Genomic DNA, 530,639 nt, shown 5'->3' with positions numbered 1-530,639 from the left:
CCTATGGACAGGCCAAAATTGCAGTACAGGCAGGGTGGCAAAACCCCATAGAAAGTATCTTTCTGGCCTGAAGAACCAGGGAAGCTAGAAAGTGAAGTATGAATTCCAAAAAGAGCCAGAAAAAGGGAACTCTAAACTCTGTTTATAAACTCTACCTTAATCTCTGGCTAAATTGTACTTTGATTTGGATAGCGTAGAGACGGTGTATCTTAATGGGTAGCTTTAAAGAACAGAAATTTGTTTTCTCACAGTTCTGAAGCCTAAAAGTCCAAATCAGGGCCTCAGCCATGTCAATTCCTTCCTTGTCAGTAGCCCTAGGCATTCCTTGGTTTCTTGGCATTCTGTGGCTTGCAGACTATCATCAGATGCCATCTGCCTTTCCCTGTGTGTGTCTGTTCTGGATATAAATTTATAACACAAGTGATTAGGTTTACGATCCACCCTACACTGGTATGACGTCATTAATGTAACAACAACAACAAGCTATTTCCAAACAGGATCACATACACCAGTACAAGGCCCAGGAATTCAATACATATTTGGGGTGGGGGGGGGAGGGGAGAGGGGAGAGGGGCACAATTCAGGCCATAACAGAGACGCAATGCAAGCAGCTCAGATAAAAGAACTGAAGCAAGATTTGAGCGATTACCCACTGTAAGCAAGACAGAATTTTCGTTTTGTACATAATCAAGTTAATTTCCTGCTAAGAAGCATCAGTACTCTTCAGAGGAATATAACACAAACCAGGGACTCTAACAACGTTCATAATGTCCAGGACACGATCCAAAATTACTTGATATGCAAAGTACCAAGAAAATAGAATCCATTCTCAAAGGAGAAGATAATCAACAGGCACTAAACTCAGGATGACTCAAATGTTGAAATTATTAGATGATGACTTTAAAGTAGCTAGTATTACTATATTCAATGAGGTAAAAGCACGGTAATCAATAAAAAGATATAAGAGCCAACAGAGAAATTGAATATACAAAGAAGATTCCAGGGGAAATTTTAGGAAAATTACAACACCTGAGAAAAGAAATTCACTGGCTGAGCCTAATAGCAGAAAGAATGTGACAGAAAAATGTCAGTAATTTGAAGATAAATCAATAGATACTATCCAATCTGGAAAGAAAAAAAAGATTTTAAAAATTCTAACAGCTTTAGGCACATGTGGGGCAATATCAAATGGTCTACTGTGCAGGTGATTAGAGTCTGAAGAGAAGCGGGGAGAGAGAAAATAAGGCAGGAAAAAAAAGTGACCAAAAACTTACCAAATTTGGAAAATTACAAATTTTACAGATTCAAGATGTTCAGTGAATTCAAAATGATAAATACACAGGAAACCATGCCTTGGCACATCATAATCTAGCTACTGAAACAAAAGACATAGAAAATCTTGAAAATAGCTAGAGAAGAATGACATGTTACATACAGGGGAACTACAGATTTCCAAGCAGAAATTATGAACCATAGAAAACAGTCCAACAACATCATAAAATGCTGAAAGAAAAAAAGTCAAAACAAAATTCTGGAATTTTGTTTCAGGAATGAAGGTGAAATAAAGACTCTTAGATAAAGGAAAATTAAATTTGTTGCCAGCAGACACTCACTATAAGAAATGCTGCAGAAACTTTTCAGCCTAGAGAGAAATGATACCAAAGTAAACTTAGACATTCAGAATTAAAATTGGAAATAAGAAATATCTGGGCAAATATAAAAGATTAATTTTTCTCTTAGTTTCTTTGAAATACATAAGACATAAAAGCAAAAGTTATATTTTACAGATTTACAATGTGTATGTAAGTAATATCTGCAAAGATTATAACAAAGCTTCTCAAGGGTTGGCAGTAAATGGGCCTTTAAAATTGCTATGTTTCTATTTTATGTGAAGGGGTACAATATGAACTCTAAGCAATCTTATCGTTAGAGTGTTATTATCATGCCTATACTTACACTATTATTGTTATTATGCTTTGTTAGTCTAAATATACCAAAGTAACATGAAGCAAAATAGGGATTAGAGCATATGTCTGCTTAACTCTGAAGCCTATCCTCTTAATCACCATGCTGTGTTTCCTCATAAATAATTCATGTAATTCTTACAACAATGAGTTAAATGTTCTAGAAGATGGATAACAAAATTTTCTTTGCTATAGTATACTTCTACCCCACATGTCTGTCAGTTTGTCGTACTGTGGGGGCTTGTGTGTTGCTGTGATGCTGGAAGCTTTGCTACCAGTATTCAGATACCAGCAGGGTCACCCATGGAGGACAGGTTTCAGCTGAGCTTCCAGACTAAGACTAGGAAGAAGGACCTGGCAGTCTACTTCTGAAAAGCATTAGCCAGTGAAAACCTTATGAATAGCAGCAGAACATTGTCTGATACAGTGCTGGAAGATGAGCCCCCCAGGTTAGGAGGCACTCAAAAGATGACTGGGGAAGAGCTGCCTCCTCAAAGTGAGTCGACCTTAATGATGTGGATGGAGTAAAGCTTTTGGGACCTTCATTTGCTGATGTGGCACAACTCAAAATGAGAAGAAACAGCTGCAAATATCCATTAATAGTCAGAACCTGGAATGTACGAAGTATGAATCTAGGAAAACTGGAAATCTTCACAAATGAAATGGAACTCATAAGCATCAATATCTTATGCATTAGTGAGCTGAAATGGACTTGTATTGGCCATTTTGAAGCAGACAATCACATAGTCTACTATGCTGGGAATGAAACCTAGAAGAGGAATGGTGTTGCGTTCATCATCAAAAAGAACGTTTCAAGATCTGTCCTGAAGTACAATGCTCTAAGGATAATATCCGTACGCCTACAAGGAACACCAGTTAATAAGACTATTATTCAAATTTACGCACCACCCACTAGGGCCAAAGATGAAGAAATAGAAGATTTTTATCAGCTGCTGCAGTCTGAAATTGATCGAACATGCAATCAAGATGCATTGATAATTACTGACAATTGGAATGCAAAAGTTGGAAACAAAGAAGAAGGATCAGAAGTTGGAAAATATGGCCTTGGTGATAGAAACAATGCTGGAGATCGGATGATAGAATTTTGCAAGACCAACAACTTCTTCATTGCAGATACCTTCTTTCACCAGCATAAATGGTGACTATACACATGGACCTCACCAGATGGAACACACAGAAATCAAATTGACTACATCTGTGGAAAGAGACGATGGAAAAGCTCAATATCATCAGTCAGAACAAGGCCAGGGGCTGACTGTGAAACAGACCATCAACTGCTCCTATGCAAGTTCAAGCTGAAACTGAAGAAAATCACAGCAAGTCCACGAGAGCCAAAATATGACCTTGAGTATATCCCACCTGACTGCCAAAAGAGTGAACAAATCTGTCTTGGAAGAAGTGTGGCCCGAATGCTCCTTGGAGGTAAGGATGGCGAGACCTCGTCTTACATACTTTGGACATGTTGTCAGGAGGGATCAGTCATTGGAGAAGGACATCATGCTTGGCAGAGTACAGGGTCAGCGGAAAAGAGGAAGACCCTCCACGAGGTGGATTGACACAGTGGCTGCAACAATGAGCTCAAGCATAACAATGATTTTAATGATGGCGCAGGACCGGGCAGTGTTTTGTTCTGTTGTGCACAGGGTCGCTATGAGTCGGAACTGACTTGACTGCTCCTAACAACAACAACATAGTATACTTCTAAAAGATGCTTGGCCAAATTCCTCATCATATAAGATGCTTGGCCAAATTGCTCATATAATTAATGCCTTCGCCTGCTCCTTTCAGGGAAACAAATGGGATTGGCAAGTTATGTTAGTATACTTAAGTAAATCATTCTGCAATCTGTATTCATCTTTCCAAGAAAGACACGTTTTACAAATTTATAGCTGCAAAAAGAATAAAATGTGCATGCAAAATTCATATGAGAAATCTATCTATAGGCATTCTTACTACTTAGTATTGCTTGTAAAGAACAAAGGAGGTATTGTGTTGACCCCTCCATGGAATTGTGATTAGATTTTATAAGATCCAATCTCACCAGCACGGGGAAAGTAATAAAAAGAATCAGACTTCCAATTCCTGATGAGACAGTGGACTAATATAGACTCTATCTTCTTCCCCCAACTTAACCCTTGCAATTATGCAGATAGGAGCAAGGGAGGGATTGGATTTGAGGAAAAAAAAAAAAAAAAACAAACGAACCTGAAAGCAGTTTTTTGAGAGACAAAAGGTGACTAAATCCCAGGTTATTTTCTGCAGAGCAGAAAATAAGTGTCAGCCCAACATCGAGGAAAAGCAAGGTAATCACAGGGTGGTGCTACAGCCAACTGGATTGGGAGAACTAATGAAAAATAGGTATAGATATAGCCACATCTTGAGTGTTTCCATCTCTTCAGCTTTACCTCTGCTAGGTGACCGGTCTTAGAATAGGGCTTCTTAGAGGGGCATAGTTGCCCAGTTGGTAGTACAGTTGCAAATAGGGAGGTTTGTAGTGCCAGTAAGGGCACAGCCTCCCAGCTGTCCCTGAACTCACTAGGATAGACATAAACTAGGGCATAGGCTTTCCCTAGGATACACATTATCTGTCAAGGTAGTTGGAACTGCAAGGAAAATATGAGATTGCAGGGAAAAAACAAAAAAATCTGAGAAGCATAATGACTACAAAAGACAGAGAAAGAATACCATATATATACATAAAAACCCATTGCCGTCAATACATAGCTTATACAAAATGAAGCTAAACAAATAGGTGACATAATAAATATTTCAAATAACCATAAAAACATGTTTTAAAAATATGTAGACTACATGAAGCAAGAAAAACAAGTTATAAAGAAGGACAAACAGAGCCCTGGTGATGCAACGGTTAAGTGCTCGGCTGCTAACCTAAGGGCTGGCAGTTTGAACCCACCAGCTGCTCTGGGGGAGAAAAGACCTGGCGATCTGCTTCCTAAAGATTAAAAAAAAAACAAATCCGTTGCTGTCTAGTTGATTTCACCAGATACTCCTTGGAAATTCTGTGGGGCAGTTCTACTCTGTCCTATAGGGTCGCTATGAGTCCTATAGATCACAGCCTAGAAAACCCTAAGGCCTAGTTCTACTCTGGGGTTGCTATGAGTCAAAATTGACTCCAAGGTACCTAACAACAACAACAAAGAAGATATATAGTAGTTGAAATAAAGAATTCAATAGATGGGTTAAATGAAAGAATGGATTCAGTCAAAGAAGACTTAGTGAGCTTGAAGCTAAAGCAAAGCAACACTGCAGGAAGACACCATAAAAAGAAAATATAAAAGAAGATGGAAGATGGAAAGAGTGTCAACATCAATATAATTGGAGACTCAAAGGAGAAAAAATTTGAAGGTGGGTGAAATATTTGAAGGCACAATTATCAAACATTTCCTAACAGAAAGATGAAAGACTACAGATTAAAAGTACTTTCAAGACCTTTGTGGAGGTGGAGAATAGATGGCGGAATAGACAGACACTTCCGGTGAGCCCTCTTTGCAACAAAGACCCAAAGAACAAGTGAAATGAGTATATTTATGACAAGCTAGGAGTCCTGAGCATCACAGGCAAGCTTAGAAAATGAACACAGGGGCAGGGGGAGGAAGAGACGGTTCAGAAACAGAGAGAAGTTAACGGACCTGAATTGCGGGGAGCCCTCAGGCACCAATCCTGGAGCGGCTGGTACTAGCGTTTGGCCACAGTTTCCTCAGGAAGAAGCAGACAGCCACACAGCCTACTCACACCTCCTAAAACAGAGAATAACGGTGCTCTCCACAAAAGCTAAGTACTTGTGTATATTTTACCGCACCCCCCATCCCCAAATCAGCCTCAGTGCCTGAATTCCCTGGGCCTGAGATAGGCACTGTTGAACACCTAGAGCAATCCTCCCGGCCTTGGAGAAGAGAAAAAATTTGCAATTGGGGGAAATATAATTTGCCAGCTCCACTAACTAGGAGGGCTCAGGACAGAAGCCGCTCCTATCCAGGCATAAACGGTCCGTGGACTTTGAGCACCTTTCCCCTCTGCAAGGACCTGTGTGGGCCTATTTCAGGAGGATAGGCCCTTGTTGGCAGATTCCATCCATTTCAGCTGTGCAGTGGAGAGGTGGGTATTTGATGTTTGACATTGCCTATTAAACAAGGTCCTCACCCACCCACATCAGGGGCCTAAGGACTGGTAGCTCCACTCGGGTCACCCAGCAATCTGTGCCAGGGGTCCAAGGATAACTGGTACCTCCCAGTCCTTACAACCAAAAACACTGTGTGCCCATGATCCGTCTGCAGAACCCACCCACCTGCACGCTCTTGGGAACAGAGACACAATTTCCTCAGAGACACTCAGGGATTGGTTCTCAGCCCCCTGCCTTGTTCAGAGCGTGATCCCCTGCTGCAATCTGATACCGGTACATACACCAATCACCCCTGCCCCTCTAAGACTGTAGGACAGAGCCTATACCACACACTTGATGATCAGCTACCTGGACACCTGAGCTGAATTCACACAAGAAAACTGAATGGACTCCTAGGCTGATACACAGAAAACAGCTCTAACCATCTGGGGACAGGATGTCAGAGCTCCAAAGGCAAAAATAATCAAGCTAGCTCGCTCAAGGAACCCATTTAGGCATATTGAAACAAAACAAAGCCAGAAGACGACACAGTAAGCGAGCGTAAACTTACACAATAACTTATAGATGGCTCAGAGACAACAGTCAATATCAAGTCATATAAAGAAACAGACCATGATCACTTCAACAAGCTCCCAAAACAAAGAATCCAGGGATCTTATTACCAGAGGCAGAGTTCTAAAGATTAATATACAGAACCCTTCAAGACATCGGGAAGAAAATGAGGCAATACGCAGAACAAGCCAAGGAACACACAGATAAAGCAAATGAAGAAATTAGAAAGATTATTCAGGAACATAATGAAAAATTTAACAAGGTGGAAAAATCCATAGACAGCAATCAGAAATTCAGAAGATTAACAATAAAATTATAGAAGTAGACAACTGAATAGAAAGTCAGAGGAGCAGAATTGAGCAAGTAGAAGCCAGAATTTCTGAACATGAAGATAAATCACTTGGCACTAATGTATTTGAAGAAAAATCAGAAAAAAGAATTTTAAAAAATGAAGAAACCTTGAGAATCATGTGGAATTCTATCAAGAGAAATAACCTATGAGTGATTTGAGTACCAGAACAGGAAGGGATAACAGAAAATACAGAGAGAATTGTTGAAGATTTGTTGGCAGAAAACTTCCCTGACATCATGAAAGATGAGAAGATATCTATCCAAGATGCTCATCAAACTCCACATGAGGTAGATGTTAAGAGAAAGTCACCAAGACATTCTAATCACACTTGCCAAAACCAAAGAAAGAGAGAATTTTAATAGCAGCTAGGGATAAAAGAAAAGTCACCTACAAAGGAGAGTCAATAAGAGTAAGTTCAGACTACTCGGCAGAAGCCATGCAGTCAAGAAGGCAATGGGGATGACATATTTAAAAAATTGAAGGAGAGGCGGGGCCAAGATGGCGGACTAGGTGGACGCTACCGTGGATCCCTCTTGCAACAAAGACTCGGAAAAACAAGTGAATCGATCACATACATAACAATCTATGAACTCTGAGCAACAAACACAGACTTAGAGACGGAGAATGAACAAATATGGGCAGACAGCAATCGTTTTCAGAACTAGGAGCCAGCGTACCAGGCAGCTGACCTTCGGAGCCCGATCTGGGGCAGAGCCCAGGGGGGCAGAAGGCACAGACAAGGGGCCCAGCCCTACCCCCCGAACTCATCCCGGGAGGGAGCCTAGCCGGTTGGCGTGGGCGGTGCAGCGGCGCAGCCGGTGGGAGAAGCACCCGGGAGGCAGTGACTGATCTTGGAGCGGGGAGAGCAGCATCCCAGCCTGGGAGCCGTCCCGCTGGGATTTTGGCGGGCGCAGGCAGGGCGTGAGCGCGGGGACCAGTTATATTCCCCTGAATAGACCCCGGGGGCGGGCCCAGCCGTTCGTGTGGGTGATGCCCACCCATTTCGCGCGAGCGGAGTGGCGCGCCAGAGGGAGAAGTCCCCGGGAGGAAGTGACTGGTCTTGGAGCGGGGAGAGCAGCGTCCCAGCCGGGGAGCCGTCCCGCCGGGATTTTCGCGGACGCGGGTGGAGCGTGAACGCGGGGATCAGCTCTATATTCTGAGGTGCTACACTCCTAGCTCTCTGATCCCTCCCCCACCCTCCCCAGGCGGCTCCATTAACATCCGAATACCCTGAGCCAGAGGGAGAATTCAGATACGGATCTGACTGCATTTTTTTTTTTGGTGGATTTTCTGGAAAAACTAGTTTCCCAGTGATGGCTCGGAGACAGCAGTCCATATCAAACCACATAAAGAAACAGACCATGACAGCTTCTCCAACCCCCCAAACAAAAGAATTAAAATCTTTCCCAAATGAAGATACAATCCTGGAATTATCAGATACAGAATATAAAAAACTAATTTACAGAATGCTTAAAGACATCACAAATGAAATTAGGCTAACTGCAGAAAAAGCCAAGGAACACACTGATAAAACTGTTGAAGATCTCAAAAAGATTATTCAAGAACATAGTGGAAAAATTAATAAGTTGCAAGAATCCATAGAGAGACAGCATGTGGAAATCCAAAAGATTAACAATAAAATTACAGAATTAGACAATGCAATAGGAAGTCAGAGGAGCAGACTCGAGCAATTAGAATGCAGACTGGGACTTCTGGAGGACCAGGGAATCAACACCAACATAGCTGAAAAAAAATCAGATAAAAGAATTAAAAAAAATGAAGAAACCCTAAGAATCATGTGGGACTCTATCAAGAAGGATAACTTGCGAGTGATTGGAGTCCCAGGACAGGGAGGGGGTCAGAAAACACAGAGAAAATAGTTGAAGATCTCCTGACACAAAACTTCCCTGACATCATGAAAGACGAAAGGATATCTATCCAAGATGCTCATCGAACCCCATTTAAGATTCATCCAAAAAGAAAAACACCAAGACACATTATCATCAAACTTGCCAAAACCAAAGACAAACAGAAAATTTTAAAAGCAGCCAGGGAGAAAGGAAAGGTTTCCTTCAAGGGAGAATCAATAAGAATAAGTTCAGACTACTGAGCAGAAACCATGCAGGCAAGAAGGGAATGGGACGACGTATACAGAGCACTGAAGGAGAAAAACTGCCAACCAAGGATCATATATCCAGCAAAACTCTCTCTGAAATATGAAGGCGAAATTAAGATATTTACAGATAAACACAAGTTTAGAGAATTTGCAAAAACTAAACCAAGACTGCAAGAAATGCTAAAGGAGATTGTTTGGCCTGATGACCAATATCAGGTACCAGCACAATACAAGGTCACAAAACAGAACGTCCTGATATCAACGCAACTCAAATAGGGAAAGCACAAAAACAAACAAATTAAGATTAATTCTAAAAAATAAATAAATAAAATCATACACATAACAGGGAATCATGGAAATCAATAGATAAACGATCACAATAATCAAAAAGAGGGACTAAATATAGGAGGCATTGAACTGCCAGATGGAGAGTGATACAAGGTGATATAGAACAATACAAGTTAGGTTTTTACTTAGAAAAATAGGGGTAAATAATAAGGTAACCACAAAAAGGAATATCAATTCCATAACTCAAGAAAAAAGCCAAGAAAAATGTAACGTAAAGTTAAACATTATGAAAATGAGGATCTCACAATCTACTAAGAAAAACGTCTCAGCACAAAAAAGTATGTGGAAAAATGAAATGGCCAACAACTCACATGAAAAGGCATCAAAATGACAGCACTAAAAACTTATTTATCTATAATTACGCTGAATGTAAATGGACTAAATGCACCAATAAAGAGACAGAGAGTCACGGACTGGATAAAGAAACACGATCCATCTATATGCTGCCTATAAGAGACACACCTTAGACTTAGAGACACAAACAAACTAAAACTCAAAGGATGGAAAAAAATATATCAAGCAAATAATAAGCAAAAAAGAAGAGGAGTAGCAATATTAATTTCTGACAAAATAGACTTCAGACTTAAATCCGCCACAAAGGATAAAGAAGGACACTATATAATGATAAAAGGGACAATTGATCAGGAAGACATAACCATATTAAATATTTATGCACCCAATGACAGGGCTGCAAGAAAAATAAATCAAATTTTAACAGAACTGAAAAGTGAGATAGACACCTCCACATTAATAGTAGGAGACTTCAACACACCACTTTCGGAGGACAGGACATCCAGTAAGAAGCTCAATAGAGACACGGAAGACCTACTTACACCAATCAACCAACTTGACCTCATTGACTTATACAGAACTCTCCACCCAACTGCTGCAAAGTATACTTTTTTTTTTCTAGCGCACATGGAACATTCTCTAGAATAGACCACATATTAGGTCATAAAACAAATCTTTGCAGAATCCAAAACATCAAAATATTACAAAGCATCTTCTCAGACCACAAGGCAATGAAGCTAGAAATCAATAACAGAAAAACTAGGGAAAAGAAATCAAATACTTGGAAAACGAACAATACCCTCCTGAAAAAAAGACTGGGTTATAGAAGACATCAAGGAGGGAATAAGGAAATTCTTAGAAAGCAACGAGAATGAAAATACTTCCTATCAAAACCTCTGGGACACAGCAAAAGCAGTGCTCAGAGGCCAATTTATATCGATAAATGCACACATACAAAATGAAGAAAGAGCCAAAATCAGAGAACTGTCCCGACAACTTGAACAAATAGAAAGTGAGCAACAAAAGAACCCATCAGGCACCAGAAGAAAACAAATAATAAAAATTAGAGCTGAACTAAATGAATTAGAGAACAGAAAAACAATTGAAAAAATTAACAAAGCCAAAAGCTGGTTCTTTGAAAAAATTAACAAAATTGATAAACCATTGGCTAGACTGACTAAAGAAAAACAGGAAAGGAAACAAATAATCCGAATAAGAAATGAGAAGGACCACATCACAACAGAGCCAAATGAAATTAAAAGAATCATTTCAGATTATTACGAAAAATTGTACTCTAACAAATTTGAAAACCTAGAAGAAATGGATAAATTCTTGGAAAAATACTACCTACCTAAACTAACACATTCAGAAGTAGAACAACTAAATAGACCCATAACAAAAAAAGAGATTGAAACGGTAATCAAAAAACTTCCAACAAAAAAAAGTCCTGGCCCGGACGGCTTCACTGCAGAGTTCTACCAAACCTTCAGAGAAGACTTAACACCACTACTACTGAAGGTATTTCAAAGCATAGAAAAAGACGGAATACTACCCAACTCATTCTATGAAGCTACCATCTCCCTGATACCAAAACCAGGTAAAGACATTACAAAAAAAGAAAATTATAGACCTATATCCCTCATGAACATAGATGCAAAAATCCTCAACAAAATTCTAGCCAATAGAATTCAACAACACATCAAAAAAATAATTCACCCTGATCAAGTGGGATTTATACCAGGTATGCAAGGCTGGTTTAGTATCAGAAAAACCACTAATGTAATCCACCACATAAATAAAACAAAAGATAAAAACCACATGATCTTATCAATTGATGCAGAAAAGGCATTTGACAAAGTTCAACACCCATTTATGATAAAAACTCTTACCAAAATAGGAACTGAAGGAAAATTCCTCAACATAATAAAGGGCATCTATGCAAAACCAACGGCCAATATCACTCTAAATGGAGAGAACCTGAAAGCATTTCCCTTGAGAACGGGAACCAGACAAGGATGCCCTTTATCACTGCTCTTATTCAACATCGTACTTGAAGTCCTAGCCAGGGCAATTAGGCTAGACAAAGAAATAAAGGGTATCCAGATTGGCAAGGAGGAAGTAAAGCTATCACTATTTGCAGATGACATGATCGTATACATGGAAAACCCTAAGGAATCCTCCAGAAAACTACTGAAACTAATAGAAGAGTTTGGCAGAGTCTCAGGTTATAAAATAAACATACAAAAATCACTTGGATTCCTCTACATCAATAAAAAGAACACCGAAGAGGAAATAACCAAATCAATACCATTCACAGTAGCCCCCAAGAAGATAAAATACTTAGGAATAAATCTCACCAAGGATGTAAAAGACCTATACAAAGAAAACTATAAAACTCTGCTACAAGAAATTCAAAAGGATATACTTAAGTGGAAAAACATACCCTGCTCATGGATAGGAAGACTTAACATAGTAAAAATGTCTGTTCTACCAAAAGCCATCTATACATATAACGCACTTCCAATCCAAATACCAATGTCATATTTTAAGGGGATAGAGAAACAAATCACTAATTTCATATGGAAGGGAAAGAACCCCCGGATAAGCAAAGCATTACTGAAAAAGAAGAAAGTGGGAGGCCTCACTCTACCTGATTTCAGAACCTATTATACAGCCACAGTAGTCAAAACAGCCTGGTACTGGTACAATGACAGGCACATAGACCAATGGAACAGAATTGAGAACCCAGATATAAATCCATCCACGTATGAGCAGCTGATATTTGACAAAGGACCAGTGTCAGTCAAGTGGGGAAATGATAGTCTTTTTAACAAATGGTGCTGGCATAACTGGATATCCATTTGCAAAAGAATGAAACAGGACCCATACCTCACACCATGCACAAAAACTAACTCCAAGTGGATCAAAGACCTAAACATAAAGACTAAAACGATAAAGATCATGGAAGAAAAAATAGGGACAACCCTAGGAGCCCTGATACAGGGCATAAACAGAATACAAAAATTACCAAAAATGACGAAGAGAAACCAGATAACTGGGAGCTCCTAAAAATCAAACACCTATGCTCATCTAAAGACTTCACCAAAAGAGTAAAAAGACCACCTACAGACTGGGAAAGAATATTCAGCTATGACATCTCAGACCAGCGCCTGATCTCTAAAATCTACATGATTCTGTCAAAACTCAACCACAAAAAGACAAACAACCCAATCAAGAAGTGGGCAAAGGATATGAACACACATTTCACTAAAGAAGATATTCAGGCAGCCAACAGACACATGAGAAAATGCTCCCAATCATTAGCCATTAGAGAAATGCAAATTAAAACTACAATGAGATTCCATCTCACACCAACTAGACTGGCATTAATCCAAAAAACACAAAATAATAAATGTTGGAGAGGCTGCGGAGAGATTGGAACTCTCATACACTGCTGGTGGGATTGTAAAATGGTACAACCACTTTGGAAATCCATCTGGCGTTATCTTAAACAGTTAGAAATAGAACTACCATACAACCCAGAAATCCCACTCCTCGGAATATACCCTAGAGACACAAGAGCCTTCACACAAACAGATATATGCACACCCATGTTTATTGCAGCTCTGTTTACAATAGCAAAAAGCTGGAAGCAACCAAGATGTCCATCAACGGATGAATGGGTAAATAAATTGTGGTATATTCACACAATGGAATACTACGCATCGATAAAGAACAGTGACGAATCTCTGAAACATTTCATAACATGGAGGAATCTGGAAGGCATTATGCTGAGCGAAATGAGTCAGAGGCAAAAGGACAAATATTGTATAAGAGTACTATTATAAGATCTTGAGAAATAGAAAAAACAGAGAAGAACACATACTTTTGTGGTTACAAAGAGGGGAGGGAGGGAGGGAGGGAGAGGGTTTTTTATTGATCAATCAGTAGATACGAACTGCTTTGGGTGAAGGGAAAGACAACACTCAATACAAGGAAGGTCAGCCTAATTGGACTGGACTAAAAGCAAAGAGGTTTCCCGGATAAAATGAAAGCTTCAAAGGTCAGCGGAGCAGGGGCTGGGGTCTGGGGAACATGGTTTGAGGGGACTTCTAAGTCAATGGGCAAAATAATTCTATTATGAAAACATTCTGTATCCCACTTTGAAATGTGGCATCTGGGGTCCTAAATGCCAACAAGCGGCCATCTAAGATACATTAATTGGTCTCAACCCACCTGGAGCAAAGGCAAAGGAAGAACACCAAGGTCACACGACAACTAAGAACCCAAGAGACAGAAAGGGCCACATGAACCAGAGACCTACATTATCCTGAGACCAGAAGAACTAGTTGGTGCCCGGCCACAATCGATGTCTGCCCTGTCAGGGAGCACAACAGACAACTCCTGAGGGAGCAGGAGACCAATGGGATACAGACCCCAAATTCTCATAAAAAGACCATACCTAATGGTATGACTGCGACTAGAGGAATCCCGGAGGCAATTCTCCCCAGACCTTCTGATGGCACAGGACAGGAACCATCCCCGAAGACAACTCATCAGGCATGAAAAGGACTGGTCAGCGGGGGGGAGAGAGATGCTGATGAAGAGTGAGCTAATTAAATCAGGTGGACACTGGAGAGTGTGTTGGCAACTCTTGACTGGAGGGGGGATGAGAAGATAGAGAGAGAGGGAAGACGGCAAAATTGGCACGAAACGAGAGACTGAAAGGGCTGACTCAATAGGGGGAGAGCAAGTGGGAGAAGGGAGTAAGATGTATGTAAACTTACATGTGACAGACTGGTTGGAATGGTAAATGTTCACTTGAAGCTTAATAAAAATTAATTAAAAAAAAAATTGAAGGAAAAAAATTGCCAGCCAAGAATCATATATCCAGCAAAACTATCTCTTAGATATGGTGGTGAAATTAGGACATTTCCAGATAAACAGAAGTTTAGGGAATTCATAAAAATCAAACCAAAACTACAAGAATTACTAAAGGGAGTTCCTCGTTTAGAAAATCAATAATATTAGGTGTCAACCCAAGACTGGAACACTGGGCAGAGCAATCAGAAGTCAACCCAGACTGGGAAATCAGAATAACAAAGCAAGATAAAAAAAAAAAAAAGCTCAAAACAGGTTAACAGCGATGTTATTATATAAAAGAATACAACATTAAAACAATAAAGATGGACCAAGAAATGTAATCATAGATCTCCCATATGGAGAGGAAGATACAGCTATGCAAAGAAATAAAAGTTAGGTTTAAATTTAGAAAAATAGGGGTAAATAATAAGGTAACCACAAAGGAGACAAATTATCCTACTCATCAAAATAAAATACAAGGGAAAAATACAGACTCAGCAGAAACAAAATCAACAACAATGAATATGAGGAAAGGACAATATATGAAGATAATCTACTCAACGCATAAAGTTAAGTGGGAAAAAGACACTGTCAACAATACACAAAAAAAGACATCAAAATAATAACACTAAATTCATAAAAAAATACCTGTCCATAATTACCCTAAATGTAAATGGACTAAATGCACCAATAAAGAGACAGAGAGTGGCAGAATGGATTAAAAAACATGATCTGTCTATATGCTGCCTACAAGAGACACACCTTAGACTCAGAGACACAAACAAACTAAAACTCAAAGATGAAAAAAAATACATCAAACAACAATCAAAAAAGAGCAGGAATGGCAATATTAATTTCTGACAAAATAAACTTTAAAGTTCAATCCATCCATGAAAGGGGCTGGACAGTGGAGAGGAGAGAGGTGCTGATGAAGAGTGAGCTAATTATATCAGGTGGACACTTGAGACTGTGTTGGCATCTCCTGTCTGGAGGGGGGATGGGAGGATAGAGAGAGTTGGAAGCTGGCAAAATTGTCACGAAAGGAGAGACTGGAAGGGCTGACTCATTAGGGGGAGAGCAAGTGGGAGTACGGAGTAAGGTGTATATAAACTTATATGTGACAGTCTGACTTGATTTGTAAACGTTCACTTGAAGCTCAATAAAAGTTAATTAAAAGAAAAGTTCAATCCATCAGAAAGGATAAGGAAGGACACTATATAATGATTAAAGGGACAATACACCAAGAAGATATAATCATATTACATATTTATGCACCCAGTGACAGGGCTGCAAGATACATGGAACAAACTCAGCATTGAAAAGTGAGACAGACAGCTCCACAATAATAGTAGGAGACTTCAACACGCCACTTTCAGAGAAGGACAGGACATCCAGAAAGAAGCTCAATAAAGACATGGAAGATCTAAATGCCACAGTCAACCAACTTGACCTCATAGACGTACACAGAACACTCCACCCAACAGCAACCAAGTATACTTTCTTTTCTAGAGCACATGGAACATTCTCTAGAATAGACCACATATTAGGTCATAAAGCAAGCCTTAGCAGAATCCAAAACATTGAAATATTACAAAGCATCTTCTCTGACTATAAGGCCATAAAAGTGGAAATCAGTAACAGAAAAAGCAGGGAAAAAAAATCAAACACGTGGAAACTTAACAATACCCTGCTTAAAAATGACTGGATTATAGAAGACTTTAAGGATGGAATAAAGAAATTCATAGAATCCAATGAGAATGAAAACACTCCCTTTCAGAACCTTTGGGACACAGAGAAAGCAGTGCTCAGAGGTCAATTTATATCAATAAAAGAATTATCCGTACAACTTGAACAAACAGAAAGAGAGCAAGAAAAGAAACCCTCATGCACCAGAAGAAAACAAATAATAAAAATTGGAGCAGAATTAAACGAAATAGAAAACAGAAAAACAAATGAAAGAAGTAACAAGACCAAAAGCTGGTTCTTTGAAAAAATCAACAAAATTGATAAAACATGGGCCAACCTGACAAAAGAAACAGAAGAGGAAGCAAGTAACTCGAATAAGAAATGAGATGGGCGATATTACAACAGACCCAACTGAAATTAAAATAATCATATCAGATCACTATGAAAAATTATACTCTAACAAATTTGAAAACCTAGATGAAATGGATGAATTCCTAGAAACATACTACCTACCTAAACTAACACAAATAGAAGTAGAATACCTAAATAGACCCATAACAAAAGAAGAGGTTGAAAAGGTAATCAAGAAACTCCAACAAGAAAAAGCCCTGGCCCAGACAGCTTCACTGCAAAGTTCTACCAAATTTTCAGAGAAGAGTTAACACCACTACTACTAAGGTGTTTCAGAGCGTAGAAAAGGACAGAATAGTCCCAAACTCATTCTATGAAGCTACCATATCCCTGATACCAAAACCAGGTAAAGACACCACACAAAAAGAAAATTACAGACCTATATCCCTCATGTACTTAGAAGCAAAAATCTTCGACAAAATTCTAGCCAATAGAATTGAACAACATAGCAAAAAAATAATTCCCTATGACAAAGTGGGATTCATATCAGGTATGCAGGGATGGTTCAACACTAGAAAAAGAATTAATGTAATCCAACACATAAATGAAACAAAAGACAAGAATCACAGGATTTTATCAATTGATGCAGAAAAGGTATTTGACAAAGTTCAACACCCATGATAAAAACTCTCAGCAAAATAGGAATAGAAAGAAAATTCCTTAACATAATGAAGGGCGTTTATACAAAGTCAACAGCCAACATCATCCTAAATGGAGAGGGCCTGAGAAGATTCCCCCTGAGTTCGGGAAGCAGACAAGGATGCCCTTTATCACCACTATTATTCAACATTGTGCTGGAGGTCCTAGCCAGAGCAATTAGGCTAGATTAAGAAATAAAGGACATCCAGATTGGTAAGGAAGAAGTAAAATTAGCTCTATTTGCAGATGACATGACTTTATACACAGAAAACCCTAAGAAATCCTCAAGAAAACTACTAAACTAATAGAAGAGTTCAGCAGGGTATTGGGATACAAGATAAACACACAAAAATCAGTTGAATTCCTCTACACCAACAAAATGAACGTTGAAGAGGAAATTGCCAAATCAATGCCATTTACAGTAGCCCCCAAGAAGATAAAATACTTAGGAATAAATCTTACCAGAGATGTAAAAGCCTTACACAAAGAAAAGTGCAAAACACTTCTGCAAGAAACCAAAAGAGACCTACATAAGTGGAAAAACATACCTTGCTCATGGATAGGAAGACTTAACATTATAAAAATGTCTATTCTACCAAAAGTGATCTATACATTTAATGCAATTCTGATCCAGATTCCAATGACATTCTTTAATAAGATGGAGAAACAAATCACCAACTTCATACTGAAGGGAAAGAGGCCCCGGATAAGTAAAGCATTACTGAAAAAGAAGAACAAAGTGGGAGGGGTTTCTCTACCTGATTTTAGAACCTATTATGCCGTCGCAGTAGTCCAAACAGCTTGGTACTGGTACAACAACAGATATATAGACCAATGGAACAGAATTGAGAATCCAGACATAAATCCATCCACATATGAGCAGCTGATATTTGACAAAGGCCCCAAAACAGTTAAATGGGGAAAAGATAGTCTTTTTAACAAATGGTGCTGGCATAACTGGATATCCATCTGCAAAAAAATGAAAGAAGACCCATACCTCACTCCATGCACAAAAACGAGCTCAAAATAGATCAAAGACCTAAATATAAAATCTAAAACAATAAATATCATGGAAGAAAAAATATGGACAACATTAGGAGCCCTAATATATGGTATATACAATGTACAAAACATTACTAACAATGTAGAAGAAAAACTAGATAACTGGGAGCTCCTAAAAATCAAACACCTTTGCTCATCCAAAGACTTCACCAAATGAGTAAAAAGATTACCTACAGACTGGGAAAAAGGTTTTACCTATGACATTTCCGATCAGCACCTGACCTCTAAAATCTACATGGTACAGCAAAAACTCAACTGCAAAAAGACAAATAACCCAACTAAAAAGTGGGCAAAAGATAGGAACAGACACTTCACTAAAGAAGATATTCAGGTAGCTAACAGATACATGAGGAGATGTTCACGGTCATTAGCCATTAGAGAAATGCAAATCCAAACTATAATGAGATTTCATCTCACTCCAACAAGGCTGGCATTAATCAAAAAACAAAACAATAAATGTTGGTGAGGTTGTGGAGAGACTGGAACACTTATACACTGCTGGTGGGAATGTAAAATGGTACAACCACTTTGGAAATCGATTTGGCGCTTCCTTAAAAAGCTAGAAATAGAACTACCACACGATTCACCAATCCCACTCCTTTGAATATATCCTTAAGAAATAAGAGCCTTTACACAAACAGATATATGTTTGTGTATCACTTGAGACTATGTTGGCATCTCCTCACTGGAGGGGAGATGAGAGGGTAGAGGGGGTTAGAAGCTGGTGAAATGGACACAAAAAGAGAGAGTAGAGGGAGAGAGCGGGCTGCCTCATTAGGGGGAGAGTAACTGGGAGTCTGTAGCAAGGCGTATATATGTTTTTGTGTGAGAGACTGACTTGATTTGTAAACTTTCACTTAAAGCACAATAAAAATTAAAAAACAAAAAAGCTTTCAGAACCAACATCAGACCTCCCAATAGTAACACCACTTGCAAGAAGTTAATAAAGGAAGATTTTCAAAGTGACAGACAAAAAGAAGATCTAAGCTATAATTTTATATTAAGTTAGACTATCACTGAAGTGTGATGAAAAAATAAATATATTTTCAGGTATATAAGTCTTCAGAAGGCTTCTCCTCAAAGCCTTCTTTGAAAGCAGTCTGAAAGAAATACTCAAGAGAATTAAGTCTAGAGGGAGATGAGAGTGTGCTAGGGAACTGGTCTTGTTCAGGGGAGATACAGATGTCAATTAACTTAGGAAATTAAGGGAAAAACTAATCTATCAGTGAGCTTTTACTAGGTCATGCTGTGATAACAAATAACCCCCAATTTCAATGGTTATACCAACAAAATTTTCTCTCTCTCATTACTTGTCATATGCAAGTTGGTTGTGATCAGGGGCAGGTTATCCAATACGAAAGGTAAGCAAGGTGCTCACCTTTCTTACTAGATCATCTGTAGTGAACAATTTCACGTTTTTTCACCACATCAAAAACTCTGCTTCTAGGTATGGCTGGCATCTGTCTCTCTCCCAACCCCACAGCACCTTTCTACAGAATCAAAGCTCTTTTCAAATTACAGTCCCTGACAGAGGCAGATGACCCAGTAAATAAGGGCTTACTTAAAAAAAAAAAAAAAAAAAGTGTTTTTTTTTTTTGTGTTTACTTACTAATCTGTAGTGGACAGTTTCACTACGGATGATCTGGTAAGCACGGTAAGCATCACGCTTACCTTGCCTATTGGATAAAAAAAAAAAAAAAAAAATTGGATAACCCAGCCCTAATTGTAATTCTGTTCCATTTATCCAAGAGGACAGAACAGTCTTTCTGGGACATGTAGATTTTACTTTTCTCATAGCAAAGTGAAAATAATAGCTCAAACACACAATGACTCAAACCTTCTGCTTGGGTGGGGCCCACATCACTTTTACATTCTATTGGCCAAACTAAGTTAGTGAAGTGAGAAGTATGCTTTTCCAACAGGAGGGACCTTATAGGAATGGGCTTAGTAAAGGGGGGCAGCAAATATTTTGAACAAATAATTCTTTCTAACAGAATAGTCTCATTAAAGAACAATAAAAATAGCATATAAATGTTTAAAAAAGCAAAAGAAAAATTTGCTTTATCCAATAGGAAAAAACAAAAGAGGAAAAGTAAAAACATGATAAATGGAGAAAAAAGATAGCAGTAATAAATTCCAATAAAACTGTAATAGCAACAACTAACAGTCTTTGATACACCTAGTCCCTTTGACCACCCATAAACCTCCATGGTCTCTTCTAATAACACACAGAACATGTTTATTCCTTCCCTGAGGACAAAAACTATAAATCTCACCTAGTGTCTCTGTACAGCTCCATCTCCGGTATCTCTGGCTGATATACAATCCTCTTCATTGTTCTAGGTATGGCTTCCTGTGGTCTGAAAAAAAACTATATGTATGTGCAACATATGGTGGATCAGGAACAGGATAACTACAATAAAAACTCATTCAGAAAAGAAAATTTCACTGATCTAATTTTTTTTTTTTTAAATATGATAAATATTTAGATATCATAAAATCTTGCTGGGCAGGAATTGTGAAGGCTTCCAGCTTTAGCAATGGAATAAATTTCTTGCTTAGCTCATCTGGCATTCCATGGTTCTCTTTTCTGGGTGGAACACCTTTGTCCATGGTCCTCCGTGGCCCTGGGAAGTTTTTCTTTGCCCATTATTCTCTGTGATACATTGGAGTAGGGCATTGGGGAAATTTCATTTTGGGTGGTGTCATGGATTGAATTGTGTCCCTCGGGGGAAGGCTTTCTCCCTCTATCAGCTCTGGGGGAAGGTCCTTGTCATTAGTCTTCCCCGGCACAGGAGCTTCTCTGCACAGGGACCCTGGGTCCATGGGGTATGCTATTCTCCTGGCTCTTGTTTCTTGGTGGTATGAGGTTGTCCTGTCTCTCTGCTTTCTTCTCTCTTTTATATCTCAAAAGAGATTGATTTAAGACACAACCTAATTTTGTAGATTGTGTCCTGCCTCATTAACATAACTGCTGATAATCCTGCCTCATTAACATCATAGAGGTAGGATTTACGGCACATAGGAAAATCACATCAGAGCACAAAATGGTAGACAATCATGGAAATCATGCCCTAGCCAAGTTGGCACATATTTTGGGAGGACACAATTCAACTAACCAAAAGTATGTGTGTGATTACGGAGGTAAATATGTATGCTATATGTGTATAGAAAGTCATTTGGGAGTACATGTGTGTGCATGTGTAGGTATATTTGTAGGCATAAGTATATACATTTTTGAATGTGCTACATATTTATTTGTCTATATAATCAAGCACATAGGGGGCACAGTTACGAAGACCTCCTAGACATATCCAAACACCTCAAGGGGTTAAAGAGCTTGGGATCATAGTTTTGTGGAAAGGTTCAGTCAATTGGCATAGCATAGTTCATAAAGATAATGTTCCACATCCTAGTTTGGTGAGTAGCGTCTGGGTCTTGAAAGCTGGCAAACACAGCCATTTAAGCTCCAACTATTGGTCTCTTCCAATCCGGAGCAAAAGGTAATGAAGGAAACCACAGACTTGAGAAACCAGTCCACAGAAATGATAGCCTATATGAACCACGGCCTCCCCTTCTAGCCTGAGGCCAGAAGAACTAGATGGTGCCTGGCTACCACTACTGACTGTTCTGAACAGGGACACAACAGAAGGTCCAGGATAGAATGGGAGAAGAATGTAGAATAAAACTCAAACTCCTAAAAAAAGACCAGATTTACAGGACTGATAGAGACTAGCAGAACCCCTTATGCCCTAAGACCATTTTAACTTGGAGCCGAAGCCACTCCTGGAGGTCTCCTTTCAGCCAAATAATAGATTGGCTTATAAATTAAATAATATTACCCAAGAGGAATGTACTCCCTTAAACAATCAACTGTATGATATCAAAAGGTCAACATTTACCCAAAAGCAAAGACGAGAAGGTTGGGGGCGGGGAAGCTAGACGAAAGGAACCAGAAAACAGAACAAACAATGGAAATAATGAGGATGCTAGCACATTGTGAAAATTGTAACCAATGCCATGGAACAATTTGTATAAAAATTGTTAAATGGGAACCTAATTAGCTGTGTAAGTTTTCACCTGAAACACAGTAGAATATTAAAAATAAAAAAGAAAAAGGCTGGTGTAAATTCTGGGTGGCAATTCACAGTATCCACTACAATTCATCCCTTTGGCTATTCCCCTTTCATAAGCACCCTTCTATTGACGCTTTAGCTTCCAATAACAATTGCAACAAAACCATGCCTCCACCCACAATGAAACTAGCCTTTATGCAGATTAAAACACACTTACTCCCAAAAGCAAAGACCCAAAGTTTTATCAGTCACTGTCTATCTCTGAATGATGTTTATTCCTTTTCTGCCTATATCGTAATCCCATCATAATATTCTGTAATATCATTAAGGCTTTAATAATAATATCCAAGGATTTAATAATAAAATTAACCAGTCATACTAAATAAAATAGTAGGGGAAAGAGAGTTGCATAAGTAAAGAAAATACATAACAAAATAAGAAAAAAATATGGGAAACTGTTATAATACATACTTCCACAATTTTTTTTTAATGAAGTAGTAGCTTTATTTCATCCATGTGACATTAAGATGACTTAAGATGACAGAGAAGGGCTCATATTGCATTATTAGCTGGCCAAGGAAGATTCTTTGAGCCATTCTAACATCTTTTTTTCTCTAGACTGCCAACAAAGGGAAACTCGGCTTCTATCTTAATGGTAGAGAGAAAGCAGTCAAATAATAGCTCTTGAAAACCTACTATGCGCCACGCACTGTTATAGATATTTTACCTACTTAATTTCACAGCAACCTGGTGACTGGAATTTTTTTTTTCTCCCTTTTTTAAAATTTTATTTTATTGTGTTTTAGGTGAAAGTTTACAGGGCAAATTAGCTTTTCATTCAAAAATTCTATACACAAATCGTTTCGTGACCTTGGATGCAATCCCTGCAATGTGTCAACATTCCCCCCGAATCCCGTCCCACCCTGGGTTCTCAGAGTACATTTGTCCTGTTTTCCTGTCCCTTACTGCCTTCTTGTCTTTGCTTTCGGGCAGGTGTTGCCCATTTGGTCTCATATACTTAATTGAACCAAGAAGCATGTTCCTCATGTGTGTCGTTGTTTGTTTTATAGATCGGTCTAATCTTTGGTGGGAAGGTGGACTTTGGGAGTGGCTTCAGTTCTGAGTTAGCCGGGTGTCCAGGGGCCATAGTCTTGGGAGTTTCCCTAGTCTCTGTCAGACCAGTAAATCTGGTCTTTTTTGTGAATTTGAATTTTGTTCTACACATTCTTCTGCTCTGTCCGGGACCTTCTATTGTGATCCTTGTCAGAGCAGTTGGTGTCGGTAGCTGGGCACCACGTAGTTTTTCTGGGCTCAGGCTGGTGGAGGCTGTGGTTCATGAGGTCCATTAGTCCTTTAGACTGATGTTTTCCTTGTGTCTTTGGTTTTCTTCATTCTCCTTTGTTCCAGGCACGATGGGTTCAAAAGATGTATGTTAGATGGCTGCTCCCAAGCTTTCGAGACCCCAGATGCTACTCACCAAAGCAGGATGTAGAACAACCTAAATATAAGAGCTAAAACCATAAAACTCTCAGGAGAAAACATAGGGATGAAGCTTATGGATCCTAATACTCTTTTTACACTGCCTTGAACCAAGGTGAATCAAACGGGCATTTGGAAGCAGATGGATAAAATGATTTTTAAAGTCTAGCTTTGAACCTATCATTGTGCCTTCTTAGTTTAAAGACATTTGCTGAAGGTTTAAAACCATCTGGTTAACCTGTTACCATCGAGTTCATTCCTACTTATAGTGACCCTATAGGACAGAGTAGTTCTGCCCCATAGGATCTCCAAGGCTGTAACGTTTACAGAAGCAGACTGCCACATCTTTCTCTCGCACAACAGCTAATGGTTCCAACTGCCAATCTTTCGGTTAGCAGCCAAGCACTTAATCACTGCGCCACCAGGGTTCCTTCACCATCTGGTTACTTTATGAAATTAACCCTGATGGGCTAACCATATAAACCCATCGCTGTTGAGTTGATTTCGACTCATAGCGACCCTATAGGACAGAGTAACCCAAACCAGAGTAGAACCCCTGAAAACAGCAAACTAGCAATAGGACTTAGAAAAGAGGAGCAACCTACTTAACAATTCTTTGCTTCAATTTCTACTTCACTACAAAGGAGTTACTAATATTCATCCTGTGGAGCTTTGGAGGGGTTTTCTGGAGGATTTAATGAGCTAAGATATGTTAAATGCTTCTAATAGTGTCCAGCACATAGAAAGAACCTAATGTTCACTGCTGTTGAAATTGTGATTGCTAATATGTAGAGAGACCTTTTAAAAATAAGACTTCTCAGTGGTTAAGTGCTTGGCTGCTAACCTAAAGATCAGTGGTTCGAACCCACCAGACTTTCTGTGGGAGAAAAGTGTGACAGTCTGTTCCTGTAAAAATTTACAGCCTTGGAAACCCTATGGAGCTGTTCTACTCTGTCCTATAGCATTGTTGAGTGGAATGAGTTTATACCGTCAAACATCAACCATTCAAAAACTTCAGCCTACCAAATTTGCAGTGTCAGATCATTTTCGCTCCTCTTTTCTAAGTTCTATTGCTATTTGCTGTTTTCATCCATATAAACCCATTGGTGTTGAGTCTATTCCAACTCATAGCGACCCTATAGGACAGAGTAGAACTGCCCCACAGAGTTTCCAAGGAGCTCCTGGTGGATTCGAACTCTTGACCCTTTGGTTAGCAGCTGTAGCACTTAACCACTACACCACCAGGTTTTGCATATAGTAGATAAGATAACCATTAAGTATCAAAAGTAAACAATATTAGCATTATTTAAGTTTCTTAAAAGTATGTTTTATTTCAAATACTGCAAATGATTGAGGTGAACTATGAAAACCTCCATTTATTTTATAAACTTTCATCTGTATTAATTTTAATATAAAACCAGACATGGCTGCAATTTATGAATCTTTATTTTTTTTTATGTTCTGTTTCCACGAAGATATTTTTAAAGAGTAGAAATTCAGCCAAGCCATGTCCTTCAGTGTTGAAAGTGGTCTTAATATTTATGTCTATATATGAGCAAATAAGATAATGCATTTGAAATACTTTTGAGTAAGTTGTCAGATGCTATTAAAATATTGATTATTATTAAGTAATTATTGTTTAATATATTGTCCAGCACCTTGAACAGATAATGCTATGTAATAAATATTCAATAAACACTTCTGGATAGCTTCATACACACAAAGATATATATGCATTCACACTCTAATATATACATATATTATATAATATACGTTAGTATATAGAACAGTATTCAAAGATAAAAATTATTTGAACACTTTAATATTGTTGATGTTGTTGTTGTTAGGTGCCATCGAGTCGGTTCTGACTCATAGCGACCCCATGTAAAACTGAACAAAAGGCTGCCTGGTCCTGTGCCATCCTCACAATTGTTGCTATGCTTGAGCCTATTGTTGCAGCCACCGTGTCAATCCATCTTGTTGAGGGTCTTCCTCTTTTTCACTGGCCCTCTACTTTAAAAAGCATGATGTCCTTCTCCAGGGACTGATCCCTCCTGAAAACATGTTCAAGGTATGTGAGACATAGCCTCGCCATCCGCCATCCTTGCTCCTAAGGAGCATGCTGGTTGTACTTCTTCCAAGACAGATTTGCTTGTTCTTTTGGCAGTCCGTGGTATATTCAATATTCTTCTTCAACACCGCAGTTCAAAGGCAACAATTCTTCTTCAGTCTTCCTTATTAATTGTTCAGCTTTCGCAAGCATATGAGGCAATTGAAAATACCATGCTTGGGTCAGGCACACCTCAGCCCTCAAAGTGACATCTTTGCTTTTCAGCACTTTAAAGAGGTCTTTTGCAGCAGATTTGCCTAATGCAATGGGTCTTTTGATTTCTGGTCTGCTGCTTCCATGGGTGTTGATTGTGGATCCAAGTAAAATGAACTCTTTGACAACCTCAATCTTTTCTCCATTTATCATGATGTTGCTTATTCATCCAGTTGTGAGGATTTTTGTTTTCTTTATGTTGAGGTGTAATCCATACTGAAGGCTGTGGTCTTTGATCTTCATGAGTAAGTGCTTCAAGTCCTCTTCACTTTCAGCAAGCAAGATTGTGTCATCTGCATAATGCAGGTTGTTAATGAAGCTTCCTCCAATCCTGATGCCTTGTTCTTCTTCATGTAGTCCAGCTTCTTGGATTATTTGCTCAGCATACAGACTCAATAGATGTGGTGAAAGGATACAACCCTGACACACACCTTTCCTGACTTTAAACCAAGCGGTATCCATTTGTTCTGTTTGAACTACTGCCTCTTGATCCATGTAGATTCCTCATGGGCACAATTAAGTGTTCCAGAATTCCCATTCTCTGCAATGTTATCCATGATTAGGTATGATCCACACAGTTCAATGCCTTAGCATAGTCAATAATACACAGGTAAATATCTTTCTGGTATTCTCTGCTTTCAGCCAGGATCCATCTGACATCAGCAATGTTATCCCTGGTTCCACGTCCTCTTCTAAACCCAGCTTGAATTTCTGGCAGTTCCCTGTGGATAGACTGCTGCAGCTGCTTTTGAAGGATCTTCAGCAAAATTTTGTTTGCATGTGATATTGATGACATTGTTAGATAATTTCTGCATTCAATTGAATCACCTTTCTTGGGAATAGCCATAAATATGGATCTCTTCTAGTCGGTTGGCCAGGCAGCTCTCTTCCATATTTCTTGGCATAGACGAGTGAGCACTTCCACTGCCGCATCGGCTTGCTGAAACATCTCAGTTGGTATTCCATCAAGTCCCAGAGCCTTGTTTTTTGCCAATGCCTTCAGTGCAGCTTAGACTTCTTCCTTCAATACCATCGGTTCCTGATCATATGTTACCTCCTGAAATGGTTGAACGTCAACCAACTCCTTTTGGTACAGTGACTCCATGTGTGTATTCCCTCCATCTTCTTTTGATACTTTCTCTGTTGTATAATATTTTCCCTGTAGAATCCTTCAGTATTGCAACACGAGGCTTGAATGTTTAATTCAATTCTTTTAGCTTGAGAAATGCTGACCATGTTCTTCCCTTTTGGTTTTCTGTCTCCAGGTCTTTGCATATGTCATCATAATACTTTACTTTGTCTTTTCGAGCTGCCGTTCGGAATCTTCTATTCAGCTCTTTTACTTCATCATTTTTTCCTTTTGCTTTAGCTACTAAATGTTCAAGAGCAAGTTTCAGAATCTCTTCTGATATCCATGCAATGCCATTCCTCTTCAAATTGTCTTTCCTGGCATAGTAGACCATATGATTGTCTGATTCAAAATGGCCAATATCAATCCATTTCAGCTTACTAATGCCTAGGATATGTTTCTTCAAGTGTTCTATTTTATTTTTGGCAACTTCCATTTTTCCTAGATTCATACTTCGTACATTCCATGTTCTGATGGTTAATAGATGTTTGTTGCTATTCCTTCTCATTTTGAGTTGTGCCTCATCAGCAAAGGTCTCAAATTTTATTTCATCTATGCCATTAAGGTTAGCTCTACTTTGAGGGGGCAGCTCTTCCCCAGTCATATTTTGAGAGCCTTCCAACCTGAGGGGTTCATCTTCTGGCAGTATATCAGACAAAGTTCCACTGCTATTCATAAGATTTTCACTGCCCAATTTTTTTAGAAGTAGATCACCAGGTCCTTCTTCCTAGTCTGTCTTAGTCTACAAGCTCCACTGAAACTTGTCCACCATGGGTGACCCTGCTGGTATTTGAGACACCAGTGGCATAACTTCCAGCATCACAGCAATATGAAAGCCACCACAGTATGAAAAACTGACAGATGAGTGGCAGTGCATAAAGATTACAGCTTTGGAAACCCTATGGGGCATTTCTGCTCTGTCCTACAGGATCACTATGAGTTGAAATCCACTTGGCAGCAATGGGTTTATCATCACTATTTCTTCCCTTAGGTTAGTTGCTTGGCATTTAATAAGTTTTGAAACCAGGAAGAACTAAGAAATAAAATATAAAAATATAAGGCACTAATTAATAAAAGAAGGTAAAATAATATTTTAAAATACTTATTAAACAATTTGTTTTTGTTGTTGTTAGGTGCCATTGAGTTGATTTGGACCCATGGTGACCCCATGTAACACAGTAGAACTGCCTCAAAAGGTTTTCTATACAGTAATCTTTATGGGAGCAGATCATCAGGTCGTTTTGCCCACAAAGTTGCTGGTGGGCTTGAACCACCAACCTTTCAGTTAGCAGCCAAACACATAACCATTGCTCCACCAGGGTTCCTTATTGAATTGAAAAATATAAACAGAAAATGTGTAAGTAGAGACTAGGAACAGTAAAACTAGTTAATAAAATAGGATATAAGAAATAAAATGGAACAAGCAAAGAAGTAAGAATTGTTGATATACAACAAAATAATTACAACCAGAGGACTAAAAGACGAAAGAGTTAAAATAATAAAAACAAGCTGAAATGGTATGTATGAATTTAGGTAGAGCTGGTGCCTTTTTTTTTTTTTTTTTTTCAGTCATCTAATGCTGTTATAACAGAAATACCACAAGTGGGTGGCTTTAACAAAGAGAAATATATTTTCTCACGGTCTAGCAGGCTAGAAGTCCCAATTCAGGCATCAGCTCCAGGGGAAGTCTTTTTCTTTCTGTCGGCTCTGGAGGAAGGTCCTTCTCATCAATCTTCCCCTGGACTAGGAGCTTCTCTGCACAGGAACCCCAGGTCTAAAGGACGTGCTGTGCTCCAGGTGCAGCTTTCTTGGTGGTATGAGGTCCCCTCCTCTCTGCTTGTTTCCCTTTCCTTTTATCTCTTGTAAGGTGAAAGGTGGTACAGGCCACATCCCAGGGAAACTCCCTTTACATTGGATCAGGGATGTGACCTTAGTAAGGGTGTTACAATCCTACCCTAATCTTCTTTAACATAAAATTACAATCACAAAATGGAGGACAACCACGCACAGTACTGGGAATCATGGCCTAACCAAGTTGACACACATTTCTGGGGGACACAATTCAATCCATGATAGCTGGTAAAGAAATAAAAGCCACCTAATTTTAAAAAGGGAAAATAAACCAGCAATGACCATCAAAAAGGCAAGCAGAGGATTAGAACAAAAGCAGACTTAGTGTTCAGAAGATCTCACCAACATTTGTAACCCTAAATTTTCCTCAGAGATTCCTCAGGCTTAAAACCCTCAGAACCATGTCCTGTTTTATGCCTCAAGCCACAAATGCAGCGTTTTACACTGCAGCTATCAGTGCATGCTGCCCCAAATCATTACTTCCAAAACAGCAAAACGTTAGGTAGTTTCTCCCACACTAGCTTCTCATTTTAAAACTTTATTTTTTTTGCCATCATTGTTATCTGAAAAGGATCCCATACTGTGTGAGACAGTGCTCATCAAGCTTCTTAATCTCTTTGCCACTTCATTCGGGCAAAACGAGCAAACGAACCAACAAAAATAATCACTGGAAAGCAGGGGTGGATAAACCAGTAAGCAAAGTATGCACTGGCTTACTTGTGTTTACTTACTAATCTGTAGTGAACAATTTCACGTGAAAAAAACTAGTAAAATTGTTCACTATAGATTAGTAAATACACACAAGTAAACCCATGCGTACCTTGCTTATTGGGTAATCCGTCCCTGCTGGAAAGGGAAATCGGTACAATATTAGGCTTTTATTAACTATCATGTCATTCATTGCAGAAATAAATGTATCAATGTTTTCATTTTAAGAAGTGAATTTTTTTAAAGGCCAACATTTCCAGAATACACTGCTGGCTTAAATTATATAAGACAACACTTGCCTAAGTACACCATAGGGTATCAGTCGAGGCTATGTGGAAAAGGCCAAACAATTTAGGAAATTTCAGTTTTAAGAAAGTTAAACAGAAATGTTTAATACACAAATTTACAACTTAACTTGGCTGTGAAACCCCTTTGTTTGTGTGTATGTTGTAAAAACCAAACCCATTATCTTTGAGTCGATTCCGACTCACAGAGACCCTGTAGGACAAAGTAGAACTGCCCCGTAGGGTTTCCAAGGAGTGCCTTGTGCATTCGAACTGCCGACCTTTTGATTAGCAGCCAAGCTCTTAACCACTGTACCACCAGGGCTGGAACTAATGTTACATGGAATATGCTTTGGGAAGCACAGATCCAAGAGAAAGATCTGTACAGAGAGGTGGAAAATCTACCTCTCTAACAAAGTCTCCACAATGCTTGAATCTAATTGAGTTACTAAAGGACTAATAGGAAATATCCATAAAGTGATCTCTGACTTCAGCTTGCAATGGGAGCAGAAGCATTATAACTTTGCAAAAATAATAGACGTAAATGAATTTTCTTTTTAAAACCTAGAGTTTCTGAACAGGGCACCACATGTTTTAACTTCAAAGCTTAAAATAGTTTGAGCGCACTTCACTAAAGTGTAATAATATGCCTTAATGTGTTTTGAATCTTTAAAATAAAAGCAAATACACATGTGCAGTATTTTATTTGTTCAATAACTCATATCTAGGGTTAGTTAAATCTAGAGATCCAAATCTTTATCCACTTTTTTGAGATTATCAGTTTTTTCTCTAATGCCACGTACAGAGCTCATGTCGCTGCACAAATAACTTCTTAAGGAAAGAAAGACTACTATGAAATATGCCAATATTTCATGCCCCAACTGAGACATCTGTGCACACAATTGACATTCAAAACTCCCTGGCATACATTATTTTAGAAGCCTTTTCATATTTAGCTTGTAAACCCCATTATTATTGTATCTGAAAGAAATGAAACACTTCTTTCAAATATTATCTCCTGCCTTTGAAATGTTAAAGTAAGAGCCTTTGAAATGAGTTTTGGAAAAAGTCTTGGATAATCCACATCATCATAGACATGTAACACTCAAACGAATTCACTCAGTCACTGCCCTTTAACAGCTGTGTTTTTTCTTATAACCTTTCATTTTAATATTTGCCATTGTATTATAGTGTAACTATAGTGCATTCTCTATGAATATACTTTTTGGATCAGATAAGGGATGCAGAATATTTTTCCATAATAAAGTAGTCATCTGGATTGAATTGTCAAAATCTAATCCTCACAACACCACTCTTATCTGGCTTTGTGAAACGAACAAAGACATCTACTTTGACATACTCAGAGCAGGATTAAGACATCATACCAACCTTCTGATCATCCAAAGATGAACAAAAACGATCTGCTAACTTTGACCGAAAGATCAGATGTAGAGTAATCTTCTGTTTTTCCAGCAAGTGTTGAAAGGCAGAATTATACACATGGCAACACTTATTACATATAAATAAAAGGGATGATAAATCTGTGTATACATATACATATGTGTACATGTATATATATGTATATATACATAAACTTCTGTGCTTTGAAAAGTGACATGTTGCTTTTAAGATAGTATATGAATGAGTAATGAATAAAAACTACTTTGAAGATTATTCAATGTTTAATATTCGTGTTGTAATTATCTTTCTTAATATTTGTTTTATATTTTCTCAATAATAAATGTTAAGGATCAAGCTTAATTTTTGAACATATGTAACCACAGTGCCATTCTATCCTCACCCCCTCTTAGTCCCAAAGCAAAGCCTTACACCAATTAAAATCTTTACTTCATTTTCCTAATGTTTCAATAGAATAGATGTCCTATTATGTGATGTGAATAGAACTGGTAGTTGGTCAATTAATTTTAAAAGGAAAACAAACTTGAATAAAATAGAGAATCATATTCATATTTACATTATATACATGAATACATTATACACATACATTAAGTGTTTTAACTTAAAACATAACATTTACACATTTCTTTTTAATATAAAGCTTATAAAGTGCCTTTATTCACAAAGCTTTTGATGTTAGGGCCAAGGCTTTTCTTTTGGGTATGGTTTTGCTGATGGGAGGTCTTCGAAGTCTTTCCTGCATAAATTACATACATAATGCATCTTCTATGATTTCAAGTCCTGGTTTCACTAAAATGGGCTGAAAACTTAAAGACACTTGCAAAGCAATATGAGTGAAAAATCTTACTCAATGATCGATTTGGTGAATGATTGTAACCCCTCTCTCATGTTTCACATTCCTAATTTGACAACATTCAAAAATTGTTTTTTGTGAATATATCATATCAAATATAGAGTATGAATAAAACATCCATTGTAATTAAAAATAAAATAATTTAACAAACACCTGTGTACACACAACCAGTTTAAGAAATGGAATGTTACCAGTACCTTAAACCAAAAACCAAACCCATTGCTGTCAATTCTGACTCACAGAGACCCTATAGGACAGAGTAGAACTGCCCCATAGGGTTTCCAGGGAGCGCCTGGTGGATTTGAACTGCCAACCTTTTGGTTAGCAGCTGTAGCTCTTAACCACTACTCCACCAGGGTTCTTCACCAGTACCGTAGAAGCACTTTATATCCTGCTCCCCAGAGATAACCATTAGGCTGATATTTATGATAATCATTCTCTTGCTTTTCTTTATAGAGCCACGCACCACATAATGTCCACTCCAGCAACAGCCAACTGCATGTGCATTCCTGGTCCCATAAGGTTATAGTACAATTCAGAAATCCCCGTCAGAGAACAGGACTTAGTGGACTTAGCCAGACATAGCGAATGCAACAGCTTCAGATGTGCAACGTGTGTACCTCATGTCTCTTGTATACAAAGATATTGTGCTGCCAGGCATGTAACAGTACCGTATGCAAAACTCCTGCTCCTGTTGAAGTGATTCCGACTCATAGCACCCCAATATGACAAATTAAAATTGCCCCGTAGGGCTTTCAAGGCTGTAAATCTTTACAGAAGCAGAATGCCACATCTTTCTACAGCAGAGTGGCTGGTGGGTTCCAATGGCAGACCTTTCAGTTAGCTGCTGAGTGCTCAACCACTTTGCCACCAAGGCTCTGTACAGTACATATAACCTATAATACATATGTATTGATGGTCATAATGCCTATATTTCTGGCTTATGTATGTACTGTACTGTACTTTCTATCATTATTTTAATGTGAACTTTCCCTACTTGCAAATTAGAATTTCCCATATAACAATGTATACTTTGACTCGTAGGCAGCAATATCCAATCTTGTGTGTCGTGAGTCTCTTAAGTATTACAGCATTATCTCTGTAATCAATTTTCTTCGAAAATATTACTGTGAAGTGCATCATGGCACCCAAACACAGCAAAACCAGTGCTAGTGATAGCAGCAGCAAGAGGCAAAGGAGAAGAATCAATTGGGAGAGGAAACAAAAGGTTATTGAACAACACAAAGGTGGAAAATCAGTGAATTATATTTTTTGAGATTTAACAATGCCCCATTCAACAATCACGATTCTCAAAAACAAAGAAAAAATTCTCCAAACTGTTAAAGGATGGGCGCCACTGAAAGCTACAGGGTTAACGAAATGCTAGCAGAACCTAAATCAGATACGGGGAAATTGCTGATGACATGGATTGAAGACAAAACACAAAAGCCAATCCCTCTCAGCACTTTGACTGTCACTGCTAAGGCATGAAGCTTGTTCGAGATGCTTAAAGAAAAAGCAGGATCAGACTATGTCATCAAGTTTAGTGCTATAATATCTTGGCTATTTAATTGATACAAATATACTACAGTAGCCCACATAGCTTTGCTAAGTATATAATACAGTGTTCACACGAGGTCCAAATCACGTAATGTCCTATTTCACAGAACGTATCGTGGACATTAAGCAATGCATGACTGTAGTTTTATCACCCTGAATGTAACCCTAAACAATATTTTTTACCTTTTGTATATTTTAAATAAATAGAATCAAGCTGGAGGTGTTTTTTTTCTGTGACTTGTCTCTACTACTCCATCGTTATCTTGTTTTTCAGTCCTACCTTGCTGCAATTGCCTATGTACTATTATCATTGGGCATGGAAACACCAAGAAGCAGGCTAGTGAATTTCTTTGAGTTGGAAAAAGTTGAATGACTTTATAATATAGAGTCTTCCTAAGAATATGGTATGTCTTTTTATTTATTTGGTCTTCTTTAATGCTTTTTATTATAATTTTATTTATGTAAGGCTTAACACACACACCTATAGTATAAAAGCTCCTGGATTTTTGATGTTTTTAATGTTACCGGGAATGACATGCTTTTCAAGTTACACTTTTTAATAGTTGTGGTATATACAAATGGCCTTTGTGTGTCAATTTAGTATCCAGGAAACTTGCTAGATTCATTGACATTTTCTAAATAGATAATCATCTGCAAATAATGGTGGTTTTGTTTCTTCCTGTGCTATTCTCATGTTTTTTTTTTTTTTTCTTGTTTTACTCATTGACCAGGACTTTCAATAGAAATGAGTAGGAATAATGATAATGAGTATTCTTGTTTAGTTCCTAACAGTTTTTAAAAATACTAAATTAACTTCGTATTCCTGGAAGAAACTCAACTTTGTCACAATGTATTATGTATTTTATATACTACTGGATTTTGTTACTTAAAATTTTGTTTAGGATTTTTGAAACCAGGTTCATGAGTACAGTTGTTTTGTAATTTTTCTATCATGTGAGATCTATTCCAGTTATAATACTTATCAGGCTCTCTAGGTTGTTTACTTTTTTCTTTAATCAGCTATGGTGAATTGTATTTTTTAGTAACTCATTCATTACCTTTAAGATTTATTGTCATTAATTTGTTCACAATACTATGCTATTATCTGTTTAATTCCTGTGGTTTCAATAGCTATGCTCTTTTTTTAAATTCCTAGTAGTGTTTTTTTTTTCTCTCTCTCTCTTTTTCTTCCTGTGATCAGTCTCTTCAGTACTTTGTCAATTTTACTAATGTCTTTAAAGAATCAACATTTGGCTTTGTTAATTTTCTCCATTTTGTTTGTTTTTGCTCTCTTTATGAATTGCATTTTTTTCTATTTTTATTCTTTTTGTCTACTTCCTTTAGATCTATCCTACATTCTTTTACTAACTGCTTAAAGTTGAATGTTTTTCATTCATTTTCAGCCTTTCTTTTCCTATGTTAAAATAAAAAAAACCAAACTCGTTGCCATCGAGTTGATTCCAACTCATAATGACCCTGTAGGAGAGAGTAGAATTGCCCCACAGAATTTCCAAGGAGTGGCAGTAGATTTGAATTGCCAACGTCTTGGTTAGTAGCTGAGCGCTTAACCACTGTATCACCAGAGCTCCTTTCTAATGTTAGAAGAATAAAAGTTAGGAGAATAAATTTCTCTCTAAGAACTCCTTGAGCAGCATACATATTCTATTATTGTTTAATTACAAACATTTTCTATATTTTATTAGTTTTTTCATTGACCCATTGTCTTAGACTAGGTTCTCTAGAGAAACAAAACCAGTAAAGCATATAAATATACACATAGAGAGAGATTTATATCAAAGAAATGACTCCCGAGGTTGTAACGTCCCAAGTCCACGGGTCAGAATAGAGGCTTCTCGTGATTCATGTAGCCACAGGGGCTGGTGAACCCAAGAATGGCAGGTCAGAGAGTAGGGGTCTTGCTCACAGACTAAGAAGATTGACAAGTCCCAATATAAGTAGGCAAGACCGCAGGTAAACTGCTGGCTCAAGTTCCAAGAACCAGAGGTCAGACAAACAGGAGCCAGCTGCAGGATCCAGAACGAGCAAAAGCCCACACGAGTCTTTCCAGAAGATTCACTTATAACTGATACAAGCCGCATGCCCAAGGAAACTACCTTTCAACTGATTGGCTACTTACAGCAGATCTCATCATGGAGGTGATCATGTTATATCAAGTCTCATCACGGAAGTGATCACAGCATCATACGACTATCAACCACTGGGAGTCATGACTCAGTCAAGTTGACACACAGCCTTAACCATCACACCCATGACTTGCTTAGGTGAGTTTTTTTTTTTTTTTAATTTCCAAATGAATGGGGTTTTCCAAGTTAGCTTTTTAAATTCATTTATAACTTAAATGAATTGTGGTAGAAGAATGTGATCTGTATAATACTGATCACTTAAAATTTTAATGAGGCCATTTTATGGCCTATAGCATTATTGATTTTCATGAATATTCAATGTGTACTTTAAAAAAATATTATTCTCCAGTCACTAGATATAATATTAAATGTATGCTAGTAATTTCAGGCTTCTCTTTTTACTTTATTTCTTTAAATATATTAAGGATAGGTGTTTTATATGTTTGTTATGTCCAGGATCTGAAGCTTTTGTGGCTCTTCTTCTGCTGTCTTTTTTTTTTTTTTTTAGGAAAGATTTATTTACTTATTGTGCTTTAAGTAAAAGTTTACAGCTCAAGTCAATTTCTCATACAAAAATTTATACGCGTATTGTTATGTGACCCTAGTTATGTAACAGCACAGTTCCACTTTCCCCCCACCCCGAGTTTCCCATGTCCATTCAACCAGCTCCTATCCCTTTCTGATTTCTCATCCTGCCTCTGGTCTGGAGCTGCCCATTTAGTCTCCTGTATCTACTTGAACTAAGAAGCACGCTCTTCATGAGTATTATTTTATGTTTTATAGTCCAGTCTAATCTTTGTCTGAAGAGTTAGCTTCGGGAATGTTTTTAGCTCTGGGTTAACAGAGAATCGGGGGGCCATGTCTTTGGGGGTTCTTCTAGTCTCAGTCAGACCATTAAGTCTTGTCTTTTTGCATGAATTTGAGTTCTGCACCCCACTTTTCTCCTGCTCCTTCAGGGACTCTATTGTGTTTCTTGTCAGGGCGGTCATTGGTGGTAACTGGGCACCATCTACTTCTTCTGGTCTCAGGTTTATGTGGCCCTTTTGTCTCTTGGGCTGATATTTTCCTTGTGTCTTTGGTGTTCTTCATTCTCCTTTGCTCCAGGTCAGTTGGGATCAATTGATGCATCTTAGATGGCCTCTCACAAGCTTTTAAGACCCCTGATGCTACTCACCAAAGTGGGATGCAGAACATTTTCTTAATAAACTTTGTCACACCTATTGACCCAGATATCCCCCAAAACCATGGTCCCCAGACCCCCGCCCCTGCTACTCTGTCCCTGGGAGTGTTTGGTTGTGTTCAGGAAACTGCTTAGCTTTTGGTTTAGTCCAGCGGTGCTGACTTCCCCTGTGTATTGTTTTTCCCTTCACCTAAGATAATTCTTGTCTACTATCTAGTTAGCGAATTCCCCTCTCCCTCCCTCCTCACCCTTGTAACCATCAAAGAATGTTTTCTCCTGTGTTAAAACCTTCTCTTGAGTTCCTATAGTAGAGGTCTTATATAATATTTGTCCTTTTGCTACTGTCGATTTTTTATGTTTATTCTCATTCATGGTGCTTTGCTTGCTTACATATTTTGTGATTTTTGATAACAGATCTGATTTTCTTTGAAACTTTGTGGAAAAGTTTTGAAGCCTGACAAGAGGATTTATATTTGTTTCTGCTTATTTCCTGAGGAGGCACTCAACTGGGGGACATTTTAATTAACTTTCTATACTCATGGTTTTCCTGGACACACAGATTTGGTTAATACAGACCAAAACTCATATGAATGCTTTGTTGAGGTGAGACTTGATATAACAAGATCACCTCCAGTGTGCAGTGTGAGGTTTTTAGACAAACACAGCAGGATTTATTTCATCTTCATCCTTACTCTGTGATTGTAACCCTCTGGCTTATGAGTTTTTGCAGAGGAACTTTTTATTATAACCTTCATCAAGAGCCAGCCCTAGCCTGTATATCCTTTCCCCTACAACCTGTGTAGTTGCCAAAGTACAAGTTCAAGGTCTCTGGAGTTCAGAAGAAACAGTCAGAGTGAAAACTAGCGTTGACACTTGCTTATGTTCTAGGACTCCTGATTTTACTTGTTACCTTGGTGGTAACTCACTGATCTATTTTTCAAATGCTTCCCATTATCTTTTTTCCTTTATTAAAACAGTTTTATTGGGATAAAAATCACATACATAAAAGTTACCTCTTTAAAGTGTACAATTCAGTGTTTTTTAATATTTTCACAGAGTTGTGCAACCATCACCACTATCTATTTTTAAAACATTTCCTCTCCCAAAAGAAATCCCATACCCATTATCAGTCACTCTTCATTCCTCCCAACACCCTCAGCACTAGGCAATCACTAATTTATTTTCCATCTCTATGGATTTGCTTATTTTGGGCATGTCATATAAACGAAATCGTATTTTGTGTCTGGCTTCTTTCATTAAGCATATTATTTTCAAGGCTCATCCATGCTATAGCATGTAACAATATGTTTTTAATTGCCAAATAATATTCCATTTTAAGAATATAACACATTTTATTTGTTCATCAGTTAATGGGATATGGATTGTTTCTATTTTTGTTTGCTACGAATAATGCTAGCACCAACATTCATGTACCTTTTTTTTTTCATTTGTGCTTTAAGTGAAAGTTTACAGTTCAAGTTACTTTCCCCCATGTATATGTTTTTGTATGGGTATAGGCTTTCATTTTTCTTGGCAATATACCTAAGAGTAGAATTGTTAGGTTCTATAGTAACTCTATATTTAACTTTTTGAGGGACTGCCAAACTGTTGTCCAAAGTTGCTGCACCACTTTACATTTCCACAAGTAATATATGAGGATTCCAATTTCTCCATATTCTCATCAATACTAGTTATTGCCTGCTTTTAAATTTTTAGTTATCCTAGTGGGTGTGAAGTGGTACCTCCTTGTGATTTTTGATTTACATTTCCCTAATGACTAATGAAAGGAGCTCTGGTGGCACAGTGGTTAAGCGCTTGGCTCTTAACTGAAAGGTCAGCTGTTTGAAACCACCAGCTGTTCCATAGGAGAAAGAAATGGAAGTCTGCTTCTGTAAAGATTTACAGCCTTGGAAACTCTGTAGGGCAGTTCTACCCTATTCTACAGAGCTGCTATGAGTTGGAATTGACTCAATGCTAGAGGGTTTTTGGTTAATGACTAATGATGTTGAGCGTCTTTCCATGTGCTTATTGACCATTTGTATATCTTGGAGAAATGTCTATTCAAGACTTTTACCCTTTTTAAAATTGGTTTACCTGTCCTTTAATTTTTGAGTTGTAAGTGTTCTTTATATATTCTGGATCCAAGGCCCTTATCGCGATATGATATGCAAATATGTTTTTCCATTCTGTGGGCTATCTTTTAAGTTTCTTGTGTGTGTGTGTGTGTGCTTTAGGTGAAGGTTTACAGAGCAAATTAGTTTCTCATTAAAAAATTAACACACATATTGTTTTATGACATTGGTTGCCAACCCTGCTACACGTCAACACTCTCCCCTTCTCAACGTTGGGTTCCCTACTTCCATTTGTCCAGCTTTCCTGTCCCTTCCTGCCTTCTCATCCTAGCCCCTGGGCTGGTGTGCCCATTTAGCCTCGTATGCATGGTTGGACTACGTGTATTATTGTTTGTTTTATAGGTCTGTCTAATCTTTGGCTGAACGGTGAACCTTAGGAATGACTTCAGTATTGAATTAAAAGAGTGTCAGGGGCCATACTCTCAGCCTTTCTCCAGTCTCTGTTGGACCAATAAGTTTAGTCTTTTTATATGATTTTATTTTTGTTCTACAATTTTCTCAAGCTCTGTCCGGGACCTTCTATTGTGATCTCTGTCAGAGCAGTAGGTGGAGGTAGCCAGGCACTATCTGGTTGTGCTGGACTCAGTCTGGTGGAGGCTGTGGTAGTTGTGGTCCATTAGTCCTTTAGACCAATCTTTCCCTGTGTCTTTGGTTTTCTTCATTCTCTCTTGCTCCATATGGAGTGGTTACTCATGGATACCTTGTTGTCAAAGGTGGGATAACAAAAGCGGAATCTTTATAATGATTGGTTTCAAAGAGTTTTTGTTGACTAATTACCACTTGTTGATATGTGCTTTATTGATTAGTTACTGCTTAGTGCCTATAGGGGGTTCCCAGGAGGGGGGTTTTAAAAGACAGTTGCCAGACTTCACTTCTGAATATGTAGAGGTTAAATAAATGTTCTTTGGGAACAAACCAGCAACATTCATTCTTGTCTTGGTTACAAACATTTCTTTAGATATGAAATAACGGGCAGCACTGCTCTTTCCCTTTATAAGTATCAACCAGCTCAGTTTTCTGGTTCCACAGGTTTTTTACACAAAATGGATTCCAGGCCTAGACCCTATCTTAGCCTCCCTTAGTCTGGCCACACATCTCATATGTTTTACAGTCTCCATGTCATTCCCTTCTTTTATCAAGGATTTCAATCGAACATTCTTTGATCACTTTACCGTCATTCTTCTGTACGGACTTATGTCATCTTCAGCATGGATTCTGTTTCCTAGGTGATGGCCTATTTGTTTTGGGGCCTTTAAACTCACAGCTTTGATATTTATTATTATTTTCTTCTTTCAGCCAGATACCATTTGGTTCTTCACTATGCACCATCAAATTTATTTTCACCACACTATATATATATATATATATTTTTTATGTTATTCAACAGTTGAGGTATTTCTTCTGATACTTAGACCAAATTGGAGGAATAACTTGGCCCTTTCATTAGAAACTAATGCTGGGGGCAGGACCTATCCACTGCATTATAGAAATGAGTGGAATCAATTACATGAGCTGCTTCGAAGGTGGAGAGTTTCCTAAATTGGACGCACTTTTCATAATATATTTGACAATTTCAATTCCAATTAGTATCAGAATAACTAGTTCAGTTTGCAGTAAAGTTTTCAGCCATGACCCTTTTCTTTGTGGTAACAACTGAATAAATCAGAAAAGGAAGGTACTGCCATAGGAGGAATGGAGTAAAACCAAGCCACTTGTTGATGTATTTTATGAGTGACTTCCTCCACTTCTCCAGTTGCATTAATCCAAGAGCAACAGGAGGTGTTTACTATAGCACATATGTCTCCTTGTTGAGATAACAAGAAGTCTGGGGTTATTCTGTTATCCAAAATTCCTTGGCTAGAGAAGCTAGAGACTTTTGTTGGCCCATCATTCCAGCAGCAACATCATCAGCAATCTGTGCCATATTGTTGTGTTGTTGTTAGGCACCGTTGAGTTGGTTCCAACTCATAGTGACCCTATGTGTCACAGAACAAAACACTGCCCAGTCCTGTGCCATGCTCACAATCATCATTATGCTTGAGCGCATTGTTACAACCACTATGTCAATCCATCTCGTTGAACGTCTTCCTCTTCTCCACTGACCAAGCTTGATGTCCTTCTCTAGGGACTGATCCCTCCCGACAACATGTCCGAAGTATGTAAGACACAGTCTTGTCATCCTTGCTTCTAAGGAGCATTCTGGTTGTACTTCTTCCAAGACAGATTTGTTTGTTCTTCTGGCAGTCCGTGGTATATTCAATAGTCTTCACCAACACAGCAATTCAAAGGTGTCAATTCTTCTTTGGTCTCCCTTATTCATTGTCCAGCTTTCGCATGCATATGACGTGATTGAAAACACCATGGTTTCGGTCAGGTACACCTTAGTCTTAAAGGTGACATCTTTGCTTTTCAGCGTTTTAAAGAGGTCTTTTGCAGCAGATTTGCCCAATGCAACGCGTCTTTTGATTTCTTGACTTCTGCTTCCATGAGTGTTGATTGTGGATCCAAGTAAAATGAAATTCTTGACAACTTCAATCTTTTCTCCGTTTATCATGATGTTGCTCATTGGTCCAGTTGTGAGGATTTTTGTTTTCTTTAAGTTGAGGTGTAATCCATATTGAAGGCTGTGGTATTTCCTCTTCATCAGTAAGTGCTTCAAGTCCTCTTCACTTTCAGCAAGCAAGGTTGTGTCATCTGTATAATGTGGGCTGTTAATGAGTCTTCCTCCAATCCTGATGCCCCATTCTTCTTCATATAGTCTAGGTTTTCGGATTATTTGCTCAACTTACAGACTGGGTAAACCAAAAAACCAAACCCGTTGCTGTCAAGTCGATGCTGACTCATAACAACCCTATAAGACAGAGTAGAACTGCCTGACAGAGTTTCCAAGGAGCGCCTGGTAGATTCGAACTGCCTAACTTTTGGTTAGCAGCTGCATCACTTAACCACTACGCCACCAAGGTTTCCAGTAGGTATGGTGAAAGGACGCAACCCTGATGCATGCTTTTCCTGACTTTAAACCACACGGTGTCCCCTTGTTCTGGCCAAGTGACCTCCTCTTGGTTTATGTACAGGTTTCCCATGAGCACAATTAAGTGCTCTGGAATTCCCATTCTTTGCAAACCTGTGCCACAGTGGCAGATAAATTTCTAAGAGACATTTCTAGTTCTACTATACCATGGTTTGGAATAAGTGCCCTTACAAAGGACCATCCCCATCCTGGTTGTTCATCAATAGGATTCTCCTCCACATAAGTACATCTCTTTGACATAGTTAATATTTTAATACCACCTTATGGTGTCATTATGAGTATAAATATCAAGTAGAACTCCCAGATATCCTGGAGTGCACTGCCCCTTCATTATCCAACTAGCTACACAAGGAATAGCCCAGGCATAAGGACTATCATGTGAGAGTGGACCAGAGAGAGGACTGTAATTTGATCCTCCACAGAGAAATACATACCTGTAGGATGCACAGATTACCTTTTTGGTCTGCAGTTAAGGAATAGAAAAGTTTACATGTGCGAGCCAGGTCTCGACAATACCATTGTTGCAAATAGGTAATCTCCTAAAACTTAATCCCAATTTAGGGTAATTCTGTAGACAGGGATTGTTATATGTGGGAACACCAAAATCATCATATCTAGGGTAAGCAGTTTCCAGTCCTCTTAAACATGCCTTATATCATGAAGTGTAATCTCAGGGAGTCTTCATATATTGTCCCAAAGGCCTTCTCCCTTACATGGGACTTCTGGATTGATCTTTTTGCTCCCTTACAATCATATGATATGGTTCTAAATTCAGTCAGATTAAAGCATGGTATACGAGGATGCACAGATAGTTCAGGGGGCTGCCAAAGTTTAACTTAAATGGCTCTTCTGAGTACTGAACTTGAGTTTAATAACTGGCAGAGGGATAACATAATAAGCTCAATACAGGAATAGCCTGTGTGGGCCAGAATTTTCTGGCATTGTTAGATGTGTCCTTCAGGAGGTTGGAATGTTCTTTTGCATAATGAATTAACGTTTTGTAGTATTTTAACAAGTTAATTTGGATTAGATTGGAGTCAGTTATGGCCAACCAATAGGAAAAGTTCATTGGATGGCCTGTTATGATTTCATAAGGAGTTAGTTTGTGTGGTCCAAAAGGAATCGCTCTTAAATTCGTTAATACCAGTGGGAGAGCTTAAGGTCATGCCAGTTCTAAAGAGGCAAATTGATTTTTGATGATGCCATTTGTGTGTCCCACAAGTCCAGAGGATTGAGGCTGATACAAACAATGTAGTCTTTGAAATATAGGAAAAATTCTGCAAAAAGCAGTGATTACGTGTCCCATAAAATGAGCACCGCATCACTACCTAGAATGGCAGAAGCTCCTCAAGTATGTATAATATTCTTTATCAATTTCTTAGCTACAAAAGCAGCTGTGGCTTGAAGGCAAGGGAAAGCTTCTAACCAGTGGGAGTACCTGCAAATTGTAACTAATAAAAATTTATAACCATAGGAAGGTGTTAGTTGTATAAAATCCATCTGCCATTCTGATAGGCCCCATGGAAAAAGGGTATTTTCCTGGTGAAAGCTGTTAAGTTCTACCTGGATTGTACTCTGAGAAAGTGGGGCATTGCTGCACCACTTGATTTACTGCTTTCCAAAAATGACCCCAGTAATATTTTTGTAAAACATCTACTGTTCTATCTGTTCCTAAGTGATCCTTTCTATGAAAGGTAGTTACTAGGGCGATGTGTAAGTCCTTAGGCATCACTGGCTTACTGTTTGGTCCTTCCCAAAAGAAAATTTCACCATTATGTTTATAGCCTTACCTAACCAATTATCTTGTTCAGATGGTGGAGCTGCATTTTGATGGATCCTCAGGCTATGCCATTTGGCAATGTTGATGGTGGGATCCTCAATTAATAATTCAGGGGAACTGTTTGTAGAATTTTCCCCACAAAGATTAAATCTCCTTGTGTTTAGCAAATTCTCAGGTTTTTATGAGTAGGAAGGGCTGTAATGATATAAACCTGAAGCACTCATCATCATATAAGATCTATCTCTATCTCTAAGATGGCAATTTTGGAGATTATGAGTAAAAAGCTGACCAGCAGCAGCAAGGAATCTTCCCCAAAAGTGTTCTAGAAACTAAATCAAGCCTTCACCAAATTCATCAATAATTCCCTTAAACAAGACTGGAGTAAAGGAACGTGTAGCCCTAGAGGTAAGAAAGTTTCATCTGTCAGTCCTACCCAAAGGTGAGTAATAGGGTCCTGATAACATTCACAATATACAATCATTTAATCCTTCTTTAGTAGCTAGACTTTGATATCTCCTCAAAATAGAGTACATATCAGAAAAATGAGAGAAGTTCAGTAAGTTAGGACTGGGGCAGGCTAGGCCCGACCTTATGTGCTGTAAACTTTTGGGTACTTCAGTAGCAGGTTTGGCCTTACCTTTCCTTCCTCTGGCCACTCCTTTTCATAATTTCTTTCATAGTGACATCCATCTGCTGAATGGGGCTGCCAGGCAGTGGCATGTTTTGTTGCACCATTGGTTAAGGCATTTTCTTTTATTTCCTCAGTGAGGTGTCCCTTCTTTGGCTGATGGGCCTGTATCTTAAATACAGCAATCGCTGAGGGAAGCAAGAGAGTCTCCAGGAGGTCAGCAATTAATAATCCATTCTTAATCTGAGTTCCAGAAGAAGCAAGGAACCCCCTCTGCTTCCATAAAAAAAAAAAAACCTGAAATCATGTGCAACCCAAAAACCATACCTCAAATCCAAATATATTGTTACAGAATCTCCAGAAGCCAGCTTGCAAGTCCTGGTGAGTGCAATCAACTCAGCCTCCTGGGCTGAGGTAACCTCTGAAAGGATGCCACTTACCAGTACCTTGGTGGATGTGGTTACAGTGTATCCCGCCTGGAATTGAGAATTAGATCTGGTTTCAAATAAGAACCATAAACAAAAAGAACCATTGACAGGCTGGAGAGAAGGGTTTCCTATAGGTCTTATCTGTTGTTGTTATGCTGTTGGTAGGTGCCGACGAGTCAGTTCCGACTCATAGCGACCCTATGCACAACAGAACGAAACTCTGCCCGGTCCTGCGCCATCCTTACAATCGTTGTTATGCTTGAGCTCATTGTTGCAGCCACTGTGTCAATCCACCTCATCGAAGGTCTTCCTCTTTTCTGCGGACCCTGTACTCTGCCAAGCATGATGTCTTTCTCCGGGGACTGATCCCTCCTGACAACATGTCCAAAGTACGTAAGACGCAGTCTCTCCACCTTGCCTCCAAGGAGCATTTTGGCCGCACATCTTCCAAGACAGATTTGTTCGTTTTTTTGGCAGTCCATGGTATATTCAATATTCTTTGCCAACTCCACAATTCAAAGGTGTCAACTCTTCTTCGATCTCCCTTATTCATTGTCTAGCTTTCCCATGCATATGAAGTGACTGAAAATACCATGATTTGGGTCAGGGACACCTTAGTCTTCAAGGTGACATCTTTGCTCTTCAACGCTTTGAAGAGGTCCTTTGCAGCAGATTTACCCAATGCAATGCGTCTTTTGATTTCTTGACTGCTGCTTCCATGGCTGTTGATTGTGGATCCAAGTAAAATGAAATCCTTGACAACTTCAGTCTTTTCTCCGTTTATCATGGTGTTGCTCTTTGGTCCAGTTGTGAGGATTTTTGTTTTCTTTATGTTGAGGTGCAATCCATACTGAAGGCTGTGGTCTTTGATCTTCATTAGTAAGTGCTTCAAGTCCTCTTCACTTTCAGCAAGCAAGGTTGTCTCATCTGCATAATGCAGGCTGTTAATGAGTCTTCCTCCAATCCTGATGCCCTGTTTTTCTTCAAATAGTCCAACTTCTTTGATTATTTGTTCAGCATACAGATTAAATAGGTGTGGTGAAAGAATACAACCCCGACGCACACCTTTCCTGACTTTAAACCAATCAGTATCCCCTTGTTCTGTCTGAACAACTGCCTCTTGATCTATGTAAAGGTTCCTCATGAGCACAAGTAAGTGTTCTGGAATTCCCATTCTCCGCAGTGTTATCCATAGTTTGTTATGATGCGCACAGTCGAATGCCTTTGCATGTTCAATAAAACACAGGTAAACATCCTTCTGGTATTCTCTGCTTTCAGCCAGGATCCATCTGACATCAGCAATGATATCCCTGGTTCCACGTCCTCTTCTGAATCCAGCCTGAATTTCTGGCAGTTCCCTGTCGATATACTGCTGCAGCCGTTTTTGAATGATCTTCAGCAAAATTTTGCTTGCGTGTGATATTAATGATATTGTTCTATAATTTCCACATTCGGTCTGGGAATAGGCATAAATATGGATCTCTTCCAGTCAGTTGGCTAGGAAGCTGTCTTCCATATTTCTTGGCATAGACAAGTGAGCACATCCAGCGCTGCGTGTGTTTGTTGAAACATCTCAATCGATATTCCATCAATTCCTGGAGCTTGTTTTTCGCCAATGCCTTCAGAGCAGCTTGGTCTTCTTCCTTCAGCACCATCGGTTCATGATCATATGCCACCTCTTGAAATGGTTGAATATCGACTAATTCTTTTTGGTATAATGACTCTGTGTAGTCCTTCCATCTTCTTTTGATGCTTCCTGCATCGTTTAATATTTTCCCTGTGGAATCCTTCACTCTTGCAACTCGAGGCTTGAATTTTTTCTTCAGTTCTTTCAGCTTGAGAAACGCCGAGCATATTCTTCCTTTTTGATTTTCCGTCTCCAGCTCTTTGCACATGTCATTATAATACTTTACTTTGTCTTCTCGAGATGCCCTTTGAAATCTTCTGTCCAGTTCTTTTCCTTCATCAATTCTTCCTTTAGCTTTAGCTGTTCGACACTCAAGAGCAAGTTTCAGAGTCTTTTCTGACATCCATCTTGGTCTTTTCTTTCTTTCCTGTCTTTTCAGTGACCTCTTGCTTTCTTCACGGATGATGTCCTTGATCTCATTCCACAACTCGTCTGGTCTTCGGTCATTAGTGTTCGATGCGTCAAATCTATTCTTGAGATGGTCTCTAAATTCAGGTGGGATATACTCAAGGTCATATTTTGGCTCTCGTGGAATTGCTCTGATTTTCTTCAGTTTCAACTTGAACTTGCATAGGAGCAATTGATGGTCTGTTCCACATTTGGCCCCTGGCCTTGTTCTGACTGATGATATTGAGCTTTTCCATTGTCTCTTTCCACAGATGTAGCCAATTTGATTTCTGTGTGTTCCATCTGGTGAGGTCCATGTGTATAGTTGCCGTTTATGCTGGTGAAAGAAGGTATTTGCAATGAAGAAGTTGTTGGTCTTGCAAAATTCTATCATTTGATCTCTGGCATTGTTTCTATCACCAAGGCCATATTTTCCAAATACTGGTCCTTCTTCTTTGTTTCCAACTTTTGCATTCCAATAGTCAGTAATTGTCAATGCATCTTGATTGCATGTTTGATCAATTTCAGACTGCAGCAGCTGATAAAAATCTTCTATTTCTTCATCTTTGGCCCTAGTGGTTGGTGCATAAATTTGAATAATAGTCACTTTTATTGGTCTTCCTTGTAGGCGTATGGATATTATCCTATCACTGACAGCGTTGTACTTCAGGATAGATCTTGAAACGTTCTTTTTGATGATGAATGCAACACCATTCCTCTTCAAGTTGTCATTCCTAGCATAGTAGACTATACGATTATCTGATTCAAAATGGCCAATACCAGTCTATTTCAGCTCACTAATGCCTAGGATATTGATGTTTATCCGTTCCATTTCATTTTTGGTGATTTCCAATTTTCCTAGATTCATACTTCGCGTATTCCAGGTTCTGACTATTAATGGATGTTTGCAGCTGTTTCTTCTCATTTTGAGTCATGTCACATCAGCAAACGAAGGTCCCAAAAGCTTTACTCCAACCATGTCATTAAGGTCAGCTCTACTTTGAGGAGGCAGCTCTTCTCCAGTCATCTTTTGAGTGCCTTCCAACCTGGGGGGCTCATCTTCCAGCACTATATCAGACAATGTTCCGCTGCTATTCATAAGGTTTTCACTGGCTAATGATTTTCAGAAATAGACTGCCAGGCCCTTCTTCCTAGTCTGTCTTAGTCTGGAAGCTCAGCTGAAACCTGTCCTCCATGGGTAACCCTGCTGTTATCTGAATACCGGTGGCATAGCTTCCAGCATCACAGCAACACACAAGCCCCCACAGTATGACAAACTGACAGACACGTAGGGGAGGTCTTATCTAGGAGTCAATGATTGGTCAGTCAAGTTAAGACAGCCCTGATGAACTCTTCCATCTTTCTGAGGAAGTGGCAATAGGGTAAAAAAAAGCAGGGTTCAAATAATTCCCCGTGTGTAATCCAGTATTTGTGGTTGCCAGTAAAAGCATTTCATAGGAGGTTATTTGACTGGCAGAAATGTTGAGTTAAAGCAGAATGCAATATTCCAGGAACTGAATTAAAATCAAGAAAATTTCCCAAGACTACATCTGAAGCAGAAACCCTGGTGGTGTAGTGGTTAAGAGCTATGGCTGCTAACCAAAAGTTTGGCAGTTTGAATTCACCAGGCACTCCTTGGAAACTCAATGGGACAGTTCTACTCTGTCCTATAGGGCTGTTACGAGTCAGAATCAACTCGACAGCAATGGGTTTATATCTGAAATGGCTTCTACAAATCTAGCAGTGGCTGCCATGGCCTGAAGGCAGGGTGGATATCCATGGACTACGGGATGCATCTGGAGGCTATAATACCCAGCAGGGCACTGTTGCCCTCCATGGCTTTGGGTAAGGACTTCCAATGCATTACCAGCTGTCTCAGTAAGGTACAGGGAAAACTCCAACTTATAATTAAGAAAACCCAAGGCAGGCATAGTCAATAAAACTTTTAATTTTTTTTTAGCTTATAACCCTTCTTCATACCGCTGGAAAGGATCAGGGGTTGAGCCCTTTAAATAACAATAAAGAGTCTGTGCCATTAAGGAAAAGTTTGAGATCCAAGTCTGACAATAACCACAGAGACCTAACAATCTTCTAAGCTGGTTTTTTGTAGCTGGGGCGAGAAAGCTAAAATAGCTTCTTTTAGAGTCTATTGAGATTCCTTTATCTGAAATTACATGACCCAGATATTTTACTGAAGGTAAAGCAAATTGCAGCTTTCCCTTTGAGGCTTTGTGGTAGATGGTGTAAGAGTAAAATGCTACCTTGAAGACAAACCTCCCAAGAGTTGCAGCACCCCAGCAAATCATCTACATATTGTAGAACAACAAAATCATGATGAAACTTTAAAGGCATTAAATCAGAATATAACATTTGGGAGATATACGTGGGACTTCTGGTAAAACCCTGAAGCATCACAGTCCACATCAATTGTTGCTCTTCTCATTTAAAAGCAAATAAATATTGACTATCACAATGCACAAGAATACTAAGAAATGCGCTACGCAAATCTACTACTATAAAGTGGGTAGCCTCGGAAGCTATCTTCGATAGAAGCAGGTGGGGATTTGGAGTTTGTGGGCAGTGCAAATGGTTAAGCACTTGACTATTAACTGGAAGGTTGGCAGTTTGAACCTACCTAGAGGCACCTTGGAAGAAAAGCCTAGTGATTTGCCTCCAAAAGTCACAGCCTTGCAAACTCTATGGAGTGCAGTTCTACTGCAACACATGGGATTGCTATGAGTCAGAATCGACTTGACAGCAACTAGTTTGGTGTTTTGGTTCTCTGTTTAAGCCACCATTAGCTGGGTTTGCAAATTCTTGCAACTGAATAGTTTCCTAACTGACATTGTTCTATGATAAAGAGAAATTTAGATTAAAGTTAGTGTACCTGAAAGCAGAGAAGGAAGGAAATCAAGCTTTGCTAAGAAACATGCTTTTTAGTCTAGGTCAGCAATCCAATTTGCTGAGAATCCAGTAATCTAAAGGCATGCAAGGAAGGTTGTAGTGGGTTGAATCATGTCCCCCCAAAATTCATGTCCACCTGGAACCTAAGAATGTGCCCTTACTGGAAATAGAGTCTTTACAGATGTAATTAAGGTAAGGATTGAGATGAAATAATAATTTTGATGGTTAAGGTTGTGTGTCAGCTTGGCTGGGCCATGATTCTCAGTGGTCTGGCAGTTGCATGATGTTGTGATCAGTACCATGATGAGATTTGAAGTAATGTGATTACCTCCATGATTGGATCTACTGTGAGTAGCCAGTCAGTTGAAACAGAGTTTCCTTGGGCATGTGGCCTGCATGGAATATAAGTGGATATTCTGGAAAGACTCATGGGCTTTTGCTCATTCTGGATCCTGCAGCTGGATCCTGTTTGTCTGACCTCTGGTTCTGGGACTTGAGCTAGCAGCTTACCTGTGGTCTTTCCTGCCAATCTTGGGATTTGTCCATCTCTGTAGCCTGTGAGCAAGAGTTCTGCTCTCTAACCTGCTCATCTTGGGTTCACCAGCACCTGTAGCTATGTGTATTAGGAGAAGCCTCTATTCTGACACACGGACTTGGGGAGTTCTGGCCTGTACAACCCTGTGAACCATTTCCTTGATATAAATCTTTCCATATATATACTTATATGCTTTATTGATTTTACTTCTTTGGGGAACCCAAGCTAAGACAATACTAGATTAGGGTGGGCCCTAAATTAAATGAAAGTGTTCTTACAAGAGACAGAAAAGGACACACAGAGACGATGTGAAGATGGAGGCAGAGATTGGAGTGATGTGTCCAAAAGGAACAGCAAGAATTGCTGGCAACCACCAAAAGCTGAGAGAGGCATGGCATAGTTTTTCCCTTTAGAACCTCTAGAAGGAACCAACCCTGCTGACATCTCGATTTTGGATGTCAGACCTCCTGTACTGTGAGAGAATTAATTGCTGTTGTTTTAAGCTACCCAGTTTGTGGTAATTTGTTATGGCAGCCCTAGAAAATGAACACAGACAGTGTGTGTGATGGTTAATGTTATCTGTCAACTTGGCTAGGCCATGACTCTCAGTGGTTTGGCAGACATTGGACTGAATCCTTTTCCATAATGTAATATAATGTAATCACCTCCATGATGAGATCTGCTATGAGCAGCCAATCAGTTGAAAAGGGAGTTTCCTTGGGGTGTGGCCTACGTCCAGTATATAAATGGATGCTCCAGCTAGGCTCTCTGTTTCTCACTTGCTCTAGATCCTGCATCAAACTTATCATCATCTCACCTCCAGTTCTTGAGACATGAGCCAGCAGCCTGCTGCCTGACCTGCAGATTTTGGGATTCGCCAGCTCCTGCAGCCCCATGAGTTTGCAGTCTGCCATCTGACCTGCTGATTTTGGGTTCTTCAGCCCCTGTAACACGTGAGTCAGGAGAAGCCTCCAGCCTGATGTCCAACTCACAGATTTTTGGGACTTGCTAGCCTCCACAACTGCATGATCCATTTCCTTGAATTAAATCTTTTTTTATATATGTTTGACTGGTTTTGCTCCTTTTGAGAACCCAACTTTAGACAATGTGTTAGAACTGGACCTGTTTATCGGAAGATCCATCCCTTGTGCTTTTCTGCTCTGATCTGTAATGCACAGGTTCTAACTCCTCTAGCCTGTGTTCTACAGGTTTCTGGGTGAGCTAACTCCAGCTGAGTTCAGTCAATGAGAGGCATTGCTTGGAGAGTGAAAGAAGACAGGAGGAAAGACATGTATTCTTTCTCTGCCCTCTCTGCTTTGAGTGGCACTTCCATCAGCAGGTGACTCTCCTCACTGGGTCTGGTTTTTACCAGACAGGCCAGCCAAATGTTGCAGCATCTGCTTAGTGATCCTGTCCCCTTGTTTTTTTGTCCTTCCATCCTAGGAGTGGTAGTGACTTTCTTGCCACTTGCTCATCTCTGCAAGGCCTCATCATCCCCTATTTGGCTTCCCAGCCTGTCCATCACCTATTTAAACAATTCCTTGCATTGAAGTCTGTCTGATACTTAGAATACTTAAAGTGGCTTTTCTTTCCCTGATTAGAAATCAGCTGATGTTTGATGTTTTTAGAAAAGTTTAATTCTCAGCCCCAACCTAAAGATAGTGCACACTGAGAGAGATATAAATTACAGCAGGAGATATGATTGGTACTTGAGAGAAGTTTGATCCCCTGGGCTCAGACCTAAAATAATATGCTCCTTTTAGTTTTTGAGGAAGGGGAAACTTATTCTCCTCATAAAATACAGCTGGTATGTATTATGGAGAAAAAAAAAACTGAAACCAAACCCACTGCCATCAAGTCGATTCTGCCTCATAGCAACCCTGTAAGGACAGAGTAGAACTGCCCCCACAGGGTTTCCAAGGAGTGTCTTGTGGTTGGAACTCATGACCTTTTGGTTGGCAGCCAAGCTCTTAACCATTACACCACCAGGGTTCCATTATGGGGAAAGAGGGGATGTTTTAATGTCTCCCTTCTCCCAATTCGAATTGCTTGGAGGCAAACTAGTCTTCACTATTGTTTTGAAGGATAATCTATACATGTCAAATTCTTTTCCAAATGGAGCTGTTCATTACCATTAGCCTGTTCTCTCTCCACAATTTTAATACATATTGGGTACTTGGGGGTAGACAAACATCTTTTGGGCTTAGGTTGCTGGTCCACCTTGATCTGGCAGAAAAGAGCTTACTTCACGCAGGTGTGCTAGACTATGAGGTGGATGCAGTAAGTAGGTGAGATTTGGATTGCCTCAACATGGAGAGGAGATGAGTGTGCTTTGAGTTATTAGTGAGATTTTGAAGTTGAAGATAATGGGAAAAATAATGTTTGTGAAAACAAGCAGCTTCCCCCCTCCCAAGAGGGGGGTACTGGAATAGACATTTGTGGTTTTATTTTACATCTATTTCCTTTTTTTTTTTTTCTTTTTACAATAACAACCTGATTTTCTTTTGGAAAATCACCTGTTTTCTGCTCTCATTCCATATGGTTTGGGTGGTATTAACACCACCTCTTCCTCCAGATATAGGTATTTGACTTAGGCCTGGTCAATCAGAAGACTGCACCTTCCTACTAAAGTGATGGTTCAGAGATGGGCACATGCCCTAATTAAAACCTATGAGAAGCAAAGTTAGATTTTTTAAAGGGAGACATTCACTATTGTTTTACGTTGCATTTGAAGTTGTGTGGATGTAAGTTTGGAGCTTTGAGCAACCCCCTAAGCACCATGAGAGAAAGGGATGCCTGAGGATGAAGTCAGGACAAAAGGAAGCCAAGGCGATAAACAGAAAACTGGTAATATTGTTGAGCTGGTGGATTCTGCTGTGCCGAAACACAGAACTATGTCCTAGAATTTTTAGTTATGTTAACCAGTTAACTCCTTCCTTTAAGCATATTAGATGTGTTTTCTTTCCTGCCTTCTTCCCCTCTTACTCCTTCCCTCCCTTTGGCTAACAGAACCCTGTAAGAGGCTTCTACATATTTATGTAGATCCTTCTCTATATTATTCTGTCTTTCTTTCTCCTAACTTCCCTCCCTCCTTTTTTCTGAAAGAACCCTAAGTATAAGAAGCATCTATGTTGATGTTAGCTGTTGTTGAACTGTCCCTGACTTGTGGTGACTCCATGCACAATGGAACAAAATACTGCCCGCTCCTGCACCATCCCCACAATCAGCTGCAGATTGGACCATTGTGATTGATAGGGTTTTCATCGGCTGATTTCTGGATATAGATTGCCAGCCCTTTCTTTCTAGTCTTAGTCTGGAAGTTCTACCAGAACCTGTTCAGCATCATAGTAACAAGCAAGCCTCCACTGGCAAATGGGTGGTGGCTGTGATGAAGTATATTGGCCAAGAATTGAACCCTTGCCTCCCACATGAAAGGCAATAATTCTACCACTGAATGTATTTATGCAAATCTTGGAGGTAAAGATGACTTAAATTTAGAAAAAAAAGGAAACTTCAAATCCTATTTATTTTAAAAAAAAACTAAGAACATTGTTATAATATTGCTGCATGCAGGCCAGGGCACAACAGCATTGAATTTTAAAGATACCAACCAAAAACCAAACCAAACCCCTTGTCATCGAGTCAATTCCAACTCCTAGCAACCATGCAGGACAAAGTAGAACTGCCCCATAGGGATTCCAAGGAGCACTTGGTGGTTCTGAACTGCTGACCTTTTATCATCAGCAGTAGCTCTTAACCACTATGGCACTAGGGTTTCCTTTAAAGATACAGTACTTTAGTAATGTAATTGTTGTCAATAAAGTTGATGCTAGGGCACTATCGTACCTTGTCTATTATAGGAACTTGGGAAGTATATTTGCAACACAGAAAACATCATTAAAATATACCCAACTTTGTGCACTACTTGAAGTATTGGTTTTCTTCAATCTAGTCAAAGAATATTTGCTTTATGAAATTCTGTAATTTCACAGGAAAAAGACAATTTAATATCACATTCCAGCTTTTCATCATTAGACCTTGATTTGTATTTAGTCAGCAGGCTCCTACCTGTATACTGTCTTTTTGTCTACAGACTTTATGATGAAATATTGTTTTCTTATGAATTAATTTTAAAAGAGGTGGCTGCTTTGTTAAATAAAATGAACTGAAAATCTGGACGCTTTCAAAAGGGTGAGTGACCTGTGATTTCTTTGTTTTAAAAATGATGCTATTGAGTGTTTTTAGGAAACTTTTCACTTAATTTTGGGAAAAAAGCAATCATAGACTTGTAGAGCTGGAAAAGAATATAGAGATAATCAAGCCCTAAACTCTTATTTTTGGGTGTGGAAACACAGGTACAGAGACAGAAAATGGAAATAATGGGTAAAAAGTTTAAGCACTTGAACTGTCTTTGGCAACCAGAGAGCAAAAAGAAGCTGTTTTCTCTCTTTTGCATTCACTTGTACTCTCTCATTTTCTCTCTCAGACCTCCTTTTGTGGGTACATACTGGGGTTCATAGGCTATGTGAGAATTACACGTCTCTTTCTTAATTTATATGTAATTTATTCTTTATTGATGTTGGTTTTGTTCATTATCTAACCCTGCAGACTCATTGGACAAGGGCTATATAAAATGTCAGTTTTATTACTGCTCTACTAGTAACAGTAATAAAAAAGATAATGTCACACAGTTTTTTGGCAGAGGAGAAGGGTACAGTGGAACACCAGCAAGCAACATATTTAGATATTGGTGCTGGAGAATTTGGTTAGAATGGATCCCCTTGCCCCTTGCAAAGGCCCATCTTTCTCTCAACCTCCTGGATTCCCAAGAACCGTGTAACTATGTTGAGTCAGGCTGTGTTTACGTGGCCCTGTGTTCACTCAGCCTGGTCTCAGCCAGGCAAATGCCCACAGTACCTCCTAATTAGGTAGAGTTTCCCCAGTGTTTAGTAGGTGCTGTGCATATAGGATCTTAATACAAACTTTTTAACTGAACTGAAGAAAGCTAAAACGAAAAAAGTCAGCATTTCACTGACGTTAGAAGTTTCCCAGAGAGGAAATTCGCTGTGAAGTACCCATTAATGTTAGTAGTTCTCAGAACATTCTGTGATGTAGCAATAATATTGTTGGTAACTGAAAGTGTGATTTCACATAGAGAACCACTCCTGAGTTTTTTTAAAACTATTTTTTTTAACACATGGAATTACACACAATACAAAATACGTTTTACAAGTTGAAATCTTTATAGTCATGGGTACAGTTACAGTAACGCAAGTAATATTAGTGCATTCACTTAAAGCAGCTATTTATCTTCACTGGGCTTAAAATGACGCCAAGGACGAATTATTTGCTTTAATTGCTTTCTAGTCTTTGAATTTAAAAAAAAAGAAAAAGAAAAATTACTTCTGTCTCCTGCGTAATATGTCAGGATGATAAACAATGCCAACAATTAAGTAGTCTGGTATTTCTATAAGTGGGAGATTGTATTCCAATAGCTCTTAAGTTGTAAATCCTAAGGCTTTGGCTAAATATGTCTATCAAATTGTCATTATCTCAGCTTTCAGGAAAATTACATCATCTTTGGTGATAGGCTGCCAACAAAGAGAAACTATAGACTACACCATTTTTCCAAAGAATCCTGTATTTTAATGAATAGCTGAATAAATAGACATTAATTATGAAATTCACATTAAGATAGAAGAAATTCCAAACATTCTGATTGCTTTATCTCTCTTAAATTTGATAGCTACTACAAAACATACTATTTATGTTAGGATAAAAAATAAGCTGGATCACAAGAGTGTAACTGGGAAGTGCTGGCAGATATATACAGTAACATGGGGGAGCCATAAAATAAAGGTGCTCATATATACATCACTTTTTCTTTCTTTTTGCATGGGGAAACACTGTTTTATAAAATGGGAAAACACACAGTAGACCACATGCAACAGGGACCAATATAATGTGCACAGCAGAATAATCAAACAAGACACAAGAACTATATGGGTTTAAAAAAGAATTTGAGAGCAAAAAAAAAAAGAAAGGATTGAAACCTGGAATGCTTTCTTACTGAGGTTTCAGAATATAAATTTGTTTAATAAGCCTCTTGATAGTTTTCAAAAGTTCCCACTCGGCCACCTGTGGTTTAAGTGTAGAGCTAAAAATAAACCATCATATTATACAAAATTTGTATATTAGCATACAAAAGGTAACAATTTACTTTTTGTATAAAATATAACCTTCTGATAGTATATTTATTTCACATATGTATAAATATAACCCAAAGAATATGTTTTAAGTATTTCTACCAAAATATTCTTTACAAAAGTTTACAAAACAAGTAATTTATTTATATTTACAACTTAGCACAGAAAAGATTCTGGGCCAGCGATGTTGATGTTGTGTAAAAGAAGGAGAGTACTTCTAGACCTTTTAAAGAGTGGAAGAGGGCTTTGCAGAACTTTCAAAATGTGTTCTTATTTGAACAGATATTTAAAAACTTGTTTATTAAACAGCTTCAGTTAAATTACATTTGATGTTTGACTATGTGAGCATATAACTCAAAAGGCTGAAGATAACCTTTGCTCTCTGTAATTGGGAAAATGATGATGATATTCTGCATCCACCCCAAATCAGGACATGTGTTACCCATTTTACAGCTGCTCTGTATGTGGGCACTGAGGTTAAATGACTCAACAAACTCTCTACTTTCATTGATCCCGCCCTCACCCCTTAGGAAGAAAACCTGGAGGCGAAGGGTCCATCTTGCATCGGGCAATGATTCATCGCATCAGGGACAGAAGACTGAATAGACTGTTACTTACAGACCACGTTCTATTTAGCTATTTACCCAAATAATATGTCCAAAGAGGGACAGTTTATTTTCCCTCTCAATTATGCTTTCCTCCAAACCCTATGAAATAGATTTGTTCTCACACCCACCACTGGTCCTGGCCTTTTGCTTCTTATCTCCAGTGTCAATTTTGGTCTCTAAACCTCCTTTCTTCAAAATCAGGCTCTGCTTATCAAAATAAGTAGGATGGAAAAAAAGGCCCAATTGTAATCTCCAGCAGGCATCATAACAACAAGCAACATCCCAGGTTATTTGTATAAGCTGAATAAATCTCCTTTATAGCAATGCCCAGTGGAGTTATTTTCTCAAAAACAATAGTGAAATCTGATGCATACAGGTGTCCACCAACATTTTAGTATGATTAGGACAGGTCTTGGCTGTATCTAAAACTTTGGAACGGACTCAGAAATTGGTTGTAGAAGCCCAAATAATGTTGCACAGCTCTATATTCTTGTTTTTATCACCAGTCATAGATTCCCTCTGAAGTATGGGAGGTATGGGAAAACTGAAAGAGTAAGGGATAGATCTAAGGTAGAAATTCTATAATCTACTTATGCTTTCTAGTCTCTCCATCACTCCCTTACTTAGGATACTGTTTGGTTATTACCAACAAACCTATAACATGTCAATCTACCTTGGAAGCTTTAGGAAAATTAAATTTTAAAAAAGTGTGGCAAGATTAAACTGCACTCGTATCTATTAGAGCAAGTTAAGGAATTTGTTGCTTGTTGGTTGGAACTAGTATCTCCACATGGCAGGAGGTTTAAACAAGTTGTAAGTTCTATTACTTTTTCTTTCAGGGAGAAAAGGAGCTTGGGAAGTCTATTTTACAAAATTAATTACAGATCAACACACAGTTCTGTTTGGATAAATTGGATACTGTACCCTGGAGTTTAGACAGGGGAAAGTGATCCCAATGTTTTACTTTCAGGTTTGAGATATAAAACAAGCATGTGGACCAAAACATTCACCACCACAATTACTTTTTGTTTTCTATTTTGAGCCATTGCATCTTCACATAGTCCAACTAAAAGTCAGCAGTTCAGCCTTTACAGAGTCCTCGTAAAATACTGCCTTTTAGTGCTTGGAGTTTGTGAATTGTCTCCCTTTCTCCTTCAGGAGTTGTTTCCCAAGATTTCATCAAGATTGATGTCTTTCATCCAGTCATCATTACCAGGCTCTGTCTTCAATAAAGAATCAATGAAATCAGCATCACTGTTGAGGGCAGGGCCCATGTTATCAGTCTGTTGGCTGAGGAAGTCAAAAGCTAAGTCACTGCTATGGTCAGTTCCTTGAAAGGCCCTGGAGCTTGGGTTGGATGGAGGAAAATTGCTGGGTGTCAGGGATGGTGGCTGGCTTAAGCCTGTTCTCGACTGATTCAACCCTGTTCCCGACTGGTTCATATTAGGCAAAATCTGTGTGTTTAGTTGATTGGGTCTGAGATTCAGACCTCTGAGCGGACCCATGGTCTGTCCATTTAACGTTTGGCTCATTTGGTTCATGGGTCTCATTTGCACTGCTGGTGTTAACTGGCTAGGAGCCACTGCCCTCTGGGAAAATTGCTGGCTACCTACGGCCTGTTGCAATGACTGGTTTGGAGTAAAGGCTGCAGGTGTACCTGTTGGGAAGCGGACTCCTGTGGACTTCAGGGCTTCCTGCTGTTTGGTTGTTGCTTCTTGAGAGGCCCAGTTTGGTGCTGTTGTGTTGGGTGTGATCATTACATTTGATGTTCTCTGTGCTGACATGCTTGTTATGCCGTGGGTTAAGCTTGGTCTTAATTGTTGAGAATTGCCAACAGATGCAGCTCCAAAAGTGGCCACATTGTTATTATTACTTGGCCCTAAGGTAGGTGGCCGTGGCATCAGAGGGTTGTTCTGATTTGCTATCAGTTGGTTGGGGTTTCTCTGTTGGGTCAACTGATTCATTCCTGAAGTGACATTGTATGTGCCAGGCTGGTTACAAGGAAGGTTTCCATACATTCCTATATTCTGAATTGATGTGGATAACAATGGCATTCTTGTCGCATGGGAAGTAGACAGGAGGCTGGGATTTGGAGTTAAAATGCTATGTGTTGAAACTGGGTTTGCCAAAGCCTGATTAGAGTTTAAACTCCCTGTTGCTGAGCCACCTGAAAGAAAGGAGGAGAATTAGTTTATAACAGTAGGTTATGTCCTCTTTTAAAGCAATTTGCAATAACTTTTCAACTCTGAAACCACTTTCAGGTGTAAAAACAAACAAGGAGAAATAATCTTTACAACATATTATATAAAAGGAATAAGATAAGTTGCTACTGCTTTTGGAGGAAGTATCACCCTAGGTCACCCACTGGTCAAGAGTTTACACATTAAGAAGATAGAATGCTTATATTTAATGAGTTTTATTTTCTTCTGCTCTAGAGTCACCAAGGGGAGGTGATAGTCAATCTTTCATTTTGAATTAATTTTATTTTGTCCCAAGACCAAAGGCTATTCCTTTGATCAGCTAGCTGTCATATAATCCTTGTGATTGATTACACCAGGGTCCAAATAAGAAAGTGTGGATGAATAATACATGGCTACTAGAGTAATATTCCTAACCCATGGCCTTGAAAATCATGCCCATTCTTCCTCTGCATCATCCCCATGTAAGACATTTCCATGAGTGTCCAAAGAATAAATTCCATATCTATAGTCTGAAATTCAATGTAATCCTTGTTCTAGTGACTTTTGCCATAAAGAAAATTCTCTGCTACAGGAGGTGTAGTCATTGTTGCATTGTTACCCAACACACTACAGTGACATTTGCTCATGCATTGCTCTATGATGCCCTTCTTACCTTACTGACTCTGATATGTCTTCAAGGCTCACTAAGGCCCAAGCTCCTCCATTAAACTTCCCATTATATTCCAATCTCCGCTCTTCAGCAGCATTTGCTCTTTTGAAGCTTTCAGTTACCACTTAGCTTTTGTACTGGGCAATCCATGTAGCCTCCAAATGTCTCCCAATTACTCTGATGCCTGTCAACTGATTGAATGTGGGACTACTGCCTGAGCCACAGGCTGCTGAATAGGGAGACTCTACATACCAGATAATTATTAATTAACCCACTGAAATCTTTCTGACTTCAGGAGGTTAAAGTTACTGAGGAAAAACATCTTGAAAGGCAAAAATGGAGTGCCAGAAAGAAAGAGAGAAAATGCCTGCTAGGTGAGGCAGGAATCTGTGCCTGTTTTGTTCACTGTCATCTCCCCGGAGTCTAGAAAGCGCATGGCACAAAGTAGCTATTCAATTGATATTTATTGAATGAATGAGAGATTGAAGCAAACATAAAACTGGGAGAAAGATACTCCTTTAAAATACTCTCCCTTCAGAGCGGCAGGGAGGCCCAGAGAATAAGAGATACTGAAAGACAGGGAACAACACACACACATGAATACCCCAATAGCAGTGTGGGGAGGAAATATGACTGCGATCAAAACCTTAGGCTATTGCTTGTTGCTTGAGGATACTGAGCATGGTATTCAACCTGAAAGACTGAAGGCCAAATGAATGTGTTAGCTTTGCTATTTATAGATATCCAACTAGACTACTTGCCCCTTGAAGGCAGGAACACTCTCTTGTATCACCGTGTATTTCCAGGCTTAGCACAGTGCCTTCCACCATGTAGTGGTCAGTAAGTGATGAAGAGGGATCAAAGCAAGGTAGGAGATAATTGAACATTAACTGAGAGTGTACACACTACGAATGAGGTTAAGCAACATCACCTTTGTATCTGAAGGTTTTATGAGATGGGAATTTGTATTACAAAATGTTTTAAAAATCATCCCCTCTAGGTGCCCTATATTTCAGCAATATGCCTTAAGAAGGCTTAAGAGGGGAAATTTTAAGCAACCAGAATAGAAAGAATTTCCATAGAGATCACAAAATAATAATCATACTTACCATTTAGAAGCTCCTAACCCTTTGAATGAAACCCCGGTGGCGTAGTGGTTAAGTGCTACGGCTGCTAACCAAAGGGACGGCAGTTGGAATCCACCAGGCGCTCCTTGGAAACTCTATGGGGCAGTTCTACTCTGTCCTATCAGCTCGCTATGAGTCAGAATCGACTTGATGGCACTGGGTTTGGTTTTTTATTTTTTTTTTAACCCTTTGAACTTAAAACTGAAGCCACTTCCAGAGTCACCTTCCAGCCAAATAATAAGATTAGCTTGGGAGTGGGGGCCAAGATGGCGGAGTAGGTAGACGCTACCTAGGATCCCTCTTGCAACAAAGACTCGGAAAAACAAGTGAATCGATCACATACATAACAATCTACAAACCCTGAACAATAAACACAGATTTAGAGACTGAAAATGAACAAATACGGGGAAGCAGTGATTGTTTTCAGAGTCTGGAGCCAGTGTCCCAGTCAGGTAACCTTTGGCGCCCAATTTAGGGCAGGGCCCAGGGGAGCTGACGGTGCAAACAAGGGGTGCAGCCCTACCCCCCTGAACTCACCCCGGGAGGGGGCCCAGCTGGTCCACGCGGGTGGCGTGGCTACGCAGCCGGTGGGAGAAGTCCCTGGGAGGCAGTGACTGGTCTTGGAGCTGGGAGAGCAGCGTCCCAGCTGGGGAATCTTGCCGCCGGGCTTTTGACTGGGCGCTGTCATGGCACAAGCACGGGGAGCTGCTCCACTCCCCTGAACTAACCCCGGGAGGGGGCCCAGCCGGTCTGCGGGAGGGGCGCAATGACGCGGCGGGTGGGACGAGAAGTCCCCGGGAGGCAGCGACCGATTTTGGAGCTGGGAGAGCAGAGTCCCAGCCGGGGAATCTTGCTGCCGGGCATTTGACTGGGTGCTCTCATGGCACAAGCAGGGGGAGCTGCTCCATTCCCCTGAACTAACCCCAGGAGGGGGCCCAGCCGGTTCTCGGGGACGGCGCTGCGGTGCGGCTGGCAGGACGAGAAGTCCCCAGGAGGCAGCGACTGATTTTGGAGTCGGGAGTGTACCGTCCCAGCAGGGGAGCCTTGACGCTGGACGTTGGACTGGCAGCGGAGGATCCGACCGCGGCTTCAGTGGGCCAGATCCCCGGGGGCAATCTCCACACAGCCAGCACACACAGGCGACACGCCCCTCGGGAATCTCAGATAAAATAGTCATTCCGAGCAAGACAAGCAACTCTGGCTATATTCTGAGGTGCTACTCTCCTATCTCTCTGATCCCTCCCCCACCCTCCCCAGGCGGCTTCATTAACATTGGAATTTCCTGAGCCAGAGGGCGAACGGCTCTGGCTCCGCAGCGGCTTTGCTTCCCCCCCCCCCTTTTTTTCTTTTGGTCTTTTCCTAACCCACTCTTCCAGCCTGAGAGACGGAAACACAAAAAACCCAGGGACCAAAAATCCACCCCTAATTGGACTAAAAACACAGAACCAGCTACAGCCAAGCATATATGATCCAAATCTCAGACTTTCATCCTTACAGGGAACAAGGTGGTGGTAATAATCCAAAGGCAGTTCTGAAAGGGATCTGACTGCATTTTTTTTTAGCGGATTTTCTGGAAAAACTAGTTTCCCAGTGATGGCTCAGAGACAGCAGTCCATATCAAACCACATAAAGAAGCAGACCATGACAGCTTCTACAACCCCCCAAACGAAAGAATTAAAATCTTTCCCAAATAAAGATACAATTCTGGAATTATCAGACACAGAATATAAAAAACTAATTTACAGAATGCTTCAAGACATCAGAAACAAAATAAGGCAAACTGCAGAAAAAGCCAAGGAACACACTGATAAAACAGTTGAAGAACTCAAAAAGATTATTCAAGAACATAGTGGAAAAATTAATTAGTTGCAAGAATCCATAGAGAGACTAAAAAAACAGCATGTAGAAATCCAAAAGATTAACAGTAAAATTAAAGAATTAGACAACGCAATAGGAAGTCAGAGGAGCAGACTCGAGCAATTAGAATGCAGACTGGGACATCTGGAGGACCAGGGAATTAATACCAACACAGCTGAAAAAAAATCGGATGAAAGAATTAAAAAAAATGAAGAAACCCTAAGAATCATGTGGGACTCTATCAAGAAGGATAACTTGCATGTGATTGGAGTCCCAGAACAGGGAGGGAGGACAGAAAACACAGAGAAAATAGTTGAAGAACTCCGGACACAAAACTTCCCTGACATCATGAAAGACGAAAGGATATCTATCCAAGATGCTCATCGAACCCCATTTAAGATTGATCCAAAAAGAAAAACACCAAGACATATTATCATCAAACTCACCAAAACCAAAGATAAAGAGAAAATTTTAAAAGCAGCCAGGGAGAAAAGAAAGGTTTCCTTCAAGGGAGAATCAATAAGTTCAGACTACTCAGCAGAAACCATGCAGGCAAGAAGGGAATGGGACGACATATACAGAGCACTGAAGGAGAAAAACTTCCAGCCAAGGATCATATATCCAGCAAAACTCTCTCTGAAATATGAAGGCGAAATTAAGATATTTACAGATAAACACAAGTTTAGAGAATTTGCAAAAACCAAACCAAAGCTACAAGAAATACTGAAGGATATTGTTTGGTCAGAAAACCAATAACATCAGATACCAGCACAACACAAGGTCACAAAACAGAACATCCTGATATCAACTCAAATAGGGAAATCACAAAAACAAATTAAGATTAATTAAAAAAAAAATGCTCATAACAGGGAATCACTGAAGTCAATATGTAAAAGATCACAATAATCAAAAAGAGGGACTAAATACAGGAGGCATAGAACTGCCATATGGAGAGTGATACAAGGCGATATAGAACAATACAAGTTAGGTTTTTACTTAAAAAAATAGGGGTAAATAATAAGGTAACCACAAAGAGGTATAACAACTCCATAACTCAAGATAAAAGCCAAGAAAAACGTAATGACTCAACAAACATAAAGTCAAATACTACGAAAATGAGGCTCTCACAATTTACTAAGAAAAATGTCTCAGCACAAAAAAGTATGTGGAAAAATGAAATTGTCAACAACACACATAAAAAGGTATCAAAATGACAACACTAAACACTTATTTATCTATAATTACGCTGAATGTAAATGGACGAAATGCACCAATAAAGAGACAGAGAGTCTCGGACTGGATAAAGAAACACGATCCGTCTATATGCTGCCTACAAGAGACACACCTTAGACTTAGAGACACAAACAAACTAAAACTCAAAGGATGGAAAAAAATATATCAAGCAAACAATAAGCAAAAAAGAAGAGCAGTAGCAATATTAATTTCTGACAAAATAGACTTCAGACTTAAATCCACCACAAAGGATAAAGAAGGACACTATATAATGATAAAAGGGACAATCGATCAGGAAGACATAACCATATTAAATATTTATGCACCCAATGACAGGGCTGCAAGAAAAATAAATCAAATTTTAACAGAACTGAAAAGTGAGATAGACACCTCCACAATTATAGTAGGAGACTTCAACATACCACTTTTGGAGAAGGACAGGACATCCAGTAAAAAGCTCAATAGAGACACGGAAGACCTACTCACAACAATCAACCAACTTGACCTCATTGACTTATACAGAACTCTCCACCCAACTGCTGCAAAGTATACTTTTTTTTTTTCTAGCGCACATGGAACATTCTCTAGGATAGACCACATATTAGGTCATAAAACAAACTTTTGCAGAATCCAAAACATGAAAATATTACAAAGCATCTTCTCAGACCACAAGGCAATAAAACTAGAAATCAATAACAGAAAAACTAGGGAAAAGAAATCAAATACTTGGAAACTGAACAATACCCTCCTGAAAAAAGACTGGGTTATAGAAGACATCAAGGAGGGAATAAGGAAATTCATCGAATGCAACAAGAATGAAAATACTTCCTATCAAAACCTCTGGGACACAGCAAAAGCAGTGCTCAGAGGCCAATTTATATCGATAAATGCACACATACAAAAAGAAGAAAGAGCCAAAATCGGAGAACTGTCCCTACAACTTGAACAAATAGAAAGTGAGCAACAAAAGAATCCATCAGGCACCAGAAGAAAACAAATAATGAATATTAGAGCTGAACTAAATGAATTAGAGAACAGAAAAACAATTAAAAGAATTAACAAAGCCAAAAGCTGGTTCTTTGAAAAAATTAACAAAATTGATAAACCATTGGCTAGACTGACTAAAGAAATACAGGAAAGGAAACAAATAACCCGAATAAGAAATGAGAAGGGCCACATCACAACAGACCCAAATGAAATTAAAAGAATCATATCAGATTATTATGAAAAATTGTACTCTAACAAATTTGCAAACCTAGAAGAAATGGATGAATTCCTGGAAAAACAATACCTACCTAAACTAACACATTCAGAAGTAGAACAACTAAATAGACCCATAACAAAAAAAGAGATTGAAACGGTAATCAAAAAACTCCCAACAAAAAAAAAGCCCTGGTCCGGATGGCTTCACTGCAGAGTTCTACCAAACTCTCAGAGAAGAGTTAACACCACTACTAAAGGTATTTCAAAACATAGAAAATGACGGAATACTACCCAACTCATTCTATGAAGCTACCATCTCACTGATACCAAAACCAGGTAAAGACATTACAAAAAAAGAAAATTATAGACCTATATCCCTCATGAACATAGATGCAAAAATCCTCAACAAAATTCTAGCCAATAGAATTCAACAACATATCAAAAAAATAATTCGCCACGATCAAGTGGGATTTATACCAGGTATGCAAGGCTGGTTTAATATGAGAAAAACCATTAATGTAATCCACCACATAAATAAAACAAAAGACAAAAACCACATGATCTTATCAATTGATGCAGAAAAGGCATTTGACAAAGTCCAACACCCATTTACGATAAAAACTCTCACCAAAGTAGGAATTGAAGGAAAATTCCTCAACATAATAAAGGGCATCTATGCAAAGCCAACAGCCAACATCACTCTAAATGGAGAGAACCTGAAAGCATTTCCCTTGAGAACAGGAACCAGACAAGGATGCCCTTTATCACCGCTCTTATTCAGCATCGTGCTAGAAGTCCTAGCCGGGGCAATTAGGCTAGACAAAGAAATAAAAGGCATCCGGATTGGAAAGGAGGAAGTAAAATTATCTCTACTTGCAGATGACATGATCTTATACACAGAAAACCCTAAGGAATCCTCCAGAAAACTACTGAAACTAATAGAAGAGTTTGGCAGAGTCTCAGGTTATAAAATAAACATACAAAAATCACTTGGATTCCTCTACATCAACAAAAAGAACACCGAAGAGGAAATAACCAAATCAATACCATTCACAGTAGCCCCCAAGAAGATAAAATACTTAGGAATAAATCTTACCAAGGATATAAAAGACCCATACAAAAAAAAACTACAAAGCTCTACTACAAGAAATTAAAAAGGACATACTTAAGTGGAAAAACATACCTTGCTCACGGATAGGAAGACTTAACATAGTAAAAATGTCTATTCTACCAAAAGCCATCTATACATACAGTGCACTTCCGATCCAAATTCCAATGTCATTTTTTAAGGTGATAGAGAAACAAATCACCAATTTCATATGGAAGGGAAAGAAGCCTCGGATAAGTAAAGCATTACTGAAAAAGAAGAAGAAAGTGGGAGGCCTCACCCTACCTGATTTCAGAAGCTATTATACAGCCACAGTAGTCAAAACAGCCTGGTACTGGTACAACAACAGGCACATAGACCAATGGAACAGAATTGAGAACCCAGATATAAATCCATCCACGTATGAGCAGTCGATATTTGACAAAGGCCCAGTGTCAGTTAATTGGGGAAAAGATAGTCTTTTTAACAAATGGTGCTGGCATAACTGGATATCCATTTGCAAAAAAATGAAACAGGACCCATACCTCACACCATGCACAAAAACTAACTCCAAGTGGATCAAAGACCTAAACATAAAGACTAAAACGATAAAAATCATGGAAGAAAAAATAGGGACAACCCTAGGAGCCCTAATACAAGGCATAAACAGAATACAAAACATTACCAAAAATGATCAAGAGAAACCCGATAACTGGGAGCTCCTAAAAATCAAACACCTATGCTCATCTAAAGACTTCACCAAAAGAGTAAAAAGACCACCTACAGACTGGGAAAGAATTTTCAGCTATGACATCTCCGACCAGCGCCTGATCTCTAAAATCTATATGATTCTGTCAAAACACAACCACAAAAAGACAAACAACCCAATCAAGAAGTGGGCAAAGGAGATGAACACATACTTCACTAAAGAAGATATTCAGGCAGCTAAAAGATACATGAGAAAATGCTCTCGATCATTAGCCATTAGAGAAATGCAGATTAAAACTACGATGAGATTCCATCTCACTCCAACAAGGCTGGCATTAATCCAAAAAACACAAAATAATAAATGTTGGAGAGGCTGCGGAGAGATTGGAACTCTTATACACTGCTGGTGGGAATGTCAAATGGTACAACCACTTTGGAAATCTATCTGGCATTTTCTTAAACAGTTAGAAATAGAACTACCATACAACCCAGAAATCCCACTCCTCGGAATATACCCTAGAGAAACAAGGGCCTTCACACAAACAGATATATGCACACCCATGTTTATTGCAGCTCTGTTTACAATAGCAAAAAGCTGGAAGCAACCAAGGTGTCCGTCAACGGATGAATGGGTAAATAAATTGTGGTATATTCACACAATGGAATACTACGCATCGATAAAGAACAGTGACAAATCTCTGAAACATTTCATAACATGGAGGAACCTGGAAGGCATCATGCTGAGCGAAATCAGTCAGAAGCAAAAGGACAAATATTGTATAAGACCACTACTATAAGATCTTGAGAAATAGTATAAACTGAGAAGAACACATACTTTTGTGGTTACGAGGTGGGGAGGGAGGGAGGGAGGGAGAGGTTTTTTTTACTGATTAATTAGCTGAAAAGAACTGCTTTAGGTGAAGGGAAGGACAACACTCAATACATGGAAGGTCAGCTCAACTGGACTGGACTGGACCAAAAGCAAAGAAGCTTCTGGGATAAACTGAATACTTCAAAGGTCAGCGGAGCAAGGGCGGGGGTTTGGGAACCATGGTTTAAGGGGACTTCTAAGTCAATTGGCAAAATAATTCTATTATGAAAACATTCTGCATCCCACTTTGAAATGTGGCGTCTGGGGTCTTAAAAGCTAACAAGCGGCCATCTAAGATGCATCAACTAGTCTCAACCCACCTGGAGCAAAGGAGAATGAAGAACACCAAGGTCACACGACAACTAAGAGCCCAAGAGACAGAGAGGGCCACATGAACCAGAGACCTACATTATCCTGAGAACAGAAGAACTAGTTGGTGCCCAGCCACAATCGATGACTGCCCTCACAGGGAGCACAATAGAGAACTCCTGAGGGAGCAGGAGATAAGTGGGATGCAGATCCCAAATTCTCATAAAAAGACCATACTTAATGGTCTGGATGTGACTAGAGGAATCCCGGCGGTCATGTTCCCCAAACCTTCTGTTGGCACAGGACGGGAACCATCCCCGAAGACAATTCATCAGATATGAAAGGGACTGGACAGTGGGTGGGAGAGAGATGCTGATGAAGAGTGAGCTAATTATATCAGGTGGACACTTGAGACTGTGTTGACATCTCCTGTCTGGAGGGGGGATGGGAAGATAGAGAGAGTTGGAGGCTGCCAAAGTTTTCACGAAAGGAGAGACTGGAAGGGCTGACTCATTAGAGGGAGAGCAAGTGGGAGTAAGGAGTAAGATGTATATTAACTTATATGTGACAGACTGACCTGATTTGTAAACGTTCCCTTGAAGCTCAATAAAAGTTAATTAAAAAAAAAAAAGATTAGCTTGTAAGATAAGCAATATCACCCATGAGTACTGTGCTCCCTTAAGTAATCAACTATAGGAGACCAAATAGTCAACATTTACCCTAAAGCAAAGATGAGAAGGTACGGAGGGGCAGAGAAGCGAGACTAATGGAAACAACAAACAGAATGGAAATAACAAGAATGGTGACACATTGTGAAAATGTAAACAATGTCACAGAACAATTTGTACAAAAGTTGTTAAATGGAAATCTAATTTGTTGTATAAACTTTCACCTAAAACACAATAAAGCATTATTTAAAACAAACCAAAAAAAAAAAAAGCTCCTAATATGTGGTAGAAACTATTCCAGATGCTTTTCACACATTATTTCAAATATTAACATCTGGGCAAGGTGATTATCATTATGCCAAGATTAAAATAAATAAAAAAAAAAAGATAAGACTGTGTTAACTTTTTTTTCTTCTCAAAAGATACGGGAAATAAAACGCTCTAGAGCAGTGATTCTTACCCATCTGCGGGTCAGCAGTTGGATGCTACCAACCCCTCCCTTAGGATAATGCCCTTTATGCACTATGGGAGAGACTGCTCACTGCCTACCCAATAACCATCCTCCCTGACTTCTTTAGAAACAGAAACTTAATTTTGTAGCAATGTGCCTAGCTGGAAAGAAAAAAAAAAATTTTTTTTCCCAAACTTCCTTGCTGGTGGGAAGCTGTCTTAGTTATCTACTGCTGCTATAACAGAAATACCCAAGTGGAGGGCTCTAACAAACAGAAATTTATTCCTCACAGTGTAGTGGATTGAATTGTGTCCCCCCTAAAATATGTGTCAAGCTGGTTAGGCCATGATCCCCAGTATTGTGTGGTTGTCCTCCATTTTGTGATTTTCCTTTGTGTTATAAATCATATCTCTGCCTGTGGTTAAAGAGGATTAGGGTGGGACTTAACACATTTGCTCTGGTCACATCCCTGATCCAACATACAGGGAGTTTCCCTGGAGTGTGGCCTGCACCGCCTTTCATCTTACAAGAGATAAAAGGAAAGGGAAGCAAGCAGAGAGTTGGGGGACCTCATACCACCAAGAAAACAGTGCCAGGAGCAGAGCTCGTCCTTTGCACCTGGGGTCCCTGTGTGGAGAAGCTCCTAGTCCGGGCGAAGATGGATACGAAGGTCCACAGAAGGAGAAAGCCTTGCCCTGGAGCTGATGCCCTGAATTTGGGCTTTTAGCCTACTTCACTGTGAAGAAATAAATTTCTCTTTGTTAAAGCCATCCACTTGTGGTATTTCTGTTATAGTAGCACTAGATGACTGAGACACACAGTTTAGGAGATAGAAGTCCAAATCCAGAGCACCAGCTCTAGGGGAAGGCTTTCTTTGTTGGCTCTGGGGGAAGGTCCTTGTCGTCAATCTTTCCCTAGTCTAGTAGCTTCTCAATGCTGGGACCCCACGTCCAAAGGATGAGCTTTGCTCCCGGCATTTCTGTCGTGGTGGTAAGAGGTCCCTCTCCTCTCTGATAGATTTTCTGTTTTATATCTCAAAAGAGATTGACTCAAGATACAATCTAATCTTGTAGATTGAATCCTGCTTCATTAACATAACTCCCTCTAATCCTGCCTCATTAACATCGTAGACGTAGGATCTACAACACATTGGGAAATCACATCGGATGACAAAATGGGAAATCACATCGGATGACAAAATGGTGGACAGTCACACAATACTAGGAATCATGGTCTAGCCAAATTGATACACATTTTTGGGGGACACAATTCAATCCATAACAGAAGCCATATAAATAAATTCTGGCTAAAGGTATATGGTTGTAGTCTTTGATTTCATCAGTAATTGCTTCAAGTCCTCTTCACTTAAATGAGAACTACAACCTTCAGTATGGATTATACCTCAATGTAAAGACAACGAAACTCCTCACAACTGGGCCAATAAGCAACATCATGATAAAGAGAGAAAATATTGAAGTTGTTGAGGATTTTGTTTTACTTGGATCCACAATCAACACACATGGAAGCAGAAGTCAAGAAATCAAGTTGTTAGGTGGAAAATCCAAGAAAACTGCTTTATAAAGGAAGTCTGATTCATCTGTGAGACTCTTTCACCTTTTACCTTCTTTCTTCATCCTACCTGGAATATGGATGTGAAGGCTGACAATGTAGTGGCCATAAGCCAACCCTTAGGATGGAAGCCACATGCTAAGGATGGTGCAGCAGAAAAGCAGAGGAAGCCTGTATCTTTGATAGCATTGTACAGCCGCCAAACCAGCCCTAGACTCCTATCTCTGGGATTCTTTTATGTGAGTGGAAAAAGAAAACTCCAAATATCCACCTTGAATTTTGTATAATATTTTAGAGGGCACCCAGCTTGCTCAAAGACCACTCATAGGCCATAGTATAAGAAGCCATGTTCAAAACAAACCCTATCTTGTCTTTCAACCTCTTTGAGGACAGAATCAAACAGATAATCCCATTGTTGCCCTTATCTTGGGGCAGAGTTAATTTTAGGGAGTGGAATACATATGTCACATTTCTAATTTTCATGGAAAGAGACCATCTGGTGCATTTGAAGGGGTGCAATAAATTAGAACAATATGTTGAAGCTATGCTTAATAGGACCAGAGCATATTAGTAAGCAGAATATTCACATCCTCTCCTCTAAAGAGAATCTTTGTGGCTTCCTGGTCAGAAAAAGATAAGTAAAATGCAGAATTTGGGAAACTCAAAAGAATAAGCTATATTTACATGGAAAATGCCTAGGCAGCTCGGAACAGAAAAGAGTTGTATAGATCCTGAATAGGAGAAGACAGGAGTAGCAGACGTTAGGTTTGGGAGAGGTTCCTTTGGAGTTCAGAAGGGATAAGGAGAGAGATTTGGGGGCAGGAGGGGGGAGAGCTATTTTATATAGAGAGAGTTATTAAGAAGTTTTGCTATCTATTTTAAATGGAATCCACACTGGGTGCTTTTGACAGGCTTCATAAAGACTTAATTTGATTTTCAATTTCTTCTTGGTGACTGGACTATTTTGTTTGAAGGGGACACCTTGGGGAGATGTACCAAAAGATGGAAACAAATAAAACTGGACTTTCTATAAGTTAAAAATGTGACTCTGTCTAAGAGGGGCCAATGTTTGCTTATCTTATATTACTGGAGCCAAAATATGTTGTTGGGAGAAGAATGGCTGGACCTATACCCGTGGCTGTCGAGTTGATTCTGACTCATGGTGACCCTACGGCTGGACCTAGCAGTTACAAGTGATTTAGCTTTTTTGAATTCTCATAGGTGAGTCAGAGAGGAGTGAAACATATGAATATAGGGCAAGAATAAGTAAGGTGAACTAATAGAAGGACTAGAAAGTATTCAAGCCTGGTCTTTATCTGCAAGTAAAACGGCAGTTAGTGAAGGATTCTGAGAAAGATGTTAAAATCAATATGAGACAGGGAAAGGAGGAAATATTAAAATTGAACAGTTTTCTTATTTTCACAGTTATGATTTTAATTTTTAAGAACACTTACCAGAATACTGAGCAGTTGGCTGCATATTGCCCACATTTCTTCTTTGGTCTTTATAATCCGGAGGTGGCCTTGTCAAATGTCTGTTTATCTGATCTTGTGGAGCAATCTTCTCCTTGAAAACAGAAATGAAAATATAATAAATTGTAGATTGTTACATTCGCACTTGTAAAAATTTATGGACTGTTACTCAAAAAAAGTAAGAATATAAGAACAATCATGGTTTGCAAATCATGGACCTTATTTAGCAGTCTTAATTGAGAGACAAATTTTTTCAATTTCAATAAACTTCCTACGTGGAAGTGTAATTTCTACTTCTCCTTAACATTCAACATGTCTTTTGGTTCTAGTAACTAGTCTCATTTCCTTTTTTTTTTGCAATTACAGTTTTAACGAGAACTAGATTTCTGTGATTTTTTGGGAATATTTTATTGTGTTTTGGGTGAAAGTTAACACAGCAAATTAGTTTCCTATTTAATAACTCATACACAAATTTTTCCATGACATTGGTTGCAATCCCTGCAATATGTCAGCAGTCTCCCCATTTCCACCCTGGGTTCCCTGTTTCCATTTGTCCCATTTTCCTTCTGCTCCTTGGCCTTCTCATCTTTGCTTTCGGGCAAATGTTGCCCTTGTGTCTCATATAGTTGACAGTTCTCAGGTGTTATTGTAAATTTTATAGGCCAGTCTGTTATTTGACTGAAAGATGACCTCTGGGAGTGGCTTTAGTTCCAAGCTGGAAGGGTGTCTTACTACAATAGTCTTGGGGGTTCCTCCAGTTTCTATCAGACCGGCGAGACTCATCTTTTTTATGAATTTGATATTTGTTCTATATTTTTCTCCCTTTTCTTTTTTTTTTAACCAGGACCTTCTATTGTGTTCCTCCTGGTCAGAGAGGTCGATAGTAGTAGCTGGGTACCATCTAGTTCTTTTGGTCTCAGGCTAGAGGATGCTGTGGTTCATGTGGGCCATTAGTCCTATGGACTAATTGCTTCCTTGAATCTTTGATTTTCTTCACTCTCCTTTGCTCTACAAGGGAAGAGACCAATAATTGTACCTTAGATGGCCACTCACAAGCTTTTAAGACCCCAAACACTACTCACCAGTCTAAGATGTAGAACATTATCTTATGAACTATGTTATGCCAATTGACCTATATGTCCCCTGACACTATGGTCCTTAGCCCTCAAGCCCAGTAACTCAGTCCTGCTAGGTGTTTGGTTATGTCTAAGAAGTTTCCATAACTGTGTCGCCTATGTGCTCTGTTATGTAGATGAATATAAATGCAGCCCACACAAAATGTATGTATGTAGAAATATCCATAAGTATACATATGTAGAGAGCCCTGGTGGTGCAGTGGTTAAAAGCTCAGCTGCTAACCAAAAGGTCCGCGGCTCAAATCCACCAGCTGCACCTTGGAAACCCTGTGAGACAGTTCTACTCTGTCCTACAGGGTTGCTGTGAGTCAGAATCCACTCAACGGCAACACGTTTGATTTTATACATATATATGCACACAGGTATACTCCCATACTACCCCCTGTGTCTATTTAGCATACATTTTGATCTATGTTCCTACTCACAAATTATTGTTTTTTATTACTGTTGTTGCAGGATTGTATATGTTATAGTATTTATCATAGTAGTCCTTTATTCTTTCGTACTTCTCAGTGTCTTCCTTTGCCTTGGTCACTTTGTGCTGACTTCCCCCATGTTGTGTATTACTTTTTCCTACACCAGAATTAACACATGTCTTTACTATTTAGTTAGTGATTCTCCCTCCCTCCATCCCCCTCTATCCCTGGTAACCATCAAAGAATGTTTCTTTTTGTGTGTAAATGTGTTCTTAACTTTTCATAACAGTGGCCTCATACAGTATTTGTCCTTTTGTGATTGACTTATTTCACTCAGCATAATGTCCTCCAGATTCATTCATGTTGTGAGATGTTTCGCGGACTCATCATTATTCTTTATCATTGCATAGTATTCCATTGTATTTATGTACTATAATTTGTTTATCCATTCATTTGTTGATGGACACTTAGGTAGTTTCCATCTCTTTGCTACTGTGAATAATGCCACAGTGAACATAGGTGTGTATACGTCTATTCATGTCACAGCTCTTATTTCTCTAGGATATATTCCTAGGAGTGGGATTGCTGGATCATATGACATTTCTATTTCTAGCTTTTTAATGAAGCCCCATACCATTTTCACCACGGTTGTACCATTTTACAATCCCGCCAGCAGTGTATAAGAGTTCCCATCTCCCCATAACCTCTCCAGCATTTATTGTTCTCTGTTTTTTTGATGAGTGTCATGATTACCTGGGTGAGATGGTATCTCACCATAGTTTTGATTTGCACCTATCTAATTCGATGGCAGCGGGTTTTTTTTTAATGGCTTAATGATCACAAGCATCTCTTCATGTGTTTGTTATCCTTCTGAATGTCTTCTTTGGTCAAGTGTCTGTTCATGTCCTTTCCCATTTTCTTAATTGGGTTGTTTGTCTTATTGTTGTTGAGGTGATGAAGTCTTTTACAAATTTCAGAGATTAGACCTGTGTCAGATAATGTCATTGCCAATTTTTTTTTTCCAAGTCTGTAGGTTCTTTTTCACTCTTTCCTTGAAGTCTTCTGATGAGCGTAAATATTTAATTTTTAGGAGGTCCCAGTTATCTAGTTTATCTTCTGCTGTCCATTAATTATTAGTTATGTTTGATAGCCTCTTTATACCATAAATTAGGGTCTCTAGCTTTGTCCCTATTTGTTTTTTTTCCATGAACCTTATAGTTTTAGGTTTAACATTTAGGTCTTTGATCCATTTTGAGTTAGTTTTTATGTACGATGTGATGTATGGATCCTGCTTCATTTTTCTGCAAATAGATATCCAGTTTTGCCAGCACCATTTGTTAAAAAGACTATCTCTTCCCTGTTTAATAGATTTTCACCCTTTGTCAAAGATCAGCTGTCCATAGCTGGTTGGATTTACTTCTGGGTTCTCAATTCTGTTCCATTGTTCTATGTGTCTGTCGTTGTACTGGTACCAGGCTGTTTCGACTACTATGGCTATATAGTAGATTCTGAGATGGGAAAGTGTAAGGCCTTCTTTGTTCCTCTTCAATAATGCTTTAGCTATCTGGGGCCTTTTTCCTTTCCATACAAAGTTGAAGATTAGTTTTTCTCATTTCATTAAACAATGTTATTGGAATTTAGATCAAGATTGCATTGTATCTATAGATCGGTTTGGGTAGTATTGACATTTTCACAATGTTAAGTTGTCCTATTCATGAGCATGCTATGATTTTCCATTTATGTAAGTCTCTTTTGGTTTCTTGCAGTAGTGTTTTGTAGTTTTCTTTGTATAAATCTTTTATTTGGGGGCTATTATAAATGGTATTGTTTTCCTGAATTCCTTATTTGGAGCTCTCTTTGTTACTCGTTAGTGTAGAGTAATCCAGCTAAATTTTGTATGTTGATCTTGTACCCTGCCATATTGCCGAAACCTTCTATGAGTTGCAGTAACTTTTTTGTGGAGTCTCTGGGATTTTCTATGTATAGGATCATGTCATATGCAAACAGAGAGAGTTTTAGTTCTTCCTCAACAATTTGGATGCCCTTTCTTTCTTTCTTTCTTGCCTTGTTGCTGATTTTTGAGACAGTGTTTCTAGTTTTACATTATAGTTCACCTTATGTGCTTTGGTAAAAACCAGTTGCCACAGTGTCGACTCTGACTCATGGCAACCCCATGTGTATCAGAGCAGAACTGTGCTCCACAGGGTTTTCAATGAGTGGTTTTCAGAAGTAGATCACCAGGTCTGTCTTTTAGGGTGCCTGTGTTTAGACTCCAACCACAGCCTAGGATAGCAGCCAAGTGCTTAACTATTCCCACCACCCAGGACTTTGGTACTTATATGTAATTGTGGTTTCAAGGAGCGTGGAAGGCATAGGATTAGGATTATCAGGTAAAATACAGGACACTTGGGAATCCGGTATTTTTATTTGCTAAATCTGGCAATCCTACATGGGTGGAGGTATTAGGAGATAACCCATGAGGCATTGACCTGGAAACTATACGCATACTACCTCATTTTTTTTCCTTCATAACTAACCCTCAAAGGTAGATATTATTATTCCTACTTAGAAGATGAGGAAATGGAAGCTGAGTTGGGTTAAGTAACTTGCCCAGGATCACACAGTGGTAGAAAAGAGACCAAATCTCCCAGCTGTCAAAGTCACAAACTCAGGCTCTGTCCTGCCACACAATCCAAGTGTCCCTTGCTACTCAACTTCTCAGTGCCCCATTCTTAAAACATAAAGATTTCCCAGGCTCCCTTTTTTTCTTCCTTTTTGAGGAAGCCGCCTTTAGATCTTCAGAAAGGGTAAGTTTGGGAACTAAGAGAGGAAGTAAGGGATGTTTTTAAAAAATATTGTCAATGCTCTCAGCTAAGGACCACCAAGAACACCCTTGCTGAAGTCATTACTCATTGCAGTGAAGGAGAACACACATCATGGGAGACCATGGGTGTCTCATTAGGACGGTGTTAGAAAGAACCTATTACAGCATTTGGACTTTGGATGGGTGATTTGGGGAGGCTCTAAGTGGGGGTTTGTTCTAGTTTGGAAACTGTCAGAAAGTGAAGTCAACTCTGGACTGAGTAATGAAGTAGCAGTTGCTCATTTAGAGAGGTGGAATGTTTGGTACTTTTTTGTAGCTTGTACAGGGACCTTGTTTGTATCTGTTCTTAGACAAAATTATGAAGTGGCCTTATTTTATTTTATTTCATTTTATCCTAGTCTCAGAGTAGCCCTGCTTGAGACTGGTATTCTATAAGGGGTGTGTGTGTGTGTGTGTGTATGTGTGTGTGTGTGTGTGTGTGTGTGTGTCCAACACAAAACAAAATGGCCTGGCTGTGAGTATCTGATCAGTTCTGGACATCAGAAGCTGCTTTTACTTCCTTTCTCAGTATGGATCAGGCAGTTTTTAGAATTGCTTCGCTGCAATGTTGTATGTACCCCAAAGTAATTTCCATTTTCAAAGATTAAAATAATTGGCACAGGTGGACAGAGAACAATATAACTATAAGAAGATCAATAAATAGAAAACAAAACTTTGCAATGTGTAAATGAGTAAACTAGATGGAAGCCACATGTGGGCTGCCTAACTTAGAACCCATTTAAACCACATATTTCTCATTTTCCCACCAAATTCCAAACATTCTGAGTGGAATTAGTCTACTAGAAAGGGGAAAAAAGACCTTAAAACAACAACAAACTAAATTCAAATACTTGTTTCTAAGGGGAAAAAAAAAAAAAAACCCTTGAAAGACTCACAGAGTATTTTGGACATCAAATAATTCATATAAAACACAATTTTGATGAGCTAAGTGAATCAGAAACATATGGATTACATTTCTTTTAAACATGGGTTCACAAATTAAGGGAAAAAGTGGTTGGCAAAACTCTTTTTTTGGTTCTACCCAAACCCTAAATGTTTAAGAAACAGCTTGAGATGTTCCACTAAGCCAAATGCGGTGATGGTCAACCGTTCCTGTTATAAACTGTTGTGCAGGCCTGACAGTTCTGATTTTCATGCCAAGTATAGGACTTTCTGAAATCCTCTTGTCCAAAAGCATCTATCTATTATTCTTTCTTATGTAATTAGGTATTTCTGTTGTTTATATTGAAGAAAACAGGATTCGTGTGTGTGTGTGTATGAGATAATTAAGTCCTTGGTTTCCTATCTTAGACAAGATTTCAAACCTGCACTTATTTTTGTGTATAGTCAATCTAATTGTTTATATGATTTTCTTCTCTCGAGGGCTAAGTTAGATTGTTCAAAGAGTTAACATATACATTTCTGGAAACTTGAGTTTCTTAGACTACTTGTTCACAGTTACTAAATTTAATGACCTTGCATATGGACATAACATAGAACTGCCATGTTGTCACTTGGTCCTGAAGAGTCCATCCAATACTGAATAGAGATAGCTACATTTTGCAAGAGAATAATATTCCCATTCTACCCAAGTGTAAACTCACAGACCATTTCTGCGATTACTTCTCTGCAACATGAAATTTAATTTATCAATTAATGTCTCATGATAACCCAATCTTTTGGACCTGGAAACCTAATGGAGAAATACTCTACTATGCTACACATCTGCCCTGTTTTATGTGGATAGTTTAGGACCTCCCTTATAGTCCTATTATAAAGATTAATACTTTTTTCCCGTAAAAACTCAGCATGGTGCCTGGCACATAGTAGGTGCACAATGCATGTTGGTAATTATGATGCCTATTATAATTAAGTACTACTCATCTTTCCCCTGTGCCTTTTATTGGTGGGAGAATAACAGAAAGCAAGGACAACACATTTTCATGAGAAAATGTCTCAACTTAGCCTCTATCTGGCCTTGCCAACTGACTGCAAATGACTACAAAGCATATGCTAATTTAAAGTGGTATCAAAGACTGTTTCTTCCCAGATATGCTAAAAAGTACAGGTACCCTCAATGGTGTTCAAACGAAGAGAAATATGAAAGGTTTATAAAAGTCACTAAAACGGCAGCCTCATCCTTATTCATCTCTACAGCCTATGCCACTGCCCTTTGGACCTGTCCCAGTGGTGACTCAGCTGGAGCTCAGTAGAAGTGAGGCCAATGCCAGGCCAGGACACTCATGGGATGTGTCTGCTACCATCTCTTGCCTTTTAATTTCATAGCTGAAAGTACAGAAACTCAACCTCTGCATGTTATCAAAGTAGTAATATTGATGGGAGTAATGAAAGTGTATCCAGCAAGTCATTCTTAGATTGTGTGTTTTTTTCTTCTGCTATCCTTCTTTCTAAGCCATTTGATTTATAAGGCTCAAAAAATGGTGGAGGGTAAAGGACTGGAATTTTTAAAATGATGATTTGTAGGAAAAAACCCATTGTGTCACTTGGCATCCCAGTCAGTGGCTCCCCTACATCTTATACTTCAAGGTGTACTTAAGGTCATCTGTAAATTTGCTTCTCACCATTCCTTATTCAAGATCAAATAAACTTATATCTCACTATTCCTTCTCACATGCTCTGGATTCCAAACTTATTTCAATCATCATTCCTTAAAAAACATACATAATTGCTATATTATTATTTATACTTGATGCATTAAATATTTCATAATACTGTCTTAAACTAACCAACACATACATCCAGACTGTACCTTTTTGCTTCTGGTCCACTCTCCACTTGGAATGGTAGACTCACCTACTCTACCCATCAGAATCCTACAGCCCTTCGAAGTCAAAGTCAAATTTTACTTCTTCTGGGAGACTATCCTCAATCTCTCTAGGCTGCATTTAATCTTCCCCTCCATTGCTCTGTTTATACCTTCATTATAATGCAAACCTGAACCTAGTATTCCTTGTTTAAAATCCTTAACATTCTCCCCATTGTTTTTCAGACAACGTAAATAGGGTCGCTATGAGTCAGAATCGACTCGATGGCAACAGCTTTGGTTTTGGTTTTTTAACGCTAGTTTATCAAGCCCTATCTTCTGGCCTCTCATTCCTGGCCTTCTTGCCCATCAATTCCTCATTCCTCGGCACATTCTATGCCTTGACAAATGTAATATCCTTTATAGGCTTTGAGTCTTTAAATATGTTGGGTTTTCTGGCTGGAACAATCCCCCACCTTTTCCCTCACCTCCCACTTCACCTTGAGATCTTCGATAGACATAACTTCCGTCTGAAACCATTTCTCACAACCTCCCTCTGCTCCCACTGTTTCTCCCACTCCCCAGACTGGGTAAGTTGCTTTTCTTAAGTGCTCTATGTATACATAGTAGTTCCAGCACCATAGTATTCAACTGCAGGCACTACAATTGTCTATTTAACAGGAGTCCCTGGGTGGTACAAACAGTTACGAGCTCAACTACTAGCTGAAAGGGTGGCAGTTTGAACCCACCCAGAGATGCCTTGGAAGACAGGTTTGCCAGTCTGTTTCTGCACACATGGGGTTGCCATGAGTTGGAATTGACTTGATGGCAACCAACAAACAACAGCAACATTCGTTTGATATCCTCAGTGGCCTCTAAGCTCCTCAGGAGTAAAGTCTTTCTTTACTTTCGTTCTTGTTCATGGCTGCATCCCCATTGTAAATTAATATATATTTATTAAGTGAATTATAGCACTTATCACCACTGTATGTCTGATTCTTTGACTATAAAGCTCCTTGAATATAATGTTATCTGATTACGTTTTCCTCTCTTCTGTGCACCTTGACCTTATTAAACTGAGACGGTTAACTTTGTCCCTTTCTTTTTTCCTTTGGCCAGATAACAAAAAGGGAAAGAATAAAGTTATTGGAGATGAGGCTGTGGATTTGGATCAGTTCTTTACTGTATGAGTGTGTCTGAGAATGACAGAGGGTAAGCAGATAAATACTGAAGCAGGGCTCATGCTTGGGTAGTGTGTGGGGACTATCACCTTGTTTTTCTTCAAGGCTGCTTAAATGTGAAAATGGGGAATATATTTTCAAATTGCTTTAAAAAAAAAAAAAATCCTCCATTCTAAGATGCTTTACTTTGGAAGCCAAATCTTAGTTTGAAATTCTACGTTGGCTGTCAAAACTGTCTTTAAAGCTCTTTTATCTCTAAAGTCAATTTGGATTTGAGTTGATTAACCTTCTGTCCACTGTTTCTGCCCTTCAGGGCTGATGAACAATACTGGTCTCTTTTGCCTGATTCATATTCCCATGGTGTTGGTGGTTCTAGGCATTCTTGGGCTGGGCAGGGCTAGTTAGCTGAGGTGCTGCACATTCCAACCATTCATCAGCCGGTAAATCAAGTTTTTTTTTCTGCAGCTCTTTACATGTATGGCATTAGCTTCTCTTACAACTGGGACACCCTTATTGCTGCCACATAAGTAGGCACAGGGAAAGGGCAGTAAATATAAATCGAAAAGAATGAAGTCCCTGTGTTAGGCCAACAGGTATGTGCAGTGGATGTCAGGAGAAAGTTTTACCGCATCAACCAGCATCTGCTGCTGGAGAAGAAGTTGCTGTTTCTGCTCCATGATCTGTCTCTGGAGAGTCTGTTTCTTTCCCATCAATTGCTGATTCAACAGTGATTGCTGGGAGTTCATGTAACCACTTCCAGTGTTTGGATTTGAGCAGGAGTTGGGACCTGGACTGGGGCCTGTGTTCTGGCCTACCACAGAGTGCTGATCCTAAAGAAGAGAACGGGGGAGAAAAGCTACTGTGAATTAAAAGAAGAAAAATGCAGCAAAAAGATCATAAGACTGGATTCCAAACATTTTTCATCTTATTAAAGATCAAACATGGTTAACAAGGTGGAGCTCAGGGAACTGCTTTTTAAATGTAGAAGAAATAACTGCAAATTACAGCATCCAAAGCAGCCATGTTAATGACATTAAAAACCCGATTTCAACTCCTAGCAACCCTACAGGACAGAATAGTCCCATAGGGTTTCCAAGGAGTGCCTGGTGGATTTGAACTGCTGACCTTTTGGTTAGCAGTCTTAGCTCTTAACCACTACCCACCAGAGTTTCCGTTAATGACATTAGGGCATTGGAAAAGCTCCCATAAGATGCTGATGATGGAAACTCCCAGGGCAGATTATCCAATAGGCAAGGTAAGAATGGTGCTTACCTTGCTTACCAGATCATCTGTGGTGAACAACTTCACACTTTTCACCACATCAAAGAATCTGCTTCTAGGTATGGCTGGCATCTGTCTCTCTCCCAACCCCATAGTACCTTCCTACAAAATCACAACCTCTTTCAAATTTACAGTCCCGACAGGGATGGATTATACAGTGAGCAAGGTAAGCACGGGCTGACCTGTGCTTACTTCCTAATCTGTAGTGAGCATTTTCACAAACCCATGGGAAATTGTTCACTACAGATTAGGAAGTAAGTGCAAGTCAGCCCATGCTTACCTTGCTTATTGAATAATCCACCTAAGGTAACCTCCATATTTCAGGAAGCGATTATGTGACCTCAGGAAAAAACAAACAAACAAAAAACTACCATAAAAACATACAGCAAACCTCTCACTGCTCGGGAAGAAACACATTATGGAATAATGAATCTGTCCTTTTCCCTAAAATTAGCACGTATCATTGCTGAGCTTAACATAAAAATCCTGTTTCATTTCATGTACTTAAAAGTTGAATTTTGGACAGAAGGGGTCTTGTCCAACTTTCTGTGACATGAAGGCTGGAATTTCTGTTTTACAAACACTCTGAAACTTGGAAGGAACTCCACTTTTTAGGGACTTGTTAATTTGGTCCCCAGTCAGTAAGACAGGGATCTCAGTTCATTAACCAGTAAAGCAGCAATCAATCAACTGACAATGAGGAACTGCTGATTAAAACTCACATTGTACATTGAATAATTATCGGGTATTGATGAATTCTCATTCTAATCCCAAGCCTTTACCAATCTTTAGGCATTGACAGATCAGGATTCTGCAGGGCAGAAAGCTAAACCCAGTCAATAAATCTCCTTATTTCCATGATGTGCCTAGGATTGAACTAGACACTATTGAGGTTATAAGAAGACTAGAAAATATGTTTCTCACTCTGAAGAATTTATCATCTAGTTAAGGGAGAAAGTGTTTATATGTAAAGATAGAAGAAAATATTGAATCGAATTTTAGACTATGTGATATAAGCACTAAGTCAAAGATCGTCACACTTTGATGACAATTATCTGGGGAGCAGGGTATGATGCAGATGCTCTGGTCCTGCCCCAGAGATTCTGAGGCTGTGGGTGGGGGTACCTGCCCAAGGGATTCTGCTGCTCATTGATCAAGGGAATGCACCTTAAGAAACACTGGATATATGGGAGCAATAAAATCCAGCTGTCATTCCCCACTGGGCTGTGTGAGATTACAAGAAATAAAAAGGCAAACCTCCTCCTATGATGCCTAAGCAGTAGTATCCACTGCTGTTGAGGGGATTCCGACTCATAGTGACCCTAAAGTATAGAGCAGAACTGCTCCACACAGTTTCCAAGGATGTAATCTTCACAGAAGCAGACTGCCACATTTCTCCTGTGGAGCAGCTGGTGGGGTTCAAACCACCGACCTTTTAGTTAGCATCTCAGCACTTAACTACTGCACTTAACCACTGCACCACCAGGGCTCCTTTGAGGAATAATAGGCATTCCATTACTTGTCTTACATTTTATCCCCTTCCTTTTCTTTAGTTATCTGCAGAGCTGTGAAAAGCAAAACAAAACAAATGAATAGGCAGCCCAAGCCCGAGGTGGTAGGATCTTGGCCTTTCTTTAGTAATCCCTTAGGCTGCAGAATTTACAAGCTGGAAAGCAGAGGGATATAAAATAATCCTAAAAATTATCATCCACTGAGAGTGTATTTCAGTCCAGTCACTGTGCTTAGTGCTTTACATGATTTATCTCATTTAATATGCCCAAAAAATAATGAGCAAGAACTGGTATGATCATCCCAAATTCGCAGATGAGAAATATGAGCTCAGAGAGGTCACTTAGCTATAAGTAGTGGATGCAGAACTTGAATCCAGGTCTGTTTGACCTCAGAACCCTAGTTCTCAATCACTACATTTTACTGCTTCTCAGCTGTAGCAGGAAGACTTGAGGAGACAGGTTTTCTTTAAAACCTGTGCCAATCCATCTGTTCATGCAGGAGATGTTTATTGAGCACACCCCTCAGGTCAGGCAGGTGGAAGAGAGTGTGTTGGGGGCAAGGTTAGGGGAGTACGGACAGGGCAGGAAGTCTTCCTCACCAGTTAATTAAAAAGAGTAATCTCTGAAGTACATGCTCTGAGCAGGTTAAAGGAACCACCCCCTAACACATCTGTACCCCTATGCCCAGTCTATTTTCTCAACTTAAATCAACCATGCTCCTTGAAGAAATTTCATCTGACATGTCCGATAAGCCACTAGGAGTATGGACCTGGAGACAAGTACTTGACAATCAGTAGCAGAATAGTAATGGAGGAAGATTTGTGAGCTGAGCACTCTTGGATGGTAAATGGAGAAGGAAATACATGGAAGATTGAAGGTTGAGCCTTTGGGTCCACCAGGGCTATGGATGGGAAGCAGAATCTGTGACTGGGAGACAGGGGAGTCAGAGAAGTGTCAAGACAATCAGAAGTGATGTTGGAGAAGTTCAAGGTGAGAGGCAGTGGTTGGCCCTCCACTCTCCACTCGAACTAGAATGGAAACATGCCTGTTCTTTCCTATGACATACGTTTTAGAGTTTTGTACAAGACTTTTTTTTGAAAAAAGGATTTTGTATTTTTAAAAAAGTCTGACAAACAGGTTAAAAAATGTACTGTACTTTTCTTTTCAGTCTTCTTTGCATGGCCATGCAGTGGACAAGAGCATGAGCTCTGGAGACAGGCCTACCTTAGTTCATATCCCAGTTCTGGCACTTACTAGCTGTGTGACCTGGGAGAAATTAATTCACTTCCATAAACCTCAACTTCCTTATCTGTAAAATGGAGTAATATTGGTATCGACTTCTTAGGGTCCCTGGGAGAATTACAGGAGATAATCCAATGACAAGGACATTGTAAGCACTTAATGCTTTATCACCAAAAAAAACCAAACCCATTGCCATCAAGTCAATTCCAACTCATAGGTTTCCAAGAAGCAGCTGGTAGATTCAAACCACTGACCTTTCAGTTAGCAGTCGAATGCTTCAACCACTGTACCACCAGGGCTCCTAATATGTTATAGCTGCTCATAATTGTTAAAGGTATTTCAACATGTTAATTTGTTGTTTGTTGTGAAGCAAAGGAGGCAGGCCTTGCAGATTGCAGAAAGCTGTTCTGTGTCAACACTATCAGAGTGTAATAGTCTCAGTTTGCTGCCTATGCACTCAGGGAATTATCCTTGTTCTCCTACCTGGAGGGGCCAGAAGATGGGTAGGGTGTCATTCTCAAATGAATTGACTTTTGGAATGTGAGTCTTTGACGGTGCTAGTGGCTTAGCTCAGGGCTCTGATACTTGGTTCATTCATGTGCTGTTTTTATTTTTAAACATCCAATTATTTATGAGTAATTCTTTGCCACTGAGTTGATTCCAACTCATGGAGACCCCATGTGTTACAGAATAGTACTCCATGGGGTTTTCTTGGCTATAATCTTTACAGAAGCAGCTCTCCAGGCCTTTCTTCCACAGTGCCATTGGGCGGGTTCTAACTACCAACCTATAGGTTAGTAGATAAGCAAAACCATTTGTACCACCAGGGACCTTCTTTATGAACAGAGCAACCAATAGACATTTACTAAGCCCTGCACCTTAGTTTCCTCATTTTTAAAATGAAGGGAAATTTATTAACAACATAAACTAGATAGGATGCAATTTAGAACAGTGCCAGGCACTTAATGTAATGGGTGCTAGATAAATTTTAGTTATTAATATTTTTCTTTTTTAATTTATTTATTGTATGATTATGTATATTACAGAGATGTTTTAGATATGATTATCTTTATGAAGGAACTTATGCTGTAAGTATAAGTGGCCTGCAGATGTGGTATGTTTAGCCCCATGGTGTTTTAAAGATGGCTTGGACCTAATTGGCTGCAGTCATGCCCTATCATCCACGCATTTCCCTCATTTCATTATGGGCTTGGCCCATGTAGGCAGATCACTGGCTTACCGTTTATCTTGGAAGATAAGATACACCTATACGACATACACACTCACCTAAAATTAAGACAGTAAAAAGAAATGTCTGATGATTTCCATAAGATGGTAAGATACCTACGAGTGTTTTAGAATTAAAACCCGTACCTCCTGATGCCTATTCTAGTCACCCAAGCATCCACTCATTCATTAATGCATCTGACAAATTTTACTGCCTACTATGTGCTAGGCACATTTGTATTTTCTGGGGACTAAGAAAAGTATTCAGAAAGGGAAAAAAAGAGAAAAAAGAGTTGGAAAGAATGCTCAGTGTTGGCAGAATTGGTGAACTTCACCAAAATAATTGCCAGAGAATTCTGGAAAACCACCCTCCTCCGAGTTTCATAAAAGATCTGCCTGCCAAGAAAATGTCACTATGCCTCCCTTTTGGAATTTTTTTAGAAGATGTTTAAACCTCATAGCTTCTACCCCACGAGCCTTACCATATACACCACTATATATATTCTTTCAATTCACAATTAAGTAATATTTGGCTGCTGCCACCTTTTTTTTGCCCTTATGTTAGCTGTGAAACACAAAACACCTCCTTGCACAGACTTGCTGTCATTGCCAAGACATTGTGCAAAACATTGGTACATAAAATATTTTGAAAGAAAAACATGCTCCGATGCATTGGCTTTGATTTCCATATTCAGCCACACTCTTTGCCTTAAACTTAGCCCATGTAGGACTTGTCTTAATAGAAAGCATCTGTTTCTCCCTCAACACTCACTTTCTCCTCAAGAACATGTGAAGGCCGTGGTAAAAATGGCACGTCCTCAGACAGTACAAGAAAGTGTGTGTGTGTGTGTGAGAGAGAGAGAGAGAGAGAGGCAGAAAAAATTAGGCTATTTCCACTGATATAGTCTTTTATATATCTGAAAACCCAGTTTCCTATAGAAACTGGAGTAAAAGATTGATTTAGCAGTAAATAATAGCTACATGACTGTTTCAAATCATGAACTTAAATGATAATTCACTTTGTGTGTGTGTGTTTTTTTTTTGGCCCAGCTTTTATCAATAAAACTATGGTACTTGATGCTAACTTACAAAAATAGGTTTCTGATCCTATCTCCTGGGATTTAATATCAATTTATGTTTAATATGTATTCACTTATAGTACTTCACATGTATGGAGTATATGTGTGTGTGCATTTGAGATTTTAAAGTTCCTTTACAATATTAGCTAAGCCACTGAGATAGAGTAGGAAACCAGTGCTTAAGTATGGCACTTGTTGCAATGAAGCACAGGACTACTAGACAAATGAATGCATGTCTATATTCTTTTTATTAAAGTTCTACCAATAATCAATCTAAATCTTTAGTTATCATCTACACTCTTATTCTTTCATTCAGCAATTATTTGTTGAGCATCAACTATTCATCATGCATTCTTCTAGGCCTTAAGGATATAGAAAACAAAAGGACCTCTCATGAACCTAAAAACGCTACATTTTTAATTAGTTCCAGAATTAGCATATCTAAGCGAGATAAACCCTTTCTCCAAAATTTCATCCCAATCAAAAACAGTTTGAGATCTTACAGTCAACATTTCTCAGGGCTATACAGAAGTGGTCCTGCGCTTGTGCTAAGGCCCACTTGGAGCATCCTTTTACCCTAAAGCTTTTGGCCCTCTCAGCAATCTTTCATTGCTCTGTTTAACTAATCCTAGGATTTAGTCATCCCATTTCTGGTCTTTCTCCCTGAGAACGTTTAAAGATTACCTGAAATCAGTAGTAGAGATCTCTGAATAAATTCATATGTATATATCTTTTAAAAGTCTCCATCCTAGTCTGTCATTTAAGAGAAGGCTAGATCACCATTTGTCAAGGATATTCTTTATAGAACTTCTATATGTTAAAGAATTTTGGACTCAACTCTACCGACAATAGACTCTTTAGCTTAAACATATTGCTAAGTTTCTATCTATCTATTTGTCTATCATCTACCTATCCAATCTCTTTCCATAGTCTAGTCCAAAACCAAATTGCTAATCTTTTCTATCACATCCCTGAAAAACGATCATTCAGTTTCAGCTTAAATAACAGAAATATTCTTGATATATTACTCTAAATGCTCTTCGGAATATCAAGCTGTTGTTTGTAACAACAGCTGAATGAAGAAAATGCCGAATACAGATCTTTGCATGTGATAGGTTCCCTTCATCCACTCATTAAAAAGAAACAAAAACCCAGATATTGACTAAGCAAAACCTATATGCCAGGCATTTTGCCAGGCATTCAGGATATCAGGATGCTTTGGACCCAGTTCCTGCTAACAAGGCTTTCACCTCCAAAGGGAAGAGTCAGTCACACACTGGCATGTGGGTAGTGCTATACCAGGGCTATGATCAAAGTCCATGCAGCCTGCTGGAAATCCTGCCCCTTACCTATACTTTTAACTTTTCCAACTGGACTAACTAATGGGCAGTTTATCTCCCAGAATGGTCTCAAGGATGTTAGGAGACTGTTTAGTAAATCAAATATATGATGACCAAATCTTTGAGCTGGAGGCAATCAAAACATGCTCACAAGTAAGTGGCAGGTATAAGGTTGATTTACGTTTATAGGAAGATGGGTGCTTGTCTAAAAGTATGGAAAACTGGGAAAAGAATGCATTCCATAGAACTGTGTATCTGTTACTTCACTGCTTCACTAGTTTAATGGCTTGTGCATGGATCACCATGGGAAGTACTAACACAACAAGGTTGCAAACTGTGTCTACAAAACCAGCCAGAAAATTCAGGGAACACTCAAACCCATTTAAATGGACAGTTCTTTTCCTTATAGGACAAATTATCTGTCCTCTCTGTTACTGACTGACTGCATTTCTCTCAAAGGCAGTTTGAAGTCCTTTAGAAAAAGTGTCCAAATTTGAAAACTGGAAACAAACCCCAGTCCTAAAAGCCAATTCACCAATATCCTCTTCCTTAAAATTTCAGGGATAAATATTTAAAGAAGCAGCACGTATGAAGAAAATTTTGCAAATCTCAGTATAAGCCTGGCCATTGGGTCTTATTTTGATATCATAGTTAAAATGTGAAAGATCTTTTAAAAAGATGTTAGCTAATAAAAATATTGAGATAATCACTTTCTTTTATTTTAATGGAAAGTAAGGGCTCTGTCAAACAGGACTGATTTTAGCAAAGGCAGGATGGGGTCCAATTAAAGATGCCTTAAACCTTTTTTTTTAAACCAGCAAATAAATATATCCTTGGTTTTACTGAAGTATGCCAAAATATTAAGGCTCATTAAATCCTGTCTGTTTTACTGTTAAAGCAGTATTGTGGGCTGAACGGTGACACAGTAGCTTTCACAAAGCAGGAAGTTATCAGGAGGTATTGTTCTCTTTAAGAAAAAAAAAAAAGTCTAACAAATATTTGTCTTGTTCTGGGCATCTGGGTAAAATGGCTCTCTGTTTCTCTTAACTTATTTTGGAAGGGGGATATATAATGATTTTTTTCCCCACAAAAATGAAGTAATGTAAGTTACTTGAGATCCATGAGAGTATTTTGGCATGGGATGACTGCCCTTTCTTTTTCTTGGCTTCCAGAGCTAGGCATCTGCAATTTGCAAAACAAATTCAAGATAAAGTACCCAGCTGGGTAAGTCCGTACAGTAGATCTCACAAACTGGTTTGCTATTCAATCAATCTTTCTTTTCTCCCCTTCTCTCTTTCCTTCTTTTCCTCTTCTCTGCCTGTCTCAAAGAACTAACTGCCCAACTGTTCCCCCAGGCTATTCATCTCCTAAAAAATCTGCTGATAAAGCCATTTATTTATCTTTATGCCTGAGAATCAAGTTGCCTTAACTGTTTCAGATTCCCTGCAAGCTGGCAGGTCCAGTTACTTCAAGATTTCTAGTTACTTATTTGGGGCATGGATAGTAAGGTGGCTGTGGGTGGCTAAAACAATCGAACAGTTCTTGTTTGATACCAAAAAAAACAATGACCACAACAGCTGTGATGACGACAACAACAAAATAATGATCAGGAAATCATCCAGCAGCTTTGAAAGAGAAAGACTGAAGGGAAAAAACATTCCTATCCTCTGGTTTCCAGATCTTCCAGTCCTCTATTTCAAGGGTCAGCAAACTATGGCCCACGGGCTAAACTCAGCCCCTCACCAGTTTTTGTAAAAAAAGTTCTACTGGAATACAGCCATGTACATTTGTTTACGTACTGTCTATGGCCGTGTTCATACCATAACAGAGGTAAATAGCTATGGTCTACAAAACCTAAAATATTCACTATCCACTCCTTTACAGAAAACTTCTTTATTTGGCTGTGTTGGGCCACTAATGTTGGTACTTCGCTCTTTTACCTTAAATTGAAAAAATGGCTTAGAAATGTTGTTGGTGTTGTTAATGCCGTTGAGTTGGTTTTGACTTACAGCAACCCTACGTACAACAGAACAAAACAGTGCTCAGTCCTGGGGCATTCTCACAGTTATTGCTATGTTTGAGCCCATTGCTACAGCCACTGTGTCAATCCACGTAATTGAAGGTCTTCCACTTTTCTACTTTACAAAGCATGAGGTCTTTCTCCAGGGACTGGTCTCTCCTGATAACATGTCCTAAGTATGTGAGATGAAATCTCACCATTCTCACTTCTAAGGAGCATTCTGGATGTACTTCTTCCAAGACAGATTGGTTCGTTCTTCTGGCAGTCCATGGTATATTCAATATTCTTTGCCAACATCATAATTCAAAGGTATCGATTCTTCGGTCTTCCTTATTCATTGCCCAGCTTTTGAATGCATATGAGGGGACTAAAAACACCATGGCTTGAGTCAATCGTACCTTAGTCCTTAAGGTGACGTCTTTGCTTTTTAACACTTTAAAGATGTCTTTTGCAGCATATTTGCCCAAGGCAAATATTTGATTTCTTGACTGCTGCTTCCATGGGTGTTGATTGTGGGTCCAAGTAAAATGAAACACTTCACAACTTCAATATTTTCTCCATTTATCATGATGTTGCTTACTCTTCCAGTTGTTTTCTTTATGTTAACGTGTAATCCATACTGAAGGTTGTAGCCTTTGATCTATATCAGTAAGTGCTTCAAGTCCTCTTCACTTGCAGCAAGCAAGGTTGTATTATCTGCATATCGCTGGTTGTTAATAAGTCTTCCTTCAATCCTGATCCCGTGTTCTTCTTCATATAGTCCAGCTTCTGGTATTATTTGCTCAGTTTTTTTTTTTTTTTTAATAGAGGCTGAATAAGCATGGTGAAAGGATATAAGCCTGACACATACCTTTCCTGATTTTAATCCATGTAATGTCCCCTTGTTCTGTTTGTACAACTGCCTTTTGTTCTATGTACAGGTTCCACAGGAGCACAATTAAGTGTTCTGTAATTCCCATTCTTTGCAATGGTATCCATAATTTGTTATGACCCACACAGTCAAACACCTTTGCATAGTCAATAAAACACACGTAGACATCTTTCTGGCAATCTCTGCTTTCAGTCGAGATCCATCTGACATCAGCAGTGATATCCCTCATTCTATGTCCTCTTCTGAATCCAGCTTAAATTTCTGGCAGTTCCCTGTTGATGTATAGCTGCAACCAGTTTTGAATTATCTCCCACAATATTTTACTTGCATGTGATATTAATCAAATTGTTTGATAATTTCCACATTCTGTTGGATCACGTTTCTCTGGAACGGGCACAAATATGGATCTCTTCCAGTCGGCTGGCCAGGTAGCTGTCTTCCAAATTTCTTGGCATAGACAAGCAAGCACTTCCAGTGTTACATCTGTTTGTTGCATCCATTTGTGGAAAGAAAGGTTTAGAGAGTACCCAGCAATCCTTGGAAAGGACTGGAATAATAAATATTTATCATGAGAATATCTGTTTCACCAGCCACCATTAAAAATGGTGGGAAACAGATACCTGAGGAAATGTTCACAATCATTAGCCATTAGAGAAATGCAGATCAAAACTACAATGAGATTTCATCTCACTCCAACAAGGCTGGCATTAATACAAAAAACACAAAATAATAAATGTTGGCAAGGCAGTGGAGAGATTAGAACACTTCTACACTGCTGGTGGGAATGTCACCACTTTGGAAATCGATTTGGTGCTTCCTCAAAAATTTAGAAATAATAAGCTTACATGTGACAGACTGACTTGATTTGTAAACGTTCACTTAAAGCTCAATAAAAATTATTATAAAAAAATAAATAAAATAATAAAATAAAATTTCAACATAAAAAAAAAGTTAGAAATAGAACTACCATATGATCCAGCAATTCCACTCCTTGGAATATATCCTAGAGAAATAAGAGCCTTTACATGAACAGATACATGCACACACATGTTTATTGCAGCACTGTTTACAATAGCAAAAAGATGGAAGCAACCAAGGTACCCATCAACGGATGAATGGATAAAATATGGTATATTCACACAATGGAATACTATGCATCGATAAACAACAGTGAGGAATCTGTGAAACATTTCATAACATGGAGGAACCTGGAAGGCATTAATTATGCTGAGTAAAATCAGTCAGTTGCAAAAGGGCAAATATTGTATAAGACCACTATTATAAGAACTTGAGAAATAGTTTAAACTGAGAAGAAAACATTCTTTTGTGGTTACAAGAGGGGGGAGGGAGGAAAGGTGGGAGAGGAGTATTCTCTAATTGGATAGTAGGTAAGAACTACTTCAGGTGAAGGGAAAGACAACACACAATAGAGGCGAGGTCAGCACAACTGGACTAAACCAAAAGCAAAGAAGTTTCCTGAATAAACTGAATGCTTTGAAGGCCAGCATAGCAGGGGCAGGGGTCTGGGGACCATGGTTTCAGGGGATATCTAAGTCAATTGGCATAATAAAATCTATTAACAAAACATTCTGCATCCCACTTTGAAGTGTGGCATCTGGGGTCTTAAATGCTAACAAGCGGCCATCTAAGATGCATCAATTGGTCTCAACCCACCTGGACCAAAGGAGAATGAAGAACACCAAGGACACAAGGTGATTACGAGCCCAAGAGACAGAAAGGGCCACATGAACCAGCAACTATATCATCCTGAGACCAGAAGAACTAGATGGTGCACAGCTACAACCGATGACTGCCCTGACAGGGAACACAGCAGAGAACCCCTGAGGGAGCAGGAGAGCAGTGGGATGCAGACCCCAAATTCTCATAAGACCAGACTTAATGGTCTGACTGAGACTGGAAGGACCCTGGTGGTCATGGCCTCCAGACCTTCTGTTGCCCCGGACAGGAACCACTCCTGAAACCAACTCTTCAGACAGGGATTGGACTGGACAATGGGTTGGAGAGGAATGCTGGTGAGGAGTGAGCTTCTTGGATCAGATGGACACTTGAGACTATGTTGGCATCTCCCGCCTGGAGGGGAGATGAGAGGGTGGAGGGGGTTAGAAGCTGGTGAAAAGGACACGAAAAGAGAGAGTGGAGGGAGAGAGCAGGCTGTCTCATTAGGGGGAGAGTAATTGGGAGTGTGTAGCAAGGTGTATACGGGTTTTTGTGTGAGAGACTGACTTGATTTGTAAACTTGCGCTTAAAGCACAATCAAAATTATTTTTAAAAAATTTATTTAAAAAATGGCAGGAACTGAAAAGCAACTAACAGACTCTTCCTTCAACTTCATTTTACAGATGAAGAAACTGCCCGGAAAGGTTAAAAAATTGACTTGCACAAGATCACACATTGAACTGAAGGAACACATATACAAATCCAGGAAACCATAGTAGGGAGAAATAAATAGAAAAAATCTATTTGCTCGAGAGAATTGTAGCTTGTCCAAAAGAACTGAAAGGTGGAGTATGCAAACACAGAAGAATTTATTTAGTTTAGTGTTTTTCTTTGTTCTTTGGAATTTTGAGCAGTTGCCATTCCTTCTATTCCATAGAAGCAACTTCTCTTCCATCCTACTGGGAAACCCTGACTGTATACTTACAATCTGTTTGGCTCAAATGATTAGAATGAGTTTTGTGGTCACTGCAGAGTTCATCCTTCAGATGTTACCTAATTTTCAAGTCACCAGGACACTGCGTCTATTCTTAGCCCCTGGAGTGGACACTTATTATGGGTTGGCACCAAGGACTGTACCATGAGTGAGCAAGCAGCATTTGGGTGGGAGAGTGTCCAGGAACAAAACGTCAGTGGGTCAGGGTGGAGTGGAGAGAGTTTGGTAATTCAGGGGAAGGAGTGAGAAATCTTTCTTAAAAGATACTCTCCAGCTTTAGAAGGACTCTTTGTGGCAGATCTAAAACTTCTGCTCTGTAAGTTTCTGCCCCAGAACAGTGGTTTTGAACTTTTCTTTGAATCATAGTGGCTTTTAAGGATTTCACAGAGCTATGGATTCTACCTCTTCTCCCATCCTTCTGAATATATATACAACTGTCAATTTTTCCTACAGTTTCAGGGACTACAAACTCTCTAAAGATTCACAGACCATCCATAGACCTGAGGTTGAGAACTCTACCCACCCCCACCACCAAACCACAAAAGTTAGTGTTTATGAAAGGAATGAAATGATTTTCCCCTTGGATACATGCTCTATACTGCAGTTCTCAGCTTAAATCGTCAATGGCTCCTCATTGCCCTTGGGATTAAGTCCTAATTCCCATGGATGTTAATATAAGGCCCCCCATGATCTGGCCTCTGCATCTTTCTCCAGTCTCATCTCTCAGTCTTTCCTCACTCTATACTATAGTAATACAAAACTATCTGCACTTCTCCAAACTCACGGAGCTCATTCTCCTCTACAAATTTTTGCATATGCTCATGTTTTCTCTGCCCGGAACACTCTTTTCCATTCTTTCTAGGCTCGGCTCATATGTCATTCCCTTGAGGAATTCTTTCCTGATCTCCCAAGGCTGATTTAGGTGCTCCTCTTCTGTGCTTGCATAACACCTCGTGTTGACCCATTAGGTGGCATTTATCATTCTGTATCATGGTTGCTTGTTCGCTTATCTCCATCTCCAAACATAATGCTTGGAAGGCTGTGGCATCTTGCTTACCACAATATCCCCAAGATGAAGCACTCTGCATCAGTGTTTGTCGTATAAGCAACTACATGAATGAATGAAGAGCAAAGTAGAAAATGGGGACTGAATTTCCTTACATGGAGCACATGAAGTAAAAAATGCTAGCTCTTTTCAAAGGCCACTGGAAAGCCAAAGTAGGAGAAAAAGGCAATGTTGTTAAATCCAGTGTTGTTTTTATGGGTGTGCCAACCTAGAGTGGCTCATGGTAAAAAGGCAGGTTTAAAAAGGAACAGAGTTAATGGTGTGTGATGATGAAGATTGTGATGACATTGATGATGATGACGATATGATGATAAGGAGTGTATGTGTTGGAAGGGAAGAAGAAGGCACACTGACAGAGTCAAATCTCTACTGATAGTTATTGTTTATTGAAAGCTATGTGCCAGGTCTTGTTTTGAGGGCTTTACGATTATTATCTCATTTAATCCTCATGACAATTCTTGTTTAATTATTATTCCCATTTTAATGATGAAGAGATAGAGGTTAAGAAAATTGCCCCTCCTTTTTTTTCTTTACACATATGCTTTTAAAATGTGATGGATCTTAAAGGCTACTGACTTTAATAAAGCAAGGCAAAATGTTAAAAAACTATCCACCTGTTAGAAAAACAACTTGAGTTCCATGCAGTGATAATAAAAAGTGGGTTCTGGAATCAGACAGACCAGGGTTCAAATCCCAACTCTGCTTTTTTGTATGGTAATAATACCTCAAAAAGTGATTGTTAAGAACAAAGGTCAGAAAATAAGTAAAGTGCTTAGTATAGTATCTGGTATATAATAGACTCGAAATAAATATTAACATTTCCCCTTAAGTCAATGTGCTATTTACCGAATATCTAAGGTAAAAAAAAAAAAAATTTTTTTTTTTAAGGTATTAATTAAATAACGTAGAATTTCTGGTCATCTTATTAAAAAAAAAAACAAAAAACAACTTTTTTTTTTTATATTGAGGGCAAAATCAAAAAATACCTAAACTCATTGCTATCAATTCCAACTCACAGCAACCCTGTTGGACGGAGTAGAATTGCCCCATAGGGTTTCCAAGGAGCGTCTGGTGGATTCAAACTGCTGATCTTTTGGTTAGCGGCCAAAAGTCTTAACGACTAGGCCACCAGGGTTTCCATAGTGAGGGTAGCATGGTGTTTATGATAACACCAGCAGTAAACTAACAAGCAATAATTAAAAAAAACTATCTAATAATAATTACCTAATAATTAGTTAAGCAATAATTATGTAATAATAAATAAATAAATAATAATTAGATCATTATTATTATAATTATTACTTACAAATAACAAGTCATAGTTATCACTCGAACATATCAGTAGCTAAGCATTATCATCACTGCCCCCACCTACTAAAGCAAAATTAGGAAATTGTGTTTAAGGGTAATTTTATCCTTTGTTGAATTTATTCGATAAATTTTATTATAGATAAAAAAATATTAATCCATAAATTATTTTCTCTTTGGTATACTGTGTGAGTGTATTAGGCTTATAACTCCTCTTTACTGAAGCATTCATTTCAAAGAGACATGCATTAGGTACCAGTTTTACTCCCTAAACTGTATTCTTTGGAAGGTATTATAGTTTTGGATGGAATAAGTTATCAACATTTTCTGTCCTCATTAAAAGTGAAAGCAGCCCAGTAAACAAGTAGTGATGGAGAATGAAGAAGGGATAAATGATACCCCAGTCCAAAAGGAACAAAATCCCTTTTCAAGGGCTGGTTCTTCAATCAAAATGATGGCCAGATTATACAAGAAAAAAAATACGTAATTAAAAAAAAATTGACTTTCAAAGGTGGCTTCTTATACCTTTGAAAAAATACAAGATTTTTCCTTGGTGGTGGGGGAGGGGGGGACCAGTATGCAGTTTTGACTCTGAAATTTTTCTTTATTGAAAATATTATAGACTACTTTTAGCTTTTTATTAAACTCTTTAAGATAGAAAAGTACGACATCTAAGAAAATTCTCATACACCTTGTATGCTATCTCATGGCAATTTATCATAATGATGAAAAAAATGTAGCCTCTGTAGTTAGAATTCCTAGATTCAGATCTTTCCTCCGTAACTTATTGTTTGTTCTTAGGTAAATACGTAAAGTACATCACAGTCTATGGCTCATAGATGATGTCCCTGAAAAATTAGCATTTATGTTTATTATTTGCTCTGGTGATTTTTACTAACTCTCCTTAACTCACACTCTATGACATTTCATTGATTCTTCTGGGAATCTGTTTTATGTGACCTGTGAACCGTGTTAATTTTGTGGTCTTCTCTTATAATCTCTCTAGACCTTATTTTCTCCAATTTTAAAACATGGGCTTTAGGTTGTAACGTCCAAATTCTATTCTAAAGCTAGAATAGTTGCAATTCCAACTATTACTATTAATCTAAGTAAAACACAATAAACACCACTGTGATGAAATGATTTGATTTCTTTTTTTTTTTTTTTTTTTCCATTTGAGAGTATAACACAACCTAACAACATGACATGCAAAAGTTTTGCCTCTACGGTGAAACAATAATAGGCTGATCCAGTTGGAGGTGGGGAGTTGGGGAATCAAACTGGTTGTCCTTAAGTAATTGAGGTAAAGGAACTAAGGCTTGAAAACGGAAATGTTAAGGAATTATATTAGACTGAGTTCTGGTCCTGTTCACATGTACAGGGGTGGAAGGCCAAAAATGCAGAACCATTTGGTAATGACTTTTAACTTTTCTCAGCTCATTCTGTTAAAAGGTTTGCATTTTTCGGTAAAAGCTCTACAAAATCTTTTTCTAGAAATAATTTTTATGCTTTGAATTTCAGTTCTGCACCAAAATATACAAAATTAACTAACCTTCAAAGTAACCTACAAATTCTGATGTATTTCCTCTTAGAGGAAGTGAGAGAATACCTTGGTTATAGCAGGTTATTGAACAGACATGGAAATCCAGACACATTGATACTGTGGTCGATATCTTCAAATGTGTCCATCTACTGTGATGTGACATGATCAGCTATTTTTGGATGTATTATTATAATGACCACAAAGGACATAAAAAAGGAGCCATCTGTTCTCTGTTAAATGTAGTCCTGAAGTCTCCCTTGAATTAGCAAAGCAAGCCACTAAATACTTCAGTGGAACTTCAAAAAAAGCTGAGTTCTCCTTAAGAATCACTAAGAGATGAACTTCAAAAGAGTAGAGGTTTCACTTGGACCAATTCCCAGAAAATCAGGTTATTTACCAAATCTTATTTATGCAAACTACACAAACACATTTTGATCTTCAGAGTACCAAAATAATGTTTTAGAAAAATGATAACCTTAAATGAAAATTCTACCGCGGAGAAGGACGAGGAGGGTCTATTTTTTTTGGTCTGATTATCTTGTCTGTCTACACTGATCAAGTTAGCTGTACAATTACAGCCAGATCTGCTGTTACTCTATAGCTATACATCTAGATAGAGCATGTAAAATTTTTATTACTTCTGTTGAGTAATACAATTAAGAGTATCTAAAAAACACACACACAATAATTTTAGCTTCTCTGTTTTTGTTTGTTTGGAATTATTTTTTTATATTAACCATTTTTTTAAATAAAATTTTCCATCTACAAGAATTTCTAGCATATCTTTGAGTTCAAAAGTTGATTACGTACTATAATCTATCCAAATAAACAGTTCAGAATTAGGTAGGTATATTTTGGCACTTGTCCAACACAGATGACTGGTATTGCTTGGATCCCAATCATACGGGTATTTATCTGGGACATAGACTATATCAATTATTTATTTACATTTATGTTTTCTCTTACTATATACTATGATTACTTTAAGAATATGGATTTGTTCTATTTATCTTTGCAGTAACACTAGTACACATAAGCCTGGCATAAAATAGATATTCAGTGTATTTTTTGTTGTTGTTAAATAATAAATAATCACTTGAAAATCAGATCAACTTAATTTATAACCTTATTCATAATTATTATTAAATTTCCCAGTGAAATGACAAATATCAATATAAAATATTAAGTATAGAAAGTGCCTTATTAGGGAATATTCATTATTATTTATCAATTCAAGATACTATATAAATCTTTTCACTTATGATTAAGACTGTGAACTTACATTCAGCATGGACAGGCTTATGTGGACTTTTAGCCTTTTTTCTCAGCAAATTGGGTAGGTTGGTTGTATTGGATTCTGTTACTTGTAACTGGAAACAGACCCTTGATTTGAACATTGCTGTCCAGTGATTTTTCAATTTGGTAAACATTTGTGGCTCATGTTCCTAACTGCTGATCAGGGGAGAATGCATGAAGGGAGACTGATATATTGTGTAGTTAGCAGTGTTTACATTGTTTTGTAGTTTCCAGGTCCATGTGGTACTTTTTACAAAGATACACATCTGGGACTGAAACAGCTCTGCAGCTGCTGGCTGGATACACATAACAGTTCATTTAGTCTATATCTGAGTACTTCCAAATATTTAAATCGAAACTGTGACTAAATTTGAGCCAATTGGATCCCCTTTAGAATTTGAAAATATTGTTAGCCAGCCATCTCTGTAAACTTAATAGAATTGGATCCAAGTATATGAAATGCCACAACATTGAATGTTGTGGAAACTTAAAATCAGGCAACTATTTGCTTTGCCTATGTATTAACCAAATAATTGGCTTTTTAAAGATTACTTAACTAAAATAACTGAATCAATCACTTGTTTTTGTTGTTAGGAAGGCACAACTTGACCTCCCCATCCTGGGGACCGATTTATCTGATAGATTTTTGGTTGAAGTTCATCACATTTATCTAATCTTTGCTAGATCTTCACTTCGGTTTTCTCCTTGTAGACACAACTGTATTGGCACCACTGAGAGTCTAGTATCATTTTTTAAAGCTGTTTTTTCTTTTTTCCATGGTATTGGGTAAAAAATTGTATTCCATTTAAAAATGATAGTAAGTTAATAAATATCTCGAGGGCTAATTAAGCTAAAGAATTTTGCGCTCTTTGGAGACAAGACAGCATTGTTATATACAAGGTTAATATACAATTCACTAGCCATATATTTACATGGAAGAAAGGACAGTTAAGTTCCCTTTAGAATAAATACATACAGCTTACTACTTAAGAAGGCCATTCCAATTAACAATAGTCCTTCCGTACCACGCCTTTCTCTTAATCTGTCAATTAACCCCACCTAACAAGAACAATTCAGAACATTTTTCTCACATATTTTCTTTATTCTACCTTAATCATTATTCTGGCAGCTGGGTTCATGGTTTTCTCCCAGATAAAATACATCATTCATTCATACACCTTGCTATAGGTTTCCATACTAAGAAGGGATATTAATGTGGGCTTTACCTGGTTTTAGACAGAAAAGGAGATGGTTGCTGTTTTTACAGGAAAAGCAATATTGATATAGATAAGTTAGTTTATGTTGGTGATTTAACTATATTCATTATTTACAGAAGAGAGGCTGTAGGTATGTAGTGGATAATTTTCAGTTAAATTTGAGATCAGCAGAATTCACTGATATACGACCATCTTGGCCTCCAGAGCGTGTAGAAGCAAACAACACGGGCATTGATACATGGTACCTTCACTTCTTACAGGAGCCATGCAAAGCATGGTAATTTAACTGTAAGCATCTGTTACAGGAAAGGAAGGCTGTAGTGTTTCTATTTAAATGCAAATAATAATTCGCAATGTTGTATAGAGAGTGATTTATTTTGGTAAGCCTCTCCCCCAGGATTTTAGGCTAGTCGCTGGGTTTTTTTTTCACTAGAAATATTATTCAAGGACATCTGTTCAAGTACCTACCTTACAAAAGTGGTCAAGTATTCCTTAATGTTTATATCTATGGTCAAGGATAAAAAAAAAATCAGGCCTACCAAGATTGAAAAAGCATGGCTTACTGAAAGATGTTCCTCAGAGGGTTGCAGCTCTATGAACTGAATCAGAAACAATTTGTAGTTTTGAGGATGATCCACTCACTGTGAACTGTAATATGTCTTAAATGATCAAGCCAGATATAGTTATCATTTTCATTGTATCTCTCCTGGATATCTGTCTTAATTTAAGATAACTTGTTACCTGTTGCCGTCAAGTCAATTCCAACTCATTGTGACCCTATAGGACAGAGTAGAACTGTCCCATAGGGTTTCCAAGGAGCAGCTGGTGGATTTGAACTGCCAACCTTTTGGTAAGCAGCCAAACGCTTAACCACTTTGCCAACAGAGTTCCTAATTTAAGACATTACCCCATTATAACTTCAACAAGTAAAAACTGCGGTGAGAGAAAGTTTACATGCTATATCTTTAATTTCATGTGGACACATATAAGAACATAGAAACTAGAGTATAAAAATTGAAGTGTTTATAGATTTTATATTGTGAATATTTTCCCGAGAAAACTAGATTTCTACTTAGAATTTAAATCAAAAACCAATTTTCCACTTGAGGATTTAGAGCAGAACTACTGGGCAGATCAACTGGCCTTCCCAGGCCCCTTCCTACTTTTACGTGTAGAGAAAACTCTGGAAGAGGCAGGTCTCTGGGTCATACAGGATGATCTCTGATATCAAATGAAACATTCATGGTTATCCAAAGACCCAGCAGGGAAAACAGGATGCAGACTGAGGCCACTTTTTAGACTGCTTGAGGCCCAAACAGTCCCTTCTTAACTTTCCAGATTACCCTGTATGTGACTTAAGAGACATAGGGTGTGAGAAAGAGAGAAGAATAGGGACACATAATATTTTGAACCAAAGAGTTGTATAAACCAAAACCAAACCTGTTGCCAATGAGTTGATTCTGACTCACAGCAACCCTATAGAACAGAGTAGAGCTGCTCCATAGGGTTTCCAAGGGAAGGCTGGTGGATTCAAACTGCCGGCCTTTTGGTTAGCAGCTGTAGCTCTCCATAGCTCTCAACCACTATGCCTCCAAAGAGTTATATACATACGTAAAACAGAAGAAAAGTTGCTTTATGCAGACCTATCAACAAAACATAGCAAACTTGATTTGTTAGGGAGTGTGTGTGTGTGTGTGTGTGTGATCTTTTCGGAGAGGGAGTAGTAGGTAAAATCTGAAAACCTCACAGCAGTTTTATCTTTTGATACTTTAAAATAAATGTGTATTTTAAAAGTCACTTCATGATCATAATGCAGAGATGTTTACAAGAATTTCACAGTTTTATAAGGTCACTTCAACCCAGGATAGTAATATTTTAAAATTTAAAAAGTGTGTTTTTTCTCTCTTTAAAGGTCCCATTGATATCTTACAGCCATAAGATAAAGTTTCAAAAATGGTTACTGCAAAAGTCCATAAGCCAACTAATCAGTAACAGAATAAGTAGGATTTGTTTGTCAGTTTGTTTATTTAGCCTTTAGGAAAGTGCCAAGACACATTCTAACCTCTCCACAATTTGGTGGTTAAGTATTTGATTTGCGAAACACAATTCAATATTTTATTTATATAAGGCAAGAGAAATGATGACCCAGCTTTAAGTTTTGACTTCTGAATATCTGTGTTTGCCAAAGTGTGCATGTGTCTGTGTGTCCGAGGGAGGTATTTATACCATTACTACCATGACCGGGGTGCCTTACCCAATAAGTCAGGTAAACACAGGCTTACTTGTGCTTACTTCCTAATCTGTAGTGAACAAGATGTGGTGAAACCCACATGAAATTGTTCACTACAGATTAGGAAATAAGCCCAAGTAAACTCGTGCTTACCTTGCTCACTGGGTAGTCCATCCCTGTCAGGAATTGTAAATTTGAAAAGAGGCTTTGATTCTGCACGAAGGTGCTGTGGGGTTGGGAGAGAGACAGATACCAGCCATACCTAGAAGCAGGTTCTTTGATGTGGTGAAAAAATGTGAAAATGTTCATTACAGATGATTTGGTAAGCAAGGTAGGCACCATGCTTACCTTGCCTGTTGGGTAATCTGCCCCTGCTATCATCAAATCTACCTCTTTTATTATCAAACTTATAAAAATATTTTGCGGAAATCTCATATGACAGTTCTCAGCTTGGCCAAATTCTTGGATATCTGGTCTCTAACTTTGGGCTGTAACGTTTGGTAAACAGAGTGTCTGTACCTCTCCTTAAAGCACCACTAGCAGGCACTGTTAGAGCATTTTCATTCAAGTTCATTAGACTTGGGCAAAAAGGGAACAGCGGCTTACATCAACTGAGGATCAGTGAACACAATCTCATAGCAACAGACACCAAAACAGTCCCTCATTACAAGCCTTGTCCAACAATCAAGTCTTTAACGAGAACAAAGGTTGACAGTGATTAATCATTAAGCAGTTCCTTGTTCCTTGCTGCACGTGTTCTCAGCAGCCTCCTGCGGAGGCAGTCTGGCATATTTCCTGTTTCTGTGCTCCACTGTGCCATGTCTGAAGGGACGCCCAGGCGGCCTTCTCACTGTTTTAATTTCAAATGCTGCAAACAACGACAGAGTTTCTATGGGCACATGTCTTGACTTTTATTCTGAGTCTGGCAGACTCTGAATGGATATAGGGAGTGTGAACATAATAAGCCGTTAACTCTACATCTGCTTACTAGATTATGTTCAAAGATGGTCTAAGAAATTGATTAAACACTATTTTCTGGAATAAATTTTTGAAATCTGCTTCTTTAAGCAACATGATGATAACTTGATATAGTTTAGTTGTGGAGTCAGCATGAGATACTTTCGCCACTGTTTGTACGTAAAGATAGCTTCCATGTTGACAAAGCATAGAAACTTTTATTGCTTTGAAAAGCAATAGAAAGTGTTTCCAGAAATCCTGTTTCCAATAATTCTGTTTCACAAGACAACGAAGTTGTAATGTTAATAAATGTCATCATTTTATTCTATGCTTCCTTTTCTTGTGTGTTTTTAATTACCTGACTAGGTACTATTTATCAATCTTAGCTGGCCATGCAGTGGAATATGTACTCTTCTTAATGAGCAGACTTGGTGTTTCTTTCTCTTTTTCTCTCTTTCATCAGGTAAATATCACTGATAATAACCATGCTGTCTGTGAACTAGGAGGTCAGTTGAAGAGGGAAGAGTAGCTACATGACATGGGTTTCTGAGAGGCCAATGGCAAGGGTTAATGGAAATAACATCAACAACAATAAAATGACCAACTCAGTTATGCAACAACAAACATATTGTTTTTTCCAATAGTAAATAGCACATCTAACACATCAACACAATGATATAACTTTAATGATTCTTTGCATCCGTTAACTCAACTTTTTAAACTAGACAGAATTAACTAATGTCAGGTCTCCAGTGATTCAAGTATCAGATATTGTAACTAGTATTTCTACAGTATAAAAGCTAAAAAAAATATAAATTCCAATCACAGAGTATGACATGTACAATTTCTTTAAACTGAGTTATATTCACTGAGGAAAGGGAAATGACAGTGACATTCTACAAACAAAAAGACTACCTTGTTATTCGTATCTAAGCTCGTCACACAAATGTATGTGACAGGGATGACATAATGGTGGTTGACTCATGTTAAGATCAAAGCAGCCTGTTAGGAAGCTCCATTCAGAAAATTAACATTTTTTTAACTGGAGCCTCCTGGGATCAACGTTTAAAACTAACAATAGTGAACTCTGAACTGTGAAGGAAAACAACGATGAACTGTAGGAGGAAACTTAGAGTTTGAGATGGTCTCAGACTATGTTCTTACAAACCAACCAATCTGATTATTTTGACTCAACGCAACATGTAATGTATTCTAACTGGTTCTATTGTATTTATATTGTTCTATAGGGTGAATTGCTTTCACTCTATGCAAATACACTTTTAAAACAATATTTGGCATGAACTGGTTTGCTTCTCCTCAATCTTCTTCCAATTAGAAGTTAAGAGTGTACCATTTGGGGCTTATCTCAGTCTTAGGGTAAAGACCTAAGTTTAGGGACTCTAAAACTATGAGTAAGTGGCATGGAACTTTAGAGCAGTTTCCAAATCATGGGGTATGAAAATCTCCAAAAAAAAAAAAAAAATTCTAATACATGTTTATTTGAGGCATTACTTCAGAAATAACAATAATAATTGGGAACTTATTTTGCATAAGGCACTACACCAAACCAAACCAAACCTGTTATTGTCAAGTTGATTCTGACTCATGGTGACCTTATAGGACAGAGTAGAACAGCCCTATACAGTTTCTAAGGAGCACCTGGTGGATTCAAACTGCTGACCTTTTGGTTAGCAGCCATAGCTCTTAACCACTACACCATCAGGGTTTCTACCAGGCACTATGCTGGGCACTTTATGCACATATCACATTTCACATGCACAAGAACCCTTTTTGATAGGTCCTATTGATACTCCCATTTTACAGATGACAGAACTGGAATTAAAGAAGTTAAATAATAATTCATCGAGCTAGTAAGTAATGGAGCTAAAACGCTAATCCAGGCAGCTGACTCCAGAGCCCTGCTATAAGGTCAGTATAAGAAATAATTTAAAATTAACCCAAAGAGCCCTAGTGGTACAGTGGTTAAAGCACTCTACTGTTTAATCTAAAGGTCTGTGATTCGAAACTACCAGCAGCTCCTCAGGAGAAAGATGTGGCAGACTGCTCCTGTAAAGACTTACAGCTTTGGAAACCCTATAGGGTCGTTATGAGTTGGAATCAACTCTACAGCAGTAGGTTTAGTTTGGTTTGCTTTAGGGTCCTTGTTATAAAGCAGGAGTAAACCTATGCTATTGTTATTGTGTGCTGTCATGTCGATTTTGACTCATAGCGACCTCATGTGACAGAGTAGAACTGCCCCATAGGCAGTTTTCTAGGCTGTAACCTTTAAGAGCAGATCCCCTCTGGGTGGGGTCGAACTGCCAACCTTTCGGTTAGTAGCTGAACATTTAACTGATGTACCATCAGGGCTCCTAAAACTATCGATATGTAAATGAAATTTTAAAAACCAAACCACACTATAAAGTTTAAGTGTAGATCAGCCTGCCTGCCTTCTCTTAAAAAATGTATCTTGACTGCTTATGGTGCCATGGAGTTATAGCAGTAAATCAAGTCCTGCCCCCCATGAAATCAACATTTTAGTGTAGGAAGATATATAATAATCATATCATCAAATAATATATCAGATGATGGTAACTGCTATGGAGAAAAAGAAAGCAGGATTGAGGGATACTGCGTATTGTTGGTATGGGGTAAAAGGGCTAGGGTGATTGGGGAAAGCCTCTGTGATAAGACGACATTTGAGCAGGTACCTACAAGAAGTGAGTTGAGAGTCATATGGCTAGCTGTAGAAATTACAAGTGCAAAGATCCTGAGGTGGGAGCACGCTTGATATGGCTGAAGTATGGCAAGGAGGCCAATGTGGCTCGTATAGGAGAGGGAAGAGTGGTACATAAGATCATATGAGGATTGGGGAATTAAAGTACTATAGGGCTTTACAGGCAATTGTCAGATGTTTAGCTTTTACTCTGAGTCATATGGAAAAACATTAGAGGATCTTGAGCAGAGGAGTAACATGATCTAATTTATGCTTTAAAGATCACTCTGGCAGCTATGTGGGGAATATTTTGAAAGGAGACAAACTGTGGAAAACCAGGAAGGAGGCTACAGAAACAATGCTGGGGAGAGATGATAGCAGTGTGGACCAGAGTGGTAGCAATGCAGGTAAGTGGTTGGATTTTGGATAGATTCCGAAGGCAGAGGCACTTGAGTTAACCAACGGACTGGATGTGGAGTGAGAGAAGAAAAGAGAAGCATCAAGCTGGCTAGAAGATTTTGGCCTGAGCAACTGAAGTATAGAGTTATCATTTTCTGAGATGAAGAAGGTTGTGAAATGAACAGTTTTGTTTTTGAGGGGGACAGGGATTGGATATAAAGGATTTAACTTTGGATATGTCAAAGTTGAGATGATCATTACACATGTAAGTGTAGATGTCAAGTAGGCAATTTGATGTGTGATTCTGAACTTCAGGAGAGAAAGATCTACGCTAAAGATATAAATTTGGGGGTTGTGAGCATTATAACATATTTAAAGCCATGAATTTGGATGAGATCACCTAGGGAGTGAGTACAAATCATGAAAAGAAGAGGTCCAAGGATTGACCTTTGGGTACCCCATCATTTAGAAGTCTGCTGGATGAAGAAGAAACCATCAAAGGCATCTGAGTACTACGAAAATGTGGTGCTCAGAAAACCAAGTGGCAGACCTCAAATTCTAGTAAAAAGACCAGGCTTAATGGTCTGACTGAGACCGGAGGCACCCCAGAGGTCACGGCCCCCAGACTCTCTGTTAGCCCAAAACTGAAACCATTCTCGAAGCCAACTTTTCAGACAAAGATTAGACTGGACTCTAAGACATAAAACGATACTGGTGAGGACTGTGCTTCTTAGCTCAAGTAGACACATGAGACTAAGTGGGCAGCTCCCGTCTGGAGGCTATATGAGAAGGCAGAGGGGGACAGGAACTGGTTGAATGGACGTGAGAAATACAGGGTGGAGAGAAGGAGTGTGCTGTCACGTTGTAGGGAGAGCAACTAGGGTCACATAACAATGTGTGCAAGTTTTTGTATGAGAAACTGACTTGAATTGTAAACCTTCACTTAAAGCACAATTAAAAAAAGAAAACCAAGCAATGAAAAAGTGTCAAGGAGAGAATGATCAATGATATTCAATGTTGCTGATAGGTCAAGTTAGATGAGAGCTGAGAACTGACAATTGGAGTTGACAACGTGAATATCACTGAGGGTTTTGACAAAAGAGATTTTCTTGGAATGTTACAGACAAAAACCTGGTTGGAATAGATTCAAGACAGAACAGAGAAAGCGGGGGTCAGGGTTTCTGGAGAACTTTTTCAAGGGGCATTGATGAAAAGCTGAGCAGAAAAATGGAGTTGTAGCAGAAGGGAATAGGGAGATTTTTTTTTTTTTAAATTACCAGAGATAAGTTTGTACGGTTATGAGAATAATTTAAAGGAAATATGGCAAATGTTTTATAATGTAAATTATTACCCTTATTTTATCTGCTTCATAATATATACAGTATAATATATTGGTTTTACTTATATATATTTATATAGCAAATAATACCACTAATAGGTATTATTAATGAAGCTATAATAGTGGCAATGGAGTCTTTAGCTATCATCCTGATCATAGCAATCATTTTGAATATAATATCTATAGGCCTTGGTCTTTAATACCTTTGCAATACGAAGCTATTAGCTTCAACTTCAGGTCTTCTGGGTGGAAATGCTTGCTGGATATGCTCCAAAAATTACAGACAGGTTTTGAGTAAAGTACAGTTAGAGCCACATTATGGAAAAATATTATGGAAAATTTAGCCATTCACCCAATTTAGATATAATTCCTGGCATATCAAATTTTATATGGGCTAAGGTAGCCCAAATTTCTGAGTTCTATAAAAATAAACTTAAATTGCCCACTAGAGCTACTTCAGCAGTGGAAGGCTAATAGTGATAATAATACAGATGTAGAACCAGACATCTGACAGTGAACAGTGGATTGACAAGCTACTAGAAACTGCACACCTTGGGAAATAAGGTCAAATTTAGAAGACCTCATATTGAAACGATATGATTGTACATGGTAGCCCATTTTAAGTAAAACTTTTGTTCAATAAAAAAACCCACCTGCTACTTTATCAATTTCCTCCTTATTCACGACTCAAAAGTTCAGAAGTAGTTGTCCCTCTGAGTCTCCCAGTTCTGGGGTTTATGCTATCTAGCTGTTGAGTGACATTTAATGAGGCTGCAAAGAACCTCCAGTTAGTGGATCCACATTCTCTTTATGGCCAGTGTTGGAGGTGCGAGTCAGTGAAGTGGAGTGCATGTAGAAGGAACAGCTTTGCACACACAGATTTAGAAAGAAGAAAAGAAACGGCAACTGGGAAGGGGCCTCCAGGACCTTTGTTGCTGTTGCTATTAGTTGCCATTGACTCAGCTCCAACCCATGGCAGTCTTATGCATAACAGAATAAAACGTTGCCTGGTCCTGTGCATCTTCATGACCATCACTTCCAAATTCCAATCAAGGCCAACATAAACTCCCAAAACTACCCCTAGGCAAAAGTGTATAAAAGGCAAAGTTTGCCTTCAAGATTTCTTTTTTCCTGCTATGTATGTCTTTGCTTTTCCTTCAGCAGATTTTCCTTTTTCTTATTAAATTCTCTTCTGTACAGGACTCTGTACCCACGGCTTGCTTTAAAGTCAAACTCCCATACTTGTCTCCTCCACTGACCACATGCCTCAGATTTATAAAGGTCTCCTTTTTGACATTAAACAAAAAAGTCTATCTTATGTACAATTCCTCTTCTCAGCTAGATCAGTACTTCTCAAGCTTTAATGTGAATATGAATCGCCCTGGAATCTTGTTAAAATGCCGAGTTTGATTCAGTAGGTCTTGGGGTAGGGGTGAGTGGGGAGGGGGCTGATTCTTCATTTCTAACAAGCTCCTGTGTGATGCCAATGCTGCTGGTCTAGAGACCATGAGTGGCTAGATGCTAGGTGACCAAAGCTAAATGGATGAACTGAGGTGGTAGGGGTTTACTGTACGACTGCTTTCAGATATTGTTTGGAGTTTAAGGGAGAAATTTTTTGTTAGAGAGAAAGAGGCTGTTACTTCTTCTGAAATTGAATTACCTTAAAGTCACCAGATCTTTAAAACTAGGCTTTAGTGGATAAAAGCAGAAGCTCCCCTCTTTGAAGTTTGGTCTCAATAGGATAGGGACAGCTGTGCTACACTGGATAGACTCTGGGCTAGGTATTATTGATTTAGGGTCATTTTGAGACTAAGTTCCATGAACAATTTTGTGATTTTACTTCCATTTTCTTTTCTCTCTGTGTGTGTGTGTTTAATGAGCAGTGTTATGTATAAATGAGGGTGCCTTCCTTAAAGTCACTTCCCCACCCCTCAACCTAGATCTGTCACCTCTCACTCATATGTGCTTCCATAGAAACCTGGGATTTTCTTTACTGAAGCTCTTGTCACACTATGTGGGGTTGTCCTCTTCCCCTGAGACTGGGCGCTCTTTGAGGGAAAAACTGTATCTGCTAACCATTGTGTCCACAGTCATCAACATAATGCCTCACACATAGCAGTGCTCAATAAATATATGTTAAGTGAGTGGAAAAGTGTATGTTTTCTAGCTTTCTGCAACTGATGTCTTCAGTTTTGCAGCCGAGGTTGAAGATAACAATCTATCATGAGCCCAATATAAGCCTCATAGTGGGCCTCTTGCCATCTGTTTGCTACTCTCCTCTTCCTGGGCCTCTGACAGGATTGCACTTCCTGGCCTCTTTGTGGGTGATTGGGTCCATGCGATCAGCCCTGGCCAAGGTGTTGTGAACTGAAGTGATGTGTGTCACTCTCTGGCTAGAATTTATTCACTAATGCAAAAACTCTTGAGAACTCTGTCTTTTCTGTTTGCTTCAGCAACTGACAATGCTCAGAGGGGTGGCTACTCCACTATCCTTGGTCTCTGAATGACTATGATGAGGAGAGCTCCCCTGTCCCCACAGTGGGCACACATGTAGGCTAAGAAATGAAACTGTGTTTTGGCCATTGAGATTTTGAGGTTATTTGTTACTGCGGCATAACCTAGCCTATTCTGATCAATACAGGTTATGAGGATCATGCCAAAAACTGAGGGATGCCAGGTTCTTCCTGGTTCCCAGGCCCAGCATCTCTCCCTCCTTTGAAGCTAGGCTTCTTATGTGGCTCTGAACCAAGTCTCAGGCTCTGAAAACAAAACTTTGCCTTTGTTCCTGAGACCAATTGCACCTTGAATCTGCTTTTGGCCAGAGGACTCCTGTCATGTGTCTTTGACTAAGTTCTGGCTCTACAAGATGGAAACCATTGCCTTTCTCTTACTGTTTCAGGTATGGTGATTGTGCTTCTGAGCCCTAATCATCTGCTATTTGACTCATTTAGGGCCAACACGCTGTTTGTCTACCTGGATGTGTCACTGCTTCTATTTTTCCATCCATCTGATCTATCCACAGGTCAAGGGCACCCCGAAAACACTGTGCTGAAATTCATTTTGCTGATCACATAGCCGTATGCCCATCAGTTATTTCTTGGTGTATTCTGCCTGCCACCACGATCTCTGTCGTTAGCCCTGGCCCTAAATCTGTCCTGAAACCCCAATGCCTGTTCCATTATAATCAGGGAATTTTGTCCCAGATTCCTGCCTTCTCACTCTGCCCTGAGTCACTGCAGTTAAATGGGCCATGTGTATCTGTGTTCAGAGACATAACAGATGGGATCTTGGGGATTAAGGTACCAAAACAGAGAGCAGAGGGCTTTTAGAGGGATTAGTCTTTCGCCTGGTGGGGAGGGTAGAGGATGCTGGGGAGGTGCTCTGAAAAGGGCCACTTGGCCCACAAGTGTATGTGACAGTCATTGGATTTAGTCCACCTTCATTGTCCCTGTCTATTCCTGTGAATATCTGAAGAGGAAAGAGCACTACACTTAGAGTCATAAAACATGGGCTTTAGGGGCAGCTACACCTCTCACTAGCTGTGTGACCTCAGACAGATCAGTTAACCTCTCCGAGCCTGTTTTCTCAGGTATAAAGATGAACCTAATGACATCTGCCTTATATGGCCCACAGTGAGGCTGACTGGAGTCTTGTGAGGATCAGATGTAATAATATTTGAGGAAGCACTCAGCTGCTGTAGAGAGCTTTATTAATATAAGGTGGTGCTATGTTTGGAACAGACAGGCAGGTCTGGACCAGTAAACATTAGACTTAACCTTAGAAATAAGAGAATGATGGTATCTTTGTGTTTAAGTAGAACCAGGCAGTTGTTGGGAAACCCTAGTGGTATAGTGGTTAAGAGCTACAGCTGCTAACCAAAAGGTCGGCATTTCAAATCCACCAGGGCTCCTTGAAAACCCTTTGGGGCAGTTCTACCTCCATCCTACAGGGTCGCTATGCATCAGAATAGACTCGACAGCAATGGGTTCTAGGTAGGCAACTGCAGCATTATAGAAAAGTGTTGCTAAAGACACCGTGTTTGAGGAAGGCAAGGAATGCAGGGCTCCCTGGAGCAGGGAGTAGATAGAGCTGAAGCAAGATTTAGTGAGAGAGTTTAGGAGCATGAAGTCCTGGGGAACCAGTTAGAATAGGATAGAGCACTTCTGGAGAAGGCGGCTAGAGTGGGTCATCCTCTACCTGGATATTCAGATAATTATGGTACTGACTCAAAGCTCTGCCTTCATCAATCGGGGAGTTTCTTTCCCTCATGATTTCCAGTCAAGATGGGCAGATGTACAAGAGGATAAGCTACAGATGGCACTGCTGCAGTATGATGGAGCCACTGTTTGCATATTTTGTTGCTGGGCAGCCTTTAGGCCTTTAGAGAACCTCCTTTCTCTTCCATTAATTCCCAGTGTACCCATTTGCGAGCCCAATCTTGCCTCTTCACCTTTCTAGCACAGTTACCACACATGCTGAAGCTTCTCAGCTGCCCAGTAGCCATAGCCAGGCATTAGCAGTTGGCAAGCCTCCCTAGAATGGAGCCTGGACCACCCAGCTAGTTAGAAGACTGGTGGGGAATATGTGATCATGTTATGGAACACAGCAGGACCACACTGGTACATGGGATGTCCAATCTGTGGGAGCAGGATCTTTGGGGCCATTGGGGAAATGCAGACAGGTTCCATAAGTCCTCACAAGAGGCCCTGGAAACACTAGGGATGGCCATTCATCGCTAGGTGTTTCTACCTGGTGGTCGTTCACAGCTGAAACATTTTCAGGCTTAGAAGAAACAGAATATGGTACAGAAACTCTGAGCAAGACAGAGGATAAGGAACTCACACAAACCACAGGGAGAAAGTAAAGAAGGTAAGAATAAAAAAATTCAAGTTATTAAGATGAGATACTTCTACCAAGAGGTAGTGATCAAGAGGACAGTTTTGCTGAATAAGGCAGAATAACCTCTAAAATTGATAAGTCTCCTGAAGTAAAGTGACAGATTAATTAAACTGCAATGTTCTCTAAGTTGTCTAGGGTTGGAGAAAGTCAAGATATGAAAAAATGAAAAGTGAAAATAACAAAGACACAAAATAGCTGAGACAAAGACTGGGGAAAAGTTGGTGAAAGGAGATTTTGTCAGTATTTTAGAGAACCAAAACAATGAGGGGAAGATAAATTTTGTAATAGATTATTAAGAACTCTAACTCAGAGAGAAATTGTTAGATTGACAATGAAAGGGTTAAAATAGGAGAGATTATTTCTTCAAAGTTAGAAGATGGGTTTATAGCCCCAATTCCACCTCTTCCTAGTTGTGTGATCTTGAAAAAGTTGTCTGACCTCTCTGACCATCAGTTTTCCTTTATATGAAATGGAGAGCTCAGTAATGTGAAACCACAAGGATATCATGAGGCTTAAAACAGATCACGTGTATGAAAGTTCTTTGTAATCCGTAAAGTTCCAAACAAATGTTAGCTATTATTTTCACTTATTTTCCACACTGCATTTTCTTTACCTTCTAGGTATGCAGATTTGCATACATATTGCTAAAACTTTTATCTGTCTGTTGAGTAGGTTAGAGATAAGTAGACTTAAAATAAATAATTAGAAGACCTACTCTGGCTTCCTATTGATTACAGAGTAAATTCCCAACCATTTTGTACGGCAGTTATGTCTCCCTGGCCTGTGTCTAAGGGCAATATTAGGCCAGTCACGCTCACTTACCTTGCAAAATTTCTCTGAATAGTTCTGTATTTTCATGAGCCTGGGACTTTGTACATGTCATTCCTGAGGCCTGGAATGTCCTTCCTCAGATTCTCCCTCTGCTCACCTCTTACTCAGCCCACAATACCCATCTCTGATGCCACCTTGGAAAGCCTCTGCTGTTGTTGCTGTTAGCTGCCATTGAATCAACCCCCACTTACGGCAACCCCATGCACAATGGGATCAGACCGTTGTGGTCCATAGGGTTTTCACTGGCTAATTTTCAGAAGTAGACCACCAGGTCTTTCTTCTCAGTCTGTCTTAGTTTGCAAGTTCTGCTAAAATCTGTTCAGCATCATAGCAACATGCAAGCCTCCACTGGCAGATGGATGGTGGCTGCGCTTTAGGTGCACTGGCTGGGAATTGAACCAGGTTTCTGATATGGAGGGTGAGAATTCTACCATTGGACAACCACTGCTCTCATTGGGAAGCCTTTGCCTACGTCAAATTGGTCACATCCTTCTCTCAGTGTCCCTACAGTGTTCAAGACTCTGTTCTAGCCTCTGATAACAATCACGAAAAAGCATAGAACAAACAAACCCGAGCTAAAATTTATTGGGACTTTCAATGTACCAGATACTATGGGGAGCATTTTATGTAGATGATCTCATTAAATACTTAACAACATCTTTTCTAAGGTAATGCTATCGTTACCTCCATTTTATAGATGAGGAAACTGAGGCTCAGAGAGGTTGAGTAACTAGCTTCAGTCATACTGCAAGCAAGTAATTAACTGATTTCAAATGCAGTGCTAACTCCAAGGCTCAAGCTCTTAGCTACCATCTGGTACGAGAATGTTATGATATGTTCATTTAACAGTTTCCTTTTTTCCCATTAGACTAAGAGCTTCTAGAGAAGAGGAATCATACTTTAGTCAGCAGTGTACACGCACTCCTCAATAAATGTTTGACAACTGAAAAGATAAGTAGGTTCTTATTTGGAATAAAAGCATAGGGTAGGCCATGAAATAACCCCCAAAAGTCAATAGCCTCTGTAATTGAAGTCAGATGCACCACCCAAGAGATACAACACCTACGTATGACTTGGATCCTTAGAGGTGATTTTATCTGGATCTCATCTTCTTAGCGGTCATTTTATCTGGATCTCACCTTCTTAGCAATACCACTCAGAACATCAGCTTCTAATATGGTGAGATGCATATGCATGTGATAGATATTCCCAACCCTCCTTTTTTGCAGGGGTGGTTCGCACAGTCAACAGCATATAAACATGGAAGGGGGCTATGAGCCTTTCTCTATTATTTATGAAACTGTGTCTACAGAGTTTCATTTTGATAGTGATCAAAAGTATTCTTTTTGCTTCTGCATGCTCAGCACACATGACTAAAATTGAACATAATATATAAGGATACCTTTTAATTTTTTTTTTTATTTTTAGAAGGAGAGAGAGAGGAGGGATGATATAGGAGAATGCTAGGTATGACATGAGGTAGGGTGGAGATGGCAATAGAAGAAAAAAAGGTATCTTATATATATAATGTTATTTATTTATTTAGCACCCTAGCTTCATCCCATCAAATCTCTACTACATCTCTAACACCTATGACAGGCCCTGGCACATAGTAAACCAGCTGCTTTTGAGTCAACTCTGATTCATGGCAACTGTATGTGCATCAGAGTACAACTGCACTCTATAGGGGTTTCAATGGCTGATTTTTTGGAAGTAGACCAATAAACTCAACAAACCTTTAGCTAGGCTGACAAAGAAAAAATGAAAACAACGAAAATAAAAAATGAAAAAAGAGACATTACAACTGACCCAACAGAAATAAAGAGAATTATGACAGAATATTATGAACAACTATATGGCAACAAACTGGAGTAACTAGATGAAATGGACAAATTCTTAGAAGCACACAATCTACCAACTGACTCAAGAGAAAATAGAAAGTCCCAACAGACCCATAACAAGTGAAGAGATCAAATTAGTGATCAAAAATCTCCCGACAAAAAAAAAGGCCCTGGACCAGATGGCTTCACTAGGAAATTCTATCAAACATATAGAGAAAAATTGACTGCGATACTGTTTAAACTCTTCCAAAAGATAAAGGAGGAAGAAATACTCCCTAATTCAATCTATGAAGCAAATATAACCCTGATACCAAAATCAAAGACACCATATGAAAAGAAAATTACTTAGCCAATATAGCTTATGAATATAGATGTAAAAATCTTCAACAAAATACTAGCGAACAGAATCCAACATCATATTAAAAGAGTCATACACCATGGCCAAGTGGGATTTATTCCAGGAATGCAGAGATGTTTTAACATTAGAAAATCAATCAACGTAATACACCACATCAACAGAACAAAGAAAAAGAACATCATGATCATCTCCATGGTTACAGAAAAATCACTTGATAAGATCCAACACCCTTTCTTGATGAAAACCCTAAAGAAGATTGGGATAAGAGGGAAATTCTTCAATAGATTCAGAGCATATATAAAAAGCCAACAGCCAACATTATACTTAATAGGAAAAGACTGAGAGCATTCCCCTTGAAACTGGGAATAAGACAAGGGTGCCCACTCTCTTACTTCTGCTCAATATTGTTTTGGAAGTACTAGCCAGAGCAATAAGACAAGAAAAAAAAAAATTTAAGATATTCAGATTGGAAAAAAGTAAAATTTTTCTCTACTCCCAGATGATATGATCCGAAATATGGAAAACCCCAAAGAATCTACAAGAAAACTTCTACAGCTAATAGAGGAATTTAGCAAAGTTGTAGGGTACAAGATCAACAAACAGAAATCAGCTGAGTTTCTATACACCAGCAATGAGAAATATGAAAGGGAAATTAGGGGAACAATTCCATTTACAATAGCATCTGAGAGAATAAAACACCTAGGAATAAATCTAACTAGGAACGCCAAGGATTTCTAAAATGAAAACTATAAAACACTGCTGAAAGAGATTAAAGAAGACTTAAATAAATGGAAAAATCTTCCATTTCATGGATTGGAAGACTTAATATTGTTAAGATGTCAATACTACCCAAAGTGATTTATAGAGTCAATGCAATCCCAATCAAAATTCCAACAGCCTTCTTTATAGAAGCAGAAAAACCAATCCTCAACTTTATATGGAATGGCAAGAGGCCCTGAGTAGCTAAAACAATGTTGAAAGAGAAGAACAAATAGGAGGGCTCACAATTCCTGAGTTTAAAACATACTATGCAGCTACAGTAATCAAAACAGCCTGGTACTGGTATAACAATAGACACATAGACCCATGGAATAGAATTGAGAGTCCAGAAATAAAATCACACATCTATGGTCAACCGATTTTTGACAAGGGTGCTAAGGCCATTTGACAAGAAAATAAGAGTCTCTTCAATAAATGGTGCTGGGAAAATTGGATTTCCACATGCAGAAAAATGAAATAGGCTCCATGCCTCACACCGTACACAAAAACAAATTCAAAATGGATTAAGGACCTAGCTGTGCAAACTAAAACCACAAAATTCTTAGAAGAACAAGCAAGGGGCAATCCTATCAGGCCTAGCTTTCAACAATGGATTATGTAATATAATAACAAAAGCACAAAAAGCAAAAGAAAAAATAAATTAATGGGACCTTATAAAAATTAAAAATTTTTGTTCATCAAAAGTCTTTACCAAAAAAGTGAAAAGACAAGCTACCAACTGAGAGAATATCTTCAGAAGCCATATATCTGACAAGAATCTAATAACTAAGATGTATGTAAAACTTCAACAACTTAACAACAAAAAGGTAAATAACCCAATCATAAAATGGGCAAAGGACTTGAATAGATATTTAACCTAAACAAGACATTCAAATGGCCATCAAACACATGAAAAGATGCCAGTATCATTAGTCATCAGAAAGATGCAAATCAAAAGCACATTGAGATACCGTTTCACTACCACTAGGATGGCTAAGATAATAATAATAATAATAAAAACAGTAAATGTTGGAGAGGATGTGTGGAAACTGAAACCCTTATCCATTGCTGGTGAAAGTGCAAAACGGTACAGCCATTGTGGAAAACAGTTTGGTGGTTCTTCAAAAAACTAAAAATAGAACTACATAGGACCCATCAATTCCACTCCTAGGTATACACCCAAAAGACTTGAAAGCAGAGACTCAAAAAGAGACACGTCCACCAGTGTTTACTGCAGCACTGTTCAAAATAGCCAAAAGGTGGAAGTAACCTAAATGCCCATCAACAGATGAGTAGATAAACAAAATGTGGTACATACATACAACGGAATACTACTCAGCCAGTAGGAGAAATGAAGTCTTGATACATGCTATAGTATGGATGGATCTTGAAGGTGTTATGCTGAGCAAAATAAGCCAATCACAGAAGAACATATATTGTATGACCTCACTTATATAAAAAGACAAGAATAGGCAAATGTATAGTAAAGTTTATTAGTGGTTACTAGGGGCAGGAGTGAGGGGGGAAAGGGGGGTAACGGTGATGGAAAAATTGTGTTGATTATGGGTAGGATTGTACAGCTGATTATTGTAATTGCCGTCAATAAGTTGTACATCTGTGAAAAGCTGAATTGGCAAAAGTTCTGTGATAGATACATTTACAACAGCAACAACAGCAAAAAAGAGTAGTTGTTGAGGCTGCTTATATACAATCAAACACCTAATGGGATTTGGCTCCTTGGTTTGGAGGTTTAGGGTGATGGTTTCATGGGACATCCCCGTTAATTGGCCTAATAACATGTTTAGTGCTTCTGTTCTACCTTCTAGTTCATTTCATAGGGCCTGGGCTCTTAAAAGCTTGCAAGCAGCCATCCAAGGCACAACAATTGGTCTATATTCATCTGGAGCAACAGAGGAAGAAGGAGAGTCAGGAATAGGAGGAGGATATGGTATCTGTGGCTAATTGTCTCCATGAACAACTGCCTCCTTTGCCATGAGACTGAAAGAATTGTATGGTGCCTGGCTACCATTACTAAACATTTTCAGCAAAGATTCCATAGATGAATTCTGATCTAAAGGGGGAGAATGTAGAACATAATTTCAAATTCTGATGGACTCTAGACTTTCTATCAAGGTTTTATATATGTCATCCCATTGCTTTCTTGTCTGCATAGCTTTTGCCAAGAAATCAGAGTTTAGTCTTGTTTCCCCTTTGTAAGTGACTTTTTGTTTTTCTCAAGCTGCTCTCAGAGGTCTGTCTTTGTCTTTGGTTTTGGCAAGTGTGATTACAATGTCTTGGTGACTTTCTTTTGGGGTCCATTGTTTATGGGGTTTGTTGACCTTCTCAGATGTAGACTCTAGACTTTCTCGAGCCATGGAGGGTGGATGAACTCCTGAAACTATTGCCCTGAGATAATCTTTAAATCTTAAACCAAAAATATCTCCTGAAGTCATCTTAAAGCCAAACAATAGTTTAGCTTAACTAGTAAAAAAGGTCTACCTTGAGCATTATGCTCTTTTAAGAACCACCTATAAGGAATCAAACTGACAACAGCAATTCAAAATATTAGGTAAGAACCTTACGAGGCAGCGAGTTTATGTTAGTGAGGGAAGAACAATTCAGAAAAGGAGGGTAGGAATAATTCAAGAATGTAACCAATGTCACTAAATTTAACATGTAAAAACTTGTTGAACTGGTGTGTGTTTTGCTGTGTATACTCTAAAAAAAAAAAAGCTAGGGATAATATCCCACAGATTAAGAGGCAGTTGTGGTTCTATGGCAGAATTTTTGTCTTTCACGTGGAAGACCCGGGTTCAGTTCCCAGCCAATGTACCTTGTGTGCAGCCACCACCCCTCTGTCAGTGGAGGCTTGCGTATTGTGTTGCTGAATAGGTTTCATGGAGCTTCTAGTAAGACAGATTAGGAAGAAAGCCCTGGCAATCTACTTTTGAAAGTCAGCCAATGAAAACCCTTTGGGATCACAATGATCTGATCCTGTTGTGCATGGGTTCACCATGAGTTGGGGGTCATCATGAATCTGGGGCCAACTCGATGGCAGCTAATGAAAACATCACACAAATTGAGTAAAAATGTTGTGATAGCTAGTAGATACTTTGCTCTGGACCTTGAAAAATTAAAAAAATAGTATTTTTAGTCTTATACCTGCTCTGTCAAATCACTTGTGCTCCCATCTGTCACAGTGCTTCTGCACATGTCTTCTCTCTGCCTGACTCTGCTTTCTCTCTTATAAGCATTTTACCATATTTCCTCTTTTCTAAAACACCTGGCTAATTCCTACTCATTATTCAAAGTTCAATGTAAACATCACTTCCTCTGGGAGGCCTTCCTGACCCCAAGGATTGGTTAGGTCCCCTGCTAAATGTTCCCTAAATTCCTCCGATTATGACACTCATCATGCCTTTTTTTTTTCCATTTTCCTAATTGTCTATCATTCCCTCTAAGCTTAAACTCCAAAAGAGCCTATGATTGTTTTGTTTATTCCTATATCCTCAGTGTTCAGAAAAGTACTCAAATATTTGTAAAATGAATAAATGGATGAGAATCTACTTGATAAATGTTTTCATATTTAAAAGAAAAAATTGAAACCACAGCAAAGTCTGATATCTGGGCAATGGAGACAGCAAGGAGAAAGGAGAAACAAAGGAGAAAGGATTATGTGTTCTGAAGAAAAGCTGAGTATAATGGGACACACATATAGAATTGCTGCGTCCTTTATTATACCTCCAGAACTTCGATAAACACAAAGTAATTTGCCAGATCTTAACAATAATTAATAAGTATCTTATTAGCTCATATTCCCAACTCATGGACCATTTTGTTTAAAAAAAAAAAAAAAGTTTACAAAAATGTTATTCATTACATTCAAGTCAGCACGATGCTTTGCCAGAATCTGAATAACATGGGAAGAAAATCCTCAAAGTCAGAGGTATATACTCTTTCCGGGCCCCACTTATTATATTCTAAACATTTTGAACTGAATTTTATATTTTTAAATGGATCAATTTTCCATTTCAGTCCAAAGGTCCCTGTCTGTTTCTGAAATTTGCAACATCCGCTAGGGAAGTGAAGAGAGAGACAATTAAAAAAAAATCAAGTAATGGAAAAAAAAAAAAACTTTGTTGAAGGATTATGGATTTTCAATTTGTTCCACATGATACCATTTCAGGAAATTACCTTTTAACTGGTGCTCATGTTGTTTGTGAACTAATATTCCCCTGATAGAGGATGGACTGTGATCTAAAAGGTTTTCACAGTGTAAAAATTCTACTAGTTTGTCTTCCAAGGACAATATCCAGGTTTCTAGTTTTTTGCCATCTTGGAGGGATTCTGTACCTATGTGAGAAACCAAAATTTGTCCAGATTCTAAATAAGTCACATTTAAGGCAAAACTACCCTTCCTTGTATGTAAACTTTATAGAGGATTACCTAGATAATGTAGTTTTCCAATTGTTGGACACAGGTCAAGGATGGTATTAGAAGGAAAACTTTCAATGGTCTGGGTTAACAGGTATCACCCACTGCTGTCCACTCATCTTCTCCTCTGACCCTGTCCTCTTTGTGGGTTGGTAATATCCATCATTAGTTATTCACTGGTTTAAAGCTCTAACTTTCTGACCATGTTCACTGGAGCCTTAGAAATTTAGTGGTGAGAATCTGGGGGACGAAAGGAGGTTTCAGGGGCTGAAAGATGCCTAATGTGTCACATCCAGAGACTCCAGCCAATACTAAGCAGAGCATGTATGTTTTATTCATTTTTTTTATATATTGGGAGACCAAAAAAATACCATGTTTTGAAAAGATATTCTATTTTTCTTTTTTTAAACTAACTGTAAAATTCATACGAGAGCTACAGGTTCAAAAATAGCTAACATATTTCTGAAATAAAGAAAGATAAGATAGAGAGAATTACCCTATGAAGAATGTGATGATTTAAAAGCCACTGTAATTTATACAACGTGAATTGGCTTCGGGACAGACAAATAGATAAATAGAATGGACTAGAATAGAATAGAACAGAATGGAATGGAATGGAATGGAATGGAATGGAATGGAATGGAATGGAATGGAATGGAATGGAATGGAATGGAATGGAATGGAATGGAATGGAATGGAATGGAATGGAATGGAATGGAATGGAATGGAATGGAATGGAATAGAATAGAATAGAATAGAATAGAATAGAATAGAATAGAATAGAATAGAATAGAATAGAATAGAATAGAATAGAATAGAATAGAATAGAATAGAATAGAATAGAATAGAATAGACTGGAATGGAACGGAACGGAACGGAACGGAACGGAACGGAACGGAACGGAACGGAACGGAACAGAACAGAACAGAATAGAATAGAATAGAATAGAATAGAATAGAATAGAATAGAATAGAATAGAATAGAATAGAATAGAATAGAATAGAGAGTTCAGAAATAGACTCACAAATATAGGGAAATTTGCTATCTGATAATAAGGACATTACAAATCAGTGGGGAAACAATGGGATATTTGATAAATGGTGCTGTGACAACTGTTTATCCAAGTTGGGAAAAAAATTTAGTTCACTACATCATGGCCTAACCCCACACAGAATTACACCTGAATTTCCATCAACACTCCTGGCAAAACAGATCAAAATGCAAGCTCTATAGATGGTAGAGATCATTCAGGCCTTACTGAAAGCTCCATAGTGACCCAGTTCTACAGGAAGGTGAGAATGGCTACCCTGACAGAACTAACAGGACTCCACCTAGAGTCAGCCAAGGAAGAAAAGCTTCAAGGGACAACTGCAGAGCTTGAAAGTATACTAATACAAAGCTAGAAGCCCGAGGGAACCTGAGGAAAACTCAACACCTCAAAGGCAATGATGCCAATGATGCTATAGATTTCAGTATAAGTTACACTGAGCTCTCATCACTGTCATTGTAAGGGTGAATGAAGACTCACTCATCACCTCCTTACTTCTTATAAACCCCTAGAGCACTCCTAATCTTGAGAAAAGCACAAAACATAGTGGTGAGGAGTTGCTTAGGAGATGCCCAGATCTGGGTTTGAATTCTGGATCTGATCCTTACTTCTTATATGACTTGAAGACAGCATTAGCACCTACATTACCTAGGGTTGCTGTGAGGCTTACACAAGGTAATACATGTAGGGTAATACATGTAAAAAGCATAGCACAGTAACTGGTATGTAAATCCAAACCACCACCTGTCCTAGGAACAGTTGTATTTACTACCACTCCCTGTGCTACCTCATATTGTCGTTCTTTTTCCATGTCCTATCTTCTCTGGATTGTAAGCTCCAGGCAATAAAGAACCATGACCTATTTGAATCTACCAGGATGTCTGTTAAAATGCCTGACAGGAGCTCTATAAAAAATATCTAACAAATAAATTAATCTATACTTAGACAAGGAAACCCTGGTGGTATAGTGGTTATAAGTTTGGCTGCTAACCAAAAGGTTGGCAGTTCGAATCCACCAGGCACTCCTTGGAAACCCTATGGGGCAGTTCAACTCTGTCCTATAGGGTTGCTATGAGTCAGAATCAACTCGACAGCAACGGGTTTGATTTTTGTTTTTTTATACTATATAATGGCTTCCAGTCTAGAGTCCTTCAAAGATTGAACTCCTTGAAGGCAGGGATTATGCATGTGTAGTCTTGCACCTCCTGAAATGGCTGAATGTCAACCAATTCTTATTGGTACAGTGACTCTGTGTATTCCTTCCATTTTCTTTGATGCTTCCTCAATTGTTCAATATTTTGTCCACAGAATCCTTCAACATTGCAACTTGAGTTTTGAATTTTTTCTTCAGTTATTTCAGCTTCAGAAATGCTGAGCATGTTCTTCCCTTTTGGTTTTCCAACTACAGCTTTGCACATTCCATTATAATACTTTACTTTGTCTTCTTGAGCTGCCCTTTGAAATCTTCAGCTCTTTTATTTCCTCATTTCTTCTTTTAACCTTAGCTACTTGACATTCAAGAGCAAGTCTCAGAGTCTCTTCTGACATTCATTTTCGTCTTTTCTTTCTTTCCTATCTTTTTAATGACCTCTTGCTTTCTTCACGTTTGATATCCTTGATGTCATCCCACAACTTGTCTGGTCTTCAGTTATTAGTATTTAATATGTCAAATCTATTCTTCAGATGGCCTCTAAATTCAGGTGGGATATACTCCGGGTCATACTTTGGCTTTCGTGGACTTGTTTGAATTTTCTTCAGCTTCAACTTCAACTTGCATATGAGTAACTGATGGCCTGTTCTGCAGTTGGCCCTTGGCTTTGTCTTGGCTGATGATATTGAGCTTCTCCATCATCCCTTTCCACAATGCCATTGGTTTGATTCCTGTGTATTTCATCTGGTAAAGTCCACATGTAATAAGCAACATTATGATAAATGAAGAAAAGATTGAAGTTGTTAAGGATTTCATTTTGCTTGGATCCCCAGTGAATGCCCACAGAAGCAGCAGTCATGAAATCATTGAGCAAATCTGCTGCAAAAGACCTCTTTAAAGTGATAAAAAGCAAAAACACCACTTTGAGGGCTAAGGTGCTCCCGACTCAAGCCATGGTATTTTCAATTGCCTCATATGCAACGAAAAAGGAAGACTGAAGAAGAATTGATGCATTTGAATTATGGTGTTGGTGAAGAATATTGAATGTACCATGGGCTGTCAGAAGAACATACACATCTGTCTTGGAAGAAGTACAGCCAGAATACTCCTTAGAAGTGAGGATGGCGAGACTTTGTCTCACATACTTTGGACATGTTATCAGGAGGGACCAATCCCTGGAGAAGGACATCATGCTTGGTAAAGTGGAGGGTCAATGAAAAGGAGAAAGACCCTTAATGAGATGGATTGACAGGGTAGCTGCAACAGTGGGTTCAAACATAGCAACAATTGTGAGTATGGCATAGGACTGGGCAGCGTTTCATTCTGATGTTCATAGGATCGCTATGAATTGGAACTGACTCGATGGCACCTAACAACAACAACAAGGCTTGCACTGGGCTTGACACACTGTAAATGCTCAAGAAATGTCTTTTAGATAGATAGTGAATGAATAAATTACAGGGTATTATTATTATTATTTTGGATGGTACATGGGAGGAGAAAGTATTGGGTGTAGAGCTATAGCCTGGTGAGAGAACTTGCCATGTACCCTGGGCCATGTGAATAAAAGGCCACTTCTTGGAAAACCTGGTGGCAGAGAGTAAGTGTGCAGTCCTCCAGGTTGCCTGGGCTAAGTTCCACTTCTTATCATGAGCTTTTTTTCCAAGAGCTCTTGGAAGGGAGACACTCGATTTGGATCCAGTTGGAATGACTAACAGGGGATGGGCTGCAATGTGGCAGGCTTCCAATTGTGTTTCTCAGGTTTGAAGCTGTTCCCAGAGGCGAAGATGATGAAGGCTTCATTTGTTAGGCATGAAAATAAAAACATTTTACAAAGGGTTTTAAGGCAAATCTTTTCTTCTCTATTATTCTTATCCCCCCTACTATTGGCCAATCCTTGAATTTTAATCTCTTTTGGGAAAGAGGGATACTGCTTCCGACTTTTTTTTTTTTAAACCACACTAAGTGGAAACATTGAATCTATTTTATTTGATGCATTTTATAAGGTATTTGTTGTTATAATTACAGTTAAATAGTTCAGCATCCCAAATATACTAGTACTTTAGGTGGCCTAAGGGGAATGGATCTCATAAGGCTGTATAATAATATAATGATCACTTGTAAATCAGGGTTTTATACTCTTTGTATCTGATGACTAAACACACTGCATCCAGGAAGCACAGATTCTGACCCCCATCTCCCTGTCCTTTCATTGCTTCTAAAACTGCACCAGACAGTCAGCTCAGGAAGTTGGTCAAATACTTTGACGTATGTGTGATACCTCTCTGTGTGTAATTTCTTCCTTTTTAAAATTTTGAAAAAAATATTTATTATTTATTAAACCACTTAATTAAAAGTGACTCCATCAGCTTGCTATAAACCTCGTCTTTATTTAATGCAACAAGGCTTTGTGGAGGTAGAAAAGTAATAAGAAAAACCCTGAAACTTTTCTACCTTTTCAAGTTCTGCCTGGAATTCCTTATGTCAAAATTAGTTTTGATATTTTATCAAACATTCACAATATTTTATGCATATTGAAAAATTTAAAGACATATTCTAAGGGAAAAATAGATGAATATTGGAATTCATTAATGAGGTAGTCTTTAGCACTGATTCAGACCCTCCATTGTAAATTTGAGGCAATATGTTTAGGTAATATGACTAGTTAGCATGTCAGGCGATCAAAGTCATTGGTTTGTCCACATAGGGCCAGTGAGTTTTTCCAGGTCTCCAGTCATACTAACCACATGGCTTTCAATGTATGCCCTAGGTTATAAGGGTACCATATAGCATTACCTGGGAAGTTTCATTAAAAAGATTAGCAGGGTCTTTCTGCTTTTATGAACAAAGGGTATTTCTGCTTTTTTGGACCAATGTTCATAATCAAAGGGACTAGAATTAAGGACAAAATAATATCCTCACTGATTAATATGGAAAGCTACCTAGAAGATGTGGGATTGAAATTTACCTTCCAAAGAAGGAAAAGAATTCGCATAGCCACCATAAGGAGAAAAGGCTAGAATCTTAGAATTTGGTGCCTGTAAAAGACAAGCAAGAATGAGATAGGTCAAGAAAAGGTTGGCTTACCATTATCAGTGGTAGAGGTGTGAAAATGTGGAAGAAGTCTATTTGAAACCAAGCATAAGTAATTTGGATTTTCAATTTTGAAAAAAAAAAAAAAACAACAACCAGTTGCTGTTGAGTCTATCGAATTCATGGCAACCCCATGTGTTTCAGAGTATAACTGTGCTCCACAGGGTTTTCAATGGGTGATTTTTCAGAAGTAGATTCCCAGGCATTTCTTCCAAGGTACCTCTGGGTGGACTCAAACCTTCAATCTTTGGTTAGCAGCTGAGCGTATTAAACATTTGTACCACCCAGGGACTCTAAGAAAGTTGTGTATGTTCTAGGCACACACGTTATTTTCTCCCAACAACTTCTGGAACAATTTGATTGTTCTAGGTCAATCCAATGCAGTTTCTTGAGGATGTGAATTCTGTGGAAGACAGAGAGACTGAGTCTGTCAGGTGTTGGCCCCTGGAGTTGTGAAGTCGTGTAGACTAAGAACTGGCATTATGGTAACCCAAAGCTCTGTGCAAGAAACTAAGAGCCTTGCTGAGGAAGCTTCAAAGAGAAGAATAAAGTGAGTGTGAGAAAAGAAATAAGAGACCATGTGATATCAGAAAGAAGGAAATACAGAGACAGAGAAGATGACTGCTGCAACTTTTCTGTGTTTTTGAATGTCAGTATCCTTCCAACACTGTGTTCTCTAACACTTCACTGTATCCATCCAGAAAATCTCTATTTCTTCAGCAAGGTTGAGAAGATTTCTGTTCCCTGAAATCAAATATTGTCTCATGCACATAGAAGTAAGAGGAATAGAGGAGTCAGAAGATCTGAATTCTAGTCCTGGATCCATCCCTGTGACCTGGGAGAAGTTATGTAACCCCTCTGGGCCGTGGGCTTAACATCTGTGATCTAAAGATTATAATATATAGGTTTCAGTGTGACCAAAGGGATTAAATGAGAAAAAGTTCAAAAAGTGTGCCTGCACAGAATGGACCCTTGACAAATGGAATACATGATAAAATAATGAGTGAATATTATAACTTTGTTACTTTTCCACAATATTATATCTCCCTAACAAAACGGAACTTAGAGGAAAATATAGCTACTTCTTTGAGATGTTGCACATGGAGTTCCTCAGCAAAGTAGACAGGTGACAAACAGAAAATCCCTCCAGTCTAATGAAAGACTTAAGCCAACCAGAGTGACATATACTATTAGACAAATGTAAAAAGCTGGGTAAAGATAACCCTGTCTAAAGATAACCTTTTCTCTGTGGTCACAGGGAAAAGATGGCATGCCTGAGATTTGAAGTGGGGGTAGAACAGCATTTTAAATTCATTCTGGAGGGCTTCATTTCCTCTCACAACTTGGAGTGATTGATCATCCATTCATTCCTTCATCTGAAAATTTTTTAGCACTACTCTGTGCCGGGAATATACATGATAACCTCCCCTGACTCACACCCCTCTGGAGCTGGTCCAGTCACTACCACAGTCACAGTTGAAGTAGGGGTTAAGAAATCACTAGGTGTGGAAGACAAAATTTTGGATGCCTAGGACAAAAAAAGGAAACCCTGGCGGCGTAGTGGTTAAGTGCTACAGCTGCTAGCCAAAGGGTCGGCAGTTTGAATACCCCAGGCACTCCTTGGAAACTCTCCGGGGCAGCTCTACCCTGTCATATAGGGTCAGTATGAGTCAGAATCCACTCGACAGCAACGGTTTTGGTTTTTAGGACAAGAAATTATTGAATAATATCATTAATATCACATGCAAGTAAAATTTTGCTGAAGAGAATTAAAAAACAGTCAGCAGTACATTGACGGGGAACTCCAAAAATTTAAGCCAGATTCAGAAGAGGATAAGAAACAAGGGATATCATTGCTGATGTCAGATGGATCTTGGCTGAAAGCAGAGAATACCAGAAAGACGTCTACCTGTGTTTTATTGACTACCCAATGGCATTTGACTGTGTGAATCGTAACAAATTATGGACAACATTGTGAATAATGGGAACTCCAGAACACTTAATTGTGCTCATGTGGAATGTGTACACAGACCAAGAGGCAGTCATTTGAATGGAACAAGGGGATACTACATGGTTTAAAATCAGAAAAGGTGTGCGTCAGGGTTGTATCTTTTCACCATACCTATTCAATCTGTATGCTGAGCAAATAATCCAAGACCCTGGACTATATGAAGAACATGGCATCAGGATTGAAGGAAGACTCATTAACAACCTGCGATATGCAGATAACACAACTTTGCTTGCTGAAAGTGAAGAGGACTTGAGACACTTACTGATGAAGGTCAAAGACCACAGCCTTCAGTGTGGGTTACACCTCAACAAAAAGAAAACAAAAATCCTTACAACTGAACCAATAAACAACATTATGACAAATGGAGAAAATACTGAAGTCGTGAAGGATTTCATTTACTTGGATCCACAATCAACACCCACGGAAGTAGCAGTCAAGAAATCAAACAATGTATTGCATTGGGCAAATCTGCCACAAAAGAGCTCTTTAGAGGATTAAAAAGCAAAAGTGTCACCTTGAGGACTAAGGTGCGCCTGACCCATGCCATGGTATTTTCAATTGCCTCATACGAATGCAAAAGCTGGACAATGAATAAGGAAGACCAAAGAAGAATTATGATGTTGGTGAAGAATATCGACTGTACCATGGACTGCCAGAAGAACAAACATACCTGTCTTGGAAGAAGTACAACCAGGATGCTCCTTAGAAGTGAGGATAGTGAGACTTTGTCTCAGGTACTTTGGACATGTTATTAGGAGGGGCCATTGCCTGGAGAAGGACATGATACTTGGTAAAGTGGAGGGTCAGTGAAAAAGAGGAAGATCCTCAATGAGATGGATTGCCACAGTGGCTGCAACAGTGAGCTCAAGCATAACAACAATTGTGAAGATGCACAGGATTGGGTAGTGTTTTGTTCTGTTGTACAAAGGGTCACTATGTCGGAACTGACTCGACATGACACCTAACAACAACAGGATAGGATGAAGGTGCTCTGGTGGCATAGTGAAGTGCTCAGCTGCTAATCAAGAGGTCTGGAGTACAAACCCATCAGCTGCTCCAAGGGAGAAAGATGTGGGAACCTGCTGCCATAAAGCTTACAGCCTCGGAAACCTTATGGGGCAGTTCCACTGTGTCCTATAGGGTCACTATGAGTTGGAATTGACTTGACAGCACACAACAACAATAGGACAGGATGTTAAATTCAGGTTGGAAGATTCTTGGGTTTAGCTTTACCTATTTCCTATTTAGCCTATGATTAGGAAAACTAGGTCTCAAAACACAGTATGTTGAATCGCATAACCATTTAAAATTAGACATTGAACCAAAGAGTTCCATCATAAATGTAACTCTGGGGTCAAGATGCTATGAAACAAATCCCTGAAAATTGTTAACAGGTCCCAAATAACTTTTACTGCCCTGAATTCCAGGAATAACAGTGTATTTCAAATGTCCAGAGGGTGCTGCTTCCAATTTAAATAAGGTAAAACACCTTTTGTGGTATTTACAAACGCCAGAGGGTTTTCTCCCAATAGCTTCCATTCCCTGTTCAGAGCACTGTAATCCTAAACCTGTTGCACCATCTTAGATAAGTGAAAGCCGAGCAGATTATTTTGAACCTGATCCATCCTGGAAATTTGATCCAACTCTGAGAACACCGCCTAGGTTGTTCTTGTGCCGTAGATGGGAGCCAGCGTGCCTGGGTTCTTGCCAGTGCTCACTTTCTGCCCAATCATCAGATGCATTCTGGGATGTTTCTGCCCACAAGCAAAACTTTGCCTTGTTTTTCTTCACAGCAACCAATGCTTCTGAAAAAAGCTCTAGATTTGCAGTTTCCCTGCTGCCTTTAAAGCTGTACAGTTAAATGACACACCCACCATAAAACAGGGCTAAATCCTTTTCTCTCCTTTTGAAGACTTCCAGTGGCTACAAGGTCTTTGGCTAAACTTGGCTGAAAGTCCAGGTGTTCTTTCTTGCTCTCCCTCTTGTACACACTCATGCATTTTGAGACACACTCACACACAGTTGTAAGACAGCTACAACTTTAGTTTAGCCTTGCTACTGAAGCATGCATCTGCAGCTGGCTGGTGACCATGGAAAACCAATAAATATTTAAGGAGCTCTCCAATCAAGGAGCAAAAAAAGAGCATAGATTGATAGCAGAACTTCTGAGTTAGAAGGTTATCACTAGTAATCCAGCGCAGGCTGAATCACAGAGGACAGGTAAAGGGGGAAAAAAAAAAGAGACCAAAAATACACAGGTCAGAGCCAACAATGCTGTGGATGTTTTCTCCCAGACAGAGCTACCTTTAAAGGCAGTTCATCCAGAAAGCCTGGGTGTATTTTACCATCCAGGGCACCTTATGGGGTATTCTGAGTGCTGTTTCTATGTTTTCTTGACCATTATTTATTTATTTCAAGACTTACAAACTTGCTCTTTGAGATTCTTGTTCGCAATCATGACAGTGACAAAACTTTACAAGAGACAGCTTGGTTAACAGTATGAAGAACATTAGTAGATGTGGGTTAAAATTAGGCAGGATGAGGCTGAGCACATTTGTATTATATTAACTTAGTAAAGAGAATGCTGAAAAATCAATGCTCTTAGAGTAACATATTCTGGCATCTTTTATATTTTATCTACAAAGTTATGAAACAGAGCCAAGTAAGTATTAGGAGTTTAATAAATATGTAATTAATGTACAAATGAAGGAACCTGAGGCAACATATTCCAGACTGAATTCTATAGAAGTCTAGTGTTTTGTGCATTATTAATATGTGTTCCGTGGGAAAAACGAGAGGTAGCTAGAAAATACCGAATTGAATAGAATTTTTAGTGCTGAACATAGCAACACCTACGCTGTGTTAGTATTATGTCATGGATCTTCATTGATTCTTATACTTATTTGACCACGGAACCATGCTTTTGTTTATGATGTAACCTGATCTTGTATAATTCAGTTTGAGATATGTTCTACATGTTCTATTGAACACATCTGGGGAAATGCAGATGTAAAGAAAAATGCAAAATGGAAAACAAAAATATGACTAAATCTTGGATAAATTCAATGTTCTAATTCAGTTATCCAATCACTCAGAATATTTTCCACCCAAACCAATATACCAGGAAATATTCCCCATCCCAAGAGATTCACATACAGAACTCATATTCTAAGCCTGCTCCTACCACAGGGCATTTGCATTTGCTGTTTCATCTGCCTGGAATGCTCATCCTCTTGGTCCACTTCCTTCTTTCATCCAGGTCTCTCCTCCAGTGTCACCAATAGAGAGAAATCTTCCCTCATAATTTATCTAAAATAGCACCCTGCTTACTCTCTAATCCTTTACTTACCTTAATGTTTTTTTAAACACTCAAAATAATCTGATACATATATTTATGTATCAGCATATTGTCTGTCTACCCTACTGGAACATAAACTCCATTAAAGATATGTCTGTTTTGTTCAGTTTGTGTCTCCAGCACAGTACCTGGCATTTGGTAGGTGCTCTATAAATATTTGTTAAATAAATCAATGAATGAATAAAAAAAAAAAAATTATAAGAGTGCCATAGAAAGAGTAAAAATCAGGAACCGGAGAATTTAGGTTGAGGTTGCTAAGAAAAGCTTTATGGAGAGGATGGCATTTGGCTTGGCATTGACGACGGGAAGGTTTCTAACAGGGTGCAAATGGGATAAATAGCCTAAGATAAAGGAAAGGCTTGAACAAAGGCCCAGAAGTACAAAAACGTGAAAAGCACATGGAAGAGAGATTGTCACAACCCCCGGGATAGCAGCCTACCCACCACAGCTAGGAAGGAGAAAATGCCAAAGGAATACTGGTCCTCAAACCAGGGTCTCACTTAGATCTCTAAGTCTGATATGTTCCACTCATGTTTTTTGAATTCATTCATCCATTCTATTTTCTATGGTGTGCCAGGTATACTTCAAGGTGATAGAGACTGCAGCAGAGAACAAAACATAAAAATCCCTGCATTCATGGAGCTTACATTCTAAGGGGGAAAGTATGTAATAAACATAATAATTAAATTATAGGATATAAATGGAAGGTTGTTAATACTGCGAAAGAATAGGTAAAGGACAAAAGCAGTGTCAGGGGATGGGTTGATTGCTTTTTAACATACCACTCTTTACATTTTTATGCAGTGAACACACCCCATATAACCAGCACCAAGATAAAATACAGAACATTATCTGTACCCTAAAATCCCCCTTGTGCTCTTCAAGTCACTACCAGCCCCCATAGGCAACCAGTATCCTGACTTCAAACAGCAGAGCTTGATTTTGACTCTTTCTGTACTTTTATATAAATGGAATTGTACATTATGTATTTTTTTTATAAGGCTGCTTTTTCTTCAACATTATGTGTATGACATTCATCCACATCGTGGGATGTAGTTGTAGATCAGTCATTCATTCAGATTGTTGTATAGTATATTCCAGTATCTGAATATACCACAATTTATTTATCCTTTCAGTTGTTGGTGGGCATTTGAGTATTTTTCTACTTGTTGGTTATTGTAAATACCACTGCTATGAACACTCTGATACATGACTTGCACTAAGGGTATGCATTTTTAAATTGGCTGGTCAAGGAAGGGCTCACTGGGAAGGTGACATTTGAACAAAGACTTGAACGATCTGAGGAAGTGAGCCATGGTTATTTGGGGGAAAAGCATTTTAGGCAATGGGAACATTCATGAGGCAAGAGTGTGCCGGATGGGTGAGAAATAGCAAGAAAGTCAAAACAGCTGGATTGTGTGATGAGGGGTAAGGGGCAGGAGATCCAAATGTTCTTCTGAAATGTCTATCAAATATACCCTCTCTTTCTGTTTCCTTTGCCTGCCTTGATCTGGGCCCCCCTCTTTTCTCATAGGGACTACTGCATTACCCTCCTACTTGACTCTGGGATTCCCTGGTCTTCCACACAGGTCAGAATGACCTTTCTCAACTCATATCTGATCATGTCACTCTCTACTTAAAATCTGATGTTCCCTGCTGTATAAAGTTCCCAAACCTTTAGCCTAAAAATCAAGGTCCTTTACCATTTGCTCCCATTCTTCCATTCTAACTCTAAGGTGGTTGTCTATGAAGCCTTCTCCATTTCTTGTTTCCCAATGCAGAGCCCTTGCTAATATGAAGCTGATTACAAGCCAATTCTTAATATTCTGTAGTCCAGGTGCAGCTTTTGACTTAGGACTGGGTCTTCTGGGCAAACACATGAAGGACACCATGATTTTATTTCTTAGCTCAGCTAATGCTACTTTGCTTCCACATCAACCTAGGGAGGGAAGGAGCAACACTGATATCATTTTACAAGCAGGCCCACAAAAGATCAGAGACATTAACAAATGGATTTGGGTTCTAACTAGCAAAACATGCTTCCTCTCATGAAATCAGCACAATGACTAGACAGTACGGCCAGGGAGGTCCAAGGAGAAGGTCCAACCCCTCTGTCAAGGAACAGAAAAGTACTTGAAAAGAAGGAGCAACGTAAAGAACCCTTATAAAAATCCTCAAGTGGAAGCAAGAAGAAAACTTTGCCATCTGGCCTATGGAGAAAAAGCTGCAAGGACTGCCAAAGGTACTTTAATGGTCATTGGTGGGAAACCTGGTTTCCCCATATAAAGGGAAAGGATTCCAGAACTTATGGTTCACACAGATGGCAAAGTAATTTGCATTTAATATAAAAATGTTCCCATCAGAAGAAGACCAGAATCAGTGAGAAATCCCTGTTAATTTCTTCTGGTTAAAAACAACAACTAAAACTAAAGGGCCAATAATAGATTTTATTAAACAGTTGAACTAAGAAAAAATATTTAATGGGCAATTATTGTGTACAAAGGACTGTGCTAGGCAGTAACAGTGCTATGGGGGCAACTGAGGCTGACTGTTTTCTTTCTAGGAAATCCCAGTCTAAAGGAGTAGAAAGACACATAGTAAAAATATCCCTAATAGGAAGAAAACTGAGAGAAGACCTCCAGCAGAGGCATTCAAGGACAGTATTCTCTAAGTGATTTTTTGCAACTATAAAAAAACCGTTTGCCATCTAGTAGATTCCAACTCATGACGACCACATGTATGTCAGGGTAAAACAGTGCTCCATAGGGTTTTCGATGGCTGATGTTTCAGAATTAGATTGCCAGGCCTTTCTTCTGAGATGACTCTGTGTGGATTCTAACTTATAACCTTTTGGTTAGTAGCTGAGTGCATAACTGTTTACAGCATCTATGGACTTAAAAATAAGTAGATAGAAATTAGCTGCTATATCTGTTAGGTGAGTGAGGGGCCAGGTCCTGTGGACCTGGGGGCAAAAGCAGGAGTGGATTATGGAGGCAGAGGGAAATCCTGAAATCATGCCTTGCAGGAATACAAAGGTTAAAGGTAAGGTAGAAATTCTAAGACTGTGTCCTTAATCAAGAAGTGAGATAAACAACAGAAGCCAAGAGTGGGACCAAAAAACAGTCCAGAAAATCTGAAGGGCTCATAAGTGATATCTAGATGGGCAAGAGGGAGGCATGTCCGGAAGAATTTAGAAAGTAGAATATAGATGGCTGCAGCAGGTTTTCATGTGGTTGAGCTGATGCCCTAAGTATTTTGGTGAAGCTGGAACAGGACAGACACAGTCTATTTGCCATGACATGAAGGATGCTTATAAAGGTTCCTTGACTCCAATTTCCCCTCCCCTTCCCACTGCCTGGTGTCGCTTCTGAATTCTACCAGGTAAAAATGCCTCTCAGCCTCTCCCTTCCTTCTCTTTAGTATGTTTTGAGTGTATATTATGTACCAGATATTGTGCTAGTGAAGGGTGAAATTTTAATCTTGGCACATAACGAATTCTCAATAAATATTTTTGGATGAATGCATGAGACCATTATCAGCTAACATCTTGGAAAGGATTGTGACTGCAAGCCAGGAGGGAGTGACAGGGCAGGTAGCTGGGAGGATAGACAAGTGTCTGGCTGCTGAAAAGATGCAAGTCAAGAGGGAAAGAGGTTCCTCAGCAAACTTGTCTGACTGCACAATTCTGTTCAGAGCTCTTTGGCTATAAGATTTGCCAATAAGATTTGTTGATAAAACAAAAGCCATTCAAGTTCTTGAAGATGAGGTTTTTTCTTCATCTCCTATAATGCAGGGACTCCTATTCCAGATGACAGCATCAGGGGGACTTACTGTGAATCTGGGGTGCACCTGCCCTTGGTGTGGTTCTCTTGTTCCATGAACATGCTCTGGACAAGACCACGGTGCATACGGTCATTCAGATTGTGCACAAGAGTGCCTGGTCAAGGGAGCACGTGGGGGCTGAAATATACCCAGCCTGTGCTTCATCAAGCTTTGTGCCTAGGAGAAGAGCTGCATCTTCACTGAGGAAGACAAGCTTTTTCTAACTTGCTCAAGGGTTCCTATAAGTCATATGGATGTCACGGGTCACCAATATTGAGCCAAGTCTTTTTCGTTCATTAGATCGTATATTTCCTGCTGATCTAGAACAAAAAGTTATACTAGATTTGCAGATTGCAGAACTCTGTCTCTAATGTTGGCACAAAAGGACTTGTGAGAGAGAGTGTGGTGCTTGCATACTGTGGAAAGAGAATAGGATTGGGACTGAGGGCTCCTGGGTAAACCAGTCTCCTTCCACGACCTTACTGTCTGGCAGATGGGAAGTCACCGCTCAGCCTCAACTTCCTCGTCTGTGAAATGAAGGTTGTGGATTAGCTCATCTCTGAGGCCCTTTCCAACCTCAGATTTCTAGAATTCTTCTATTGCTGTAAAAAATTAAGGTCATTGCTCCTTCAACATTCCTTTCTTACCATTAATGATCAGTTTTCTAAAAAGGTGCCCACCAACCTGCACCCCAAGTCCCCTGTATGAATAAGTTTGGGTAATCATTACCCAATTATACGGTGAAGACATATTGAAAGTACTTCACCTTTCTCAGTTACTTGGGAAAGCAATACAAGGACTGAAGTTACTAATCAAAAGCTACCGCACAGAAGAGAAAACAAGAAAAAATATTTCCATGCATGGACCATCTCTTTTGGGCTGAACCAAAATTCTTTCATATAGTCTAATTCTTAATCCCTGCACCAGGTCACAGAAAGAACCAGAATTCACCAAATAGAAGGAATATTTTGTCACTCAAATAACTAAGTTAAACAGAAAACACCTTCCAAATGGGCAAAACTTCCTTCCAGAGCCTAGAAAATAAATCAAGACAGAAACTGGTGACCTAAAGAAGCATTTGGCTGCCAAAGTGATGTAATGATGGGAATTTTTTCCTTTTAACCTTTTGCTGCCCCCCTCTCTATTTTTCTCCCAGTCAGCAAACTTTTGGGTTTTTTTCATTTCTATTATTGTTTTTGGTTTTTCCCTTGGCTTTTTGTTTTCCTAAGTCTTATTTCTGAACGAAAGGCTGTTAAACCACAGAATTTACTTTCAAAAGAACTGAACTATTTCCTTCTCCTTCTCCTTAGCTTGCCTCTTGCCATGCCAGCAGGCAGCACTGCTAGGTAAGGGAAACTGGCAGGAGTAAGATCTGCCCTTGGGGGAAGAGGAGGATGAAGGAGAGAAGGGGGCAAGCAGGGGCCAGGAGAGAGGAGTCTGATCAGCCAGGTGAGGCAGAGGCAGAGCTAATGAGAAGCATATGCCTCCAACCATTTTAAAGGCGGGCTCAAGCCAAGGGAAGTGATGAATTGCAAGAATGTGTTGTGTTCAGAGCCGGGGAGCTGGCAGAAACAGCCTAGCTAGAGGACTAGAATGGAAGAGGTTTTGTTTTTTTATTTTGAGAACTCAGGCTTAAAAATACATTTCTCTTTGTCAGCAAAATGTTCTAGTTTCAAAACTATGAATGGTAGACTACCTCCGTCAGACTAACGCATCCCATTTTTGGCTCATACTCTCTATGATACAATTTACCTTAAATTAGACGACTGACACTTCTAAAAAACGGACTTCGGTGATAAGAGCTCTGTGCTACTGAGAACATTTTTAATACACAGGACGATCTCAGCTCCTGGGTTTGCAAACCCCATTTACACCAGAGGGTCCCTGGGAAGACAGGTGAAGTCTGAGCACAGATTCAAGAAGACTTCTTCCTTCCTTTCTTCCCTGCCCCCGCCTCCAACAATTATTTATACCGCTAAGAGCCAGAGTCCGTTTAGGGGGCGATATGGTAAAGAAATGGCGCCTAGAGCATTACCTCCCACACCTATGCCCTCAGAGGAGCCAGGACGTTTACAGAGGCTCTACTTGAGAGGCCTAGACTAACCAGAGGATTCCCTAGATTATTAGTATAAAGAATATGTAAAACACCTAGCCCACCTCTTGGCACATAGTAAGTATCTATATGAAAGATATTGATTACTTCTTTTTCTGGTTACCCCTGTTGATCTCTATCAAGTACTAGAAAAAAAATTGGTTAAAAAAGTCATGCTAAGACAGGAAAGAAAATATGGAAATGGAAGGAAGGATAGTTTTGAGAAGCTGGGACCTTCCAGAATTTCTTACTTGGTCTGTGCTACCTCCTGCCTCCATATTCTATTCGAACAGTCAGGACCCACTCTCATTACCCCAGCACTCCAGACCAGGTGTCATGGCAAGGCGCTCTGTTTTAGAAAGGTTGCTAGTCCTCACATATGCTGCAGTTAACATTATTTTAACTTTATTTAATGGGTGAGAGGAAGTTAAAGCAATGAAATCTGGATTGAGAGAAAAGACGTTGTAAGAAAACAATGTACTTTAGGATTACATGATCAAAGAAAACAAAGTGAACAGGTAACTGTTCATTCCCTGTTTTCTTTTGATGTTCTCCACAATAAAGTTTAGGAGGAGGAGACCCTTCTAAAGCAATCCATTTTGTATTTCCTGTAAGCCTTTAATTCAGGCAGGAGGAAAATTATTTTAAATAAAAAGTAATCTTGATTTTGCACATATAAAATATAGGTTGTTTTATTTATGTGGTTATTTTCTAAGAGAATGCCCTAAAAGGAGTTGAAGGAAATAAAGCTGAATTATAAATTTTATTACACTCATTGAAATATTATATGATTGAATGGATTTCTTCAAGTTTCCTAAAGAAAACAGTTCTTTTATCTGACAGAATCGACCTCTTAATTATTATTATTATTTTTTCCTGCTCTTAGATTGGCATGACCTGCTAGGAAGTGCCCATGTATGGGTTCGAAATGCCCAGATGCCTACATTTCTCCCCACTATTTATTTATTTATTTAGGCAAGTTTTTAAGTTTATTTGGTGATGAAACTGCCCAATTAAAATTTTTGCGTGCCAAGTGCAAATTCTTTGGTCTTACAGATCCATGAATTAATCACAACTAAGTAAGGAATGTGCTAGCCATAGTGGATGAATTTAGTTTAGCTAATTTTTTTTTTTTTTTTGGCAGAAATACATGTTCATTATAAGTAGACAAAACATGTAGTTAAAATTTTTTGGAAAAGCTATTAAACTTTACAGCATAATGAACCAGCGATGCTTCCTGATATCCCAAATAGGATTCTATTGATTTGGAACCTGTTCTTATGTTATTTAGTACGTCTTCAAGGTAGATAATGAGTTGTAATTACCATTTCCTTTTAAAGGATTCTGACAGGACTAGCTGCAGAGCAGGACAGGACGGCAAAAGCTACACATTCTGCTCTATTTTTCTTTACTCCTCTCTGTACTTAGGCCTTTTTTTTCCCTTGATCATTTGTATTATAAGCTCCATTTTAGAATAAGTAACTATATAAAGTAGAAGAAAGAAAAGAAATTCAAATGAAGATTCCCCTTTGTCTTGCATATACTTTCATCTAAACTTAACTTTCTTTACCATTTCAATAAAGTCCCTTCTTTCTTTTTTTTTTTGCCAAAAGGAGGCAAAAGTCATTTTTAAAACAAGGTGAAATATGTTCCTACTGTATTTACAGATTGACATACTGAAAAAACGCATAGTTTATATAAGCCATCTTCATAAAGACGTCCTAGAACACAGAGCATGGGATTTGGACTAACACTAAACCTGATCTGCCTCCTGGCCCTACCACATACAGCTGAGTGACCTTGTGCAAGTCATGTCATCCCGCTGAGCTTTGGTTTCTGCTGAGAAACAAAGTTAATGAAACTTGATGATTAAACCAGAGAGTGTAAGTAAGGCACTTGACGCAGTTCCTGGCACACAGTAAAAAATTAATAAATAAAAACTATTACTTTTCATTATTGTCATCCAGGCAGAGAAATAAATGGGGTGCTTAATTCTTTTACTAATGCAAGTTGTTAATATACAAAATCTCTACCATCTTTTGGCAGGTTAGTACGTAAAATGAACTGGGAGTTTACTGGCTCCCACTGGTCAAAAATCTCCCTCAAGTACTTAGAGTAAAAAAATAAATAAAGGTGGTTATTATTACTACTAAATCAAATCAGGGAAAGTAAAGACTGATCTATTTCTCCCTTACGTAGATCTGACCCCATCCAACCACCTTTGGAATTCACTCATACTCCTTCTGAACAGTGAAGCTACCTTAGATTTTTACTGTGACACTTCCAACTCTTTAAAGCACCCTTACCTCTTTGATCTCATTTTATCTTCACAACAGCCCTGTAAGCAAGGGCAAAATTCTAAAGATCTTTGGTGTTCTGGCTCCTGGGCTGGGTGAATCTGTTAAGATCACACAGCTACAGGGAAACTGAAGCCCCTCGTGTATTTATAAAAGTCAGTGTGTGTGTTAGAGAGCCACCAACTCTTTGAAGAATGGGACTGTTGGACGGGGTGGTTGGTGTAAAGGGCAGGCACGGTGTCAAGGATCACTGAGCTTTGAATCTTGGTGTGCGGGGGGTGGGGGGAGGAGACACTAGTCAGAGTGGCAATCATGGCCATGCCCATCTTATTCCACTTTGAGAAATATTTGGGGCAGACATGAGAAGTGAGAAAGAGATTTTTACCCTCTGGAGACAAGGACACTAGGTAGTTTTCTCAGGGTATATTGTAAATAACTATTTAGATGGTGTGGGGAAAGAGTTCAAGAGTTAACAAAAACTCTTCCCCTTTTTGCATGAGAATATGACCTTTGGTTAACTTCTTAGCTTGGTTTCCCTGGAAACAGATAAAGATGGTATGTGTCAACTATGTAACTAGGCAACATTGCATATGGTAAAAATGACCCCTCATTGGTAGGCTACATCTGGACTGGGATAACTACAAATGAACTATAAATACCTAATGGGGATGCCATGTTTTGGACTCCCCTGAGTATATCAGTTCTCATAACTGGCAATGTCCCTTATGGATGCTATGTCTTTGAAGTTGTTAGGACATAAGGACAGTTGTCCAATGTGGATAGCATTTTCTTGAATCCGAGCTGCCACGGCCCACATTATAGAAGAATGTCTGATGCTGCCCTGCTCATGTCCATATCCTTCTGGGTAGGCTGATGCCAGATGTGAACTGTGGTAATTTCCTAAGCCTAAATGTCCAGTTGGACCCAAGAAGACCCCTGCTGGACATTGCAGGTTGCTTTGGTGTCATGGTGATTTCCTTTGGTTAACATGTGAGGCATGACTTTCTGGGAGGGATCTGGCAATACTGAGGTCTTTTGAAGTGTCTTCATCAATGTAAACTCAAATACACCTATCCATTCATCAACCCATCCATCCATCCATCCAATGTTTATTCAGAATCTACAGCGTGCCAAGCATTGTGCTAAATACAAAATATATTCGAGCTCCTTGCTCTGAATCAGTCCTCATATCTCGTGGAGGCAAAAAAAAAAAAAAGTATAGATTGTTATTAATAATAATAGTAATATTAATAGCCAATATTTATTGAAAGCCAGGCTCTGTGTTATCTCATGCATTATCTTATTTAATCCTTAACAATAATTGCATGAAGCAGGTATTATTCTACACGTTTTTTTAGATAAAGAGAAGTTAAGGCACAGAGAAATTGTTTCAAAGTTACATCTCTAGTGTGGCATTTGAACTTAAACAGTCTGACTCCTTATTTCACGTTCGTAACCAGTATGCTATTTAATGCAATATGCACCGTAGTAGAGGTTCACACCAAGGACTTCCCTTAACAATTTTCTATGAAGGCCCTCCTGCCTCTACTATGCCATGTCATACAATTCCTGAAAGCCCACCAATTAAAATTCAGTAGAGTTAACAAGCCTCCTAACTACTTAGGAGGCATCAGGAGAGCCAGGGAGACAGATTAGGAGCACAGAGAGGGCAGAGTTTACCTAGATCTAATTGTGTCACTTTTAAGGACTAAGGTGCGTGCACCTGATCCAAGCCATGGTGTTTCCAATAGACTTACATCAATGTGAAAGCTGAACAATGAATAAAGAAGACCAAAAAAAATTGATGCCTTTGAATTATGGCGTTGGCGAAGAATACTGAATATACCACGTACTGCCAGAAGGAGGAACAAATTTGTCTTGGAAGAAATACAGCCAGCATGCTCATTAGAAGCAAGGATGGCGAGACTTCATCTCACATACTTTGGACATGTTATCAGGAGGGGCCAGTCCTTGGAGAAGGACATCATGCTTGGTAAAGTAGAGGGTCAGTGAAAAAGATGAAGACCCTTAATGTGATGGATTGACACAGTGGCAGCAACAATGGGCTCAAGCATAACAACGATTGTAAGGATGATGCAGGACTGGGCAGTGTTTCATTCTGTTGTACATAGGGTCGCTATGAGTTGGAATCAACTCGACAGCACCTAACAACAACAATTGTGTCTCAGACCTGTGCCTTCCCTCCTCCAGAGTAGGCTTGAGATACTCTCTGACCCAACCTGACCAGCTTCTGAAGGGTTTGGCTCGTAAGTGTGGCTAGGGGAAACAAAAGTGAGCACTGGGGCATTTTATCTCTCCAGAGATTCCTATTAGAAACAACCTTATTATGAGATGAAATGAAAGAATATACGTAAAGTGACCAGCACTGTGCCTATCACATACTAAGTATGCTATAAACCATAAAAAAAAAAAAACCGTAGCTATTATTATTTCTTCCCATGTTGCTTACAAAATGCTCAAAATTATGGGAAGGCAGACATCTCAGTGACTTTAGCACCTGGTATTTTATTTAATTATATGTATCCTTCGTGCATCTGTCAGGAATGTTTGTTAAGTGCTCATTGGGTAGCTATGGAAGTATCAGAGAAAACACACAGAGCCAGGTTCTTCAAGACGTTTATGACACATTTGGGAGCACATACTAGAAAAGTTGAAAATGCTGTAAGAACCCTTACAAAGAAAAAAAAAAAAGCACCTACAAAATAGAAATTGTCAGCTCTCCAATTCTTACTTCGCCAGGAAGCAGACCATTTTTACTATGGCAGAAAATAGCCATTGGTAGCCAAGTTCATATGTTAATATGTACCAGAGTAAGAAATCAGTTGCCTCTGAGACAAACTCCAAAGCCTCGGACTTAACCACTCCACTCTGCTCCTATCCAACCTTCACTAATCATGGTCTTGACCAGCAGCCAACCTGTCTCAGTTCCAAACACTCGTCAGGAAAATAAACTTTAACACTGGACTGTGATTCCTTCTAAGAAGGCCTGGTTGCACAGTGGTTAAGTGCTCAGCTGTTAAACGAAAGGTCAGCAGTTTGAACCCACCAGCCTCTCCACAGGAGAAAGATGTAGCAGTCTGCTTCCATAAAGATTTCCAGCCTTGGAAACCCTGCGAGGCAGTTCTACTCTATCCTATAGGGTCGCTGTGAGTCAGAATTGACTCAAGGGCAGCGGGTTTGGTTTGGTGATTCCTTCTTATCTACCGGAGACTGTCTTGTCTGATGTCACATTGCTACCTAGAGTCAAAGTCATCTGCATCTTCTCTGGGTCTGGGGTCTCAGGCCAATTTCCTGCTTTGCAAGTTTCCTTCAACTCCTATAACAACAGAGAAATGCTCTCCACTTTCTCCTGGTGCTGCTCGGGCTCTCTGAAGGTCAGCACCTATCTGAGATTTCTTTTGCTGGGGATTAGATTGTGAAATGTTAGGTTCCACTCTCTTCTCTGCCTAGAATGAAGCCTGGAACCAGAAATAACCAAAAAAAGATCTCAGAAAAAGGTCTTACCAGAGGTGATGGGGCTTGCCTGGCCAGGAAATCTGGAGTGAGACTTAAGTGAGGGTCTGTCAGTACAGCCGAACCCTGCCCAAGCACGAATCAGAACCCCATTCAGTGCTCTACTCGGTTCATTCACCAACCTTCACTGAGCAGGTACTGTGCTAAGTTTTTTTTTTTTTTTATTGTGCTTTAAGTGAAAGTTTACAAATCAAGTCAGTCTCTCATATAAAAATTTATACACACCTTGCTATATACTCCTAGTTGCTCTGCCCCTAATGAGACAGCACACTCCTTCTCTCCACCCTGTACTTCTGTGTCCATTCAGTCAGCTTCTGTACCCCCCTGCCTTTTCATGCTCCCTCCAGACAGGAGCTGCCCACACAGTCTCATGTGTCTACTTGAGCCAAGAAGCTCACTCCTTACCAGTATCATTTTCTATCTTATAGTCTAGTTCTATCCCTGTCTGAAGAGTTAGCTTTGGGAATAGTTCCAGTCTTGTGTGCTAAGTTTCGAGAACAGAAAGTTGACTAAAACAAGGTGTCTTCCCTTGAGAAGTTCAAAGTCATTTATTGTTCATGTAACACAGAACACATTCATCAGTTTATAAGTATGTGTGGGGGGGAAGAACATTGATTCCCAAGCTCTCATAGAAGAAACGCTCACCACTTCCTTTAGCCTGGAGTTCTAAAATGTCTGACTCAATTAAAAAACAACAACAACAACAAACACCGTCGACTGCCACTAGAGCCTCTGCAAATGAGAATTCTGTAGCAGAATGATCTTGATTATCTCAGAAATCGCAGTCAGAAATGGAAGCAATATAAATAAACATAAAAGAAAATAGAGGTGCTGTAACACGACTATAAATTGCTCTTCTCCTCGACTTTTTTCTAATCATCCAGGGCAAAAGAAGGAAGTTGGTCTTTGTGGCAGAGAATAGACCAGCAGCTGTTCTATATCTTGCCAAGAGGAGAGAGACTTATTATAAATAATAGCCAACAATATGTCCTCTGGGACTAGAGGGCCAGCCAGTTGGGGGGGAGGGGGCTGAAGGGGAGAAGAAGGGCTGATGGGAGTGGGGGGTTGCCACCCCAGCAGAGGATGAATTAGGAGAAAACCCTATCAAATTTTCCTGTGCACTTATGTTTCTATTACCTCATTAGAGTGATTACATAATGTGACTCCATTTATAAACTAAAAGGAAAATAAGGGGCAACATTCTCATTAGCAGTGGCTGATGTGAGACATTAACATACTAGTAAGTCATATGGGCAAACTGTTGATAGGTTTGGGAACATCTTTCTTTTCTCTCTTCATCTGTTTGGTATTTTGTCTGCTCCTTCCCTCGTTTTAACCATATATGTGTATCTGTGACTCAGAAATGAAGACGGGGCTGTCAACTTGGGTGCCCTTGCTTTGAGAGTTCTTTATGTAAGAAACTTATAGAGTTCATTTTACTGATTTATATCATATTGGAAGAAAAACAACAACCACCACCACCTTACAGAGCCTGTGGGTCTCCCACTGCTTTCTGTCTGCAAACTTCACACAGGGTTTCCTAGCCAGATGCAAATTGGGACTCTGAAATTTCTCACTCCTTAAGATATTTTTCTACTTGTGGGGAAACTTTCCATTCTTTCTACAGACTCTCACTTGTCAGTGTCCTAATTCTAAGTTGTAACTCTAGATGGGGATATTTTTGGGGGCTGCTGTTTATGGATATAGTACGAATTTGTGCTTTTACTTTTTAAAAATAGCCCATCACGACAGTAGAATCCATCAAGTAATATTTAACAAAAAAGGAAACCCAATCCCCAAAGTGGGAAACAACCTACTCAGGTAGTAAGAGGGAGAGCCAAGGCTGAGATCCAGCAGAAACAGAAGAGAGGCAGAATCTACCTGGAATATGTAATTTCTAACGAGGCCAGGTAATTTAAGGAGTGTCTACTTTATCCAGGGGCTCTCCTAATGAGGGAGCAGTGTGAGGAGTGTGGGGGTGTTAAGTAGAGATCCATCCTGTTAAAAGGGTCCCTCAGAGAGTGAATGAGTGATTTAGCCTGTATTTATGTCTTACATATGGCTTTAATTTGATATACTGACTCTGTATTCCTACATAACCCTATTTCATCTCCCTCTCTCTACTATTTTCTCTATTACCTCTGGTTTTAATTTTTGCACTCCCAAATGCATTTTTGCAAATCTGTCTTTTCTCTGAGGATGAGCACTTATTTTGCGCTTGTTCTCATGACTGCAACCTAGACGAAGAGTTTGAGGCATCTAGCACTGCACGTGAATAGGAAGGAATATCTTTATTCAAATTAGAAAAAAAAATAAACATTTATACTGTAGACAGCAAGTTAGGGAGATTGTACTCTCCTTGGGGCCTGGGAAGTTGTTATTTATTTAAATTAGCAATTAGTCCATTCATTAAGATATACTGTTCCATGTTTTCTGTTCACATTCTTTTTTGTTACAGTATCCTAACTATCCAGCAGATGGCACCTGCTTCAAAACTCTCATAAATTCTATTTACATTTGAGGACAAATACAATACTGATACACTGAAACCTCCCTTAATTGACTTCTATATTTAATACCTAGGAAAGGGTGCTGCTGCAGATAAACTTAAGGGCAGACAATTGATTTTCTCTCTCTCTCTCTTTTTTGTAATGGTGAGGATGAGTCTTTTTTTCTTGCTATGCCCATGGCAGCATCACGAATGCCTAGAAAAACCTAGGTCATTTGAAAGAAAACAGAATTAAACCCAGAAGCTCTCTTTAAAATCTGTTACTTACTTTCAACACTGAACAAGAGCCGAGTATTAATGGCAGATTCAGAAAAACAAAGCTAATCTCAAGCCACATACCCTCTAAGGCAGAAAGAGCCAGAAAAAGGTGCTAGCTCTTCCAAGAAGTAAGGGGGAGATGAATATACAAAGCTTTATGGACAGTTACCATACAGAGCCTTTTTCCTCTTCACTTTGTATGAAGAGATGGATGTAACTGAATGACTTCTAGCATTTAATGACACCTTTGCTCCAGTGCTTTGTACAGCTCACACATGAATACGCTGATCCATTTCCAGATGACCCTACGGGCCCCATCCTTTTGTGTCAAGCACAAAGAAAAAGGAGAGAGAGGGAGAAACAGAGAAAAAGGAGCAGCCCATGTAACCAAGCCCTGAACATGATTTAAACAACCAACTTAGTAAACATCAATCTTAGGATGTGTTATGTGAAATGGAGTCACACTCCAAAAGAAATGTTGGCTTCATTTAAAAGATCACTTTGTCTAAAGAAAATGCCAAGTTGAATTTCCAAGCAGTAAGTCATCTTTCCACAAGAAGCTGACAAGACAAAGCAACAGTGTGAAAAGGTGAAAGATGGCTCATCTGAAAAATTTAAAAAAGAAAAAAAAGTCTTAGTGTTATAACCCTGTTTTGTTTTGTTTTTTAAGGATCTGGTTTCCTTGTTTTATGTTACTCGTCCGGGATCAATGGGGCTATGAAAAGTGCAATGGGTTAGAAATCAAGAGACTGTGTGACTTGCTCTGTTACTTTGTGTGAATCACTTCACCTCCCTGAACCTCATTTTCTGACTGCGTAATGTAAGAGGATTGGACCAAATGACGTTTGGGGTCACTTTCAGCTGATGTTTGTTCTGATGGGGTATCCTTGCAGCCACAGAGCAGCCTTTTAATGCTCATGTGTGAGTGTGAGTCATAAAGAAGGACACTGGGAGCTTGGATAGTGGTAGGCTCTGGAGCTAGTTTGCCAAAACTGAGACATTGGAAAGGTATGCAGTAAGGAAGCATTTCAGAATCCTTTGAGTTGCATTTTCCCCCTTTTATTTCCATGGTTATTTTCTGAGGGGGAAAAAAAAAAAAACATATATAGAAGCCAAAGGTTTAGAAATGAATCTACTTTTTTTCTAACTTTCAGCTCAGAAATAAAGTACATTTGACCCTTCAGTTCTTTATGTATAGAAAGCATCATGCACATCCTTGAATCTCTAGGTTTGGAATTTTAAAATGCCTGCCATCTCCTCGTGTCTCAGCCACAGTTAACATACACAATGGATTCTTCAGAAATGCAGACTTAGGACATTTGAAGCAGCTGAATACCGATTTACACGAAAGCTGAAAGTGTACAGTACCAATAAAATGTATCTTTGACATCTTGGCTTCCAGAGAAACACATTTCCTTTGTTCATTCACAAGTCTACTCTATTTCCACCTCAGATTTAATTATCTTCCCAGTTCTCATTTGCTTTGCGTATGTGTAGGCTACCATTCACAATACGCCAAGCCCTACATGTGGGAGGCACAAATCTTTTCATTCAAAAAAAGAAAATGTGGACAAGCCATTTTGACGGCATAGTATGTGCTTTAGACAAAGCCAAAAAGATGCAAACTGTATTCCAAGAATACCAATGTCCTTGAAATTAAATTTGCTGTTTGGTGTATTGATCTACACCACTTAGTTTAGACCTTCAATTACATCTCAGATGCGTAAAAGACACTGATTTTTTTTTTTCTTTTCTCCTCTATAAACTCGTAGCTGTTGGAATGGGGAAGGACTTTATAAAAATGATCCAGTCCAGCCTCTTCACTTTACAGACGAAAAAAAAATGAAGCCCAGAGATGTAAATTTTTTGCCCCATATCACTCAGATGGACAGTGCAGAAGTGGGGCTAAAGCTGCTTTTTTTTTTTTTTTAACTCCTACCCCAGAATCAGTTACACATCCACAATCGCCATGCTCCTCAGCATCTCCCTCCATCCTCTTTGCTTCTCTGTCTCTCAGATTTGTTCTTCCCCTTTGAAGCCAGCTCTATAGGAGCAGTTTCATTTCTGATTTGCAACTGATATCCCTAGGCTGTTTAATTTACATCCTTTAAATTCCTCCTAAATGCAGTTTAAACTAAAATAATCTCCTCTATCCATCCATCTGTTCAACATCCATCCATCCATTCACTGATCTATTCAGGCCTCCATTCACCCTCCATCCAAAGGCAAAAAAACCACTGAGTGCCAGACATTGTCTTAGACCTGATTAAAAAAAAAAAAATTTTTTTTTAAAGTCACTGTTCCTCAAGAAGCTCATAGTGTAGTTGAACTTGTTCCTGAATAATCTTAAAAAAAAAAAAAAAAAGGATACCAGCTTTATATCTGTTCTTAACAAGCATCAAAATAAAGATTCACATTATTACAACAAATTTTCCACTTTCCTTATTCTCTAAATACAGCAACACTTCATTTATTTGGCATTGCCAGAGAACGAGGTGTTCCACCTAAGTAAACTCGGCAGACCACTGAAACCAAAACTTTTGAACAGAAATCTTTCTCAAAGCAGATTTCATATTCCCCTGCCTTTGGGAACAAAGGATACTGAACATAACTGAAGCATTTCTTTAGATGACTAAGGATGATCTCTTAGGAGCATCCATTATTATACCGGACAGTGATACGGTTTTGTGTCTAATTTTCCAATTCTCCCTCTAAATATTGCCAGTTAACACTTTTAATCACCAATTATAATTACTTCCAGCCGTTGTCCCATAATCCCTCTTTTAATTTGCCAAGGACTAGGAATCAGATCAGGAAATTCATTAAAAATTATATTTTAAATCTGTGTCAGAATCATTAAGTCTTCAAGTAAGGATCTGAGGTACAGTATATATGCTTTAATGTGTGGATATGAGGATCAAAACTGTATACCTGTTTTCTGATTACTTCCAAGCTTCGGGCTGTGTTCTGGAGGGCTGGGGATGCTACACCTGCTGAGCAAGCTGGCCAGCATTGCAGTCAGCATCAGACTGGAGCCTTTCATCTTATCTCCAGAACAGAAAGCAATGATGGGGCCATCTAAGTTCAAGTAATTTTCAACCAGGGTGAGATTGCCTCTTTGAAGTACCTTGTTTAAATGGAACCCAGTTCTCTCTATTTCTGTTGCAGGGGACATCAGAACTCTGCTCACCTGGGTTATAGCTCCTACCCACTGGGTTAGAGTCCAACAGTCCCAGCTCCAGTTACAATGTGCTTGCCACAAAGTTCTGTGCCAAACCCTTTACAGAACAGGATTTCTTGTATCCCCTAAAACAACTCTATGAAGTCAGTGCTACTACTTTCATTTCACAGGAGGAACCTGAGGAACGGAGATGTTAGGCAATTTACCTATGGTCACAAAGCCAGCAAATGGGGAACTGAGATTCTTAACTTGATTCTATGTCATAACATTCACCTCCCCAAGATGGTGACCTGGCAAAAATACATGATGGGATTTCTTAAATCTCTTTAAATTAATATCTGATAATAGCACTAGGTTGTAAGACGAGGCCCATAGGGCAGTGGGTGAGTGAACAAAAGGCAACTTTAAGAAAAATACCACTCTATGTATTTCTTAGCTCAAGTAGATACAAGAGACAAAATGGGCAGCTCCTGTCCAGAGGCGACATGAGAAGGCAGAAAGGGACAGGAGCTGGTTGAATGGACACGGGAAATCTGAAGTAGAAAGGAGGAGTGTAAGGTCATATTATAGGGAGAGCAACTAGGGTCACATAATAATATGTGTATAAATTTTTGTATGAGAAACTAACTTGAGCTGTTAAACTTTTACTTAAAACACAATAAAAAAGAAAGAAAGAAAAATACCACTCTAGGTTTTAGTTTATTGTTTGTCTATTTGCAGATCTTGCTTCAGATTTTTTAATCCCCCACTTCCGTGCTCCGTGCATATGCTTTACAGTGAACTGTAAGGTCAAGGAAAGCAGAAAGAAGCCTACAGTATATAAAAAACAAAGAAGTGAAAAAATGTTTATTGAGAGATGACCATGAGATAGCATTCTGCTAGTCACTAAGGGTTTAAAGATGGATAGAAAGTGGTTCTTGCCCTTGAGCATCTGATGATCCCATGGAAAGGGGAAGATTATAAGCAAATAACTAGATCAGTGTGCTAAGTGCTCAAATATAAAAGGTGCTTTTGTTTTTGGGAGCCCAGTGCTTAACACCACTGAAGGCAAGGATGATCAATGTGCTGGGCCTAGCAGGTTGAATACAGCCAGAAGAGGCAGGGAAGAGTATTTCAGGCAGAAGGAACAGCAAGAACAAAGGCGTGGAAGAATGAAAGAGCTTCATGTGGGGCAGTGAGGCAGGATGTTCATGTGTTAAAATTTAAAGTAGTTCTGCAAAATGATTCCATCATAATAATGACCATTTTTATGAGCACAACAAATAATAAATGTGTGTCTAATTTTCTGGCACAATTTTAAACAGACAAAACACATGGTTGAAATTTTTGGAAAAAGCTAGTGAACTTTACAAGGAACCAGTAATGTTTTCTGATTTCCCCAATAGGATTCAGTAGACTCTGAATCTGTTCTTATGTTATTCAGCCTCTCTGCCTCCAATTACAAATTTTCTTGTCCCTGTGTCTTTGTAAGTAGATCTGGGTTTCTCTGTAAATAGATCTGGATTAGTCCATGTCCTGATTTTTAAAATTTTATTTAGAAAATATCATCTCCATTATTATCTAACACAAAGTCTCCCAAATAACCATTTTATGCCATTTCAATTGGAAACATTAATGCATACTCGGAGGCCCCAGATCTAAATGAAAAGACCTAATGAGAAGAAAATAGGAATTTAAATGGAAATTACATGGTATTGCACTTCTTTAGTAAGTAAAAATGTGCTGCAATTCGTTAAAGCTGAGACCCTCTCTTTCAAAAAGACCAAAGCACCATATTAAACATTACTACTCCCTGGGAGAAAATCAGGGTCCTCTGGCAATAAAATCACCTCTTTTTAAAAATACTGCTAAGTTCTAGTTTACTGGATGATAGTCTTGTGCCTGGAGTCTGCAAGAGTCCTTCCTTTCCAAAACCATGACAAAGCAGTAGTTCAGAGAGTTGATAATCAAGTTCTGTTTATTGAAGAACATCATTTTGTTTCATGAGTCTAGCCTAAAGTAGCATTCTGCAGTGTCATGGAAGGGGAAACCAAGAACCCAAGAGGACACGTGATTTCTGGGTCCTATGAGAAGCTGGAGTCAGAGCTCAAGATTCCCAATTTGTTGTGGGTCTGAAATGTATCTACATGCATAGATGAAAAAAACTAAAATGAAGAGACAACTGTGCCCCACTTTTCTGGTGCTTTTGGAACAATAAATTATTTGCTATATAATTTTCTTCTTAAGGAATATATCTGCAAGGTTGTCCAATTCCCAAGAAAATGCTCACATAAGGGTTGCATTTAGAAATCCTTGGAATTTGTTTTAAGCAGTGCAACAGTTACTCTTCCAATTACAAGAAGTTGTCTGCTTGGGTTGTTCTTTCCCTCTGGTGTTTCTGGATGAAGAGATGGTGCAATTTCAATAGTTGGGTAAAGGACAAAAATTCATATGACAGAGCGTGCATCCGAAGGGTGGCTAAACGCTGTTTTAAATGAGCTGGAGGCAGGAAGCCTCTTTCTGAACAATGTCATCAGGAGAGGAGAATATAAAGGTGGAAAACAAGTCTGAGAAGATTAGTACAATTCTTTGCACAGTGCACCCGATGTTCAAGTACATATAGAGAAAAAACTAAAGGCAAATTTGTTCCCTTGGAGTGCAAATATATACCACCAGCCTAGCTTTGACACCAGGATGCCATGGTATGAATAAAGAATGAGGGATGCACAAATCCTACAAGACAAGCCACTCCTTTCCCAGATGAACAAGAGTTTTTTTTCAGGCAAGAAATTTCCATTTCAAACAAAACTTTCCTTACTTCTTTCCTTTCTTCCTTCTTCTTTTTTCCCTCTTTCCTATCTGCTCTTACTTTTTTTTCCTTTTTCAGTTTTGCTCTGTAGTACTTAATATAACTATAACCCATACATACAAATGTAATAAAATGAGGAAAACACCATTTCCCTCTCACTTTTCTAGTAATTCTCCATGAGCTAAAGCCTTTGCTTTCGGTTTATGGGCTGCTCCTGTTGCTCAGAGCAATATAAGCCTCATAAGTGCATGAAGGGAACATTTGCTGACCGACTGACTAACTGATTGTCCATGGCGACAATAACTCTAACTGAAAACAAAAAAAGCCAAAGTGTGACCTGACCAGTTACTTTACATCTGGGAACAGAGGACTCTTCAAGGAGGTGTGAGACTCAGTTACTGAAAACCTGCTGTGTTCCAAATAAGGCGAATCAGATGTTTAATTTGAAAGCTGTATTCAGCACAGGCACTGCACTGAATATAAGCCTCCTAACAAAATATGAAGCCATCACACTATGAGATAAAAGTTCCACTTTCTGCATGATTTTGAGGAAAAAGTTTATTTAAAAGAAGAAAAATACCTATTTTAATTATCATATTTAAAAAAAAACTGCTGCTTTGATATTCTTTCTTTTCATAAAATTAATCAATTCAGATAAAGTAAATAAAAAATTAGGGAGGAGCTGGAGTAGGGTACTTTTTTGACTTGGTTTATGTTACATAGAATGACTCAAAGGAAAACAGAAAGTTGCTTTGACTATGATGTGGCATTTATAATAAATGGCTCAGCCTCATACTGCCCAGACACTAGGTGATTTAACTGGTAATGCCAGCAGGATGATGTAGTATTTCCTGTACTGCTTTAACTTCTCAGTAAGCATGTAGACGCTGCAGTGAGGCACAGGTAAAAAGTTCACAGCTGGAGGGGGTATATAGGAAGTGCTCTGCAAAGCTATAAGCTTACACAGGCATCCAGCTGGAAATAACCTTGGAAGAATGGAGGAGGGTATAACACATGGTAATAATTTGAAAATTACAGAAGTCGGGTCTTAGAGGCTACAATAAGGGTGGCAGAGTTTTCTCTCAAAAGGATTCGGAAATGTAAAATGGTGGAAGGAAGGGAAATGTAGAATCCAGTGAACATAAGCAGGAAATGCTTCAAGAGTATGGCTTCTAACTTTACTTCTGGGACAGGGTATCCAGGAGAGCAAGCATCCTCACCACTACCAGCTCTCCTCATCCAAAAGTTGCCCGTTTTTAAGAACTCTTTCAAATGCCACAACAAGTAGATATGTCGCTCCCCTTTTTAAAAACACCACCTAGAACTTTGTATCCAAGAGCATTTTTCTTTCTAGGCCTTCTTTAATTGTGTGCTTATCTTAGTAATGTCTTTCCTCCATTTCAACTTCTCTCTACTCCCATGAGATTATAACTGTCTTGATGGCAACTCATCTCTATTACACTGAAGCCAGATATGATTATGTTGCCAAACCCCCATCCCAAGCAAACCTTTTCCATGGCTTCCCATTGACTTTGGAATAAAATACAAACTATTTAACTTGTTTTACACAAGCTCGTTCACAATTTGACCCTGGTCTCAGTGCACTCGTCTGTCAATCTGTCTGGCACTTCGCTGATCCTTCCTTTCCCTGCACATTCCTGCTCTCTCCTTGGCCTGTGTGTGTGCTGTTCCATTCTCTGGGTCATGCTATCCACCCATCTCCATCCCCCATCTATCTGCTGCTAATTCTTCCTTTGGGGCTCATAATCTTTTTCAGGGACCACTTCCCTAACCCCCAGATTAGGTTCTGCATCCCCATACTTACCTATGTTCCCATTTCATAACTCATTTATCTTTATTACTTGTTTAGTATTTGTTTTCCTAGCTAGACTGCAAGTTCTGGGAAGTCAGGGGCTGTCTCTATCTTTTACTACTGTATCTACAGTGCCTATGGCATGAAGTGTAACTATACTTCAATGAGAACTCTGTAAATTTGGCTTGAGTAAGTTAATGAATAGCTACTGTAATAATAATCACCATGGGCTGAGTGCTAAATATGTGCCAAGGAGTATGCTAAATACTTTATACACATTATGACACTACATCATCACAGCAGTCCCATTATTACCTATAATATGTATCATTACGCCTATTTATAGGTGAGAAAACCAAGTCGTAGAGAGGTTGTTAATTGCCCAAGTTATTCAGCTAGAAAATGACAACTCTGGGATTCTAGCCGAAGGCTGTCGTATTCCAAAGCATATGGCTTTCTATGGAGCTACACTATCTCTCAAATTGCTACCCAATACCAAAACCAAACCAAATGCTTTGCTGTTGGGTTTATTCCAACTCATAGCGACCCAATAGCATGGTTATTAAATAAAAAAACAAACTTGTAAATATATTAATTTCTTCCCGTTTGAGAATATCTCTGTAATTGTATTTTATTGGAGTTCATGTGATTAGAATTATTTCTAAGTCCAATGTTGTTGTTGTTAGGTGACATTGAGTTGGTTCCGTCTCATAGCGACCCTGTGTACAACAGAAGGAAACACTGACCAGTCCTGTGCCATCCTCACAATTGTTGCTATGCTGGAGCCCACTGTTGCAGCCACTGTGTCAATCCATCTGATTGAAGGTCTTCTTCTTTTTTTTTTTTTTATTGTACTTAAGATGAGGGTTTATGGAACAGTTTCTCATTAAACAGTTACTACATATATTGTTTTATGACATTGGTTAACAACCCCATGAAATGTCAACACTCCCCCTTCTCAAACTTGGGTTCCCTATTACCAGCTTTCCTGTCCCCTCTGGCCTTCTAGTCCCTGCCCCTGGGCTGTTGTGCCCCTTTAGTCTTGTTTTGTTTTATGGGCCTCTCTAATCCTTGGCTGAACGGTGAACCTCAGGAGTGACTTCATTGCTGAGCTAAAAGGGTGTCTGGGGGTCACACTCTCGGGGTTTCTCCAGTCTCTGTTAAGGTCAGTAAGTCTGGTCTTTTTTTTTGTGAGTTAGAATTTTGTTCTACATTTTTCTCCAGCTCGGTCCGGGACCCTCTATTGTGATTCTTGACAGAGCAGTCAGTGGTGATAGCCGGGCACCATGTAGCTGTACTGGACTCAGTCTGGTGGAGGTCGTGGTAGATGTGGTCCACTAGTCCTTTGGACTAATCTTCCCCTAGAATGTTTAGTTTTCTTCATTGTTTCTTGTTCCTGAAGGGGTGAGACCCATGGAATATCTTAGATGGCCACTCACAGGCTTTTAGGGTCTTGCTTTTTCTCACTGACCATCTACTTTACCAAGCATGATGTCCTTCTCCAGGGACTAATCCCTCCTGACAACATGTCCAAAATATGTGAGACCCAGTCTCGCCAGCCTTGCTTCCAAGAAGCATTCTGGTTGTACTTCTTCCAAGATAGATTTGTTCGTTCTTTTGGCAGTCCCTGGTATATTTAATACTCTTTGCCAACACCACAATTCCAAAGCATCCAGTAAATCTCTCTAAATTCCACACCCAAAATCAATCCTGACTTTCTTAGTTTTTGCCCACTGATACAATATCTGCTGGACTAGAGGTCAGATGGTCCTGCTCAGATGCTTGCTGTGTGCTTAGAAGTGAGGTAAGTTTAAGTCTGTATACTAAGTCATTTTAAGCTAAGGGCTCCAAGATTGATGATTGACTAGCTGCGGGACACCTTTGTATGGCATCTTCTTACTCCATTTTCCTTAAGATACATGATTCTTACCAGTTTAGTGTCAAATTTCCTAAGAATGGCAATATTTACTCCCCAAATGAGGAAAAAAAAAAAAAACTAGGTCAGAGCACAGCAGCTCAATATAAGAAAACTCCCAACCAGCAGTGTGACTCAGTAATGGGACATCCCTGTTCCTGGACAACGGATGAATCTGAACAGAAACTGGGTGACCATTGGTCAAATCTACTCTAGAAAACGATGTGTGCACTGAGTGGGTGGTTAGACAATGTCCCTTCCAACTCTCTGGGAAGGGACGTTTGGTGAAATGTTTATGTGAATTATTCTGATAGTTTGTAGGTTGAAAATAGTTGTATAGTGTATATATAAAGAGCCCAAACATTGGATTCAGATAAATTCTAAGTTCAAGTTCCTTCTCCGCCCTCCAAGCTATTGACTTAGGGCAAATCTCTTGGCTTCTCTAAACCTCAGTTTCTTTCTCCATAAATAAAAAATTCACCATTATATTTGTAGAAGGCAATATATTTAGTCTGTGGAATACACTCATTAACTGCATGATCTTGGGCAAGTTAATTAACCTGTCTGCACCTTAAGTGTGTCATCTGTAAAATGTGGATATAACAGTACCTCCCTCAAAAAGTTATTGTGTTTAATAAATTAACAATGTAAAGTTCTTGGAACAGTGTCTGGCAGAGAATAAATTTTTAGTTATTGTTAGAATTTTGGAAAAAAACTAATTTTTTTTTTCATTTGCCATCCAAGGGTATTATATTTTACAAACTCAATCACTGTTTGCTATTTTACTGGAATTCTAAATGTAGAATAAAAGTTGAAAGTTTAGAAATGATTAGAATTCATGCCCTAACCCAGGAAGCCAACATCTCAACAAGGGACTGTATTCTTAAAAAACTAGAAGGAATGTTTTTGTGTCAAAGTGGACAGGAAATAGCTTATTTCCAGGACCTAAAGTATCCAAAGAGAACCGTTCTTTTTTTTTTTTCTCTCATGATTTGGAAACTATTCTGAATACAAGTCTGGTAGGTTTTAAAATGCTTATACACATTTAAAAAAAAAAAAAAAAAAGCTCCAAGAAAAGTTACTAAGAAAATTGTCCTAGTTTTACCAAATATTTATTCCAAAGCCAAGATAAAGAAATAGAGAGAGGTGCTTGTACTTCACTCAAGATAACAATTGATATAAGTTCTCATGGCACGGCAAGGCAAAGCGTGCATTTTTATCTCCTGTGTCATGCCTGCTACACAACTCTGTTTCTTACTTTCTTTCTCTCCTCTCCTTAAATGAAAGAAGATAAGGCAAAAAAAATCTTAGCTGTTAGCTTCCCAAAGTTCTGTGGGGTGACAATACATAAACTCTAGCAAGAAGAATCATGATTCACTCCATAAATCTCTCCAACATGCATAAAGAATGATCCAGGTCTTGTCTAGCTCTAGGGAGTGGAGTCCTAACTGAGCAGGCATAAGGCATTTTCACTGTGCTCCACAGATAACCAGGAAGATCTAGCTTATGTCATTCAGGGAATTCCAAAAATATTTTTTATTTTGAGGCCAGGGCAGGTCCATATACAACTATTTGATGTGAAACTTTTGCAGTTTAAAAAATAACAAAAGTTACCATTTATTGTGAGCTTTTTATGTGCCGGCAGTTCGAATCCATAAGGCACTCCTGGGAAACTCTACAGGGCAGTTCTACCCTGTCCTATAGGGTCACTCTGAGTCAGAATTGACTTGATGGCAGTGGGTTTTTTTTTTTTTTTTGGTTTTCTATGTGCCAGAAGGAAACCCTGGTGGCGTAGTGGTTAAGAGCTACGGCTGCTGACCAAAACGTTGACAGTTTGAATTCACCAGGCACTCCTTGGTAACCCTACAGAGCAGTTCTACTCTGTCCTTAGGGTTGCTATGAGTCGGAATCGACTCAATGGCAACGGGTTTGGTTTTTTTTTTTTTTTTTTTGGTATGTGCCAGAAATTGTTAACTGTGTTAAACATTTAACATAAATGGTTATAATACTCCTCATAATAATCGTGTGTGGTAGGTATTACTTTCATTTTCCAGATGATGTAACACAGAGAGTTCAGGTACTTTGCTGATGGTCACACAGCTAGGGATTGGCAAAGCCAGAATTTGAACCATAGTCTGTCTGACTGCCCTGTGCTGCCTTATATTGGGAGACGCTGAGGGTGGGGCTGTTGCTGTTGGAATATAGCAACCTCCCAGTATTCTCCCAACTTTCATTCTTGGCCAAGGTACAATAAGGAAGATGGTTAGCCTGGCCTTTGACCCATCCGGCTTCCCAGGCCTGATCCTCTGTTCCTCCCCAACCTATTGCAGGAGGTTGAAAGCTCACTCAAAGGGAAGTCTGAATGGCTAGTGATCACTTAGCTACCCCTCCCAGAGAGCTATGCAATTCAATCAGCAGCAAAGCCAGTGGTTCTTCTCATGGCTCCATAAATCATATCAGGAAGAAAATGGGGTATCCTACCCTGCTTATGCCTAAGACTGGCCCTTCTTAGCAGTGCCTGGACTTTGCTGAGAAGGCATCAGGTCTGCAGGATCCTGTCATCAGCAGTGACAAGTGTGTGAACAGCATCACTGTGTGCTGAATGACTCACTGGGGCCCCCATATCCTGTCATCCTGAGGGCACAAGGTAGATCCTCATCCTGAAGGGGGAGAGGATCAAGGTCTTCATTCACAAAGATACCCCCGGCCCACTGCTTCTGAGTAACCTCAGCTAGACAGGGTGTGTAGGAGAAGGGATAACAGGAGAGGATACAATTTTAGAGACGGACTGGGCACTATCAGTCACAGCACCTATCATTAGACACTTACTCAAAACAAAAACACACCAGTTGCTGTGGAGCTGATTCTGACTCCTGGCCACCCCTATAGGTGTCAGAGTAGATGTCTGCCCCGTGGGGCTTTCAGTGGCTGCAGTTTTCAGAAGCCGATCACCAGGCCTTTCTTCTGAGGTGCCTCTGGGTGGATTCAAACTGCTCTTTAATGATGGTGGATGTATTGTCATTTCCTTGGATAAGAGGAGATTAGATTCTATTGAATCACTGGGATCAGACCTCTATAAATGGATTATATTAGATAAAGAGTAGGATGAAAGTCTTTTATTCATTCAATAAATATTTATTGAGCATCTACTATATGCCAGACACTGAGGCACTGGAGAGAAAACAGTGAACAAAACCGAAAGATTCCTTGCCTTCATGCTACTTAAATTCTAGTGAGGATAGACAGACATAAACAAATAAACAAGAAAATCGAAACTTGTGCCTAATGATGAGAAGGGCTATGGAGAAAAACAGAGCCAGGTAAGGGAGATAGACCGGTGCAGAGGGAATCGAAAGTACAGAAGGAATCCAAAGTACAAAGACTCTGAGGTGGACATATATTAGGTGAGTTCTGGGAAGACAGGTGTGGCCAGAGGATAGAGAAACAGGGAGAGTGGTAGGAACTTCTGTGTGCCTGTGGGGCAGTGGTGCAGTGTGCATGTCTATGTGTGTGTGTGTGTGTGTGTGTATGACCTTCTAGGCTTATATTATAGAGGCTCATAAGGACTTCTGCATTTATCCCGAGTGAGGTGGGAAACCAGTGAAAGGCTCTGAGCAGGGGAGAGACATGACATTACACGTGCCCAGACTTCCCCAGAGGTCTTTGCAGCATCCCGGGAACATCTAACTTGCCTTCCTAAACAGGCACATTTGCCTTGCCCTTCAGAACCCCTTCTTGAGCTGGTAGCTTCCATTTGTATACATTTTTCTCAGGCCATAGCATCTCCAGAATCAATGCTCATCTGTCCAGTATAGCCTGACACTATTTTAAAAATAAGGCTTCAAAACACGGACTGCTTTTCAAAATGCCTTCTTCCACACAACAGAGCATGTATTTAAGAAAGTAACAAGGGGCCGTTTCTATCGAAGTAAATGTGTTTCTTGCAGCCAGCAGCACAGCCATTTAACAGTAATGTTTCTATTTCAGAGAGTGAGGCTATTATGTCAGCAACAGCCCTTCAAAACCCAAAAGTTGTCACATGATCCGCTTACTCTATGCAGGATAAGTAAGGATCCAACAAATGAAACCTGTCTCCTGGAAATTATATCCCATTTGAGGTTTTTTTAATCATCTTTTTAAAATCTGTCATTGGTAAACAGGATTTAAAATCTCAAAATTGCCTCAAAGATTTGTTTTGAGAATCCAAGGAAGGAGAGGAAGCAATTATTTATTAAGGCCTCCTAAGTTCTGATCACATCAATATGAATGTTGCAACAGAGATGCAAAAATGCACATCCACAACTGCCTCTCTCGTAGTTTTCATTTCAAGCCCATATTACTTATACATTCCCAAACAAAAACTTCAGATGCCATATTTTGCAAGCTTGCGGTTTCAAGTTGCAGATTTAAAGGTCTTTTTGACCTCTGTACAGAATTTTAACATTTTTTCCTGCTTTGTTGGCCTGAGGGTGATGACGGAAGCAAACATGCTTATAACCCTAACATGCTTATAAATAGGGCCAAATAAATTGAAAATCCTCTTCTAGGAAACAGACAATTTTATTTAAAAAAAAAAAAAAAAAAACTGCTAAAGATGGTTTTTTAAACCTCTCAAGAAATAATCACTCACTGACATTTCTGGTTCAACAAGGTTTCTTCTTAATGTAGTTAAATGTCAACAAAAGTGTTGTTTCTTAATTATCTGAGTATCCTGAGTCATAACAATAATATATATATTATTTCACTTAGGAAAGGTCTTGTTCTCAATTATATTAGCTGTTTTTACAAGAATTCTTACCCAGCCATTGGAAAGATGATAATTTCCCCCTTGATGACTTTGCCTACCACAATAATTGACTTGGGTTGATTCTCTTTGATATCACATAAGAAAGCCCAACTTTTCAAAGATGAAGGTGAAGCAAGGCCGTGAACTTCCTCTCTCTTTGTTCTTCCTCTAGAACAGTAGTTCTCAACTTTGCTGAGTAGCAGAATTTCCAGGGGAGATTAAAAAAAGAAAATATATATATATAGTATGGAGAGAAAGAGAGATGCTCAGGCCTAGCCTACAGAGATTCTGACTTAATTGGTCCAGAGTGGGGCCTAGGCATTAAAAAAAATATGGTTCTAATGCACCATATATATATTTTTTTTTATGCACAGTTTAGCTTGAGAAGCATCAATCAAAAAGGAGGAAAATTGCTTCTTTTTTTCTTTGTCGCCCTTTTATTTTTACCTAAAGCAATGATCTATTTGAAATATTTCTATTTTAATGAAAACAAAAACCAAAAACCAAACCCGTTGCTGCTGAATCGATTCCGACTTATAGCAACCCAGTAAGTCAGAGTAGAACTGCCCCATAGGGTTTCCAAAGAGTGGATGGTGGATTCGAACTGCCAACATTTTGGCTAGCAGAGGTAGCTCACCATAGCTCTTAACCACTGCACCACAAATGAAAAAAAAAATCCAGATTAATAACACTGTAACTTTCTAAGAAATAAGACCCATTGTCATTGAGTTGATTCCAACTCACAGTGACCCTATAGGACAGAGTAGAATTGCCCCACAGGGTTTCCAAGGAGCGGCTGGTAGATTCAAATTGCTGACCTTTTTTGGTTAGCAGCCATAGCACTTAACCACTGTGCCACCAGGGCTGCTTCTTAGAAATAAGTACACTATAAAGGAGAGAAAAATCACACTGTTTAGATTAGTGGTTCTTGATTAATTCAGAGGTTCAAATTGATTCTGTAAGCACAGGATATGGCATTGCTATTTGTTCAGTGCCCAACGCCCACAACAGATAAATCCTTTTTTAGTGTGCAGGGGCACTGATTGACTACAATTTTTTTTTTCTCTATTGTTCCCCTTCATCTTCAATGATCAATTTTTTGTTACTTCAGCATCTCTTGTGTAGCTGAGACTTGAATCCACCTGGCAGGTAGAAATACGTGAACCCTCTCTCTAGGTACTTAAATGAAGGCCAAAGAGCCTCATGGGTGGGGGTGGGAGGTTAGAAGCTTGAATTGTATCCCTAAGTGATGCTTCGAGTTATTCAGACATATCTTCAGAATGGTAGAAGAGTCGGATGGAAAACAGGTTGTTGGAAAGGACTGGAGATACCTGAGGAAAAATTCTTTTGAGGAATTTTAGAATCTAGTATAAATAGGGTAATTCAGCAACAGGACCTGAGGGTCAGAGCGGAGTGGTCTGGCCTGTATGGCAACTGGTACTTAGAAGTGACCTGAATCTGCTACCCTGGCTGTGTGTGACCCGGGGAAGGAAAAGGCTGTGAGTGAAGGAAAACAGCTATCACACTAAACTTGGAATTACTTTGGGGTCCAAGGCCAGCGGAGATGTAAAGCTCCAGGCAGTAGAGACTAGCAGAGTCTGCAGTGTAGCTCTGAGTGGCAACAACTAGTGTTGAGCAGTTGCTTCTACTCATTCAGGATAGCATGCCATCATTTATTTAGGACTCTTTTTTTTAGATGAGGGTAAGGCGTAACTGCACAGGACTGGAATTCTCAAGTGAGAAAGGTGGGGTTGAGGAGGTTGGTTTTGATGTTAGGTGACCTCATTTGCCCTGATGGGCTGAAAGGATTTATGGATATTGGGATGCATTGGATTTTATCCCATCTTTTTAATTTTCTAGTCACCAAACTTCATCTCCTCCATCTGTATTATTCCAAAGGCCTTCAAAGAAAAGAAAACAAGGCCCTATTTTCTTTGTCCCCCCCAGTCGCTCTTGTGTATGCCTAATATAGAGAGATATATTAAAGAGGTCAACATGATACAACACCATTGGCTATTTTGAGAGATTGGCTGTCTTCCTGGCAGTCAATCAGACTAGTCACAACCATAGAAGAATCATCCCTCGGGGCAGCTTTCTTTAATCTTTTTGGCCAACGCTTAGGGAGGAGTCCTCTTGTCATTTATCTTGTCTATTGAACGAAACACACCTAGAATCCTCAAAATCTATATTGCATCAAAAAATAAAGGAGACCAAGTGAGGTGGGATGCAAGGTTTTGAGGGACACAGAGATATGTTTGATTAGTTCATCTTGAAATACATTATTTTAAAAAGTCAGAATTTCAAGTAGCTAGAGAATTCCTCACTGGCTTTCACCAATTCCAAATTGCAGTGTGTTTGTCTAGCCCACTTACTGAATAAGGCTCTTTTTATAATGTTAGGCCTTTACTGTGTAGTTAAAACTTTGTTTCAGGATATGTTTTGACTACATATAGGTCAATGGAGTGTTGGATGCTTCTTTGATCTATCTGTGGACTTGCTAATATTCAAATTCTAGAGATTCACTGGGAGAGCCCAAATGGGTATAGCATTGACCCAGAAAATCAGGAGATGGAAGTTTTAATGGGGTTCTGACAAGTGCATGAACTTAGAAAAGCCACCAAGTTTCTCTTAAAACAAAACAAAACAAAAAACGCCAAACCCGATTCTGATTCATATCGACCCTGTAGGGCATGGTAGAGCCATGATGATGGATTTGAACAGTGAACTTCAACCACTTAACTACTCCACCACCAAGACTCTGAATTTCTCTTACATATATAAAAAAGGGAATAAGAATTTTATTAGAAGCATCTCTAAGATTCATACCACTTCTGAAATTCTGAACCTAAATTTGAATATTTACATAGTATAACCCACTGCCACCGAGTCAATTCTGACTCATAGCGACCTTATAGGACAAAGTAGAGCTGCCCCATAGGGTTTCCAAGGCTGTCATTTTTTCGGAAGCAGACTGCCATATCTTTCTCCCTCGGAGGGCTGGTGTGTTCAAACCACCACCCTTTCAGTTAGCAGACAAGTGCTTAACCACTTCACCACCAAGGCTCCTTTTACATAATATAAATAAATTGAATGATTTTTGCCTCCTCGGCCAGGGTGGTACGTGGCAAGGAATATGCTGAATCTCCTCAACTTGAAAGAGATCTTCCTCAAGGAAGGAGTCATTTTCTAGAAGTCTTACTTCATTCTAAAAACAAATTTACTACAAAATGAACCCTGAACAGGACCAGGGATCCGACCTTAAACCAACGAATGCTAAAGCCAGTTTCTTACCCTATGCTGCCAAAGGAAACAGGAAGGCAAGTCTACAAGCATCCCAAAGTGATGAACTCCATTTGTCACCCTCACATGTGCCTGCAAGGCTAAACTTGTCTCTCAGTGGCTCCATTTCAGTGAAACGCTTTCAAACCTCAGTCCAAGCCCTTCTCTTAGGATTTGGCTCAAGATATTGATAACCATAAATTTCCATATTTATATTTCCAATCTGTGAGGATTTAAAAAAAAAAAAAACTATTATGGAAACCGAGTACAATCTTAGGGAACAGACTGTGTATTTAATTTACACAACGAAACTTGGGCTGCGGCATTAATACTGTAACAATAGTGAACAACCTAACTGAATTGTATTACATTCTTTGTGCTGCAAATCCTTTCTTCTGTTTTATGTTTGGGGCAAAATCATCAATTTGGCCTTGTAATAAGGCTCGTTTTGCTTTTATATTCTCCTGTGCCTTTGACATCTCCTCTATTTCTTTTTATTTGATTTCCTTGTTGCTAGATTCACTCCACATAGAGGAGTCGCTGCAGCTGAGAACAATGACAATGCAGCAGCGTGAAACAGATCTACTGTCTATAGAGGGAAGTGGACGATGTGGCTGGCAGTGCCTTCCACATTTTAGTTAGCTGGGGGCAGGAACACGTTACAACCTCACTATAACAAACTAGGTGATACATCTCTGGTTGGCTTTTTATTTATTTACTTTCTCGTTTGGTTACTGTTATTGTTAGGTGCTATTGTGTTAATTCCAACTCACGGAGACCCCATGTGACAGAGTAGAACTGCCCCATAGGGTTTTCTAGGCTGTAATCTTTACAGAAGCAGATCACCGGGACTTTCTCCCGTGGAACCCCAGTTCAAACTGCTAATCTTTCTGTTAGCAGCTGAGCACTTAAGCATTGCAGTACAAGGGCTCCTTTTGGTAGGTTTCAGTATTGTGCTTAGAATCATAGAATGGTGTAGTTAGGAGTCATGCAGACCATCTAGTCTAATGGTGTTCTACAGACTTGTATCCATATCTGAGGGAGTTTTCATTTGCTAATGAGACAAAGAAAAATAAGGCTTAGGCAGTGAGTTGATCAAATGGTTAAATGTATTCACTTTAAAGGACCATCATTTATTCTGTAGTTATGTTCTTCTCACTTTTTTAATGCCAAAATGTATTTTCTTTCATGAAATGATGTTAATGGTAGGTAGTAGTTGTTTTAAGTTTTAGCATCTTTACGCAGAAAAAAAAACTAAAACACAGCAAACTTTGTCAGTTCCCCTATTAAAACAAATATCATCCTGAAATATAAAAGCCTGGGGACTGCTCATCAGGTCTGATCATCTATTTCACCGTATATTTGGAGAAACTAAAGCAGACTAATTACCTGGCTTGCATGCAGTCATTGGCACAGAAGCCAGGTGACCTTGGACAAGCTCATATTCTCAAAGTATAGCAGTTTGTATGAAGGAAAGTACCCTCTCTACCTACTAAATTCAAAGTTACTCAGGAGCTACTGTAATAAACTGTTTTCTGTTTATAAAGCTCTATTTTGCAGCCTTTTTGTCACATGACAGTTCTAACATCTGCAAAATGTAATTTCTCTCTCTCAAAAAAAAAAAAAAAAAAACACTAAGGCAAACGGTACTGAAAGATTCACCGCTTCAATAAACCCTAACCCTGGACAGCTCAGTGTGGAGGAAAGAACCAGACTCAGTCCACTTGTTGTGCAGATCAGAATGGTGGCTTGAAGGCCACCTGAAGTAATTCACCTTTGCCACTGCCTTCAGTTTCTATCATTCTGTCTGTATGAAGCACGGCGAGACCCACTGGTTGCTGTGAGAGGAACGAAAGGAGTGCTGACAAACGTCCCAATACAAAAAAGACTTCCAATCATTTTTGACATTTGAATGAAAGTTGGATTCCAGTGTCTGAGATTTGAAGTTATCTTTCTAAATGGCTCTCTCTAATCGAATCAGCAAACCCTTAGGGAAGAGCCTCCACTTCCTTTCTGTTGTCTGTTATGCCAAGCACACCAAGAGTGCTCAATAAATAATGCTGTAAGGAGGAAAAGATGCCAAGGGAAGTGGGCGTAACATATTTTGCTTTTGATTGTTCCTCTCCGGGGGGTGGGGGGAATGAATTAAACGAGAAAGTGACAAAAGGAGTAGGCAACAAAGAAATATAAATGGGAACTTGAGCACGACTCTTTTTCACTCTTGAAGCTTTACCTCAAAGCCATTTGTTTATTAGCTTTTAGTTCTGAAGTTTAGAAATTCAATGTTAGACACCACAAGACTGATACAAAGCTATGATTTCACTGAGACACTATTTTCAGAGATGATACTGATAATATTTCATGTTTTTTTCCCAATGTAACATTTTTCTAAATGAAATCCATTGCCTGCTATTATGGATATTGTGCTATCTTGATAGCAAACTTGGAACGTAAGGAATAGAATTCTGATTACTACTTTCTATTAGTAAAATGAATAAATCAGATAAGTAGCTAAGGTAGCTGTTTTATTACTAGGGCACTCAAAAGTTCAACCTTCCCTTAGTCCTCCTTTAAGAAACTGTTCTTACAGGTATTACAGAGTTTGGGCAAGGGTTTGTATGACTTCTTGTTATTTGTCTGTCTCCCTGGCAGGCAAGGGATTCCACCTTCTTCATTTTTGTATCCTTCAGTACCTAACACAGGACCTCAGTACTCAATTCAACCAGCGAGCACATATTTAAGTGCTTACAACATGTAAAGGAGCGTGCTGGGTGCTGGGGATTGAGTGGTAAAGACTGTCTAGTGAGGAAGACATATAATTCTGGAAGCCATAACCTAAAGCCTGAGAAGAGCTCAGACAGGGGAACTCTGGTGAGGGCAGAGCTGTCTGAACTACTTGCTGAAGGAAGTGATGTTTAAGGGGAAACCTGAACCATGGGTAGGAGTTTCCCCAAGTTCTTTTTTGTCTTCTTCAGGTTACTGGAAAGCTGATGGGGTTTGTGGCTGAGAATGTACTGTTTTAATGTGTACCTTCTACAATGATCAATGTAAAAAACGTTTCTATTCTTATAATTGGTGTTCAGATAATATCTTTCATGTGGATCATATGCTAATACTTCTAAGCTATTTGGCCTTTCTATGCTATATTCTCGTGCTTCCATAAACTTGAATACTGCAGTGAACCTTGGCTAGTGAACTTTGCTTTGTGAGTCCCATGTCTCTCAGAATCAACTTGTTAATAAATTCTCCTCTTTCCTACCTCAGTACATGGCTAGGTGGAACAAACTATTACTTAAAAAAAAATTACATCTGAAAGTCATTCTGACTCTATTTTGTGGAGAGGTGTGATACTCATAGTCATTTGAAATACCACCCAAGCCAGCTCTCAGAGACATTCCGGGCGTGAGAGACAAATGTGTAAAACTTGCAGGTGTGTGAATGGTGCACATCTTGTAATGTATGCACGAGCAGAAATGCCAGCCTTGGAGAGAGAAACCAGCTCTCTTCTCGTTCTATTTACTGTTTTCTTTCTGAGAAATCTGAAATTGATTCCATAATGCTAGCAATGGTGGAGGGCTGCTCTGTTTTTACGCACACACACACACACACACAAGAACACAGCTCTTTGGAGCTGCCTATTCAACTTCTCACAGCAACTTCCTCCATTTGGGATGGCCTGTGGTCCCCAAGGGAAGCCTCGGCATCTGAATTTGGCAAGGAATCCCATTCCCATGAAAGTCAGGGCTGCCCTCGCACCCCCAAGGAACAGCCTGGCGAGGTTCTCACATATTTGCCTCTGGCTTCCCCGGGTGAATGCGTGGACTCACAGTGGACCCCGTAGGGGTCTCCAACATTCCCCATCTCATGCAGACCCATGGGCTGTTAGAAACTTCTTGCCTCTGCATGTGAGAAAGTGAAATCTATGTGATTCTTCACCTGCTCACAGATTAGCCCTCTTGCCTCTCAGTGTAAATGAACATTGGCAGTGCTTTACATATCAAAACTATCCCAGTGGAGCCTGACCTTGGGGCCTTGTGATCCAGGCAGGGTTCATAGCCACTGAGAGTTGACCCCATTTCAAGTGTTCAGAAAAATGCAAAAGAATTTTACATTAGCAAATTTGGAGCCCTTTCCTCTACAAACTCAAAAAATAATTGAAAGAAACACGAGGAGAGAATGGCTGGCTTCATCTGCTTTTGCAACCAGAAATAGGCAAGCTATCAGAGTTTAAATTGCCTTATAAAGTATCTTTACACAGCGGAAGAGATGATCAGAAATGCATTTTTTGGCCCAAATTTCCTTTCATTACTCCCTTGGGATATCTCTTTCCTACTTTTTGCCCCATCTTTCTGACCCTCTGGCTTTCTCTCTGGCTTTGACTATGTGGGCAATTTCATCACACTGTGGGCCAAAATCTTATACTAGTAATTATCTGGGTCGTAAGACTACGGCTGCTTTTTCAGAATCAGTTTTGTGGACTGTGTTCACATGCACAAAACACAGCTTAGTCTGCTGGGTCCTGCCTCCAGGGCCGGTATAGAGCCCATGGCAGAGCCCCGTGAGGATACTGGGCCCAGCTGGCTCAGAGGTGGGTCCTTTACCACTGGCATCCTCTTTACAAACTTTGGAAATAGAAATGATGGTTCAAAACTTCTTTACCTGGATTCATGAAATAAAATTCAGTCCACCACAATGGTGTAAATAAGAATTGAAGGCTGAGTCCAGATAGTATTCAAGCTATAAATGTTCCTGTTATAAGAAAATAAGAGACCACCAGAAATGAAGAGCTCTGTGCCTTCCTTTTGGCTAATCTCATTTTCCTTCTTCCCTTGGTACAAAGGTCTGCTTTCTTGTGCCAGCAGAAAGGATTCCTAGTCTCCCCATTCATAACCTCAGGCCCGGTTCAGGTGTACACCTCTCTTCTATGGTTTCCATAGTAAAGCATTCTGTGCACACCTGGGACTCACACTTCTCCTTTGTACTATAATTCACTGTCTCACTATTTAGGTTGCTATATTCCTGATTCCACCACTGTGCCTGACTTAGCATACGCTGAGAAAAATATTTTTTTAAATAATCTAATGTTATAGAAATCATGATGAGACAGACACTTTAATAGCTCAAGGTCCATATGAGTCAAACAAAATAGATTTTGTATAGGATAGCCAGAGGACTTTATAAACTTTCCTTAAATTTTTCCTATGGAAAACGCCGGTAGTGCTAAGCAACCAAATTACAAATGAACTTTTGGAGCCCAAGACTTTAAAAGCTAAGACTGTTTAAAGAGCAAGTATTTGCTTCTAATTTCTACCTGTTTGAAGGGGTTCATGTTTCTGCTTCTGAGAGCAACGATACTGGGAAAGCAACCAGGACACTGCCAGCTTACTGTATGCTATTCACCTTCATTTAGTGAAAGCTGTGTTTAAAGTGTCAGGACCTCTACGGAAGAAAAGCCGTCAGAGGGTTTCAGCTTTGCAGCCTGAATGAAATATATCGGTGGTCTTTTCTTTGCTTGCATATTAGCCCTGTGAGTAACTTATCTGTGAAAAAACACAATGGTTCTACCTCCTTTGATTCTCTTTTAAATCCATTCCTCTCTCTGTTTCTAACATTTGTACTTACTGTTTTGTTTTGTTACGAGAGGGTTGTCAATTCAGTTTTCACGGGAATGAGAGCTTAGAGTAATCTGCTGCTACAGTACACAAACCAGAAGTATGTATCATTCCTTCCCTCTACTCAGTTAATTCCCCACCAATAATTCTGGAAGTCCCTCAGGCGAGAGCTGAATGTGATAGATGTCAGCAAATAAACCGACAGTCATGAAACCAAAATTCACCAGAGAGAAGGGCAAAACCACTAACATATTTTCATTTGTAACCAGATCAGACTGTAACTGCCTAATCCCCAATAAATAGAGGGGATAAAGAATTGAAATCTCCTTTGGAAATAACTCTATTCCAGAATTTCATGGAGAAATATTATAATAAAACTTGATGTACCTAGAACTATAAAAATAGATGTTGCATTAACCAGAGTTAAATATATATATATATATATATATATATATATATACCAAATTCATTGCCATCAAGTCAATTCTGACTCATAGTGACCCTATAGGACAGAGTAGAACTGTCCCATAGAGTTTCCAAGGAGCACCTGGTAGATTCGAACTGCCAACCTTTTGGTTAGCAGCCATAGCACTTAACTACTACGCCAAACACATTCCTGTCAAGTAGATTCCAATTCATAGCGGCCCTATAGGACAGAGTAGAATTGCCCCACGGAGTGTGTATATATATATATATATATAAAACCAAACCTGTTGCTGTTGAGTCAATTCTGACTCATATGACGCTACAAGGCAGAGTAGAACTGCCCCATTGGGTTTCCAAGGCTGTAAATCTTTACAAAAGCAGACTGCTGCATCTTTCTCCCATGGAGCAGCTGGTGGATTCGAAATGCCAAACTTGGGGTTAGCAGCCAAGCACTTAATGCAACATCTATTTTTATAGTCCCAGGTACATAAAGTTTTACTATAATAGGATAGGATACATATATCAATCAAAGTAAAAAGCGCAGTCAATTTGGGAGAAAAGGTAGCCATTACCTGATACTGCGTTAAAAACATACGACTGAGCAAACTCCTTGAGGACAAGGATTGCGCTTTTATGCTTTCTGGCTAAGAGATAAAGTATACGAAACATAGCTAAATGCGAACATGGATCTCGATTCAAAATCTGGCACCTGCTGGCTGTGTGACCTTAGGCAAATTACTAAGCCACTCTACTCTTAATTTCTTCATTTCTCATGTATAAAGCAGAGAAAATTTTTCCTGTTTCTTAGGATTATGCTGGAGAAACAGTTAGCACATAGTAGGTACTGAAATAATATACGTTCCATTATTTTCTCTTCTTTGCATACTCCAAAGCACTAGACATAATTGCTGGGGCAGTAGTTATGTTTGATCATTTTCTTTCTTGATGTTTTGATTGATTTTTATTTCCTCAAATGGGTAATGATTCCTTTGAAGATTTCAACATTTTTACCTTTCATATACCTTTCTCAGAAAGCTACCAGCAGATATAGTCCCCCCAAATGAAGGAATAAACAAATAGAGAAACACAAGAGATTCAGAGGATCAAATAAAAGAAAGAAGTGAAAGGGATTCCCAGGAAGGGGAAGGAAGTCCAAGGATGAGAGCTTTATCAGCAGACCTAGAGAACACCTGTCAAGATTGCCCCTGGGGACAGAGGACTCCTGGGGAGATGTATCCAGGAAGAGAAACAGAGCAGACAGATTATCTGACAGGAGTGCTTTACAGAACTGTTGGATGGTGTGAGAAGACAGCCAGAGGTTCAAAGAAATTTCCCTCTCCCCCCAAAAAATTAGGTACTTAATTCCTGGAGAAGAATAGTAACTAGAGAATACTACTTGTCTCTGCAGTAAACATTGTTTACCTCATAAAATCCTCAGAACACTGATATGGACTTAACCCTTTCATGCTCATGGATACCTCTAGGGACCAAGTACTTTTTCTGTCTCTGAAGGTTTATTGGGAACCTGCTGTACCACTGACAGTGCATGCTGCTATAGGGCAGGAGGGCCTTTACGGCTGTTTGAAACCAAAGAAGTGGTGTGTGCTGCAAATTACTGTTTTTACTGGGTATTGTATGAGGTGTCTCAGTGTTTGGAAAACTAGGAATTTTGAAAATTTTTATTTGTTACACATATGTACCAATAGACCCTAGTGGAGGCAATGGGGTATAATTAGTAGTACCTCATATGTACCACTAAACACTTAGGGTAGGCTTGTAGGAAGGGACAAGAAAAAAAAAATCCATACTACCTACCAAAAATTCAGACATACTCAATGATTCAGCATGCTTCCATAATGAAAACACATGGTATCAACAAAAAATACAAAGCAGAAAATAATTGGATAGCTAAAGGGTTAACCTAATATTTTGATATAACCATATTATAGCAAAAGGGGAGAGGAAGAAAGGGATTGGAAACAGGACTAAAATCTTCAACTGCTTACAATAAGATATAATAGATATTGCCAAAATTAATAAATTGAGAGATATTGGGTATACATGTATACAGAGATCTGGTAGTAAATATCGGAAGGAACAACTAAAAAGTGGTTTCTTCTAGAGCTAAGATGGACAAGAGAAGAAGGACCAGGGGATAGCTTTTGCATTTTGGCATTATTTGTCTTCATAAGCTATATGCATTGTTACTTCGATAAAAGTAAAAATTAAATAAGAAAATTTACAAAAGCTGCTTGAGGACAGCAAGGAGCGCCTGGTGGATTCGAACTGCTGATCTTTTGGTTAGCAGCTGTAGCTCAACCACTATGCCACCATGCATCTTAGAATCATAAAATTCAACAAAATTAAATAAAATTATAACAGAGGAAACAAACAAGGTCTTGATCACTGGAAATAAAATACTCAGCAACACTTTAGAGTCCAGGATCCATATGTTGTGTCTTCCATTCCTATAGTGCTTCTGCCATACAGAATATTCTACTTGGTGACATTTCTTATAGCAGCTAACATGGTTTTCTGCCTACAGGAGGTTCTTAAATATATGTCTAATGCATAAAGAACTCTACGAATTGCTGAATTTTTCCATGGTGATTTGGAGCTTGGTGTGGAGAACAAAGGGGTCACACCTGACATTTATAGTTTTATTCTATGTGGAGGGATAAGATTATAATGTAAAAGGATTTTGAAAGGCTTTCTCTGAAACCTGACTCTGAGGTAGACATTCCACAGGTCTAATCCACTTCACACAATGCATGGGTTTACCAGAGGCTCGTTTGAGACAAGTGCTATTTGAGTGAGGCAGTCAAATGGGCATTTTAATTATGTATTCCTATTCTAGGTCTAGTTTCTATTCTTGGATGACCCTAGAACCCTGGTTTGCAAATTGTGTCTTCTAGGAACCCTAGGGCTCCAGGGTGGTGCCTCAGGGAAACACTGAAGGGTAGATGGAGGAGATTAAAGAAGAAGTACTCTTGCAAAAACCATCAAAGAGATCTTCAAAAAACATATCTGTGCCACATTATCTCAGCTTCCCAAGGAAAATCTTCACTGAATTAAAATCTAATATTTTGCCCTTAGATTTTAGAGTCCAGGTTAAGAAAAGAAGCATCAAAATGAACAGTGGTATGGTGTCCTTGCAAAATTTCCAGTGGAAGATGTCCACAATGTTAACTAATTGCCCTAATGATAAATGTCCCTTTGAATTCGTTTCCAGGATAAAGTTTATCTCCATTGAAGAACTGTATGCTTTCTGTAAAGACATAAGCCAATCAACTCGATGGCAATGCCCTTCTTTTCTGGTATATATATATATTTTGACTCATAGCAACCCTATGACCCTATAAGACGGAGTATACATAACTACCCTATAGAGTTTCTAAGGAGTGCCTGGTGGATTTGAACTGCTGACCTTTTGTTTTATGTATATATATATCTCCCTTTATCTTCATATAATTCTCTTCTTTTTTTTTTTTTTTTGCCTTAGTTCTGGGGTTCCGGGGCAGTTGCAGAAGCCGGTGGACAGGATACAGCAGCTGGTGAGAATCTAAGCAGTGGTTAGGTAAAAGACATTCATAAAGAGGAAACCTGATCCAGTAAAGTAGAACCCAAGGGAGTAATTGGCTCTTGGGTTAAAGCTCCAGTTCCACCGAGAAAGTAGTGCTAGGAGCAGAGCGCATCCTATGGACCCAGGGTTGAACATGATCAGCTCGACGGCAGTGGGCTTGGTTTGGGTTAAGAAGATAATTGACATGATCAAATTCTTTTTGAGAATGCTCACTTTGGTTGCAGGTTGGCAAGACTAGAAGCAGGCAGGCTAGTCAGAAAGCACTTGAAGAGAGAAGGGACAGAAGCTATTCTGGATGTTTTGCCCACGGGTATGCCCATTTAGAATTCATTTGTGCCAGAGATTTGTGGACATAGAGATGGGCCTGCCAGCTTATTGGCCTCATGTCTCTCCCCAGCATGGATCTTCTTCCTGGAAAAGTCTCCTCACCCTTGTGGCCAATAACAACTCCAGTGGTTACATTTTCCCACCTCCCACTCCCCTTTCAAGGCCTGCGATGGAACAGGTCTCACGGAATTCAGGAAAAAGAGGCCAGTTCAAAGTGGGCCTGTAGGGAAAGGGTGAAAGAGCAGAGGGTACAGCCAAGGACAGAGGAACTGGACAAAGACCCAGAGACAGTACAGACATAAGCCAAAGACCAGAATGTGAGGTATACGCACTCATGTGATCACACACACAGACCCGTGGACTACAAGAAGTAGGGCCAAAAAAGTTCCCTGTTTATGAGGTATGAGGTTCATGTTTCCTAAAGGTGGAGTTGAACTTAAGCTCCTGTGAAAAACAAACTGTGGAAAATGCCAGTGATTCAGGATGGAGGGAATTAGCAGTAGAAAGAAAGGGAAACATGTCAACCACCCCCGTTCTTTCGTCTTTGGGGGCCTTGAAAACTTGATTTTGCAGGATGCACAGGAAAGCAGTCATTGGCTTCTCTCTATTATGCTCTACTCAATTTATTGCTTGGAGAATAAGGCGCCACTTTATTATTCAGATTCATTGCATCAAATGCAAATATTGAGCCAGAGTTCTCTAATTAGTATCCAGAGAGCTGCCTCGCTTTGTGTGTGTGTGTAAGTTTTGTCTTCCCTGCTTAAAATACAATGTAAAAGAGGAAGATGATTTTCTCACATTACATCTCTCTGATTGTAGTAGTCTAAACATTTGTACAGTCTTTTGTTTCAAACCTTATAGTAAACACTTGCAGAATCTCAAGTCTTTCTGCCTGACTTTAATTAACCATTAACGTGCAAGTTTACTGAGTAGTGCACTGGCTAAATGGGTTTTTGCTTCCTTTGGACTTCACGAAAAGAACCCCCCTACCACCACCAAACTGATATCTGATTAGAAAAGGCAAAACTAATTAGAAAAGGGTGCAAAGGGACTGTTTGAATTACCTACATTAATGTACATTACAGTTAAATATCTTTCATATTTTCCATTAACCCTCCTACACTTACATCTCCAGGATCAAATCCATTTCTTAACCCATACCTCTTCTTTCCCTAGTTAGAAACTTGGTATTCAACAGGCTAAATTACCCACTAATGCTTTAAATGCACAGCTCTTCTTGATGGGTGCAACACATAGACAAAGACCTTGGAATGAGAATAATAGAAACCATTCCCCTAACGGTGGATTTGAACCCTATGTATTGTGATTCCAAGGCTAACACGTTCTTCTTGATGCTGTGTTTGTTTCTTTATTGAGGGATACAGGAGTTGACTGTTGCTTTATGCCAATTCACTCTACCGTGCTGTGAGTTATTACACACTGGAATAACAAAACAAAATTGAAAAGAAAGTGGAATATCCAGCAAATAGAGTTCTATTCCGTAAAAGATTAAAATAACATTTTCAAAGTTGACTTACTGACATAGGGGAAAGGATTGTGTGGTTTGGGCTCAGTTACTACATAGTAAATTGCTAAGGACCAGGACAATATAGTGTATACACTCATGGGAATCCAGTAAGTAGTAGGGACAGATGCCTTCTTCAGATCAAGGGCTCTTCAAGAAGAAGGACCATGCCTTCCTGATCTTTTAGATTAAATTGATGCAAAGGTAATTCTTTGAGTCACTTAATCTTTTAATCTCCAGTGCCTAGCACATTGTAGGTGCTCAACGAATTTTCATCATATGAATGAATGAATGCAAGAATTATGGCTTTATTGCAAAACTCAAGCAGTGTACCCGAAAAGGTTCCTAAATCCTAATGGATGATACTGATAGAGAGTGAGAAAGAGAATGAATTTTCCTTAAGAACTGCTGACCTCTTGGTTAGCAGCTGTAGCACTTAACCACCACACCACCAGGGTTTCCTGAATTTTCCTTATCACTTAAAAAAATCTAACAAAACCCAAGAATTATTTTGTTTTAAAAGTTAAATTGAGTACCCACTTCCTTCGATGTTTTTCATTTTTATCTGGGATCAGAGGTACCAAGAAGCCCAGGAGCAAATCAGCCTAGCAGCAGAAGCAAGAATAAGTGTGAAATATAATGAAAATAGCTCAATTTGAAAGCACTCTCTGATTATTTAATTAAAAAAAATTTTTTTTTAATGTTTCCCTTTGCTGCCTCCTGATTTCATCATTGTTTTCAGCTGTAACAGCCGTATCCAGGACAGGATCTGGCACATAGCAGGCACTCAACAAATACATTTGAATGAATAAATAGAAGCAATTGCCGAGTTAAGACCGGAGTAGTGCTCAATTTAGTCTAGCATCTTTAGTCCATGGCTGTTTTTTGGGCAGATCAGCTAGGTAACTTAGAGATCTGTGGATTCAGATGGGGCAACTTCCAGTGAATTTGACTGAATGTTCCTTCCTGCATCAGAATTGGATTAAATTTTGTCTGAGCCAGTAATAAACTACATATGGAAAGAATGGTGAATTTCAGACAGATATCACAAAGATGGCCCTGATGACACAACCCAAACCACCTCTACCTATTCCTTAACTTGGGCAGCCTAGAAGTTATGAGCCCTGGACTTGAAATCAGACCAATTACTAGCTGTAACTCTGAGCAAGTTATTTAACTTTTCTGAGCCTCAGTGTCCTCACCTGAAAAAGGAGTTAGTAATGTCTACCACTGAAGTTATTTACATATGGCACAGAATTGGTGCTAACATTAAAACAAACAAACCAACTAACAAAAGAACCAAAAAAAACCCAAAGCAAAACCCATGCAACATCCCTCCTGCTAATTTTTCCAACCAAGATTTCATTAGTACCAATTCTCTCGGGAAATTCCCTCTGAATCCTTGCCTCAGCACTAGTTTCATGGATTATTAAAACACAAATATTTGTTTTCTTTGAAAAGTTAAAAGATAAATAGGAAATAACAAAGATAAAATGCAAACATCATCATCATCCTGACCTACCATGGACAATCCTCAGTATGTCTGTACCAACCCTTTTCCTTTTTGCCAGGAAGATCCAGCCAAAGTGACTCATCATGGAAATCACCACATGGTCAAGGGTCATTTGCAGTGATCTCGTAGGAACTCTTGGATTTCTATCCCAACTTCACTCTAGATTTCATGTCTTTTATGCTTTGCCTTGACAATAGGTTTAGCACCAATTTTTGGCCTCAGTCTTGGATTCTGAAAACACTGATTAATTTTGTTTCCCGGCTTCTTTAGGACTTTGGCTTGGTTTTGTCTCTGGCCTTTCATGCTCCTGACTTCTCCTGATCTAGTTCTAGCTTCTAAACCCAAACCCTGGGACTAGCCTAAATGGCTAACCCTCTAACCAACCTCTTCCAAACTCCAGCAAAAGGGGGCTTGGACGTTAATATTGTTACAGCACACTGAAGTCATTGTTATGTTCCCGTTAGAAAAAGCACTCTCAGCTGATAAAAGGTTTCTATCTCCTCTCTGGCATTACCGAAGGATGATTATAAGGATTTAGAAATATTGGCAGTATGTAAGAGTTACAATGATTCTCCTACCCCGACCCAGGCCAATTTGGAAGGAGTTTTCTGAGAGTTCATCTTTAAGATCAGGGATATACAAAATGACCTTAAAGAAGCAAGATGGTTCTGAGTCCAGAGACTTGGCTAAAGTCTGCTTAAAGAAACATTGTGGCCTCCTAAGTATATACCCTCAATAATTGAAAGCAGGGCCTCACAGAGGTAATTGTATATTAGTGCTCATTGCAGCATTATTCACAATAGCCAAAAGATGGAAACAACCCAAATGCCCATCATCAGGTGAACAGATAAACAAAATGTGGTGTATACATACAATGGAATATTATACAGCCCTATGGAGAAATGAAGTTCTGATTCAGGGTATGACATGGATGACCCTTGAAAACATTTTGCTAAGTGAAATAAGACAGACACAAAGGGACAAAAACGGTCTGATCCCACAATATGTACTATCTAGAATAGGCAAGTTTGTAGACACAGTTTCCAGAGCTGAAGTGGGAGGAGAGGGAAATGGGGAGTGATTGCTTAATGAATACTGAGCTTGTGCTTGGGACGATTAAAAATAAATAGTGGTGCTCATTGTACAACACTGTGAATATGATTAATGCCACTGAATTTTATACTTAAATTTGGTTAAAATGGCAAATTTTATATTTATATTTTACCACAATTAAAAAAAAAGAAAAGAAACATTGTGACAAGTTGAAGAAAGGGTTAATCTATCATGGAAGTATATAAAGAAGGCAGAAGCAGAGACAAGAATTGGCAATGCACATCCAAGGCTGGGACAGGGAAACGAAGCCTTGGTAAATGGCTTTGCTCTTCAGCAAAGCAAGCTATCTTGACTCAGCCTGATCCTCATAAACAACAAAATGAGATCTTATTAGCCCCTTTCTGCAGAGGAGAAAACCGAGGTATAGGGAGGTTACATAACTTACTAGCGAGTCACACAAGGACATTAGGCCTAGATACAAATCCAGGTCTGACTGATGCCAAGTTGCATGGTCACAAACATTATGCTATCAAGGGTAGTGAGACAGGGAAAGCTGTGGTAGATTGTGGGAAAAAAGTGCATCAAACTATCTTACCTTGATGCCATTAAACATTTGATCACTTAACCTGTGGTTCTCAAATTAGTTTCACACTAGAATCATCTGTGAGGTTTTTTAAAAATGCCAATGCCCTGCCCCCAAACTTAGAAATTCTGTTTTAGTTGGCGTGTGGCGGGGGGGGGGGGGGGGGGCGGGGGGAGCTGTTAGATCAGAACATTTTTGGAATTAAAAAAGAAAAGACTTCTTAGGTGATTTTAATGTGCAGTCAGGGTTTAAAATAACTGACCTAATCGTAATCCCTAACTCCTAGCCCTTTGATTCCTTATTTATTAAGAAGCCTTCTGGTTATAAGTTGGCTTCCTATGTATAGGGTCGTTATGAGTCAGAATCAACTCGACAGCAAAGGGTTCAGGTTTTTGGTTTTTCTTTTAATGTATCTTTGCCTATAGAAAGATTTACGCTGACACAAGTGTTCTAGTCTACATGCCGCAATATTTTCCATTTTAAATGAATAAATTGGCATTATGGCTTTAAATACCAATTTCATGACCTTGGTTAATGTGGATCTACTCTGAGAGACAGAGCTATTATCCTCATACTGGCAAAATGGGTTGCTGAGCTTTCAAGGCCAAGGGGAGACCACGAATGATGATTAACCAGGAGAATGCCTCCTGTGGGGCCTTTAGGTACACTCAGGGGACATGCTTTATCTTCACAGAACATGCTCTTTGCAAGGAAATCATTATTTCTACTACATTAAAGAAAAAAAAGATATAATGAAAGGATGGTCTGTAGTTCCTCAATTATTTAATCAGTCAATGGCATTTTTACATCCACTTCTCTGTATTTGGGAGTATAAAATCTCTTGTTGAACAATACAACAAGTTAACTGAGGCAAGTATACTGAAGAGAAAAGAAGAGAAGAGAAGAGAGGAGAAGAAAGAAACAAACAGCATTCAACATGACTCCTGGTACTAAGTACTGTATTTATCAATCATGGTTCAGTCAGGAAAACAGAACCCAACTGGGTATTTAAACCAGGAAGGTATTAATCCACAAAGTGGGAATAGCATGACCAAAACCTTGCAAATATGAACCAACATGGGAAGTGAGAGGCTGGAGGGAGAAGGATGTTAGGAGACTTGCCTGAATTAAGCCAAGGGTTGATGGGAAGTAGGGCAGGACAATATTGGCTAGGTAGAGAGAGTGGGGTAAGGTTATGGAAGGCTCTCAATACATGGTTGAGGAGCTTGGCTTTGAACTGAGGGGGAAATGTAACAAATTTATGTTTCAGTCATAACAAATCATCCACTCACTGGCTGCCTTCCCTCTCAGAATTTTTAGAGATGGGAGAATTCTAAACCAAATATAGAATCCACTTCAGTTTCATGGATCTGATGTTAGAAAGAAATTCACATGTTTAAGTGTCTGACTGTAGATCTCCAAGAAGATCACTTCTTTGTTCACAGAAGTAAGAAGCACTTTTGGATTGAACTCTTGTGAGTCGTGGACAACCAATAACTCTTTCACACCTTAAACAAGAGTTCAGTGACCTGAAAATAAATCAGAAACAAATGTTTTACATCCTTCTCCTGCCCTCTTTCTTGACCCTCAAATCAGGAATGGAAGAAAATTACAGCCAGGAGGCATCCCCATTTGCCAAGCCCCAAACATTAGCAAAAGAGTCACTGAAGACATTTTGTGAAACACCAAATATCATTTGTTCTCCCGGTCTCTGGACAAGGGGTTACTTCAAATCACCTCAGGCATGGAACAAAAAGGATGTCTCCAACGATTCAAATATACTGCACCCATCTCTCAGGACCCATTCACATCTGGGAGAACAGAGGTGGGTACAGAGCAAAGGGAAACAGGAATAGGAATCCCCCAAATTCAGTCTCTGCCTGAGCACGTGGATCTGTCTGAGTTCCGTGTTCTGAAAGGTGAAAAGAAGGCCACCTTTGTACACTGTACTGGTCAATTTTAAGCAAATGATCAACAAATTCAATTTGCCATTTTGCAGCAGGAGACAACAAGATTTCCACTATTTCCAAGGCTAAAGGTTTCCAATTAGCAAACTCCATAGCAAATCCTTTGACACAAAGTGTGTATGACAAGCAGAAAAGAGAAAATACCTGACTAGTGTTTTCATTTAGTATGTTTTAGATGATGAACTGAGCTGTTGTTTAATTCCCAACGCCTTCTGCCTCCCCTCCCCCCATGACTTAAGTTATGAGTAAGACAGATTTAGCTATTCTGGCATCAGAACATGAATTTGTACTGTCTACTACGGATGGTGGAGTTAAAGCCATTCTCTCTGAGTTGAGACTATTTGGCAATATATTGGATGAGACCATAAAACTTAGAAAAGCCTTAGAAATATGTACATCCAAATGAAAGTTGTTTCTTAAAATTATCATCTTGGGAAACAACTTGTTTATTTTTCTTTATTGCTTTCAGAGAAAGGTTCACAAGCCACACTTGAAATTCAGTCTCATCACATTATAGTTATTCCTTGTTTTCGACTCAAAGCAACATTACCCAGCTTGACTGTTTTCAAAAACCACCTAAATGGATGAATATTAAATGCACTGGTAATAATCCATCAGCTATGCTATGGGCTCTGAAGGCAATTCCCAATTCTGAAATTCTGAAACTGTATTGAACAATAGCATCATTATTAAAATATGAGTCCACCCCCTACCTCAAGGTGAATGGTTGCAAGAGGCCAATACTTATTTGACTGGAGGGATCTGATCGATTTGCTTAACAACACAGACACAGGACTTCAGAGAATTGTTGAGCTGGATGGACCCAAAGAAGTAATCTGTTCAACCTATACGGTGGGATAAAGCCTTAAATGGGTAGCCGTTGCCTGCCTATATAAAGGAGGTTTCTAGCTTGAAATGCGCCACCATTTCTAACCACTTTTTAAGGATCTTCTTGAAGAGATGAAAACTATTGTATGTACTGGGAAAAGTAAAAGAAAATTATCAACAAAGATGTTGTTGATTTGGCTATTAGCACCCACCTGTGTGCTTGGTCCCTGGAAGTTCAGGTGGTAACTAAGAGATCAGGAGTATGGCGTACGCTTGCTGCTATCAGTGATAATGCAGGGAATAGGACAGAGAATCTCAGAAATGGCAGGGAGGCTCCCAAAGAAGGGCTGATGGGGCACCGAAAATATATATGTCTTGATGGAAATTGTTTACTTTGGTTAGCCACATAATGCTTACCCTCAGGAAGGTCAACAACCATACAGATTTTTTTTTTCTTTTCTTTAGTAGCTCTGAAGATCAGAGGTTTAAAACTTTCTCTAATCCCAAAGGACTTAATATACTATTATTATGTAAATGTGGCTCACTATTAGAAGAAATATTTCTCTTGAGACTCGACAGTGCTCTAAAGGTGGTCATTTATTTGCCAACAAATCCTCCCAGTGAGTACATAGCCTAATGGCTGAGCACAGGTTTCTAAGTAGACTAGCAGGCTTTGAATCCTGGCTCTGCTACTTATTACCTGTGTGACCTTGGGAAAGTTACTTAATCAATCGTGCCTAAATTTCCTCACCTGTAATATGGGCATAATGGTATGTCTTCATATGGATGAATTGATATACCACAAGTAAAGGAGTCAGAAGCCATCAGGTATAGAGTGCGTACCCAACAAATGTTAACTCTTGCTAGTCTCTCCTTCTCTATTAGTTCCGCTTTTATAGGTCAGGAGCTTAGGCCCAGGGAGGTAAATCACTACCCCACTCATCATACTACTGGCTAGTGGAAGAATTAGAAAGAGATCTTTTTTAATCTGTCCCCCTCCCCCCAATACAGTTTCTGTTAGAATCTGGGACTCACTCCAAATTTCTCCTACATAATAATAACATAAGAGTAAGACTTGTTAAATATGATTATTTTGATATTATTTATGGCTTTCTCCATGATTATCATAACAATACCCAACTTTATTCTAGGTTTGGGATGAGAATTATTTCATTCTCAAAATAACCCTAGGAGACGATACTATTATCAACCCCATTTACAGGTAAGGAAACTGAGGCTTAGAGAAATTCTGTGTCTAACCTGAGGTCACACAGCTAGTGAATTTCAGAGAAGGAATCTGAACCCATATTTATCCAAATCAAAATACCTATGCATAGCATTAGAAAGTAATTCCCTGACATTGTTTTTTTTTAAATGATTCCCAAATTACCCAAGTGTTAAAAAAAAAAAAAAAACTTTGTAAAATATATACATGACTCTATTTTGAGTCTATTCTCCATAAAAAAAAAAAAAAACCCAATAAACAAAAACTTCTTAAGTGGATAAAAGTTGAAAGCTTTACTTGGAACATAGCTTTTGAGTTCTTGCTGAGACCAATTTTCTGTTGGCCTATATCTAGGGCAAAAAGTCTGCTTGGACACAGCCCGTGGCACTCATAGCATTCATTTCTGGGCAGTGGATATAAAATGGCTCTAGGAATGTCATTGGGCTAAGCTCTGTGCTGCCATACTGCCTTGACATTATTGTTTGGACATGTAATGTGCTGTCTTTGAGTTTGGACACTAATGTAGACCTGGCAAATCACACCTGCAAAGCAATATTCATACTAGCTTCCTTCCTTCCTTCCTCCCTCTGTCCTTCTTTCTTTCTTTCTTTATTACCTTCCCTCACTCCCTTCTATCCCTCCTTCCTTCCTTTTTCCCTCCCTCCCTTCATTCCTTTATTTCTAGAAGAGTTTCCTGTTTCTAGTTTCCTGGGGTTCAGGGCTTACTCATCAGTATGTGCTCTGGAAGCACTGAGCAAATGTCTTCTGCTATTCATGTCTGGGGCAGAATAAAACCTTTGTTTTATGTTACCCACAGGCTATAAGGTATCAACAGATTGTGGTTTGTTGTCATGACGATTCCATCTTTTTACACTTAACTCATACATTACTTCCTCCAGAAGCCTTCACTGATTTCCCCTTGCTGGATCAGATACCCAGCCTCTGTGCTCTTGTATCACAACACTTTCCACACAGCATTAAAATGATAGTTTTCAAACCCTGTCTCCCTCTTGAGACAGTGCTTGCAGCTAGAGACCACATCTTATTTAGGGCTGATATTCAGCCTACAGGCACCAGCATGGACTCCCAGCGGGATCTATTCGATGGGTTTGGGAGTTTGGACATTCCAATTGGTTGAAGGCTATGTAGGACTGGTCATTAAATACTTTCAATATCACCTCTGGTCTTATTCCAATACTCGGTATAATCACAACAGCTGGTATGCAGTAGATGCCCAGGAAGTACATATTGACTTCATGACTAACTTACTGACTGGACATGTCACTGAAGGCATCAGTTATAAGGCAACATTCTTAATAAGAACCCTTGCTCACTAAAGATCCCAATGACAGTAATGGTTTACAAGGAAATACTAGCCCCTCCCTCCAGATACCTTAAGTGAACCGGGTTTTATGAGGTCTTCATACAAATCCATCAAGGCCACTACTGTCTTTGGTCTTGATTCTGTCCCAACACAAACACAATGGTAACCAAAGCATAATTAAGGACCTACATGATCTTTGACTCTATGTCAGGAGTGGTAGAGAACTTACCTGTCTGTGTTGTTGGGAGACTTGATACCCCAATCCTGTGATGGCCTGAGTCTGCATTTTCTGAAGCAGAATCTTTTGCTGAAGCGGCAAGGGTGACCTTAGCAAAGGCTGGCTTGACACAGGTTGGGTGGGCTGGGGTGGTGGCTGCTGCTGCTGCTGCTGCTGCTGCTGTTGTTGTTGCTGTTGCTGCTGCTGTTGCTGCTGCTGCTGTTGTTGTTGCTGCTGCTGCTGTTGTTGCTGCTGCTGTTGTTGCTGCTGTTGCTGGGCTGAAATTGAACTCTGCTGCTGCTGCTGCTGCTGTTGCTGCTGGGTATAGTGTAGGAGAGAAGGCTTGTTCTGGGAAGGTAAAACAGAAGGCATCTGCTGGTTTGTTTGATCTGAATTAAAATGGAACAGAGGCTTGGTGTTGCCAAGACGGGGTTCCATGGCTGAGTGTGGGTTGTTAATAAAACTTCGACTGAGATCCTGAGGCTTCTGCTGCATGAGCACATCCAGGTGCCCACCCTGGGCCGATGGGCTGGCCTTGTACATGTAGTTAGCCATGACTTTTGACTGGCTGCTGCTGCCGGCTATCCCAGGCATGGGGGAGCCCTGTGGGCTGAATGGCTGCTGACCAAAAGAAGGGCTGGGGATTTTTTCCTGCCCAAATGGACCTGGGGATGGCCCAGCAGAAGATGGCAAGGCTGACCAGTTGGTAGGCTGGTGCTGCTGCTGGTGCTGCTGCATCCGGGCATGTTGCTGACGATTGGCGGCTATCTGTTTGAGCTGCTGCGCATGGGATACTTCCTGCCAGCTGGGCAGGGCCCGGCTCGCTCCTGAGGCTGTCTGAGGCTGAGCCTGGCTCTGAGAGACAGAAGGGATCGGGGACGAAGTGGAGAGGGCAGAGCTGGCCATGGAGAATGCAGGACCAGCTGATGGGGGCCTCAGCTGAGGAGAGCCTGAGGGGCCCTGAGTCAGGCCGGGTGAATATTCACTTTTGATCACTATCTTTTCCATAGGCAGAGAGGGTCTAGGGGTGCTCCTCTGGCTTTGCTGACCCAAGTCAATGTTAAATGGGTCATCCTGCTTTATGGTAGCATTGATCATGTTCTCCAGCTCAAGGTCACTCATGGGAGGTACAGATATATTGGTCAGCTCATTGAACAGTTCCTGCAGCTCAGGATCCATCAGTTGCTCTCCAGGGTCATCTCCGTACCTATTAGAAAAAATGTTCTCCTGGGTCATCTGGCCTTCCATGTGCTTACTGCAAGAGAGAGTCTCTCCTGGCTCCTTCTTTACTTCCTTTAAGCCCATGTTAAACATACCATTGCCGGGAGAATGCGTGCTGTGTGACAGAGGGTTAGTCTTTCTCAGGGATGCTTGACTCATAGGCAAGGTCCCTGGCATAACCTGACTTTGTCCATTATTTACTTGGAGGCCACCTTGTCCTGCAGAGAGGTTCTCCCCCACACGGATTCTCTTGATATCAAGGAATGAGTTGTCGACAAAGCCATTGGGCCTCTTGCTGTTGGCAGGAGACAGGTTGACCACTTGTTTTCTTTTCAAGGAACCTTGGAGCTGAAAGACAGGGAATAAAAAAGAAAAACATGAGCTCTTAATCCAGATGTGCTTCTAAGCAAAAGAGATATAATATTTAAATGTTTCCTCCATTGACAAGATAGGATGCAGCCAAAAAGAAAAAGGCAGAAATGAAGCGCGGTCTGGATTATAATGAAACTCGCAGTAGCACAAACAGTACAAAATACAATGCTTTGGGAGCAGCAGGTCATTTAGCGGTTAGAGATCACAGTGGTTCCTGTGGTTGGAACATAGGTCAGTGAATGAAGATCCTTTTCTCTGTCATCAGGAGTGTTGATAATACCTTAGACTGATAACGAAAGCTCTGTTGTTTCCTGGAACCCGTTAAAAAGGAACAGGCCACATTCCTCCCTCCCCTGCTATGTAGCCACAGATGATCAGAATGCACACAGTTTCCACCAAGATAGGAAACACGGATAAGTCTAAAGCTGGGACAAGGTTTCCAGTTGCTTTTTTCACAGATTCAACCCCTTCATTACTATTATCTTCTATGTAAGTAATTAGATTCATCTATTTTTCTTCTTGTAATTCCTCTACTTTGCATTCAGGCCCATGTAATGACATTGTGTAGACACCAGAAGCCATGACATCATCATTTGTCAAAAATGAGATAATCCAAGCACAGGTTTTCCTGGGGATTTATTTCTTGTGTTGCCTGCCTCTAACTCTTGTAACCAAATCCAAGTGTAGCTAGGCAGTACCGCATAATTGTTCGGAGCATAGGCTCTGAAAACAGGCTAGACCAAGCTTAAATTTCAATCTGTCCCTAAGAGCTACGTGACCATGGCAACTTACTTATCTGAGCCTCAATCTCCTTCTCTGGAAAATGGGGACAATAGCACTTAACTCATAGGAAGGAATGAGGTAACTTATATAAAATTTAGCATAGTGCTTGCTATATAAGAGCTCAATGAATTATGAGTTTACATAGAAAAATATGGTTTACTCTACTCTCCAAAGGGGGTGCCTCTATAAACAGCAAAGGTAGCGAGAAACACAATATTTCATTCACTAAGCCAGCCATTAGATTGCACTATCTAAACTTTAAAGATAATAGAGAAAAGTTTAAGGTCTATACGGTCACACCAGTAAATGAATAAGAAACATAGGACATTCATAACTGATTTTTAGATCCTCGTAAAGGGCTCTTGATGCTTTGGCTCTGAAATGAGATTGTGTCTATCAAAGTGTGGCTTTCCCAGTGAAACTCACTCAAATTATATATATAATAAATTATATATACATTAAATAATTTATATATAATTTATTATATATAATATATATAATTATTATATATATTATATATAATAATTATATATAAATTATTTAATGTTGGGTCAGGAGCACTGTAAGATACCTGGGGCAGAATGTTTCCTAGATAAATAAAACTTTACCACTTCTACTTTTCCCCTTTTTCCCTCTTTTCACTTACCACTACTTCTTCACCCTTCACATAAAGGTAACTTAATTAAGAAAAGGAAATTAAAATTAACTGAGCATCTATTATATGTCAAGTTACTTATGAAATATGGTTAATTTATTTTCCTTGATCTATACAGCAACCTCATTAGACAGTTATTAATATTGTTACTTTATACACACACACAAAAAAAACAAGATTCAGAAAGGCTAAGTAACTTGTCCAGTGTCACACAGCTAGTAAGTGGTAAATCTGGGCTCCAATTCAAAGTCTGTGTGGTTCTATAGCCTGTGTCATTTCTACTCTATTATGCTGGAATTAGCTTGTTTAGGTCTAGGGTCCAGTCAACAGGGAGGGGCCAGGTAATGAGCACAGAAACATCTGGATCTCAGATAAAATGATAGGAATTTGGGAATGGTTGAGATGATGTGAGCCATAGGCTTCTAAGTCATCTATTTTATCAATAATTGTTTCATTGATTCCTTATCTGTGGCTCTGTCCACTCACAGGTGGTATACAGTTAGGGTGGATGGGCCTCGTTGGTGTAACAGGTTTTTACCCCTGGCCATACTCAGTGGCTGGAGAAAGGAATCTAACTCAAGCTTTGCCAATCAGGCCCTCTGTGTGAATTTTGGAATTGGAGAAAGCTAGACTAAGCTGTCTTTGGGCAGTTCTATAGTAATTTACAAAACTTGTGAGCTGGTGATGGTCATATTTTCCATTGTGTCAACCAGAGTCATAGAGGAAGTGAGTCTGTAAAAAGGGAGAAGAATGAAGCAGAGAGGAGAGAAAGAACTTTTTTTTTCTTTTATTTATTTTTATTTATTATGGTTTAAGTGAAAGTTTACAAATCAAGTCAGTCTCTCATACCAAAACATATATATACCTTGCTTATCTGGGTATGTACTCCTATCTGTTCTCCCCCTAATGACACAGCACACTCCTCCTCTCCACTCTGTATTCCCCGTGTCCATTCAACCAGCTCCTGTCCCCCTCTGCCTTCTCATCTCACCTCCAAACAGGAGCTACCCACATAGCCTCATGGAGACAAAGAATTTTGATAGCATTTCAGGACCCAAATCCAGTCTCAGGTCAGTTCTACTGTTCACCTTGTTTTCCTTGATATACTCTGGATACTTCATTATAAATTGCCCTTTTTGCTTAAGCAAATATGAGTCACTATGAGTTAGAATCGGCTCAAGAGCAACAAGTTAATACGAGTTGGCTTCTGGTACTTTCAAGTAAGTCCTAACTAAGTCTTCTGAGACTTCATATTCAGCAATGAGCAATCTGCAGAAGTTTGCACCAAGGGGCAGGGTATACTTTGTACTTGGGTGTGAAGCTTTCTCCCCCCTATTTCTGCATGCTTTTCTGACTCCTAACCTTGTGTACTCACTGGTGACACCATCAGAGAACATCATCAGATATTACCACATTCAGCAGAAACTCAAAGTTACCATCATCTGCCCTCATGGGGTCAGGAAGAGCACAGGCCAGAGAAGTTCTGCCATGTTGTCTCAAGATGAGCCACCGTGATTTATTACACCATAAGTTGTATTTTGAAGGTTCTTTCGCAACCAGCAAAGAGCAAACAAAGGATTATATTGTTTTTCAGGTTTGAGTTATCGCCTTTGATTTATTTTTCCATTGCTTTGCAAAAACCTGTTCTGCCAGAGTCTCCCATTGCTCTGGCCACTCCCTGGGCAGTGAAGTAGACACCGTGCAACACAGCACTAACTCTTTCTTTAGGCCACCAGGATTGTAGAGGTAGTAGTGGTGACAATATTAACAACAGTCATTTATTGAGAGTTTGTATGCTAGGCATTGAGATAGACTCTTTGTATAGATTATCTCATTTAATTCTCACAACTACTCTAAGAATCCTTGTAACAACTCAGGTTGATGCAGTTTCTACCCCTCCTCCCCACTTTGAGGTTTAGAGATTAATTTTTCAAGCCTACACACACAGTAAACAATAATCAAACTCAGCATTCTCCCTACAGAACCTGTAGTAAATGGTACCCAAGGCCCTGAAAGAGGTAATGGAACCCACTGCAGGTAGGGAAGAGGCCTGGAATCTAGTCCTGATTCTGTCATTAATTGGACCACTTTCAGCAAGATGTTTCACCTCTCTGGGCCATAGTGCTCTTCTCTATAAATAGGATGATCTTTGAGATCACATTTCTACATGAACCCAGAAAATAATAGGCATTGAGGGAGGGAGGTTTGTTTTTAGGCATTATGTATGGTGCTGAAAGGTCACCAACAATTAGAGCTGAATGATGGATGATTTAAGACGGAAAACAGAATTCCTCTACAGTGATGCCATGGAAGAAAACTTCATGGGTAAAGAGGTTCCATTAGAACTCCACTGGGCACGATACTTTATCAAGAGAATTTTGGGGACAGTCTCTGACCTGCCTCTAGAAACTTCTAACCAAAGTTATGTTACCAAGCCCCAGTGAATCCACAGATGCAGTAGGCACTAAACTACCTGCAAAATATGATCTAAACGATTCTCATGGTTCATCTTTTGCTGTTAAATATTTCCTTTGCTGGACTAAAATTCCTCCTTCAGATACATGTCTTTGAATTATGGCACAGAGTCTCTAAAATTTCCTTGTCAAAGTGCATATGCTAGAGGGAGTAGAGGAAGAACAATGTTAGTCATTAATACCTCAGTGAAAAGTAGTTTATCAGAAAATACAAGGCCACTTTATCAGGCCAAAAATTAAGCTGTAAGGGAACAAGACTCAAGCAGGGAAAGAAAGGGAATGAAGACATGAGTTTAGAATGAGAAGGATAGGGGCAGGGACAGATGGGCTGGGGAATACCAAAATATGAGCCTGTTGGGTGTTGGGAGGAGAACAGAAAAGGGAAGGGAGAGGCATAAGGACAGTATATATGTCCTGAGGGCCAGGAGGGGCAATAACTTCCAGAAAGCAGCTAATAACATCGAAAAGGTAGAAGGAAAGCTCTCCAAAAACAAATCTTTCAGCCGGGGCTAACGTTAGATATACTAGGCACAGTGTCTAAGGTCCACAATAACTTGAGGAGCCCAAAATGTTCTAATTTCTTTTAAAATCAGAAGGAAAAAATGAACATTTAGGTTGAAGAAGACGTTTTAATATATAATATTAATATATTCACCCTTATACAAACACAGACATAAATTACTATTTTCATTTTTTTTTTTTAAGGAAGAAGGAGCCTTAGAACAGAGTGCCTAAGGCCCACAAAAGTCATAATGTGGCCCTGCTGTCACCTAATAATTACTGCTTATTGAAGGTATATTTTAAGACAGGTACTTTGTTGCACAGTCTAATTAATCCTCTCACAGCTTCCTGTGTATATATTCTTATTTTCATTTCATAAGTGAAGAAATTGAGGTTCCTGACATTAAGATTGTGCAGCAACTGAGTATGGAGGCAGGATGCCAACCCAGGTCTGTCCGAGTCCAAAGTCCTCATTATTAATCACTACCCATACTGTTCACTCCTCTTTCAGTCTTTACCTTGCCACAGACCAACATTGTTCTCGACACAGTGAACAGAGATGACTGAGACAAAAGGACAATAGAATAAAGATGTACCGCATATACAGGGCAAGGGTAACGACATTTAGGACTCAAAGCGATGGATGGGAGGGAGAGGAATGGTGACATCATTGTTGGAGGTTGATCATGAAAGCTCAGGACATCACCTCTGAGGCTCCAATATAAGCAGGGAAGAGACAAAAGGTTACTCAGTCAGTCAAAAGGATTTACTGAGCACCCTGAGAGCATTCTGAACTACGCCATATCAACATATCAAATCATCCCTTGCTTGAGGGAAAATATACAGATGTTAAGCTAGTGGCAGGATGTAAGGCTTCAAATGAGCGCTACATTAAAATATTTACATTTTTTTCATTACCTAGATGGATCGAAAAGCTTTTTTTTTTTTTCACAACAAATCTGCACCATGAACATGCTATGTTTAATTTGTGAGATTATGCATTGAATATCACACTTACACTAGCCATTCAAGAAAGAGGCTTTTTTTGGAAATTATTTTCAACCCAGCAAATTCAATCTCCATTGCACAGTACACAGGAATCATTGTACTTTTCTTTGCTAAGATCTAGCAAACCGTCTCTTTTCACTCTCTTTCCTGTTCTCTTCTATTTGAACACCTCGATGAGATCTATTGGTCTCTGCTGGGGGAAGGCACTCCTGCGAAGGGAAATGTCCAGACACAATGGCTGGCCTGCCCCAAGGGCTGGGGCTGGGATGCCGAGAACTTGTACGGCCAAGGAAAATCCAGCACACAGCAGAATGGGGCTGGGGTCCCTCAGTAAACTGTTCTTTTGAAACGCTGTGCTCCACTCTTCCAAAAGACTCAAAACACAAACTTCCGGGAGGGATTTGAAAATGCCATTATTGCACAATCCCCTGGTTTCTTTTTCTTCCCCTGCTCCCTATCCTTTTCCACAGAATAAATGCATTCTTTGTCTCCGGTGCTGCCCTAGAAATGGAATGTGCCACATAAAGGTAACAATTCAGTCCATAGGTCACTTTCTTTTTTTCTCCCAAGTAGATTTCTGTCTTTCTCAACAAAGCATAAACACTGGAACCAAACTTGCCACTGTCTAGATATTCAAGGGAGTATCTTCATCTCATCATCTGTAAACTTCCCTTAGGCCACTCTACTCATGGCTGATTTAGAGATAGGGTTGGGGATAAATAACATTAGAAAGGGACCAACCCCAAATACTTGAGTCTTCCTTTGGTTCTTTCAGCAAAAACGTTTGGGGTCCTGCAGCAGTGAATTTCAACTCATCACAGTGCTTGGGGGTGACAGTTGGCTCTCCTGCCCCAAAACAAACTAGGTGGGGTTTTAAGGCTTTTGCTAAAGGTATAAGGAGCCCTGGTGGTAAAGTTGTTAAAGCACTCAGCTGCTAATCAAAAGGTCAGTGGCTCAAATCTACCAGCCACTCTGAGAGAGAAAGGTGTGGCAGTCTTCTGCAAAGATTTACAGCCTTGGAAACCCTATGGGGAAGTTCTACTCTGTCTTAGACGGTCCCTATGAGTCGGAATCAACTCGACGGCAGTGGGATTGGTTTTGGCTAAAGACATAAAAAATTTCCCACTTCTTATTTGGCCCTTAAGCTTCCTTGTGTTGCTAGATATTGTTTTATGTACATATATTAACTAGGTTTCACCAGCTCAATTTTAAACTCTTTGTATGGGTTCCTTCTTATATATATATATAAAAAAAAAAAAAACACTTGTATTTGTCTTGGTGGAGCAGTGGTTAGGAGCTCAGCTGCTAACCAAAAGGTCAGCAGTTCGAATCCACCAACCACTCCTTGGAAACCCTATGGGGCAGTTCTATTTTGTCCTGTAGGGTTGCTATGAGTTGGAATTGACTCAATGGCAACGAGTATACTTGTCTGGGGTCCTTCTACTACCAATCACAAAGCTGGGCATAATATAGGTGTTCAAATAGTAGTTGGTTGGTTGATATGGATCCTTCTAAATATTGAGTAATAAACAACAGTAAGAAGAAGGCTTTGGCTTGTGGGGGAATATATCATACTCAGTTCACAAGCAATGTAATGGTTCCACTGTAGCATTGCTTGAGTTTTTTCTAAACCTTGAAGTCAAAGGAATGTGAAACCCTGAGAACTAGAACCATGGGCAAAACCCTGTCATCATCCCTGTGAACCAAAAATGTAGGGGTGTGTGAAGTTTTGTGATGAATTCAGGGTGGTCTCAAAGCTCCAGATGGGATTCCAAAGGTGGGATGCAATTCTAAGCCCCATCTTAGCTCAGTGCTATTTCTGGGTGAAAGCTGTGGTGCTGACGAGGAGCCAGGCAGGGCACATTTCCTGTAAAAATTTCAATATCTTCCACCTTTACTCCTTCAAGAAAAACTATGAGCATTTTCTGGGGAGCAGAGAGGTTGAAAGAGGTCAGGGAAGGTATGATAGATCTGTCTGAAAAATGTGTTTCTTAACTTTGCTCCATAAGGTTTGACAAAATCATTTTGATTCTCCTGGAATCCGGATTTCTGGGTTCATACAATTGGGATGACCCACATAGGCCAACTGCCATTAGGTGTCTTTTGAACCTTGTAGGAACTGGTTCCCTGGATTCACCTTCAGGTAGGACAATAGCTTAGTAAGCAGCTTAGTGGAGACATTCACCTTAGGCACTGGGTTCTTATAGAAAATTATCCATGTGCAGCCAGCTTCAAGAAGCAGGAACTCCAGGGTCTGACTAGAGGCTTTTTTAGGATATATATCGTGTTCTTGGTGATTCTGTTTCTGTAAGGGACCCTGCTCAACCTTACTTGTGATTTGATGCTCTCATAAATTAATATAACAATGTCCTATGTAACCTGCTTTCACTGTTCCCTCTTTGCAGCACCTCTCAATATGTTCTTGGTGACACTGCCCAATTCGAATTGTATCTATGCACAATAAATATATTTTTGGTGTTTCTCTAAGCAATTTAGGTTTTTGACAGATTTGGACTCTGAGAAATGTGACTTCTTTAGCCAACAAAATAGGTATTCTTTATTAAACTCAAGATAAAGTTTTATACAGAGTAAGAGCACTGCAAATTCAGGATCTTACTAGAGAAAGCAGAAGTTTGTTCTCTCAGAGTTTAGGAGGCTAGAAGTCCAAATTCAGGGTGCCAGCTCCAGGGGAAGCCTTTCTCTCTCTGTTGGCTCTGGGGGAAGGTCCTTGTTATCAGTATTCTCCTGGTCTAGGAGCTTCTCAGCGCAAGTACCCTGGGTCCAAAGGATGTGATTTGCTCCTGGCTTTTCTTTCTTGGTGGTAGGAGGTCCCTCTCCTCTCTGCTCTATTCTCTTTTTATATCTCAAAAGAGATTGACTCAAGGTACAATCTAATCTTGTAGACTGAGTCCCGGGCCATTAACATTAACTGCCTCTAATCCTGCCTCATTAACGTCATAGAGGTTAGGATTTACAACATATAGGATAATCACATCAGATCATAAATGATGGACAACCACACAGTACTGGGAATCATGGCCTAGACAAGTTGATACACATTTTGGGGTATACAGTTCAATCCATAACAGTTACTATGAGTCAGAATCAACTTGATGGGACACAACAACATACCCTATGTCTACATCATAGGGTTTTTCTGAAGACCAGTGATTAAAGTACATAAAGACTTTAGAACACGGCTCTTAGAACACAGTTCTTGATAAGTGTTAGAATTGCCAAAAACAAAAAGGAATTTCCCAGCCTTTCTAGAAAAGTAACAATACAATACATTGCTCTTTAGAGATGTGTATAGAGGTTATAGTTTGGGGGTGGGGATTTGCCTGGGAAAGTTAGGAAAGGAATCTCTCTTCCTTACAATGAAAACCCAAACAAACTCATCGCTGTTGAATCAATTTTGAATCACAGTGACCCTACTGAACAGAGTAGAACTGCCTCATAGGGTTTCTAAGGCTGTAGATCTTTTACACAAGCAGACTGTCACATCTTTCTCCTGCAGAGTGGCTGCTGGGTTCAAACTGTCGACCTTTCAATCAGCAGCCAAGCTTTTAACCACTGCACCAGCACGGCTCCATTTACAATGAAGTGCCCCTCAGATATTCAAATTAATATGATGTTTCATGATATTTTGCTAGTGAAGTGACAGTGTAAGCAAAACTTGATGTCCAACAACAGTGGAATAATTAAATTTTAAAAATTTGAAGTAGAATTATTTTCCCGTACAGCCCACTACCTTAGACAATGTCCTTCCAGATGCACTCAGTGATAACAGCTGTGATTTAATCTGCTGGCTACATCCTTAGTCATACTGACTAGTTGCCACAATCATTATAAGTCAAAGACTTGTAAGGGTCATCTTTCAGAGTTCAATACTCTGTGTTTAGCAGAAAAATTAACAGAATCTTATGTAAAACACTGACAACCCCAGCTGCCTTGTGCATGACATACTTTAGTCATGACTCACCTTTTGCCCAAAATATATTGGAGACTCTGAAGTAAATGCTATGTCTAAAATGTTGGCAATTCTCTTGAAATCTCTAAATGTCCTCCTCAGCAAAATGTACAAATCATTAAGTTTTATTAATCAAGTGGCTTCTCTTCCCCGCTTCATTTGGAGGGCCCAATCTGGAAAATGTTCATTCTTAGGGGCCTAGCTCAAAGCCCATCCCCTCTATGAGGCCTCGCCTTCCTACTTTCTCTGATGTCCTTTCTCCCTGGTTTAATGGTTTCGGTACTTTCTGTCTTATATTGTTCTTGGCTACTGATACAGGTCTGTGTTTTTCACCTTAATATGACACCAAGGGAAACCCTCATGGCGTAGTGGTTAAGAACTATGGCTGCTAACCAAAAGGTTGACGGTTTGAATCTACCAGGTGCTCCTTGGAAACCCTATGGGGCAGTTCTATTCTGTTCTACAGGGTCGCTATGAGTTGGAATCAACTCGACAACAACAGGCTTTTTTTTTTTAATGATCCCAAGATGTCAGTGGAAGAGAGAGTACCGTGTGCTTCTCATCCACTCCCACAAGCCCAGCCCAGCCCAGCCCAGCCCAGCCCAACACTAGCTGAGGGAAGCACTCACTGACTTGCTGATGACTTGACTTTTTGCGCAGTCAGTGGTCTGAGAACATCAGCTGAGAACAATTATGGGACATCTTTGTTTTTCTACCATCAGTCATACTTCTTTTATAAGCCACAGGGCTGATTCTCGGCAACCTTTGTCCAACTGTAGAGCTACTGGGCAATGAGGAAGGGCTGAGAAGTGTTGAAGAGGTAGGGAAAGCATAGATATTCCAAGAGGCTGCTATTTACTTCTTGTGGTGGCCAGAATTGGATTCATTCCAAATGCTGGCCAGTCTGATTATCAGGAAAAGCCAGGTGGGAGGAAGAGTGCCCTGTAACATCATTACAGAGTTGTCTATTGATTATTTTGGGGTTTCAACATGGCTACTAAAGAGCTCCCATCTTTTTGTAAAATAATATAAAACACCTGTTGTCGTCAATAATAGCAACCTTATAAGATAGAGTAGAACTGCCCCATAGAGTTTCCAACGAGCACCTGGTGGATTCAAACTGCCGACCTTTTGGTTAGCAGCCATAGCTCACCATAGCTTTTAACCACTCTGCCACCAGGTCTCCACCCCCAATTTCATGGCAGCATTTCTCCTTCCACCTTTAGTAGCTTACCTGACTTAAACAGGCTTTAAATGCCCCTATCCTTCCCAGCCTTCTCTGTCTCAGATCACATTCTTTATTCTTCTTCGGGCCCTCTCTGCTTTAAGAGTAGCCAGCTACTGAATATCCTCTCACTGCATTCTGAGGATCTGATTGTACATCTTGCCTTCCCTGCCCCAATGTGTTCTAGTAACAAAAAGGGTCACCTTCTCACACCAAGTTCCAGCTACACTACTTTCTTTTTTTTTTTTTAATTCTCAGAACACAAAAGGTCAACAGCATATACTGTTCCCTCTAACTGGAATACTTTCCACCTCCTCAAACTCCTCCTACTCTTATAGCTAGCCGCTGCTACTACTGCTGCTTCTTTTTTTAAGTCTCACCTAATGTGGCCCTAGCAGAGACTTTTCCTGACCATCCTATCTAAAATAAGTTCTTGTTTTTTATTTCAACCTCTTGATTGTTTCCTTTACAGCATCTCTTAAAATTTACAGATATTTGTATTAATTTGTTTGCTTCCAATTTTTAAAGTCCATCTCCCATGTTATAAAATAAGCTCCATGGAGGGAGGCTTCAAACTTGTCTGTCTTGTTAACCATTGTATCTCTAGCAGGTCTACAGAGATGAAACAGATGCCCAGGGAGAAGACAGGATGAAAAATCATGCTGGAGAGGGGAGGAGAGAGAAGGGGAATGGAGGAGAGTGATGAGGAGGGGAGGGAGGGAGGGGAGGGAAGTGGAGGAGAGGAGAGGGGAATGGAAGGGAAGGGATGGGAGGGGAGAGTGGAGGAAAGAAGACGGCCATAGTCTCAGGAGTTCCTCCAGTCTCTATCAGACCAGCAAGCCTGGTGTTGTTTGTGCATTTCATTTTTTGTTCTACAATTTTCTCTTGCTCTGTCCAGGGCCCTCTGTTGTGATCCCAGTCAGAGCAGCTGGTAGTGATAGCCAGGCACCTTCTAGTCCTTATGATCTCAGGGTCATATAGGCTGTGGTTCATGTGGTCCATTAGTCCTTTGGACTAATTGCTCCCTTGAGTCTTTGGTTTTCGTCACTCTCCTTTGCTTCAGATAGGAAGAGAACAATCATTGTATCTTAGATGTCCACTCACAAGATTTTAAGACCCCAGATGCTACTCACCAAAGTAGGATGCAGAACATTGTCTTTATGAACTACGTTGTGCCAATTGACAGAGATGTCCCCTGAGTCTGTGTTCCTTCACCTTTGAGCCTAGGAATTTTGTCCCATGAGGTGTTTGGTTATCTCTAAGAAGTTTCCATGTCTGTGCCCCTTGTGTGTACTATTGTCTATATTAATATACCTGCTGCACTTATAATTATGTATGTTGAAATATCCACAACCAAGCCATATCCGCAGGTGGGTGTGCTCCCTCATACCCTCCCATACCTCTTTAGCATACCTATCTATCTATGTATCCATTTGTAAATTATTGTCTGTTAATACCTTTGTTGCAGGATTGACTATGTTATAGTAATTACAGAAGTTGCCCTTTATTCTTGAGTTCCTCTCAGTGTTTTCCTTTTCCTTGGTCATGTGCTGACTTTCCCTATATTGTGTATTGTCTTTCCCATCACCAATATTGACACGTATCTTGTAACTAGTTAGTAATTCTTCATCCCTCTCCCTCCCTGATAACCATCAAATATTTTTTCTGTCTATAAACTTTTTTTTATAATTGTTGTCTCATACAATATTCATCCTTTTGTGATTGACTTATTTCACTGAGCATAATGTCCTCCAAATTCATCCATGTTGTAAGATGTTTCACAGATTTGATGTTATTCTTTATTGTTGCATAGTATTCCATTGTGTGTTTATCCATTGGACCACAGTCTGTTTATCCATTCCTCTGTTGATGGGCACTTAGGTCTTTTCCATCTTTTAGCTATTGCGAAAAATGCTGCAATGAACATAAGTGTGCAGCACATTTTTCTTGATTGATTAAACTTTGAAAGCTGAATAGAGGTTAAATGCATGCATTTATTTTGTTTTCTCTTTCAACTACCCACGTGTGGTCATTAACCCAGCTCTTCCACAGCCTTTATGAAAGAAGAGCATTATGAATTAAGAATGAGAGCTGCTGTTCCATGACAGCAGCATTCTAACAGGGCTTCCATTGTCTTCACATATCTCTGCATGGCATACCCAGGGGAGGTCCAGAGATTACATCTTCACCAATTCTTCCCTTAATGCACAAGAACATTCTGAAAATAAAACTTCCACCTGAATCATGTTTAGACAACCTGGGGCTGCAATGTGTTAACTGGTTTGGATGCAATCACCTGGAGACAGAAGGCTGGATGAACAGACCTTTTAAGAGGTCCCCTGCAATTTCAGACTCATCTTTAATGCCATTACAAAGGAATGTTAAGCAGCATTTAGAAGGTAGTTTGGCAAAGTACCTGAAAGCACCAAACAGCTCCTTTGATGTTCTTGGCATTGATGTCATCATTCTTTTGAAACTTTTGAAGAAATATTTTCTTATAGCAACTGTATCTAGGTTCAATATAGAGTGTTGATACTTGTTTTCTCTGGTCTAATGTCAGCTGAGTAACTATGAACTGTATAGAGAGATACCCTTTTAGAGAGAACTTAGCATTTTCTCATATGTTTATTTTCACATCAAAGACACAACTAAGAGGAAATTGCTTAACTAGCTCTATGAAACATGAAGAGTTTTACAGAGATATTTAGTTATAATTGAAAAAAACAAAACAAAAAGCCTATACTCCAGGCAATTTAAGCCTTTCATGCCCCCAAATGAAAATTTATAACAGCAGATAAGAAAAGTTCCCTTGCTTACCATGAAGGTCTAAATGCAGACTTCTTCAAACAGGCATTGAAACCCCACTATTTGCCATACATTTATGGGAAGCAATGTTTCTTGGTGATTTAAATCACATTAAATGGGGGGGGGGGCAGTGATAAAGCCCTTATATTGTTTTCAGTTTAACTACTCTTTGAAGCAATGTCCTGTAGCAATACAATGCCGTCACTTTGATCTAACTTGCTGCAGCCCAGTAATTACATGACTGAGATGAATTCTCCACCTGACAGATTCTAATTCTTCATGTGTGGTCATATTCTTTGAAGAAAGAGAGAGGGAAATGAAACACACACACACAAACACACACACACACACACACAACAAAAGCATATTGGAAAATAAAACTTTTAACAGGCCACATTGTGAATCGATGAGATTAGGCTGGGAAGGAGGCCCTTCTCCAGATGAGGAAAACTACTGTTTCTCAGAACATGCTTATGTCCTTCTTGAAACTTTATCTAACACAAGAATATGTTACAGAATCAACATTCATCATCTTAAAAAAAAATGAGATCACAGTACACTAACCTGGGCCTTGGGGAATTACTTACCTACTGACTGTCTCCTGATGAGAAAGAAATGTCACCCCCCCCCGCCCGCTCCCCCCGCATTACGAACGGGCATGGGGATAATCAGACATGTAAAGAGTTCATTTTCTATCATCCCTCGGAGGAAACTGTTTACTGTGTTGCTTGAGTCTGCTTAAAATATTAAAAACACAGTCTTAACTCAGGAACTTCCTAATCCTAAAAAATATTGCTGCTGTTTATTTCATTAGCCTTTTAGACATAATGCAGGATAGGTTTAAACTGAGAAAGCTCACCAACTGCAGCCTTGTGAATTGATTTTAATCCCAGATGTCAGCAAAATTAATGCCACTGGGACTTTAGCCCCCACCCCAAAATGCGCATTTTTTAGTGTACCTGCCTCACGATTAATATCTTGTATCTACTAGCTAGGTTTCCAGGGGATAAAATGTGTTCTTACCCATGGCCAGTTGTCTGCATTTGTCATGTCTCTGTAGATGCTATTCCAGCCTCAAAGAGAGTCTTTCTCTTCTATCAGTGTATTTTCTTCAGTATCCTCAAATCCTAATTGTTATCACTGCTCTATTTTGTGCACCTGCCAAGCACTTTATCCATCATTTGATTTCCTAGTGTATTTAATTGTTTTTGTCTTATAGCTGTTACTATGCCCTTTTCAGTTCCCCTAGCAAGATTATGGAGCCCATAAACTCCATTTTGTGTCTTCTAATGTCTTCTTTTTTTTTTTTTAATGTCTCTTGGAGAAGCCCTGGTGGCGCAGTGGTTAAAGCCTTGGCTGCTAACTGAAAGGCTGGCAGTTTGAACCCAGCTGCTCTGTGGGAGAAAAATGTGGCAATCTACTTCTGTAAAGATTCAGAGACTTGAAAACCCTATGGGGCAGTTCTACTCTGTCCTATAGGGTCTCTGTGAGTTGAAATTGACTTGATGGCAACAGGTTTGGTTTTGGGTAAATTCTTTTGAGGCATCAGAGACCTGGGTTTAAGCCTTGGCTCCACGCTGTACTAGATGAGAGGCTTTGAGATGTTGTTGTTGTTAGGTGCCACAGAGTCAGCTTTGACTCATCGCGACCCTATATGCAACAGAACAAAACACTGCCTGGTCCTGAGCCATCCTCATGATCGTTGGTATGCCTGAGCCCATGTTGCAGCCACTGTGTCTGTCAGTCCATCTCATTGAAGGTAATTCTCCCTTTCACTGATCCTCTACTCTACCAAGCATGATGTCCTTCTCCAGGGAGTGATCCCTCCTAGTAATATGTCCAAAGGACCTTAGAAGTAGTCTCACCATCCTTGCTTCTGAGGAGCATTCTAGTTGTACTTCTTCCAAGAGAGATTTGTTCGTTCTTTTGTCAGTTCATGGTATATTCAATATTCTCTACCAACATCACAATTCAAAGGCGTCGATTCTTCTTTGGTCTTCCTTATTCATTACCCAGTTTTCACATGCATATGAGACAATTGAAAATACCATGGTGTTGGTCAGGCGCACCTTAGTCTTCAAGGTGACATCTTTGCTTTTCAGTACTTTAAAGAGGTCTTTTGCAGCAGATTTGCCTAATGCAATGCATCTTTTGATTTCTCGACTGCTGCTTCCATCGGTGTTGATTGTGGATTCAAGTAAAATGAAATCCTTGACAACTTCGATCTTTTCTCTGTTTATCATGATATTGCTTATTGGTCCAGTTGTAAGCATTTTTGTTTTCTTTATCTTGAGGTACAAGCCATACAGAAGGCTGTAGTCTTTGATCTTTGATCTCTGTAAGTGCTTCAAGCACTCTTCCCTTTCAGCAAGCAATGTTGTGTCATCTGCATAACGCAGGTTGTTAATGAGTCTTTCGCCAATCCTGATGCCCGGTTCTTCTTCATATAGTTCAGTTTCTCAGATTATTTGCTCAGCATACAGATTGAATAGGTACAGTGAAAGGAAACAACCCTGACACGCTCGTTTCCTGACTTTAAACCATGCCGTATCCCCTTGTTCTATTCAAACAACTGTCTCTTGACCTATGTGTAGGTTCCTCATGAGCACAATTAAGTGTTCTGGAATTCCCATTCTTCACGTTATCCATAATCTGTTATGACCCACACAGTCGAATGACTTTGCATATTCAATAAAACACAGGTAAACATCTTTCTGGTATTCTCTGCTTTCAGCCAGGATCCATCTGACATCAGCAATGATATCTCTCATTCCATGTCCTCTTTGAATCTGGCTTGAATTTCTGGCAGTTCCCTGTCTATATGCTGCTGCTGTTGCTTTCAAATGATCTTCAGCAAAATTTTATCTACATGTGATATTAATGATATTTTTTGATGTTACTTTAACCTCTGGGAGTTTGGTTTCCTCTTCTGTATAATGGGGATAATAGTTGCAACTTAGTGGTGGGAGTGAGACTGAAATGAGATAATGTCTACAAAGCTAGTAAATCAAAATCTGACAAATAATAATTAAGGCTCAATAAATGTTAGCTACTATTTTTCTTAGTCTCTCATAGGATTTGGATCAGTGTTCAGCATAAGGCAGGAAAGAGGAAGGAGCAAAACAGCATTATTAAATGACTACTCAATAAAAGGTATTTTCCATATGTCATTGAATCTGAACTCCCCTACTTAATAGCTGTGTGCCACTGGGTAGGTTACCTAACTTTTGCACCTCAGTTTTCTTAGCTGTAAAATAGAAATAATATTTATGCCTATATTATAAAGTAAATACAAGGATTAAACGAATATATGCAGAGTGCTTAAAACAATACTCGACACAGAAAATGCCCAAATGCTCAAGAAGTATTAGCTATTATTATTATTATTAAATCCTTACAACAATCCTGAATGATAGATACAAGGAACTTCCTTTTACAGATGAGAAAAATAAAGCTACAAAAGTTTAAGCAACTTGACTAAGTTTCCCCAGCTAGTAACTGAACCAGATTTGCCTGACTTTGAAAATCTGTGCTCTTTATGAAATGTATTTATTGGAGGAACTTCCATTTCATGCTAGAGGACTATTCCAGGGAAGCATCGTGGTGACAACTAGGCACCCAGGAACTGTATATTACAGACAAGGGAGAGTGAAGTAGACCTGGGAGGGCTCTGTAAGAGATAAGGCTCAGGGAGATGCAGGCAAAGGGCTTTCTGGCTTAGACATAATATAGAGGAATGAGGGCTTAATTGTGAAGGCCATTGGTAGGCATCAAAGAATTTTAAGCATAGCAGTGACATGATCTGTAATGGATTTCAGGGAACAAAAAACTCTAATAACCAATTATTTGGGAGTGAATTAAAGATAGGCTAGCTTAAGCCAGAGACTAGTGAGAAGGCTTCAACATTCAGTATGAGGTAGCAAGAGCTAGATTTGCATTAAGGTGATGGTAGTAGAAATGAAGAAGATGGGAAAGAACTTAGGGACCAGATACCAAATGAACTTTATGAGTAATTCAATGTAGGAAGTGAAAGAAAGGAATTAGGATCAAATTCAAATTTCTGGATCAGTGACTGGGTAGGTGATGGAGCCATTTGCTGAGAGAGAGGAAGTAGGGAGAGCAGCATGTTTTCACTGTGTGGGCAGGTGGCAGACAGGCAAACGATGAGTTCCAGTTTAAACATGCTGAATTGGAGATGCAGTGGGACATGCAAGTGAAGGTATTCCTTTGCAAGCTAGATATTCAGGTTCAATAGATGACAAGAGAGCTTTTCAGGTATCTACAAAGATTGAGTGGAGCCCTGATGGTACAGTGGTTAAAAGCTATGGCTGTTAACCAAAAAGTTGGTAGTTCGAGTCCACCAGCCACTCTTTGGAAACTCTATGAGGCAGTTCTACTCTGTCTTATAGGATCGCTATGAGTCGGAATTGACTCAAAGGCAATGGGTTTTTTTGTTTGTTTGGTTGGTTGGTTTATATAGATTGATTAGGAACATACATAAGCATTAATTGAAGGAATGGATATGATTGTGAGTGTCCAAATAGACAGTGAGAAGCGAGAAGAGAAAAGGGATGGGAGTGGAGCTCAGGATCATTAAGATTTATGGAAGGAGGAAATGAGGAGGCAAGTGGAGGAGACAAGCAGCTGAAAGATTATAAAGGAGAAAGTATCAAGAAAGGAGTGAACAACTTCATCAAATGCTGCAGACGTTATATCTGGCATTTGATCATGAAAGGGGCAGATGCCAAATTGTAATGTCTTGAGGAAAGAACAGGAAGTCACAAAAGGCAAATGAGCCAAAAGCTTGACTGAGAAAAGGAGAGACAATAGCAGCTGGAGGGAGATACAGGATAGAAGACTGCTCATCACTTTTTATATCATTTACGGCAGCTAGTACAATACTCTGTACTTTGTAGGCATGCAAGTATACATTTTTGAATAGATGATTCTGCTATCTTGTCTAATTCTTTTACTTTATCTCATTTGTTTCATATTTTCTCTTCTCTATCCCAGTAATGGGCTCTGGTTCCCTGTTCAAATGCTAGGTGGAAGGCCTAGAGTTTGTCTGTTTCTTCAGGAGTGGTTAAGTAAGTTACCACTTGAGTATGTACTTCAGGTCAGCCAAGCAAGATACAAGGGAAGCCAGGCCATAAGAGACATAGATATCAATAAGAAAGCAGAGGTATTACATCCAGGTATCCTTCTGGCTGGGTTTCATTTCCAAATGAATATGGGTAAAGAGGAAAATCCTGGTTAGTGGAAAAAAACTACCTCAAGGGAGACTTAAAAAAAGAGATGAGTGGCTTCAACCCAAATTCCAATAGCATAGATTTTCAGGAAATCTAAAGATACTAAGAACTTATTAAAATGGTATCCTTCTTGATCTGGGTAACCAAAGGTATTTCAATGCATCAGGATTGGGTCTAATCGCTTGTTAAATTAAGGTCACATGTAGGAATTGCTTTTGAGGAGACAATTTCATGCTACTGAATAAGAAGGATCTAATGAAGTCTGATCTTTGGATGCCTATCATCATGTATTATCAAGTCTATCATTTTCTCCGTCAAAGAAAATACAGCTAGAAAATGTGAGTAGAGGGAGGGGGAAACAATCCAATAATCCTTGATCAATCTATGCATCCATTCAGACCATCCACCATTATCTGTGTTAACCTAGCAAGCACACACCATTTCATTGCTTGCTTTTGCTTCTCATCATATTTTTAAACTTTCAGTATCACTTAGTAACATTCTTTTTTCCTCCGTGATATCTAGTGTCACAGGTGCCTTTTTCTTTCTCTTCATTACTTTTGGCGGTAGAAAGAGAGATTTTTTTTTTCTCCTGTTGACCTTCTCCTATTCCTAGAAAATTCATTGCTTTGTGACAAGAGCCAACATGGCCATACGCAGATGCAATTTATCTTTGAGCGCAGTTCATCTATGTGGATGTGTGTCCGGGCAAGTGGGCTTCTCTCCCATTGTTTGACTTCTTTTAACTCCACTCAGATCTCTCTAATCACAGTTTGGAATTCACCTGAATTTCCCTGCTGTGAGAGCTGAAAAAGCTGACATCAAGTTGCTAAGACCACAGCTCTGAAAAGGAAATAGCACATCTTTATTGGTGAAACACATTAAAAGATGAGAATGTAGGGTTTTTAAGTAAGATGCAGCCTGTAATACACATAACCTGTAGGTGTTTGACAGTGACACTGTCCCATATGTTGGCCATCTCCTCCATAATTAAAGAAAAGCTTTGAAAAAGAATAGCACTGTTTGATTTTCACACTGAAACATTATTCTGGGAATTCATAGCCCACAGCTTGCTATGCCCAATCCAAAGCACAGAAATTGTTCACACAAATCTTTTCATGAGACTTAGGGAGCCTTCTACATTCTGGCCTCATTCTGCTCTGAGGGAGAAAATTTAATTTCTTATGATTTCTTATGTGTCCATTCAAAAGGTTAGTTGTTAGGTTTTTTTTTTTTTTTCCTTAAAAAAAGTTGCTATAGCAACAGCCACCTATCACAGAGATCTTCCTTGAGTACGTTAATGGTGTTTCTTAAACAAGCAGATCTCTGGGCCCCATGGAAGGCCAGAGAAAAATATCAGCATATCAGTTGGAAAAGATTAATTAAATGGTGAAAATAAACAATTTTTAAAAATGGAGACAAAAGCATAGATGGAAGGGCATGCTATGCAGATCACTTCTATTTCTCTACGTCAAAGCCAAGCAAACAATTACATGGTGACCAGCTTGACAGGGTCTTGAGGGAGGTGACAAAGAGGAAATGGGGCTGAGGCTTTTCCCACTGGGAGTCTGAAGCTCTGGTTTCTTCTCTGAACTCAGCAGCTACGCTGAGTGGTGTCCAGCCTGACCTGAAGCAGTGTCCACCTCAAGAGAATGGCCTTGAATCTGTCACTCTGTGGCCCTTGAGTGACAGCAGGGATCTTCCTAAGAACTTTATACATCCCTTCCCCTCTACTGGGGCACTAGACTGCTGGAGGAAAAAGCCTGAGCCCTTGGGTGTGCTCCTTGACCTACCTCAAATGTCACTGAGGGTATCTGTACAGAGATCATTCTAGTCCAGGAAGCTTTAATGGGGTATAGGAAGCCATATACAGAGCCAAGGGGAGGCAATTTTTACACATCTCCTTCCCCGTTGTAATTCTACTTCCTAAGCAGGTGTAGAGACATCTGGCCTTCCATTTTTCCCCAAACTCCATCCTCCATGACCATGTATCTGATGTCTAGGCATTAGCCATCTCTTCCTTCCATAATTTTATTAGTTTGAGGTAATAACTGGCTATGCATTCACAAGGTTTGATTTACTTATCATTTTTTGTGATATAAGGAACTTACTTGTCCTAACGGAAAGTATTCTCTGAAAGAAACAGAAAAAGGGGCAGCCAAGGGAGAAAGTATGAAAGTTACTGGGTCAATTGCTGAGACGATATGCTGTGATTTTCCTCTGTGGGTTTGTCGGCTAAGCAAAAATTGTCCTTTTGAGCACTTTGGGCTCATTCTGTATTTGACTCATGGAAAATCAGAAAGCAATAGGTAAGAGTCTAGAAATATGTTGAGCCTCATCTTTTAAGAACAAACTGAGTTTGGTTTGCATTTTGCAGTGCAAAAACAAGCACAGTTGTTCAAGAAGATATAAGAAAAGGAGGAAGAAGAAGAAGGGGATAGAACACAATAGAAAAGTGTCTAAAAGGTAAAAAATAGACTGTAGTTTTATTCTCTTAATGACAAGTAAAGGGTACTCACAGTTAATCATGCTGTTCGAAAGGAAATATATCGTGCCAAGATTTATATGAGGAGAATTTCAGTGCCCTGCATTGTTTGATTTCAGACCATTGGTTACTGTGAGTCTGTATTTTCACGTTCTTTCTTTGAATATCTATGCCCTAAGGCAGACATCGTGGGAGAAAGTTGTGGCAGTCTGCTTCTATAAAGATTTAGAGGCTTGGAAACCCTATGGAGCAGTTCTACTTTGTCCTATAGGGTCCCTATAAGTGGGAATCGACTCGAAGTCAGTGGGTTTGGTTTTTGGGTTTGGAAGGCAGACATATGAATTCATTTTATATTGAGAATCTCATTACATCAAGTAAAAAATTCTAAGCCTGATAAAATGATTTACCCCTTTAATTTAACTTTTATTTTAGTCTCCCACCAGCTTCCCTGAAGTGGGTTTGCTGCCAAGCTATAATACTATTTTAGACTGAGTCATCCAGGCACACTGAAAAGCATTTACTCTGCTTCTAATGTTTCCCCAACCCCTTTGTTTGAATAAAGAGCATGTGTTCTTCTATGGGTTTGCATTTGAAGTGGTTCTAAAGGGCAGGAAAAAAAAAAAAGGAGGCTTAATCCAGGGTGCTTGGCCCTAAGGGAACACAGATTCTCTTTTCTCCCTATCCCTATGGCTCCCCAAAGAGAGATATAGTACTACACATTTTTAAGCTCCACTGAGGCTGTGAAACCACTGAAAGCATATGACGGTTGTTGTGTAAGTAAGTACACAATGCTTCATTTATTCATGGGGAGAAAGTATTTGGAGTCACTCACAGAAAGTGTGGTTAGACACCCCTCCTGGGAAAATATGAAATAAAAATAAAACACTAGAAAAAGTCCTGCTCTAGGAAATTGGCATACCAACTCCAGAATGGCAGGACTTGAGAAAAAATAATAAGGGAATCACGCCTTCTGAGGGGAATCCAGACCATTCCTTGATCGTTCGGACTTTGCCATGGGACAAAAGATATTCCAGATTGAGAAATGAACCAAGATTCTTGGTGAGCAATCACTGCACAGGTAACCAGATTTCAACTTCCTGTCACCTGTGTCTTCATTTTATCCTAATCTACCCAACTGCTCCTTCTCATTTCCTCTACCCCTCCCCACTCAAAAGGCAGTTTCAAATGAATTAATGCGAATCATCTCCTGTATCTCTGGTCTTGCAAGTTCCACTCTCAGTGTTCCAGCTCTCTAGCTTGTGGTCTCATACACTCAAACCCTCCCTAGATTCTTATTGATTTCTATCATTAGTTGTATTGACATGAAAGCCTGAAATATTTTTGGAAATGAAGTAGCATCTAAAGTTTCACCAAACAGAGAGAGCCCAGCCATGAAAGGCAATTGCGATTATTGAAAAGTCTTGACTGTTTCATTCCTTACTGAACTCCACTGAGAGCTGCATAAATGGTAGATTTGAGGGCCCCACCTAGGTGTCTATGTCAGCAGAGGGACTTGGGTTCTATCTGCTGAGCTACAACCAAGAAAGTTAAAGATACCTGGAATGTGCACCAGAGTCAATAACTCCAATACCAACAGGCAAAGAAGTGAACAGGAGTGGGGAAGGGGTCAGGAGGGGAGAGGCAAGCTGGCTGCCATCAAAAGTAACAGTGGTCAGATCTCTGGGGAAGCAGGCACAATGAATGTGGAGTATTGTTAGAAACATAGCTGGCCAGTTATGCTTCTGCTGAGGTTTGAATCAGGAAAACTAGTGGCAAGAGAGGATGGGGAGTCTTGAACGGACATGCAGGTTCACATGTTGGCATAGGCTGGGACTAGGAACTTCATACAGAAAGAAAAGCTGAAGACACAAAGGGGGGCATACTAAATGTTTGGTGGTATGGCTGTTTTTTTTTTTAACCTCACTCATCTTCCAAATAATCTTGGATCAAAAATTAAATTGGCCAATATATGCCTCACCTGTTATCTCCTGCAAGGTCTGGTCTCTACAATTATTCAACAAATATTGAATATTCATGTGTTTTTTTTTTTTAGGCTCTGCCCTACATATGCGAAATATAATTGTGAATAACCAAAGAATATAATCTCTACCTTCAAGGAGCCACTAGAATCTATTGGGAGAGACTAAAATGAATAATGGATAAACAGATATGAAATGTCAGGAAGTGGTAAATGCTCTGAAAAAATGCAAAACAGAGTAAAGCAGAGTCAGATAGGACAGTCAGGAAAGACCTCTCTGAAGCTGTGATGTTGGAGTGAGAGCCTGAATGAGAAGAGGGCCCCTAGAAGCATTCCAAGCACCAAGACCTCTAATTGGGGCACTGAGACGCAAGAATGACAAAATGTTCTGATCCCAAGTCTCAGTGCCTATTCAGGGCAACATTTCCATAGGGCCCTGTAGAAACTGGCTTTGATGAGCCTACAGAGCTACCTCAGCACAACCACACAAGTCAGACCCTGGAGCAGAGAGAGTCTCCTAGTGGCTGGCAAACTTTCTTTCCCACCCTGACAAGTCTGAGGCCAGGATTCTAACGCGGCAACACAGCAACAGCAAAGAGGCACCAAGCTCCTGTAAATCACATATGCTTTCTTAGCTGTCGGTGGGGCAGTGCTTTTTTGTCTCCCCTTAGACAGCTCTAAGAGCAAACAAGGTGCTTCTACCTGAAATTCCGCGTGTTATTCCTAGTTAGACTTCAAACGTACACTTAAATTTGTACATGTCCTTCTCTCTGGGCAGGTTCATAAACGGGACTCAAGGGGCTATATGCTTCACTCTCTGGGGATGATAGGCCAGGATGTCAAAGACACTATTCATATGTTCTAACCCAGACTGCATAAGGGCCATATCGTGACAATGAGGATTTTGATTCACTTGGCTTCCCCTGTGTTGCAGTGGGACTCAAACAGAGCCAGCCTGTAGCACGATGTACCTTTTCTGTGTTCTCCCCGAGTCTGACAACATGGCAAGTAGGAGGTCCTGGCTTGCGTGTGTAATTGAGAGACAGGTTTTGTGCTCAACTGCTAAGCTTTCTGGTGCTCAGCCGCTGGGACATATGGAGCTGAACTCTCAGAATCTCTGCGGGATTGGGAGGAGGAAAGTGGCAATATAAAGTAGGGCTTTTACTAAACAAATGATTCCTCTAACTTGAATGTGCTTCCCAAGTAAAATATAGTGTTGATTCACATGTGTGGCAGAGAATGAGAATTTCAACTTTCAGTTCATAAAAGGATCATTCAATAATTGAAATTTATTGAGGACCTACTAAGTGCAAGGCACTGTTAGCCAGTAAAAGAGATTCAGAGAAATAAAACAAAAAAAGCACATTAAAATAATAACAAATGAGCTAAGAAGCAAATTTTTTTTTTTTTTTAAAAAAAGAACAAAGCCAAAGAATCAGCAAGCAGTTAATGAGTAGTAATAATAAAATGGTAAAGGTCTGATATCTGAATGAATTGGATTGGCCCAGATGACTAAAGCCCCAACTCTTTTATGAGACTACACAGGGACCATATACAAACCAAACAAACCCGTTGCCGTTGAGTTGATTCCAACTCATAAGGGGACATAAGGGGAGTGCCTGGTGGATTCAAACCGCAGACCTTTTAGTTAGCAGCCATAGCTCTTAACCACTACGCCACCAGGGTTTCCGGGACAATATAAGATGGATAGAATTTCCATAAGCAGAGACATGAGAAGAGGGCATTCTAAAGGAAGTGAATCTGATGAACAAATGTGGGGATGAGGGAAAACAAAACAAAACAAAACAAAACAAAACAAAATAGCACAGTTGATAAGGCATGGCCACAATACTACCCTTGCAAATTTCTGTAATTGTATTACTTTCATAAAGTGACATGGCCTTGGACTCCTTGATAGGCCCAGTACCTATCATGTTGTAGAAACCTTCTCTGCAAACTATTGTGCAGCAAAGGAGTTTCGCATCAAGAATGAAATGTGTAAATAAGCAATCCTATACACCTACCCCATCACTACCTTGACAATACAATATTCTTAACTTAGATTTGACTAGAAGAGTCTTAGAATAAAGATGGCCTGTAATCTGTTGAAAGCCCACCACACCCCAATGAGTAAATACTTAAAAACCATATTTAGCCGACAATGAATAAGCTCATGAAAATAAGAAACAATAGAAAGTGTGATAATAAGTCTGGAAAAGATCTAAGAAGTAATTTTTTTCCAGGGCTCTGCTTTTTAGCAGGTGACTCTAAACTGTCTCAGAGAGACTTCTCTTCTTAAATATATACAGATCAAAGACTTTAACCTCCCTCATTCTGGCAAGAAATAATTTTGATGGCTAAGAATCTGTCTTTTTATTTAATTCAACCAACATCTGTTACCTACAATTTTAACATGCTGGACCCATGCCATGACAGATTCAAAGTTGAGTTATATGTGATTCCTGTGTTTAGGGAGCTCATCAGCCAGTACAAGAGGCAAGCATGTACACAAATAACTATAATCGAGGCAGCAGGCGATAAGGGCTCTAGGAAGGAAGCTAAGCTGTAAGCTTCTTGAGGACGGAGACTGTGCCTTTTTCAGTTTTAACTACATAGAGCCTAGCACAGCGCTCGGCGTGCAGTAATTTCTCAATAAACGTTGAACTGAGAAAGACATGCAAATGGTTAAAAGAAAACAGATCACAGAGAGATTGATTCACAATAATGGAGTTAGGAACAATCTTCATGAATATGGTTTGGGTCTTAAAAGGTGGAAAGGAACAGAATGAGCTAAGAAGTGATGCAAGAAAATCTCCTGCCCCTTGCTTGCTCTGTAGTGGATATGAGTACGTTGGATGAGCATCCTTATTATAATATTTCTACATGATACCAGACAGCGATAAAGTTACCTCTTTGCTTTGTTTTGTCTACACTAAACACAACATTCTCCATTAATCTTTCCTTCTATTACCTAATTTCCATTGTTTCATTGCACATTTTTGCGTTTTCTCAGAACCCTCCCATTGTTTCTCCATAATAGAATAATTATAGAACCCCTTATAACTGTATAGACTCTCACAACTTGTAAAAACACTTTTATTCTCATTATTGTATTTGATTCTCATGATATCCTTGTGAGGTGGATCAAGAAAGTAACAGTATTCTCATTTCAAAGATAAAGAAATGCAGGTGCGGCATGGTTTAGTGACTTGCTGAAGCTCTCACATACCCTACATTTATCAGAGCTGGGTCTAGAACCTAGTGTCTTCTCTTCTTCTATATCAGGCTCTATCTAATACAGGCTCTGCCTTTCTTGGCGCTACCGTATTTCCCCTAATTAGTCTTTCCTCCCCATCCCCCTCCCCACACACTTTCCCCTCCTACAGATCTTGCTTGTTTCCTTCACATCACTTATTATGATTTTTAATTATTTTATTTATTTGAGTAATTGCTGTTGTATATCTCCTCCCACCAGAAAACAAGCTCCGTGAGGACAGAGGCCTTAAGTTTGCTCAATATTGTACAATGTTGTTGTTGTTGTTGCATGCCATCGAGTCAGTTCCACTCATAGTAACCCTATTTAAAACAACAAAACACTGCCCAATCCTGTGCCATCCTTATGATTGTTGTTATGCTCGAGCCCATTGTTGCAGCCAGTGTCAGTCCATCTCACTGAGAGTCTTCCTCTTTTTCGCTGACCCTCCACTTTCCCAAGCATGATGTCCTTCTCCAGGGACTGATCCCTCCTGGTAGCTTGTCCAAAGTATGTGAGACAAGGTCTCGCCATCCTCACTTCTAAGGAGCATTCTGGCTGTGTTTCTTTGAAGATAGATTTGTTCATTCTTCCAGCAGCCCATGGTATATTCAATATTCTCCGCCAACACCATAATTCAAAGGCATTGATTCTTTTTCAGTCTTCCTTATTCATTGCCCAGCTTTCACGTGCATATGAGGCTATTGAAAATACCATGGCTTGGATCAGGCTCACCTTAGTCTTTAAAGTGACATCTTTGCTTTTTAACCCTTTAAAGAGGTCGTTTACAGCAGATTTGCCCAATGCAACTATTGTACAATAGTTCGTGGCAAACAGTAAGTGCTCAATAAATATTTGTTGGAATAATCATCCCCTCAAGCTAGGAGGATGTGACAACTGAGCAGAGCCATAGAGGCTGAGATGGTGGCTAAGTGTCCATCCCCAACTTGAATGATCAGGAGTGATCTGTATGTATCTGCTTCTTTGGAAAGTGAGAGGAAAATTGTGTAATCAGTTGTTGTCTCTGAGGACCTCAGCAGAGGCCCTCTCCACCTGTTCAGGTGGGAAACTGAAGCCAGATTCAGAGAGATCACACTCTAGTGTCACTTTACATCTCCCTTCTCCTCTTCAATAAGCCTGTCTCCCAGCCCCTTAAGCATTTAGTTTCCACCCTGCGTCTAATTGCTTTTGGATAATTATGTCATTAACTCTTTGCAATGAATAATAAAAAATAAATCATGTTTGTGTAGAGTTGTAGAACAAGATGCCCTGGTGAACAATTTCCAGCTACTTCCATCTCCTTTTATCTTCCTTCTCTGTGTCCTCATTTTCCTCCTCTCTCTGATCCTCCAAATTAGAATCTCAGCCAAGTGGGGCCCAAGAATCAGTATTTTTAAGAAGCTCCCTGGGTGATTCTGATGATCAGTGAGGTTTGGAAACCACTGACCCAGAGGATCAGGCAGAGGCTAAAGGAGAAACTGAAGAATGAAGTTAAACAAGTTACAAAGATCTTCATGTTTACTTATTTCTTGCTTCTAAATTGCTCAAGGGATAGTGTCTTGCTTTCCCCAGTAATTTTCAGTCTACGAGATGGGAAAATGGTACAAATAAAAGTCCTCCAGGTAAGTAGCCAGATTCATGGTTAATGGATAACACTAATCCGAAGAGGGCCAGAGTCTGGAAGGATTCAAGGATAATTTGGATGCTAATCTGGGGTCTCAAGCCCATTTCTGGAAGGGAAGAGAACAAACAATGTTCCTAGAGCTATCTACTTCAAATAGATGTCCTAGGGCTTCCACCATTGTACACCTGCCTTGCAAGAGTCCAAATTCTCTCTTTAGCTCTGGACAGCCTGGCTTCCCAGAAGGACCCCAGAACACGGAAGAATCACCTCCAGAAGTCATTGAAATCAGAAAGGAGCCCTGGGCTCTCAGATCTTAGCTACAAAAAAAGCAGATTTCTGAAGACATCAAGAATATTCATTACAAAACTGAATGCTTCGAAGGCCAGCGTAGCAGGGGCAGGGGTTTGGGGACCATGATTTCAGGGGACATCTAAGTCAACTGGCATAATAAAATCTATTAAGAAAACATTCTGCATCCCACTTTGAAGAGTGGAGTCTGGGGTCTTAAATGGTAGCAAGCAGCCATCTAAGATGCACCAATTGGTCTCAACCCACCTGGATCAAAGCAGAATGAAGAACACCAAGGGCACAAGGTAATTATGAGCCCAAGAGACAGAAAGGGCCACATGAACCAGAGACTACATCATCCTGAGACCAGAAGAACTGGATGGTGCCCGGCTACAACTGACGACTGCCCTGACAGGGAACACAATAGAGAACCCCTGAGGGAGCAGGAGAGCAGTGGGATAAAATTAAAAAAAAAATTTTTTTTTTTTTTGGGGATGCAGACCCCAAATTCTCATAACAAGACCAGACTTAATGGTTTGACTGAGACTGCAAGGACCCTGGTGGTCATGGCCTCCAGACCTTCTGCTGGCCCAGGACAGGAACCATTCCCGAAGCCAACTCTTCAGACAGGGATTGGGCTGGGCAATGGGTGGGAGAGAGATTCTGGTGAGGAGTGAGCTTCTTGGATCAGGTGGACACTTGAGACTATGTTGGCTTCTCCTGCCTGAAGGGTAGATGAGAGGGTAGAGGGGGTTACAAGTTGGTGAAATGGACACGAAAAGAGAGTGTGGAGGGAGAACTGGCTGTCTCATTAGGGGGAGAGTAATTGGGAGTATGTAGCAAGGTGTATATAAGTTTTTATGTGAGAGGCTGACTTGATTTGTAAACTTTCACTTAAAGCACAATAAAAATTATTTTTTTAAAAAAGAATATTCATTACAATGTGTTTCCTTTGATATACATGTGGGGAAGGGGAAGGTGGAAACCCTGGTGGTGCAGTGGTTAAGAGCTACGGCTGCTAACCAAAAGGTCGGCAGTTCAAATCCATCAGGCACTCTTTGGAAATTCTATGGGGCTGTTCCACTCTGTCCTATGGGGTCGCTATGAGTTGGAATCAACTTGACGGCAACAAGTTTGCGGGGTGTGTGTGTGTGCGCGTGTATAGTAGATGCTCAATACTTGTTCAACTGCCAATTGAACTTCCTGCTATGGGGGAGACCATTAACACATGTGACATGATTCCCTATTAATGGGAAGCAAAGAATTCAGTTTATCTAGTGTGTGTTATTAGCTGATGGCAAAAAGAATTTAACAGGCATTTACTTTGGGGCAGTATACATAAACTTGCAATGAACATGTGTTCCAAAGAGACATTTTATTTTTTTTGCCTTACTTCAGATCTAAATATCAGTTTCTCAAATTGTTATGTGTTAATCAGAATGAACTCATCCAGTATTAACATATTATTCTTGTGATTAATGGGTGGGTGCCCTGGAGGCCTTCACATCACCACAGTGAACACTCTTTTTGGAGACATGAAGAACAGAGACGAGAAATCTGAAAAGGAAGAGTTGGGAAACCACGGCAGCCTTAATTGTGTGCCTGCTTGTATTCCTGCATGCAGTGATCTTAACTGACCTGATAGCAGACCTAGGAGTGTGTAAACTTCTGCCCTGGGGTGACAGCACAGATCTACCAGGCAGTTCTCCAGACATGTAGATACACCCAAGGCTCAACTTCCTGACCTGCAGATAACCTTTCTGAATTTCTAAGACATGATTCCCTACTGACGGTGAAGAAAACTTGTGCTGTATATGGTTTCTATGGGATCAGCCAACAAGGTAAGGAAAGAAAACCGTACAAAGAAGGGAACTGCAGAGGTGGAAGTAGGATGAAGGAAAATTTTTCCAGTTGATGCGTACGTATGAGATTTTTTTTTTTTTTCCAGAGAGAATATAAGCCATTGAGTCCTAAGAAATTCTGCCTGTAAGGCTGCTGTAAACCATCACACCTGTAGGCTTTTATTTCTCACAGAGGGCCCTGTAAAACCCAAGGCAGCAAATCAGAATTCTGTGCGGTTTAGAGAGAATGCAACCACAGATTCCGGCCAGGAGAGAAAAGATCAATTATCCCGTTCTTTACATGCCCAGTCTCGTACTCAGAAAGCCCCGAGTAAGGAAATGTGAGCCACAATCGTGGCAAGGGCAGAGGAAACATAAGCTGCAAACCTGTATTATGCATAATGAACGCCCTTTATGGTGCTGGTGCTGGAATGGTATATTTAACACACACTTACCTGGTGAGCATGATGAAGGATTTCTGAGAGATGCCATTCCATTTCAGGAACATGAGCGGACCCATGGACTGGCTGAGTCCATTCACTCAAAACCATTCAGTGCTGGGGACCCACCCTTCTACTTTCAGATACATTTGTGCACAGGATAGTCAAGAAAGCGTTAAGGTCCAAGTTGGTGAGAAGCTCATCTACTATCATCTCCACTGCTTGAAGCACTGAACTTCCATTGTCCCCTCTGTATTCCCACCTCTCCATGCCCTGACTGCAGTTGTAGCTCCCAAACAGCCCCATGAAGTCAGGGACCACTGGATGTCTGATGGGTGTCCAGCAGGATTTATCTAAACATGGTAAGCCTAAGAGACTTTAAATCCCCTCTCTAACCTCCCCCAACACAGATAATCACTTATCTGTCTGTCTTTCCACACTTGACTGAGCTTCTCCAGATCAGGGAGCTTGTCTGGTTATTCAGTGTCCCCAGCACTTCACACAGGCTCTGATATTTAGTAAGAGCTCAATAATGCTTGTTGAATGAAGAGGCTGACATTTTACCATTTGTCCCTGACATGTTGCATAGTCCACACACATCTGGTTATGTGGTTACATGTAGTGCCCCCAGATATTTTAGGGGGTTTCTCTTCTGGAGAGGGAAGCTTAAATTCAGATACAATGACACATTTAGAGCCTCCTCTACAGCAAGGCTTTTAACCATCACTCAGGATTCTCTCTGGAATTACCAGGTGCCAAGCAGTCAAGTAAAGGAAGAAGCAGCCACTGCAGGCTTTGTGAACAGGAGGTCTGCCTAAGCTGAGGAACCATGCTGTGAAGATGGGGAAGGGAGGCAGAGTGACAGGCTTCACAGGTAGGCATTAGGAGAAACCCCAGGAGGCAGTGTGACTCAGAATGACGGTCATGATTCTGTGGGCCACCAATTCCCTGCCTACCCCTTCTAGGTTCTACTCTGCCAATTTTCCAGAGTACACCCATTCTCCATCCTCACCTTCGATACCCAGTTCTCCTCTATATTAGGCACTATGCTAGGCACTGGGGAGACAGGCATGAATAAGACCTGTCCCTGCCCTTGAGTCACTCTAGGTTGGCAAGACTGGTTCATAAGTCAATAATTATGACATGGTATGCTTTATGGAAGGAGCCCTGTTGGCGAAGTGGTTAAGCGCTCAGCTGCTAACCAAAAGGTTGGTGGTTCGAACTGACCAGCCGCTCTGTGGGAGAAAGGTGTGGCAGCCTGCTTCTGTAGAGCCAAAACCAAATGCATTGCCGTCCAGTTGACTGACTCATAGCAAACCTGTAGGACAGGGTAGAACTGCCCCATAGGATTTCCAAGGCTGTAAACCTTTATAGAAGCAGACTGCCACATCTTTCTCCCGAAGAGTGGATGGTGGGTTCGAACTGCTGGCCTTTCGGTTATTGGTCAAGTGCTTTAACCCCTGTGCCACCAGGGCTCCATCCGTAAAGATTATAGCCCTGGAAACTCTATGGGGCAGTTCTTCTCTGTCCTATAAGGTCACTTTGGGTCAGAATAGACTCGATGGCAACAGGTTTGGTTTTTTGTTTATGTTGTATGGTTTTGACTCCAGTGGAGTATGACAGGAAACTCACCTAAGAAGAAGAAATAAAGTCTTAATCCTGGCTTTATTATTATATTTTCGCAAATCAACCCCAGGTTTATCATCTGTAAAATGTCAATCTTAATACCTATTTCACCAGCACAAATGGTTGTTCTAAATATTTACTGAGAAAATCCAGGCAGAAGTACATTTAAAAGGATACATGTCTATAGATACCAGGTCTCCGTCCCTTCCTCCTCATCACGTTTTTGTCTATTTAAAGTCAAATGTGTGTGTGAGAGAGAGATCAACTGACTGCATGTGCACACGTGCATACACTTAGCAAGAGGGCCTGGGATGGGGAGAGGAGGAGGGTCACAGACCACGGAGGTGTCAGTGCGAACCCAGGAATCAGATATTAAACCCTCCATGGTTTGCTGAAATAAACTGCTTATGTATTAAGGTTATATACAGTTCTCTCAAGATATTCTCAGTCCTGGGCTTCTTATGCTTCTCTGCTTCGTCCTAGGTCATCCACTGATGAGAATGGGAGGCAGCCATGTTAATTGGCACTTATCCTCTAAATTGGGCCCTTTATTACATACCACACAATAAGCCATGTTTTATTATTTTATTATTGCTTCTTGATAAAGCGTTATCCGCTTGTGGCCATTAAGCCACCACTTAGGAAGAAATGACATAGCTGGCTCTTCCTAAGGGGGTTAATGAGTTGCTCTTGAATGACCTCAAAAGTTCATTATTTATACAGATTCCTAGGGGTGGAGGAAGGGAAGCAAATAAACAGGGAGAAGAAGAGACAGACACTGGAAGGAGACTGTTGATGGTTACTCAAGTAGAAGCACTTCACCTTGGAGAGGCTGACCTCTATCTAGCCTGTGATGCCCCTGACCCACACTGCACAGAGAAGGTGCCAAACACTTCCCATCTCTGAGTTTCGGCCTCCTAGGAACTGTCAGGAGAAGGTGCAGGAAACACATGAGGCGGCACCTCTATCTTGATGGCTGGCTGCTGATGGAGGCGGGCTCTGACTCCAACTGAACCAATGTCAATTTTACAAAACAGGGCCCTGACATCTGTGTACCTGGCCTGCAGGTGGGGAGGGGAGAGGCAGCTTCCACAGCGTGCGTGCTGTGCCGGCACACACATTATGCAACCCTAAATGCATTAGTACTATCTGCTTCTTCTCAGTGTCATGAAGAGTTTGTGCTATTTATGACCCCTAACAGCCCTTGACATGTTACTAATGGTGAAGTGAAAGGCAGTGAGTAAAGGTCCTTCGCAAAGAGAAGCATAAAACGAGGCCCTTAATCATCTCCTCTTCCTTTTCCTTGTCGTACTCCAGAATGGCTTTTTTTTTTTTGCATTGTTAGGCCTAGTAATAATGTGAATCTGGCCAGGAGGCCAAAGAAGAAGATAAGGGATCAAAATACTCTTTAAAGGACACTTACCTTCTGGGAAGCAAAGGACAGAGGTTCTAATTGTAACTGCATCAGTAGGCAGGATTAGAGTGGGAAGGCGACCCACAGTGATTCTGGCCTACCAAAATCCAAAGCTAAACTAATCACCAGTGAGTAGATTCTGATTCATGGAGACCCATGCGTGTCAGAGTAAAACTGTGCTCCACAGAGTTTTCAATGGCTGATTTTTCAGAAGTAGATCACCAGATCCTTCTTACAATGTACCTTTGGGTGAACTCAAACCTCCAGCCTTTTAGATAGCCACTGAGCACATTAACTGTTTGCACCACCCAGGACTCCCTCTGACCTACCAACCGAACCTGTTGCTGTTGAGTTGCTTCCAACTCATAGTGACTCTATAGGGCAGAGCAGAACTGACCCATGGGATTTCCAAGGAGCGGCTGGTGGATTTGAACTGCCAACCTTTTGTTTAGCAGCCATAGCTCTTAACCAATGTACCAGCAGGGCTCTGCCCTCTGACCTACAGAGACAATTAGCTCACATATAGAGCAGGAACTCAGACTTCAGGCAGATTCTTTTATGGGACACCAGCAAAAAAACCTTCCTTCTGAGAGTAATGCTCTTGCTGATACGCTGACTCCTGAGCAATAATCATGTCGTAAACATTTATGACGTGCAAGCTGTTATGCTGGGAGCTCTGAGAGATATAGGCACCATCTTTGGTCTCCAGGAATTGAGTCTAGTTGAAAAGACAAGCTATATGAAAACAGAAAGTTGAGATTTTGTGAGAGTAAATGACAGCAGCTAAAAGACTAGTAGAGAAAGTAAGTACAGTTAGCAGTGCTCAGAGGGAGGAAACTTGGAAAATTAGAGAAAACTTCAGGCAATAAACTGGGCTTGAGTTGGACCTAGAGAAGGACTTTGAAAGCAGAGAGGAAGACAACCATTCCAGATTGTCTGGAAAACAAGAAAAATTCAATAATGTATCTATTCAGTCATTCAACAAACACTGACTAGGCACCTCATGTGACACTGGGTACTGTGCTAGCCCCTGAGGATGTAGTTGTGAACAATACAACACAGACATGGTCCCTAACCTTAAGAAGCTTATGCTCTCACTGCAATATAAATCAGATTAGAGTGAACACTACAATTGAGGCTTAAACCAAGTGTTCCCGGAGCACGGGGGAAGCATCTAATTCTGATCAGGGTGATAAGGAAGAACTTCTCAGGAGAGATAGCATTTGAACTGAGCCTGAAGGATTCCAATACGGGAGACGAGATTAAGATCAGTTTGGGTTAAAGGGTAGGCATAAGAAAAGTCAAAAAGGAATGAAATTGTTGGGTATATTTGAGAGGAATAATGAGATTGTATTATAGGGTGTGTGAGCCCTATGCCATTGGATGAGCTAGGCAAAGGGAAGGCCATGCAGTGTCTTGAATGCCATGTGAACTTTGTACCATAGGCAGTGGGAAGACAGGCAACTAAGCTTGATGCAGGTAAGGGCATGGAAGAGTAGATAGCAAATACAAGAGAAAAGCTCGGGCAGCATGGCCAGTGCAGCCATGTCAGGCATGACTCCTACAATCTGCCATAGAACACGCAGTCGTCTAATCACTTGCTGACTCAGTGTTTCCATCTGCAAACTGGGGAAATTTCTGTTTCTTGAAACCTTTTATAACATTCCGACTGAGGTGCACAGCACTGATGGGCAGAATTACCCAAGCATTTCAATGTGGTTTCTCTTCATCTGTTTAAAGTGGACGGGTGATTTGTTGGACAGTACACAAGGAAATCATGCTAACACGTTGGCCAGTATGTTAAGACCATAGCTTTCCCTGCTTGGTGCCATTTCAATTATTGCTCAGTTAAAAGAAAGCCTTTTCTTTGGATTGAATGGTCCACTATTATTGGATTACTTATTAAGGAGGACTGATAGGTCGAAGCTGTTTTCACTTAGGATTTGTATGACATGTTCATAAATGAAACGGAGAGTTGCCATAGTTACCTGTGTGAGCTGTTAAACAGAGCACAATCTCCGCTAAAATCTCTCCATCAAGGTCAGCTAGACATTTTCAATCAGCGCCAAATAATTTGCTGCCTAATGGAAGTTAATGAAATTATTAAAAGAGCAGAAGAAATTGAAAATAAAGTTAATGTGGATATATTTCATATTTATATATATTATAGTGACCAGCCATTTCTGTCAGGTTCTTACCAGCTGGAAACTCTGCAGTATAACTGGACATCTGGAGCGAAGTTTAGAGTAAAAACACATTTGAATTTTGGCACAGATTACTGCCTTTGAATCCAGCCCATCATTAACAGCTTCTGTATAGTATTGTTCTTCCTCTAGGGGCTATAAAAATGAACCAAACCTTTGTTCAACCTAAACTTCCTTTCTTGATCAGCTCTTCTTGCGAACTTCCCATCCTATTGGCCCTATTGTTTCTACTGGAAATATCAGAATGGAGAGAAGCCTAGGCTGCTTGCTTTATAAGTAGCACCTTCTGCTTCAGTAGACCAAGAAGAAAACAGATATCGTTACACCATCTTTAGCTCAGTGCTTCAGAAATCTTAATGGGTGCACAAGACATCTGGAGATCTTGTTAACCTACAGATTCTGACTTAGTATGCCTGGGGTGGGGTCTGAGCTTCTAAAAAGCTCCCAGTCGATGCTGATGCTGCTGGTCCATGAACCATATTATTAGTAGCAAGGCCCTAGACTTCATCATTTGCTTACGGGCATCATCAACAAACATTAGCCCTAAAGTGCTAATTACTTTTACATGCACATGATCTGTCCCACTCAACAAACGTGTTAGAGTTTGCTGACACTAAGACATTGCACAGCTTCCCATTCACCAAGCCCGTAGGGCATGGCGCTCCCAGGGCTCTTCTGTGTCTTTTGTAGGATTTTGTGTTCAATTTATAATTATCACACAACATCTATCCAGGAGATAAATAATCAACAATAGCTAAAATGTGGAGTTAGTGAAATGCCTTCATCTCAGGGCAAAATAGGATTTGACTGATCTTTACTCTTTAAGAATGAATAAAGCACAAACATAAAGTAAACCAGTCAGCTCAAGGCAAGCCAGAATTCCATTAACCTGTGACAGAGATAAAAAAAAAAAAAAAACATACAGAGTAGGTGTGAAATTCAAAGTTGTTATTTATTTAAAATATGGCATCTCCTTCCAGTATGCGGTCTATTTTTAAAGAAAATCCAATTATTAAGCCTTTTTGTTTGTGGGGGGCAGAGTAATGTGCTATACATTTTCCAGATTAACCATCTACATAGTACAAATTCACTGGGCAATATTTAACTCAAGATTATTAATCATCATACTTGGAAAAAGGTTATACAAGGCAGCTACCATATTAAAACTAGAGATTTCTGTTACTCTATATACCAACCTGATAAATGGAGCCCCCCCGCCCACACACGCACGCACACACACACACACACACACACACACTGAATTGATTGAATTCCCACTTATTGTTCAGAATGAATAAAGACGGGTCTCTTTATTCTAGGTTAGTGGTTCTCAAACTTCAGAGTGCACCAAATATTTGGTGGATTTGTTAAAACACAGATTACTGGGCCACACACCCAGAGTTCCTGATTCAGTAGGTTTGGAAGTGAGGCCTGAGAATTTGCATTTATAACAAGTGTCCGAGTGATACTGATGCTGCTGGTCCGAAGACCGCATTTTGAGATGCGGTCTAGATCACTAACTCTCATCCTTGGTTTCGTATTTGAATCATCTGGGGAGCCTTGAAAATCCTAACATCCATGTTACACTCCAGACAAATTAAATCAAGATTGCTGGGGGTAAGACTCGGCTATTATTATTTTTTAAAGCTCTCAGGTGATTCTAATGTGCAGCCAAGGCTAAGAACTACTAGGTGTAATGGAAAAGTTACTTTCTTGTAGCTGAGGAGTACAAAATGATTACCTCCCACTCATATTGGCTCAGGCAATTTATGATGATTCTGAGAGCATAAGTGAGCAAAATAATGAGCAGATAAACTGTCCCACAGCTACGGAGATATAAACCTGTGCAACATTTCAGCTTTATCATCTGATTCGAAGACCATCTTTCCAGCATTTAGTGTGTAAGTGTGTGTATGTGTGTATGTGTGTGTGTGGTACTTGGACTTCAAAAAGGAGATCGGCTGCCAGTTCTCTTGTGCAGAGCCTCTTGTGCAGAAGGTTAAAACCAGAGGAGTCACCTACATCCGAAGCTGCAGAACTCTCTTTCAACTCGACTTCCAAGAGAATGTTGTTTTTGTAGTGCAATCATAATAATACGGTTCAGAAACCCAAGAGGGATATGTGACTCTTTTTTTCTCCTTCCTCACTCAACAGCTTTCTCTACCTCCTGCCTCATCACAATCTTCAATTTGGCAAGAAGTTAGAGAGGGATAAGTAATAAGATTTCAAAATGCTCTAAGCTTGCCAAACCATCATATGTACCATGGCTTGCTGTTTTATTCTTGGAGAAATGATCCACTCCAGGGACATGGAAGATGAAGCAAGATCTATGACTTGGATTTTAGTTGCATTTAAGAACGATTCACCGTAGTTAGAACATCTGTCATCCTTATACCCAAGGCTTGAAATTCTTCTGCAAAGGAAAAAGAATCTTAAGATTCTTCAATTCCAAATAGAAAGATTATTCCCTACAAATGGTAGGGAATAATCCTTCCCGCTTTTGCCTTAATTGACGAGAGGAAAATATTTTACTTGTCTAAACAGTTTCTCCTGATTTGGGTCTCTCTCCTGATTTGGGTCTCTTTAATTATTAAAAAAAAATTTTTTTTAACATGGGACTAAAACATGCCTTCTTTTAACTTCCACCAAGGAAGTTGTCCTACATCAGTCCTCCAGCATTACCCAAAACAAGATTAACCCTTTTTCTGTGTTAGAAATATTTATTAAATGCCTACTATACTATGCATGTAATGGGATACAAAGATGAAGCAATCTATTAGAGTTAGAAAAAAAAAATCCATAACAGATACAGACATTCAAAGTAAAGAGTGATCAGAGCTTGTAGAAGAGCTGAGAATACTTCAGAATAGGCGGCATTTAGATAGGTCTTGGAGAACTGACTCAATGGTAACAGGTTTGTGTGTGTGTGTGTATAGAAAGTAAAATTTCAGCAAGATAGAGATGAAAAGTTATTCCAGACATTCTTGGGGAGGAGAACAACATAAATGAAGGCAAAGAATAATAATGAAATGCCTTCATCCCAGGGCGAAATAGCAAACTGTTACGGATTAGCAGTTATATATGCACCTACAAACACAGCATCAAAATACATGAAGCAAAAACTTACAGAATGGAAGAAGGAAATAGAAAATTCAGCAATAATAGTTGGAGACGTCAATCCCTAACTTTCAATAATGGGTAGAACAACTAGACAGAAGATCAACAAGGAAATCAAAGGCTTGAACAATAGTATAATACAACTAGACCTAACAGACAGCTATAGAACACTTCACCCTGAAACAGTAGAATACACATTTCTCTTAAGTGCTCAATGAACATTCTCCAGAATAAACATATATTAGATCACAAAGAAAAACTCCATAAATTTAAAAGGATTGAAATCATACAAAGTGTGTTCTCTAACCACGATGAAATGAAAAATCAATAGGAAAAGAAAATTCCCAAATATGTGGAAATTTAAACAATACACTCCTAAATAATCAATGAGTCAATGAAGAAATCTCAGGAGGAATTAGAAAACACTTTGAGATAAATGAAAATGAAAACATGACATACAAAAACTTACGGGATGCAGCTAAAGTGATGTTTTAGAGGAAATTTTATAGCTATATATGCATATTAGAGAAGAAAGATCTCAAATTAATAATCTAACTTTTTACCTCGAGAAACTAAAAAATGAAAAGCAAATTAAACTCAAAGCAAACACAGAAAAGGAAATAATAATAATTGGAACAGAAATAAATGAAGTAGAGACAAGAAAAACAACAGACAAATCAACAAAACCGAAAGCTACTTCCGTGAAAAGAGCAACACAATTGACAAACTTTTAGCTACATTCACCAAGGGGTACGGGGGCTCAACTTACAAAAATCAGGAATAAAGGACAGACAATTAATTACTACCAACTTTAGGTAATAGAAAAGATTATAAAGGAAAACTATGGACAATTGAAGAAGCCCTGGTGGCACAGTGGTTAAGCACTCGGCTGCAAACCCAAAGGTCAGTTGTTCAAATCTACCAGCTGCTTCATGGGAAAAAGAGGTGGCAGTCTGCTTTCATTTTTAAGATTACAGCCTTGAAAATCCAACAGGGTCTCTATGATTTGGTTTTGTTTGATTTTTTTTATAGACAATTATATGTCAACAAATAATCTAGATGAAATTCATAAATTCCTATAAAGACACTAGAAACTCTAGAAAGTTAATCAAGATGAAATATAAAATCTGTATAGACCTATTACAAGTAAACAGATTAAATTAGTAATTCAAAGACTTTCCACAAAGAAAAGCCCAACTTCAGATGGCTTTACTGGTGAATGTTACCAAACAAAGAATTAACACCAATTCTTCACAAACTCCTCCAAAAAAAAAAAAAAAAAAGGGAGAAGGGAACACTTCCCAACTCATTTTATGAGTCATTTATTAACCTAATACCAAAACCAGGCAAAGACATCACAAGGAAACTACAGACTAATATGCCTAAGAATGTAAGACACAAAAATCCTCAATAAACTATTAGCAAACTGAATCTAGCAGCATATAAAAAGGATTATACACTATGACAAAGTGGGATTTATCCCAGGACTACAAGGTTAGTTTAACATACAAAAAAAAAAAAAAATTTTTTTTCTTTTTTTACCATGTTAATAGAATAAAGGTCAAAACCCACAGGATTATCTCAATAGATTTAGAAAAAGTATATGACAAAATCTAACACCCTTTTATGATAAAAGACTCAACAAACTAAGAATAAAAGAATTTCCTTAACCTGAAAAAGGACATCATCAGAAAACCCACAGTTAACATCATACTTAATGGTGAAAGACTGAAAGCTTGCCCTAAGATGACAGAAAAGACAAATTTGTCTGCTCTTGCCACTTCTATTCAACATTATAATAAAACAAAGCATCCAGATTGGAAAGGAAGAAGTAAAATTATTTATATTATTAGAGAACATGAAAATCCTAAGGAATACACACACACACGACACAATTATCAGAGCTAATAAACAGCTCTATAAGGTTTCAGGAGAAAAGATCATTATACAAAAATCAACTGTATTTCTATACAATAGCAATTAAAGATCCAGAAATGAAAATATAAAAACAATCCCATTTATAATAGCATTAACAAGAATAAAACATTTAGGAATACATTTAACGAAAGACGTGCAAGATTTGTACTCTGAAAACTATAAAACATCATTGAAAGAAACTAAAGAAGACCTAAATAAATGGAAAGATATCCCATGTTTGTGGATTGGAAAATTTACTATTGTTAAAATGGCAATACTCTCCAAGTTAATCTACAGATTCAAAGTAATTTCTATCAAAATCCAAGCTTCCTTTTTTGCAGAAATTGACAATCTGATCTTAAAATTCGTATGAAAATTCAAGCGACTCAGAACAGTCAGCCAACCTTGAAAAAAGAACAATGTTAGAGTACTCACACATTCAGTTTTCACAACTTACTACAAGGGAACAGTAACCAAGACAGTGTGGTACTGGCATAAGGATAGGCATACATATCAATGGAATAGAACTGAAAATCTAGAAATTGTTTTTGTTGTTAGGTGCTGTCATGGATTGAATTATGTCTCCCCCAAAATGTGTGTATTAACTTGGTTAGGCCATGATTCCCAGTATTCTTTGGTTGTCCTCCATTTTGTGATTGTAATTTTATGTTAAAGAAGGTTAGGGTGGGATGATAACACCCTTACCAGGTCACATCCCTGATCCAATGTAAAGGGAGTTTCCCCCAGATGTGGCCTGCATCACCTTTTATTTCTCAAGAGATAAATGGAAATGGAAGCTAGCAGAGAGTTGGGGACTTTATACCACCAAGAAAGCAGTGCTGGGAGCAGAGCGTGTCCTTTGGACCTGAGGTTTCTGCGCTGAGATGTTCCCAGACCAAGAAAAGACTGAGGACAAAGACCTTTCTGCAGAGCCGACAGAGAGAGAAAGCTTTCCCTGGAGCCGGTGCCCGGAATTCAGACTTCTAACCTATTGGACTGTGAGAGAATCAACTTCTCTTTGTTAAAGCCATCAACTTGTGGTATTTCTGTTATTGCAGCACTAGATGACTACAACAGGTGCCATTAAGTTGATTTTGACTCATAGCGACCCTATGTACAACAGAACTAAACACTGCCTGGTCCTGCGTCACTCTCACAATCACTGTTATGCTAGAGCCCATTGTCGCAGTTACTGTGTCAATCCATCTCGTTGAGGGTCTTCCTCTTTTTCCCTGATCCTTTACTTTACCAAGCATGATGTCCTCCTCCAGGGACTGGTTCCTCCTGATAACATGTCCAAAGTATGTGAGATGAAGTTTCGCCATCCCTGCTTCTAAGGAGCATTCTGACTGTACTTCCTCAAGACATATTTGTTCCTTCATCTGACAGTCCATGGTATAGTCAATATTCTTCATCAAAACCATAATTCAAAGGCATCTATTCTTCTTTGGTCTTCCTGATTCATTGTCCAGCTTTCAATGCTACAGTAATCAAGACAGTGTGGTACTAGCATAAGGATAAGCATATATATCAATGAAACAGAATTGAGAATCTAGAAATAGATTCTTACATTTATGGTCCACTAATTTTTGTCAAGGGTGCCAAGACAATTGAATGAGGAAAGAATAGTATTTTTAACAAATTGTGCTGGGCCAACTAGATGCACAGGATGAAACTGGACCCTTACCTCACACCATATGCAAAAATTAACTCAAAATGGATCACAGCACTAAATATAAGAGCTAAAACTATAAAACTCCCAGAAGTTGCTATAGGCATAACTTTGGGATCTTGAATTAAGCAATGGTTTCTTAGAAATGACACCAAAAGTTTCAGCAACAAAAGAAAAAATAAACTGCACCTTATTAAAGTAAAAACTTTGTGCTTCAAATACATTGTCAAGAAAGAGAAGAAACAACCCAGAGAATGGGAGAATATCTGCAAATCATGTATCTGTTAAGGGTCTAGAATCCAGAATATATAAAGAACTCTTACAACTCAAAAAGACAAATAATTCATTTTAAAAATAAGCAAAGGATTTATATAGTCATTTCTCCAAGGAAGTTTTGCAAACAGCCAATAAGCACCTGAAAAGGCGCTCAACATCCTTATTCATTAGGGAAATGCAAATCGAAACCACAATGAGATGCCACATCACACCCATCAGGATGACCAGAATAAAAAAGATGTACAATCACAGATGTTAGGATGTGAAAAATATAGGAACCCTCATACACTGCTGGTGAAAATGTAAGATGGTATATCCACACTGGGAACTGTTTGGCAGTTCCTCAAAAGCAAAACGTAGTGTTACTATAAAAACACACACAAAAAATAATTCCACTTCTATATATATACCCAACAGAATTGAAAATACATATCCATATAAAAACTTGTACACGAATGTTCATACCAGTACTCTGTATAATAGCCAAAAAATAGAAACAATACTAATGTCCATTAACTGAAGAACGAATAAGCAAAATGTGGTATATCCATACAATGGAATATTAATCAGCCATAAAAAGGAGTAAAGTACTGATGGGTGGTGGTCATACTACAAAATGGGTTAACTTTAAAAACATTATACTAAGTGAAAGAAGACAGCACAAAAGGCCACATATTTATGATTCTATTTATATGAAATGTCCAGAATGGGCAAATCCATATAGACAGAAAGTAGGTTAGTGGCTACAAGAAGCCAGGGGGAGGAGGAGTGACTGCTAGTGGGTACAAAACTTTTTTGGGGGTGACTAAAACGTTCTGTAATTAGATAGTGGTGATGGTTGCACACTTTTGTAAATATGTTAAAAACCACTGAATTGAACACTTTCAGGTTAAAGCCGCTGGGTGGGCAAGGGCCACATCTGTCTTGCAAAGGAATAGAATACACAGTTCATGGCTTCTGAATACACATATTTTGCTCTCACCATATTACTCACCAAATTTATGGAGCCCTGGTAGCACAGTGGATAAGAGCTCAGGCTGCTAACGGAAAGGTCAGCAGTTTGAATCTACCAGCTGCTCCTCAGAAATTCTATGGGGCAGTTCTACTCTGTCCTATAGGGTTGTGGTAAGTCAGAATCGACGTGACGGCAACAGGTATATTACTTACAACAAGGGTCTACAAAAAATCAACTTTTGAGCAAGAAATTAGGAAAAAATGAATATAAAGGATAAGGTCAGATATTCGTCATAGTAACTGACCCATTCATTCATTCCTTCAGAAATATTTTTCAAGAACCTAGCCTTACTGGGACAGTGGTTAAGAGCTCAGCTGCTAACCAAAAGGTAGTCAGTTTGAATCTACCAGCCACTCCTTGGAAACCATATGAGGCAGTTCTCTTCTGTCCTGCAGGGTCGCTATGAGTCGGAATTGACTTGACGGCAACGGGTTTAGGTTGTTATTGTGTGCCAGACTCTCTTCTAGGTGCTAAGGTTTCAGGAGCGAACAAGACAGACGGTAGTTCGCTAGAATCCATGTTCCACTAAATCTAATTATCTCAGGATTAACCACAACTCAATCTGAGAGATCAAGTACAGTCTGATAATTATTTTTGTACTTATAAAGCTATAGCAAAACCATTTGCTTTTACCCACTCTGAAAAAAGACTATGTTGAGTGGTAAGGGGTTGCTTACATAAAAACAAGAATAAGGAAGGTCAGAGAATAGGAATCTGTTAGTGGGTCTCAGCATTGCACATAGACAGCTGTATCGGTCATTCTGCAAACATAAACTTATCGTGGAAATGGATGTGTCATGCTCTTTGCATTCTGACAAGGGCCCACGGCAATGTTCCTACCAAATACCATAGCTTCGATTCTATATCTACAAGCAATTTACCTTACAATTTGTAAATGTAGGAAAGGATGAATTCATCAGCGTCTTTGGGTGTTTTGGTTTACTATAATGTTCTCATTGCAAAGGCTCAAATTGGTGTTTGGGTTTATACATTAAAACCCACTGCCACATTACTCTTTCCTAAATTTGATAATGTGAGCTCGTTTCTGAAAACCTAAGATTTCTATTAAATCCTGTATCATGATGCCCATGCAGAAGATATTGCTACGCTGTAAGGCCTGCAGAAGAAATATTAGCATGAAATTGAAACACGACTGCTAAAGTGTTACATAGCATTCAATAATATATAGTGAATGTCTCCTATATGCATGATATTCTGCTAAGAGGTATGTGAGATATAAGATGACTGGACAAAACACTCTCAAGTGGGCTCTCCTAGATACAGTCATTTCTTGGTAACTTTCATCCAAGGTACTCAAGGCATTTCACAGACATTAATCAAGCTCTGTGACTATGCAGTTACACTCAGAATTTTAAATGAAAAAGAGAATATGAATTTATTTGATGTTTAATGGCATGTTTCCTAACAAGTGCAACTGCTTTTGACTTCAACATTCAGCATATGAAGAAGTTACAACAGTGGAAATTAGGATAGGGATGGTTCTATTAATACGAAGTAAGCATGTTGTTCTATCAGTTTTCTAGAAGTCTATATTCTGATTTCAACTTTTGTTCAATGCCATGGAGAAAGGTAACTAAGTAAGCCTGAACAGTAAAATATTGGTCACATTTTCCAAGTATTCTTTATTTATCATTACTATTTTCTTACTGACCGTAAAGGTTCACTAGCACCTAGATCTGTTATTTCTCAACCATTTGCATGTCTCCATGCATATGAGCGTTAACACATAATAGTCATTAGATATACCTTGATTCTTTTTCCCTATTCTCTCAAACTGAACATTTAGTCTTCACTGGTCAATCCACTTGGCAGGAAGACCAGTTCAGATAATGACAATATTACACATAGAATATTTAAGGAAATAAATTTTTAAGGAATATATTATACTTCAAGTGAGGGAAATGAGTGTAAAATAGAAGCCTTCAAAGGTGCTTAAATTACCAGATAAGAATGGTTTATAATTACATATTGCTGGCAGTTATTCTTTATATTTGTTTAGTACTCTATAGCTCATGAGACCTTTGTAATCAACCTCTAAGACTCCTTCAAATTCTGATATTCTATGGATCTATAAGTGGCAGGACACGAGATTTTAGCTTTTTTTTTTAGCCCTTATTATAAACTATAGCTTATTTTTTCCTTGTTTATTATCTTTCTCCCTGACTAGATTAAAGGTTCCAAGTAGGCAAGGACCTGTCTGACTTATTCCTTGTCGTACCCTAATGCCAGCTACAGTGTTTGACACATAATAAATTCTCAACATGTGTTTGCTGAATAAATAAAGATTGGAGTCCAAATGTCTCTGACTCTTAATGGTACCTTCCTTATAGCGCACCAGTGAGTACAGTTGTCCCTCGGTATCCGTGGGTTACTGGTTCCAGGACCTCTCACAGAGGCCAAAATTTGTAAATGCTCAAGTCCCTTATATAAAATGGTGTGGTATTTGCATATAACCTATGCACATTCTTCCATGTACTTTATTATCATCTCTAGTTTACTTCTAATACTTAATACAATGTAATTGCTATATAAACAGTTGTTTCATCACAAATGAAGACCTGCTTTGAAAGGTAGCCTTTCTCTTCTATGAGTTTCTTGAGCTGTTCTGGGAACTGGATGCTGCCTGGGCATCAACCAATGCCAATTCGCCTGTGATCTCAAAGTTCTTGAGGCTGTAGTGCTTTACGCAGCCAGCCAGCCATCACTTACTAGCCTTAAACTCTTTCCCCTTGCTCTCACTTAGCCTTTGAGGGATTGCTATAACCACTTAATTGCTTTTTAGGAGCCATTTTTTTTTCACAGAAACTACAGGCGCACATGACACAAGTAGCGAACCAATAAGAGGAGACTCCAGGGGAATAGTGCTCAACCAACCAGGGCAGGAGCGAGACTTGAGGATCTATGAAACGGCGGGAAGCTACGTCAGGGGATGCCTATACACCACTTCATTTACATGGATTCAGTGTAGTGCTTGGTACATGGCAAATCCAAGTTTTGCTTTTTGGAACTTTTTTTTCTGAATATTTTTGATCCAAAGTTGGTTGAATCCGTGGATGTGGAACCTGCGGATACTGATGGCCGACTGTGCTTTAATGTGCTAGGATTATTTATTTGCTTAAAAGATCATGTTTCTTATGTGTTTGAAATCAGCCAAACTCTTGTCAAATATTACATTAAAACAAAACAAAAAAAATCAGTCAATGAAGTTTTGCTGTATGTAAATTTATCTTTCTTTCCCTCTAATTCTATTTGACCTTCCCAACTTCTTGATACACAGAAATTTTATAATGTTAGTCCCTATTCTTACTGACCACATAGTGGTAAATAGTGAGTGGCGTGTTCCAACTAATGCAGCCGGTATTGCCTTTATTTCCTCCAGCAAAGAGGGGTAAATAGAAATGGTTACCATGGAAAGTCACAAATACCACTGAGTGCTGTTTCCTCATTTGCTGCTCTATCATGTATTAGGAGAATAAACAGCAAGGGTTCTTTCTAAAGGCTGAGTTTCAGGCATGTGCAGGGCATTAGATTCACGGCCTCTGCAACCCACTAGGTTACCTAGCTATAGCACAGCTAGGGATGATAATAATAGCCAGCATTTACTGAGCATTTACCCAATGCCCGATATTAAACTGAAAATTTATATACATTGTCTCATTTTATCCTTACCCAGGCTATAAGTTAGGTCTTATTATTAGCACATTTTTTACAGAGGAGGAAACTGATACTCAGAGATGATAAATAATTTTGCCAAGTTCACTCAGGTAAGAGGGGGCAGATGTGAGTTTTAATCCAGGTCTTTTTTTTTTTTTTTTTTTCTTTTTTTAACTGTGGTGATGATTTTATGGTATTTTTATGCTGGGAATAGAAAGATAAATGAACATTTACTTAAAATAAAGGTCGGCTTTTCTTATTTCTGTAGCTTTACTTCCTAAATGAGAATTGACGTATTTTTTTTTTCTATCCTTGCAGAAATGATCCTTCTGGCTCGCTGCTCAGAGTTGCACTCCTTATTCCCGATGCTGACACACATCTCTGAATCAGAGCACCCCATCATTTCAACACTACAATATCAAGGAGTTGGATTTTCTTTCTGTGGTGTTCAGACTGGCTTTGGGGGAGGAGGTGACTATGTAAACACACCTAGGAGTCTATTTTCTGACCTAGAGTAGAAAGAAGTCAAAGACTTACAGGTAGACATATCATTTGAGGAAGTCTAGCCTACACCTAAATATAAATCCATATGGTAAGTCATAATTTTCTAAATTTTCTTTTTCTTCACCAGCAGATTTCTCCTACACCTCCTCTTCCCCCCCTGCAGAATGAGCCACATAATTGCTTCAATTTGCCACTTCCCTCTGACAGATGTAGTTATGTGTATATATGTAATACATACACACTTACATAAACATGAGTTGAAGTCAATTTAGATAACAACTGACAAGAAATTAAATAGTTAAAGATGTTTTTGATTATGTAGTTATCACAAATGTCTAGTTAGCATCCCATATTGGAAAAAAAAACGATTATCTCATCTTGGCAACCCCCCCACCCCAACTACAACTCCTACATATTTACTTAGAACCTTAATTCACAGTTGTTTATTTCCTGCTTTTACATCCAAAGTTGGGGAAAACAGACCTTGGTGAATTTCAAATTTCAGAGTTAATAACTCCCTTCTTGTGTGGTGGGTATTTATTTAACTTCAAGATAAGAAGGTAGGGATCTGTTTTTCTTTTTGACTGATGACACAGTTCATTTTCTCCTGAATAATAGATACATTTCAAAACGCATGAAAGCCCACTTTCTGCTTCATTTCCCGTAAATAACTTTACACTTACTTCAAAGCTGACCTTTCAGTTAGATAGAAAGCCATGTTACTAAAAACTTGCAGAGAGGAGAACTGAATCAATAGGGTGAACATTAAAATAATTTTATCTTGCCTTATTTACTGTACCTTGAATACCTTTGAGGTTTTATAATTTCTGGGGATGCCCTGAACAGTTTGAGTGAAGTATCTGCCAAAACTCACATCTGACTAGTGCCCTGTTATTTTTTTCCACTGCTGTTTTTAAAAAGTGCCATCAGGAAAGCTTAACTGGAACAATTCCCTTTCAGGGTCGTCAATTTTCCATGAGTTCAGGCAGGCCACAGAACAGATCTCAAATACACAGAAAATTGTAAGTGGAAACCGGGCAAAAAGGAAAGGAAATGTTGTGTATACTGAATATCAGAGAAATCCAGTATAAGCTACTGACTGCTGAACTGTACAGTGAAATCAAATTAACTGTATTCACTGGAAATCAAGCTTGCACTTGGTTGCTACAGAGGAATGAGGAGGCTATAAATATAGACACGACTGTTTTTGGCCTTTGTTTAAAATAGTAATTCCCAAGACTAAATTTCTCTGTCTTTCATGCGCCTGGATCAAAAGAAGCAAATCTGACTGGTTTAGGAAAATCTTTAGGGAAAACCTAATTCTTTTGTCTTCTCACCAAAGACTTTGGATAACAGTCTAAGTTTACTTTAGCCTGTGTGTCTTGAGAACTGGACGACACATTTACTGGGAGCCAGAAAGAGCTCCCTCACATGATCTAAGCTTTGGAATTCCTTTGTTTCTTGCCTCTCTGATGGAAGAATAACAAGTATTGTACTGTCTGAAAACTCATTGACCATTCAGTCTCCATTTTAAAGTACTACATGCACAGTGTGTGTGTGTGTGTGTGTGTGTGTGTGTGTGTGAGATACAGGCATAGAGAGAATGTTTGTGAAACTATGTGGGTGTTTATGATTAATATTAATCATCTGGTTATATTATTGTGAGCAAATTAGAATTGGGTTAGACCTGAAAACTATTAAACACATTGGTCTTTAATCCTTGGTTCTTAAGACTCTAATTTTTTTTTTAACAATCTTTTTGATGTGCTAATCATATTAAAAGGCAGTTTCTTTTTGTGAAACAATCCTCCCTTCCCACTTTTTCTCTCACACTAGTCCTATATTCATCGAGTGCAACCACACAGTGTCTGTACAACTGGTGAGATAGTTGGCCTCTGTCATTCCTATTTTGAACAGGATGGTTAGGAAATGGTCATGGAAAAATGCTACCCAACCTTATTAGGACTAAAAGAAGTCCTTAATATATCAAGCTCATAAAAACAGAGCATTCTTCTTTTTGTATGGTCGAAGGTCCTTCTATTGTAAATTTTAATGTTTTTCCTTTAGTAATGAAGATCCAAAGAAGCCTGGGTTGCACAGTGGTTAAGTGCTCAGCTGCTAACGGAAAGGTCAGCGGTTGGAACCCACCAGCCATTCCATGGGAGGAAGACATGGAAGTCTGCTTCCATAAAGATTTACAGCCTTGGAAAACCTATGGGGCAGTTCTACTTTGTCCTATAGGATTGCTATGGGTTGGAATTGACTTGAAGGCAATGGGTTTGGGTTTTTTTTTTTTTTTTTTGAATGGAGGCCCAACTCAATTAGTGGCAAATATTTCAGTGAAGCAAAATGGAACACCAAAAAAAAAGAGAAGAAGAAAAATACACTTTCCTGTATTCCATGGTGATGCCCATATTAGTTTCCTATATCTCTGAAATCTATTTATGTCACCCTCTTCAAGTGCTAATTTCCAGGCAGCCTCCTGAGCTCATGTTACTGTCCCTGGACTAGGAGGTTTCTGTTCCGTTTCTAACGTGAAAGCTTTGTGGCCAAAGGAAGTTATTTAATGCCATCTGTAAAAAAGGGAGCAAAACGACTGCTCTTTATCTTGTGTTCCACACGGCTGCTCAGGAAATTTATGAAGAATCTATTTCAGTGGCTGCTGAGTCCCTAATGGCTGCTAATGGGAGATCTTATTGGGGTCTTCCTGTTTTCCATACTCCCAAGTGGTCAGCCAGTGCTCGGGAGCGGGTGACAAAGATGGAGGAGCCAGTGAATAATGTTTGCTGACTGAACTGCCAGGGGTGGGTTTGATAATATACACCCTCACATGCAAATGTCTGAGATGGGAGAACCTCTGATATAGAAGGCTCTAGAAGCTTTCCACTTAGTGTCCAGGGCTGCTTTTGGATCCTCCTGAAAACCGGGCATAGTCCTAGGGTGCTTGATTTGTCTCGTTTAGTTCCTTCACTTTACATAGGCCTATTTTAAAACACTGGAGTCCCTGCGTGGAGTAAATAGTTAACCACTGGGCTACTTACTGAAAGGTTAGTGGTTCAAAACCGCCAAGAAGTGCCAAGGAAGAAAGGCTTGGTGATCTCCTCCTGAATGGTCACAGCCATGAAAACCCTGTGGAGCACAGCTCTATTCTGACACACATGGTAGGAATCGACTTGACAGCAACAGGCTATTCTCAAACACTAGGGGCATATTCCTGTCCTCTTACCATAAATCTCTTCTAAGAAAGAGATTTTACAACTCATTCTAAAATTTAATTTTTCTCCAGTCTTCCAAGAAGGTGAAAAATAGTTGGCTAGAATTTTTCATACATTAACTTCCAGCACTCTTGAAAATATTTCTTTAATTATTCTGCAACATTTGTTCCCTAAGTTAAATCATCTCATATTTACATTTCCTTAAAAGGAAAATATGCCAGAACCATGTTCTAATAAAACTTTTTTCCACATGTATTCATAATGTGCCATTGGCCAAATCAGCTCTCCTAACACATCTTGCCACAGAGGTCAGATATATTAGGCTTATTACCCACTACCTGTGTTAAAGATCACTGGTATCCAAGAATTACCACCCCAAATATTGGATACATAATTTTTTTTTTTCTTGATATGTAAGAAAGTAGTAAATCTCCAACCATATTAAGCTCCTTATCAGGAATCACAACAATCTTTTGACTCAAAGGGAAAGGTGATCTGACATCAGGCAATCAGACTTCTGCGGCTACATCTCCCCTTTACCTATTCATAACCATTTTGTTCCATGTTTTTCAGAAAGACAGTAGAGAACCTCAATTTCCCAAGGCCATACCAGATGATGACAAAGAACAAAGTAATACAAGTTACTCAAGCAAAGGCAAACATTATGGCCCTTTGAAATTTCCATCTCTATTGCCTGTTCCCACTCTTTCTACCCATAACTACTGTCTATGATACAATAAAGACCTGAGTATGTGGGCAATAATGACTGCATAATTCTGTCTTAAAAAAAAAAAAAAACAACTATTGACTTAAGGAAGGTGTAGTAAATTATGAATACTTGCTGAAAACCTTCAGAACAAAAAGTTCCAAAACCTGAGTAAATTGCTACTGAGGCTTATCATTGATGATATTTCACTCTCTTTATGTGGTTAATTGCTTCCTGCCTCCATAGATGATTTCATCCCACTTTATCTCCTCTTGTTTTGTTACAAGTGCCCAGGCATTGGCATGGTTCATCTTAGACTCCATTAAACTCATGACAGGCACAAAAGCCAGGACTCAGGGAAGAAAATTAAGAGTCTACCCTGTTAATGTTAGTTCATTTTCACATTCTTGCCTTGACCTAATTTCACCATACTGTTGACAATTTATATTTTTTCATGCTTGTTATTCAAGTCTTAAAGCCTTAAAATAAGTCCAAGTACATGGGAAGATAAACAGTGCCATGACAATACCACTATCACTTGTAGTGAGGTACTTAGTTTTGGGCTGGAGCACAGGACCTCTGCCCAAGAACAGGATGAGATAAATCCAAGCCAAAAGCTGGTGGCAAAATGACCAGCAGAAGACAAGACATGGAGCTCTTAGAATTGCCTTGAGCAAAGATTCAGAAGCTACCCACTGAATTTCCCCAACTATATCCAGAATTCTTTCGTGCAGAAGGATTTCTCATCTTTAATCTGATGCAACCTGAAGTGCTGCAGGCAAAGACAGCCTCCAGGCTTCTCTTTCTGTGTGGTTCAGTACTTCCCAAAGGGTCCTTCACACCCAAGATGCACATGACAGTGTTTTCCAAAAGACCTTTTACCACCCAAGACACTCTGAACTCTGGAGTGCAGGACTTGCTGATCAGGGGACATGTCCTCTCTCCAGGACACAAAAGACACTCTGGATTGGAGTAAATTTGTAGACTAAGTAGGTCAAATATATTTGACTAGTTCCACTTGTTCAACCCCGGGTGATCCTGAGAGCTGTCATTTTAAGATCACAATAGGAACATCACTGGCTCTAGTCCTTCAAGTGGCACTGTTTGGTGCTTTTGACTTAGGATTGACAGATTTAGGAAATAAAAATACAGGACACCCAGGTAAATTTTAATTTCAGGTAAACAAATCATATTTTTAGTATAAATATATCTCATGCAACTTTTGGCCTGATTTCGCCATACTGCTGACAATTTATCTTTTATTATTTATTCAAAATACTCAAAGACTTAAAATAAGCCCAGGTACATGGGGATCAAAGACGACATGACTAGACCATCATCACTTCTGGTGAGGTGCTCATTTTGGACTTAAGTACAGCACTTCTTCATTATAAGTATGTTCCAGGCAATATTTGGTACATAATTAAACTAAAAAATCACTCATTGTTTACCTGATATTCCAATTTAATTGGGTGTCCTGTATTCTGACTGGCAACCCTACTAGGACTTGGGACGTGTCTCCTGAAATGCAAGGAAACAAATGTTAGCATGTGGACAGACAGTTCTTTACCTTCATCCAGTAGGAGAAGTTTCAGTTAAAGCCTCAATTGTGCTTAACCTCAGGTTCAGACATATCTCTGGGCATACTGGATGGACACAGGGAAGGGAAAGCCCACCAAGAATCATTTAAATAAGGAGCTAAAGACTATTCTTAGAAAGAACTCATCCTTAGGGATGAGAGAGCCCAGGTGCGTGAGTTTGAGCCACGGACATGAGAAAGGGGTGAGCACAGTGGACCTCTGGCCCTCAGATTGCCTTTTTTCCCACCTCCTTAAGGGCCATGTCCAAGGGCCATGTCCAAGTTCTAGAAATGCAAGGACACAAGGTATAAAACAAGCAAACCAACTAATGTTGCATCAGAATCAGGGGCTTCTGCATCAGTTGTGGGGAGCACCACCAACATGAAGTAAGGCAGGCTGATGCTGATGTCAGTGGGCACTGGCAGAGCATTGGCACCTTTGGCCAACATCAGCAATAGAGCTGTCTCTTTGGGTGTGGCAGGAGCTATCCTCACTGCAAGCTGCAACAGGATGGGAGGAACCTGGCAAAAGCCATGGGACAGTCAAGAGCAGTAGTCTGAGGAGATATTCATTGAATTAACATTTGTTAAACATTTACCATGCAGCTAAGCCTTCGGTTGCTAATCAAAAGGTTGGCAGTTCAAACTCACTAGCCACTTCTTAGAAACCCTATGGGGCAGTTCTATTCTGTTCTATAGGGTTGTTCTGGGTCAGAATCGACTTGACAGCAATGGGTTTGGTATTTTTGGTTTATGTGGCATGCAGAGTCACTGGGTGGTGTAAATGGTTAATGGGCTCAGCTGCTATCTGAAAGGTTGGAGGTTCAAGTCTACCCAGAGGTTTCTCAGAAGACCTGGCGATCTACTTCAAAAAAAAACCTTAGAGAGCACAGTTCTACTGACACACATGGGGTCACCATGAGTCAAAACTGACTTGACAGCAACTGGTTTGTTTTTGATATGGCATGCACCCTGCTAACCAAAAAACCAAAACCCAGTGCCTTCGAGTCGATTCCGACGCATACGGACCCTATAGGACAGAGTAGAACTGCCCCATAGAGTTTCCAAGGAGCGCCTGGTGGATTCGAACTGCCAACCCTTTGGTTAGGAGCCGTAGCACTTAACCACCACGCCACCAGGATTTCCTGCACGCTGCTAGATGTGGTAAATACACCAGTGAAAAGATACTGTCCCTAACATCACATTGTTCAGTTTGGTATGGGAGACTGACAAGTCTAAAGATGATCACAATATGGTGTGCTTACAACTATACTAGTTTGCAAGCACCTGGGAGGGTTACCTAATTCTTCTTTGGCAGACAAATGGGTAGGCTTCTTGGAGAGATGACTCCTAAATTAGGATTCAAAGCCCTAGTAAGAATGAGTCATAGAGAAGAATCAATATGAGATGCCCTTAGGGAATTCCTCAGCTATTTGGAAGAAATCTGAGGGAGCCTGGAGTTCCCATTCAAACAGGTGTGTGAGGGTCAGGGAAGTCCTAATTTGTGAATGCCATCTTGACTTTCTTTTCTTGTCAGGCTGGTGTGGCTGGGGAAATACTGCCTCAGTCTCCGCAGTGTGCCTGGGGAGCAAGGTGACACTTATGTTGAGGAACCACCAGGCTAAGCATAAATGACACAGAGATGGAAGACCTTATAGCCTTTAGGTCCAAGTGCTGTATTATTGTTTGATTCTCAGGAGCACCTCACCAGGTCACTGACATCAGAGAGGAAGGCAAGATATTTTGCCATGTATTTTGTGTTTTGAAAGTCCTTTCATAGTAAAGGAAGTCTTGCAAAAGTCAAAGAATTAAATGATCCTCTTTTACCATGGCCAGTTCTAGGAAGGGAATTACATATACGAAAGTGATTTAAAACACAAAATTGATGAGGTTATGTTGCTCCTGTTGAAGTATCTCTGTCAGGTTGTACAAAGCTGATTCCTCTTCCTCTGGTCAGAGTAGCCTCAAAATAATAGGTTTCAGAATAAAAAAGCAACTCTTTTTTTTGTTTGTTTTGTTTAATCTTAATAATAGGGTACTTCAGGTTTGTCTAATGAAAACCAGAAGCTGGTGATCTAACACCATCAAATACTAGCTTTTGTGCAAAAAGAAAGAGTAAAATAATGTAGGACCTTGTCTAAATAAGACTTATAAATGATGCCAGCTAAATGGGAAAAAATAGCAATAACCTTTTAAAACATTAATTTAGACTTTTATTGGAATACAAAGGCTCTCTAGTGTCTGAAAGCAGGCATTGTCTCTCTTTTTATTTCAATAGAGCTGTAGCTTGAATACAACACAGCAGGGTGTGTGTTTTCTAAAGTTGGGTCATTATCAGAGTGTTCACTGCTGTTTGCCAATAAGCCTTTATTTGGCAAAGTTTAAAACTGCTGACAAATGGGATTCTTCCTGTAGCAGTATAACATGGTACAGCTAAATATGCCTAATTACAAAATCCCTCTGAGGGCAGTCGTGAAATTCAGTCTTTAGAAGATTCTGATGGACAGTCTTCGAGCAGGAAAGAGGAAAGCCTTTGAAGAGGTCCTAGTCATTTCACTCCTACTCCTTTTATTACAAATTTTAAGTTACTGGGCCCTGTGAGATTATTCAAAATGGTTCTTAGTTGTGTCCAAAATTGCAGAAGTTTCCCATTTAGGCTATGGAGACATTTCAGAGACAGGTTTTGCTTCTGCACACTTTGGCCCATGGGCTCCTGTGGGTGTGTGTCGGTAACTTTCCTTCCTGTTCTAATCTGTCCCTGCTCAGAGTGCCCCGCTCAGAGACAAATATTTCGGAAGATTGTTAACCAAAACCCCAAAGCATACCTCCTGCCCATAGTTTGTACTTTTAGACCCCATGAATGATAATAGACAATCTTTCTGGAATGGGGAGAGGGGACCAATGCCACCAATGCCATCATTTAAGCACATTCTCCGCCTCCAGGAGCCCCTCTGAAAGAACAGAAGCCTCACTTGAACTGGTTTTCATGGGAAAATCTGTGCTGTGAACCTTGCTCTCTAATTATAGCTGGGGGAATATGAGGTTTGTTTGGAATCAGATGTAGCTTTCCACTACCATAATTACACATTTTATTTCAAACACCTAACTGCAATGTTTGAAGATGTTAGCACAATTGTACTAAATACCATCCTAGAATTCTTGCTGGGGAGGGGTGGTAGAGAATGAAGGAGCAGGACAGCAATCAAAATGATGGGCTCCCGTGGGTCTAATAATTTCATGGAAGGACGTATGATGTAAAAAAATGAGCAATGGGCTTCTCATTCAGAACTTGGAGCTCTGTTCCCGATTGTGCCATCTGACTGATACGGGCTTTTACTTCATGTAGGCAACTGAAATCAAAATCAAACTGCTGGGCAAATGCCGAGTAGCATTAACTGGAGCCTCAAAGGACTTAAAACAAATATCTTCAATGAAAGAAGTGTCATAATGTAGTCAAGAAGAGTGCTTATTGAGAAAAAGGAGAATTCATGTCTCTATACCAGTGCTGGCTATCAAGCTTAGATACAAGCAAGTCTCCCAGTAAGCCCAGAATGAGAGGTGTGTGAGAAGGAGGGGGTCAGGGAAGGTATGTTGTTACCAGTAATGTAAGTGCTGGCAGTAGGCTCTGTTAAAAATATGTGGAGGAAATAACCAGCTCAGTTCTACAGGAAGAACTGGGGTAATGGGCCCACGGGCCCTAAATTACTACATGTTGTTGTGTGCCATCGAGTCGATTCCAACCCATAGCAACCCTATAGGACAGAGTAGAACTGCCTCATAGGGTTTCCAAGGAGCAGCTGGTGGATTCCAACCTTAACCATTATGCTGCCACGGCTCTAAATATGTGGGCCACAACCCCCATGTAGCTGACTTTAGGAAAAAAGGCAAGACATATACCAAGCACTTTGTTAGGTGCTTCACATGTATTTTATTCTTATACACACCCTATGGGGTAAGTATTATTTCCCCCATTTTTATTCTAGGGAATGACTGCAAAATCAGTTCAATGTAATTTAGAGTGAAGGTTGCCCTAATAAACTTCAAGTGCACTGCATTCTTTTAATTCCATCCTTTGCTCAGTGCTATGGAATCTCTGTGATCCATTAATAATAATCCCTACATTTGTATGGCATTTCAGACTAGTGGTTTTCAAGGAATTGTCACATGTAGTGTCTCACTGGATTCTCAAAAACAACTCTGAGATGGTCAAAATAGGAATTATTACCCTCATTTTGAAGAAGGTGAAAGGCTCAGAGAGGGGACATGATTTGTCAGGGTGAGGACCAGACTCCAGCTCCTGTTAGTCCTAAACTCTGCTTCCTGTTTTCCCCTGGAGACCTTGAAAGAGGCAAAAACAGCCCAACAGCTACCATCTCATTGCTAAGCCCTGCACCAACTGTGGACAATAGTCTCATTAAATGCTTAAGATCTTTGAATGGAGACCAAGAACTCTCCTATCTCTGCAAAAATCTACAGAAACATTTTTCTCTCTTTACTCCTCCTCCTCATTTAAATGCTAAAATATTTACAGTGATAGGCTAGATAACATTATGCTGCCTTGTGAGTTTTCAGGCAAAAGATGAGAAGCACATGATAAGGCTGGGAATTTTCAACTGCCTGACAGAATGGAAAGAACACTAAAGTTAAGAGAAGGTGGGTCCTGTCTCCTCCTGTTATCAGCTGTGTAACCTTTGCCTTGTTCTTTAAACCTTCAAAGACTCAGTCTCCTAGTCTGTAGAAGGGACTGTCCTGATAATATCATGACATGTAAGGGCTTTTAAAAATTGTATATTTATATATAAATGTGAAGAGTTACAACTGGAGCAGTTTACCACACGTAAACATGGTGACACGAAGCATGATGCCATGAAATATGGATGATTTTTAATTCATTCCCATAACCTGAAAGGAGCCCAGGTGGTGCAGTGGTTAAGGCACTTGGCCACGCACCAAAAGTTCAGTGGTTCAAATCTACCAGCTGCTCTGCAGGATAAAGATGTAGCAGTGTGCTTCCATAAAGATTTACAGCCTTGGAAATCCTATGAGGCAGTCCTGCCCTGTCCTATAGTGTCGCCATCCGTCCGAAACAACTCAATGGCAGTGGGGAGTGGGGATCCACAACCTGAATGTATGGGTCCCTGGGCTAGAGGTTCGAAGCCACCCAGAGGCACCTGGGAAGAAAGGCTTGGCAGTTTGCTTTTGAAAGGTCACAGCCATGAAAACCTTATGGAGCACAGCTCCACTCTGCAACACACGGGGTCGCCATGAGTTGGAATCAGTTTGATGGCAACTGGACTGAAACCTAAATGTGAGAGAAAGGTTTGCATGTTCCAATCATTGTGCTGGTGTGCTGTCTTATGTAAGTATCATCAGGAAATAATTTTTAAGTTATTGGTATCAGGTGCTTAACTATTTAAGGCAGTCAGGAAGATTTCTTACAGGGATTTCTATTTCTCGGGATTCTCAAACAAGTTATTGGATCTGGTAGGTTTTAAGAAGAGAAAATGGGAAAACCATGCTCAAGGCCAATCTGGCTATAGTTACCACCAGCTCATAGTTAAAATGGCTCTAAAGAACTGGATGCAATGTTGCTATTAGCAGCGAATCCAAGAGGCAGTAGAGAGGACAAATCATGGAATTTGGAGTCAGAGAGGGCTGAGTCCAAATCTAAGTTGTATCACTGCCAGTGATGTGATTCTGGGCAGGTTGCCTAACTCTTCTGACCCTTGGTGTCTTCAAATATGTAATGAAAATAGCACCACACGGATGTGTTGTTTTGAGGATCGGATGACAAACATATGTAAAGCACTTTGGACAAGTACTTGCCATGAGGTTAGTATTCAGTTAATGGCAGTGTCAGGATTTTACACACAACACATCATGCCACAGGGAGTCCCCAAATGCTCGAATAATGCAGTACTGTGCCATTCAAGGAAACCCTGGTGGTGTAGTGGTTAAGTGCTACAGCTGCTAATGAAAAGGTTGGCAGTTTGAATCCACCAGATGCTCCTCGGAAACTCTATAGGGCAGTTCTACTCTGACCTACAGGGTCGCTATGAGTTGGAATCGACTCTATGGCAATGGGTTTGGTTTTTGGTTTGGTGCCATCCAAGGAAACCCTGGTGGCATAATGGTTAAGAGCTACGGCTACAACCAGAAGGTTGGCAGTTCGAATCCACCACGTGCTCCTTGGAAATCCTATGGGGCAGCTCTACTCTGTTCTCTAGGGTCACTGTGAGTCAGAATCGACTCTACGCAGCAGGTTTGGTTTTGGTTTGGTGCCATTCGAACTCCAAGATTCCTCATCTATCACCACGAGAGAAATAGTCCCAGGTTTGAAATGCTCTCTGGTTACTTATTTTTCCTGTGAGTCTTTCAAGGTTAAAGATGCAATTGGCAGCTGTTTTCAATGCAGAAGCTCTATGAAAAGCGCTGCCACACTAACCTGCTTTGGCATGTTCTTTGCTGCAGATGTAAGGCCATTTGGTCGCCTGTGGTCATGAGGCTTGACTTACTCAGGGTAGGGCTTATGTCCTATCCATCCTTATTCAGAAAACATAGATAATCCACCTATGAGTGAGTTTCCAACACCATGTCTGGCTTGTTATAGATGCAAAATAACTGTTTTTTTTTCTTTATAATAAGTAAATAATTTTATGCACAAATGAAGGATAATATACATGTGATATCTCCAAAGCTTTTTGTCAATGTTTTCTTTCATATAAAGCAAGCAATGTGGACTATGATCTCTCAGATCCTGAATTTTTAATTTATGTTTTGCATGACTTAGGATATGAGCCAGGTCCTCACATGACTGTAATATGGAGGCATAAAAGTTTACAGCATAACCCTTATTTTTACATTTCCTGCACTTAACATTTTTTCATTCTTTATCCTTGAATTCATAATAACCTTAGGAAATGATTCATGAATGCATTAAACCTTCCCTTAATCAGATACATGAAGCATTGTACTGTTAGTTTTTTATTTTATTTTTTTAATCACAGGTCTGAATTATTGCTCCTAGAGCCCAAGTCGGAATGTTTTAGATTCAGCTCTTCCATGAACAAAAGCTGTGCGTCTTGTGAAGAAGTTTGCTTATCCTTTGCACATAAGTGAAAAAATAAAGACAATTTAGCTAAAACTTTCCCTTTTCTTTATTTCCCTTGATCTCTGGCTTGAACCGTCCTTGAACAAGTTTTGCACCAAAAAAAAAAAAAAAAAAAACTGAGTTACAAGGAAAGGAAAATGAATTTAGAGATGATGGAGTTTTTTGTATGCCAGTGCGATTTCCAAATCTATCACGTACACATTTTGAGAGTATCGTTAGGAGGAAAACAGGCATTTGGGGTACCTCTACGTCGTGTCTTGAAAGGGGATTGTTTTTGCTACAGGATGTAGAAAAGAAGAGCCTGATGCATGCTAGTCACATCACCTGCTACTCTGAAAGAACAGCGAGGGGCTTTAAGCATAATGAAAATGAGGAGTACAATGCCGGGTGTTTTATCTCCTGCTTTCCAGATAGAAATATATCTCCGTCCAGTGTGAAGCATCTCCTTCAATGAGACGGCCGCACGTTCATCTCTCGTGCATATACATGATGAGCACACCTCATCTGTCACGTCCAGACATGTTAAACAGACATGTTAAAAGGAACCTTCTTCCCCTGTTCCCTTCTACTCTGAATAAGTAATTATGAAAAACAAATCATCACCATGTCTCTTTCTTTCTTCAGTTTTATTGGGTTTTGTCTGCCTGTCTCCCATGGACATAAAGAATCGTTCTGTTCATTCAGATCCAATGATTTTCTTTGGGGGGTTGTTTCAGATAAAACAGAAGGTCTGATTTTGTCAGGAATGTAGCTCTGAAAGTCTGTAAGAGCAACTATGCATATGAATTTGAGGGCAAAATGTCACCCTCTAAGTGAACTGAATGGAGAAAACACAATAGAAGTCTGTTAAAATGCTGCTTTGGGCAACAAGAAAGAAAAAAAAAAAGCCTGGATGTGATCATTCTTTTGGCCTTGTAGGTACGGACCCACAGTATGATTTGAGGGGTGTCCACCAGCCTGCACTTGGGTATTTCTTTCTGTTTAATGCACGGTTCCCGATAAAATGTTGGGAGTTAGATTTCATAGGGGGAAATCTGTCCTTCTATCCTGAAAAGTCTTATAATTCTGAAATGCGCACAGGCCACATCTGTGGGGGGGGGGGAAGGGAGGGAAGATTGATTAGATTATCTCATCAAGCACTTTGGAAAGCAAAGGGCAGAGGAGTTGGAAGTATCTAGTTTTTATTGTGGTAAATAGATATGTAACAAATTGCTTGCCTTTTCACACGTACAATTCAGTGACATTAGTTATGTTTATCATGTTGTTCAACTGTTATCATTGTTTGTATGAATGGAATTCTGCCCAGGCAGGAAACTAGAAAAGCATAAAATAGGCCTGTATACATAGATGTGAAGTCAGTTTTTGAAGCCTGACTTCATACACAGGCTTATATCTTGATGGGTCTGGACATCTCAAACCTTTCCACTTTAGGTGAACGAAGTCTTTTGAGGGCTCCCATAGTCTGGTTAAGTGTTTGGCTGCTAACCAAAAGGTTGGCAGTTCGAATCCACCAGCTGCTCCTTGGAAATCCTATGGGGCAGTCCTACTCTGTCCTGTAGGGTCACTCTGAGTCAGAATCGACTCGATAGCTATGGGTTTCATGAGTACTCCCCTACGACTAACACTGCCCTTGCACCCGTGACATGAAACCCAGGCATATGCCTCCATTTGGGCATCACCGAAGATCTTCAACACTGAGGTATAAAGTAGCTGTCTTCAATCCATCTCTGTCTCTATCTATTCTCTGTCACAGTCTGTCTGTGTGTCTATTTTTCTGTTGATCTGTCTCCCTGTTTGTCTCTCCCTGTGTCCGCCTGTCCCTCTGTACATCTCTGTCTTTATTTGATCCTCTGCTGTGTTGTTACCTGTCACCTCTGTGCATATGATCCCCAAATCACTTTAGCCAGTACTGAGAGCTCTTCTAAGCTGTACCTCAAAATTTCTAACTACTTGTTAGGTATCTTCACCTAGATATTCTGTACCTCAATATTACTGTGCCCCCAAATTAATTAAATTCATGTCTGAACAACTTCCTTTCTATTTCATTGACAATGACAACATCAAAAGCCACTGCCACCACAGCAGAAAAGCTTTGCTCTTCCTCCTGACTCGTCCACTAATTCATCAAACATTTATTGAGTCTCTACTATGCCAGGAACACTGGGGTCACTAAGCTTAAAAAGCTAATCCCTGCTCTCAAAAAGCTCAGTCAATGAAAGATATGTAATATGACTACACACTACTTTGATATGAGATTTCAGAAGGACGTCAAGAGAGCACAGAGGGAGATAACTAATCCAGCCTGTGGGTAGGGGGTGGGTGAGGGTACCAGGCATGGCTTTTGGGAAGAAGCAACACCTGACTTGAGTCCTGGGGGTCATGTAGGAGTTAGCTTAGTGAAGAGATACAAAGACTAGCATTTCTCGTAGGATCAGCAACACAACACAAGCCCAGACAGAGAGCCTGGCACCTTGGAAAAACTGTAAGCAGCTCAGGATGACTAGGGCACAGTGTTAGGGGTGTGCTCACAGCACCCACGCCCACAGCCATGGAGCCTGAGGGTCATGCATGATGGGCCCCACTCCCCTTCAGCCTTCATGAAATAGTTGTCATGCCTGCAAATTTGACCTCTGCCACGTGCTCATTTTCTCCCTCCTTATGACCACTTCCCTAGTTCAGACCTTCCTTACCTTCTGTTGGGCCCCTGTGACAGCCCCTGCCTCACAGTTCACAGCGTTGCTGCACTCCAATCTATTTCAGCCACAAGGTATTTCTAAAGCCTCGATACCTGAAAGGCGCTCTGCAGTCTGCCAGCACGGGCATCACCTGGGAGCATATCAGAAATGCAGGATCCCAGGCCCCACCCTAGGCTTAAGGCTTCCAGAGTCTAAATCTGCATTTTAACAAAATACCCTGGTGATCTGAATGCACACTAAAGTTTGAAAGCACTGCCCTAAAGCACACCTCTACTTATGTCCCATCCCTGCTGAAAAAACAAAACTGTCACAGGCTCTTGGGTGCCTATTAAATGTAGTGTTAACTCTCTAGTCAAATTTCCACTTCTCTCCACCCTAACAGAACACTTTCCTTCTCCAAAACATGCTCTGTCTATACTTGCTCACACCCCTGCCTTCGCTGCCCTAGTCTACAATGTCTTTCACTTGTCACAGTCCTTCCGATCCGCTGGGCAGAGCTGAAATGCCGCCTCCTTGATTCCTCCGCTTGATTCCAGGTATGCCTCTCCCATCTGAGAGCTTCCAAAGAATTCCACCTATTTCTTTTTAGTCTGTCATCCCTTGCATATGCTTATCTGTTACATTTCCTGACTCTGACTTGGCTGTAAGCTCCTAAAGGGCTAACGCCATAAAAAACTAGTGCCATCGAAACTCCATATTTTACCAATATTCTCATCATTCATGATTTTAGTTAACAGGTGCTCCATAGATATCTCTCCGATAAATAGGAGCCCTGGTGGCGTAGTGGTTAAGAGCCCAGCTGCTAACTAAAAAGTCGGCAGTTGAAATCCCCCAACCACTCTTTGGAAACTCTATGGGACAGTTCTACTCTGTCCTATAGGGTCACTATGAGTTGGAACACACTTTATAGCACCTAACAACAATAACAAGGGTAAATAAACTATTGAAAGAAAAAAAGTACTCAAAAGGCGAAAAAAAAAAAAAAGCCAGCGCATGTAAGCTGGCTTACGTGTGGCATGTGAGCCACTCAGCACGTACTTTGTCATGTCCAGGAAACAACCTTCACTGGGTTTAAGTTACAGGTCTAAGAAACAACTTACTCCAAAGCACTACAGCTACCAAAACATATAGTGGACAGAGAAGACTGACCAGACCATTGAAGTTCTACCCAAATGTCTAAGTGTTAGACTTTGCAACTTAGCTTAAATGTCACATGGCATACGGTTGGCAAGAATTCCAGGTATATAAAACCCATCCTCTCTTTTCTGCCAGCTAGAAAGAAAAGGTAGGGGCTGAGCGGTAAGCCCTTTGATCCCTTTCTTCCAACTATCATGTAAAATTTGTAGCTATGTTTCAGTCTCCTGACACATGAATGCATTTACCAGAAATATTCCTTAGAGTCAATTTGTATGAAACCAGGAGGAATCCTGGTGGGTGCAGCAGAAACATGCAATGCTTTCAGGCAAGGAAATATCATGTCCACAGAATGCTGATTTGGTAAGAGGACGAGAGGAGTTTTGCTGGGAGAATACCAATGTAGTTTAACAATGTAGCTCAAACATGTCGGGGCATTCTAGGTGACCAGCTCTCAATGACAAGCCCTCAAGACAAGCAGCTTGCCTGCCTGCCAGAATCTCACAGATTGGAAGCAAGTAAGGGAAATGCTCAATCCATCTCTCCAAAGGTGGAGGGGCCAGGGCAGGCACTGCAGTTATATTAAGTGATTCTAATTATCACATTCCTACAGCCAGAGCGAAGGGTGGTTTTACCCACTGACTGATTCTCACAGCAGGAGTCAGCCAGAAGCAAAATTGTGAGAAAGCTTTGGAAATCTTCCTTTTTCATATTTAAGTTCATAGACGGCCAAGCTGTGAAGTTTAGGTCCCATCTGGATTTTCTGTTTCTGTTTTTAGATTTTTTTTTTTTCTTTGCATGAAGTCTCAATGAGTCCAGAACAACTAGGCACTCTGTAGACTCAAATGATGCTCCCTCCTAGCCCTGGATCTTTCCTTTTCTTGTTGCATCAAAAATAATGGCAGTATTATAGTTATAGGACATCCATACATGGTGGTTGAGTATGTGTGGTCTCTGGAGTCAAACTAACCATTGCTGTTGAGTCAATTCTGACTTCACGGTGACCCTATAGGACAGAGTAGAACTGCCCCACAGGGTCTCCAAGGAGCAGCTAGCTGGTGGATTCAAACTGCCAAGCTCTTAACCACTGCACCACCAGGAGTCAGCCTAGAAGGGCTCAAATCCTTACTCTGACCATCAGTAACTGTATGGTCCTGACAAGTTATTGCACCCATTCTGCCTGATGGATCCTGTCTTTATTTAAAATTTGGACATCTTGTCCATCATGGATTGCTACGTATTATTATTTGTTAAAATACTACATTAAAATATTATTTGACCCCCAGACACCCTTTCAGCTCAGTAACGAGGCCACTCCTGAGGTTCACCCTTCAGCCAAAGATTGAACAGTCCCATGGGACAAAACAAGACCAAAGGGTGCACCATCTCTGGGGCAGTGACTGGTGGGTAGGAAGAAACAGGACAACTGGTAATAGGGAACCTACGGTTGACAAGGGAGAGTATCGTCATGTCATGGGGTTATTAACCAATGTCATAGCACAATGTGTGTACTGTTTGATGAGAAACTAGTTTGTTCTGTAAACCTTCATCTAAAGTTCATTAAAAAAAAAAAAAAAAGAAAAATATATTATTTGATTACTGAGTTTTTTGGCACTCCTTTAAATTTCTCACCCAAGGTAAACGCCTCACTTGCCTCACGACAGTTCTAGTGTCCTGTCTCAATTTCCTCATCTAGAAATTAAGTTAAAAAGAGTACCCAGCTCATTGGCTTGTTGCAGGGAATAAAGGAGATAATATACTTAACATGCTTAGAACAACACCTTACAAAACATATGAGCTCTTACTATTATTTTCCTGGGCCTTGCCAATCTGTTCTTCTTGTATCAGAGAAAGAGACACAGGGCAAAAACTGGTGCAGTGGTTAAGAGCTTGACTGCTAACCAAAAGGCTGGCTGTTCCTATCCACCAGCCACTCCTTGGAAACCCTCTGGGGCAGTTCTACTCTGTCCCATAGGGTTGCTACGAGTAGGAACTGACAGCGGAAGGCTTGTTAAAACAGATTCCTGGACCCTCCCCCGGCAATTCTGATTCAGTAGGTCTGGAGTGGGTCTGAGAATCTCCATTTCTCATGAGCTCTCAGGTGCTGCTGCTGCTGCTGCACTGGGGACAAAACTTTGAGTCATGCTGCACCCCAAGGGACGTAATTGGAGAGTTCCCTATAAAATCTGTGGGCTGCTTCGCCACCAACAACACACTTGTAATCAATCGGCAGCACATACACTTACTCAAAACGTGGCCCCACCACACAAACACCCTTGCACTCTCCATGGTACAGGTCCATTCTGAGACACAGAGTCATCTGCCATTTGCCTCTCGGTTCTTATCTACATATTACCGCTTTTTCTTTAGTGCTCCTAGCACTATGTCTTATCAGTGCTTATCCTTTTGCAAATAAATATTTAAGATAACACCTCAGAAGTTTCTGAGACCACCCAACAACGAATCATTTTCCGTCGTGGTTGGTAAAGAGGTTCAGTATTTCAGCTCAGTTTGACAAACTCTCGCCAAGCACCTGCTGGGTGCCAGACGCTATGGATAAAAGATGAAAGGACCCAGGACTTCCACTCAGAGTACACAGTCCTTTTGGGGAGTCAGACACATGAACTTGAAGTTATAATTCAGGATGACATGTGACAAGAAAGTAATATGCAGGGAGTGGTATGGAAGAGGAAGGAGAGTGCTTCACCTACTCCTCAGAGGCCCGGTAAGGTATCCTGGAGGATGTGTTAGGTGAAGTGACTCCTCTCCACTCCTGAGATTTACTGCCGGGTGTCTGTGAAGGCCCAATAGCTGGAACACTCCTGGCTTCTTGGCCCTTCACTCACTCTTCCCAGGGGTGTGCTGGATCCTCCCCTTTCTCACTGGGAGGGGCCTACTTGCAGAGAGCAGGGCTTCTGTACTTCTCCATGAAAAAAAAAAACTAAAATTTTTTAGTTTTTTTTTTTTTTTTTTTTTTTTTTTTTTTTTTGAGGTCAGCCTTATTGGGCAGGATCTTCTATGTGCCAGTGACTGGGGAGATAGGTCTGCCCAGCTTAGGGGTTCACCCGGCAGGATGTCTTCCACCTTAGTCCTTTTTAATTCATAATGGTCATATTTCTCAATTTGTTTGGAACTCAAGTGGGAAAGAAGGATGCTATATCTTGGGCTCCCTTAAAATGCCAACAAAGATTAATACCCAGGCTGAGTCAGAAAGTATGATGTGATATTAGATTCCTGCAAAGGAAGTGGTCCTGGGCCCAGAGCAATCTTTAGTTCCACACTGCCTTCTTGCTCCTTACGCTCCTTATAATGGTCCTTTAAAGCAGGGCCAAGTTTTCTATTTTGAGACCTTGTGTATTTCTCTGAGCCCCGTTTTCCTTCAACTGATACCACCCAGCTCGCAAGAGTGTAACAATTGAATGAGAACTATATGAGGAAAACCTTTGACTAACAACAACACCCTCCACGTCATTTAGGACAGTGCTTTGTACATATTAAGTTGCTCAGTGAAGAATGCTGATTGAAAGGGTAGTCACTTCTTTAGAGCAAGGGAAAGAGAAGGAATTGTCCCTGCCCCGACCCCTCCTGCTCTTCTTGAATGTGTTACACTAGAGAAGCAGAGCCCAGTGAACTAACTCATGGTCTAAACATTTCTAGCCACGCTGCTGGACAAAATGACTGCAGTCTGAACAATGGCTCTTGGCTGATGTACATCTGAGACATAACTGCAATGTGGCCTCTGTGGATTGACTACCATGAAGTATTACAAGAGGAAACCTAAAAGAAAACACAGCACATAAACGAGTGCCTAGGATTACTGACATGACAAGCTCCTTCACTTCACCACGTAAAACCACAGAGAAAAAGGGTTATGCTTGCTGCCTCCCCCTACACTGTTTCTTATTTCCAGTTCATCGAAGAATTGGCCCTCTGCCTGTCTGCAGACAGGAAATGCTCCTGGTTTGCTGACATGCTTCGCCTCCATAACCCCGGGCTTCCATCTGTCCACATGGTCAGACTCTCCCCTAACCACATAGACGAGCCTGCTTTCTTCTGACCCCTTCTGCTCTCATCTAACCCGCAACCCCCCACATGGACAGGAGATGGCTCACATTGGCCCCTTGCCCAGCAGGCCTCCTTCTCCACCACCCCTCATACACCAAAGCTTCATTAAATTAGTCACTTGGACTTCCCATAGTTTAGCTGAAGGTCACTTGCTTTAACCATCGGCCAGGAAGGAGGCATCTCTGGGGGGAGTTTCAGAGCCATGGTCTCCTTCAGAGAGGGGCTTGCTTCCACAGCCTGTCTGGCAGCCCCTGGACAGCACAAGCGACTGCCCTCTAAGACACAAAAGAGGAAGGGAAGAGAGCCCCCCCTCCCCGCCACCACCAAGACACAAAGGAGGAAATCAGTTCCCCAGTGACAACTCATGCTTCAACCCCTGACAGAGTAAGGCAATTGCCTAAGCTTTTTATGCTTCACTTTTTCCATTTAGAAAAACAAGGATACTTAACTTCCTCACAGGGGTGATCTGAGGACATATTAACCCATTTCTGAAAACCACCTTGGGATGTTGACCAGAGGAGGTAAAGAATGGTCAAGTTCTTCTAGAAGCACTAAGATTAACTAACAACAACAACAACAACAGTCTACCTGCCTTGTTGGGGCCAAAAAAACAAATTACCAGTGAAAGCAAACATAGGTCTCTTTACATAATGTTTCATCTCTGACTTGGAACTTTAGTATTATGAAGCAATAAAAACAAAACACAACAGAATCCTAAACTTGATGGTCTCTTGGCCCTGTGACTTGCTTGCAGGGGTGGTTGGACTCTGTAATTACAGTCCCCAGCCATGTCTCAATCAGGCAGTTGGGGCAGACGTGGCACTCTATTAGTGACAGTAGTCAGCTGGGGAGAGGGTTCAAATTGTTTCCCTTCCAGCACTGTCACAATTTAGCAGAGGAAGAAAATGCCAGACAGCCAGATACTCTAAGACGAGATTGATAAACATTCTGTTCTGTGTTTTGTAGGTCTCTCAAAGCTGGCATTTGGGGGAATGTAGAGAAGTTTAAAAACTCCAGAAGCAAAGAGACATGTAGGAATAGATCAGATTATGTTGCCCAAGCTTTGGTACCTGGTAGGAGGGAGGGGTTGTCCTACTTGATGTTCCTGTACCCAAAGTTAAGGACTTCTCTAAAGCATGCTAATACGATATGATGGAGCTTTGTCCATGAAATCATATACAGCATTGTTCATCTGCCTGTGCCTAACCACTGGTAGCCTAGGGAGGAACCGCAGTTGCTACAGTAGGAAAGTAATTTTCATCATGAACCTTCATGAGACTTCAGAAAAACACCACCAACCTTCTCATGACCTAAATGTTACCTTCCCTCATTACCACCCCTGGTCAGTCGACTGACAAGAATAACATGCTCATGTAGCATGCATGAGAATAATTTCAAGTACCTTTTGTTATGTAAAATTTGACTCTTGCAGGTAATGAGCTATTTTGTATCTATATAGAGAGACATACATAGATATACAGTAAAACCTGTGAAAGCTGGAAACTCTATAAAGCAAAAGCCTATCAAAGAAGGAAAACTCAAATTATTTTCCACTAATAGAGAGCAATAGAAAAGTGGTAAGATTGCACCCTGTCAAAGGCAGAAAACTTGCGAGACCCCAAAAATGAGGCAGTCCCATGGAGTTCTAGTTCTCACAGGTTTCACTGTTTTTGCTTGTTTATATCACCTCTTTGGGTATTAACTTCTGCAAACTCACTACCTGATAATTTAAGATGACACTTTTTTTTTTTTGCCCTAAAATTACCTATTTCAAACTTCAAGGGGTGGTCCCTAATTCTTGTATTCCATTCCATTTTAGTTCAGTTCAAGGAGAATTACCCATTGTGTTTCCAGGGCTGCGGTTTTAGTATTCAAAAGAAATATAAATCACATTTCCTGTTCTCAAGGTAGTCCAAGTCCTGTGGGGAAGGCAAGGCTAAACAGAAAAAGTATTTGTTTGAGGAGATATGATTACTGCTAAAAAGTTACATGGATAGTAAGTGACACAGAGTCTCATATACACCACGATTTGGTAAAAACAAATCATAGTTTCTTTACAGAGGAACGAGTCCTAATTCTTATAGTTAGTGGACATCTGTTGGTTTCCCTAACATGGTGGACCACCCAACTGCCCTTCTCTAGCTCTGTTTTGCTGGTCCTGGGGTGACCAGGCCCACACACAGAGACAGGCTCGGAAAGCAAGATGCTGCCCAGGTTGACCATCTGTCTAGGTTTTCCTGTGTGGCATAGGGGAAGTCCAGAGTGATCATGAATTCTCTGGAAGGTTGGCTCAGGAGGAGTTGCTAGGGAGAGAGTCCAGAGCTGGCATGAATCTGTACTTCCAATGTCTCTAAAAGCTCTGATATTAGGTAGACAAGACCATTCCTAAAATCAGAGCAGACCTCCCTTGGCTGAGTGGAGGCTGGAACTGGCAAACCCAATCTTAAATATAAATTCTATTTTTTAAGATCACAGAGGAATTGTCACCAGATTCTAGGCAGAGTGGCCAAAAGTGAACTACCATCTGAAGGATTAACTGGGGACATTGCTCCCCAGCGACCCTCCAGCTCTTGTTAAAATTCGGATTTAGAATAAGCATTATTTAAATGCCTAGATAAAGACAGAGTTTGGTAAGGGAAGGTTGCTAAGGCATCATTTTTCCAGTCTTATCTCTCAGGATAGGAAGTAAGATTTGCTGCGTTAGGAGGATAAAATCTTCTTTGAGAGCAATGGTACATGGTAGAGGAAAAAATGGGAAAATCCCAAAAGGTGTGCCTTTGAACCTTTATAATGGTTTCCTATTGACTAGTGGGTAAAGGACTGTTTCCTATAATGCTCTGATCTGAAAAACAGTGGTTGGCAAGGAGTCCCTGAGGCTCTAGTGAAATTAATGGGATTTGCATAAATACTAATTATATGAGAATTGTCATATAAACTTGAATGGAAGGAAGAGCAGAGGCATGAAAAAGGAGAAATCTGTGGTCAGCTTTGATTCAGGTTGCATGCTAGTTGAATCTTACTCCCAGTCAGTGATCTTTCTGAAATGTACATATCATCAAATGGCTCCCCGTCTACTGCTGGATGGAGTCTCCTCAGCAAGAAGTTCAATGCCTTTAAGTCATCAGCTCTCCTTTGTCTTTCCAGACTAATTTCCTGTCAGTCTCTTACCCCATCTCCCATCAAGCCATATTCAATTACCAGCCATGCCTTAAAGGAGAGTTTTCTCAAACTTCAGGAAGTATAAGAATCACTCCGAAGGCTTGTTAAAACACCCACTGCTAAGGTCCACCCCTAATGTGGGGCCTGATAATTTGCAAATTTAGCAAGTTCCTTGGTGATCATGCTGCTGCTGCTGCTGGTCCAAAGACCACACTTAGAAAAACCGCTGCCCCACTGCCTCTGCTCTGTACTTACAATCAGCTTTACTTAAAATAAGTATCATATATTCTGAATTTTCTTAAAAAAAAAAAAAAACAACAAAAAAAGAATTTCCTATAGGTGGTTGTATATCCTACACTGTAGTGTTTAATGTCTTGAAGTAATGTCACTTCCTGCTTTAATGGGCTTTGTATCTCTCTTGCCTAGCAGTGTTCTTCCACTAAAGAATGAGATCAATAAGATTTGGTAGGACTGGTGGCACAATGGTTAAGCACTTAGCTGCTAACCGAAAGGTTGGTAGTTCCAATCTACCCAGCAGCTCTGCAGAAGAAAGACCTGGAGATCTGTTCCTGTAAAGATTAAAAAAAAAAACAAAAACAAACCCAGTACCGTCGAGTCGATTCCGACTCATAGTGACCCTATAGGACAGAGTAGAACTGCCCCATAGAGTTTCCAAGGAGCACCTGGTGGATCCCAACTGCCGACCCTTTGGTTAGCAGCCGTAGCACTTAACCACTACGCCACCAGGGTTTCCCCCAGTAAAGATTACAACCTAGAAAAGCCTACGAGGCAGTTCTACTCTGTTACACATGGGGTTGAAATCAACGCCACATTACCTAACAGCAACAGTAATGTTGGTTAATTGAGGAGGAAACCAGAAAGAACTGATGACTATCTTCTGGGCCTACAAAAAGCCCTGGGGTGTTTATGTCTACAGGCGCCCACAGAGCTAATGACATCAAGGCATGTGGAGTCCCTAAGTAAAAACAAGTTAACACATAGGGCTGCTTAATGGAAAGGTTGGAGGTTTGAGACCATCCAGAGACACCTCAGAAGAAAGGCCTGATGATCTACTTCTGAGAAATCAATCACTAAAAGCCTTATGGAGCACAGTTCTACTCTGACGCTCCTGGGGTTGCCCAGAGTTGGCGTGGCCTTGATGACAATTGGTTCGCTATGAGTCGCAATTGACTCGACAGCAACAGGTTTGGTTATTTTGGGGTTGGCTTATAGGGGGACTAGTCCATGACACTTTTTTCCTCCACGCACTCTTTGGGTTGCCTTTGATCCCCTATTTTCCCATTAAAGATATTCTTAATTGTCATCTGAACCTCGCTGACAGTAAGGATTTGGAGTCAGAAAGACCTGGGTTTCAACTCAACTTTACTACTTATAAACTTCCTGGCCTTGGGCAAGTTAGTTGATGTAAACAATTTTCCCCAGCTCTAAAGTGGAGGATAACTATCCCTAATTTACAGATTTGTTTTGAGGATTAAATAAAGCAATGGTCAGAATCTGTGGAGCCCTGAGCTTGCTCCACAGGAGGTACCCATACAGTAATAGTACCTATTACTTATTATAAATGCAAGCGTTGGTGAGAGTACACAGTGTGATTTGATCAAGAGTCCACGCTCCCTAGGACTGACTCTTAGTGAACACTTGCCTATAAATCACCATGCAAGGCTTGACAAACGGCTGCAGGATAATCCGAGAGGAACTGCACCTTTCCCTGAATATCGGTGACCCCAATTTCTGCCAGAAGGATAAATCATCTTCCATTTTAATACCATTTCTCAAGAGTCAATGGAAAGGAGGAATGTCACTGAAAGAAGCCCCTGGAAACTGCAGAGCTGAGGAGAGCAGAGCAGGGAGTGTCCCTGAGGATCAGCCTCTGAGAAGGCGCCTGTGTACTCTGACTGGGAACATTTAGAACTTGAAACAGTAGGAATGTGCTAGGGAATGCAGGGGAATTAAATCTCCCTGGCCTCCCCCAGGCAAATCAATCACGAAGGAAATAGGCATTTGAGGCACCAGCTCCTTTAGGATGGATTTGATTACTTCATCTCATAAATCTCATTCCCTACTAGTATGATTCCTTGAGCAGATCTTTTTCAGTCTTTTAAGGAGTTTGTCTTTGACTCCATAAGACGGGGAAATGAAATCTCGGGAATGTAGCATGGTAGGGGACCTGGCAGCAGGGTCACTTCAGATTGGGAAGAGTCAAGGTGAAGCCGACCCTCCAGGTCTTGAAGTCGGTGGAAGGAAGGCTTTGAGGCAACAAAAATATGATTACAATATCTATATTACATCATATTTAATATTGTGTTTTTATGGTCTGCATTCGTATGTCTTGAGCGTCATTCAACACATATGGTGTTCATATTCTATTCCACTCTTTGTATATAGTAGCATCAAAATGTCCAGAAACTCCCCACATTTTAGCTCTCAAGTTTTATCTTCCAGTTTACCTCCTGTCTCCCAAACTGTAAGAAACTGGATGATGAGTTTTGGTTTTTGCACAATACGGTCGTTGCAGCACATGTCCTTCATTTTGCAGAGAAGGAAAGAAAGGCACACAACTGCTTGGCGCCAGTACCCATGGGCAGAAATCCAGTTCTTCTAACCCTCAACACACTATCCCCTTCTACTACCCCTTTCTACTATACTATGCAGCCACTATATTAATTTTAAGTTAAAAACTTATTATTATTTTTTAAATTAAAGAAGCACTTTAATCCTGACAACACATCCCAGACCCCAGAATTCTCTCTGGTTAGAAAAAGAAAAATAAAGTTAAAGGGTACATCCATAAATTCATACAGGGAAACCATCTCTTAGCTCTATTTTTATCAATCTAATATTTCTTTTTGCTAATCAACATGTCCAGTCCTTTATATGTACAATCAACTCTGACCTTTTTTTTTTTTTGTATCCACAAGAGACTCACAGAGTTAAGTCTTGGCACCTCCACTTGGTATAAAACAAAGTATTTTTAGGCTTAATAAGATACCCAGAAATCTTCTAGTCCAGGTTTAGCATATGCTATGTTCCAGGAAACCCTGTGGGGCAGTTCTACCCTGTCCTAAAGGGTCATGAGTTGGAATCAACTCAACGGCAATGGGTTTGGTTTGGTATATTCCAGGAACTGTACTAGGTACTATTAGATGTTAAAAAAAAAAAGGATAAAGACCCTGACCTCATGGAGCTTACAGTTGAACTTAACTCCTGAGCCTGAAGGTCTGTGAAGGGCTCTTTCCCAGGCTGTTCTGGACATGAAAAGCCCAAGGTCTGGTGTAGCTTTAATTAAATGACCATCCTTCCCAATTAGCCACGAAACTCTCTGCTTGTAAAGCTATGTCATTATCACTTCCTGCCTGGATTAGTGTAACCCATGATATGCAGACCTTCTGCCTGCCAGCATTTCCTTTGGGGATTTGCAACTTTTGCAAAACTCCAGCTTTAGAATGCTGGCTGGAGCCAAGACTTCATTAGTCATATTATTCCTATGCCAAGCAAACTTCATGGGCTTCCTTTACAGTGGAGTGAACACTGTAAACGTTCTGAAGTTTAAAGAGATGAGCAGAAATCTCTTCCCCAAACCTGGGACTGCTTCTGCACTTTAAGTAAATATCTCCTTCACCTCAAGCAAAAATTGGCAAGTGCCAGGCCCAGTCGACCTGTGTGTTCACCTCCAGTTCCCCGTCAAGAAAAAGTTGGATATTGTAGAAATAATGCAGACCCTCAGTAGGGCTGACTATGCTCCTTCCAACTCAACAATTCTGTTTTTCTAGAATAGCTAACTGCCAGGGGATTCCCTCAGGTATGACAACTATCTTTATGCCCACACTGTAAATAAATAAAAAAAAAAATTTTTTTTTTTTTCAGAAATGAAACAATGCTGGAGATAACTAAAACTTCTCAGTGAGGAAGCTGAAGGTAAGAGAGGTAGGGTATATAGACAAGGGGTCACAGCTAGGATTAGAACCCAATTCTCCTGACTTAGCTAAAGAACTACTGCATCTTCTAATAAACAGTTCGGATTCCAGTGACCTGTGCCATATAGCCACAAGCTCTCTCTACATTTTCAGAAACTACCATTTTCTATCTGTAAGATGTACAACCCTTTGGTGCTGCTTTAGAAAGGATCCGGCATGCTAAACACCACTTCCGATTGATAATATTGCTCAGGTAATATCTCAAAATAGATTTTTCAGTGCCATCAAGTAGAGAAGTCCATTAAAGTATGTTCTAGCTTCTGAAAATACCACCTTGTTTTTACAAAGCCAGGCTGCATGAAACAGATCAAAGAGCATTATATTGCCTTCTGGTTATGGGTCACTCTATCTCTGTGAATCTAGTCATAAATGCAATGAAGTTCAGAGCCGGAAGGGACTTCAGAGATCATCTTGTCAACTCCTTCAGTTTAAAGGTGAAGAAAGCAAGACTCAGAGAGTACTTGCCGAGGGCTACACAACTAGTTACAACAAGCCTGGGCCTGTCCTGTCACATTGCCCTGTAGCAACAAGCGTATGGCACCTGCTATACCCAGCGGTTTTCCATCCCAGTATTGTACCAACAATACTCTCTGTTTACATGAAGCAGAAGATGTGCTGGATTTTTTTTAGAGTGATACAGATTGTGACAAAGCCCCAGACTGACCTCTTCCACAGCAGGAGAGCACAAGCCAGTGTCTGACAAATCCCTGGACACAACACAGAAAAAAAGGAGAAGAAAACCACCCCATCGTGGACTCAAAAGAAGTCGGGTCAGAGATCTGATGTTCACAGTTCATCATATACCCTTTGCTGTATGATGCTCAAGGCAGATAGCGTGGCATTGTCATAATGTTCAAACTATATCAAGTTTTTCTTGACAATAAGCCTCCCCACAGAAATGAATGGGGTAGAAATCTACCCATCCTTTCCATTTTCCTCTTCACTGAATGTGTGCAATATATTCCCCTAAATGTCTGGATGCCCAGAACGTCCAAGGGCAGGAACATTTTTTTTTCTTAATTTTATTACATATGATACTATATTTTAAATGAGTCCTTTTTTTTTTTTTTTTGCTAGAACTCTTTTTTTTTTTTAATTTTGTTCAAAATATACACAGCCAAAGATATACCATTTAAACATGTCCAATTCAGTGGCATTGATTACATTCAAGTTGTGCTGCTATTCTTCCTGTCCTTCTCCAAATTATTCCAGCAACATTATCTTAAACTCACTGCCCTGTAAGCTTCCCATCTAACCTTTCAAGTTGCTGTTGTTAATTTTATCTCACACAGATAATTCTTTAAAAGAGCACAATGCTCAAAGCAGATGTACTTTCTAATTAAGCTATTTTAAGATAAGCTGATTTTTGATTCAAAGAAGATCTCAAGGGGATAGTTTTGATCTAAGGTCAAAAGTTTAAAGATTATCTTAGAGCAAGAGTATTGGAGGTTCTTTCAGCCCCAGTGGCTCCAGAAATCTGGACTCTACTGAGAACGTGAAATTCTGTTCCATATCCTCCCTACCCCCAATCAGAATTTTTCCACATAATCTTTGACCAAAATGTTTAGTAATAGTACCCAAGGGGAGGAACTTTTTAAATAACATTTTTTTATTATAAAAATAAAACTGAACGATTATAAAAAATTTGGTTAGTATAGAAAAGCACCACAAAAAGCAGACCTATATATCTACCATCTGCAAATACTCTTTCATTTTTCAAGAATATCTTACCAGTATTTCATCTAGGCATGCACATAAAAAAAAAAATGCATATACACAGGTATTTTTCAAATAAATTGACTTCACGTCATTATATCTTATCTTACAGCCCATTCTTGCTTTTTCTCACATTGCAGTTTATCAGCAACACTTTTTTTCTAAGTGGTTCTCAAATTCTAGCGAGCAGCAGAATCACTTGGAAGGCTTGTTAAACAGAAACCTGGGTCTGAATCCCAGTTTCTGATGTAATAGCTCTATGGCGGTGGTGTTGTGTGCTGTCCAGTCGATTCTGAGTTCTAGTAACGCTATGTGACAGAGTAGAACTGCCCCATAGGGTTTCTGTTCATTACAGAAACAGATCAATAAGTGTTTTCTCCCACAGAGTGGCTGGTGGGTTTGAACTGCTGACCTTTAGGCTAGCAGCCAAGTGCTTAACCATTGTGTCACCAGGGATCCTTAGCTGTATGACCAGAATCCATAATTTGCATTTCTAACAAGTTTCCAGGAGGTATTGATGCTGCTGCTACAGGCACCACACTTTGAGCACCACTGTTGTACTACAAAGTCACTTTAAAAAAAAAAACAAAAAACTGAATTAAATGGATGTGTCACATAATAGGGAAACCCCGGTGGCGTAGTGGTTAAGTGCTAGGGCTGCTAACCAAAAGGTCGGCATTAGAATCCACCAGGCGCTCCTTGGAAACTCTATGGGGCAGTTCAACTCTGTCCTATAGGGTCGCTATGAGTCGGAATCGACTCGACGGCACTGGGTTTGGTTTGGACATATAATAGACATTTAGCCTTTTCCAATCTTTCACTATTATAAATAATACTGTAATAAATATGGAAGTTCTAGTGGCGTAGTGGTTAAGAGCTACGTCTGCTAACCAAAAGGTTGAATGTTCGAATCCACCAGACACTCCTTGGAAACCCTATGTGGCAGTTCTACTCTGTCCTACAGGGCCGCTATGAGTCGGTATCGACTCCGCAGCAACGGGTTTGGGTTTTTGGTTGGTAATAAATATATTTTTGCATATCTGTATGTTCCTTTTTTAAAAAAAGAGCTTTATTGAGGTATAATTCACATAGCATAAAATTCACCAATTTTAAATGCCCAAAGCTTTGATTATTTCTTTAGGATAAATGCTAAAGAGAAGAATTGCTAGGTCAAAGATTATGAACATTTTTGAGGCTTTTGATACATATCGACAAATTGTTCTTTTGAAGTTGTATGTAATTACATTCTCACAGCAGAGTATGAAAGTCTCATTTTCTATTTTCCTGGGGCAACCTAGAGTACTGTATCATAATTTTAAAAACAGTCTTACCAGTTTGAAAGGAGGAAAATAGTATCACATTGTTGCTTTTATTTATTTATTTATTTATTTTGACATAAATTGAGGTTGCACATTTTTCCCCATATATTTTTTGGCAACAGTATTTACGATTTTTTTTAATTGCTCAGCCTTGGGCAGGGTATTTGCACAAGTATCATGCATAGAACTGAGTATGAGGATTTAAGATTGACTAGGAGACTCGATGGCACTGGGTTTGGTTTTTTTTGGTGGGGGGACACAGGGAATACCCTGTGTAAGACATCATTCCCCTACAATTCTGGTTGAATGCCAGGGTTTACTGCAAACAGGAAGACACACAAACACACACACACACACCCCAAATTGTGACAGACCTCCAGGCTATGGGGAGCCCCAGGGAAACTCCCACTAAGACTGCAAAAACATATTAGCTTAAAAACCCCCAACCTAATCACAAGTGAGTCATTTTTACAGCAAACACCCAATTGAGTTTAGTTAAGGGGTAAGTGTTATAATGTCCACATAGAAATTTCAAAAGAAAGTAGTTATTTTACTTAAGTTAAATAGGTTGTTCATATTGTTTTCTATTCTGCTCTGAGGGAGCACAGACTCAGTCTGGTAGGTGTTCTGCTTGTACACAGGAAGCTGGAAGAACGAGTCCTGAGGAGATAGCTGTAACTGCTGATCTCTGAAAGGTTTCCTAACTTGCCACCATAGGAGTCTTTAGGCCGAATATTAAAAGCTAAATCTTGGGTGGAGAATTTTGCATTCTTGAGCTCTTTGGCATTCACTGGGGAGAAAATGTCATCTATATTTTCACAGGTGAAGGACAGTTAGTGCTCAAAGCAACTAATGCAAAGGCACTATCTGTTCTAGGTGTCAGCCTAAGTTGCAATGAACGGTCTGGATTTTTTGAGAAGAGGTTCATTCGCCTCAAACACTTCTGAATAAAAACAAGGTGACTCTTCCATTAGCCCGGCATGATTTGAGATTCCAGGATCTTTTTCTACTTTGTCTCTCTCCCCCCGCCCCCACCCCCACTTCTTCACCCTGTAAAAACTTTATTTCGCAAATTCTTTCTTAATCCTTTTTCTCACTTTATACACTCTTCCTGAGAGATGCTCTCTGCTCCCATACCGTCAGCTCCCACCCTGATGCTGATAGTGCCAAACACTCTGCTTCCGTTCACAAACTCGCTCCTCAGCCATCTTGATAAACGTTGCTAGCTGCCATAGAGTCAGCCCCAACCCAAGGCGACCCCCTGAACAACAGAATGAAACAGTGCCCAGTCCTGCATCATCCCCATTGGCAGACGCAGATCAGACCATTGTGATCTGTACGGTTTCCATTGGCTGATTTTTTGAAAGAGATTGCCAGACCTTTCTTCCTAGTCTTAGTATGACAGCTTGGCTAAAACTTGTTCAGCATCATAGCAACACGCAAGCCTCCAATGACAGATGAGTGGCGGCTGCTCAAGAAGAACACTGGCTGGAAATCAAACCCAGGTCTCCTGCATGGAAGGTGAGGCACCACCAATGCTGAACCATCAATATCTCCATAAAATGTCTTCTGGGGGGTTATCTTCATTTTAAGGATGGACAGACTGACTCAAACCTAACCTGTTTAAAACTGAACTCTTTAACTCTCTCTACCTCAAACGTCCCCTTCTTCAGTTCCTTATTTCAGTTAACGGCATCTTCACTCTTTCTAGAAACTTAAGAGTCTTATCTGACTATCCCGTATTCACTTGATCACTCAATCATGCCTACCCTACCTCAGATATGTCTCTCATAGTGGGTCCCTTTTATCTCTGCCCACTGCCCCTGTGGGCAGTTCAAACCTTTATAATCTCTTGCCCCACTACCGCAACCTTCCTAGCTGGCCTTCCTTCCTCCCAGCAGGCTTTCCTCATTCAAATGCACTTTATGCCTTCAACACTGGCCTCCAGAGATCTCTTCGGAGTAAAAAAATCTGATAATGCCTCTCCCCTGCCTAAAGACCTCTACCTAGAGGGCTAAGGTAAATTCTTTTGCATAGCACATAAGACCTTTCACTACCAGGCTCCTGTTCTCTCTTCCTCCTCACTTCACTCCCACCCTTCTGGGCATACTTTGCTCCAGTCACATTGAATTTGTTCCCAGAATAGGCTATTTTTACCTCTCCAGGTTGTGCTGATGCTCCTCTCTTACTTGTCACAAAAAAATCCTCCTTATCCATCAACACTAGCTGAAATAAATCACCTCATTCATTCATTCATCCATCCATTCATTCACTTTTGACATTTTGAAACTGACCCTGAGGTTCATACAGAGCAACTGTTTTTTCTTGTTGTTTTTGTTAGGTGGAGTCAAGTCGGTTGCCACTCATAGCCACCCTATGTACAACAGAATGAAACACTGCCTAGTCCTGCGCCATCCTCACAATCGTTGTTATGATTGAGCCCATTGTTGCAGCCACTGTGTTAGTCCATCTGGCTGAGGGTCTTCCTCTTTGCCCTTGAACCTCTACTTTACCAAGCATGACATCGTTCTCCAGGGACTGGTCCCTCCTGATAACATATCCATGTCCAATTTCCCTAGATTCATACTTCGTACATTCCACATTCCAATTATTAATGGATGTTTGCAGCTGTTTCTTCTCATTTTGAGTTGTGACACATCAGTAAATGAAGGTCCCGAAAGCTTGACTCCATCCACGTCATTAAGATCAATTCTACTTTGAGGAGGCATCTGTTTTGAGTGCCTTCCAACCCGAGGGGCTCATCTTCCCGCATTATACCAAACAATGTTCTACTGCTATTCATAAGGTTTTCACTGGCCAGTTTTTTCAGAGATAGACTGCCAGGTCCTTCTTCTAGTCTGTCTTAGTCTGGGAGCTCCACTAAAACCTGTCTACCAAGGGCGACCCTGCTGGTATTTGAAATACCTCTGGGAAAGCTTCCAGTATCATAGCAACACCCAAGCCACAACAGTATGATAAACTGACAGACACACGGTGGGTTTTTCTTAGGAAGAGCATTAACTCTTTCAGGCCTTCAGTCAGTTGTTTACAATTCCCTGCATGGGAGTCAAAGGATAATAGGGCTAGAAAGGATATTTGCAAAGGAACTTTTTTTTTTTTTTAGCATCTAATATTTGTAAAGCATTGCTAAGGGAAGCCAAGCAGATGGGGCTCCTGCCCTCATGGAGCTACGGATTTTTCTTGATGCCTGTCTTTGTACCTTGAGGCAGTTAGTTAAATTCTGCCTTAGCCTCAGAGTCTTTCTGTTCACACTACTATTATGGCAGGTAACCAACCATAATGTAATTGCCTGTTGATACGTCTGAAGTCTGGATTCCTGACTAGACCTTGAGCTCCTGGGGCAGTGGTGGTTGGGGGGCGGGGCGGGTAGCAGGTTGTTGCAAAGTCTGAATTCTATTCATTTCTGTTTGAGGGATCTATTTAAAATGGCAGTTAAGGTCATGGGGTTCTGGAGCAAACTATCTGGATTCAAATTCTACCTCTACCACTTACAAGCTCTCTAACCTTGGAATATTTTCTTAACTTCACTATGCTCGAGTTTGCTTTTCTGTTGAATGAACTTAATAGTAGAAACTCATCAAGTTATTAAGAATTAAGGAGTTAATATATGAAAGCAATTAGTACAAAATATGGTAGGTGCCCCATTTTTATTATTTCCATTACAGGGCCTGATAATAAAAGGCCCTCAATTAAAGCTGGTTGAATGAGCAGACGGATATTATTTAAATATAATAATGCTCTATCTATATATCTACCTGTCTATCTATCTAGTTATCATCTGTCTTTCTAATCATCTCATCACAGGAATGACAGTGCTTGGAACAGATGAAATCCAAGCAGCCTAGGGCAGCGATTCTCAAGCTTTAGTGTGCTTAAAGATCTCCTAGGGAGCTTATTAAAAATTCATATTCCTGCCCCTTTCTGGTTTGATCGTTTTGGAGTACATCTCAGAACATGCATTTTTAGTAAGTACTGTGAAGACAGATGGTCCTTGGACCACAGTTTGAGAAATTCTTGCCCTAAGGAGATATCTTAGACTCCTTTCCCTGCTGAGGGTCTCAGCACTATTGACCGCCCCATGAGAAAATGGATGCAAAGGTCCTGCTGATCAAGGTGACGTGGTGCCCTGTGAATCTCACAGGATCTTTCTGTGGCAAGGCAATCAGGGAGGGGGGATGAAGTACTTAAAACCCACTACATGGAGATGGACTACAAGGACATCTGCATTATGATGCTGTACTGGTTGATGTAGGGATTTGAAAAGCCGTCCATGTAATTGATGGGTTATTTTCCAAGCATCAGCAATGCAACTATGGTATTTAGGGTGCTGAGGTGTTGCTAGTCAGGTTTGAGCTTCACCATCTGTTTAATGTTGGGTTAATTAATTAATATTTTAGTTCATTTTCTTTCCTTTTTTTATTAGGATGAAGGTTTATAGCGCAAATTAGTTTCTCATTAAACAATGAATACACATATTTTTTTGTGACCCTGGTTGCCAATTCCATGACATGACAACACTCTTCCCTTTTCGACCTTGAGTTTACTGTTTCCATACGTCCAGGTTTCCTGTCCCTTCCTGCCTTCTCGTCCTTGCTCCTGGCTTGGTGTGTCCATTTAGTCTCAATACGTGGTTGAGCTAGGTATGTTATGGGCCTGTCTAATCTTTGGCAGAAGGGTGAACCTCAGGTGTGACTTCAGCACTGAGTTAAAAGGGTGTCCAGGGACCATACTCTTGGGATTTCTCCAGTCTGGTAAGTCTGGACTCTTTTTGTGAATTTGAATTTTATTCTACAAATGTTAGGTTAATTTATTATTATTGATCTGCCACAAATTAACCACGTAGCATTTGGCAGGTCACTTTGCTTTTCTGGGCCTCTTTATGTTATGAGAGGGTTGGGTTAAATTTTCTCTAAGATTCCTTCTAGCCCTACTGCTCTTTGGCTGCCATGCAGGGAATCGCAAACCACTGACTGAAGGCCTGAAGGAGTTAATGCTCTTTCTAAGAGAGAACTGTCTCTCTGTAGGAGCCCCAAGGTCAGCTTCCAGATGCCAATCAACAGCAATATACCTGGGCTTTTAATGGTGACGAGAGAGTACCAGCCTGGGTGCATCCTGATCCAGTGCTCAGCTACATTAGGAAGGAAAGAGCACACCTGAAACAAAGGGCCATTCTCTTTCCTTCTGCCCTCCCATGGCAAACTTGCCCAGTCCAGCACTTTCTCCAAAGGCTGCATTTTTCCGCCCTGAGGCACTGGGGATGGGCAGCCCTGGAGGCAGGTGCTCGAGCTACTCCCTTCTAAAGGCATCTTGCCCAAGCCACCAGTAGGAAGTTATCTGATCTCGCCCTTCAGAGCAAATCTTATTTTCAAATTATCACCCAACTCTACACCTTTTCTTAAAGGCTAGTAGGGACAGACTGGAAATGTGCTGGCAATAGTGAGTTTTGTGGCTATTTCTCTGTAAAGGCCAATTCAATTTCTTGTCTTTATTTGTCTTATGCCAGCAATGGAGGAAGGAGGAAGAGTGGGAGATAGCAGTAAAACTTTATTATTCAGTGTTACCTAACGTGTAGCAGCATATCTAGACTTGAGTTATTTTGCCGTGCATCATGCAAAAAAGAGTGGCTCGCAAGGCAAGTGGCTCCTGGCCTTGAGCTCTGGGAGGACCTAGTTTAAAAGAATGTAAACGTACCTCAGCATCTTGCGATTTCTTTCTACTGGGACAGGGCGCATCACGTGGGTATAACTCTAGCTCTGTATCTAAGTTCCACACTCCAGTACCTCCTTGGCTAGTGTTTTCCAACCTTTTAACAAACCAAGAGTTTCCTTTCATTATTTCTCCCTTCTCTGCCGATAACACGTTGTGAATGATTTTTCTACCAAGTTGCGTTGATTAAGCAATAATTAATGTTTCTCCATTTAAACATTAATCAAAGACATAGTTAATGGCTAATCTATGCTTTGTATTCTCATCAGAGTGCCAGCATAATAATTTTTATGGTTCCAGTGAAATGCACAGAAAATTGGTCTCTCATTCAGTCTTATCATAGAATTTGCTTTCTGATGAAGCTTTTCATAAAATTGAAGCTAGCTCAAGAACCCCCATTATGACTCGAGCTTCACATTTTGACAATAAGCTAAGCAAGGTAAGCACAGGTTCCCTTTCTTCACAGAGACATTAGGTGCCTGATGCATAGCTGACAAACTGACAGAAGGTTTTCTTGGCTAAAGTGCAGGGCTAGAAGCCGTGGAGTGAAAGGGAGAAAAAAGATGGGAGGAGCATGGCTTCTGTATGTAGCTTTTACTTCTCTCACTATTTATGAGCAGGTACGAACTGACTTAGGCTTCTTTTCCCATTTCTCTACCCTCTCTCGCACCTCCATCTCTTCATCCTTTGCTATTGTCCCCAAGGTCACTGATGGTGGGATCAGAAAGGGTATGAGGGTAAAACCCACTGGAGGGAAGAGGGAACTGGGCTGTCAGATTATCTGTGAGCTAAGAAGAATGACACAATATTCATTGTCTGCTATTATTATCTGTGTAATGGTGACATATTGCCTTATCACATACACGTTTATATCTTCGCCCTGACCCAGTTCATGCTTCTCTGCCAGACTGATTCCCCCTCATCCTTCAAGATTCTGCCCAGTCGGAGTGGGTGCTCTTCTTCTGTGTTCCCAAGATACCACTAGACTTAACTACCTAGTTTAACTTCATCGTACTTAGTGACTGGAAACCCTGGTAACATAGTGGTTAAATGCTACAGCTGCTAACCAAAAGGTTGGCAGTTCGAATCTACCAGGCACTCCTTGAAAACCCTAGGGGGCAGTTGTACTCTGTCCTATAGGGTCGCTATGAGTCAGAATCAACTCGACGGCACTGGGTTTGGCTTTGGTTTTTGGTATTGAATGATTGGTTTATTTTTCTGACCCTCCCATTCTACTCGGCAACCCATTAGGGTATCTCTCTTCCTACTGGTTTGGTAAAATACCTGGACATGGTTGGTGTTCAATAATTTTTTTTTTTTTTTCATTTTGAAGAATAAAATATGTGTATATAAATACCGGAGCCCTGGTGGCAGACTGGCTAAGAGCATGGCTGCTAACCAGAAGGTTGGCAGTTCGAATCCACCAGCTGCTCCTTGGAAACCCTGTGGGGCAGTTCATAGAACAGTGTCTTTCTGGTTGTCAGTGCATGCATGGGCTTAATAAAACTGAAAACAGTTTACTGTGCAAGGTTAAATTCCAGCCAGAAACTAAACCGTGCCCAAAGTCCCAGAAAAACAGTCAAATCAGAGCTGGGGACAAGGTGATGATAAGAATCAAATAATCAACGGCAGATGCCAAGGGATAGGGGTTTATGTAAAGGAATACACTGGTAACTAGGAAAGGTAAAGGAAGTTGTATATTTTTTAGGGAAATAGGGGTACCTCTGTGAAGGCCCTTGCCTGTCTCCCTCCCCTCCTCGACGCTATCTATAGAAGAAACACTGCTGATGTTTAATAGAACCATTATGGTAACTCTAAACCAGGGCTTCAAACTGCTTTGGTCCAGTGCAAATCCCTGCTGAAAATTTGCATTTCTAACAAGTCTTTGCTGAGAATTTCCATTTCCACCCCAGATATACTAAACCAGAATCTACATTTTAACAAGATCCCCAGGTGATTCTTATGTATAACTTCCTAGGAACTTGTTAGAAATGCAAATTCTCAGCAGGGGTTTGAACCTGAAGGAACTGGTTCAAAGCCCTGCTCTAAACCTAACAACTCCAAATAGATTGCTTGCTCTGTCTTTGATGGCAAGTATCATGCCTCCGTGCCTTTGATATTACAATACCTTCACACAGTGCCTTGTACAGAAAGATACCCAGGCAGTAAGTGCTGATTTGACTAAGACAAAAAGCACAATATATTCTGATAAACTGTGTAGGATCTTTATTTTATTCATTCATTTATTCCAAAAGTCTAGCCCTGTACTTGGCACATAATTGATGCTCAATAAATATTTATTGAATGAATAAATGAATTGTAGAAACCTCTTAGCAGGCTATTCTCTTCATGGGCAAGAGCTGAGTCGTGTTTTTGAGCTGGCTTTGATTAATCCTCATCAAGGTAGGTCGTGGTTCATTAGCAAGGCCAAGTGGATTATAAACTATAACCTAGGAGCGTTCATCACATGACGAAGTACACCAGAAGCCCCACTGGTGGTGTTCAAAGAGTCTCCCACTTCAGGAACTTCTTTGCTCATTTCTGAGGGAAGATAAACCAGTTACATTTTTAAGATGCAACCAAAAGGTTGGCAGTTTGAATCTACCAGTTGCTCCTTGGAAACACTTTGGGGCAGTTCTACTCTGTCCTATAGGGTTGCTATCAGTCAGAATTGACTCGAAGGCAACGGGTTTAGCTTTTTTTTTTTTCCTCAAGCCTTACATTATTTTCTCCCTCAAATATGACCCTAGAAAACAATGATTTGAAAACAGAATACTGCTAATGGAATAAATTTCACATGAAGTAGCGTATGTGTTAAAGGCATTTATAATCCCACGGAATGTGGGTTTACATTTCATTTGTCCTGCTACAACGCCCTATGAATTTACTCAGCTGGTTTTAATAATAATAATTTTAAAAAGTTGTGGGAGTCTTTTTCTGTGTGTACATATGGAATGAGAGACTCTTGTGACAATAATTTAACACCAGCAAAGCACATGTGTACAGATGGAAAAACATGAGTAATTCCCTCTCATATGTTTTCCAGCTTCTCAACATGTAGAACACCACATGCTGAATCAGAGCTAAAGTGCGAATGGTATATGCCTTTCAAATGGGCATCTTTTTTTTGCCAATTGCCATGGATGGTCATATTCTATTTCCTTCCTAATATCCTTCCCCTTCTTTCACTCCAGCATAATAATTTTTAGTGTTTACAAGCCATCTCTAGCCAAATTCTGGCTTATACAAACATGACACACCTCTTCCCCTTTTGCAAAGGGACTCTGGGATTGAGGGGACTGTTGAGTAGGTGGGCCTCAAAGTACTTGGGCACAGACTGCAACTATCAGCCATAAACCATCTTGGAGGAAATTTTTTACCACCAAAGGAGGAGGCTGAAACATAGAGAATAACTTTTATATTTATACTGTGACACTTAGGAAGCAAGACAGATAATAAAGCATTCTAATGAAAGTGGTCTTGTAAATAAAAAACCAGTGGGAAGTGTGGTTTTCAGTGGGATAGAATTCCATTTTCACCCAGCTGAGCTTGATAGCACTGGGAGTCTTGAAGATAAAGGATTTGTGCTCATGGAAGGAATCACATCTAGCCTAGAGTGGCTAAGTTTTTGAGAACCATCCACACAGAGATGACAGCTGAGTTCTGGGGGGAGGAAAAGGGTAGGGAGACAGAGAAATGAACTTTATGGGCCACCCACATCTAGGAGGTGATAGGAAGATGAGTGTTCAATGAAGGAGGCAGAAGGATTCATCAGGGGAAGAGGAAGTGGACAGGCTCCTTGAATGCCATGGAAGCTGAGGGTTAGAAAGAATTTAGGAAGCAAGAAGGGAGATGATAAGAAATGAAAAAGACTGCAGAGATGCCAATAAGGTAAGGAGGGAGGCTTCCTTGCTTCTTCTCTTAGTCTGTACCTCAACATCATTACCTATTTTTTACTTCTTCTAGATCTTTCTTCACTCCAATGCCACTTTGATTTCTCTAGATCTTTCTTCACTGTAATAATGTATGCGTTTTACTTCACTCTGATAGCTTTTCCAAGGAGTACCTGGTGTATTCTAACTAGCAGCCGAACTCTTAACCACAACACTACCAAGGTTTCCGAGAGAAGAAAAACACATATATTATTATTTTTCTCTCTCTCTTTTTTTTTTTTTTTTTGAGTGTGACTGTTTTTTCATCTGCCTCTCTTTAAGGCAAGGAGACAGAAAAAACATTTGTGGAGTGTCTCCCATATGCTAAGCAGTAAATGAGGCAAAATGGTAATGAAAACATTTAAGCAGCAACAATTTCGAAGAAGGTAGCAACAGAAGTAGGAGTCCCCGGGTGATGCACATGGTTAACATGCTTGGCTGCTAACCCAAAAGTTAGAGGTTTGAGTCTACCTAGAGATGTCATAGGAGAAAGGTCTGGCAATCTACTTCCAAAAAATCAGCCATCGAAAACCTCATCGAGCACAATTCTATCCTGACACTTATAGGGTTGACATAAGTAGCAACAGAATTGTCCAAGTGAGAGCTTTGACCTTGGGATCCGACAGCCTGGCCCCCCATTTTAGTCCTTCCACACAGCACTGTGGGCATGTTGCATTTACTTCTCTTTTCCTTAGTTCTCTAGAGTGAAAACTCTGCCTAGGTTACCCAGTTGTGAGGGCAAATGACATCTAAAAGGTTGCATGAATGAAAGGCACTATCAGGAGTATGTCCACCTTTTCTGTCTCAGGAGACCCATACCAGTTGCACATCCTACATGAAGTCATCCCTGGGACACTCCCAAACCAGAAACCAAACCTGTTACCATGGAGTTGATTCTGACTCAGAGAGACCCAATAGGGCAGAGTAGAACTTCTCCATAGGGTTTCCAATGAGCGGCTGGTGGATTCAAACTGCTGACCTTTTGGTTTGCAACCAAGCTCTTAACCATTGTGCCACCAGGGCTCCTGGGACATCCAGCTTATGGTAATTTTCCTCATCTCAAATTCTACAATCAACATTATACACAATTCTTCCACTGTATTACTTAAGTACCCTATGCATCTGATCTCCTGAATGAATCCATAATCTCCTGGAGAAGAGGGGTGATGTCATACACATGGGGGATACTCACAAAGTCCAAAAGTGCCTGCCATTGACAACCTGAATTAAATGCTCCCCGTGGCACCTGTGATTATTCAACTCTCTTGTTCCTCTTTCCCTCTGACCGTGGACATATTTTAAGGAGCACTCTCTTGATTTGGCCTTTGGCTACAGTAATATTCTTGGAGCCCACAAACCCTCAGGCATTGTTTTATAATTGCCATTCAGCATTTCCAAGTACTTTGGAAAATGTGGGGTGAAGCAGCTCCTGTCTAGTGTGTTACACAAGCAGCACTGAACAAAGAAACAAGGGAAAAACTAGAGGGAAGGATGGCCCCCACTCCTGGGCTGACAATTTCTTGATCCAAGCCTTCTAATAATTACCACTGAGGAATATTTATTTTAAGAGTCTTGCAGGCACCTTCATTTCTTTCCCTACTGCTTGCTTTGTGACCCAGAAAATTTTACTATCCTTGCAAGAATAAAGAAGAGTCAGGTTTTCTTGCAGTCGAGATGGTATTCCTCATCGGGGGAAATGGAAACCAAATTAAACTTTGTTCTGCAATTTCAAAACATATCTCAAATGCAAGCCAACAAAAATTTTCCCCAGCTCCAGTTGAATTTGTTTTTTATGGTGTGCAAAGCAAGCTGCTGTACTAGCCCCTGACTGCAGAAACCAGAAGGAGATCCACAGACCTTGTCACATACTCCAGAAAATCAGAAAACCCATGATTTTCCAAAGGCTTCCTCCACTTTAGCAATAGTTGTCCTTAACACATTAAGGAAATGGAAAGTTAATTTCTTAGGCCTGTGCCAATGCTCTCTGAAATCTCAGTTCTGTAACTCATCTATTCCAAAAACCCATTGCTGTTGAGTCAATTCTGACTCATAAGGACCCTATAGGACAGAGCAGAACTGCCCCACAGTGTTTTCAAGGAGGGGCTGATGGATTCTACATGCCAATCATTTGGTTAGCAACTGAGCTCTTAACCACTGCGCCACAAAGAGCAAAATACAGGCTGCCCCCAATTCTCATCACACACATTTGCACAGAAGAAAAAAGGAAACCTGGATTTGCATAGGGTTTTATTGTTGATAACATGTAATCGCAGACATTATCTCCTCTAGTCCTCACACCTACTCCATGAGGTAAGTATTGTGACCTCAATTTTACATATGAAGATAAGGTTCAGAGATGCTGAGTCATTTACCCAATGTCACAGAGGAAGTCAGTGTCAAAGTCAGAACTTGAAGTAAGGTTAAATTCCCTGGCAAACCCACAGTTACTTATGGGCTGTCTCCATATACGTGCTGTTAGGAACTTTTTTTTTTTTTTTTTGGTATAATTCATTTTCTGAAAAGAGATTTCAAAGTTTCACTCATTATATAAATGAATAAACTATCAGTTATTGAATGCCTACTATATACTATTTTTTATGATGCTAGGAAATTTACATACATTAACCCATTTAATCCTAACAACAACGCTGAAAAATAATCGGTATCTTAGGAAGTAAGATGGGGGGGGGCTCATCTTGAGGTGGGAGAGAGGAGAAGTGCCCAGAATCTGTTCCGGAATGTGGCTGACAGTCGTAAGGGAGGGGCTCTTTTGAGTGGGGCACAGAGTCTTCTTGCCACTCAGAAAGTCTCAGACCCAGTCGGGGCCTATGAGAGGTCTATGAAAAACTAAAAACTGAGGCTACCTTTTGGAAACCTAGTCAACTTGTAACTCAGCCACATCAGATGAGGATGGATGTCAGTGTTTATGGAAGTGGCCTCAAGGGCTCCTCATTAAGGTCACCAGGAAGTGGAAAGGAAATAGCCCCTACAGTAAAAACATTTTTAGTGCTGAATGAATAATGCCGGTCACGCTAACCCTTCCAGGTTTTAAAGGGATTTCGGGGAGCTTGGGTGCTGCGATACTGATGGGTGGTAGCTTGAAACCAAAGACTTATTTCCTGATTGACATGCCACCAGGTAATGGAAATAATGACTGAGCTCACTGTCTGCCAAGAACTGTCCCAGGCTCTAAAAATACAGAAGTGAAAAGGAGAAAAAGCCCCTGCCTCTGTGGAACTTATAGCCTAATGGAGACTAAATACACCCTTCATTGTCCTATTCCGGGCCACGGTGGCCTGAAGAAGCAAGAATTATGTATGTAAAACAGACAAGGAAATGTATTAGGAGAATGTCATTTTTCTGAAAGTCTCTCCAGATAGACTGTTCCTTTACCTCTTGACTGAACCATAAAAGTATAGTCACCGCCAAATTGCATGGTGTTCTCAATTACTTGAGTTCAGTTGTCGCTGGCAGGAGGCCCTTTGAGGATTATGAATCATTACCTATACCATGTTATTAAATGGGAAAAATATGTTATAATAGAATGTGACTGTCAATTTTCAGGGGCATTTGAGTCCCCTGGGAACTGAACTGCATCACAAGAGGACAGGGATGACACGGGAAGAGAGGCATGAGTGCAGGTGATATGTGAGTTCATTTCTTCTCACAAGTTACATGATAATGAGGCGGTTTTCCTCCAAAATAACATTAGCAGCATATGCAGACAACTATCCAAATGACAGGCTGCTGCCAAAATTACAAGGTATGTCGATGTTTAATCCTAAAATTCTGACAATGTGGGGGAATGGGCTTGTATTTGGAGTGAGTCTTCTAGGCCATAAAACACACCTAGAAATACACCCTCATTCATAGGGCAGCTGCAAGGACATTGAGTCTGTTTCTTTTCTTGTTTTTTTCATAGATGTATCTGATTTAAACATTTATCCTGAAATTACTAGTTGCTCCCAATTCTACATTTCATCAGAAGGGTGCCCATGAAAGAGAGGAAAAAAAGAGAAGGAAACAGAGAAAGAGAAAGACACACAGACACATACATACATATATATAGAGAGAGAGAGGCATATACGACAGGAAATACTGCTTCAGAATATGTAATTTTTTCATGTTGGGATACACAGACAGTGGTATTTTTGAGGGAAGACAAAAGAATTGAATATCCTGAGAACTTGCTTCTGTGTATGTGTGTGTGTGATATGTATGTGTGTGTGCATCTGTGTGTGTGTGCATGTATGTGTATGTGTGTGGTGTGTGTGTGTGTGTGTAGTGTATCTGTATGAGTGGTGCATAGGTGTGAGTGTGCTGTACTTATGTGTGTTTTAAATAAGGACCTGCATCTAAGATGGAGCCCTGGTGGCACAGTGGTTAAGAGCTCAGCTGCTAACCAAAAAGTTGGCAGTTCGAATCCACCAGCCACTCCTTGAAAACCACATGGGGCAGTTCTACTCTGTCCTATAGGGTCACTATGAGTCGGAATCAACTCGACCGAAATGGGTTTGGGGCCGTGCATCTAAGATATAATTTAAATCCTGATGAAAGCTACAATTTTGTATTCCATAAATTAAAAAAACACTCACTTCAGCTATTAATATTAAAATAGTGTTCATTTACAGAGGTTTTCTTTTTTTTTGGTGACTTGGCCAGGTTGTGACATTAACACCTACGAAAACTGTGGGAAAACACATTAAAAGTGGTTAGAAAAACAACAAAAGCCATCGTGGGTCTGTGCCACTCTTTCAGGCAGTTTTATAGGGAGGGATCAAAGCTGAGGGCCTGAATTCTGTGATAAACTGAGGTCAGCCGCCACCATGAGGACATCGTTCCACATCAGTGCTTTGTTTTTCATGCCCGTGGAGAGAGAGCAGGCACACAGCATCTGACCGACTGAGTGGCCACCTCTCTGAAATCACCCCTGACTTTGATCAGGAGGCAGAGCCAGGGGTGGGATAAATACATTTGATCTGAAGAGCCAAATTCTCCCCTAGTAAGCTTTTATGGATGACCTTACTACGCTGTTTCACCAGCCACAGGGAGACGTCAGTTCTTCCCTGGCACGTGTCAGGAAATGGTCGCAGGAGTGGTTCAATGGTTCCCTGTAAGGTTAAAAAGGGAGCTGGGCCCCCAATCTACTAAAACTACCAACACCACAAGGAACCAGAGGATGTCACAAAAGCCAGCTTTAATCAAGCTTGATTGTGGAAAACATAAAAACATACCCAGCTGCAGCACAATATCTTATTAATCGCTACCAGTGTTCCTAGAGGTAGGTGTTAATTGTCTCTTGTGCTTCTCTGAATATGCCTGGTACCCAGTTTTCCTGCTGACTTGAACACTGATTAGATGTGAGGAAGAACAAAAGGATCAGGGGGATTTCTAGGCAACACAATCTCTTATAAAATGACATGGCCGTTGGGGGACGAAGATAATGCTCTGCAGAATTCTAATTTTGACCTCTCCTGGAAAAAAAAAAAAATCATCATCCAACGCAATGGTCATCCTTCCAGGGCTGCGGGCTGTACACATGCCTGAATTTGATTAGACAGCATCCTGAGAAAAGGTTCATTCTGCTTTTGTTCCTGAGTGCTTATGCCTGTCAAGTCTGTGTTACTCTGCCTGACATTATATTTCTGGACAGCAACACAGTGCTGCATGTTGTGACAATGACCTTGCCTTCCAAACACCTTTCAAATAAAATGTCTCATTCACCTGGGCTCATTATAACTATATATGCCGATTGCTATCCTTCAATCTAAAGACAGAAAATAGTTCAGATGTCCAAAAGGAAGGATATGAATAGATGTTACAGAAGCCAGAAAATGGAAAAATTACCCAGGATCAAGTAGCATCTCAAAGAGAGAAATTTGACTTCAGGGTCCCCAAACCCGTTGCCATCGAGTTGATTCCAACTCATAGCGACCCTACAGAACAGAGTAGAACTGCCCCATAACGTTTCCAAGGAGCAGCTGGTAGATTTGAATGGCTGGCCTTTTGCTTGGAAGCCAAGCTCTTAACCACGGTGCCACCAGGGCTCCCCATACTTCCCTTTTTTGCTCTTTACCCTCCAGTCTCCTTCCTTATATCTTTAACTTCTTTCCCCAAAAGTCTTAATAACTTCAAGATTTGTGCTACTTCCTACCCACATCTACACACAGGAAAGAATTTAATAGCAACGATGGAATCACGTGGCCAGGATTCAAATCCAGGCTCCTTCATCAACTAGCTTCTTGTGACCCTGGGCAAGCCATGTCCCTTCTCCAGGTCTCCAGAGGGTGGCTGATATTTCAGTCTGTTTTGGCTGCGAGCAAAAATAAAAAACAAACACCCAACAATCATTACCGTAGCTCTTAACCATTATGCCACCAGGGTTTCCACCCTATACTAGACCATCTTAGTATACGTGGACTAGGAGGAATCCTGGACGACATCAGGATCTGAGATGATGGTTGTTCTCTGCATGTCTCTCTCTTCCATGCCTCAAGTTCTCTCTCAGGACATCTTTGCCTCTCTTGACATGTCTGCCACATTCTCCTCTCACTGCCAACTCACCAGTTTTCTCAGAGAATTATTAAATCAGGTCAGATGCCCACCCATAGTTTAATCAAAGACCACCCTTCCCACATAAGAGTCTGGCATTGCCTTCTAGTGTAAGGAGCTCCAAATAGGACCATCAGATGGAACAAGAAAGGAGAGCAAGGCAGATATGGTGACTGTTGAGACTACCTAATCTCCAAGATCCAGTCCACAATTAACAATCTGTGACTTTGAGGAATAAGGTCTTGGATCTCCTTTTGAAATAACAGTTAACAAGGGAAGGGTGAAGAACGCAGAAGTGCCTAAGAAGGTGAAACCCGGTGTGGGTGGAAGTGATACCAAAAGAGACAGTAAAGGAAGACTACTACAGGTATGTGACAAATTGAAGTTTTCTAAAGGACTTCAGCAATATCTCCATTTCATATGTCCTTCTGACAACGTGACTTTGACACTCCTTCCCCTGAGAGGTGGGATCTATGTTCCCTCCCCTTGAATCAGGGCTGGTGTTTGTGTCTGCTCTGATCAATAAAGTGGAAGTGATGCTACAGTGATACATGACTGCCAAGGCCAGGTTACAGAAAGGCTACAACTTCCACGTGGCTCTTTTTTTCAGGATGCCCAACCTTGGAACTCAGCCACCGTGTTGTGAGGAAGCCCAGGTCACAGGGAGAGGTTACATGTAGGTATTTTGGCTGACAGCTCCAGCTAAGATCTCAGGCAACAGCCAGGATCAACTGCAACGCACACGCAGCTGCAAGCGGTTTCAGCTGAAGTCAAATGGTGTTAACCCCTGCCCAAGCCCTGACAAAAATATAGATTCAACAGCAAAATAAATGTGTCATTGTTTTAAGCCACCAAGTTTTGGGGGTAATTTGTTATGCAGTCATAAGGGCTGGGCGCTTCCATTTTCTATGTTAATGTTTTGTATAAGAAGAACCCAAATACACCCCCAGAAAACTAGAAGCCCAGGAGTTGTGCTTTGGGGTCCAGATGAGATAGAAGCTACTTAGCTACTACTTTGACTTATCCATCAATATTCTTTCAATTAGACAATAATTGGGGGTTGGCCACCCTCCAGATCAACACTATGTTTCCTCCTCTACAACAACATAAACATTCTGCTTCCCTGCTATACCAACATCAGCTGGTACTTTTTGTGCGATTATTGTAATAAGCAAGAAAGCCTTCCATTACTAGGAAAATCTCCCTTTACTTTCTTCTCTCCTTGTCTGCCACCACCTTCCAACTCTTTATAATATGCTTCTTGAAAATAACCCTAAGATGCAAAAATATAGCTTTTGGCCAAGTGTCAAGACAGACATGACATGGTAGAGAAGAGTGTCATTAAATCCGAGTGCTCATCCATAGTGGCCTCATGTACTGAGCAATGCAAGCTGATAGCCATCAGTGACCATCAAACCTCAAGCTGAAAGAAACAGAGTAAAACCATTTGGAAAAGAACAGTTGTGCAGTGTATGGTCACTGCTCAATTCTTTTCTACATTTGTGCCTGGCCATTTTTATATTACAACATGGCAAGCAACCACTATCTAATTCAGCAAAAATTGTCCTTTATATTGTAAATTTCCCAAACTCAGGGCTTATGTCCCATCCATGCTCTCTTAAGTCCTTAAATGTTTAGAAAGACTTTAAAAAAATTTTTTTTTACAGTAGGCATGGGGAAAAGAGACTTGCTAACTTTCAACAGATTGAATGGAAGAACTGATCAGAAATTAGAAAACCTGTGTTCTAATTCTGCTCTTTTGCTAGATTTTCATGTGTGTGTGCGACTCTCTGTATGCTTCAGTTTTCACTTTTGCAAAATAGAATCTCAGATATGCTTTACCTGCCTCCCAGGTTTTTGTTTGTTCGTTTTATCAAATAGACATAAGAACACTTTAGAAAGTACGATGTTCTATAAATTAGTAGTGGAGCTCATGATAAAAACAACCAATCACATGAAATGTTTAGACTCTCCCAGGCCAGAGCCTCATGTGTTCAACAAATATTTGTTGAGTGCCTATTATGTGTCAGATAGAGTGTTAGGCACTTGCCTTATGTACAAGTAGGTTTCTCTCCACCCCAAGTTTCCTTCCCCAATAATTGACTTCCTTCATAGAATGAGACTACAAAAGCAGGGCATTGCTACTAGAAGATGGTTAACTTCAACTAGCATTTGCTGAGCACAGATCGTGGCTAATGTTTTCATTTACAATATTGCACTTAACCTTCATAAGAATCCCATTATTCACATATTATTGTTGTGGTTGTTGTTAGGTGCCACCGAGTCAGTTCCGACTCATAGTGACCCTATGTACAACAGAACGAAACACTGCCTGGTCCGCGCCATCCTCACAATTGTTGTTATGCTTGAGCCCATTGTTGCAGCCTCTGTGCCAATCTATCTCCTTGAGGGTGTATGCTAATATTATCACTACTATTTAAAGATGAGAAAACTTAGGCTCAAAGTAGCTAAGTAACTTGTCCAAGGCCACACAGCTAGCAAGAAGGCAGACCTGGGATTCAAATCCAGGTCTTACTCTAAGCAAGCTGCTCATTATATTTCAGGAGCTCCTGCTCTAAAATGTTTTCTCTTGCTGGAGGAGGAAGTTTGAGGAGTATCTCCTACCTTCCACCAGATCAACAGATTTTTTTTTCATCATACCAGCTAATGATGGTATCGTGGTGCAGAGGTTAAGAGCTCAGCAGCTAACCAAAAAGTTGTCAGTTTGAATTCACAGCCGCTCCTTGGAAACCCGGTGGAGCAGTTCTACTCTGTCCTACAGGGTCATCAACTTTATATTTTTTGCATTATTTTTTTTCACTATTTCCAGGACATAATGATCATGCTTTTCATAAATTTCTGTTGTACCTTTCACTGCCATTCTAACTCACTGAAATTACTACACCCAATACATTTTCAAGAACTGGGTGTGGAATTCAGAAATAAATCTCGAGGCTTGCTCTTTGGACCAGCAATGGAAAAGCCATCTCAAATACCAGGAGGCCAAAAGTTCGCATTTGCACTCTGCTGAGCAGGGAGGTAGTATGCACCTGGCTCAGCCCTTGGAGGACAGTGCTCCCAGGGTGACTCTACATCGCCTGTCATTGAGCCAGGCCAAGCAAGGCCCCAAGGACCAACATTAAAAAAAAAGCCTGTACAATGGTAAAAGAGGCAATTCCAACCCTTTATAATTCAGAGCCTGAGTGAAAACAAATTCCACATGGAGTGCAAGGGACTCTGAATATAGTCATGACTTCTATATTTGTCCTACATATCTAGGATGTTTTAAAAATGAAAATAAAACAGAAGTTTTTCCAGGATTTGCTCTTTGGCACTAAATCATTTTGGGGAGGACTTAAGATTTCTTTTTTCTCAGAGGAACCCTCATAGGAAGAAATTCAAAGACTCAGAGTCCCTCCTTCAGGCACGTGATGTTTTATTGGTCCAGTTGGCCTCCCAAATTCACTACATAAAGGCTCCGAGTACCTGGATTTAAAGAACTGTATTTTTTTATATGGTTGCTATGAGTTGGGATCGACTCGGCAGCAAGGGGTTTGGGTTTGGTTTGGTTTACTAGGTACCTGAGGAGTCCCTGGGTGGTGCAAATGGTTAATGGGCTCAGTTACTAACTGAAAGGTTAGAGGTTCAAGTCCATCCAGAGGTCCCTTGGAACAAAGGCCTGATGATCTGCTTCTGAAAAACCAGCCATTGAAATCCCTACGGAGCACAGTTCTACTCTGACACACACGGGGTCACCATGAGTGGGAGTCAACTTGATGGCAACTGGTGGTATACAAGTGAGAAATTGTCCACAGAGGCTGAGCCGCTCTCGGTAGAGTTACTCCTCATTGTAGTGACAAGGCTCAGGTAAGGCTTGCCATCCTCCATCCTCTGGTCCAGCAGACTTAGGGACTTCTCTCACAAGAAGTTTTCATAAATAATGGGGCCTTGGGGGAATTGGCCTCTTAGAAAAAGATCAGAAAACTATTAAAACCAGGGTGCATTCTCTCAGCCAAACAGTTGTAAACTGGCCAGGTGGCGCGCTGCAGGTTTTTCTCTTTTTACAGCTCTTTTCCAGTACGTTTTCGCAGGTGCTAGCATAGGAAGGTGGTATCTTCTAGAGAGGCCCAACCACGATCATGGAAGCTGAGCACTGGCCCTTTCACAGAAAAATTGCTGTCAAAGAAATTACTTGTGACTGGAGGAAGGTTCACGCCAGTTCCCTAGCTTTGTCCTGTCAGTTGCTGTTATCGGCTTGGGGTCTAGACCAAAGTGTGGTCCGCAGAGCAGCAGCACTGGTATCACCTGGCAGCTTGCATCTCAGAGCAGCTGAATAAGTAGCCATATTTAACAGGAGTCTCCGGTGATGGGTATGCAAGTGAGTGCTCAGTGTCTCTCAGACTTGAACGTGCGTTTTTGAAAGCTGGGCTCGGGCTTTGGAACCTAGTGCGTGCTTTTCTCTTGCTTCCTGTGCCCTCCAGCCTACTCCTCTGGTCTTCGTTTTACATATTTATATCAGCCTTGATAGCTTGCATCTGTGTTTTATCTTGTGCTACTATCCAGATGGGGCATATTCTAAGTGTAGTACACACAGCTTTGAGTCGGAATTGACTAGACGGCCGTGGGTCGCTATGAGTCAGAATCAACCTGATGGCAACAGATTTGGTTTTTCTTTTTTGGTTTGATTCACACGCACATTAAAGTTTGAGAAGCTTCAATGTATAACAGCCCACAAATTCCTTCTGATAGATGTCATAGTTTACTTTTTTGCTTTAATAAGCTGCATAGAGTACCTGCATACTAGAGGAAGTTATAATGCAATATAGCATAATTAGGTTTTGCTCCTAAATGAATTATATATTAGCTTTTACAAGCTGCCTGTCAAATCACAGGAGAAATGCAGCACTTTTTGGAGTCCCTGGAAGGAAGAGATGTGCAAGAATTATTATGTAAGTGGTGTCGGGATGGCGGCAGGGGCTGATTGAAGGATAAGTATAAAATCTTGTTATTTATGTACATTAGCTACTATGTCAAGTAACTCACAGGGATCACTTCACAACTCCGCTATGTAGGAACTATTACTATCCTCATTTTGCAGATGAAAAGCTGATCTAAAGAGCTTGAAACCGCTTGCCCAAAGTAACACAGTCTCAGAGATGCGATCTGAACTCATAGCGCTTGGCTTCAGAGCCTCACCCCTTAACAACTAGAGTTCGCTGCCCTCATCGGGAGTTTTACGGAGAAGTTACTACCCATTCCCTACAAGTGGATTCTAACTGATAAGCTACCTTACAGGACAGAGCAGAATTGCCCCAGAGGGTTTCCAAGGCTGTCATCTTTGTGGAAGCAGACTGCCACATCTTTCTCCCTCAGAGTACCTGGTGGGTTTGAACCACCCGAATTTTTGATTAGCAAACAAGTGCTTTGACCACTGCGCCACCAGGGCTCCTTTATAGAAGTTACTACAAGCACACAATATCACAGGCACAATACAATTTGATAAATGTCATTGGATGCAAAGAATAGGTTTCACTGATTTTCCAAATCATGGTTGAAGCAAATGTGAATGGCGCCTAAAGGTCTCCTTGCTACTGAACTATAGCCTAGTCCTCAAATTTTCCTGGTGCACTGAGTTACGTTACTTTAATTTTTTCCAAATGGACAATATACTCATGGTCCTCTGAAGGGCCTTTTGCATCTTTGTGAATCGTGCTCCTCCTAAGCACTCATTCGATTGCCTTCTCCACACCTTCCTTAGAAGTGAATTGTGATAGCTAACTGGGATAATATATAAAGTATGGCATATAGTAGGCGGTTAATGAAAGCTACCGTTATTTTAGGTATTATTGGTCAAATATAGATTTTTGGTCACTATTTTTCTCAGACCTTCAAATTATACCTATGCCAAAAGAATTGTATCTGGTATTTCCCTGGTGCTTATTTATTTATTTATTTTTTAGTAGGTGCTCTACAAATGTTTGTGTTTTGAATGAATGAATGAATGGATGAGAATATAAACTAGCTTTACTTAAGGAATCACTGCTGATACCGTCCCAGGTTGCCTCCGGAAATAATTGCTTGAACTCCCAGTATCATTTATCCAAAGCAATTAAGAATTTTAAAACGGCACTGTTTTAAAATGGCCCACATATTACCATCCTTCTCTGCTCTGGTCTTTTTCGTGCCACTCTAGGGACTAAGTGCTCCAGCAGAGGCGTTTGCTCTCTACTCCAGCACTGTGCATACTGATTAAGTCAGCTGGCATTTGGCCTGGCATTCATGTGGCCGAGGTATCCTTGGCCTCTGGTTAAATGGAGTTGTCCCTCTGATGTTTCTGACTTGGCAATGAAACTTAGTAACCAGAGTCATCACTAAACCACCCTGCCATTTAATCGTTGCTGGAAAGTGATGAAAACAGACCTCACTTGTATGAGAACTCTTAGGTTTTGTGAAAGCAACGTGAAAAGTGGCCAAGTTTGTGCTTAGAAACAAGCACATGTTTGAAACTTTAGTTATCTTTTTCTTAAGCTTTCCTAGGTTGGAAGCTTAGACACATGACACGAGAGTCTGATTTAAGCAGTTCCTAATATCTTCTTTTTTTTTTTTAAATATCTTCCTAATTCAGTTTTTAAAATCTACTTTTGCTTGAAATAGAAAACGAAAAGCAAACAAATCTCCCCCATGCCCAGCCTTCTCTGAATAATCCAGATACTTAGGCAACCCTTCCCTTCTCTGGGGTGTGACTGTAGAGTATTATTTTATTGACTCATAATTAAGAACTTCTCATGTGAAGCCCAGTCAACGGGGAAAAATGGCTTAAGGGTCCCAAAAGCAAAGAGAGAGTATATATTCTTCTTGTGGCAAGTGCAATAAACAGGAACCAGGGGAGTTCATAGAAGAAAATGTTCTAGAAAATATTAAGTCCTTTACATAAACTTTATACCCTTTTTGAGGAAGTGAATTTTTTTCTTCCCTCCATAATGTCTAATGAAAACAGGAGTAGTAGTTTGAACTGCTTTAAGATTGGGGGAGAATATGACCGAGTGAAATTGTGCGTGGGAGGGGACTGACAATGGAAATTTGGTGGTGAACACAGAGTGTGGGCAGAAGGAAAAAAGCACATGTGAAACATCACTGAAAGGAAGTGTCACAGGAAAAACTTATGAGGCAGCATTCTATGGGGCTCGTAAGAGCAGCATCAAAAATGCTGTGCGTTTGTTCAACATTAAAAAAAAAAAAACCAAAAACCTACTAAACAAACAGGCAAAAAAATCTCAAATGCCCAAAGAGCCACCGATGAGAAACCATTGCTCTTTTAACTGAACTAACATTCCTGGAATTCAGTCACATCCTATTAGCGGAGAGAAGATTCTAGTTCAGTGCTAAAGGCTGGATTTTTTTTTCTACATCTGGTTGCACTTATGGAAATGATCACCTCTGCACCCATTATTCTCCTGACATACCTAGTTTAATACAAGAGGTGATTTCCCTCCTGGTGCCCTGAGGTGTGATTTGATGAGTTCGGTAATGCATATAAAATGGATTTCCATTATACGATTAAAGCCAATAGGGCCTAATCTAGAGTGAGTTTAAAAAAAAAAAAAAAAACTTGTGAATATTTTGTATAGCACAAGTTTTGTGCTTGTTAATTTATTACCTGGTAAATATTTATATGTCATCTTAGTGTTTTAATTACCAAGGGTGACTTCTAAGAGAATACTGATTTTTAAAACGCATTTAAAATGATGTTTTACATTATCTATTTGAAATATTTGAAACAGACTTAAGCACTTTTGTGAGGTGGACTAGAAAGAAAAGTAGTTTCCCACCACTATGACTAATTTCAGGTAATTGAAAATCTACCTCTTTGAAACTGCAGCACAACTCGTTGATTTGTGAAGCAAATCTGGTTTTCTCCTGATGGATTTGTGTCGTGTTTCCTCATATTCATTTTGTAGACACGTGAAGCTAGTGATGAGAACTTCACATCTACTTGCTACCTTGTTTGTTCACCACTGTGTTTTGATTATTTAGATATGATCGTAGGTGTCTTTGTAGAATATTCAGGAAAGTTGTAGGAAGTAAAACCTCCATCCACAAAAGAATCCTCCACAAGAGGAAACAGCTTTAAAAGAAGGAACTAGGATGTTTATAATTTTATTCAGTTGGCTTAACTTATTATTATAAAAAATATATATTAAAGATGACTGAAAGAATTTTAAAGTTCAGAGCCAAAGCATTCTAGGACTGTTTATGACTGAGGCTAACGGTGCAGGTTACTAGATGACATAAGGAAAAAAAAGAACCTCAATTCCTATTTGTCTTACTTCTTTTATCAAGGAAGTGATTTCATACTGAATATTTGTTAAAAGGAAATAAAAAACCACCATGGATGAAGCTATTTTAATACAGCACTGGATTTTTACTTTTAACGATGAATTGGAATCTGTGATATCCTTGTATATAAGATGTGGACATTTTATGTGAGGAAAGGGCTTGGGGAGGCATTCAGCAAGGGACAAATAAGTGTCAGGCACTGATACATACTTCTTAGGCATTTCCTCATTTATTCCTCCCAACAAACCCAGGAAGGAGGTATTATTACTGATCAGGGGTCTGTTGATGAGAAAGTTTAACAAATTTATTATCCAAGTCCACACTATTAGTGAAGGTAAGGGTTGGAATTTGAAATCCAGTTCTGTTTAACTAGTCTGTGATCTTACCGACCACCTCTTTTAGATGTGAACTTCGTAACAAGGAGTATCATCGTGACAGATCTGTTTCTAAACTGGCCCAAGGAAGATGGAGCCTACGAGAGAAAACCCTGGATAAGGAGTCACTTACTGTCACCAGTACACAGATGTCTTAGAGGTGCACAGACTTCTACCAGTACCTGTTGCTGTCAAATCAACTCCGAATCATGTGTGTCAGACTAGAACTGTTCTCCACAAGGTTTTCAGTCACTGGTTTTTTTGAAGTAGATTGCCAGGCCTTTTTTACGAGGTGCCTCTGGGTAGACTGGCGCCTCCAGCCTTTCAGTTACCAGCTGAGCTTAAGTGGTTGTACCACCCAGGAACACAGAACTCTAAGAACGCTTCTAATCCTAAGAATGTATGAATCTAAGAAAAATGGAAGTTATCTACAATGAGGTGTTTTGTGATTATATAATCATGTTTCTTGTCTTTCATCTGAAGTCTTACTGCTGTTGTTAGTGTCAAACTGCTTAAAGATAACTGTTTTCTAAAAGATTGGGGAAAATGTTTATCTCTAAGCTGGTTCCTTGGGAATGTCTCCTTCTAGCTACTTACTCGCAGCCTTCAAATGACCTGGAGGTAGACCAGGACTGTCTCCCAGTCTTATTAAGCACAGTCAGGTTATCCACATTTGGAATGACCTATACTTGGGACATGTGCCAGCATGAATGTCAGTGGCAGCTAGACATTGCCTAGTGACCCTGACTCATGCAAATTTACCTATCTTGCTTCATGCAGGTCATCTGACCCTGCCCTTGTGTTCATCAGAATTTAATTACTTTAAAATAAAATTTCTGGTGGAACATACACCCAAGAAAAATTTACAGGACAGTGAACTTCAGAAATCCCATCTTAGGTACATTATTAAACCTTGGCTAAGTGGTTCAGGAACCATTTTATTCATTCTCTGGCATTTGGCATCTTCCATTGATTAAAACACAATGTTGGAAGAATAGAAATTGTGTGGCATTGTGTTCCCCCACAAGACGCTGTCGATTTGATCAGATTGCAATATTCACTTGGCAGAACACCATGTCAAAGACATGCCAATAGAATTTTGTAAGCTATCCTATTCACATAACATCTTTTAGCTCCAGAAGTAAGAAATAGCAACAACACAGCTAATCCTGGGAGGATCAGAAAGACAAATTGTATTTTCTGAGACATATGTAAAACCAAACCAAAACCAAACCCAGTGCCGTGGAGTCAATTCTGACTCATAATGACCCTATAGGCAGCAGTGTATTTACCAATTTCAAACAAAGCGCTCTTGCTTGTAACAAAATGGAAATTTCTCTTTGAAAAACAAGATGCCTTATTTTTACCCTTTTCCTTATGAAATGTGAGGGACATATATGTGACTTACCCATTTACTTTTAACCAGGCAGTCTCCCCATTTTAAATGTCTGTGTATGCCGCTTTGACGTGCATGTTGAGAGACATCACAAAAGCAGCTGACAAATTCCACCCTGTGGTCCTTTGCTCTTTTCTGTTGTTCCCTTCTGATTCTCACAGTAGCTGTGTCTGCAGAGGGGAGAGTATCCAAAAGGGAGAGTATCCAAGCCTCCTATTATCTGGACCCAAGCATCCCTTTTATATCCTTACTGATTGTCTAAGTGGTACCAAATGAAACAAAGCATGAACCTATCCATCAAAGGATAAACCATGTAGGACTGGCCTCGAAGTAAGAAACAAAAACTGGTAGTCACAGAAGTAAAAGATAGACTGAGGCACCATAATAGCAGGCCAGGTGGTCAGTTCAATAAATTCATACAAACAAATAGTCCATTGAATTGGAGGCAGGGGTGGAGGCTGGTGATTAACTGCATCAGTTTAGCTATTTTATTAATGGGTCAATTATTTTTTTTCAGTCCATGTGTTTGAACTGGAAATACTGTGTATACAGAGTTGAAACCTACATCTGAATAGTCAAAGTGAAGGTGAGAGTTTAAGAAATTCTCCAGATAACTTGGGAAGAAGAGGTAGTGGGGGGCTCACATTATGTAGTTTTGCACTCTCCCCAGTTTGAATCCACTTGATCATTTCGTCTGTTTCATTCTGTCTGAGCAAAATACAAGTCACGTTAATGCAAAGCAGTTTACTGCAGGGATAGAATAAATGTGTTGGGTTAAATAATTTGTTCTCTTTACTTTACAACCTGGAGTTGGATGAGATAAAAATCTAGGGAATCTGCAAGTAAAAGAAGCACATTTTGAAATGTTGCTTGCTTTGTTTGGGGGAGCTAAATGTGTCTCTCTTCTTTATTAGCCAAAGGCACAAGAACTAAATACAAAATTCCTTGGGGAAAAATGTTGCTATAGGGCTGAGTCCATTGGCTCCTTTCCCTCCCTTTACTCTCTGGAAGAAAAGACAAGGGAGGGAAAGCATTAAAAATCCTTCGGAGGTTCAATTCATGATCCCTCCCTGCCCCTCAACCTCTCCAGCTTCTCTAACATTTAAAGAAATAATGTCTAATAGATGAGGCTTACATTTAGAATTACAGTGGTCAAAAATTCCTAATGAGAACAGATAGAATTCCGTAATTCCATGAATATATATGCAGTTGGCCCTCCGTATCTGTGGGTTCTGAATCTGCGGAAAACACTTTTTTTTATCGTCATTGTTCCCGAAACAATATAGTACAACAACTATTTACGTAGCACTTGTATGAGGTATCATAAGTAATCTAGAAATGATTTAAAGTATATGGGAGAAGTGTGTAGGCTATATGCAAGTACTACACCATATTATATAAGGGACTTGAGCATCTGTGGATTTGGGGTATCCCTGAGAGTCCTGGAACCAATCCTCCAGGGATACCCAGGGCCAACTATATATACAGGGAAAAGAGGAGATTAAAAAGTATTTAGGCTGTGAACTTTTTCCCCCTGATTGCTTCTATGTGGGCAAAATGAAATTAGAAGAGCTAAATATTCTGAATACGGTACACACTCAAGCTATATAACGCGAATCTTTATATTTCCCCCCTCAATTTTAGGTTTCTTCCCCCGATTGACTTGACCTCTGATAGAACCCCAAATAATGCCACTGATCATTTGTACATTCAAATTAAAAAAAAAAAAAAATTATTGCCCCTCTGTGCAATGCTGTGAAGACGACTGCATCCCTGAGAAGGATATGCCTGGTATACCTGAAAATACACAGTATGCCACAATGCTTTCTTAGAGTTTATCTTTGTTTACAGAAACACCTCATTACTAGCTGAAAGCCTGGCAGTTTCAATCCACCCAGAGGTGCCTCAGAAGATAGGCCGGGAGATCTGCTTCTGAAAGGTCACGGCCTTGAAAACCCTACGGAGCAGTTCTACTCTGTACACATGGAGTCACCATGAGTCAGAGTTAATTCGATGGCAACCAACAACAACAACAACAGTGCTTGGGAGCCCCAGTGCAGGGGCGAGGACATTTTCTCAAAAGCACCAGAAGCGGGTAAGTGGCCAAGGGGGGAAAGATCAGAGGATGAGCTGAGGGACACGATTCCAGGGACGTGGGGTGTTTCATTTCCAATAGCAATGGAAGAGAAAGTTGAATCTTTTAACAGCTCACAAGCTCCAAACACTAAATATGAATTTTCTGTGCCTGCTGGGAGTCTACTTTGCCAAGAAAATACTAACCAGCTCTCTGCTACCAAACATACAGGCAGAAAAAGGGCAAGGCATGATTTACTAGAATCCAGAAGTCAGAGGAAACTTGCACCAGTGGCCACAACGTATACATCAGCCAAGGGGAAGGTCAACAGTGTGGACAGCCAGCGTACACTTCAGTAAAAAGGCAAGAACCAGAGTTGTAAATTTGAAAATGAGGCATTGGAAATTTATTTGAAAATTATAATCTGATTATCAAACTACTGTCAATTTCTAGATAGCAAAACTACATGCTCTACCGTCTTTCCTCTCTTGCTGATTTTACATTGTTATAAAAGAGTTAACATTCTCTGTCTCCCTTAATCCCTAAAGCAAGCAGGTTAATGATTAATTGTACCAGCGGGTTTTGTTTATAGAATTGAAGCACTATCATTATATATATCAAGAGAGTTAAACCCCTCTGCCATCTATACTTTTTTAAGTGTATAATTTCATAGCATAGATATATATACCTATAACAGAGATGACCAAACTGAGCATTTAAAAAATCAATTAACCATTAGATTACATACGGTAAATATAAATAAAAAGTAGCTGTTGTTAATTAATGCTTTTTCTTTTTTTTTTTTACACACAGCATCATTAGCAACTGTGCACTATTAAATTGGACATGGAGGAGACAAACAGATTGCTGTTCTTGTGCTTTCCTGCAGAAAGCAGTAAAATAAATAGTTCGCCGTGGTTGCTTGGGTAATTGTCATTCTAGGAAAGGTTCATCATTGCCAATCAGCCTCAGAAAAGGACGCTACTTAAAACTGTTTTTAAGCTGACCACGGTTCTGGGCTGCATGAGCTTAAAATCCCTCCTCTTGGGTAACTGCCATCCTGCTTGCCTGGACGCTGACTTTCTTACCGTCTGTAGATGACAAGAACGGGAAACCTGTGTGCCAACACGAGTCAGCCGGTGATAGTTCAAATGTGGTGCTGTGTGTCTCTCTATCTAGGGGTAATACCAGGTTGGGGAATCCCGTAGTAGTTCTAGTGGAGAACGGGATACCTCACCCCACACTGGAAGCAGGAGGTTCACTCTAGGTTCAAATTACCCTTTAGCTGCCTCTTCAACAAGACAAGAAATAACTCCTGTCTGTTATGTCTGATTTGGGTTATGTCTGAGGCAAAGAAGGCTAAGCAGAATTATGAAGAAAATGCAGTCGATCCTCCACCTATTTAGAAGTCCTAGCTTTTCCTTACCCAAGACACCCACCCCGCTTTGTTTTCTTTCTACCTCTACCTTCTATTAGGGCCCCTCGGTGGTGCAAAGTGTTTGCTCTTAGCTACTAACCAAAAAGTTGGATATTTGAACCCACCTTGTGGCACTGCAGAAGAAAGGCCTGGTGATCTGTTTCCATAAAGATTACGGCCAAGAAAACTCTATGGAGCCGTTCTCCTCTTCAACACATGGTTTGCCATGAGTTGGAATCAAATCGACAGCAATTTTTTAATACTTTCTTTAGACCAACAGTCCTCTCTTTCAGCAGCAGCTCCAATTCTTGAGGTGAATTTAAATTAACGTATTATTCTTGGGGTCCTTGAGGCCTCATCTGTTAATGTGGAATGTTAAGCATCAGGAAGCAAATGGCAGAAGGGATTTGAAGGCAGGAATTTACTTTAAAAAAGAATTTACTTAAGAAAAGTACCTGTAAAATCCCCTCCAAGGAAAAGCAGGGACGCCAGCCTAAGTTACTAGGTCTGGGAAGGCAAAGCTGTTCATATGCAAATTTGGTAAAGGCACCAAGCAGTGCTCCACTCAGGAAGATTCACACTCACATTCTCCAGAATAAATTAAAAATAGAAATGTTAAAACAAACAAACAAAAAAAACAGATTTAAGTCCAGGGACATATTAGTGATAGTCTACACACCAAGAGACCTCTCACTCCTCCTTCAGCGTAACTAATTTTGAATAATAGTAAATAAATCTGGATCAATTTTTGTAGCTGTAAATCCAGCCTCAGTAATCATGACCTCCATTAACAGAGCTAGTATTTCAAATTCCACTCTAACAGTTGCTCTGACTCTTTGGGGGCTGGGAGGCAATCCAAGTAACCTGAGAGAAGAAGCCATTCTTTCACATGCCTCAAACCCACCACTCCAGAAAGAATGTAAAGGGGACTGGGAGAGAAACCAGCCTTTTAGTTTTCATTCCTCATCACTCCTACCTCTACTGCTTCTCCCTCATCCTTAACCCTTTTTCTGGTGTCAGCTGATGCTTGAATACCTTCTGCAAAAAAAAAAAAAAAAAAGCCAAACCCAGTGCCCTCGATTCGATTCCAACTCATAGCGACCCTGTAGGACAGAGTAGAATGGGTTCAACGTTATTATCAGTCAACTGCTTGTTCTGGGCACTGTGCTAACTCTGAGGATGTTAACGGGCTGGGCCTACAGGGTGCTTGTAGTCTAGCTGGAAAGATAATTAAATAAGCCAATGCAGTGACCGTAACAAGTGTTGTGCTGAGGGAGGTGTCAGAAGCTATGGGAATTTCCTCTGTGTCAGAGTGAGTGTGGAAACTTCATGAAAGAATTGATGATTTAGGATGTGTAGGAATTAGCCAGGAGGAGCTCTGATGGTGCAGTGGTTAAAGTTCAGCGGTTCGAACCCACCAGCTGCTCAGAGGGAGAAAGGTGTGGCAGTCTGCTTCTGTAAAGATTTACAGCCTTGGAAACCCTATGGAGCGGTTCTACTCTGTCCTATGGGGTCACTATGAGTCAGAATTGACTTGATGGCAGTGGATTTAGGAGTTAGTCAGGTGAAGGGTGGGAGTGAGTATGGAGGAGAGTATTCTGGGAAGAGGGGATGACATGGGCAAAATTCCAGTAAAAAGAGAAATTCAGCATGTTCAAGGAAGTGGACAATTCGGTATGTGTGGAGGCTTGGAGCAAGTAAACAAAGACCAGGTTAGGATGAATGGAGACAGTAGACAGGCAATGGAAAACCATTGAAAACGAATAATCTAAGAAGTTATATAATCTCTTTTGCATTTAAAAAGACCACCAAGGGCAATGTGGAGACAGGGCTGGAGGGGTGATAACAGTAAAGCCAAGGAGACACATTAGAAAACCATCAACCGACCCTACGACCACTGTTTCCACCCCTTGGATGACAGCACAGAGATAGCCATTTGACCTCCGGACTGCTCTGAGGATCAGAAAATGCTCCTTTATATAGTGCTTCAAATCAGAGTCACTGATTTGGGACACATTCTAATTGTACTAGCTGGAAACATGCAGAATGGCATCCGAAACGTTCAAAGTCAGGTATCATGTCTTTTTTGAAAAATGATGTTTCCCTCACTTGTTCTTCATATCACATGGTCCATTCAACTCTTTTAACCAACACCAGAGTAGATGGAGCACCCCAGCCCTCACACCATCCCGTAATTCTCCTCTGAATTTACTTGTTTGTATGTATTTCCTTCACAGTGTAGCTCCTGGAGCTGAACACCATCCTACGGGTGTCCTGTGTTCCAGCGTAGAGAAGGTCTTTCACTTTCCTATAGAGATGCCACTAGTTTTTTGGAAAGAGGGGAGAACACTGGTAAAGTTCCAGAAAGAAGAACAATATCCATTCTTCTCTTCATTAGTTATCCCTGTTGCTGTAGAGTTGATTCCAACTCAAGTGACGCTATAGGACAGAGGAGAACTGCCCCACAGTGTCTCCAAGGCTGTAACATTCACGGGAGCATAGCTCCTGGTCTTTTCTCCCAGAGAGCGGCTGGTGGGTTCAAACATTCGACCTTTCTGTTAGCAGGCTGAGTGCTTAACCATTGTGCTGCCAGGGCTCCTTTCATTAGTTATAGAAACCCTGATTTTTAGCTGGTCACATAAAAAAAAAAAATTTCCAGCCACTCCTGTAGCTAGGGGTGGCCACGTGACTACAATTTACATGGAAGTGTTTTGTGTAACATTTGGGAAGTATCCTTAAAGAGAGGGGCAGTCCCTATTGCTGCTGCTCCCTCCTCTTTCTTCCTGACTGGACCTCTAGCAGCCATCTTGTCCCATGACATGAAAGCCACAAGCTGAGGCTGGCAGGATAGAAAGATGGAAGGAATGTGAATCCTTGGGAGAAAGTACCTCCCACTCCTGGACCTTCTGCCTTGGGACTTCTTTTAGAGGAAAGAGAAATAAACATTCATGTTTTTTAACGCACTGTTATTTTGTGTTTTCTGTCACTCACAGCCAAATCTAAGTCTAACTGATTAAAAAAATAACAAACCAGTCACGGTTGAGTTGATTCTGACTCATGACAACTCCATGTATTTCACACTAGAACTGCACTCCATAGGGTTTTTAATGGCTGTGATCTTTCCAAAGTAGATTGCCAGGGCACCTCTGGGCAGACTTGAACCACCAACCTTTCAATTAATAGCCTAGGGCTTAAATGTTTGTGCCACCCAGGGACTCCAGTCTGATATAACTTTCTCATTTCAGGTAATTTATTTCTATTAATGCAGCTTAAGAACTTGCCTCCCTTCCTCTGCCCCCACCACATGATGAAATGCTTTTTAACCTTTTCCCTTTGAGCTGCCATTAAGTCATATGCCCCTTCTTTGGAATATATGTTAAAAACCAACTAAGATCTTCGTAGGAAGGCTGGCTTCCGGGATGGAAGACATGAAATGTGGGGTACTGGGCTAGAGCCCTGTGCTTTAAAGAGGCTGCACTCTCTGTAAGATCTAGGTGCCAGATTCTTCTAGGGCCGTGGGCCTATGAGCGAGTGATAATAAAACTGAGCACTGCTTTGTTCATCATGTAGAACTTGTTCTGGGGAGACGTGAGGTACTGTGGGGCTGTGGTGACTAGTTTGCTTTGGGAACCTCCTTGTCATTACTTCTGTCTGAGGTCCCATTGCCCCCATTTACTCTAGTTTCTGGCACATCCAATCCCCTGATACACACATTCTTGCTAACTCTAACTCTGCTTAGTTAAAAACGTTCCTGCTGACTCATGTGATGATGCACCACGGGAAAACAGTGGCAACATTAATTGGCAGAAGGCCAACCCACCCAGAAGTCTTCACATTTTCTATAAAAGATGAATAAAATAATGAATACCGAATTTACTCTATGTTTCATCGATTTGGACAAATATCAAAATGACAGCCAATCATTTTGTTAAGTAGAGTTCAGTTTCCAGTTCTACCAGGAAGAGAATCATTTTTTAGCATAAAGAAAATATTACTGAGAACTCTCTCAAGGGATAAAGAGAGGGAGAGTAGCCAGGAATCAAACTGGGTAAATTAAGAAATAAGAGTATGAGTACTTCACACATATCTGAGGAATTCAGTTACATTATTATTGCCTACTGGAAGATAGTAAGAACCTTAGTTCAAGCAGACAAAGATCAGTCACAATAAAAATGTAAGCATGACTCTAATTAATGAGTTGCTTAAAGTTAGCCCCTATATATATCCTCATTAGCTCACCTGGTATTCTAGATAACTGTAATAAGCTCCCTGTCAGGAGAACCCATGGATGACCTCTACATGGCCCAGATGCAAAGCAGATAATCTCTAGCTTGGGCTTGCTGCCATTCCAAGTACATTTCTTGAATCAAATCTCAGTAAACACAATCCTCCTTCTAATAAGCTACTAGCTCAGCTTCGTTCTTTTCCTTCTACCTTTCTATAAGGAATGAACAGAATCTCCCTTGGGAATTATCGTGTGCCTAAGACGAAAACAAGTACAAAAGTTCCCACATTCGGAAAACCGAGAGCCTGACAGATTTCATCAGAGAATGATGTCCTAAGTTAGTGTGTTCCTCACGGCAACACTCCTGCAATTTTTTATTTCCTTCAGGTCATGGTTTTGTCTCACACTGCCATTTCTACCTTCTGACATCTTAGGAACTTCTGAGCTCTGACAAGTTAACATCTGTAGTACTGCAAAATGTGTGTGTGTATATGTGTGGGAGAGGGTGAAGTGGAGAAATGTTGAAATAGTATTAAGGGTCTGACTGAAAACAGCCATTTCAGAAGAGGAAGCGCCAGTGTACAAAGCAATAAGAGGGCAACGGTACCATCCCTCACTCACGTAACATGAACAAAGAGTGGAGGGCAACAATAGGAAAGACAAGAATCAAGATGGCTAGCTTTACTTCTGACTTGCCTTGGTTCTATGATTTGGAAGCAATATTTTTTAAAATGGCAATGACTTTACCTTATCCAAAAAAATACTGCTTTTTTTTTCTGTTTAATAAAAACAAGAAAGGCCTCATTCGTTCATGGGATGAAATTTGAAGACAAACTGCAAAGAATTATTTTCATGGACTGATTGTTCAGACTAACAGATACTTAGTCTGAATAGATACTTAGATAGTTGCATCTAAGTACTTACAGTAACTACTTGTATCAACTTGATGGATCTAGAAAACATTTCTCTCTATCACGTAGCTCTAGTCTTTAGAAGGGAAGTGGAACTCGGGGTACTCAAGAAAAAAAGACAAAAAGGAGAAAGATATTTAATTGCCTAAAGGGAATATGTTCTCTTCCATTATAACAATATCTTGCCATATACAATTCCCTCCTGACCTCAGGATCCTCTAGAAATTCATTTAGATTAATGAACTCTAAGTTTGAAGTTTTGTGCAATATACAGTATATCATATCAGTGACTCATATCAAGAACCTATTTGGAGTCAAACAAGTAAAAATATTTGTGAATAAATAAAAATATCTATGAACAAAAAAACCTGTATAGAACAAACGGAGTCACATGAAGAGCCTAATGAAAGGACTTGGAAAAGTCTCTGACGGAATCTAAAACCTCATGCTGATCCTAGACAAGCAGAAAAACTTGTGAAGTTTCTCTTCTCTCTCACTGGGGCTGAAGCAGAAAAAGTCATGTAACGAGATGGCTTTTCAGCAGTTTGAGTGGAGTAATCAAGTCCACATGGAAAGGCACAAGATGGTCACCAGCCATGGAGTCCCAGAATAGAATCGGGCACTCTTTAGGAAAGTGCTAATTGCTTCAATGTATTTCTGAAAAGCCTGCAAAAACCAGAGATTGGGAGGATGAAGGTAAGGGTTTACTTTGAACAAATATTGTGAGAGAAAAATTACTGAGATAGGATATACTGAGTGACTGGGCTGTGTTCTACAGGTATTTTTCACCTGTACAATATGATCTCCCAAAGGAAATTCCTAATACAGTGTCTCAAATACTATAAATATCTGTTGAAAGACAAAAGTAACTTGCCTTTTTCACCATTTATGAATGATAGTGTAGCAATTGCAAATTTCAACACAACAGACAACAATAATACAACCAGTTCCAATATATTCATTTAATCAACAAATATTTATTGAGCACTGAGTAGATGCCAGGCTTTGTTTTAGGGATTCAGCCATATGCAAAACAGAAAAAGTCCCTGCATCAATGATAAAGGCACGGCACACTTGGACAGTTGCCTGCGTTAAGGTTTTACGCTATCTAAAGAATGGATATTTTAATGATTCTCCATGATTATTTCACCATGAATGTACTAGTCGATTGTACGTTTCACTTCCTTAAGAATCGCTGGCTCTGGAAAAGAACGTAACACGTTCTTCCAAATTAGACCTAAAAAATGTGCAACGTGTTCGTTGTCAGATCTGGCTTTACATTGATGAGGCTGTATTCACAATTAAGAGGGAGCCCTGGTAGCACAGCGGTTAAAGCGATCAACTGCTAGCCAAGACCACCAGCGGTTCTGTGGGAGAAAGATGTGGCTGTAGAGATTTACAGCCTTGGAAACCCTATTGGGTTGCTATGAGTCGAAATCGACTGAGTGGCAGTGGGTTTGGTTTTTTGGTTATTCACAATTAATAAATAACTAGTTTTTTTTTTTTTTCCATATGTTGGTCAGCCAGCAAACTGCTTGCTATGAGGCACTACAAAGAAAGAAAAAGATGATATCTCTTCTCTTGAGGCACTATATTCCAGTGCAAGAGGTCACGAGTCATAGAGAAATATATTTAAACACAAATGGCCAAACATAAACATAAATAGTTACTAATTCAAACACAAAATACATTTGTGGTGTAGACACTGAAATGAATCTGTAACATCACACTTTGGAATGAGCACATCAGTGAGGGTCAGCCGTGCATAAAAATACTTAGCCTACACAAGGATCTATTTGTTGAAATGTTTACCAAAAAATTCAATGCGGTTATTCTTAATAATATGAGTGCGAACACATATTTTAAACTAAAATCTTTCTCCTTTCTTACCAACTGTATTAGTGAAGGCCCTTGCCAGGAAACAGATGGCATACATGAATTAGGATAATTCATGGAGGGGTTAAAGACAAATTACCCAGGTGTAGGTAGGGCATACGGGAACTACAAGGTATAGTGCAGGACCCAGGGACAACAGCAGAGACTCTGTCACTGCCCCTAGGCCTGAAGGACTAGGGGAAGGAGAAGCTTCCGAAACTGAGAAGGTGAGAGTCCTGTAGAGCAGACTGCCTTGAAAGGAGCCATGACCTTCTGTCAAAAGCAGAGTGGAAAAGGTAGAGACAGACCTGAGGGGCTAATGGAAGATATCTGACACATACACACATATGCTATTCCCCTCCAAGTTAATTAAATATTCCATTCGTTCGGTATTTATTGAGCACCTACTAAGTGCCAATCCCTGTATTATGCAAGAGGGTGATCCTAAAAGATGAGTAAGTCTGCCCTCAAGAAACTCAGAGTCTAATGTGGACCACAGACTAAGTAAAATACATTGTTCCAGGCAAGTTCCATAACAGAAGTACAAGAAAGTGATGTGAAGACAAGAGGTTTGAGAAGGAGCTAGCCTCTGTAAAGGGACATTATTAAGGAATTGCTGACACAGCTTAACCATAATATCAAGATAATATATTCAGGATAATAAAGAGGCCGCTGACTTATAGGCCTATAATTCTATTGCTGCATTTACACAGATAAAAGCACATGCATTACGAGGTCTCAGCAAAGGCCCCAGGTGTGTGTGTGTGTGTTTAAACCACAATTCATATCAGAGATAGTTCAGTGTCTTCATATTACAGGTGAGGACATTTGCTTAAGTTCATACAACTATTCAGCAGCAGTGGGAGAACAAGGACCCAGGTCTCCTGGCATTTGGCCAAGGTGAGCCGTAGAGATCTTACCTGTTTCAGAGGTAATTTTAACTGCACCTAAAGTAAATCAGTTACCTTTCCCATCTCATCACTCTTCTACTACATTTCATTTCTTTGTTTCCTTCATTCTTGTTACATTTTTTGGAGGGCTTCTCAAAACCGGCATTAATAAAGCTCTTAAGAATCAGAAGCTCAGATGCCTAAGTCTCTCACTTGGCAGTAAACGTGAGTAATGCATTTTTCACCTTACTATTTGTGGTAGCCTGTACTTCCCTGGTGTGATTTCTTTTCATATAATGTGTGACTTTTATAGTATGATGTCAACATGGTGAACTGCATAACCAAATGGTTCCCACATAATTGAACACTCCGATCTGTGAACTGTTCTTTGAGCTACTACTGTAGTGACCTAATTGTTGGCATTTATTGTTTTGTTAGTAATGATTATTCAGAGTACTTTAATGCAGCAAACCTACCAATATATTTCACCTAATCATTTCTAAAGACCGTATGTAAACTCCCAGGGACCATCCTTGAGGCCTTAACACGATGCTGCCTGGTATATGGTAGATCCTCCCTAAATGTATATTCATTCAATATATGTTTAGTGCCTAGTATATTCCGGAAACCCTGGTGGTATAGTGGTTAAATGCTATGGCTGCTAACCAAAAGTCAGCAGTTCAAATGCACCAGGCACTCCTTGGAAACTCTATGGAGCAGTTCTACTTTGTCCGATAGGGTCACTATGAGTCAGAATCGACTTGACGGTAATGGGCTAGTATACTTCAGGCACTGTCTTTGGGACACATATGTAAGTAAGACAGAGTCACTTCCTTCAAGAGGCTCACTCTAAGTTTAATTCAATTTAACCAATTTTTAGTTAGTAATGTTGTTGTGTGCCATCGACTCGATTTCAACTCATAGTGATTCCATGTGACAGAGTAGAACTGCTCCATAGGATTTCCTAGGGAAATCATTTTCCTTCAAAAATGGTAAAGTTGGCAGTGGGTTTTTTTTTTTAATGCAGTTGTATGATTCATGTTGCTTAGACTAGAGCCTGTGACGAGCTCACAGGCTGAATTTACTTGGCAAGCAGCCTAATTCCTATTGCAACAGTGCAAATATCACTGCTTCTGAAGGGTTTGCCTTCTGCTCTTCTCCTAACTAACTAGCTGATGGCTGGAGGCCGCCTTGACATCAGAACACTTATCTTTTCTTTTCCTTCAAAAGTCAAAAATCTACCTCCCTCCTTCCATCCCTATCTTCTTTATTTCTCCTTTGGAAAGATTACCCAATTTCTTTCTGGCTTAGTCAAAAACAGTTGAATGTTGACCCCTAAAAGAAAACAAAATTCCAATTTGTTTTCAATCCTTCAGGTGTTTTGCTCATGTTGTCCATGTAGGCCTTGAACTGAAGTTTTTTTGTTTTTGTTTTTTACACATTTAAGAAGAAATAAGGTCTGTCTACTTGTATGCCTAAAGGGAAATTGATATCTTTGGTAATAATAGTATCTTATATGAGCTTCCTGGTTCTAAATGCTTTCCTAATTTGTGTTTTGATGGAATTAATTTTCTTTATTGAGCAGGTTAAGCAATAAAGGGTTTTTATCAGTTATCTAGAAGTAATTCCTTAATCCTTTCAACATGGTTCGTGGACATAGAAAACAATTTAGCTCATATGTCATTAAAAATTGGCTTATTTCAGGCAAAAGGGATAATTACAGTGACTGATGAAGTATTAATATAAGAGAAAAATAATAGTTTTGCTGAAATCTTTTTTTGTTTAAATTATTGTAGTATTAAAAAATTATTGTAGAGACGCTGAAATTGCCAGGATGGTTGTCAGTAGGCCAAGTGTCATCAGGTAATCCATTTTACTTTGTCTTCTTTATACCCAGAGTAAAAGAATGCAGATGCTTCCTTCTTTGATTCTTGCCTGCAAACGCCACACACAATTTGGCTCTGAGGGAAAATAATGGCTGTCTTGGGTGTAGATTTTGGGACAACTTTGCTACTCCACAATATTATTTATCTAATACATTGAAAATTTCTGGAAAAATGGGGGTATAAAAAGAAACCATGTGGTTTAAGGAAGATCTTTTTAAAAATATTAGGTTTGGTAAGTACAAGAGAAAAAATTATATAGACCATGAAGTGTTCTGAGGATAAAAAAAGAGGAGGGAGAAATATACAACGTCCTGAAAAAAACAGTGAATTTAAACCATAACATTCTTTCAAGGTAACTCAAGGAAAGATGTTAAGTCCACTTCCCTTTTTGTTTTCCTAAAAGAGATTTACTCTGCCCTCAATCAAAAGACTTCTTCCTTGTAACTGCTCCAGTAAGACCTTTCTATTGTAATCTGGAAATCTATGGCTTTAGGGTACTCTGAGCATAGATTTTTGTTGTGTGCTTTTTCTCCTGTGCAACGCTGTGCTGCAAAGGATGTCATTTCAATTATTCGCTGGCCCATCTATTAAACTCCTTCAAGGTTATAGGGCAAATTCTGTCCAAATATTCAATATAATGTTAAAGTTGCTGTGTAAACAGCAATGTAAGGCACCATTTTGGAATCAGGGACTCTTCTGGTTCTTGGTTCTTGTGGTTCTTGGTTTCTGCTCATAATTCCCTAAATTGATTTTTAAATTGTGGCCACTTTAATGATATTGCTTCATCCTTAGATGAAACTGGTTATAAACAAGTTCCAGCCAGTAAGTATCCCATATACCAGACTAATCACAGATTATACCCATCTGCATCACTGCCTGGGGCTGCCTCTTTTTACCTTCACAAAGTGGGGTTTTTGGTGAGGACAAGTTCCGGCATGCTGGGCTATACTCATACCCTCTGCTGCTCTGCCTGCTAGCTGTTGTGCTTGCCTTAGGACATGCCATTGTATTCAAAATAAAAGCAGTGCTGGAATTCACTTTATAGAGTGGTGATTAACTACTGTCCCTTAAAAATAGTCCAGGCAGTATATGCTAGGCTGTCAGCAAATCAATGATGATCACAAAATACAACAAATACCAAGCCAGCTAATCCAAGGGCTCTGAATCTTGCCATCATCAAATAGAGAAGGCATTTTCAAAGCTTTATTTTTGTTAAAGGTCAATGTCCTGGCTTGTATAAACATATATGGTCATCACTAAATAGATGTCTCTCTCTTACAGAGTCAACAAAGAATTTTTTTTTTTTTAAAGCCCCACTTCCTCCCCAGGAAATGGTGTATGCTCAGAGAGGAAGTTGTCTTCCTGTTTTCTCCATACTAGCACTCTTGCAAAGTTTTTTTCTAAACTCCCAAACTCAGAAACTCTATTATATGGAACAATCTATTAGTAACCGGTCACACTTTTATTGCAGTGATTAAAAAAAAAAGAAATTCCACAAATCATAAAATATATTATTACCCTAGATTTTCATCTAGTATATTTATTCTTAAACACTTTCCCTCCCCCCAGATCTCTATCTCATTTAATGTATAGTGAGGGCTTTGGATTCATCCCCTGGGGTTATTCTGTCAAGATATATCAACTCCTAGTTTCCCAATTATGAGGGAAATGTGACAGGGCACCTGCTTTTCATTATATTTCAGTGTTTTGTGATACAAACCCAGTATGCCTGGTACCCACAAATGAAATATGATTGAAGAACATTTTGTACATTCTGCTCTAAAATTTTAGGATTTCAGTACCAATTTCTGGGACTAGTAAAAAGAATCATTTTTTCTTCTTCTTTTCTTGACTTTCACAGTTGTTTAAGGAGCTCTTGTTTCATTTATCTCACCTAGAGATACTTAAAGAAACAAAACTCTGGTAAACCTTAGAATCAAGGCAATGTTAGCCCTAGATGATTATCATGGATTGAATTATGTTCCCCCCCCAGAATGTGTGTATCAACTTGGGTAGGCCATGATTCCCAGTGTTCTGTGGTTGTCCTCTGTTTTGTGATTGTAATTTTATGTTAAAGATCATTTGGGTGGGATTGTAACACCCTTACCAGGTCACATCCCTGATCCAATGTAAAGGGAGTTTCCCTGGGGTGTGGCCTCCACCACCTTTTATCTCTCAAGAGATAAGAGGAAATGGAAGTTAGCAGAGACGGGGGACCTCATACCACCAAGAAAGCAGTGCTGGCAGCAGAATGTATCCTTTGGACCTGGGGTTCCTGCACAGAGAAGCTCCTAGTTCAGGGGAAGATTGATGGGAAGGCCAACAGAGAGAGAATGTCTTCCACTGGAGCTAACACCCTGAATTTGGACTTGTAGCCTACTGGACTATAAGAGAATAAATTTCTCTTTGGTATTTCTGTTATAGCAGCACTAGATGACTAAGACAATATTTTAAAGGAGATGAATTTCAAGTTTGGCAGCCGTTCAATTTCTATAAACAGTTTGTTAGCCACTAAAAATTACCTCATTTATCCATTAAGACAACGTGTGGTCCAGGAGACCACCTAGATCAGAATCATCAAGGTGCTTGTCTCATTCCAGACCTATCAAATCAGAATCTGTTAAGAGTAGGTCTGATAATCTGTATTTTTATCAACTACATTAAAAATAATAATAATTTTTACTTTTAACATAGTTACATACTTAAGGGTGTGATAAAGACATATGGGGTACTCTCTTTGGGATATTTACTTGTAAATAGAGAGCAACCAAAGACTCAAAAGCTTTTAAAACCTATAACTTTTTTTTTTTTTTTTTAAGGGACAAGATCTTTTGGGAAAAGGGGGTTTTCCATGTCCTTCAATGAAATCTTATAATGAAGGCAGCTCCATTTCCATCTACTATTCGTAAACTCAACACTGAGAATCAAATATCAAGAAAAAAATAATTTGTATTCTTTATTGGCAGCCTGTAACGTACTGTGGCAGGCAGATATTCTGAAGGTATTTAACCAGGGAAAAGGCATTATACATATCCGTAGGCTGTTTCAGTCATGATCATTCTGAGTACGTTAACACTTAACAGGGCCACAGAACTCACTGTCAATTTTTTAAACTGCCCTCCAACAGGAAAATTTATTTCCCACATCATGCAACAGACCTCAAAATCCCCCACTTTCTTTGCTTTAAGAATATATGAGTGGTCTTTCCTCAGAATTATCAAGTTTTAAACAAAGAGGTTTCTTTTTTTTTTTTACTTTTCTACCCAAGCAAGAGTTTTAGGTCCAGGAAACACAAACAGGTAGATGTTATAGTAAATGTTCAAGATTTTGATAGGAAAAAAAAAAAAAAAGATAGGAAAGAGGGCTTTAAATCAAACTACAAGGTTGATTTAGACAACCAATAGTTTAAAAATACCTGATTCTAACGATTCTCAATGAATCTCGTTTTTCTCGTCTTCTCAACAATAACTACAGCATTTACCAGATGCCTTATCACTTTGGATCTATCTTAACACTATAGGATCGCTATGAGTCACAAACCGGTATGCATATGTGTAAACACAGTTTATTCAAATTTATCAACTGATTTATCAGTTACTTAGTAATTTTTTTTTTTTTAGTAATTAGTATAACATCAGGATGTTTAAAAGGCATTCATTCATCTAACATAGAACAGCCTATCAGCTCTGTGTTCAAATCCTAGCTCTATAACTTGCTAGATGTATATCCTAAATGAAAAGCAAACCAAAGACTTAAAAGCTTTTGAATTCCATCTCTCTAAAACTCATTTTACCTAAAACAGGAGTAGTAACAGGATATTGTGAGGATTAAGTAATGCATGTAAAATTCTTAGCACAGTACCTAGCAGACAGTATTGCCCAATAAATATGAGTTATTATCTTATTATTGTTGTTTTATCATCTCTAGGCAGAGTGTTGGAGCCCTGGTGGTGCAGTGGTTAAAAGCTTGGCTGCCAACCAAAAGGTCGGCAGTTCTATAATTGGTTTAATGATAAATTCTAAAATTTTGGAATGCTTTTATCTCTTCCTTGGTTATAGCTTCATATAGCACTACTTCTTCAAATTACATTTTATGCTAACTTTATTCGATTAATTTATTGGGATTTAAATTTATGGTCCTCACCTTTCTTTGAATTTCATTTAATAATCAGAAATTTGGGGTCAAAATAGCTTACGTGCATGTGGTTACTTTAGAAAAAACTGAAAACCATAAACATAAATATCTGTGAAATCCTAACTCCAAACTCGAAAGTCTCAATTTAATATTCAGGCCACTTAGGAAGGCTCTCTATGTTAATTAGTTTGCAGGGTGCTAAGTGACTTATTTATAAATAATCACCTAAAATCTTTAACTATGAAAAAGGATGGTGAGAATGATTCACAACTTGAAGAATGTAATCAATGTCACTGAATTGCACATGTAGAAATTGTTAAATTGATGTATGTTCTACTGTGTATTTTCTCAACGACAAAATAAATTATAAAAAAATAGAATAAACAATATTCCTCAGATCATAATAGTGATAACAATAATTATAATAATTGCATTTATTCAGCAAATATTCGTTTGATTTTTTCTGTGTGTAAGTCAGTGTCCGATGTGATAGTGTCTTCAAGATTAAAAAAAAGACATAGTTATCTATTTTGATGAGCTCAGAGTCTTGTTAGTGAGAGATAGATGCAATAAGATAACATATATAAGACTATGAATTTTGTAGACTTACAAAAGAGAAAAAAATAATTTTGCATGAAAGGGGTCTAGAAAAGCTCAATAGAGGAGGTGACATTTGATTTTGTCTTTCTTATAAGCTGGCTTGGAAACCCTGGTGGCACAGTGGTTACGAGCATGGCTGTTAACCAAAAGGTCAGTAGTTCGAATCTACCAGGTGCTCCCTGGAAGCCATATGGGACAGTTCTACCCTCTCCTATAGGGTTGCCATGCCAAAGGCAACAGGTTTTTGTTTTTGTTTTTGTTTGGTTTATAAGCTGGCTTATGGGGTATAAGGGGGAGTTCTACGAGAGGGGAAGGTAAGAGGCAGGACTTTTCAGAAGGAAGTCACATGTCTCAGGTAAGGCCAATGCTTGGGAAGAAGTGGCTACTGTGAATAGAACACAATGGTGCACTGGGTACCTGTGAAGAGGGCAGAAAGAGAAGGTTGGATTTCTAATCAGGGAAACTCCGATAATACCTAATAATAGACTCTCTTCTGTAGGCAATGAGAATCTAGCGACAAAGACAAAATTTGGTTTTGAAAATTATCTATGACAGAAAACAGACAGCAAATTAGATAGAATAGAGAAAAATAAGCCACAGAGAAAAGAGTTCAGAAGCTGTTATGATAATCCAGCAAAGAAAAAGTTAGGTGCTGAACTGAGATAACAGTATTAGTGATGAGAACCAAAAAACCAAACCAAACCCGTTGCTCATAGCAACCCTATAGAACAGAGTAGAACTACCCCATAGAGTTTTCAAGGAGCACCTGGTGGATTTGAACTGCCAACCTTTTGGTTAGCAGGCATAGCACTTAACCACTATGCCACCAGGGTTTCCAGTGATGAGAAAGGGATGCCCAATGCAAGAGATATTTCAAGAAAAAATGAACAGGATTCGAAAACTGTTCGAATGGGGAGCATATGCTAGGGGTTGAGAATGACTGATTAATTAGCCATTAAGAGAAAAAAAAATTATGTGTGTGTGTGTGGACGGGGACCTAGCAGTGGTCATGAGCTCATTTTTGAACACGCTTTGTTGGATGTGCCTTGTGACATCCAGGCAGAAACATCCAAAAGGCATTTGGATCTGGAGGCTAAGAGAGATTTGAGTTAAAGATAAAGGATTTAGGAATCAGTATCAGATAGATGGTAACTGAGGACTTGAAAGGGAATAAAACCACCCAGGAAGTAAGCAGAATAAAAGAAAAGACCTAGCGCAGATCCCTAGGGAACACTAACATTTAAGGATTGAGCCCAGGAAGAGGATCCAGTGAAGAAGAAGCACTTAGTGGAGAATGAGGCAAGTGGCAATCTGGAAACTGAAAGAGGAGAGAAGACTTTTTAGGAAGCAGAGACTGTCATCGTCTTATCAGTCAGCAGCAGTAGGGTGAGCCTTCTCTCTCCAGAGACGGGGCTGCTATCAAGAAGTTAATTCACTGTTACTCGCCACTCTTTCACAATCGCCAGTAGAAGTATTACCCAGTGCGGTTGAGTCGATTTAGACTCATAGTAGAAGTGCTAGCAGAAAGAAAATAGCCCCATGATAGAGATGGCAGAAGAGAGGAAGAAAGAAGGAACAAGACATTGGATAACTTATAAATGAGTCACTAGCCCATAAACAAAAAAGGGTCAGCAATATGACCATTCTTCCTAAAATAAAGAAGCAAAAGTTCTCCATTAACACGAAAAAGAAAGTCTTCCTGAGAATTGAGGCAGTGTGGTAACGTTAATCAACACAGTTTGAAGATGTTGGCACACTGCTTAGTATAACTCAATAGGTATTTGTTAATGAATGAACTTGAGTAAGACACCTCACCAGCTGGGGCCTCAGTTTCCTCGTCTTGTATCAAGTGTGAAAAAAGGTAAGATAAATTCTATGAGCCTTTCAAACCCAAGCATACAAGAGCACATTTGATTCCCACAACTAATTCTACGAGGTAGGGATTATTTTTAGCCCATTTTACAGAGAGGAAGCCAAGGTGCAGAGAGTTTAGGAAACTTGCCAAACAGGTGTTAAGTAGCAAAGCTAGGTTCAAACTCAGGGCTTTCTAACTACAAAGCCTGAACTTTGCTTTCCATCAGGACCCTTAGAACTTCCAAAGTGATTACATAGTTTTCACTTTTTTTCTTAAATGTGAGGCTATGAGGAAGGCTGGATAAATACTGCTACCTCCACAACAGGTAAAGAAATTCAGGATTTGCCTATACGTATATACGATCAGTCATGGGGAGTCCTAGAATCCAGGTCTCCTAGCTCTACCCTATATTACAGTCTTTTTTTTTAAGTATATTACATTCGCAAACATTGACTTTGAGACCAAAATTAATGTCTTGGAAAGAAACCACCATTACTCTTCAAACTGTACAAAATTTCTTTCTAGAAATTATAGCACCATAGAAATAAATCATCTGAGATTCTGCCTTAAGAAGTGTAGATGGCAGTTTAAGTATAGCCCTCTAAAAAGTAGCAGCTTTTCTTCCATCATCTTACTAGTTAATCTTCCTGGGAACAGGCTGATATTTACTCATCCCAAGAGAGCACTGAATTGTCTGGACTCCAAAAGATACCAAGGATAAAGTTTTAAGTTCCCTACCATTAGTCATCACATGGAGGAAAGTGACAGAGCTCTTTACTGATACATTGGTTTTTCTTTGCCCTTAAAATGACAGTTGAGACAACATTCGATGTGTTTAAATTAGAAAAAGTCAGTAAAGAATGTCCTGCCTTCCTCAAAAGTGATCGGTTCCCGGGGTAAGATGTGAAACACTTTGTGGTCTCCAGACAACAGGATCAGATAGGCTAACAATGCATTTGAGAGCTTTGCAAAGAAACATTAGACAAAATAGATCAGGTTAAAGTGTACACAGATACCCAAAAGCCACTTCTAATTATTTTCATTCCCAGTCTTGGAACAAAGAGACAATTGTAAAAAATAAATAAATATATATATACACATATATATATAGATACACAGAGAGAGAGAGAGAGAGAGAAGGTATTTCCTTCTTTTTTGTTTATGTCATCTATTATTGATGCTTATAATTTCTATGGAATATAATACATATGCAGACTAAATAGTAGAATAATAAAGAATGAATCCTTTCTTAGGACCAGGAAAAGGCACATTTCCAACATAGATCTTGTTATGGTTTGAATTGTGTCCCCCCAAAATATCTGTCAACTTGGCTAGGCCATGATTCCCAGTATTGTGTGATTGTCCACCATTTTGTCATCTGATGTAACTTTCCTGTGTGTTGTAAATCCTGCCTCTATGACGTAAATGAGGCAGGATTAGAGGCAGTTTTGTTAATGAGGCAGGACTCAATCTACAAAATGAGGCTGAGTCTTAAGTCAATCTCTTTTGAGATATAAAAGAGAGAAGCGAGCAGAGGGACAGAGGACCTCATACCATGAAGAAAGTAGTGCCAGGAACAGAGCGTGTCCTTTGGAACCAGGGTACTTGTGCTGAGAAGCTCTTAGACTAAGGGAATATTGATGACAAGGACATTCCTCTAGAGCCTACAGAGAAAGTCTTCCTCTGTAGATGATGCCCTGAATTTGAACTTCTAGCCTACTAGACTCTGAGAGAATAAATTTCTGTTTGTTAAAGCCACCCACTTGGGGTATTTCTGTTATACCAGCACTAGATACTAAGACAGGTCTTATGAGGCCATGCTGAGGTTATTCTGGCACTCTCATGTAATGAATGAAACATAGACTTTTGATTCAAGAAAATCTGGATTCAAGTTCCAGCACTTCTATTTGTAACTGCGTAGACCTTAGACAAGTTACATAACTTTTCAGAGCTGCAGTCTTTAAGAAACATGTCAAATGGAGGGAAAAGCACTGACTTTTCAGTGTTCTTACAAGAATTAGATGTGATAAGGATTTAAACTCTCAGGAATCACTCGTTCCCATTTTCCACTATGGTTTCCTAATCCTTCTGTGAAAGTACACAACAAAATACGAGATAGTTGCTGATACTGGTAAGCCGTAAACTCTATTCCAAGGCAGAAGGTTTAAATAACCAAGAAAACTCAAGGAATTGTTGATACAGTTATCTTCCAAATGAGAAACACTCATAGTCATGTGGAACACACTCTACACTTGTTTCTAGGTCCTTGGTCAAAACTTCTGGCTGTAATAGCAGTGGCTGGCTACCCACATTACCCCTCCAAAGGCAGCTATATTTTAGGAAAGTTGTCAAATAGCTGATGTGTGCCTTTTCCTCCTTAAGTTCTTAATCTTACCCATTTGTACAAATATGTCCAAAATGCATATGCTTTCATCTTTCATGAGAACTGAGATTTTGAACTCAAGTCCAATTAAGAAGTACAGGCTGAGGATTCAGAAAGGATTGTGGGCTTTCGAAGCTGGTTATGTGTCACATCCTCTGGTGGATCTTGGGTAATTGATCTTGGGTCTAGTTATTCCCTCACCTTCTTTGCTTTACAACTCAAAGAGAACTAGCCCACAAGAGGCATGTTTCTGTGTGCCCTTTCCTGTACTAGGAGCAAGGCAAAGCTGCTGAAGGAACTGCAGCTTGTAGCTCATGAAATTATGAGTTATTTGTGTAGTTAAGTGAACTGGCCACTTACGTGTGCACAAAGCTGGAAAGCGGATGGGGTGGGGATGGGGCAATTCCGAGGCAGAAAATAAATGCTCCAAAGTCCTGGAGCAGTTTACTGGGTTCACAGATACTGGGTCCCCAACATCACCACTCTTAAGTAATAAATCTTTATTGAGGCCTTCTGACCATTATGACACCAGCAGATGACACAGACCACTTCGAGTCACAGAGTGCTCTTGCTTCCACTTCCTGTTATTTTTACTTGTCTGCTTTGTTTCGTGTTTTCAAAGGTCTTTGCTACCACTTTTATTAGTTGCTTCTGAACGAGAAACTGGTTTGTAATTCCTCTGATGAATACACATTGTTATCCCTTCTTCAGGGATGAGGAAATCCGAGGGAGGAAATGGGCAGTATCTTGTTCAGCGCAGTGCAGAAAGGTGGAGGTAGACTGTCCTGGTGCACAGTTGACTGATTGGCCCACTGGACCGTGCCACCACCTGGAAGTGTACCCGAAGCTTACTTCTGCCACTTCCTCTTCCCCACTCGCTGCTGAACAAAACCCAGCTGCAGCCATCACCCTCTCAGCTGCTTCAGCTGTACTGCTTGTTCCCTCTCTTGTATCCATTTGTTCTCACCCTTGGACTTTTAATCCTTACCCTCCATAGTCGATATTTCTGAGTCCAGAAATTAAAGAGTCATGGTTTGGGACAAGAAAAGCAATAAGAATGACTTTCTAGCTTTAGACTAATAAAGACCCCCAAATATATCTCATAAAACTACAAAAGAACAGGAACGTTTAAGGTTAAGACAAGTACTATATATTTTTAGGCAGAATTACTATATTCAATTTGCTAAAAAATAGTTAGCGTCCTTTTTTTTTTTTTTTGCTAATCTATATTGTATATCACCCCAGTCTACAGAAACTCCACAGTGTCTTTATATAAGATGTTCCCACCCACTGCCGACGACTAGATTCCAACTCATAGGGACTCTACAGGACAGAGTAGAACTGCCCTAAAGGGCTTCCAAGGCTGTAAATTTTTATGGAAGCAGACTGCCATATCTTTCGCTTGCGAAGCAGCTGGTGGATTTGAACTGCTGACCTTTTGGTTAGAAACTGAGCACTTTAACCACTGCGCCAACAGAGCTCCCTATACAAGATGTTAAAAAAAAAAATTTGCCATAGAGTCGATTCCAACTCATGGCCACTCTATAGGACAGAGTAGAACTGTCCCACAGCGTTTCCAAGGAGTGGCCGGTGGATTTGAACTGCCGACCTTTTGGCTAGCAGCTGTAGTTCTTAACCACTGCGCCATGCTAGAGACAATAAATTCCTTTTATGCATGCCTCCTAGACCAAAGGAAATGGGTGTAAAACTGGAAACTGGAAGAAGATTCCCTCTGTTGTCTAGAATGAAGAATGGGAAGATTTCAACCTATACTTCAACCTAAACCCTACACTCTCCTTACAATCTATATTCTGACCGACATAGTCTATGTCCCTGGTGAACCTCCCGGAAAGAGTATGCCACTGCCTTCTCCCAGTTTAAAGCCTTTGTCAAAGCCCAACTCAAATTTCACCTTCTCCACAAAGCCTTTCCCAATGCTTCCCAAGACTTTTTCTCTTTCTTCTCTCAACTGCTAAAGGTTTCATTGCTGATCCCATTTAACTCAGTGCTTTGTAATTTAGATGTTTTTCATGGGTATGTCTGGTCTCTGGCATTTTATTTGGCTTATACCACTACCAAGCGTCCAGGCCAGTGGCTCACTCCAGGTTATTCATTCACTGAACAGACACTGATCAGTCACCTACGTGTGCCATATACCACTCGCTGTCCTGAGAAAAAGCAGAAAAAGACACAGTCCCTGCTCTCGAGAGTGTGGAGTCCACTGGGATAAGAAAGGAGAAAAACAGCTAGTTAGAACCCAGTGTTATATATTTTCTCAAAGAGGATATGAAAGCAGGGCTGGGGCAACACACTCCGTTCTGGGTGGGACATTGGAGAAAAGAGGTCAGAGGGTGATTCTAGAATTGAGTCTTGAGAGATAAGTACGCAGAGGTTCACCAGGGAGCAAAGGGCAGAGGGAATTCCACTAGAGGCAGGAGTATGTGCAAAAGCAAACAAACATGTAAGAGGCAGCGAAGAGTTCAGAGAATTGCGAGTATGACTGGAGGCCAAGGAATGGGGGAGCAAGCGGGGGGGGGGGGGGTGGCGGGGGGCGGTGTGTGGAATAAAAAGCCAGACCAACACATTCTAATTAAGTGGATGCATGAATGCACCTGACAGAATCACTTTACTTAGTGCTCTTTGCATGTTGTGTTGCTGGTCCTATTAAAGTGTAACAAGTATTTGCTTAGGTATTTTATAGTTTGTCAATGTATCCTTCTACATCTATCTAAAGACTAACAAACATTGTAGGACATGATGACTGTTACCCCACGGTGCTGGTGATACACTTCACACAGCACTAACTGCTGCCCTACACTGCTCCCACAAGGGGCAGGGTTTGCAAATAGACTCAGAGAGACGCCATATGTAAACCTGATGCTTCAAAACAAAGAACACCATTCATTGACCACATATTCTAGCATCTTCCATCATTTTTGGGGTTTTTTTTTTTTTCCATCATTGAGATAACTATATTTTTGCTTTTATGGTTTCCTCCCTGTTTTACAGACCCAACTTTTAATTCCTCCCCTCTTTTTGAAGGTAAGAGTATGATCTGTTCAAAGAAGGCTGTAGGAGTGGGTGAAGGCAAATAATGGTTGGCAACTCTCCAGGTGATTACATAGCTGAGGATATGTCACCCTAATGGACTGCTGTACCTTTTGATAACCACGGCCTGGTTCAGATATGTTACAAACATTAGATTTTCCTATTAATTTATGCGTCGCTCTCTTGAATGTTCATTCTGAGAAGTATTAACCCAGTGTAATTCAGTCCTTCCTTGGTAAACCTTCCATAGGAAGATTAAAACAATTTTAGTGATTATAAACTATCTAGGCTTAGCAGATGCTGGTAATCTATGGGAATTGTGACCCGAAAGGATTTATGTCTAAATGTGATTTAGAGTCCCCTCTCTTCAAGATTCCATTTTGGCTTTCATGTTTTGCATTCACACAAAGTAAATTTCTCTTCAGAATGGTTTTTTCTTGTGAAATAACCAGAGACAAGCTAGACAATAAATAGGTAAATTATATCTTTGCTTTCCTGCTTTGAGGATGCTTATATTAATTTGGAGTTGTTTTGAAAAATGCACCAGACACAAATATTTGAGCGTGCCTTTTGATTCTCTCCACAGCAGTGTCAGTGACAGAAGGCAGCTGCACACTGACTTCAACTTGGTTTAAAGGCTGATATTTGACTCCTACTCTAAAGAGACCTAAAAACAATCATCATTCTTACAATTCAATCCTAAGGCACCATGCCTCCTCAGTGAACCCCACTTAATTGTCATCTTTAATGGGGGCATTAGGTGGAAATCCAGTTTTCAGCATGTCCTTTTTTATCCTCAGGGTACCCGGCTTGGAATGTATTTTTACCCAGATGCAGAGCTAGTGACTTACTTGGGTCAGCCCCGACTATTAGATTTAAAGTCAGAATTTCTCGAATGAATACTTAAGGTATAAAAATGCGTAGATTTCATATTGGTTCCACAGAATTATTTTGTGATGTGGCTCTTTTCCTGCGCCATTGGTTTCATGTTAAAATGGAACATATTTCATGGGGGTGTGCAAAACTAGTGATTTTTTTTTTTTGGTTCTCGGCTGATTTGATGTCTCCAAACAGAACAGTGTTTATATATGCCAAAAAATTCCATCTCAGAATTTTCCCTGCATTCCTATCAGGGTAGGGATGCCAGATAAAATATAGGATGTCCAGTTAAATTTTCACTTCAGATAAACAACACTTTTTTTAAGTATACGTATGTCCCATGCAATATTTGAGGCCTGCTTGTACTAAAAAAATGATTATTTTTCTGAAATTCAAATTTAAGTGAGAGTTCTAGATGTTTATTTGCTAAATCTGACAACCCTATATCTGGGAGACATTTAAATTATGATTAGAATTGTATTATCTCCAGATTGTAGGTCTGCAAAATTCCCAGGGGGACATTCTTTTCATGGGTATATGGAAAAGATGGAGACTGTCCCACAGGCCATTCCCAAAGGCTCCATGAAGCCATCTGGCTCAGGGTGTAATGGATTTAGACACTGGAGATTAACCAGTTCCTGCTTTAAAGTATTTAAAGAGCACCAAAAATAATGTCCTTCACGTAGTGGACATTCAATGTATTTTTGTTGAAATCATTAACGTTCATTAGCATCAATCATGATGAGTAAGGATATAAAATAGAACGTCTTAAACACAGTTCCTGTACACTCGTCACCTATCAGTCTGTAACCTATCACTTTGGATTCTTCAGAAACCAGCTGTAATTGCACCTTGTTCAAGAAGTCTTCCCTAACCATCTCAGACTGAGTTCTCCACTGCCCCATCTATCTAGCATTTATCGTTTATATCACTCATTTGACATTTAACATATTGTACTTAATATTTTAACTGTCCTTTCATTTATAAATTCCCTGAGGTAAAATGTAGGTAGCGGCAATAGAGTGCTGTGATTCTGACCGTGAGCCCTGGAGTCAGAACAATTTTGATTTCAAACGCTGCTCTACCTCTTATTAGCTTTGTAACCCTGAGCAACGGCATTCTCTCAGTCTCAGTTCATTCTTTTTCTATCTCAGTAAAAGAGATAATAATACTTCATAGTGTTGTTGTATTAAATGAGATGATGTCTGTCCGGTGTTAACTCCTAGTGAACACAGAAAATGGTGGTAGGTAGTTATTATGATCGCCATCATTGTATTCTTACTATCCTATTTTAATACCCCACAGTATCTGTCGCATATCAGGGCCTAAGAAAATTGACTGAAGGGTTCAGTGCCTGAGAGCTGACAGTGACTCTGAATTCCCACCTGCCGTCGTAGAGAAAAGCACTGCCTGTGGACAAAGGAGTGACTCTCATTCTCTCTACAAGGTAAAGACTTCCTCCTCTTATCTCTCTACTTCTCTGCACCCCTTCAAACCTACACATTGAAACCTCGGCATTGTGCTATGTTTGGGATTATGTGAGAAGGCAGGATAACTTTAGTTGCCTTAGAGATCTGTTTCCTTAGTGGTACCGGACATGGGAGCACTCCTGGGACTCAGAGTCACCACATACTTCCTGCCTGACTCTTCATGGACTACTTGCTGCCTCTTTATTTTTCTCCCAGTCATCAGTGAGGAAATTGCATAACTTAAAGGCTAAGCGGGCAACTCTACTGCAATTTGAAATCACACAATTTTTTTTTTCCCCTTAGGGTAACTTTTTTTAAAAATGCTATAGAAAGTGCTCTTCTACATGCAAAATGACTTTTTGGCATCCTGGAGTACATGCGAGATTAGATTTTTAACATTTAATTTCTGCTTATTTTATGATTAACAGAGTGACTTGGAGGACAGTGTGTTTTTCTCAATGTTGGGACATGTTAAGAAAAGCAAAATGCAAGTTTCAAGTATACCCTCTGAGTCTTTTATTGGCATCTCCCAAACATCAAATTAAAACTCCTCTACTTAAAAAAAAAAAAAAGCATCACGTTGAAAGGAATATGCCATTCTGGGTCATTCATTCATCAGCATAAAATCGGCAAAACTGTGATCTCGCTGAAGGTTCTAGCCTTCAAAGGAATTCAACAAACATTTGTTGAGCCAGTTAATTAACAAATATTCAACAAGTGGAGCCCTGGTGGCACAGGTTAAGAGCTCAGATGCTAACCAAAAGGTTGGCAGTTTAAATGGACCAGCGGCTCCTTGGAAACTCTATGGGTCAGCTCTACTCTGTCCTACAGGGACTCTGTGAGTCAGAATCCACTCTACAGTAAGGGGTTTGGCTGGATTCAGCAAGTATTTATTGAGCGCCCAGAAGATGTATTACTCTGAAATGAACTTGCACTATAGTATTATCATCACTGTGGTCATTAATAAATAATGATTTCACCACAACACTGTTTATACTGCAGCCATCTGGCAACCCATAAACTCTGGGAGTTTGGGTGAAAGAATTCACAGTTTCAGATAGTTTAGACTTAACAATAATTGACTTGGTTGTTCCAATTGTTACCCACAGAGAATACCGTGTTTCCAAGTTTCCACCTATCCCATTTTTAGTGATTAATAACTTTGAAGTCTTTGCAAACCCATCAAAACACAGAGACAGCCTTGGGCCTTTCCTTCTCCAGATTCCAAGTTGGACTCATGAGCAAAATCCCAATCCTGCAGCCTTCAGTCCTCACCCATCTGTTCTGTATCCCCTGTCATTTTGGGAACAGTGTAACACTGTGGAGGCCAGACTGTACCCGAGGTTAGAGACCCCACCTTTAAAATTATTACTCTAGGGAAAGCGGGAAATATTGTTTCAATTATAAGAATAAAACATGGACAACCATGAACCACTTAAGAAGTTGCATAGTAGTTGTCTTCAACCACAAAACCAAAATCGCTATTTAGCTGTTTGCTTCTGCACAGTAGAGGGAAGATCTGAGTGGCAGTTCAGTCAAGTCTTTTTTTTTTCCAAATGTTCTCTGGTGCTGATTTTGCTATTGAAGATTTCCAAAGTCTCAGAGTAGTTTAGTGTTAATAGAAAACAGCTAAATTTTGCTGCATTTGCAGATGTGAGTAGACGAGCGAGGTCAGTACACGCACGTAAGACCAGGGCTCTTGCACAGCAGGAGCACTAGAGTTTCCAGAACGGCCTCTCAGGTGTTTCTACTCTTGACTGGCTTTCATTCCCTATTTCTAATATATCATTCCCTTGTGTTTCACCTCATTTCCGACCAGTTTCCGTCTCCACTTTGTCATGTATTCATTTTGACCCTTGTAATCTTTCATTTTCTCCTGGTAGAATCTGGCGACTTTATTAAAACCAGACTATTGCACAATGGGGAAGTGTGTACAGGTAAAGTCTTCATGCTGGCAACCTCTCTCTCCAACAGCTACCCCAACCCAACTCCACTCTGCATGTATTCCTGCCGTTGCAAACTAAAGAGAGTTACATCACTTACAAAGGATGCTCAGGAATCCCAGTGAAAACCCGGTGCCGTCGAGTTGATTCCGACTCATAGTGACCCTATAGGACAGAGTAGAACTTCCCCATAGAGTTTCCAAGGAGTGCCTGGTAGATTCAAACTGCCAACTCTTTGGTTAGCAGCCGTAGCACTTAACCTCTGTGCCACCAGGGTTTCCAAAAATCCAAACCTTTTGCTGTCGAGTCGATTCCAACTCCTAGCGACCCTACAAGACAGAGTAGAACTGCCTCACAGGGTTTCCAAGGAGCATCTGGTGGATTCAAACTGCTGACCTTTTGGTTAGCAGTCAAACTCATAACAACTACACCACCAGGGTTTCCCACTCAGAAATAGCACCCTCCAAACATAGGCCTTGCGTTTTAGAGGCCACATATTTCACGAACACACACAAGATAAATTTATTAAAGGGCACACGATCACTTGGGATTTGGCACTCAGGGCTACATAGCACCACTAAACCCATTGCCGTCAAGTTGATTCCAACTCGTAGCGACTCTATAGGACAGAACAGAACTGCCCCGCAGGGTTTTCAAGGAGCAGCTGGTGGATTTGAACTGTAGATCCTTTGGTTAGAAATGATAGCTCTTTACCACTGTGGCACCAGGGCTCCACTAGTCACCCTAAAAATCCACTCTTGTGAATAGCACTGCTTAGGGTCTAGGGGGATGCTGCTTCTCCACATCTCCTGCCCTGGGTCTTGGAAACCAAAGGTGGCTTCATACTGATCCTCTGAAGGTTTCTTCTGGATTGTGATGCTGCAGGTGTCAAAGGAGAACACTTCTTTGGAGGGTAGGGAAGATTTAAGCAACAGGAGCACTTAGGTAAGAAAAAGTCTAATTAATTAACTTGTCAAGTCTTTCCTGTCAGCAGGAATGCAAAGGATAATGAGGTATCATTTTCCAGTCGCGCTGAGCTTCCACTTTGCTGCTTCTTTTCAGGTTGTAATTCATGGTTCCAGAAGTACTCACCTAGCAGTATGAGAGTCCCAACAGCTGCATATTGTGGCCGAAGAACATCTTGTAATACTAAACAGATCTAAGTCTACAAGTGACCTGTGTGATACAGATCCTTTGGCAAGTAGATCAACATTGAATGCTAGAATTGTGAATAGTTGAATAGTTTTATTTTTATAAGAATATGAGATTTAATTAAATTCTCAAAAACTAAAATTTCAGCTTTTTTTAAATAAATTTTATTTCAGTTTTACATTCTTTAATTATACCTTGAACTTTAACTTTTTGAAAACTGAATATTGTAATAGGGCAATAACTTCCGAGAACACAAAACATTAATTTTTATTTTTTCATGTTTATGCTTAATTTACACTTTTAATGAAAATACATCAAAATGTGTGCACTTTGAATAAAATTACATTTTACTTTTAATGCTTTAGAATCTAAAGTTTAGATCACTACTGCCAAGAACGCAAATTATATGAAAGTATTGATCATAGCAACATAGTGGTTTTGCAGAAATTAAGGTTAAATAAATTTCATGGATTAATTAATAATTTATTAACTATGTATGTCTTAACTTTATTACTCATGGAAACACTACCAAACCAACAGAATATCCAGATGTGCACAATAATAATAAAATCCAGTCAATTTGTATATTTTGTTGACTTTTAGTCATAAAAGATTCATGGTTTTCTGTATACTATATTTCAGTTTTGTCATTATGGATGTATATTTGTCAGGTAGGAAGACAGAGCACATTCTATTTAACTGTTTGTCAGTTTGATTTATAACTTTCTAATATTCAGACATATGGTATGTAGGCCTTCATTTGTCTTGCCCTCAGCTCTGCAAATGTTAGGGGGCAGACCTGCTCAGGACTTTTCCTCTTTTTTGAAGCTGACAATTATCCTGCTCTCCTGTACCTTCTGGTGATTGGTTCAGGTGCAACAGGATTAGGTTTTTCCTTAGCAATTTACTGCAGCCTCCGAATTAGTAGTCTGGTTTATAGAGAGCGATGAAAGAGTAAGAGACAGAATGCTGAATTCTTCGGTCTCATAATTGGTTTCCTAAAGTATTTTTGGATAGTCTGCATGTATTCTCTAATATGCTACCATATGTTACTCATAATATATTTTTTTTTTTTCCTAGGAGAGAGTTATACATGTATGTTAAAAACATGAAGCTTTGGAGTCAGATGTTCCTAGATTTGAATTGCAACTCGGCTACTCATTAACTGGGTCATTTATTTCAACTAACTTAAACTTCAGCTTCTTTATCAGGAGAGTGGCAATGAAAACACCTACACACATAAAACCACAGTGAGGAATAGAGATAATATGTGTAAAGTGCCTAGCCGATAGTAAATATAAAATAATTATGATTATTATATAACATGTTTTTTAATTTCTAAAGTATCAACTTGTTGATTCATTCAATAACCCCCCTGTTCAAAACTCTTTGATAGTTCTTCACTGCCCAGCTTATGGCATTCAAACTGCTCTGATATATCCTTCTAATCTTAAATTGCAGCCAGCATTCCCTGAACCCCATGACCATTCTCCTGGGATACCTATACATTCCTACTTCTGTGCCTTTACATGATCATAGGGATGGCACAGGACTGGCCAGAATTTTGTTCCTTTGTTCATGGACCCACTATGAGTTGGGAGCCAACTCAAAGCAGCTAACAACTTGCCTTTCCTACCACAATTCCAACTACATGGATGGCCCTTCATCTTCCAAGGCCCAGTGCAAGAGACTCTTCTTCCAAGAAGTCTTCTCAGCTTTCATTTTTAATTAACTTTCTTCTCCTTGTGTGCCCACAATACTTTTCTCTGTCGTTCTATTATAAAACTTATTACAGCGAGCCTGGTATACATCAAGTTTTATGGTTACATCCATCTTCTCTGCTACCTGTCAGCTTCTTTGGGATAGACTAAGTCTTTTCCACCTTTGCTCACATGCCTCTCCTCTTCTCACAGCATGTGACATAGCACCTGGTAGAGAGTAGATGCTCGTAATTTTTTTTTAAGATTTGAATTTGTTGAAATCTACTTCAGGGGAATAAAACAAAAATAGCTAAAAAAAAAAAATCAAGTCATTATTTGTATTTTTTTTAAATAATTTTTATTGAGCTTTAAGTGAACGTTTACAAATCAAGTCAGTCTGTCACATATAAGCTTATATACACCTTACTCCATACTCCCACTTTCTCTCTCCCTAATGAGTCAGCCCTTCCAGTCTCTCCTTTCGTGACAATTTTGCCAGTTTCTAACCCTCTCTACCCTCCCATCTCCCCTCCAGACAGGAGATGCCAACACAGTCTCAAGTGTCCACCTGATACAAGTAGCTCACTCTTCATCAGCGTCTCTCGCCTACCCATTGTCGAGTCCCTTCCATGTCTGATGCGTTGTCTTCGGGAATGGTTCCTGTCCTGGGCCAACAGAAGGTTTGGGGACCATGACCGCCGGGATTCCTCTAGTCTCAGTCAGACCATTAAGTCTGGTCCTTTTATGAGAATTTGGGGTCTGCATCCCACTGATCTCCTGCTCCCTCAGGGGTTCTCTGTTGTGCTCCCTGTCAGGGCAGTCATCGGTTGTGGCTGGGCACCATCTAGTTCTTCTGGTCTCAGGATGATGTAAGTCTCTGGTTCATGTGGCCCTTTCTGTCTCTTGGGCTCATAGTTATCGTGTGACCTTGGTGTTCTTCATTCTCCTTTGATCCAGGTGGGTTGAGACCAATTGATGCATCTTAGATGGCCGCTTGTTAGCATTTAAGACCCCAGATGCCACATTTCAAAGTGGGATGCAGAATGTTTTCATAATAGAATTATTTTGCCAATTGACTTAGAAGTCCCCTTAAGCCATAGTCCCCAAACCCCCGCCCTTGCTCCGCTGACCTTTGAAGCATTCAGTTTATCCCAGAAACTTCTTTGCTTTTGGTCCAGTCCAGTTGAGCTGACCTTCCCTGTATTCAGTATTATCCTTCCCTTCACCTAAAGTAGTTCTTATCTACCAATTAATCAGTAAAAAACCCTCTCCCACCCTCCCTCCCTCCCCCCTCGTAACCACAAAAGTATGTGTTCTTCTCAGTTAATACTATTTCTCAAGATCTTATAATAGTGGTCTTATACAATATTTGTCCTTTTGCCTCTGACTAATTTCGCTCAGCATAATGCCTTCCAGGTTCCTCCATGTTATGAAATGTTTCACAGATTCGTCACTGTTCTTTATCGATGCGTAGTATTCCATTGTGTGGATATACCACAATTTATTTAACCATTCATCCGTTGATGGACACCTTGGTTGCTTCCAGCTTTTTGCTATTGTAAACAGTGCTGCAATAAACATGGGTGTGCATATATCTGTTTGTGTGAAGGCTCTTGTTTCTCTAGGGTATATTCCGAGGAGTGGGATTTCTGGGTTGTATGGTAGTTCTATTTCTAACTTTTTAAGAAAATGCCAGATAGATTTCCAAAGTGGTTGTACCATTTGACATTCCCACCAACAGTGTATAAGAGTTCCAATCTCTCCGCAGCCTCTCCAACATTTATTATTTTGTGTTTTTTGGATTAATGCCAGCCTTGTTGGAGTAAGATGGAATCTCATCATAGTTTTAATTTGCATTTCTCTAATGGCTAATGATCGAGAGCATTTTCTCATGTATTTGTTAGCTGCCTGAATATCTTCTTTAGTGAAGTGTGTGTTCATATCCTTTGCCCACTTCTTGATTGGGTTGTTTGTCTTTTTGTGGTTGAGTTTTAACAGAATCATATAGATTTTAGAGATCAGGCGCTGGTCAGAGATGTCACAGCTGAAAATTCTTTCCCAGTCTGTAGGTGGTCTTTTTACTCTTTTGGTGAAGTCTTTAGATGAGCATAGGTGTTTGATTTTTAGGAGCTCCCAGTTCCCAGTTATCTGGTTTCTCTTTGTCATTTTTGGTAATGTTTTGTATTCTGTTTATGCCTTGTATTAGGGCTCCTAACGTTGTCCCTATTTTTTCTTCCACGATCTTTATCGTTTTAGTCTTTATGTTTAGGTCTTTGATCCACTTGGAGTTAGTTTTTCTGCATGGTGTGAGGTATGGGTCCTGTTTCATTTTTTTGCAGATGGATATCCAGTTATGCCAGCACCATTTGTTAAAAAGACTATCTTTTCCCCAATTAACTGACACTGGGCCTTTGTCAAATATCAGCTGCTCATATATGGTTGGATTTATATCTGGATTCTCAATTCTGTTCCATTGGTCTATGTGCCTGTTGTTGTACCAGTACCAGGCTGTTTTGACTACTGTGGCTGTATAATAGGTTCTAAAATCAGGTAGAGTGAGGCCTCCCACTTTCTTCTTCTTTTTCAGTAGTGCTTTACTTATCCGAGGCTTCTTTCCCTTCCATATGAAGTTGGTGATTTGTTTCTCCATCACATTAAAAAATGACATTGGAATTTGGATCGGAAGTGCATTGTATGTATAGATGGCTTTTGGTAGAATAGACATTTCTACTATGTTAAGTCTTCCTATCCATGAGCAAGGTATGTTTTTCCACTTATGTAGGTCCTTTTTAGTTTCTTGTAGTAGTACTTTGTAGTTTTCTTTATATAGGTCTTTTACATCTTTGGTAAGAATTATTCCTAAGTATTTTTTTCTATTTTATCTTCTTTGGGGCTACTGTGAATGGTATTGATTTGGTTATTTCCTCTTCGATGTTCTTTTTGTTGATGTAGAGGAATCCAAGTGGTTTTTGTATGTTTATCTTATAACCTGAGACTCTGCCAAACTCTTCTATTAGTTTCAGTAGTTTTCTGGAAGATTCCTTAGGGTTTTCTGTGTATAACATCATGTCATCTGCAAATAGAGATAATTTTACTACCTCCTTGCCAATCCAGATGCCTTTTATTTCTTTGTCTAGCCTAATTGCTCTGGCTAGGACCTCTAGCACAATGTTGAATAAGAGCGGTGATAAAGGGCATCCTTGTCTGGTTTCCGTTCTCAAGGGAAATGCTTTCAGGCTCTCTCCATTTAGAGTGATGTTGGCTGTTGGCTTTGTATAGATGCCCTTTATTATGTTGAGGAATTTTCTTCAATTCCTATTTTGCTGGGAGTTTTTATCATAAATGGGTGTTGGACTTTGTCAAATGCCTTTTCTGTATCAATTGATAAGATCATGTGGTTTTTGTCTTTTGTTTTATTTATGTGGTGGATTACATTAATGGTTTTTCTGATATTAAACCAGCCTTGCATACCTGGTATAAATCCCACTTGGTCGTGGTGCATTATTTTTTTGAAATGTTGTTGAATTGTATTGGCTAGAATTTTGTTGAGGATTTTTGCATCTATGTTCATGAGGGATATAGGTCTGTAATTTTCTTTTTTTGTCATGTCTTTACCTGGCTTTGGTATCAGGGATATGGTGGCTTCATAGAATGATTCTGGTTTTCATAATTACATGTTTTTATGGCATTACTTGTATTTTAAAGCAATTCGTTAATTTCCGGGAAAAGCACTTTGTCAACAGGCATGTCTGTTGACAAAATTGAACATTGTGATATATTCTGCATTTTTTAAAACTTGCAATTTATCTAAATATGTCAAAGGGATTTAAATTTTTGATAGTTTAGTGGTTTTAAAAGTCCACAAATTATTTGGCACTCTTCTCTTCAAAAGGTAGAAACTAATTACCCTCCCCCCCCACTCCCTACTCCCCACCCTGGAGTGTAAGTTCGATTTAGTGACTTGCTTCTAAGAAAAACAATAAAGCAGAAATGATGGTATGCAACTTGGGAGACTAGGTCATAAAAGGTACTGTGGCTTCTCTTCACTTTCTCTCTTGGATCACTTGCCCTGGGGTAAGCCTCCTCCGTTGTCAAGGGGACAGTCAAGCTGCCCTATGGAGAGGCCCACATGGTGAGGAACTAAGGTCTCTTGTCAACAGGCACATGAGTAAGGTTGAGTCCTTCCCAAGCTTCCAGAGTAATATAGCGCCAGGAGACAGCTTACCTATAACCTCATGAGAGATCCCATGCCAGAACTACCCAGGTAAGCTGCTGCCAGATTTCTGACTCTCAGGAACTGTATGAGATAGTACATGTTAGTTTTAAGATGCTATGTTTTGGGGTAAATCGTTATTCAGGATAACTAACACATATATTATAGAAATATAGATATTCTTACTATAGGTATCCATAGTTTTAAATTTATGATCATTAATTTCTGAAAACAGCAAAAAAAGAAAGAAAAAATTGACCTGGTCACCAAAAGTTATAACCTGGAACCCACCTCTGGCTAATTTCAGTGGCCATGTTTGTCATTCATTTTGTCAATTATCCATTTAACAAATATTTATTAAATTGTCTGCTATCAGCCAATCCATGTGGTAGGCTTTGGGAAGATAAATACCATACATAAAATGCCTGTTTTTAAAGCCTTCACATTCCAGTGTTCCCCACTACCTTATCCAACATAGGTAATAACTGGCCTGGAGTCAACCCAACGAGCCCTAATGGTCTGAAAAGTTATTTAAGAACTACTTGGTGCAATAAGGAAACCCTGGTTAAGAGCTACGTCTGCTAACCAAAGTGTTGGCAGTTCGAATCCACCTGGCATTCCTTGGAAGCTCTACGGGCAGTTTACTTTGTCCTATAGGGTCACTATGAGTCAGAATCGACTTGACGGCAATGGGTTTTGGTTTTGTGTAATAAAGAAAGACTATGGGTAGAATGCAAGAAAAGGTGATTGTGATTTTAACTGGTAGGGTCCCAAACAATGTCAGGCCTGACAAACAGTTTTGGGTTTTTAAACCAAATACGGTCTTCTCAGCACATGTGACAAATGGAATTTTGTGAAATGGTCTGTCTGCTTATAGTCTCTGACATATAAGAGCAATCACTGTCAATAATGCCATCCCCAAAGATGAAGAAGAGGGACATTAATGGGAAAAAATATTCCATTAGTAAAACATCCCCTAATTAATACTAATCTGTTCCCTGGAAAAGCTGCTTGAGAGGAAAGATTTCTTTTTTTTTCCCCACATGCCCAACTGCCGAGTATTAATTTGGAAAATTTTACATTTAGTTTCAAGGAATATTAAAAAGCTTCACTTTGCAAAAATGAAAAATGAATCTATTTCCTAGTTCATATAATGTATAGAGATAAGACTTTTTTTTACAGGTAAATGTCAATTAAGTCTATAAGTTAAAAGCAACTAAAGTCTGTTTATCTCTGAATTTACTATCCCTCTTGATGTTTTTCATAAAAATGCATTTATTAAATACTTAGTTACATGTAATCTTAGACAGGGTAATGAGGCCCTTGCTCCCCTAAAATCTTTAAATCCCAAACAGATAAAATTAGCAACAAACAAATAAAAAGTGCATAAAACACAGAGAGAGTATCTATACTCACCTCAGTTCATTTGGAAAACTGAGAAATTTTAGGTTCAACCCAGGAATACGAAACTCAATAAAGTTACATTATATATCAGTAAGTACTCATAGAAAAAAAAAATTTTTTTTTTTTTTTACTCATAGAATCAACAACACGTGGAGCTCTCTCAAGCCTCAGGGCTCTTGCATCTGCTCTTCTCCCCCTACCCAGCATGCTGTTCTCTGCTTTGCCTAGTTACTGTCAGTTAATTCTTCAGATTTTACTGCATATGTATCATTCTCAGGGAAACTCTTCTTGACTCCCCAACATAATATCAAGTTTCTTAGTACCTATGTTCTTGTTAGCTGCCATTGAATTGCCCCTTGACTCATGGTGACCCCATGCACAACAGAACAAAATGTGACCCAGTCCTGCATTATCCCCATAATCAGTTGCAGGTCAGACCGTTGTGATTGATAAAGTTTTCATTTTCATTTCTTCCTAGTCCATTTTACTCTGGAAGCTCGCTGAAACCTGTTCAGCATCATAGCAACATGCAAGCAACCACTGACAGACAGGTGTGGCTTCACATGAAGTGCACTGGCTGGGAATTGAACACAGGTCTTCCACATGGAAGGCAAGAATTCTACCACTGAACCACCAATGCTCACTAGTGCTTGTATCTTTCCTTAACATTACTTATCACAGTTCATAGTTACCTTAATAACAAGTATCTACTTACCCTAATACTTAAGCTTTCTCTTGGACCTTTTCTTAATATTACTTATATTTGTGTGATTATTTAATGAATATCCATCTCACCCACAACTAGACTGTAAGTTTCATGCCAAGTGTACAGGAAGTGGTTTTCTTTAATTATCTTTGTATCTGTAGTTTTAGCTTAGTGCCTGGCACATTGTAGTTGCAGGATACGTATGTGAATTAAAGAATGAATAACACAGTGTATGTTCAGAGCTTGAGCTCTGGAGTTAAACATATCTGGGGACAAAGATCAGTACTTGGAAGGCTTTTTTTTTTTTTTTTTTAACCTCTCTAAGCTTCGGTTTCCTCATGGGTAAAGTGGAGATAATAATAGTAGTTTCCTCACACAGTTGATCTGAGTTTAAATGTGAAAATGCATATAACATGTTTAGCTTCATACCTGGCATAGAGTAAGTGCTTATTATTATTAATTTTGTCTCTGGCTATGCTTCCACCAGATAAATGTGTTACAAACTCAATTCTCCAATTTATTTATTTATTTTATTGTTTGGGAGGGTAGGGGGAAAGGGATGCATTGAGTATGATTTCCCATCCCCTTTCCTGACTGGCTCACTCCTACTGGCACCAGCTAGTTTCATCCACTTCCCTCCAGCCCTCCCCAGGTGGAATTCTTGGTTTCCTACCACTCTCTAGAGATACAGCTCTTTATCTTGCTCTTTTCCTTAATGACAATGTCCAGTTCCCAGGGTGTTGACACAGTTTCTCTGAAGTGCCAGGCCAGAATGAAAATGAAGTCCCACTCAAAAATGGCTCTACTTGACCGACTTCCAAACCAGCCATGCATACTGCATGCACAGTAAGGGATTCTCCTCTCAGTATGGCTTCCTGCCCCAGCTAGTACAGTGTCCAGCAAGATAAGGGATGGCCACTGTTCTATCCCTTGGGACATTTTAGCTTTGGGGACAAACGTGTTTAGTCATTGTCACTAAGGAAGTCCTCATGCAGAGAGAAGGCTTGATTACTCAGTCAGCCGGACCAGACCAGACTAGACAAGCCTGATTTGCCTGAAGGTCCTGGCTCTTAGACCCTCACTGTATTTATAAGTCTTAACAGTGTAACAGTGAATTCCATTCTGGTGATGCTGCTTCTGGCTGGCAGATGGCCACGGTTTCCAGTCGTTCACAAGTAATTTTGAGGCCTGCTGATATGGGCATCGAAAGCTCTAGGCTCTCTTTATGTAACCGTGTTCATGCGTTCTCTGGTAAGATTGTCTTTGATATCTTTTCAATCTATTAGCTGTTTTCTGAAAAAGTGGCTACCTCTAGTTGCAAAAAATTTTTCTTCTGTTCTTTCACCTCCAAAGATATAGCTTTGCAGAACAATTTATAGAAATAAAGAGCTTTCAAAGGGTTCAGGGTTTAAACAAAGAAGAGGGGGAAGCAGTTTCTCAGCAGAAAAATGCAACAAAGACTTTACTTCTTACCAAATAACTTAAGAATGTCTGAACGAAAACATCCCAAACCTGGCTAGTCCCAGAATTTTTCAGATAAGTCAAGAGAGAAGAAAAACACAAATCTACCCCCAAACCACCAAGAAATCTATGAATGGCAAAAAGAAAACAATAGAAAATGGAATGTGTTGTTAAAAGAAATAAATTGTAACTACTTTCCAGGAACAGCAATTATATATATAGGAGTTTTCTAATTCATTTCCTTTTGGAAAATTGGAAAAGAAGTTGGGGGGCTTCTTTCAGGGGTCCCATCTGCTCCTTCAGGAGGCCTTCTATAATCACGCTCTCTACTGAGATGCTTCTTTATCAGATATCGCCTTGTGTACCATGTTAGAAAGCATTTCCCACCACGTGTCTCGTCCTTCTAACTAGCGTGTAAGCACCTTAGGTATAGAAATACAGACTTCTGCTTGTATTATCCTCACAGCACCTACCATGGTGCCTTGAACATAGCAAGTAATCAATACATATCAATTGACTGATTCCTTTAAGACCTTACAAATATTTTCCACAAATCAATAAAGAGTAAAACCTGAAAAAGTACCTCATTCCATTATATCAGAAAAAGAACCTGCTATACAGAAATTCTTAATTATTTTGGCTATTTTTCAGTTTTTCAGAGAAATTGTGGACTTTTGGAGTCGTAGAGAAATACAGTCAGTTGGTATCCACTTTCACATAATATTCTGCCTCATGAACATCACAGATAGGTATCAAAGGCGGGAAACGGGGTGTCGAAATGGAAAACACAAATTTATTTGTTGCATTTTGGAATCCTAGAACCAGAGAAACATTTCTTAAGTAGAAAATTATTATATTTAGAATGAAAATGTTATTAATTTCACAGTTAGCAAGTTTTCAGAATTGTTATCCTCAATAGGATAAACCTGAAAATTGAAATATCTTTAAAAAAAAAAAAAACTTCTAATGAAATATGAGCTATTTAATGAAAAAAATTCCACAATATGACTATCCCTTGTTCTCACTTTTAGGAAGAAAACCCTGAGCTATTTAGAATATGGATATGACCAAAAAAAAACCCACCACTGGTGCAAAAATTTCCAGTTTACAAAATGCATTAAAATCTCTTTCAAAGATTTATACATACTTTTGTACATCTTCAGCCTCAGTTTAAATGCATTATTTCACATAATGCTCTTTCAAAGATTTGTGCATATTATTCTTTCAATGATTTTACACATTTCTTTTCAATTTAGGAAACTGAAACAACTTTTAATAGCCAAACCGTTGGAAGAACAGGATTGTATCTCAATTACTTTATAGCATCGTACATGGAGAGATTAAGACTAAACATACTAGTTCTCTTTCTTCAAATGGGTAAATGAATACACAGAGATGTTAAATGATTTACTGAAAGACACACAGGGACGACTGCTTCTTGTATTTCCTGATTTCCGGGATAGCCAACATCATATGAAGCTGATTCCATCCTGACCAATCTGAGACCTTACAGAGTTACCAGGTTTTCTACTTTCATTCATATTGGTCTTTGGGGATGGTTGTCAATGGTGCAGTTGTTAAGAACTTGGCTGCTAACCAAAAGGTAGGCAGTTCAGATCCACCAGGTGCTTCTTAGAAACCCTATGGGGGCAGTTCTACTCTGTCCTGCAGGGTTGCTATGAGTTGGAATCGACTCAACGGCAACGGGTCAAGAGGCAAAGGGATGATGCTAAACTTAATCAGCTGTGATATCTATAGAATAGATTTGACCCTTGCCTGGCTAATTCAAATCCTACCTTTCTACCCACATAGGGGTTTTGCAAGAGATTGTAATACTCACTTCTCCATTACCTTCCTTATTTGATGTTTTCATAATGACATGAGATCACTAAATGCTCAGGTCCTGAACTGCATTCCATGTTTAGTAAATCAGGAGATAGTGAAAGATGTGTCTTGTGACACTTTCATTCCAAACTTAGACTAGGCATGAGTATTTAATGACAAGTGAATGGGCATGAATGAGAAAGAGGTCAAGATTTTAAAAATATGAATGGGTATCTAAGGTAATCTATAAGCAAAAAAAAAAAAGTTATTGTAAAGGATTTTAATCAATATATTTAATGTTCTGTCTACAGAAACTTTGCTGATTCCCACAAGTAAAATTATTTCGTCTTTCGTGCCCCGCCATCTGTACGCATCATAGCACCTAAGACATTTTATTGTGCTTGTTTTTCACACGTGCCTTTTAAATGTGAAGTCCCCAAGGAAAAAGGCTATGTTTTATTCATCTCTATATCAATGCTGGAAAATATTAGGTGCTAAATAAGATTGTTTCTTAAATGCTGAATAAATAAATGCCTGTGTAGCCTATGCCATCAATGATTTTATACTGGGGCTGGAGGGTCATTCAATATTTATGGTAGCTACTACAGGAGATAAAAGGGGATAAGAACGAGATGCATCCTAAAGACTGGCAAATGACAGAAATGAGACTTCCTTATATACAGTGAATCAGAACACAGACAAATTTTAAAAAATCAACTGAAAGAATGCAAGACTGGCCTGGAACCTAACCAACTAACTGAAAACCTTAAGAAAAAATGTGCCAGTTGGAAAGAAGGTTGGTCACTCTAGGGGCCATTGAGAAAGACAGAGTAACCATCCAAGTAACCACTTATCCATGGAAGAGGCTTATCCCACTGAAAGACACCTCTTACCCAATTCTGTAAGCAAGTATATTCTCATGGTTATTAAAATAGAATACCTTTAAACTTTCAAATCTTTTGCACTGATCCCATACTCATCAAGAATTCTGAAGGTTATAACTGAACTCTCATAGTTTACCCACAGGTAGAGGATGCAAAGGCTGAGGATTTAGGTGTCCAGTCCCCTGGGGTTATACTACATATTGAGAGCTAATGAATTATCATTCTGATTTACACATCAGCCTGCATCAGTCTAGTGAAGGTGAGTCTGCTCCTGGGTAACGTAGTGACAGCTGGCATCCTGACATTCCAGTCCTTGTGCTTCTTAGTCTGAGGGCCAGACTTAGACTTTAACAAATCTCCCAGGATGGGTCCTCCCTGTGGGTGGTGTGGTCTTCCCTAAGCATCACATCACTGGCTCCCCATGAGCCATTTGCCTTTTCTTCAAATGGCTGCATGTTATTATGTGCTTAACACTATGCTTTAAACCACTAGAAAGTGATCCAAGATAACATATAATTAAGTGAGGAATTGTTTGGCACAAACTAAAAGTGCTACAGAAATTCCAAGAGAGTAAGAATATTGTGGTGGGCAATTATCCAAGGAGTGCTTCCTAAAGGCCTACGGTCTTAAGTGGGAACTTGACATCTGGGTAGGATGTGATCGGTGGGAAGGAGAAGAAAGACATTTCTAAAAGGAAGATGTGGGTCCATAGATCTGGAGGCCAGAATGCTGGGTCACATTAGGGCATTAGAACTACAGATCAGGCGCACATACCACCTCTATTACTCCCTTCAGAAAAGAACCTGGAAATTGATGAGAAAAGTAAGATGAGTCCTCTTATTTGAGCTCCTAACTGTAAACAATAAAACAAAACAAAATAAAGTGAAGTCCAACATTCTATTAGGTGCCTATTCTAAGAAAAAGGATGTTAACCTATTGTTTTGTTTTTAAAGACCAATTTTTTTAATACTGTCATTAGTGCAATGAGAATATATTCATGAACTATTTTAAAACTGAGGGGGGAAAAAAAGCGATATCCATCACCAAAAGAAAAGCAAGCTTGAGTGCTAAAGTTATTTATTATCCTGAATTTGTTCTAAAGATTAACATGATCACAGGAAATGAGGTTTTACTGTAGTTAATTCCTGCTGTTGTGTGCCATCAAGTCGATTCCGGCTCACAGCGACCCTACAGAACTGCCCCATAGGGTTTTCTAGGCCGTAATATTTACAGGAGCAGATAGCCAGGTCTTTTCTCATACCTGGTGCGTTCGAGCCGCTGACCTTTCAATTAACAGCCGAGTGCTTAACCACAGCACCACCAAGCTTCTTAGTTAATCCCTAAGAAAAATTTTAAATAGATACCTTTTCTTTCAATTACTGTCCCAATAATTTTTACAGACAGATAAAACTATTTGAAAACACTACATTTATATAGGGAAAGGGTTATTTATGTGCTTTACCCCGTTCTTTGTAATAACCTCAGTATAGCAGAGATGAAGAAGGAACTAGAAAAAAACCAAAACAATTTTCTCCCAGAACAATCCTGACAGATCACCCATCCACTTGCCACTTTGGTGTTTGGTGGTAGGAAGATGGAAAAGTGAAGAGCAGCAAAGAGGAACGAGGTGAAGAGGAAACAGATGAAACAGAAGAAGCAGCCATGGGTACTGGCAGTGGGCCGGCCCTGGGCTGGTCTCGGAAAGCAGAACTTGAGTCCTGCTCCCTATTCCTTGCCTCACTCAACACTGTCTCCATCCTACTCTGCACGTCTTTCCATCCTTCATTTAAGTCTTGCTTCTGGATTGAGACCAGCAAAAACAACAATTCCTAAAGGATCACTTTTCCAACAATTATTCATATGAAATAGAAGAACCCTATAAACTTCCCCTTATATGGGTCCGCTGATCTAACTCCACTATGTTGTGGGGCACTAAAATCACCAAGGAGTTTCTAATGGGAAAAAGGTTTTAATTCCAGGCCAGCTATAGTCATGGGTATCAGCACTCCCTCTCACTTACTTCCCAAAGATTGATTTCTCCTGTCTCAGTCTCTTCCTTCCCCTCTCTCTCCCACACATACACCTGTGATACTGAAAAACAATTCCAAGCCTTTTCTTATGTTCCAAGAGGAATTCTATATAAAAATATAGGAATCTTTCAGGAAACTTTTACTTCATTTTCACGCCCGAAGCACAGCTAAACTGCAAAAACTCTGTGGAATTCTGCTGCAGAAAAGCAGATAAGGATTTTAAGAGAGTACCCAAGTTAACAAAACCTAACACTGATAATAGAAGACCTCTCTTCTGAGTATATTTAATTTCTTAAAAGCATATAGACACATAAATCACCCACATTTAAGTGGAACAATGGTGACATGACGACAATCCTGAAGAATGACTCTTCAATACTTTGAAATGTTCATAAACAACCTTTTTCTTGGGAAAGCTATAAAAAGAGTCAGTTTTTCCTGAGTCAGAGCAATTTTATCTAACTAATAGCACCCTCTGGACCTTTGAAAATTTTACATTCTCCATGACAGATCAAATTTGGGATGGCTCATAAAAAAGTTCCCTATAAGACTTTTATTTTATTTTCCTCCTTTAGATCTAGAATAAATGTGAGCAAACTAGAGCCCTCTAACCAAATCTGGCCTACCACCTCTTTTGGTAAATAAAGTTTTATTGGAACACAGCCACACTCTTCTGCTTCCATATTGTCTCTGGCTGCTTTCGAGCTGTAAGGACAGAGATAAATATTTCTGACAGTGTCTTATGGCCTGCAAAGCCTAAAATATTTACTACCTGTTCCTTCATAGAAAAAGTTTGCTGGTCCCTGATCTCAAGAAAAATTCCCCTCTTCCATCAGTCCTTTAGACTGAAAGAATACTTGGATTTTAGACTCCATCTGCCAGTAAACTGCTGTGTGACTTTGAGTAAGTCATTACTTTCCCAGGTTTGGTTTCTTATATATAGAACAAGTATGTGAGGTGGGATCGTTGATCTAGGTGATCATCTAGTTCTTACTGCTCTAAACGTCTATGTTCAAAAGGGGATTGAAAATGTCCATCACAATATTATTTTTAAAAGTAATCTAAATCAATGTAAAAGATATCTTTCTTCAAAATGCCAGTTTACACTGAAATACTTCACATCATTTGAAGCATTTAACAACGAAGGGATACCCCCTTGCTACCGTCTTATGGACATGCCAGAAAGCCGCAGATTAGAAAAGAGAGAATATAAACAGCAGTAAAATCTGCTTTAGACAAGGCAGCACATCTGGCCCGCACTTTCCCAGAACAGACGCGCTGCGTTATTTGTGCCAGAGATGAATGTGCTTTTCTGACACGTTTTTGGGGAGTGAGTGTTCTACCTCTGCTTTAGCTTGGAACCCGGAGGGAAATGGCAGAAGTCATCACACCAGAAGAGCACTCTGAATTGATGACAAAGACAAACTTCCCTGCTTCAGTAGGAAGGCGGCTGTTCACTGTCAGAACTTGGTGCCGTGGGCATGTTCTGCACTGTGCCATTTCTTTCTAGATACATGACATAAAGCTGCAAAACTTAAGAAATGATAGTAGAGCAAGAACTGTCTTCTCTCTTCTAAACTCTCCAAGACAACCAAAGGATCTTTTGCAATTTCTATCTTGATAGAATAAAAGATTTGAGGTATTAAATTCAAAATTACCGAAAGTACTTTAAACAGAGGGCAGAAAATGTACTAGGTCTCAATGCTAATAACTATGATTTAAAAACCTCAAACCTGTTATCATTTTTTTTTTTTTTAAAAATTCTTTCACATCATTTCTGCCTGGAAATTAAAGGTGTTTTGAGGTATCTTGGAGTCACTGAACCAAAAATAATTAGTTCTTAGTATCCATAGGTGCCCTGGTGGCAGAGTGGTTAAGAGCTCAGCTGCTAACCAAGAGGTCAGCAGTTCGAATCCACCAGCTGTTCCTGGGAAAACTTATTGTTGGAGACTTTGAATAGGAACAAGCATAAAAAGAATTTAGAAAGCATGAGTTCTCACTCACTTTAACACATTATATTTCAAAACAGAAAGGAGGGCCTATCAAATGGAGCCACTTGATAGCTTTTCACAAAACCCAAAGACAGCCAACCCTACAAAGAACATTCAGCTCTTGGTAAACATCTTCTCTGGTATAATGAGTTCTCTGCATTTTCCACACATGGTACAGTTTGGCTGGCACCTTTGTTTTCAATAAGTGCCTTTCTTTGCAAGAAAAGGATGCTAGTAAGTACTGTTTCTCATTTCTGCTAGATCATCTTCCCAAATCCGAAGAACAACACTATCTGCTTTTCTCTCTCACACACAAAGAAATCTCTGAACTGAATGCTAGTATTTTGCAAACCAAGAATGAACCAAAATGGATTAAAAAATCTAAGCTGGTATATCTGCACCAGTCTAAGAAGTTTCAAAGGAAGAGCTGCAATGTTAAGCTGATTACCGTAGCTATGGTTCTCCCTTGTCCCCTCCCTCCTCGAGTTCTGTAGTTTATAGTACTTTACCTTCTCTTCTTGGCCAGTCAGTATTCTTCTCATCCTCTCAGATCCTGCTTAAGTCCCATCTCTGTGATTACACTTCTCTCTAGCCCTCACTATGCTTTGAACATAGAAGAGGCTTATAAATATTGTTGGTTTGTTTTGAAAGTCTTCCTGGGATGACCTCAGCCCATGTTGATCTCTACCTTCCTTAACTCCTCTGAGACTTACTGTCTGTCCCACACAATTAACACCTTATTATCCTTTAGCTAATAGCCTGCACCACACATTTCATTTCTTCTTTATAATTGTTTCATGTGAGTTCGTTTTCTTTCTCCAATTAGATTGCCAGCTCTGCATGGGTGGGATGAATTTTAATTCTTCATTCACTTTCCATAATATCTAGAAAACTGTTAGGCATATAGCAAAAATGCAATAAATACTCCCCCCGCCCCCCCAATTAACAGCAGTTTTCATATTTTTTGAAAGGTTAAGTAGCTTGCCAGTTGTGTCATGGGCCACTACAGATCAAATTTTTGTATCAGAAATAGCAATGGGTAGTACAGTTGCAGACTCCAAATGGGAAATTTTTAATAAAGGTATGTGGAATACTTATGGCCAAATGAAAGGAATTGCTTCAGTCAGTATTTACAGGGCAGAATATCAAATTATGTTACAAAAACCCAGATAAACAAGGAAGGGTATGTCCAGAATTCATGCACAGCAAGAATATAAAATTTAACTAATGAACCACGTGCAGATGTTTAATCCAAAATGATTACAAAATTTCACAACTCATTCCTTATTTATTAACATAATAATCCCGTATGAGTTGTCTGGCTGTATATATAACACATTTGGAAAACTACATAATTGTTTACAGGATGCCTAGTTTCTTCAAGACTCACAGACATCCACCATTTACACCTTGCTCATTGTTTAGAATGGGTCTGCAATGAAAAGAATCTGCTAAGCTAATGTTTATTTCAACAAACACTCTGTTTGGATGCATCCTGACAACTCAAACATCTGTTTTAGCTAGACATATCAATGGAACTGACTTGCTACATTGATAAAATTTGGAAAATTGCTCAATATTCTGCTTTGTTCTGCCTGTATAGACACAGCCTAATGCTTTCCATGCTACCAAATTAGTACTTAAGTGGTTAAAGTAACCAAAGGAGCTTTTACATACTCCATGCCAGCTGGTGTTCTAAAGAGAATTAAACCTGAAATACCCAGCTCTGAGGACAAGCAATTAGTACAGGGCTTTTGTTGTTTAGCTGTGGGTTTCATTAATATGGAAGAGACAATAAACCTGTTATTTACACTATTACAGAGTTTGATTTAAGCATTTCATGCCAGGACACCTCACATATGAAAGCGGTGAAGGCTTGTATAAGGGGAGAGAGCAATACTAAGCTCATCAGACAAAAAACAAAACTGAGCCAAGGAATATTTGTGTTACATTTTGAGTAACACATTCTCTACTTCCAGGCCAGAGAAGATTTATTGTTTCTTTAAGTGGCTAACCTCTGGAAATACTTTGGGAAACCAGAGAAAAAGAACCTAATTTCAAATGAAATCTCCGTTGTGAGTCCAAGCCTTGCTGTCTCTGCAGTGGCATTTCCACAACTGATGTGATTGTCACTGTTCCAAATTCCTGCACAAAGAAGTTAAGGTTCAGGTCCTGAATCAATAAGACTTTTTCCAAAGTTAGAGTCATCGTAACTATTATTGCTACAGACAAAAATTCAGATAGATAGGCAGGTGGGCAGATAGACAGACATAGATTTGCTAATTTTTTTTGTTAGTCAGAAATTACTAGAAGAGCTAAGTCAAGAAGTGTGAACTTATTCAAGTGTCTGTTATGTCCAGAGCTGGTCAGATGAAGAACCTGTTTACAAAAGGGAGTAGAGGGTTACTTAGTCACTGATACAGTTAATGGAAGCTTCTGGGAGAAACAGAACTAAGCAGGAGAAATTTAAGAGATTTGTTGAAGGGTCATTTTCCAAAGGAGTAAGTAACCACATTGGGCTTCAGTAATCTGTGGAGAAAACAGAGAATGAAGAAGTCTTTTAACTAAAGTCCAAGTTAGAAACAGCGTGTGACACTAGGACTCAACTAAGAGGCACAGACTTGCCAGTCACGAGTCAAACTGGTCGAACCTACAATCGCCAACAGAAGACGTAAATCATACTAACGTTTTCAAGTCAGAATTGGTCCAGTAAATACTCAAGCTCGTACACCTGGCCACACTGGTATGGTATGTCTCCAAGCCTACTGATTACCTTAAAATAAGTCTGTACTGTTCTCTAAATGGCTGACAGACAGTGTTAAGTTTGGGTGATTTAAAACAGTGGAAGTCGATGGAAAAGGCTCCAGACTGCAGCCCACAGAGGTGAATTTTCTTCTTCCCCCTGGGTGATGGCGTAGAAAGGATGGAAGTGAAGAACTGGCAACTCCTGTTGGAGGATATCATTGACAGTGCCATCATTTCTCTAAGGTAGTTCTCTGAAAGTCCAGAGTAGAGTGATGTAAAACCTTTAGATATTTTGGTCTACTTTAGAAAAAAGGCAGTTTTCTGGGACAGAATCGAGAACTTTCAGGGATTGGCTGTTCTTAAAAAACTGAGGCCAAAGGGTGATTACACTTTCGCACGGTTTGGAGTTCATACATTAGTAAATGTGAATTCATATATTCTGAGTTCCTTTCTTGTTTTTCAATTCAAGAAATAGCTAAATCAACAACAATGACAATTTAAAAAATAAAATAAAAATAAACTAAGAGAGTCAGAAGCCCTGGTTTCAAATTCTGCTGCTATTTATTCACTAGCTGTTGTGTCTGCACTTGGGGTACGGGCTTTATCATCAGAAATAGAAAAGCGGTACCCACGTCATGGAGCAAAATGGTAATCAGTGATGTATGATACCAGTTGTTGTTGTTAGGTGTAGTCAAGTCAATTTTGACTAACAGCAATGCCATGTGACAGAGTAGAACTGTACCACAGGGTTTTCTAGGCTGTAATCTTTACAGGAGCAGATAACCAGGTCTCACTCCCTTGGAGCCGTTGGGTGAATTCAAACTGCCAACCTTTCGGTTAGCAGCTGAGCTTTCCACCACTGCGCCACCAGTGCATCTTATGTCCGGTAAGTTCTCAAATATTAGTATTCCTCACTCCCGCCTCCCCCATCATCACAGCTCTGGTGACTTGACAGGGTCTTCTTAACATTTCTGAGCTTCAGTTTTCTCACTGGCAAAATAGGGAAAATATTGATTCCAAACACAGTGGTTATAGAGATCAAATGAAATTAAGACGTGCTTCTTGTTTGGGTTTTGGTCTTGTTATTACAAGTTCTGTAAGTATCATCATCACTTAACAATCTATGAAAGAATATCAACCAGTAACTTTTGGTTGCTATACAACGCTTTGATTTATAACCCATGTACAAAGACAAAAGCTAAAGGTCCGTGCCTTAGAATGCTAAATCACCATTAAAATAAACCATTTGGAAAACTCGATTAGCTGTTCAATTTTATACTGTGATTACTGTATCCCCAGGTTTTCCTCACTTACAAAAAAAAATAGAAAACTTGGTTTGTTTTTCACAGTATTAAGAAAAGCTGAATGAACTGTCTATATCAGTGTTATGTATTTAGCGGACTTACTATTATTTTTGCAGTGCTTTGGCACAGCTCAATTTTAAATGCAATTACCACATTACAATCTTGGCAAAACCCACTGTTCAAAATAACGCTCTCGTGTACAAATAAATCTCCCTCCCAAATGAAGGCTGCCAAGGGAAAGGTACTGTTATATAAAAATGAAAAGTCTCATTGAAATGCAGAATAACTATAAATTTCATTTCAAAAGCATATACTATATACAGACAAGCTAAAAAAAAGTTATAATTAAGATGTCTAATTCTCCTGAAATAGCACTCTAATATATAATAATTCATTGTAGGGTACATAGGCAGCCTGTATCAAACATCTCCTTATACTGTGAACTGGAAAAACTTTTAGACTCAATATGTTGAAATATTTCCACATTGTTTTTAGAATATGAAGGTAAACACTGATTGTAGGTGTCAGAGATCGTGGAATCATTTGATCACCAACACCAAAAGCGGGTGTGAGCTAATTTTTTTAAAAAGTGTTTGTTTTCTAATGTCTTCAGTAATTGACAGTATTTTCCCTTGCTCTGCCTCACAATAGCACTATACATGGTCTTGGCAACATAAAGGGTTTCTTGCTTTAGCAGAGAAACCAACACTGAAGTGAGGACTTAGAGACTGACTTATATTTTCTACTAGGTAGCCTTTCTAGGCAAGTAAGGAGCTTCTCTTTCCAACATCCACTGGAAAACCATTTTGAAGCAATGCAGGAGGCTAATGACTGTTCGTCTATTGCAGTGGTTCTCAACTGGGGCAATTTTACCCCAGGGAATATTGGCAATGCCTGGAGACATTTTTGACTGTTACAACTGGGGTTGGGGGGAGGGGAGCGGCTATTGCCACTCAGAGGGTAGGAGTGAGGTTTTCTGCTAAACATCCTACGAGGCACACACTGAAAGAAATTATCTGGTCCAAAATGTCAGCAGTGCCCGTGTTGAGAAAACCTGTCCTTTGGGTATCTCTGACAAAGTAAGGGTATTGCTTACCAGCACTCTGACAAAGAAACAGGTATTGTTGGTTAACACTTGCCACCTGACTCAGTGTCCCAGAGACAGTCATCTCTGTGGAGGTCAACAGAATAGCAGAGTCCAAACCCTTCACTTCCGGCTGGCATCTCATAAATGATGGTAGTGCAGAGGTCCAAGCCCATTGGCCCTTGGTTTGTTTCAGGTTAGGCTTGTGGGATTTTTTTTTTTTTTTTTTTTAATTCTTGTTTTGCTCTGTTCAGTCATTTTAGAAAATATGTATCACTCTGGTTTGAACTAGTTCACTAGGACTATTTTTGGATATGTTTTGGTTCTGTTCCAACAGTATATTTGGTTTGGTTCAGTTCAGGGTTCAGCAGAGTAGTGAAATTCTGTTTTTGGTTTATGGTTCCTTGGTTTATGGCCTTGTATCAGTGCTGATGTATGACTGGAGCAAAGAGCTGAGATTCAGCACTACTATGGTGACTAGAACCTTCCGTACTCCAAAGGGGTTAATTTGTTCTTTACTTTGTTTTTCAGTAAAGATATTGCAAGCACCAAACCATAGGTGTTTAGGATGCAGTGGCTCCTGGCTTTTTTGTTGCTTGTTTTAAAATCAGAAGGCTTGACCAAGAAAAGTAACTTGTCTTATTATATTTATGAAAAGGAATAAAGGTCTCAAAACATTGAGACTGTTTACTTGAGTATGCTGTGAAGAAAAAAGACAGGAAAAAAAAGGCTTTTAAAAATCTCCAGGGTTTTTTTTTTTTTTTTTTTTTAATGCCCGTTTACCCTTATTTTGCAATGCCTCTGGTTGTGAAATCAACAGACTGAAAAATACTGGAGGAGTGGTTGAGGGTGGATTTTAGTGACAAGATTTCCTTAAGGCTGAAAACAAACTGAACTCATTAAGAGAAAGAAACAGAGGTGACGGATTTCATCATAAAACAGGGAAAACATTGTCCAGCTGAATTATAGATACAGCACAAAACACACTTATTTCATTTTTTCACCAAACTTTAGTTTCTGCAGGCTGAAACAGCATTTCAACTGGTTCAGTTCAAGGAAGCCATCTGCACCTGCTCACAAAACAGCTTAAAGAAAAAAAAAAAAAATCTGCACCATGGATTTGAACATATACAGGCAATAAGGGATAGCTTCTGGCACTCAAGCACCAAAAAAAGGAAGAGTGGCATGAAGGCAAAAGTATCATAACTTTGAAACAATCAATAAATAACAACCCAAAATCAGCCTATAGCATTACTTCAATTTTACCTGTGGCGGCTATACTTGCCAGTGCTGGTTGTACGTTAAAAAGTTAGGCAATTAAACTTAAATAATATGGGTTTTTCTTTTACGTAGCCTAGGCTAGGGTTGAATGAATTATTAACAGGAAACTTTAGCTCATGAATTCAATCAAAAATCCTTTCATTTGTCAGAACTGCTTCCTGCCTGTCCTTTAAACATCTGCTTCTCCAGTTCAGGGGGGAAACACACACACACACACACACACCCTCACACCCACCCACCCACACACACACACACCCCTCTTTGTTAAAATAATAAGCAATCACCAAAACTTCCCTTGCAAAAGTTACAGATTCTCACTTAAATACACACTTGCTCCCAGTAGAGTTTATTTAATATATCTTTAATAGCTTCCTCGTACTCCTCTCTTCCTTTCCGCTTTTAAATTCTGGAAAATCTCAAGCTGACAAAAGAAGACATTTTTAAAACGCGAACCTTCGCAGGCCCCGGCTGGCCTCCACGCCAATGAGAAGGACGCAAAGCAGGCAGGCGGGGGAAGGGGTTTGGCTGTCGGGAATCGCTTGTACTCCTTAAATGGCAGGCACTTCCTGACAGAAAAGGCCAGCTCTGCACAAACACAAATCTGGTAGAAAGAAAGCAGGAGGCGTTGCTCAAATTCAAAACAATCTGCGCGTGTGCACGCGGGCCCTCAGCCGGAGCCTGCCGTGCGGCTCAGTCCTCGCCAGAGCCATCACCCGAGGCACCCACAGCCCTCTCTCCCCAGCCTCACAGTGGTGTTGACCCCACGCCGCCAAGATGGAAGGCTCAGATGTTACAGCGAGGAGAAAAGCTGAAGTACCTTGCTAATAGGCGGCCTTTGAGCACGACATAAGTCCTTTACTCTGCTTGTCTTTCCTCCGCATTGATGGACGTCTCCTTGCAAAACTGACTCAAGGAGAGGCCTCAGTTGGCTTATTCCTTTGCCTAAAATTTGTACTTCTTCCTCTAAAGAAGTCTGGAGTAAAATGTGGAGCTGCCCTGTCTTAATGGTCCCCATTCTATTCCAGATCTTTTCAAATATTATCACCCCTTTTGAGAACCTCAGGGTCACCTTAGAGGGAAAGACAACTGCTTTAAAAGCAATTATTCTAGAATTTATATACAGTTTAAACTGCTCGAAGTGACATTGCTTTACTGATTCCTGGTGTATATGCAACCAGTTGTATCTTGGTGAAACGAATGTTTTCCCATCCAAGCTATGCCAGCAATTCTGTAAGTAGCTAAGGAAAAAGCCCCTGTTTATTATACTTTTCATATTCTTATGGATAAATGATGAGAAAATTATTAGTTTTGCCAAATGTACAATTGATACATTCATAATTTCTAAATGTTGTAATTATTCATTCTTCAATTAAAAATGATTTATATGCATGGTTATAGCCATTTGTTGTTAATAACTAATAACAAGTGCTAACATTTCTGAGCACTTACTATATATGTGCCAATTATGATGCCATGTTCTGTACATGCATTATTTCATTTAATCCCCGCAACTCTGTGTAGAACTATTATTATGCACATTTGAGGAAACAGTTGTTATGTGCCATCTAGTTGATTCCAATTCACAGCAACCCAATGTGACAGAACAGAACTGCCCCACGGGGTTTCCTAGGCTGTAATCTTTTCGGGAGCAGACCACCACCAGGTCTTTTCTCCCTCAGGGTTGTTGGTGGAGTTGAACTACTGATGAGCCAAGTACTTAACCACTGCTCTTTCAAAGAAACAAAGGTGTACGTAATTAATTTGCTGTAGGCCAGAGAGTAAGAGGTACCAAAATTGTAACTCGAACCTAAGGCCTGGGCTCTTAACATATACACATACTATTCAACCATCCACCAACATGAAATGTCTATTATTTGGAAGACACAGTCAAGTTAATAAGATGTACACAAAACATTAAAAAATATATACATCTATTTTATCCAATTGAAACATAAGGAAAAAGAAACATCTTAAAATGTCAGATGTTAGATGTCAGATTAATATTATGTCCATACTGAACTGGAGAAACAATGGATAGTACAAGAAAGTAGAAAAAGGAATGAAACCGGTATCATCAAGAATCCAATACTTCTCTGAAATACAAACTAAAACATTTCAGGGTATCTCTCAAAAGACCAATTTTTCATTGAATTTTCCGGAGAATTTTCAAAAATAAATTCAGGGAGCATTTGGGAATAGCAAGTTTCCAAAACAAAACGTTCACAGCTAGGTTAGCTGTCAGTTTTTACCGTTTTTTTTTTCTTTCAGTGGAAAGTTCATTGGCAGAATCAAATTTTCACCCTTGACAGGATGTGAGAATGTTTTTGTAAATAACAATTTGCCATATATTAATGCCATGTGAAAGTTGTCTTTCCCAAACTAGAGCCCACATGAAGCTGGGCTACTAAAACTTAAATAAACTCTTCTTACGTACTTATAAACCTCAAATTGAAATTACCTATAAATGGATTTTGAAATTTCATTTTGGCGTAATTCCTTTGCACCCAAGCGATTTAACCACCGCATTACCAGGGCTCCTGGGCAAAAGGTTACATCCTTATATATAAAAACTTCTGCTTTGGGCTAAAACTGATATAATCCTCATTTTGAGGTTTCATCTGATACGCACCCAGTTGGTTGATTTGCTTCAGTATGAGCTCGTATGGGGTCTGTAAGTGTGCCCCGCCTCAAGCTATGTTCACCTGAATCACACTATCCTACGTAGTTATTTGCATTTCACATTCAACAACAACAACAACAAAATGAAAGTTTATCACTATACCAGGTGCTAGGCTGTAGGGCCACAAAAATGCATAAAACATGGTCCCTATACCAGAAAGGTTACAGACTCATGAAAAAGACCAACAGGTAATCGTATCCTAAGAGCTGGGTAAGTGGCAAAACTGAAGCACAAACCATTTGTATGGGGACTCATAAGAGACAGCAATCAATTCAGGGAAGGTTCTCTCTACAAAACATCTCATTCATTCATTCAATAGCTATTTATTGGATTTTGAAGCATCGGGAGGTGATTACAGGTGGGGAATGCAGAAGACGTGTCTTATGAAAAAGCATGAAGTTCTGAAAGGGATTTCACGTTCAGGGATATGGTGGAAATATGTACAAAATGCTATGGAAGCACCAGAGATGAAGTGATTGATTCTGTCTGAGGTGTCAAGGAAGGCATCAGAGAGCAGAAGACACATGAGCTAGCTCCTGAATGTATCTGCAACCTCCCTTTGTAAACTGATCATTTTGAAAGTGGTCTAAGGCACAGATTAAATGTTCAACCTCTTTTATATAAAACCCGTGAGAAAATTCCTGCGACATACCAGTGAAAGCCTGAACAGAGTCAAATGTACCTGGATTATTAGGTGAGGAACAATGAACTGATCCCACATGCACAGTAGCGAAAGTTTAGACTGCACATGTGAAGAATTGCACTTAGGATTGTAGTTACCCCTGATGTATAATGTATAAAATGTGAGGCCTGCTGTGAGGACACCATTTGTGGACTTACACAGTGGTTGTCAATTAAGAACGGAGAACGACCTCCCTCAGACCAGTAGTTCTCACAGGTATTCTAAGTGAGACAAGGGCATGATTATACCCAGTTGCTTTTCCTTTCATGTGTGGCATAATAAAAAAAATAATTACACAGAGAGGAATTCTGCAAAGACAAAAATTGCGTGTGATCCTTCTTACATAAGGACCTCAGTGTGTTGCTCAAAAGCCTCTGATTGGTTCTGTTAACTGGCAGCTTCAGGTTACAAGCAGGGAATAGAGCGCCTTCATTTACATCTTCCTAGCCTCCAACAAATACGGAGTCAGCTCAACACATCCACTCAGCCTTGATGAGTGTGTATCAGATTCAGACCATGCAAACATTATAAACCTTAGTAAATAGTTTTATAACTTCTAAGGAAGGAGAAGGGGGAAGGAAGCATATAGCTCAGTTAATTGACCTTAGAGAAGGAGTCTGAAGAACTTGATAGGAGAAATGTTCTATGAGTTTAAAAACCAAAAACCCACTGCCGTCGAGTCGATTCCGACTCATAGCGACCCTATAGGACAGAGTAGAACTGCACCACAGAGTTTCCAAGGGGCGCCTGGCGGATTTGAACTGCCGACCTCTTGGTTAGCAGCCATAGCACTTAACCACTACTCCACCAGGGTTTCCTCTAAGAGCTTAGTGGCCTAAACAATGTCATCATGCTTTTAAACTCTTCCCACACATTCTTGCTTAACACCTCACATTCCCACTCCAACCCACACCATTAAGCCAAGATCAGAAAGGGAAGAGGTTAAGCTTCGTATGGGGAAAGTTTAGCATTTTTACCAGAGTGGCAGATTGGAGTTGGCTTCCCAATTAATGTTCACTAAACTCAGTGCCATTGAGTCGATGTTACCCTGGTTATATCCAACTCTCTGTCCACTTTATAGATGTCCATGGCACAGAGCGGCAGAAGGTGACTGAAGGAAAACATACTCAGAATGACTGGTCTAACTTTAAATTCTGGACCACTAACCACGTGGGCCATCAGGGCTACACCAAGTCTACTCCATTTTTCTGGTTCCATTCATTCTGTCACTCTCCTACATGACTGTTTCATACCTCGTCCTCTTTCCTCAAACCTCCAGTATCTTCTTCCCAGTTTTTACATTTAGCGTCTGAATGATCACGATTCCTAGCTCACTGAGAAAATAGAAGCAATCAGACTCGAACTTCCAACAGGCTAGTGGTTAGGGTTGCACAACATGATGAATGTAATCAATGCTATTGAATTGTACATATAAAAATTGTTGAATCAGCAAATGTTTTGTTAGATATATATTTACCACACAAAAAAATTTTTTTTTTTAAAAAAGAGAACTTCTACAACCTCTACACAACTAACCACTTAACGGATTATTTATGCCTGCCTTATCCAATATGGTAGTCACTAGCCACACGTGGCATTTGAGCACTTGAAATGTGGCTAGTCCAAATTGAGAGGTGGTGTTTGTGTAAAACACACTGGATTTTGAAAATTTTGTCCCCCCCCAAAAAAAATGTAAAATATCTCATTAGTGATTATTTTAGATTCAGTAGTTTTAAAGGATAATGTTTTGTATAATATTAGGTTAAGTAAAATTATTAAAATTAATTGTACCTTTTTTTAATGTGATATCTAAAAAAATTTAACCACACATTATATTTCTTTAGGAGAGTGCTGTACTGTTCTCTGCTGTTGCTACTATCCAAGCTCTTACCTCAGGCCAAACTACCCGTTCCCTATGCCTCCTCCTCCCACTCAAAGTCTTCACTACGGTAATTCTCCCCACTTTCTCCTTGTTCACCAGTTTCCTTCCCTAAATGCATCATATACCTCTGTATACAAACATGCTACTGTAGCACCTATTTAAAAAACAAAACTCTTGATCATACATCTTGTTTTAGTTATCACTTTTTAAATATACAGTATAATTCCTCAAAAAAGTTGTCTATACTCACTATCTCCAATTCCTCCTGCTTCATCTTTTTTGAATATACTACTACAATCCTCACCCACCTTCCAAAATGGCTCCTGTCAAGGCGGTGTGAGCTGGAGCTAACAGGAGCTGATTGTTAAATATTCAAGAATTTTGTGAACTGGTTGCTGAACCTCTGATGCTTGAAATTGGTCATGATAGAGGTATTTACACCATTGAAATCGGTAAACACTACAAATCAGGGTGTTGCTGTTTGGAGAGCAGGTTTACTAACACAACATAACATCAGAGTCACCAATGACCTTCACCAAATTCAGTAATCAGTTATTAGTGCTCAGCTTACCTAATTCATTTGCAGCATTTCACACAGATAAATACTCCCTCCTTAACTCCATTCTTCACTTGCTCTTTGGGGCATCACCTTCTCATATGTCTTCTTCCTCCTCTGTCTCCTTTGCTGGTTGAGCCTCATATTTCTGACTCCTTAATACTGGAGAGCACTAGCCCTCAGGCCAAACACCTCTTCTTTATCTACCCGTATTGGTGTTCTCATTCAGTCTCAAGACTTTGAATGCCCAAATGAATACTTAACGTACCAGACCTCGCCTATGAATTCCAGCTTACTGATCCCACTGCCTACTTGACATCTGCTCTTGGACATCTAATAGGCATGTCAAATTTAACGTATCAAAAATGAAACTTCCAATTCTCCCTCCTCCCCCATACCCCCAATAATCTTCTCCAGCTCAATAAATGGCAATTCTAGTCGCTCAGCCCACACATTTTGAGTTATCCTTGGTTTAGTTTTTTCTTTGACACCTCATATCCAATACATTAGTGCTCTTATTGGCCCTATCTTCAACATCTATCCCAAATCCAAACTTTTCCTCACTTCAATTGCTACCATCTTGGTTCAATATGCCATCATCTTTTAACTTATCTCAATACAAGAGTCAGAGTAATCCTTAAAAATATAAGTCAGATCGAAAGGGCTGACTCAATAGGGGAAGAGCAGGTGGGAGTACGGAGTAAGATGTATGTAAACTTATATGTGACAGACTGATTGGATTTGTAAACGTTCACTTGAAGCTTAATAAAAGTTAATAAAAAAATATATATATAAGTCAAATCTTATTACACTTGTGCTCAAAAAGCTCTAAAATGGTTTCCTAACTTGCCTATAAGAGCAAATCCTTCAAGTGTTCTACAAGGCCCTACATGACTTTGTGTCCTTGCTACCTCTCTGCTCTTGTCTCCCACCACTCTCCCTTAGCTTACTGTGATCCATCTAGAGCCTGTTTGCTATTCATCAAAGATGCGCTTGGCTCAGGGGCTTTGCATTTGCTCTTCTCTCTGCCTTGAGAACTCTTCTTCCAGATAGTCTCATGGCTTACACTCTTACTTCCTACAGATACTTGTCTGGCCACCCTGTATGAAATGTAATCTCTTCCTCAGCACAGATCACCCTCTTACATATTATATAATTACCTGCTCATGTGTTTATCATCTGTCTAGACTCAGCAGGCAAATTATTTGTACTTTTCACTGCTGTATACCTGGCACCTGGAAGAGTATTTGGTGCATAGTGAACGCTTAGTACATAGTTGTTGAATGAATGAATGAATAAATGCCACACTACCAGCTTTGGATCATGAAGAAAGACACTGTCATGTTCTGTTCTGTCCAAAGCATTTAAGTGATGGACACATCTTAAATGGCAAGGAATATGCCAGCCTATCTTTGCAGACAGACTCCATAGTGGACGGGCAAAACAGTTAAGTCTGCCTCAATTCAGAATTAATAATGACTTTTTTGCCAATAATGACAATCTTTTTTTTTTTTAATTTAATATTGCCTTTTTGAGGATGTCTTTATCTGGGGTACCTGCAGGAAGAACTATGATGAAAACAACAGTAATTCTCCCCTAGGAGAGTGGGGTGGAGGGAGGGTTAGAGATGTTCAAACAAGTGCCAAAGATTTTAACAATTTTCTATCACTACCAATAAAGAAGTCTTTATAAATTACGTACACGTAACAATGGATATCTCCACCTTGTCACCCTTCTTCTCTTCTGCCGTTGATGTTACCCAGGAAACTGAGGTTGATGTGCCCTGGTGAAAACCATGCCCCCAAAATCCTATCTCTCTTTTACCAAAAGTGATGAGGGACAGGCAGGAGGCAGTCCTCTCCACCCCAGGATTTTCCTAGAGGGAGATGTGTCTCTGATATTTCTTTAATTAGAATTCAGAACACATCAGGGGAATCACACACAGTGATTGGTGGTCTATACTACCAGTTTTTTCTCCAAGATACTAGGCTAATTAGGTAGGCAGGACTGAGTATTAATCATCTCTTGTAACTTTCTTATGGGAAAATGTATTATAAGATCCACATTATTGTTTCAAAACTGATTTTTTTTTTTAGTACAAGTTATTTCTAAATTGGAAACTGCCTGTATTCTTATTAATTAGCTTTCTAGTCAAGCATGAAGGCCAAGCATGTTTTAGCCTTTTATGGCGGAAGAAACAACCAGCAGCTGATTATCCCTTTGATTATCCAAATATGTTAGAGGTTCCATCCACAGCTGAAAATGTTGTAGAAGCATCAATGGAAAAACGAGGCTTACAGAATAAATCCTTTAAGCACCAAATACAGTAGCAAGAACCCTGCTAGGCGTATGGTCTGTTAACTTCACTCCATTCTGCTCTATATGCTTTGTTTCACGAAATTATATAATTTACCTTGTTAGGGAACATGTGCTCTTCTCCTTCTCATACATGTGCACACGGCACATACATGTACCCACACATGGAGACATACACAATAGTTAATGAAGTCAACCAACATTTATTGAGCACTAAAAACTCACTGTACATTGTGTTCTCTATTTAACTAATAACAGTTAACAGTTACTTCCTCCTTATGCGTCAGGTATTTCACACGCTTAATTTCTAATCCCACAGTACTGAGAGCAAGCCCTTATGTAATGCTACGTGCAGGTCATTGTTCCAAGCTATTTACCTTTTAATACTCACAACGGCCCTATGAAGCAGGTGCTAATATCATCTCCATCTTCAGATAAGGCAGCTGAAGCACTAAGAGGTTATGAAACTTGACGAAGGTCACATTTGCTGTAAACAGTAAGGCTGGGATTTAAACAAAACCAGTCTGGTTTGGGGTCATGTTCTTAATAAACCACACCTTCCTGTCTTTTTCATAACAAACTATGAGGCAAGAGTTTTCATTGTCTCCATTTTATAGATGAAGATCTACATGAAGTCCTTTGACTAAGGTTGGTTGCCTAGTTAATAGATGGCATAGACGGGATCTAATCCCAGGGTGCCTGACCCAAAGCCTGGGCTCTTCCCACACCACCACAGCCTCCCACTATAATATCTTATCTTTATAAATAGATGCTTAGTTCCTCAAAGTCAAGTGGTATGCCTTAAAATTCTTTTGCATAATCCCTCAAACACAGAAATACCCAAGGCTCTGCATATAGTAGATACTCAATACGGGAAAGAGACTCACACAATCAAAGAGTGACTTTGCCTTGTGTGTAAAGATGAACAAAGGTAACGTCAACACAACAGCTTCCCTTTGTTTCTGAGAAAACTCCAGGGAAAAGTGACTTTGATTTTCTAAAATTTCCTTTGATTTATCCTACTAGAGAAAAATCAATATTAAAACAAGTACTGAAATCCACCTGAGATGTGCTGATCTAACATGACAAACGCCAAGGAATTTAGACACTAAATTGATCTGTAACCTAAGCTCCCCTTCCTTAAATCCAACAGTAGAAGAAATCACAAGAAAATCCACATAGAGGGGAAATCTTCATATCTAGACTATGAGGCTTGTCATTTTTTTAAAAAGAGTATCTCCAATGCAATCTTGTCACTTCTGCACTCAAGCGAGTGCTGCCTCTTTAAAATATCGATTAGTGGGATTTTTGCTGTTCGCGCACAGGCAAAGACCAGCCACCAACATGTGTCTAAAACCTTCAGAGGCTCATTTAATATCTTTCACTTCCTTGAGAAAGAAAATCTGGGATATATGTAAATCCCACTTCTCAAGAAAAGGTGAAGATATTCCAGCATATGTTTGAAATGATTTATCTTATCTGACACTGGGGAGGTAAATTCTCTCACAGGATTTATGACGTAATTCTCAGTCATCTGAGTTCTGTTTATTTCACCTTGTCTCATTGCTCAGAGAATTACAATAAGAGGCAAACATCTAAAACCAAGGCTCCAGCGCAGGACACTGTGGCTGCTCCAGATATCTTTCTCCGTGAACATCACCAAAGCTTGTGTATGGTCAGCATTCCCCTCTCTTTTTGGCACTATCGAACATATTTAAGGAAGAGAAGATAAAGTCTTTTTAAAGGCATATAAACATAAATACAATACACTGAAAGAATCATTTAAACCTTTTATAGACAGATAGATAAGAACTTGTGTGGGATTTCTGAAGGCATTTTGGTAGGTCCTATTAAGATTATTGGTTAAGCGCTCAGCTGCTAACCAAAGGGTCGGCAGTTCAAACCCACCAGCCACTCCTCGAGAAAAAGATGTGGCAGTCCGCTTCTGTAAAGATTTACAGCCTTGGAAACCCTATGGGGCAGTTCTATTCTGTCCTATGGGGTCACTATGAGTTGAAATCAACTCAGCGGCAATGGGTTTGGTTTTGGGTTTATTCAGATTATTTTAAAACACATAGGGGAAATTTATTTGAAGTTGTTATTGTATAGTGGCAAATTCATACACAAAACAAAACTAGCCATCTGAGACTTCCACTCAAGATAAAGTTCTACTAATTTTATGCAAATAGTAACAGCTCTTTCTAGAAAGAGTCTAAAGTAATTCACAGTTACACACACACGCACACACACACACAAACCTCAGTAGCAGCACAAAACATCCTTTGTTGCCGGACGTGAGAAAAACACACTCGCTTCTAAAAAAAGCCTAGGAAGGAAGTGGAAGAACCTCAGGGGCGAGTGGGAGTGTGAAAGGAATGCTGCAGCCCTTTTTTTAAAAAACATGTAAGCTTGCTGTGGCTCTTAATAGTAGGGCAGTAGTTCAAGTCAGTGAAGTGAAATCTTTGGGATTTTTTTTTTTCTCTTATCGTTTAGGTCCACTATCAGCCAAATACTGATAAAAATATGTTGATATTCTGGCATTAAACTGTCTGAATTTAAAAAGTTCTTTAAAATAACAAAATCAGAGGAGCTCAAACACCTGCCTTTGATTCTAATTCCACACATCTCAAAACGACCAAGACTACCAAAATAAGAATTAAAAGAAACGCTATCTGTTATCAGCAAAGGCAGGGAAGAAAAGCAGTGGTGAAATCTCACAGTATAACAAAATGGGACAGAACTGTTCGAGGATAAACTGAGGCTCTTTTGAAAACACATATAGAATCATGGGCTTCCTGCTTAAGATCCTTCCAATGCCTTGTCATTGTGATAAGGATAAACACAGAATCATCAGCATGACCCGCAGAGCAATTCGAGATCTGGCCACTGCTATCTGCCAAGCATAATATTAAAGCTCACGTTGACCGGACACTTACTATGCACAAAAGTTCATTTAACCTCATAACGAGCCTTGAGATGGAGACTCTTATTGTACCCATTTTTCAGATGAGGAACTGGAGACATTACTTGCCTAAGATCATGAAGCTAGAAAGTGATTGTGTCACAGGAAATCAGTGCACACCCCCAGTCCCCTCTCGCTGTCTGCCTCCATCAAATAGCATTGGAAAACCTACATTCTCACTTCCCCTGCCTTCTTACTATTTGGGTTGTGTTCTGGCCAATGATACAGAGGCACAGTTTGCCAGAAGATTTCTCGGAACATTTTAACTTCTCTGATAAAAGAATCTGGCATCACACTTGCCCCTTCCTCCTGCCTCTAATGGGGCCATAATGCCTGGGGCTGCAGTGGCCATTTCAAGACTACCCAACAAAAAACCCAAGACTAGGAAATGACAAAGCAACAGGCTAAGCATGCAGAAAAGACAGAAAGAGCTTGGATCTGTGCTGAGCTCATTGAGCCCTGCACCCATCCTAGACTGCCTGTTTTCAAACTTTTTGTTTTATGGGGAAAATAAACCCTTATATATTAGCCTCAGTGGGGTAGGTTTTCTGTTATTTGGAGCCAAAAGTATTCCTAACTGATATAGCTGGGAGCCAGGATTCCAGCTCAGGAAATCTGATTGCAGAGCCTGTGAACATAATCCTTTTCTGCACTAAATCAAGCCTTTTCCCTCCCCTTTTTGCTCTCTTTGCTACAGTCACACTGATCTGGGAGCTCTTCAATACCGCCATGCTTCTTCCTGCCCCAAAGCCTTTGCTCTTCCTAACTGCCTGAAGGAGTCCACTACTAATCCTTTGGATCTCAGTTTAAATATCATCTCCTCAGGGAAGCCTTTTCAGATCTTTTTACATCTTCCAAAGTCACTTCCTCCTATGTGTGTGTTCACAGGAACCTATATTTGTCCTCTACAGTATTTATCACAATTACAAACAAATAAGCATTTAGTGCTAGGTTGTAAACTCATGAGGTTAGGAACTATGCCTCTAGATGCACGTAGTAAAACCAAAAACCAAACCCACTGCCGTCGAGTTGATTCCGACTCATAGCGACCCTGTAGAACAGAGAAGAACTGCCCCATAGAGTTTCCAAGCAGCGCCTGGCAGATTCGAATTGTGGACCTCTTGGTTAGCAGCCATAGTGCTTAACCACTATACCACCAGGGTTTCCAAGATGCACATTGTAGGCAGTCAATAAATATTTATTAAATGAATGAATGACTCTAGGCAGTCCTCATCCTAAATTAATTCTTGAGCTAAAGAGATGAAGTCGGGAAGTCACTTATTTTACGACACATCTGAAGCCACAGAAGCGTATCAGGTTGGAAAACATCTTATTTGAGTCTATTAGATGCCATAAATATCTCAACACAAAGGAAGGAAGGGAGACTGAGGTCCAGACGCTGAGTGTGAAGGTAGAGAAGACCTCAGTAAGAAAGAAAGGAACAATTCCGGTCCCAGGATGGCAGCAATCCCAGAATTAGACATGTACTACAAGAAGAAAACAGTGAGTGGCAGGATGGGAACTACAAACCAAAGCAGGGGTTACCTTGTAAAAATACAATTTTCAGCAGGCCAAATATAGGCACAATACAGTGTTTTCTGTGATCCCAAATTTTGCATTCAGCATTTTGGAAGGCTTTTCTGTGGGAAAACAGTTCCAATTTTATAGAGGAGTTGTAGAAAAATGTTTCAATTTGTATAAACATTGTTTTATAGCCAAATTTCCTGTAGCCCATTTATTCCATGAAGCATAGCTAACTGGTTTGCATTATTTAAAACAACAACAACAACACAACACAGTGCTTTGTGCTATTAGAACACTCTCTTGTCACCCTGCAATTGATCTTTTTATACTTCTCTCTCCTACTTTAAACTGCAAATTCTTGAGAGCAGGAATCTTGTGACTTATTAAACTTTAGATTTTCAACACTTCGCACAGTGTTGGCCCAGCATATGAACTCACTCTATCTTGTTAGTATAAATGAATAAACAAAATGCATAGGCATGTGAGGCCTTTGTTAAGTACATGTCAAACTGAATCTTTGATACATGATTTTTAATTACTTCCTTTTCAAGGTATTTGTTCAGTGAGCAGAATTACAGAGTCCACAATAAACAAAGTCTTCATCATGGAGAAAAACAGGTAAAGAGCCTCTGATTTTTTAAGACAGTGTGAATTTAAATAGAAACCCCCTTCTATCTTGTGCATATTTCAAGGGCAAGGACAACTCAGAATTTGAGATGGAAAAACAAAAACCTGTAACATTTCCCTGCTCACCTATCCTGGCCATGCCCTGCATTCTCTCCTCACTGTGTATCCTGGGAGTGATGGAAAAACCAGTCACTGAAAGGAAAAGAGTGGATTGGGAAAAGGCGCAAAGAAGACAATGAAGAGAGGGAGAGGATTGAAATAACAACAAAAAATAAAATAACAAAGGATCAAGGTCCTTTTTCTTCTCATTTTCCCCAGTCTCTAACGTCTCCAAAAGAAAAAAACCATTGCCGTCCAGTGGATTCTGACTCATAGTAACCCTATAGGACAGAATAGAACTGGCCCATAGTTTCCAAGAAGCACCTGGTAGATTTGAACTGCAGACCTTTCAGTTAGCAGTTGTAGCACTTAACCACTATACCATGAGGATTTCCCTAATGTCCCTAGGCTCTGATAAAAGTACACGCAGATTGGTCTGACCGGTTGCCAGCATGGCAAGTCGATTCTGACTCATGGCTATGCCGTGTGTATCACTGTAGAGCTGTGCTCTATAGGGTTTTCAGTGGTCGATTTTTCAGAAGATTGCCAGGAATTTTTTCCAAGGTGCCTCCGGATGGACTCAAGAACCTCTAACTTTCTGGTTAGCAGCTGAGTGTGTTAACTGTTTGCACTACCCGGGGACTCCTTGATCCTAAGTTTATGGTCTGTTCAAATGTCATGATAATAATAGAGGCTGACATTTACCAACTGACGTTATTAGGCATTGCTGTAAGTGTATAACATTTATTCTTCATCACAAACTTGTGAGGCAGGCACTATTATTGTCTTCATTTTATACTGAAAATCAAACAAACAAAAAACTGAAGAACAGAGAGACTTAGCAACTTGTTCAGGGTCACACAGCTGGTTAAAACTGTCCAGCACTGTATATAAACACCAAAATGTTTGTAGTTCAGTCTATCCTGTTGACATCTAAAGTAACAAATGGACTAGGTTCTTTAATATGAATCTTTTTTGTTTGGGGAAGACATAAATAGAACAAATCCATGAACGGAGAGAATGAGAAAGATAAGTGAGGGAAGAAATGCATTTTAAAAAATAAAAGGGAAGAGATTGATGTAGAAAAACACTCAAATATTTTTAGAACCCAACATATAACAATGACAAAAGAGTGCAACTTCTTTTAAAAGAAATTAACTTAGAACTAAATGTCTTTAAGTTTTACATTGATATGTTTGTGGCTTTTGACATTTTTTGGTCCTGTTAATTAAAATGATTAAGTCCAAAGTATAGCAGTCGAATGGCCTTAGGAACACCCTTAATGGATGATGAATACAATCTATTTTCACATTTACAGAAAGCGAAACTTCTTTATTGTGTGCTATGATCAGTCTACTTTGTAAATATTCCATGTTTTCATGTGGATATTGTACCAATTAAACCTATGCTGGTACGAACTCAGCGGCCTGAGCAGCTTGTAGAAATGTGAATGGAACCCATTCCTCACATGGCATAAAACTATGTCAAAAATATATACATATATTAATGGCAAGAAAATAATCTGTTTAAAATATATATGTTATATTTTCTAGTGCCTGACAAAAAGAATGAAACTGAAAGAGGAAGCTTGAAGAAGCTTACATGTGTTTAAAACCCACATCCTGTTGTTATCCACTGCTCTGTCACAGAAGAGCTGTGAGGTGAGCATCCCGACCAGACCCTCCCATTCGCTCTGGTATGCAGAGGCCTTCTGCAAAGACGGAAATCATGTTCACTCTCACTCCGTCCACATGGCTGGCAATGGCCCAGGCCCCATCACTGACGGGCATCATTTACTGAGTAAACATCTAAGCCCAAGAATTTAGTGGGCTACCTCAGTGAGCTTAGATGTTAAGTTTAAGAGATTCTCCATGTTTTATCCAGCTACTATCAGCAGACTCTAAACTACCCATGAGCACAGACCCATCTGCCCAGGGCCTGAAAGAAATAACAATAAAGAGAGGCTTAATGGGAGTCAGCCAGTAAGAATAAGAGCAGCACCGTGTACTCAGACTTTTGTTCCTTGTTCTTTATTTATTTGGTTTAAGTGCATGTGTTTTTGCTTCAGGCAGATGTTGGTATCCTAGCCTTTTGTACAGGAGGCTGTAGAGGGAGGGGAGGATGATTGGTAGGAAACAAGAGGAGGACTTACTGGGTGGAGGCAAAGAATATTTTACAGGCCAAATGGCATTTTTCTAGGTCCGAGGATTTTTTGAAAACGATTTGTAACTCCCTTCAGAGCTCTTATAAAGGCTGAAAACAAGCTTAACAACCTTATGGCACAAATAATTGCAGAATAGTGTTTTAAACCTGTATCTTGAAGTTATTCCTTTGTTATTCTACTTAACGACCACAGATTTCTTTTAACAGCTACGTGCATGTCTTTTTAATTTTCCAAGTGGAGACCTGCTCCCTTCAAGATGTTCCGCCAACTCAATTCTGTTTCCTTCAGATGTTTCTTCTTTTTGTTCCGAAAAGCATGTGTTGATAGGTTGTAGGGAATAGATTAAGATTTTTTTTTTTTTTAGACAGTATTTTCCTCTTGCAACTAACTATACACCAGCCTTTACTTGGAAGGGAAGCCAGGGCAAACGATCCTAACACACTTTGCTCCTATGCTTCCATCTAGATAACCCTTTGAAATGAAAACTGTGGAGAGGTGAGGTGAAAACCGTGTCTCCATTTGGAAGTGTTTATACTCAGAGGTGTCTTTAGCTTCAGTTGTTTGCTAGAATTTCCATTTATGAACTGACTTGCCTTTCTCCTGTGGTATGCCGAAGACAACTGTTTATAAAATACATTTTATGTAACAATCTAGAGACACCTTCAAACTCAAACTGGAAAGGCTAACCATGACTCATCAGATTCCCCCGACACACAGACAAAAGTCAGAAGTCATGGAGAGAGCCAATCTCTAACGCCAAGGGTAGCCACGTACTTACCTGACAAGTCAGCAGCATGTTGTCATCAAGCTAGTTTCCTGCTTGCAAGACCTTGACTCCCCTCAGCTATGGTGTCAGCACCTCTTTTTCTGAACAATCTCAAAGTGAATGACAAGGCCTGAGTCCAGCAGAAGGTGTCTTGGATCTTTTTATGGTTCAATATGAAGGTTATCTGAAGAGGGGCTTTAGGATATGCTTCCAAGACATTGATTTGTGTGTTTTTTTTTTTTTTTAGCATCAATATGTCATGCTCTGATTCAATCATTATTCTTTCAAAGAAGCAAGAGGAAGAGTTGCTGAACATCCGCAAAAAAAAAAAAAGCTTACTCAACAAAATATTCTATAGTCCTAGGGGGCCTGCCTACATTCCTGAAGGCCAGTCATTTCCAGGACTTCCCTGAAACACAGCTCTGACTGTGAATTTGTCCGGGAGTATGGGAGTGCAGAGGAGCCCTGGTGGTATGGTGGTTAAATGTTCAGCGGCTAAAAGAAAGGTTGGCGGTTCAAACCCACCATTGGCTCCTTGGAAGAAAGACCTAGTGATCTGCTTCCATAGAGATTACCGCCTTAAAAACCCTATGGGGGCAGTTGTACTCTGTCCTGTAGGGTCACTATGAGTCAGAATCGACTCCATGGCAACAGGTTTGGTTATGGGAGTGCGATCACTCTGTGTGGTGTGAGGGATGATGGGTTAGGGCAAAGTAGCACAGCCTAGAAAGATGGTGGTAGAAAGGAAGAAGAAAGATGAGAGAATGGCTGGATCTGGAGTTGTGCCAGGAGACCCAGCTGGTGAGCAGAAGAGGAGTGGTTCCTAGAACTAAGAGAGGCAAACACTCAGTCTCACACCACACCCATTCTCAAGCTTCTTCTCCCTTCCCATTTCCTTTATAGAGGCTAAAGCTAAACATTTCTCTTCCCAGCTTCCCTTGTTCCTGGAGCAGTGGTGTGGCACAGTTCTGGCCAATAAGCTGGGCATCAGCTGGGGAGGGGTGTGCTTCTGTGAAAGCTTTGGCTTTTCAATAAAAGGCACATCTGTGCTGGCACCACCTCTTTTCCCTTCATCTTGCTTTGAACGCAAATGTAATACCCGGAGTTTGAAACCATGAGAGAAAGGACAAGAGACTCACAGAGCCTTGATATTATTGAGTCACTGATACCAACCTATCTCCAGAAATATTGTAATTTGAGAAAAGCAACCTCTATTAGTTTCAGACACAACCGTTGTTCGGTTTTCTGTTATTTGCAGCCAAAAAAAAAAAAAAAATCCTAATTGATTCAGCAAGGAAGTAGATCAAATAAGAAGCTACCTATTTCTTAGAAAGCCTTCTGGGGCGAGGGCAGTTTGACAGTTTGAAACATCTAAGTGAAACTGAAAATCTTTCTGGAGGTAAAACCAAATTAGCATATCCTGGAGACTCATATTTCATTTAAAATTGTATGCACTTGGCATTATTACTCCAGCCACTGGTTCATGAGTTTTATTTTGATGAAAGATAAGCCACATATCCTATAGGTATCACCATAGGATTGTTTTCATTAGCTGTTTGTGTTTACGTTTGTATAAGTCACTAACCCTCAGTGAGATGGATTGACACAGTGGCTTCAACAATGGGCTCAAACATAGCAACGATCCTGAGGATGGTGCAGGATGGAGCAGTCTTTGGTTCTGTTGTACATAGCGTCACTATGAGTTGGAACCAACTCGATGGCATCTAACAACGACAACAACAACAAACCTTTTCCTGGATAAGGCAAAGGTGTTAGCTAATGGGATACTTGGCTTACCTTGGGTCCTTTTTATAATGCTGAATCCTTTTCAGAGGCTTTTGAAAGAAATGCAACGTAATGACTGGAAAGTGGGAAATATCTTCCTTGGTCACTAGCCAGTTACATGGACAGTGGACAAGTTACTCCCTGAGCCTCATATTACTCATCTATAAAATGAAGAGTTGGATTAGGTAATTCTTTGAACTTTACATTCTAAAAAATTTCATTATAAGCCATCAAGTTATCTAACCACAGACAATTTTATAATTCTCTTTTTTGCCCACTGTCTTGGTTAATGTTTTGTGTCAACTTGTCTAGGCTGTGATTCTCAGTGGTTTGGCAGACACTGGACTGTGTGCTGTCCCATAGTGTAATAAAATGTAATCACATTCCATGATGTGACCTGATGTGTTCAGTCAATCAGTTGAAAGGATAGATTCCTTGGGGGTGTGGCCTGCCCTCCAGTATATAAATGGATGTTTTAGCAATGTTCACTCTCTCTCGACCCTATACTCTTCTCACCGCCTGAGCTTTGGTTCTTGAGACAAACATAAGCCTGCAGAAGTCTCCAGCCTGATGCTTGACTTGCAGATTTTGGATTTTCCAGCTCCCACAATAGCGTAAGCCATTTTCTTGAAGTAAATCTCTCTTTATATATTCAATATACACGTCTCAATGGTTTTGCTTCTTTAGAGAACCTAGACTAAGACACCCACGAACTTGCATTGTATCGTATTTTCAAAATATCACCACAGACAAAATTTTAGATTTTAAAATTTATATTTGATAAGTTCAGTGTTCATAATAATCAATGTCATCCTCTAATTCAAATAGTCATTTCCTTCCTGGTTCATTATTCTCTATGTCCAGGTTTTCAAAAGGTGGTTTGAGATCCCTGCATCTTTCTGGGTCCCACCCAAAACCTACCAAACGAGAATATCTGGGGATGGAACCAAGAAATCTGCATTTTTCACAGGCATCCTGGAACATTCTGATGTGTACTAAAGTTTGAGGACCACTGATGGGGTTTCGCTAAAAAGATGAAATTGAGACTTGAGTATATTGGAAAATATATATATGGTAATGTGATAAAACAAAGACAGAGTTCAGTTATAAATTAATTTCTTTACTTCTCTAAAGGTACTGACTTAAGGTAATTTTTAATGTTCTCAGAGCTCAATCTAACCCTCATTAGATTATTATCTATTACTTACATAAAAAAGTCCTTGGGTGGTACAGTTAACCCATTCAGCTGCTAACCGGAAGTATGGAGCTTCTTGACGTGAATCTACCCAGAGGCACCTTGGAAGAAAGGCCTGGCAACCTACTCCTGGAAGATTGGCCATTGAAAACCCTATGGAGGACAGTTCTTCTGTGACACACATGGGGTTGCCATAAGTTGGAATCGATTCCATGATAACTAGTTTTACATAAATAAAATTAACAGAAATCAAACTGGAAAAAATACCCCTAAGATTTTGATTATTGCTCATTTTGCTTCCTATTGTTTTCTCATCCAGTCACCATTTGTTGTTCATTTTTTTAAAATCCTTTTTAATGATCTGTTACACTTATCACCTAAGAAATGGCACATTTTAGATCAACTGGTTGAAAGTGCCATATTTTCATGGTTTATCATAATCTCGCCCTCCTGGACTTTCTGGCTTCTGGTCAGTCCTATCATCAATTAATAAACCAAAGAATTTTTGTTTACTTTACTTCATGTCTATGGGGTTATTGATCTCTTTTGGCTAGGCTTGATAGTAATCACTATACTGTTTTCTAGTAGTAAACTGCTTCCTCAGGGGTTAAGAAAAAAAAGTGCAGGGAGTTCTACCTAGTTTATGTATTGAATTGAGCTGAGTACACCATGTTATTGTTCTAGATAAACAATTTATTTCTCCAGAGCATTTTATTCATCCTAGGATTAGGTTTCTCATCACTTCTTTAATCAGCTCAGTTTTTCTTTCATTACAAATCAGTAAAAATGTTCTCCAGATGTCATGTCTAAAAAAAAAAAAAAAAAATTTTTTTTGTCTAGTTCAGGTATATTTTAAATATACTCCCTATGGCTGCTAAATGTAGGAACTAAATTTCTAAGAGAGACTAACATTGCTTGCTAATGTTTCAAAGCCAATTTGTATATTCCAGAAAAGGCCAAGATAAAACAAATAGAAACACACTGAATCAAAAAAGGCTAGAGCCATTATAATTCCGGGGATTTAACAGGAATATTAGTCATTGTTATTTCACCACAATAATATGTTCAGCATTTCTAGAATGTTTCTCAATCAAAAAATGTTCATGTGTCTTAACAACAACAAAAAAAAAAAAGCATCAAACTATTAATGACTCACACATAGCACCTTAAAAGGAAGTCTGGTGTCCATTGTGAAGGACGAGGACCCAAAAGGTAGATAACCCCACAGTGATGGCATACATTCACCCAAATGGAGAGCGAAGATAGTTCTCAAAAAAAGGAAAGGTGGATTGGTGCCATGACATTCTATACACCCCCTAAGCACACTGGAAATTCCTTTCGAGTCGTTACATTAGCTCTGCAGGTGTGCTGAGAGAATGGTATGGCCACAAGGACCCTTTAGCGTAGTCAAAGTGGTTGGTATCATGAAAAGAGCACCCAGTATGAAGTCCAGAGAACAGACTTTATGTCCTGAGATCCTTGTTTATGAACTGTGTAACCTAACAACAACCCTGAGCATGTCACAATCTCCCTGAGCCTGTTGGTACCCTCATAAAAGATTTATAACATTAGCGTATTAAAATACTTCCTTCTTGGAGCTTTTTGAGGAAAAATTGAGATAAAGTACATGAGATTCCTCTGAAATAAATGTTGGCTACAATAATAATTCACGTAAGGGCCAGATCACTTCCAGGGATCAGATCCTATAACCTGAGTTCTGCCCAGGTGTGCCTGAGTGTCTCCTGCTTCTGTGTGCTGTGTTACATGTTCCCACACCTGCCTCAGCAACCACCCCTCCCCAGGTAAGCTCACTGAGGGTGCCTAATCCGGTGCAGAGTACACAGGTCTCTTTGTAAAGTCCCCTCACAAACCAAGATGTTGTCAGCTGTTGCTGAGTTAGTTACAAAGTGTGGAACCCATCAGTTCACTTTTTATATGACCCAGGCTCCTTCTCAGTTCAGTATCTGTAAACGCTGACTCTTAGATGCTGCTGGAAAAAAAATTATCTCCAAACGAAGACCTACCTCTAGCAGGAATGTGCATTGGAACACACTTGAGGCAAAAAAAAAAAGTCGTTAGGACACAATATGCAACAGTGTGTACAAATACTCTTTATGGCTGAACTCGAGTTCTTGCTGATTGTTAACATGTCCCGTCCTTTTGTGCCACCCACGCAAAAATGTGTTCTATTAAGAGTCAAGTTCTATTCCTGACCTTCTTAGTCACACTGGGCAAGACATTTTAATTTCCCTCAGCTTTATTTTATCCATCTTGGAATCTCTCCTCACTTATTCTACCTTACTGGAGTATCAAAGTATATTTCATTAGCCAGTAAAGGAGGGTCTGCAAATTTAGCACTAGAATTTGCAGTAGCCATTGTAATAAATTCAGAGTCAAAACACCAAAATGCTTCATAGGACACTCCTGAAATAAAAAAGGTCGAAATCATTGCTTCTTATACTCTAAAAACTAGCTATCACACAGCATCTTTTGTTTCTGGAACAAGATATGCTCTGGATAGGGTATTAATTCGGTTTTTTAAGGACACGTTTAATACTCCAAATATGCCTTTCTTCAGCCATAAATGTACTGCATTCTGCCAGGGGAGGAGTTTCGAAAATCGAGATCTTCTGGCTTTCAAAAAGTTAGCAGATGGCCAGGACTTAGCAATACTGAGGGTATAACAGTAAAAGAAATCAATGTATTTTCAAATTGTTATATAAATAAACCATATTATTTACTCTTTAGTGCACAAAACCGCTGATGTTCAATAGAAACTTGGTAAAGACAGTTACAGAGGAGGACCAGCTACAGAAGAGGGTAAGCAGGTACCAGTTCAGCCACATTCAATGCAAACCATTTCAGCCCATGAAAATGGACGTAAAAGTGGGGGTCCTTCCCTGGCCTCAGTGCTCGGCAGAAGTAAGGGAGACTTGGCAGGGGAAGAAATGTGATGGAAAAAGAACGGAGATATTTTTCCCTTTAATTAATTACTTCTGCCACTGGTGTAATCGTTTAAGTGAGTAACTAGAACGTGGCTTATGGTATAGCTGCACAGTACGGAGTCTGCACAGGTGAAGCCCTGTTCGAAAGAGAAGAAGCACAACCACTGGTGAGAGACGACCCAGCAGGTGACGACTGTTGCCCTCCTCCATTAGTATTAAGTTGGACTTTATTGACCATAGCCTTTTCTTATTCATTTTATCACAAAAAGCCAACAAGTTTCAAATGCTGTCTTGACCAGAAGGCTAGAAGGGAAATACTGAGCGGCGGAATACACTTATTCTAGGTTTCTGGTTGTGTGATAGGCTTTCACTCTTAGGTGGTTAGTTATGTTCCCAGGGACACGCCTCAGTGAACATCATACATGGGAAGGTATATAATAATGAGCCTCCATTGTGATGAAATTAATACTTAAAGGTATATAAATTTAGAAATATTTCAGGCTTATTAAACCATATCCTTCCTGAAAATTAAGTTTCCCATGGAGCAGATCACATGATCTTTCACCTAGTAGGTTCGCAGAAAATTATGAGAATGAAGAATGGGCACGGAGCCTTCCAAGGAAGGGTATAACATTGCTAACGTACAATTTTGTATCTGTGCAAAACCCAGGAGAAAAAGGCAGGAGACACCCTTGCAGATGTAATAAATTTATCATCTACTTGGACCAACATGGAAAGTACATGGTATTTAACGTAGATGGCAGAAAACAATACTAGCGTCAGTGCTGAGCTGACGAAAAGAAGAGAAAAGCATTCCAATGGGGATGAGCTGGTTTAAATGTGTAGTAAAACAATAGAAAAATTATGTCTCTATTAAATTAATTTTCTGTCCCACATATTAAGACTGTGGCACAAATAGACAAAAGAGAGGAAATATATGATTACAGATGCTTAATTCAGCCAACACAAACACTACATATCCATTTCAACACAATGTGGAATTAGTTTCTAGCTAGGGGGAAAAAAGAAAAAAAGGCATCAGGAAAGGAAAAAACCCTTTCCTCCCATTCCCCAAGGCAACCAGAAAGTGAAACTTAATTAAACAAGCGAACTGTAATTACCTACTGCTTACCACACGTGGTGCTGATTTGGGCTTCACTTTCTAGGTGTGTTATTAACTGCCCAGTGCTGCCCAGAGGTAGGGATAAAAGCTGTGTAGGGGTAACCATTGGCAGGCAGCAAGTGCTACCAGCTCTACCCTCCCTGCGGTGGCTCAATTCCTCCTGTGGCTGGTTTCAACTAGTCATACCTAAGGCTGGACCGTGAGTTGAGTCTAATTATGGGTGGAATCTTCCTCAGGCTTAGTGGAAGGTACCCCCGCACTCTGGGGGATGCTGAATCTGGGGGTTTTATACACCTCTCAGAACCTGGCTGTGCTTGCCCACTCAGCCCATGGTTTATTGTTATGTGCTGTTTGGAACAACTCAGCAGTTTCTCCTAGAGGAAGAAGCATTCAACATACGGCACCTGTTGAAACTCTCTGAAATGTGATTTCAGCGTGCCTCTGGAAACATGGAGATGGCCTTCTCTTACTCTTACGGATTGAATTAAGTCCCTCCCAAAATATGTGTTGTAAATCCTAACCTCTGTGCCTGTGGTTATAATTCCATTTGGGAATGGGTTGTCTTTGTTATGTTAATGAGGCAGGATAAGAACAGGGTGTATCTGGAGTCAATCTTTTGTGAGATATAAAAGAGATGAAACAAGCAAACAGAGATGGGGGTGAAGATTGCCCAGGAGCAGAAGTTCAAAAGAGTCAAGGACCTTCCTCCAGAGCCAACAGAGAGAAAAAGCCTTCCCCTGGAGCTGGCATCCTGAATTTGGACTTCTAACTGTGAGAAAATAAATTTGTTTGTTAAAGCCACCCACTTGTGGTTTTCTGTTATAGCAGCACTAGAATTTGCTTCCATCAGTCTTTTCTAAACAGAACAGCTAAAGCAATTCCTTTAAAGCTTAAGTCAGATCGGGTCACTTCTCTGCTTAAAATCCCCCAATGCCTTCCCATCTCATTCAGAACAAAAGCTCAAGTCCTTACAATGGTCTACAAGGCCCTACGCAATCTCCCTCCTACTTCTCCCAGACCCCATTACCTCTTTGACATTAACTCCCATTTATCTCCCTCTTGCTTACTGCTCTGGCCACATTGGCCACCTCATTATTCCCAGCACATGGCAGGCATGTTCCTGCCTCAGAACTTCTGTACTTTTTTTCAGCCTTTCTGGAATGTTCTTCCCCCTGACATCTGCTTGGCACTTTTCTAGGCCTCCTTCATGTCTTTGCTCAAATTCCACCTTCTCGGTGAGGCTTCTTTGATCGTTAGATTTAAAATTACCCACCCCCTCATATATTCTCTAGCTTCTTTCTTTGCTTTACTTTATCCCGCAGCACTTAACACCATCTACCTTCCTGTTTATTTTACTTTTGTTTGTTTGTTATCTGTTTTCCTTATACTAGTGTAGTCTTACACGAGAATGTAAGCTCCATGAGGGCAGGGATTTCTGATTGTTCCCCATGGGCTTACTATAGTGCCTGGCACGTAGTAGGAGCTCAGTATTTGTCGAATGAGTGAATAACATTTTTGTGTACCTATTCCATGAAGAGTTACAGTTCTACATTTAGAAAGTCAAAAGTACTTAAATTTCAGTTGATAGATATGTTAAAACCGCTTGGTCCATACATTAAAAAAAAAAAAAGGAAGAAAAGACAAACCTGCTGCCATCAAGTAGATTATGACTCAAAAAAAAAACAAAAAACAAACCTGTTGCCGTCAAGTTGATTCCAACTCATAGCGACCCTATAGGACAGAGTAGAACTGCCTCATATGGCATAAGGAGTGGCTGGTGGATTCAAACTGCCAGCCTTTTGGTTAGCAACATAAACTCTTAACCACTACACCACCAGCGTTTCCTATGACTGATAGCAACCCTATATACATCCAGATACATTTCCCTTGCCTGTCAAAACGCTTTCATGATTTCAGAAAAGGCACCCACCTTACCCGGGTCTGGAGCCCTGGTGGAACAGAGGGTAAGAGCTCAGCTGCTAACCAAAAGGTTAGTAGTTCTAATCCACCGGCTGCTCCTTGGAAACCATATGGAACAGTTCTACTCAGTTCTATAAGGTCGCTGTGAGTCAGAATCAACTCGCTGGCATCGACTTTGCTTTTTTGTTGTTGTTGTTGTTTTACCTGGGTCAGAATTTTCAGATAACTTTTAAAATATAAATGGTCAACCGCCAGAACTTAGAAAGGTTTTAGCAAGGAGGCCAGAGTATGAGTTGAAGGAAAAAAAAAACCAAAAAACTCATACATTTAAATACCTTCCAAACAAAATCTCAAAAGTAGCCCACCAGATTTAGATAGCATGTACTTGGCTATGTTGTTTTGCAAATGCTGGAAACATAAGGAAGCTCTGGAAGTCAGCAAACACCAGTATTTGGCCTTAAACTGATTTAACACACACAAAAATGGCACTGTGCCTTTGGAGACCTGGAATGCAGCATTACAGGTTTTCTCCAAAACAGCTTCATTTACTTAACATTACTCTGACCCTTTAACTTCTAACTTGCTGCACAATTAAGCTATTTAAGCCTTCGATTTAAGACACCTCTTTATGCTACAATCTGGGTCTAAAGTGAAGCAGAATCAATCCTACAATTTACCGTTTTGCTGAAGTTTGTTCTGTCCCACGGATAAGTTTACACATACAAATTTTGGCACCACATCTGTTTAGCATGCAATTGTATGGCTGAGACTGCTTTTATTTTACTCTTTCATTCAGTAAACATTTATTTAGCCCCTACTAAGTGTATCAGGCACACAGAGTCAAGGATTTTTTCTTGACTCTTTTAATGTGAAACGTTTCTGTGTAGTACTGATCATATTAAAGTTTGCTACCATGGAAACAAGAACAAAGTCATACATAGTCAGAACTGGTATCAAGTTGCATTGAAAGCATGGTAGTACTTTTGACAAAAGTGAAAAACAATCTGAATTCTGTAGTGCTTATAAATCAACACAATAATCTCGTCTCTCTTGCATGGCCTAATTCTCCCATAAAGGTTGTAAATATTTTGGAAAAATAGTTTATTCACCTTTTGAAAAGTTAAAAAAAAAAAAAATTCAATTTAGATTAAAAGGGGCGAAATTTGCTGGGTTTCATCAATACTTTTTTTTCCCTAAAGTTTATTTTGTTGCTGTTGTTGAGAATATACACAGCAAAATGTACACCAATTCAACAGTCTCTACGTGTACAATTTAGTGACATTGATTACATTCTTTGAGTTGTGTAACCATTCTCACCTTCCTTTCTTGAGTTGTTCCTCCCTCATTAACATAAACGCATTGCCTCCTAAGGTTCCTATCTAATCTTTCAAGTTGCTATTGTCAATTTGATCCCATATAGATAATGCTTAAAAGAGCATAATGCTCAAGGCAGACCTTTTTTACTTGTTAAGCTAAATTATTGTCTGGTTTTAAGAAGACTTCAAAGAATATTTTTGGTTTAAGGTTTAAGGATCATCTCAGGGCAATAGTTTCAGGGGTTCATCTACCCTCCATGGCTCCAGAAAGTCTGGAGTCCACGAGAATTTGAAATTCCATTCTGTATTTTCCCCCATTTGACTTAGAAATAGTATTTCTAGAATAATAATTGCACGCAAATAAAAGTAATTTACTGTCATATGGTTAAACAAATGATTGTTAATTTTGGAAAGTTTTTTCTGCTTTTGTAGCTTTCATCCCTATTCTTTTATTTATTTCTAGTTTTCCTTTTGCTGTAAATTATTCTCCATAGTGCTAAAAGAAATAGGAAAAAAGCACTGGACATAGGGGTAAGAGATCTCAGTTGGAGTCCAGATTATTCTTTCTAATAGCTGTGTGGTTTAGTGTAAGCTACTTAATGAAACTCAGCTTTCTCATCTGTAAAATGGGGATGATACTCCCCAGAATTATTGTGAGGTTTAAATAAGGTAACATGTAAGATATCTGGTACATAACAAGTAAGAAGTTCCCAGTCTCCATATGAAATGTGTGACCTAAGAAAAGATGCTTCACTTTCCTGGGCCTTCACTCCTCATGTACAAAATAGGTATGAGAAACCTATCAACTAAATTTTTATGACTGATACGAATTCTACTCAAATTCTTCCAAAACACAGAAAAAGAAAGAATACTCCTCAATTTATTCTATGAGACCAGCATCACCCTGATGCCAAAGCCAGGTAAAGGCACCACAAAAAAGGAAAATTACAAACCAATATCCCTCATGAATATAGATGCAAGAATTCTCAACAAAATTCTAGCCAATGGAATTCAATAGCATATCAAAAAAAATAAAAATCATACATCATGATCAGGTAGAATTCATACCAGGAATGCAAGGGTAGTTCAACATTAGAAAATCAATCAACATAATTCACCACATAAACAAAACAAAGGAAAAGAATCATATGATTATCTCAATTGATGCAGAAAAGGCATTTGATAAAATCCAGCACCCTTTCCTGATAAAAACTCAGCAAAATTGGAATAGAAGGGAAATTCTTCAACATAATTAAATGCATATATGCAAAATCAACAGCCAACATTATTATCAATGAAGAAAGACTGAGAGGCTTTCCTTTGAGAACTGGAACGAGGCAAGGACGCCTATTATCACCCACTCTTTTCAATATTGTACTGGAAGACCTAGCCAGAACAATAAGGCAAGAAAGGGAAATAAAAGTATCCACATTGGAAAGGAAGATGTAATAATACCATATTTTTACACAAATAACATGAACATTCTACATTTGTTTGCCAACTGCTCCCTCCCCCTACAAGGTATTTTTGTAATTGCGCTATGTGAATTTTTGTTTACAGCAACATGGGAAAAAAAAAAAATGGTATAGTGGTGCTTACAAAAATACCTCCCAGGGCGAAGGAGCAATTGGGAAACAAATGTAGAATGTGCACATTATTGGTGTAAAAATATGGTATCGCCGGACAACGCAATCCTATATATAGAAAATCCCTGAGATTCCACAAAGAAGCTACTGGATCTAATAGAAGGATTTAGCAAAGTGGCAGGGTACAAGATCAACACCCAAAATTCAGTTGGGTTCCTTTACCCTAACAAAGAGAACTATGAAAAGGAAATCAAGAAAACAATACCATTTACAATAGCCTCCAAAAGGATAAAATACCTAGGAATAAACCTAATCAGGGATGTAAAAGACGTATACAATAAAAGCTATAAAACACTACTGCAAGAAACTAAAAGACCTATATAAATGGAAAAACATTCCACGCTCATGGATTAGAAAACTTAACATTGTGAAAATGTCAATACTATCCAAAGCAATCTATAAATATAATGCTATCTTGATCCAACTTCCAACAACATTCTTTAATGAAATGGAAAAACAAATCACCAACTTTATATGGAAAGGAAAAAGACCCCAAATAGCCAAAGCAATATTGAAGAAGAACAAAATAGGAGGCTTCATATGCTTCCAAATCTCAAAACATACTATAGAGCCACAGTAATCAAAACAGCCTGGTACTGGTTCAATGACACATGCATAGACAAATGGAATAGAATCAAGAAGTAAATCCATTCATTCAACGGGAAACAGTCTCTTTAACAAATGCTACTGGCAAAACTGAGTATCTGCAGAAAAACGAAATAGGATCTATATCTCACACTATACATAAAAACTAACTCAAATGGATCAAAGACCTAAAAGTTAAAGCTAAAAGTATAAAGCTCCTGGAAGATAATATAGGACCAACACTATGGGACCTAATTTTTTTCAGAGCTAGGTTACCAAACACAACTACAAATGCATAAGCAACAGAAGACAAAGTAGATAACTGGGACCTCCTATAAATGAAATACACTCATCAAAAGGCTTATCAAAAGAGTAAAAAGAGAACCTATGGCCTGGGAAAAAATATTTGGGAACAGTACATCTGATAAGGGTCTAATCTCTAAAATATATAGGAAACTTCAACAACTCAACAACAAAAAGACAAACAATCCAGCTAAAAAATGGGCAAAGGACATAGACACTTCACCAAAGAGGACATTCAAGCGGCCAACAAACACATAAAAAGATGCTCTCAATCATTACCCACTAAAAAACTAGAGAGATGAAAATCAAAACTGCAACAAGATACCATCTCACCCCCTCCCCCCCAAAAATGGCACTAATCCAAAAAACAGAAAATGACAAATGCTGGCTGGGTTGTGGGGAGACTGGAACCTTTATCCACTGCTGATGAGACTGTAAAATAATACAACCACTATGGAAAATGGTGTGGTGCTTCTTCAAAAAGCTAGAAATAGGAATACCTTATGATCCAGAAATCCCACTTCTAGGTATATACCCTAGAGATCTAATAAGAGTGACACAAATAGACATAGGGACATCTATGTTCATTGCAGTGTTATTCACAATAGCAAAAAAAAAAAAAAATGGAAACAACCATATGACATAAGTGCCCATCAACTGATAAATGAATAAACAAAATGTAGTATATACATACAATGGAATATGAGGCAACTATAAAGAATAATAATGAGTTCCTGAAACATAACATGGATGAATCTGGAGGACATTATTCTGAGTAAAATAAAACCCAGTGCCGTCAAGTCAATTCCAACTCGTAGCGACCTTAAAGGACAGAGTAGAACTGCCCCGTAGAGTTTCCAAGGAGCGCCTGGTGGATTCCAACTGCTAACCTTTTGGTTAGCAGCCGTAGCACTTAACCACTATGACAGCAGGGTTTCCGAGTGAAATAAGCCAATACAAAAAAGGACAAATATTGTATGATTCCACTTTTATAAACAAATAAAAATACATATACGTACAGAAATCAACATTCTTTGTTACCAGGGATAGGAGGGGGAGGAAGGAGGAATCACTGTCTAGACAGTAGACACTTGCTATTTTGGGTGATGGGAAAGGCAATACTGAATGTGGGTGAAATGTGCATAATTTGACCAAGGTAAATGATGACAATAAGAAGTGCATAAGAATAAGAACGTTATTGATAAATGCTATAACATACAATTTTGCAACAACAGCAGTAACAACCAAAAAATATGTGAGTGGTTACGTAGGTAGATATGTATGCATATATGCGTATAGGAAGGTATAAGTGTGTATATATGTGTGCCTGTATAGGTGTAACTGTAGGCATATGTATATACATGTTTGTGTATGCTGCACATATATTCATATATATAATAAAGCATATAAGGAAGAAGGACCTGGCAGTCTACTTCTGAAAAGCATTAGCCAGTGAAAATCTTATGAATAGCAGCGGAACATAAGGGGCACAGTCATGGATAATTTCCAGACATAACCAAACACCTCACAGGATTGGTTTACAGAGTTTGAAGGCTTAGGACCACAGTTTCGTGGGACAACCTGATCAACTGACACAACACAGTCCATAAAGTTTATATGCTACATCCTAGTTTGGTAAGTAGTATCTGGGTCTAAAAGCTGGCAAGCAACCATCTAATACACAACTATTGGTCTCTACACACTGGAAACCCTGGTGGTGTAGTGGTTAGGTGCTACGGCTGCTAACCAAGAGGTCGGCAGTTCAAATCCGCCAGGCGCTCCTTGGAAACTCTATGGGGCAGTTCTACTCTGTCCTATAGTGTTGCTATGAGTCAGAATCGACTCGACGGCAGTGGGTTTTATCCTGAGACCAGAAGAACTAGATAATGCCCGGCTACCATTACTAACCATTCTGACCAGGGACACAGTACATTGTCCTGGATAGGACAGGAGAAAATTATAGAACGAAACTAAAATTCTTCAAAAAAAAAAAAAACAAACTCAAACTTACTGGACCAGTTGAGACTAGAAGAACTCCCAAGACTATCATCCTGAGATACCCTTTAAACTTTGACCTGAAACAACTCCTAGAGATCACCTTTCAGATTGGCTCATAAACGATACCACCTGTGAGTACTGTGGTCCTTTTATTAAAAAAAAGAAAAAAAACATCTATATGAGACCATCAATATTTATCCTAAAGAAAAGATGAGAACATCAGGGGAGCAGGGAAGCTACATTAATGGAAACGAAACAACCAGAACGGAATTAATGGGAATGCGGACACAATGTGGAAAATGTAACCAATGTCACTGAACAATATGCATAGAAATTGTTAAATAGGATCCTAAATTGCTGTGTAAACTTTCACCAAAAACACAAGAAAATATTTAAAATAACAACAATAATAAAAATTTTGAACAATTTTATGACCATTGTGGGACCAAGTCCTGATGTTTATATTTTATAACATGTAATTCATGTTCATTATAAGATAATATCATTCTATTGTTCTATCTCCTTTCTTTGCTACAGTCTTCCTTGGTATTTTCATTTATTCTTAGTTCTCCTTCAAAACACTTCTCATCTTTTCTTCTATACATCTCTTTACTCATATCTCTTTCTCTACTATAATTTTTCTGATGTTAAATTTTTATCTCTCTTTTATTAACAGCAGTTAGAGCATTTGTTCTGTTTTTCTTTATTCTTTGAGAATCATATAGTCTCTTCTATTGTGAAATTTTAAAAACAAAAAATATTGTTAGGTCACATATCAATTAAGCATATTTCTAATAAAAAGAGTTGTTAGTCGTCGTCGAGCTCATTCCAACTCATGATAACCCATGTGCTGCAGGGTAGAGCTGTTCCATAGTGTTCTCAAGACTGTGACTTTCTGGAAGCGTATCACCTGGCCTATCATCTGAAGTGCCTCTTTTGAACCACCAACTTTTTGGCTAGTAGTCGAGCGCTTAATCTTTTGTGCCACCCAGGGCCTCCAACGAAAAGGGTAGCAACGTGGAATATTACATGGAAAAATTTAAATAATTTGAAACGGAGGCTACAAAACAGCTAGGGCCCACGAGCCTAGTTCTTTTTTACATCTCAATCACATTATTTGTAAAAACAAACAAAAAGATATGTTCTTTTTGTAAATATTCAAATAATACAAGAAGATATAAGAAGAGAAAAAATAGTACCTATTTTTTATATCCGACCACCAAGAGATCACCATTTATAAATATTTTGGTGAACTTCTGTCATGAATCTGATTGTATATATGTACATATTACCAAAAAAAAAAAAAAGCAAACCAAACCTGTTGTCATCGAGTCGATTTTGACTCACAGCAACCCTAATAGGGCAGAGTAGAACTGCCCCACAGAGTTTCCAAGGCTGTAAATCTTAACGGAAGCAGACTGCCACCATCAATAACATTGCTTTTGTTGGTACTACTGTCTCATATGGGACGTTGGAGGAGTTTAGAAAAACTGTTGCCTGACAATCTATTACTCTTGACTAACATAAACATTCCTTCTATATTTAGTAGCACTTATACAAAATATTTCCTCATGCTACAAATCCATACAAATTAAGATCCTCTTTCACTTTAGTTTTCTTTCGTCTCTATGTCTCCATCAACTATTTAATAGGATTATAATTAGCAGTATCTTCAGTATCATTAGTTCTTCACCCAGGGCTACAGCTAGACGTTTTAACCTATAGAAGACCCTATTCCCAGACTCCAGGAATTTACATTCATTCAGAAAAAGGGCTTATAATGTCTAGCATGGTACATATGTTAAGAATTTGTAATGTTCAAGCCTCAAAGAAAGCAAGGGAACCAGAATTTTTACTCAGATGTTTGTGCCTGGGAGGACTCCTGTACTTTCTGTCCATAGAAACAGGTGCAGATTCTGCAAATCTCAAAAAAAAAAAAAGTGAAATAATAATAATTAATAAAGCAGCCGCCAGTTTCCTAGTCCATTCTCCATTTCTAGAGACAGCAATGATGAGGGGATAAATACAGGGTAAGGGACTGTTGTTTTACTTTTCAGACTAATCCATTCCACTTAGTGGAAAGCTATGCATATTCACTCTTGATGAGTGCTGACTCTTAACTGTTGTTTTACGTTTCTGTCATTTCTCACCCTGAAAAGATGGTCACTTTGCCTATGGAGAGAGGGCAACAAGAACAATTTCTGTTCCTTGTCAGTGCTTAACTGGTTTGTAGCTTAACCCTAGGATCCAAAACAACAAAGTCAAAGGGAGTCACTTTTAAGAAAGGAAATGTTCACGTCTGTCCTTGAACACAGCAGCCTCCAAAGCTTAGGGTCACGCCAACCTGTACTGATGCCGGTGGAGTCACCAGGGCTGGTGTCACCCAGTGGGTGTCACACAATCCCCTCCAGGGACCTCCTTCTGTACCAGACCATACAGAATTCTTGTTGTTGTTGTTTTTAGGTGCCGTCAGGTTGGTTCCCACTCATAGCAACACTGTGCACAACAGAAAGAAACATTGCCCGGTCCTGCACCATCCTCACAATGGTTGCTATGCTTGAACCCACTGTTGCAGCCACTGTGTCAATCCATCTTGTCAAAGGTCTTCCTCTTTTTCGCTGGCCCTCTACTTTACCAAGCATGCTGTCCTTCTCCAGGGACTGATCCCTCCTGATAACATGTCCAGAGTGTGTGAGACGCAGTCTCGCCATCCTGCGTCTAAGGAGCATTCTGGTTGTACTTCTTCTAAGACAGATTTGTTCATTCTTTCGGCAGTCCGTGGTATAGTCAATATTTTTCCTCAACACCGCAATTCAAAGATGTCGATTCTTCTTCAGTCTTCCTTATTCACTGTCCAGCTTTCACATATGTTTATCAATTTTAATCATAGAATAATATATGATATAGTTGTAAATTGCTTACATGTAATATTTCTTAGATTATATGAATACTAGCAACAGAATTGTTTTATAAAATCTTTCTACATTTAATTACATTATTAGTAACTGAGAAGTCTTTTTTGATTTTTTTTCCTTCTTTTCCTTTAATTACTGCTTCATTCTCAAAAAAGTTATTGATATAGGCTCACAATACTAATTGCCACAATATTGTAGCCAAAACACCAGAAAATTTGACAATATCGGTGACTATTAAACCCCTCCCCCGCAGCAACAAAACCCACAGCACATGCTTGTAGCGTGTGCAGATGAAACCACACGATTTGAAGCGTCACTAATTGTGTAATAATGACAGCTCTGACTGGAGTGCGTCCGAAGTTTCAAAAAGTAAATTAGCTTTAGACTTGTAGGTATATTGATACATGTAAGTGGGCTTACGAAAAATGTTTTTGTTGTTACAACTAACTACAGGGGTATTTTATTAAAAAATAATAAATCTCTGCTCAAACATTGCACAAAAATTTGATAGACAGTAATTTTGGTGTCACCCGTTCTGACAGTGTCACCCAGTGTGGTCCACACCCCCCTCACTCCCCTAGTGACACCACTCACTGATGTCCATAGTTCCAAGGCCAAGCTACAACCCAACAGGATTTTATACTTGAGACAAAGTATAAGCATCAGCTTCTAGGATCCATGTAGCTAAATGGACCAATACACTTAAATGTAAGGAGCCCTGGTGGCGCATCAGTTAAGTGCTCAGCTGCTAACTGAAAGATTGGCAGTTGGAACCCACCCAGCAGCTCCTCAGACGAAAGACCTGGCTATCTGCTTCCATATTGATTACAGTTTAGAAAACCCTGTGGGGGCAGTTCTACTCTGTCACCTGGGGTCGAAATCTACTGGACCGCACTCAACAACAATAACAACACTAAAACATCTGTGCCTTTACACACCCAATCAGGCTGAAGTGCCTTGAGAAATGGCTAATGAAAAATTGAGGGGAAAAAAATACTTAGATAGCTCTATATTTCCATAATTATTTTTCCCCTTCTCTCCCACATAAATAAATAGGTGGTGTGGCTTCTCAGACCAATATAGGAAAAAAAAAAAACCCTGCTTTTAATCCCTTCCCTGTGTAGTTACAGCACAAATCAAAATCTAGTTAATACTGTGATAAATGTTGTTAAGAGTCATTCTTTCATTCAACTGATATTGAACAAGTGTTCAGCTCATATATGCAAGCTTCTGTCTAAAGCAGAGTGCAGGCCTCTACATGCAAACTAGGGTCCGTTCTCAGCCATAGGATGAGAGATAAGCCAGCTACTCAGACATCTATGATTCAAGGCAATATATTTTAAGTGTTACTTAAGTGCCACAACTCAGTGTGAAGAAGACAGGAATCACTCTTGGAGAGTGTTGAGAGAACGCGTTGTGGAGAATGCGGCATTTTTATCAGGCCAGACACTAAAGCAAACTCGACTGCTGTATCTAAATACTTTTAAAGCGAATAAAAGGTATTTTAGCAGAATTAAATCTTGACATATTCATTTGATATCCTGAAAAGGTTAATGAGGTAAAAAAAAAAAAAAAAGAGGTAGACTAAATAAACGTGCCTGGCATGTAGTAAATGCTCAATAAATGCTAATGTCCTGTGGGTGCTTTCCTGAACCCAAGGACAGCGGTTTTCTAACTAGAACAAGCATTAGAATCACCTAGAGGGCTTGTTAAAACAGAGTTCTGGGCTCTACCTTCAGAGTTTCCAATTTAGTAAGCCTGGGGTGGACAATTTGCATGTCTAATGACATCACTCTCCCAACACCCGTCTGTCAGTTTGTTATGCTGCGGGGCCTTTCATGCTGCTATGATCCTGGAAGCTATGCCATTGGTATTTCAAATACCAGCAGGGTCACCCATGGTGGACAGGTTTCCGTGGCGCTTCCAGGTTAAGAGGACTAGGAAGAAAGTCCTGGGGACCTACTTCCAAAAAAATAATGATCATCTTACAGATCTCAACAGAATATTGTCCAATACAGTGCTGGGAGATGAGCCACTAGGTTGGAAGGCCTCAGCAATGGACTCAAACATACCAAAGATCACGAAGATAGTATAGGACTGAACAACACTTCATTCTGGCATACACATGGTCGCCACGAGTTGAAGTCAACTCTATAGCAAACAATAACACGTGAGTTCCAAGGGGATGTTGGTGCTGCTGTTCTGGGGACCACACTCTGAGAACCACTGTCCTAGGGGATAGCGTCAGTGCTATGAGGATCAGATTCTGTAACGATTTTCTGTATCAGAGATAGCCCCCAGCCTCTGAGTTGTGCTTTTTTATGTCTTACTACAGGAAAGGGAAAACAAGTAACATTTTATATAGACCTGACCTTTTGATACCCCTGAGCAACAACTTCCCACATGGAATAAATTAATCTCTTTCATGCATGTGCTAATCCCATCAGAAATGGTCTCTGACCTGAAGGAACTTACACTGTCGTGAGGCAGGCAACCCAACAAACCGGCCATTAGAATCAATGTGTTAGGAGCTATGATGGATTATGATCAAACATTTTGATCAACTGAGTATTATGAGGGGGTGGAAGAAGAGCACCTAAGTCAGTTTGGGGAATGGGAGCGAGGTGGATCACAAAGGATATACTAATAAGAACGTCCCATGATTCACTGAGTAGTGAAGGATGAATAGGAGTTTATTAAACAAACTGGAAGGGCTGATGGAATAGCACCAAAGCATCAAATACACTCTGCCTTTCCAGGGCTGCCAAGTTTTGTTGAACACCATACCACAAAGGTCTCTGTGTGCTTTGCTAATGAGTTTGAACTTTATCATAAAAGCGTTTTAGAAAGATCACTCTGGCAGCTGCATGGTGAAAGGGATTAGCCTGGAGGCAGAGTAACTATGTGGGACATGTTTATAGCAATAAAAGTGAGAAAATGTGCGATCTGCAGGAAATCACGTTATAGCAGTGGGGATGAAGAAGAAACGCAAACTAGGAGAAACGTTAAAGAAGCAGGTAAGATAGGAATTAGGTCGTTCATACAAATGCAAAAGTGAGAGGAAGGAATCCACCAGAACTTCCGTATTTCTGGCTGGGGTGAAAGGCTGTCATTCACTGACAGAAAGAATGTAGGAGAAAGAACAGATCTGGAAGGAAACCCTCAGTTTAGGACACCAAGAAGGACATACCTGTCATTCTAGTGGACATGACCATCAGGCTTAGAACACATACTCAAGGTGACTTGGGTGGAAGACAGGATAAGTGGTAGTTAAAACCCTGGGTTTAAATGAGGTCACCCAGGAAAGCATGTAGAGCGAGAAGAGCCATCATAGTAGGTCATGGATAACAGTTTTATGAGAGGGAGAGAGGCAATATCAGCAGGACTTCCCCATTGCTGGGTGGTGTTTTCTGTAGTATGCAGTGCATAAATTTCCAATCTGTCCTTATGATGACCTTTTGTTCATGCCTACATCCAGTTTGTTGAAGAACAAAGGAGATATTGTATGTCAAAGTCCTTTGCCAACTACAAAGCACTATACAAAATGTAAGGGAAGACACGCAAAGAATAACAGGGGAGGCGGAGAGCAACTAACCACTGCTCAGGGCTTAGCCAAGCACGAGGATATTAATCTAGGTCCTCAGTCAATTTGACATTCTGTAGTTCCTTTTATATTGTGCATAAAGTTATTTTTTTTTTCATTTTATGGATGTGTCATATCTATGGCTCACCTCTGACCTTGCTGACCTATAGGTTTGGACAAACGGAATTGGCAGCATGCATTAGCGTGGAGCTCTAGAGCTACGCTGTTGATGAGAAAAGGTGGCTGACTCGTGAACCTCCCTGTGCAGACAAGGGTGTGTTATAACCCACAGCGTGTCTGTGTCCCTGGGTGAACTAGGTACTTTATAATGGGATTCCTCTGCAACCCCAAAAAGTAATAGATTAAATGGTAACTGAAAGAGTTCATTTTCCTGATTCAAGTGAGTGCTTTTATCAAAGATAATATTTTATTCGTGCTGTTTTACCATGGGATCGGTTCAAGTCTAAATGAACATGGCATGTCTGAAATATAATTATAAATAGACCCATATAGAGATATATAGCTCTACACAGCCATTAACAGACTCATACAATCATTCTTTCATTCCAGGTGGGAACTGCTGTGTTATTTGCCCAGTTCAGACATAGGTCGTGGGCTTTCCAAACTAATTTTGGAAAGCAGACACTGTGTAGTTGGTAGGTGGGGTGGAAAGAAAACAGCAAAATTAGTGTGCACGCCACTTTAACTGGTCTTGTATCTCTCATGGAAAGGGGGCAAGAGTTTCAAATTATTTAATGAAAAAAAACAAAGAAGACTTTAAAAGTAGGCAATGCATTGCCAGTAATTTCCCTACCTCAACTCACAGTAATTTGTTTCCCGCCAAGTGAAAAGCCTATGGATCTTAAAGCCATTATTGAAATCATTTCATTTCCCTTTCCTCCCAGCTTTTGCTGTCCTGGTCAGTCTGTCCATTTTTGTCCTCTACTTTTCAGTTTCTTCCTTGGAGGCCAGGGATGACTTCATGGAATTGTGCAGTTGAAAGGGATCATGGAGGCTGGAAATCAAAACATCAGCAATGTTTCTGACAGATGGTCAAGTGGGATCCCTATGATGGAGGACTCACCGCCTCACACTGCAGCTATTTTGTTACTTAAATGAAATATTTAAATAAAATAGTTTACTCTACTTGCAGTGCAAACTGTAACATTATATTGGATCATAGTAATGCATGATAGAAAAAAGTCCTTTCCCCCTGGTGTTTGTAATTGGTTACTTGATTTAATTGATCTATATGAGATTGTTCTGTGGTATGAGCCTTTCTCATTTACCACACACTGTACATTTCCCTGGTGGCGCAGTGGTTAAGAGCTCGGCTGCTAACCAAAAGGTCAGCAGTTCGAATCCACCAGCCTCTCCTTGGAAACCCTATGGGACTGTTCTACTCCGTCCTATAAAAAAGTCGCTATTAGTCGGAATCAACTCGATGACTATGGGTTTGGTTTTGGTATGGTACATTTCCCACTCTCAACTGTAAGCTCTGTGAGGGGTAGGTATACTCCATCTTCACTTCTGTACCCACACTGCCTAGCATACTTTTGATATGTTATAAGAACTCACTGTACATTAGTTTTAACTGACAGATGAAGAAACTAAAGCTTGTGACACCAAAAACCAAACCTGATCTCTTAACCACTGTACCACCAGGGCTCCCCAAATCTTGAATAGTAGCTGCAAATGTAGTGAGAAGCAGCGATATTACAATGAAAATTAGTGACCTTACTATTGAAAAATTTTCAAGTCATGTTCACTCACGATATTTTATTTTAAAATAGATCACAAAACTGAACACTCAACGTAGTTTCACTGGGGGTGATACTCAAAATATTTAACAACCGAAAGAACACACTAGCGGCCATGTGAGGGTGATTTCAGCGCAGTGTCAGCCTGTGGAGGACAGCCACAGCTGGGGGCAGGGTGGGGACCCTAAGCATTTGCCCCTTAGGCTGCTAGTGTTGCTTCCAGTGGTGCGTGTCCCTGCTAGGGTCTAGGTCTGCTCTGTCTGGGGTAGGGAAAGCAAGTAAGGACAACATCTCAGGTATGCACTGCAAACCAAAAACCAAAAAAAAAAAAAACAGTTGCCATCGAGTCAATTCCAACTCATAGCAACCCCATAGGGAAGAGTAGAAATGCCCCATAGAGTTTCCAAGGCTATAGTCTTTATGGAGGCACAATGCCACATCTTTCTCCCAAGGTGGGCTTGAACCACCCATCTTTTGGTTAGCAGCCTAGCACTTAACCACTGTGCTACCGGGGCTCCCTTGCATGTGCTGCAGAGGCGGGCAGATACTAGGGTAGCCCTCAGTGGTATCCACCCAGGGTTCCCTGAGGTCTGGGCTTGCAGCACAGTGAGAGGGACTCTTTGGGGGGAAAGGAGTAACGGCTTTTATATATGTTTATCAGCTGAAGTAATAGTCCTGATTATTAGAAATATTAAAATTGACCTCAATTTTTTGGGATATCATTAAATTTTGCAGTTAAAAAGAGTGAATTTCCAGTTTAAGACCCCCTGACCTCCTGAACAAACTACAACAACAAAAGAAACGAGGATTTTAAGAAAATGACTGGTGGTGTATACGTTGGGTCGGGGTGACCATTACGAGGTGGTCAGGTTGTTGTATAAGAGGATTAATGACAGAATTCCTTTAACTCTTAAGCCATTTGAACGAATTTCAATTATTTTTCAATTTGAAAATCCATCTCAAATACAACTTTCAAGGACACATCTAGTGTACAGAACAAAGTTCACGGATATCTACCCTGATAGACCAGGCCAGCCAGTCTCCAGAATCAAAGCAGAGTGGAAGCTTATGGCAATTTTCCTGTAAATGAATCTCTCCATCTTAGTGTTCAATTAGAAGATACACTTTATGCCTGAAATACTCATTTCGAATTGCACAAGAAAAAGTGAGAGATTTCTTGGTTCAAATTAGCCAGAAAATTCTGCTTTGACAATGTAGCCAAAGTCAGATATCATCTTCCTACAATCTGTAATCATTGTTGAATTTCATAATTCGAATTTGAACTCGAAAAAAAGTTATACTGTATTTCAGAGGTAACTGTAACTTTCTTTATGAACCTGAGTAAATAACCTTCCAAACTGGAATGTGAACTCACTCATCCCCCTCCTCACCCACCCACCCTCCTTTTTCACTTCAACCTTAAAGTATACACTTGCAAAATTTATGCCTCGTATATTCTCCTTTAAAGGCCAGTTTCTAGCAGACAATTCAACTCACTGCTGTATTTTTCCATATATGATGCCAGGGAATAGAAACAAGTGAGATAGTTTCTTATATGATATAATTGTTTCCATTAAAAACTCAGGAAAGCAGGAACCAATCCATCAACAAGGGCAAACAAAAGATTGTGTAATCCACAAACTTTAACTTTTGATCACTTATAAAATTGAAAGCTAAATCAGCCATAAACTAAAGAGATGGTAACCGTCGAGGTGCAGGGTTTTTTTCCCCCCTTTTGTTCACTGCAGGTTTGTTAAACTTTGTGGTCTCTGTAGGCCTTGCTGTCAAACACCAAAATTGCGATCACAGCCCCCCTTATCTGCCTTAATCTCACATTATTTTTTTAACCAGAAATTAAACAGGGACTTTCAGCTTTTTGTGATGTGAGTTTCGTACTATTTTCCGTGATGTTTACTGAAGCGCTGGCATGGGTAATAGAAAAGGATGATCAAGAAGCTATGAGATGTCGTTATGTCAATAGAAGTAAGATGCAAAGACTCTTGGCTGTAATCTTTTTCCCTCAAACTGGAAGTTAACACTAATGACTGATTCCTTCTGCCATTGAAGAGCTAAAAACCTCTGAGCTTGAGTCTCTAGCTGGCAAGGTCATTAAAAACTTGAGAAACGTGGTTGAGGCTCACTGTTTAAGGAGATAGATGAGCCACACATTGACTCATGAACTAACCAGAATAACCTATATCTGTACTGTATGTTCTGAAGTCCAGTTGGATTCACAAGGGTCACCAATCATTCTTGATAGGCCAATCCCAATTTTATACTAATGATTTATTCCTACTTTTTTTTACATTTCAGTCTCTTCCTCTCCACCTGCTCATTTACCTCCGACTATAAATGTGTTTTTATGGAAACCCTGGTGGCGTAGTGGTTAAGAGCTATGACTGCTATCCAAAAGGTTGCCAGTTCAAATCCACCAGGTGCTCCTTGGAAACCCTATGGGGCAGTTCTCCTCTGTCCTATAGGGTCACTATGAGTTGGAATCGACTTGACGGCAGTGGATTTTTTTGTTGTTGTTGTTGTTGTTTTTTGGTATAAATGTATTTATTATCACAACTTAAAAAAAAAGAATTTGAGATTCTGGTCTCTTTGACTTTCTTCTTGTGAGCTATTTTCTTCTCTACAACATTAAATTTTTGAAAGAATTCTTTACAAATGCTGTCTCCACTTCCTTATCTCCCACTCACTCAGTATCTTCCATTCTCAAAACATTACTGAAAGTTCTTGTCACTATGCCCTCTAGGAGATTAAGTATAACCTTCTAATTTACAAACTTCTATTTCAGGCCTCATACTCTTATATCTTTTTGACCCTATATGATATCCCCTTCATTCTCAAAACTCTTTTCTCCCTTGACTCCTAGTAGGAAGAAACCATTTCTCCATCCATACCTTCAAATGAAGGTGTTCTTAATGTGCATCACATTTAATTCATCTACATAGCAAGCTTTTGCAGCCCCATAAATTTCATACTCAAAGCCATGAGGATAACTCCTAAATCTCTTTCCTTGGATATGAATCCTCTCCCAAGGCTCTGACACATATTTCTAACTGTCCAATAAACAGTTTCATCTGGAGATTTCACTTGCTAATACTTCCAACTCCATATATTCCATTTAAAACTTACCATCATCTTCAGCTAGTTTTCACTGCAATTGAATAATGGTTTCTTCTCTTTGAGCTTCAACACGGGACTGATGAGGCCATTTTCCAAATATGAGATTTGGAAATCTAACAGTGAATCTCATATTTCCTTAGGAATGAGATAGTTATCCTAGGCTTTGAAGGCCACCATCAGTTTGATGGTTTTAAAGTGCCTGTGACACCATTTAGTTTGTTTAAAAACAATTCTTGATTCCCTGCTATGTAGGGCTGGAGCTCTGTTAGTAACCAAGCCTTAGTTTTCCAGGGATTTTAGCACCCACAGTAGTGGAATTAATGAAAGGTGGGCATGAGTTTAGATCAATGTTTTGTCTTCCTTGAAAAATCTCCATGAATCCCCCATGAAGAATCAATCCCTTCACTCACTCTATCGTATTATAATAATAGTAAACATTCACTCAGAACATGCAAGGTGCCAGACATTAAGCACCATTCACCACTCCCACTACTTTTTACTGGTACTAATTCTCACTACTACCCTATGAGGTATACATCATTGACTGCTGAATGGTGCCAGATATAGCTGTGTGGAGTTCTGCAGTGCAGTCTGTACAATCCTATCTGTTGGCATTAATTATGCCCATTTCACAGATGAAGACATTGAGCCACATAGAAGAGGTTAAGGAATTTGTCCAAAGTCACGTGGCTGCTAATCCGGAATTGAGCAAGGATTCAAATAATCTAAAACAGCATTCTGATATCTGATTTTCTGCTCTTAACCAATATACCAAACTGCCTTTGCTCATATTTCTACTGTAGCACATATCACAATATCTTCTTTTGTGTTTCCTTCCTCACTTAGAATATGAATCCTATTAGAAGAGGTTTAATTTTTTAAACTTTTATTCTTAACGTATATATAAAGGATCTGTTGTTGCTGTTAGAGGTAGTCGAGTTGATTTTTGACTCATAGCAACCCCACATGACAGAATAGAATTGCCCCTTAGGGTTTCCTATGCTCTAATCTTTATGGAAGCAGATTGCCAGGTCTTTTCTCCCGTGAAGCTGCTGGGTGGGTTCTAATAGCCAACCTTTCGGTTAGCAGCCAAGCACTTAATGACTGCACCATGAGGGCTTCTATGAAGGACTTAGAATCTGGCATATAGTGGGTTTTCAATAAATTGTAGTTATTATCACTATTGTTCATTTTTATCCCTATTACAGATTTGTTACAAAGTAGGCTATAACTTAATGTTTGTTGAGTAAATGGCCGTGCTAATTTCCCAATGCTCCATGTATATAAAACCCGGTATCAAGAAAAATAAGTTTCTGGAGAGGATGGGAAATAATTTTTGTTCCCCATAAGCTTCCTAATCTAACCTGTGTTTCTCAATCAGCTTCTGGGACAGAGATTCATTCGATCATCCCAATGTGGAACTAAGCAATTTGATCTTGTCTCTACATGGTCAGCCTATCAGCTGGTCATCTCAATGTGGCCCCCAAACTTCCCAGTCATGGATAGTTGTTTACTCTAGAGCCAAGAAAAATGTAACAATGTATTCATGAGAGAGAGAGAGAGACTGCTGCAGAAATGAAAATTAATTGACACAAATGGAGATAGTGTGCAAAGAAATCAGCAGTTAGCACTTATCAGATCAGAAGAAGAAAAGATGTTAACTGAGCTTACAAGAATAAAGATAATTGTCATCAGAGAGTTTCACAAAAAGGGCCCTAGACAACCTGTTATTAAAAGAGAATTACACCATGGGAGAAGATGGAAAGCAATAGCTTTCTTGAACATATTTGATTAACAGCATATGCTCAAGTTCTCTTTAACAAATGACCACAGTCAGAAATACATATGTCCCAAAGAGAAGCTGACGGTAGCTAAAATGCTCTTTGTGGGATATTCATCTGAGGAAAACTCTCCAGAGGGTATAAGAGGGATTATGAATGCCCATATCCACTTGCATGCTTGGATGGGATACATTTTTTAAAGCCTTCCTCTACTGGTAAGTGCTACACTAGAACTGGCAACCTAAAACAAAAATAAACTAAGAAAGTTTAATTTCACTTAAATATATTAGGGAAGCATCTATTTCCTTATTTGTCTTGACTTCGTTAGTTTAAAAATTTTCTCAAAGAGTGTGGAACTTTTAAATATAATATTTATTTTAGAATCAAAACATAAAGAGTTGGAATGGTCCTAGAAGACAATCTGGTATGACTAGGTTATTTTATAGACGAACTGAACTACAAAGCAGAGTCATTAAATACTTAAAGTCACTGTACTAAGTAGAAGAATCAAGCATCCATGTTTATCTTTCCATGTTTTTTTCCATTCTAATACTCCCCTTCTGATGCATTTTATCGTTTAATTCCACATTAGAGAGATTAAACAGCTAAAAAGTTAAAAGAAAACCAATCCTTCCTTTTAATACTAACCCATGGAGAGGGCATGAAAGGAAGGGGAATATCAGCCTAATTGTCACATGCACTTTGCTTGCAATTTTGTGGAACTGAGACATTGAATCCCCAAAGGCCCCCACGTGAACTCTGAGACTAAGTGGAATTTTATCCTGATATACTTTTTACTGTGTCACTGAAATATTTACATTGGATGTTGCAAATCAGAATGACAAATCTTGGGAACCACCTGAAAACCACAGGAAATATTCTATCCTTGTTCAATATATGGAAATAGTTGATGTAAAAAAAAAAAAGAAAAAGAATTTAAAGCTCAGAGCCAATGTGGAAATATCTTTTAACATGCTCGGAGTACTTTTATTTGAAGCTGGATATGTACTGGTTTGTAGAGTATGTTAACTGGCTACCATCTAGAAGTTATAAAACATACAAGCATATTTTCTAACTGGTCTATACAATGGCAAACAAACTGCTAAGCAGTAAACGGTAATGCCATCATTATCCATGTAATACAAGCCTTCAATGTGAATTTAAATTTAGCTATGAGGCTGGTAAATACGTGGTATATGAACATTTAATATCATGAATTTAAATTAATTTTAGTGATTTTCATACAGCTTGACAAAATTCAAAATGTTTTCATAGTATATATGTAAGAAAAGGTGATTCTGGAATTGTGATACCTAAGCAAAGAGTCAAATCTTTTTCAAGTTAAAAAAAAAAATTCCTACTAATGAGTTAAGCCAGCATGTGTTACATTCTTGATGTATGTGTTCTGATAATTAATTTTGTACTTTTCCAAAGACATGGCTGAGGCAGTGCACTTAAGGACACAAAGCTGTCATGGGGAAAGGTGGTCATAATATGGATAAGGCCAGCTTCATCTTCTAATCATCTTTGAGACCTACATTCCATTTTAGTACTTTTGTCATGAAATAGCAGAAGGATAGAAAAAGCTTTGAAGGGATATCAGAGCACTTCGTTCTATGTGAAACTTGGCTTTCTAAAACCGTGACTCTGGGAATAACACTGTTGTTTTTAGACTGCAATTTTTTGGTTAATCATTTTAACCTATACCCAAACATACAGAGGCTAATCTCACCTAAGTAACATCCCTTACATTTAACTCTGAGTCTACTAGGCTTCAAGGATAACTACACTTTTATTTAACCAGACAACAAAATTAACTAGAATATACAGACTCTTAATATCAAGGAACAGGTCCTGATACTTACAGTGCGTAGCATCTTAGTAGGCATTTAACGAATCGTGGAATCCCACATAATTCATGAATGAATGAATGATGTCTATTTGTGCATGGATTTGAAATACAGAGCCCAAATTTTTAATGTATCCATAAATGAAACTGTTAAGTTGATTCACTTAATTAATGATTTAAAATTAATTTAATTCATTAAGTTAAATTCATTAAATTCACTTGATTAAAAGCACCAAACTTTACTTAAGAGCAGAAAATGAACTATTTATAGTCATTAAACATCTTACTCTGGGTATTTAGATATTTAACTTAATAAAAATTCATAAACCTGGCTAACCTAGAATAGTTTTGAGGGAATTTGTAAACTGTTAAGTGTGGGTACGATACAGTAGTATGCCTAGTTTGTTTTTTTTTTTTTACAGCATGTTTTTTATTTGACCTCAGGTATTTATTTGGTGTGTCTCACATTCCCAATGAACTGGGCACACACACCCTTTCTTTATCATTTTCAAGTAATATTGTTATTATGTTCTTTTTATTACGTAAAATAACTCAAAGTGTTTGGAAGGAGACTGGGCATAAATCCCAACTAAATTAATAATTGGAATCAGGGAAAATCAAAGTTAGAAAGGACTTTAGGTCCTCTAACTCACTACTTTCTGAAGCTTACGAGCAGTGCATTTTCATTTCTGTTAGCCTTTAGCAGAGAAGGAGCACTAAGTGCCCTTGGACTACCTCTTTTTAATGGAAGCAATGGTTGATGCCTACTTTCTCTTACAGAATAATGGGGAAATGGTACTTTTGGCAAAATCTTACATCCTGGGGGCACTTACAGCTTTTATTCTCCCCAAAGCTTTTCTCAGTCTCAGGTAATAAGATGAACTCAAAGGGAGATGCAGTTACTCTTTCAATTCTGTAGAGTACCATTCGATTTATCACTTCACTGCACAGAATGGTACCCTGGTGGCTTGAAAAAGACAGTAGGGAGAATGTGGCTCATTAAATAGTAATTGATGCTGCTGCTACTACTAATTCTAGTGCTACTGCCAAAATAACTGTGTTGCTTCCATTCTGCTTCTTCCATGAGACAGAGATGAGCACGGTTCATCCCCATGGGGCAGTGATCACCAGGTTAGTCCTACAGAACAGTAGAGTGGCCGAGCTGAGTGATGAGACAATCAAAAATTTAAAGCTCCAACATACTTCATATCGCCCTAAACAAACTCCATCTCCTAAATACACAAATATAAATGCTTACAAATCCTCATAAGATCTTTTCATATAAGTAAGTTTTTAGGTATTTGATATTCGCTCTTGAAGTGCCAGGTTTTCTTAGTTTGGCAAATGGGGATGAAAACCTTTTCGAAATGTACACTGTCTATTTTCTTAGATAGAATACCCTGACTATAATCCAACCTATGTCTAAATAACTCAGAATCACCATTATTAACAATACTTAGTGTTCTGTGTTGAGAATAGCAAAGCCCCTAAGTATTCCTATGTATGTAATGCTATGGGCCACAGTTTATGGCTATTGGACTTTTCTATTTGTTTTGCTTTGCTGTTTATAATTTTCTGACTTCTTTCTTATCAGACTTATTTGTCACTTTGTGCTGAGATTATTAAGCAGCAGCACCTCGAGCAGCAGTATACTTTTTGTAGGTGGATTTGTCTAGTTTCTGTAGGCAGGAAAACTTGGGGAAAAAAGTTCTCAGATAAGTAAAGTTTCAGAAAATAGAATTAAGGGGTTTTTTTTTGGAGGGCCACGTGACATCTATGTTAGTTTCTCACAGGCTTTTTGTTGCTTACTGCCAGGTTCTTAGTTATACAGTTGAGGTTTCAGGAAAAGTAACCTCCAGATAAGTGAAATCTTAGATCATGCGACCTAAAACCCTGTTTTTAGTATATTATTCTTCCCTTTTCTCATTTTAGAGTTTTTATTTCTCTTTTAATGGAATGGTATTATTGTACTGAGGGCCTCTTCAGATCCTTTTTGGAAGATTCTAAGTATTTATAGTTTATGCCTTTCCTTCTTCCTCTTGTGTGTATATGTGTAAATATTTGTATATGCACACAAAGGTGTGTGTGTGTGCACATTATCTTTTTATTCAGAAAGTACCACCCCCAACCCCAGTCTCTAAAGGGTGTAATCCTTTGCTACTATGATCTTCACCTCCTGGACATATATTTTCTTTGACCAGGAGTTCCCACAGTACCAGTAGCTAGACTCTGGGATGGCTGACTTTCCCCTGCTATTAATCTGCATTCCACAAGCATATCTTTATGCAGCAAGTAAGCCTCAATCTCGAGATTCATATATTAGGAAAAGTACCTTTCTTAGGAATTCTTAAAAATACCTGAATACAGAGAACCATCTGAAGCAGCTTCACCACTTAGCAAATACCAAAAAAAAAAAAACAAAAAACCAAACCCAGTGCTGTCAAGTCGATTCCGACTCATAGCAACCCTATAGGACAGAGCAGAACTGCCCCACAGAGTTTCCAAGGAGCGCCTGGCGGATTCAAACTGCTGACCCTTTGGTTAGCAGCCGTAGCACTTAACCACTATGCCACCAGGGTTTCCTTAGCAAATACCTATAACAAATAATCTCTTATACCATTTTACCACATAGCATTCTTAGCACAGAACTACTGCTCTCATCATCGGAATGGACTCAGTTCCTTCCTCTACGAGATCATCATATTTCCCATAGAATAAGGGAGTGTCGTGAATTGAATTATGTCCCCCGAAAATATCTGTCAACTTAGCTAGGCCATCATTCCCAATATTGTGTGACTGTCCACCATTTTGTCATCTGATGTGATTTTCCTATGTGTTGGAAATCCTACCTCTATGATGTTAATGAGGCAGGATTAGAGGCAGTTATGTTAATGAGGTAGGACTCAATCTGCAAGATAAGGTTGTGTCTTAAATCAACCTCTTTTGAAATGTAAAAGTGAGCAGAGAGATGGGGGGGGGAATACCTCACACCACCAAGATAGCAGCCCTGGGAGCAGAGTGCATCCTTTGGAGCCTAGGTTCTGGCACTGAGAAGCTCCTAGAGCAGGGGAAGATTTATGACAAGGGGAATGCCTGCAATATGTTGTACACTAAATTGAATGATATACTTTTTCTCATTTAATCCTAGCAATAATTCTATAGTGTAGCTATCATTATCCCCATTTTTAGATGAGGAAACTGAGTCTTAGAGGATTACAATTATTATACAGAGCAGTCGTTACATAAACCCAGGTCTGTTTGACTCTAAAGGTCATGCTCTTTCCGTTTTTCTATACCACCAGCCTATCCTGTGCAAGAATTTATTTTCGTGGCCAAAAAGAAGAATTAATGCCTTTGAATTGTGGTGTTGGTGAAGAATATTGAATATACCATGGACTGTCAGAAGAACGAACAAATTTGCCTTAGAAGAAGTACAGCCAGAATGCTCATTAGAAGCTAGGATGGCAAGACTTCATCTCCCATACTTTGGACATGTTATCAATCGAGAGGGACCAGTCCCTGGAGAGGGACATCAGGCTTGGTAAAGTCAGTGAAAAAGAGAAAGACCCTCAACCAGATGGATTCACGCAGTGGTTGCAACAATTTGGTCAAGCATAACAATGATTGTGAGGATGGTGCAGGACTGGGCAGTGTTTATGTCAGAACTGACTTAACAACTCCTAACACCACCAACGAAAATTCATTCACCTGGGTTAGTCATTCAGGGCAACATTATAAGACTAGCTTGTCCCTTTGCAGTAAAAATCTAATCTTTTCCTATTCTATTCCTTTCAGTGCACTGGTGCACAGTCTTCATTATGGTAGACAAATTCAAGAATAAATCTGCTTTTTCACCAGCACAGTGTGATTTTATAGGACTAGGATATGAAAACAGGTGGAAAAACAGGAAGGAAAGTCTAGCTGTCTCATAGAAGGCAGCCCCAGACTACAAAGGGGCTTCCCTGGGTCCATTCAAGTTCGAGAAAGAAGATGTGATTCTAAATTGATCATTGTTTATGGGTTCTTTCTAATTTTACATTTGGCTTCTACAAATACTGCCTTTCAAATAGAAACTAAAAATTTATCATGTAGAATATCCTTGACAAGAGTATCTATAACTTAGACATGAGGATATTTTGTCAAATAGCTACAAAGTGATATACAACCATAGGATCCTTAAAAAGAATCTCTAGTGAAAATGGACATGATGTTACCTTTGTAATGCACCAACTATCTACATTTTCACTATTAAAGTATCCATAATCAGAGCTTCCCACAGTTCACCGAAAGTATCAGACACACTAAAGATTTGGAGAATATCCATTTTAATTTACTTATTTAATATATGGGTGAGATTGCCATAGACTAAGATATGGAGGGGAAAAAACCCCACAGCAAACAGATCTTGTAAAATGATGTTATACCTTTGATATCTTTCAGCAGATCTGAATAACTTTCCTCAGTCTCTCATATGCTGAAAGGGAGTAAGGGCATAGGGTTGCATTTCTGGTTATCCAAAGCATGTTAAATCATACAACTTTTTGATGCACATTAAGATAATAACTATAAAAATGTCAAATGCTTTACTAAAAAGAGAAAATTTCAAGCATAACAAACTAAAAGGAAATAGCAACAGTAACAACAGCAAAACACTAACCTTAAAGACTCAAGCAGCAGGGACCCTCAAAAATGTCAGGCTGAAAAAAATTAGACACAGACTAACAGCCCATGGCAACAGTATGCAGAACAATAATCGTTCCCATAGCATGCCATTCTCATGTGGCAGCATAATCTAAGGACCTTAAAGTGAAACAGAGACACATCTGAACAGACTGGTCAGCATTTCACATAAAGATGGAAACACTGAAATTACACATACAGTCACGCACCACATGATGTCTGTTCAGGCAACATCTGACCTCATAGCGTCTGTAGTCTCATAAGGCTGTAATGGAGTTCAGACACCCCGATGAGAGAATGAGATGTAAGGTACACAACCAGACATAGTGAATGCAGTAGCTTCCTGCGTGCAACATGTGTATCTCATGTTCCTTGTATATAAAACAATTGTGCTGCCTGACGTATAATGGTACAGTACATATATAACCTTTAACACCTATGTCTTGACAGTCATAATAAACAACTATGTTACTGGCTTATGTATGTACTGTGTTGTACTTTCTATCATTATTTTAATGTGAACTTTCCTTACTTAAAAATAAAGAGTTTACCGTATAACAGTGTATGTTTCGACTGGTAGACAGCAGCATCCAATCTCGTACATCGCGTATCTCTTGAGGGTTGCAGTGTTATCTTTCTGTTTAATTTTCTTTCAAAAATATTACTGTAAACTACATCATGGTTCCCAAATGCAGCAAAACCAGTGCTAGCAACAGCAGCAGCAAGAGGCAAAGGAGAAGTATCAATTTAGACGGGAAATGAAAGATTATTAAACAACCAAAACCAAAACCAAACTCGTTGCCATTGAGTCAATTTTGACTCATAGCAACCCTATAGGACAGAGTAGAACTGTCCCATATGGTTTCTAAGGGGCACTTGGTGGATTTGAACTGCCACCATTTTTAGTTAGCAGCCATAGCTCTTAACCACTACACCACCAGGGTTTCCTTTTAAACAACAAAAAAAAACAGGAAGGGGAAAATCAGTAAATGCTATTGCTCACGATTTAGGCATGTTCTCACAACATCCAAATCACATAACATCCTATTTCACAGCCTGTACTATGGACATTAAGCATACCCACACACGCGCACACACACACACATATGTCCTTTCAGAAGCAGAGAAGAAAACTTTAGAAAGATCTAGTGAATTCTAAAATGGCCCTGTCATGGATTGAAATGTGTCACCCCAAAAATATGTGTCAACTTGGTTAGGCCACAGTTCCCAGTATTGTGTGGCTGTCCTCCATTTTGTGACTGTAATTTTATGTTAAGAGGATTAGGGTGGGATTGTAACACCAGCCTTACTCAGGTCACCTCCCTGATCAGTGTAGAGGGCAGTTTCCCTGAGGCGTGGCCTACACCACCTTTTATCTCTCAAGAGATAAAAGGAAAGGAAAGCAGAGAGTTGGGAACCTCATACCACCAAGAAAGCAGCACCAGGAGCAGAGCGTGTCCTTTGGACACGGGGTCCCTGTGTCTGAGATGCTCCTCAACCAGGGGAAGACTGAGGACAAAGATCTTCCTCCAGAGCCAACAGAGAGAGAAAGTCTTCCTTGGGAGCCAACACCCTAAATTTGGACTTGTAACCTACTAGACTGTGAGAAAATAAATTTCTCTTTGTTAAAGCCATCCGCTTGTGGTATTTCTGTTATGGCAGAAGTAGATGACTAACACAGGCCCAAATATCCAAAATCTAGCAGTTTAAGTGGATTGGCTAAATGATTTCTAGCCCTTTATTTAACCTTGGCTGCTCAGGCAAGATCTAACTATTCAGTTTCTGCTAGAAAATAAATGCTGAATACCCAAAGTTCAAAAAATTACTCTGGAGGGTGACCAATGAATTTTAAGTATTATTTTCAGCAATAGCTGAGCTTTCAGTTTTAAATAGTTCTTTAAAAGACTGATATGCTCTAGTTCACAAAAATCATGATCTGCATCCTAGTGAAGTGAGTAGCATTTGGGGTCTTAAAAGCTTATGAACAGCCATCTAAGACACAACTACAGGTCTCTACTCACCAGGAGAAAAATAGTGAGAAGGTAACCAAAAGCACAGAGAAGAAATAAGCCTACATGAGCCACAGTCTCATCTACCCTGAGACCAGAAGAACTAGATAGTGCCCGGCTACCACTACTGACCATTCTGACCAGGGTCACAATACCATATTTTTATGCAGGTAACGTGCGCCTTCTGTATTTGTTTGCCACTGCACCCTTCCCCCATGATGTATTTTTGTAAGCACGCTATGCTGTTTTTTTTTTTACAGAAAGATGTGGAAGAAGATTGGCATGTGGGTCCTTGTGAGGGTGCTTTGTGGGGGGAGGGCACGGCCAGCAAACAAACAGAGAAGGCACGTGTTATTTGCATAAGAATACAGTAGTTAGTCCTGGATAGAATGGGAGAAAAAATGAAGCAGAATTCAAATTCTTATTAAAAAGAACAAACTGGAACAGTAGAGAACAGAGGACTCCCTGAGCCTATCGCCCTGAGACATTCTTTAAACCTAGAACTGAGCCTATCTCCTGTGATTACCTTTTCGTGAAATAGCAAAGTGGCACACATAATACAGAATACTACCTGTAAGATCAGTCCCCTACCTAAAAACCATCAGTATGAGACCAAAAGGTCAACAGTTACTTAAAAGCAAAGATGAGAAGATAAGGGGGCAGGGAACCGAGAGTATTGGAAAGGGAAAAAACTGAACACAATTAAAGAGAATGTTGACACATTGTGATAAAAGTAACTAATGTCACTGAACAACTTGTGTGGAATTTGTGAGTGGGAACCTACCTGGCTGTGTAAACTTTCACCGAAAACTCAAAATATTACTAAAAAAAAGACTGATATGTTCGTTCTTAGTTATCCTTGCCCCAAAACAGTCCTGTCCCCTAGAAGTGCATCATGAAGGGAAACTTAGACAAATGCCAAGCTCAAATATTTTCCTTTTGCAAACAATGCTGGCTCCAGAAACACATTACAAACAGCTGGGATTGTCAATTTTCTCTCCTCTTTGAAAAAGCATATTCTCATATCAAAGGTAACCATAGTAAGAAAATGTTTAATGATTTTGTTTTAAAGGCACACCAATTTGTTATAAAGATGCTGCTACCTATAACACCAAAACTACATGTGTAACCCTGGAGTGGAAGAAAAAGAAGTAAGTAACCGTTTGTGAAAGTTTGCAAATTTTCATCAACTGGAGCTAAATAATCAACATCTCATTTCGAACACCTTCTGTATGAATTATTACATGGAGAACTGTAGAAAGTTACCAAGGAAAGAGATGGCAGATACTATTATTTTCAAAGAGTTCACTGTTCAGGGTGAAGAACAAATGTTCCACACATGAAGAATTTTAACCTCCTACAGTTTCTACATAATAATACTACATAATTTTGATAAAAACAGAAACTGTTTTGAAACAAAGATAACATTTGTTAGTTTAAACACTTACTATATGGTCAGAGCAATCAATGATTAATCCTTTATATTAATCCATTAATCAACACTATGAGGTAAGTGTTCTTATTATTCCCATTTTACAGATGAGGAAAATGGAGCTCAGGGAGGCTAAGAAACTTGCCATCTGTCACACAGCTAATATGTAGCAGCATGAGATTTAGGGATCCAGACTGTCTGATTCCAAAGGCCTCATGCGTTTAACCACTAAGAAAATTCTGAGGAAGTGAGGTATTTGAAAATACAAATTAAATTTTGTTTCCTTTTTGCCAAGATCAAATTCGTTAAAATGATTGTACATAAGGCATATTTAGGAATTTCCCCCTGATATAGAAACACATTTTCAAATGATCTTGACTACCAAAATTTGGTCAGAGGTAACACCAGGTGAATGAAAGTCTTATTTAGTTCGGAATTAACTTTAAAATATGCGAATTTAATTTCTATTACTAATTCACTTTTGCAATGGTCAGAGTTCTTCTAAAAACACCGACATTTTAAGAGTTTTAAAGAGTAATAGAAAAGCCACAGGTGAATAAACTTCCAATAAAAACAGAGATGGTCAGGATTAAAATGCTTTACTATATATAGAAATAAATTGGCATTTTCCAAATTAATTTGTAAGCCCAGAATCACATGAAAGACATTCAAAACTGCTTTCTGCATGCCCCAATGAGACAAGCTGTGAGTAAAAGTCAGTGGTGACTAGAATACTATATGAAAGCCTAAGAGTTCTCTCAGAATACAAGCTCCGAGAACTCAGTGCCCGTCATCTGGAATCTGTTTCATCCCAAGACCCTCAGAAGCCTATGTTATTACTTAACCCGGTAGCACAATAGTAATTTAAATATGCAGCCATGTTATTTGATAAAACCCTAACTGGGTATTAAACTACATTGTGGTTCAGTCAAATTACCACTGCTTTGCTCCTGAAATGTACACACACACACACATACTCTTATGTGAACATAATTGTAACACAGGAGTGTCTGATAGGTGTTAAAAACAAATAAAGCAGCAGCTCCAATACCAATACTTAAGTAAATTCCAAGTCATTCATCTGCAGCACATTCTTTTTTGTAGGGTTCATATCCCCTAAAACAGAGGCTTACAAACATTTTGGACTACAACCCACACCAAGAAATACATTTTATATCATATCTATTATACACACACACACACACACAATCGAAACAAAAGCTTTAGAAAATAGTTCTCTTACCTACATGAAACAAACTAATTTCTTTTCTATTCTATTTCACTTTTTAAAATGTCAGCAGCAATGCACTAACGTGATCTTAGGACCAACCAGTAGCTCACAGCCAGCGAGCTGAAAAATACCACCCCAAGGCACCTACCTTCAAGGTAAAAAGTTCACGGGTGAAGCGTAAGAGAAGAATAAGAAGGGAGAAGAGCCCTAGAATAGCCACTGTTAAATTCCAAGTAATAATGAAAGAACCTTAATCAAGTTTTTCTATACCTGAAAGTAATGTCTTCTCCACCCACCTGCAAACATCACAGACACTATGAGCTGTGCTTGGCGTAAACAACATCACTCCCTCAATGACCACTTCAGCATGGGAAAGGCTGAATCCAAGCCAGGACCCAAGTGAGGACAAGGGGACGGAGTAAGTGAAAATTCTTTCTGAAGTTGGGTTCCAAAGGCTTTATTAGAACGCTTGAAAAATTAATAATTCCCTGGTATCCTCTAAAACACAGTCATATTCAAATTTACCAGATTTGCTAGAGTCAGGATCTAACAAGGCCCACCCATTCCATTTGGCTAGCATGTCTTTTAAGGCTTTTGTAGTCTAGAGTAGCAGTCCCCCTGCAACTCCAACCTCATTTTAATTGCATACCGTACTCTTAATTTACAGAAGAAAGCACAATTTTCTTGTAAAATATCCCACATTCCAAATTTATCTGTTTACTTCCTTAAGGATCATTTAACTTGCTCCTCTATTGCCATATTTTCCATGAACTAGAATTTAGTCTTAAATGCTTGATTAGATCCCAATGCAATTTGGGAAGAGGAAGGCAAGAATACGTCATAAGTTATGCTTCTTATTATATCACATCAGGAGACACACAAGGTTAGGTTGCCCTACTCTCTGTGAAGCAAAAACTAATCAGTGCTAGTGAATTCAAGTGTTGAAAGCTTGATCCATTTATTGTAAAATTCTCTATCAGCCTTTTACCTAATTGTTTAACTCATGATGACTTTGCCTGAATCAATTCTCTTAAAAGGAGTTGTAAAATGGTATAATTCTTCCTTCTACCCATACTAGCTAAAATTCTTCTGTAAAGAAGAACTTTTTTCTTAACTAAATTCTTTGGATACTCTGAAATACAGTTACTAAAAGGAAGGCAGGATAACTGCTGAGTTCTTTCTCTTAAGTTGCCAATTTTCAGATTAGTAGTTTAGAGACCAATGAGGTTTTTTTTGTTTTGTTTTAGATGCATAGATTTGTATATATTCAGTGTGTTTAAATTATCATAATCATAATTATTCTTGATAATAAAATTGTTGCTTCTTTGGCCATGCTCCTTTCCATCGGTTTCTGTGTCCATTTAACAAGACATCGTCAGTTTAATCTTTGATGTCTTCCTTGCTTACTGGTAACACAAGATGACCCAAGCACATCGTATACATTTCCAGCCCCATTTCTGGAATTACCCTTTCTTCCGAAAAGCCCTAATTCCTTTCATTAAAAAAAAAAAAAGAAAAAATAGTATTTAGAGATCACAATCTGAGTATTAGAAGTGCTCATTGTTCCCAAGTTATCATTACTTTAAGGTCTTTTCAGTGGGCAGGAGTGCTTTTTTGGGAAAATAGCCATGAGCCCCAATTCAGATTTAACACTACAAGATTTTCTGATTTGATTTTGGGCTGAAAACATGGTTCCTAATAACACTAACACTGTGAGGCATTGGTGGATCAGTGGTAGAGTTCTTGCCTTCCATGCAGGAGACGCGGGTTTGATTCCCAGCTAATGCACCTCTGAGCAGCCACCACGCATCTGTCTTTGGAGGCCTGTGTGTTGGTCAGATGCTGAACAAGTTCCAGTGGAGCTTCCAGACTAAGATGGAGTAGGATGAAAGACCTGGCGAACTAGTTCCACAAAATAAGCCAATGAAAACCCTATAGATCACATTGGGAAACGCTGGTAGCTTAGTGTGTAAGTGCTATGGCTGCTAACCAAAGTTAGCAGCAGTTCAAATCTGCCAGGCACTCCTTGGAAACTCTATGGGGCAGTTCTACCCTGTTCTATGGGGTCGCTATGAGTCAGAATTGACTCTATGGCCATGGGTTTGGTTTGGTTTGGGTTTCGATCACATTGATCTCATCCATAACTAATCATGGGAATGGCACAGGACCAGGTAGTGTTTTGTTTCATTGTGCATGAGGTCACCATGAGTCAGTGGCTGACTCCCTGGCAGTTAACAACAATAATATTAACATAAGCATTTACTTTATCTTACAATATATACAAATAGTTTCAAAATAATAATAACAATGTTACTACTGAGATGAGATTTCTGAATAAAATTCAAGATGTCTCTGCAGTCAATAAAGATTGACTTTGGGCTATATTTCACTATGTCACTTGAAATTTTTCTCTTCTCTGCGTTCGCCATTTTCTTTTAAAAACAGTAAAGTAAACTCTCACCTCCTGAAATTGTGAAATTTCTAATGAAATTATAGCAATTATAGGTCTGGTCAAAGCCCTGGTAGCGCAGTGTTAATGGCTCGGCTGCTAACCAAAAGGTCGGCAGGTCAAATTCACAGCCGCTCCTTGGAAACCCTATGGGGGAGTTCTACGCTGTCGTATAGGGTTGCTGTCAGTCAGAATCTACTGGCATTGGGTTTGGTTTTGGTTTAAAGGAGAACCAGTGATATGACCTTGCCTCTAGCATCTAGGATACCACTAGAACAGGTTGAAGCTGACTGGTCATTCACTCTATACCTGGTGGTAGTCCAAGATTAACTTCCTCTTACTGTTCTTTCCTTTTCACAATCCAGGTACAGCACAGCAGAGTATTAATAAGATGGTCCACAGAGAAGGTACTCCACAGATGTTTGAAGAAAGAAAGAGCAATAGTAATGGTGAATTGGGGCCTATAACAGGAAGAGATTTTTTTTCAGTATATTTACTTAGTATACAAAGCAACTCCCACAGTAAGTTTTATGTTCAGACTGTCGATCCATTTATGTCTTCACAGTCCTAACATCTAAACACTTCAGAAAAATATGTTTGGTATGCCAATGATATCGGGTTCTGCATACAGGGAAAAATCCCAGAAGTGCTCCACATGTTCAAATTTCTTTTTAAGTGCAGTTAATGGATTTCTTTTTCCTTGATTTTTGAAGGATACAACCCTACCCCCCGTTTTCACTCCTGCCTTTTACCTATTACCTAGGCCCCATCTTCTCTCTCTTCTCATTGGCCCCTCAATTTCCCAGAAACCCATTGTGCTCAGGAAATATGAATATTTTAGTGTTTTTCCCCAGGTCCGTACGACCACATAGAAAGTGACATGACTTTCTGCAATAGTAATATCTCCCTTGGCAACTATGTGCTCTAAGGATACCTGCTATTGTTTCAATTAATAAACAATATGATATATATTCTGATTGGGTTCAAGACAAAATAAAATATTTTTACTATGTATATTACATACACACATATCTATCTTATCAATCTATCCCTATTTATACCAAATGATTATAATCATCTTTAAAGGAAGTTATCTGAAGAGAAATAGCAAAGATGGGAATGCTGAGGGTTGGGGAAAGGGGTGCTGGTCACTGATGAGGTAAAGTCCTGGAGGAGTAGAAATGAGCTGAAATAAGGGTTGGCCTATGGTGAAAGGAAGAAGAGCATTTCTTCCTCAGAGACCTAGATAGTCTATAATCATGGGGGTGGGTATTCTCTGTTGGTAGGGAGGTAAGAAGTTGTGGAGTTAAGAGATGATGGTCTGTTTTTCTCTGTGAGCTATATGAGGCAAGGCCATTTGTAAGGACTATGTAAGAGACAATAACTAAGTGAATAAAGAGCTAATAAATTCCTGCTCTGTGTTAGGCATTGTGCTAGGTTCTCTATATCTATTGTACTTAATATATAGATGTATAATTGCATCAAACAATTTATAACAAGAAAACAAGTCAGTATTAATATCCTGATTTTGCAGAAAAGGAAAGTGTGGCTTAAAGGGGTTCAGTATCTTACCAAATTCACAAAGTGATAGAGCCAGAATATGAACTCAACCTATCTGACTCTAAATCCTAAATCCTGAGGGAAATGAAAGAGAGGGAACAAGTCAAAGATCATGAATGTCATGTATGGGCCCTGTCAAGAAAAGAAATCATATATTCTTAATAGCGCAAAAGTAGAGTCAGTAATCAGAAGGCAGATTTTAGGATCAATCTCAGAGTGAGAGGCTTCCATGGTAGATAGATGTAACCCATGCTGCCAGTCCCCCTGCGTACATCCTTGGCATTCAGGTTCCCCGTGCATTCTGACAGCTCCTTAATTCTCTGCCACGAGGCCTCCTCTAGCTGTGTGAGGAGGCTTGGCCCTCAGACAAAAGGAAGGCAAGAAGTTCTAGGAAGAGGTTCCCCTGGGAGCAGCACTCAACCAATGATCCATGGAGGATGCTGGTGGAGAAATACCCCAGGTTCCTTGCCTGTGGTGAGACGGTACCTTTGAGACACGGTCTTCACAGTTACCCAGAGGTCTCAGTCAGATTGAGCCCTAGTTGCCCACAGCAGTAACCAACCAGCTTCCTAAAAACCTTAAAGCGGCTTCTTTCCCTTCTCTTTCTCACTTCCCCATGCCCTTCCAGGTACTTATCAGAATTACCTCTGGAAGAAACTGTTACTGTTATTGTTGTCTGTTGCCCTTGAGTTGACTACAACTCATGGCAACTTTATGTTTACCAGAACAAAAACTTACCCAATCCTGCACCAATTTCGTGATCATTTGGAATAAACTACTTGCACTCAAATCCTCACAGTCCACTCTTGAAAAATCAAAACGAAACCAATGGAGGAAAAGAATAAAGAAGTCAGGGAATTTAAGTGATGGTGAAAGAGTAATTCCACTACTGACCATGAGTCTCAGTTGGGTAAAACAGAAACAACAGTCAACAGGGGGTGGGGAAAACAAGAAACAGCAGAGAGGTCAAGAGATTTGAGGCCTTAATTAGGAAAAGCAGTAGGCTTAATGGGATGCCGGAATTGGAAGGTGGCAAGATAATAGATCCTGTGACATTTGAGTTTGAGATTTCATAGGTAGGACAGTTTGAGGTGATGATAAGATCAAAGGTGAATGATAAGGCCACGGTAATCAGAACTCAATGGAATTGAGGTGAAAGTTAATGAAATTGAGAGGTCATGAAAATAATAGCTAGTGTTTGAAGTGTTTCCTTCAAGAATGTTGAAATCTGTTAGGATGATGGCAGGAGTTGGAATGAAGAGAAGCCTAGGCAAAAAATCAAAACATAGACGTGAACTGAATATAGGCAAACAATGAGGACAAAACATGCTCAAGGCAGTGAAGCTGATGGTGCAAATTTCAAAGTAGAACGGAGAGGCAGTTTGGAAGTAGGATGATGCTGATACCACTTTCTAACTCTGTTTTGAAGTATACAGAGAAGGTCCAGCTTTTACCTGAGAGGAATAGAAGGAAGGAAGTGTTCTCAGGGGAGAGCCTGGCTTCCGTGAAGGCTCAGAGGTGTAAAGGCAGCACATGGTGTGGAGAATGAGGGTGTGGGCAAGTTTGGTTTTACAATGGAAAAGAGTTTTCAGTCACGGTGGAAAGAGCTAGAAGGGAAGTCAGCAAAAGGAAGATAAGCTATTGGAAGAAAGGGTGTAGCCCCGTGTCAGATGACTTCAGAAGGGAGGATGTGTGACCCCAGAGGCTTTTGGAGATGGATAGGACAGGGAGGGTGACTGAGAGTAACTGGGTAAAAGGTCAGGATGGGGGGAGCATTACACCATGTCTGAGAGCATGGGTTTTGGAGTCAGACTTGGATTAGGTCCTGGATTTCACATCGACTCTGTGATCTTGATCATATTATTTGCTTTGCCTCAGTTTCCTCATCTGTACAATGGTAATAAATAGTTAACTCATGGTTGTCCTAAGAATGAGATGATAAAGCATACAAAATGTTTAACGGCCCTCCTGGCTCATAGTAAGCACTTAATAAATGTTTAAGCTTTGTGGGTGTAGGGTTGCTATGAGTCAGAATCGACTTGATGGCAACGGGTTTGGGTTTTTTTTTTTTTGGTGGGTTTTGAATAAAACTTTTGGTACAAAGGACTTTAAAGCCAACTGACTGAGGGTCCCAGGTATCGTTAGTACCCATGTATTCTTACATCCATTCAGCAAAAATTACACACATGCACATAGACAATATAAAAAATATATTCTTTTCTCTAGAAAGTGAAAAATATGAATCTGTGTATATGCCCAAGCTTTTCTGTCCCCAGGGCTGGGTCTAGAGTGTAAATAAGCAAGGTGTGTACGGAACAAAATTTAAGAAGGCACTCACTCTCAGTGAGCCCACAGATCTAAGAATGAGTGCCTCCTTAAATTTTGTACCCTATGTCCCTCACTTGCCTCACCTTAGTCCCATTCCTGTCTGCCAATGAGGCTCTTTAGACTAGGTTAATAGTTATACTCAACAGTAGAGGCATTCCATATGCAGGTACTGGACAAACCAATCAATTGTAGTCCATAGATATGTGTAGAAAAACTACGTTACTACCCTGTGGGTGGTCCATGCTAGTTGATATGAACAAATACTATGTTTCTCAAGGCTATCTGCTAGACAGAGTTTATATATACTAACAGATTCCTATCTTCTAAGATACATATTATAACTGTCCTGCATTAAAGTATACATGCCATGGATAAAGGCATCCTAATGAGTCCAAAGCTGGGAAAATTAATCAGCCATTTTATGAATTGTGGTTTTTGGACTCACACTCAAGACAATACATTCAAGTGCTGACAATTTTACATATAAAAATTAATAGCACTGGCAATGAAAATCTAAATTGAATCATAATTCACATATTTTACTATTATTATCACCAGCCAACGTATATAGCTTAGCAGTCGCTTCTTGGCTACATAAACATTGAAGAGCTATTGCAACTTCATTCCTTACACCTTTAGTTTTTATTTGGCTTTAACACTGTGTGTGTGTTTGTGTGTGGGGGGAGGGGGTGAGTGGCATTGCGCAAAGTACTTTCTCATGTGCTACTTCATTTAATCCTCATAAACGCCCTGTCAGCTATCATCATTTATTAAGATACTAAGATATCTCTACTTAGTTTGGTGTTAAAGATAAGGGTTTGTTTTCGTGCTGTGTTGCATCACACAGTCAGTGTGGTCTGTAGCAATAATATAATGAGAAATGTTCCTATCTCTATCCACATTGAGTTTCTTAGCTATAAATCTTGATTAAAATTCATTTAATATAAGAGTATGAGAAAGTTTGAATTATCAAAAGAAGAGAAAAAGAAATGCACTATGTACCATTTATCTGTTGTTTTGGCCTGCTCAGCACTTATTCTTCCTTCTTTGTGTATACCAACCAACCAACCCACTGCCGTTGAGTCGATTCTGACTCACAGCGATCCTATAGGGCAGATTAGAACTGCCCCACAGAGTTTTCAAGGAGCGCCTGGCAGATTTGAACTGCTGACCTCTTGGTTAGCAGCCGGAGCACTTAACCACTATAGTATCCCTATTTCCCCAAGGGGAGCCATCCCTCCTTCTACGTGTGATCTGGGTGTGCCTTTCAATCAAGGTGCCCTCCTACTCTGGCCACAAAGTGGGCATTTGATCCAACATAGACCAAAGAGATTCTCACTCTCCAGATGCTGGAGAGAATAATACATGGATACATGGATAGAGACCAGCTGGAGCTGACTCAGTCCTATGGAGGTGCTCTGGAGACAGGATCCTAGAGTTCTTGCTACCTGAAACCTCAGAGATGTCCTGACTCCTGCTTTTCCCTAAATTTGGTTATTCAGACTTTTCTTGGATTCTACAAACAACCCATGTCCTAACAAATCTCTTTCTTGATTAAATTCGCCAGAGTCTGAGTATGTTTAATACGTTTTCTGTATTCCTCTCCAGAGATTTTCATATTCACAATTTTACAAAGGTAAAATTGCTTTAACAATTCTGCTCCTGTTGAACACATGGATTGGCTCCAAGGGTTATTGTTATTATTATTATGATAATAAACAACCCTACAATGATTATTTTCATGCATATCACTTTTTCCATATTTTGGATTCTTTCCTTCTGAGAAATTCCCAGAAGTGAAATTACTGAGCCAAAGGGCACAGATATTATTATGGCTTTTGAATGATACTGCCAAAATGCTTTCAAAAAGGGCTTTGCCAATTTATAATGAATTCAAGTGCCTGTTTTTATCAAGCTTTCTGTCAATATTGACGATCCACAGAGTTCTGACATTCTGCTACTCATGTTTTCTATACTTTCTTGAAAAAGTGAAGAATATGATTCACATATCCTCTAAAAGAGATAATACATCCTACTCAGGCATCCTGAATTATTTCCCCAAGTAACAGTATATTCTTTAAGTTTTGTAGAAGTATCACATAATTCATCAATATACAAATTGCTGTAATGTCAAAATATTGTGTAATCTCAAAGTACAATCAGCATTGCCTGTTTCCTTTGCTAAAGCCATTAGGATTATAGTTATCACTATAATCAAATGTCAATTTCTCCCTAAGGAATGGATCATAGAGTAAAAATGTAGGAACCAGTTTTCCATGAGTTCTGATGGAGACAGTGCCTTCTAGCAATTCCAGTATGGCCCTTTCCAGGCAGATGGAATGGATTTAGTTTTCTTTCCTTCTTTGAGCTATTTCTAGGCCAAAAGTGTACCTTAGTGATAATGATTAGGTGACAGGCCTTTGGACAAGATAGGTTGCGTACAAAAGATAAAATGTGTGCCCTGTAAGAACAGATCCAAGAAAGTGAGCTCTAAAGGGACACAGATGAGCAGCTGGTAAGACAAGTGCTCCAAGTTGCCCTTCAAAACAAAAAAACCAAACCCATTGCCGTTAAGTCGATTCTGACTCATAGTGACCCTACAGGACACAGTAGAACTGTCCCATAGTTTCCAAGGAGCGCTTGGTGGATTCCAACTGCCAACTTTTAGGTTAGCAGCCACAGCACTTAACCACCACACCACCAGGGTTTCCAAGTTGCCCTTAGTACTCACAAAAAATACCGGCATACAGCTATATGACTCCTGGGCTCCCCCTAGGCTCCTGGACCTGATAACTTCCCTATTCCACTTGACTTCTGACCTGGGTGTCTGAGAAAATGGAAAATAAAAAAAATCATAAGATCCGTTGCTGTGGGTCAACCAGCCCTATGACTAAATACTTAGTGCACAGTTATTATGTGCAAGGCAGTGGGTGCCAGCACCCAAAATGATGTTCACCCTGCACTGATGCGTGCACCTCATTCCCCAATCCAGTGCCGTTTGACCCCAGTCCTCCTCTGAATCTGTGACAGCTACTTCAGTCCTGCTTCCTGCAAGTCAACTTCAAGTTTCCCTCGAGCGCAGAGTCCCAATTCTGAGGAGGCTTTATTGCTGGGGCGGGTTTACTTCCTACCCTTATGATGAGGAGTCAGGCTGACTTCTACCCCAGTCATTGTCTAATAACAAGCCTGGAGTCCTCCCAAGGCTGGGATCAATAAAATTCAGGGCTGGTTAGGAAGCTTGGAATTTTTTCAAGTAGGCAAAGGGTGCCATTTAAAGATTCTAAACAGTGACTTGATACAAAAAGGGTTGTGTTTTAGAAATTTAATTGGCAAAAAGATAGACAATAGATTAAGGTTGAAGAGGTGAGTTTGGAAGTACTAGTTCCAATAATTGAAGCACTAGGTGGAAATGTGGCTGAGGTAGATGTAAGAAGGAAGGGAGAGATGTTCTGCCCATCCAATGCTGTATCCTGAGAGTGGCACCAAGGTTCCTTTAATCTAGAAGATCATCCTATTACATTTCATGGCATCTACTTCAAAAAGTTGTTAATGCTTCCTATTAGCCCTAATTTCCTTAACAGCCTTTTATAGATCTGCTAATTAACGTATCCATATAAGCTCTTCTTAATGTATTCATATAAGCTACGAAGACCTAAACAGCTAGTTGCATAAAGTTCTCCAGGAACATAGCCCATATCACAATGACACTACACTGTGGTTGCCCTAGGTGTAGGGTCAGTAAAGAAAAAAGCTAAATCTGTTCATGCTATGGGATAAAAACAATTTGAATAGAAACTATTGACTCAATTACTTTTTAAAATTCTAAAGTCCTAGAAACCTGCCATTCTCTTGACTGAGAATAGCATGCTAAAATATTATTATTAGGTCAAGAAATATCTACCGCAAAGAAAGTTGGCCCGTTTGTGACAACTTCTCAGAGAGTTTTGAGATTTAAAAAATAAAAAACAAAAAACTTTTATGCATTTTTATGTAACTTAACATTCAAATGTTAGCAAAATATTTTAAATTTAAAGAGGTAACATTTTAAAATGCAATAAGGGGCAGGACTGACCCTCTGTTAAAATACACATGAAACTCTACTAGATAGAAGAACTTTGGGGAAGAAAGTCTCATCTATTCTGTAATTCCCAAAAGCCTAGCTATCTCTAAGTTACTGTTCAAGTCATCTAGAACACAAAGGGAATGTTTTCTATGTTAGAAAAATTTTCCACAACTTGTATGATTAACTATTCTGAATGCTACCAGAACTTGGAAATAGGTTAACTGAAAATTAAGGCAGATAAAAACATCTGTCTCTATGCAAAATATGTCCCTCTAAGGTCAAACTGGGTGAAAATAAATAGCTAACCTGGCAGCCAAATAGAACTACAAAGTAGCAAACACAACCACAAACACTCTGAAAAGTGTTTCCGAAAGATAAAGTGAAACACTTCTAGAAAATGAATGTTTAAAAATGTATCATATGAAACTTCTACTCCATTGTTTTAAAATATGAAAAATACTTTTTGTGTTAGGCTTCAAAACATAGCTGCTTCATTTATCTGCAACACATAAATTTCTTACAAGCCCCTAGATGAAGATATATTCTGAAAATATGGAGCAGTTCAGCTGCATCTTTGAGATCACTGCACAAGCCCAGGCTTACAATATCGAATGAAGAAGAGTTAACATGTTGACATCTGTTTTAGGCTAAAAATGGAAATTGTGAAGTTCTCTCCTCTTCCAAGAGTTCCCTGGAATGGATCAAAAGGCTTCAAAAGACTTGGCGCCAAGGGAACTTCTAGGCAATGTCTACACAGCACAAAATGAAATGGAGACTTGGCATCTACCTAAAGAATTAGGGCTGTGTGGACTACTGCAAATAAGGGGTTTTCGTAAATTTCCTTTGAGTCCTGAAAGCCCAAAATGGTTCACAAAGTTAAGGAATTTTCCTTGATGTGGACCTATATATGGTAACTTTTCAAACAATCGCAACAAAACGTTTTGCCTTCATTTAGCCTAGCTGGACAATTACTGAATATCTAGCTGGGCCGGGTACTGTGCTAGGCACTGGAGGTACGAATGATTGAATTTCCCAGGTGAGTGAAGCAAAGGAGTGTCTGGGGTCTGAATTTAAAAGAAAGCTTCCCAAACTTCAACTCTTTTTTTCACACCAAATCACCTTAGCCTGTGAAGCTTTGGTTCTCTTGAGACTGAGTCAATTAACTAGCCTTTGTGGGTGGAGTGGTTATTTAGGGCATACCATTCTTTTTTTATTATTATCATTCTTTACAAGGAGTCTTTAAATGTAAAGCAGAAGAGATTTTCTTTTGTTTTTTATTTGGGGTGAGCATGAAGACTTGTCTTGTTTTTCCTCCAAAGTTAGACCAAACCCAGAGACTACCAAAATGCTGGGTTTGTTTATCATTTCCAAGTTGAAATAAAGCATAATGTGAATACTCAGCGCTCTATCTTTCCCTGATTAAAGTGATCCTGCCCTTTGAATTACTACACAGGATACTGTTCTGCACGGCTCACTCACACGGCTGTAATAAGTCACAACAGCTTGGCACCTCGCCCAACAAAACACAAACTCTCCTGAAGTCTTGTGCCTTCCCATGGCAACATCACAGTCACCCACACAGCAAACAATCACTCCAATTCCATCTCCCTCTCCCCTTTTCTAACAGCAAAGGATATCATTGCAGCCAGCCTCCTAGAGCTGTGCTAATTACCACCTATGAAAAGAGATAACGATGGAGATCAAGTTGCCTTCAGCACTGAACTTAAAATGAGATCAAAGGCAGGATAACTGTAGGAGCATAGGAAAGTTTTACTTATACTTTCACTTTAAAAGAAAAGAGAGAGGCTGTATGTAAAGTATATTCCTTAAGGATTAAAGTGCCTTGCTGCCCTGATTTCCAAGTGGCTGTGGCTCACCCACCACCTTCATACAAAACTCCCATTCACATCCAGCCCAGGCTCTCTCCACAGTTAGGGGGAAAAATGTCATCTTAAAGGTGTAGCTCCAACACATTCCTGAAACTGCAAAACTGGAACTGCTTTCAAACCTCAGCTGTTTTCTCCATCGGAATGATCACTCTGCTCGCATGAGAAGGTGCCTAGCAGTAAAGTGGGGTGGCAGCGCCCCAGAGCAGATTAAAGCAGCGGCACTTCCATTAAGACTGCCTCTTTTCAGATTCAAATAACATCCTTGGGGGTGACAGTCTGTTTTCATAAAGAGTGTCTGGGCTCCCACATATCCCCTACAATGACCATCTCTCCTTGTGTATTAATTTGATTTTCAGCCCACTGCTGGCCCAGGAGAATTCAGGAGCAGAACTAATATCAAACCTAAGGGACTGGCCTATGACTCATGGTAGATATCATTTTATTGGAGGAGGGGATGGTGAGGAAGAGAGTTCTACCTTCATGTGGTTTCAAATGTTGATTGTCCCACCCTGGAATTATGGTGAAACCCTGCACATGCTCGTGGAAGACTTTGGCCTCTTTACAATTCTAGACTCGAATCTTACACAATGCTACATATTACATTTGGGATCACCCGACTTCAGAATTAGAATCAAAATTTCAGAGGAAGTTTAATTTTAGCACAGCTACAATTTGAGGAGTTAGTTCATGTAATAAAGACTATAAAATACTAATTGCAATGTATGGATCTAATTAAACTGAGATACTTCAGTATCCTAAACCATGAGGAGAAAAAAATCCAGTGATTTGCTAAATAACAGAATTCTGACACGTAACTAAAGCTTTTTAAATATACATATGGGTGACTGCTGTGTCATTCAAGACTCTACATGTGTTTAATTACTAACCCTAAAGTTCACTATAGTGACAATTGAAAAAATTATGATATTACTCTAAATTCCAGGATCAAGTTTTTGCTACTGGATGCCTGATTATGCTTTACTCTCTATCATCCATTTTTAAAAAATCTAATTATGTTGCAATTTTTACCAGTAAGAGACCTATCACAAAGTATTAAGTTAAAGAAAAGAAGTATGGATCGGAGTTGCTCTATCATCCTAGACCAAAAAAAAAAAAAACTTCCCAAAATTATTTTCATGGCTAATTTCTACTCATTTACAGCTCAGCTTAAACATAAAGAAAGTTGGGCTCCCTCGACCAAAAATTTTGTATTTTTGCTTGTTTTTAATCTGACTCCCTATTAGAATTTAAAGTCCTGGGAGTCAGGGATGGTATATATCTAACCTGGCACCTAGTACGCAATAGCTGTTGAGCGAGTATTTGTTGAATGAATGAATCCTTCATTTATCTATACACAGCAAACCACACATGTGCTATATACTTGTGCTCTGTGTACTCCTGTCCAAATGTCATGCTGCAACATAAAGAAATAAAACAGTAATTCATTGGTTAAGTGCAGCACAGCATACAGCCAAAAGACAGAGAAAGAACACCGAGTGTCCTTGGTGTTGTTAGCTGGCAATGTCTTCATCAGTTTGTCTTGAAATTTCTGGATGAATGTTTTTGGAGAGAATGAACTCCCACTAAAATGAGTAATCTATTGTGTATGACATCATACTGAGATCTGAAATGCCATTGTATTTTAGCATGAAGTGCTTGACAATGCACTCACAGTCAGAGGGCAATGTTTCAAAACTGCCCTTCAGTTTAACCCTCTAGATGTGGTTTTGAGATTTTAAAACAAAGGCTCTTATCATTTTTTTACAATCTAAGTTTACCAGACATTATTTTGCTCAAATTACAAGTCATTAATTCTCACCTACAACCATGGGATCTGTATAGAAAGCTGCAACCAAGCCCAGTATCAAGATTACTGAGACCATCATGGATGATGATGATGATGGTATCTAATCATTGCTGAGCACTGTAACTACACCATCTCATTTAATCCTCCCACGAACCCAGCTAGGAAGGTTCTATTACATCACCATTCGAGAGAGGAGAGGAAGTCCTAGAACTAAGTAATTTTCCTAAATTTGCACCGTTAATAAATGGTAGAGCTTGAATTCTGGTGCCCCAGGCCTTAACTATTATGATATATACCACCTCCCAGATGGACGGTTTTCAAGACTCTTAAGCTTCTGAAATTCACATGATGACAGAGAGAACACTAACTTATTGCTCTTTTAGAAACTAATGACATATTTGGGGTCAAAAAGTCATAAGAAGGGTTAAGCTTATGCTGTGATCGTCAAAAAGGATATTCTGCTATAGATGTACAAAGAACTCATATGCAGAGGACGGTACTTTAGAAATTGGCCACAAAAACCATTATTGTGGAGCCCTGGTAGCTCAGTGGTTAAGAGCTATAGCTGCTAATTAAAAGGTCAGCAGTTCGAATCCACCAGCCGCTCCTTGGAAACCATTTATGGGGCAGTTCTACTCCGTCCTACAGGGTCACTTTGAGGCAGAATGGACTCTATGGCAATGAGGTTTTCTTTTTTTTTTTTAATTGTATCCAAAAATTAAAGGTCCCGCCCCCATTAAGTAATCTAAAAATCAGTATGTGGAAAGTGAGAGTCATTTAGAAGGGATAAAAATATTGAAACAACTTTTTATATTCATTTTGGCCTCTTTACAATTCTAGATTCGAACCTTATACAATGCTATAGATTAAATTTAGGATCACCTAAACCTCAGAATGGAAACCCTGGTGGTGTAGTGGTTAAGTGTTAATGCTGCTAACCAAGAGGTTGGCAGTTCGAATCGTCCAGGTGCTCCTTGGAAACTCTATGGTGCAGTTCTATTCTGTCCTATTGGGTCACTATGAGTCAGAATCGACTCAACGGCTGTGCGTTTGGTTTTTGAACCTCAGAATTAGAATTAAAATTTCAGAGGAATTTATCAGGGTTTCCACCCTTTCATCAACATTAGTACCTTGGCGATGACTAGAGTAATTTTACCCCAATGTGACCTGAAACTGCCAGTAGCTTGAAATCTCTGGAATCTTCTTTCAAGTTACCACATTGTTGCACATGAGTTGAAAAACTGCAGTACATGGAAGAGAAACAAACCTCCTAGCCCTACTCATAAAGCATGGCTTCCTGGATATACTCTCAACAAACAAATCATTAAAGCAAGAAACATGTAAACCTTTCCTCTCTAGTTCTTAGACTGGCAATACCGTAGTATTTCTAATTTAAAACATGCTTTCTCATATGTAATAGAAAGTACTGGACTAAGGAGTCTTGGCTTTTGGCTCTACCCAACTTAACCCAAACTTCAACTCTCTGAGCCTCAGTTTCTTCATGTGTAAAAAGGGGAAAATACCTTCAGCTCTTCTGATTCCATACAGTTTTAAGGATCAAATGAAAAACTGCTTTATAAACTAATTATTATGTAAATGCATGAAATGCTTATAACACATATTTTTAAGAATGTCGTTTATCAAATGTAGATGAGTATGTTAACTATATACTTGAAAAGTAGCAATAACTAGCCAAGAAGCGTGTAACAATAATAATGGTTAACATTTATAGAGTCCCACCTGCGTCTACGCATTAAGCCAAACACTTTACATGCATCATCTCATTTCAGTTCCAAAAGTTAAATAACCCTTTCTGAGTTATTATTACCATTTTATACATAAGGACACTGAAGCTCAGAGAGGCTAAGTAAAATTTTCCATGGGTTCACAATAAAAAGGCAGGGCTAAAATTCAATTCCAGGTCACTGTAACTCTTTACTACTTACTCTACTATGTTGACTAGGAGTTTGAGAAATGATGAAAGTCCATTCCTGACATGGAGAAAATGATGTGAGGAACAAAAGAAGAAGCTAAACAGTAGGAAGAAATAGAAGTAACTAGATTATTGCAATGCACTTTAATTCTTTTGTTTGAGCCATTAAGAATCCTTAGATTATCTAAGGTATTTTTGTAAAGCATTTTAGAAAATCAAACTGTGATGTCTGGAATATCTCCAATCTTAAATGTTAGTGTCATGGATTGAACTGTGTCCCCCAGGAATGTGTATCAATTTGCTGGGCCATGATTCCAGTTTTGTGTGATTGTCCACCATTTTGTTCTCTGATGTAACTTTCCTATGTGTTGTAAATCATATCACTATGATGTCAATGAGATGGATTAGAAGCAGTTATATTGATGAGATCTACAAGATTAGATTGTGTCTTAAGCCGATCTCTTTTGAGATGTAAAAGACAGAAGCTAGCAAAGAGACATGGGGACCTCATACCACCAAGAAAGCAGCACTGAGAGCGGAGCCTGTTCTTTGGACCAGGGGTCCCTTGGCTGAGAAGTTCCTAGAGCAGGGGAAGATTGATGACAAGGACCTTTCTCCAGAGGCAACAGAGAAAGCCTTCTCCTGAATTTGGGCTGACACCCTGAATTTGGGCTTCTAGCCTACTAGGCTGTGAGAGAATAAACTTCTGTTTGTTAAAGCCATCCACTTGTGGTATTTCTGTTATAGCAGCACCAGATGACTAAGAGAGTTAGTCACCCCTGAGATATAAATGCACAACTTACACCCTTCCTCCCATGAAGATGGCAGCAGTAGTAGCAGAGGGATACCACCCAGGACTGGAGCTACAGCTTGCCTAGATGGGATTCTCATAGCTCATACAAGCAAGACATCTCTTCTTGACATCCCAAGTTCCATGCTGAATCTCAAAACGTAGTCTTACATGTAGAAACATTGTCTTACATGTAGAAACAGTACTATAGGAAGATGCAATCTAATTTATACACAGCTTGCTTACAAACCTTTGGAACCCAGCAAGGTTGCTTATAATTAGGGGGCTACCTCTATGATGTTGAGCTTCACTCTGAGTTGTGCAACTGAAAGGTGCCTGTGTTTGCTTTTCCAAATGATTTCTCCCATGCATTTCTTGTGCTTTTGATAAGGAGGCACCACCCCCCCTTTGTGTAGTATTAGACTTTATGAACAAAAGTACCCTTCCTTGTCAGTGTAGCATGGAACTATGATAAAGAAGCCTATAGATACCAGCTAAAGGCCTATATAACTACACAAGTGAATGTACAGTATTTCTAAATCAAACCCATAATTTCACAAAAGAAAAGTTAAAAGCTAAACATAGGCTGGTTCAGGCAAAGCCCTTAAGGACTTTTTTTTTTGGTCACCCAGTGGTAATCCAGAAAGATCGGCTTTTGTATATGCAGTCCAACATCAGGGAACTTCAAACATCACTGGATTCATCTTCACACCTGGTTCACCTGAGACTGCTCTCACAATGGCAAGCCCAGAGCTTGCCTGAGAAGGTGCATAATATATGTTTAAAAATGTAGACACTTCAAACTAAATAGGCTAATTTGAACAATATTTGCTCAAGTACATGCTAAAATGAATTTCCCCGTAGGAAATCAAGAGGGAGGAACAGAAAGTTATACTCAGGCTATCTACTTAGAAAAAAAAAAATCTACTTGTTGCAAAACAGCCTTTGAAGCGTTTCTTAAACCAAAACACCAAACTTGTTGCCATCGAGTTGCTTCTGACTCATAGCTACTCTATAGGACAGAGTAGAACTGGCCCGTCGGTTTTCCAAGGCTATAATCTTCATAGAAGGAGACTGCCACATCTATCTTCTGTGGAGTGGCTGGGTAATTCAAACTACTGACCTTTTGGTTAGCAGTTAAGCGCTTAAACCACTGCACCATCAGGGCTATTGAAGGCTTTCTTAGCAGGAACTAATTTCAGCTAGATAGGTACTGTATCGTGACACAGAAATATATAGCTCAACTGTATTAGGATCTGAGATAGTCCATCCTCTTATTAAATACTATGCTAGTTATATGCAGTCATATTTTCTTTTTTCATCAGAAGAACATCTATACTCTCTACTTCCCCCAAAAGATATGGGGGTAGAACTAGACAAAATAATAATCCTTATGATTGTCAGTGCTTAGGACGCATTAGCATTACGCGGAATATTTTACAAGCATTAACTCTGTAAGCCTTGCAACCATGTAATCATCATTATTATCCCTATTTTACACGTGAGGAGCCCTGGTGGCTCAGTAAAGAGCTCGGCTGCTAACCAAAAGGTTGGCATTTTGAATCCACCAGCTGCTCCTTGGAAATCACGTGGAGCAGCTCTACTCTGTCCCATAGGGTTGCTATGAGTCGGACTCAATGGTAATGGGTTTTTTTGTTTGTTTGCATGTGAAGAAACTGAGGTACAGAGGTTAGACAAATTGTCAAGGTCACACAACCAGCAAGTTGTAGAGCTGGAAATCACATCCTGATCAGTCTCACTTCTGAGACCAATAGTCTAACTCAAGAGTTCTTAACATGAGTTCCCCAAAGTTTCAGTATCACCTAGAAAGCTTTTAGAAATGCAAATCCTTGGGGCTGCATCTCAGGCCCACTGAATCAGAAACCAGCCTTCCGCCCCCCATCAAACCAAAAACGACCCGTTGCCCTTGAGTCGATTCTAATTCATAGCCACCCTATAAGATAGAGTAGAACTGCCCCATAGGGTTTCCAAGGCTGGAATCTTTATGAAAGCAGACTGCCACATCTTTTTCCCACAGAGCAGCTAGTAGGTTCAAACTCAGACCTGTCAGTTAGCAGCTGAGTGCTTAACCACTATGCCATCAAGGTTCCTTCTTCGGTACTCTACAAACCCTACAGGTGATTCTGATGCTCGTTAAAATTTAAGAACCATAGTTCTAACCACTGCCTCATCGCATTTCCCTTTTTTCAAGGTTGTTTTCTCCTCTGTCAAGTCCCACCACATGTTCTGTTTTGACCCTGTATGACAGAGTAGAACTGCTCTATGGGGTCTGTAGGCCGTAATCTTTACAGCAGCAGATCTCCTTGTCTTTACTCCCACGGAGGTGTTGGTGGGTTTGAACCACCAACCTTTGGGTTAGCAGCCAAGTGCTTTACCACTGTGCCACCAGGGCTCCTTTACCACATATTCTAGTCATAGAAAATCTCCATTTTAGTGCCCCACCTAAGTCTAGCCTCTAGCCTGTCTTCCTCCCCTTAAAAACTTATATCTCCTGCCAGTGGCAGCTAGTATTTAATAGAACAGCAATCCTACTGAACAATTTCTACCAGACTTTGGTCCACTCATTCATTCCATAAATATTTATTGAGCTCCATACATCTTAGGTGTTTTTCAAAAGTGATCTATGTATTTGGGGTAACTCATGAAGTAAAGGACAAAGATCCTTGGCCTCACATAATTTCCCTAACTTTATCAAAACTGCAGATACTAGGTTACTATACCAGAAACTTTGATTTCATAGGTTTGAGATAAAAGCAGTTGTTACCAAGTAGATTCTGACTCATGGTGACCTGAAGTGTGTCAGAATAGAACTGTACTCCACAGGATTTTCAATGGCTGATTTTTTGCGAGTAGATCACCAGGCTTTTCTTCTGGGTGGACTTGAACCTCCAACCTTTTGGTTAGTAGCCCAGCAAGTTAACCATTTGCACCACCCAGGGACTCCAGGTTTGAGATAAGACTCTAGAATCTACACTTATCAAGCATACCTAATCACAGAATCAGGCAAACTATATAACCTGAAAACACTCTGAAGTAGTTTGATTAGAATCCTGCAGTAATTTACCCAGTGTTTCTATTTGCTTGTTTGTTTGTTTCTTCCCACAGTGGAGTCTTTGGCCAGGTGTGAGGGAGAAGGAATATGAAAAAGGAAAGGAAAATCTTCAGGCAAACTGAAGGAGAACTTTTTCAAGAAGGGGAACTTTCTAAGGACTCCTCCAGCCAGTTCTGCAGAAATCTTGCTTAACTAGAGTTCTGACTGATGAGAGGTAAAGATGAAAACGAATACCACAAAGAGGCAGGAGTCAAAGGTGGTCTCATAGCCTGTGTCTGGGCCAGGCAGCTGTTGTTTATAAGCATGTGGCCTGCTAGGCCCCACCACAGATGGTCTTTATGGATTATTTCAAAGACAACACCTTTAACTCTGAGTAGTACTTTGGAATCATTTTTAAGTCATCTTGCTATCCCCCTCTTTCCTAATAACAAGACCAGCTTGTTTAACATTTCCTCATACCATAGATTTTTTTCATGAGGCCTCACCCACTCCCAGACAATAACAACATCCTTCCTGTGGGTTGGTGACCAGTGCCATATCTAAGAGGTATAATAAGCATTTTACACAGTAGCATTGTCACCTCCTTCTCTTTGTTTCAATAACTTCTGCCATGATAACCTACAAACACAGGGAAGCTGGGCAACGGGCAGATTATTTCAACTTTTTTTTCTTTTCTAAGATGCCTCCCAAATTCCTGCCCTGAGTCAACTGCTGTTCCATTATTCTGTTCAGAAGATAATGCAAGACTCATTTTGTGCCCAGAATAAATATTTGGCACAGGAACAGCCCTGCCTCCAATGGATCCACAGGGGAAATTGCCATGGGAGGGGCAGGGGCAGGGACAGCTATATTCCAGTCCCCTACAGTTTGGACTATAGGCCACAGGACAAATGAAGCCAGCAATCTGAGCAGGAGGCTGGTGTCACAGCAGCCAGCCAGGAACTGGGTTCTTGTTCTATAATTTAAAAGACCAAACATGTGTCCTACTCAAAACAATATGGCGCCAACTCTAGAGGTTCTGTAAGCGCTAAGTGTTTCTGAGAACCCTGGTGGCATAGTGGCTAAGAGCTATGGCTGCTAGCCAAAAGGTCAGCAGTTCGAATCCACCAGGTGCTCCTTGGAAACCCTACGGGGCAGTTCTACTTTGTCCTTTACGGTTGCTATCAGTCAGAATCAACTCAACGACAGTGGGTTTGGGTTTGGTTTGGGTGTACTAAAGCAGTTGTCTCAAACAGATAGATTTTTGTCCCCAGGGAATATTTGGCACTGTTTGGAGACATTTCTGGTTGTCAAATTTGGTGGTGGTCGGGGTGGGGGGAGGAGGCTGGCATCTAGTAGGTAGAGACCAGGGATGATGCTAAACATCCTACAATGAATGCATAGGACAGTTCTTTGTAACAAATAATTATCCAGCCCCAATGTCAAAAGTGCCAAGGTTAAGAAACCCTGCACTAAGATATAAACTTAGATTCTAACCTCATTAAGTATGTGGTTAAAAATCACTAACTAGGTTTTCTTAAAACTCAGAAGAGTCTGAGATATCAAGTGTGTTCAGGGTTGGGTGGGAATACACTCATTTCTCAAGAAGTAAGGGTGGTTATAGGAAACTACTTGACCTAATATCAGTGAGAGCTCCAGAATATTCTATTTGGAGGGGATTTGTGGTGACAACCTAATTAAAAGAAACCCACTGCCATCGAGTAGATTCCGACTTATAGCGACCCTACAGGACAGAGTAGAAAGGGGGCTAAAAGATTCATTTGCATATTATTTTACCCAGGATTGAGAGAACATCCTTTACGCATAGCAATGAATGCTGAAGCTGAGGGAGGCTGATAGAGACTATGAGAAGGGAGAACAGGGGGTGGAGGATTAAACCACTCCCTTGATACCCCACTACATACAGTTCTGTTCCTAAAGGGTCTCGTTATTTAAGAGGCAAGCATATGGTGTCAGAGCTGACGGAGATCAGAACCCTTAAGTGATAACTTACATCAGATTTTGTTCATGAACAGGGGCCATATTTTATTATCTTTCTAACAATTAGCCCTTTGTCAGGCACAAAATATAAATTTAAAGATTGAATGAATGAATGAATGACTCCTTATATACAGGGATTTTGTACAGAGCTTCCATACTCTCACTTCTTTCATACATATACACTTCTACCTTTTTTGTCTCTTTGGACTTAAAGAGTTTTAATGCTCTGGGTTTGTCCTCATACAGCATTCACTTACCCACTCTGAAGGTCAGACTGACTCAGTCTTCTCCTTCTTGGTAATCAGAAGGCCCAAAAGAGGAAAAAACAATCTGGAATAACCCTGAAGATACTTGGCTCAAAGTCTCCCTATCATCCTGTCTGAATTGGGTTGTGTATCAAGCCCCAGATGTCAGCCTGCATGAAGGGGCTGACTGTGAGGAACATCCTGGAGAACCTGGTCCTGTTGATGCAAGGTTTAGCTGTATAATCCAAATTCACAACTCATTTCTTCCCAGTAGTCAGATTAGCAGGTAGACCTTAGCCATTGTTGTTGATAGTTGCCATTTAGCCAGCTCTGACTCATGTGGCCTTAAATATAACAGAACAAAACGTTGCCCAGTCCTGTACCATATTCATGATTGTTGGTATGCTGGAGTCCATTGTTGCAGCTACTGTGATAATCCATCTTATTGAGAGTTTTCCTCATTTTCACTGACTCTCCACTTTACCAAACATAATGTCCTTTTCTTGCAACTGTTCTTTCCTGGTGAAGTGTCCAAAGTAAGTAAGATGAAGTCTCGCCATCCTCGCTTCTAAGAAGCATTCTGGTTGTATTTCTTTTAAGAATAAATTGTTCTTTCTCTTGGCAACTTTAGCCATTAAAGTAGCCAAAAACACCAGAAAACTGTGATGTATAGCTTTTCTAACACATGGATACAGCCTTGCTATTACTTGGGTAATAGGTAGGCCTGGGGCTCTTCTGAAAAACAGAATGAGGGGATCTCTGGTTCCTTAAATTTCAGTTTGGGTCTAGTGGGTCACTTATTGCACATTCCTACAATTTACCTCCACCAAATATTCTGGAAGGATGAATTTGGGAAAACAGAGCAGCTACTTCTGCTGATGCTCCATGTACCACCTCTGGAACAGAGTTGCAACAAGTCAGAGCATTTGTTCACTTATTCAATAAGTAACCAGTACGTACAAGCACAGAGCCTTGGTGGTGCAGTGGTTAAGAGCCCAGCTGTCACTAGAAGGTCAGCAGTTGGAATCCACCAGCCGCTCCTTGGAAACCTTATGGGGCAGTTCTATTCTGGCCTACAGGGTCGCTATGAGTTGGAATCAGCTCAACAGCAACGGATTTTTTCGAGTTTTATGTACAAGCACTCTAGTGGGTACTGCAGACACAATGGTGAAGAAGACAGCAAAATGGAGTTTATATTCTAATGAGGGTGACAAACCAAAACAGAAAAGAAAAAAAAAGTAAACAAACAAACAGAGACAATGCAAATTGGAATAAGTGCTGTAAAGAAGACAAAAGAGTTAATACAGAATAACAGGAAAGAAACCTATTTAGAAAGGATGTTCAGAAAGACTGCCATTTAAATTGAGATGTAGAAACTAGGTGGGAACTAGACAGGTGAAGAGTTGGAGAAAGAACATGATAATGGGCTCTACGGAAGGAAAGACCTTAATGTATTTGAGTAATTCAATGATCCACACATGGCTGGAGTGTAGTAAGCAAGAAGGGTGGCCTTAAAGGAGAAGCAGGGGCCATCATGTGCAGGGCCTTACAGGTTCGGGTAAACAGTGTGGATTTTATTCCAAGGGCAACAGGAAGCCATTTAAGAGTTTCAAGCAGAGATACGATGTGAACAATTTTATGTTGTAAGAGGTTAACTTTTGCGGCTTCATTCAGAATGTACTGAAAGGGAAAGCGTTTAAATGGTCATTGCAGGGGTCAAGAGGAGAAAGGGTGCTGATCTGGGCCAAAGAGTGACCAGACAAGGGGTTCAAGCTATATCTTAGACATGTAATTGAGAAAACGATCAAACAGCACAAAGAAGGTCAGAGAATTAGACTCTCCTCTGCTGTTGGGGCTCCAAGTCCCTCCACACCCTAGTGGGCAGTCACTATTATTTAAGGCTGAAGCATTCAGTATCTTGGCATTTATTATCTTCCCAAGCCCTCTGGTCTTACTTGTCCTTCAGCTTCAGGCCTGCATTCCACAGATATTCCTGGTGTCCTGTTCCTGCTTGCATTCTGAAATGGTGCCTGTGCAAAGTAATAAATTCTTCCATCCAGGTCCCGCATGAAGCCAATGTGGTTTTTCCACAGAATGGAAGACGCACCTCTGCTTATCTCTATTCTGGTGTCTTTCAAAGCATGCAGAGGCCACTTGCCAGCATCTGTAGCTCTAAAGAGTCTAAGGTTCAACGTGTTCAGATATCTTCAAGGTCTTCTGACCTCCACAAATGCCCAAAATGTTCAAGCCAAGGGAGTGAATTCTAAGACTTGGAGTCACATCAAAGGCTGGGTCTCTAAATGATGCCTGAGAGCCTCCTACAGAGTTTTGGGTCCCACTTCAAAACTCCTGAATCATAATATCTGCAGATGAAGCCCAGGATTTTGGTACCCCACCCCCACCCCCCATGATTGCTATACACAATAATATTTGAGAGCCAAAGCCCTGGACATTGCAAGTATCTTAAAAAAAAAAAAAAGATGTTCTAGGATATTCCAACTTGATTAATTTAGATCCTTGGTAGAATGGGGAGGATCTCACAGGTAGGTAATATTTCCATTTTATAGAGAAAGAGGCTTGGATAGTTTAAGAAATACCATCCCTGAGATGACTTGAAAAAGGACAGCAAGAATGGTTGCAAACCAGAAGAATGTAGTCAATGGTACTGAATTGTACATGTAGAAATTGTTGAGATGGCATATGTTTTATTATGTATATTTTCACCACAACAGAATTAAAAACAAAAAAAAACATCCTTTAAGGTCACAAAACAACAAATGTCAGGGCCAGGAGTCAAACTCAGGATCGCCTGACTCCAAAGGGCCTGTTCCTTCCTTTCCACCCCTCTCCACCCTCCCGTGCCTTTAGAACGTCTTTCCTCTTAAACTAATCCAAAGCCTGTGACTCCCCGGAAACTGATGACATTTGTTCGTGTTTTCAGATGGTTCAAAGGATTATGCATTATTCATGCACACTGTTCCTGCCCAATGGAGGCAGGTGAAATTACCGAGGGCGTGCCAGGTGCACAGAGTTCCAAACCACCAGATGTCTCCACATATTATACTGTATCCTCCCCTTCCCCTAAACACACATATAAACACACATACATGCTGAAATTTTATATTTTTTCTGGGGTTGGCAGTTACTCTCTTATGCCTCACTATCAGTTTCGCTAAAGGTATCTCTCCAGGAAGGAAAATGACAAAGGGACTAAAAGTGGGCCACCAGCTTCCTAGCCCAGGGAAGACAGGCCCCATTCCTGCAGGAAGCAGCTGCCTGTCGGTGCCGGACCAATGAAAATCAGGGGCTTCCTAGCTCCGTGCCAGGGACCGACAGAGTGAGACAGAAACCCCAGAAAACGTGCTTTCTTCTCCAAGTTCTTCTACTGACAAGTGACTTATTAGCAAAGTGTATTAGAAACAGCATCAGTAGGAAACCACCAGTTGGACGCCGAATACGTTTTTACATATCTAAGTGGTAAAAAAAAAAAAAAAATTGCTGTTGAGTCAATTTGGACTCACGGTGATCCTATAGGACAGAGTAGTACTGCCCCATACAGTTTCCAACGAATGCCTAGTGGATTCAAACTGCTGACCTTTTGGTTAGCAGCCATAGCTCCTAACTACTATACCACCACGGTTTCCATCTAAATGGTAGACTCCAGCTAATAAATCGAAAGGCTTTAACACAGTCTGAGAATCCCAGACCGAGTTATTCTTCCCACTAAATACACTCACTAAGGACAGTCACATACTTTGGACATGTTATCAGGAGGGACCAGGCCCCGGAGAAAGACATCATGATTGGTGAAGTAGAAGGTCAGCGAAAAAGAGGAAGACCCTCCAGGAGGGGGGCTGACACAGTGGCTGCAACAAAGGGCTCAAACACAGCAAGGACTGTGAGGATGGCGCAGGGCTGGCGGCATTTCATTCTGTTGTACTTAGGGTAGCTATGAGTCGGAACCAACTCAATGGCACCTAACAACAACAACACAAGGGCAGTCATAACTCTGGCAAGTGAGAGAGTGAGGGAGGCTGCTTTGGCAGTAAAGTCACCATGCCTCTTAGGCTGTGAAAGTTCTGGTTTGGGCTAACTAAGAGGTCGTTTCTGATAGCAACTTTGGTAATGAAACTGTGTGCAGTTCACAGATGCACAGTCAAAAAGAAGAAAAGGTAGAAAAAAACAAGTACTGCCTATATACCACGCCCTGTGATAAGTGCTCTAGGTTGTTTATTGCTTACAATTCCAAGAAAGGCAATATTATAATCACTAATTTTACAGATGACAAAACTGAGGTTTAGATGAGTCAAACAACTTGCTCAAGGTTAACACAGTAAGAAAGCAAGAAACTTATGACTCAAACCCAGGACTGCCTGACTCCAAACCTTAATTCTTAAGTGATGTATTTTACTTCCTCATTTCACCTTTCAAAGACAAAAAAGTGATCTTTTAAGACAGTTAACTAAAAGAAGAACGCAATGACAATACCAGTTATCCTTTATTGTTGCTGGATCTTTCAAGGCCTACCCTTATTCTAGCAGATAAAGAAAATAGATACCCCTGTTCCTTGCTGAAGCTGGTCATGTGCAAATCAGGCAGAAACAATGGTTTGAGTCCAGTTATTTATTCCGATCACGTGGGCCCACTGACCTATGAAATTTGCTGTGTGAAGAGCAGAGTGTAAAATAGAATATAAGACTCAGGATAGCAAGAATCTTTGTTTTCTTATCGATGCATCCTGTGTGCCTACAGCAGTGCCTGGTATATAGCTGGCATTCAATAAATATTATGGAATGAATAAATGCTCTAATTTTAGGAGAATCAGTGACATAATCTACCTTAATATCACCGTAGTGAACATGGTAGCCTGGATTATTGGCCAATGCTTATTCATTAATATGTTAAACAGTCTCTTACATGCACCCTTTCCCCCTGCCAAATCCCTGCCCTCTGGTATTCACACCCTTGCACACTCCCCTCCCACACTGTGTCAGGGTTGGCCTATGTGACCAACAGAATATGATGGGAGTTATAGTATATCACTGTGGCTTCTGTAGTAGGGTGTCTCTCTCTCATCACTCTCTTTAGGGGACGTCAGATGCAATGACTGAGGACACTCGGTCACTATGAAGAGGACAACGTGGCAAGGAATTGAGGTCTCTGGCCAACAGCCAGTGAGGAGCTGAGGTCTGAGTGAACTTGAAAGCAGATCCTCCATCTCAGTTCAAGCCTTGGGGTGACTGCAGCACCAGCCATTAGCTTGACTGTAACCGCATGGGAAACCCTAAGCTAGCACTACCCAGCTAAGTCGTTTCTGGATTCCTGACCCTTAGAAACTGTGTGATATAATAAATGTTTGTTATTTTAAGTTGCTAATTATAGAACAAATAAATGCTCTCATTTTAGAACAGTCAGTGACATAATCTACCTTAATATCACACTAGTGAACATGGTAACCTGGCAATAGATAATCATTGAGCTAATCATATCATTTACTAATGTGGTAACTGCAGCCTAACTTTTTCGGGCAGGGGCGGGGGGGGGGGTGGGGAATCATGCAGTCAGGGAATTTGAACAGCTTAATTCTGCAGATGCTTGTTTCTCTCCCTACTGAGAATTTTTAAAACACAAGTATGTATGCTTAGGACCTACATGTCCTCTTTTTTCTGTGCTATTTGCTGAAGAGTTATGCATAGGTGTAGCTACAGGAGGGCACAGATATGACATGATGGTTATGTTTGTGCTGAGAGAGATACAGGTCTGGATATTCTTGTGAACTTTTAGGGAAAATTTTCCTGCTGACATGGAAGTAGTTTTGATTCTATTTTAATTTTTCAGGACCTTACATTCTATTCTGAAGGAAAATCATAACTCATAAAACAAAACAGTGAGATAACTTTGGGGACTGTAATAAGTACCAGAAAGTCAATGAGCATATCACAGCTTGGACGTAGAAGGCTGGCCCACAATGGAAATCAGCTGGGATTTTTCTGAATTTGGAAAAGTACATAGAGTGGTTCCTCACTCAAAAAGTCATGCAAAGGACATGCAGTGAAAGTCACTGGCTCATCCTACAGAACCTACAGGAAGCTTGCCATGATGGCCAGGGAGATCAGAGGCATTCAGACTAGACACAAATGATGCTTTTTCCACCGTATGGGTGTCTTAAGTCAAGGCAGATTAATAAACTACTTGTAGCTCAACAGGGGAAAGAAATGAAATAACGTGGAATTAGCTCCTTATTACGTTAATTGGCTTATGTCAACTGTCAATTAATGCCTCATCCCAAACCTAACACTGAAGTACAATTAAAGGTCTGATGAAATATTTTTGATACCCGGGAAGGATGGGAGAAGGGAGTCATTGCAAATGGTACAACTGTGAGTATCACCACAGCCCCAAAGCAACCCTATTCAGCTGACTAAAGAATATAATTGTGAGATCATTTTCCCGCTCTCTGGTATATCCAAGCTCATGGAAACTCAAGAAGGTAGCACATTTTCTTGACTCTAGAGATGACTGTCGTAGAACTTCTAGAACAGATCTAACCAAAATGAGCACAGTGGATAATTCTCCCCTCCTCACCTTCTGTTGGCACGGAGACATTATCTTGTGAATCGCCAGATTTATGTATTGTCATAGTCTTCAATTCATTTCTACTTTAAGAAGACGAGGTCAGGAGGAGTTTGTGAGGGTTGTGTGTGTATTTCTGTGTGTTTGTGTTTGCGCTGAGTTTCTTATGCCCTGCAGATCAACTAGCCAGCATTTGTAGTGAATGAATGCCCCCTACCACCAGAAGGATCTTGTCTTTAAAAGAACTGGAAAAGGAGGATGATTTACAAGCCAGAGCAGGAAGCTCCACAGTAAGACAACATATTGTTACATGACAAGGACCAAGAACATGGATGTCTTCAGAGCACTGCCCTTCAGGGAGAAGGGAGAGAACATGTGGAAGCCACGTGCTGGCCCGTGTTGGTGCTCATCTGCCTTGGATGTAGGGGAGGAAAACATCAAAAAGCAGCCTAAGGGGTAAAAATAACAGTGAGGCAAAGCGCCTTCAAATAGGATTGGTGTGGAAAAGACACACTCATCATTTAATCAGAGGATTTCCAGACTATGGTACTCCCACAGCACGAGTGCTGACTGGGCTCAAGGCCCCTGAAATGACACGTTCCCAGACCTTCTTCCTCTTCTACCTCACAGAGGCAGCCAATCTCCAAAGCACAGCTGCCCTGTTCTGCTGCAAATAGTTTCAGGAAATTCTAAACCCTTGTGGAAAAGCTGGTGTTTCTCCAGTGACAGAGTACAAGATTTTGTGCAACGTTAACTTTTAGAATCTTAAATCACGAGAGGAAGATGTCAAAGTTCAAACTCTCCTTTTAACATTTAAATTCCTCCAGCTCCTGCTGTAGGGCTATAAGTCACAATCTCTTCAAAACATTAATATCTTTTGTTACGCTCGCTTACATTCCTTCCAGAGATTAAAGAAAAAACAGTATTTGTGATACTTTTTCCTTCTCCAAACCTCTGTATATTATTTTTTAAGGTCCTCAGACATCAATGAAACTGTCCATGTGGAAGCTGGACGCCGAAAGTTTGGGACTCCTACTGTTCTCCTAACCTAATGGGACTAATAAGGTCTCCACAATCTAGAGTGTGCGGGAAATATCCTCTAAGATAAGTTTTAATTCTAAATATAGAAGATTTTAAGGGCATAAATGACTTACGCCGCATATTCGTCTGCCTGTCTGTCTTTGAGCAACTCTGGCCCATCATGTAAGTATGGACAGCAGCCATCATCGGGCCCATTCCCAGCATGCATGTTTGTAAATGACCCAGCAGTTTCATTTCTTCCTCCCCTCGAATTACCAATATGACTGGACCATCAAATGAAGCACTTAATGCCAAGTTTTCATTTTGAGATCACGCAGTTTTGAGTTAGATGAGTGGAAAAACAGTCCTGAAGTCTGCGCATTTTTTTTAAAACAACTTTTCAACAGCTAAACCATGTTGGGTAAATATGAATAAAGAAAGTGAGCTCCCAGTCACAGCACATGTTTACAACTAAGTTAAAGTCTCTTAAAAATAGGGTGTTTGATGGTCCACTGCCAAAATATGAATGCTAGCAGCTTGGAGTGCACTGCTAATAATAAAGAGGCAGTGTTACTATGAAAATCCCCAAGACGAAGCTCCAATTCAACCTTATCCCTTCTATCAAGAAGTTCTCCCCAGTGACAGGGAGATATATAAATTTGGAGTTAGAGGTCAAGGTGGGAGGGAAAGAAGCCTGAAAAGGCCAGAAGGTCACTCGGAGTGAAACACAAAATAAAAAGTTGCTAGGCTGGGTTGAAAACTAATCTTCCAAAGAGAAGAAAAAGAGTTCAGCTGCTACTTAAGGAATGCTTGCCTTTTAGACAAGAAGAAAACACTTAGGTAGATAATAGATAACAAGCGTCCAAGGTAAAGGAAATATTTTAGCCATGAAGAAAGCCACATTCTTTCTGTTCAGATTCCTAAAACTAGAATGAAGAGATACACAGAGAACAGGAATATCTGGATCTCGAGAGCTAACTTTTCCGTGTAGATTGAAGAATCGCACTAACTCCGGTTCCAGTAGATTCTCCTCCCTGTCCTCACAGGCCTCTGCTTAAGGTTCTTTGGCCCTTGGAACTCTTGGAGAATCTGACAAAACTATAAAACATGTCCACATTGAAAATGCATATATGTCATCACTCAAAATTTTGCGTTCAATTTCAGGGAGTTTACAAACTCAAGAAGCTATATCACTTATCTTTTAGCATAAGATAACAAAGAAAGCACTCTGCAAGAGAACAGTAGCTTGTCTTATTTACACTCCATTTCTGGTGTCTCCAGTTGGGCTTGGAGCACAATAAAATTTATTATTTTATTGTGCTCCAAGCCCAACGCTTATTTTTTTAAAAGGCAGCTTACAGCAGGATTTGATTTACTAAAGAAAGGTCCAGTGATCACACTTAAGTTTTGGGCATCATTTGGCCTATCCCTACACTGGTCCTATCTCCATTTCTACCCAAAGAGGATTTCCTTCACAATACTGACCCTGAGTAATGATATCTCCAGAATTTCCAAGTAAGAAAGGCTTAGGGAGGGCAATCTGGTTGCAAGCGGGAGAGGAAGTCAAGCTGAGTTTGCACGTCACTTTACGAAACACTGAAGAAGCATCAGTCCCCTCATCTATGCTCTCAGAGGGAACAAAGTTATAGTGTCTTCATGGTATGTACCTGTCTTCGAGTCACTTACAATCAAGTCAATTAACCTATTTAAACCCAAGTTTATTCTGTAAAAGGATATAAGGCCTACTTACAGTGTAACGGGAGCCCTGGTGGCACAGTAGTTAAGAGCTCAGCTGCTAACCAAAAGGTCAGGAGTTCAAATTCACCAGCCATCCTTGGAAATCATATGAGGCAGTTCTACTCTGTTCTGTAGGGTCACTATGAGTTGGAATTGACTCGATGGCAACAGGTTTGGTTTTACAGTTTAATGAGGTCCTGATGCATTCTTCCATAAGAAGAGTTAACATTTCACCAGGAATTCATATTCAAGGTGCTCTAAGTTTGGGTTCCTAAACTCTGACAAATCCATTCCAGGGGCCTGTCAGCCATGCTGTCTTCTCTTATGACCATGGCAGACATTGATAATGAACCACAGCACTCTTTCCCACTAAGCTTAAATATCGCCTTAGAATCCTCCACCCAGCCCTCCAGGTGGCCACTGCCAACCTACCCTGGCATTTGAGTTGAAACATATTTGTCACTCTTAATCTCTATATGTTTGAGCACTTTCTATCTCTTAAAAAGCAGGATATTGGTAACTGTCTCTGTGGGTGCTAGGCATTCAATATGAATCTCATCTGCACTTCAGATGACTACTTAGCTCTAATCATTAAAAAACAAAACAAAACCCACTGCCGTCGAGTTGATTCCGACTCATAGCGACCCTATATGACAGAGTAGAACTGCCCGATAGAGTTTCCAAGGAGCGCCTGGCAGATTTGAACTACTGACCTCTTGGTTAGCAGGCATAGCACTTAACCAATATGCCACCAAGGTTTCCGCTCTAATCATTACTGGCTTGTAAATGTCTTGTTGCACTTGGCTCTCAAACGCAGTCATGGAGCATGTACGGAGGTGGAGTCTGATAATAACTGTGTAACTAACTACCCTTCCCTATATGCAGTATGAAGTAGTTGTCAGAAGCAGGGGTTACCCTGCTCAGTTCAAATCTCAGCTCCACCATAATTATAGGCTGTGTGACTTTGGGCATGTTCCTTCACTCATGCCTCAGTTTCCTCAACTGTATAATGGAAATAAGATAGTATCTACTTCATCATGTAATTATGAGGATACATAAATTAATATTAAAAAACTCAGAAGAGTGTCTGACACATGGTGAGCGCTCAATAAACGTGACTGTTTTTAAAAATGTACTGAACCAAAAGTACACCTCGAACATCAATGTTTCATATTTGGAGCACTTCAAAGTGCCTTTAGTGACAGAAATATAAAAGACAGTGGTCCTTTAAATATTCATGCTTGCCACAGTTCAGTTCAGCAAACACCACATGCTTGCATCCTGGATATCTGACACTATTACAGGCCCTGGAAATACAGAGATAAATAAGGCGCAGTCTCCACCTTGAAGTAAAGCCCACCAATTATGAGCCCCTGCATTTTCTCTAGGTTGCAGACCTGAGAAAACACCTATCAGAATAAAAAACATATTCCCTTCTTAGATCTGAATGGATTAAAAAACACCTCAGCATAGAGCTGCAGTCCCTTAAGTTCCATCTATGATATTCATTCCAAAATAAGCAACAGAAAGGAGAAAACTTAGAGGCCAATCTTGGTTTCAGAAATTAATCTCCTTCTCTGATCCGAGATCAAGTTTCTCTTCGTAACAACCATGTAGCTGTCTCTCCCAGACCTGGAGGTCGACTCAATAAGACTCACAAGAAATGCAGGTAACAAAGTGTGAGTGTTCTTAAATTTAAAAAGTCACCTCGCTTTGCCTTAACCCGGTGCCGTCGAGTCGATTCGGACTGATAGTGACCTTATAGGACAGAGTAGAACTGCCCCATAGAGTTTCCAAGGAGCGCCTGGTGGATTTCAACTGCCGACCCTTTGGTTAGCAGCCGTAGCACTTAACCACTACACCACCAGGGTTCCTCTTACAAATCACTGAATTTAAAAAAAAAAAAAGATCCTGTCGTGGACCTCTCTTGTACTAGGTTTGGTGTGTTCAGGGTAGCTGACATCCTCATTCCATTCATGATTGCCATTGTTTCTAGTGGAGTCACTGGGTCAAATTATGTGTGGGTGTGTGTTCACAGGCTCAAGACAGTCAATGCCCCTATGTAGTTGCAAATTCTTTTATGCATTTGGGGCCCAGCTACTCAACTTGGCGACTGCACAGGACCGGGAGTCGGGGGGCTGGACTGCTGCTTACTGGTAGAGTTATGCATGCAAGTTTGAATCTCTATTACCTGTCTGTAAAATGGGGGTAATAATACCCTAGAGGACAGACTAAGATCACATGTATGTAAGTACTCCACAAACTGCAAATTTGCTCTTCAAAGGTAAGATGTTATTATCATTTCTTATTTTCTCTGAGTCTGTTTCCCCATATGTAAAATGCAGTAACTATGCGCAAACATAGTTTGGATAACTTTTCAAAGGATGTGAATCCCAGAACACTTAATTGTGCTCACGAGGAACCTGTACGTAGATCAAAAGGCAGTTGTTCGGACAGAACAAGGGGATACTGCGTGGTTTAAAGTCAGGAAAGGTGTGCATCAGGGTTGTAGCTGTCTACCATAACTATTCAATCTGTATGCTGAGCAAATAATCTGAGAAGCTGGACTCTATGAAGAAGAACGGGCCATCGGGATTGGAGGAAGACTCATTAACACCCTGTGATATGGAGTTGACACAACCTTGCTTGCTGAAAGTGAAGAGGACTTGAAGCACTTACTGATGAAGATCAAAGACCCCAGTCTTCAGGATGGAATACACCTCAACATAAAGAAAACAAAAGCAACGTCATGATAAACAGAGAAAATATTGAATTTGTCAAGGATTTCATTTACTTGGATCCACAATCAACAGCCATGGAAGCAGCAGTCAAGAAATCAAAGGACGCATTGCATTGGGCAAATCTGCTGCAGAGGACCTCTTTAAAGTGTTGAAAAGCAAAGATGTCACCTCGAAGACTAATGTGTGCCTGACTCAAGCCATGGTATTTTCAATCACATCACATGCATGCAAAAGCTGGACAACGAATAAGGAAGGCTGAAGAAGAAATGATGCCTTTGAATTGTGGTGTTGGCAAAGAATATTGAATATATCATGGACTACCAAAAGAACAAATCTGTCTTGGAAGAAGTACAACCAGAATGCTCCTCAGAAGCAAGGAGGGTAAGACTGTATCTTACATACTTTGGACATGTTGTCAGGAGGGATCAGTCCCTTGAGAAGAACATGATGCTTGGTAAAGTACAGGGTCAGCAGAAAAGAGGAAGACCCTCCATGAGATGGATTGACACAGTGGCTGCAGCAACGGGCTCCAGCATAACAAAAATTGTGAGCATGGCGCAGAACCGGGCAGTGTTTCGTTCTGCAGTACACAGGGTCTCTATGAGTTGGAACTGAGTCGATGGCACCTAACAAGAACAACAACAAGCGTAAACAGTTAAGTGCTTCACTACTAGCCAAGAGGTTGGTGATTCGAACCTATCCAGAGGCACCTGAGAAGACAGCCCTGGTGATCTGCTTCTGAAAGATCACAGCCTTGAAAACCCTATTGAGCAGTTCTCCTCTCTGTACACATGGGGTCGCCATGAGTTGTAATCGACTGGACAACAACTAATAACAACACCTGCCTTATCTAAGGCACAGTGTTACTGCGAGGAATATACGGGCTATGCACATGTAAGATACTATTATTACAACTGCAAATGTCAGCTGTCTGCCTCCTGAGAGCCTGCTATGCCTTTTGCCCCACTGTTGTACTGATGCCAAGTTCCTGAACATTTTCTTTTCTGTTTCTCCTTCTAAAGAGCTATGATACTTTTTTTTTTCTCAAAAGATGATGCCTTTCAGCAGTTTCCCTTTAATTCTCAAACTTCAGTGACTTCTCACAAAATGATCACAATAGATCCACAGCACAGAAGATGCTGACATGACCACTCTCCTCTTAAAAGCATCAGAATCAGCATTTCACAGAGACTGGCCAAAGCGGCTCACAGCCTGGACCAGGAGAGGCTCACTGTGCAGGCAGATGGCCAGGGTCGGAGCAGGCACTGGCAAAGGAGGCCTCCTTCCAGCTCTGAGGGTATATGTTTGTTTATGGTTATCCCTTTCCACTTCCCAGAGTGCCTCTCAGATTTGCTTTCTTTTAATTAACCCATATCAATGTCTAATCAGTCACATTACATAAGGAGCAAGGGGCTGCACATTGTATCACTAGTTAAATTGACCTTGTTCCTTTGTTTACTCTTTGTCCCTCTCCTAATGCCATTAAAATGTAAACTCAATTAAAAAAGAACTTTGCCTCTCTTGTTCACCACCATGGCCCAAGGAACCAGCACAAACCAAAACAAAAACCAAACCCACTGCTGTCAAGTTGATACCGACTCATAGCGACCCTACAGGATAGAGTAGTGCTGTCCCACAGGGTTTCCAAGGTGCAGCTGGTGGATTCAAACTGCCAACCTTTTGGTTAGTAGCTGTAGCTCTTACTCACTGCGCTACCAGGGCTCCAAGGAACCAGCACAAGGCCCAGTATATAGCAGGCACACAATAAATGTTATTTACATTCCATCATCTTTTTCCTTAAGCCAACATTTTCTACTACGAGAGATCGACCTTTAGAATCTGAATCTGAGATATTCAAATATTAAGAAAGCATCTAACCACTTGCCATTGAGTCGACTCCAACTCATGGTGACCTCACGTGTGTAGAACTGTACTCCCTGGGGTTTTCAGTGGCAGATTTTTTGGAAGTAGATCTCAAGGCGTTTCTTCTGAGGCACCTCCAGGTGAACTCAAACCTCTGACCTTTCGGTTAGCAGCCAAGTGTGTTAACCATTTGCACCAACCACCCAGGGACCTTAAGAGAGCATCTAGCCCTGATCTTTTTAAAATGCAATCATGTTTTAAACCAAACTAAGGCTAATACATATGAGTTAAATACATCATTCAACAGAGGGCTGGAGAATTTGGAGTCCTGTCACATGCTCCTCCCTTTCTCTTTCCTGCCCTTATCCCTGAAAGACTTGTAAGGCAACTCTAGATTAACAACCACTAACGTGGTCATTCATTTAACAAATATGTATTTATTGACAACCCAAAATGTGTCAGAACTGCTATGGGCTGGGAATACACGTAGTGAACAAAACTGACCAGATCCTTGGTCTTGTGAGCTTTCATTCCAGTGGAAAAAGACAAGAAATGCACACACACACACAAAAGAATTAAAATATATTGAGAGTGATAAAAGTTATTAAGAAAACAAAACCTCTGGGATGGGATAAAGTGAAGGGGGAAGAAGGGAGAGAAGATCAATCACGCGTATCTACCTTAACTAGGGTAGTCAAGCAGGACTCTCTGAGGAGGTGATATTTGATCTGAATCCCGTATGACGAGAGTAATCCAGCTAAGCAAAGCGCTGTAGAATCCAACCCTTTTGGCTTGCAAATAGAGAAACTGAGAATGGAAGGAGGAGTGACTGGCTCCAAAACCAAAACCAAACCAGTTCCTGCATAGTCGATTCTGACTCACGGCAATCCCATGTGTGTCAGAATAGAACTGTGTTCCAATGGATGACTTTCAGAAGTAGATTGTCAGGCCTTTCTGCTGAGGTGTCCTTGGGTGGATTTGAACCTCTAGTCTTTCAATTAGCAGCTGAACGCCTTAACTGTTTGAACTACCCAGGGACTCCACTGACCTCAAGTTCATTCTGTTAGTTAGCAGGAAAACTCGGACCAGAATGGAGGTCTCATGTCACCCACACTTACAACTGTGCTATAATGCTCTCTTTCCTAGCTTCTGTAATTTGGCATGCTCTTGTCTTCTAGAGCATTTCCTTTAAGACTCATTTTCTTTCCCATGTCCTTTAACATATTTTCTCATTCCTTTTTTCTCTGCAAAGTTACCCATGTGGCATCCAACTTGTGTCCATATATATGACAAAGGATACTCGTGCTAAACAAAGCACGCATGCGTGCATGTGTGTGGGGTAGGGGCAGGAGACTGACGTACATTTTCTAAGCAAGGGTAAAACCTAGTATCTTGAAAAGAAAGGCAACCTGACTGACTTTATCTTAGTATTTTTAAAAAGAAAAGCCGTGTTGCACACCATAACACCAAGACATTTTCAACTAAAAACCCAGGAAACCTTAACCGAAGTTCTAAAGAGTTTAGAAGTTACTGAAAAAAAATATATCACTATCTCCATGACTCCAACCTAAGAGACAATGAAGCTGAGTATGCCTGCCCTTAAAAACAAAAGAAAACAACAACTGTGACCAAATGGCCCTTCTGGTTTCATGCTAGTTATATCTTGCTTTGTTAAAGAAAATGCACTGAGCTGGACAGAAGCTTAAGGTGTGATCCATAGACCCCAAGGGTTCTAGGAGTTGTAAAGCTCCAATTTGAATAGCTGTGCTCTAAATCAAGAAATAGGAAGGGCAAGGATTGTGCTATCAAGGAAATGCTCTAGATTTAATATTTGGCTGGGAAAATTTTCCTTCTTAGGCTTGTTGTAACAACGACAAAAAAAAAAAAAATAGCATTTCTTTTTTTTTCCAATTCTATTAAATCCCTAAACAGATCTGAGTTTTAAGGGCTTAGGGCTGCCCTTGGGAAATCGGTGATTGCATTCTCTGCTTAGGGTTTTAGCGATAAGAAAAAAGAGGCAGTGGATTGAGTTCCCCTCCCCCAGGGCAATTTCTCAGTGACTCTCTTTATTTTATTTTTTTTTTTAGTCTCCCCTTTAAGTGGAAACATATTTAAAAAATGAAGTGATGACACATATAAAATCCCATCCATTAATTTAGACTTTTCAATTGTACGTGTCCATGAGAGAGAGAGAGTCTGATGTATATACCTGAAACACTTGTCAATTCCTGAGGAAAGAAGACTCTCCAATAATATTTGACTTCATTGTATAGCTTATGTTTCATGTAATTATTTTCCAGGGCACTCATTTGGGAATCTTCTTTACCCACAGAAATGTTGCAAGTGCAGTTAGAGGGTCTGGGAAAAAATTAGTGCTCCTTCTAAAAAATAAGTTTAATGCATCAAACTCTAGTCCTACCACTGTGTTTCTCATACTGGAATTCTAAACCCCCCAAAATAGGGCCCGATGTGGAGTGATCCGTTCATTACTTCTAGGAAGGGTGTTAAGCAATGGACGTGGCTGGACTCTTCCCTTTTGGCCACTGCTGCATTTTGCCCCAAGATTATTTCAGACTCTCATTAGTACTTCATTTACAAAAGCAAAACAGTCGCACCGTTGTCACCTCTGCTTTTCTAGATTCTTCTTCATCAACTGTATTTAAGACAAAAGGAAAAGAGCAGAGAACTATTCAGTGTATCACACCAAATGAGGCCTCAGATGTGATCCAAGTGCCCCTCATTCTTTGTTCAAGACATAATTACCAAAAAACCAAACCCATGCCATTGAGTCGACTCCGACTCATAGCGACCCTATAGGACAGAGTAGAACTACCCCATAGGGTTTCCAAGGCTGTAATTTTCACAGAAGCAGACTGCCATATCTTTCTCCCTCAGAGTGGCTGGTGGGTTTGAACCACTGACCTTTCGGTTAGCAGCCAAGCGCTTAACCACTGTGCCACCACAGCTCCTTAAGTAATTAGTAAAAAGAGACTCAAATAGTTTACCCTACTAGTCAGTATCTCACATTCAATGCCTAATTCCCAGGCCAGTACTCTCTTGCTATATCACTAATAAGTATAGTATCACAATATCGTTCCCTCTTTGTTTATTCATTTATTTGTGAGAGGCAAGATGGGAAGAAAGGAAAAAAACAAGAGACAGAGTAATTGGCTACCAAAAAAAAAAAAAAGACAGAGTTCAGAAACACTGCTCTTAAAGACAGAATATGCTTACTTTCTCTCCCACATGCTGTACTAGCTACCAGTCTTCTGTGACCTAGAAGATCGAATGCAATTACATTGCCCATATATATTTGCTATGCGGTTTGACTCTCCCAAGGGCAGAATAACAGTACAAGGGGAGTGACATCTTTATGAGGTTAACCCTTTTCTATTTTAAGGGTGGACTACCGAAGGCAGATGTGTTCCCTGGAGCGTAACAAGAATGCTGGAAATTTGGTAGTTAGGAGAGATGACAGCACCAGACCATCATCCAGGAGGGAAAAAATAAATTGTTATTCAGGGGGACAGGAAACTGGGGAAACCTATGAGAATGCTGATCCACATGAAGAGAAAGTGAGATGACAAAGGAAGGGGGCGCTTGGATTGGAGTACAGTGAGAAGAGACAAAGGAGAAAGCAAGGAAACTAATGTTTGCTAAGCTCTACTATGGGCCAGACAACATGCTAGGCTCTCTCCTATATTATCTCATTTTATCTTCACAACTTTTTTAGTTACTATTATCCTGAAAAGCACAAAATGAGGCTCAAGATGTTAAGTAACCAGTCAAGGGTAACAGAGCTAAAGGGGTAGAGCCAATCCTCCAAGCTAAGGTTCTCTGGTTCTGATTCAGTTAGCCTTTACTATGTTACAAACCACTCCAGAAGTTAGTGGCCTAAAATAATGATGTATTACGTCTCAGGATTCTGCATGTTGGCTGGGTAGTTCCTCTGTGGGCTTCTCCTGGGCTAATTCATGTAGCTGCTTTATTTGGAGGGTTGGATGGGTCCAAGATGGCCTGCCTCACTTGTTAGCAGTTAGTGCCAGTTAGAGAAAGGAGCACCTTGGTTCTCCTGCATGTAGACTCTCATCCTTCAGTTGGCTAGAGGGTGGTCTCAGAGTAGTGTTCTAAGAGGGTCTCTTATGGCCTACCTTTCAGTGCCATTTCTGTCAGGTGCTATTGGTTAAAGCAAGTCATGATGCCATTCAAGACTCAGAGGGGGAATCAGCATCCACCCTTTGATGAGAAGAATGGCAATGTCACATTATAAAGGGGCATGTGGATGGAAGGAATCATGATCATTTAAAAAATATTCTACCACAGGCTGTAAACTCCATGCTCTTTCTACTACCAACATTTCATTAGAAATGCTGAATTGTCCTAACTGGTCTCTTTTTGGGGTGTTATAAAAGGTCCTTAATACCAGGACCATCTTTAATGAGCTGAATTGGATGTTAGAAAACTTGGGTTCTAGTACTAGCTCTACTGGTGTGGGATCTTGGAGGAGTTATTTTTTTTTAATAGGCTTTAATCTCTTCATCTATGAACAGAGGGTTGATGTGTTTGGTCACACACTTGAAAAAACAATAGCGATACCCTATTTTTAGAAAGAAATGAACTGGTCCTGTTGGGGGATGGGCAGGATGGAGGTGAGAGAGGCTAAAAATGAGGTGGCTTTTGTTTCTCAATACATTCCCTTTCATTGCTGTGGGTGCAGCATTCGTGGGGCAGGGAGCAAAGGAAACTCCTTCCCAGGGGTCGTTGAAATCTTACACGAGCTGAATGCTGCTCTGACCATTGTCATTTATTATATGCTGAAGCGGCAAGGGTCCTCCAGCATTGTACCAAGGATTAAAGCCCAAGTCCTTGCTCGAAGGGCTTCTAGACCTAGTTAGACAAAACAATTCCCATTCAACACACACTCACACCAGCTAAGCAGACAGCAGAGGTGAAAAGGCTCCTAAGCTGGTCTCTTCCTAAGGGAAATGCTAGGCTGGGAGCTCACTCAGAAAGATATTGTTGCCTACTCTATGGAAGATCAGGTTCCCAAGGAGAAAACTAATGTTTAATTTAGGACAAAGACAGCTCAGAATCTCTCTCTGGGGGATTGAGCCTGCAAACAGGTCCACATGCAAAGAATCTAAGTGAGAAAAGGAGTCTCTCTTTAGTGCAATGGCTACAGGACTTGAGCTCAAACTTTATTACACTATTGCCTCTGCCTGTTGTTTCTGTCCAGAAGACTTCTGCTCTTTCTTATTTACTCCTATGTCCGTACTTTGAAGTTTTTCAACACTTCTGTGAAACAATCAAATGGGATAATACAACTAGCACATAGTTTTTGCTGTTTGAAATTACACGGTGCAGTGTGGAAATCAAACGTGCAAGCCTTAGCCAGTTTAGCAAGTATTTGTCAACAACCAAAACTTTGTTTCTTAGCTGCTTACCCAGAGAATATTTTTATTTTTACATAATTTAGACTCCAGAGACCTCCAGAAATTAGCAGTTTATACTTAAGTATGATAATCTTCATTCAAAAGACACAGTACAGCACATGTTGTATTCAATTAAGTCACTTCTTTGCTCCCTGGTTACCGTGACTCTAAAAGATTATACTGTGTGTTCAACAGACTTCTGATAAGTTATTAGCAGTTGCAGCAGACTTTTACTTTAAGTGAATTTTCCAGGGGGAGGGGAGGAAGGAGAGAGACATGTAATTAACTTTCTGTTCAAATCCTTCAGAACGACCTGAAAAGAACTCTGTTGTACAATAAAGAATTCAAGATATTGTGTTTTATATGGGTGAGTGCTATTAGTGCGCTGGATAAGATTCACAAGAATAACTCAGCCACATTCCTGACAAAAAAAGAATTAGAAAAAAAATGTTAATGACTCCATATTACAGTAATGTATGAACCTGCCATAACGATTAAGAAGCAAAGAACACCTATCAGAACAAAACAGAATACAACAAAACAAAAAAACTGGCTCTACATTTTCTAAGAATTATAATTCTTCAGAGGGGAAAAATGCTGCGTTTAAATGATGGGAAATAAAAGCAAACAAACAAACAAAAAACTGACTACATTCTCTGAGTTAGAACTAATAACCCATCCTTGCCTAAACATCATCTGCCAAAGAAGAACAGGGGCTATTCTTATTCCTGTCATTTATTCATAGAAACATTATGCTTATGATCAAGAATTACCATCACTAAAAATTGCCTTGAAGTCTTGGCAACTTCTTTCTCATGTTTCTTATGGAAAGTCCCACCATAGGAGGCACTGAGTGAAGAGGAGTTTCCAAGCTAAGAAGCACATCAAGGCATGAAATTTTCGGCATGCCCCAGGTCAGGACTGAGAGAGGGCAAATATATATTTTTTTTTTTATTCCTTCTCAGATACAGGGAGTTAACTGATTCCTTAGCAATATTAACCAGGGATCCGGCTTGCCAAAGCATAATTTTAAATCTCCACGACAGGGAGCTCCTAACCCTTTGTGACTCTGTGACCAGATTCAACTTAAGAAGGGTAAATTTGGGCCACTCTGTTCTAATGACTCATAGATGGTTTACATTTTTCATTTACCCACAAAGCCTGCACTCCCCTATCCCTAGATAACTAAATAGAAACCCAGACTCTATTCTAGAAGAAGTAAGGAAGCAAGGAGGCACTCACTCTAGTCAAGTTCTAGACTGTTGTTGTGTGCTGTCAAATCGATAAAGCACTAGATTAGGATTCCTAGAATCCTAGAAATGGAAGCAATGTTAATTGATTCTATTCTCAAGAAGGATCCTATTTAGCCCATTCCCCCAAAAAACAAACCCAAGGCTGCTGAGTCGATTCTGACTCATAGCGATCCATAGGGTTTCCAAGGCTGTCTTTATTGAAGCGGACTGCCACATCTTTCTCCCACGGAGTGGCTGGTGGGTTTCAACTGCTGACCTTTTGGTTAGCAGCCAAGCACTTTTAACCACTGTGCCACCAGGACTCCTTAACCCATCCCAAACCAAAAACTTATTGCCGTTGAGTCAATTCTGACTCAAAGTGACCCTACAGGACAGAGTAGAACTACCCCGTAGGGTTTCCAAGGAGCGTCTGGTGGATTTGAATTGCCAACCTTGTAAATCACCCCAGGCGACCTCTCTATGTTAGAAACTGGATAATACAGTACTCCTCACTAGCCATTTCAAGTAAATATTAAAGAGCAAAGCCATGCCTTTCCACAAAATGTTCCTGATGGTACTTCCGAAGATAGAATCCCAGGCTGGGAAAATCAATCTGACTCAAGCATGTCACTTCTCACATTAATAATAAAAACACCCGAAATTTACTAAGCTTCTTCTACTAGGTGCCAGGCAATTACCTCCTTACTCTTTACAATCCTAAGAGGTTTGTTCTATTATGATCATTCCCATTCTACAGCTGAAGAAATTGAAGTAAAGAGTTTAATTGACTAATTGACTTAACCAAGAAGACTCAGCAGTTAAGATGTAGAACTACTATTTGAAACCAGGTAGCCTTTTTTTTAGTCTAGTCTCACCCCAGGCCCCAGGCTCTTAACTGCTATGTTGCCTTGCCTCTTTAAACAAACCAACTTTACCACTTCTATTTCCAACTCCATTCACACCCCTTTTAGACTGCAAATTCTACGAGGGAAAGGGCTATATTGGAATTGATCATTAATCTATCTCCAGCATAGTGCATGACGTAGACTAGCTGCACGATGATTATTTATTGAGTTAATGAATGATTCCTCAAATTTCCAAAGAGCACCCATGCCCATAATATTAATGCGAGGTTTCAAAGCTTTTGTTTAAACCATTAAGACCCAGGGACATCTGAGGTGCATTCAATATTGTTATCTGCCCATTTTCACAGCCATTCCTCTGGCAATCTGACTGTGGTAGGACCCTACTCTCTAGCCTTTGTCAGGCCTTGAGGAGAATGCTTAAGCCTCTCTCTGCATGCCCTCCACAAGGAAATGGAACAGCTTTTATTCTTTCACATCTGTCCCTTAGATATGTGTAGGAAAGGGTTGCAACTGGCAGCCATAGGTAGACAGCCCACTAGCTATGGTCAGCACCATGCCATGAATCAGGGACAGAAGGATTTATTGGCTTTTATCCTCTGCCATTTACTCCATAGGGCACCTCCCCTGTTCCCTGTGAATAGGGACCAAATGGGGGAAACTGGTATCCAACTGGGGCCCTGGTGGTACAGTGGTTAAGAGCTTAGGCTGCTAACCAAAAGGTCAGCAGTTCAAATCCACCAGCCACTCCTTGGAAATCCTATGGCGCAGTTCTACTCTGTCCTACAGGGTTGCTATGAGTCAGAATAGACTCAAAAGCAACTGGTTTGGGTTTTTTTTTTTTTGGTAGAATCTGTAACACATCTGTGTTAAAAAGCAAGTAAGTAAATAAGTAAATCTCAAAGACCATCTGGAAACACAGCTTCTCATAAATTTCTTCTAGCAATTTTTTCTTTTTAAATGAAAAGGCTTTTTCCAAGTAACTAAACAAGCAAACTCTTTTATTGGTAGGATCAGTTTACACATCAAGAGAATACCCTTTTACCCACAGAGCAATTCTTGTTTGTTGTGCTGGAAGTGCTGGTAAGCCTAAGAAGAGAGGTGTAGTTGGTTCTGCTTCTTTTAGTTTCTCTTCTGTGTCTAGCTAGTATGCTTTTAAAACCATCTTCCTCCAGTGCCAAAGGCCATGTCACGCTGTATATAACTCACTATGAATGGGAGAAGTGTGTAAATAGCAAGGCATTAAGCAGCTCAAGGGACTTGAAGATAGGTAATACAGAACACTTAGGCAATGCGCTATGAGAAGAGGCTGCTGGAGGGGAAATGTTATACTTGTCTTCAAGTGTATGAAGGATTATTATTGCTTCCTAGCTGCTGACTCCTCTGAGCTTTCCTTATTCTGCCACTTTCCAAGGTTTCTGAATTACTCTTGCCAGAGCTCCAGACCCTCCAGGACGCGGGTTGACCTCGCATGTCACCCGCACCACTTAGGCCCAGCCATAATATCAGATAGGATTCTCTCTCTGCCCCCCAGACACCTAATGTTCATGCCCATTCGCTTACCCTGTGTGTGCTCAGCCACCCCATCCATCCCGCATGTCCACATTCTCTGCCTCCTCCAGGCCCCACTGGTGACCCACATTCTCCATAAGGCTATCCCTGACCTGGGTGTGAATCTCTCTCCTCCCAATTACTAATAGTACTCATATTTTGAGCACCTCCTATGATTAAGGCACTATACTGACTGTCTGTTACGCTGAGTAGTATTGGTTTTGTTCTACAGATGAAGATACTGATGTCCAAAAAAGGATACAATTATTTTCCCAAGCTCATATAGCTAGTGGGTGTGAACTAGGGATCCAAACACAGTTCCAGGTACAAAAGCTATGCATTAAATTCTTCCATTTTACCATATCTCTAAGTCTTTTTTTTTCCTAAGTCTGAGTTTCCTCATTTGTAAAATGTAGTAAATATTGCTTATTTATCCACTTTTCGCAGATATTACATAAAATATGTGCCTTGTATATTCTCTTGTTGTTGTTGTGTGCTCTCTAGATGATTCTGATTCATAGCAGCCCAATACGACAGAGTAGAACTGCCCCACAGGGTTTCCTAGGCTGTAATCTTTACAGGAGCAGATCACCAGGTCTTTTCTCCTTTGGAGCCACTGGTGGGTTCAAATTGCCAACCTTTCAGTTAGCAGCTGAATGCTTAACCATTGCGTCACCAGGGTTCCTTTTGTATATTCTAGAACCCAATAAATATTTGTTCCTGCCTTCCTATGATATTCTATACCAGTTCTGGTCCGTCTTACTTAGCTGTTGATTTACTGAGGTGGTCTTGATTTCCTCACTAGACTGTGAGAAGGGTGTATGTCTTCTTCAGTGATTCACCCTATTCTCCCACAGAACCTATTAGGATATGAGGGAAATTTAGCATTAAAATGGAGAAAGAAGAATTCAGAACGGTTTTCAAGAAACACGGTCCTGCCTATGAACATATATAAGGGACTGAATTAAAGAGTAAGGAAGTAGTAGAATTCACTCAGAACAGTTTTGCTGCAGTGCAAAGGTGAACTGGATGACTTTTTTCAAAATTTCCTTCTAGGCTTTTTTAGATTAAATACCAGTGCAAAATAAATAAATAAATAAGCAAAAACAATAAAAACAAAAGCAGCTAATCATGGCCACTCTTTTAGTGATATTTACATGCTATGTATGTCTAAGAACATTAAATGTTTGCCTTGGTGTATACAAAATGTTTACAGGCGTAGAGAAGCCGTAAGGTATTAAACTTTACAATTTAGAAAGATTTGATGAACACACCACCTAGCAATGGCATTAGTTCAAACAAAGAAAGCAGACCCCTTTTATAAACAAACATTGACCTAAACAAGCAAGACATCTTGGTTTACATGATAACATCGCCTTGCTGTCAAAGCAAGCTTTCTGTCAATTTTTGATAAAGGATTGTGGCAACTTCTCTCTCCACTTGAACTCTTCTACCTTTGTGAGATTGTATAGCTATATTTACTTGAAAGATGTGGTAGAGAGGTCTTGGATAGATAAGAACTCTCCCTTTATTACTTTGGTCTGGAAATACAAAGTACAAAAATAGGTCAGTTCTTAAGAATTGATGGCTACATATATAAATAATGTAAACACTCCTATCACTGTCGTGGGGAGGACATCTGTCATGTGGACAGCTATAGACACCCAGGTCTGGCCAACGAGTCATTCCCGTTCTCGGCCCCTCACTTAAACAGCTCTCAAATTTTGAACTGTCAATCGGAAACTTGATTATTATCAGTTCAAAATAACCAAGGAACTCTGGCAGTGATTTAACTTGTTTGACTTTCTTAAGCTAACAATTAACATTTTAGACTATTGTTGACAAAATATTTAACTTTCCCCATGCCATTTGTATAAGCAACTTTTCTAATATTCCTTAGAAACTCTAGTGGACACACCTTCCCAAAGCTTCTCTAGCCCACATAAGGGCCTGTAAAGGACGTGTATTCCCAGACCACAAACACTTTCACAACGTTGCACATTTTAACTAGGATTTACTGGGACCTTCAGGAACACTTAAGAACACTGATATCTCAGCCTTATCTTGACAGCACTAAATTTGAAATACCAATCCCTCTATTTACAATAAAAGCTATTTCACCAGACAACTGAAAGCTCAGGATACATTTAATCTCTTGGGGTGGGGGGCGGAACTGGTATTATCAATTCATTGTTTAGTAGTTTATTATTAGTAATGCTGGTAATAATGTCTTGCATTCCTGTAGTGCTTTATTTTTTCCAAAGGCTATTTGGAAACACATGTTCATCTGTTTGTCTCAGCAAGAGAGGGCAGCCTTATTGTTCTTTCCGTTTTACAGGTGGCTGTTAAGTGACTTGTCTTGGGTCACACATTTGGTAAGTGATCAAGGAGGCACAAAACTGGGCTACAGACTCCTTGTCAGATCTGCTTTCTTTCCTCCACACCACATTAGAGAAAGGATAATCTCTGAAGCCAAAGACGGCTTGGGACCACTTATCCACCCATCTTACTACTACAGTCGATGCAACAGAAAAATAGCTTGTCTCAGGCAAAGGGGAAAGATTAAAAATGTACCGCGGAAGCTCTAAGCCTTACTGTTCCATGGACCAGCAATTATTCAGTTTCACAGTCCATTCAAAGACTCAAACATACTTCACCAGAAAATGATTTAGTGCATAAAGCCTGTTCCAAGTGGTTAGAAAGGCAGATCTCAAAGCCCTATGATCTGGGCCCTCTGAAAAGCCTTATTCCTGCCGTCTCTGCAGCAGCGGGGCTTCCCCCTGAACTTGTACTTGAGCTAAATGAAGAAACTGGCTGAGTAAGGACTGCAGAATTAGGTTCTTAATGTGGACAGAATTAGATCTGTCTTGGAGGTTATTCTGCATTGTTCTTGAAACTTAGGCTATTGAAAGAACTCAGACATTATGTATCCCTTGCAGTCTAACACTCCTCAAAGTCAACACTATCCCACAGAATCTCTCTTTTCCTCTCATCCATTCATTCGTTCATCAGTAAATATTACCCACTATGTACAAGGCATTGTACTAAGGTATGAAGGACACAGAGCTTTCATCCATGGACACTAATACGTATTTGATTTTAGATGATCAATATTCTCTCCCTTTCTCTGAAGGATATTTATGGCCACGTGACATATAAATTAACCATTAAAGTGATACATTCAACACACTCAGACCACATAAATCTGGTTATGGACCCAAGAGCAATAAAATTAAGAAAGAATTCTGACACTCATTCTGAGCAGAGGCCCTTGTAAATTAGAAGTGTCTCTGAAAGTAAGAGAAGCCCAAGTGAAGTGAGACCTGCAGATGTGAATCACTCCCAAAAACCGAGGCCTCCCTTCGGACACAATGTTATCAGGTCAATACAGTACTTGCATCACCATCTCTGAGTACCATGCTGAGTAACAAAGCGCCAAATTTAGAAGCTAAAATGGAGAGGGAATTTCCAATAGCCAAAAGGCTGGGCCGGGGGAGGGGGTGGGGGGAGGGAGGTAAACCTTGCAGCACCACATGTTTTCAGTGAAAAGCAACCGTTGGAAAGAAATTGTTCTTTTCACTCCTTACATTCTCCTCTCATCATAACCACACTCGGAGAAGGAGCTTCTCCAAGCGAATGCTTCAGGAGATAGCTAGTGGCTAGAAGAGAGAAAACAGATTCCCTTGAGAACAGGGGTGCCATAGCAGCCACCTCTGGCTTCTGCAGCAGAAAGCCTTTAAAAGTTGGGAATGGTCAGAGGCTGTTCTCGCACTTCCCTCTCAGTTTGGATATTGCTATTGTCAAGTTTCAATAACCACTGAAGTTGGTTTCATTTTACATCCTGAAACCTCCAAGAGGCAACCTCATTTTATTTCCAAGCTGGAGAAAAAGCAAAAACCGAAAGACCAGAGCCGTAAGCAAACATGCCACTGTGGTGCTGGTTAGAGGCTGGGAGGTGAAGCTACAGGACAAGCCCACACTGTGGCCCTTTAACGGCCCCTCCAGTCTTGGCACCCACGGCAGAGATTAGTCTTTTCCACTCGGGTTTGGGCTGGTTGCCTCATTCTGTGTATCATCCTCAGAAACACTTACCAGGAGACTGAAGCACACAAAGCCGTATTATTGGGAGACTTGCAGACAGATTATAAATTTACTGGGGACAATCAAGGCATTTAGATACTTTTGGCTGCAGATGCCGGTGACACACACATACATACAAACCTCATTCTTTTCTCCATTTGAGCAATTCTTTACCCCCTCCTTCACCTCAGCATCTCTCTTTCACAAAACAATTCCCCACTGCTCTCCTAGGGAATTCCAGGGAGAGGTGGGGATAGAACAGGTGGTAGAGAAAGAAAATTAGACCTTAACATGCTACTGTAAGCCCACAGGCTAATTGTATTCAGGGATAAAAGAGTAAACGCTAGTCAACTTCACTGTTAGCAATAAGTTATTTTGCATCAGGAGCTGGCTTCAGGAAGTTGCAATTGTCTTCCTGGAAACTTCATCACCATGGACCAAAGCCAGGGAAGGGGTGGGGGGCAGGGGGGCAGAAAAAAGAATGCTATGGACCTGGGTGGAGGATGCCTCTCTGCCTAGAGCTCATTTTCATTCTCCTTTGGATGAGGAGTCACTGAGCTACTGCCATCCTCTCCTTTAGATGTTTTGAGTACTTTTGGGCTTGCATGACCATTTCCGGCTGCTGACTTTCATTAAGGCTGGTTTGGGTAAACTGAACTGTGTTATAAGCAGACACAGGACTTCAAGGGCCCTGCAGGACTCAGCAATGAAGGAGGAAGCCCGCAGGGCTGCAGGGCAGGGCTCCACCTTCTACCCAGAGGCCACTGGCCCAGCAGCTTCTGGGGAAGCCAGTGCATGGCTGGCAGTCACCTGACCAGGGCTGGCACCAGGAGCCAATGATTCAAGGGATACTCCCTCTGGGATGGGGTGTGTCCGTGCCTCTGAGAAACTTAATCAGAACTTTTGGGTTTGATATCCTGTCACCAGGAGTGGCTGAAGACAAGGCACTTCCTAGGATGATATCTGTGTAAATAGCCCCTTTCTGCCTGCCTGCTTTGATGAATGCATTCCTGGTTTGGGGTGCCTATGAAAAGAAGCTAGACGGGAGGGGGTAGGCAGGTCTATAGGAAATCAGGGAGTAGGCCTCTTAGAAATATTCCCTCACCAGTCTCTCTTTGGGATATTTTCCCCTCAATTTTTTCTTTTTTGGCAGAGGGGACACTCAGCAAATTACTCTGTGGTACAGATTATCACTTTATGTTCTCTTAACTCAAGAAGATGGACCCACTTCAGAGGGGAGGAGGAATGGGGCAAGAAGAAAAAGGTTTTCCCAGAGGTCAGCAGGGCTGATAAAGACTCAGGCTGATGAATGGCTTGTGGGGCCTAATCAGAGCTGGCGAGTCCAACGAAGCAGGAAGATCGTTGACAGAGGGCCTTCCTCCGTGGCTCAGATTTTGTAGCCTCTTCTACAAGCTCTAGCCCCCTGGAGAGCCTCTGGAAAACTCTGATTTCCCACTAGTTTTAAGGAGAGCTCTACATGTGGAGGAAAACCCACCAGTGAGCCCCAGCAGAACTGGATGAGTAAGAGCACAAAATTGCACAAACAACACGCCCGCTGGCCGTTGAGGTAGTCAGGCAACATCATGGCCCTTTCCACTGCCATCTACTTAAGTTAGGCCAATGCAAGCTCTGCCCTCACAAACAGGCCACATGACCACAGCCAGAAACGTGAGAAAACCAGGTGCCTTACCGCAATCAGGGCTGAGTTCCTCTGGTCCCCCGAGGTCGAAGCTGGTGGCTGCTGCTCCCCGTTGATCCCACCACCGCCACCATTATTGCTACTGTTCAGCAGGTGTTGCTGGTGGTGATGGTGGTAGTCTGGTGGGGGCGGTGGAGCTGCTGTTGCTGCTGCTTGAGAGGCCGGAGGTGGGGCAGCAGGGGGCGGTGGAGGGGCTGTAGTGGTGGCAGCAGTGGTGGTGGCCTTGGTGTGTTTGCCAGCCTTTCTTGCCCCCTGGCCATGCTGGACAAGGCTCAGGAGCTGCAAGGTGCTCTCTCTTTCCCGGTCTGAGCTCTCGGCCCTACCACGTTCATAGCGTCCTTCGCAGCTCAGGTGGTGTTGGCGGCAGACGGCTATTCGAGCCCGTAGGCGCTCCACGATAGCGCTGTGCACTCTCGGGGTGACTGAGCCCCCTCCAAGGAGTCCCGCCCCAGGGGCCCCTCCTAGCCCTCCTGCAGGGGCCTGTGGGGGCGCTGTGTCCCCCATCTTACTGGACACAATGATTGCTGCCTCTGCGATGGTGAGGTGGAAGGAGGCTACTGCTGGCTATTGCAGGCAAATTTGTTTTTGACAATGTGAGCTCAGTGTTCAGGGCCACATGAATAGAGGTCTTCAGAGGTTGGGGGAGCTGTGGAGAAGGTATGGGGGAGGGGAACTAGTAAAAAGAGGGTGGGGAGAAAGAATAGAAACCAACTGGAGAGAATAAGTTGGAAACAAACCCTGATCAACTAACTCTAATTGCGTTTGACAGCTCTGGAGAAGTTGGACAGAGTTTGGTGGGTTTTTTTTCCCCCACCAAGCTGACAAGAGCCACTAGGTACTTTGTAAACACTCGATCTGGGAGGATAGATGAAGAATTCAGGGATTGTCAAGCTAGAGACAGAAAGAGACAGCAATGGGAATTGAGGGAGGGATTAACAGAGAGCTGGACTCCCCCTCACCTACTTGTGTCGGAAAAATTCTTTATGAGGCTGTACCTGCAGAGAAACACATTTCTACCGTGGTCTACGTAACCAGCAGCCTTTACTTTTCCTCAGGTTAAAAAAAAAAAAAAAATGTGCTGTTTCAGAAGATTTTCAAAGTCAATGTTCAAAACGTACAAGAACCAAAGGAAACTGTCTTTTGGCTTTTAATTTTTCTTCCCTTCCCCTTTGCTCCCGGTGCTTTCTCCTCTTTGGGGTACTGTAGAATGTTGTCTTCTCCCAAAAGAGGGAGACAGCTTTTCAATTGTTAACAATGTCAGTAATTGGACTTTTGAACCATGCTTTTTTCTTCAGCTAATCCAATCACCGGTAAACTCCTCATTCCCTCTAAGGTTTCCTAGCTTTAAATGAAAGCAATCTGAAGTCCCTAGCCACTGAGAGAGATCCTTCACCACATTTTTTTCTTTCCCGCTTACGTTTCTATTCCTCACCCCCGGCTCTATTCTAATACAGTATCAAGAGAGACAAACTCTCCCGAGAGTAATTTATAAACGATGGTCAAACTTACAAACTTCCAGCAAATTGCACCGAGTCATGTCCAGCCACTTTTCTGTCCACTTTTGTACATTCCATCCCCGGCCAGTGGATCTGAGGGTCTGGACTCGCAATAAGCAATGTGGTTCTATCTCTTGTATTGCTCCGCTTTATAGATGGAAAAAAAAAGTAGCTTGTATTTTCCTTTCTCTTTCTCGTCTGTTGTTAGCCGCTTTGCTGACACTGGCCCCACTGCCCGGAGTCACGGCGATACACAGGCTTTCATTGTGCTCCGATAGGAGAGGGAGAGAAAGAGAGAGAGTGAGACAGAGAGGGAGAAAGAGAGCCAGCAAGCTGCAGATGGGGGGGGTGGGGGGGGGAGGGGGAGGGCGGGAGAGCCTAATCGAGGCTCCCTGGTGGAAGGCTGGTGCCACTGCACGAGTGAGTAATTGTAGCCAGGCACCGGGGAAAGGGGAACGCAGAGGGCCTCCCAGTGGCTGAAGAGGTAAATCCCAAAGCCTGCGCCTCTCAAAAGCTGTCAGCTCAGCCTCAGACTTGGTTAAGCGGGAAAGGCTGGGGAAACTCCCCAGCCCCTACACAAAGATTTCACCAGCTCTAAATGTTCAAGAAATTCCCGGCCAGGGAATGTATTTTCCCTTTCAGATCTACATTATATTCCCCTGAGAACATCACTTTCATTTTTCAATATTTTGTAAATGACACCACTGAGCACCCTAGCGAGAGCTAGGTGAGCACTGAGGAAATGTTCATTAGAATAATAAGGAAGACTGTACGTATAGCGGGAGCAATGGTTAAGCTCTCGGCTGCTGACTAAAAAGGTCGGCAGTTCGAATCCGCCAGCCGCTCCTTGGAAACTCTACGGGTCAGTTCCACTCAGTTCTATAGGGCGACTGAGAGTCTGAATTGACTCCACGGCAACGCGATTTTTTGGTACATTTGGAGGGGGGAAGGAGGGGAGGAGGAGGGAAAGGATATTATTAGCTCCTTTTTTTCTTTTTTAAGGGCAGGCAGGTATATGTCTACCTGTCTGCTTGTTTCTGTGCCTCTGGGTAAGTCAGTCTGGGTGATCATAAGCAAATCAATAGATTATTTTATGAGGATGAAATTACTAATACCAGTTCTAGAAGTTAAAAAAAAAAAGGAGGGGGTATTTTTATTTTAAAAGACAGTATTGCCTATGACAAACCAACTGAAAATCTGAAGTACCCACCATTATCTGGTTTACATACATAAGAAAACTGATATGCAGCAGTTGGGTTTAAGAAAGTTGAATAACAGAACGCTTAGACTATTGTTCCTTGATGTTCAGTGATAGTGACAAACCTTTATTCTGCATACTTGTTAATTATGCAGAATAAAGTAAGATGAACACAATGCAGTAGCAGGGCAGTGAGGGCCATAAACATTCTAGGTGTCCTAACATTTGAATTTGAAGTTTCAAATGAAGCTTTATCAAACTCTAGCATTTCAGTAACATGGTCCTGCTTCAAACTGGACTATGGATAGGCATGAATGGGTAAAATCAAGCAGATGCTTTAAAACTGGATTTATTTACAATTTAGTTCCCTATAGGCTGGTCTACATTAGTCCATTTTATTTTCACAAATCCTGGAATGTTAGTTTGGAAATAGGAACAAGAACACTCTAATAGAATATAACTTTTTTACTTTTCATTGGAACATAGCTCCCTCTGTCCTTTCTAGGACTAAGCTCCTCATTCATCCTACCAACAAAGGCAGAAAAGTATCTTTGTTAGGCATGCCAAATTTGTATGGAGAACTCTCATTCAAATTTCTTAAAACTATCATGTCATTAAAAAGTGAAGGAGTTTTGATAATTTTATCTTTTAAAATTGTGTTTATTATTACATTCTATTACCATGGGGATTTTACATGCAACAATCACACTTGAAAAAATATTTCAATTTAAACCCTACTACTGTTCGCTCTACAACCTGCAGTACCAAGGAGTCCTTGGTCAAATTAGCTACTCCTAAATGATATAAACTTTAATTTTTATGCTGGACTTCCATGTACCTTAAAAATTATAAAGACATTTAATAAATGTTTATACTATATTTTTGTGGTGTAGGACACTTTGGAATATCTTTTAATACGCACTTACCCTTATACAACCATTTAATCTCAAATTGTCATTATTATAAATGTTCTCATCTCTGTTCACACCAGCTACTGTTTATTAAATGATTATTGTTCCAGGCACAGTTTAGCATCTGTGATCTTCCCTAACCCACAAAGCAAGTCCTTGGACGGTACAGATGATCAACATGCTCTGCTGTTAACCAAAAGGTTGGAGGTTCAAGTTTACCCAGAAGGGCATTGGGAGGCCTGGTGATCTATTTCTGAAAATCAGTCATTGAAAACCCTATGATGGGGTGCCATGAGTCAGTATCAACTCACAGGCAATTGATTTAATTCACAAATAATCCTGACAGATAGGTATTTTTTAACCCTATTTATAAAGAGAAAACCGAGACCCATAGAAATTACTTGTTCCAGGTCACGTAGCTAGGAAGTAACAAACCAAGACTCACAACTGACTTCAAACTTATCCTCTCTTACTGCCTCAATTTATCAAGTGTGGCAAGTTAGGGAAGGCTGACTATCCCTAAGTAGTTTACGGGCTCCAATTACCCCTCAGTCACACTGGAGTCTAAGTAAGTTTCATGACACTCCCAAGGAATGAGAAGTGGATAGAACTATTCACCCGAAACAAGGCTGAGAGCAAACAAAATAGGAAACACGACCGCTTACATCCAATTGCCCTTTTTATGGTATCGTCCCCCCACAATCCCAAAACTTCTGTATAGACTTAGGAATTCTTTCAAGTATTACTTTCCTTTTACTTGTCTATTTCTGTTTTCTGTATCATCTCTACTACCCATAGCTACCTAACACTAAAGCTCCTAACACTAAGTAACAAATATGCATATTTAAAAAAATTCAAAGACATATATGTTCACAAATGATTTATTTACAGTGTTATATTGATTGATATTGATAAAATAAAAAAAATAGTAGGTGATAATACCTATAAAAGTTAATTCTATTTTGTCAACATTTCTTATAAATTACTTGCTTTTGGTTCCGTAATCCATAATTCTCACTTCCTAATAGCCTGTCTAAAAAACTGTCCTATATAGGGTTGCTATGAGTCGGAATTGGCTTGATGGCAACGGGGTTTTTTTTTTTTTTTTAAGAGCCTGTCTCTTTGCCATTCTTTTGCTGTTATTACGAACCTAAAAGCCTCTAAAACAAACAAACAAAAAACCCATACCCATTGCCATCGAGTCAATTCTGACTCATAGAGACCCTATAGGACAGGGTAGGACAGCCCCATAGAGTTTCCAAGGAGCAGCTGGTGGATTTGAACTGCCAACCTTCTGGTTAGCAGCTGTAGCACTAAACCACTACACCACCAGAGTTTCCACAGAAGCCTCTGGTATTCTCCAGACACCCATTGAAGTAGCTTTCTCAGTTGCAATGACCTCAGACATGAGAAAAACTACCTACTGGCATTTTCTGATCAACAGCCAAAATGCTGTTCTAAAAGAGAAAGTTCTTCAAACCAAAAAGGTGCCTTACATAGGAACTGAGTCAGCTGCCATCATTAGTCCCTGGAATTATTACCTTGTATTACACAATAAAAGCATTAAAACTGATAAACAAAAAACACTCTAGTTGGAGCTCTTTCATGCTTGAGCTGTCTTTTGTCTGTACTGTTACATATGAACACTGCTGCTTCTAGGGTCATCAGAGATACTTCAGAGCGAATTCTCTTTTCTTTGGCCTTTCTTTTTAGAAGTCATTCATACTCCTTCACCCTTCCAACTTGATTATCGCTTCTCCTCCAGCTCTGCCTTGCTTCTTTCTGGACACTTGCTTCATCTTCGCCTTCCAACTCTGGCTTCACTTTTATTCCCTTCAGTTAAGGACTCTTTCCATATGCCAGAGAAATGTAGACAGGATAGAGATGTGACTAAAATTTCTATTTCACACTTTTGATGCACTCCACACATTAAACTTGAGCATCTTACCACTTTTGAGTTTTTTTTTTTTTTTTACCTAGCCTGTTTACAATAACAGGGATCATTTCAGGAAATGAGTTGCAGAAAATATTACACTCACTCCTCACTTAGGGACATGGTTAGGTTCCAAAGACCAGGTCATTATGTGAAAACCAGTGTCTTAGTTACCTAGTGCTGCTATAACAGAAATACCAAAAATGGATGGCTTTAACGAAGAGAAATTTATTTTCCTCATAGTAAACTAGGCTAGAAGTCCAAATTCAAGGCATCAGCTCCAGGGGAAAGCTTTCTCTGTCAGCTCTGGAGGGAGGTCCTTCTCATCCATTTCCCCCGGGACTAGGACCTTCTCCAAAAAGGAACTCCAGGTCCAAAGGATGAGTTCTGCTCCCGGCACTGCTTTCTTGGTGGTATGAGGTCCCCCTGCCTCTCTGCTCACTTCTCTCTTTTATATCTCAAAAGAGATTGGCTCAAGATACAATCCAATCTTGTAGATTGAGTCCTGCCTTGTTAACGTATCTGCTGCCTATCCCACCTCATTAACATCATAGAGGTAGGATTTACAACACATAAGAAAATCATACACAATGACAACATAGTGGACAACCACACAATACTGGGAATCATGGCCTAGCCAAACCAACACACATATTATTGGGGGACACAATTCAATCCAAGATAATTGATGTTATAGAAAACTGGAGGATGACCACATCAGATCATAAAATGGAGGATTATATCATTACATAATTGCCAAATTACATCATTACAATACTGCCAAACCACTGAGAGTCATGGCCCAGCCAAGCTGACATATAACCTTAACCATCACAGCCAGTCTCACACCTTGGTGTTCGTTACTGCCAGATGTACATCATTAATGTGCAAGATGGAAGGATAGTAGATTTTCTACTATTGTCCTAAGTGAAAAATGTAGGACAATGAGATAGTCAATAAGCGAGTAGCGGGTGTAGCTAAGTAATCTTCATGTAAGGACTTAATAAATTGTAGCTTTTTAAGTATGCACATATACTGAGGTCCATGCCATGAACCACTTAATAGATGAAGCCAGGCTCAACCAACACTTCCATTAAGACACAAGGATCTAAAATTCCACAGCAGAATAGATTCTACTAGAATACCACTTGTAAGTGTTAAAACTAAAGAACAGACAGGGTCCATTTGTTCACTCTATTCACTGAAAACTTAGATGAACAAAACAATGCAGATGCCGAAATACAATTTTAAAGTATTTTTGGCTAAATTTGTCTCTGCAATCCTCTCATCCTTAACATAGATACTTCTGTGGGAAAAGTTATAGATAAAAATTAATAAAATACATTTCAATCATTAATATCTAGATAAAACTGAATAGAAAAAAGAAAGAGCATTATAAAGCATGAAAATATATATCATGAAATTATTGTTGAATGTGATGGTTGAAAGACTCTGGAGACCTGAAATCCATTTCTATGGGAAACTTTAAGGAAAGAGAAAAGCACTCCTCTACCTGGAACAGGTAAACTCAGTCGGATTCCCAGGAAGGGGGACTGAATTGAATAATATATTGAGGTTTCTTCTATGGCCCACTGATTTAGATAATGATAATGGTTAAAATATATTAGCGAAGATCACTTAATACTGCAAATGGGTAATAGACACAGGCAGGTATTAAATGCAATGAGCACACGCAGATGTTAGACTAAACACATTTTAATATATATCATGTTTCTACTAAACTGACAAGACATGAACAGCTCATTCATTTGACAGTCACCTGTTTAAAGCCATTGTTATATAATTTTAAAATATATTTAATGACTTAAAAATTAGTCAGATTATGCTTTCTATGTACATCAGATACAAATTTTATTAAGCAGTAGAGTCCCATTTCACAGAAATTAAGATGAAATATGTTTTAAACAAGATAGTCTGCCATGAAGATATACAAAAATATAGAAATACAGGTCACATGATACACGGAAACAAGAGTCATGATCTTCATATTTACAGGAATTTATGAAATCTTCTCTGAAGGAAATGTGCTACAATTCAGTCAAACTTCTCATCTTGAAAATAATCCGCAAGACTGAGGTATTCTTCAAGTTGACCATATTTCTGCATATACAATACAAAAACTAGTTATTTTATGCAAAAAAAATGAAGATACGCCAAGCTTTTCAATCTACAGACACAAACGGGAAAAAGTACGTTTCATGGTAATTGTGAACAAAATTGTTTTTAGTATAAACAGGGGTTCAATTTAGAACAAGCATTTCTTACAGAAAACACTGGAAAGAGTTCAAGGTGAGGATGATTACTATTTTCATAACTCATAATGTTTCTTATGCTTATAACAGAAATGTAATGACTTTAATAATTTATTTGAAAAAGTTTTGTTGAATGCACAATATATATCAAATATTTCCCTAATAAATGTCTAGTTACAAGAAACATAAGATACTTTCCCTGCTCCTAAGGAGAACAGAGCTAAGTATCGCTACACCAGTAACAGTAAGTGCCACACAAAAGTACAGACACTGCATTATGGGGGTTCAGAAGTGCAGTCATGGTTAGTTGAGGGGACCAGGAAACACTTCATGAAAAATTGGCTTTCAAGCTGTGCCCAGGAGAAAAATATTCGGTAGGTAAAGATTCGATGGGGGCAGCTTTCTGTAGGAACAACAGTCCATCTAATAGTGACAAGACAAGAAAGTATGAGATATGACTACAATCAGAGATTTTTTTTTTAGGGGAATAGAGAGAGAGAGGGCTGAACCAAAAAGGTTGAGGTAAGAGAATAAAAAACATGAAATGTTAGGTTGAGTTTAGTAATAATTTGACAGGCAATAGAAAGCTGCTAAAGGCTTTTGAGCAGAGGACTGAAAATTGTAAAACAGCCATGTGTAGAATAGGTTGGCAGCTGGTTATGGGTCAGGTAATGAGGGTCCAGATTTGTGTGATAGCAATGAAGCTGGAAAGTAAAGAGCAAGGTAGAACAAGTTAAGAGAAGAGTCAAGGACGATTTGAAGATTTTAAGATTGAGAGGATAGGAGAATAATGACAGGGGTACTTCTCAGGGAAGATGGGTGAAGGGAAGAGATAATAAGTGATCACTTTCAGGCATACAGAATTCCAGGTACTTAGGAACGAAGTGGAAACCCCGGTGGTACAGTGGTTAAGGGTTTGGCTGCTAACAAAAAGGTCAGCAGTTCAAATCCACTAGGTACTTCTTGGAAACTCTATGGGGCAGTTCTACGCTGTCCCTATAGGGTTACTATGAACCGGAGTTGACTTGATGGCAACAGGTTTTTTTTTTTTTTGGTTTTATGAGGAGAGTTACTTCAGCTGAGAAGATTAAATGATCCAATGGTTTCTTGGCTCTGTTCATGAACTTTAATTTCAAGCCCAATGAGGTGAGAGAGGATTCTGCTGAGCCACATTTCTGTGGTGAAAGGAACGCACAGAAGGTATGTGAAGAGTATGGTATCCTTCTAGACATGGACCATGAAACCCATTCTTCCCTCAGATCTCTGTGATTGGATCACTTCCTCTGGGAAGGATGAAGAAAAGAACTTGAGGGGGAAGAGTCTATGGACTAGTTAGGGATTCTCTTGGCCTAGTACTCAGACAGCTTCCATTAGATAAGTATTCTAGGATTAAAAACCTACACTTTGAAAGTTTGGTTATTTGCCTGCTTTTTACATTATCTTTCTTTCTATTCTTTTTTCTCTATTATCTAGTAGATTTCCTTTGGAAAATTACAATTTATCTCAGCTCTACTCAGAAAAGAAGAGGGAAAGCTCTCCTTGCTTTTATTACTAAAACAGGTAATATTCATCGCTCACTTACTATTTGCTAGGTTCTATATTAAATGCCTAAAATGTGCTATTTGTAACTTTAATTATTATTATTTTGTTCCTATTTTACAGATGAGAAAAACTTAGGCTTGCAGAAATAAGGTAACTTGCCCTAAACTTCTACAGCAAGTAAGTGGCAGAGCAAATATTCAAAATCATGCTTTTAATTACTACATTATACTGTTTTTGAGATTTAAATGGTGGGGGTGGGGAGACAAAAAAACCCAGTGCCCTCGAGCACTTCAGTGAAAAAAGAAAAATCTCGAAAGGGAAAGGGAAACTCAGACGGCAATTACTATTACCTGGCTATCCCCTGACCTAAAGCGTTTCCTTCCATAATTTTTCTTTACTAAAATCTGGAGAGTTTTGGGTTTATTTTAACAATGAAGACTGCTCTCTTACAGTGTTAGAGAGATCCATCAATGAAAATAGCTGGAATTGTGGGAATGGAGTATGAAAGAGAGCTCAGTACATACAAGGAAGAGTGTGGAGTCTTCTACCCAAAGTAGCAGCTAGACTTGCAAAAAGGAATGGATGTGCCAAGGGACAGAGATTTAGAGAGGCCGAGGATATAATCTAGGTGCAACATGTTCTTTTAAGCAGTGGTCCTTAATCTTTAATTCGGTTAAGAATCACCTACTTTAACATTAGGTGTTTACTACCCCCAAGCATTCTCAACCAGTAGGTCTGGGGTAAGGCCAGGGATTATGGATTTTTTTCACAAACTCCTAACCAAAACAAAACAACAAAAGCATGCCAGTTGCCATCTCATAGATACCCCACGTGTTATGTATTCTACTCTGGGCTCTGTAGGGCTTTCATGGATGTGACCAGACCTTCTCTTCTGTGACTTCTCTTGGCGGGTTTGAACTATCAACCTTTTGGGTAGTAGTCCGGTACTTAACTAATTTGTGCCACCTAGGGTGCCACACAAACTCCTAGGTGATGCTAATATAGGTTTTTCAGGGCCATGTTGTGAGAAGTACCAGTTTAAGGCATGGAAGAAAAGAACAACGAAAAAAATGTTGAAAAAGGGAAAAGGAAGAGAACAAATGAGAAGAGTTTCAGAAAGGTGAGGGATATTCAATTATAATTTTAGATTCTTACTTATGTTAACAGTATTTACGCCATATGTTTAAAAATTACTTTAAATACAACTGTGAAATTAAAACTTGATACTTCTATTGACATACTTTCTTCATCCTGGTTCTCGTACCCACCACCCCATCCCAACAATCCTATGAACATCCCTGGAAACCTCATCATCACACGAACTTTTGTCTTAATGAAAAAAAAAAGTTAGAATTTCGCCAGTAGCATACTACGGCATATTCTTCAGCTCTATTTTAGAATGACATGTATTATTATTACATTTATTATATATAATAAATATATAAATATATAATACACATTCATTATATTGTTTTATTATAATTTTCTTATCATTTGCTCTCTTCTTACACTTACAGGGGTTTTTCTTACCCCTTTAGTATCACTAGATTTAAAAAAGATCATCCTAGTTTAAGGGTTAGGAACAAGAATGGAAAGAATAAAGTCAGTCTAACTGGCAGGCCTTTAGGAAGAAGGGACAGGTAAAGGAAAAAGCAACGTGTGAAACACAAGCTGGGAAGGAAAAACAAACAGTTTGTGTAAGACAAAAGACGGGGTTGACATCATTGGGAGTTAAGAGCACAAAGAGCAATGGATATGGCCATTCAAACAGCACTGAGTTCAAAGAATTCTAAAGGGTCTTAGTAACTGGGGTCATGAGACTGCAGTCAAAGGAGGAGGCTCCCATCATGAGAACACATGCAGGGCTATCGCTCTAACACACACAGGCACACAGGGATGGACAGAGTCAAGCTAAGAAATGTCAGAGCACTTGATAAATCATGAAATTTAATCACAGCACAAAAAGTTGTATATAAGTTTACACTGGCTATAAACTTCAATGGTTTCTAGGTAAAATTCTGAGAAAGTCCATGGACAAATTTTTTTTTAAAGTAGGAGGAATCCCAAAAAGAAAATGAGGCCCTTTGGGATTTTTATGTGCAAAAAATGTGCATATTGTTCCAAACACACATGACCTTGAAATACCATCAATGCTCAATGCTAAGTGTTAGTCTTTAAGCATGATATAACACTTAGCTTTTCTCTTCCTAAGAATTTCTTAGGAAATTCCTAATCCCTTCTGATGTCCCAAAATATTAAGATTTCTCTAAGCTACATGATTTGGAGATCCTTTTTATTTTTCTTCATTGTAATATTATTCTACATTAACTATTAATACATAATATAAGCACAGTGATTTTTCTACACCCAGTACACAATCCTTTATAAATGTGTCCCAATAAGTCTTGTCAGTTCCACCTAAGGTTTGGCAACACTTAAACACATCAATAAAAGCACTTAAGAGTTTAATGTTGCCTAGGTAAATGAAGACGGGAGTCTGGAAATTATTGGATAAATGATGGTTCTCCCCTAAGGCAAACAAAAAAGCACAAAAAGACAGGTGGGGGGAGAAGAACAATGTCAGCCTAGTTGGCAGGGGAAGGGAGAAGCAGGAGTAAAGTAAAAGAAAAAAGCTGAAGAGATTAAAATGAGAGAAAGAAGACTTAACGGTCAAGATGTGGGCAGCAGGCCAGGGGATCACTGGCTGGTGGCTGCAGTGGAAGGATAATTGTCAAAAGGGAAAACCAATAGTGATGTTATTCTCCAGACAAGGGAGATGTCCTCTCAGTTCTAAGAAGTTCCTTTTTTGTTGTTCTCTTTTACTTTCCCTTTGCTCATACATTTATTCTCTAGTTCTCTTGCCTTCTTCATTTTCCTCTTTTTCAAGTTTCCCTATGACATAACTCAGGCAGTGGATCTCAGGTCAGGTTTTCTTTTTTTTTAAGATAAAAATACCATTGATCTTAGTTGCCTGGAAATCTACTATTTGTTCTCTCTTACACATTCATGTAACTAGACTTGTTTCAGAAGACTGCAATCATATTAGCATTCTTTCCATTTACAATAAACAATTCTAAAAGCTCTGTGAGCAGATCAGAGCTTATAAACTGCCAGGAGATCCTCAGGAATCCACTGCACTCTTCAAAACTCCCACTTTATCCTTGATATCAAATTTAGTGATCAACAGGATATCGGGGAATCAAAATCAGTGCCTTGGCCTGAAACCTCTGCAACCCCCTTGGATCTCCAGTTACAATTCTCACTGCTCAGCCCCATGTCCTCAAGAAAAGGATGTGGGCGGTATCAGAACTGGCAGCCGAGACCCCTTCCTCAGACTGGCATGAGGTGCTTCTTCACTCTCAGGTCACAAGAACTGGTCTAAAGAACAGGAAGTGGACAAGCAGAGGTGAGTCCTATACTTTCTCAAAGAAAACAAAGGAACTTAATATGTTTGTAAGGGATACTACATACATAAAAGTGAAAAGACAGACACCTTTCATTAAGGGACAGTATTACTGCTTATTAAAATTTAGCTGATGAGCTGAGCGAATGCTTGTAACAGCTGGGCACCTTTTCAGGGTAGGACAATGGTAAGCATGAAAGGAAGAGGTGGAAAGGAAGATACAAACACAGTGAAGGAAAGAGAGATTCTCTCTTAAATTTCACTTTCATCTAATCGTTTGTATCCTTTACCTGATTATAATTAGGCTCCAGAATCTACCGAATGGGATGGTTCTTACACATTCATTTTACCTTCTTAATCCAGCCACTTTCTTTTGACTGATTGAAAATTCTTTCCACTGTTTCTTTAACCTGTTCACCTTCCACTTCTTCTTTCTTTGCAATGGAGCAACATTCCTGGTAGAGCTTGAATTTAAAATGTTTCAGTTTGTGATAAATCCTGGTACGGTCAGCACAAATTCTACCAACGGTAAACACCTGAATCAAGAAATAAACATTATTATCTGACCTATCAAGCTGATAACAGGGTAACGAGTATACAGCCTTACTAGTTTTCAGGTTTTCTTTAGTGGTAAAATCTAATAAATATATTCTTCATTTTTGTTTATACAGTAAAACCTGCAAAAGCCATAACCTGTATAAGGCAGAAACCTGTCAGAGAAGGAAAACTCAAATATTTTCCACAAAAAACAGCAACAGAGAAGTGGGAAGACTGCACCCTATCAAAGCTGTAAAACTTTCGCGACCCAGAACAACAAGGCAGTCCCATTGAGTGCCAGCTCTCACAGGTTTCACTGTACAATGATTCTTTTACCTTCTCTTATTCAACTCAGTCAACAAAAAACCTGAGAATCCACATTTCAAGTATTGGGATAGGTGCTGGAGATATATAAATAAAAGATACACTACCTGTATTAGGAAGTTTATATCTTGGAAGAAAGAAAAATGATTATGAAATGATGTGACAAATGCCATGTATAGAAGCTATCAAGGCACAGAGGAGGGGCACTTAACCTGATCCAGATAGGAGATGTGTCCCCAAGGAGGTAATGCTTGAATTGAGTCTTGAGAAAAGAGAGTCAGCCAAGTTTGGAAAGGAGGCAAGAAATAGCTTGTAACATAGAAGGAATGGCACACGTGAAAGCAAGAAACAGTATGCAAGGTATTATAGGTACATATTTACTGAGTTAAAAATACTTAGATTGCGATAATTTTCTAGACGTAAGTAACCTGTTAAACTGAAACACAATCTCATACCAATACTAAGCATCGGCAGTTTTTTTACTAAATTTTTTTTCCAAAAAAAAAAATGCTGTAAAGTAAAAAAAATCTTTGTTTTTAGGCATATTTATTGCCTTAATCAATGTGTCCTATGTGAATAAAGCACATTAATTTTTTTCTTATCAACTAGCTATGGGGATTTTAATTTCTATGTTTATATGGTCCTCTGGAGCCCTGGTAGGGCAGTGGTTATGAGCTCGGCTGCTAATCAAAAGGTTGGCAGTTCAAATCTACCAGCCGCTCCCTGGAAACCCTATCAGGTAGTTCTACTCTGCCTTGTAGGATCGCTATAAGTCGGAATCAACTTGATGGCAATGGGTATGGCTTTTTGCGGGGGTGGTATCGATTATCTATTGAACATCATTACTTGTATGTTTCCTTGCAGGGTGGCCTCAGAAAAAAGTACAATTCCTAAAACTTTAATACTTGTACTGAACTCATGAAAGCAGTTATATAGAGAAATATTTTCCCATGTGTTTGTTAAATATTATGTTTTCACTGCAAGAATGTTTTAATGTTCTTTGCCTTTATTTCATGAAATGAATTTTTTTTAGATATTTGAATCAACTTTTTTATATACAATCTTTGTTCCTTCACAGGAATTTTGATGCTCTAGAAATGATTTTCTAACCATTTTCCTCTCCAGGATTAGCTGTAGACAGCAAAGGCAGTGAGTGTACAGTAATATTTTTGATCTATACAACAGAATATGGTCTTTTAAGTATTACGTCACTTTTATTAGGACTCTAAGTGTCCTATAAAAAGTCATAGATCAGTTTTTAAAACGCTAAGGAAATATGCATATGACTATAAAAAAATGACTATACTGAGAAAGAAATATGTGTTTTATGGCAACTTGCCAAATAAAACATTAAAGACTAATTCTGAATTAATTATCCCCATATAAACATGAAAGTAAATCTTACAACCCAGATTTCCCAGCGGCATCTGGTCAAATATAGCCCAATAGTCCTGAGGACTTATACTACTCACTTTAGTAAAATAATTCAGATAAACAGGCTATTTCCATGTTAATAACTGGCTAGAGGAATTAAGAGATGACTTTGGGTTTCTAAGCCACTCTCCTCCCCAACAGGGATATGCAGACTCACCAGAAGATCTCAATATTAATACTGGTGCATTTGTTAATGCAAACAAAACTCCATTGCCCTAACTGCCACCCAGCTCACAGAGACCCTACAGGGCAGAACAGAACTGCACCACACGGCTTCCAAGTTTGTAATCTTTAAGGAAGCAGACGGCCACATCTTTCTCTCACAGAGCAGCTGGTGGGTTTGAGCCACCAACCTTTCGACTAGCAGCTGAATGCTTAAATACTGTACCGCCAGGGCTCCTTTATTAATGTAACTTCCAAATATTAAGATTTTAAAATAGAAGTAGTCTTCATCTACACTTTTTGTCTCTTCACATTGCACTGCTCTGCTCTGTTACTTATTCTTCAGTTAAGAATAAATTAACAAAATTTAAAAATTAACAGAGCCTAAGTTTTTTTTTTAAGTACATGGTTGGAGCCCTGGTGGCACAGCAGCTAAAAGCTCGGCTGCTAATCAAAATGTCGGCAGTTCAAATCCACCAGCTGCTCCCTGGAAACCCTGTTGGGCAGTTCTACTCTGCCCTGTAGGATCGCTGTAAGTCGGAATCAGCTTGACAGCAACAGGTTCGGCTTTTTGGTTCTTAAGTAAGAGGTTACTGCTCTAGACTCTGACACGCTTCTGATATAGTCTGCGTTGAAGTATGGAACTCTTTCAGTTCCCTCATAAGAGGATGAATAGTCATCTTCAGTTATTTGCTTATGGATTATCTATTTGGTCGATCATCTCCTGCAAAGTTTTCTACCTGGGTCCAAGTCCCCTTCGAAGCAAAGGCGATTCCTGCCTCCCCTGCCTCAGTAATCCCCCCCACCAATTTGTATATGTAGAGAATACGCACTTATTATCTGATTAAATTAGGAAATGAATCTGCTGTATATGACATATTTTTCACATACAAAAATTGTACTGTCTTTCCTTGTATTACTTCTCCCTTCTCCTAGTGTTAATTTCTCTGCTTGTAAAAATAATCTCGAATTTTTTTGTGCAGGCTTATATACTGAAAATTTCTACATAATGAAAACTAAAGTTAAAAGAAAACAATACCTGCTTATCATGTGACATGAAATCATCTGTTTCCATAGTCCTGGTATTGTATAACTTCCCTGATAAATGCACTGAATATGTACAGAAGCGATGCAATCCACAAGCATGGCAGGAACGGTTTTCAGGATTCTTCTTGAGAATACGTACATTAGAGTAATTTTCTACCCGCTCCTGAACCAATCAAAAAAACAGAATGAAGCTTTAAAAGATCAAAATAAACACAAAAAGAACCTAACCAAATTAAAAACTATCTTAACCCGTTGCTGTCAAGTCGATTCCGACTCGTCGCGACCCTATAGGATAGGGTAGAACTGCCCCGTAGGGTTTCCAAGGAGCGCCTGGTGGATTCGAACTGCTGACCTTTTGGTTAGCAGCTGTAGCTCTTAACCATTATGCTACCAGGGTTTCCAAACCTATCTTAGGAATTATAATAATAGAAGAGTTTTAAGAGCAAAATACACTTATATTTCCTACTTTAATATACAGCACACAGTAGGTGTTTGATAATTTAAGTAAAAAGTAAATTTATAATCTAGGTTATTACACGAGAAGAAACCAGACTAGAAAAAAAAATCTGTTTTACGTCTCTTACACTCTTGAGTTACTACTAAGTACACCCACTCCTCATGTATCGACATGGTTGGGTTCCAAACACCAGGTCATTATGTGAAAATTGGTGTTATGCAAAAAGGCAGGATGACCACATCAGATCACAAAATGGAAGGTGACTACATAATTACATAACTGCTAAATTACATCATTATATAACTCCCAAACCACTGAGAATTATGGCCCAGCCAAGTTTACATACAACCTTAATCATCACAGCCAGTGTTACTACCACCTAGCACTTCGGCATTCATTACTGCCAGACGTATGCTGTTAATGTGCAAAATAGTTGAACAGTAGACTGAGAAATGTCGAATAACAAGATAGTTGGTAAGTGAGGAGTGGGCGTAGTGCTCTTAAGTTTAATTTACTTCTTTTGCCTCCTCTCATCTCTAGTCAGTACTAAGGAGGTACTGATTAAAATTTGAAAAAAAAAAAAAAAGGCAGCATCAAAAATCAGAATAATTAAAAAAAAATTTACTGACTTTTAAGTAAAAAATTCAAAACTTGAGAACAACAACAGACTCAGTCTCTATCGTATGGATTGTATCATGTTCTTGTTGTTAGGTGCCGTCAAGTCGGTTCTGACTCATAATGACCCTGTGCACAACAGAACGAAACACTGCCCGGTCCTGCACTATCGTTATAATCATTGTTACGCTTGAACTCATTGTTGCAGCCACTGTGTCAATCCACCTCGTTGAGGGTCTTCCTCTTTTCCACTGACCCTGTACTCTGCCAAGCATGATGTCCTTCTCCAGGGACTTATCCCTCCTGACAATGTGTCCAAAGTATGTAAGACACAGTCTCTCCATCCTTGCTTCTAAGGAGCATTCTGGTTGTACTTCTTCTAAGACAGATTTGTTCATTCTTTTGGCAGTCCATGGTATATTCAATATTCTTCGCCAACACCAACAATTCAAAGGCGTCAATTCTTCTTCGGTCTTCCTCATTCATCGTCCAGCTTTCACATGCATATGATACAACTGAAAATACCATGGCTTGGGTCAGGCGCACCTTAGTGTTCAAGGTGACATCCTTGCTCTTCAACACTTTAAAGAGGTCCTTTGCAGTGGATTTACCCAATGCAATGCATCTTTTGATTTCCCGACTGCTGCTTCCATGGCTGTTGACTGTGGATCCAAGTAAACTGAAATCCTTGACAACTTCAATCTTTTCTCCATTTATCGTGATGTTGCTCATTGGTCCCGTTGTGAGGATTTTTGTTTTCTTTATGTTGAGGTGCAATCCATACTGAAGGTTGCGGTCTCTGATCTTCATTAGTAAGTGCTTCAAGTTCTCTTCACTTTTAGCAAGCAGGATTGTATCGTGGCTTCCATAAAATACTCCAGGAATAATTTAATCCTGCTACAGTCCTGTGAAGCTAAACAAGTTAGAACTAGGATTGCCAGGTGCCTAGAATTGATATGGATAGTCTAGTAACTGAGTTACCAGTGAGGAAACAAAACCAAGAAAATATGTGTCGTTCATAAATAAGCTTTATTAATATTCTGTGAAGTTAAATTTGTGTTTGAATATTTTTACTTACATTCTAGGCCTGTGCTAAACATTACTGTTCCAATTTGGAGATTAGGTTTTACCAGAATATTTAAACTGTGCATAATGAGCCTATTAGCATGGTTACTATTAAAAAACCCACTGCCATCGAGTTGATTCCAACTCATAGTGACCCTGTAGGTCAGAGTAAACCCGCCCCATACGACCTGCTTCCATAAAGTTGTAAATCTTTACGGAAGCAGAGTGCCGCATCTTTTGCCTGTGGAGCAGCTGGTAGGGAGTGCTTAACCACTGTGCCACCAAGGTTCCTTAGTATGGTAACTATCAGTGGTTACTAATCCATTAATCCATAGATAATAATTTTGTAACCAATACACTAATTTCCTTTTTACACTGTATGATTCACAAATTATCTTTTGTCTACCAGTCATATTTCTCATACCTCATGGCACTCTTTTAAGAAATATTTGGCAGATTTAGTAAATAATTCTGACCACATTCAAAAAAGAATTTAAAATTAAAATTTAGATCCAAAATTCCATTAGAAACAAAACAGTTTGGTTTTTACTGGCAGCAGCAAAGAAAATTTTTATCAGCAAAGGGAATCAATACACATTCCTCTTAAAGGGCACACAACAGCTTTCCAGTATCTGTATAAGTGGCTTCCTTTGGAAATTCTCTATATCACGCTCTGAGCACTCTGAATTATGACAAGTTTTTTGACAAAGTAATTCAAATGTAGATGATCGCACTGGAGGGAGGGAAGGGCCCTCTAAGCTCTTTTCATGAAGGCTATTTTATCCTCATTGAAGGAAGCACATTTCTTGAGAAGTGTTAACATCTTTATTTTTAAACAAAGTGGCTGCTCCAAATCTACCAAACCTGGTATTCTGTTTCAGTATTTATACGAAATGCCACTAAAGAAAAGAAATGTGTCATGAGAACTCTACAAACTGATGAACGCAAACTAGTATTTAATCATTGAATAGTAAGCTCTTTTTATGTAAATATGACCTTTATTCAGAAGCAAAGATAGATGTTTGAATAACAAAAAGCATACAATCTAATGTAAGACATTGTGTTTAATTTAACTTTCATTAAGTTTATATATATATGTGTATATTTATATGTGTATGTATGTGTATACTTAGCGTAGCGGCTAAGTGCTATGGCTGCTAACCAAATGGTTGGCAGTTCACATCCGCCAGGCACTCCTCGGAAACCCTATGGGGCATTGCATAGAGTCGCTATGAGTCAGAATCGACTCTATAGCACTTTTTTTTAAATATATAATTTTATATATACACATATATAATTTTATCAAATGAGAACAGTTGTTGAAATCATCTAGAGATTCTATCCCAAAGGCAACAGTCAATATGTCAACATAATTTTTATATGAACAGAAATGGTTGTTCCTAGAACTGTTAAACCCATAGACTATCTGGACTACAGTAAGAATAAACATACTTTTTAAGGACAACCCACTAAGTTTTAGGATTAAGGTATACTCGGTCCTAACGATAATGTGAAGCCCAAGAATCCATCTTCTTTTTAGATCTCTGGTATATTCATGCAACACATTTTAGGTCCTTGACATTTCTACCTCTTTGGGGTAGATTCTTGTACTAGTTATTGGTGGTGTTTACCAAATATTTCCAGCTATATTTCCAGCTTTCCTCCTTCCAGTTACATGACAATGGTAAGTGTGCACTTCCCTGCCTCCTCTGAAGTTAGGTATGACCATGACTTGCTTTGGCTAATAAAATGTGACAGGAAGCAACATGTGTCATTTACAGGCTGAGACTCAGAGTGAATAGGTGACTAATCACCTTCCCTTCTTACTTCTGTGGTACTCATGCGGAAGCATATGCTGAGATGAAAACTCTATCAGTCTGGTTCCCTGAGTGACTACAATAAACAGAACATCTCTGGTGACTTAGACTGGACATAGAAGGGAAAAAAAAACTTGCTGGGTTAAGCTACTGAGGTTTTGTCATTGTTTCTATTTAACAGTATAACCTAGCTTATCCTGACATAGTTATAAATCATCTATGTCTCTAAATTCTTAAGCTTATACTTTATTCTATCTTATAATTATTATTTTAACATTGGGTTATGCAAATTCAGTATAATCTACTGTAGTATGATATTACACAGTATAGCATACAGTCAGAAGGACCCTTGGCTTAAATACTGGCCTGGCTAATTACTAGCTGTGTAATCTTATGCTAATCAAGATTTCTGAATCACAGTTTCCTCATTTTTAAAATGGAGGCAATAATAGTGCCTTCCTCATGGGGTTACTCTTAAACAATATATTTTACTTTGCATATGAAGTACTTGATAAAAAGCAGATGATACATAATAAAATATTGCTATTTTTTCTATTGAAAACAATGTACAATGTTCTAAGAGCTGGGCTATGTACTTTATCTTCAAAGTAAGTAAATATTTCCCTTCAAAGTAGATAAATACTTTTACGTCTAAGGAAGAAACTGGGATTCAGAGAGGTTAAAAATTTTCCCAAAGTCAAAAAGTTACATATGGTGGCCCTAAACTCAAGCCATCTTCCAACTTGAAGCCTTCTACCTCTTTCTGAAATCTCATAACTGTTCTTTAAACCTAATCATCTGCTCCTAAACTATAATCAGGTAATTTAAGGCTGAATGGGCCTTGGACAAAATCAATCACCTGACATGGCATAAATGACCTAGAGGGGCTACTGATTTAAACATTAGACGGACTTGAAGGAACTTGAGAGATATTTTATTATCTTGCCATTTTCCTTCTTGCTAATCATTAGATCATGGACTATTAAAAGTGAGAGGGGGACCTTAAAAATAATATAGCCTCTACTATTAAAAAAAAAAAAAAAAATAGAAACCTAGAGGATAACATGGAATCTAGTAGATTTTATAAATTAAATGAGTGCTTCCCCGAAACAACAAAATTATAAAATCTTAAGACAAAAAAGGATGTCAGAAAGTATCTAGGCCAGTGTTCCCAAATTACGTTCTATGGAAATCAAGCATCACGGGAGATAACGACAGATATTTCCTGAAAAGGAGCCTCAAATGCAAATTTGTAAAATACGAAGTGTAAAAAACAAATTTCTCAAGTATTTCATTCTATCTTCCCCTCTTGAAGATTTAGTGTATAAATTTATATATTAACGCTCCTGAGAAGTCCTCCAATAAGGAAACCAGTTTAAGTTAAACCCAAAGTTTCTCTAACTTCTTTGGATATGGAACTCTTCAGAAATAACAATTAGCATTCTGTGGCACACAATAATTAAGCAGAAATAGTTTAATTATCCTAATTTCATCACTGCTTTGATCTAGTCATAGTAAATCTCCTCATTTCATAGATGGCTAAGTCCTAGAGAGGTTCTAAAAAGTTATTTATCATCTATTGACTATAGTTAGTGTGAATGATTAAAACAGTAACAGCCTTTAGAAACAATAAGCTGATAATTTAACACAGAGGACTATGAATACTTTAGAAGAGGATTCAGTCTAACTGGACATTGAAATACTGAGAGAGCCACTCTCCACCATTCCCCATCTTCTTCCCCCACCCTGGAGATAGGAAAACAAAACTGTCTACCTTATATTGCTCTTTCCAACGACTTCGAGAAACTAAACTCACTAGACGAGGGTGAACAAAGCGGTCGTCCAAATAGTGAAGAGATGTCAACATATCTTGTGCATATGATTTTTGCCTAGTGCCATCTGTTCAGGGAAATAACAACAGAAACAATCACTTTTCCCAATGACATATTTAAATAATTTTTACTTAAGGATCTCTTCCTACAGTTTTAAGGAAGATACTTGGTTGGTTAAAAGGCATTTTAAGTAAAAAAAAAAAAAAAAAACCCAAAATTAATGAAATTAAAAAAATCATTCTAGCAAAGCATTAGGGAAAGAAAACAAATAAAAAAATTACAGCTTTTCTTGGAAGTATTAAGCTTTAACAGTTATTTTATGACAACAAAAACAGCCAGATGAAAAAGCTTTCCGTATCTTTTATTCTCTTACACAAAACTGACATGGATTAGCCATTAAATTCTAGATGAAGCTCAAAGTTCTGAGTATGGCTGTCCAGGCCCTCTGCGATTGGCTTCGTTCTACCTACCCAGTGGTAATCCCCAGTGCCAACAAACCACAATCCTCTCTTCTAGCTAGAACTGTTTCCTCACTCCCTTTTAGCATGCTATCCTCATTTCTGTCGTCCTGATTTGGCTCATATTATATACCTTAAAACCTAATGTCACTGACTCGATTCCAGCTCATAGCGATGCTATCCGCCAGAGTAGAACGGCCACATAGGGTCTCCAAGGCTATAATCTTTACAGAAGCAGACTGTCCCATCTTTCTCCCATAGAGTGGTTGGTAGGTTTGAATCACTGACCTCTCAGTTAGCAGCCGAGTGCTTAGCCCACTGTGCCATCAGGGCCCCTTTTACATACTTTACCTATCTATATGTACCTATCATATTCTCTGAAGTTAAGCTTTGTTTCCCTTTCTTCTTTGAGATTTCCTTAATAAGTATGTTGCTGTTAGTTGTCATGGAGTCGATTCCGACTCATGGCAACCCCATGTATATCAGGGTAAAACTGCTCCATAAGGTTTTTAAGGCTGCCACCTTTTGGAAGCAGATTGTCAAGACTGTCCTCAGAGGTGCCTCTAGATGAGTTCAAACCTCCAGCTTTTAGGCTAGTAGTTGTGCGCTTACCCGTTTGTGCTATCTAGGAACTCCTTTAATAGATATATTTATGTTTCTTTAAATCACTACAAATTCCAATGCCTTACCAGGAAAAGCCCTCTGCTATCTGTTTCTTACCTACCCCTCTGAATTTATCTCTTCTCCTTCTCCCATGTCTCCTTCTACTCCAGCCACAGGCCTTCCAGTTGTTCTTTGAACACACCAGGTTTATTCTTTCCTAAGGGTGCTAGCACTTACTGTTCTCTCTACAAGATCCATACATTAGTCCCTCCCTCACTTCACTTAGGCTTGCCTTCAAAATTCACATAAGAGACCTTCTCTGACAAATCTAACTAAAGTAGGCTTTCTTTTCCCTTATCACTTTTTCTCTCTTGTTTTTTTCAAGAACGAATCACCAGTTGAAATCATATTATGTTATGTATTTGTTTACTTAGGTATTGCCTGTGTCTCCCATTAGACTTTAAGCAACATGAGGGCAGGAATCATATATGACAGTCGCTACCAATATCTCCAGCCCTCAAATAATGCCTAGCCCACTGTAGGTACTTAATAAATATTTATTCAATAAATTGGCAGAGGAATCTAGTTTTGGCACTTAGGTAAGTATTCAACACATGTTTATAGTCTTCATTATGTGCCAGACTTTGTGCTAGATGCAAGAAATACATGTGTATATAAGATATAGTTCTTCCCATGCTCTGGTAAGGGAGGCAGGCAAAAATATATTTTCAATATGGTGGAAAAGTACATATATATGAATAGCACCATACTTTACTCAGAATGATGGTGGTAACAATGAGGGAGAGACAAATACTACTTGAGTAGGTCACAGATAGCTTTCACAGTGGAAAAGTTTGGATACTTACATGGAAAATCTGGGGTAGAAATGGATTGTATTCTGAGAGGGAAAAGCATGTATAAAAGCGCTGGAATATGAAACAGCATATAAGTTTTGGTGAAATTCAAGGAGGCTGGAACATGGCTGTTGAGCCATCCTGCTGTTTCATGAGTGTATGTCCTATATCCTTAAGTTCACTGTGAACTCTCAAAGGGTGGGGATCCATAACTTACTTCTTTTGTACTTTTGTACCTTCCACAAACACTAACTAGCTTTTTATATGAATAGATTTTGATGCAGTTAATCCTAGAGGGATGACTGGAGAGCCTTAAAGATGATCCTCCTTGGTTTTTCTTACTGTATTTTTTAAAGCTAGGCTGTTTAAAAACTGTAAAAAGAAAAAAGAAACTTTCGTTAATACTATTAACTTACCATACAACGTTCCCAGAAAAGATTCATCCAAAGCATTGATCAGCAAAGCCTTCACAACTCTTTCGAAGTGAGTGTAGTGATCACTAAAAGAATCTGAAATTAATTTTAAACAAATATTAGAATCCAGTAGACAAAACAATTACATGTATATATAATAGGTTATCTTCCCTAAGGCTAAGAAATCAATACTATAAATAGCAGAAATAGCTTAATTATCCTAATTTAATAGCTACTTTGGTGACTTGTGTAGTCACAGCAAATCTCCATATTCCAAACTTCCTGACTTCTAATCCAAAGTTTCTAGATGCTACTTCAAATAATCTGTACTCCCCAAATTTAGCAAGGGAAAACTGTCCAGCGAATATTATGAAGTATCTCTGGAAAAGAAAAATCAAAATCAACCCCTGTACATTTAAGTTTAACTATTTATCAACAATTAGAAGGAAGAACATCTCTAAGGGAGAATGTTCCATATGAGCATGAAATTATTATTCCTTATCTATGAGATCCTGCATATGAAATTGTCCAGAAAATTGCTACCCTTCTTGCTAGCACCCCAGTAGCTATAACAACTGCACTTCTCTTTCTGCTGCCACAGATTTAGGATTTCTGTACTCCATATCAATTTGGAAAAGTTGTGTCTTCTCTTTCCCACACCACACATATAAGCCCGATTTTCCAACAACCCATCTGGTCCCTGGAGTCATCTGTTGTTAGAAGTCAGTCAGGGACGAGAGAGAAGGTCCATACTATTTCCCACTACCCTTGGGTCAAAGTTTACTATGGTTGTGGAAATGTTTTCTATTAAACATGACTCCTTCCTTGATCCAATGGTCATCTTAAAGCATTTGCCCAATTCTGGGTGCCTATGAAGATATATCAAGAACAGCTTGAGTATTTTGAGAAATGTGGAAAATGCATGGCAAGGGATGAAAGCAAAATAAGACCTATCATAAGCATTCATGAGTAGATTCTGACTTTGCTTTCAGCTAAGTAAAAAGAAAGATGTGATTGGGCATGGGGAAATTTATTTATTTCTATTTTAGTTTCTTAAAAAGGGCTGTATAACTCTTTCTTAGCCTTTAATGGAAATTTTTAGTATGTGTATACTATTTTATATTTTTATTCTTTTCTAAGGAGATAACCTTACTCAACTACTAAAGTGATCAAAATAAAGCAGCAATAAATCTAAATGACAACACCAAATAATTTGCACTGGTGCCTCTAGACAGCCTATGTGGTTAAGTGCTACAGCTGCTAACCAAAAGGTCAGCAGTTCAGTTCCACCAGGTGCTCCTTGGAAACTCTATGGGCCAGTTCTACTCTGTCCTATAGGGTCACTATGAGTCGGAATGGACTCCACAGCAATAGGTTTGGGATTTTTTTTGACAGTTCCTACAGATCTGGTTGTCATTCTCATGCAAATACTGCACTGTTTTACATACTGCAATTTTATGACTTTTAAAAACAGGTAGTACAAATCCTTCCAATTTACTCTGTTCTCAAGTTTTATTCATTCTCATTTTGTTGTTCTTCCAAGTGAACTCAGGATTGTTTTTGCAAAATTGAGCTTAAAAATTTCAGAAGTAACTTCTTATACTATGTATTACCCTTTGGAAACATGTTAAGTCTCTCCATTTATTCATGTCTCCTTTTTTATTTCATAGTAAAGTTTATCTACCTACATCAAAACAAACCTGTTGCTGTTGAGTCAATTTCGACTCACAGCAACTCTACAGGACAGAGTAGAACTGCCCCAGAGGGTTTCCACGGCTGAAACCTTCACAGCAGCAGACTGGCACATCTTTCTCCCAAGGAGTGGCTGACAGCCTACCTTTTGGTCGGCAGCCAAGCACTTTAATCCCTGAGCCACCAGGGCTCCTTTTCTACCTATAAAACCATGCTTTTCTTGTTAGGATGAGGCCTAGGAATTTTATTGTGGTTGCTAATCCCCTATTATATCTTCTAAATAATTATTGCAAGCATATGAAAGATTTATGGAGTTTTGCATATTAATTGTGAATATGGTCATTTTTCTGAGATCTCTTACTAATTTCAAAATACTCAGATTTTCTAGGGTATTGGTGGGAGATGAGCTTACTGGTACATTCTAGAGCTGGAGACAGAAATACTCTTCAGGGATTCCTGAGCAGATTCTGCTTCTCCCCCAACCTCAAGGAGGATGTGGTCTTACTAGTGATAAATTTGCTTCAAGAATCAAGAGAATATTTACATACATTCCCTTAGGTAACAGCACAGATTGTTGATGTACTTTCTTCTGGAATGGAGGGGTAATCTCAGTATAAAAGGGCACAGGCAGGGCAAGAAATTGGCTTCTTTTGTACTCTATTAGGTCCCTCTCCCCCAGGGAAAAAACATGAAAAAGCTATGGAAAGATATGTTACATTTATTCCTGCTCTCAATGTATTCTTATCTCTTAAATTCCGTATACTTTGTTAAATAAATCAGAAACTTATAGCTTGAGCATATAGATAATATTATGCTCCAATAATTAATGCCTTTTTTGATAACTTTTTTATTTCAATTCTTCATGTTATTGTTTTGGTTTCATATGTCTTATTGCATTATTCAGAACTTCCAGGGTAATGTTAAGAAGAAATATTTTTGTCTTATTCCTAATTTTACAGAGAATACCTCTAATGCTTCATTATAACTGAGGTTGGCTTCTGGTACGTGACCACTAAACATATCCAGAATCTATTTAGAGCTGGAATGCAGTGGATTACTGTCCCTCTATTTTCTATCGTATCTTTTCTAGGAGTTGCAGTCTCAGAATAAATATAGAGACATACTAATAGGGATTGATGACAAGGGAAAAACAAGACTATTGCTGTCTTCAACTGCGCTTCAACCTTGTAGCGGGGGAAAGCTACCCTGTTCTGAAGTGGTATAGATACATCTCTCAGTGCCAAAAGGCAGAGTGAGGAAGTGAACAAAAATGTCTTCCTACAAGTAGAACTGTTCTCTACAAAAAGGCAAAATTGCACAGGACACTGATTGTGATTGTCCATTGAGTTTGAAGCTAGGAGATATTTCTCTCAAATTCTGATCATATGTTAAATGAGTAGCTGTCAGTGCTGTTATAGAGGCTTGGGGGAGAATGAATCTAGGAATACTAGCCTAATTCCAATCTAACCCAGCCCAGAGATAGTGCTCATTATTCATCATATACGTTATTATTTTAATGAGAAAATATATTTTGACTCCCAAATTTAGAATTAACTTATTGAAACTTCTAGAACACTGTCCTTTGGTAAACTGAAAATTCCCTATATTAAATTTTATTATATTCACATATGGTATAAATATTGGTAAAGTATAAAAATATTAGCCAAGTTATCAGTTATCTAAAATACGTTATTATTTTTTTTTCTCTTGAAGTTTTAAAAAACTCTGATGCATGTGAAACATTTTTCTGAATCTCTTAAACTATATAACCCAGGAGTCTTCAGCCAAGGTACTTAATTGAATCATCCACCCATCCATCCATCCATCTAACGATGAGTACCTATAATATGTCAGAAACTCTAATGGTTCACACGAATACCAAAACAAGGTAAGTTGATTAACCATTCAATTTTTTGTTTTTTGAAAGGGGCACCCACTTGGCTTAATTTATTGCGCTTTACATTTTTACACACAGTAAAATTCACTTTTTGGTGTACAGTGCTATGAGTTCTGACAAATGCATCACGTCCTGTAACCAACACCACAACCAAAATAAGAACAGTCCTATCAGCAGTCAAAAATTCCATCATGCTCCCTCCTAATCACTCTGTTCTGTACAGATCGAATTTGAGGTGCCTGAAAGACGCCCTGATAAAGATGTTCAGGAATAAGATGAAAATTTAGGTTTTATACTAAGGAGAAATCTAGGCTGGAGATAAAAGCTTAGAAATTTCTGCCTAAAGATTGGGCTGAAGTATGAGTAAGAGACTGCTCAAAGCACAAGCAAGATGCAGGTAGCCTGGGGGATGGAACCCTTGAAAACATCAATATTTACATGGCAAATGGAAAAAAAGGAAAGCAATATTATGAAGTGGAAGGCAGGAGAGAACAGAACCACAAAGGCTAAAAAAAGAGAGCTTTCTGAAAGTGAGAGTGGTCAATGGTGGCAAAGGACATAGCAATGCCAAGTTAATATAAGAACTGAGGAGTATTTCAGCAACTAGGAGGTTATCGATAACTTAACTGAGAGCAATTTCACTGGACTGATGGGTGCAAGAGACTAAGTACCACGTTCTGTAGAGTTACTGGGAAACAGAGACAAAAAGATTTAGAACAGTGGCTGTTGTAGATTGAATTGTGTCCCCCAAAAATATGTATCAGCTTGGTTAGGCCATCATTTCCAGTATGGTGTGGTTGTCCTCCATTTTGTGGTTTTAAGTTTATGTTAAAGAGGATTAGAGTATGATTGTAACACCCTTACTAAAGTCACATGCCTGATCCAGTGTAAAGAGAGTTTCCAGTGTAAAGAGAGTTTCCCTGGAGTGTGTCTTGCACCACCTTTTATCTTACAAAAGACAAAAGGGAAGCAAGCAGAGATGGGGGACTTCATACCACCCAGAAAGCAGTGTTGGGAGCAAAGCACGTCCTTTGGACCTGGGGTTCCTGCACGGAGAAGCTCCTAGTCCAGGGGAAGATTGATGATGAGGACCCTCTTCCAGAGCTGATGGACAAAGAAAGGGTTCCCCTGGAGGTGACACCCTGAATTTGGACTTCTGGCATGCTAGACTGTGAAAAAATAAATTTCTCTTTGTTAAAGCCATCCACTGGTGGTATTTCTGTTATAGCAGCACTAGATCACTAAAACTAGATGCTTGGCTAACAAAGCATGCCAAGTGAAGGAAGGAAAGGCATGAACATGGTTACAAGCTGAGGAAAGACAGTTTGTAAGGATAAAGTCATTCCAAAAATAAAAAAAGTAGATGACAGAGCCAAAGGAGAAGGTGTAATTAACAACACACGAAATAAAAGGTACTGCATAAAAAATGAGCTACATCATCCCCTGGGGTATAGGCAGTAAGCAATGAGGTGCAGGGTAGAGAAGGAAGTTAAGTGGTTCCCACAGGTGGACTTTCATTTTCCTTATTTAGCAGAAGTGCGTATGAGTGAGTATCTCTCAACAAATGTTCTACCACATTCTAGATACATAATTCAGAACGATGGGATATGTCCTAATTGAGTTTCCCTATGATCGAAATGTCCAGGTGGCAGGTGAACTAGTGCCTAGTGCTATAAGAACAATCGTCATTAACTCACAGTACATAGGTGTCTATTAATGGCATCTCTATAACTGCTAAATTTTCTTGAAATTTGATCTATCTACTATTATAAAACGTGAGATCTAAATCAAACCATGTTACACTTAATTTTAGCAAATACTGCCTTTCCTAAAATATTTGGAAATAATACATTATTTAGGAAAAAAATACAAAATCAATCAGTCCCGCTGTCTGTTTATATCAGTTATAAAACATCATAAAAACCATCTTCAAATTTATGTACAGCTGTAGGAATCAGGGAGCCCTGGTGGTGCAGTGGTTAAGAGCTCGGCTGCTAACCAAAAGGTCAGCAGTTCAAATCCATCCGATGCTTTCTGGAAACCCTACAGGGCAGTTCTACTCCGTCCTATAGGGTTGCTATGAGTTGAAATCAACTCAGTGGCAATGGGTTTGGTTTTTGGTTTTTATAGGAATCAGGGAACCCTGGGGGTGCAGTGGTTAAAAGCTATGGCTGCTAACCAGAAGGTGGCAGTTCAAACCCACCAGCTGCTCCTTGGAAACCTAATGGGCAGTTCTATTCTGTTCTATAGGATCACTATGAGTAGGAATAGACTCGATGGCAATGGGTTATAGGAATCAGAGTAATAATACAGATATCCTAAGTTTTTCAGAATTCTATTATTTATATTTAGTCAATTATATGAAAATACAAAAGAGTCTCATTTCCTACCTCTGATGGGTTACACTGAGCAAAGCCTCAAAAGGCCAGAAAAAATGAGCAATTCTCAAACTGTGGTTAGAAAGCGCTGGGGATCCCACCCAAAAAACCCAGTGTCATCGAGTCGATTCTGACTCATAGCGACCCTATAGGACAGAGTAGAACTGCCCCATAGAGTTTCCAAGGAGCGCCTGGTGGATTCGAACTGCTGACCTTTTGGTTAGCAGCCGTAGCACTTAACCACTACGCCACTGGGGATCTCGAGTGGTGAAGATGGTTAATGTACTTGGCTGCTAACTGAAAGGTTAGAGGTTGGAGTCTACCCAGAGGCACCTCAGAAGAAGGGCCTGGTGATTTACTTTTGAAAAATCAGACACTGAAAACCCTATGGAGCTCATTTCTACTCTGATGCATACGTGGTCATTATGAATTGGAACCAACAGATTTTGTGGTAAAGTCAAAGCAGTAATATGAAAATACTACATTTCCTTTTCCACTATGTTAACATTTGTACTGATGGTGCAAAAACAATGGTGGCCCCTGAGCACGGAATCATGGCATTAGCACCAAACTACTAGTAATCATTGTAGTAATCACTGTTATGTGCTCACAGTGCTTTTAAAAAAAAAAAAAAAAAAAAGCTACTTTTACTTAAGAATGTCCTTCATAAATTAATGAGTTATTAATTTTATTAAATCTTGAACCTCGAGTACACATCTTTCTAGTACTCTATTGGATGAAATGGGAAGTATGCATTTATAGATAAAACACTCATGCTGCATACCAAAGTATGATGCCTGTTTTGAGGAAATGCACCTTGTGTGATTGTTTGAGATGGAAGCTGAAAAAGCCTCAGTTTTCAGGAAATACCATTTTGACTTGAAAGAATGACAAATTGGTTGTTCAGGCTTGGGTATTTGGCAGACATTTTCTCAAAACTGAATGAAGTGGGCCTGTCACTTCCAGAAGAACTGAGAATATTTATTGTCCATGATAGAAATCAAGTTTTAAAATAGAAATCAGAATTTTAAAAACTTTTATCTGCTACTGTGAGCTTGACATCTTCCCGATATTTGAAGAATTTTCTGAGATTGTCAGTGATATTAATGAATGTAATTTTCTTAATCATATAATAAAATGTGTCAAATAAGTATAACTCCGTGAACCAATATTTCCCAAATGACCAATAGCAGCTCAAAGCAAACCTACAGGACAGAGTAGAACTGCCCCACAGTTTCCAAGAGTGCCTGGAGGATTCGAATTGCTGACTTTTTGGTTAGCAACAGTAGCACTTAATCACTACGGCCACCAGGGTTACAAAATCACATACAGGTAAAAAAAAGATTCACTCAAAATGCAAAACAGACCAATGGATTGTAGTGTAAGAGAGTACTAAGTTAATTTACACAGTTTCAGTTTCCACATTGCAAATAATTTTTAAGAAATTATCACTTGTAGTATCAAAGGATAATATCCACAATTATTTTTGAAAATACTATTAAAAAATTCCTCCTTTCTCCAACTACTTAACTGTGTGAGGCAAATCGTTTTCATCCTCTTCAACCAAAACAACAAATCACGCAGATTAAATGCCAATGAAAATGTAAGACTCCAGCTGCCTTCTATTAAGCCAGACGTTCAAGGTATTTTTAAAAGGCCAGTTTTCTTATTTTTGGGGAAAATACAGTTGTTATAAAACTGTGTTAAAATATAATGAGTTTATTAATGTTATTTTAAATTAATATTTTTAAAACTTCTCAGCTTGTATTTCTGCAAAGGTAAACATTGATAGACGTAAACCACATAAACAAAAGCTTTTTGTAATCCTCAATAATTTCAAGATTGTAAAAGATTCCTGAGACCAACAGAATAAACTATTATCTGACAAATTAAAGTTGTATGGAAATGAAACCATAATTCCTAAGCAATGATTTAGAACATGATATTAAAAGACTAACTTACTATATCATTACTAGAGCTTGTTGTAAAATATTTTTTTGATATTTAACTTACAAAGAGAATTCTGTTTCACTAATTTTAGTTGTGAAGTAGTCAATTTTGTTTCTCGTTGGCTTTCATTCTCTTCATCACTTTCCTCATCTTGTACTATAAAGTCATCAATAATATAATCATCTTCATTTTCACCCTCAGAACTCTCTTCTTCCTCCTCCTCATCTTCATCATTACTTGGGCAGGATTCCTTTTCAGAGTCCTAATTAAATTAAAAGATACACTTCAGTATATTGTGCCTTTGTCAGTATGAATGTGACATTAACCATTAAATATGAAACCAAAAAACGATCCACAGAGCTTTGTAATTTCAAGTTAAAAATAAATCTAGTTAAATGCCGGACTTTCAAAATTAGAAGATACTATTGAATCTTGATTAAGTGAGAGGAGCCTTGGTGGCACAGTGGTTAAAGCACTCAGCTGCTAACTGAAAGGATGGCGGTTCGAAGCCACCAGCCACTCTGCAGGAGTTGTGGCAGTCTGCTTTCGTAAAATCTACAACCCTGGAAACCATACGGGGCAGTTCTACTCTGTCACTATGAGCTGGAACTGTCTGGACGGCAGTGGGATGTTTTGGCATTTGCTTAAATGATGTAAAACATTTAAAATCAACAATAAGGTCATAAGTAGAAGTTAAAAACAGGAAAAACCATGTAAAACAAGCCTTTCCATTTTTAAAAAGTGATGAACTGAAGCTCATGATAAAACTATATTAGATAGTACAATCAAACATGTTAAAAGACACTTGATTAAAAAATAAATTCTAGGATTACTGTGAAGTAGAACAGACTTAGTACTTTTGATTTTTATAAAAATTAAATATTTTAAATAAAACTTTAAAAACAGTAACAAAACCAACATAATAAAACACACCTCAAAATCTCTGCCACTATCGCATCTCTGACGAGATCTTTGTTTTGAGAGTTCTTCCAGCTTCTGCAATTGTTCTTGCTTTCGTGAAGCTAAAGTTTTTTCAGGTGCTTTTTGCTCCATCTCCAATGAAGAACATTCATCTTCAATCACTCTACGTGGACGTTTGACACCTACTTTTCTAACTACTACATCACTGTCGTCACTCCCGTCACTGTCATACATCACAGAGGATATCCTTTTTCGCCTTCCTGGCATGATGTGCTCCTCCTCTAAATCCTCCTCTATTACCTGTCCAGTGTGTTTGTTGAGATCCTCCTCCTCCTGACTTGGATGACTTTCATCATCTGGTAAGTCAATACTCCTTTGTTGGCTTTTGTTCTTTTCTTCTTCATATGCTGAACTGTTGCCAGTGTTAACCAGATGCTTACTGCTGTGTCCTTCGCTTTCAACTTCAATTAATTTAAGTTCTCCCTTATTTTCTGGCTTTTTATTGCTATCAAGCCCCTTGTTACTATCAAGCTCTTCATTATTATCAACGTTTTCATTGTTATCAACACTTTCATCACTATCAAACTCTTCATCACTGGTGAACTCTTCACCACTATTAATCTCTTCATCACTATCAGATAACAGTGAGATACTATTTCTTTTAGTCCGCCTCCAATCAACTCGTGATTTCTGCTTGGGCATTTGAGTTTTAGAACTGTTTCTTGTTACATGTACCATTTTCATTGAAGCTTCTACAAAATAAAGTTATTAGGATTACAGAAATGAATGCATTTATGGTACAAATCACAATATTTAGTGTTATAAAATGGTCCATGAAGGCAAAATCACGTGGAATATCTGAGCGAAAATGGTAAGACAATCATTCGATGTACAATTTACTGAACATCTATGATTATTCTGAATTAGGCTATATGTTGTTCTGAAAGGAATACACAGAAAAATCATGATCCTTGTCCTTCAAAAGATTATCTCTGTGTATAACTAATACATATGATTAAGAAAAATTAGAGTATTTATTATCAAATAGGTGATAACGATAAGTGCTACAGAAGTATAAAGATGAAAGCCAATCAGCAGGGTAAATACTTCACTAGAAATTTTATTGAACAGATGTGATCTGATATAATTTTTAGGAACTGGTCATATTCGAACAGAAAGAATAAAAGAAAAAGGGATTTAAGGCAGGTAAAAACGGTAAGGACAAAACTTTGGCACTGAGAAAGAACATAGTATCTTCCGTAAATAAGTGTGACTAGAAGTGTGAAAAAAGGCTTGCATGGGGAAAAAAGTAGGTAAGAAGGGAAAACTGTAGCGGGATTACCAGCATAATTTATCCTGTAGGCAGAGAAGGATTCTGAACAGAAAATGATGTGAAGTGCAATTAAATGAATCAATTTACATAAAGTTATAAAGTAGGTATCTATATAAAAAAGTAGCACAAAACTGAGAAATAACTTATCCACTAAGCTTGCAATCTCTATACACTTCAGTAAAATGGCAATGGCTTTAAATTTCTCTAAATTAAAGATAACAACATAATCCAATACAACACTTACTAACAATCCAATAATATAAATCAGGTGAAAAAAGAAAGTTTCATGGCTGAAGTAGAGCATGATACTGAGAAGGAAAACAAATGTATAAATTTCTGATTCAAAGGATGAATTTCATTAAAATTATCACAAGGATATATTAAAGCAACACTTACTGACTGGTAAGAAAACTAGAGTAACAGTAACGCTTATGTATTCCTATAGAAAATAAGATCACAATGGAACGAGACTGACTTCATAATCCACATATAAGGGCTTATATACTCAATTGAGTGTTATTTTCTTCAAAGAAATCATTTTATGAGGCTGACTGTTATGGACTGAATTGTGTCCCCTAAAATGTGAATCAAATTGGCTAGATTTTGTACTCTGATGTAATTATCCTATGTGTTGTAAATTCTAACCTCTGTGATGTTAACGAGTGAATGGGAAACCCTGGCGGTGTAGTGGTTAAGCACTATGTATGACTGCTAACCAAAAGGCTGGCAGTTCAAATCCACCAGGCGTTCTTTGGAAACCCTATCGGACAGTTCTACTCTGTCCTATAGGGTCGCTATGAGTCAGAATCGACTTGATGGCAACAGGTTTTTTTTTTTTGAATGATGTTAATGAGGCAGGATTAGAGGCAGTTATGCTGATGAAGCAGACAATCTACAGGATTAGGTTGTATTTTGAGTCAATCTCTTTTGAGACATAAAAGAGAGAAGAGAGCAGAGAGGAGAAGGACCTCAGTACCACCAAGCAAGAGGAGCCAGGAGCAGAGTGTGTCCTTTGGACCTGGGGTCCCTGCACTAGCTCCCAGACCAGGAGAAGATTGTTAACAAGAACCTTCCCTCAGAGGTGACAGAAAAACCCTTCCTCTGGTGCCCTGAATTCAGACTTCTAGCCTCCTAAACTGTGAGAGAATAAATTTCTGTTTGTTAAAGCTATCCAATTTCCATATTTGTTATAGCTGCACTAGATAACTAAGACACTGACTATTCCAATATTTCTACCATGGCCCAGAATTTTTCTCCATTTTCTCTATAAACCACAGTATCAGGAAAAAACCAAGGTATAAAACCCCCAAATAAGAAAAAAATTATGCTTTATTGTTTATCTCAGAGAGTGCCTTCAACACCCACTTTATTCACTTGTCTCATTTATATGGGAATTTTAGAAGTTTCTAGAAATGAAAACCATCTTCAAAAAATGAAGATTAACTACCACTAAAGATGTTCAAAAAATGTGCTGCAGACTCTGAAGGCAATTCCAAAATCGGAATGCCAAAAATCTTGGGGCCAATAACTGCATCACTGGACCAAGCTCATAGGTTCCCAATTTTTTTTTTTTTTTTGGTGTTGATAGGGGGACACTACTCATTTGATCGTAAAAAATAATTCTGATATTTTTATAAAGCAACATGACTACTTCTATAATGGTAAAACCTGATAAAAACAACATTCCTATGATTATGTACCAAAAAATATCTTCACACTGTAAAGTATGACTTTATGACAGTAACTACTATAAGATATATTCAGCACTGTAGTAGTGATCTAACAAATCCTAGTCAATAGAGTAAGTATTCAACTATTTTAAATTACACTTGAGTTGCATCTTGCAGAAAGTTTATATTAAAATTGACAAAGATCAAAATAATGTGGTCAAAATTATTCTTTTAAAAAAATTCCTTATACTACTCTTCAAAGTATGGTTTTATACATACTATACTGCTTCACAGTATGTCCACCAGTTTCTCCTCTGATTTTTAAACAGACTACTTGTTCCTTTGGTTAAGCACCGGATAAACCAGGCAGCTTACATTTTGAAGAGATACAACAAATTATTTTTTTAAGCACTTTTATTTGAATTTGCATGAACTGTACCTATGATGGGACTATACTATAGAAGACAGTAAAGTTTTTTGATAAAGCTGCCTGAATTGGGAGAAATAACAAAAAAATGTTTCTGAAGACAAATGACAAACATGGCTTCAGCAGATACACTAAGGCAAATATAGGTAGTAAGGAACATTAACACAAAGAATGATTTCATTAGTACCCAAAAGCGCCTCTTATACAATAGATGATTATCCTACCTAACTATAACATGTTCAAAAGACAGTCATTTATCATATGAACAGGTGATTCCTATGCCAAAGATAAGAAAGATTAAAAATGTCACTATTAAAATGACCTTAGGCTGCATACTGCACACTGTTAAGCTTTAAAACAAGCCCTATATTTATCATTTTTCAGTGTATTTTTGTTTATTTTTAAATTCTCACAATGATCCTAGAAGGAAGATAATATACATCTTCTTTTACGAATATCAAAGCCGAGGACATACAGTCTAAATCATTTACCTAAGATTATGCAGCTTGTTAATGACAGAAAAGGGATTAGAAACCAGATCTTCTGGTGCCACCTCCACTGCTACACAATGACTGCTGCCAGTATCACACCTGTACAAAAAGGTGATAAAAATTAGGCCTTTAAAAAGTAAACATTATTTTATCTCTCATTTATGCTTAATTTTAGTTTCAGAAAATAACCATTAAAAAGGTTTAAATTCAAGTTTACAAATATGCTTTTATTTTTAATGTCACTAAATTTTAGTGCACACGAGTTAAACCAGAAACTTCTGAAAATTAGTCATTAGGCAAGAAAAAGATGCACAAAAGAGATAAAAATTTGCAGACTTTCCTCTACCATCATATTGATGACACTGATGGCAAAATTTAAGTGATTCTCCTCTGAGCCCAAAGGTAAAAATTTCAAAGAAAGGCGGCCTTTGATGAGAAAAATATTTTGGAAAATTGCAGATTCTGAATGCTTGAGGAGGCAAGTTTTATGTAGTAAGATACCAAGTTTCATTTGGCCAACTACCAAATTGCCAGGTTTCTCTCCTGTTTCAAAATTGTCATTTATACCAATAATGTCAAAAAGTCTGCTATTGAAAAAGAAGATAAAAATTACAATATGGTTGGCTCCTTTTTAAAATTATGGACACCTTTTTTTATTTTTTATCATATTGGAAACCCTGGTGGCGTAGTGGTTAAGTGCTACAGCTGCTAACCAAAAGGTCAGCAGTTCGAATCTGCCAGGTGCTCCTTGGAAACTCTATGGGGCAGTTCTACTCTGTCCTGTAGGGTTGCTATGAGTCGACTGGACAGCACTGGGTTTGGTTTTGGTTACTATATTAGCTGGGTGGTGGGTGGGGGGGTGATGACAGAGGGAAAAGGTGAGTGAACCTGGGGAGAGAAATGAGAAGGTAAAGCTAGGTTGATGGGTAAAGATATCTCTTGGTCTTTAGAAATAAATAAATAAAGGCTTCCTAAAAATAGATGTAATTTTCGTATATGCTGAATAAACACTCAGTTTCTTTAAATAAAAATTCATCGAGCTTCTTTAATGATACCTTACCTTTAGATAGGAGCCCTGGTGACACAGTGGTCAAGTGCTATGGCTAACCAAAAGTTTGGCAGTTCAAATCTACCAGCTGCTTCTTGGAAATCTTTTGGGGCAGCTCTGCTGTAACCTATACAGTCATTATAAGTCAGAACTGGCTTGATGGCAAAGATTTTTTTTTTTTTTAAACCTTTAGACAAAATTAGACTCCAAACAGAAAGCATTAAATAAGTGAATGAAGGGCAATACTACCACATCTTTGTGCTTCATGTTTAATATCGTGTAAGACACACATTTATAGCTATGCTCTTTGTCAAAGATTATAAATTAAAGGCAATACCACATCACTGCGTGTATTAACACAGTAACTCCACACCTAAAAGAAAGTACTTCGATTATGATACTTAAATTCTCATCAGCAGAAATATCCTTTCTCCTGGGCTCTGAGGTTAATCGCCCTCAAGAAACGATGCATTCTAGGAGTTACCTCCTTGCCATATAAACAACGCGGGTGGTAGTTTACACTGGAAGATTTGAGGGGCAGTGGAACAGTGGAATGTCAGCATCTCCTGAAATCCCACCTTAAGGAATGCATTCATATTTCTAAAACATCACCCCCTCTTTGAGGCGTTCTTTTATATGTTAAATACGCTTTGGAGAGGAAACATCAATAAACCAAAGAAATACTAAATGAACCCTTACTATGTACCATCACATACTCGAGCTGTGGCTTACCAGAAGAAATCAACGATTCAGTCTCTGCTCCCAAGGAGCTCACTCTCTATTTGATGAAATTATTAGGGAAACCAAAACAAACCAGCGTGATACATGATTAAAGACTACAGCGTATGATTCTCATCAAGTTACCACATGGCTGGGAATAAATTTATCATAGTTCTCTTATTGGCTGGAAAACAAGACAGCACAACACGACAGAAACAGGAAATAGAAAAATACGAAACACACAGAGTTTTCCCCCCACTTAGGATTTTACGATTCAACACTCCACGATTTTGAATGGAGTGGGTCCTGTCAGCTTGGAGTCCGGGACAACTGTATTAGTCACCCAAATTTCTAACATTAAAGGTGGTTCTCTAGATCCCGTAGAGATGAGCGGCAGAAGAAGAAACAGATCATCTCGGGATTACAAACCTGGTTATTAAACTGCTCGCAGGCTTCCTAAGCAGCCCACCACTCTGCCCCCTGCCTCCAGGAGGGAGGGGCACCGTAGCTAAGAAACCCGACCCTAACACACAGCTTCGCGATGACGTGAGAGCACTACGACACATACTCCCACGCCCGAGAGGGGTCCGCACCCGAAAAACACGGGTCTGGAAAAGTCATAAACCCAAGAAATCACTACGCGAGCTCCACCGCGGAAGGGCACGGGCACCGCGCCCACAGGAGCTCAGTTCAAGGGGATCGGAAGTGGAGCGAAGGGTTCAGGGTAGCGGTCTCGCCCACCTCGAGAGCGCCCAGCCCGCCGAGAGATGTGACTTTCTCTGCCCCCTTGCTAAATCTAGAGCCCTGGTGGCGCAGTGGCAGAGAGTTCGGCTGCTAACCAAAAGGCCAGCAGTTCGAATCCGCCCACCTTCCCGTGGACACTGAAGGGGGAGCGCTGCTCTGTCCTACAAGGTGACTATGCGAGATCAACTGGACGGCAACTGATGTGGGTGGTTTTTGTTAACGTTAGCAGCTCGGGCCAGAACCAGCAAGTTCCGGCCGAGCTAGCCCCGCGCCGCCCCCGCGCCCTCACCTTTCAAAGCGCCTCCGCCGTGGGCGCGCGCTCCAGTCCCGCGACGCTCCTCCTTCTTCCGGGAACCAGGGGAAGTCCCGCCTCTAGGAGGAGCAAAGGGGCGGAGCCGGTGGCGGGAGGGGCATCTTCCGGGAGTGTGTGCCGGGGGAGGAGCGGTGGCCGCGCGATAGTCAGGGAACGGTGCGGGGTCCTGGTTCGAACTGAGGTGGGGATAGGGGCCCGGCGGGGTGCGAGGGACCGGGAGGACTGTCCGGACTAAGCCTGGCGCGACGAAGCAAGGCTGTGCAGCGGGAGGGTTTGGCAACTGGAGAATGGGTCAAACGTAACCATTGACCTGGGGAAGGGGAAAACCGGGCGGGCGCCAGTCCTGTCCTCCGTGGCTCTTCCGCTCTTTGCCTTAACTTTGGGCCTCGGCGGGGCTGGTGACGGGAGCTTAACCGGGCTCTGGGTGTGGAGGAGGTTTGTGGCTACGATGGGGTTATAGCCTTTCTTGCTGCCACTGGGATAATAAATGTCTCTAATCCGGATTATCCGCGGTGACGTGGGGCCTTCTCCTCTACTGTTCATCTAAGTTAAAGGCCTGTTCCCTCAGCCACCCTCCCTTTTCCCCACTTTCCTTTGCCATCTCTTTTCCTGTCAAGCACAGCGGAGGAGGGAATCAGGGCCACCAGGTTGTCGCTAAGGTTGTAAGTCTGTGAAAAAGTGAGTCCGTGTGAGGGAAGGAGGGATTTTGGGTATTGCTTTAGTTTGAGTGTAGGTCGAGTCCCAGTACCTTACCATGTCAGGGAAACGGAAGCGTGTGGTGTTGACTATTAAAGATAAGCTCGATATAATAAAGAAACTTGAAGACGGAGGTTCTTCCAAACAATTGGCAGTTATTTATGGAATTGGTGAAACAACAGTTCGGGATATAAGAAAAAACAAGGAAAAGATTATAACATATGCAAGCAGTTCTGATTCTACAAGTCTTCTGGCTAAGAGAAAATCTATGAAACCATCCATGTATGAGGAACTGGACAGAGCAATGCTGGAATGGTTCAACCAGCAAAGAGCAAAAGGGAATCCCGTATCTGGACCAATTTGTGCAAAAAGGGCAGAGTTCTTCTTTTATGCTTTGGGAATGGATGGTGATTTTAACCCTTCTGCTGGTTGGTTGACTCGTTTTAAACAGCGCCACAGCATTAGAGAGATTAACATTAGAAATGAAAGGTTAAATGGAGATGAGACTGCTGTGGAAGAATTTTGCAACAACTTTCGAAACTTTATTGAACAAGAAAATTTGCAGCCTGAACAAATCTACAATGCAGATGAAACTGGACTGTTCTGGAAGTGCCTACCCTCCAGAACTTCAGTAATCAAAGGCAGATGCACTGCTTCTGGGCACAAGTCAATTGAGGAAAGAGTCACTATCATGTGTTGTGCCAATGCAACAGGCTTGCATAAACTTAAACTTTGTGTTGTGGGAAAAGCAAAAAAGCCTCGTTCCTTTAAGTCAACGGACACCTCAAACCTGCCAGTGTCTTATTTCAGCCAAAAAGGTGCATGGATGGATCTTTCCATTTTTCGACAATGGTTTGATAAGATCTTTGTGCCACAAGTTCGAGAGTACTTAAGGTCCAAAGGGCTACAGGAAAAAGCTGTGCTCTTGTTGGATAATTCACCAACACATCCAAATGAAAATGTCCTGAGGTCAGATGATGGCCAAATATTTGCTAAATATTTACCACCCAATGTGGCTTCATTGATTCAGCCCTCGGATCAGGGGGTCATGGCAACAATGAAGAGAAACTATCGTGCGGGTCTTCTCCAGAACAACTTGGAAGAAGGTAATGACCTGAAATCATTTTGGAAGAAGCTGACTCTGCTAGATGCACTCTATGAAGTAGCGATGGCGTGGAACTTAGTAAAGCCAGTCACCATTAGCAGAGCATGGAAGAAGATTCTCCCTACCGTAGAGGAGAAAGAATGCTTGGACTTTGACGAAGAAGATATTTCAGTAGCTACTGTGGCCACCATTTTACAGCACACCAAAGGACTGGAAAATGTGACTACTGAGAACATTGAGAAATGGCTTGAAGTGGACAGTACCGAACCAGGCTATGAAGTGTTAACTGACAGTGAAATCATCAGAAGAGCACAAGGCCAGACAGATGAGTCCAGTGAAAATGAGGAGGAGGAAATAGAACTGATTCCAGAGAAACATATTAATCATGCAGCTGCTCTCCAATGGACTCAAAATTTGTTGGATTACCTGGAACAACAAGGTGATATGATCCTGCCTGATAGACTGGTAATACGTAAACTTCGAGCCACCATCAGAAATAAACAGAAGATGACAAACTCAAGTCAATAATGGCATCTTTATTTTACCATTGTTTTGTAATTGTGTTTGTGACTCTTACCTCTTTGCAAGATGACTTAATTTTCTTTGTGTTTTGAATCCTCAGTCACAGTCCTGTGAAATACAGGTACAAAAATGTATCTGTAAGTGGTTTGAGGATTGTGTTTTGCATCATCTATGTTTCTTGTCCCTCCATTGTGCAAATAATCAGAAGGCAACTCTGTATAGATACAAACGAAATGTATACATGTGTTCACTTCTGTAGATCTGTCACTGTCCCTTCCATAATAGTGACATCCCCTAAATTTTCTAGCAATAGTTGGAAAACAATGAACAGATTGAGCACTTTCCCCAAGCCTTTTGCTTGATTCGTGAGGGCTGCCATATTCTCTTCTTGTGCTGACCGTCTTAAATGGTTGTCTCTTTTGTCTGTTCGATTAGACTGACAGAATGAGTCTATTGTTAGATTTGAGGGTGTCTATAATAATTCAAAATGAAGTTCAGTAATGAGCGGAAACAATGATTTAAGAATTATAAGAATAATTTAGAAATTATATTTCTGTTCTTTTGTGTAGGTGACGAGGGAGATTTTCTGGAAATGAAGTAAATATAATACAGGAAGTGATTGTTAAATTAGTGAGAGAAACTATTAGAAACCTGATATATAAAAGAGGTATTCTGATCATTTGTAGGTAACCGGGAATTGAAAATTTGGGGAATTTATTTATACAAAGGGAATAACAGGCTTATTTTAATTGGGCCTTTTTATTATGAATTGGGTAAGAGTATAGGTTTATTATTTATTCATCTAATTATAATACAGCTTTTGTAATGTTATATGTGATGGTAGGAGGTCCTGCCTTTTATTTGGGGGAGCAACATCCCAGAAATTTTAAAGTTACTAAGGGTTTTTTTTTTCCTGAGTACTTGGAAACATTATCCATAATTTGGGAAATTTTGTTGTACTTACCTGTTCTATTTGATATGAAAAGAAATGAAAGGAATAAAGTTTTTATTATTTCAAATATGCCATGTTTGTGACTTGTTTTATGAAGAAAGCAGGAATAATTATGGAAAATTCCAGACTCTAGGGAATTTCATCATTTATTATTTCGACACTTGTAAAAAGAGAGTGTGTTTTGTAGAACTTCATTCATTTAAGTCAGGATTTTGGTAAATTTGCTTAGTAAACTCAATGTTTATTCAAGACATGGGAAAGACTTTACCTATGTGGGTATTAATTTCATGTGTCTATGATTTAAAAGCAAAGTATCTGAATATTCATACTTTGATCCAAAATTTAATAATTTAGAATTACTCTCTATTAGTTACTTTTAAAAGGTTTAACATTTTCACTAATGCTTTGCATTGTATAGTACCTTTCTTAGAATTCTAGAACTTTAAAAAGATATTTAGCTTTCCGTAATTTCTAGCTGATATCTTCATGTTATATGTCTAGATTTCTAAAAAAAACTTTATCAATGATGAGAACTATTTAAAAATTTTATTTCTTAAATGAATTGCCTCAGTTCACCAAGGGAAAAGGCACCAGAAGTTAACATATAGAATCAGATAATTACACATTCTGCTATAAGTTAAATTATCTATAAAGGGAATTTCCATTTTTCTAAAAAAAATTGTACTCAAAATCTTGAAATTTCTGCCTGGATTTGCTCACTTTCTTAACTTAAACTTGTCAGTGAAATTCAGCTCTCATTGCCACCTAGTGGTAAATTTAACATTACTGTTGATCTCTGTGGTTTTTAACTTTAATGACTTATAAAAAGGGTCACTATTTTGTGGACTGGAGTGTGAACCTTTCTCTAACCTGATTTATAAATGTTTGCTCTTCTCTGAAAGCTGCTGACACGGGTAGGCTAGCAGTTCTGTTTTGATACCTTTCTCTCCTTAAACATAATCACGAAAGCTGCCAATTACTGTTGAATGCCATTTTATGATCTAAGCAGCATACTTGTTATATTATCTCATACAGTCCTCAAGACCATCTTATGAATTAGGTGAAAATACCGAGACTCAGCTCATACCCTTAATTACTAACGATGACTTGGCTACAGGTAAGAATTTAAAGCCAGGTATTTGACTGGAAAGTCTGTGCTTATATCGTCCAACTTAGGCTCACCTCTTAATCTTTTCCAATCTTCAACATTTATTCCTTGCCACCCTGTCTCCCACCTCCTATAGGTTTCTGAATTTACGTGTCTAGTTCTCTACTCTTGTAGCAATTGCCTTTCCTTCTCTCTCTAACAGGGTTATTCTTCCTCCTTCACCATGCTGTAGTGTCTGTCTTGTTAACGGCCGTTGAGTTGGTGCCCAGTCTTTGGTTTGGACCATTGTGATCCATGAGGTTTTCACTGGCTGGTTTTTTGGGAGTAGATTGCCATGCCTTTCTTCCTAGTCCTTTTTAGTCTGAAAGCTCTGCTGGAACTTGTTCAGCATCATAGCAACAAAAGCTACCACTGGCAGATGGGGTGGGGGCTGCACCTGAAGTACATCAGCCGGAAATTGAACCTGGGTCTCCGGCGTGGAAGGGGAGAATGCCGCCACTGAGCCTCCAGTGTCCTCACAGTACCTCTATTACTCCGTTTATCAGTAACCTAATAGCAGCATTTGAAACTTGGATCACATACTTTCTGATTTTCAGGTAGCCATGCTCCCTTTCACCATTTAAAATAGTACCAACATGGAAATCTTGCTAGACCACAGGTATTGGAAACCACTACTACCAAAAAACATGTGCATATATACATTAGATCCATACAGAGATAAAAATTATATATATATATGAGGTGCCCAAATGAGACAATAAGGGAAAAGAATGAAAATTAAATTCACATACCCACTGCCATTGAGTCAATTCTGACTCAGTGACTCTATAGGACAGAGTAGAACTGCCCCATAGGGTTTTCAAGGAGTGCCTGGTGGATTTGAACTGTTGACATTTTTATTAGCAGCCGAATGCTTATGTGCCAACCAGGGCTCCAAATAGATGAGATAAAGGCGGTGGTTAGAGAAGAAAAAGGGAAATGTCACCTGCCATGGAGTGTGCTTTACAATTGTGTGCATTTCATTATCCTGGTTCTGGGCTTAATAGTTTGTGCTGTTCAGTATTAGATGGGCCTTTTAATTACTGCTTTCCCCTTCTTTCCCTGTGGAATGTTAGGAGGTCAGATTAAATGCACTTGATCAGTAGTTGGGCCTGTTTAGGGATTAATACTAAAATCTTCGTGCATAGTACACCTGTCTCCAAATTCATAGGTCCTTAGTGCCCAAGTGCAGCTCCTACATGTGTCACCAGAGGCTGTGTTTGGCATTTAGTTTTTTCCATTAAGAAACTAGCCATAGGCTCATGTTCCCTCACCAGTCTTGCCAAGTTTTCCCATTGATGAGCCTTGACACAACATCTCTCAGAAAACCAACTGTACAGCTCAAATGTTTCTTTAAACCCATATTCCTAAACCCATCGCTGTCAAGTCAATTCCAACTTATAGTGACCCTACAGGACAGAGTAGAACTGCCCCATAGGGTTTCTAAGGAGCACTTGGTGGATTCAAACTGCTGACCTTTTTTTGGCTAGCAGCCGTAGCTCTTAACCACTAGACCACCAGGGTTTTCCCCATACTCGTAGTAGCCAAGAATTCTGGGAGAGTAGATTTACTTGCAGGGGTTGATCCAAGAAGTTAAAAAGTTGCTCTTTCTGAGAAATTTGGGGTTTAGAGGGTGGGTGAGGGGGGAAAGTGGAACTCTGCCATGTTAAAATTCAGTGAATTAAAGATACATTAAGATTGTAGTAGTAAACTTTCACTTAAAGCACAATAAAAATAAGTAAAAAAATGTGGTAGTGGTGATGCGCTTAGGAAAATGTAAAAGAACAGGAAGAAGATTCCTGTCCTGACAATTTTGAAATCAAGATGGAAAAGCAACATACATATTTGAAAAACAAACAAAAACCCTATCTTGTTCAACTCTAAGTTCACATAGAGAGGCTCAACATAATGTGATACGTGCTATACTTGTGTAAGGAAACCATCAAGATTTAGTTTCCTTAAGCGCTACGGCTGCTAACCAAAGGGTCGGCCTCTCAAATCCACCAGGCGCTCCTTGGAAACTCCGTGAGGCAGTTCTACTCTGTCCTATAGGGTCGCTATGAGTTGCAATTGACTTGACGACACTGGGCAACAACCATTCCTACTCTACATACCTTGTAAATTCTGCTTTGTTCTTGTTTTCCCGCCACTGAGTACTTCATCCATTTTCATTACCCACATGCTTAGATCTCAAATTTCTGTCACCAACCATCCTGTCTTCAGGTGTCTGGATTTATATTTTCAGTTGAGAAGCCGATCTAAGCCTGGAAAAGAAACTGTATTGCTGCTTTGCTTCCCATCCTGTAGTTAACCCTCTGTTGGCATCCTGCTAGTATCAGAGTCAGCTAGATGGGCTAAGTTCAAATAGTTTTTGAACTGAATGCCAAATTTAGCAAAGCTAATTTTAATTTTAGGAGTTGTTCCGACTCCTAAACTCTTTGAAAGACCATCATTCAAGCTTTTTCTCAAAACCAACCACATCTTCCTAGAAATGTACTCATCTGTTTTTCCTATTTCAGGCAGCTGACATCTTTACATCGTAGCTAGTCTCCTGCAATCCAGTAAAATCAGAAATTGGGAGTTGGAAGAATGTCAAAAAGGTAGCAGGGGCTGGGGACAGCTAATAATGTGAGAATTAGTATCTGCAGGACCATAGATCTTATAAGACTTGTCATATTGTGGAGAGATTTTTCTGATGGGCATGTCTTACTATTGGGCTATGAGCATCTAGAGATAAGGACTGTGGGGTCAATTTTTTTTTTTAATAATAGAGTCGTCTATATTCATTCAATAAATGTATACTCAACCAACATGGATTTTACACTTTCTACATGTAAGACATGTCCCAGGCAATATATGAGCTACATGGATAATACTATCTGCATTCAAGAGCTTTGTATTGTACAAGAGGAGACAAAAATGTAAAAAGGGAAGAACGAATTAAGTGTTGCATGCTGACCTAGTGCAAATGAAAGACTCATTAATTCCGATATGAGTGATACAAAGTGGTGCAAATAATTCTGATATGACGAGTAGAGGTAGTAACAATTGAATTGGTCTTAAAAATTACCTAATACTTTCATGGTGACTTATAGTTCTCAAAATATTTTCATTGACATTATCTCATTTGATCTTTAATCAACTCTTTAACATATGTACCAAAAAAAAAAAAAAAAAAAACAAGCCCAGTGCCATCGAGTTGATTCCGACTCATAGCGACCCTACAGGACAGAGTAGAACTGCCCTGTAGAGTTTCCAAGGAGCGCCTGGGGGATTTGAACTGCCGACCCTTTGGTTCGCAGCCGTAGCACTCACCCACTACACCACCAGGGTTTCCTTTAACATATGTAGAATGTTGTTATTCCCATTTTGTTATTAGAATAACAAATATAGAATGTAATTATTCCCATTTTATAGATGAGGAAAATTGAGGCTCGGAGAAGTCCAGTAACTTCTTCCAAGGAATTTTGTAGCGTTTTCCTCATAACATTGTTATAGTATACATATTTTTCTCTTTCCTATTCTACACTGGGAGTCCTGAGGGCAATGACATGTCTTATTCATGTTTATACCTACAACAGTGCCAAATATGCCGTAAGTGCTCAATAATTATTTTTTAAATTATTGAAATGATTAATGTATCAAATGATGTTGGATAAGATGATTTTGAGAAGAGTATCTTGAGTTTGATGATTAGTTGAAAACTGTCAAGAATGCTTTCAAGTGGAGTCGTAAGGGTAGAAGCCGTATATTGTTTGTGTTACTATGAATCAGTACAATCAAGTCAGTTCCAACTCATAGCAACCCTATGTACAACAGAACGAAACACTGCCTGGTCCGGCACCATCCTTACATTCCTTGTTATGCTTGAGCCCATCATTGCAGCCACTGTGTCAATCCATTTCATTGAGTGTCTTCTTTTTTGCTGACCCTCTCTATTTTACCAATCATGATGTCCTTCTCCAGGGACTGGTCCCTCCTGTTGATGTATCCAAAGTGTGTGAGACCAAGTCTCATCATCCTTTCTTCTAACGAAGATAACACAAGTTAACATCTAAATGCACAGCAGAGAAGGGATAAGACAACCAAAACAAAAACTTCGATTAGAAAAAGTAAGAATGGGAGACACCTAGTGGTCACTGGTCCTGTAAACCCGTTGCGTTCCAGTCGATTCGACTCACAGTGACCCTATAGCTATGATGAAATTTAACCAGGTGCACTGGGTTTTTTGTTGTTGTTTAGACATAATGAAGATTCTTTCCTTTGACAGTGAGATACCTAATTAGGATAGATTATGTTCTCTGGGAGGAACTCCATTATCCAGTGTTCTCCATAGCTCCTAATTCCACCTTCTGGGAGACTCTTCCTTTTCCAAGTTCTTCGGACCCACCGTGCCCACATTTGAAGTGGGAGTGTACAGCTTTAAGGCCACCTTCTTTTCGGGCAAATTCGGGGGCTCAAGTTCTGTTTTATCATCACAGGCTGTTTTTAGGCCAGGACCCTGGCATTTTTTTTCTTTTGCAATACAATTCCCGCCAAAACTTAGTGGGTTTGTGATGTCTTTGTTTCTAGTCAGTTCCACGCCACGCAACACACCAGAGTATGTTCCTAGATCTAAGTCTCAATCTTTTTTTATACCTGTACTTTTTAGACCCTTTCTCAGTTTGATGGAGGCTACCAATAGACCCTAAAAAGATACACTTGTTTGGGAAGTGAAACCCTTAATAAAACTTTGTTGCAGGGATGAATCACTTTAACTACAAAGTCTTGCTGGGTTTTGTTTTTTCAGCCTTATTATTTCCTACTGTTCAAAATCTAGAGCTATTCATTTTTCTCAAACTACAAAAGCCTCCAAATTTCTGGACTTTAAGCCCTTTTATTTTTGCTTGTAACTCTTTCCTGAGCTCATTTCTTTCTTGTAATATTTGCTAAACATAGCAAGGAACAACTGACATTAATTTTCTAACTCTTTCCAGATACTTTCTCTAGTTCAGGTCCTCTTAACCTTGGCACTACTGACATTTTTAACAAGACAGTTGTGGAGGTCTGTACTGTACAATGCAGTGTGTTCAGAAACATTCTTGGCCTCTACCCTTCAGATGCTAGTAGCACCCCCCCCCACCCCAACAGTTATGACAACCAAATATGTCTCCATATATTACCAAATGTCCTCTGGTAGGGGAAGGGGGAATCATCCCCAGCTGAGAAACACTGCTGTAGAATCGCAAGTTCACAGACACTTGGTCTACTTTCCAAATTATTGAAGATAATATTTACAATTTTTTTTTTTTTTACACCACTATTCCATCTTTCCAGCCTCTGATAATTATTTCCTTGGTGACTGCTTCAAGATAATTGTTGTAATGCTACAAATTTTAGGTTTTTGTCACTATGAGTTGGAATCGACTTGACAGTGATTGTCAAATGAGTAATAGTAATGATGGCAGTTTTGTTTTTTTTTAATTAAGTTACCTTAAAAATATGATCCCATTCGGATGATTTCAAGTTGACTGAGAGCAGTGGGAGTGTACGTTTTCACTAAAAGCATTTTGGTGTCACACTACAATGAGGTTTATTTCTCCAACTCCTCTGCCCAGTTGACTCCTGAAGAGCCACTCTTTCTTGAATGTGATGGAGGTGGAGTGGGTTTTCTCCTGACTCTGCTCTCTTCAAGACCTCCATTTGAGCCCTGCCAAGAAATTTAAGCTCTATGACCTTCTGGTTAGTAGCCAAGCTCTTAACCACTGTACCTCCAGGGCCCCAAATTCATACTACTTGTGACAAAGAAAGAAAGAAAGAAAAAACGAAAAACCCAAAACATAAAATCGAAACAGGGAAACTAAATGTATTGACAATTACATTTTAAAGTTTTTTTTTTATGACAATAGTCTCAAATAGACACTAAAGTCTTTAGTTCTCAAAACTTAAATAATTCTCTTATTTCAGAGCCTTATGATACTATTATGAAATAGGTATTAATCGAAAAAACAGTATCAGTAAATTAACATTTATTGAAACCTATCACTGCCCATCTGTCAGTTTGTCGTGTCTGTGATGGCCTGCGTGTTGTTATGATGCTGGTTGCTATGCCTTGATATTTCAAATACCAGCAGGGTCACCTATGGTGGACAGGATTCAGCAGAGCTTCCAGACTAAGACTGACTAGGGAAAAAGGCTTGGTGATCTTCTTCTAAAAATTATTCCGTAAAAACCCTATGGATCACAACAGAATACTGTCCAATATAGTGCTGGCCGATGAGCTCCCAGGTTGAAAGGCAACAATGGACTCAAACATGTCAGTGATCATGAGGATGGCACAGGGCCAGGCAGCGTTTGGTGCTGTTGTACACCGGTCACCATGAGTTGGAGCCGAATCAACGGCAACCAAGAAGAGAAACACTGAAGTCTGCTATGTGTTTAGCAACATAACGGGCAGTTTGGGAGGTGTAATAGAAATATAAACGTGGGCAATTAACAGCACACTGCACGGCCCATTCCAAGAGGGCATACACTTATTCACAAACGTTGAGGAATATCTTTTCTTTTTGTAACAGTCTCCAAATGGGGTTTCTTGGCATTTTGTTAATTTTTTTCTGTCACAAATCCAGTTAGTTTGCTTTCTTTCACTTCGTGTGTTAAGATTTAGGTTGAGACGCATGTAGCGGTGACCAGAAATAGCAGAGGCATACACAAGGCATATGCTCATTTCCCTGTCACGTAACAGTCTAGATGAAACAGTTCAGGTATGGTATGCTGACTCCTCAGTCATCCGGGATCCAGGCTGCTTCCAATTTTACAATTCCATCCCCACAATGCTGTCCTTGTCTGCGTGGTCCAAGATTGTCTATGTTCTAAGCAGGAGGATGGTGAAAGAAGGAGCACATATCTCAGAATTGTATAAACCATGTTGGCTTGCATCCTCTTTACCAGAACTTAACGATAGGAGATGCCTCGTCGCAAAGTTGAGTGCAATGGGTTTCTTCACATGGCATTTCTGGCCCGGGTTTGTAACTTTCCAAAGCGATCGGTCAGGTCGCGGCAATCTTGCAAGTGATTGGTCAGTTAGCTCTCTGCATAAACGGCTTGCAAGGATTGGTCAGTTGATGAGGATCTCTGTCATTGACCTTTAGGGATTGGCTGGGGCAGCAGAGCGGGAGCAGCACCCACCCAGCCTGACCTTTACTCGAATTGGTTAGGGTGCCAGCCTAGAGGTATTCTGATGAGAGGAAAGGTGCCTGAGAGTTGCCAGGAGAGAGACATGTGCCAGCGGGAGCTTGTCGGAAGCTGCCCTGGTTGCTGAAGTGGGAGACACATTCTCTCCTTCCGGGGACCTTTGCAGACCTCACTTATACACCTTTTCCGAGTTGTATCCTGAGTTTCCTGATGTTTACCCTGAGTTGCATCCGAATTGTATCCTGTTGCTTCTCTATTGTTACCGTAATAAACCACAAAACTGTGAGTATACTCTGTTGAGTTTTACGTGACCATTGTAGGGAATTACCGAACCCAACAGAAATATAAAGGAACTAATGGAGAAGTGGGAAGTCGGGAGTGTATTTGACGTGTGCCTCTTAGGAACCAGCCTTTATGCTGATTTTGGTTCACAACATTGTCCTTACACAAAGGAAGATGGAAAACAGAATCTTTATTCTGTGCGGCCATGTGTCCAGCTAAAAGTCGTGTCAGTGTGGGGGACTGGGCATGAAATAATACTCAAGGAGGAGAGAGTGGCTATTTGGGGGCAACTAGCAGCGGCCTCCTCCCAGTATTAACGTCAGTTTCTTCTCGAACACTGTTTTCTATTTCACCATTATCCCATTTGAATAATGGGGTCAGTTAACCGAACATACTCAAGTATGCCAAGTGGAGTTCACACTAAGAAATTAGAAAGGAAGAACAGGAGAGTAGAGGTCCTTTGAATGCCTTTTCATGTTCCTTGAATGCTTGTAACAACCAAGCTATGATAAAAGATGATAGAGATGATTGGTATTTGTTGCCGTTCTGAGATTAAGAGAATAAATAGTATTAAACAGCCAAGTGATTGCCTTACCCCCGTTTTTTACACAGTAAGGACCCTTGTCTCCATCTAACAGACAGTATGCCTTCATAGCAACCCTACTGTTGTCTGTAGACTGGGCCTCAGTTCTCTGCCTTTTGCTGTTCCAGCTTTGTATCTTTATATATTATGAGGAAGACAGGAAAGACCCTAATGTGTGAGGGGGGAAAAAAAGAAAGAAAGAAAAAGGTTGAATTCCATCCTTTATAAAAGACTCTTGTTGTTCAAGACACTTCTAGTTGCATAAGGCATATAAAGAAAAATCTTGTCACCAAAATGTTGTACGAGGGCCCCATGGCAACTGAAAACAAGATGCTGCTTTTGATCATACAATTAGGCACCACAATTACTTTCCATTTCCATTTAAGTGTTTATGACTAGAGTAGTCTATTTTAATTCTGTGACGCCCCTAAAGGTATTTTAACAAATGAAATAAAACTGGATGCAGTATGGAAAAATCGACTACCCATGGATTAATTTTTTAAAGCTATATTTGTACCCTAGTTAGTAGAATCTCCTTTTTCCCTAAATTAATAGGAAAGCTGTGTTTTGTATATTAAACAATAAGATATCTCTTAATCATTTACTTCCTTTAATTAGAGTACTTTGTGAGTTCCCTGCATGACACTATGGAATTTCTTTCAATCTCTTTCATATTAAATATTTATTTGTAGATATGCCTATACCATAAACTAAATTTAAAAAAAAAATCATTTCCAAATGACTTCTTACAGATATATGTGACTGATCATGCATTAGCAATTAAATCCTTAGAAATTTTGTGTGCTAGAAAACTGAGTCTTAAACTTTAGGTGGCTGTAGTGGTGTTTTCAGCAAGATTGATGATGTTTGATGAGTTTTAGCACACTAATCAGTTCCTAAAATCAGAATTATTTTAATGTCATCATTTAGAAATACTTGCAATATGTAATATTTACTCATTGATTCTATAAATACATTCAAATAATCTGGGCTTTACGTCTGTTTTGTTGACAGACATTTCAGATATTTTCACATAATATTTTATATTGTCTAGAAATGTTTTACTGACTTAAAAGAAGAAAAAAAAACCCTCAAAGGTAAATAAGAGATTAAAGAGAGATGTTTAATAATGATTATATACTAAAATTATTAAAGCATTTAATATAGGAGTTGTATCTTAAATGAGTTTTCATAAAATTCCTCCCTAGGTAATTAAGATTCTATGGAAGTATACTAGTCACTAATAACTGTGTTTTATTTTTATTTATTTATTTATTTATTATTAACTTTTATTGAGCTTCAAGTGAACGTTTACAATTCAAGTCAGTCTGTCACATATAAGTTTACATACATCTTACTCCGTACTCCCACTTGCTCTCCTCCTAATGAGTCAGCCCTTCCAGTCTCTCCTTTCGTGACAATTTTGCCAGCTTCCCACTCTCTCTGTCCTCCCATCCCCCCTCCAGACAGGAGATGCCAACACAGTCTGAAGTGTCCACCTGATATTATTAGCTCACTCTTCATCAGGATCTCTCTCCCACCCACTGTCCAGTCCCTTTCATGTCTGATGAATTGTCTTCGGGGATGGTTCCCGTCTTGTGCCAACAGAAGGTTTGGGGATCATGGCCGCCGGGATTCCTCTAGTCTCAGTCACACCATTAAGTATGGTCTTTTTATGAGAATTTGGGGTCTGCATCCCACTGATCTCCTGCTCCCTCAGGGTGTGTTTTATTTTTACAGTCATCATGATTAACTAACATTAATGATATATCCTATAGCTTGACCTAGTTGCCTTGTAATCAGGCAATTGTCGTTATCCTTGCTTAAATAGCTGGAATATATGAATTTAGCCTAATTAAAACAACAGTGATAATAATAACTAGGCTAAACCTGATTTGGGCTGACAAAGAACGCTGCAGGCATTCTAAAGAGCAAATTTAGTTTACAAGGATGCAACATACATATTTCTTATTGGTTTGTGCAACATAGAAAGTTAAATAACTTTTTTTTTTTAAAACCTTGTGCATAAAACTTCAAAATCAAAGTAGACACAAGGGAAATTTATATTTAGCAGATTGAGACCCCTTTTTCTAATCTCTAGCTCTTAATAGGTTAGAAAAAAATCCAAACAGGAATGACTGTGATAAATTCCATCATCTAACATAATAAAGTATATTAGAGATGAGTATTTGGTGCTGTCTTTTCATCAAATCTACAGACTCCAATGTAGGATGGGCAAGAATGTGGTTTGTGGCAGCCAGTGTAAAAATAGGCTATGAAAATAGTTTAATAAAAACTGAAAATAGTTTAATATCAACCAATAATTACTGTATTGGACAGCATTAATAAAAATATAACATTCAGTGAATAGTAGCTGGAGACCTATATGCCAGACACTGCTCTAGGTACTTGGAATTCAGTAGTAGATAGCTATGTATTGCTTTTAGCCCATAGTTACATGCAATAAATTATTTTGTTATTTGTTTATTTGCCTGTGGATCAGCTAATACCAAGGAGTTAATTTATGGCTCATTAAAAGGTTAACTCTATACTAAAATTGTCTTCTGATATAATGGATTTCTCTCAGAAATACGGACTTTTCCCTCACTAAAAAACCAAAAAACCAAACCTGTTGCCATCAAATCAATTCTGACTCGTAGCAACCCTATAGACAGAGTAGACTGGCCCATAGGGTTTCCAAAGAGCGGCTGCTGGATTTCAGCAGCTGTAGCTCTTAATCACTTTGCCACCAGGGTCCATCACTAGTAGAGCTAAAAAAAGAATGGAATAGCTAATTGGCTAGACTGTCTGAGATGGGGTTCAGTCATCATGTAGGATGTTAGCTGAGATGCCCTTTACAACTCTGAGACTCCATGATTCTTTCACATTGAAGGGCTACAGGGAGAGCACTGATCAAATTAACAGCAGTAAATATACGTTAGGAAGCTTTCATTCATAGATGCAACAAATATTTACTTTTTGCTTACTTATACATCAGGTACTGTCCTAAACCTTACGGATCTAGTTTTTTTTCAAATTTTTTTTTTTTATGATGGTTATTGGTTTATAAACCTTTTGATTCTTCTTGTTTCAAACAACCATATTTTGCTATCCAGATATACCTCATTAAAGAATATAAAAAGTCAAGACAAATTCAGTATGAATTAGACAGCCAACTTAATGAGACAAATAATATGCCTCTTTTATTTAATGACCATTTTGTATTAATTTTCCTAGGGATTTGTGGATACCTCTGCAGCTGGGACAATGGATTGGCTATATCCTCTCCTATTCCATTGAAAATGATCTATTAGCTATGCCACAACAGCAATAATAAGTGTATCATGTAGTGTTGGTGTTGTTAGGTGCCTTCTAGTCAGTTCCGACTCACAGCGACCCTATGCACAGCAGAATGAAACACTGCCCGGTCCTGAGCCACCCTTACAATCGTTGTTATGCTTGAGCTCATTGTTGCAGCCACTGTGTCAATCCACCTCGTTGAGGGTCTTCCTCTTTTCTGCTGACCCTGTACTCTGCCAAGCATGATGTCCTTCTCCAGGGACTGATCCCTTCTGACAACATGTCCAAAGTATGTAAGATGCAGTCTTGCCATCCTTGCCTCTAAGGAGCATTCTGGGTGTACTTCTAAGACAGATTTATTCATTCTTTAGGCAGTCCATGGTATATTCAATATTCTTTGCTAACACCACAATTCAAAGGCGTCAATTCTTCTTCGGTCTTCCTTATTCATTGTCCAGCTTTCACATGCATATGATGCGATTGAAAATACCATGGCTTAGTCTTCAAGGTGACACCTTTGCTCTTCAACACTTTAAAGAGGTCCTTTGCAGCAGATTTACCCAATGCAATGTGTCCTTTGATTTCTTGACTGCTGCTTCCATGGCTGTTGATTGTGGATCCAAGTAAACTGAAATCCTCGACAACTTCTATCTTTTCTCCGTTTATCATGATGTTGCTCATTGGTCCAGCTGTGAGGATTTTTGTTTTCTTTATGTTGAGGTGCAATCCATACTGAAGGCTGTGGTTTCTGATCTTCATTAGTAAGTGCTTCAAGTCGTCTTCACTTTCAGTAAGCAAGGCTGTGTCATGCGCATAACGCAGGTTGTTAATGAGTCTTCCTCCAATCCTGATGCCCCCTTCTTCTTCATATAGTCCAGCTTCTCGTATTATTTGCTCAGCATACAGATTGAATAGGCATGGTGAAAGAATACAGCCCTGATGCACCCCTTTCCTGACTTTAAACGAATCAGTATCCCCTTTGTTCTGTCCGAACAACTGCCTCTTGATCTATGTAAAGGTTCCTCATGAGCACAATTAAGTATTTTGGAATTCCCATCATTTAGTGAGTATTTTACTATGCACAAGTCACTGTTCTAAGTGATATACATGTAGTATGTCATTTATTCCTCACAGCTATTCTGTGGTGTCATATAGCCCAAACACAAACCTACTGCTGTGGAGCTGATTCCAGCTCATAGTGACCCTGTAGAATGGAGTAGGACTGTCTCGTTGAGTTTCCAAGGCTGTAAATCCTTATGGAAGCTGATTGGCACATCTTTCTCCCACGAAGTGGCTTGTGGGTTCAAACCACCGGCCTTGTGGTTAGCAGCCAAGTGCTTTAACCACTGCGCTACCAGGTCTCCTCATTATAGGATAGAGGTAGTATCAAAAAAACCCAAACCAGTTGCTATCAAGTCGATCCTGACTCATGGTGACCCCGTGTGTTTCAGAGAGAAACTGATCCACAGAGTTTTCATTGGCTGATTTTTCAGTAGGTTGCTAGGCCTTTCTTCTGAGGTGCCTTTGGGTAGACTCAAACTCCAACCATTTGGTTCGCAGCTGAGCACGTTTGTGCCACTCAGGGGCTCCAGGTAGTGTAAGGAACAGTAATATCCTTTTTTTACTGAAAAGGAAAGCTGAGACACAGAGAAGCTAAGCACTTGCTCAAGGTTGAGCAGCTTGTAAGAGCTGTTACAAAAAGGCTGTTGGAAAAGGAAAATACCGTGCGTTTTTCAGTTTGGGGTTATTAACTATGGCTATAGAGCCTTTCTAGGTAAGATAAACTCTATGCTTCGTGGCCGATTCTCATTTGCTCATAGCCTTTCAGTTTTGAGACCTACCAAAGTGAAGTGGTTATGGCAGCACTGAACCGGCCCTTCTTTCTGATGTTCCTTCATATAGTCTTCTTCCCCTGCCTTTCTATTGAAATGAAGGTATTTCTTAGGAGTCTCTCTATTTCCTTTACTCTGCAGTTCCCCCTCATCACATGACCCCTGGGTGGTCTGATCCGTAGGTATGGATTACACTAGTGTTCAAAATTTTGGTGAATTTCAACTCTCCATCTCCAAGTAATACCACTTTCCTTAGTTCCAGACCCATGTATCAACAATCTAGGCCAACTGAGATTTGTCGTAGTCACTTTCTTTTCATCTATAAAATGAATTAAGCATCTGTAAAATGAATTATAACAGTTAAGACTGTCTTTTAGCTATTTCTCTAATTTTGGTGAAACTTCTATAGCCTTTATACATTTGTGGAGTTAATTTTAGCTATCTCGTCAGGTCATTGCAAACACATTGTCACTAAAATAAAATTAAGCTCTTAAAACAACACAGATTACATTTAGGTCAATAATCGCAGATTTCTACAATATATTTTCTAGGAAATATAGTTCCCTGTAAAAAATATTTTTTAAATCTCAAATTTACAAAATAGTCTTTGGAATTATTTTATCAAACAGTTTCAATATTATAGGAAATTGTGTTTCTTAGGAAGCAGACTTGGATACAAACTGAAATTGTAACATGGCACAAGTATTGATTTAAATTTATGACGACTGTTATGTAAACAGTCATTAAATCTCTCTTCAAACTAACAAGATATATTGGTTTATTGAGTGACATATTCTTAAAACATCCATGACAACAGATTCCCATTTGCTTGATTTTCTAATTAAAATGGTAACTGAGGTTTACAGGTTCTGGTTCCTGTTACTTATATATATATTTTTTTATCTAGAACTGAATTTAAGAATTTGTATATGAGGCTTGGTGGCATAATGGTTAAGAGCTACAGCTGCTAACCAAAAGGTCGGCAGTTCAAATCCACCAGCTGCTCCTTGGAAACCCTATGGAGCAGTTCTACTCTGTCCTGTGGGGTTGCTATGAGTTGGCATCAACTCAACGGCAGTGGGTTTGGTTTTTTGGTTTGGTATATGAGGCTTATAAATATCTTTTTGCTCAGTGGAGTCCAAGAGGAAGAATAACAAATAATATTAGGTGCTTCAGTTATCAGCTGTGGGTGAAAACCAGAAATCAATGGAAAGAAATGAGGAATGAGTTGCAATACAACCCACACAGAAATGCATTAATTAATTCATTTTTTTCATTCATTCATTTATTTGACAAACATTTAAGTATAAGGCTAGGTGGAATGGGATATGTTAAGATAAATATGACCTAATCCACGTCAAGGAGTTTAGGGTCAGTAGCTGCATCTTCAAAGCCCTGGGTGGTGCAGCCCATTAATGCTCTGGGTTGCTAACTCAGAGGCATCTCAGAAGAAGGACCTGAGATCTCCTTCTGAAAATTCAGCCATTGGAAAGTCTTTGGAGCAGCACAGTTTTACTCTGACACACATGGGTTTCTATGAGTTGGAATCAACCTACTGGCTACTGGTCTGGTTTGAACTGCATCTTCATGTTTACTAGAGTTTTACACAACCAACAATAGGATATTGGGGTCTGTAGGTAATTAAAAGGTCTTATGATAAAATCTCTTAATGTATAGTTAGTAAATTACCTTGATGACTAAACTACCTAGATTAATGGACCTTAATCTGAATTCTCTTTGAAACTAAAATATTATAATAGAGCTCCAATTAATTTCATGAAGCTACTCTGAATAATAGACATTTAGAAGTATTAAATTTTGAAAACCATGACATGCTTACTTTTTAAAAAGAAAACGTTTCATCATTTCATGAATTCGATAGTGGATTTAGGCAATTTAATTCCACTTTAGACCAGGATCTATAAATCTGATCAATAGTCAGCCAAACTTCTTATAAAACATTTTCACATAGAAAACTAATTAAAATTCTCCCTACAAAAAGTGATTTCTGACTGACTTTCTGTTCTACTTAACTCAGTTTGCGGGGAGCACATAAAAAATTGCATAGGGAACATTTCTTGTATCAAGTACAAGGCATCCAGAAGAATTAGAAAAACAAATCCAAAGCGATCAATCAGTATCCATTTCTATATCTTTATATATTAGGGAACATATAAAGCATGTAGAATGTTTTCCTACTTCCTCATTCAGTTCAATAATAACTAAATTTAAAAATCATTAAATATCACTAGTTAATATCGGGGAGAAGTAAAGGAAAGGAAGGCGGGTCAAAGGAAAGGAAAAGGAAGAAATATTTTTTAAATGTGGCTACCAGATACCTTTGCTGTATTATGTTTTGTTTTTTTAAATAGAAAAACAGAAGAGATAAGGAATAATAGAAACAGAAAAGATGATGTTCAGACATGTTTATAGAACAAATAAACACAGAACTACCCATTTGTTTAGTCTTAATTCTATAAACATTTATCATATAGCCATTATGTGTTGGGCACTATGTTAAATATTGGAGTTGTAATAATGAACCGTTGTTGCTGTGTGCTGTCAAGTCAATTTCGACGCATAACAGCCCTATAGATGAGTAGAATGCTCCATAGGATTTCCTAGACTGAAATCTTTACAAGAGCAAATTGCCAGGACTTTTCTTCTGAAGAGCCCAGAGTGGCTGATGGGTTTGAACTGCCGACCTTTTGGTTAGAAGCAGCTGAGCTTCTTTAACCACTGTGCCACCAGGGCTACTTTTAATCAGGGACTAGATACAGTTTAATGGGAGAGATAATTTCAGAAATGTGGGAGGCATACATATAGAGTTGCAGAGAGAAGATTAAACACACACAGCTGCTTATAAGAGACAAATATGTACAGCCAGCGGAGAGACAAAGACTTAACTCATTCCACTGACAAATTTTTAAATGGAAATCTCTGTTAAAACTTTGTTGTCTAGATGGTTTTGATCCTAACTTAGTCTGGAAACACAGATGATCTTGAAATATTAATTTTTGACAAAGAAAGCCCACATTATGGCCTCCCAAGTTTCAAACATCTTAAAAAAATTAAAAAAAGAGACATTTTAAATGGAGTAACACTTCCACCTTGTGGTGTTTCAGAATATTGACTCTGCTTTTAACATTTTGAGTTTATTTATTTCTAGGTAAAAATATACCTAACTCAGTTATTCATGGGTACAGGAAAGAGTAATAACACAGAAAATCAAATCCAGAATTCATCAATCCATTAAATTCTTCATGAAAGCTAAAACTACTTTAACGCAAGTGTTTGCCTAGTAAGAAGCTGATGCTTATTATTTAACTGTTGGCGGTTCCGCGTTTACCCAACCTCACTAAACTCTGAGCAAGAACCAAGAGGTGATTCCACATTTATATCTAGCGTTTCTTTAGTTTATTGCCTAGAGGTTTCTTGCTTTCTTTTTTTTTTAATTGATAAAGACTCTTACTATTTTTTTTTTTTTTTTTGCATTTTATAATATAATAAAAAGCGAGGACCACTACCACTTTTACCACCAAAAATAATGCTTACTTTGCTATAGTCCCTTCCCCTGACTGGGACCCTTCTGGCTACCTATAATATCTAATAAAGGCCATAAAAATGCAAGCTTAAGAATGTATTATTTGACATTTCTATTGTTGCTTTGGCTCTTTAGCCTGTGGGGTTTTATTTTTAATCAATCCAGGGTTTAGTAAATCTTCACTGAAGTGTGACTGCAGGATCCACGGCTTAAACACTTCACCTTCCTCCTGTGCTGGCTTCCCTCGCAGAGCTGCCTCCAGGATTCCACTTCCACCCCTGCAAGCCCTGTTCACCATCACAGTGGGCGAGCTTGGTCTGCCCTCTGGGCCTGCCCACGCCTGGGCCCGCGGAGGTGGAGGCTTCAGGCCCAGCTGGGCTCATTTTGAGACGTCATTAAACTCACATCATTTCTTCCCAACACCCTCTCCGATGCCTCTTTCTTTCCTCCATTCCCACTCCACAGCTGTTTTGGGATGCAGGGACTCAGGCTGCATAGGTGCTGGGAACCCAAAACGGGCTCTTGCTGCCTGAGCCTCCACTCAGAGGCCGTGGCCACGGAGGAGGCCGCCAGGCGAGGTGACTCCCGGAGACCGGAGGGAGCGGAGGGCGCGGGCAGTGCAGCCCCGCTTCTGGAGGCCGCCTAGAGACCCTCCTCCAGGGAGGGGACGCTCCACAGCCTTGCCACCTCGCCCTCCATCTCGTTAAAGTGCAAAATAGTCGGGTAGTAAAGTTTTTACTGTTGTTCTGCATGGGAAATGTCAGATACCGTGATAGTCAATAAGTGAGGAGCAGAGTACTGAAATTATTATGGGAAAGGGAGTTTTTTGTCTTTTCTCGTTCGTATTTTAAATGAATTTTTAGATATAAAAATAAAATGAAGAACATTCAGAAACTAGAGAAGAAAAGTACCCATAATACCACTTCATTAACCTGAGTAATTGTATTTTGGTGTACAATAGTAGCTTTTTTTCGTGTCAGGGTTTAGGATTCTTAGATGCCGTTGTGTAGAAGAGTCTGTAACGGGGCAGCCAAATAGCATATGTGGAAAATAAGACAGGAGGGCCAAGGTCTTGCCTCTTTGTAAAATTATGAAGGTTCTTATGAATAATTTTTAGTCCACTAAAATAAAAATGTAACAAATAACAATGATATACATTTTAAACAAGCAGTAATAGGTACTTAATGAAATCAGTGTACATTCTGTTGAAAAATTCTTAGTCAAATAGACGAATAAGCCACCTGTTAATAACAAGCAACAGCAATCCCACGAAACAGTAAAAGAATGGAGATGTTTTATTGAAATTAGGAAAAAAAAAAGTGCCTTCTATGAGCACAAATTGAACATTTTCCTGGAAGTTGTAGCCATGGCAAGAAGAATAAAGTTTAAATTTGAAAAGAGTAAACAAATTGAACATTTTCCTGGAAGTTGTAGCCATGGCAAGAAGAATAAAGTTTAAATTTGAAAAGAGTAAACAAATTGAACATTTTCCTGGAAGTTGTAGCCATGGCAAGAAGAATAAAGTTTAAATTTGAAAAGAGTAAACAAATTGAACATTTCCCTGGAAGTTGTAGCCATGGCAAGAAGAATAAAGTTTAAATTTGAAAAGAGTAAAATCAGCATCATTTGTAGATGTTATGACTAGGAATCCTAAGAGAAGCAACTAAAAATTTATTAGAATGAAAAATCCAATTCAGTGAAGTGGCTTGATGCAAGACAAATACAAAAAGTCAAGAGCTTACCTATAAACAAGCAGTAGTCAGTACTATATTTTCTAATATAATGAAAAAAGAGCTTCCATTTACAATAAATTATAAAATACTTGGGAATAAATCTGACAAAAATGTTCAAGTCTTTCTTGAAGAACTCTACTAATAAAAAAAATAGCAGAGAAATATAAAGAGAGGTTGATCAACTCGATATTTTGGAGTACAAAATCTTAATATTGTAAAGAATTAAATTCTCAGATAAATCTATAAATATATGCAATTACCAAATGGCTCCAAAGTTAATTTTAATAACTAAATATTAAAAAAAGATAAAAGTTCTTTTATTTCTGAAAAAAAGAGAAAAGAATTAGGTAAAGCCAAACTGTACGATTAAGATTAAAGTTGCCTGATGTTGGCAGAGGAAGAAAAAGGCAGATCAATGAGACTTAGAAAATCCAGAAACAGAACAACTCTATATGAGAATTTCATATGCGGTAAGAGCAGCACTCCAAATCAGTGAGGAAAGAATGGATTAGAGAAGAAAATGGTTTTGTAACAATTGGCCCAACATTAAAAAAAATTTAGAATTTTTACCCATTTAGTGGATCATCCAATTTCCAGATGGATCAAAGTTTTAGTTATTAAAAAATAGTAAAGTTTCTAGAAAAAAATAAATGAATAATTACATAACCTTAGAAAGTTATACTCTTCTAAGTGAGACTTCAAAAATAGAAACCACTAAGCAAAATTTAGTTGATTTCTTCTTCTTTTTTTAGTGTTAATATTGGTTAAGGGAATAAAAATATTAAACAATAACAAAAACTGTGAACTTTTTTGAAAGAGAAATAAATGGAGAAAATTGCAACATATATAGGAAGCCAATCTATTTTTAATGTCTCGTATAAAACCTATAAGAAAATGAAAAATACGTGACAAATAGGGAGCTTATCTTTAATTTGGAAAAATATCAAAGAGAAAAGTGGAAAAAGACATCACCAGGCAGCTTATAAAATAAGTCAGACAATTGACCAGTAGCACAAAAAAGTTCAGCTTTGCAGGTAATCAAAGATAGGACAGTATATGAAATATATGAAATGATATAAAATTAAAGAGTGAGGTTCCATGTTTTTATCTACCAAATTATAAAAGATTAAAAATGGAGTAATGTCTTTTATTGTCAAGGGTGCTGAAACAAAAGGAAGGTAAATTGAATGAAACTCTCTTGAAGGCATATTAACACTATGTATTTTTTAAATTTAGAAACGTGTATAACTTCTAATTCATTAATTCTCCCTTTAGAAATTTACCCTGTGAAAAGAATCATGGATATCTGCAAAGGTTAAGACTGTTTACTAGCATAGAAAAAACAATTATTTTGTCATGAGAAAATGGGTTGTAAAGTGTAGGTAATTCTTGTGTTGAAGAAATACACAAACGTGGATGTGCTTTTTCTTAATCATTCATTTGTGGATTTATTACTTTTTCCTTTTTTTTTTATTGTGCTTTAAGTGGAAGTTTACAGTTCAAGTTAGTTTCTCATACAAAAATTTACACACACATTGTTATGTGACCCTAATTGCTGTCCCTATAATGTGCCAGCACACTCCTTTCCACCTCGGGTTTCTGGTGTTCCCTCAACCAGCTCCTGTCCCTTTCTGCCTTCTCATCTTGCCTCCGTACAGGAGTTTCCCATTTAGTCTCATGTATCTACTTGAGCTAAGAAGCACACTCCTCGCAAGTACCATTTTTTGTCTACTAGTCCAGTCTAATCTTTGTCTGAAGAGTTGGCTTCAGGAATCGTTTTAGTTCTGGGCTAACAGAGAGTCTGGGAGCTATGTCTTCCGGGGTTCCTCCAGTCTTAGATCATTAAGTCTGGTCATTTTACTAAAATTTGAATTTTCTCCTGCTCCATCAGGGACTCTCTGTTGTGTTCCCTGTTAGGGCAGTCATTGGTGGTAGCTGGGCACTATCTGGTTCTTCTGGTCTCAGGCTGATAGAAGTCTCTGGTTTATATGGCCCTTTCTGTCTCTTGGGCTCATATTCTCCTTATGTCTTTGGTGTTCTTCATTCTCCTTTGCTCCAGATGGTTTGAGACCAATTGATGCATCTTAGATGTATGCTTGCTAGCTTTTAAGACCCCAGAGGCCATTCACCAAAGTGGGATGCAGAACGTTTTCTTAAAAAAACTTTGTTATGCCAAATGATCTAGATGTCCCCCGAAACCACGGTCCCCAGACCCCTGCCCCTGCTCCTCTGTCCCTCGAAGTGTTCACTTTTATTCAGGAAACTTCTTAGCTTTCAGTTTAGTCCAGTCATAGTGCCATTCCCTGTATTTTGTGTTGTCCTTCCCTTCGCTTAAGATAATGCTCGTCTACAGTCTAGTTAGTGAATACCCCTCTTGTTTATATTTGAGTACTTGCTCAGAGAGGTCAGGAGTTTAGACCAAAACAACTGCAAAGATGATGTGCAGTCAGAAAAAAAAGACCATAAAACAGAACCAAATGGGTTTGTAGGTGCTCGGCCTCAGCTGGACTGTTAATGTACTATATACATGGTGAAGAAATGTTAAAAATGTAAAGCAGTGTTCTTTTTACTGTTCAGGAGAATAAGACGTAAAGATATGATTGTTTCCTTCCATGTGCATATTGCTTGAGCTGTAGTTAGATGTAGTTGTCATCAGATTGTCCCTTTGGGGTCGTAGGACCCACACCTGTGGGTCCCAAGTGAAGTTTCCCCTGACAGGAGTGGGTTTTCCCACTGCTAGTTATCTGGAATAAGAAATGAGGATGAGGAGGGGGTATCAGGATTGGTTAAAGAAGGAACTACTCTTTCCTTTAAGAACACCCACTTAGGTCTACTCTAGATGGTCTACTCGGGTATTCTTGTAGGCACTTCCAGCAGTGGTGGGAAAGTTTTTTTTTTTTTTTTAATTTTTTATTATGGCAAAAATACGTAACATAAAATTTTCCATATTAACCGCTTTTGGATGTACAATTCAGTGCCATTAAATACATGCACAGTGTTATGCAGTCATCACCAATGTTTATTTCCAAAGCTTTTTCGTCACCTCACACAGAAACTCTGTAACCATTAGACATTTCTCCCTTCCCCTAGTCTCTGGTAACCACGGATCTACTTTCCATTTCTATGAATTTGCCTATATTAGATATTTTATGTAAGTGAGATCATACAATGCTTGTCTTTTTGTGTTTGGCTTATTTTACTTAGCATTATGTTTTCAAGGTACGTTCATGTCATCAGAACTTCATTTATTTTTAAGAACGAATAATATTGCATTGTGTATATACATAAGGAGCCCTGGTGGTGTGGTAGTTAAGTATCCAGCTGCTAACCAAAAGCTTGTCAGTTCAAACCCACCATCTGCACTGTGGGAGAAAGATGTGTCATTCTGTTACTGGAAAGATTTACAGCCTTGGAAACCCTATGGGGAATTTTACCCTGCCCTATAGGGTTGCTCTGAGTCGGAATCGACTTGATGGCAGTGGGTTTCATTTTGGTTTGGTATGTATGTGCCACATTTTGCTTATCTATTCATTCAGTGGAAATCCTGGTGGCGTAGTGGTTAAGAGCTATGGCTGCTAATCGAAAGGTTGGCAGTTCGAATCTACCAGGTGCCCTTGGAAACTCTATGGAGCAGCTCTCCTCTGTCCTATAGGGTCGCTATGAGTTGGAATCGACCTGACGGCAATGGGTTCGGTTTGGTTTTGGATTTATTCAGTTGTTTGAACAGAGCAAGAGGATACTGCTTGATACAAAGTCAGGAAAGGTGTGCATCAGGGTTGTATCCTTTCACCATACCTATTCAATCTGTATGCTGAGCAGATAACCTGAGAAGCTGGACTATATGAAGAAGTATGGGCCATCAGGATTGGAGGAAGACTCAATAACAACCTGCATTACACAGATGACACAACCTTGCTTGCTGAAAGTGAAGAGAACTTGAAGCATTTGCTGATGAAGATCAAAGGCCACAGCCTTCAGCATAGATTACACCTCAACATAAAGAAAACGAAAATCCTCACAACTGGACCAGTAAGCAACATCATGATAAATGGAGAAAAAATTGAATTTGCCAAGGATTGCATTTTACTTGGATCCACAATCAATACCCACTGAAGCAGTAGTCAAGAAATCAAAAGACATATCGCGCTGGGTAAATCTGCTGCAAAAGACCTCTTTAAAGTGTTGAAAAGCAAAGATGTCACCTTGAAGACTAAGGTGCACCTGACCCAAGCCATAGTGTTTTCAATTGCCTCATATACCTGCGGAAGCTGGACGATGAATAACGAAGACTGAAGAATTGATGCCTTTGAATTGTGGTGTTGGCGAAGAATACCATGGACTGCCAAAAGAACGAACAAATCTGTCTTAGAAGAAGTACAACTAGAATGCTCCTTAGAAGCAAGGATGGTGAGACTACGTCTCATATACTTTGAACATGTTACTGGGGGGATCAGTCCCTGGAGAAGGACATCATGTTTGGTAAAGTAGAGGGTCAGCAAAAAAGAGAGAGACCCTGAACAAGATGGATTGACACAGTGGCTGCAACAATGGGCTCGAGCATAACAATTCAAAGGCGTCAGTTCTTCTTCGGTCTTCTTTAATCAGATGACCAAATTTATTGCCAATATTGGGACAGACAGAGTGACATGTGCCTCCTGATATAAAACCTGAGACCATGCAATATTGTTTCTGTGATATTCCTGCCAAAAAATGGATAATGAATATAAAGATAAGGAAACATTAGATGAACACAGATTGAGGGACATTTATTAATAAATGGTCTGTACTTTTAAAGAATGCCAATGTCAGGAAAGATGAAGAAAAGCTGAGAAACTTTTCCAGATTAAAAGGTACTAAACAATGAAATGTTATGTGAGATACTGGACTGGAAAACAAATAGCTACAAAGGCTGTTATGTGGACAATTGATGAACTTTTAATATGGTCTGTGGATTAGATGATGGTGTTGTATCAGTTTTAAATTTCTTGATTTTTTTAACTTATTTTAGTTCTGAAAGAGAATGTTCTTGTTCTTAGGGAATGCACACAGAAGTATTTAGGAGTAAAAGGGCATAATATTTCCAACTTAAAAGGTTCAGAAAAAGGGCTATATGTAAAAAAAAAAAAATGCAGTGTGTGTGTGTATATCTCTGGGTGGTGTAAATGGCTAATGCGCTTGGCTGCTAACCGAAAGGTTGGAAGTTTGAGCCTACCCAGAGGCACCACAGAAGAACAACCTGGTGATTTACTTATGAAAAATCAGCCATTGAAAACCTTACGGAGCGCAGTTCTTCTTTGACACTCAGAGGGGTCACTGTGTGTCAGAGTCAACTTGACACCAACGTATTATATATATATATGTATATATACACACAGACACGCAGACACAGACACACACACACAGACACACACACGGGGGGGAGGGGAATGACAAAGCAAATAAGCAAATCGTAGCAATTGATTAATCTGGGTATACAGAAATTCTTTTTACTATTCTCATTACTTTTCTGTAAGTTTGAAATTCTATTTAAAAAAAGTTACTCCCCCCCACCCCAAAAATAGGAGTCAGCATATGAAGAGCCCAGAGAAAGAGAAATCTAGAAAAAGAAAGTAGGCTTGAAGTTGGAAAGAGATTAGCATGCAAAGGAACTAGGAGAAAACCAGTGTGATTGGAGTGTATTGACAAAGTGGTGGCATGTGAAAAAATGAGGAAATAGATGTAAGCAGGGGCAAGATTATGCAGGTTCTCGCAGGCCATGGTGAGGAGTTTAGATTTAATTGTAGTGGGAAGTCACTGTACATTTATTACAGAGATGTAATAAGATACATTTTACAAACAATTTAAGGGAATAATTCTGGTTGGAGCTGCTTTGGCTACCTGTCAGCTTTTGAACCACTAAGTCACTGTAGCTATGGAAAGCAGGAAATTGAATAGCCAGGCCTCCTTGGGCCTCTTACTAGGAGAAAGAGGATGAGGTCGGGGGGTCCCCACTGGAACCGTGTGAGACAGCCAAAAACAACAGCTGCCACTGCCTACAACATGCCATGTCTTGGCTGTCCAGCTACGACTTATCCTGACCTCCCAAAGCAAACCTTAATTTCACCCTCATGTTCCAGGAATGTCCCAAATCACATTACAAATTATCCCATATACAGCACCAAGAACAACTGCAAAAGCCTGCATTTAGACGCTCTCTAAAGGAAGACAACCTAAAGAGACCTCCTGTTTCTGTATCCTGCTCCAAGCCCAGTATCTCAGGTTGGGCTTGGATGTGGCTCTTCTTGACCCTGAGATTGAAGGCTGAATGACAAACTTTAGGAGGGAAAAAGGGATACTGTGGGTAGACAAAAGCCCGAGTGGCTTGACAGCATGGGTCCTGAGGCTCCCCCTTACCAGAAGGAAGGGCTGTGCCTGAACTCAATTATCCACACAACAGGGACCCGTCTTCCAATAGCAGCCACATCCCCACTACTCACAAGTTATCAGGGGCTGGCAGCTGGCATTCTCAGACAACTCCCAGCAGTGCTGGCATTTATACTTTTATTTATATCCCATACTGAAAACTTCTCAAGATTTCATTCTAAGATGGTAGAGAATCAGCATCCTCCCTTGGGTGCCAAAGACCTGTGGTGAGTCCAGCAGCATGCTGACTTCTGCAGGTCTCTCTCTGTGATAAGAGAATGTGGACTATGTGCCTCTTAATTTTAATCCTCAACTTGTATATTTTCCCAACAAATCCAGTTTCCTACATCCTTACTCCATGATATTGTGGAATTTGTCCTCAAACACTTTTAATACCAGAAAAAATTCCAGTTTTATAGAAAAGAATGAGTGCAGTGAAGTTACTCTCCTGTGGGATGTGCTGCACTGCTAGATAGGTACGTCAAAGGGCTCCCTGCTCTGGGAGTGGGCTGATTTCTTCTATGGGACAGAGTGAATTTTTCAAGTTCTCGCTAGGAACATCTCCCTGGGCCATCACCATCAATGCCTATGCCTGAGAGTGGCACAGGTAAGGATTCCCTTTCTGAGTATTACCAGTTGCTGTCCAGTTGATTCCAACTCATGGTGACCCCATGTGAATCAGAGTAGAACTGTTCTCCAGAGGGTTTTCAATATAGTTATCTACTTTTTTAGAAATAGATGGCCAGACCTTTCTTCCAAGGGGTCTCTGGGTGGACTTGAACCACCAACCTTTTGGTTAGCAGTAAGGCGCCTTAAGCATTTGCACCACCCAGGAACTCCTCTGAGGTATAAAGACATCTATTTATTTTGTCACTTAGCATATGGTCCCCTTTTGATTACAGAACCCGACTTAGATAAAAAGAAACAAATCCCATGTGTTTTGGGTCTAACTGCACACCTTATGCCTACCCCCACTTCTCTCTTCCACCCCAGCTAAAGAGATGGACATGTGACTTTAAGTCAGGGCTGCCACACTCCTCGCAGGAGCTCATCTCTCACCCCTGGAGCTGTTACTCTGGTAGCTGGTGAGGCTTGGGGTGCTGTGGACCCTCATGCCTGCTACCTGGAGAGAGTCTGACAGATGGAGCCCTGATGACAGCATTTATGACCTTCATCTAGCTGTGCCTCAAGCCAGCTAGATGAAGAATTTTTCAGCTAATGACCCTTTCGTTGCTTAAGCAATATTCTGTCATTTGCAATTAGGAATTCAGCAATCACAGGGCCTTCTTGGCCAGGTTTGGGTTTTTCTTTGGCAATTAAATGCCTTTGACATCCTAGCATACTGCTGGTGGGTTAGATTCTGAGGAGTCTCATTGGCTTGTAACAAATACTAAAAATCTTATTGAGCCGTGAGCCCAGAACCTGAACTCTGCCCTTGAAGTTTTATCTCTTAGCAACAAGATTCAGACCTCTTCCCACAGCTCTAGGCCTCCGTTTAATTTTCTTTGATTTTGTCCCTGCCTCTAAAGCGATAGCAAGGAGGAGACATAGATTCTGTAATCTCCCTTCATCTCAGGCAATACCTCTAGGAGAAGTAATTCCTCTGTCATATTTGTTTTTTATAGGGGGTTTACAGAAAACAGGTATTTGAGGAGATCCTGGGAGATTGTTCTTTTTGTTAATCGCTGTCGAGTTGGCTCCTGATTCATGGCAATCCCAGGCACAACGGAAGGAAAAGCTGCCCACCCTGCACCATTCCCATGGTCAGTTGCAGATGAACAGTTGTGGCCATAGGGTTTTCATTGGCTGATTTTTAGAAGTAGATAACCAGGCCTTCCTTCCTAGTCCCTCTTCATCTGGAAGCCCCACCGAATCCTGTTCAGCAAGCATCATGGCAACACACAAGCCCCCGCTGACAGACAGCGGGTGAATGCACAACGGGTGCGTAAGTCCAGAATCAACCGGAGTCTCCTAGTTGGAAGGTGAGAAGTCTACCCCGGAACCAGCGCTGCCTGCATCCTGGGCGATTAGAATTAGGGCTCCCCATTTTCTGTAGCTCTTCTGGCCACAGTCTTATTATCTCCTGCTTTGTTTCTTGCCTCCCAGCCATTGCTCGACTAGTATTTGTTTGGGGCAGAGAATTCCGTTTTTGCATTTCCACAAGGCATATAACTACTTGTATTGCAGCAGTATTATATTGCCAGACAGAGGCAGAACTGGCTTCTCTCTGAGAGAATAGTTTATCTTGATGGGTAAGTGTATTTAGGTATAAATTATCTAAGATTATATTTAGTTAATTTCATTTGCATTTTATTTTTGCTGCTCTAGGAAATTTAAAAGCATGAGAACTGCTTTTCCCTTCCCTATTCCCAAAGAAAAGTGTGGATATTGAAGTCTATTCTCCTTTGCCTCGGGGCATTGTAAAAAGCTTTTGTGTTTCAGGAACTAAAACACTGATTTTGGGGCACTTTGAAGTCAATTCACCTAGAAAGCTTTGTTTAAGAGGAGGAAGTCCATAAAGGAGCAGAAGATAAGGTGGTGCCTGAAAGACAGTGATTAGATTTCTCAGTTTGGGAAGGGACTGGTTTGCAGGGTTTTCCCCATTGACTGAGATCCAGGCCTCCTCACCAGAAGAGAGAAGGCTTTGGAATATCCCTGGAGGCAGGTACTAAACACTGAGACTTTGAAGGAAGCTGCGTGGTTCTTGACATCCATAGAAGACCTCGGCCCACCTGAGCCCACCTGGGTCATCCGTACCCAACATAGCGTCATCTTGTAGCAGAGGGGTGGTGGCGAATGAAAGGGAATGCTGCGAGGCAGTAGGGTCATCCGTACCCAACATAGCGCCATCTTGTAGCAGAGGGGTGGTGGCGAATGAAAGGGAATGCTGAGAGGCAGTATGCACGTTTGTCTTCCTCATTTCCCAGGTACCCTGTGGGTCTCCTGGTTCTTGGTGTAACCTCACAGAAGTGGCTAGACCCTCTGAATCATGACTTGCATTCAGTTTCTCTCGAAATAGACAAGGTGGTGGTTCAAAGTAAGATTTAAATAATTTAAAACAAATAAATTAATGTAATGCTTTTTATTCTTGAGTGTTGTGGGACAAATTCATACTTTTGTAATTGCTTACCAAAGCTACCTGCTGTTTCCTTTTTACTTTAATGGGGGATAGCTTCTTTCTTTCTTGCAAGGCCTTGAGGAAGGCTGGAACATTTTTCTATCACAGCTATGGACACATGGTCTGAACCCCAAGATACAACAAGGAATTGCTTAGTCAGCTGTTTCAGTGATACAGAACCCTCACAGTACTGTATTCTTTACCTGCCTTCCTCCCCTACAGTGCTGTATTGCAAAATTGTTTTCTTTGCTGGGCTCCTCCTCCTCAGCTTTGCATTTGAATCCTGGTTTTTTTTTTTTTTGCTTGGAGGTTATATGTAAACCCCGTTGCACCTGCATAGTATAATTAAGAATGTTGCTGACATAACTTGTATGACCTACCTACTTGTCAACCCCTTTAAAAGTAACCTGCCTTCCTGCCCTTGGCGAATGGTCTTGGCAGCAATAAGCTCTGACTGGCTCCATTTCCTTGTGTGACATAATAAAGGTGCCTTTTTGTTCTCTCACTTCCATCTCTTGTTTATTGGCCGATAGGAGTCATGCTGAGTAAGAACCTGTAGTTCCCACCTGGTAACATCAGTACTTTGAGACAAGCTAGCTTCCCAGTTTGGGGTGGGAGTGTTTTTATTTTTCCTTTTTTTTATTTTGATTCAACTTCTTCTACCTTTTAAAGTCATTAAAAAAATTATTAGTAGAGTTTTTTTTTTCCTTCCTGTTACACACACTTACCAGATGAAGCAAAAAATTAATTTTTTGACATTTAGCTGACTATGATGTTGGAGAAGCTTATACTAAGTACTTAGCTATTGCCATTGGGTCGATTCTGACTCATGGAGACCCTATGTGTTACTGGGTAGAACTGAGCTCCAGAGGGTTTTCTTAGTTGTAATTTTTATGCAAGCAGATTGCAAAGACTTTTTTCTATGCCACCACTGAGCTAGTTCAAACCGCAAACCTTTAGGTTAATAGCGGAGCAAAAACCGTTTGTGACACCTAGGGACCTGGAGAAGCATATAAATTGGCAAAACAGGCTTCAGAAATTACGGCCTCAAGGGTGAGAACTGGAGAGTCAATGTCAGTAAAACTCTCCCTCCATCTGTCTTTCATTTTGGCTTGTCTTTGTGTGACTTCATTTTTAAAATATACTTTCTGCAAGTGGCTACCAACAGCTCCAGGTTCTCATTCGTCCAGCTTAACTGACTCAGTAGAAAGGTGATTTTTCTTTTTACTATTCATATATGAACCCCAGGAAAGAGCTTTATTGGCTGTGTTTGACAAACCGGTGTGTGTGTGTATGTGGTGGGGGTGGGGTGGGGGAGGCTCATGGGGATATCCTCATCTAGGCTCGGTCTCAGGTCTGCTCCTAAAGCCAGGGTGGGATCATTGGTGACAAATGAAATCAGGAGGGGAAATGCATTGGATAGCCAGAAAAAAATCAATCTGTGTCTCTTATAGGGAACACTTTTTTTTCCCTGTATCATTTATACTCCCTTGTCTCTCTGAGTCGGAATCGACTAGACAGCAACGGGCTTGGTTTTTTGGTTTTGTAGCTGCTGATTTTTGTTTGGTTACACACTTTTTCCTATTAAAGAAGTTTGTCAAATCCCAAACATTTGCATATGCAAGGACCCCCCTCGTGACCCAAAGCAGATTAAAAAAACAAAACAAAACCTATTGCCCTGGGGTTAATTACAGCTCATAGTGACGCTATAGGACAGAGTAGAACTGCCCCATGGGGTTTCCAAGAAACACCTGGTGCATTTGAACTGCCCATCTTTTGGTTAGCAGCTGAGCTCTTAACCTCTGTGCCACCAGGGCTCCCTAAAGCAGGTAAACCGAAAACCCAAATCTGTTGCTGTCCGGTCGATTCTGACTCATAGCGACCCTATAGATGTGTGGCCTCAAACTGCCCACGGACCTTTTGGTTAGCAGTTTCCCCAAAGCAGATAGACCCCTATTAATCCCACCTCAACCTCTTCTCAAAGTTCTGTGCTTTTGGCCAAAATAATGGCCAGACAAAAGGAGGGATTTCCAGTCTTCAAATGAATTAATCAGAATTTAATACCATGAATGTCTGAGAAAATTTAATCAACTCCTGCTTTTACCTTGTCTAGTCTTTTGTCTTTCAGCTTGAGGAGATGATCTGAAATTAGTTTATTGATTGAGGCAGTTCTTCCTTGCCTTTAAAGTAAATAAACTCAGCTTTGTTTTATAGGTCTTGTGGTTTTTCTGTTATTCTTTTATATCCTTCACTCTCAACTCATGGGTTGTAGCACATGACTCAGGATTAAGCCTATCAGTGCACTGTATTCTCCTGAAGACAAGAATTGCTTCTGGAATGGACACATGACCCGAGTTGTGCAGAGCAGATCCCAAAAATCTCAATTTCGGGAATTATGTTTGCTGTATCAGGGCTGCAAGAAGGCTTGGTGGTGTAGTGGTTAAAGCATAGAGATCTACAGCCCCAGAAACCCTGTGGGGTCGCTGTGAGTTGGAATCGACTCTATGGCAATTTTTTTTTTTTTTTTTTTTAAATCAGGGCTGCAGGTGCTTTCTTTCCTGCAGAACGTGAACTCTAAAGTGTCTAGTGTTGTAGAGGCTGCAGCCTTCTTTCCATCACAAGGGGAGATCCTTTGGAATGGAGCCAAACACAACAAAAGGTCAAATTGAGAGACTGAGAAAAAGTAGGTCCTGGAAACCTAGTTGGAGTTCACTTGATGTGAAATCTGAAGCCAAGTGTCTGCCTGAATTATCACCTAAGGAAAAAAAAAAAAAAAAAAGAAGGAACCAATAAATGCCCTATTTGCTTGAGAATCATTGAGTTGGGAATTCTCTCACTTGTACTGATTCACTACCACAGGCCACTGTAGCTGCCTATAGTTATAATATTACAAATGTTCCCTTCTCCTTGCTGATACCTTCTGAGCTCTAAGACAAGAGCATGAGAGGAGGAGAGCTTGGTGAATAACAGATGCATTCGTTTACTTTGATTTTATTAATTTAGACAGAACTATCAACAATTTTATTCAGCAAATACAGCATATTTAGTTTTTTATTAAATATGAAAAGAGACCTTTTTTTCTTTCACCATTCTTAAATTTCTGTTAGTAAAAACTTTAGAAAAATTTTGAGGATGTTGAAGACTATTTTCAGAGTATCCACATTGTTTTACCTATTTGTTCTTCCACAGCAAAAATTTTATAATTGAAACGATTATTTATAATTTTGAAGAAGCTCTTGATGCTGACTGAAATTCTCTAATCATACATTATAATTTCTTTTATGTTTATGAACTCTAATGTTATATTTTCATATACCCTCTTGCCTTTGAGTTCTAAAGAGCCGTTTTAAAATATTTCATTTCTGGGTAATTGCCATGAATGGATTATATCTAGAAATATAAAGATTGTTAATATATGATTTAATAATTTTTTTTAAGTTTAAATGGCATAAATGACTTTCATTAGAGAAGAAGAAAGATGGAACAGTAGTTTAAATAAGAGGGATCGATTAGAGATAAACTATTGAGAAATTAACTAATTTATTCACAAATGGTTTCATATTACCTAAAATGTAACATATTTACTAAAATCATTTTTGGAATTTCTGTGTTTGTTCGTTGATTTTGACTAAAATTCATTGTGAAATTTAGTTCTTATGATTACCATCTAGCCGTAATGTAAGTAAGACATGACATGCTTTAAGAAATCCCAAAATATACAGTGTAAACTTCTGATATATGATAAACATGAAGAAAAGTATTCAGGTGAAGAAAAGTTTCTTTCAAAGAATTACTCATATTTTATTTAAATAGATTATTCTACTAGTGATTCATCTTGCTAAGAGTGCTTTTGGCAGTTGTATTAGTTTTCTACTGCTTCATAAATAATTGCCACAGAGCTAGTGGCTCAAAACAACACTCCTTTATTAGTTCACAGACAGGTCAGAAGTCTGGACGTGGCTGGCGTGGCTGTGTTCTTTGTTCTGGGCCTCACAGGCCGAAATCAGGATGTTGGCTAGTCTGTGTTACTTTCTGGAGGCTCTGGGGAAGAATCTGTTCGTTCAGATTGTTGGCTAATTCACTTGCTTCTAGTTGTAGGACTAAAGTCCTATTTCCTTATGGGCTGTCAGCTGGGGACTGTTGTCAGTTTCTAGGGGCCACTCAACATTACTTGCCACTTGGCTCCTTCCATCTTCAAAGTGAGCAATGGAGAATCTCATGTTGAATCTCCCTCACACTTCAAATCTCTTTTGCCAGGAAGAGACCAATCTTTTTTAGGGGATCACCTGATTAGATCAGACCCACTGAAGATAATATCACTGTCTTAAGGTCAACTGCTTTGGAACCTTTAACTACATTTATAAAAATCCATCAAGCAGAACCTGGATGAGCGTTTGACTGAATAACTGGGAGAAGATGTGCGTATACCGGGGGAGAGAATCTTGGTAGCTATCTCAGGATTCTGCTTACCACAGCAATGAAATGAACCATGATTGAATTTTTAAAAATCCAATAAAAAATATCCAATATGAGAGGTTAGCTGGCAGGCTTGAAAGCTGTTTTAAAAGAGAGTTAAACTCCTCTTGTTCAAACTCAGATACTTCCCTGGTCTTAGAGGCTGTCAAACCCTGAACACAAAGTAGTGGCACTGCCTGTGTGAGCTTCACTGCAGTTCCTTTCCCTGCAAGACCTGAGTGTTGCTGCCCTCCTTCCAGAAAGATGATCACTACAGTATCACCTGCATTGTGCAAGTTCTCTTTTCTGTCGGCCTGCAACATTGTAGACATAGTGTACTTTGCATGCTTATGATAGGAAAGCTGGAAAACATATAAGCACAACCTTAGTTTGGAGCAGGGGAGGACCGCCTTGTGATTTTCCAGCCTCTCATATGGCTTTGAGTCCTCCTAGGAAAATGCTGGTCTACGAGTTACTGGGGCTGAGAGCTGAGGGCTGGGGGCCACCTAGGTCAGCTGGCATAATGTAGTTCATAAAGAAAATGTTCTACATCCTACTTTGGTGAGTAGCGTCTGGGGTCTTAAAAGCTTGTGAACAACCATCTAAGACACATCTATTGGTCCCATCCTGTTTGGAGCAAAGGGGAATGAAGAAAACCAAAGACACAAGGGAAATATTAGTCCAGAGAACTAATGGGTCACATGAACAACAGCATCCACCTGCCTGATCCCAGAAAAACTAGATGGTGCCCGGCTACCACCATTGACCACTCTGACAGGGATCACAATAGAGGATCCCAGACAGAATGGGAAAAAAATGTAGAACAAAATTCAAATTCACAGAAAAAGGACCCGACATAATGGTCTGAGAGACTGGAGGAACCCCTGAGACTATGGCCTTTGGACACCCTACTAACTCAGAACTGAAACTATTCCCTAAGTCCACCTTTCAGCCAAAGATTCAAATCCAAAAACCAAACCCATTGCCATCGAGTCGATTCTGACTCACAGCAACCCTATAGGACAGAGTAGAACTGCCCCACAGGGTTCCCAATGAGCAGCTGGTGGACTTGTACTGCTGACCTTTTGGTTAGCAGCCCAACTCTTAACTCTTGCTCCACTAGGGCTCCATTAGGCACGCTTATAAAACAAACAGTAACACGTGTGAGGAACATGCTTATTAGTTCAATCAAGTATACGAGATCAAGTGGGCAACACCTGCCCAAAAGCAAAGATAAGAAGGCAGGAAGGGACAGGAAAACTAGTTTAATGGACACGGGGATCCAGGGGTGGAAAGGGAAAGGGGCAGAGTGCTGACACATTGCGGGGATTGCAACCAATGTCACAAAACAATTTCTGTATACATTTTTGAATGAGGAAAAAAAAAATGCTGGTCTGGAGTATCAGCACCTCTGACAACACTCTGTCAGCTCCTTCTCTTTCATTTCCGTGCCCTCCTCCTCAGAAGCAGAAACACAGTACCAAAGACCCCAATATACTCCTGATCAGCTCTCTGCATCTCTCCTAAGGCCAAGCTGCAAAAATACTCCTCATGTTCTGCCAGCTACTTAATCTCTTTTTCTCATCTTAAACTTCAATGTGCTCTTTTTAAAAAATTGTACCAACACCTCCCCCAAAGCTGAATGGCAGAAGCAGCTCTGCTTCCGGGAGCCCAGTGCCCTAGTGAATTCTCCTAATGTCGTCTCCGGTCGTTAAGAAAGTGTTCAGCCATATTCCATACACTGTTCAAGAACATGGAAAAGTGTGGATAACTGCCATGCTCTTAGCTAACAGTCATTCTAGTACAGAATCACCTTGTACCCAGAGATTCATTCATTTCAGAATCAAGCTCGCTAGTTGTCACCGCTTTGTTATGGTTTTTCTGCTTCAGTGCACTCATTTTTGGGAACGAATTTGTGCGATGGTGGCGTAGGGACTGCTGAAGTCCAGGGGTTCACTCTCAGTGTATCAGCTTGATTTGTTGCTGAATCACCAGGTATTAAGCCTACGAAGTGTGCCTTAACCAGCAAGGCGATGTGGCAGAGTGGTTATGTATAAGGGTTCCAGGGCCAGACTGTCTGGGTTCAAATGCCAAGCCCTCCTGCTTATTAACTGTGACTTTCGGCAAATCATTTAATGTTTCTATGCTTTAGGTTTTTCACTTGCAAGACAGGAATAGTTATTTATAGACAGTTTGCTTGGTAGATAATACAAGGTGCTTGAAATTATATGTACTGTACTGTCGAGGTAGCTTTTGTCCCTTGCCTCAAGAGCTGAGGCAGGCTAAGTTTGTAGACGCGGCTTATCTTACCTCCAGAATATATGCAGAATCCAACCATGTCTTCCCGCCTCCACCACCATCCCTCTGGTCCAAGTCATCAAATATCTCTTGCCTGGATTGTTGCAATAGCCTCTG

The 530,639-nt window shown here is 39.6% G+C and overlaps 3 protein-coding genes across 6 annotated transcripts; 1 reads left to right on the top strand and 2 right to left on the bottom strand.

Moving 5' to 3' along the window:
• Positions 1 to 56,166: 56,166 nt before the first annotated feature.
• Positions 56,167 to 453,256, bottom strand: MAML2 (mastermind like transcriptional coactivator 2). Of its 2 annotated transcripts, XM_049889484.1 has the most exons (5): positions 451,414 to 453,256; positions 185,108 to 186,664; positions 82,170 to 82,373; positions 73,166 to 73,277; positions 56,167 to 59,945 (listed from the first exon to the last, which is right to left on the bottom strand). In XM_049889484.1, the coding sequence occupies exons 1-5, from the start codon at positions 451,924 to 451,926 to the stop codon at positions 58,933 to 58,935; spliced, it is 3,399 nt and encodes a 1,132-aa protein (XP_049745441.1). In that variant the 5' UTR covers positions 451,927 to 453,256; the 3' UTR covers positions 56,167 to 58,932. The 2 variants fall into 2 exon arrangements, with proteins under 2 accessions (XP_049745441.1, XP_049745442.1); XM_049889485.1 differs by lacking the exon at positions 82,170 to 82,373.
• Positions 453,257 to 458,674: 5,418 nt separating this feature from the next.
• CCDC82 (coiled-coil domain containing 82) lies at positions 458,675 to 491,416 on the bottom strand. 3 transcript variants are annotated; one of them, XM_049889489.1, is made up of 9 exons: positions 491,357 to 491,416; positions 488,556 to 488,654; positions 484,647 to 485,386; positions 483,777 to 483,975; positions 475,800 to 475,892; positions 473,411 to 473,535; positions 467,675 to 467,845; positions 464,529 to 464,714; positions 458,675 to 459,081 (listed from the first exon to the last, which is right to left on the bottom strand). In XM_049889489.1, the coding sequence occupies exons 3-9, from the start codon at positions 485,376 to 485,378 to the stop codon at positions 459,016 to 459,018; spliced, it is 1,572 nt and encodes a 523-aa protein (XP_049745446.1). In that variant the 5' UTR covers positions 485,379 to 485,386; positions 488,556 to 488,654; positions 491,357 to 491,416; the 3' UTR covers positions 458,675 to 459,015. The 3 variants fall into 3 exon arrangements, 2 of the variants coding, with proteins under 2 accessions (XP_049745446.1, XP_049745445.1); XM_049889488.1 differs by lacking the exon at positions 491,357 to 491,416 and adding an exon at positions 490,336 to 491,349; XR_007518152.1 differs by lacking the exon at positions 491,357 to 491,416 and adding an exon at positions 490,336 to 491,349 and having other exon boundaries at positions 459,009 to 459,081; positions 464,469 to 464,714.
• Positions 491,339 to 494,695, top strand: JRKL (JRK like). Its single transcript, XM_049889487.1, has one exon. It carries the CDS (start codon positions 492,135 to 492,137, stop codon positions 493,707 to 493,709), a length of 1,575 nt encoding a protein of 524 aa, XP_049745444.1. The 5' UTR covers positions 491,339 to 492,134; the 3' UTR covers positions 493,710 to 494,695.
• The last annotated feature ends 35,944 nt before the right edge of the window (positions 494,696 to 530,639 follow it).

The sequence above is a fragment of the Elephas maximus genome, chromosome 7 (assembly GCF_024166365.1).
Source record: "Elephas maximus indicus isolate mEleMax1 chromosome 7, mEleMax1 primary haplotype, whole genome shotgun sequence".
In the NCBI taxonomy this organism is placed as follows: Eukaryota; Metazoa; Chordata; class Mammalia; order Proboscidea; family Elephantidae; genus Elephas; species Elephas maximus.
Note: the sequence above shows the minus strand (reverse complement) of the source record. Positions and strands in the feature narration are given on the sequence as shown.

What these genes read in the sequence shown, in the direction of transcription:
- MAML2 (XM_049889484.1), bottom strand. Translation starts at nt 451,926, where the DNA reads ATGGGGGACACAGCGCCCCCACAGGCCCCTGCAGGAGGGCTAGGAGGG. An exon ending in TCTCCCAACAACACAGACAG is followed by an intron (nt 82,374 to 185,107) that starts GTAAGTTCTCTA and finishes TCTCTTCTTTAG; the next exon opens with GATCAGCACTCTGTGGTAGG. An exon ending in GCCAACTGCTCAGTATTCTG is followed by an intron (nt 59,946 to 73,165) that starts GTAAGTGTTCTT and finishes CCTTTCTTTCAG; the next exon opens with GTGGCTCAGCAACAGGGAGT.
- CCDC82 (XM_049889489.1), bottom strand. Translation starts at nt 485,378, where the DNA reads ATGAAAATGGTACATGTAACAAGAAACAGTTCTAAAACTCAAATGCCC. An exon ending in GTTGGAAAGAGCAATATAAG is followed by an intron (nt 467,846 to 473,410) that starts GTAGACAGTTTT and finishes TGATTGGTTCAG; the next exon opens with GAGCGGGTAGAAAATTACTC. An exon ending in TCATGTCACATGATAAGCAG is followed by an intron (nt 464,715 to 467,674) that starts GTATTGTTTTCT and finishes TTCTTGATTCAG; the next exon opens with GTGTTTACCGTTGGTAGAAT.
- JRKL (XM_049889487.1), top strand. Translation starts at nt 492,135, where the DNA reads ATGTCAGGGAAACGGAAGCGTGTGGTGTTGACTATTAAAGATAAGCTC.